Source organism: Heterocephalus glaber, unplaced genomic scaffold (genome assembly GCF_053883595.1).
Source record: "Heterocephalus glaber isolate CG9 unplaced genomic scaffold, H.glaber_assembly_v1.0 deba00001428, whole genome shotgun sequence".
In the NCBI taxonomy this organism is placed as follows: domain Eukaryota; kingdom Metazoa; phylum Chordata; class Mammalia; order Rodentia; family Bathyergidae; genus Heterocephalus; species Heterocephalus glaber.
The window spans coordinates 32,662,464-33,239,179 of record NW_028258293.1 but is presented as its reverse complement, the minus strand read 5'-3'; the positions used below and the strand labels follow the sequence as shown (position 1 = coordinate 33,239,179).

The following is a 576,716-nucleotide window of genomic DNA, read 5'->3' as shown; positions in this document are numbered from 1 at the left end:
ACCCTATTGTAAGACTGTTCTGTGGCCAGACTACAGACAGCAGTGAGATGGGTTTGGCTGATGGGCCGTCAAGCCAGGGGAACAGGTAAGCCTGCAGAGAGATGGATGGGCTTGTTAGACCCCGACATGTTACCATCAATTTAAGGAATCATGCAAACAGCCACAGGACAGTGTTTACGAGCTGCTTATCTTCATCCTTGCTTCTAGTCTGCATTTAAACATTCTCTTCCAGGAAATATCCCACCCCAGCCTGAGCTGGGCTCCCTGCTTAGGCCTTCCACGGTCCTATGTGCTTCCTTCTCTCCTGGCCCTCTGTTGTGTCTGTCTGACCCACTACGCTGAATTCTTCTGGGGCAAGACTGTTTTGTTCCTGTGGCCAGTGGCGAGCACAGGGCCTGCTGGCCACAGAATGGGTGTCAGAGTGAACATTAATAGGCGCATCCCCTGTGCCTCCTTGCCAAGAAAAGGAATGAGCTCCTCTTGCAAGGAATGGCTTCCATCACACACAGCCATTCCTATGCAGGCTTCAAGTTCAAGAGTCAGGAGTAGGTGAACACTTTGGAATGTTTCATCCAGTAGCCCAGAGACCTGAACCTGTTTTTTGGATTTTGGTTTTGGGGGTTTGTTTTTTAATCTCTCCTCTGCCTTTTCCTGACCATTTCCTCCTCCTTTTCCTTTTCCTTTTCTTGCCCTCCCCTCCCCCATCAGAGGCCACTCCTGAGTGTGGCACTGCTACTCCACGCCTAGTGTCTGGGAGACTACATGGCTTTTGTGACACTTTCTTCTACCCATTTTCACTGACCATGTTAAGGAAGTGGAAAGAGAGGAGCTCAGAACCTCAAAGGAAAAGGAAATTTCTGTGGAAGAAAAAACAATTTTTCTCAAAAGTTTTACTGAGGGTTTTAGTAAGAATTGGAAAGAAATAGAGAAAGATCCTCCCTATTTTTCTGATTTTTTTTCCTGCTGTGATAAATTCTCATCCTTTAATAAGAAAAGCAAATCTGTATAACAGAAAATTCATAAGTCATCCAACTTAGGTGTACATAGAATTAAGTAATATATAAGGTGCTTGGAAAATATAAATGTTTCTAACCCAGCCAAACCAGACAGTCCCCAAAACTATATATTGATGTGTTTCCTGTCTACCCCAGAATTTACTTTTCTATTCCCAAAGCACACCTTTTCCTTTTAATACAAATCTTCTAAAATTCATCATCGGTGCCCAACGGAGTTAAATTGTGAAAGATCCTCCCTTACTGTAGACCAGCCATATGCAGTTTCAGGCTGCCATATGCTACATGTGAAAACATAAAGAAGGTTTTACATGAAAACTGGTCTTGTAAAACTGCCGCCTTTAAAAGAATTTTGTGGGGCCTACTCATATTTTTACTATATCTCATTTAAATATGATTGTCTCTATTGGTAGAAATTTGCCTACATTTACTACTCAGCAAATACTTGTCAAATGTGTGACTGGAAAGTGGCAACACAGCAAGGTGTAGGCAGACAGAATTCCTGGTGAGAATTAATCACTCTTACCCGCAAAGCACACAGTGAAAAATCCCCTGGTCCCAGGGTCTCTCCCAAGAGCACAGTTGGTATGATATCTCCATTTCTCAGAGCCCCAACCTACAAATCCCCTGTGATCTCCACTCCCCTAATTTAAAAGGGTGTTGTTCTGCATTCAGAAGGGCTGCTCTGGAATGTGTACATAGGGAGGAGGCAGGGTAGGGACCAGTGATGCTGTTACCAGGAGACAGGCTTAAGGGATGCGCCTGCCCAGGAGCTACTAGTAACCGTCACTTGCCAAGTCCTTGCTTAGGCTCTCCTTATCGTGCTGAGTACTAATCCTAATCCTCACAGCATCTCTGTGAAGTTTGATGATTCATTTTACAGATGACTGAACTGAAGCTCAGAACTTTTGTTGGGACTTTTACTTCTAAGATAACATCTAACTAGGTCATCACAAAGAACTGCTGACCACAAGGTCCAACAATTTGTTTTTAAAACTCAGCCAAGAAGGAAAAAGGAGACAGGGGAGCCCTGGTTCCCAGAAGCATGACAAAACAAAGTTCTGGGCACAGAAGCTGGGGCACATTCATAGAGTCAGGAGGCAGGGCACTTTCCTTGTGGGGAACTGCAACAGAAGCCCAGCAGAAAGCTGGGACTCTCAGAGGCTAGGACTGAGAAACTGACTGCTAGACTGGAGAGATGACACTGAGGCATCTCTTTGCTCTTGGGACAGGGAGACGGCTATGAAAGGTGAAGCCCACACCACAAACTTACCGAAATCTAAATTTACATCCCAGAGTGGCATTGGAATGCCACGCTGAAAAATCCACCTGAAAATCAGTCCCAGACCAGTGGTACCTTGGGGTGGCGGGCAGAAGTAACCAGAAACTAGATTCCCCATATAAAAGGCAGGCCTCCTAGAGCTCACAGTCAGAGTTGCAGAACACACAAAATGACTGACCATGCACTGAAGCCAGCAACTATGACACACAAGAGGCTGCTGCCACTCCCAGGAATTTAACAGTTTGAGAGAGGATATGACCAGAATAAGTTTTTATGTGACTGAAGAGATAAAATAATGTATAAAACCAAAAGAATGGAATAAGACGCTATCAAGAAAGAAACAGGCAAATTGTGTGAAGTTCTAAAGAGACCATCGAGAAATTTTCAAGTATGATAATTCAAATTAATGGCCCAAAGGAGAAATTAAACAGCAGACCAGAAACAAATGAAGGGAAAATAAGTAAAGTAGAATATATATCTGAGGAAATAAACCATAATAGAATTAAAATACAAAGATGGGAATTGAGAAAGAGTTTGAGAGACATCAAGGGTAGGACAAGGTCCTTTAAGGATCTAATAGCATTCCTGAAGAAAAGCTTAAAGAGAGGGAGAGAAAAATATTCAGAGTTGATAACAGAACTTTCCAGAATTCATAAAAGACACAAGGCCTACTTAAAGGACCTGTGGTATGGCATATCACCCACTGTATGAAGCATGCATACACGCTAGGTCCAGACTTAAAGACAGGTTGTCAAAAAGCTCTCCGGATTGTCCCAAGATGCCCAAAGGAAGCTTTGTACTTCACACCTGGCTGTAGGGATAGAGTGATGAGTTAAGGAATTAACCATCTTTCTTTGTCCCTCATTATAAATATATAAAGAAACAGGTTTGGAGAAGTTAAGCAACATGTACAGTTCACGTGGAAATTAGGGCATAAATCTAAGCTGGAGACAGGCTCCCTTACCCACTGTGCATTCTGCCACTGAACATAGAGGGAAAGGCTCCTTCCAGCTGTGTCCTGTGGTTCTGATCTTTGATCAGTGAAGCAGCCCTAGCCTGGATCCATCCTTTATTCATTCTTCAGACCTCTGTGGAGGGCAGTCCTTATTCTGTTCTTGGTCCTGGGATACTGAAACGAATCAGCACTGGATCTCCAGGACCCCATTGTCTGGAGAGGAAAACAATAAAAATTACAGTACTGGAGGGAGCAGTGCTGAGATAGAAAGTGCCTAGGTTGCTGGGAGAACACGGAAGGGTTGTTTTTCAATGGGATTCATAAATCCATGTTCTCCATTAAAGAGACAGTTCCTAAGAGTCTCTCCGGGGTGGCTCAAAGATTCCATTCCTTAAGAACTGAATCGGCTTCTTCTGTGACCAACTGTGTGACCTTCAAGTTACTTTGTCACTTTGACCTTGTGTTTCTTTCTCTCTAAAATGAGGATGATGATGACAACAGCCACCTCATAGAGTTGGGAGGGCTTGATGATATATTCCTTATGAAGTATTTAGCACAATACCTAGCACTTAATCCATGCTGTGATTTATCATCAATTTAATGTAGATGTTACTAATAACCACCCCATTCCTGGCTACCCTTTCCCAGGGCTGGAGAGTACAAGTCTATCCTCAACAGGAAGCAGTTCTGCCCAGGTGCCTGCTCTGATGGTAAACAAGAACAGGCAAGAGCTAATAAAATTTCAAATTAGCCATGACTTTTCACAGCCCTTCAATTGTGCTAGCTGATTTAACGGTCAATGTCCCTGCTCACTGGGATTGAATAATGGAGCATTTCTGCAGAGTTATGGATGTAGCAGCTGAATCTGTCATGCTAACATCAATAGTAGAATGCAAATAACCCTCCGCTTGGGCTGTAATTATGTGTTTAAGCAATGCCTGACAGGGGCAGAGTCAGAATGTATGATGGGGCCTGCAACTGTGGAAGGCAGGTGCTTTGCTAGGCAGGTGTGTCTGGGGCTGGGACAGGAGCTACGGTTAAGACCCAGACAATGCTGGGGTGAAGGAGGCCTTGCACCACACCTCAGCATGAACCTGACAGATGAGTTCAGAATGAAAGGCCTTTCACTGGTAAGCCATGTTCTAGGTTCAAGATCTGGAAGGGAGACTACCCCTTATTAAGCATTTATTATGTGTCAGCTGCTATGTTTCAGATACTGTGCTGGATTTGGGGACATAGTACTATACAGATATTCCTTGTTTAACAACCTATGTGTTTAATGGCTGTTTGGACTTATGACCAATGTGTGCTGTTCAGCTTTACAGCCCGTGTTTCTTTTTGTACAGTTCTTTTTTGCGGGGGAGGGGTACCAGAGATCGAACTCAGGACCTACTTGTGAGGCAAGCATTGTGCCGCTGAACTAAACCCCTGGTCCTTTTGTACAGTTCTGTACATCTCGTTGATAGAGCCTCAGTGTCTTTTTTATACAGTTATTTATACAGTACTGTAAGTTTTGCTGATTGTATTATATAATACAGTACTATAGATTTATTTTCCATCATACATTATAGGACTGCATGTAAAAATTATGCAAATGAAACCAAAGTCATCAAGTTGGAGCTTCCTTTGATCATTTCTTTGTTCTGAATATTATAATGTATCTACTATACACAGTTCCTCATTCAGCAAACAATTCATTTAACAACCTGGTATCAGGAGCAGGACTTGGCCATTAAATGAGGAGTGCCTGTAGCCTATTTTAGGCAGATTCACTAAGCATGTTTTGCAAATAAACACAACATTTATGCAAAGACAGATGTCTTCAAAATATGTATTATTTCTATAATGTCTGATGATACTGGGGGAAAATTAGCTACCTAACAGTTTTTGGATCTTGAGGCAAAATGAGGTGCTTGTTTTGCCTCAATATCAAAAATATATATGATTTGCCTGTTTTGACACAGATGATTTAGAGCATGGTCTTATGAGACCTGTTGATCACATATGTTGCAGGCAGAATAGCTGTGCCAAAGGGCCAGAAAAATTTAGCAGTGTACTCTTTTTATCGGACTCACATCTAAGGACTATTTTCTTCCAACATTTCCTCAGTTGACAATGAAACTGATTCAATTGGAGTTAAGCAAATTCTCAGATATAAACAAACTCTTTAGAAGTGATGTTATCTTTGAAACTTTTTGATATGTAGAAATGTCTCATATCATATGGGTACACATATTTTCTCAAGGGATATATGTGTGTGTGTGTGTGTATACACACACACTTCTGAATCACAGGAAACAGTTGATCACTTAATTATCACTGTTGTTTCTTGGCTCTGTGATTATTTTTTGTGTTTAATTTTTGTCTTACACTCCTGGTTACTAAGCTTCCTAGCTACATATTCCATATGTCTTTCTATCCTTCAAGGTATTTACTGCAGAGGTGGACAGAGCAATGGCTTCATTAATGCCAGTTTCACTGTCAAAGATATTTGGCATTTCCAGTGATTTTTACAGAGTCAAGCAGGTTCATGGTTCTGTGATATCTTATTAGTAGTATTGTATTTTAGTTTCATTGGTTTCTTGCAGTGACCTGCAGAACTTCCTTCATTAGCGAGCCAAAATCAGTCAGGTGTGGTGCCACAGGCCTGTAATCCCAGTACTCAGGAGGATGAGGCAGAAGAATCACTGCAAGTTCGAGGCCAGCCTGGGCTACATAGTGAGACCTTGTCTCAAAAAAATAAAATAATAACAATAATAATAATAACGAGCCAAAATTGCAGTTTTCTTTGACCATTTCTTTGCTCTGAATACTGAAATGTACATACTATATACAATTCCTCATTTAGAGACCAATTCATTTAACAACCTAGTCACAGGGACAGAACTCGGTCGCTAAATGAGGAATGTCTGTACTTTTTTACTATGTAACAAATAACTTATATGATGCTTTTATTATCTCCCAGTAAGAGATGTAGGAAACAGAGGCCAGAGAGTTTAAGTGACTTGCCCCAAGTCACACAGTAGTAAGTTTCAGGTCCCAGACTGTATGGGCCTCATGCAGAAATGGGAAAGACAAGAGATTTTTGTCCTTAATTTATTTCAGGAAAAGTTGGGCCTTAGAGCAGTTAAGTAGCTTTCCTGGGCCACACAGCTAGTGAAGACCAGCCAGTTTGACCAATGCATATGGGACACTGTGCTGGGTAGCACTTACATTGTGAATTCCATGGAGACAGAAGTGAGGCGGGTGTATTAGCGTACTCCCATGTTATTGATGAGGAAACTAGGACCCAGGCCATTAAGTATAAGAGCTTGTCAGTGATCAACTTAGGGGCATTACTGGGACTTGAACTTCAATCTCTGGACCTCATGATCCTTACACTGTACCACACTGCTTAATGGGACTGACTGACCATAGGGTTTTCTGGCTTTTATGGACTGGCATTTGGTTTCATTCCCTGCTTCATTTAACTCATTCATTCATTTCTCACTTATTTAACAGTCATGTTTTAAACATGTCTAATAAGTGCTAAGGGTGCATCAGAGATGACTAGAAGAGATCTGTGACCAGGGTGGTGGGGAAAGTTGTCCTATGTCACACATCAAAAAGTGGGAAAGCCAGGAATTTGAACCCAGTCAGAAATACGGGTCATCAGACTGTTCTCTGCATACAAAACACACAGACCACAGACAGCAGCCCTGGCTTTTCCTGTCCCCTACTGTGGCCACTATCCTCTGAGCTCAATTTTTTACCTGTTTTAAGCTGTTCATTGGATGTCTATAAAAGTACTTTGGGATGAATTGGCCAAAAATCTATGATCTGATGGAATATCTTTGAGCTTTGGAAGGATGGTAGTGCTTGATACAATTTTCAGACCTGAAGAAATCCATCCAGCTAGTACAGATTATTCCCTGAAAATGACACCTGACAGAGGGCAGAGCTGGGTCTCCAAAGGTTTGGGGACTGTGCCTCAGACCATGTGACTACCGACCGTGGGGAGAGATGCTAGAGTTATAGGCCCTCACGACACTGCGTCCTCCTCACCCTCCAAGCCACCAGGCCTTAGAGTTTTCTCTCCTATATGTCCCTCAAAACCATCTACTTCTCTCAGTCTCTGCTGTTACTACCTAGTCTAAGCTGCCTTTATTCTTTACCTGTGCATCCTCAATGCCCCTCACCCTTGCCACCCCACCTGTCACTCTACCCTAGCTTCTCTTCAGTTCCAACTGAAGTACACATCAAATGAAGTCACCCCTGTTTAAAACCTTTGGTGGCGCCCACTGTCCTGAGGGTGAAACATAAACATAAACTCCCGTGCCTGCACCATAAGGCCCCACAAAGTCTGCTCCTGTCATCCCATTCCCCTCACCTTCTGAACATCAGCATCTGACCTTAGCAGTTCAGGTGTTCATGTGACACTCACCTCTGGCCTTCATATATACCATCCCTGCCATGTCTTTAAAAGAAAAAAAACCAAAAAATAGGCACTGCACACTCATTTGTCTGTCTGTCTGTCTGTCTGTCCTGTCATACTGGTGGATTGGGATCAGATCTAAAGGATCTGGACCTTCTTGGTACCCAGCAAAGGCTTTGGCTCATATGAGCACATAATGTTTTCAATGGGTGGAAAATGAAATAGATGAAGCTGTTGTGTATGAACATGGCTAATAGAACATAGCTGTATAAGCCACATGCTCTGTTGTCCCCACAGATGGCTTGGCGGACTGCATGGATCCTGACTGCTGCCTCCAGCCCCTCTGCCATGTCAATTCATTGTGCCTGGGCTCCCCAGACCCTCTGGACATCATCCAAGAGACAAAGTCCCCTGTGTCCCAGCAGAACCTGCACTCCTTCTATGACCGCATCAAGTTTCTTGTGGGCAGGGACAGCACACACATCATCCCCGGGGAGAACCCCTTCGATGGAGGGTGAGTCCATGGGGCCCAAGCTCTGAGGGAGAACTGAATACCCTCCAGGGCTGCATTTGGGTGGGAGGAGGCCAGGAGGCTGAATGTCCAAGTTCCTCATGGAACATCAGGTAAGGCAGAGCAGTGGCCTCAAGTACCCACTTTATAAACTGCTGTCCAAGGCACTCAGAACTTTTATGAGCACAGTTGTGTCCCCACTGGGTGAAAAATGGAGAGAGTGAAAAATCAAAGCTCTAAGGGGAATCTCAGACCAATGCCCACTTTACAGTCAGCTCTTTCTGATCCTGTGTTCTCCTGACGACCTAAAGGGTTTTGACACTGTTCGTCCTCAGAGCTGACATTCAGAAGACTTTGCTGGCTAGGAGTGGCAGGGTATCTGCTGTGTCCCAGCCCATGTGCCCACATAGTTTTGCTTTTTCCAGTTGTGCCATTGATGAGACAGTTTCTTACCGAGGTCCACTCTATGCCAGGTCCATTGCTAGGATCACAGAGATGAGAAACACACACTCTCTGCCTTTTGGTCCCTCACTGTCCAGTAGGGGACTTAAAGGGAAGCAGGGGAACATTTACAGTGTGCTTGGCCAGAAACACACACCCAGAGACTCTAGGGCACAGAGGAAGTACTCCTAGGTGGGGCAAGACCAAGGCTTAAGAACCAACTCACAAGGATGAGAAATAGCTGTCCATGCTGGGGGTTGTTCAGAGAGAATGAAAAGCTGGTGCAAAGACCCCCGAGGCCAGATAGGGCACAGACGCCAGCAAAAGAGATGACTTTCTGTCCTCTGCTCCCCATGTCAGGACAGTGAACCAGGATAAGGTATCAAAGAGAAGGGATTTATAATAATTTCTTTTGAATGCCTTCCATCATGGTGATGCCTCCTATGTGCTTTCACTAAGAGTCAACATGGTGAATTCAGCAGGCACAGACTATGTGTCTTCCACATTAATGACTTTTGTGCCAAAGGGTCCTTGCCCTAAAGGAAGTAATGAGGGGTAAGACGGGGAACATCGGCAGGGCTTGATCACTGAGTGGGTGGAGAGAGGAGTCTCCTGCTTGGGTGCCTGAGTAGATGGCAGTGCTGTCACCAAGATGGACCTGAGGGCAGGAGCAGGGCTGGGAGCAAGGTGATGATTTCTACCCTGAACAGAAGGACAAGGCAGGGGCATTTTAAAATAGGACACCCAAGAGGAAGTGTCTGCATTTTTAAGAAATTCTGGAGCTTGCTCACACAGAGCTTAAGGCCTAAAGTTCTTGATTTGGGAAACCATCAATGACAAGCTGAATCCGTGGGTACACAGATGCTTGTTGCAGGGGCTCATGGGAAGGGGCAGAGCAGGGACTGAAGGTGCCAGGAGAGGCCCCTGTGAGGCAGCTCCCATCCTCCCAGGCCTAAGTGGGGACACCAAGCGTGTCTGTGCACTGTAGGTAGTAGAGCCAGAGTGTAGCCTCACAGGAGTGTCAGCCCTCAGAGCCCACATGTGTCCCCCTACCCCTGCCTCCCCTTGCAAGGAGCATAGGGCAGGCACAATACACACGTGTGGCAGCATTCAGAGAGTCACCTCATTAGAGATGAAGTACGTTAGAGTGTACACCCTTCACCCTGTCCTGAGAATATGGAGAGCCTGACAGGGAGAGTTCCACATTTACAAGGATAGTGAAGGAGTGAAACCAGGAGCAGAAAGAGTGAGGAAAAACCTATTCATTTATCTTGGCCAGAAACGCTGCTTTTGTCCCTAGGTAGGAAGCTTCCTGCTATTTTATTCAATTGTGTGATTTTGTATGTATGCTTGTGGGCCTTCCCTTGGCATGAGTTCTTTTAATCAACTAGAGATAAAAATAATATTCCTACCAAGGAAAATGTTACTTGCTCAGCCTTTCATTTCTGGGCCCATATGGCATCTGATGGGGGTGACAGCTTGTTGGCTGCCTGGGGCTGTTCTGCTCAGAGGGTGCCCTTCCATGCCAACTTGCTCCATGCCAGCAGGGACATATCCCCTGTATGTCCTCCTGGCCACTTACTGAGTCTGCTTCTTGGGTGCCACAAGTCACTGAGGGACCTGCGGTGGGCTCTCAGCACTGTGGCTCCAGCACGTGGGACTTGCCTCAAGGAAGGCACATGTGGACTGAGAAGCCCGTGCTGGGGGAAGTGGGCTCAGCAAGAGGGAAAGAAGAGACCATGGAGTCAGGCTACCATGGGCTTCAGGTCCTGGCTCTTCCACCCCTGGGCAAGTGGCTGTGGGCCTGGAAATGTCTGCCGATCCCTCCACAACTGAGTCCTCCAGGGAGGCTCTGCAGCTTACTTTTTTTAGTCCTGGCTTCAAGACATACATACATATAAATTGTCTTCAAGAATGAAGAAATGAAGGAAAGAAAGAAGAAAAGAAAGAAGGGATGGAAGCAGAGAAGAAATGCAGGGGAGAGGGTGGATGGATACATTATCTATCTTGTTTAATTTTATTTTGAGGATTTAGAGTCCAGAGAGTTTAAATCACCTGCTGAAAACTACACTCCAGATGGGTAGCAGAAGCAGAAGTCAGCCCCTAGATCATTTTTTATGTATCTGTCACCTTCATTTAAATTACATACACTTTGAAAGCAGGGACCATTCATCTCTCCAAACATATAATACTTCAGGCAGGGCCCGAACATAGTACTTGCTCGACAAATGAATAGATAATGGAAGCTTCAGAAATGGTACTATAAAAATTCCATTTACCCAACATTTGCCTGCATCGTTGCAACCCTATTCCTTGCTGATCTAGATTCCAAAGAAACAGCCATCTGTCACTGAGGATCCCCAAACAGAGCCCCAGGTAAAGTACACCTAGGTGACTAGTCACAGATACTTGAGACATGGGGTGCCCTTCCTGTTAGACCATCTACTCAACGGTCCTGAGCTGGGCCAGTGGGCAATGCTCGTGTACACAGTTGAGATACAGTGAAGTCAGTTGCCATGTTTGAGCCATCGCTTCTTTTCTCTCATGTATGGAAGTGTGGTCTAATGAGGACTCAGAGTTTCAATCCTGACCTTGGCTCCCACTAGCTGAGTGTGATCTTGGGGAAATGTCTTAACCTTTGCGTCTTCAGGTATGAATTGGCAATAATAGTAACTATTTCATAAAAGCCATAGGAAGGGTTAACTAAAATAAAGTACCTAAGCCAGGGCTTGATAACATAGTAAGTGATTAGTAAATGGGGCCTTTATAGTGGCAACATATCATGGTGACAGTAACTCAAGCCTCAATTTCAGACAGACCTGGGTCGAAAGGCTGCTATATCCACTTTCTGGCTGTGTAACCATGGGAAATTCCTTAACCTATCAGAGCTCCACCTCATCTCAAAGACTGGAATAAGGGCTTTGTGGTGGGGCTGCTGTGAGAACTAAATGGGAGCAAAAATACGTAAAGTCTCCACCTAGTACCTGCCACACAGAAATATGTTTACTAATTACATGGTGGTGGTGTGATGATGATGATGATGATGATGATGATGATGATGATGATGATGATATGAAAAAGAGCTTCCAGCTCCACTTCCTTAATTGGAAGTCAAACTTGAGAGTGACCTGTCCTCCAGGAAAGTCAACCAGCCATCCAGAGAGGAGCCAGGATTAGATTGTTGAATCATTATTTGAGGAAGGGAATTGGCTGAATTCTGGCCAGTTGGCTGTTAACTGAGATCCTTGTTAGAGAGGAATCCAGTGGCACTTCTCCAGACTGCAGGAATTCTGATGGGCAGGCAGACCTGACTCGGTGCCCGAGTGTAGCAATAATAAGGCCTGTGCCTGATGGACAAAGCCCCACATCCTCATGCAACCCGCACACTGTACCACAATTTGGATAGTTTGTCTGGGATTTCATTTAATAGCCTCCAAGACACAGGCTGCCATCCAGAGACCCACCAGCACTTCAGAGACTGGCAGGAAAGGCAGGCCTCAGAGGGGTAGCTCCTTCATTCTGCAAATTGCTGGCTGTAGGTGTCAGGCCAGGGATCCTTAGGAGTGAGGAGCTCAAGGCTGGGACTTAAAACTGCCTTAGACTCCTGTCAGTGGGGTGGGCAAATAACCTACCCTGAGAGCCCAAGGCTCTCCTCAGAGGTAACCCCATGCCTGGGCCAGAAAGGAACACATAATACCAGGAATTACATGGTTGGGGGTGGGGGAGCTCAGGCTTCTGTGCAGCACCCCAGCTGGTACCAAAGGCAGCAGAGCAGGGACCATCTGAGGGAAGATGGTCAGCAGTTCCCCAGGATGTGAGGGCCAAGCTGAATTCAGCCAGCTCTGGCCTGGCCAGGGTCTGCTGGGGCAAAACCACAGAGCTGACTCAGAACTGAGGCACAAGTACTGCTAGATGGACTGAGAGGCTTTGGAAAGCCACCCTCGGGAAGCCTATCTTATTCCCCTAGGTCCCAGGCTCAAGTGCAATGCCTGGCCCAGAGCACACATTCCTACAAGTTTGGTGAAGTCAATGGCTCTGTCTGACATTCGCCCACTGCTGTCTTTGTTGCCACATAAAGTGATATAGTTGTGAATGATCTCAGCTGCTCCAAAGTAGGAGGGACATAGCAGGCATGGAGACTACTGTCACCAGATGAGATGGCTTGAATACCATCTTTCTCTCCTGGCCTGGGTGGCTGGGCCATCTGCCTAGTGGAACACTCATCCCTCAGCTGGAGTCATAAGCAGAAAGGCGCCTCCTGCTAGGACTAGAGTGGGAAAGGAGAGGCCCCAAGGTCTGAAGGTAGAAGCAGGAGAGCCAGTTGGATTATCTGTACCGAAGGAACAGATAACAGATAACCAGACCCTGACTGTGGGGCTTGAGATCAGATGGCTAGGAAAGGGAGGGGCACTTGAGACGTCTCCTAGAAAAACACTCAAGGCAGAGTTGTTTCCCACTGCTGGCTGTGTCTGTTCTCCCGGAAAGGACTAGCCAAGTTGAAAGGCTAGACATGGGCAGATTCCACCATAGTGCTCAGTTACCAATTGTCAATGCTGGTCAGCATAGAGAGCCATAATAAAGGAACCCTGACATCCTTTATATGGAGACCCAAGTCACTTGAATATAGGTGCAGAACATATTTGAGGACACTATATTGGTCTGAGAAATAATGTGATGTTGACAAGTCTTGCTGGGCTCCTCCAAGTCTAATAGGCTGTCAGGTCACTCAGGCAAGCAGATGGGTATAGACAGGGGCCCATGGGACTTAGCTGAGAGCCCAAAGGGAAAAGATTCAGAGTCAGGTGAACATCAGAGTAAGGAAGAAGGATCAGATCTCATAAGGAGAGGCTGAGGGACTCAGAGAGTGTCACAGCTGCCAAATCACAGAAGCTCAATTTGGTGAATATTCACCAATACCTGCTCTGCACTAGGCATGGAAGAAGGCCTGGTCTCTCACTATTATGTGGGGGCTTTTTGTGGGTCTGGGCCTTGAACCCCAATATCTACCAGAAGGCCTTGTGCAGTATGAACTACAGTGAATGATAGAACAAATCAGTGAGCCAGCCTGTCTCTGCTGAGTGACTGGAGAGAAGTAGAGACACAGTGATCCGAGCATTCACAGGTGGGGTGGTGGCTCCCCCCACAATGTGTCCCCCGAACCCTGACACATTGCTTCTCACCTACACAGCAAGGCCCATGGTAGGCAACAGTAGATATTGGTTGTTGCAAATGAATGAACAAATGACGAAAGGAGGACTTCTAGCAGGCAATAGGCTTAGGCCAGAAACAAAGATTTCAGTGAGGGATGTTGGCCATTAGAACATGATTCATTAAACTATGAGTCATGACAACCTGTTAGTAAACCATAAAATCAATTTCGTGGGTTAAAACTATTCTTTTAAAAAGTAAATTTAAACAGAATGGGATAGAATGGAATGAAAAATATCAGCAACACTATAAAAACAGTATATATTTCATTAAACTATTTAAAGAGTGTATGTGTGTGTGTATGTGTGTGCATGGACTATGTGTATACAACACAAGCTGTATTGCTTACTGTAGAATTCAGTAACATTGGACTTAAAAATACATTCTAGATTGAAAAGCCAGCCTGAGCAACAGCAGGACTTTCCAGGATAATTAGACAAGGGAGAGAATGTTAATGTGGCTGAGGGGTAATTATGGTGATAACATTTTCTAAAATAAAAGTCAAGAGATATGCTGTCACATGTGAAATCAGGATGACCTCAGAAAGTCTGAAGTATATGATCATGGCAAGAAAAGGCAGAAAGAGGAAAATAGGGGAGTAGAGGCTGGAAAGGTGGTGTAGGGGCAGGAGCTTAGAAAGATCTGACCCTCATTTGTCCACAAACTAGGTTAGACCATTTCATCTCAGTGAGGACTCAGAATCAGCCATATAAAGAAGTGAAATACCCTTGATTCCCAAGGCTCAAAATTTCCTTCATACCCTTTCTAAAGACACAAATTCCAGGAATTTTGAAAGCAAACTTTTCAAGAAGAAAAAATAATGGAAAGTAGGGAGAACTGATCAGGTGTGCAATATAATTTTTCACCTGCCCATTGCAGAGCTAAAACCACACCCAAGTATCAGTGGCGCAACAGTTCCGGTAGGGCATCTGCTCCCTGTCCCAGACCCCACCCCAGCCCACCTCCGGCCCAGGCTTTAGAAAGCCCTCCAAGACCCTCTGAGAGGCCAAGCAGTGAAGATCATCTAATGGACTTCAAATAAACACCGACTTCCTGACAGCTGGCCTCTGAGCGGATTTATTATTGAGTTACACTCCTGCATTTTCAGAACAAGCTGAGCTGACAGCCTATCTCATCAGTTAAAAAAAAAAAAAAAGGAAAGAAAGACAGTGATAAATTACCTGATGGAAGATGGAAGAAGGTAAAGATCCTACTTCCTCCAAAATGCCAGCCATAATATATTATTCATGTTGGTTTTCTAAAAATCCCTCCCTACATTGAAATGAATGTTGATGATGATAAAGCAACTAGGTGAATTCAGTTGAGGATGCAGGCAGTGACTTCTCACATCATCCTGATGAGCAGCTAACAACTCTTCCTCTGCACTTGATCATCCCTTTATTGATTTCAAAAACAAATTACTATCTGTGTTTGCCTTGTAGCTTAAGCCTATTCCCTGTTGTCCATCACAGGAAGCATTAGCAGAGGATGCTGTGGTGACACAGAAATAACCAAGGGTTTAAGAGAGGACCTGGATCCAGTCCTCGGGCAAGTGTGACAAGTGACATTGGACAAGGGTGGCTCAGTTTCCCCTCTGTAATGGGTTAGGTTACTAATTCCCAACTTGCCAGATACCTTTGAAGATTAAATGAGTTACAGTATGCAGAAACCCAGTGGTAGGTGCACAGCACACATTTAGAACACCTGACATTCACCAAGGATGCGATCTGCATCAGGCATCATTTGAAACACTTTGTATGTTTCATAAGTACAGATACTTTTAATAACCCTTGGAGTATAAGACATAGGGGCTGGATTTATCACCCTTGTTTTAGAGCTATGAAGACTGAGGCACATAGAACTTGAATCATCTGGCCAAGATCATATTGTTGTATGTGGCAGAGCCCAACATTGAACACCGTGCTTCAATGGCACCAAGCTTCACGTGCTGAGTGTCTGCTCCCTGCTGAGCTCTGCATGTTCCCAGCTCAGCATCATCAGTCCAGAAATGTACACAAGGTGCTTTCAGCACACCCTGCAGCCCTCGCTGGCTGTGACCTTCTCTCAAATACTACACAGCACAGTGCACACAGCATGCAGTAAGGCTGGGTACCAAAGAGCACTGGCCTCAGAGTCAGGTGGCTGAGGCTTGGAACCGAGACCCACCATCTGCTAACTGTGTGACCTTGGACCTATCTCTTAATCTCTCTGTACCTTGTTCTCCTCCTCTGTCATATGAGCATCACAATCTGTCTGTCATGGGAATGTTGGGAGGATTAAATGAGATGCATACTATGTAGGTGTCGCAGAAGTAAGCATTTACAGTCAGTGGCCACTATCACTAATAGCAGTAGTGTTCATATTAGTATTACCTGTAGGATTTATATTCATGTAGGTTTTAGTGTCACCAGAATTGGAAGGAAAATGAGAATCTTGGCCAGAAGCATCACAATAGTTACATATTGACAATATCCTAGCACCCTAGGACACCGGAGATGAATGGGCCCTTGACATTAACAGCCTCTTTGTGGTGGAAGAGGAAACTTCCCTGGCTCTGCAGGTTGGTAGCTGAGCCTGCATGCTTGAGAACCTAGAGTCCTATGTGATGGCTCTTAGATCACAAACTCTAATTCCAGTGTTTGTAAGCTTTCTACATTTCCAGCCAACACTGATAAATTTTGAGCGATAAGAAGTTAAAATATTTAGAAAGCCAAGCCTCACATGCTAAAGTTGTCCTCAATGGAGAACATAGGTCAGGACATATGGTGCCTCTGAAGGTGTCTGACTGGCCCTCCAGTCAGGACCTGGAGGCTCGGAGTGAGTCCCGTAGTGGGACTCTGGGACAGGGACAGACGCGCTCTCAGAGGGGCACCGACCAGAGGCCAGAGATCCCATCCCACCTGTCCCCGCCCCCCGCCTCTGCCTCTGCCTCTGCCTCTGCCTCCGCCTCTCCCCACAGTGAGGACTGTGGGGCTCTAACCCTGCAGGCCTCTGGCTAGGCCTAATCCCCATCAGAGGAGAGGCGTGTAGAGCAAGCTCAGCCTCACATCCTTCCTACAACTTGCCAGCTCTGCCAAGCAGATTTCTGGGTTGCTCCTGAGTCTCTGCTAAGTTTCTATGCCTGAGATCCTGATGTAAGCACCTGTCTCCCCTTGCCTGATTCCTGTCCTTGCTTCATCTGGGTCTAAAGCTCCACTCCTGCTCTGCTTAGGGGCATGGGAATTATTACCTGGTAACACAGGGCATCCACATCTAGATGCCCTGGGGTCCCTTTCCCATGCCTGTCACCCATCAGATCCTCTTCCTTTGTCCCTTGAGTTACTGTTTCCCTTAAATGTCACCTGTATGCCGCTATACAATGCAGATCAGGTCTGCTGGGTAGGACTTTCCACAGCTGTGTCTCCCCCACCACCAGCTCTGCAAGTGGGCCTAATCATGCTCCATTCTAGTCCCCCTTTCCTGGTGAAGCAGCCCCTACCCTGTGCCCTGACAGGAAGGCAGGATACACAATCATGGAATGAATTTGTCCACTGGGAGACTGTCTGGGATCATATTAGAGCTGAGCTGCCTTGTGTGTCTGTAACAGCACAAACCACCTCCTGATAGTCCTCTAAGAAGCACACCTCTGGCTACACTACATAAGAACAGCCTATCCAGACATGCACCACATGTCTCGTGTTCCTAGACACAGTGACAGTGTTCCCAGACCTGGCCAGGCAGGAGCCTTGCTCTCTGCAGGTCACCCTCACTTCATCTTGGTTCTCCCTCACCCAGAAACAAGTGAGCAAGTATTGTAGTCAAGGACTCTATTCTTGTACATACGCTTTTGCCAGCCAGCAGAAATATTACAGAAGATTCTTGTAGGAGGAGACTCAAAGCATCAGCATAGAGCAGCGAAGTTGTCCCCTGCATGGGCAGTTGGAGCTGCAGGCTGGAAGCTCATGCTTCCTCAGTGTCTGAAGGATCTTGGCAGCTTCATTTAGCTACGAGGTCACAGAGCAGTGGCTTCTGGGCTCTCCAGGAGCTATACCCTGAAGTCCCCTGAAGACACTAGAAGTTGCTGAGCCATCTTGTCATTGGGTGGGCTCAGGAGGAAGCATGGCCCCATCCCAGACATCACATGCTCACCTGTGAATGAGGAACTGGACACAGTTGCTCTGAAGAATGTTCCAACTCAAAGGCTAAATCCTACTATCCACAGAAAGGAGTCTGGATTTCCTCTTCCCTCTCCAGAAATGTACACAAAATGATATGTTGGGACAGCATTTTTGTGATAAATTAGAGCCCTTCCCTCTCGTGTATATTCCACCTTCCCTGCAAGACATAAGGAAGCTTCTGGTAGAGTCTGCACTGAGCAAGTTCCAAACAGAAAATGGCCACTTGAGCAGAGTCTGGGTGCTCTGACTCAACTCACAGGCTGTATTTGGTACAGTCAAACTGGAAGGAGTTGGTGGGTAGAACCCAAGAGTTGGCAGGTGCCAGATCCTGAAGGGCTTCATGTGCCAAGCTAGACAGTTTGAATTCTGTCTGTAGCTAGGATACAGTTACTGATGACAGGGTAAAAAACTTTAAATTTTTTTTAATTGATAAAGTTTGGAAAGTAAGAGATCTTAGGTTACAAAGTGCCTCAAGGGAGATCTGATCAAACTCGCACCCACTAATAAAACAGGAATATTAACATACATTGATTACATTTATTGGTTTTGGTCTAAGACCATTGAATACCTACATAGTAAAGAAAGGAAGAGTTTTGACCTAAGCTATAAAGAATGAAACACAACAAGAAGTTGGCTTTGGAATATAATAATATGTATCAGAGTAGAGTTTATTTTTCATTCAAAGAGTTTACGCCACCTCTACAATTTTACATGGCACAGGGAGGTGATCCCAAGGTGGTCTGTGAGTACAGGAAGAAGAAAATTAGGCCTCCTACTTATATTTACTTTTATCTTAAAATAAGAAAGCAAGAATGTTTTATGCCTGTAGAATATTGATTTTTATAAATTTGCTCCATTGGTCCCTATGTTACTTGTTACCTGTCTGGACCAAAAATAAGGAGGGCTGGTATACCCACACTGGTTAATCATTGAGTGAGTGTGTGTATTTTGTGCACATGTGTGTGTCTGTTCTTAACCAGACCTACTCATGAAAAAGTCAAGTGGCTTAAGAAAATCTCTGCAATATATCTACAAAAAGAAGATAATACTGACAGTACAATTACAAGCCAGCATGAAAATGGCAGAGCAGATGGGTCTCTTGCTCTGGGGACAGCTTTCCTTAGCATCCATATGAGGTTCAACATACTAATAATCACTCTTGTCATAGCTAACAGAAAGTTAGCCAACAGATTCAAAATTACCAAGAAAGCTATTTGAAATACGAATTTTTATCCATTAAACCTTGTACTAAGTGATATTATACTTTCCAGTATCAATTGATGTTAGCACATACAAACAATTTATAAACAAATATACCAAAGGTGCCTGCTCAAAAATGTTTACAGAAAGGACAGGCAATCAAGTAAGTTTCAAGAGCCCTGCCCTATTGATGCTAACTCTAATGTGGTTATTTTTTGGTACCAGGGATCGAACGCAGGTCCTTGCACTTGCATAGCAGGCGGCGAAACCACTGAGCTAAATCCCTGGCCCTGTAACTCTAATTTTTGAGGCTACTAAGAAATTGAGATTCCCAGTTAGGCATGTTAGACAGTAAGTAACTTGTGAAGGGAAGCGACTCTCCCAAACTATCATGGATAAAAATTGGTGGGTCCTGCACTGAATCTTGGCTTGTTGGCATCTCTTTGGAAGAATGGGCAAGTATAATCCCTATCTGCACTTTATTTTCATGCCTGCACCATGAGAAATTTGAAAGAGATGACCAAGAAGGTCTCTTCAGATTCTAACATCTCATGATTGGGGGACTCCCAAGAAAACTGTATCAGGCTGGAAAAGTTAGCTAAGGAAACTAAGGCAGAACATTGGATGAGAAACTAGGAAGAACACCTGAGATCAGACTGTGTGGCCAGGCTGGACAGATGGTCTTTGAAACTGCAGTGGACAGTGTCAGCTGTCACGGTAATCACACCCCCACCAAGTAGTGGTAATTTGACAGGTTGCCAAGTGGGGCTTCCCATCTGGGCCCAGGTAATGTTCTTACAAGACTTGGATAAGCTGTGGTAGACGCTGCAAAGATCCCATTCAGTCAGCAGGAGTTTGCAAGCAGAGGTTTAAGAATTTGTAAAGCCAGGCATATAAATACATTTAAAGTATATAGTATAATGCAAAGGAGTGACTTACATAACCAGTAACAGCACAGAGCAGTAAATACTTTAAAGCAGAGAAAGCCTCCAGTTATTTGCTGGATTCCAAGTGATTTTTTTCCAATCTCCTGAATACCAGATTAATTAGCTACATTCATTTAATAACAAAAAAAGGAAAGGAAAGCTGCATTTTTTCCTTTTGTCTCCTTGCGCAGTATACATTGAATAATGCATTACTTACTTTCTGGTATTCTTTGTCTTTTTTCAAAAGTTTTTCAAACAACATGTGCAGGCTAAAGCCAAGTGAGCCCTCCAGGGGAAAGGATCCTGGCCCTGGATACATTTGGGGTCCAACCGCATGGGAAGGTCCAGTGCTTACAGCCCTTTGTATCTAACCATATCCCTGGCAAGTCAAGTAGCTCAAAGTTCTCTGACATCACTCTCACCTTAAGTAACAGAAGCATATTTTCTCTATCTTTATTCAGTCAGTAGTTTATTAAGAGCTTACACTCTGCCCTGCCTTCAAATTCCAGGGCAAGCACCTATTTTGGAGAAGGTTTTCCTTTGCCCACTCAGAAATGAGCATCAACCATGTCCAATCCTGGGAATAGAACAGTGAGCAAGAGGCCATGGGTCTTGTCTTCAAGGAGATCGTGGTCTGCTAGGGACAAAAGAATGTCCCGGTTGTGTGACAGCATTCAGAGTTTATGCACCAGTGGCCCAGAAGGGAAAGAGCGGCAGACAGTGCTGGGTGAATGCACTGGCTAGGTTCTGAGAGCCAGAGGCAGTTTTCAGGTGAACATGATAGGTGGAAGGATCCAGATAGAGGAACATTTAGAGGCACATGTAAGCATTGTACAAGCTCTATTAAGATCCTGAAGCCACTTGTAGTGGGGCTACTTGATCTGGATTGTGCAGCACCAGATTCAAACAATTATAAATTCTTAAACAGATGTTGGATTCAGTTTTATGCCCAGTTGGGAAAAACCTCAGCACACTTGACAGATGAGAGGATGGAGGGAGGTTCAGAGGTCAGATGACTCTCCAAAGTCATCCCATTAGTTACCAGAGACAGAATTAAGAACTACAACCCCCTGCCCAGAGATATTTCTACCCCTTCTGCTGGAATGACAGAGGAGGTTGGGTTTTCATTTGCTTGTTCCGCTTGGTGGTGGTTTTGTCTCTCCAACACATTCCCCTCTTGATCCCAAACCTGGCCACTGTCCTCAAGATGCCGCCAGACAGATCTTTTCTTTCACTGCCATCAGCAAGGGCACCTTGCTGAGCGTATAGTTGGACTAATGCCAGTATATTTGTCACCTCCCTGGCCTGGCAAGCATTCCCTCCTGGCAGAGTTCACACAACCTAATTGCTTGTTTTGTATCCCAGCTGCCTGACATATGCCAAACCCATGTGTTGACTTCCTGACTCAGAGACAACTACATCAGGACATTTCAAATGGGCTTTTGTGAGCTCTAGCAAGAGTAATTGGAGAGTGTGATTCATGGTTTTCTATAGCTTTAGCACCTAACACAGTGCCTAGCCCATAGTAAGTGTCTGATTTTTTTTTAATTAAAGTGAATTTTAGTGGGTTCAGGCACATGACACAGTAGATATAGAAAGGACTTGAAAATGAGAAGTCCTGGCTTTGAGTGTCAGCTCAACCAATTGAGTTCCTTTCTGGGTGAACTTGAGCTCGTCTTTTCTCTCTGATTCTAGTTTCTTTAGCATTATTCACTTACCAATCATGGAGAAGTATCCCATGCATACCTTTTCTCATGAAGATGAGGTTCCAGTCCTCCTCTAGCTCATGTGTAAGCACTTTATAAATGTGGACGATATAATCATGCAACAATCACAGTAATAGAGAGACACTGATAAAATATAGAGGAGCCTAGAGGAGAAGGTGATTAATTGTGCCAGGAAGACTCAGTGACAGCTTTACCGAGGTGATGACAGTATAAAAGGGACTCTAAGATGCAGAGAAAATGATACTCCAAAATTCCATTATACCAAAACAGTGATCCAGGGAAATGAAACACATCAAATATAGGACTGGTGATAAGAGGACCATCTGAGCTACTGGAAAGCCAAGGTGATGACAGTGATTGGAAACCCATGTCAATGGTTTCTCACCAATGTGGTCTTCCATTATGGAATTTCACATTCAAAGCAGCAGCTATAGCTTAGCTACATCCCCAATACCAAGCAAGTACCTGACCCTTAGTGGGGAAACAGAGTTCCAGTGGTATGAGGAAGCCAGGTCAGAGCAGCTCACAAAAATAGATTATTAAATGTTTAGAAACTCTGGAAGTCGGTTGCCAAACACAGCCACTACCAAAATTTAAATTATTAAAAATTGAATAAATTACCTTAAAAGCTTATAAATACTCAAAACATCACTTCCTAAATATTTTATAATTTGTATTTTGAAATTATGGGATTGTTGAATCTCTGTGATGGACGTACTATATATATATATATATATATATATATATATATATATATATATATATTAGCATCCTGCTGTGCATCTCTTCCCAGTTCTGTTCAGTTCGATTTGTTGGTAACTTGAAATCAGCCATGATGGGAGTATTCATACCACAGCAATGAGCAAGTGCTACAAATTATAGCTGGGTTTTTTTAAGCCTGATGTTAGACACTTAATTAGTACACCACTGCTGGTGTCCACTGAAAATGCAGAGGAAGAAAGCAAGCATTGAAAATCCTAACACTCACGCCTTTGGAAAACTTCCTAAACAGAAAACATGTGACATGAGACATTTCAGAGGCCTCCACAGAGCCCATCTCCTTTGTTCCAGGAAAGACTTTATGTTAAACTGGATTTTCTTGACGACTGAAAAGTATGGTCAAATGGAAGGCAGATAGAAGTGTTTTTCTCCAGGACTTGATTTCTGAGCCAAATGCCTATTTTGGCATGAGAACTCTATGGCCTAGAGGGGTACAGGGAGTCAACTTAATTTTCTCCAGAATCCAAAAGCAATCCACAGGAGCTTGGGCTAAAATTACATCTGCTGGCTTGCCGAATCAGAGGCTACATGATAGCCAAATGGCACTGATTTAAAGTTCACCAATTTCCAGGAAATCCCCAGAGAGATAAATCAGAGAAGGCTGGCCTGCGTGTGCATGAGGGGCAGCAGCTAGGGTAGCCCTCAGAGGGAAACCATCCCCAGAGGGCTGATTATTGTCCAGGCAGAATCCAAAGGTATACATGTCAGGAGAAGGCTGGATAGTAGCCAGCAACAAGGGATGAGATCTGTTAGTAATTCTCTGGAAGGACAAAGTTCCAGCAATAAGAAATTCAATTGTCCTCCATTAAAGAAAGCATTTCTCAGTACCAGTTGAATACAATTGATGAAATAAATCTTTCCCATTAGCGGAGAGATAATTTCACATAAATATATTGGGAGACCTTCAGAGCAGGACTAAAAGTCTTTGCTGAGCCTCGCCTGCTTCACTTGTTTGCCATGTAATTGCATTTAGACCAAGGGCCTCGGAAGGAAACCACTGACTGAATTAACATTAACCAGATTGCATGGCATGGAGTCAGGTGGGGGTGGCACGCTTGGTGCATTGTGGGTAGTTGTTCTTGCCTTCAGAAAGGACAAGCTGACACTAGTGAGACCAGCTGCTTACAAGCCTGGTGTTAATTACTTTCCTCATCAAACAGAGAAAAGTTTATCACTCTGGGAAGGTAGGGATGTGGGTACCTAATAAAGCAGGGACTGAGATTGTGATTTTTTTTTCATGAGTGCCCCTGGGCCTCATCAGTAGCTTTTTCCTAGACCAGAAAAAAACCTTCTGAAATCAGGTGAGTGGAGAGAGTTACATGGGCAACAGCACCTGCATTTTTGCCCCAGATTTTTCTTGTCATAGAGGACTGTATCTTCATCATCCTATGTTGACACCAGCCAGCACTGTTGTTCCCACCTATTACTCATAGTAAACAGACTGGTTTAGCATTGGTCCCAGAATTATAGACTCAGAGTCAAGCCTGGTTTAGCCACCACTTTCCTACAGGGCTTTGGGCCAATAATGTAACCTCCCAGTTTTCTCCTCTACAAAATGAGAGGGTTCCACTAGCTCAGTGATTTTTTTTTGCCTTCTACAGAGACTAAGGCTCCACAGAGCTGCCTTCAGAGCAGCCCAGGAAAGAAAAAACTCTTTACCGTTGATACATCTAGGGCAGATCTTCTTTTGGTTTGTTTTCCACTCTGGGGTTCTTATGAAAGGTCCCCTCTAAAAGGATTCTGTTTCTGAAATATGTGTAAAGCCATTATTCCAGATGATCTATAACTGCCCCATTTATCTGATCAATTCCCGCACCATGTTTTTAACTGTGACCTAGTACTTGTTAGGCATAGTCCAGGCAAGGTGGAGAGAATGAAACCTTGGCCCTCCCCTCAGAAGGCTGGACTAGTGGAGAGAAGAGGTTACAGTTTTATAAGAGATCAAGGTGTTTGTGTCAGACTTTGAGGGGGAGAGGGACTAGTCTGATTAGGGGCATCATGAAAAACTTCAGTGAAAAGGTGTCCTTTGAAGTGGGTCTTTCAGGGTGAAAGTGTTGGTGGGTGTGGGAATAACATTTGAGGCAGGTGGAAGAATGCTGGCCAGACTCAGGGCAGTCATCTGGCAAGTTTGAGAAAAGCACATAGAGGCATGGGGGCACAGGGTTTTGGGAGATGCTAGCATCTGCCCTTCCTGTCTCTAATGCCAGATGAGAGGAAGTACCCTCTCTCTTTCTCTCTATCTTATATGTTCACTTCTAATGACTCAGTTAGTGACAGCAATAGCTATTGCAACCTATGGAGCCTTCTTTGTGCCAGGGAGAAAAAACAAGAGATTCAAAACACCATCATGTATCTGCACAAGTGCAGAGAACTAGGAAACAGCAGGGCTGGACTTGAGCCCAGGGCACCTGACTCCAAATCTACATACATCACTACCGCGTCTTGCCCTCTAGGATCAGCTTTCTTTCTTTACAGCTGCATATGATGTCCTCAGAAAAATAACCTCTGAGTGAGATACTTGAGAATGCTTCCCAAGGACAGTTCTTTCAGGGACACTTTGATGCCTTAAATTGGGGTGATATTTTTTGTTTGTTGAGTACTGGAGATTGAACCTTCACACCGAGTACATCCTCAGCCCTATTTATTTACTTACTTTTTTTTTTTTTTAGATTTTGAGACAAGGTCTCACTAGGTTTTCAAGACTAAACTCAAACTTGTAATCCTCCTGCCTCAGCCTCCTAGAGTGCTGGGATTGCAGGCATGTACCACCACCCCAGCTAGAGGTGATATTTTAAAAAATCTATTGTTCATCTGGAGTGAGCAACATGAGCTTCTAGGTATAATATGTGTCTAAGTGACCAGGCTTCTGTCTTCTACTATAGGGCTTCTCTGCTCACCAGGGCTCTGACTATGAATGGCACATTATGGTATTCTCTCTTCTCTTCCCACAGGCACGCGTGTGTCATTCGTGGTCAAGTAATGACATCAGATGGGACCCCGCTGGTTGGTGTGAACATCAGTTTCGTCAATAACCCTCTCTTTGGGTACACAGTCAGCAGGCAAGATGGGAGGTAGGAGACTTTATGGGCCAGAAATACTGAAGGTTCATGGGATCTTGAGATCTCCCCGTAGTTGCTGTTGGATTGTACATAGAAAGATGGCGCTTCAATCCAGAAGGCCTGAATTCAGATGCCAGCTCTGTGGTTCACCAGTTGCATGACCTTGTCTGACTCTGGCCTCTGTCCCTTTGGCTATAGGTTATGCGGTCTCTTCTCATTGGAATCTCAGAGAAAGCATAGGGTACCTTAGCCAAGTTACCCAGCCCCGTGACTTATAGGAACCACTGTCACGCAGACTTCTTTCTGCAGACTAGATGGCTCCAGAAATCTCAGCCATTCCTGTTGTGTGGTTTCCATTCTGCAACCACATAGGTCATTGAAAACAGTTTGGGTAGTAACAGAATTCTGAATTTTTAATTCTTGTGAGAATTATCAGTAGAATGAAGTACAGTGGTGCCTTGGCTGACAAACTTCACTCTTTCCAAGATTCTGTTCATAAACCAAATTGGACAAGAACCAGACCAAATTTTCCCATAAGATCAACATCAAGTTTGATTTGGTTCTTATCCAATTGGGTTTGCAACCAGAATTCTGAAAAGGATTAAGTTTGTGAACCAAGGTACCACTGTGTGTATCACTGAGCTATATCCCCAGTCCATATAATAGGTGTTTAATAAATCCTAGTTCCCTGTCCCACTTGGATTCATTGCTGTATTTTGGGGTCTGGCACCCAGTAAATATATAATAAATATCAGTTTTTTACTAAAAGTACAAATTATCAAAAAATGAGGGGATAGTGATGGGACAGACAATGAGAATATTTGGAGAAAAGAAAAGGAGTAAAGAGGAAGTAGAATATTTAGGCTATTGGTGCTGACAAGTCCTCTATTTTTAATAAAATCAGGTGGTGGCAGTCCATCTGGCTAAGTGTGGGCCCATAAGGTTGATTTTTTTTTTCACTGTGTTGGAAATTACGCTCCAGCCTGATTGATTTTAGCACCTCTTTAATCCAATATCAGATGTGAACATGTCCCGGCCGAGGTGATAATGAAGTAGAAGCTTGTCTGTTTGTAGACATGTGTGCCTTCTGGACAGGGTTGGCAAGCTCAGCATGGGGAGCCCTAGCCTCTGTGTGAATGGGAAGGACCCAGCTGGGAGAGATTGGTAGCTGTGCCTCAAGGGTAAGCTAGCCAGACCAGGCCACTGCTCCCTGCCCTGCACACGTTCCGACCCAGGAGACACCTCAGTGCAGACCCCTACGAGAGCACCAAAGTATCTCCTCCATTATGCTGTCTCTACACCCTTCCCTTTTGGGGCTGCCTGAGTTATGCAAATGGATTTATAAGCATTCTCGGCAACAGGTGTCCCAACTACATTATTACCTGCTGGGAAACAGTCTTCAGAAAGAAACCTTTAGGAATGCTTTTTTTGTCATGAAACTTCCCAGTCACTCATATGTGATGGCAAATGGTCAATCTTTAGGCCCTGCTGAGCTTCGTTAGTATAGGTCTGTAAAACACACCGGAGCCTTATGTAAGTGTGGCCTTCCTTGGGAAAAGCTCACTCTCTTGTACCTCTAAGCCTTGATTCTCCCTGTTTGTGCCACCCCTGCAGTCTGTCCTGCCTAGAGGGCATGGAGGTTCCTGGGAGAGATGTTTCCTCCATCTGCCTCCTAAGTTAAGGCAGAATAGCCAGAATGACTGCCGCATAGAGTTTGTGTTTTAACTCATTTCTTACCAGTGCATTGTAGGGGTTACATTTTTTTCTCAATGTAAACACTGAGACAATTGTAGACAAGTTGTCATATGTGCCCATGCTGTCTGAAACTCCTTTTATCTGTGAACAAGGAGCATTTTTACTCTCTCCCTCCACCCTTCATTGACCCTTCTCTCTTCCCTCTCTACTCTGGGAGAAAACATAAGGCAAGAGACATAGTCTGAGATAGGAATATATGCAATTGTGCTGTGAGCCCAGGGACTGTATCCGACTGCTCTGTGTAACCCTTGCTTTCCATATAGACACCATGATACCCTCACCAGTTCCCCAGCCCCTACACACACACACACACACACACACACACACACAACACTGAAATAACAGAGTTCAAGACAGGAGCTCATAAACAGAAAATAGTAACAGAGAAGTTAGCCGAAGAACTCATTAAAAAGTCCGAAAATAGAAGCCATTAAGAAAAACTAAAAGAATATCAGACAAGAGAAACAATTCAGGCTCATTGAATTGAAAAATGGCATTATACAGCGCATGATGCCCAGGAAATGTGTGGGGCCATGTGTTTTTCCCATCCATCACCCATCTATCTAATTACTAACCTTGCCAAGTGATTATAATTGTCAGCTTCACTTTACAGATGAGGAAATTGAGGCTTGGAAAGGTGATATAACTCACCTGTGGAATAAGTAGCTGCACTCCAACGAGCTCTAAGCTGTTTGGCTTCCTCTGAGAACCCAGCCTTCCCTTTGGGGTCAGATTCACGTTCGTATCCACAACAAGGTCTCCCTGCCAGATGAGCAGGCCTGGCCCTGGCCCGTTGCTCTCAGCTCTTGGCAGGACCAGCTGCCCCCAGCCCGCTCACAGCCTTGAGAATATGTCTTTTCATGTTTGCCTTCCCACCCTCCCCACACTCAGCCTCTCATCCAGGGAGCTTATTGTGAGTCTGGCCAAAATTCTGTTTGATAGTTGAAAATGCTCTGTCAAAGCACAGATGTTATTAGTTCTGTGACAGAAAAGTGGTTCTCTGAGTGTTTCCCCCAAACCATGGATAGTCTTCTGAACTTTTGATCCAAAATAAATAACTGCCGTGGAGTTCCCCTTTGTTGTTTATTGAAGGATGGTGGCACTGGGCTTCTTCTTCCTAAGTGTGACACAGGAAGGGCTGAGTGAGGGGCAGGCCTAGCAGGTAAGAAGTTCCTAAAGAGGACAAAAGAGTCAGTCTTTAGAGCTGGTGCACCTAAGTCTGGGAGGAACCATCTACCAAGAGCAGGATTTGGCACTAGATAGAACAGTAGAATATAAAATCCTTGCAGCCCTAGAGAAAGGAAGAGCAAGCCGAAGCCGTGGGCCCACTGATCCCCCCAGGTAGATTCATCCAGGTGAAGGTGAGATCCTGCACTGGGGTCTCTCAAACCAGTTCCACAGGCAAATGCTGCATGGGCTTGCAACAACAGGTACACTTAGAAAGGACTTGGAATGTTCAATGGACAGTAAGTTCAGAAGTAGATGGAAGTGTTACTCGTGCATTCATTCTATTAATTTTTAACCATAAAGCACACAGCTTGGCCCTTGATTGGCAGAGGAATCAATGGCCCAAGGGCTAAATGAGCAGTTACAGGATAATGTGATGTGGGCTCTAAAAAGGAATGGACATGCTGCATGGAAGCTGGGCTGGGGACTGGAACCCTGGCTGGGTAAGGCTGTATGAGGGGTGACGTTTGAACTGTTCAAAAAAAAGCAGGATGAGGAGAGACCTTAGAAATGTACCCTAAAAGTAATAGCTAAAAGGACTTTGTCCAAAGAGACACTATAGCCAGGGGATAGCAGGTGCACAGGACCACTGTTTCTAGGTCTTGAAGGGATGGCATAGGGCAGAAGGAAGAGACCAGTCTGAAGTCATCTCAGTAGGTGTAACCAGGCCCAGTGAATAAGGAACTAGGAGGAGGGGAACCCAGGCACAATTACAATTTTTTAAAAAATCTTGACAGTCATAATGAGCCAAAGATGGGCCAGTGTTCCTGTGAATATAGCAAGATCCTTGTCACTGGGAATGAACAAGTAGGAGCTAAACAGTCCCTTGATGGTGATTCGGTAGAAGGGACGAGAACATCATATTGGGAGGGGGGTTATGGCAAATGACCAATAGGTTCCCTTCCAGTGGTTCAGCTGTTACTTGATTTATGCAACTGTCTTAGTAGGGGAAAGGACAAAAAATTCTAGTCTGAGATCTTGTTGCATACTGACATGGGATCTTAGACACCACCAGGCACTCTACTTGGCTAAGCAGACCTGGCCTACAGGATTAGTAAGTGTCCTTGGCTTATGCCTGGGCTTCCTTTCTCCTTGTCACAACCTGAGCTCACTAGCCTCTGAACATGTGGCTGTGGAGCCACAGATCAGGCTCCCTTGGAAGTGGGGCACTGTCAAGAACATTGAGGCATACATATGTGGACTCACTTTCCTTGGATTTTCAACAATAAAGTGTCCATGCCAAGGTTTGGAAGGGCAAGTGCCTTGCTTGGTTTGTCTGCAGGTGATGGGAGTTAATGAGACTTCAGACACCAGAACCTAACAAGCTACCCGCATTTTTCTGGCTGGACCTAGTCTGAGTACAAGATGTTTTAAGGGTAGTATGGCCAATGTATCTAAAAGTGTACCTTGATTTAGTAAAATTGTCTTATGTATCTTATACGTTTGGGGGCCTATTAGTCTGGCTGTTAATCTGTGTTTATGATCATTAACTTGATAAAGACTTATAAAACAAATAAATAAATCTGATCCTGGCCAAAAAGAAGAAAAAATGTTAAGAAGAAATAAACGGGGTTTCAGGGGAAGTGGAGCAAAAACGAATTGAGATGTATTATGTACATGTACCAGTTCCCCACAGTGAATGTAATCATTATGTACTGCAAACATGTACTAATAAAAAATATATTATTAAGCAAAAAAAGAGATAACTGGGGGGTGAGATGAGGGAGATTCTGCCTCTGACATCCCCTGCAAGTCTGGAATAAGAGAGGCCCAGGGTGGGGAGAGAGGAGAGTCATCTAAGATGGGGAAGGGCCTGGAGACACGAGCCTGTTTGGTGGTATCAGAGGCAGGATGAGGCCTAGGATGCCCTCCATCTGCAGAGCACTGTGAACAGAGGCCGGGCCGCCAGCTCTCAGCTCTGTCGCAGTGACCTCATCTCACCCGGGTGGTTGATGCTCTGTCTTCTGATTCCCCTTTCTCTCGTAAGATACTGTACTGTGATTCTAGTTGTGCTGTCTCTAAACAACTCAGGTGTTTTGTAATTGCAAAGGCTTTTGTTAAGTAATCATCATAATAAGAGCCAAAATTGCAGTAGAGTCATAGATTCTGAGTGAATTAAGAGTAATCCACTCGAACTTTTGCATTTTACAGATGAGAATAGTGAGGATCAGAAATGCTAAGTGATTTACTTAAGACCACACTGTGGTTAATGACAGAACCAGGACTAGGCCTGGGGTTCCTGACAGGTCAGAGCATTTTCTGCTTTATTACAGTGACTTTACTGGGCTTCAGCTCTGACACATTTAGAAGCCTGTTGTACCAGAAGCACCGCGGCAGCCAGGTGTCAGCTATCCTGTGCCCTGGAAAATGGCTCTCTGTTGCAGTGATTAATTTGGCTTCAATAAATTCTCTATGGTGAATCATTTGACAACAACAGATGCTTTCTGGAATCACTGTCCTTGTTTGTGAGTGCAGTTGAGTCTCTAGGTCAGTGGTGGCTAACCTTTTAGAAACCAAGTGCCCCGAGGCCAGGGATTTTGGTCAGTGGTGCCACCACCTGCCTCACAAGCACAAGGTCCCAAGTTTGATCCCCAATACCAACAAAGAAACCAAATGCCAAACTGCAACCCAAAACCCACTTATTTATCATAGAGTCCAACACTGCAAATATACCTGAATACTGAGATTTTAGTTTAGAAAAAATAATTCTAAATTAACATCTTTAGACTTAAAAGAAAAATGCAATAACACACGTGCCATAGGTTCACCGCCACTGCTATAGGTGTTGGAGTCTCCCTCACTACATGCTCAAATGCTTTGTGTGATTTTTCTCTCCTTTCTGTCTCTTTCTCCTCCTCATCATCATCCTGCTTTCTCTGCTACTCCCCACTCCCACAGCTTTGACTTGGTCACAAATGGCGGCATCTCCATCATCCTGAGGTTTGAGAGGGCACCTTTCATCACACAGGAGCACACCCTGTGGCTACCCTGGGATCGTTTCTTTGTCATGGAAACCATTGTCATGAGGCATGAGGAGAATGAGATCCCCAGCTGTGACCTGAGCAACTTCGCTCGCCCCAACCCTGTCGTGTCTCCATCCCCACTGACGTCCTTCGCCAGCTCCTGTGCAGAGAAAGGTCCTATCGTGCCAGAAATTCAGGTACCTAACTGCATTTGCCATGCTTTTGTTTCATTTCGGGAGTAGTGTAGGATCCCAGAAATGGTAGAAAGAAGAAAGCACCCTATTATCAGTCCACCTTGCAGAATCCAGCTGCCAAATCCTACAGCAGGCATGGTGTCAAGACATGAGGGCCACTGTCCTGTGCGCTGAAAACACATGAGACTGGTTAACCTGCCTGGCACACTAGGGTTAGTAGTCAATTCCCCCTCCCTCCACTCTGCTATTTAGCTCACTTCTACTCTGCTTTTCTGCAGCCTCCAGGGTGTTCCGTCTCTCAATATTTCTGTTAAAAGTGTTTATAATAATAGGTTCTACCAAGAGGAATAAGCCACAGGATCCCAAATAGAGAACATTATAATAAAGATTAAAGGAGAAAAATGTATATGAGCTACTTAGCACAATGTCAGACACCTAGTAAGTGCCCAATATATTTTAGCTATTATTATTATTATTATTATTAAAATTATTTAACACATGCTGCCTTCATGCCAATTAAGAATTACTTTGGCTCAAATCTATACACACAAGCGTTTTACTTAATTGTCATTAAAGGAAAGTAATTGGAAAAGATGCATTTTAATCTGATGGAAATCAACATAAATTCTTTGCCTAACAAAGCCCCACCAAGCTGCATGTCCTCTGCCACCCCCAGCCTGATTATAAGGGCAGAAAGGAAGGCCTGAGGAAGGGGAGAGATGACAGAGCAGAAGCTCCCAGTCACTTCCCCTGCTTAATGAGAACTTGGGCAATGTGCATGTTAATGGATTGCTCGGGCGCCGGTGGAGCAGAGTTTATACATTTATGTGTGTGTATTTCATGCCTGGCTGAGCAAACACATCTCTCTGCGTGTGCCCTGTTGCATGGCTTCCAACACTAACCCACAAGAAGGAATACAACCATTTCAAAATTCTTATTGCACTCACAGGTTGAAAGCACACTCCTTTTCAGAGATTCAACACCTGTCTCCTGTCTGAACGACCAGGCTGACCTTTCTTATGAAATGGTTGTCAGTGGAGATAGAACTTGCTAGAGAGAACTAATTTGTTACTCAGCCCAGCCTTAGCTGCAGCTAGGCATTTTTCTCCAAGAGCAGGGACTTTGGAACAGATGAGGTTCTAGGTCACACCTCTTTACAGTGCTCCCAGAGCTCGGTGGCTATAGGTCCAGTTGGGGCACCAACCTTGCTATTGTCACACACAAAAATATACAAAAACAAATGCTGGGTTTCCCAGGCCTATCATTGACTAGCCTTTGCAAGTGCAATCAAAATCATGAAATCGAAAGCATGAAGGGAAATACTCATAAGAGCATCAAGGTCATACCTGAGCCCTGCCTATGGTTCACCAGGGGTAGAGCCTGCATCTCCTAGAACTTGTAGTCTGTGATTTCGGAAGACAGCTTTGGTTTTAGCTCAATCCCTAGAATTTCCTATGTTCAGGAGAGCAGGATAGAGTGAAGGTTCATACCCTCCTGTGAAATGGACAGAATGAAAAAGGCCGAGTTCTTCTGTGAACACAGGGCAAAAAAATCATTGCCCCTTGAATGAGGCAATTAACTTCATGGTCCTTTCTTGAAAGAGAACCCAGAGCACCAAGCTGATGAAATTGTCTGCTGATGCCACATGCCTGATCATCTGGCATTCATGACTCTTTCCATCTTGGGTCTGAGCCCGCTATAGCCAGCAGGTAAAGCATTGCTTTCCCCACCTGATGGGTTTCATCTGATGGGGCACTTGAGTGGGGACCTAATGTGCACAAAAACTCCTTGCTGCCAATTTGGCCTCTCTGGGCTGAGCAGGGCCATTGGAGCAGGTTTGCTGGGCTGTGCTGTTGACTCTGATAATTTGTTTAGCCAACCATGCATGCCTCTGTTTACTTTCCTGGAAAGGACTGCTACTGGAGGCATATCTTCCTTTAGCAAAAGTTCAAGAGCAAAGCCATCCTTCTTCTCAGGCAGCTGTCTTCATTAGTTGGAGAGAAAAGACTCTCTTCCTAGCACCTCCTGCTTCCAGCACTGCCAGCACCTGCAGGACCGCTGTTCTAACAGCATCAATGTGCCAGGCACTGCTCGTGTGTAACCTCCCTCCACCCTGTGCTCATCCAGTGAGGAAACTGGGATGCAGACGTTCCCTGAGTTTTGTTTGTTTTTTTTTTTAGAACAGCACAGTTAGTGAATCAGAGTTGGCATGCCACTAAGTATCTGATATGCATTATCCTATGTGTCCCTGCCAGTTCCACAGAAAAGTGGGTATTATCATGCTTGTTACACAGAAAAGAAGCCTGAGGCTCATGGAGGCCAGGTGGCCTATGCCAGGCTACACCACGTTAAGAGTTGGCCCCAAAACCAAGACTACTGGTTTGTTTTCCTTCTCCTTCAGTCCCTTTTCTCCTTTCTCATCCTTTGTTCCCCTTCCTCCTCATCTTCTTCATCCCCCTCTTCTTTTTATTCTTCCTCTTCCCCCATCTTACCTACTCTCCTCTGCTTTGTCCTGTGCCTCTTGCAAACCCAGAGTCTTGTGGCCATGACCATCTGCCCTTCCCTGGGTGACTCAGCAACCATCCCTTGTGCTCTGTTTCTGCTCTAGGCTCTGCAGGAGGAAATTGCCATCTCTGGCTGCAAGATAAGGCTGAGCTACCTAAGCAGCCGGACTCCAGGCTACAAATCTGTCCTGAGGATCAGCCTCACCCATCCTACTATCCCCTTCAACCTCATGAAGGTCCACCTCATGGTGGCGGTTGAAGGCCGCCTCTTCCGGAAATGGTTTGCTGCAGCACCAGAACTATCCTATTATTTCATCTGGGACAAGACAGATGTCTACAACCAGAAGGTGTTTGGGCTCTCCGAAGCCTTCGGTAAGCCTCCCCACCACAGAACATAGTGCTATCCTCAGAGAAAGAGTACCTGGGTGAGGGAAATCTTTCTACCTCCCTGACTACCTCTTGCCCTCTTTCTCCTGTCAGATCAAAAATACCTCATGCTTAATTGGCCTGTAAGACCTCTGAATGGCCTTCTATGACCTAAAAAAAATGGCTGGAAAGACCCAAATGTGGGAAATTTGACCATTAAAATGGCTACAAAACCAAATGGCCCTCAGAAAACACTGTGGTGGTATGTGATGAGCTAAGAGATGCTATATGCCATAGAGGTAGAATCTATGGATGTTGCCTGGCCATGCCACAGCCATCCTGCCTAACCCTACACATTAAAATAGAGAAGCTAAAAATCCAGGCTTCTTTCATTCTTGTAAGGTACAGGAGCTAAAATATTCCTTTCATCCAAAGTGCATTTTAGGCCTTATGATCTTATTTCCTATCAGGGAAGTTGTCTGTGTTGTTCTTGCTGTCCTTTGTGGAGATGAAGCCAAAGCTGGTTATAGCGTCCCCCATCTCACTGAGACCTTGGGTTTCTGGGACTGGCTGGACTCCTTCCAACTTCCGCAGCAGAGCATGGTCCCCACAAGGGTACAGAGCTGGATATTAGCAGTCTTGACTCCTGCAGGGTGAATCCACCAAGAACTTAATAATAGCCCAGCAAATCTCTTCTCATCTTGAATCCTACTCCAGTGCCATTTTCTTTGCCAGGAAAAGCAGAATGAGGAAGCAGAGAAGTAAAGCTGTTTTTAGAAAGGAAGAAAGGCAGGAAAAGAGGGAAAGAGGGAGAAAGACCAGGTGGGAGGGGAAGGAAATAAGAGCCTGTCCTTTGAGTACCTGCTGTGGGCAATGTGCTTCCCTGTACATTTGGAATTTAGTGAGTCCTACAATCACCTTGTAAGGAATCTTCATGCCTAAATTCGGTGTGAGGCCCAGAGAATTGAGATGGCTTCCCAAGGACGCACAGCTCAGAGCTACTTTTATCCCTGATCTTCCTGGTAGGTTGCATCCTTATCCTTATTCTGATGGCACATTAGAAACAAAGTTGCCATCTCTCACAGTTCAAGGTCCTTCTGCAGAACAAATCACATCTGTAAGTGAAAGTGTTATAATGTCTATGGATGAAATGAACATATTTAGCGCCCACCAATCAGTTCAAAGGGGTAAAGTCCACACAATAAAATGTCAGGGCTGAGATCACAAGTGACCAGGAGGAGGCACAGTGACTGCTAGCAGGACTCAGGTCATGAGGAAGAGAGCACAGACACAACTTCCAGCCCACTCCCCTCTTGCTGAAGATGCTCAGTCTACAGCACCTACAAGAAACTAAGATTTCTACCTGGGAACCAGAACCAGTGAAATACCAACACAGCAATGCTGAACCTTAGAATCTTTTTTATTTTTAAAGAGCAATTATACATTATTGTGAAAAGTTAAATGTACTAAATGCATTTAGTACAGTGTTTATTTCTCCTTCAAACATGGATATTGGATATTGGCCAGTGCGAAATGGCACCTACACCCAGAGATAAGAGAAACAAGTGGCACGCCTGTCTCTCCTGATCGCCTCCCAAGGTCAGTTAGGGCGCTTTCACAACCCTGGGCTCAGAGAGCCTGCCCTGTTTAGCCTTCATCCCAGGGACCTCCTGAGGGGCTGGATTTAGGAAACAAAAGAAACCAGGAAATTTTCAAGCTTTGAAAACTCAAAGTAGCTTCCTGCTTTAAAAGGACTCCATGCATCTCAAGCTCAAGGTCCCTAGTTTGATCCCGCCCCCTACAAAGGACCCCATGTATTCATTATAAATGAGTGTGCATTTTTTTCTTACAAAAACAATCTTATGTTCATTCATAAAAACTTGATAAAAGGACAAAAGAAAAAAAAGTCATGATCCTATAACAATTACAACTATTTGCTGATTTTTTTCATATGGAAGTTTTGGGGGATTTTGTGTGTTTTGTTTTATTTAGCACAGATAAATTACTGAACATAACCAGTCTTTTCAACTGAGTATTAATACATAAGCACTTCCCATGTCACCACATGGTCTTCACAACCATAATTTCCAGTGGCTGCATAATATTTCTGGATTGGACATGGTTAGGTTTACTTAATCTCTCATCTTTTTGAACCTTTAGATTAATTCTAATTTTCCACTATTATAAATAATACTATAGTGAAGACTTCTGCATAAAATATTTCACATATTAAAAATTACTTCCCTGGAACTGATTCACCTGGATCTTTTTATTTAGTACATTTGTTTAACTTTTCACAATAATGTTCAATTGTTCTTCAAAACAAAAAGTTTAAAGGCTCAGTATAGCTGTATTAGTATTTCACATGATTCTGGTTCCCAGGTAAATATATGCTTCATTTTTCCTCTTCTGCAAGAGATAACCAAAGAGCCTCACTTGCAAGGGCCCAAAGAAGAGGCTTTATCATCTGTGCATTTTGTTCTTCTTGCTCCGGACAGTTTCCGTGGGTTATGAGTATGAGTCCTGCCCAGATCTGATTCTGTGGGAAAAAAGAACAGCAGTGCTGCAGGGTTATGAAATTGATGCATCCAAGCTTGGAGGGTGGAGCCTGGACAAACATCATGCCCTCAACATCCAAAGTGGTGAGTGGAATAATGGAGTTCCTTCAGCCAGGCTGGGGTGGGACCTTGTATTCTATCTTCTGATCCTCCAGACAAAAAATGCACACTTTGAATAACATGGGCTCTTAACAGGAAGGGGAAGTGGGAAAGGTAAAGGAAAGAAGTAAACATGAGCAAAGTAATAAATGGAAACAATGTCTTTGTAAATAGGGAGGGGTGGAGGGGTTGAAGGGAGGGCAGGGGAATGGGGAAAAAAAATAAGAACCAAGATACATCATATAAAGGTACAAATTCCCAATGATGAATGTAGCTGTATAGTATACCTAAAATGTACCAATAAACTTAATAAATTTTAAAAATGTAATAATAATTTTTTAAAATGAGCTCCTAGGTTATCAGCCAGTCAGGAGGCTGTCAACAAATAATGCTTGAGTATATACAATGAGTCTGTCACCATGCTAGGCACTGTGGGTGCAGCAATGAGAGGCCTTAAGACTTTACATGGGCAGAGATAAGTTCTCACCAGGCAATTTCATTGGTGTGCCATAGGCCATGTCATGCCAGGGGAAGGTGCAGGATACCACAGAGGCATAAGAGGCACCTTGCTCAGTGTCCTGGTTCATCAAGGCATCCCCAGGGGCAGAGGGATCTCAGAGGGGCTATAGGATTACCCTTGTGTACCAAGGAAGGGGATCATTCCAGCAGAGAGCACAGTACACGTCAAAGGGTTGAAGCCAAGAAGAAGAGTATCGATCCCCGGTTCCAAAAAAACAAAAGAACAAAAAAAAAATGAAGAAGAAGAGTAATTGAAGAGAAGGTCCATCTCAATTTTAGTAGAGAATGAGATGAAGAGAATGGTGGCCAAAGCCAAAGCTGGGACTTGAGCTGCTGGAGCCCAGAGTAAACAGATTAGGACTTGGACTCCATCCAGAGGCCTCTGAGAGCTTTAAAGCATGCAACTGCCAGTGCCATGGTCACATCTGTACTTTAGATGACTCCATCTGATCATTCTCCACCATGGGGCAACTAAACATAATAATGATGTCACATGTCTCCGGCCTAATCTAAAAGGCAAGGAATACCCCTTAAAGCCACAGCAGGTTTGGGGAGGAAGTTGACAAACTAATTCTAAAGTTTATGATAAAATAAAGACTTTTAAATAGCTAAGTCAGTCTTTAAAATAAGAACCTATGAAATGGAATCACCAGATAGTGTGCTAAATTAGAAAACTACAAAACCTGAACTTGTGTGGTACTGGCACAGAGACAATAACTAAAATCCATGGGGCAGAGCAAGGAGGTTAGGAACTGACCTATGAGCAGGATTTAAAACTAGGTGTGGCCTGAAGGGTCAGAAAAGCCAAATTACACAATTGCAAACAGGTTAGAGTTGCTTTCTTGCTCACCTGCAAGCCTGGAGGTAGACAGTGCAGGGCTGCAGGGTCAGAAGCCAAGTTCCTCCTCTCTTCTTGGTATACTCAGCTCTTCTTCCCTTCAAGGTCATAGTCCAAGTGACCACTTTGGCTCTAGTCTTTACCTCCACTTTCTAACCAGCAAGAAGGAGGAAAAGGACAAGCAAGCTGCTCCCATTATGAGTCCTCTGCTCTGCACAGCTGCCCACACCACTGCAACTTGCATGGCATTGGCCAGAACTTAGTGACGGATGGAGCTGCCCCTGAGGGTATGGAGGTTGAGGGGTGGTGCAGTAGGCTGCTCCAGGTAGTCATGTACCCAGCTAGATGTCAGCTACAGATGAAGGAAAGGGTATATGGGAGAGGTGTCAGTGGATAACTGGGAGTTTCTATCACATACCATGTATAAATAGAAACTTGGTATGTGGTAGATGTAGCATCACATTTCAGTAGAGAATGGTAGGTGCGTTAGAAATTGACACTGGAAGTGCTTGGCTCAATATGTGGTCAAAAAAATTACATTAAACCTCTCTTCACGCCATATACAAAGTAAATTTAAATATTTTATAAACATCCAAATGCAAAAGAGAGCAATTGAAAATTAATGGAAGAAAATATAGAAAAAGAGCCTCTAAAATCTCAGGAAAGGATTTCCAAAAGCCTAAAAAAGCACAAAGTTTAAAGCAGAATTGATTAGACTGCATAAAAAATTAAAGAAATTCATTCAATAAAGGACAGCTTTTGCAAAGCTAAAAGGTGACGGCTGGAAGGAAGATTTTTGTGATCTATAAAAGCCAAAACCTACTCATGCTTCAGTATGGAAGGCAGGAAGCAGGGCCCAACTAGGAGGCTGTAGCAATATCAGGCAAGAAAAGATGATCTGGAATGAAGAGAAACAGCATAAATGTGGAGGAAATTCACAAGTCATTGAGGTTAGTCGTCTTATTTTTGTTGATGGGGAAACTGAGGCCCTACAGCAGTAAAAACAAAAGAGAGCTCTCTGCAAGTTCTGAGATCAACCCTTTAGTAGGAAAACTGGGCAAAACCCCAGTCTCTTGGTTCTACTTTGGAGAGAAGAGACTGAGTTTTGTTCATTCATCTGTATAAATATTCATTGGTATCTACTGTGTGTCAAATTCTGTGATAGGCACTGGGGATACAGAAAGAAAAAAAATAATGTCCATACTTGAGATGGCATTGATCAAAAAGGAGAAAAACAAGCAAGCAGAATACAAAATCCATACTGTCGTAGAGATATGGACAGGCCACATGCAAAACATGCAGCCTCTTTGAGAGGCAGGTGGCCAAATAGTCAAGGGCTGGACTCTGGGGCTCTCCTTTTCTTGGCTATGTAGCCTGAGCAAGCTGCCTGGTCTGTACCCTCTGCTGCAAGAATGGTAATAACAGTGCCATCTTCTAGGATTTAGGTGAGAAGTAAATCATTAAAACAGTGTGGCCTGCTGAGGTCACTGGGAGTTGAGGCACAGCCTGGCAAGATGAGTCTGAAAGTTATTGGAAAGTCTGGAAGTTTTTTGCAAAATCAAGGTGACTGTGGTGACCACAAGAAAGGGAACCTTCTTCCTGGTCCCTTGGTGATTCTGTTCCTCTATCCTCATCCCAGGCATCCTCCACAAAGGGAATGGGGAGAACCAGTTTGTGTCTCAGCAGCCACCTGTCATTGGCAGCATCATGGGCAATGGGCGCCGGAGAAGCATCTCTTGCCCCAGCTGCAATGGCCTTGCTGATGGTAACAAGCTCCTGGCCCCTGTGGCCCTCACTTGTGGCTCTGATGGGAGCCTCTATGTGGGTGACTTCAACTACATCCGCAGGATTTTCCCCTCTGGAAATGTCACCAACATCCTGGAGCTGAGGTATGTAACACCATGTCTCTTGTATTTCCTGATATGATCCCCTTGCCTTCAAAGGGCCCAGAGAAGTGAAACAGGGTGGAGCTTGGCCTGCCAGACTCTGGAACTCTTCACTTCCCAGCCACTCTTGGGACAGGAAGATGTCCTTGGCACCAGGTGATGTGGAAGGCTACTGGCCGCTGAGAGTTAGACTCCCTAGAGCCATTTAATATTCTTTTTTGCTTTATAGCACTAAACAGATTAGACTTAGTCGGGCCAGGGATTTAGCTCAGTGGTTCCACTGGCCGCCTCACAAGTGCAAGGTCCCGAGTTCTATCTCCGGTACTAAAAAAAGAAAAATTTAGAAAAACTAGCTGTCCCACCATGTTCCTGAGAAACAGGGAATGTTCCTTGAAAGGGAACATTTCTTGGTATTCACAATGGCAGCTCACATTCATCCACAGATGTGTGCTTGGCACTGTTCTAAATACAACAGATTAGACTTAGTCATATGAGAGTTTTTTAATATGAACAAGGAATGGCATAATGGGTGAGGGCCCTGTGTCAATGTCACCAGGTTTGGTCCTGTTATTTAACACTCATCAGAGTTAGCAGCAGTTACCTTCACCTGGCCAATACTGAGCTAAAGCCCACAGGCTGACCTAGGCAGTGCCTCTCTGTTCCTTGGTGCTGTAGAACCAGCTGGATCAGCCTTTGCCCCCTCCTGACCAGGAGTAATAGAGCACAGCCACACTTACAGCTCAGAGAAGGGCTCAGTATTTTACATTTTTCATCTGCTCCCCTGAACCAGATATTTTTAGAATCAAAACAAGTGTCACAGGATGGGTGGGTTCTGGGGCATGTGGAGAAGCTGTGCTTTAAAGACAGCGGAGTCTCCACTCTTTCTTTCTGGAAAAAGTGCACCAAGTTCCCTCAGGACTGTTTTAGGGAATGGGATCCACCTGTTTCCTGGGCTGAGATCCATGTGAGCAGGACAGGCCCTTGAGCTGGAGAACCTTCCTCCAAAGTGGGCAGGGAAAAGGTTGGCTCCTGCTGTTTGCCAAGTCCAACAGCTCTGTGAAGTGTTTATCATTATTCCCTTTGATAGATGAGCAAAAGGAGGCTTGGAGAATTTAAAGAGCTTGTCCAAGGTCCAGCTTCTAGAATGGTGGACCAAAATCCAGAAGGACATCTCACCAAAGAATTGTCACGTATCTTAGTGCCTTGTCAAGTTACACTTGACACATGTGGAAGGAGGGCAAAGCTTGCTGGCTGCCTCACAGCCATCATTGCTCTAAAAGTGTAAGTGCCCCCCGCCCTCCACACTCACACACCAGACAAATGAGGGAAGCTCACATGCTGTGTGTGCATGGGAAATCAAGTATCAGCCCAAGTGAGAAGTGGGCCACCAATGGAATATCCTCTGCCTGTCTTCTCTCTGTTATGAGGTTGACCCGCATAGGCATCTGCCAAGGAAGAAAGAACCCTTGAGTATATTTGTTTCATTCTGCTGTGAATATGTACTACAAGGGCAAAAGCCGTGGGCCAGGGGTCAGCACACCTTAGCAGAGAAGCGGTACAACATTGGACAAAGCAGTTAACCAGTTTCTCTGGGCCTCCATTTCTATATCTTTCAGATAAGAAACCCCATATTCCCACAGTTGTTGGGGGGATCATGTATGACAGTGAGCAAGGAAAGGAGGAATAAAAGAAATTTGGAAAGAAAATTCAATTAATATATTATCATTTACATATCTTTTCCTTCAGTCTTTTCCCCTATGCCTGTTTCTCCATGTTCTGCCCCCGCCTTCTAATTATAGTGTATTTCTATTCAGTCTCCTACTCTGAACAGGCTCTTTTAGGCTCCTCAGATTTTGACAATGTTTTGCAGGGAAGCATGCAGAGACGAAGGGCAGCAAGTCTTTGTGTCTCTGGGTGTGTAGCTGTATGGGGAAGAGAAGTGGTTGTTCCCATCTCTGTCTTAGCCCTTGTTACAGCAGCAGAATGTGTCATGCTAGTCTTCTTCCCGAGTCAGCAGTGGTGGTGCAGGTGGAACCATGGCTCTTCTGTGATATGTAGCTGCTTGTAAGTGAACTCACTGACAAGCAATATCCAATATAAGATATATCAGTGTCATAGCTGCTAAGTCTATATTTATTATAATATTGCACAGTACCATTGCTGTCAAGTTTTCAGGCTGCTAATAATGCTTCTAACCCTGCTGCTAACACCTCATTCTTTCTTCTATTCCCTGCTCTCCTGTCTTCTGTCAGAAATAAAGATTTCAGACATAGGTAAGCGAACCAGTGGAGAATTTCCTGTCTCTTCCCCTGCCTTGTTGCATGTTGTATGGTAAGCTGCACAAGCCAATTCCAGGTGGCTCAATGGCAAAGGAGCCCTGTGTGACTGGAACCAATTGGGGATAATCAGTTGCAATGACAGGAAGTTATCAATAATGGTGGTGGGGGGAGAAAGCCTGAACTCTTTGAATCTGAAACAAAATCGGGCAGTTTTCCTGTGGTCTGTGGACATGACAGAATGAACCAATAAAGAATTTAATGCCATAGTCTGCTTAATCCTTCAAATAAATGAGAACATCATCCAGACTGTATTGGTCCTAGACTTGGAAGAAACTGTGTAGCAATATCATGGGATGGCGAAATTCAGGCTTAACAAGTGAAACCTACCTGTAGACATCTCCAAATGCAAATCCAGACACAATCTCTACTAATTAAAATAGTAATTATGGGGTTGGGGATTTAGCTCAGTGGTGCCACCACCTGCCTCACAAGCTCAAGGTCCTGAGTTCAATCCCTGGTACCAAAAAAAAAAGTAATTATGTCAACCCACGATGACATCCAGCTTACAGATGGGAACACTGAAGCTCCCTGATTGGACCCCTCCCTGACTGTCTCCCTGTGAAAAGATTATGTCATCTTTCAGAGTTTTCATTTCTAACTTGAGGGGTTTTTTTTTTGTACCGGGGATCGAACTCAGGCCCTTGCGCTTTCAAGACAGGCGGTGGAACCACTGAGCTAAATCCCCAGCCCCTAACTTGAGGTTATTAAAATTTCCATTACAGGATTGTTATAAGGATCACAAAGAGGATTTGTAAAATGTTCAGCATTTTTCAGGCACAAGGAAGAGCTCCAGTAATGGTGGTTGTAGTACTAATAACAATAATAGCATAACACATATATTATTTTTATCATAATTATTATATGATAATGATTATATGTCTCCATTTCTCCCAAAAGAAAGTAATTAAATCCTCTTATATGGAAAGACACATATATTAAAGTAAACAGAAATTGGGATCAAAAGTAAAAAAGAGTAAACATATCTGTGATTATAGCTCAAATTAGACTCTGAGCTTCATTGCTGCCAAACAGAATAAATAGGAAAACATAATTACTTTCATGGTTTGCATTATCAGAAATGGAGACTATACCCACCTCTCAGAGGAGAGGTATTTTTCCTCACAGTGAAACCTGAGCTCTTCAGTGATTTGCATGGATGATCCTAAACGATGTGTTGATATGTACCCTCAACTTCAGTTTTGCAGCAAACACAGAAGTGCAGTTCACATAAAGATCTTGGATTAAAGTCTGACATTTAACACTGAAACATTCAGTTGGTGGTGGTAGCTGCCTGGGACACAGCTGCGATACAGGCCAGCACAGCTGGGAAGAGTCTTGGGCCACGCGGCCTTGGGTTGGTCACCCAGTTTTTCTGGTTTCCAGTCTTATCATCTATAAATTGAAAGAGCTTATGGTTTGAGTATCTTTTGATTCTTTCAGTGACCTTTTGATATATCCATGGTACGATTTTAAAACTGTGTTCCTACCCTCTCTCAATTTATTGTCTCAGGTGCTAAAAACTGTCTATAAAGTAAACTGAAGCAGGAGGGAAAGGGGAAATCACTTTCTGACTTCTAGTTTTCTAAAGATAATCTGGAGACAGAAACCCTGGGTTGAAGCTGTGATTTTTAACTACCACCTTCACATTAGCAAATCTCTTCTTCTCTCTGGGCCTCAATATCCACCCTCAGTCATTATCAAGGTAGATTAAAGAAATTCTACAATTTTGTCCTCTATCCATTTGCTGTTGCTGCTGTTCCCGGTGATAGCTCTAGGATGACCTTATCCTGTGGGTGTGTTCTCCTGGGCCAGGCTCTTCTCTGCTGTAGCTTTCTCAGCTTCAGTGCTAGCTACCATGCTGAGCAGCCCAGTACAGAGGCCTGTGGTCCTTTGGGCCTCTTCTTCTTCTTTGGACCCTACAGGGAGCAAGCATCCTCACCTCTTCCCAGATCTCTTCTCTAGGATCAAGGACGAATGTTGAAGCCTGTCCTTAGACAAGTACCTGAACTCAAGTAACCTTCAAATCTAGCTCTCCATATTATATTAACTCAACAGACCCCTTAACTGCAGGACATAGGTTGGACAGGACAATATTATCCCACTTTTTCAGCTTTTATCCCAGATTTTTCATTATGCACTGACATAAATGATCAAGGTAATTAGCTTTGCCTAAAAAGTACTGTTTATTGGACATTTTGTTTTTTAATGGAACAGCCACTGTGCACAGAGACTTTCATTCTTCATGCAGTTTCTGTTATCAAACTAAACATTTGAAAAGAGTGTGATCATCTCCATTTCTCAGATTTAAAAAAAATTGAGGCCCAGAGTAATTTGTCGGAGCTCACTTAATCAAGTGTTTAGGGGAACTGGTTTGTCTTTGTAACTCCAACACTCACGCTCTTCCCACTGGTTCTGAGGTCAGGTTCTTCCAGGGCTGCTACCTAATGTGGCTGAAACATGCTCCTTGAACAAGACAGACCTTAGTCTAGATAGGAAAGGTGAATTCTCACTCAGAAGCAACGAGTAGATCACTTTTTGTCTTTAACAGTGCTACCTCCTACCTCCTACTAGGGACTTCTCAAAGAGCAGGTAAGGTGACACTGGACTTCAGCTCATTAATCTCAGGATGGTACCCTGCACACCTCTACCATTTTATGTCACATCCAGAGGGACCAAGATTATGTTTGAAGAGCCAGAAAAGAATGCAAGCCCTCAGGAAGTAGGGTTATGATCAAATTCTGTGCTCATCCCTGCTCGTGCAACTCAGAATCAAAATGAGATCAGACATAGTCTCAGGCCCAGAAATGTTCCCTGCCCACAGAACCAGGCATGGAGTCTCAGGAGTAGATCATTTTCCATTGTATGACCCAAACATATTTCTGGTCTGCAGAGTATTCTGAGGCCTTGCTAGTCAAAGTGTAATAAGCAAGCAATATTGACATGCTCTGGGAACTACTCAGAAATGCAGACTTTGAAGTTTTGCACCCCAGAACTACTAAACTTAAATCAGGACTTTAACAATAATCTCCAAGTGGTTCCTATGCATATTAAAGTTTGAAAAGCACTGCACTAAGGCCAGAGTTTCCAAGTCTGGCTGTGCCTCAGAGACCCCAGGAGAGCTCTAAAAGGTAGATGTGTGGGTTTTCTTCAGGATTTCCAGGTGATTCTGATGCATAGAACCATTAATCTCAAATCATTAGCAATGGGTGCTTCCTATGTATACCCCAGATAGGGAAACAATAATTCATTCATTCATTCTTAAATTCAGCATAACTTTCTGGAGTACTTACTTTACATCGGCCCAGTGCGAAGCACTAGGGACTTGAAGTCAGTCCCTGCTGTGGAAAGATTTCATTGAGAAGCCAAACAACTAAGCAGAAAAATGCCTTAAGATACTAAAAGTCTATCTGCCTAGGCTCTATGAAGGACCTAGCAAGTTCTATTGGTGGGGAAGGAGTGGGGGCCCAGGAGTGGGATTATAGATAAGGTAATGCTTAGGCTGAATCTCTGCAAATGGGTGGGTGCTCCTGGGTGAAGAAGGGCTCTGATCAGCAATGTGAGAGAAATGAAAAGAACATAGGCTTTGGTGTCTAACAGATCTGAGTTGGCATTCCATCTTTCCAGGTCGCAGTTTGTGGGCCTAGTCAAGTCACTTCATCTCTCTCAGTCTTAAGTTTCTGAAATCTAAGAAAAAAATCCCTATATGATATATAGTAGTGAGGAAAATGAGGCCGTGCGTGCTGCATGCTGGACAGTGTCTGGGACAGACATGCCTCCACGTGTACATATCTGTGGCAGCTGTCTCTGAAGCCCCCTGTTCTTTAAGTTAGGCTGCAGCCGGGAGGGGACCAGGAGGGTATCAGAAACACAGGTGCAGCTCCCAGTGCCAGGTGGCATGAGGAAGAAATGAGTTTAAAAACTTCCAAAAAGTACCACAAACTAGAAAAGGCTTTTGATAATTACATTTGATCCTGGCACCAAAACAGAGCAAGGACTTAATCACGTGACAGCTGAGGGACCTACACCTCAAATAATTTAGGTGACTTCTCCCAATTAGAACCTATACTTTCTAAATTCTTTCCCTCATGATTAACTGCCCACCAGACCTCAAATTTGTCCTTGAGCACAAAAGATGTGGCTACACCTCTTACACTCTGGGACAATCCTGCCAATGCTACCCTCTCCTGGAACTCAACCATGTGAGAAACTCCACAAATGACACTTCTCCTCGGCAATGTAGGGAAACGTGAGCTGGAAACTCAGGGGGCTAATCTAAATGGACAGGACTCCCACCACACTCCCTCGGGGACCATTTCTTGCCTAGGTGTATAGCACCAGTTTATCGTGAGTGATGTGCAAAAAAATGCAGTTGTCACCCCATCTCCCAGTTGTCATCAGGAAAGCTGAAAGATCAGGCAACTCCAGCATTCCAGAACAGGATCTAAGGTCACTGCATTTCATTTAGCCAGAATCAGTGTCATCTGGGAAGATTAAATCTGTGTTACATTATAAAATAAGTCACAGGGGACATTTCAAGATAAACAGGACATCTGTGCTGTTACCACCATGCCCAAATGAGAAGTAAAAGAAAAATTAATAATTTGAATATTGTTACCACCTAAATAAACTGAAAAAAAAATGTCATCTATATTAGTCATCTTTCTGTTTCTGGGATAAAATACCTGACACATACAACTTATAGGAGGAAAGATTTATTTTGGCTAACAGTGTTTCAGAGGTCTGTGGTAGGCTGGCTTGAAGGCAGAAGCACCATGATGGAAGCACATGACAGAGGAAAGCTGTTCACTGATGGCAACTAGGAAGCGGAGAAAGGAAGGAAGAGCCAAAGAGGCGGGCAGAGGCTGGGGATAGGACATACCCTAAGGACACATCCCAGTGACCTACTTCCTCCAACTGCAGGCTTCCTTCTGATAGACCATTCAGCTATAAACTCACCAATGGATTAGCACCTCATAATCCAGTCATCCCTCTAGACCCCACCTCTGACCATTACTGCTTTAGGCATAAAGTCTTCATTTCATGAGTCTTTAGGGAACACTTCCTATTCAAACCATAAAACCCTCTACTTAAACAAAGTAGCAACTCTGATGGGCTAGGGCACCAAGCTGAACATTGGAAATATAGTAATGAGTAAAATCTGGTCTGTTTACTTCAAGTACTGGTGGTTGGATCTGGAGACAGACATATAAATAAGTAACCATGATATTGTGTAAAATGTCCTGTGATCCAGATACAAGCTAGTGTGGATCTCAGTGTACAGAGAAGAAAGGTGGGGAGTGCTTGCCAGAAAAGATTCCCTTTGGTCAGACAAGTGCGGAATAACTAGGAAGGAGAAGGGGTCAGAGCAGGAACTAGGTCCAGATGGTCCTGTAGCACACTGTGTAGATGTTGGGGGAGGATAGTGTGTCTGGAGAGAGGGCCAGGAAGATGGAGCATCCCGTGAAGAGCATAGAGTGCTGAGGCCCTGCACTTCCTCTGTAAGGCAGGAGTCCTGGAAGAGAAAGCATGGAAATGGCATGCTGGTGTCTGGGCTAGATCAGAAAGAATGGCCGGAAGACGACCTAGGCTACAGACAGAGACCTGGCCTTGGTGTCAGAAAGAAGTGAAAGGTCAGCCGGGGATTTAGCTCAGTGGTTCCACCACCTGCCCCACAAGCACAAGGACCCGAGTTCGATCCCCAGTACAAAAAAAAGAAGATAGGTCAGTAGTACTAGGGCTAGAGAAGAAGAGCCAGGGAGAAAATCATGTTTTGTTCATTAAATTCAGACAGAGGAAACAGAGGAAGGAAAGCCTTGGGTTTGGATGCCTGGCTCCATAAGCAGTGACCAGGCCCCAAGGACGCTGTCCAAAGCTAGATGAGCAGGCAGGGCCAGATTAAGAACCTCAAGGACCTGGACCCCCAAAAGGTTATGGCACACCAACTTTCATATGTAATTCAAAAAACTCCAGTCTCCAAAACAAAATTTTATTTTTCAAAAGGACCCAAATCTATATGCCTGATAAATATAGAATAGTCCCCTTCCAGACTTTTCTAGTTCTCTTGCTTGCATCCTGAAGGAATATGCAATAGCCTGCCTTGCTGGCATTCCAGGCCTGCTCGGGTGGTCCCCAAAGGGCCCTGGCGGAGTGTGTGCCCCACATGCAGGGAGCATGGCCAGCACCAAGCCAACCACTCTGAATAGAGAGAGGTCAATTTGAATCAGAAAGCATTCCAGACATACAGAAAGAGTCACCAATGCTGCTAAGGGCCTGATGAATGATCAGGCCACACACAGGAACTGAAAATTAGCTCCCTAGGAATGATGAGTCCAACATTAATGTGCCTTAGACTTGGAAGAAATTGTATAGCAATATCATAGGATGGTGAAATTCAGGCTTAACAAGCTATACCTACCTGTAGACATCTCCAAATTCAGACACAATCTCTACTAATTAAAATAGCAATTATGATTGTTGAGCACCTCCTCTATGCCTTCCACTATATTAAATATCTGACATTTGTGATTCCTTATAATTTTCCCAATACACCCATGGGATAGCTGTTAACATTCCCATTTTGTAGATGAAGAAAACTTGAGGCTCAGGGGTCCAGCCAAGCAGCCCAAGTTTCAGAAGCAGCAAATTTTAGAGCTAGACTTGGAACCTAGACTAATTATGTGCATTTCCTCACCCTGTGGCTAGAGGCTGTACCTTGTCTCCTTAATGCTTCTACACTCCAACTATTTTTTCCTGTCACCTGAGCCCAGTCTTTGTGACTGCTTTCCTGAAACAGACCCTCACCAGCACTGCTCCTCTGTTCTGATTCTTTTTCCTTGGGTTTTACTATAAATTACAAACTAATCTTGCAATTCATTTATATCTGGCTTCAGAGAGAGACTGCTGGCCTCCTGATAAGTACAACATGAGTATCGGCAGGAGACAGTGTTAGCACTGACTAGGAGTCAGATCTACTTTCTTAAAATTAAGTTTATTGATACATTTTAGATATACATAATGATCATATTCATCATAGGTAATTTGTACCTGTACATGATATATCTAGATTCTGCTTTCTTTTCCCATTCCCCTCCCTTCAACCCCTCTTCCTCTCCTTATGTACAAAAGCTTTGTTTCCATTTTTTCCTTCTTTTCTCATTTTTTTCCTTCCTTTCTTCCCTCCCTCCCCCCATCCCAGTTCCCCTTCCCATTTGAACATTTTCTTCCTATTTCACAATATCTATTACACGTTTTGGTCTTTTCTTGCACTTTCAGTTTCTAACACTGGAGAAACAATGCAATATTTGCATGTGTGTCCAATTTATTTCACTCAAGAGTATAGTCTCAAGGTGCCAGTCTTTCTGATTTGCTTCAATATTCTTTTGCTTTCTCCTTCATTCTTTCTCTCCTGTCCTCTTCTCCAGTTTCCCAAAGCTTGGTGATCATCTTTTGCCCTTCAGCCTGCTTCTACCATATTCCTCTTCATTGATCTCTCTATTTTCCCCTAACCCTCTTAAATCCCCCTACCCAGGGTAAAAGCATTCTACTAAGGGGAAAGTCACCTCATACAAGTTCCTGGTTTATGTTGGATTTTGTTATATGACTGTAAGTCTTGCTCCTATTTGATTAAAGGTACCAAATTAATGGTTACCAGTTTGTCAGCTTCTAGGTTATGCTTTATGCTATTGTTATTGCTAATTGTACTACTTTAGTCATTCCTATTGTAGTCAGTTGTTCTACCTTGTGTGACAACACTATGATTGTCTGGGGTCATAACCATCACCATAGTCCAGTACCAAAGGACTGAGTGTTGAGCAAAATAGATAGCAACTTCTCATCCCTAATAAATTGGGAAGGTAGGATCTTGGGACAGGCACAAAGGCCAAGAGGCAACTGCACCTAGAAGACATCTCTGAGGAATAGACATTTCCTAGGGAAGCCTTGATACTAGTGATAAAACTACTACCATAAGCAATTTATAAGAATCAACACAGAAAACAAATTAAAATTAAAAAGTAGAAAAATGACAAAACACAGAAGCAAAATGCAACCCCAGACCTACAGCCCACCCAGGACAAGTCCAGGGGAGCACAAGATAGAGAAAATCAGAAGCCACCCACCCACCTGAAGTTTCTGAAATGGTAGCAGCAGAAGTTAAAAAAAAAAAAAAAAAGATGAATGAGGATATAGAGAAAATCAGACCTACTATTATCTTATCTGTCAGTCCCACGTTGCTATAAAACTGCTGTGGAGAAAGGTTTATGTCTTGTAATCTTTGGATTGTTTTTAAAAGTCAAGGGCATCCATATTTCTGCCTTGAATTGACAGGCTGACTATTGCAAGCCTCACTGATAATCGTTCTAAGAAAACATGATCTAGGCAGTCATCAGCAAGAGGTTTTTGCATTAGCACTTAGGTGGGAAGGATAGTTAGTCCATGCACTGAGGTCAGAAAAATTGGGGAGCCATCACCCAAAGTAGAAATATCATCCCTGTAAGACTCCTTTGCTTGGACTCAAAGACCAGGAATCCAAGTTATACATCTCTACCTACCTGATAGGAGAGAAGAAAGTGCTCACACGGGCCATGTCTTTGTTTTCTAGTCACAGTCCAGCACATAAGTACTACCTGACCACAGACCCCATGAGTGGGGCCGTCTTCCTTTCTGACACCAACAGCCGGCGGGTTTTTAAGATCAAGTCCACCATGGTGGTGAAGGACCTTGTCAAGAACTCCGAGGTGCTGGCAGGGACTGGTGACCAGTGCCTCCCCTTTGATGACACTCGCTGCGGAGATGGTGGGAAGGCCACAGAAGCCACACTTACCAACCCCAGGGGTAAGCCCTTGCTTGCTAAACACTATCAGTAACAGTTTTGGAGTATTTACAATTGTGATAATGTTACTCACTAGAAATATTCCCAGTTAACGTTTCCTGTCTTTCCTCCTAGTCTTTTTTCTAAATGTTTGCATGTATGCAATGTTCACTAAAGTCAAGGAAACTAAATGAGATCACATTAAACAAACTGAGTAACTTGCTTTTTTCCCTAAGTGATATATCATGAATTCTTTTCCATGTCCTTAGTCTTCTGTTTTTAATAGTCTTCTCATTTTTAGTGGCTATGTAATGTTCCTTCCAGTGGATATCCCATCATTCATCAGGTCTAACTGTTGGACATGAATGCTATTTCTCATGTTGTTGTACAAAAACATTGTTGTGCATGATTTTGTGATATATCATGTATAATTTTATTATCATGTATCATTTTATGATGTATCATTATATTTGTGTGCTATACAGTGGGTTGACTGTCAATTTTGAGTCCTTCAGAAAGTTGAACCTCTAAATGCCTTCATTCAGTATTTTTCATTCATCTACTCAACAAATATTGACTGAATGCACAGAGCTCTGTGGTTGCATAGATAAGTTCACTGTAGCAGGATAACTGAGATTTAGACATGAATCACTCTGGATGCAAGAAGAAAGAGCTGTGTATGAGGGTGTAGAGGTGAGAGAGACCCGGGCACCTTGGAGATGCTGAAGCTTGTGAGATGAGAAGCCATCCTTACCAGCAGGCACCCCTCAGTGAGGCATCAAGTGTGGTGCAAGCCCCACGGCCAGTGACCTGCAGTGCCTAAGCATCAGGGTCCTTCTAAATACAACAGGGCTAATAATACCCCATGTTCACCTTCTAGGATTGTTTTGAGGACCAAGATTAATACATTTCATATGATATCCTGTTAAAATGTTATAGGTAATTATATTAGAGTGCCAGATTTTAAGGCCTGATTTCAAATCAAAGCAGTTAACTGTTGTTTAATTATCCATTCAAATCCACGCTTTGTTATCTAGTGGTTGTATGACTTTGAGCAAGTTACTTAACCTCTCTGGGCTTCATTTTCCTCACCTATGTAATAGGAATATACTGCACAGTAATTATACAGAGTAAATATCATAAAGCATATAAAGGCATAGTTCAGTAGTATTAGGCACATAGTAAACATCACATAAATGGTGACTCCTATTATTTTGTTGTATTGTGTTATATTATACTGTGTATCATATCATCATAGCACATTGTCTCTTCCACATATCTGGATTAGTCAGGTGTAACTATGGAGTAAACATTGTGGCATAGTTAGTGTCCCTCCTAGTGATGATTTTATAATACTGAGAGAGCAGTCTGAAGCATGGAGAGAGTACTGGGCTGGCATTTAGAGACCTTGCTTTATGCTTTCTCTCTACTACTGGCTGGCTCTGGGACCTCCTCTTCTGGGGCCTCAATTTCTCCATTAGTAAGTGAGCAGGTTAGGCTAAACAATCCCTGAGGCCCCTTTCAGCTATAACATTCTACCTCTTAGAATTAAGAGTTTTTTAAGAGAATTTTTGTTCTCCCTAGATGCTTCTCAGTTGCTCTCCAAGCATGTGTGTTCCCTGCCCCCACCCCTACACACACACAGATGGAGTGGCAGTACAATATCCCACAAGCCTGTAATTAACCCAGGGAGAAATGGCAAGGGTGCCACAATATGCAGACACTTTGCAGTGGGGAGGAGAAAAGATGTCCATCTATTTAGCACAACAAAAGGAGAAAAAATGAAGTAATTAATCAGGGGACAGATCACTTCTATTAGCCTGTGCAGCCACCTTTGTAAACAAGAAACCTAATTGTTCATGGAGCGCTCATCAGTCCGAGCAGATGGAAGAGAGAGACAGGGCATAGCCAGGCAAACAAGAAAACTCATGTCTTGGTACTTAAAAGAATGAAATCAATTTACATTCGAGTCAGGACCACAAGAAAGGCTCCCAGCTTGAGGCCGCCTGGTCCTCAGTGTGAAATCCTCTCCAGCTGCCCAGCCTAAGGAGAGGCAATAAGAGGCAACTATGCTTCAGAGGGACATTACTTAATCTCCCAGTGGCCAGAGAAAGATACATGGGCCCCCAAGAACAAGGGCCTCTATACCCACAAGTTGTCGGCCATGTCCTCATAATCCTAATGGTCATTAATGATGATCAAAGACTAATTATTCCAGTCAGATGTTATCCTATTATTTTATTAGTTTGTTGGTTTGTTTGGTACCGGGGATTGAACTCAGGACCTTGTGCTTATTGTATCATTTTATAACTGAGACTGAGAAGTGAAGTAGTTTAGCTGGGCACACAGGCACACGCTCATAACCCTAGCACCCTGGGAGGCTGAGACAGGAGGATTGCAAGTTAGAGTTGTGCCAGGGCAATTTAGTGAGACCCTGTCTCAAAAAGAAAACAATAAAGTCTGGGGATGTAGCTCAGTGTGAAGGCCTTGGGTACCAAAAAAAAAAAAAGGAGGAGGAGGAAGTGAAGTAGCTTGTCCAAGGTAACACTACTAGGGAGCTTCATAGCTTCATAGTGCAAGCGTCTATACCTCAATGAGCTTGTTTGATCTCCTCTTCCATTGCCTGCCCAAGAGGAAAAGAAACAGCAAAAGTGACCAGGTTCTGCTTTATCTCACCACCCTCTGGGGTCTGTCATTTCTTGTGGTACTCCACATGGTCCTCCCTTGGCCATGTGCCTTCCCATCTAGAGCAGACCCTCTTCAGGGCTACATCTCACTGTCACCCCTGAGAGGTCGCATTTGATCTAGCTCTTGTAATTCTGGACCTGGGGTGGCAGTCATCATCACCCATGAATGTCAGTTTGAAAACATGCCTTAGTCTCAGTCCCAGCCAGCCACTAAATAAAGGATTCCCAGGAAAGAGACCAAGCAAGTGTGTGCTGAAAAAACTCTCCATCTCCATGTGATTCCAGTACACATCATCGACCAGGAAGTAATGATTTCATGGAGTAGTTCTCAGGCTTTAGTTCATATCATGATCACCCAAAGTGCTTGTCAGAAATGCAGACAGATACTCCAGCTCCACTAGGGATCTTCTGAAGCAGCCACCTGGGGTGCACATGCTGCAGGGCATCCTCACACATGTCCTGAGAGAGAAATACAGACTTAGAACAATCCCTTGATTTGTCAGCTGGAAAAGCAAATGCAGAGTTGACCAGTGACTTGCCCACAATCACACAAGCTGGGTCAGGAAGAAACTGCACAGGGTGAGACCGTCTAGCATGTGGAAGAGATGACCCTCGGTAATAATCCCGACACCTCTCTTGTGAGCCTTCCCTGGACATTAGATTCAACAATATTCTCTATACAAATCCATAGGATTCTTTTTAGACTATACTTTTATAATGTCCAGTGAAATTAAGATAATAAAGATAAGAGAAACTTGATTGTCTTAGAAACAAAAAAAAAATTGTTGTCAAAAAAGGGATGTGATTTTTAGATTTGCAGGGCTTAAGAAATAGGCTAAAAGTTCACAGTGATAATCACTACTTCTGCTGCTTCACAAACCCTCAATAAATTATGAATCCAGTTTTTGTAGGTGGATGAGGCAACAGATAAAAGCCTCTGGGCACAGCAAAGTGGGAGGACCAGAGCTTAGGAGGATCTGAGAACATGAATTCCAATCTCTGCTTTGAGCAAGGCACTCAGATCAAGCCTCCATCTCCCCATCTTTAAAAGGAGGCTGATGGGCTGGCTGGGAGTGCAGCTCCCAGGGAGAGCTCTTGCCTAACATGCGCAAGGTCCTGAGTTCCAGCCCCAGCACCACAGGGGGAGAGGGGTGTCGTGGGAGGATCTGATCAGATCATACTGAAGGGGGTCTTTATCAGGTCACAGGGCTCCAGGTCTTTTGTGGGTCCTTGTCATCTCTAATGCTGAATTCCTGTGTTGGCTTCTACATCCCAGGCATTACAGTGGACAAGTTCGGGCTGATTTACTTCGTGGATGGCACCATGATCAGACGAGTTGATCAGAACGGGATCATCTCTACCCTGCTGGGCTCTAATGATCTCACGTCGGCCCGGCCCCTCAGCTGCGATTCTGTCATGGATATTTCTCAGGTGAGAGGACTTTGTCTGCTAGAGCCCTGGCTCTGTGCACTCATCCTCTCTTCTGCCACCCCGACAGTCTGTTAGCCATTTACCTGTACACTGGAGAAGCCTTTAAAGGGTGCCTGCTTGGTTCAGGGCCTGGGATAAGCACCAAGGGCATAAAGACAAAGAAGACTCTGCCCACACACACACTGTCCCTGGGAGTCCACTGTGAGAGCTAACAAGTGTGTGGCCCTAGTCGGGGCTCAGGGGCCAGTGAAGAAAATCTGCCCAAGGCTAGCAGAGCATGATTGACAAAGCTTTACACAATGTGAATTTAAACCCATAGCCACCTGGACTTCCCTTTTGATAACACACACAGGTCCTTGTACATTGCCTATTCTCTCTCTAGACCCTAAACTACATGGCAAGAGGAATTCCATCTTTTATCCTTAACTGTAACCAGGTTGCCTGGTGTGCAGCAGGATTAAAGCCCGTATTTGCTGATGAGTGAGTGAGGAGTGATTGACTCCTAGCTTTGCCACTTACCAGCTCAGATTTGTGAAGTCTTTTGAGCTTCAGTTTTCATGTATGTAAAATAGAAGTGATTCACATCAGCCTGATAAGATTACCTTGAAAACACATGCAATAGTACATGGACAGTTTCTCACACCACTCAGCACCAGAAATGAACAAGCGGAAGTTCTTGTGCTCATTTTCACAAGGGAGATGACATTCATGCCAGGTTTTGAAGTTTGAATAGGAGTTCAGTGGGTGGCAGAAAAGACAAGAAGACATTTCCCACAAAGGGTATGATCTGCTCAAAGGCACAAAGATGCTAAAGAACCTGGTACTTTCAAAGAACATTGGCAAATTGAATGCCAAAGCATAGGGTGCTTGAAGGAGATGGCAGGTGTTGAAGCAAGAAGCATGGACCTTGAAGCACCATGCCAGAGGGTTTGGATGTTGGCTGGTAGGCAAGGACAGCTCCAAAAGAGACACAAGTGGCTGGCTATCCAGCACGGCCTTAGTCCATCCTACAGTGAGTGAGCCAGGACTGTGTCCTTTATTGCTAAGTCCTCAGGCAGGGCCTGGCCTGTGGTGAATTAGTGAGCATCATCTTGCCTACACTACCAGAACCTAGGAGATAAGGAGGCCAGCTGCTGCCTTTTTCACACCCTCTTGCACCATGCCTGCCTCTGTTTCTGACCCATATCGCTGAGCCCCTTCCCCAGAGCCTCATGGCTGCTGTTGGCACCCATGTGACAGCACCCAAGTCACGTCCCTGTCGGGTGCTGGTGTGGCTTCCCTGTGCGCCCGCTACGTGGCCACTGTGCTCCAGAGTGGAGTCTGTTCTCTGCCACTCATCTTTGCCGTTTGCCAGGCTTCCCTTTCTGGGTCCAGAGTCTCCCGCTTCAGTCTGTGAGCAAGCTGGAGTTACTCTCTACGAAGCTGCCACAGCCATCATTTCTCAGCCAGCCAACACAGGGTGGTGAAGATTTTCATGCACACCCAAGCAGTTAGATAAAAGGCTTGGAAGACAATTGGTATATATGGGAGGGGAGGAAAACAAAAACCACTCTTAGATTCCAAAGCCCCATTCTGAAATCTCTATACCCCTGGTCCTTACTACCTTCACTTGAATCTAAGCATGAACTTTTTTTTAACCAAACCCTCCAAATCAGGCAATTCAATGGTTAGGTTCAACATTGACCTTATGGGGAAATTTGATTCAGTTTTCACTCAATTTGGTTTGTGACCAGAATCGTGGAAAGAATTGAGTTCATGAACCAAGGTGTGTGTGTGTGTGTGTGTGTGTGTGTGTGTGTGTGTATACATATATATGTGTATATATATGGGAGAAGGCACTGGCTTTCATCTGGCTTTCATCTTTCATTCCTCTTTTACCAACGCTCAGCTACTTTACTGTTCCATGGGGACCAGGGAGGGAAGCCACAGTGAGAACCCAGCCAGGAGGAAAGAACGCAAAGGGGAGAACCAAGGAATTTGGGCCAGCTCCAGGAGACAAAGATCAGGTCCAAAATGAGAATGAGGGAGGCATCAATAGGAAAGGAACAGAAGATGCTGTAACCTGTTTCTTAAAAACTCAGCAATTCCAGCCACACAGGCAGAGCATAACTCTGTACTTAGCAGCCAAAACAAGAACTTGCCATATGCCAGGCACTCCATTAAAAATGAGAATACAGAGATGAGTGTGACTTCTATTATCTTATTTAGCTGTCACAATAATCCCATGGGGTAGATATTAGAAATAATAAACTGAGGCTTAGTAAAAGAAAATGCACTTATAAAAGCAAAGACTTGTGGTAGGTTCCATCAGGGATGTGGAAATGAATTTTTTAATGTACATAATTGCCCAGAATAGTAACTGGCAACTAGTAATAGGATATAAATATTAGTTCCTTTTAAAATCTATGAAGAGCTTCCTTATACATTATTTTATTTGATCTTTCCAACTACCCTATGTAGTATTTGTCACTCCCCTTCTACATATAGGGAAAGAAATTCATTATTTAATAAACTTGAATAAGGGGACACTTCTAGTGACTGTGGAACTGCTACGGGAAGCAAGTTTCCCAACCTCCATCCCACACTGTCTGATGGTGCATTCATTCATTCATTCATCCGACAGTGCATATGCAAGCACATCACTCTGCAACAAGGCCATCAGCTCAGAGCACCCTAATGAAGGCATGAATGCTGGGGAGGACAAAGAGAAGGGAGCTCCCCTCCTACTAGAACCCTTGAACCTGGGAGTTGCAGGAGGCCTTGTCCCTCCATTTTGGTGATGGGAAATTAAGCCAAGCAGGATTACCACTAATTGAAGGTGAAGCAAGAGAAGCTTAGCATTGCTGTGGTCCAGAAGCATCATGCAGGCTGTATGAAGGAGCAAGGAGCAACTCTGAGAGCAGTGCCCTTCTCTTCTCCCAGGCACCTCTGTGCACACTGGCACAAGCCAAGAGCATCAGAAGCACTTGCTGTTCATTTCTTCTGCTTTCCTCGCCCCTCTTCCTCTGCTGGCTTCCTCCTCTCCTCCCCATCCACCCATTCATCAAGACTCCATCTTTTCATCATAATGACAGGTAGAAAGGTCTCTCCAAGTGGGTCCCCAAGATGCCACAGGACCAGAGGGCATAAAATATTTAGTAGCCAGTGTCGACAAGAAATGAGTTTTAGGAAATTGAAAACTTCTGTCACTTTAGAGCAAACTGTGTTCTTGATGCAGCTGAAAGCTGGCATGACTGTACTCCAGAGACACCTGGGAAGTGTGAGTAGCAGCCCAGGCAGCAGCTCCAGAGTATCTGCAGCTCCTTTCCCCTGTGCGTGCAGACAGACAGACAGACAGATGGGAATGGGGAATGGGGGATGAGGAGACAAGGGCTTTAGCATGCTGAGAACTGGCTTCTCTGAAGAACTAAGAATGGCCCTGAGCTAAAGGAATGGATGGAAATGGTCTCATCCCCTACGTATGTAATTTATTGAGCTTCTTATTACATTGGTAAATGACCACATGTACACTATAGAAAAGTTCTAAAATTTAAAATCGTAACGGAGAATATTAAAATCACTTTGATTCTAGCATGGTTAACATTTTGGTATATCTCCCTCAAGTTTTTAATCTCCTCTCTACCCATAATCTACCTTATTGTTGTTTTTCCCTTAATTGGCATCAGCCTGTGCTTCCAGTTCTAAAACCTGTTTTTTCTACTTAACACACAGTAAACATTTCCCCGTGTCATTGGGGACATTCCCCATGTCTGAACGTCACCTTTAAGGATGGCACATAGCATTAAAATCTATGAGTGAATCCAGTGTGCTATAGTTTATTTACCCAATTCTCAGTTTGGGGCATTTGAGTTGGTCCCAGCTTTTTATCATTGTTAAAAATGGCTCTGATTGGGCCGGGGATTTAGCTCACTGATTTCACCGCCTGCTTTGCAAGTGCAAGGACCCGAGTTCAATCCCTGGGTTGAAAAAAAAAAAAAAAAAATGGCTCTGATGAATACACTCATAGATAATGGTGTATAAAAGCAAATTCCTGTAAGAAAAACTCCAAATTGGAAACTATCAAAGGTTTTTAGGGGGCTCAGGATCCCCAAGGTGATGAGTCTTTAGACAGGTCTGAAAAATTCAGCAGGAGGAATGCACTAGTAGTATGGATGAACTTGGGGACACAACTGACAAAGGCTTCCTTTAGTACTCAGCATCTCTCGGTGTGATACATCTAACAATCCAGCCTCCATGTCCATTGAGCAAAACATTCCTTGCCCCAGACTCTGTTAGGTGCAATCCCCTAGGTGCCCACTTGAAGGCTTACCCTGACCCAAGCCACTTCCTAGCCTGGTTCAGAAGAGGCTATTTGGGCCCAGACCTCATAACCCCTGAATCCCATTGCCAACTTCATTCATCCCTTCCAGGAGGACCTGCTCTCTAAGATCCTACAAATCACTATGTAGAGCAAGGCTTCTTAAACTTCAATGTGCACAGAAATCACACAGGAAATTTCCTTAAGAGCAGATCCAGATTTGGTAGGGTTGGGATGAGTCTGCCACTCTGCATTTCTGAACAGCCTCCAAATGATTCCAAAGCTGTTCTTTCTACTTCTGATTCTCACTGTTTAAGGGCCAAGGATCCAGTTGTGATTCCTAACTCTCCTTAAGAATCACCCCAAAGCTTTTGAAATAATGCCAAAGCCCAAGCCCCACCCAGGGATCTCATTTAACTGACCCAGGGTAGAATTTGTGCACCAACCTTTTCTCAAATGTCTACAGATAATTTGAATGCAGGGACAGTTTTGAGAATCATTACTCAGACAGAGGCCATGGTTATTTTGTTTTTACATCTCCAGTAAAGTACCTAGCCATGTTACTTCATGAAGATTTGGGAAATCATCTTTCATAAGTGTATTATATCGGGCATTCATGAAGAGTCTTTTTTAATCTCTGGATAGCTCCTACTGCATCCTCCAGACTCTGTCTGCCTTCCCCTCCCACCTCCACAATAGCTGCCATGCTTTGAGCATGGACTGTGGACTAGGTTCCCTGTGTGATTACCATTACTGCTTTCCAGATGCAAATACTGAGGCTCAGAGAGGTAAAGTAACTTCCCCAATGGCATAAGTGGTGGAGCTAGGATCAGAACCCAGGCCTGTCTGACTCTAATGTCTTCTCCTCTTGCCTACTCGGTCTTCTTGCTGTTATCCATTTCTTCAGGTTTTGTCAGGCTGTAGAGACCATCAGATATCTTGGTGGTGGCAGCTATTGTATAGTTTCCCTCAGATTAAGAACACAACACTCCATTTTTGATGCTAGGCTGTGTGAGGATTAGGCAAGACTTTATGTGAAAGCCTTTTGGAGCCTATTGCAGGTTTTAGTGGGTATGGGACAGCATGGGCATCTTGCCTGTCATTTGAGCGTTGGTGTCTCCATTGTCAGGTTCGCTTGGAGTGGCCCACAGACTTAGCCATCAACCCAATGGACAACTCTCTTTATGTCCTCGACAACAACGTGGTCCTGCAAATCTCTGAGAACCATCAGGTGCGCATTGTCGCAGGAAGGCCCATGCACTGCCAGGTCCCTGGCATCGACCACTTCCTGCTGAGCAAGGTGGCCATCCATGCAACCCTGGAGTCGGCCACTGCTTTGGCTGTTTCACACAACGGCGTCCTATATATTGCTGAGACGGATGAGAAGAAGATCAACCGCATTAGGCAGGTCACCACTAGTGGAGAGATCTCGCTGGTTGCTGGGGCCCCCAGTGGCTGTGACTGTAAAAATGATGCCAACTGTGATTGTTTCTCTGGAGATGATGGTTATGCCAAGGATGCAAAGCTGAATACTCCCTCTTCACTGGCTGTGTGTGCTGATGGGGACCTCTACGTGGCTGACCTTGGGAATATCCGAATTCGGTTTATCCGGAAGAACAAGCCTTTCCTGAACACCCAGAACATGTATGAGCTGTCTTCACCCATCGACCAGGAGCTGTACCTATTCGATACCAGTGGCAAGCATCTGTACACCCAAAGCCTGCCCACAGGAGACTACCTGTACAACTTCACTTATACCGGGGACGGTGATGTCACACTCATCACAGACAACAATGGCAACATGGTGAATGTCCGCCGAGATTCCACAGGGATGCCCCTCTGGCTGGTTGTCCCTGATGGCCAGATATACTGGGTGACCATGGGCACCAACAGTGCACTCAGAAGTGTGACCACACAAGGACATGAGTTGGCCATCATGACCTATCATGGCAATTCTGGCCTGCTGGCAACCAAAAGCAATGAAAATGGATGGACAACATTTTATGAGTAAGTATCAAGATGAGACCATTCGACGGTTGTGTTTTCTTATATACATTGAAGGAATTGAGATGAATTGATGATGTATAAATTCCTGTATTTATTTCATTTTTATTCAGGATTTGACGTGTGAAACATTACCTATAATATGTTCTGCATGTTCCTATTCCAAATGATTCCTCCTAAGAATGAAATGATATCATGCAGAAGGTACGAGCTTAGGAATCAGAGGAGTTGGGCTTCAATCTCAGCTCTGTCGCAGACTTAATCTCTCTAGGTCTCAGTTTCCATATCTGTTAAATGGATACAATATACTCCTGCCCAGAATTCCACAGGGAGATGATGTAGATGAAAAGTACTTGATAAATTCCTACCACCTTCATATGACCACTGTCCAGAAACATGGCAATACGAGAAAGAACATCCATATGGATGAATTTTCTACATAATCAAAGTTCACATCTTCAATTCCAAAAATTTATTTTTTATTTTAACCATTTTGGATGAACTTCTTATGAAATAAATTATAAGTCCCCCTTCTCAAACACATGTTACAGACATATACTGTATAATCTTTCTTTTTATGAGTCAGGAACATTAATACGGAACAACAACAATTGCATAGTATGTTGTATTATGGTGATGAGCTTCCAGAAGTGGGGAGACAAGGACACAAAGCCCTTGGGTCCTTCCTGATGTGATTTTAAACTATTCTTTTATTAGCTCTTATATCTACCAGGTATAGTTTCACTGCCTTTTCTCTCTGTGTGGTGCTGTGGTGTCACTGTTTTCAGTCAGAGTGCAAACCTCAAGTAGCTACTTCCTTCTTCATCAGCATAGGGCTGCTTAAGTGGTATGGTCAGAGAAGCTCAAGTTTAGCTTATTACAATTGTAACCAGAATTAAATACATAGAAAATCTGAAGTGTTTCCCTATGAGACACTTTAATGAGTGGACTTTGTAACATCTCTTTTGCTACTTAGATCTTTTTAAGCTTCTTTTTGAGATCCTGGCCATGTTCTAGACGACGAAGACTGCTGAGTACATTACTGAAGGATAAGTATGCAGGAGATGGCAAAGAAGCTGGTCTTGTTGCTGCACTCATTCTCACAACAGCTCAGGACAGCAGGAGATATGTTTTACAGAAATAGAAACTGAGGCCCACAGAGGCTCATTTGCCTACTGTTCTATAGAACATGGCAGAACAGGGGACCACTCTCCACATCTGAGGCCAGAGCTCTGCTCTTTCAGTTCTGCCCTCCCCTACCTCCCAGCCAAGTTTGTTAAGCTCAAATAAACTTGAATCCTTGGACCCTACATTTTTCTGAAACTGGATCAAGCATCAATTTCTCATAGAGTCTAAAGGAAAAGTATCTATAATTGATTTTCAAACATAATTTGCACCCAAAAATGTCACAGCATTTTGTACAGAGTTCACTGGTTAAATTCCTTTCTCCAAACAAGGGCCTTGTTAATTGCAAAGAAAAGACAAAGATCCAGGAAAACAGCAATTATCTTGATTAACTCATTGAAATGGAAATACGCTAAATAATTCAATTTTCCCCATTACCCAATGGAATGGAAATCTCTTATACATTATTTAGCCAATACAGGGGTTTCTTTGTCAGGGCAAATCTGTGTACTCAATTAGTTCCCAAGGTCACTTGCTTAGATCCAAACTGAATGCTTACACATCACTGCCACCATTACTCTCCTCCACTCCTAAAACCTAAAACACTTTTCTGTACCTCTGCCAGAAAGGATCCCTCCCTCTCTTTCCTGCATAAAATATGCAGCCATAGTTGATGTTTTATGAAGAAAGAAAAGTTATTATAATTGCTTTTTATGAAACAGCATTTGAAATTCCAAAGAATCCATTTAATCACAGTACACAGTCCTTGTTGTTTTATCACAGTCCTTTTTGACACAAAGCAGAAGTGGAAGATAAAGATCTGAAAATAGAAGGAGAAACTCATTTGGGGGGGAAACTACTGTATGCTAGGCTCTTTCCCATTTAATAGCCACAACACCTACAAGATGTCAAGCCCTTAGCTTGATACGCAGATAAATTAGCAAGGGTCTTACAGTCAGTCATTAACTCAGATAGGGATTATCATCCACATCTTTTTATCTGTGCATACACTAAGCACAGAGAAACTGGCTAACAAGCTTAAAATCACACAGTGGGTATAGAGCAGAGCCAGAATACAAGTTTGTGTTCCTCCAGCTGCATTGGCTAGATTCACCTGTATTCTTCCTGATTCATCTGTTTGATAGAGATTAAAACAGTTTCTATTCTGGGATAGTGTGACGTTCAAATTTTCAATGAGATGGAACATCGAAAGCTCAATAGTTGCTGCTGCTGCTGCTGCTGCTGCTGCTGCTGCTGCTGCTGCTGCTATTATCTCAAGTAATACTGTGGCAGTACTAGTGATTACAGAACTGTTATTTGGACATGAAAGGTATTACCCAGGAGCAATTTGGAAGTGAGCTAATCAAAGAAACAAACAAAAGTTTTAACAGAGGTAGAAATCAGAGCTCAAGTGTCAAGTATGAGAGATCAAGGTATGAAGTACAAAAGAGGCCAGGTCCCTGGGATATCCAAGATGGGCTGGAAGATGGCATGCAGGGTGGGCAAAAGCAAAGTGGTACATTTAGATGGGAACAAAGCAAGGATGCCAGATACCCATTTTCACTGGACTATGGGCTATTTAGCTGTGTGACTTAGGGCAAGCTAGCTGTCTTCCAGACCCAAGTCTCAACCAGACAGAAATAATCCCTACCCTACCCCATTTCTGGGCTATTCTGATGATCAAAAGACTAAATTAATACTGAAAATAAAACTACTTTGCAAACTGTGAGGCTCCTTAGAGATAAGGGCATGATGTTATTTATCATGATGATATTTCTTACCAAGAACCTCTACAGGTTTTGCCAGTGAACAATTTGCTTTTAGTGAATTTTTTCCCCATTTGCTCCATAAGACAGCTTAGTGGATTCAATTCCAAATGTTCTAATATTTTAAAAAAATCAGCCTAGGCCTGCCAGTGACATGGGCTATTACTAAAACAAGCTTTTAGTTGACTTTATCAATCCACTTAACAGATTAAATTAAACATCTAACATAAACATCACACACTTCAGAGCACCTTGACTTAAAGAGTTCATAGTTATGGAATGAAGATTACTTTTCTTCCCTTGGGCCACAGGTCTGTGGGTGAAAATCTCCAAATCTCCGAGGAGCCGTCAGTGTAGGCTTCACCCCCAGGGAGCAGCATCATTGCTTTGAGAGGTGGCTCCTGGTTACACAGCATTTTGTGGCCAAGAAGATGGCCCAATAGCTGGATCCCAAACTGACTTGCTGGGTGGGCGTGAGCATGCAGCTTCCCAAAGTTTCCTAAGGTAAAGTGGCTCTGGCCTCCCCTGGTTCCCTGTGACAACTGTGACACTGAGGCTGACATTAACTACTCATTTTTCTCTGTGTGGAGCTTAGCGCTTGCTACCTTGCAGTTCTCAGCAAATATTTTATAAGCAAAATGTGAATGTAGGAGAGAAAGGAGATAAAGAGGGAACAGAAAACTCTGCTGTGGTAAGGAGAATGCTAGATTTAGATCCCAGCTCCTGAAATATCCATGCTCCTGGCAGGAAGTAGAATTCAACTCAAATTGTTCAAATGAAAATATTTGGCTTTTGTTTTTTGTTTGGGCACATGAGAGCCAACATGAGCATCATTCCAAACTTTACCATGAGAATAAACCAGACAAAAGGCAAATTCATGTGTTTTCCTTGAACTTTCTGAAGTAACAGAAGTAACCAACTGGCCCAACCCAAGGACTGACAGACTTACAGACAGACAGGTAGTGAGCTGTAACTTGCCTGGGTAGGCGAAACCAGACTCCAATAAGAGGAACTTAGCTAGGGTAGCTGGCGTTTTTACAAAGGCTAAGTGTGCCTGGTCAGGAGGCTGACCTCTGTCTCAGAGGCTGCAGAAATTATGAGAGTCTCCACGTCCTCTTCAGAATCTTTCTCTACAAACCTCACCGGGAATATTTCCATAGAAGAGAATGGAGAAAGATTTAAGCAAGTATCCCTTGTGGCAGACCCAGGGGAGAGTGCAGCAGGTACTGAGAAGGGAACGCAGATACCTGCCTGCTCCACCCAGACTCTGCTACCTTGTCTCCCTAAGGAGCAGAAGCCTTCATGCCTTCATCTGCAAAAAAAAAAAAGGCAACTAGCTGTCCTTAGACATGGTGAAAACTCACTCAGCTGAATGAGGGAAGAAAGGGGGAAAAATAACCGCTGCTGGGAGTGGAGCACGAATATGTAATGAGCCCAGAACTACCACTGAGAAGGGGCAGAGCACTGAAGAGCACAGTCCTGGTGTTCAGGGATACACATACCTAAGGCTGAGGACAGGTTCAGTAGAGATAGGACAACAGAGAATTCTCCCACCCCTCCCCAGCCAGCTAAAGAGCAAAGCAACACAAGGGGCAGAATTCTATAGGACAAGGATAAAAAAAAGGGGGCACCAGAGTATGGAAAGAGACCCTCTCTGAGACATGGCACAGAGGGGGAACCTAAACTGGGGACCGAGTAGACCCTGAGCCAAAGGGGAAATAAATTCTCTGGCAAACCAGTATCTTAACCTAAACATAAGGAATTATTAGAGGGACTTAAAGCCTGTGAGGCACAGAGGTTAACCATAGAAACAGCAAACCAAGCTAACCCAAATCCTAACTAAATTAATAGAAACCCCCTCACTAATGTCCTAGCAGAAGGAACCTCATCCACCAAGCACAGAGATGCACACCTGTAATCCCAGCTACTAGAGAGGCTGGGTGAGGCAGGAGAATCTCAAGCTTGAGGCCAGCCTAGGCAACTTACCAAGTCTTTGTCTCAAAATAAAAAATTTAAAAGGCCAGGGATATAGCTTAGTGGTAGAGCACCCCTGGTTCAATCCCCAGTACTACAAAGAAAAAAGAAAAAGGAAATCCCATAGCCATTTCCAGGCATAAACCATCACCTCAGTCTCTACTGTGCTACAGAAGAGGTCACATTCTCAACTGAATATACAAAAGGCAAGAAAAAGCAAAAATGGAATCATCAGAACCACATTCAGATGTGACACAGATGCTGGAACTATCTCTCAGAGAATTTAAATAACTGTAATTACATTAAAAGCTCTAGTGGAAAAGGTGAACAATGTGAAGATGAGATGGATAATTTCAGGAGAGAGATGGCAACTGTTAAGAAAGAATCCAATGGAAACACTTGCACAGATGGAGAATGCTTTGGATGGGCTAGTCGCTCTTGGTGACATGGTGTGATACAGCCAAGGAAGGAAGTTAGGTCGATAGAAGTTACCCAAACAGAAACACCAAGAGAAGAAATACAAAGCAGTACATTCAAGAGCTATGAATCCAATGGTCTAATATACATGTAGCTGGAATTCCAGGAGAAGAGAGAAGAAACAGGCAGAAGAAATATTTGAGGAAATAGTTGCCAAGAGTTGTTCATAATTAAAAACAGATCCAAACCTAAAAAACTCAAAAAACACCAGGCAGAGTACACACAAACACACATTCCTAGGCATATCATATTCAAACCACCAAATACAAAATAAAGAAAGAAAATCTTGAAAGCAGCCAGTAAAAGGGGAGGGAGCATTTTATAAGAGGAACAAAGATAAAAATGACAGCTGACTTCTTATGAGAAACCATGCAAACTAGAAGACAAAAAGTACAGAAAGGAAAAAACAAAAACTGTCCACTCAGATACAATGTTCAACAAAAATATCTTTCAAATAAAGGTATGTTCTAGAGATATAGAAAGGAGTAAGGAACCAAAGAAGGAGGCTGAGACACCCAAGGCACTACAAACAGAATAGCAGTACCACCTCTCAGACTGACACACAGGGTGAGACAGGAGTAGGGTACCATTACTGACACCCTGCAAGTAGGAGAAGCCACTTAGTAGAAGCTGAAGTCAGGTATGGCGGCAGCTGCTATGGGAGATATGGTAGCACTGAAGGAAAGACTGGGAAAGCTCATTCTGACCTCCAGCCTCTCGCCAGTGTGCACTCCCTGCAATGACTTTACCTAAGCAGAAGTGAGACAGCACAGGTACCCGGTACACAGTTTGCAGGGGTTGATGTCTCTGGGCATAGAGAAGAGCAGAGAATGGATGAGGGGCAGAATAACCAGCAAAGAGACTCACTGGCTCTATGCCCTGTTAAACATAAGTGGCAGAGCCAGGATTCAATCCTAAGTCTACCTGAATCCTAAACACTTTCCCCAGATGCACTGCCTCAGTATGGCATCAGTGAGACAAGACCAGCAGTGGGAGGGAGGATCTTGGGAATCCTAAAGGTTAGATAGAATTCACTGTAGGAACTTAACTTTGTATGACTTGGGTATCAAGTACAATTTTTACTGAAAAAGTAAAAAAAGTCCCCTGGCTCTGACACCATTTAGAGAAGCCAGTGATGTAATGATGCCATACACTCCACTGACCTAGGGCCAAGGGAATTATCAGTGTGTGTGGGCTGTGAACTCGAATTACTAACAGATGATGGCATCCAGTTCCCTTGTTTGTGATGGTGTTGTTTGGAACAATCAGATGAGAGTCATAAAAATCAGATTTTTACTTTCCAACCAAAAAGTTAAGATCAGCAAAAGTTTAGTATCAAAGAGGCAATTTGGCATTTTCCTCACTAGCTGCACATAGTAAGTGGCTTGGGATGGAGTATCAAGTGTGAAGAAGAAAGCCTTGCAGAGTGTGTGAAGATACCCTTTAGCAGACCTCTTCTGAGAGCCAAGTTCACAGCAACTATATGAATCTTTTATGTGTTTTCTTTCACTGTGCTCCAGAGAAGCTTTGGAAAAATAGAGCAAAAAAAAAAAAAAGTCAGTCGAAGGCAATAACGGAGACCCAATCATCTGACCATCTCTGTCCCCTCTCCCCTGCCCCACGATGAGGGCTTGGCATTGCTACAAAGTCAACTGCTGCAGTAGCCAAGCAAAGCATCTCGAAGGAAAAACTGTCAGTCTTCTTGACCCACTTGAGGCTTCCAAACAGAATTTTTTTATTTGACACAATGTGTTGAACACAAAGGCTTTGATTTGAAACACTATCATTTTTATGGAAAGCTTGAAAAAAAAGAACACATTTGCTGAGGTCAGGGAGACCTGACTTTGAATCTGTATTCTTTGCTAACTGTGTAATTTTAGACAAGTTACTTATCCTCTCTGAGCCTCATTAGCACCATTGCAAAATGACAATAATAATCCCTACCTCAAAAAATGATTTTGTGCATGATGTTGGTATCTAGAAAGTACTGTGAATTTTAGTGAGTGTTCCCTTCCACATGGGGGGTGCCGCAAATAAAATAGATGGAGTTAATTACTCTCAATTGTGTCTTGAAAAATCAACAAAAGGGCTTGGAGTGTAATACAGTGGTAGAGTGCTTGTCTAGCACAAATGAGGCCCTAGATTCAATCCCTAGTACCACAGAAAAACCTACTCTTTATTTATATATGTATTCATTCATTCAGTGGACATTTTTGAGTACCTTCTATATGCTGAGTGCTCCTGTAGGCACTGAGGATGCAGACAAGGTCTCTGTCCTCATTGAGCTTGTGTTCTAACAGGTGGAGACAGACCACAGTAAGCAAAGAAACAGGATAGTGGGTATAATGAAGACAATGCAGTAAGATACTGTGGTAGAGATGGCAGAACCTATTTTGGAAAATTTGGTGGTCAGGGAAGCCCTTATCAACATAGTAGCCTTTGAACTGAGGCATGAATGATGAAAGGAACTAGCCATATTACCATTGCAGGAAAAAGCATGCCCTGCAAAAGGAACAGTAAGTGTGAGCATCCCCCAGCACGGATTGAGCTCGGCATGTTGGGGGACCAGAAACAGATGCAGGGAAATACAGAAGATCAGTGCTTAAGGGGAAGTCAGAAAGAGAGGCAGAGAGGAGTCAGATCATACAGCCAACATTCATTCACACTAAGCAATCTACTATGTGCCCAGTATTCTAAGTTCTGGGGATCAGCAGTAACCAGTTGAAGTCCCTGCCTCAGGGAGTTGACATTCCAGTCTCCTGGGGTCCTGAAGGTCCTAGTAAGAAGTTTGCATTCATTTAAATAGGCTGCCTCTTTTGGTCTTCACAGTGTCTCTGTGAGACATATAGAGGAGGAAACAGGCTCACTGAGGTTATGCTATGTAACCTCCCTGGAATACTGTCATTTGGGGCAGGGGGGCCTTGAAGGTTAAGAAGAAAAGAGAACTGAGTACCTATCTTCCAGGATCATGTCACTGGCTTGCACTGAGCCAGTATTCAAATCCTAGACTGTCTGGCTCCAAAGACTTTCCCATACCAAATGTTCCTTCCATTTCTCATGGTTAGAAAGAAAGAAAATTTGCCAATGCTTTGTGGCTTCCCATAATTAAAGCCATAATAAACATAACTAAGTCATTGTCTAAATGTCACCCAATCACAGGGCTGGGGCTTGAGGCAGCCACTTGAAACCCAGGGAGTGCAGAGAACTGCCCCTTCCAAGTCTCTGCACCTTGTTGAAGCAGCTCTCAGCAGCTCAGTGTGAAGCAGAAAGGGTTCTGTGGAGGTGGCCCAAGGGGCAGAATCCAGAAGATGGGCAGCTCTAGTTCTTCCCACACAGAGTCAGAAGGGGAAGAACTTCTGCTCTGATGGGATAATCACAGGTATTGATCTAGCAGCAGGAAGATCCAGTGGCATTTCTCAAGCTCTGGAAGGTAGGGAAATGAATGAATAGGAGACAAAATTTTATAAATTGGTTGCTCTATTTGATGTTCATTTAATTAAGACATTCAGTCCTTCTAATGGAAAATGTGAGGAGTGGAAATTACTGGGTTTTGGCCGTCTTGTATAAAATGAAAACCAGATCTCGAAGGCATGGGGCTTTTCATTGTATCTTCTTCAGGCTCAATTTAATTATGCAGTACAGGCTACCTTCAATAGTAATTACAATTGTCTGCCATGATACAAAGCCTCATTCTGTCTTGGAGACTAAAACTCTGGAGAAATGCCTGGGGAGATTGCTGAAGTATCATTTAGCCAGAGCAGTTACTTCCATATTTGTGCATTCAGTAGATACTTTTTGTGTATCTACTGTGTGTCCAGCTCTGCAAGTCCTGTTGGAGGTAGCATGCAAATCAATCACAATCTCTCCTCTCCTAAAGAGCAAGAAAGAACCCTTGCATGTTCAACCCTGCAGTCACTTAGCAACATTCTCTGCCTGACATCTCCTTGCCAGTTCCACTGCTGCTAAAGCAACGATGAACCCAGAGCCAGATCCCCTGGTTTGCTGTACTGACATGGATTGAGCTTGGCTTCTGTGAGGAACAGAAACTGATGCAGAAAAATACAGAAGATCAGAGTTCAAGGGGAAGTCAGAAAGAAAGGCGGGAAGGAGTCAGGTCATACAGCCAACATTCATTAACACTGAATATCTACCCAGTGTACCCAGTATTCTAAGTTCTGGGAATACAGCAGTAACCAGTTGAAGTCCCTGCCTCAAGGAGTTGACATTCCAGAGAGGACAGTCTCCTGGGGTCCTGAAGTTCTAGTAAGAAGTTTGCATTCATTTAAATAGGCTGCCTCTTTTGGTCTCTAAGTGGTGGTATGGGGTGATGCCAGATTCCCAGCCTGGTAATCTGACTCCAAGACCTGTCCTGACCTGGAGCACTCAGTCTCAATACAGGAGAGGCTTTCTGAAATAAAGCAGACGCTCCTCCCAGTAATCCTGGGTCATGCGCAGGGCAGGATTAGAAAAGAAACTTAGAGGCAAATCATTTTCCTGCAGTCCAATATCAGTAGGTGGAGTCAGATCCTGAAAACTATGTGCTGTGGGCTGAGCAAGGAATGTGGAAGGCAGGGGAATGTATCTGACCAGAAAGAAAGGCAGAAAACATGCAAAACCATGGCAAGAGGCAAAACATGCCAAGTTCCAGCTATAGCATTGTCGTATTTCTGCTAATCAGTGCTGCCCTTTGGTTTCCAGGTATGACAGTTTTGGCCGCCTAACAAATGTGACCTTCCCTACTGGCCAAGTGAGCAGTTTCCGAAGTGACACAGACAGCTCCGTGCATGTCCAGGTAGAGACCTCCAGCAAGGATGATGTCACCATAACCACCAACCTGTCTGCCTCAGGTGCCTTCTACACTCTACTGCAAGGTAAACCAGGCATGGCCTGGGGACTGAGATACAAGGGTGGGAAGACCCCTTTGGAAGAGAATGACCCTAAAAACAAGCTGCTTCAGGAGCTGCCCACAAACAGGAAAGAATTATGACTGGTTTCTCTCTGTATTACCACCTAATTTGCAATCATATAAGCCAGAGTACTGTAAATTCTTTCCCAGAATCTTCGAAGCAATATTTCATTGTCCCCTCCCATTATCATCAGAACAAAGAGGGAAAAGAATCCATTAGCTGCTAATCCAGGTTACCTCGTTATTCTGCCATTCTAATGGCTCCCAGATTAAAAGACTTACACTCACACTGGTGCAGGCAAGGACAAAGGACAAGAATAATTACACCTTATTATGAAAGGGATTTGGTTAGGGAGAAGTCCTTCCTAAAGCCCACACAAGGTTTGTTCCTCTGCTAGGATTCCATAGAAAAGTGACTCTTCTCTACATCCATCAGCTCTTCCCTGATACACATTGATCTTTTAGCTTCAGGTAAATCACAGTAGTAGAATCTTGCTGTGAGCTGTCTGCCTCAACTGTTCTCATGAGATGTGCTAACCCAAGGTTTTGTTGGATTTAGTAAGCATGGGAAAAAAAAAAGAAGAAGAAGAAGCCATCACTAAAGAAACCCCTGCCTAACTTTTGCCCTCAGGCTTTGACACAAAAGAGTAAAAAAGGAGCTCAGGGCTAGGAGGTAGGGGCCCAATTTCTAGTTCTGACTCTGCTACCACATCACCCACTGCGGCCCTCAGGAAAAATAAAAAACAAGTTGAAACTACGTTAAGTGGGGTGAGGCAGTGCAGAGAGAAGAGGTTCTGAATGGACCCAGGGGCCCTATGCCTGCTGTGCTAGTTCCCACCTGTGCAAACTGGGGGAATCACTTTTCTCTGAGCTCACTTTCCAGGTCTGGCAAATGATGCTGCATTGTGACACCTGTCTCACAGAGTTGCTCACATGATCTCTTTATACAACATTGGAAAGTGATCAGCATTGGCCAGGCACAGGGTATTGCTCAGTATTGTTCAGGAAGTGCTTCTTGGACTAATTAACTGAGTAATTAATTCATTATAAAGCAGTTTGATTTACCATAAGAAAATAAATATTTGTATACATATTTGTACATGGGCTTTTTATTCCCAAAGGTGGTCCTTTGCCTTTCAGAGAGCTCAAGGAATAATAGTGGTTCTCAAACAAAGAGGAGCCAAACTCTGAAATTTCTTCCTCAACCAAGCACCTTTAATGGTGGTGTGGGACATCTCTCCCCTCGACCACCACCACCAGGAATTTATTCCCCAAAAGGATTATTGCCAAGAAAAGGTACCAGCTCCCAGCCAGCCAGGATTCTACCTGACCAAGGATTGCTTAGACGTGTGTCCTGTCCTTCAGGCCTATTTTCTTCTCTGTGGTTAAGAATTGTTCCATCTGTCCACTGCAAGATGCTAGACTACAGTTACTTTTCTCAAAGGTTGATGCAGTCTTTTCTATGTTTGGGCAACTTTTTAAAATTCAAAAGTGCCACACTTCCCAATTTTAAAATATACCGTCAATTTAATAACTTTTCAGGTGGAAGGAAAAACTAGGTACTGCTCAAAATGCATACCTGGATTATAAGACACATTCCAATTTTAGGAGCATTAACATGTGAAAGAAAAGGTGCACCTTGGAATCCAGGAAGCACAGTGCCTGTTTTCCCCTTTGGTACCTCTGCCCCATCCCTTTCCTTCTTGATTACCTACCAGGCTGGGATGTCCAGCTTTGCAGTCGCCTCAGTAGTGTCTGTGAAAAGCTCTTTCAGTTTCATCTTTTATCTGAACTACAAAAAGTAATAAGAAGTAGCTACTAATGAGTAGCAGCCTTGGGAAGTCACAGCCTGCATCGAATGGGGATCGTGTGAGTTGGGCCTCTGCAGATGTTGGTCCATCCAAACTCACCAGTAATAGACATATGTGGATTCAGCAAGGAGCAGTGTTAAAAGATAAATTGGCACAGGCTTTTCATTCTTCCAAGGAAGTAAAATACAGATTGTCAGTGAATAATGCATAGCAACTTTGAGCCAGGTTTCAGAATTCGTGTATGTGGGGAGAAAGCGTGAAAATGTGGAGGCTGGGTTGGGGGACAATTTGATGCCATTTCAGCAGGGAAGATTAGCAGAGGGGTTCTGCTGAAAACCATATCCTTATGGCTTGACATAGCTCAGGACATACCTAGTTTAATCCAGCAAATATTTACTGAGCTCATAAAAATGTAACAATAATGATAGCCAACATTTTTGGAGTACTTATTAACCTCAAACTGTATTTTTAGCATTTGATATTTTAGCCCTATTTAATCTTTACCACAGACCTATGAGGTCAGTATTACTAATACCTCAACTTTCCAAATGAAGACAACAAGCAGTTAAGCAGCTTGCCCCAAGTCACACACCTAAAAGACTAATGAACCCATATAAACCAGCTCCAAAACCCCTTCTCTGGACCACAAATGAGACATTGAAGGTAATGAGGAGCTATTGAAAGAGTGTAAATAGTACTAGAAAAATTCCCTGTGGCAGGTGTGTGAAGTGGGATAGTAGAGACACAGCAGAGACAATGAGAATACACATGACAGTGCCTAGGACAGTCACACACATCAAACTAGTAATAACCAATGTTTATATAATACTATCACCAGTACTGTTCTCAGCAATTCCTGTTCATCTCATGGCATCCTCATAGCATTGGGCAAGGGCACAGTCATTATCCCCAGTGTACAGTGAAGCAACAAAGGGATGAATGTGACCAAAGTCACAGAGCAGGACAGTGGCAGAGCTGGAACCCAAGCCCATGCCCTTAATTTTTGTGTGATGGAGCCTCTCACAGACACTTAGACCCTGGGGAATGTGTTCGTTGACAGAGCCATGAACTCTGCACCCCACAGCTGCAAGACCACTGATGAGGTCCACAGTGAGCCTGAAAAGTGGGGGCCAGGCGAGGTATTCACTCTGACCAGAGGGATAGAGGGCTTCTGGAAAGAGATGACATTTGAGCAGACCCCAGGCGGGAGGACTTGGGCTGTGTCTACTGAAGACAGAGGAAGCAGTCAAGAAGGCCAAACAGAGGCAGGAGAGGCCAGAGATACTGTTTCCATTTTCAGAAGAGAACTCTGTATGCATTTTGTAGCTGAAAATTACTTTTTCCTCCTTTTTCTTTTAAAGATCCAAATTAAAATGTTTTAATCAGATTTAAATTTTCTAATCAGATCTATCTTTAAACCATTGTCATATGTCTTTGTATGTGTATGTATATACTGTATTTATGTTATTTTTCACCTTGTTATAAAGAACACTGATAATATACCAAGAGCCTTAAAAATGTCCAACCCTCTGCTCTAGTATCCTACTTGATAAGAATCTATTTTGAGGGCTGGGAATTTAGCTCAGTGGCACCACACCTGCCTGGCAAGTGCAAGGTCCTGAGTTCAATCCCCAGTACCAAAAAAAAAAAAAAGAATCTATTTTGATTAAACTGAAATGAAGTCATTGATTTATATAAAGCAAAATTTTATTGAAATTCACATATGATAAAATTTACCCTTTAAATGTACAATGCAGAAGCTTTCATTATATTTACAAAATTATGCAGCCATAACTATTATCTAATTCTAGAACATTTTTATCAAACGGGAAAGAAACCCCATACCCATTAGCAGTTACCCCTCATTACTCCTGCTCCTCAGCTCCTGATAATGACTAATAAATCTGTTCTCTCTGGATTTACTCATTCTGGACAGTTTATATAAATGGATTCATACAACATGTGTCCTTTTGCATCTAACTTCTTACACTTATTATAATGTTTAAAATATATTTTATTTATATTACTTATAATGGTGAAAAACTAGAAACAAATTATCTGTTTGATGCTTCATTATATACAGTATTTCCATATAATAAAATACTATACAATCATTAAGAAAATGTTTATGAAAAATATTCACTAGCATGATCTAATCCAGTAGTCAATGAAAACCACCATAAGCAACTATTTGAAACTATAAAGACATTAGGAAATATCCTAAAATCTACAAATATACTGTTTTCTTTCATTATGGAGATTATGGGTTATGTTCTTCATGTATTTTCCCAGTTTTCTTTACTGATAACATATTACATAGGGAGAAATTGTTCAGATCCCCACCCACTCCATCCTGTGCTTGTCTCTCCCTCAGACCAAGTCCGAAACAGCTACTACATTGGGGCTGATGGCTCCCTGAGGCTGCTGTTGGCCAATGGCATGGAGGTGGCACTACAGACCGAGCCCCACCTGTTGGCTGGCACGGTCAACCCCACCGTGGGCAAGAGGAATGTTACACTGCCCATAGACAATGGCCTCAACCTGGTGGAGTGGCGGCAGCGCAAGGAGCAGGCTCGTGGCCAGGTCACCGTCTTTGGGCGCCGGCTAAGAGTGAGCAAGAATTTAAGGGGCTTACAGGTGGCATCCTGGGGAGGGAGAATGAAGGGAATCTGGAGAACTGGGTTCTGTTCTTGAAACTTCCTGGCACCGGTTTCCTCATTTGCAAAAGGGCAAACTAAAGCAGGGAACCACATAGAATAAGAGGTTCTTACGTAGCTTTCCAATTTTGACTTGTGGAGAAATCATTGGCATGGGCATTAGGTCTGGGGTGAATTTCTAGCAGATATTATTCCCTGAGTGAATTTGGGTGAGTCAGTCATCTTAGAGCCTCAAATCCATACTCCATAAAATGGGGAAGATAAAACCAATTTTACAAGCTGCTACAAAGACTAGAAGTAACATAAAAGATGTCTCATACAGATCCTGGCGCATGACAAGTGGTCAATAATAGCTACTCTTGTTGTCATTGCTTTATTGTTGTTGTTACTCTTGCTAATATGTCCCAAAATCCATTTTAGCTATTTGGAACCTAAGGTACACTCTCTATGCTTTTTTTTTCCCCCCTTTTTTGGTACTGGGGATCAAACTTGAGACCTTGTGCTTTCGAGGCAGGTGGTGGCACCACTGAGCTAAATCCCTGGCCTTCTATGCTTTCTAGATAGAGTGACCCTTCCTAAATGATCAAGGCGACCTCCCCATACATGTCATTGCCAGGGGCTTGCCTAGTGGTCTGGCATCCCAGAGCACTTTCTAAGAGGAGGACACCTTGAAACGGGCTTTCTCTGCCTACCTCCCATGTGTCTGTGGAGTGTGGCCTCAGCCCAGGGCCTCAGTGCCCAGCAGCTTTTCCCTCCAGAAAGGAGGGGACAGGCAGAGTGAGCTAGTTCTGGCTTTCTGTCCAGCACCTTGTAGCCCATGGGTGCTCAGGAGATATTTGCTAAGCTGAAGTGAACCACAGAGCTGAGCTAGATGCTCCCTGTATTTGGAAAACCACAGAAGCATTCCATAACAACACAGCTTGGGCATTCTGCATTCCCTGCCCTTTACTGGAGAAAGTTCTTTTTATAAACTCCTGTTTTACACATAGGGCAACCAGGGTCCAGAGATGGTAAGCAATTTTCCAAAGTCATATAACTAGGTGAAGTAAAAACTGGGAAACAGGCCCGTAACCAGTGCAGAAATGTTAGGTGACTTACCCAGTAGCAAAAACTAGAACCCAGAAAATCAAGCTTCCTTTGTTCCCTCAAGAACTAAGAACTCAGCCAGGAACGCTGTAACTCCCTAATGTGGGAAGCAGCTTCCCACTGGTTCCCTGAGGAAGGCCTAGCTATCTTTGTTCTCTGTGGCCTGCCACTATCTGTGGCCTCCCTGAGACTTGATCTGAATTCTCAAAGACCCCTTCCTGCACATCTGAAGCAGTGTGCTAAGTGGGAGGTTTGACCTAGGTTGGATTCCTGCTGGCCACGTGTGTAGCCTTGAGCAAATTCTCTGGTTCCTCTGTACAACAGGATAAAATATTCAAAACACCTAGCCCAGTGCTGCAGGTCCCAGGTGCTCAATAAAGGGCAGCAATTAGTACTATTAGGATTTTCTCTCTGCTATGTGAACTGGACCAAAAGTTTCCCAGGCTTTAATTGGTCCCTCTCCCAGCCTGAGATTGATGATGCTCTAGTAGGGTGGCCGCATCTCTGCTTCCTCCTAAAATAAATGGCCACCCACAGTGACAGTATGTGGAATTAGAATGTTAGCCGGGTGTGCTTCCCCATAATGGAGCTCATTTTTTATATGACTGGGAACTTTTTTAATAAAGAAAGATGTAAAATAATCTCATTGCTGCCACTGCAGAGCATAGGAAGCATTAGGTGATTCCCCAGTGAGCTGCTTGATTCAATTTTATTAATTTTGCCACAGAGGTGCAGCTCGCCTTCACTAAGGTCCTCCAGGGAGTGAGGGGGCCAGCTGTCCGGGTGGCACCACCCAGGAGGGAGCCGTAGGATGACTGTCCAAAGGTGCTTGAAAAAGACCCCTCCCATTGTTAATAGTACAGCCCATCTCTTCCTTTGCCAACTCTGCAAAGAACACAGCTTCAGCCTCCAACAGCTCTGATTTTTCACACTGCCACACTGTTTTTGCTTCTGCAGTTGTGTTTGATTACCCCAGGGAAAGCAACCTTATTATAACCAGGCCATTCACAGCTAAAGTCGTCTCAGCATTGTCACTATAAATCCTTATTTTCAAGGCCTTAGAGTTTGTGTGGGGAGAGGGGGGACGTGCACATTTGTCCTTCAAGACTGACCAAGATCACTTGCTGTCATTTAATGGAGATAATTGTAACCATTTATCCAGGACCTTCTATGTGCCTTGCACTCTTACTTAAATTTTGCCAATCCCCACAACTCTGTGGTTATACAGAGGAAGGAACTAAGACTCGGAGAAGGGAAGACACCTGCTCTAGGTCAAACAGAAAAGCTGTACATAAAGCTAAGGATATATTCTGGCCTTAATTCCTGGACCTACTTCCCTTGCCTTTTTATTTTTTTAACTACATAGAGCCCCAGAGAGCCTTTCATTACCTCAGGATACACGTGCCATTTCACATCATGTGACCTAATTATCTGTGTTTCTCTTAGCTCTTCCTACTTGTCAGACTGAACTAGTGACTAGTGGAAAAGGCAGAAAATGTACCCAAGTGCCCCAGAAGTCCAGAGAGCCATTAGAGGGAGCCAGCATTTTAGCATCAGAGCACCTGGCAGTGTTTGGGGCAGCCAGTGCCTAAGGGCCAGATGCAAATACAGAAACAGGCCTCCAAAGTATATTTCTTTATTAAAATATGAAATCTCTGACTTACTGTTACCTTCATGGGAGCCTCTGTTTCAGTCTCTGAACAGAAACTGAATTATGTGCTGCCCTCAGCAGTGTGAGTGGAGACTACTTTAGGAGCTTCTGATCCTAGAGGCAGGAACAAAGGGCTCCAGAGCTATGACTGGTTCCCAGCTGGCCCAGAGCCACACAGAAACCACCACAGGCTCGAATACCCACTGCCTCCCAGGGCCTCCAGGAAGAAGGAGGAGGAAGAGATCTCTTCAGGGCTGGCTGAGGTGATAGGGAAGCAAGGGCAGGAGAGCCCCCAAGAAGGCTAGGACTTGCTCAGAGAACAGTGAGTGTCTGCTGGCAAGTTTCAAGGGTCAAAACCAAGTCCAGACTGTTTTTCATCCGTCATAAGACCAGTAGCAAATGCCTTCACTTCCCTGAGCTTTGGTCTCCTTGGAGTCAAACATAGCACCATATCTGGCTCCGGATGTATGGCTCAGGCATTCATTTGCTTTTCCCACTTGATGGCTGTTTTTATAAAGGAGCCAGGAGGGATGTGCCTTTAGTCATAGTCCTCATTGGAAAACTGCACTCAAAAATCATATGGATCCTCGTTGGTCACAGCTACTATCTGCATTGCCTTCATCTCACAGCAGCCGCATGCAATTGCCATTATTATTTCCATTTGACAGATAGGGACTGTAACAGAGCTAACAAGTGACGGAGCCAGTATGATGACACCCATGTATATTGACACCCGTGACCTGTGCCAGCCTCCTCTACTCAGGGGAATCTCACTCAGCACAGCTGACAATCACACTGGTCATCAAAGCAAAGCTCTCAACATCCAGCATAATTCTCTCAGGTTAACTCTCTCTGTCCCCTCTGTCTTCCTACCCCTGCCCCAGGTTCACAATAGAAACCTCCTGTCTCTGGACTTTGACCGTGTAACACGCACAGAGAAGATCTATGATGACCACCGCAAGTTCACCCTCCGGATCCTCTATGACCAGGCAGGGAGGCCCAGCCTCTGGTCGCCCAGTAGTAGACTGAATGGTGTCAATGTAACATACTCCCCTGGCGGCCACATTGCCGGCATCCAGAGGGGCATCATGTCTGAGAGAATGGAATATGACCAGGCAGGTCGCATCACATCCAGGATCTTTGCTGATGGGAAAACGTGGACCTACACATACTTAGAGAAGGCAAGTGTCTGTCTCCTTCCACAACTGTTCTTGCCACATAAAATGTCAGTCATTGTGCCTCAACCCATGGCCAGGCCTAGGTTGCTGACTTCCATGGGATAAATCTGACCCATGTGGTCTTCAAACAAAGATATTCATTTTCCAAAAAGAAATATTCAGGAAAATCTGCCACAAAGGGTGAGGGGTGTCCCAAGAGGCATCTGGATGGATCATGGTGATAGTATGGCAGCTAGGGGCCTACAGCAGGAAAATAGGAAAATCTTAACTGATACGGTAGAGGTAAGAGCAGCCCCACCACTTCCTGGACTCAGAACAGGGCAGGGTCTGCTCCCAGGTCCAGCCTACACAGTGAAATCTCATTGCAGAGAGCTAAGCAGAAGCCTGAGGGCAGGATTAGGCATTGCTTGCCTAATCCTGAGCTTCTAGTGTTGGGCATGGCCTTGATAAATCTCTTCTGCTTCCAAACTCACTTCATCCCAGGGACTAGGAATCAGAGGTAATGCCAAATCAAAAGTTGGTCCCAAATAGGAGGAAATGGTGGCTTTGATGTGTCGATATGTATAGGCTTATTATCTGCTTACTTTTCCTGAGGAAAAGTCTGAAATTTATGCCCCAGTTTTCATACCCAGATTCCCACATTGTTTCCTACTCCTGGTAAGCATCCCCTGACTGTGAGAGTGAGTAAGTCTGGAGTAGGGGGGAGAGAGAGAGAGAGAGAGAGAGAGAGAGAGAGAGAGAGAGAGAGAGAGAGAGAGAGAGAATGCACACATGGAAGTTATCCAAAATTCTGAAAAGCCAAAGCCAGGGAAAGAACTACCCCAGTGCCATACAATAAATTTGTTGTTAGAAACCAGGTTGTGTCTTCCCATCACAGCACATCCTGTCCTGGGACTACTTCAGGGAACTATTTGCTTGGATAGAAAGATTGACTTGAGAAGCCTGGAGCGAGGAAACCAGTAGGGAGGCTGTTGTACATACTTCAGGCCCATGCTTCCCAGTCTTCCTCACACCCCATTACACTCAGAAGAGAGCAGGCTTATGTCACAAAAATACAGGGCTGCTCACCAAAGGGAGGGAGATGGCCCCTGCCAGGGCCAAGGGCTGAAAGGAAACCCTATCACCATACATCTGTGACCTTTTTGCAGGATCACATAGGCTGGAAAGCTTGGTTCGGCTTTACTTAGGAGAACCACCACTTTCCTTGGACTTCCACTTCTTTAAGTCTTTGATGCTCAGACCACACCCACCCCCAACACTCCTCTCATTTCTTGGTTTTCTTCTCCCTCCAGTCCATGGTGCTGCTGCTCCACAGCCAGAGGCAGTACATCTTCGAGTTTGACAAGAATGACCACCTCTCCTCCGTGACAATGCCCAATGTGGCCCGGCAAACACTGGAAACGATCCGCTCCGTGGGCTACTACAGGAACATCTACCAGCCCCCCGAGGGCAATGCCTCGGTCATACAGGACTTCACTGAGGATGGCCACCTGCTCCACACCTTCTACTTGGGCACTGGCCGCAGGGTGATTTATAAGTACGGCAAGCTGTCAAAGCTGGCTGAGATGCTATATGACACCACCAAGGTGAGCTTCACCTATGATGAGACAGCAGGCATGCTGAAGACTGTCAACCTGCAGAATGAAGGCTTCACCTGCACCATCCGTTACCGTCAGATAGGGCCCCTGATCGACCGGCAGATCTTCCGCTTCACTGAGGAAGGCATGGTCAATGCCCGTTTTGATTACAATTATGACAACAGTTTCCGGGTGACCAGCATGCAGGCTGTGATCAATGAGACCCCACTACCTATCGATCTCTATCGCTATGACGATGTATCAGGCAAGACAGAGCAGTTTGGGAAATTTGGTGTCATCTACTATGACATTAACCAGATCATTACCACAGCGGTCATGACCCATACCAAGCACTTTGACACGTACGGCAGGATGAAGGAAGTGCAGTATGAGATTTTCCGCTCACTCATGTACTGGATGACAGTCCAGTATGACAACATGGGGCGAGTAGTGAAGAAGGAGCTGAAAGTGGGACCCTATGCCAACACCACCCGCTACTCCTATGAGTACGATGCTGACGGCCAGCTTCAGATGGTTTCCATCAATGACAAGCCACTCTGGCGCTACAGCTATGACCTCAATGGGAACCTGCACTTGCTGAGCCCTGGGAACAGTGCACGGCTCACCCCACTCCGGTATGACATCCGTGACCGCATCACTAGGCTAGGTGATGTGCAATACAAAATGGATGAAGATGGCTTCCTGAGGCAGCGGGGTGGGGATGTCTTTGAGTACAACTCAGCTGGCCTGCTCATCAAGGCCTACAACCGGGCTGGTGGCTGGAGTGTCAGGTACCACTACGATGGCCTGGGGCGGCGGGTGTCCAGCAAGAACAGCTACAGCCACCACTTGCAGTTCTTCTATGCAGATCTGACCAACCCCACCAAGGTCACCCACCTCTACAATCACTCCAGCTCTGAGATCACATCCCTCTACTACGACCTGCAAGGACACCTCTTTGCCATGGAGCTGAGCAGCGGTGATGAGTTTTACATAGCTTGTGACAACATTGGAACCCCTCTTGCTGTCTTTAGTGGAACAGGCTTGATGATCAAGCAGATCCTGTACACAGCTTATGGGGAAATCTACATGGACACCAACCCCAACTTCCAGATCATCATTGGCTACCATGGCGGCCTGTATGACCCACTCACCAAGCTCATCCACATGGGCCGACGGGATTATGATGTGCTGGCTGGACGCTGGACTAGCCCAGACCACGAGCTGTGGAAGCACCTTAGTAGCAACAACATCATGCCTTTTAATCTCTACATGTTTAAAAACAATAACCCCATCAGCAACTCTCAGGACATCAAGTGCTTCATGACAGGTAAGGACCAGGCCTCACTCAGAAGGCAGGACCCTGTCCATTACTCTGGTCACCTAATAAGACTTCATCTTCCTTGAGAAAGCTAGTGTGGGATGACAGGAAATACTTTTGCTGAGAGCATCATTTTCCATGATTTTCATTTAAAGAAACACTAGTTCAGAGAGTTCTCTGGAAATAATGGTTCTGGCATAAATTTGATAGGGCCAGCCACCACCATTTTTAAATTATCATAATACATGTCAGTTTGTAAAAGGTTCTAAGAAGTCCAGTAGTAAAGAGAACTGTTTAATATATTTATCCACTATTTCTCAAATGTATTTGACCATGAAAGTCCTTTTTTCACCATAAAATCCTAGTATCTCACTGGATGGACCCCTTGGAATGCACTTTGGGAGTTTTTGACATACAAATCAAGCTCAGGCTAGTTCTGAGTCTCCAATAAGTTGGGTTAAAGTAAAGCTACATGAAAAAAATTGGCTCTCGATTTCTGATGGTGGAATGGAAAATTCAGACCCTGGAAATAGGCAGCTAAGTGAAGGATCCACCATTTCTAAGCTATGATCTGATACAAAAATTACTTAGCCACTTTGAATTTGTTTCCTGATCTGTAAATTAAGGTTAGAATAACTACCCTGACTTTAATTAGGTAAATATGCATAAAACAACCATTTAAAAAAATAAAAACTAAAATAGAGGCATGCTAGTAAGTCAGTAGTGGAAATAGAGTAGAAAATTAAGGAAAAGTCCAAAGATGGCAGAAAAGAAGAGAAAAAAAAAAAAAACACATGGAACAAATAGAAAAATAATACCTACCTGGTTGAAAGTGTGAAATAAGATCCATTTCAGCACAGTGCCCAATTCATGTTGATTCACTTTCCTTTGTCCTCTGATCCTAAAAGTAAGCCCTGTCTTGTGCTGCTGTGAAACCAACTTACATATAAAGTATCCCCTAAGTCCTTGTAGATAGAGCCATCTCCAGCAGTCACAGTTCTCCCAGTAACCATTTCCAGGTTCATCACAGAGGACCTCCAGAATGAGAGTAGCTGTGATGTCTGGATGAAACTAGATGTTTTATATCAGACAACTTGTAGTGGGCAAAAATTGGGCATATCTCAGCTTGCAAACCTGGCAGTCTTCAGGGCTTTTCTCCTGAGGCACAATTTTCTTGCTCCCTCTTTTATGGAAGTTTCCTTCCTTCCACAAGTGCCACCTATGTGCAGCCATTGTCTTAGGCACCAGGGATAAACATCCCACCACCACCCACCCACTCCCAGCCCCAGGAATCCACACTGTGAGAGGGGAGACAGATGCCTGCTGTCCAGTGTGACATGATGTGGGTTTGCAGAGGTGGCTTCTGAGGCACAGAGGAGGAGCAGCTGCTCTCCCCGGGGAATTCTTGGAAGGTTTCCAGAGCAGCTGACCTGATCACCAGTTTCTGAGCAGGTGTTCATCAGGTAATGAGGACAAAAGCATTCCAAGGAGTAGGAACAGCATATGCAAAGAACATAGGGCATCACAGATGGCTCATGTGAGTGCTCTTTATGGACATGGCTTCCTGGCCTCTGGATTTAGTGGCCCCATCTGGACCTTGTTTCTGCTGATAGCAATAAAAGCATTGCTTTTTCAGGGAAGAATTCCAAGTTATTGGGTTGACAGCAGGAGTCCCAAGCATGGAGAAAAGGAGAGAACAAGGTGGTACACAGGTGTGATGAAAACATACTTATGGCCTAGGGATCATCACAAATATCCTGATAGTGTTTCCCAGCATTCACCATGCTCAACTTGGTTGCTAGCACTAGAGAAACTTGACAGATTGAAATGATATTTCCATTACATCTGTCTGCATTAACCATGCCCCCTGCCTTGCCTCACAGTTTCCTGTGAGACATCTTGGCAAGTTACCATAGCCAGAAAAAAAAAGTGATGCAATAAGAAATGGACTTTTCCATCAAAAAAAGTTGCCATTCACCAAAATATTGTTACTCCACCCCTTTTTCTTTGTATACCACCATATGTACATGATCTCCTTCTAGAATAGCAATAACATGACCAACTGCTCTGTGCCGGACACTTGCAAATATGGCCTCTTTTAAACTTGGTGACCACCCTGTGAGATCATCATCATTATCTCCATACTACAGATGAGACATCTGAGGCACCAAACAACAAAGGGTCTGCCCAGAGTCACACAGACCAGTGCTGTCTGGCTCCAGAACACTTTCCAGGACAATCATGCTGGTCTCCAAACCCCGTTTTCAACAAAGCTACCCATACGCAAAGGCATATGGGTTTTCATTTTGGGTTTCATTTTCCAGTCAGATAAATCCAGCAAGTATCATATTATTTTTATATACTCTATGCCAGATCTATACTAAGGATCCAGAGGAGAGTCAGTCTTAGAGGTTGCCTTCGGGGAACACACGCCTACAGCTGCTTTTCTCAAATGTCTTTCACATTCCAGTAAAACACTAAAACAAAAGGTTTACAAAGCAATCCTTTAGTGTGATGTACTCATATTTTCTAGTCTAACTTATTCCATTTCAATAAAAATATTTTCCATGACCTACAAAATTGATTTCACTGCATCGTGGGTACTGTATATATTGTGGTATGTGAAAGTGAGATGTCACATAAACAGTCAAGTTTAGCAGACTGGGAAAGATTTGCAATCACTAATAAACCAAGATACGGTTTCACCGCCTGCTGCACAAGTGCAAGGACCCAAGTTCAATCCCCGGTACCGAAAAAAAAAAAGAAAAAAGAAACCAAGATACCACTAACCCCCATCAAACTTTACCTTTTATCTTCCATGTATGCTATATGGATCCTTACTCACACACAGCTACAACAACAACAACAACAAAAATCTTCTTTTTCCCAAAAACATCTTCAAGAGTCTCAAGATATGCTCAGATTGGGTAAGAACAGTCATTTGGGTTGGGGAGACAGAATGCACTGATTGACTTAGCCTGGATCCATAACTGAGTCAGCATCCCTAAAACTACATGAATACCCCAGAAAAGAAAGAGAAGTCAGAATGGGATGCTGGGAAGGGCACCAAAAAATCTCTACCACAGATACATGGTAGACAGTCTTCTCATGTGCCTTTGAGGTGGGGAATGCCAACACCACTTACAGAGGTAGAAAATGAGGTCAGAGAGGTAAAGTAACTGGCCCCACTAAGAAGAGGCAAGAGTGGCATTAGGATTCTGCTGTATCTCCAAACCCTTTGCTTTTAGATCAGAATACACTTTGTAAACAACAAAGCTGGGATTATTATTGCTTGCCTCTTATTCTATAATAGCACTAATGTCTGGGATGCATGGGTAAAGAGAAGCTTTTTAATGGGAGGAAAATGTCTACCTCTCATGTAAAAAAAACCATGACTCCCAACTCTTCAGAAAAGCACTGCAGGAATACCAATGTATAAATACATCTTCAGCATTTTTCCAAAAGACATAATAAGAAAGCTTCCCACCTTCCATCATTTGTAATTAAGGTCCAGCCCTCCTTTCAGACCCCTGCTTTTCTGGGAATTTACAACATTCCACATAGAAACTTTCTTTGCAACTACAAATTCAAATGCAAATTCTCAGCCTCAAGCAGTAAGCCATTTCCCCCTGTTCTGTTTGTTTTAATTTCCCAGAGAACCATCTGCCAAGAGTCATAGAATCAAAGTCTCTTAGAAATTCAATGAGGAAAGAGTCTCTGGAGAAAAGTTTGTCTAAGCTTCTCCTCAAGTGAAAAATTGGAGATCCTGAGATGTGGAGGCATGAGTTGGGGGCAACGGATAGCCAGGAACTGGGCTGGACACTTCAAATGTATAAAATCTAGTAGTTTATGTACAAACTTGGAATACCTCATGCTGTATAATAACTGCCCTTAAATGATAACACTATTGGTATTCCTCTCCATAACTTGGTTAAAATCACGTCTTTCATTACTATGCAAAGAAACAAAACCTCAGAAAAGTTAAGTTAAATTACCCAAGTTCACACAGTTTGTAAGCTGGCGAGCCAAACTTGAGACCGGGTTTGTCTGGCCTCAGCTACAATGTTCTCTGTCTTGTATGATCCTGCCTAGTAAGGCTGAACTGAGAAGTAGCACCTGGATTTTTAAATTTTTTTATTTACATGTTTGCTGTGTCCTTTCCTGCCACCACTCCACCTCTGGTCCTCTAGGTTTCACATCCAGCAGAGGGGTCTGGGGACAACTGAAATAAAAACAAGGCAAACTTGAGGTCCTTGAATGGAGGAGAAAGGCGGGCCATAGCTGTTGCAGCGCTGGGATCAGCAAGTGCTGGGGGAAGGCAGTTCTCAACAGGACCTCCAGACAGGGGAATCTCTCCCCTGAAAAGAAGCCAAGTGGGGCCTGGCCAAGGCTCTGTTCAAAATCTTTCCTCCCTTGGACTCTGGATTCTGAGTCTCTGATCAACAACTGCATTGGTGTCTTCAGCTGTCTCTTCCCAATGAAGGCTGACCCATCTTAGGGAATAGATTGTTGTTCTCTCTCTTATAGGACCCAGTTTCCTGCTTCTTTTTTTTTTTTTTAAGTAGGAAGAATTTATTGAGAGAAAGATAGCATCTGTCTGAGAGAGACAGAAGTGGGATCTGCCCACTCACCCTGCTTCTCAGAGGTGTTTTATGGGACAGAGCCACCAGGTGAGGTGGGTTCAAGGTGGGACAAAACTATATTTGACTAGTAAGATTACAAGTACAGTTGCTTATGTAATATTTATCCAAAGAGAAATCACAAAATGGATGAACTATGAACAACCAATGAGATTTTGACAAGTATAGTCGCTTAGGTAATATTGATTAAATGGGGATCCAATGGGGAAACAAGTCACTGTAGCAAGCATACAAGGAAAGAGCAAGGATTTTCGATGGTAAGGGGTGGGTCAGGGATCTTTCTTGGAAGAGTGTTGTCCCCCACCCAGGTGATTGATACCTACTTAGAATATCAATCACTGATATTCATCTTTGGGAGAAGCACATGGGTGTGGTAGTTTCTCTTCTTTTACAGTGCTGGCTTTCAGTGAATGTGTCTTGATTGTCTTCCATGTTGGCTTCTTGACTGTCTTCCATGTTGTTTCCTTGAAGACCGGCCCTGTCTAACTGCCTACAAGATATCTAATTAACTTATCTATCTACAATATTCCCCCCTCTGAAGAAGTACCCCTAACTGCTATGAAGGGGCAAAGGGCGAAGACCATTCTGGCTACTGCCAGCTGAAGAGGGTCATAGTTGTGGTCAGCAGAGTTACTCTACCGTTTAAAGGCCCTTGATAGGCACCAGGCATTGTGACCTTGAGTAGGTTTATACCTTTGAGTCTCCAACCAGTAATCTCAGTAGAAGACCTCCAAAATGATATAGGGGAAATAGGTGCAACTCCCAAACCTGCCAGATATCTGAAACTTGAGTTCTTGTTCTCTAAAATCGAAGAATGAATTCTAGGAACAACAGAGGTTAAGAGTAGGAAGGATTTATTGAGAGAAAGCTTCTGTCAAAGAAAGACAGAAGAGGGACCAGAAAGTGGGTTGCCCCAGTTTCCTGCTTCTTGCCACCCCAAGATCTGTCCTTTCTAGTTCTTTCTGAAGCTTTCTGAGCTCCTCTCTGGTTACCTGAACACTCCCAGCAGCCCCCTTCTCTATCCCAGCTTGGCAGAAACACTACCTCTCCATTGATGCCTGACAAACTTTACATAGCTTTTATTGTCTGGCTTCAGTGCTGTCTTCTACATGTAGACTTGTCAGCCTATCCAGCTGAAAGATTTCTGCCCTTCTATGATCTTTTTCCATGTTTAGAAGTTATCTACACCATTCTCATCCCCCCACAGGGTCCTGGGGGAAAGATTTGTGACACAGTACCTACTGACACATAAAAGTTACTCCAGCACAGGGGCCAAGTACCTGACATTACACACTCAACCCTCTTTCTTTCCTTGGGTCTTGGCTTCCTGATTCCATTCTTCAATGAGCCAAATGCTCATGGCAAAACCTGTTTGTCCCTACATCTGGTGGGGTATAACTAGTAACCCCGAAGAATTTTGTGCAGTCAACTAATCCCATGCCTATGGGACTAAATTCTCAAGCCGAGGGAACAGACTGGAAAATGAGAGCACTGGGAGGATGAGTGACTTCATTCAGCTTATTTCAGAGGAAATAAAAGGCAGGAGCAAGGGGGAAATTCTTTGATTTAGTACCAGCCATGTCCACACCCAGTGGCACTTTGGGCCTGAGGCTCTAATTGCTGCTGAGAATAAGAAGAGGAGGGGCAGTTTATTTCTTTCTGGAATTTTCTCTTTGCAAATCGGTCATTAAATTCTTCCCTTTGGTTCTAGCTGTCCTTTTTGAGTTTTCCTGTTAATGGTGGAGGTGGAAGTGGGGAACCTTCATCCATTAACAACTGCCCCTGGGTACAAAGCTGGAGGCCCCAGGGCTGGGAGAGTGGAAAGAAAAGGCTGGAAACCTAGGTTTTACCTCAGTTTCATCTCTCTTGGGAACATACCTGGGAGGAGGGTCACTGGGTCACAGGAGCACATTTGGCTCTAAGACCGTAAGACTGTTTTTCAAAGTTTTTGTAGCAGTGGCTCTCTCACCAGAGGTCCTCCACACCCACACCCACACCTGCAGCCTCCTGGGGCTGCTTGATTGAGATGAGGCAAAAAGGGAGGTCCACTTACTCCATGGGGATGTTTCTGCTTCGCTCCCACCCAGATGTCAACAGCTGGCTGCTCACCTTTGGATTCCAGTTGCACAACGTGATCCCTGGCTATCCCAAACCAGACATGGATGCCATGGAACCATCCTATGAGCTCCTGCACACACAGATGAAAACTCAGGAGTGGGACAACAGCAAGGTAACGCCCCCACATGGCACCTACACCCTACACCTTGACCCCTGCTGATGTTACAAGACGGGCTTCCCTCCAACTTTCCAGAAAAGCTCTGGCCAGTGGTGGGAACCAAGACAGTGCCACCACAGTGCCTGCCTAGAGCATTCACCAAACAGTAACTGTACCACCAGGCAGGCCACTGGGGACCCAGCTGAGGCACCATATGGCCACAAGCTGCATGAAAGAGTTTTGTGTGCCACACTGAGTTTGGAGTTCCACAGAAATTATAAGCCTTTGTCACAGTCTGAGCAAAAGTACAGGGAGAGAAAGCATGTTCTAAATGCAAAGGTGACATTTCTAAGCACCTAATGCACCTGGCCTTGGCTGAGGTATTCTACATAAGTTAATTCATAAATATCCCATGATGTTATTGTCTTTATCTTGCAGATTTAATGCCTGAGGCTTCCCAGTGTCACACAGCAAGAAGAGCTAGTTCCAGACTCTAATCCCAGATTTGTCAATTCTGTGTCATCTTACCGAGTACAGGGCCTGGCATACTATACGTGTTCAAAAAACATTGCTTTCTCCTGTCTTCCTTTTATGATCCAATTTCAAAAGCTTAGATTGTATATCTGTAAAGATCCTGAAAAACAGTCCCATCCTGCCCCCTCACTTCGTGCATTCATTTGCTCAACCCCCAGCCCCACCATTCATATATTCTTTGCTGCTTGCTAACTCTCTTCGTAGCCTTGCACTCTTCCCACTTCATGCAGGAATGAATCAGGCAGAGACCAAGCCTCCAAGGGGATCAACAGGGGAAACCATGGTTGCCATATAGCATTCTGCAGCTGCTTGGAAATTTTCACATCCATATCCCTTATTCTAGACTTATTCCTTCAGGCCTCATCTTAGCTGTCTCCTTCCCCCAGACTCAAGAATGTAGATCCCCACCTTTATGTTTAATTGGCACTTTATATTTTCCTCTTACGAAGCACTCCCCCACATTATATCTTGATTCCTGTTTTCTTTCTTGTCTCTCCACCAGACTCTGAGCCACCACAGCTTGAGTATCCTTAAGTTTCCAGGATACTGGCTATCACCTCATAGGTGCACAGAAAATTCTTGTCCACTAAAGAAGTAAACAGTCCACTTTACAGATAAGGAGACCAGGGTTCAGAGAAAAACTTAACCCAGGACACTTGCTGGGAAATGGCAGAAGGCAGTGAGAACTTGGGCCTGCCTGGCCTTGAGCCTGTCCTCTTTCTGCCACCCTCTGCTGCCTTAGCCCTCTCCTGTCCCCACCACCCAAGGCCCTCCCCCAGATGCCCCAGCATCTGCTGTCCCCAGGTTGACTGCAGCACTACCGCCCTTTTCTCCCCAACCAGGTTCCCTTCTGCACTCCTCAGAGTCCCTGTCTCTGACTCTCTGTTTGCCAACTTCGCCTGTCAATGAATTATTGATTTCTGCCCTTGGCAAGCATCGGAGATCTTTGTTGTTGAGCACTCCAGCTTTCATGAAACTCTAGGAAATAATTGTTTACAGACAGGGTTCTATTAATTATAAAGAGGACTTAATTTCAGTGGGAGGTGTTGGGCCTGTCTCTAAAGCCATTTCCCTGAGTTGCTGATAAAGCCCTGGAGCCTCTCTGATCCTGGCTTCCCTGAGCTCCCCAAGCTATGGGAGGGACAGGGAGATGGCCCGCCAAGCTAGCAGGGCCTACCCTGTCCCCCAGAGCAGCCAAGTGTAGGGTCACCTGAGCAGCCCCAAAGAAGCACTGTGGGGCAGAGGCTTTCCTTGAAAAATCTCATGTAAACATGGTACAGTGTAAGAGGGCTGATATAAATCACTACTTTTCCCTTATTGTGCATTTGTAGCCATTCTTCCCTTTAACATCACCCCCCTCATCTTTCAAGTCCCAACTCAAACATGAGCCTGAACTCAAACTCAAACCCACCCTCTCCATCTTTCTCCTCCATCTGCAGCCTGAGGTGCTTCTGAGCCTTGTTTTCTTCTCCCTACTGCAGCAGCCCCTGAAACTGAGCCTCTAGGATCAGACAGATCTGGCTTTGAAGGTTGACTTGGTATTAGTATATTACTAATGAGCCAGTTATAACTTCTTTGAGCCTTAGAATAAAAGCAGAATAACAGTACTTACCATATGAAATTATTGTGAAGATCAAATGAGACAATGAATGGTAAGTGTTTAGCTTAAAGATCAAGGAATGTTAGTTAGCTATAGCTGCTACTCTTACCTGTCTTAGACAACCAGTTATCACATTTTGACTGCAGTTACCACTGTGCTATCTGTCTTTCCCCATAAATGATGGGCAAAGATGATGTCTGATTCAGTTCTACATCTCCAGTGTTCAGAAAAGGACCTAGCTCAGAGTAGAAGCTCCCTAAACAGTCTGAAGAGAAGGGTAGGTGAATGGGTGGATGGGGTGGCTGGATGTGCTGGTAGTGAGCAAAACAGATCAATGCTACCGGTTAACAAATATGAACAGATTTGACTTAGTTATTTAAACTGGTGCTCTATGTTCTTAGGACTTGTTTTTTCCTTTTGTCTTACACACTCTCACTGTCCTCTTCCATCAGTCTATCCTTGGAGTACAATGTGAAGTGCAGAAACAGCTCAAGGCCTTCGTCACCTTAGAACGCTTCGACCAGCTCTATGGCTCCACAGTCACCAGCTGCCAGCAGGCCCCAGAGACGAGAAAGTTTGCATCTAGTGGCTCAGTCTTTGGCAAAGGGGTCAAATTTTCCTTGAAGGATGGTCGCGTGACCACAGACATCATCAGCATGGCCAATGAGGATGGGCGAAGGGTTGCTGCCATTCTGAACAATGCTCACTACTTAGAGAACCTGCACTTCACCATCAATGGGATTGATACCCACTACTTTGTAAAACCAGGGCCTTCAGAGGGTGACCTGGCCATCTTGGGCCTCAGTGGGGGGCAGCGAACCCTAGAGAATGGAGTCAACGTGACAGTGTCCCAGATCAACACCATGCTCAATGGCAGGACTAGACGCTATACAGACATCCAGCTCCAGTACAGGGCACTGTGCTTGAACACCCGCTATGGGACGACGCTGGACGAGGAGAAGGCGAGGGTGCTGGAGCTGGCCCGGCAGAGAGCCGTGCGCCAGGCGTGGGCCCAAGAGCAGCAGAGACTGCAGGAAGGGGAGGAGGGCCTTCGGGCCTGGACCGAGGGGGAGAAGCAGCAGGTGCTGAACACAGGGCAGGTGCAAGGCTATGATGGCTTCTTCGTGATCTCCGTTGAGCAGTACCCAGAACTGTCAGACAGTGCCAACAACATCCACTTCATGAGACAGAGTGAGATGGGCCGAAGGTGACAGAGAGGGCTATGGCCTGGACTTCTTGCCAAAGACAGCTACTCTTTTGTGGCCGCATACCTGACTGTGTTGTACTTTAAAAAACAAAAACAAAAACAAAAAAACAAAAAAAAACTTTTTTAACAAGTGCAGAAAACAAACAAAAAGATACTGGTTGCATTGTTAATCATGCAACATTCTTTTTTTTTAAGAAAAGAAAAACACGGATTTGGCCTTCACACATTTTTTGCAAAGAAGAGAAGGTATTTTTTTCTGTAGTGTGATCACAATGAAAACTTTACTGTCTTGTTCCCTTTTTCCTTAAGGAATTTTCCCTGTTGTTTGGAGTCCGTTTCTCTTCTCTTTGGGATACACGTCTCCTGGGGTGTGTCCTCATTGTCGCTGGGTACGCAGTGTGATGTGAGACATGAGTGTCTGTGCTTGTCTCATGTGCAACCCTTTCTTCTTTGACCGGGGTCAGGCAGGAGGGAGGGGTGCCAAGAGTGATGGGCCTGTAGAACCTCAGGAGCTTTGGCTAGGCTCCCACAGCCAAGCGGTGGGTGCTTACTCACTGTGCTTTGTGCCTCTGGAGGACCACAGATGGCTTCATCTTGCTCTGGAGAATTTCACGCTATCACTCAGCGCCTTTCCAAACTGCCCCAAACTCCTGTCCAAGCTTTATATTTTGATGCTAAATGAAACCCCTTCTCCCTTTTGCAAATCTCATGTAGTTGTTGGTGCCACCCCCATACTGGGCTGGAGGAATTGTCCCCAGATTCTTTCCCCAGTCTGGTGACATAACATCCTGGAGCTACGAGCCCCACCCTCTCCAAGAGGTGAAAGCACCCAGGATGTCTGTGATTGGTTGATCCTCCACGATGTCCCTTACTCATCTCTTCCTCTCTCCCAAAGCCAGATGTGAGAACCAGCACTGCACAGCGAGCCCTCCATGTGGCACCAAGTCCAAGGAAGGGAAGGATGCCCTCTCCCCATGACTTTGGGTACCTTCCCTCCACTGCTCAGCTGCCGCCACTGAGAAATAGAAGTATGGCGAGAGGTGCTTGGTGGCCTTTGATCCTGGAAAGATACAAAATTAAAAAGTCAGCCAAAGAGAGGAGTAAGCAAAAGCATGAGCCAAGCATCTTTCTAATCAGCTCCTGAAGTTGCCTCTGCCTCCCCTGTGCAGGCTTGTCCCAGAGCTATGCTACAGCAGCCTAGGCCTTCAGGAAATCCCTTCTGTGAACTTCCTCTAGAAAACAGCTTTCCCTCTAGAGAAGCCCAACCAGGGGTTTTTTTAAAGAGAAAGAGAAAGGAGCTACTTTGGTGTGGCCTTTCAGTGGTGTACAACTCCACTACCATCAGGGACTGGTCCTGAAGCCAATGCCCATGGATCCGGAAGGCCAGGCTACCATTGTTCTTGTGAAGATCCATGTCTGCATCATCAGGAAGAGGCTGGAGGCCTCTCAAGAGCAGGTACAACCCATGGCTGGAGACTTCCCAGGAGGAGGCAGCAGCCAGGAGACCAGGGAAGCAAGGAGGGCAGAGGAGGGTAGCAGTACAAGCTGAGAACTCCTTGTTCAAGGATTTCATTCCTGGTTCATCTGCTTAATTACCATTGTCATTACCACTCACAGGAGGCTCTGGGAGATAGGAGGGGAAGCCAAATGCTTCCATTTGAGCTGGGCTTAGAAAATGGGACTTTATGGGTTACATTTACATTAAGTGTGGAAAATGAATTCTGAGTCTGAGCTATTCCCCGTGGAAACCTTGTTGGACTGATAAGCTCATGGCACCTTTATAGCCTTACTCACAGAGTCTTCAGAATGTGACACAAGTTAATGAAACCAAGAAGGTCTCTTACTGCATGAGAATTGGAGCAACATGTAGTCCGGCTTCTGCCGGGCAGCAGGAGGTATTCAGAGCTTCTCGGGGAGGGGAGATCTTGCCTTACATCATCCCACTGGGATTAGAGGATGTGTTTCGCTAAGTGCTCTTCCTGTTTCCAAAAAAAGTCACACTGCCTCAACAGTGTGCTGTGACCTGTTTGTCTACTGGTTGCCCATTGCCTCTGGATCCAGAGCTCTGCTGAGTCAGATTCAATGTTCCTCAGGCCCACTACATATGTCACACGCTGTTTTTTTGGATGGATTGGAAAACAGTTTGGCCTGAAGAACACAAGTTAGGTTTTTTTTTAGTACAAAAGAAATTTATGCCTCTCAAAATGCACTCCTGCTATGAAGGTCCTTGGCCAAAGTTTCCTACCTGTTGGCCTAGTTGATCAGTCCCATCTTGGCTGCCTAACATCAGTCAAGACCTGCTGGGGACATCTACTTAGAGGTCAGAGACAACATATGGTTCAAGAGAACCATCTCCTTATACCTCCCCAGCTCCTCTGTCCCTCCGTCACTACCCCCTTCCCCAAAAGAATACAGTGGACTAATTTTAAGAATCAAAAGCACAGAGAATTAGGTGTTCCTTTATTTAAAGGAGCAATCCTATTTTTTTTTTTCTGGGCTGCATTCCCAGCTTCTGCAACCCCAAGCTTTAGAGAGGAACCATGGGGTAGGCAGTACCATGTACCTTCGTTTTACACTGTGCTATCATATGGACCAGAAGCTCTGGCCTTGGCTCTTTGGAGCTGATTCCCATTCAGGCTGGCAGGTGACTCAGGACTTCCCTTCTCAATCTGTCCCCCTGCTGAGACTAGCAGTCCCAATCCCATGGCAAGGGTGAGTCTGAAGGCACATACCAGAGTTCTCTGTGCCTACTTAGTGTGCTCCATGCATCAACTCCCATCCTTGATGGCACCTGCCCTTTTGGCACTAATAAATCAAAATCTTTCCAACTGATGAAGTGATCAGACCTCCTGTACTGCCAAGGTTCATGATTCTGTAGGAAGTTGGCTTCTGACCCTAGAAGGAGGTTTATTTTAGAATAGTTCCTGCCTTCTCCCCCACCCCCCCCAACTGCCAGTCAGCCTCTCTGTCACTATGTTTAATAAGACCTTATTGATTCCCCAACTTTGTCCTTTTTTATGAGACAGGATCTTGCTCTGTAGCCCATTATGGCCTCAAATTGCCAAGTGCTAGGACCCAACTTTGTCTTTTATGTAATAAGATTTCCTTTCACCCAGCCTCCAGATAGACATTGTTGGAAGGCAGGATGGTGACAACAGGAGGGAGAGGAGGGACTCCATGGAATACCAACCTTTGACAGCCTCTGACACTTGCTTCACAATTGCTGGCTGAGAAGTAACCCGAGGTCCACACCAGTGGTTGACTTCTACTTTGGGGTGGAGGTTTTGAAACATTCCCTGAGAAACTGACTGGAGGCTAAGAATGGCCAGGAGATGTACTTCCAGATAATCAGGATAGGGTAGGGCTAGCAGCAGATGATGATGAAGAGGCAAGGGAGGTGAGTAAACTGGGCGGTGCTTTGTAGACAGAGAACAAGGAATCAAAATTTTAAAAAAGAAGAAGAAAGGACCTTTTCAGCTGTGACTTTTAAGTCTCACCTTTATAGGCAGCAGTGATCTCCATTCTGCAAAGACAGGCTTTCAATGTGAAATCTTAGAACATAGTTTGACCATTTTCGGCTTTGTGTCTGCAGTGGCCCTGTCGCACAGCAGGGACGCTGAGCTTGGTGCCCAGGAGGAAAGAGCTTGCTGGCCCTCAGCAGGGTCCCAGGCTTGGGGGTTTGACCACCCAACACACAAAGTCCAGTCTGTTCTGCATTCCTCACAGCAGCCACTAAGCCAAGGAGGTGGCACCTAGTCCTGGTCAGGGGACTCTGCTCCTGAGGGGTCCCAGAAAGAACCCAGCTTCTCCTTTCCCTCATCAGGACTAAAGCCTTCCGTTTAAGGAACATTGTTCCCAGCTAGGGTCATACACTTGTCTGTATGTAGTTCAAGGCCCTTTTATTTAACCTTCCAAAACAGCAAACTCATTTTAAAGACTCATTGCTCAGGTGACCAAAACTTAATCCTCTCCAACCTTTACATTCTCAAAAACCAGCTTGGGACCTTGACTGCCCCGGTTAGTGGCGCACTCTGAGGTTTCATTCCGGATGTGAAAGAGCAGAGTCGGGGAGCCCTGGGTGGGGGCCTCTGTCACATTTCCTTTCCCCTCTGAAATGCCAAAGGCATGAAACCGGGTGACATCCTGGTCCCCACGAAAATGTGATTTATTCTGAGGGCAAACTGCCAAGGGAGGACGGACCCTCGGGCAGGCTCAGCTCTCCTGGCAGAAGCTGAGCAGCAGGTGTCTGGCAGTGCCCCAGTAGCCCCGGATTCACCCACCACCAGAATCTCCCTTTTCTAAGTCTGCCTGTTGTGCTGAGGACTTCTGAACCTGCAGCTCTGGCAAAGGACTGTGCTGCGCTGCCTCTGGATGACCAGCCCTGGAGACTCTGGCCTTACCGTGTGCAAATAGTTTTCCTGAAGTCTGGAACTAATTTTGAGAAGTTTTTTTCTCAACACTTTTGTGTTTCTAACACTGTATTCTTGACTGTGTAAATACCAACAAGGCTGTAAATAAATGCAGATGTAGATACCTTCTAGAAAAAAAAAAGCATAAAAACAAAACCAGAAGTGATCCCGTGTAGCCTTCGTTGACAAATAAAAGAATATTTTGTGTTTAAAGGTGTTTGGTGGCCTTTGTTGGGAGAGAGTGGTTGTTATCAGGAGGACCTGGGAGAAGACCCAGTCCTAGGCCTCAAAACCCCTTGAAGCCCTCCAGGTCACAGCCGTCATGAAGACGGACTTCTAGAAGGTCACAAAGACCTGCAGGTTTCTCCTTGCCAACAGACCAAGTGAACAGCAAGCATCTGACATCAGCTGGTGCTACACATCCTGCCCTGGCCGCTGCCCTCAGGGACAGAGTCCAAAGGGTAAGAAAGCCAGACTTGTCCTGAAGAGCCTGCACTGGACCCACAGGCACTGCCCTGTCCACGGTGCCACTGCTTTCCACAGGGGGGCGCTGCACTTTAAAACAGATGAATGTGTATTTATCATAACCACACAACAGCTTGGGGAAAAGGAAGAAAACTCCTTTAGCATTGAGAGTTTTTCCCTTTGTGTTTTTAATTTTTTTTTCTTTTTTAATCTAAGGTCATTATAATCATAACATACAGGCAGTTTTTCATCCTGCTTTTCTCAATTAACCTCACATTTAACCTGTCAGCCCTAATAGTCAGGAGCAATGGTAGGTCATTTAGAAAAGTACCTGTATAAGACAAGCTCCCTGGTGGGAATGGCAACCCTTAAGCAAATGCCTCATCTCATCCACTGATCTCAGCACTGGGCCTCAGGGAAGGAGGCTCCAGCTGCAGGCCTTTTTCTGCACCTGAATTGGTGAAGACTCCAGCCCACAGCACAGACCACAGCACTACAGTGGGGCCATGAGGTGCTGCCAATGACAGGAAAACCCTGCTTTTGGAGTTAGGCAAATTGGGTGCAGACTTGGCTCCAGCGCTTACTCTATGATCTTCACCCTTCTAAGCCTGAGTCATCTACCCACAGGAGGATGCAATGATGCAGACCCCTCCTGTTTACTGCTTGAGTCCTGTAAAGGAAAGGGCAAGGAAAGACCTCGTGCTCCGATTCTGCAGACTGTCATGCAGGATAAGTTTTCTGCCTTGCCTCCCTCACCTTTCCTGCCCTCCAAATTCTAATATTCGTCCACTACACCAGTGGTTCTCAAACTTTGGCCTGCGTCAGAACCACCTTGAGGGCTTATTAAAGCACAACCTGTGGGCCCCACCTGCAGGATTTGAGTCAGTAGGCCTGTGGCATGCCCCAGAATTTGCATTTCCAACAGATTCCCAGGTGATACTACTTTGAGAATCACTAACTACATTATCCTTTGTGCTGTTTACAGAACAAGCAGTTTAGACTTAAGCTTTGGAGGCCCTTAGCCAAGAAAATCTGCATTTCCACTAATAAACCAGCTGCAAGAGGCACACTCTGCCCCTCTTTCTCTTTCCCACATACACTATAGTCCAGTCAGCTACATGGGAGCACACCCCAGCCCAGGTGGATCCCAGACTTTCACACCTGCAGGCAGGCCTTTACACAATCTCTTCTTCAAGCCCAGATGAAATAAACTTCTAAAGCCCTCCTGGCTCCTACACCTCCAAAGGCACTCACTAGGCACCTGCCTGTGCTTTTCAAGACTGGATTACCCTGGGATGTGAGTTCCTGAGGCCCACAGAAGGTATGCAAATCTTGTACAGATCTCTGGAGCCCAAAACAGGTGCACATTGCCTAAGGTCAGCCTTCCCTTTAGTCAGCCAGCCCCTCTGATGTACTGTATTTGAGAAAGAGGGGTTTTTCTGCTAGGTGGAGATCTCACTGTCTTGCCTGTCCCTGCACTGGCTGCCCCACGCCACTCAGGGCAAAGCTGCTGCAGCTGAAGCAAGCCCTGCGAGAAGCAAGAAGGGCCAGAGAAAGAGGGCTTCTCGTTCCCAGCTTAGCCCTGACTGACGTGACTCTCCACACCTCTGACATCAAAGTTGTCTGGCATTCAAGCTTTCCTGATCCCCTGGAAGCCATAGAGAAAACTCCATCCCTACCCAAGGGCCCTCCTATGTCCCCATCCTGTGTTCCCCATATACTTCTGAAGCCTGAATTAATCATCCTGGAATAACTGCCAGGATGCACTGCTCTGCTCTGGCTCCCACGCACAGATGAGTGCCCCTCCAAGGCCTCATGGGCAGTAGGAGTTGTGAATATATTCTTTAGCCTTTGAAGAATCCAAAACATATTTGTGGAGCCACATATCTCACAAGGACAAAGATCCATTCTCAGGGGAAGATGCAGTCTTCACACCCATGAGGAAGAGCTGAAATATTTTCCTATCTGCCCTGTAATCTGGTCGTTGGGAAGTTAGCAGCTGACAGTATCTGTAGAATTTGCCTCAACTTCTAACTCAGGGCCGACAACATGGTTGGGGAGGGGAGGTGACCTATTCCCACAGGACCCTGTGCTTGGAAGGGCCCAGCCCTTGGTTTAATGCTCTGCTTTCATCATCTTGAAATTCTTAATTTTTGAATAGGGAATCCTCTATTTTCATTTTACATTGGGTTGTGCAGATTATGTAGCCAATCCTGTCTGCAGTGCTTACCCAGTGTACACAAACTCTCACATCCTAGAATATTCTTGAGGCCCTGAGGCACTGGGGGAGCCTCTCCAAATTGGTGAGCTGTGAGAAAACCTTTACACAACCGGGCCTGGGACTGAATAGAATCAGCTGAGATTCTCCCACCAAGCCAACCAGAAAATTTCCACTCTATGGTAGACATCTAAGTCCACAAAAGTAGCAAAGATATGTGGAAGGAGGAGACATAGGAACAGTGGAGCAAAAAGAAGCTCCTGGCCAGTTCTTCCGGGGAAGAAGGATCAGGAAGGCTTCCTGGAGAAAGTGACACTTTTTTTTTTTTGCTACCGGGGATTGAACTTGGGACCTTGCACTTGGGAGGCAGGCAGTGGAACCACTGAGCTAAATCCTGACCAGAGAAAGTGACACTTTGACGAAGTTGTAAGAGAAATAAATGAAAGAGGGCATTTCAAGTGGAGGGCATGGTGGGGTGAAGGCACCACGGCATTTGTGGGGAGCTTGGTACATCTCACTGGTGAGACAGATGAGGGGCCCAAGAGTCAGGACTGCTCAGATGGACAGAGGCCAGACAGACAGCTATGTAGGCTTGACTTCTACTCTTGCTCTCCTAGTTTTCTTGCACATTCTTCTAGGTCAGTTTCCTCTTCCACCCAAAATCATACCAGATGACTGGAATGTATGTAAGCAAGGATTCTGATTCTCTCCAGATGGAGTTGACCTGCACTCCAGCTTACCCACCAACACAATCACACACTAATGTAACTAACGATTTCTTCATGTTGATAACACCACCTAGTGGTCACCTGTCACACTTTCCCATCTCTCCAGACTGACAGCGGATAAACTGGGTGAGATCACAGAAAACCATAATTTGTCCTGCTCTTGTACTTCGTAGGGTTCAGACAACCTTCATTCTAGAATAGGTTCTTCTAACCTGTATAACAGTCCCAAGGGTGAGCAATGACTCAGAAGATGCTCCAAAAGTACTGAACACACACAGACACACACACACACCTCAGAAAGGAAAAGGAGAAAAATGGTCTTAGGAGGTCCTCTGCCTCAGTGCCTTCTGATCCTTGGGCCACTTCTGTTCTGAATGTGCTGGAGCCCCCAGCCCCATGCAGACAACTACAGAAATCACTTCTTAGTTCAGGGTTGGAAGAAGGTAGACAGCCCAACACTCATGACTCATGCAGCTTGAAGACTTATCTCAAGCATCTTCAAACAACTGGTAACAGCAGTAACAGTGAAGTGGTGATGGTGGTGGTAGTGGAGGAGGAGGAGGAGGAGGAGGAGGAGGTGGAGGAGAAACTAATCTTTCTTTCTTAAGAGCTGTCCCCTGTACCAGGCAACCACACTGGGACCTTTGCATATCCTTGGATATGTTTTTGCAAGTGTATGACCTTTTTCTCAGAGTAGGCAAATTTCAGATGGTGGTTAACATGTACTAGATGCCAATTATGTGCCAAGCACTTTTCTAAGCACTCTAAATGCATTTGCTCATTTAGTCCTCACCAAATTACAAAAGGAGAGGGACTATTAGTATTTCAATTCTTCAGATAGAGAAACTGAGGTACATGTGCAAGGACGTGTCGTCAGTAGATGGAAGAAGTGAGATTTGAGCCTAAGAAATCCAGGTTCAGGAACAATGTGCTATTGACAATTACCCAGGCTACCTCCTGAGCTCAGAGACAAAAAGAAAATGTGTAAACTCTGATCTGGAATCTGCTGGAAGAGAAGGCCATGTAACTGGATATCCATAGTGCACCTACATATTTACTCATTTGGCAAACTTTCCCTGAAGGACATCTTTTGCCACATGTAGGTGGTTGCATGGGTGTAAATTGTCCCCAGTCTGGCGAGGAAGAGAAGAACCAGGTTTAACCTATGCACAGGTGATTCAGGATGGGGCAGGAGGCACTGGGCCTCTGGGAGGAAAGAAGCAGATCTAGGCACAGTCAGCCAGGAGTATCAGGGCCTGGTCTAAGTGGGTCTGAGGACTACTTATCTACCTTGCAGATGATGAACTCTCAGCAAAATGTTAACCTTTATTGTATATGAAAAGCTCTGCCAATACTCTTCCTTCATCTTTATGCCTCCTTCCTAGGAAGAGAAGAGAAATGTGGGCTGATGGGTGGGGAGGCTGGACACAGCTTCTTCTACCAGAAACAGTACCAGCTCCTCCTGGCTGCAAGGCTCCCGATAGACTGGCCTAAGGTGCCATCTAGTGACCAAATGTGCAAGTTGCAGATATGGGAAGATCCAGCTTTGCTGGCAGGCAGAGAGAAGTCCTAAGGTAGCTGAATCCTTTGGTCCTTAAACAATGTTGCGAGAGACTATCATCTCTTGAGTTTTACAAATGAAGAGAAAACAAACTCTGAAAAGTGACATGAGGTGGTAATAATTCTCATTTACCACTTGCCTAGCACTATTCTAAGCACTTTACAATTCGTTATCTCATTGAATCTTCTCAAGAATCCCACGAGTGCAATTATTTATTCTCCCTTTATTACCTATGTCTCTGAAGTCTCTTTAGTCTTTTAAATAACATTTATTTCTTGGAGAAACCGGGTCATTAAACTTCAGAAAGTCTCACAACCAGGATTCAGCAGATGATTCTTCATAGTGCCACTTCACTTGTCCCTAGGACTCTGTGTTTCCTACATGCTCATATGTAACTGTAAAGGCTTAATTAAATTCATGTTGAATTGTTCTAAGCAAGACTCATTCCTGTGTACTTTCTATTGCATCTGATCAGGAGGCACATAATGTTTGGAAGTCCTACATCTATCTAATGATGATAAGATTTTCTGATATTAAAGCACTGTAAAACTGCTGACTTTAGAAGTCTACTCTTCTCTTATTGATTAGAATGCTTCTTTTCAAAGGAACTTTCAGGTTCTAGTACACAATAAGTTGGAGCAGCTATAAAACCTGGACAGAATGCATACATCAACTCCATGAGAACTCTGAAAAGCAAATCATAGCAGCCAACTGGGAGAGAAGACTAGAATGTGGTGTGCCACTAAACTGACAGTAAGTATACTTCTTTTTTCCTCTCTGGCATCCCCCAATCTTGACTCAAGGCAGTCAAAAATCCAGAAAAATCCACTGTTTTGAGCCCAAGGAATGGGAAAGGGACCTCCAGAGAGCAGCGGCCTTGGTGTCAGAGGCCACAGACATACAGTGTTAAGGAGGGAGAGGCTCCTGTCTGGCCAGAGAAGGATGGTCCCAATAGTCCAAGTGACCCCATGCTGTCTTCTCTCCACAGCTGCCCCAGATGCAGGTGCAGTAATTGCAGGAAGTGCATATCAGAGGGCAGTAAATAAAGGCCCAGTCTGCTGGCTCTAAAACCAAAAAGGGGAAACAGAAAATACCAGGGAGATAGTGGTGGTGAGGGAGGAACTCAGGACAGTGAACCCATATGGTTGTTTGTGAATGCCTAGACTCACCCCTAGGTGAGTCATCTCATCATCTCATCACAAGTTCAGAGCGGACCCAAGCAGTATACCATAAACTTTGGGAACTCAACTGAAGACCAGCCCATGTCCCAGTTCCCAGGCTGACCACTGGCTGGCACACATGCAGAGCAGAGCCAAATGGGCTGGTATTGAAACCACAGTTTACAGAAAGTTGGTCAAAACTTGTGGTCTGAACCCAACCTGGTCAATTGTTTGCTTTAAACAAAACAAAAAAATAAAAATGAAAATCTCGGGCCGGGGATTTAGCTCAGTGTTTTCAATGCCTGCTGCGCAAGCACAAGGACCCGAGTTCGATCACTGGTATCAAAAAAAAAAAAAGAAAGAAAAGAAAATCTCCCTAGAATTTCATACATAGTCTTATAATATTCAGAATATTAATGATATTTGGTATATGAAGAACCAGAAAAATCTGTTCAGCCAATGCAGAAATGACACAAATGTTGAAATTACCTAACAAAGACTTTAAAGTAACTATTATAAAAGAGCTCCAAGGGCTGGGGATTTAGCTCATTGGTTCCATCGCCTGCCTTGAAAGTGCAAGGTCCCGAGTTCTATCCCCGGTACCAAAAAAAAAAAGCTTCGAAAGTAAGGATTGAAGCAAATGGAAAAGATAGAAAGTCTCATAAAGGAAATAAAAGATAAATAACCAAATGGAAATTTTAGAACTAAAATATACATTAATCAAAACTTTTAAAAACTCACTTGTCGGGCTCAGTAGAGAAGAATGGAGATAATAGAAATGGAATCAGTGAGTTCCAATTTAAAAAACCAGAGTGGGATGGGGAAAGACTAAAAAAAATGAATAGAGTCTCAGGGATCTTTGGGACCATATGAAAAGATCTGAGCATGGCATTAGAGTCAGAGAAAGAAAGGAGACAATATAGTACAGGAAGCATGCTTGAATAAATGAGGGTTAAAACTCCCCAAATCTGGAGAAAAACATAAACTTACAGATTCAAGATGCTCTACAAGGGTGCACACCTGTAATCCCAGCACTTGGGAGGCGGAGCCAGGAGAATTCCACAAGTTCGAGAGAGCTCACGAAGCTCCCCTGCCACCATCCCAAGCTCCTAGGGCAGAGAAGCTGAGCCGGTCCCAGCACCTGGAAGGAAGCTCCCCCGCTGCCATCCCAAGCTCCTAGGACAGAGAAGCTGACCTACGTGGGTGCCAGAAGCACCTCCGCCCCGTAGACATAAGACACGTAAACAAGCCTCAAAAACAGACTTCTGGATCACCTACAGCAACCCCAAAGGGAAACGAGATGGAACAATCTGATACTCAACCACCTGGACTCTCTGAACTGGCAACAAAAGAGGATCTGGGAAAAATGAAATCAGAAATAATTACTCAGATAACAGCAAAGATTTTGCTCATAGTGCAAGACATGATTAATAAATCTAGAGAGGACACAGATTTAAAAAAATAGAGGATCTGAGGAACATGATGGAATCCCAACATAGGAAACAAATGGAATCCATAAAACAGATGCAAACAGATTTCCAGGGGATTAAAAACTCCATCAAAAGTCTGCGCAGCAGAATGAACCAATGTGAGGACAGAATTTCAGATATAGAAGAAAGGATTGCAATTAGTGACCAGGAAAAGATACTCTAAAAACTCTAAATGAGATAAATACAATGAAATCCATGCCCAGACACACTATAATCAAATGGGATAAAGAAAAAAAAATCAAAAATATCCAGAAAAAATAATACATTACTTATAGGGAAACAATGGTTTAAATAACCATGAGTTTGGCAATAGAACCTATGAAAGGCAGGACATAAATATTTCTAAATTGCTGAAAGAAAAAAAAATGCCAGCTCAGAATTCTAAGTCTTGTGAAAATAATCTTCAGGATAGAAGATGAAATTTAAATATCTCGGATGAAGTAAAACCAGGAGTATTTCTCATCAGTTACCTACTCAGATTCACTCAAGAAAGTTCTTTAGACAAAGGAAATGAGGCCAGAAATAAATTGGGAATACCAGAGATTGGAGAAGCACAACAGAAACGGTAAATGTTCAGGTAAATATAATATAGTATTTTTCTCTTAAGTTCATTAAGATATATTTCATTGTTGAAAGAAAAAGGTCTACCACTGGCTGGTAAGTCTTCAATATGTAAGATTTCTACATTCCACTTTAAGTGATAAAATATTATTTCTTGCTATGTATGAGCAAAGAGTTAAGGACATCTGTTTTAGTTTCTTGAGTAATGACTAAAAATTAAACAAAGACATATAGTAAAGACACAATAAATAAATACAACAAATATTCAAAGAATTCAAAAGAAATTAGGAAAGGGGAAAATAAACAGTGAAATTGAAGGCCTAAATGCAAATGTCAATAGGTACTTTGAATTTTAAAAGGTCTAAGCACACAACTAAGAGATGTCAGAAAGAGTAAAAATATATGAGCTGAGCAGCAAGTGCGAGGCCCTGGGTTCAATATCCAAGCATTGCAATAAATACAGACAGATTAGATAGATAGATAGATAGATAGATAGATAGATAGATAGATAGATGGGTTAGGTGCTGGATAGCAGAGATACGACCCAACTACATGCTGTGTAGAAGAAAATCACTTCAAATGTAACGATATACAAATGTTAATGATGGAACATATGTATGCCATGAAAACCTTAATCAAAAGAAAGCCAGAATAACTGAATTATCATGAAACAAAGTAAAATTCAAAGCAAAGAAAGTTATCAACATAAATAATAGAAGAGTCAGTTCAACATAAGTCATAACTTTAGCTGTGAGGTCCAAAGTGCATGAAGCAATACCTGACAGAAATGAAAGAAAAAATATACAAATCCACAATTATAACTTGAGGCTAGAGACTTCAACATGTCTTCTTTAGTAATCAGAATTAGTGGACAAAAAGATCAGCAAAACTATGAAATAACTCCGCAAAACCATCAACCAATTAGTTCTAATTGACACAGCCCTACAAAAGCAAAACAAATGCATATTCTTTTCTAGTATACATGGAATAGTCACCAATATAAACCATATCCTGACTCATAAAACAAAGTTTCACAAATTTAATGTAGTTGAAACAGAACGTTTTCAAATCAATAAGCTTTCCACCCTAAGAAACTGGAACTATAAGAGCAAAAAAAAAAAAAAAGCCTAATGCAAGAAAAAGGAAAGAAAAAATGAGCAGAAATCAAGTAAAAAACAAACAAAAAACTGAAAAATCAATGAAATAAAAATTTAGATTTTAAAAAGCAAATAAAATTCAAGAAAACTCTAGTAAGACTAAGAGAAAAGAGAGAAGATACAGATTACCAGTTTTGGGAATGAAACAGAATATCACTACAGATCCAACAGAAATTAAAAGAATATTAAGAGACCTGGGGATTTAGCTCAGTGGTTCCACCTCCTGCCTCGCAAGCACAACCGTCCTGCGCATCTGTTCTCTGGTGACAGCAGCTGTTTATTCCCATCCACATTCTCTCGCACCTAAGTGTGTGCCACCACTCCATGGAAGATTAGATGGATATGGACATGAGCCCCCTGAGGCCCCAGAACTATCTTTTCAGTTGTGAACTAAAGGCCAACAAAGATTATCACTTTAAGGTGGATAATGATAAAAATGAGCACCAGTTGTCATTAAGAACGGTCAGTTTAGGGGCTGGTGCAAAGGATGAATTGCACATTTTGGAAGGAGAGGCAATGAATTACGAAGGCAGTCCAATTAAAGTAACACTAGCAACTTTGAAAATGTCTGTACAACCAACGGTTTCCCTTGGGGGCTTTGAAATTACACCACCTGTGGTCTTAAGGTTGAAGTGTGGTTCAGGGCCTGTGCATATTAGTGGACAGCACTTAGCGGTTGCGGAGGAAGATGCAGAATCAGGTGAGGAGGAGGAAGAGGATGTAAAACTCTTAAGTATATCTGGAAAGCGATCTGCCCCTGGAAGTGGTAGCAAGGTTCCACAGAAAAAAGTAAAACTAGCAGCTGATGAAGATGATGATGATGACGACGATGATGATGATGATGAAGATGATGATGACGATTTTGATGAGGAAGAAGCTAAAGAGAAAGCACCAGTGAAGAAATCGATATGAGATACTCCAGCCAAAAATGCACAAAAATCAAACCAGAATGGAAAAGACTCAAAACCATCAACACCAAGATCAAAAGGTCAAGAATCCTTCAAAAAACAAGAAAAGACTCCTAAAAAACCCAAAGAACCTAGTTCTGTAGAAGATATTAAAGCAAAAATGCAGGCAAGTATAGAAAAGGGTGGTTCTCTTCCCAAAGTGGAAGCCAAGTTCATCAATTATATGAAGAATTGCTTCCAGATGACTGACCAGGAGGCTATTCAAGATCTCTGGCAGTGGAGGAAGTCTCTTTAAGAAAGCAATTTAAACAGTTTGTTAAAATTTTCCTCCTTATTTCATTTCTGTAACAGTTGATATCTGGCTATCCTTTTTATAATGCAAAGTGAGAACTTTCCCTACAATGTTTGATAAATGTTGTCCAGGTTCCATTGCCAAGAATGTGTTGTCCAAAATGCCTGTTTAGTTTTTAAAGATGGAACTCCACCCTTTGCTTGGTTTTAAGTATGTATGGAATGTTATGGTAGGACATAGTAGTAGTGGTGGTCAGACATGGAGATGGTGGGGAGATCAAAATATATATGTGAAATAAACTCAGTATTTTAATAAAGTAGCACTTTCTATTTTTTTAAAAAAAGAGAATATTATGAACAACTTACATGTATAATTTCAATAACTTCAATGAAATGGACCTATTCCTTGAAGACCACAAAAACTCACCCAAGATGAAATAGATACTTTGAATAATACTATTATATAATAATTTAACTGAATTCATAATTTTGATGAAGCTTGTGAAAAAAAAACTCTAGGCCCAGATGGTTTCACTAATTAATTCTACCAAAAATTTAATGAAGGAATGACATCAATTCTACAGAATCTCTACCAGTCAATAAAAGAGTATGGAATACTTCTCAACTTACTGTATGAGGCCAGCATTACTCTGATACCAAAACAAAAGCAAAGATAGCACAAAAAAGAAAACTACAGACCAATATCTTTAACAAACTAACGCACAAAAATCCTCAACAAGATGTTAGCAAGTGAAATCTAGCAATATGAAAAAGAACGTACCACAACTGAGTGAAATCTGTCCCAGGAATGCAAGGTTTACTCAGTATTCAAAAATCAATCAACAGGGGCCGGGGATTTAGCTCAGTGGTACCACACTTGCCTTGCAAGTGCAAGGTTCTGAGTTTGATCTCCAGTAACAAATAAAAAGAAATATCAATCAACATTATCTAGCTCATTAACAGTCTAAAGATAAAAACCACATGATCATATCAACTGATATAGAAAAGACTTTTGACAATGTTCAACATTCATGATCGAAACTCTTACCCAACTAGGAATAAAAGTAAATTGATAAAGAACATCTCAAAAAAAAAAACTCTACAGATGAGAACATTTTTACCAACTGTTCCTCAGACAAAGGACTACTATAGAGACTATATAAAGAACTTTAGGGGCCGGGGATTTAGCTCAGTGGTTCCACCGCCTGCCTTGAAAGTGCAAGGTCCTGAGTTCGATCCCCAATCCCTGGTACCAAAAAAAAGAACGTTAGAAAATCAGACCTCCCAAATTTAAAGACCCAGTTCAAAAATGGGCATCTGAAATGAACAGACATTTCTCAGGCAAAGAGATAGGAATAACAAATAAACATAAAAAATGTTCAACATCATGGGTCATTAAGAGATGCAAATGAAAACAATGCTGAGATTCCACCTCACCCCAGAAAGAATGGCTGCTACCATGCAATCAACCAATAATAAATGCTGATGGGAGAAATGCTGGTGGGGAAAAAGGAATACTGCTCCACTGCTGGTGGGAGTGTAGACGGGTGCAACCACTGTGGAAATCAGTATGGAGATACCTCAAAGAACTAGGAATAGAGGTCCCATTTGACCCAGCTATTCCCCTGATGGGTATCTTCCCAAAGGAATTGAAAGAATTATACCACAGCGATATATGTGCACCCATGTTCATAGCGGCACAGTTTGTAATAGCTAAAACTTGAAAACAGCCCAGTTGCCCATCAACTGGAGACTGGATAAAGAAAATGTGGGGTTTTTGTTTGTTTGTTTTGGTACCAGGGATCAAACTGAGGACCTTGTGCTCACAAGGCAGACATGGTGCCACTGAGCTAAATCCCCGGCCCTAAAATGTGATTTTTTTTTAATGTAAAATGAAATACTACTCAGCCATAAAGAATGAGAAATTAGAGACATTTATTGCTAAATGGATGCACATTGAGGCAATACTCTTAAGTGACATAAATAGGACACATGTGTAAATACCGAATAGTTTCTCTGGTGTGAGAAACTGAAAGTGTAAATAAGGATCAAAACGTATGATAGATAATGTGAAATAGGAAGAAAAGGTGCAAAGGGGAAGTGGGAGGGGTGGGGGAAAAGGGAAGAAGGAAGGGAAGGGAATGGAATTAATTAATTAAGAAAATGAAAAAATGGAAACGAAGTCTTTGTAAATAGAGAGGGATGGAGGGGTTGAAAGGAGAGCAGGGAATAGGGAAAAAATGGGAATCAAGATATATTATGTAAAGGTACAAATCTCCAATGATAAATGTCATTATATTGTATACCTAAAATGTACCAATAAAAGTAATTTTTAAAAAGGTATAAGAGACGGAAAGAAGCTTGTTGCTAGTCCCTTGCTTGCTTTACTACCTTCTGCCTGCCATGAACTGTTTCTCCTCTGTGATGCCTGTCTGCCATGCCACACTGCTTTGGAGACACCCAATTATGGACTGAAATCTCTGCACACTGCCAGCTAAATAAACCTTTCCTCCTTTAAAAAAACAAACCTACCGATGACATATTTAATGACAAAAGACTAGATTCCTTCCTCCTAATATCAAAAATAAGATGAAGATGGCTGCCTTCACCATTTCTATTCATCATATTGGAAGTCTCATCTGGTACAATACATAAAAAAGAGTAAAGAAACAAGACTGTCCCTATGTGCAGATAGCATGATCATCTATGTAGAAAACCCTAAGGAAATTATATATATTTTAAAACTCCTGAAACTAATTGTGAGATTAGCTAGATTACAAAATACAAGGTCAACAGACAAAAAAAGAATTTTATTTCTACATAATAGTAATAATTGAAAACTCATAATTTAAAAAGCATGCACAGAATCTGTATGCTGAAAACTACAAAACACTCTTGAAAGAAATCAAAGAAGTAAACAAATGGAGAGGTATACCTTGCTTAAGGATCAGAAGACTCAAATAATAAAGATGTCAATTATTCCCAAATTGTTTTCAGATTTAATGTAATTCTAAACAAAATTCCAGCAGGATTTTTTTTTTGCAGCTATACATGAGCTGCTTTTAAATTTTATATTGGAGGCAAAGGAGTTACAATAGCCAAAAATATTTTTAAAAAGAAAAATGTACTACCTGATTTTTTAATATACTTTATTGAAACATATTTATATATAGCATAGTTCACTTATATGCACTTTCAAGTGCATAATTCAATGAATTTTAAATAAATTTACCAAGATATACAATCATAGGTACCTGATTTTTTTTTTCAGTACCGGGGATTGAACTCAGGACTATGAGCTTGCAAGGCAGGCATGTCACACTGAACTAAATCCCTGGCCCCATATGTACCTGATTTTAAGACTGGTTAGCCAATAAAGACAGTATGGTATGTGTTCCTAAAGGAACAAATAAATGAATAGAAAAGAACTTAGAGGCCAGGAATTTAGCTCAGTGGCACCACACCTGCCTTGCAAGCGCAAGGTCCTGAGTTCAATCTCAAGTACTGGGGGAAAAAAATAGAAAAGAATGCAGATGCTAGAAATAAACCCACACAAATATGTCCAGTTAATTTTTCATAAAGGCACAAAAGAAATTTAATTGTAAGATAGTCATTTCAAACAAATGGATCTTCATTTTTTTTAAATCAAACTAAACTTCACATCTTATGTGAAATGTAATTCAAAATAGGTCTTATATCTAAATGTATAACATAAAGATGTAAAACTTTTATTAAAAAAAATAAGGGAAGGTTTTTATGCCCTTGGATTAAGCAACAATTTATAATAATAACACTAAAAGTAATATTCATAAAACAAAAAAAGATAATTGGACTTCATCAAAATTTAAAAATGTATTCACTGTAAAAGACTTAAGAAATTGAGACGACAAGCTATAAAGTTGGAGAAAATATGTGCAAATCACATATCTAACAAAAAGCCGTATCAGTAATATATGAAGAACTCTCAAGCCTCATTAGCCATAAGAAAACAACCCAATTTTCTTAAGTGGATGAAACATTTGAGCAGGCATGTCACTGAAAAGATATATGGATGGTAAATAAGTACATGAAGATATGTTCAACATCACTAACCTTTAGGGAAATGCAAATTGTAACCATAAGGTAACCACTACACATCTATTAGAATGACTAAAATAAGAAATACCAAAAATACCAAGGGCTGGCAAGGAGGTAGAGCAACTGGAACTCTCATACATTGCTGGTGGGAATCCAAAATGGTGCAGTGAGACAAAAGCTTAACACAGCGATCTACCTGTAGAAACTAGCCTTAGAGAAATGAAAGCTAATAAATGTTTGCTTATACAAACACCTGTACACATGTTTATAGGAGCTTTATTCATAACTTTGGAAAAACTGGAAACAACACAGATGTTCTTCAGGGATGAATGAATGATGAAAGAGTGGGGCATCCATATAAAGGAATACTACTCAGTAATAGGAATAATATTGATACATAAAACTACTTGAATGAATCTCAAAAACAGGCTGAATTTTTAAAATCATGGTTAATGAAAGGAGGCCAGAATAAAATGGCTACATATATAATGATTTCATTTATATCACATTCTTAAAAAGACAAGACTATAGCATGGAGAGCAGGTTAGCAGTAATCAAGGATGCAGTTGTGAAGAAATTACAAGAGGAAAATTTTAGGATGTGATTGAACAGTTCTGTATCTTAAATGTGGTGGTGATTATAAAAATTTATTCATATATTAAAATTAGTACTAAATACCAAAAATGACCCATTTTAACTGTACCTTACCTTAAAAATTAAAATATTTTTAAAAGAAGCCAAAATTTAGCAACTCAAGTTAGGAGTTCTAATCCAATAGGCTACTCACAATACCAAAGAATTCAGCAAGGAAACTTTTTATTTATTTAAAGGATACCTGGGTAAGTTGCCAATATTTAAAAAGTAGGGTGGCAGGTACAGTGACAGAGGAACAGCCCATGTCCCCATCACATCATGTTTCATTTCTGACTGGTGTAGCAGGTTACCCCAAGAAGCAAATAATCTACAAACTAATGGCCAAATAAAAACTTTCCTCTCTTTGTCATTAAATGCTCATTGGTACTTTGGAGAGCAATCATGAATCTCTAGGGGCCTTAGTCAATAAGACAGCACTAACACTGAGGTACGTAAACAGTAAGAATACAAGCCACCTGTAAATGAAGAACTGAGAACTCTCCTCATAAATCCAGGTTCACAGGCTTATTGGTCAGTGACTAAATTATGCACATGGCAGCCTAGGTTGATCAGTTTCATAAGGCAATTCTTAAGTAACTAAGTAGGTTGGGATATTTTTCAAGCTGAGTAATATTTTTGTTGTTCCAAACTTCAAGTCATTCTATCAATGAAGAATGAAAATAGAAGTCCATTATAGTGCTAAAAGTAAATGAATAAACTAATAAAAGAAGACCTTGGAAGCACCAATGACATTAGTACATTATAATCAGGAAATATGATTAACGCAATTTGGTTGGTCCACATGAGGCCCAACTGGAAAAAACAAAATAACTTTTAGAAAGTAAGAAGAGAAAGAAGGGGAAGGAAGAAAAGAGAGAACAGAAAGAAAAAGGAAGGAAACAGGAAGAAGAGGAGAAGAATGTCTCCTTTTCAACTATTTAGTGACTCTGTACCCTTCTGCTTTTTGTTTATAATTTCAAATAAATTAATTCTGATTGTTTTATATATACAAAGTTTCAAAATTGGGGTCATTTTCAAATGTTATCACAAACTAATGAATTTTTTTGATGTTATATATTTATTTCAATTGCATTTTTATATGGAAATTGTTTTATCTGAGCCCACTCGGCTCCTGGATCCTTTTGACATGATCTCAGTAATATTCTGCTTTCTATACACCTTACTTTTTTCTGGTTAGGTGAAATATTCCATACTCACTTTATACACTTCAAGCCACAAAATTGGAATCAGTCACTTCTCACCTGGTTTCTTATATTGAGAAAATGTATGTAGTACCACACTGTGAAAGATATAGATGCTCATTGCTCTGAGGTTGGCATGGCTTCTAGACCTTTTCAGTGAACTAGAGAAAATTATATTCTTAAATGTGGGGGAAAGTGATATGTTCTTACTGTATTTTCCTACCTAAACATAAAATTATATGATTTTTACCTAACTCTTTAGATTTTAGACTTGATTTTCCTTCATAAGTGAAAATCTCGATTTCAAGATGCAGTAACATAATTATATAATCTTCTTTATCTCACAATAATTCTATAACAATTTCAAGAAGACAATAATTAGAATACTGAATATAGTTTAAGATTTCATTGGAGTGTTTTATAGAACTGGAAGAAATTTTTTTCTCATTGTGATTGTGCCTCCACTTTAGTATAGTTGGGTTCAGTGGTTTCAACTTGTTTTTAAGAACTGGTATCATTGTTTCTCCGTTTAATTTTATTCTTAAGTATATAAAACATTTACATGTTTCCAAAGTCAAAACAATATGACAATTTTATAGAAATCTCACTTCTTCCTCTTCTCTACTCTGTTCTTTCCTTCCCCGCATATGGAACAACTTGTTAGATTTTGGTTTAACAATTCTTTTTCTTTTTTGGAAAAGTTAGCACACTCTAACCCCTATTCTGTACCTGACTTTTCTTTTTCTTTTTCACCTAGTAATGTATCATCAAAATCATCTTTTCGTTGGTTTTTAAGGCTTCACGGAATTTTTTTGTGTGAATATACCATCATTTCTTCAGTAAGTCCTCTACTGATGGATATTTAGGCCAGCTCCAATCATTTGTAATTATAAATTAAGCCACAATGTTATACATGTCATACTTTTTTTTCCAACTGAGTTAGTCTTTTTATCCTTTTGGTAATCTCTTCCAGGGTTAACTACTTCCACTGTAGGTGATGAAATCTATAAGGCTCCACTTCAAATGCTGATGCTGCTATAAGCATGATCTTTTCCCCTTCACTGCAACTCAGGATTAAAACTTTGATTCTTGTCTTCTATTCTAGTCCCAGTAGTTTCCACTGCAGAAGTTACCTGAAGACAGTCTTATGCTTTCTAGCAGTGGTCTGTGACCAGCCTCTATCTTCTCCATGAACACTACGATTGATTTAGTTTATACATGTATTAAAGTAAGAGACATTTTCTCAACTGAGTTTAAATGCACTTTATTTTTAAACAACCTACATGATATGTTTTGTTTTTTGCCTTAAAAACCAATGCCTTCAACTCCAAATAAATCACAGTAAAAAAAAAAAGCGTTCAAGATGACATCAGTCCCATTTGTCTAGAATTTCAGCATTGTGTGGATGACAAGCAGCAGCCAGTTATGAAAAGTGATAGATCAATCCAAGGTAACCACCAAATCCATTAACATTTTTCCATTTCTAAACCATCCTTTAAAAAAAAAATCATAAATGGGGTCACACCATCCTCACGGTAGTCCAGGAGAGCAACCATGCCATCTGGATTCATGTTTGCCCCAATAAAGAACTAATCGTTTTTGAAATTAGCCAGAATGTGCTTGATTTGTTCTACAGCCCCTGTCATAAAAGGTTTTACTCTTTCTGGTCTTTGTTCTTCCAGTTTGCCTTTGATTGATTTCATATAATCTTTGATATACTCCTTTAGGCCTTTTTTGTGAAGCTGGTTCCCTGCAAGTGATGGTTCATGTCCTTCGGTACCTTCGCCCTCCCAGCCTTCAGAGGAGGCGTTTCCACCAATAAGCGAGTCATCAGTGTCACCCCTGCTCTACTGATCATCTTGCCCTCCACCTCCAGGCACAGCCTGTCAGTGATCTCCTGAATCTTGTAAATGTTGGAGAACATCTCATAGTGGCTGATGAGGTACGGATAAATCATGATGGTGGCTAAAGGGACACGAGGCCCCACTAGCTTAGCAGGAGCCCAGAACTCAGAGCAAGGGCACTGCGGGGAGAGGGGAATGGGTGGAAAAAAGCAGTCATACTTTATTTTTATCAGCTTATCTTTGGAAATCACATTTCTAGAGCTGAGATTGCTAAATCAAGAGGTAAATGAATATGTAATCTTGCTAATATGTTGCAAATTCCCTTTCAATGTTATATAATTTGCATTTCTACCAGAAATACATCAAGTACCTGTTTCTCTCACAGCTTTCCCAATAGAAAACGTTGTTAAAATTTTGGATGTTTACCAATCTGATAATGAAAATTGACAAATTATCATAGCTTTAATTTATATATCTTATTATGACTGAGGTTGAGCATCTTTTCACATGTACAAAAGCCTTTTCAATTTTTTTCCTGTGTAATACGTGATCTTACCATTTGTCTATTTTTCTACAGAATGGTTAATCTTTCTCTTAATTTTTAAGATGGGGAAGCCTTTGTTTCTGATTTGAGTACCAAGTAGTTATTTGTCATTTAGCTTTGCTTGAATAAGTTTTGCTATGTCAAATTTATCTTTTATTGCTTCTAGATTTTGTTTATTTACTTGTTTGTTTGATTGATTTTGAGTCAGGGTCTCGCTATGAGTTCTGCTCCTTGGACTCACTATGTAGCCCAGGCTGGCCTTGAACTCACAGCGATCCTCCTTGCCTCAGCCTCCCGAGTGCTGGGACTGCAGGCATGTGCCACCAGGCCTGGCTGCTTCTAGTTTTTCGAGTCATGGGACAGTTATCCTTCACTCAGGGTGTTAAAGTGGTAGGAACTCCTACACTGACTGGCAGATTGTAGGATGTCCCATGACTACTATAAAAGTTAAAATCTCTGGGGGCCCACTCTCAGGGCAACTTCCTATACTTTCGTGAGTTTTACCTTCAATTCAGGAAGCCCACCATGTTCTCAGAGGGAAAGATAAGAGAAAAAACCCCCCATGCTTCCAGCAGGGGGAGGAGAAAACCTTTGTGAAATGTAACCAGATCACTCTCTACTTCCTAACAAGTGTCTCCCTCATGACAACTTATTTTGCTAGAATTTCACCACCTACCTGGAGAAAGGGAAATACCCAATCCCTACTCCCTCTAGCCTTCCTATACTGCCAAAGGGGATGAGGGGGGCTGGAAGCACTGTGACAGTCGTAGGCCAGGGTCACGGATTCAGAAAAGGACCAGTAGACTGAGACCTAGTTGTAGAATTATAGAAACACTTCTCCTCTGCCCCAGCTCCTTGCCACATCAGTAAGGCTGCTGCATAATAATAGGGAGTACAACTGACAGAGCTGCTGGACTTAGATACCAGTTAAGAAAGAGTCTCTCAGGGGAAAAGGATGAAAAAAAAGGGAGTTAAGGTGTGTTTTGTACATGTACCAACTCCCTACAAGGAATGTAATCATCAGTAGAGCACACATTTACTAATGAAAAATAAAAAGAATGAGTCTCGAGAAATCCAAAGAAGATAGGGAGACAAAAATGAGGCCCAGAAGTTTTAGCCTCTGATAATGACAGCAGCAGCAAATAATAACTTAGCCCAACTCAACTATAAAACCTCAAGAGAACAGCCTTTTAAATTCCATCCTTCTTACCCAGTCTAACACGTCAAGCTTCCAATATAAAATGATAAGGCATATTTTTATGGTACTTTTTTCTTAATTAATTTTATTGGTACATTTTAGGTATACAATATAATGACATTCATCATTGGAAATTTGCACCTTTACATAATCTTTCTTGGTTCTTATTTTTTCCCCCTTCCCCTGCCCTCCCTTCAACCCCTCGATCCCTCGCCGTTTACAAAGACTTTGTTTCCATTTTTTCATTTTCTCATATTAATTCCATTCCCTTCTTACCTTTCCCCTACCCCTCCCACTTCCCCTTCCCCTTTGCCCCTTTTCCTCCTATTTCACATTATCTATTATACCTTTTAGTCCTTATTTACACTTTCAGTTTCTCACACTAGAGAAACTATTCGGTATTTACACATGTGTGTCCTATTTATTTCACTTAAGAGTATTGCCTCAATGTACATCCATTTAGCAATAAATGTCTCCAATTTCTCATTTTTTGTGGCTGAGTAGTACTCCATTCTATTATAAAAACCACACATTTTCTTTATCCAGTCACCAGTTGATGGGCAATTGGGCTGCTTCCAAGTTTTAGCTATGCTGCTATAAACATGGGTGCACATGTATCACTGTGGTATGATTCTTTTAATTCTTTGGGGAAGATACCCAGCAGGGGAATACCTGGGTCAAATGGGACTTCCAGTCCTAGTTTTTTGAGGTATCTCCATACTGATTTCCACAGTGGTTGCACCAGTCTACACTCCCACCAGCAGTGGAGCAGGGTTCCTCTTTCCCCACAGCCCCGCCAGCATTTGTTATTGGTTGATTTCATGATAGCAGCCATTCTTTCTGGAGTGAGGTGGAATCTCAGCATTGTTTTCATTTGCATCTCTCGAATGACCAGTGATGTTGAAGATTTTTTCATATATTCATTTGCTATTTTTACTTCTTTGTCTGAGAAATGTCTGTTCATTTCAAATGCTCATTTTTGAATTGGGTCTTTAAATTTTGGAGGTCTGATTTTTCTAAGTTCTTTATAGATTCTAGATAGTAGTCCTTTGTCTGAGGGACTGCTGGTGACAATTTTTTCCCACATTGTAGGTTGTCTCTTCACACTGCTGGTGGTTTCTCTTGCTGTGCAGAAGCTTTTTAACAAGAAGAGATTGCACTTGTTGATTGTTTGTGTTAGTTCACAGGCAACTGAACTTTTGTTCATAAAATCTTTTCCTACAGCAATGTCTTCAAGAGTTCTACCTAACCTCTGTTCCAGCCAATTCAGGGTTTCTGTTTTAATATTTAGATCTTTAATCCATTTTGACTTTAGTTTAGTGCATGGTGAGAGACACAGGTCTAGTTTTTTTTTATTAAATTCTTTTATTGGTACATTGTAGGTATACAACACAATTACATTTCTCATTGGGAATTGTACCTTTGCATAATGCATCTTGGTTCTTATTTTTTCCCCATTCCTAGCCCTCCCTTCACACCCTCCACCCTTCCCTATTTACAAAGACTTTATTTCCATTTTTTCCATTTCTCATCATTTTTCCTTTCCCTTCTTTCCTTTCCCCTGCCCCTCCCACTACCCCTACCCCTTTGGACCTTTTCTTCCTATTTTACATTTTTGATTATTCATTCTAATCATTGGCACATTTTAGGTATACAATAGAATGACATTCATCATTGGAAATCTGCACCTTTACATAGTCTCTCTTGGTTCTTATTTTTCACCCTTGCCCAGCCCTCCCTTCAACCCCTCCAGTCTTCCCTATTTACAAAGATTTTGTTCCTATTTTTCCATTTTCTAATATTAATCCCATTCCCTTCTATCCTTTCCCCTAGCCCTCCCACTTCCTTCCCCTTTGCCCCTTTTCTTCCTATTTCACATGACCTATTATGCATTTAGTCCTTATTTACACTTTCAGTTTCTCATACCAGAGAACCTATTTGGAATTTATTCGTGTGTGTCCTATTTATTTCACTTAAGAGTATCGCCTCAATGTGCATCTACTTAGCTATAAATGTCTCTAATTTCTTATTTTTTGGCTAAGTAGTACTCCATTTTATTTTTAAAAACCACATTTTCTTTATCCAGTTTCCAGTTGATGGGCATTTGGGCTGTTTCCAAGTTTTAGCTATTACAAACTGTGCTGCTATGAACATGGGTGCACATATATCATTGTGGTATGATTCTTTTAATTCTTTGGGGAAGATGCCCAGCAGTGGAATAGCAGGGTCAAATGGGACTTCCAGTCCTAGTTCTTTGAGGTATGTCCATACTGATTTCCACAGTGCTTGCACCAATCTACACTCCCACCAGCAGTGGAGCAGGGTTCCTCTTTCCCCACAGCCATGCCAGCATTTGTTATTGGTTGATTTCATGATAGCAGCCATTCTTTCTGGAGTGAGGTGGAATCTCAGCCTTGTTTTCATTTGCATCTCTCAAATGACCAGTGATGTTGAACATTTTTTCATGTATTTATTTGCTATTTCTACTTCTTTGCCTGAGAAATGTCTGTTCATTTCAGATGCCCATTTTTGGACTGGGTCTTCAAATTTGGGAGGTCTGATATTTTTAAGTTCTTTATAGATTCGAGATAGTAGACCTTTGTCTGAGGAAGAGCAGGTGAAGATTTTTTCCCACATTATGGGTTGTCTCTTCACACTGCTGGTGGTTTCTCTTGCTGTCCAGAAACCTTTTAATAAGAAGAGATCCCACTTGTTGATTGTTTGTGCTAGTTCACGGGCAACTGAGGTTTTGTTCATAAACTCTTTTCCTACACCGATGTCTTCAAGGGTTCTACCTAACATCTCTTCCAACTGGTTCAGAGTTTCTACTTTAATATTTAGATCTTTAATCCATTTTGATTTTAGTTTAGTGCATGGTGAGAGATACAGGTCTAGTTTTAATCTTTGGCAAGTTGAAGCCCAATTTTTCCAGCACCATTTATTAAAGAGGCTATCTTTCCTCCAGTGAGGGTGTTTGGCTCCTTTATTGATGATGAGATGGCTGAGTGTGTCTGGCGTTGTTTCTGCATTTTCTAACCTGTTCCACTGGTCCTCAAGTCTGTTTCTTTACCAGTACCATGCTGTTTTTATCACAGTAGCTTTGTAGTATAGTTGCAGGTTGGGGATTGTGATACCCCCTGCCATGTCTCTGTTACCTAGAATTGCTTTTGCTATTCTGGATCTCTTCTTGCTCCAAATGAATTTTTGGATTGTTTTCTCAAGGTCTATGAAGTATGCTGCTGGGATTTCAATTGGAATTGCATTAAATCTATAGAGCAGTTTTGGAAGTATGGCCATTTTCACTATATTAATCCTTCCTACCCAGGAGCAGGGCATGTCTGTCCATTTTCTGATATCATCTTCAATCTCTCTTTTCAGAGTGCCATAGTTTTCAGAGAAGAGGTCTTTGATTTCTTTCATTAGGATGATTCCTAGGTATTTCAGTTTTTTGGATGCTATTGTGAAAGGAATTATTTGCCCTGTTTCTCTCTCAGTGAGTCTGTCATTGGTGTAGAGGAAAGCTATTGATTTATGTGTGTTGACCTTGTAGCCAGCTACTTGACTGAATTTGGTTATTAAGTCTAGAAGACTTTTGGTGGAGTTCTTGGGGTCTTCTATATAGAGGATCATGTCATCTGCAAAGAATGACAATTTGACTTCTTCATTACCTATCTTTATTCCTTTTATTTCCTTCTCTTGTCTAATTGCCATGGCTAATGTTTCCAGAATGATATTGAACAAGAGTGGTGATAGTGGACATCCTTGTCTTGCTCCTGATTTTAGTGTGAAGGATTTCAGTTTTTGACCATTTAATATGATATTGGCTGTTGGTTTTTCATAGATGGCTTCTATCAGTTTGAGGTAGAGACCATCTATTCCATTTTTTGTAGGGTTTTTATCATAAATGCATGTTGGATTTTGTCAAATTCTTTTTCTGCATCTATGGAGATAATCATATGGTTTTTGTCCTTGGCTCTACTGATATAGTGTATTACATTGAGTGATTTGCATATATTGAACCATCCCTGCATCCCTGGGATGAATCCCACTTGATCAGGGTGTATGATCTTCTTGATGATCTTCTGCATTCTGTTTGCCATTATCTTATTAAGGATTTTTGCATCTATGTTCATTAGTGAGATTGGCCTATAGTTCTCTTTTTCAGTTGGGTCTTTCTCTGCTTTGGAGATCAAGGTGATGCTTGCTTCCAGGAATGAATTTGGGAGTATTGCTTCCCTTTCAATTTCATTGAAGAGTTTCAACAGTAGTGGCAGCAGTTCCCCTCTAAATGTCTTGTAAAATTCAGCAGTGAAGCCATCAGGGCCTGGGATTTTCTTAGTTGATAAGTTTTTCATTACATTTTCAATTTCATTGGTTGATATTGGGTTGTTCAGAATTTTTAGGTCTTCTTCGTTCAACTCTGGTAATTCATATGTATCTAGGAATCTGTCCATTTCTTCTGTGTTGTCCATCTTATTGGCATATAGGTTCTGGAAGTAGGTATTGATGATCCTCTGGATTTATGCTGGGTCTGTTGTCATTTCACCCTTTTCATTCCTAATTGCATGGATTTGGGCCTTTTCCTTCCTTTTTCTGACAAGGTTGGCTAAAGGTTTGTCAATTTTGTTGATTCTTTTGAAGAACAAACTCTTGGCTTCACTGATTTTTTGTATCGTTCTCTTAGTCTCCACTGCCTTGATTTCTCCTCTGATCTTTATAATTTCCTCCCTTGTATGAGCTTTGGGGTTGTCCTGCTCTTCTTTTTCTAGAAGCTTGAGGTGCAGCATCAGGTTGTTTAATTGGGCTCATTCTGTTTTCCTAATATGCGTATTCACTGCTATGAATTTCCCTCGTAAGACTGCTTTCATTGTGTCCCATAGATTCCGATATGTTGTACTGTTATTGTCATTTAATGGAAGGAACTGTCTGATTTCTTCTTTAATTTCCTCTCTGACCCATTGGTTATTCAGAAGTATGCTGTTCAATTTCCAAGTGTTTATGAAATTTTTTGAGTTTCTTTTGCTGTGGATCTCCAATTTCATCACACTATGGTCTGATAATATACAGGAGATAACTTCAATTCCTTTGCACTTACTTAAACATGTTCTATGAGCGAGTATGTGGTCTATTTTGGAGAATGACCATGTGCAGCTGAAAAGAATGTATATTCTGATTTTGTGGTGTGGAACAGTCTGTAAACATCTGTTAAGTTCATTCATTCAAGAGCTTTATTGAGTTCTAGTATTTTGTTGCTTATTTTTTGTCTAGTTGATTTATCTATTTGTGACAGTGGGGGTTTGAGGTTCCCCACTACTACTGTGTTATTATAATTTGATTTTTCATGTCCATTAGTATTTGTTTTATATAGTTGGGTACACTAGAGTTTGGTACATAGATATTTATGGTTGTCATCTCTTCCTCTTGGATTGTTCCCTTTACAAGGATGGAGTGTCCTTCTTTGTCTCTCTTAATCAGTATTGGTTTGAAATCCACTTGATGTACAAAGAGGATAGCAACTCCTGATTTTTGGGGGGTTCCTGTCACATGGAGTATTGTTTTCCACCCTTTAACTTTCAGTCTATGAGTTTCCTTTTGAATTAACTGTGTTTCTTGTATGCAGCATATTGTTGGATCTTGCTTCTTGACCCATTCTGCCAGTCTATTTCTTTTCATTGGTGAATTGAGACCGTTAATATTGATGGTTATAACTGATACGTTTTGAGTTATCATTGTCATGACATTTTCTTTTCATTGGATTCTCCCCCTTTGCATTTAATTTCTTGTCATGCCTGATGGATTCATTCTTCTGGGCTTCCTGGGGTTGTGATCCTCTTTTATCCTAGGATATTGTCTAAAATTTTTTGGAATGCTGGTTTGGTATTCATGAAGTTCCTAAGGTGCTCTTTGTCATGAAAATATCTTATTTCTCTATCAATTTTGAAAGATAGTTTTGCAGGGTACATCAATCTGGGTTGGAGGTTGCTTTCTTTTAGAGCTTGAAATACATCACCCCAAGCTCTTCTTGCCTTGAGGACTTGCACTGAGAAGTCTGCTGTGATTCTTCTGATGGGCTTTCCTTTGTATGTAATTTGTTTCTTTTCTCTAACTGCTTGTAGAATTTTGTTCATCTGTTGGGTTTCTGGAATCTTAACTATTATATGCCTATGTGTACATTTTTTTTGGTTAAGGCTAGTTGGAGTCCTATATGCCTCACTTATCTGTATGTCAAGTTCTTTTCCCCTGCTTGGGAAGTTTTCTGCCATCACTTCTGCGAACAGTTTTTTTGTCATCTGCACTCTCCTATTTCTTCATTGACTCCTATTAGTTTTATGTTATTCTTCTTTGCATCATCTAGCAGCTGTTGGATTGATTTCTCGAGGTCTGTTACTATTTTAAAGAAATTTTTCTTTTCCTGGTCACTAATTGCAATCTTAGCTCTATATCTGAAATTCTGTCCTCACATTGGCTCATTCTACTGCATAAATTTTCAATGAAGTTTTTAATCTCATGGAAGTCTGTTTGCATCTGTTTTATGAATTCCATTTGTTTCTTATGTTGGAATTCCATCATATTCCTCAGCTCCTCTATTTTTTTTAATCTGTGTCCTCTCTAGATTTATTAATCTTCAAGTCTTTGTAAATAGGGGAGAGTGGAGGGGGTAAAGGGATCACAAGGAATGGGGAAAAAATAAGAACCAAGATACATCATCTACAGGTACAAGCACCCAATGATAAATGTAAATGTGTGGTATACCTAAAATGTACCAATAAAAGAATTTAAGCAAAAAAACTTTTTTTCTCCTACTCTTAACCTCTGTTGTTCCTAGAATTCATTCTTCAATTTTAGAGAACACAAATTCGCACTTCAGATATCTAGCAGGATGCCACAGCGCAAGACGTACTGCAGTCTTGCAGCAATAGCAAAGAGACGAGCCTCTCCTTTGAGATGCTTGAGGAAATTGACAACTTCCTTCAGGTCTTCTCTAATCCATACAAGGGGCATGGGCAAGCCCAACCCTGGCTTGAGCCACACTTCTGAATGGCCATCACTGCTTCTGGTGAAGGCAGCCAGCAAGGCTCAAGCCAGAGCCAGTGATGCCAATCTTGATGCCCACAGGGATGACTTCTGGATACTGTGATGTCCCCGGGAGGGTCCTCACCCAGAATTCAGGAGGAGCCCCAGAGGAAGACTTGGATGCATTCCTTCATGAAGAATTTGAGTAGAAAAGTTGAGATTTTTGAATGGAACAAGCAAGTGACATCTTGTGAACAGGTAAATCCCACAGCAGGCTACCAGAAGACTCATGTTATTGATATCCCAAAGACTCTACTCACTGCCTGCCAGAAGACAAATGTTACTGCAAGCAAGATGGCTGGCTATGATGAATTTAGCCAGTGGTGAACAGACTCTCAATAGCACTGAGATGGTTGAGTTTTTCAAATTGAGACATTTGGTTAAGAAAAGCTACATGGGCACAGCAATTCCACTCCCTAGGGTGTAGAAGATCCACCCTAGAGCCTGTTTGCCACACCCTAGGGTGTGGAGGACTCATCCTAGGGTAGCTCCTCATGTGGATGTTATAAAGGAGAAATGAGGAAGAAGGCTGCTGCTTCTGTTCCTTCAGAGGAGCTCCAGTCTTCACCTTGGACATTAACCCCTGCCTTCTAGAGCCGACTCTTCACCTTCTGGCATGGATTCTACAGCCTTGTGGCATAGACTCTTCAGCCTTCCATTGCAAACCCACTGACCCCTGGATATGGACTCACTCCAGACATTGGGCTAAATTCTTCAGCCTCCAGTGTGAATACAGACCCTCTGCATTCTACCTCATCTGACTCTCTGGGTGGCCACTGTAAGCCAATCTTGTAAATTCTTATATATTTTTATATCTTGTGTTATATCTGTTTCTCTAGTAAATACTGACTGATACAAGCATCCAGATGACAGCATTGTGTGGCAGTCAGGTGAAGTTCAAAAATGACAACCAGGCACTCCCTGGGGGCCAGATGACAGTCCCCAGGATTCATCAGATCTTTTACTGGAGTCCAATGGCAACCCCAGAGTGACCAGAGCCAGAGCCTCTACCTGAACCAGATGACAAACACCTGTAATGATCAGTGCCTCAGTGGGGTCCAGATAATGACCAGAAGCAATGACCAGATCCTCAGAAGGGGCTATCAGCTTTTAACAGTGCCACACCCAGGACTCCCAGCCTTGACAGTTTGCCCTGTGATTCCAGAGCAACTCCTACCAAATAATTGGAACTTACATACTAAGAGCTCTGCGTTCCTGAAGAAACTGGAGAGTTTGAAGCCCTACATGTCCCCCTGCTAGGACTGTGGGAAATCTTACTCAAGATCTTCTCACCTCTGTGTCCACCGGTGCACGCACAGTGGCCAGAAGCCCTATGCATGCAACGCGCAGGGATGCAAGTGGAGATTCAGGGCTCGGATAGCTCAAGCAACACATGAGAAGGCACACGGGGAGCCGCCCTACAAGTGTGAGTCCTGCCCCAAGAGTTTTGCCAGATCTGATCACCTGACACAGCATCAGAGAGTCCACAGAACATTTCTCCTAGGACTGGAGCCCATCGGTCTGAGGAACCATGCATAGATACAAAATTCCCCCTGAGCCTTTGCTCTTGTGTTGTACCCACCACTGCACCAACATATAATAGATGCTGGATGTTTCTCAATGCTTTATTTGAAGTTTCCATCTTTTCTGAAGCCCATGAGAAATACCTGTGTGTGTTCTCCGTGATAACTGGGCCATCTACAATGCCCTAGATACAGAAGCACTCTTCTTTCATTCCCCTCTCTAGGGCAATGCTTTCCACATACTGTGAGTCTGAAATTTGGCTCTGAACATTGGTCAAAACTGTATCATGCCAGGTGTGAATGCCTACAATGGCTGCCAAGAAAAGAGGAGGTGGGAGTAATGAGGGAGAGTGGTGTTACGTCTCACTTGGAATGCCGGAGATGAGAACTGTTGCAGAGACACTGGAAGGTCTGTGTTCACATTGGCCTGTGAAGAGACCCAGTCCAAGGACTCTGGTGGACCAACACATCCCATGTGAGGAGCTCCTATGAAGACATCTCCCCAGTAACAATTGCTCTTCCCCAGGAACCATCACCAGCTCCTGCAAGGAGCCTGTAGAACTAATGAATTTCACTCCAGGACAGCTCCTAGGAAGTCCTTTTGACCTTTGGTTTGATTTTTCCCCTTTGTTTAATGATAGGGTCTTGATCATTTCAGTTTCAATAAACAAGTCATGTGTGTGACTGCTGAATTTGCTGCCAAAGTGTAAATCAGTGTCTGATTGCGAGTGTTTTAATATATTATAGTAGGACAGGAGTTGCATGGTCATGAACTGTTTGATATCTGACTCAAACCTAGAGGTAGCACTTGTTGAAAAGGTGAGATAAATCTAATAAACATTTCTGACCAAGCTAAAAAAAAAAAAAAAAAAAGAGGTAGGGTCTAGTCAGAAGAGATGGGCCTATCTCCCTCTCTGGTTTCTCCCTTTACTCTCTTTTTCCCAGCCACCATGATATGACTAGCTGTCCTCCACCCAGGCCCTACCACCATGCCCTTTCTGTGGAGCCAGCCAGCTATCTCTAAATTTGTGAGCCAAAATAAACCTCTCCTTTACTCTGTGAGTGTCAGGTATTTTGTCCCAGACCAAGAAGACATCCATCCCTGCCACCATAGCCATTTTGAACCTGAGTCCACTGATGACAGGGGTGGCTGGGGAAAGAGGCTGACTGGTATGTACTTGTTTCAGTAAGCTTTAAGCCTGTGTGACAAAATGCCTGAGGTAAATGACTTAAAAAGAGGAAAGACATATTTTGCCTCACAGTTTCAGAGGTTTCAGTCCATTATCACTTGGCTCTATTGTTTTTGGGCCTCTGACAAGGCAGGACAACATGGCAAGAAGCACATGCTGGAATAAAGCTGTTCGCCTTATGATGGCCAGGAAGCGAAGAAAGAGAGGAAGAAGGGCTTGGGGTCCCAGTTTTCTCTTCAAGGTCATGTGCCCCAATGTCTCAGCTTCCTCACACTAGGTGCTACCTCCTAAAGAGGACCCAAGAGCAGCTCAAGCTGTTGACCAAACCTTTATCATATCCTGTAGGGGACATTTAAGATCCAAACCATAACACCTCAGAACAGATAGTCTTATCTACTTCTTTATTGAAATCCTTCTCTGCTGGGATCATTCTTTGATGAGCATTCACATATAATACAAGTATCCTCCCATTTTGTGCCCATTAAGAGAAGTCTATCTGTATATCTCTTAGCCAAATTCTCTTCCCATTTTCCAATTATGTTCATTCTAAATCTCTGACCATCCATCTAAACATGGGCCACAGCCCATGAGTTAGTATATAGCCACTTATCTGAGCATTTTTTTCCTCTAAGCAAACTGAGCAACCATGTGCTCTGCTTGGAGTTCTGTCCATTGGAAGGATTTTACTTCACTGTCCTTCAGAAAAGGGGCTATAGTACTTTGAGAAGACACCTACATATCCTGAAGGACTATCTGTAAACCAATTCCTCTACTAAATGATTATAGGAAAACACCCCAGGAGGCCATCAGTGTAGGCTGGGAAGAAGAAAGCAGTATAGTCAGAGTGGGGACCATGAATATCTGTGTCATTCTTTCAAGCAATTTATTTATGCCTGCAGGGCCTGCTCAAGCTCAATCATATAGTCCATCTGGTGCAGCTTTGCACATCAAACTTTATGATTTGGTGGGTTAAATAACACCTAATTCATGATGGGCCACTCACATTTGATGGTACATTGTAGTCCCTGGTTAAGGATTCAGTTTCTATAGACCACTAGTAGCTCATGAGATGTTTTTCAAAGGGAAAGTCATTGTCCCAAGAGGATAGCAGGACTTTGTTCCAAAATTCTAAGGGTCTCCACTGTGATTCACTTATAGGAGCCTGCCAAAGTTTCCAAAGAATGACCCTGTCTACCACTGACGTTTCAAGCACCTGTGATTTGCTGGATGATATGGCTCAAATAGCAGAGCTGTGTGACAGCGGCCTGGACCTGTTACAGAGTATTTTCTTCTGGGCCCCGCTTGAACTAGCATCTTTTTGTCCAGATACCCAAATGAGGCATATATTGCCCTCAAACATCGTAAGAAGTGCTCTCTCTCTCTCTCTCTCTCTCTCTCTCTCTTGCTCTCTCTCTCTCTCTCTTCCAGATGTAACAACTTATCCTTCATCTCAAAAGAAATACCTTTACCTACCTTCACCTATTCACACAAAATAGACCCTACAAATTCCAAGGCCCCTCAATTGGTGTCATCTTTGTTTCCCACCTCTGACACACAAATATCTTACCAGTAATTCTAGAGTAGGTGCCACTTCTTGCTTATTAGGTCTAACAAACACAGTCTCGGGAATATAATGGACCAGTGAGATATTCTGAGGAAGGAAAAGGTGATCAAGATACCTGCGAACTAAATTATCACAGAGTAGAAAGTTGGTATACACCTGAGGTAAGACTGTGAAAGTGTACTGGTAGCTTTACTAGCTGGAAGAAAACTGTTTCTCATAATTTTTATTAACAGGAATGGAGAAAAAAGCTTTTCTAAACTCAATGGCTTTTTGTGTAAATTGCTCAAATAATGAAACTACAGCAGGTACAGCACCTTCAACTGGAAACATCACTGGTTAAATTTGTGATAATCCACTGTCATTCACCAAGATCCGTCTATCTTCTGCACAAACCAAAAAAAAAAAAAAAATGCCCTAATGGTGGCACTTATCTCTGCCATCCCTCCAGGAATGCAGTATTTTCATAGATATAAACAGCTCTAATGGCGTCCATTTAGCTTTTTCCACCATAATAACCCACCTTCCATAGGTTAGGAACCGAGTGTGAGGATTCTGTCAACTGCAAAGTATGTCTACTCCATGGGTGTCCAACGCTTTAGCTTGTCTGGCCCTCACTGAGTGAAGAATTGTCTGTTTAATAACAATAAGCAGGGCCAGGGATTTAGCTCAGTGGTTCCAGCATCTGCCTCACAAGTGTAAGGTCCCGAGTTTGATCCCCAGTACCAAAAAAACAAAACAAAAACAAAAAACCCAATAAAACAATAAGCACCTGTCTTCACAGACACACATGCATGCGCGTGCACAGTATGTTAAAATACTACATCAGTAACCGTTGCATTTTACTGTCCAAGTGACACGGCGTATGTAACACCTGATAAAATGTGGGTTTCAATGCAACTGTGTGTGGCAAGTGCAGGAGGTGGAGTTAGCACTGCCCTGCACTCTCTCCTACACAGCATTCAGTTGTCGCCTAAGTAGTTTGCACTGGAGCATAATCCAGCAGAGTCATGAAAAATATCACTAAAAAATCACATAATGTTAAAAGTTTACAGTCCTGTGGGGCTGCATTACTAGCTGTCCGGGACCATAGGCATTGCAACTGTTGGATGTACCTAAATTCCAATTCTATGCATTCTAGAAATTACCACAGGATGTGCTCAGGCTCTCACTGGACCCACTCTGAGATGGACCTTTGTAAGGCCCAACTGTGATTGTGGACCACAGTAATGTTTTGGATCTCCTGGAATGAGTGGCAGTTCAGAGCCAGTGGCAAGTAATCCTTCATATGTCTGATTATTTTCTTTTCCAGTTGCACAGTTACTCAAGGAAAAAGCCACAGGTCCCTTTAGGGAAGGCCAAGGGAAAGATTAACAGTGTACATTTTCAGTAGTGTGCTGGGGGATCCTTCCTCTAGGAGATATAGCCTGCCCTTCATTCAAGGTGGCCTGGGTCTATAAATGGCTCGAATCTGAGAATTGAAGGCCATGTTTCTGTTTTTATGATTCAGATTAGACTTTTGTTCACATAACCTAGATCTTTTCTGCTCATACTGATCAGAGAAGAATTTGATAGATTTCTTACCTATTTTATTTCTAGGAACACCATGACCAACTAGCTAATGGGATAGGTCCGTGTGAGTCAGACCATTCTAATTGCTTCTTTGATGCTGCCATTTACTATGGTAACCACTCCTACCTTGCCTTTCAGGGTTGTGTGCCATCACTTGGGCCCTGCTACCCTGAGATAAATCTTTCTATGTAGAATACTACCCTCTTTCAATTTAGTCCAATTCTAAATTCCTTGAGCACCTACCATTGCAGGGCAAGTTACTTATGAACAACTTACCACAAAGGCTAAATATTAAAAGAAAACCTATCTACTAAATACTCATTAAATACTCTTACCAGTAGCAATTTGTTTTTAAAACAGGGTGTCCTCAAACTCGTGGTCCTCCTGCTTCAGCCTCCTGCATGCTGAGATCACATGTGTGCCGCTACACTGACCTTATCAATAACAAATATTACCAATGTGTACTTATTCGGTTCTTCATCTCTCTCACAGACTTCCCAGGGCAGTCCAGGGGTCCTCAGAAAACTCTAAGCCTTCTGACTGAGCACAGGCCATTGATTTGGTAATATCTTCCTGTTACTCTGAAGCTACTCATAACTGTTCCAACTCTCAGCTCCCTGGATACCATCTAAGCTTCTGACCTTTACATTTTTTTTTTCTCTGCCATTGGGTTCTGAACTAAAACCACAAAATGAAAGATGCTATTTGCTCTGATTTTCCTCCCACCTAATGCTTACTTTTTATTTGACTTTTTACAAAAAGAGAAAGGAAAGAGCTCTAGATTTCTTGAAGGGATCAGACCCTTTTACCTTCAGAACTTCTTTCATAATGTCAATATTTTAAAACTATCAAACTAAACAGGGCAGATTTCAAGCAAGTTTACAGATTAGAATCTTTGCAATATGTTACAGCTAAATGTCAGACCTGGATAATGTCAACATTGGTCAAAATGGCCAGCTAAGAGTTGGAATGATGTGGAAATTACTTGAGTCCTAACATTCAGGAGGCAATGTTCTATTAGCGGATGTCAAAGTATTAGCTAATGAAACCAAATATCTGAGCATATGCTGGAAGTTAGCTGATCAGCATTGAATTAATCACGCTTTGGACAGTAGACAGTCTATAAACACCTAGTTTACATCAAGGAAGAAAACTGATTTTATTTTCTTCCTTTGTTGCTGAAGCCCTGACCATATTTCTTATCATACTTGAAATAAGTCCACTGATGATGTTCCATCTCCACCTTGTACATACTTCTGTGGCTATTCTGTAAGTTCTAAAAGCTAAGAATGGTCATATTTTTAAGAAAATTTTCCCATATGATTTTTCTCTTATTTTCTTTCTATATTTTAAATGTACAGGATATGTTTATGGTATAAATGTAATGTTTTGATATATGTATCCACTGTGGAATGATTAAATCAAGCCAATTAATATCACCTCACATTTTTTAATGATGAAACTTTTAAAATCTACTTTCAGCAATTTTTAAGTACAGGGCTGTATATAATTCATTATTATTAGCTATAATCATCATCATGTTGTACAATAGATCTCACCTACCAATGTACTACCTTCCTCTGTCAATTTGACTTTTTTACATTCCCCCATATACAAGTGAAACCATGCAGTATTTATCTTTCTATGCCTGGCTTATTTTATTTGACCTAATGTCTACTAGGTTCATCCATATTGTTACAAATGATAAGATTTCCTTCTTTTTAAAGGCTGAATAGTATTCTAGTGTGTGTATAAGTGCCACATTTTCTTTACTCATTCATTCATTGATAGACATTTAGGTGGATTCCATATCTTGATTATTGTGAATAATGCCTCAGTGAACATAAAAGTATATATATTTCTTTGACATAGTAATTTCATTTTCTTTTGGATATTGTGTTAATCATCTTTCTGTCACCGTAAACAATTTAAAGGAAGGAATGTTTATTGTGGCTCATGGTTTCAGAGGTTTCTCTCTATGATCCACTGGCTCCGCTGCTTTGGGCCCTAGTTGAGGTAGAACATCATGGCAGCAGGAGAATGTGATGGAGAACAGCTGCTCACTTCATGACAACCAAAAGGCAGAAAGAGTGAATGCATGTGCTAGTGGGCTTCCCTATTTTTCCCTTTTGTTCCATCAGGGCCACCACCCTAGTGGATAGTGCCTCCCACATTCAAGCCAGGTCTCCCCCTTCAGTTTGCTGTCTCACATGCAATAGTCTCTAGAAACATCCTTTCAGACACACCCTGAAGTGTGGTTTATTTCCTGAGCATTTTTCAATCCAATCAACCTGACACTCATGACTGACCATTACAGATATATGCCCAGAAGTGGGATTGCTAGAAGATCTGGTAATTCTATTTTAAACTTTTCAAGAAGGAACACCCACACCATTTTCTAGAATGTTAATTTATATTCCCATCAATAGTCTATGGGGTTTCCTCTTCTCTACATTCTTACCAACACTTGTTATCTTTCACTTTTTTGGGGGGGGGGACCAGGAATTGAACTTGGGACCTTGCGCTTGCAAGGCAGGCAGTGGAACCACTGAGCTAAATCCTCGGCCCTCTTTCACTTTTTAATAATAATCATTCTAACAGAATATCTCATTGTTTTAGTATGCATTGCCCTGATGATTAGTGGTTGAGTATTTTTTCAGGTACCTGTTGTCCATTTGTATGGTTGGGTTTTTGTTTTGTGTTGTGTTTTGAGGAGAATGCCTATTAAGCTTCTTTGCCCATTCTTTAGATTGCTTTCTTGCTATTGTATTGAATTTCTTATATATTTTGGATACTGATCTCTTATCAGATGTATTTTTGCAAATACTTTCTCCTATTCTGTAGGTTGTTTCTTCATTCTGTTATTTCCTTTGGGGTACAGAAACTTTGAGTTTGCTGCAATTCTATTTGTTTATTTTTGCCTTTGTTGCCTGTGCTTTCTGAGTAATACCAAAAAATAAAAAATAAAACATTGCCCAGACTAATGTAATGGAGTATTTTTCCTGTATTTTGTTCTAGAAATTTTACAGTTTCAAGTCTTACGTTTGAGTCTTTAATCCATTTTGAGTTTATGTTTGTATGTGGCTGAGACAAGGGCCCAATTTGGTTTTTGTGTGTCTGGATAGCCAGTTTTCCCACCACCATTCATTAAACAGACTGTCACTTCCCCATTGTCTCTCCTTGGCACCCTTATCTGAGATCAGTTGGCTATAAATGTGCATGTTTATTTCTGGACTGTTTATGCTATTGGGTATTTATATTTTTAAAGGATTGTAGAAATAAATTTAAAGCACAAGAAAAACAGAAGAATGTATGATAAAGACCATATATCTTATAAAGCCAAAAATATTTACTATCTGGTCTTTTACAGAACCTGATCTAGAAGCTTGATAAAATTTGAATTTTATTTATGTGTTTGTTTATATTTGCAAGAATACTTCACATAATATACTAATTATTTCCTACTGTGTCATATTAGGTTAATGTCTCACTGTCACACTTTTAATGATGTAAACAGTGATTTCAGAGGTGTCAGCTCGATCCAATCCTTATAAATCTCCCTTTTCCTATTTCTACTAATGATTTTGCCTCAATTGATGATTGTTGCCTAGATATTTCATTAAAGATTGTAAAATGGTTACTTTCTACTTCCATTATTCCCTTTGCATTTATTAGTTGAAAATTTTCAATATAAAAAAGTTTTTCCCTATTAACTATTTTGTTACCCTGAAATACAGCTCAAGAAAGGCAAGACAAAAGTTTGTTCCTTTTTTAGATAGCTCATCAGCATGATCTTTCCCAGTTACTCTACTTAACACTGTAATTTTCCCCACCATTCCCCAAACCCTCTCCCTGTTTTGTTTGGTTTTTCGTACCAGGGATTGAACTCAGGACTTTGCTCTTGCGAGGCAGGTGCAGTGCCACTGTGTTAAATCCCTGCCCAGCGCACCCTCTCCCTGTTTTAATTCTTCTCTGTAACACTGAAAATAATCTAACACATTATATGATTTATTTCTGTTTATTGTCTGTCTCTACTACTAGAAAATATGTTCTGTGAGGGCAGAGATTTTTGTCTAGTTTGTTCACTGCTATCTACTCCGCATTTAAAAGTGCCCCGAGGGAGCACACAATATGTGTATTTCCAGACTCTGTTAGTTTTGTGTAAAGGGAATGCCAAATTTAACTTGGATTCCTATGAAGAGAAGGTTTATAAATTCTCTACCAAACTCTAGATTTTCTTTTAAGAAAAGGATGATTTTGCTTCGTAGCTATCATCTCAGAGCTGTCACGTGCCAACTCAGATCTCAAAAGAGCATCCACCACTCCTAAAAGTACTGTATCTCCTCTTGCAGTTTATATATGCTACCACCAGGTGGCAGGAATGTTTAATGAGTGCTCAAGAAATTCAAATGGTTCAGGCCCTACAGTTAAAAACACTGTGAATAGTGAAAGGGGCGGGATGAACCGCCTGACGCATGCCTGTGAGTAAGGCTCCTCGGTCGCTTGGGTGGAGCCTCATGGCACTGTGCATGTGCCAGGTTATTTTTATCCTCTCCACTCAAAAGTACATGGAGGTCGCCCGGAAGATGCCAAATCTCCCCTCTGCGGACAGGCAGGTCTGCCCATGCCCTATCTAGGTCCTGGGTCGCACAGAACACGCCGAATCAGCCCGCTGCAGACAGGCAGGTTTGTGCACGCCCTACCGAGGTCCTGAGTCGCGCGGAAGACACCGAATCACCCCGCTGCAGACAGGCAGCCACCTGATTCCACACTACAAAGACGCAGAGGACACCAGACCACCAGACCAAGGTACTGAGTCCCACTGCTCCTGGCCCAGAGGTAGGGGCTTCTGAGCCACCATCCCACTGCTCCTGGTCCAGAGGAAGGGATTTCCCGGCCACCATCCCTCTGGCTGCTCCCAGCCCACAGGAAAGGGCTTTTGGGTCACCATCCCTACCCCTGCTCCCGGCCCCTGTCCCACCTCACCCAGCTCAGAGGAGGTAATCCGTGCAGACGCTAACAGCCCCCCGCCCCAGTCGAAATGAGAAAACACGTAAATAAGTCTCAAAACCAGACTTCCAGATCACCTACAGCAACCCCAAAGGGAAATGAGATGGAACACTCTGATACTCAACCACCTGGACCCACTGAACTGGCAACAAAAGGGGATCTGGAAACAGTGAAATCAGAAATAATTTCTCAGATAACAGGAGAAACTGTGCCCCTAGTGCAAGACAGGATTAATAAATCTAGAGAGGAGCTCAGGAACATGATGGAATCCCAACATAAGAAACAAATGGAATCCATAAAACAGCTGCAAATAGATTTCCAGAACATGAAGAACTCCATTGAAAGTCTACACAGCAGAATGAGCCAATGTGAGGACAGAATTTCAGATATAGAAGATAAGATTGCAATTAGTGACCAGGAAAAGAAAAATTGCTTCAAAATTATAAGGGAACATGAGAAATCTGATCAGCAGCTGCTAGATGATGCAAAGAAGAATAACATAAGAATGATTGTAGTCAATGAAGAAACAGGAGAGAGTGGAGATGACATAAAAAATCTCTTCACAGAAATAATGGCAGAAAACTTCCCAAGCAGGGGAAAAGAGCTTGACATACAGATAAGTGAGGCATATAGGACTCCAATAGCCTTGATCAAAAAAAATCGACACATAGGCATATAATTGTTAAGATTCCAGAAACACAACAGAAGAACAAAGTTCTCCAAGGAGTCAGAGAAAAGAAACAAATCACATACAAAGGAAAGTCCATCAGAATCACAGCAGACTTCTCAACACAAACCATCAAGGGAAGAAGAGCTTAGAGTGACATATTCCAAGCCCTAAAAGAAAACAGCCTCCAACCCAGATTGATGTACCCTGCAAAACTATCTTTCAAAATGGATGGAGAAATAAGATACTTTCATGACAAAGAGCACCTTAGGAACTTCGTGAATACCAAACCAGCACTCCAAAGAATTACACAATATCCTAGGAACAGACATTGAGGATCACAACCCCAGGAAGCAAAGCAGGATGAACCCATCTAGTATGACAAGAAATTAAATGTAAAGGGGAAGAACCCAACAAAAAGAAAAAGTCATGGCAATGACAAGTCAATACGTTTCAGTTATAACCATCAATGTTAATGGTCTCAATTCACCAATCAAAAGAAATAGACTGGCAGAATGGGTCGAGAAGCAAAATCCAACAATATGCTGCATACAAGAAACACAATTCAAAAGGAAACTAATAGACTGAAAGTTAAAGGGTGGAAAACAATACTGCATGTGACAGGAACCCGAAAAAAAGCAGCAGTAGCTATCCTCTTGGCAGATCAAGTAGATTTCAAACCAACACTGATTAAGAGAGACAAAGAAGGACACTACATCCTTGTAAAGGGAAGAATCCAAGAGGAAGAGATGACAATCATAAATATCTATGCACCAAACACTAGTGCACCCAACTATATAAAACAAATTCTAACGGACATGAAAAGTCATATATACACTAATACAATTGTAGTGGGGGACCTCAACACCTCACTGGCACAAATAGATAGATCAACTAGACTAAAAATAAGTCATGAAATACTAGAACTCAATCGAACTCTTGAACAAATGAACTTAACAGATGTTTACAGAGTCTTCCACCCCACAAAATCAGAATACACATTCTTCTCAGCTGCACATGGGTCATTCTCCAAAATAGACCACATACTCACACATAGAACATGTTTAAGTAAGTGCAAAGGAATTGAAGTTATCCCCTGTATAGTATCAGTCCATAGCACGATGAAATTGGAGATCCACAGCAAAAGAAACTCAAAAAATTTCATAAACATGTGGAAATTTAGCAACACACTTCTGAATAACCAATGGGTCAGAGAGGAAATTAAAGAAGAAATCAGACAGTTCCTTCCATTAAATGACAATGACTATACAACATATCGGAATCTATGGGACACAATGAAAGCAGTCTTACGAGGGAAATTCATAGCAGTCAATATGCATATTAGGAAAACAGAGTGAGCCCAATTAAACAACCTGATGCTGCACCTCAAGCTTCTAGAAAAAGAAGAGCAGGACAACCCCAAAGCTCATACAAGGGAGGAAATTATAAAGATCAGAGGAGAAATCAATACAATGGAGACTAAGAGAACGATACAAAAAAATCAGTGAAGCCAAGAGTTTGTTCTTCAAAAGAATCAACAAAATTGACAAACCTTTAGCCAACCTTGTCAGAAAAAGGAAGGAAAAGGCCCAAATCCATGCAATTAGGAATGAAAAGGGTGAAATGACAACAGACCCAGCAGAAATCCAGAGGATCATCAATACCTACTTCCAGAACCTATATGCCAATAAGATGGACAACACAGAAGAAATGGACAGATTCCTAGATACATATGAATTACCAGAGTTGAACGAAGAAGACCTAAAAATTCTGAACAACCCAATATCAACCAATGAAATTGAAAATGTAATGAAAAACTTGTCAACTAAGAAAATCCCAGGCCCTGATGGCTTCACTGCTGAATTCTACAAGACATTGAGAGAGGAACTGCTGCCACTACTGTTGAAACTCTTCAATGAAATTGAAAGGGAAGCAATACTCCCAAATTCATTCCTGGAAGCAAGCATCACCTTGATCTCCAAAGCAGAGAAAGACCCAACTGAAAAAGAGAACTATAGGCCAATCTCACTAATGAACATAGATGCAAAAATCCTTAATAAGATAATGGCAAACAGAATGCAGAAGATCATCAAGAAGATCATACACCCTGATCAAGTGGGATTCATCCCAGGGATGCAGGGATGGTTCAATATACGAAAATCAATCAATGTAATACACTATATCAATAGAGTCAAGAACAAAAACCATATGATTATCTCCATAGATGCAGAAAAAGCATTTGACAAAATCCAACATGCATTTATGATAAAAACCCTACAAAAAATGGAATAGATGGTCTCTACCTCAAACTGATAGAAGCCATCTATGAAAAACCAACAGCCAATATCATATTAAATGGTCAAAAACTGAAATCCTTCACACTAAAATCAGGAGCAAGACAAGGATGTCCACTATCACCACTCTTGTTCAATATCATTCTGGAAACATTAGCCATGGCAATTAGACAAGAGAAGGAAATAAAAGGAATAAAGATAGGTAATGAAGAAGTCAAATTGTCATTCTTTGCAGATGACATGATCCTCTATATAGAAGACCCCAAGAACTCCACCAAAAGTCTTCTAGACTTAATAACCAAATTCAGTCAAGTAGCTGGCTACAAGGTCAACACACATAAATCAATAGCTTTCCTCTACACCAATGACAGACTCACTGAGAGAGAAACAGGGCAAATAATTCCTTTCACAATAGCATCCAAAAAACTGAAATACCTAGGAATCATCCTAATGAAAGAAATCAAAGACCTCTTCTCTGAAAACTATGGCACTCTGAAAAGAGAGATTGAAGATGATATCAGAAAATGGACAGACATGCCCTGCTCCTGGGTAGGAAGGATTAATATAGTGAAAATGGCCATACTTCCAAAACTGCTCTATAGATTTAATGCAATTCCAATTGAAATCCCAGCAGCATACTTCATAGACCTTGAGAAAACAATCCAAAAATTCATTTGGAGCAAGAAGAGATCCAGAATAGCAAAAGCAATTCTAGGTAACAGAGACATGGCAGGGGGTATCACAATCCCCAACCTGCAACTATACTACAAAGCTACTGTGATAAAAACAGCATGGTACTGGCAAAGAAACGGATTTGAGGACCAGTGAAACAGACTGGAAGATGCAGAAACAACGCCAGACACACTCAGCCATCTCATTTTCAACAAAGGAGCCAAATACCCTCACTGGAGGAAAGATAGCCTCTTTAATAAATGGTGCTGGAAAAATTGGGCTTCAACTTGCCAAAGATTATAACTAGACCTATATCTCTCAGCATGCACTAAACTAAAATCAATATGGATTAAAGATCTAAATATTAAAATAGAAACTCTGAACCAGTTGGAACAGAGGTTAGGTAGAACCCTTGAAGACATCAGTGTAGGAAAAGAGTTTATGAACAAAACCTCAGTTGCCCGTGAACTAGCAGAAACAATCAACAAATGGGATCTCTTCTTATTAAAAGGCTTCTGCACAGCAAGAGAAACCACCAGCAGTGTGAAGAGACAACCCACAATGTGGGAAAAAATCTTCACCTGCTCTTCCTCAGACAAAGGTCTACTATCTCGAATCTATAAAGAACTTAAAAATATCAGACCTCCCAAATTTGAAGACCCAGTCCAAAAATGGGCATCTGAAATGAACAGACATTTCTCAGGCAAAGAAGTAGAAATAGCAAATAAATACATGAAAAAATGTTCAACATCACTGGTCATTTGAGAGATGCAAATGAAAACAATGCTGAGATTCCACTTCACTCCAGAAAGAATGGCTGCTATCATGAAATCAACCAATAACAAATGCTGGCAGGGCTGTGGGGAAAGAGGAACCCTGCTCCACTGCTGGTGGGAGTGTAGACTGGTGCAAGCACTGTGGAAATCAGTATGGAGATACCTCAAAGAACTAGGACTGGAAGTCCCATTTGACCCCACTATTCCACTGCTGGGGATCTTCCCCAAAGAATTAAAAGAATCATACCACAGTGATATATGTGCACCCATGTTCATAGCAGCACAGCTTGGGATAGCTAAAACTTGGAAACAGCCCAAATGCCCATCAACTGGAGACTGGATAAAGAAAATGTGGTTTTTTAATAAAATGGAGTACTACTCAGCCATAAAAAATGAGAAATTAGAGACATTTATAGCTAAGTGGATGCACATTGAGGTAATACTCTTAAGTGAAATAAATAGGACACACATGTGTAAATACTGAATAGTTTCTCTGGTGTGAGAAACTGAAAGTGTAAATAAGGACTAAATGTATAATAGGTAATGGGAAATAGGAAGAAAAGGGGCAAAGGGGAAGGAAGTGGGAGGGCTAGGGGAAAGGATAGAAGGGAATGGGATTAGTATGAGAAAATGGAAAAATAGGAACAAAATCTTTGTAAATAGGGAGGACTGGAGGGGTTGAAGGGAGGGCTGGGCAAGGGTGAAAAATAAGAACCAAGAGAGACTATGTAAAGGTGCAGATTTCCAATGATGAATGTCATTCTATTGTATACCTAAAATGTGCCAATGATTAGAATGAATAATCAAAAATGTAAAATAGGAAGAAAAGGTCCAAAGGGGTAGGGGTAGTGGGAGGGGCAGGGGAAAGGAAAGAAGGGAAAGGAAAAATGATGAGAAATGGAAAAAATGGAAATAAAGTCTTTGTAAATAGGGAAGGGTGGAGGGTGTGAAGGGAGGGCTAGGAATGGGGAAAAAATAAGAACCAAGATGTATTATATAAAGGTACAATTCCCAATGAGAAATGTAATTGTGTTGTGTACCTACAGTGTACCAATAAAAGAATTTAATACAAAAAAAAAATACTGTGAATAGCATCACCATTTCATAACAGAACAGCAAAACATATTTTTTTAGAACAAGTAAACTATAACCAAGGATTCATCATTTTAATTTTGTTAAGTTTTTAAATTACTATTTATTTTAATGAAGTTATGATCATAAAATTTGCCAGATCAAGTGATTTTGAGTAATCAGTGAATGCAAGAAGCTCAAAGATCTCTACTCCCAAAGCATTCAAGAGAGGTAAAAAGAAAGCAAATTTTAATTGAAGTTTAACATGTACATATAAAAGCACGCATAAAGTAGACACACTGAAGTATCTATCTCTCTTCCAGATCTAGAAATAGAACATTATCCTCATGATTCTTCCTAGTCATTCCTTCCCCAAGGTTAACTATTTTTCTGGCTTTTATCACTACAGATTAGGTTTGTTCATTTGTGTACTTTACATAAATGAGTCTTATAGTATGAATTCTTTTATGCCTGGATATCCTTTGTACAACTTTATGTTCACAAGCAGCATCACATGCTTGTGTGTATAGAAATAATTCACTAATTTTCACTGTACTTATATAAATACACAAATTATACACAGAATTATATAAACTGTCTGTGGTAATTATATAATGTAAATCCTTGATTTAATAAAAGCCTACCCTAAATCAGTTATCTGTTTATCATCCAATACAAGGGACATTACAGTGCTTTAATTCCATTTACCACTTTCCTGCTTTTTCCTTGGTTGTAGTTTACTTGTTCTAAAAAAGAAATATATTTTGCTATTCTGTTATGAAACGGTGCTACTATTCACAATTTTTTATCTGTAGGGCATGAATAATTTGAACTTTATATGTATTTTTAACTCCATAGGACCTTATTAACACTGTTTTGTACAGTAAATATTTGATACACTTTTTACTTTTCCACTGTTCTTTATTCCTTAATGACTTTTCATATGTCTACATGGGGAGCATTTTCCTTCTGCCTAAAGAACTACCTTGAGTGTGGCTGGAATAGCAGTGAATTCCCTGTTTTTATTTGTCTTAAAACCCTTTTATATAATTTTCACTACTGAAGGATATTTCTGATATATAGTAGTCTAGGTTGGCAGATATTTTCTTTCAAAATTTTTTTTTTAGCTATACAATACATTTACTTTTATCACTGGGTGCTTGTATCTTGGTTCTTATTTTTTTCCCCATTACCTGTGCGCCCTTCACCCCCTCCACTCAGAATTTTAAAGACACCGCTATTGTCTTTGGGCATCATTTCTGTCAAAAGACACCTGTCGGTTTTACTTCTGGTTCCTTTGAGTTTAACAAAAAATATTTTAAGATTTTCTCTTTCTGTTTGGTTTGCAGTAATTTTGCTATGTGCCTAGATGTGGTTTTCTTTATATTTATCCTACCTGAAGTTTGCAGAGATTCTTGAATCTGTACTCTGATGTCTTTCATCAATTTTAGAAGATTCTTAGTTGTGATCTCTTCAAACATTGCTCTGCGTATATCTACCTTTCCTTTCCTTCAGGAACTTCCATGTTATATATGTTTGCAAACTGGAACAAAGCAGAGATGTCTACAAATTACCAAGTCTAAGGAAATGGCCATGGCCAACCACTACCTTCTAAGAAATTAATGTCCTCTCTTTTCAAATCTCATGAGTTCTTTGAATTGGAATATTCTAATCCAGAACCAGACAGAGAGGAGAATTCTGAAAAACAGTTCCTAGCTATAGATAGAAGCTAAAAGGCAATTTGACAGTGGATAGTAAAGCACAGGTGATTGCCTTGAAGGCATAATAATTCAAATGCTCAGAGAGTCCTTACATATTTAATAAAAAGATTTTTTTTATTTCCCTGAAATGTAAACCTCAACCAATGGGGAGAAAGAAGCAGTGAGCAGGCAGCCACATATTAGTACAATCTGTAGCATTTATCTCAAGGCTTCCAGTATTAATTCTGTAACATGCCTATTTTATCTTCTTTTGAAAAGGATAAAGTCTTCCCTTTCTTTTCTCTCAAACAAGTCTAATTTTTAAAAACAAGACTTATTTTGCCAGCAATAGATGTACTCACACTATGTGAAAAGATCTATAGTGAAACTGAATTTTAAGGGATAGACCTTGTGTTTTTCAACTGTATGTTAATATCACTGATCTTCACAGGATTAGGAGGAACATTGTTATATCACTCAAGGAGGTATATTTGAATCTTAAGGGATTCTAATTTCCTTTTGTAGGAGAAATCTTAGGAATTCAGATTTCTCTCCCCTCTGCCCTACCACCATCAACCAGTATTACTAATCAGAGTGTCTTATCCTAGAGACTAAGAAAGGGGAAAAGCAATGAGAACCAACATTTTACACAAAGCTGAAGAGACAGATGTTTAACTAGTGTATGTGTTATCTATTAATGTAGAAGAAATTATATCAAAACTTATCCATTAAAACAAGAGTATTTATGGGCCGGGGATTTAGCTCAGTGGTTCCGCCACCTGCCCTGCAAGCGCACTCGAGTTCAATCCCCTGTACCAAAAAAAAAAAAAAAAAACAAGAGTATTTATTATCCTTAGGGTTTCTGTGGGTCACTTGTTGGATTGGCTTAGCTTGGTGATTCTGGCTTGGGGTCTGTCAGGAAGTTGCAGTCAAGATGTCAGTGGGAGCTGTAGTAATCTGAGTGCTTGGCTGGGGTGAGAGAACCTGCCTGTAAGCTATCTTGTTTACATGTCTAGCAAGTAGGTTTTGACTACTGGCAGGAGGCCTCATCCTGTGGACATCTTCATCAATGCATCTGCAGTCTTCTTTTGGTTATATGGGCTACTCCACATGAGAGTACGCAAGAGTATGAATACCGGGAGGCAAGAATCATCAAGGCCAGCTTGGAAACTGGTTTCCACAAGCAGTCATTAGAAAAAGTAACCTAAATTATGTAATTTTGCTGGGCTCCATCCAAATTGATAAATATTAAAATATTACAAAAGTGGACGTTGCCTCAGTTCTTATTAGGAGAATTTATGATTAGTGTAGTATATGTATCATATTCTTTTGTGACCCATATCATTCATACTCTAGAAGGGAATGTTAAATTGCTTAATCTAATATATTGAAGATAAAAATTTTATATTTTTATATCAATCAATGTATACAATTCTGAAATTAAAACTTGAAAAGGAACATAAATCAGTTTTCAGAGGAAGCTGTACTGTTAGGGAAATTGGCTGAAATCAAGAGGGTCAATAACCACCCAACAACAATAACCAAAAAAGTAAGGAAATAGACATTTAAATAAGAAAAAATTCATTTTTAGAAAATGATAGGAGAAATGATAAAAGCTGCTGGTCTTACTAAAAGAAGTATAAAAAGTAAACATTTGAGTGTCAATAATTTTCTTTAAGAACTGTATACTATCACTACCGCAAAGGAGAAGATAACATCAAGGTTTGCTAACTCTCAGCCACAGGGAGTAAGTCTATTGAAGAAACACCCAGGTCCCTAATTCTTAGGCATTACTTTTCATACAGTAGAATCACCCTGCCATCCTTGTTTTAATATACTTTACAGAAGCCATTTCTCCAAGAAGTTTCAACAAGTTTACAAAACATTTAATCATATTTTTTCCTCTTGAAAAACCAGGATATAACATTATCTCCTATTTGTGTTTTTAAAATGCTTACACAACTATTTTCTTTAGGCCAGTGGTGAGTGCTAATGGGTGCCTGGATTGTAGGAAAACCTCTCTTTCAGATTCTTTGTCACAAGAAAACACTTTCTCAAGTTTAGAACTCACAGATTTTTTTGAGCAAAGAATATTCTTTTCCAAAGATATCCTTCATTTTCATGACATGTATCTAAAGCTGATCATACCTTAGGGTGAGTAGGAGCTCCAGGAAACTTCCTTAAATGAAAGGTGTTTTCCAGAAATTAACAAAAAGTATAGTTAGCAGCAATCTATACCAAGAGTGGGTAGTGGAAGTGGTCTGCCCAAGTTGCAGATGATAAAAGGAATATATGACTGTGTTCTTGTTGTTTGTTTGTTATTTGAAATGGGTTCTCACTATGTCATTCTGGCTGGCCTTGAACTCATGGCAGTCCTCCTGCCTCAGCTTTCCAGGTGCTGGGACTACAGTGAAACACAACCCCACCTTGCAACATGACCGTTGAAATTTTTAAAACAATAATAAAATGGATCTAAGGTCAAGCTATTCTTTATTCAGTTATAAACTAACTCTACACCAGTGATAGAGTGCTACTCCCTGAAAAAATGTCTGATGCTTGTGGAGTTTACTGTTTTAGAAGCATCTCTTTTTCATGTGTAACATTTTTTGAAATTTTAGGGAAAAAATTGCCCATTCTTTTCAGCCTCTCCCTGAGACAGGTAGAGACTACCATGGGAACAAAAAGCAGGCTTTAAAGCCTCCCAGGCTTTAACTCAGGACCATTAAAAGTACCCATTAAAAGTATGCTATGTATCAGTGGTGGCAAATCTATGGCACGCATGTCACAATAGGCTGTTTAGATCACTGAAAGTTCTAAAATGTTCTCCATCACTGGTATATATCCTTCCCTACCCTGTCACTCACTCAAACAGTCTTATCAACATCAAAAACCAAGTGCATCATTAAAGCCAAGATGCCTTTGCCATAGCATCTCCAAGAAGAAACTAGATGAAAAAAAAACTGTTGGGGATCATCCCAGAGAGACAAAGGACAAACAAACTCTGGGGTCCTTACTCTTTTACTCATTAGAGGCATTCTTTGTGTTTTCTTCTGAGGAAGCCAGAGACTTTAAAGCTTCTTTTCCTAAGAAACAATGACTGTTCACTTTAGGCTAAAGATGCCCAATAAGTAACTAAAAGCAGAATAAAGCATGTAGCATCTTGGCCTTCATTTTGTTTCCATCTCCTTTACTACCTGAAAACTTTGGGTCAGATTCCTGCTTAGCTCTTCAGGTAGCCCTGATGATCATTTAAGGAGTGCCTGTCTAAAACTGGTGATACAAGCTTTCTTAGCCCTAAATTTACTTAACCTAGCTCATGCCCTATCAAGACTGGTAACACCAAAATAAGAGATTTGTAAGGACATTCAACTATCAGCTTTTGCCCCCCTGCAGTGGGCACCTAGACATCTCTAGTCATTGCCCTAAACCTGTAGTCATCTTGGATTCCAGCAGAGCCTCCACAGAACCAAGGCTGTGCCTCCCCCAACTCCAGCAGGAGCACATGCCTCATGGGAGCTGGACTGCCCCTCAAACCATAGGACTTCTTCAGATTTGCAAAACCAGAACTGAAATATTGATCAATCAGACCCTAGCCCACCCCATCATTCCCATAAAAACTGGTCTCTTAGCCAGGTATGGTATTGTGTGCCTGTAATACCAGCATTCTGGGAAGCTGAGGCAGGAGGATCACAAGTTTGAGCCCAGCCAAGCCAAATTAGCAACTTAGGGAGACCCTGTCTCGAAATAAAAAAGGGCTGGGGATGTAGCTTGGTGTGAATGCCCTGGATCCAATCACCAGTACCACCAAAAAGAAAACAAACAACAACCAAAAAAAAACCTAGCCTCTTTACTTGTTAATGGACCAGTCGGATCTCCATCAGATCTGCACTCCTTTCAGCTTCTCAAGCTGAAGTTCCTTCCTCCATTTTCTCTCACTTTCCAATTAAATGTTTCTACTATAAATTCATGCTATTGCATCAGTTTAAATTTCCATTATCACTGAAGCAAGGACCCATGCTAGCTAGTGACAATACCATCAGTGGAAAATGCTACAAAATATATTAAAAAGACTTTTCCAAACAAGATGGAGTGCTTGTTAGGAAGCTGTGTATGTAGTAAAGATGTGTTTTCAGAAACTAATCTCAACATTTGAAGTTCTGTTCAATCAAAAAGATTTTCCAAAAAAAAAAAATTATATGAATACGAGAGAATTCGCTCAGATTTTGCTATTTTCTGTATGATTTTTCTGAATTATCTTATTTTCTAGTTGAAGTTTTAGAAGTTAATAATACATAAAAATATTTACAAACAGCCAGAAACAGCCTTGAACGATGTTTATTCTAAGCTTTAAGAATGTTCCCTGAAGATAGCCACATAGATGATTACTAACCATGCAACAAAAAAATGTACAGAAGTAGACATTTTAATAAGAAAAAAATTATTTTTAGAGAATGATAGGAGAAATGATAAAAAGATTCTTATAGCAGACATCTCTGCCCAGTATTAGCAGGCTATAAGGGGCACAAGCTTCTTGCCCCTCCATAGTTTAGCTATATTACATTAGAAGTAGCAGAGCTCAGGAGCTGGGGATTTAGCTCAGTGTTTCCACCGCCTGCCTCGCAAGCACAAGGACCCGAGTTCCATCCCCCGGTACCATAAAAAAAAAAAAAGAAGTAGCAGAGCTTGGCTGAGTTCACTTCCAGCCAAAGTCAACTTGACTCCAACTAAATTCATTCCCTCTGAATTACCCGTTTGTTCTCTTCAGCAAAGATATGCTTGTGCCTCCCTTTAACAGTCCTGCCTGTGATACCTGCTATCAGCAGGTGTCCTAACGCTACCCTGCGCCTCTCCTTCCCACGCTTGTTATGAATAAACACTGGATATCCTTGGTGCTTTTTGTCTTTGCTGCCCACAGCAGCTTAGATCAGCCCCAAGACCCAGCTCTCTCTAGTCCTGTCTCTGTCTTCTCTTCTTGTCAGCTTGTATTGTATTGCCTCAGAGGCGATCAAGACCCTCTGCAGGGGTCATTGATAACATTCTCTATAGACCACAGGGGTAGTTGATAATGTTCCCTATAGACTGCCAGAAAAACATAAAGGGTAATGTTTCAATTTCTTAATAATTTTCTTCATGAACTGGATACTATTTCTAAAGCACAAGACAAGATAATATCAAGGTTTGTTATCACTCAGTTATTTTTGCACAATCTATTATTACTGTAACAGTAATCCATAGGGTGTGTGAAGATACCAACAAAGCATATAACTGAAATGAGCTCATATCTAAAATATGTGCTTAAGAACTTGTATCGATTAATAAGAAAGTCAATAAGAAAAACAGATCACTTAATATCATTTTAATAGAAAAATGTACAAAAAAGACTCAGTCAATTCACCTAAGAAGAAAGCCCAGTGAAAATAAACCCTGGAAAAGTGCCCAACAAAAGTAATAATTCAAATTTAAACCACAATGAAAAAAATAACTACACTGGCTCTTTTGCCTGGTGCTTGCATCAAGATGTTGCAAAATGATGCTATTTCCTTCCCAGCCACTGCTATAAACTCATTGAAGTGGTTGATGAACACAAACTTTGTACTTTCTATGAGATGTGTATGGCCACAGATGTCACTACTGATGCTCCAAGTGAACAATGGAAGGGTTATGTGTTTCAAACAGTGGTGGAAATGACAAAAAAAGTTTTCACGTGCAGTAGGATATCCTAACCCACAGCCATATGTACCTACTACTGAGTAAGGCATATTTCTGTTACAGGCCAAGGAGAACTGGAGAGTAGCACAAATCTATTCAGGTTTGTACTGTGAATAGAATGCCAATGTGAGTACTCTCAACTTACTTATTATAAAAAGGTAGGACTGGGGATTTAGCTCAGTGGTGCCACCGCCTGCCTTGCCCTGAGTTCGATTCCCGGTACCCCCCCAAAAAAAATTATTATAAAAAGGAGAAAATATCCCTGTACTGATTGACACTACTGTCCTTCAACACCTAGGGCCCAAAAGAGCTAGCAGAATCCACAGACTTTTCAGTTTCTCTGAAGAAGGTGATGTCTACAGACATGTTTTCAGAAAGCTCATAAAAACAGTAAGAAATCCAGATCCAAAGCACCGAAGACTCAGTGTCTTGTTATTCCATGTGTCTTACCACACAAACAACAGCGTATTTACTCTAAAGAAACAAGATACTAAGAAAAATAAGGAGGAATATGCTAAAATTGTGTTCAAGAGAATGAAAAAAGCCAAAGAAAGATGTCAGGATCAGATTACCAAGAGAAACTGGCTGCTGTTATAGTTTATCTAGATGTCCCCTGTGCCGGGGATGTAGCTCAGTGGTTCTGCCGCCTGCCTTGCAAGCGCAAGGACACGAGTTCGATCCCCGGTACCACAAAAAAAAAAAAAAAAATTTAAAAAGAACACCTCGTGTAGATGTCCCTCCCCAAAGTCTCATGCCCTTATAGATGGGACTTTTCTGAGGTGATTGTATTGTGGGGGAACTACACTTATCAGTGGATTGGTCTGCCAATGAGTTTATAGCTAAAAGTGATGCTGGGATATAGAGCCTGGTCAGAGAAGGTGGGTCACTGGGGATGTGGCCTAGAAGGGTCTGTCATCCTCCCGCATTCAGTCTCTCCACTCCCTCTGCTCCCCTCACCATGCTATGAGCAGCTCTCCTTTGTCATGCCTGTCTGCCATGCCACCCTGCCTTAGAGATAGCTGACTATTAACTGAAACCTCTGCTCCTTTAAGTTGCAAGTGTCAGGTATTATATCTCAACAATGAGAAAAGTGACTAAGATAGCTGTCCTTTCTGAGAGAGATTTTACATCTGAGTTCAGTCCAAAAAATTAAGACTCTTTAAGAGTAACAAAAAAATAAGATCAGACCTAAAAAAAAACAAACCACCTACTATGAGATATGACTATACCTACACCAATATAGCTAAATTTAAAAGTCTAATAAGAATAGCAACAGAGCAAGGACCCGAGTTTGATCCCCGGTACCAAAAAAAAAAAAAAAAAAGAATAGCAACAGAAATTCTCACACATGGAAGGTGACACTTTGGGAAAAGTTCAGCCTTCTTAAATAAAGCTGAAGTCTGCAACTGGGTGTGGTGGTGCATGCTTATACATGCTGGGGAAGGCAAGGCAGGAGGATCACCATGAGTTCAAGGTCAGCCTGGGCCACATAGTGAACTCAAGGCCAGCCTGGAATACATAGTGGGACCCTGTCTCAAAAAATAAATGAATAAAAAGCTGCCATTTACATATTCTATAACATAATAATTTTACTCCTAGAGGTTATTCTCAACTACATACATACGTACAATGATTTATGTAAAGAAGCATTTATGGGAATGTTACTCTTAATAGTTCTAAAGTGGAAATAACCCAAATGCTCAACAACAGAGTGGATAAAGCAGTTGGGTTATTGCTGTGGTGTAGATCTCAGTTGTGCCTCAAGGGTTCCTGTGATGAAGCCTTGGTCCCCAGTGTGAGGATGTTAAGAACCTTTAAAAGGTGGGGGCTGTTAGGTCATTGGAGTCATCACTCTTGGAAGAGGTTAACACTGGTCTTATAGAGTAAGTGAGTTATCAAGAGAGTGAGTTGTTAAAAAAGAGAAAGCCCAGACCCTGGATTCCTCTCCGGCTTCCTGTCTCACCATATGATCTCTTCCTCGCACATTCTCACCATAAGGGCATCCACTGTGTTGTGACACAGCCAAGGCAGTCCTCACCTGAGGTCACATAGATGAGACTACCCGATCTTGGACTTTCATCCTCTAAAACTATTAACTAAATAAATCGTTTTCCTTTATGCATTATCCAGCATCGACACTTTGGTACAGCAATCAAAAATACACTGAAACAAAAATGAGATAAAACAAGGCATGAAAAATGAACAAACTATAGTAGTCCTCCCTAATCCTTGGGGAATATGTTTCAATAATCCCTTTAGATGCCTAAAATCACAAAGAATTAAGCCCCATGTATAGTATGTTTTCAATTTGATAACTGAGATGGCTGCTAAGTGACAAAGGGACAGACAGTAAATGTGGCAAGGATATTCTGGACAATGATACAATTCATGTCCCAGGTGGCATGGAGTAGGACTCTGTAAGATTTTTGTCATGCTCTTCAGAACAGTGTGTAATTTAAAACTTAGGAAGTGTTTATTTTTTTAAATTTTCTGCTTAATATTTTTGGATCCTGATTAACCACAGGTAACTGAACTGTGGAAAGTAAAATGCAATTAAAGGAAGTAATAGCTATGGCGAATGACAGAGTTGAATCTCATAAAAATAATATTGAGCAAAGAAATCATACACAGGGCATAGTGGTGCACATCTATAATCCCAGCCCTTGGGAGATTCAGGCAGGAGGATCATGAGTTCAAGGCCAGCCAGGGCTACATAGTGAGTTCAAGTTTGGCTAGGACTATATAGTGAAACGCTATCTCAAAAAGAAGGAAGAGAAAGTAGAGGAAAGGAGGTTGGGGAGGAAAGAAGTTTGGGGAGTGAGAGGGGAAGGGGGAGGGGGAACAAGAGGAAGAAAAAGAAGAAGGGGAGAAGGAGGGGGGAAAGGAGGAGGAGGAAGAAGGGGAGGAGAAAGAAATACACAAAATATTACATACGGTAAGATTCATTTACATAAGTTCGAAAACAGGTAAAACTTACTTATAATGTCTAGGCTACATATTTAGGTTGTTAAAGTACAAAACAAATCAAGAAAATAATCACCAAAGGTCAGAAGAGTACCAACCCTTAGGAATAGAACAGTTGTCACTGTGAAAGGAATGGGGCTAGAAAGAACTGTCAACAATGTTCTTTATCTTGACCCGGCTGTTAGTTACCTAGCATTTCATTTTATAAACACCTACTAATTACAAATTTATGTTTTGTGCATTTTTCTGTTATGTATGTAATAATAAAAACATTTTAAACCCCCCTTTAACCTCAGCAATGCAAATCCAGGTAATTATTTTACAAATTACCCCAAATAATAAGGCATAAAAATTGGTATGCTTCACACATTAACCTATTTACAGAAGATATTACAACTTACTTTCAACCCCATCCTAGGAAATGTAAACATTTATCAATGAGCTAGACAGTTAATAAGTATCCAGAATTAATTGCACAAGATCATAATTTATCGTTACTCATCTAGTGGCAGGTTATAGCTAATAACTGCTAAGTTTAAATGTTAGAGAGTGATTTAAAAAATAACCTTGGGTGCTCCTAGAAGTATTTTTTTATTCTGCAATATGGTCACAGAGCATCACAGAAATTTATTTTCTCAGATTTTTAGGCTTTTCCAAACATAAGTGCCATGGCTAGTAAAACCAAGTTGAGCAAGGTTAAGATCTTAAAATAGAGGGGAAAAGAATGAATGGACACATAAAATGAAATTAAGGACATTTTTAAAACAAAATTTTGGTCCTAATTTGATGTTGTTTGTAGGCTTTGTCCTGCATGCACAAGCTGCATGTGTTCAACATGTTCGGTGCAGATCGCAACAATGATAAATTGGGAAAATGGTTAAATTAACTATAGTTTTCCATATAATAAAGTAATCTGCTTCTATTATAAGTAATGCAAATGCATTGTATTCAGTTGTATGAAAGATTTTTTAAATACTATAAGCAAAAAGAAGATATAAAACAAATAGATCATATTTAGTTGCATATGTATATATGCATATGTGTATGTTATATGGTTAAAAACTTTATGTAAAGATAACTAGTAGCTCTCACTGAGCATCATACATGGAAAGTGGTGAAGCAACTTCTACTTTCTACTATATACCATTTGTTGCTGCCTAAAAATTTTTTATGTTTATGTGTTACTTTTATCATACTACTAATATAGCTTGTTTATATTTTTCAAAGAAAACATTGAAAATTAGCTTCATAGAAAAATACCACAAAGCAGCTATACTCTAAACAACACAATCCTTCTTTGGGGACTCACTAGGAGACTTAGGCAGGAACCTAATTCTGTTTACTAGGGCAACATGGTACTAAGCCAACATGGTAGGGCCTACTGTTTTTCAAACTTTTTCTGGCTGATCTGTAGAGGAAATATATTTTATATCTTGGCCACTATAACTTTCACCAAACAGCAGTTACTGCTATTACCTGAGATACAAGTGGATTTTTTTATTCCTTATTATTCTGATGGTCAAACTCACTAAATCAATTAGGTGAATCATAATTATGAATTTACTACTGCAGTGTGTAAGCCTACTGTACAAAAGGCACGGTTGGAAACCATTGGCTTAAGCAAACTTGGGTTTATCTCCACTCTCATTTTAACCCTTCTATCTAAGAAGGTTGAGGTAACTAAAATGCCCTACTTCGGGAGGCTGTGGTTGGATGGTGTAGGGTCTGCAGAGCCAGCTATGGGAAAGGTTCCTATAGCGCTTAGAGGTCCTACTCCACCCACTTGCCACAAAATCTGAAAGGTGACTTAGGCAGTAGGTTGTTTTGTTACAATTTCTCTGAAAGTACATTAGAAGTTTAAAATAAAGATGAGGAGGAGGAGGAAGAAGAAAACATGGCATAAGAAAAGAAGTTCAAGCCTCAAAAGTGAGGGCCTCTGGAAACCAGGGAAAGGACAATCTAGTCACAGAGGAAACAGTGTTTCTCCTAGTTAGTTGGAATCACTGGGCCAGAGACCCAGAAATCTGTGTTTTAATAGCTTGTCAGGTGATTCTTAAACATGCTGAAGGACTGTACATAAAAGAAATACACACAAAATATATGGAATTATTCTTGATCTTTCTACTTTGGGATCTAACAGAACTGGCTAAGTTTAGAAGACTCTCTAACTCTAAAATAACATTTATGAATAAAGGAAGGTGCTTAATCAGATAAAACATACATTTCCTTAGGACAAAATTCATGAAATGCTGTAGTTCTTACTCTCAGGAAGGGAGCGGGGGGCAGTCTAGAGTTTAAGTGACTTTCCAAATGTTCCACAGTGGGTAATACAGATAATATTTGAACCAAGACTTCTGATTGCCAGGCTAATGTTGTGTTCTACTATGCTATCAAAAATGATGAGTTGTCCTTGGAATGGAATTTTGATGAGAAATGAAGGAAAAAAAAATAAAAACATAAATCTCTGAAACACTGAGATATTTTCTCTTACCTATCTTTGGCAAAAATTAGGAAATCTGGCTATATCAATTGTCACTGAAGGTGTGGCAGTTTGGAAACTTTTATAAGCCTCTTGGAACCCTCAGTTCAGAGAGCAACTTGGCAGTATCTAATAAGGCTAAAGACGCAAATATCCTAGGTTTATCATCCAGAGAAATTCTTTCAAATGTTTTTAATATATTTGCTGCAGCATTCTTGTGATCAAAGGCAAATCCAGCTCCATGGGACTTGAGATTTCTTAATTTGGGAGATCCTCTACAAGAAAAACACAGAGCTGAGGAGATAGCTCAGTGGTAGAGCACTTTTTTGCGTGCCTGAGGCCTAAGATTTGATCCCCAGTAATACACACACACACACACACACACACACACACACACACACAGAAAGGAATACACAATTACAAACATAAAAGTAAATATTGGCTGGTGATTTAGCTCAGTGGTGCTGCTGCCTGCCTCGTAAAAGCAAGGTCCCAAGTTCGAACCCCGGTACCAAAAACAAAAAAATAAATAAATAAAATAAACAAAAAGTAAATATTTACTTAAGAGAGAAAATGACAAGAAACTTCTGGAGTAAGGTAGGTTAAACCTGTCATGTAGAACCTGGTTATAACCTTCCCGGAGCTGATGAGTAATGCTGAGACTGTGTACTGCACAGACCTGGCACATCAAAAGGCAACAGTTCTAGTCCTCATTCACTTCTGTTCTTTACTCCAGGGCACTTTACAGAGCTCCCTGGATCAGAGAGAGCCTAGTAGACATGCTATAGAAGGCAAGTCTCTGTGCTACAAAGAGAAATTAAAGGCTTGCTTTAAAAATGAATACTGCTATGGACTCTGGAACCAGACTGCCAGTGTAACTTAGCACAAGTTATGAAAGCTCTCTAGCTTCAGTTCCTCCTAACACTGGGAATGATGCTACTACCCTACTTCACAAGGATATTGTGATGATTAAATGAGTTAATACATGAAGGGTTCCTGGCACATAGTAAGCATCCTATAACACTCTAACCATCATTATTGCTGATGTGGTAACATACTCACTTTAGAAATAGCACTCTCTGTACTATCTGGAAGGTAATGAATCTAAAAGGGGAAGAATGATTCTAAAATTGAAAACAAAACTAAATAAGAAGATAAAATTTAATATAGTACAAGATCCACGGGTGGTTTGAACTCAGTATCAGGATGCATACTATAGGCAACTTTCAATATACATTTTAAATTAACCATTACTAATTTTCAGTTTCACACATTTGTTTCTTTTTTATCATAATACTGAGCAGTGGGCCTCTGCTTAGAAAAATCTTTTAACTTAAACATGTTGGGCAGAGGAGGTCAGGATCCCCCCTCTCTGAGACTCAGACCCCAGTTCTTCAAAAGCACATCATCCAGTGAAGTAGTGGAGAAGAGGGAGAAAGAAGGTCTGTGAGCTTTTGGTCACTGTGGCAAAACATTTGAGAAAATAAAGGAAGAAAGGTTTATTTTGGCTCATAGTTTTAGAGGTTTCAGTCCATGGTTCACTGGCTCCATTAATTTGGGCCTGAGATGAGGCAGAACATCATGGCAACAAAAGTGTGTGGAGGTGCCATCTGCCTTGAAAGCGGAAGGTCCTGAGTTCGATCCCCAGTACCAAAAACAAACGTGTGGAGGATGAAGCTGTTCACCTCAGAACAGCCAGGAAGTGGGGGGAGAGAGAGAGGGAGAACAAAAGGAAGAAGAGGCAAGAGACAAAATATACTCTTTAAAGCCATGCTCCCAGTGACCTGCTTCATCCAATTAGGCTCCATCTTCTAATACACCCATTGAGCTATGAATTCATCCATTGGTGAAGTTAGAATCCTCATGGTCCAATCCCTTAACCAAAGCCTATCAGCTTGGCAATCAAGTCCTTAGCACATGGCCTTTGGCGGGGGGGGGGGGGTATTTTAGATCTAAACCATTAGAGAAGGCAAGACAGAAAAATGGTTGAGGAGAAATAACCTAATTGATTGCTACTTTTAATCCCTTGAACAGGGCAGGCATGGTCAAAGAAAAGGTTTGCAATGAGACGCACATCACTGTGGGGAACATGTCTTATTCTGCAGCCAATTTACCAAAGGCATACTGCTGGGAATTGAACCGAAGGCCTTCACACTGAGCTACATTCCCAGACCACTTTTAAAATTTTTATTTTAAGACAACGTCTTGTTAAATTGTCCAGGCTGAGCCCCAACTTGCAATCCTTCTGCTTCAGCCTCTCTGTGGGCCAGGATTGCAGGCATGCTCCACTATTTCAGTTTAGTCTATAGCTACATAATTCTGAAGGCTGCCAGTTTCCATTTTTTTTATCCATTATTTTCTCATCTCCTTTTGGATCATTTGTCCTCCTGGCAACTTTGTCTGCCCACCTTCTTGGCAGGAAATTCTTTTACATCCTCATCTGACAAAATTCTGATCCTCCTTAAAAAACAAAACAAAACAAACAGCAGTTTAATTATCTGCTTCTCTTGACTGCCACTCCACTTGTTGCATACAATCTGTGTGTGCTCTTATTGCTTTGCATGGCAATGATTGCTTTTCTTGCCAGTCTCCATCACTAGACCATGGCCTCCTTAATGGAAGTTTCCACCTGAGACACTATACCATGACAGTTTATAGCACTTGTACAGCTTAGCGGGTTATTACCCTTTCTGTGCCTTCACTCATCTGTGATATGGGCGTAACAGTGGCAACTTCAAGTAACTAGTCCTCGTATCTATATTTTATTTAACTAGTTAAACACTTTCATTAGTTTCACTTAGGGAAAATTTTTTTAATATAAATTTAAAATGTTGCCGAATAAGAGGGTCACTGTTTTTAGATCAAACAAATGCAGATGACTATTGGGAAAAAAAGAGAAAGATTTTGGCAGACAACTCTTGGCATTCCTTCCAGTCTCTCTCCAGTAGCTTCATCCCACCACGAGTTCTCTCCCATAGTCAAGGTCTCTTCAGTTTCTCAGCTGTCAGGGTACCATCTCCAGAAAGCCTTCTCTGGTATCCTAGCTTAGGCTCAGTCAGGCAACTGATCACTCTTATTCAACTATCTGTCAGATGCCTGATACCACAAAACTGACTTGAGCAGGGAGTAGGTCCTATTTTCCTCTGTGCTCAGAACAACTGACGTCCTCAGGCCATTCCTCTCAAGAACTAAAAACCTCCTCCTGGACGCTTTCCCTCTGCATCAATCCGTGCTCGCGTCTCGGTGCTCGCGTCTCGGTGCTCCTCAGTGTCCGGAAGCTTTAGAAACAAAGACTAATTCCAAGTGTGCTCCCTAGCTCCTTCCGGACAAAAGCCCTACAAACCTGCCCGACCGACCCCACCAGCCCCACCCCTTCCTTCGCCCCGCCTCTGGCCCGCCTCCTTAGACCGGAATACAAGGGCGCATGCTCTGTCTCAGGCTCCTCGTTGCGTGATGATGTAAGCGACGTTGGCGTGGTAACGTAGGGCCTCTGAGAGACCTTTTTGCTGCCCAGGTTTAATTATCTTGTTGAAGTGTGTCGCGCGCTCCGGTCGGTCGCGTGGTGTTGTCCTTGGCGTTTGCAGAGTGTGTCGTCTCCATTCTGTCCTGTTGGGGACAGGGAAACAAGCAGTTCTGTAGGAGACAGACTTGGGAGCCTTAGAACGCCTTAGAGTAGGCTGCGGCCGAGCAGAGCGGGCCCTTGTAGACAGGGTTCGAACCCTCTTGGACCAGAACTGGGCCTGCGGAGGCCTGGGGTGGGGGGCGATGCTCGGGGCCCGGTGCCTTTTCCGAGCCCTGCGCTTCTGCTCGTCTGTGCCCTGCCCGAGGCACAAACCTTCATCCAAACTGAGCGTGCGGGACGCTCTCAGGTCCCAGAACACGAGTGGGGAGCGCGTTAAGGTCCAGGTGGGTGAATGGCAAGAGCATGGGTTGGTTTTTTTGTTTTCTTTTCTTTCAGGGACGTATATGGCAGGTGCACATCTAGTTTTACTTTGTGCTTTCAGGTCGGACAGGACAAACAGCAGGGAAGAATTAGAAAATGTAGGCATCGTTGCAGTTCACACTTCTGCCTTTCCTCGGGTACTGTTACTTTTTTGCGAAACCATTCTGATCGCTATAAAATGCAGCAACTTGGTTTTCATGATCCCACGGCAGCACCCGCAAACTTTTAATCGGACAGAAAAGTGTCAGTAAACAAGCCATTTTTTTTAACCTTTATCTGTCATAATGAATATCAACGGTTATACGATCTTGCCCTAACTTCTTAAGAGCAGAAACTGTCTTACCTGATTTCATATTTGCGTGGCTAACAGTAAAATACGGTACTGTTCCGCTAAGCAGTGCCTTTTATTCAGCCTTTAGCAACCTCGGTCCCTAAAATGGGGCTCACCTGTAATTTATGTTCCATAAATTAGAAGAAAGAGTGAAATAGAGCAGTTTGAAAGAGCTGCCCAGGTTTAAATCTCTCCCACTAAGTAGCTTGTTAATTATGGGCATGTCACTTAAGTACTCTAAACCTCAGTTGTCTTTTATGAATATAGAGATAACAATAGTCCCTACTTCGTAGAGAAGAAAATTAAATGAGATGATAAGTATATTTAGAATAGTGGCCCACAGTAAATGAGTGTTAGCTGCCATTTCTCTTGCTGGTAGTGTTTGCAGCCACTCCACATAGGAGAGTTAATCCCATAGGAGCAAGTTAAGCAAGATGTTTGATTTAGCAGATTGCCAAAACACTGATGCAGTTGTTTTGGTGTCCTCATACATCCTTGTTTAGCATTATGACCAATCTTCTCTTTGCATTTATTTGCATTTCATATTCTTTCTATGATCCAAATCAAAATCTTTTCTATTAATTTGACATTACATAAATGATACCTTTTGTGTGTTAGAAGGAGATTCAAAGATAACAGAACCTACTACCTAGGTCAGAGGCTTTCAGTTTGTTCCTTTGTGGTATAAAATGGTACCACCTACCAGCCATTTATAGCTCTCAACACTTGAGATGTGACTAGCCTGAATTCATATGTGCTGTAAATGTAAAGTATATAATAATTTGAAGCACAAAGAAGAATACAAAATACAGTATCAATATATTTTTATAGTGATTACATGCGGCAGTATTTTGGACATAATGGGTTAAATAAAATATTTCAACTATTACTTGTAATTTTCAATGTGACCCCTAAAAATTTCAAAATTACTTATGTAGTTTGCATTATATTTCTGTTGGACAGCCCTTGCCTATAACAGTGTTATTGTTATTAGTGGTATAAAGGGCTATGAGAAAACAGAAAAGGAATTCCATAGGAGGTCGGCAGTGTGAAATGGGATGACATTTCAGCTGAGTCCTGAAGGATGTATTCCCCAGGTAGAATAACTGGGGATGGACTGGAAATAACTTCAGGGCGAGCCCCCCAGACAGAGAAACTGAACATGGGATGAAAATAACTTTCCAGAAAAGTATGTTGATAAGAACATGAACTTTGAAGGAATAACTACATGTATTTGAATCCCAATTGTACTACGTGGTGATTATGGCCTGGATTGTTTTCTTAACTTCTCTAGATGTTTCCTTATTTCAAAAATAAGACGCCTGCTGCACAAGTGCAAGGACCCGAGTTCCATCCCCGGTACCAAAAACAAAAAAACAAAACAAAAATAATAACCACTTCATTTTGTTCTTGTGAGGGTTAAGTAGCATATTTATAAAGAACTTAGAACAGAAACACATTAAAATGTTTACTTTTACTAAGTAAAAATAAGAGAGTTGTACTTCATAAATTACTATTAATTGAGCATGACCAAAAAGCAGGTGCCTGTGGGAAAATGTAAGATGAAGTGCCTTGTACATGAGGCTATGTGAATTTACATTTCATCATGTAGTCCTGGCAAAAGATCAAGGACTTTCTAGTCAAATATACTTGACTTTACCAGCAGTGGTCTGAACAAGTTATTTATTTTCTCTGAACCTCAATTTTCTAATTTGTAAATGGATGTGATAATCCTTGGAGCCATTGTAAGAAGAAAATGAGATAGCATGTGATGGTAGTAAGATATTTCTTGTATTGTGCATATTTGCTAAATGGTAAATATCTTTCACCAGAAAGCATCTGGATTTTCATGTATGTACCTGGCAATGTACTTTAAAACAAGCGTGTTTTTTTCCCTTAAGACATTATGAACAGGTAAATAAGTGATAGAAGAGCAATAATAACAGCATCTGAAGATTATAGCCAGAAATAGAAAATAGTAACTGATGGTTTTTCTATGTGGAATCATTTCTTGCTTTTCCCTACGTGTTTAATGGTGAATGTCTATCTGTATTCATTTACTTTACATTTATGGGATACTTTACTGTCGTTTGGTGTCTGCTAGAAGAACATTATTCTCTCTTAACTACTATATTATATTTGAGTGTATCTGAGAGAGCTGGTTTTAGTGTTACTGGTCTGCCTGAAGACCTGTCATTTGTACTGGCATGTACCTGTCATTTAAATTTAAGACTATCTTTGAAAGTTTGTTACTTAATGTGTGTTCATATTGTGAATTTTTTTGAGAGCTTTTTTGGTATGGGAATTTGATAGACACAAAAAGGCACCAAGATGTAATCCTTGTTATTTGTAATGATGAGAGGGGATACTTTGGAAAAGTTAGTATTGAGGGAGTTGGTTATATGAACTGGGCTCATCAACTTGATTTGGCATCCATTCAGAATGATGAAATTCATTAAGAGAACCAAAGGTAGGATGTCAAAGTATGTATCTCACTGTGATAAGTACCATAAAAATTATGTATGCATGTAGGTAAACTAAAAGTTCATTTTGTGCAGTTGATATATTGAGGCAAGATTGTGAGTATGTTTTTTCTTCTTTCATCTTTGTGTAATGAAAATGTAAAGTGTGTACATATTTAAGCTTGTGTTTAAAAGTGTTTCTCTTCTTTAGGGATGGATCCGTTCAGTCCGGTCCCAGAAGGAAGTCTTGTTCCTACATGTAAATGATGGGTCATCTTTGGAAAGCCTTCAAGTTGTTACAGATTCAAGCTTTGACAGCAAGTAAGTTTTTTGTGAGGTTTTTTTTTTTTTTAATTTTGAGTTCTTTGATCCCCCCCCCCCATCTCCAGTGTTCCTCACATCCCTAATCCAGTGTTCACATTGCTCCCCTGTGATGATTAAGCTTGATTGTGTCATTTTGGTTGGCTTGGAGCTACCCAGAGAATTGGTGGAACACATTTCTGGCTGTGTCTGGGTGAGTCATAGAGGAATGATACTGGGTACTATATCTTTTCCCTTGCTCCTTCTTTGCTGTTCACCAGCTCTGCTTCCTGGGTATAATGAACTGAGCATCTTTGCTCTGCCATGCCCTTCCACCATGACATTCCTGCCTTGGAGCCAGCTGACTGACTCTGAACTGGTGTTCTGAAACCATGAAACAAATTAAGCTCTCTTCCTTTAAGTTGTGTGTGTCAGGCATTGTGTCACACAGTGAGAAAACTGACCAAAATAGAGGATTGGTATCAGAGAAGTGGGATTGTTTCTGTGTCTATTCCAGATTATGTTGTTTAGGTACCTTTGGAACTGGTTTGTGGGAGGAGTTTGGAAAGGTTTGAAGATGCCAGTGGAGAAACTTTGGAATCCTATAAGCAGAGCCTCATAGGTGATTCTGGTTGGAGCTCGGATCAGAGTGCTGATAGGAATGTGGACAGTAAAGGCCAGGCTTAGGAAGTTTTAATTGGGAATAAGAATTCTGTTGGCAGTTGGTCTAGAGGCGCTGTGTGTGTTACACTCTAGCAGAAAATTTGTCTCTATTTTGCCATGTCCTGAGACTACAGGAAACTGAGATTAAAGGTGGTGGACTAATTGATCTGGCAGAGGAAATTCAAAGGCAGCCCAAAATTAAAGCTGTGGCATAAGTACTGCTGGCTGCTTTTAGCCAGATTTAGAGTAAGAATTGGAGGCAAAAAGCAGAGCAGAAAAATTGGGGAAACTTAACTTTTGGCCCCAAAGGAACCACATGTACAGTTGGGGCCAAAGGAGGTGTGGTTGCTGAAGAGATTAGTGTCATTAAAAAGAAATCAAGTGCTGTGTACAGGGATAAGAAGAAAAATGGGGGCTGGGGATTTAGCTCAGTGGTTCCACCACCTGCCTTGCAAGTTCAAGGACCCAAGTTCAATCCCCGGCACCAAAAAAAAAAAGAAGAAGAAAAATGCCTTGAGAGCATCTCTGGAATCAGCAAGCTCCTGCCCTTTGTGGGCTCAAGTGTACAAAAATAGCAATTTTTCATTTGAGAAGAGAATCCCTGGAACACCTGCTTGAGAAAGGCCATATAGGGAATTGGTTCCCCAGGATTCATTTCATTGTGCTCAGCTATCCAGATACTCATAAGCTGCTGCATCCATGGTCCAAGGGGCCCTGGCTACTGCTCCCAGTTGACAGCAGACCTTGGTGTCATCCACATGAGGGTAGTTTTACCAGCATGCAAAATGCAAGAGTTGTGGAATCAGAGAGACTTCCACCCTGATTTCAAAGGAGTGCCTGTTAGACAAGCCAAGGAGCCCCTGAGAGGGCAGTGCATGAAACTGAGTGAAGCTGGGTGCAGTGGAGACCCTAGGAAGTTGGAGATGCCAGGAATATGGAATGACTGCTAAGGCAAGCTGTAAGCCTGAGTGGAGCTAACCCAAGAGAGAGGCTTTGTGGGTTGCAGCCAGCAATCCCATAGGGGTGGGTTCACCTAAGACCTTTGGTATTCACATTTTACCACCGTGTGCCCTGTATGCTATATATGGAGCTACAGAACTTAATGTATGCCCTGCTAGGTTTTGACCTCATATTGGTCCAATTCTTTTCTGCCCCCTTACTCCTCCTTTTTGGAATTGGGATATTATCTTGTGCTATTGTACCTTGGGATCAGACACTTTGTTTTTTATTTATACAGATGTTCACAGTTAAGAGTTTGCCTTGAATTTCAGAAGAGACTTGGAATTTTGAAAAATACTGAAACTGTTGAAACTGGGGAAGGGATTATTGGTTTTGGTTGTATGCAAGATTGTTGTATTACATTAGGCAGAATTATGACTTTGTATTTATTTGGGGATTAAGTATGGTTTAGGGCTGGATTTGGTGGCACAGGCCTGTAATCCTAGCGCTCAAGGAGCTGAAGCAGGAAGATCTTCGTGAGTTTGAGGCCAGCCTGGGCTACATAGTGAGTTCAAGGCCAGCCTGAAATACATAGCGAGACCCTGTCTCAAAAAATCAGTAAATCAGTCAATAATGGTTTAGGGAAATGTGTTTGGATGTCAGGTTAACAAGGGGCAAGATGGTTAAGCTTGATTGTGTTGACTTGACTGGCTTGGGAGCTTCCCAAGGAGTTAGTGGAGCACACTTCTGACTGTTTGGATGGGTCATGGAGGTGTGAACTTGGGTACTACATCTTGTCCCCCACCCCTTTCTGTGCTTTTCCCCTCCACTGCTTCCTGGCTTACATGAATTAAGTATCTTTGCTCTGCAGTGCCCTTTTGCCATGTGTTTCTGCCTTGGAGTCAGCCAGGCATGGATTGAATTTCCTGAAACTGTGAACCAAATTAAACTGGTCTCCTTTAAGTTATAGGTTATTAGGTATTGTGTCTCAGCAATGAGAAAGCTGACTAATATGCCCTCTGGTTGATCTTTCTAAACAAGTCTATGCAAAATGATTTTGAAGATAACTCCAAATACTTGGAATCATGGTCTTTCGTTGTCAAGCTTTTCATTCCTTTTTTAATATCTGCACATGCCAGTGACCTCTACCTGTGCTTTGGTTCTGTCTGTCTAAACTGCTTACAGCTACATTAAGCTGTTCTCTTTACTGTTGTCTAGCTATTGTATATATTGCTGTCTCTCAGCCTCTCACTTCTTCATCTGTCTTTCACCTGATGTTCTTGCCCCTTGACTATGTCAGTTGCCCCTCAATACTCTTATAGCACCCTGTGCCCACCTCTGTCATAGAAAGTATTGCATTGCACAGCAGTCGACTCTGTTCTTATTTCACTCCTTTAACTAAGGACTTTTCATTCCTTGAGGTTAGAATTTGGTGTCTTTTGCCTGTTTGTGTTTTTGGCCTCTGGCACAGTGCTGACAAAGTAACCAATTACTGTTTGTTGAATAAATGAAAGAAACTTTTTATGTTCTCATGCATCATCTTAGACGAGCACCATATTTAAGGTAGGGTATAAGGTCTTAGGAGCAGAACAGTATTCTAATTTGTTAAAGTAAGAGTGCTGCAGGAGGCCAGAGATTTAGCTCAGTGGTTCCACTGCCTGCCTCGCACACACAAGGTCTCGAGTTCGATCTCTGGTACCAAAAAAAGAAAAGAAATACAGATGGTCAGTAAGAGTGCTGCACTACTCCCAAGGATTGTTAGGATTAATGTTGTCCACATATTGAATAGGTTCATGGGTCAGACTTATTTGGCCAACTGGGCACAACAACAAAAAATTATCTGATATGAGTAGTCTTTTATAGAAGTTTGTATTTTTTTCTGATACTATCTATCAGTATTGCAATCACATGAATATGTAGTGGTACCTAAATTTTAGAACAGTGATGGCAAACATTTTAGAGCTTTCAATGATAAATAGCCAACTGCAGCAGGCATGCCATAGATTCACTACCTCTGTTTTAGAGGTTTGGGAGAATGACTGCCTTCTTCTCAAGATCCCCCAGGCTTTTCCCCAGGAAAATATTCGTTTGTGTCAGGTAGTGCATATTTTAAGTTAGAGCATCTCAAAATATCCTCTCAGGTTGGGTGAAAGTGTATGAGGTTTTTTTTTTGGTCCTATGATGCAATAGTAGACAATCTTAATTTTTATATATTATGTAAAAATAGATTTTAAATGGATTAAATGAATTTTAAATGTATTAAATGAAACAAGCAGATCTAGGTGGGGAGTGTCCTGACACATTTACTTTAATACAGTTTGTGTTAACTCCATTGGGAGATTTTAATATAATTTATTAAAGAAGGTACTTACCATTTATAATTATGATATACTAGAACCTATTTATGAACATTTATTGGAACTCCTTGGTAGATGATTATTTTTGTTTTTGAGACAGGGTATCCCTGTATAGTTTGGGCTGGCCTTGAACTCACTATATAACTCAGGCTGACCAAGAACTCAAAATGATCCTCTTCCCTCAGCCTCCTGAATGCGGAGATTATAGGTGCGTGCCACCACGACCAGATTTTTATAGATGATGGTTTTTTTGTTTTTGTTTTTTTTGGTACCAGGGATCAAACTCAGGACCTTGCACTTACGAGCCTGGCACTGGAGCCACTGAGCTAAATCCCCGGCCCTAGATGATTATTTAAATAAATGAATTATATCACTTTCTATAGTAGTCATACAGTTAATGTGTGGATAAACTTGAACTAGAACAAAGACCTATTAATCAGAAAGTAGTCTGTGTGTACTCAGACCATCAGCCAACTATCTTTAAGAAAGAATAACAAAACTTAAAAGACATTTAAAAAATAACATAGAGAATTCCCATGTACTTTTCACCCAGCTTTCCCAGTTGTCATTGGATATTGTCAAAGCCAGGGAATTGACCTTGGTGTAATATTGTCAACAAAACTATAGACCTGATTTTTTATTTCACCAGTCTTTGCATATAATCTGCAATCTTGTAAAAAGTGTATTGAACAATTTGTTTTTTATAAGAATAATTACATAACCTCTACAAGTAACTATATACAAATTCTTTACTCTGTTTATATTTTAAAACTTAAGGAATTAATTTTTATAATTTTTTCACACATACAGCACCTGTAAAATCTGAAGACTAACTTAATTGAAGATAAATACTGTCATTAAGTAATTTAATGTTCTGATAGCAAGGTCTGTATTTAGATGAGGGTTATATATGATGATATCTTATTTATCTTGGGTTTTTGTTACTGTAGAGAATTGGTTTTTGGAAGTTCTGTGGAAGTCCAAGGGCAGCTGGTAAAAAGTCCATCCAAAAGGCAAAATGTAGAACTGAAGGCAGAAAAAATTGAAGTTATTGGGAATTGTGATGCCAAGGTATGTTTATTGATCTTTTTGTGGAGGCTCTTTGGGCTTAATTTGCAATATTAGCATTCTTTTTTAAGTATGATTATTGGGAAGACGGTATTTAGAACATGTTTCAGTTGTGGCTTCCCTGATAATTGAAATAGTCCATACAGCCTATAGGATTGTAATAAAATTATTGTATAAATGACTTAGTCTTATGAGTGAGAGCTAAGTATTAATCTATGTATCCTGTGGTAACTTTTGCAGTTGAATCTCAATGCTGTTACAAGCATGCCCAGTCAGCCAAATGACAGAAGCACACCAGAATAGGCCATTTCAGTTTCACATTCTTAGAAAAGCTGGTGGTGACTTGTGTGAACTAGAACTGATCATCCAAGAGAGGCAGTGGTCACCTTTGGCTGTTTGATAGTAAATCAGTTTAAAAAAAATAAGAATTCAAGGTCCTGAGTGGCATTAGCTGGTCAGATGCAGCTGTGTGTGGCTACCATTATCAATCTAGCTCCTTAAATTTATAGTAATGGAGAAAATGAGGCCCAGCCAGGTGAAATGGTGTGCCTGAAGTACTGAAATGATTAGTGGCACATCTGAAATTTATATTCCTGCTGTTTGACACCTCTGTCTTTTGCTATAATTGTCTTCAAATATTTGATGAGTGAAAAATAAGAAAATATAGGGAAATTGAATCATTTTAATTCAATTTTAGTTCTTTTAGAGTAGGAAAAAGTAAGTGTAAGGAAATAAGGAAAATGGGGCAGTGTTCTTTAAAATTGTCATTCCAAATAATTTTCCAAGAAATTCAAATTGACATGTAAAGTAAGGAATCAGGTTGTAAGGTTTTTGGAAAATAGACTGAAATAATTTGGAAATCAAGAGTGGAATAGAGAAGGTAACTATTTTCATTTTTGCTTTTTCAGAGGGATATATGATTATTAAACATTTACTGTGTCTCAGTGTTCTGAAATTATTCTCCCTTAGCTTCTGTCGGTGTTGATACTTTTACTTTTCCTTCCTCTTCAGTTCTGTCTCTTTTGAAGTATTCAGTCATGAGGGAATTCTGACCCGCAGCAGTCCCAGATCTCTATTTAATCTGGCCACATTTTTCTTTTAGTTAAGTATGGTACTCATTTCTATGTCACATAAAAATTGATATGTGTCTGAGACCTAAAAAGAGGAGATAAGACTTAAAGAAGCAAGCTGCCAACTTAGATCTTTTTGGCTTTCCTATTATATTTTTGAAATTGAACTTTTGTTTTTGTCTGAAAAGAATATATTATCTATATGTTTAATCTTTTAATTTGAGTGTGAACAGTATGGAAATACTTCAAGTTGGGACCATAATCTCCCTTGATACTTTTGTTAAGTCTTCAGTATTCTGCTAAATGAAAGTTGTTGACTATCCCTCATGCTCTTGGACACCAATAACTTGTTGAAAAATAGTAGTAAACAGCACCAGTTTTTTGATTATGAGATTTCAAGACATTTGAGTAATTTTAAAATTGAACACCAGCTGTGTGTATACAGTGGTAAAAAACATATTCTTTAATATCTACAATACAGTATTCTAAACTCTTGTATGCCAAACAGTCAATTTTGTGATTATATGCTAAGCTCTGTATTTATAAGAAGTGATTGACAGCAAATGTATAGAAACTTGATAAATAACACAAGTGTCAGTGATAGTAATTTAACTAAGTAGAGCTGACTTTAAATCTACATCTCTCTCAACCTATTTACAGTTTTACTTAAAATAATTATTATTGCAAATAATATGGACTATAATCTGTTATATTGAAAAATAAAGCATCGTAGTGTTGTTCTAAAGTACATATTTTTAAAATGCTCTGGAATCTAGTTTTATAACACAGGTTTTATTTGTTTTCATTTATTGGCAGGCATTCCCTATCAAATATAAAGAGAGGCATCCTCTGGAGTACCTGAGAAAATACCCTCACCTTAGATGTAGGACAAATGTTCTGGGATCTATATTGAGGATTCGCAGTGAAGCTACAGCTGCTATTCATTCCTTCTTTAAGGTAAGGTGCTCTGCTTACAGCTTTTCTTTTTCGTAAAGAAGTTCAATAATTGTTGTAACACTAGTGTTTTCCTGAAAGTTCTGTTAGTTGTTGATTCCCAAGCACCCTTTATTTGCTTGGTACAGGATCATATGTCACAAGCATGCATCTATATGCTTTGTGTGTGCATGTGCGCACGTGCATGTGTGTCTGTCTATAATAGCATTACAGAGGAATAATTGACATAAAATACTGTATTTAAAGTGTACAGTTGATGAATTTTGGCATATGTATTTGCCCATGAAACTGTAAGAGAGTGAATACCCATGACCCCAAAAGTTTGTTTTGTCTGTCTTTATTTCACCTTCATTTTTGAATGATGCTTTTAAGTTGCTGCTATACTGTCTCCTCATTTGCATTTCTTTCAGCGAGAAATCTGCTGTCATCTCTCTATGTGCTGTGTCTCTTCTCTTTGGCTGATTTTGGGATTTTCTCTTTCATTAAGTTTTTACCAATCTGATTTCAGTGTGCCTTGGTGCAATTTTCTGTATTTTTCTCTTTTAGGATTTGTTCAATTTCAAGGATCTATGAGTTTATAATTTTCATGAAAGTCTTTAAGCAATTTTTCAAATATTTTTTCTGCCACCTCCTTTGGGAACTGAAGTTATCCATATACTGTATTAAGCCACTTGATATCCCATAGCCCGCTAATGTACTTTTTTTTTTTTAAGAATTAATTTTTCTCTCTTTTGGGTAATTTGTATATAGTATTGCTGTGTCTTCAAATTTACTAATTTTCTGCAGTACATAATATGTTGTCATGAGTTTTCTAGTCTAACTTACAGGAATGTCCAGCCAGCGCATAAGCACTGGACATTGTTTTCTGTGATCTTTTTTTCTTCTGTTTGGCTCTTTTTTGTTTTTGATTTTTGATGGCACTGAGGATCAAACCTAGAGGTACAGAGTGGTCTGTCACTGAATTACACCCCCAGCCCTTTTTTGTTTTTATTTTGAGACAGGGTCTTGCTAAGTTGTCTAGGATGTCCTCTAATTTGCAATCTTCCTGCCTTCAGAGTAGCTGGGATTACAGACATGCACCAGCACACCTGCCCACCTAATCTTTTTAGATAGTTCTTTTCCCAGTCTTGGACAGTTTCCTCCATACATCTCCTCATGAGTTCGCTACCTACCAGTGTTCCTCTGTAGATCTGTAGAGTTCTCTCTGTTCAGTTCTCTTCCCTCTGACACTTTGTAGCTACTTTGGTCTCCCCAAAGACTCAGCTGTCTCTTCTCAACTGAGGGAGTCTGCAAGGCTCCACCTTATTTCTTCTTTGTTCTGTTGCCTGAAAAATCTCAGTTGTAGTAAGCTGGGAGACTTGTAAGGCTTATCATGTTCATTTCCCACCAGTCAAAGATCACTGTCTTTCATTGTCTTATATCCAGTGCCTTGAAAATATTATTTCATGTGGTTTACCTTTTGTTTTTATTGTTTTGGTTTTGTGGTTTTATCAAGAAGGAAGATAAATCCAATCCCTGTTTCTCCATTTTGGTTATAGATATATATTTTATGGATAGTAAGCATTAATTTTAAAGAATCATTGGTGTTACTTAAGGTTTTTCTGATGACTAAAGTGATTTTGTCTCTTTATCTTTGCTCTTCAATCATTTCTCTCAACCTGGGAAAGCCACAGTAGAATGTGTTTGACAAGTTGCTGAGCTGAAGGCATCTTTCCTCTCCTGTCAGTGCAAGGACACCAAAGGCCAGGTGTGACCAGCAGATAAAGTTCATTGCTATTCCGTGTGTTTTTCAGAGTCAGCTCATTTGCAGAGGTTGTGTAGCCTTCCCTTGGGGTGTATCCAAATTCTTGCATTCCTAGTCCTGCTGTAGCTTACCAAGAGAGGTCATGCTCTTTGAAAAGCTCCATCAGAGTTAATTTCTGGTGAAACTGCAAAAGAACATTATGGCTTCAAGGCATGTACTTTTGATTAAACAAAGGAAGATAAATCACATTATGCATGTCATCCCAGTATAGTTTGAAAGTGTCTTATTTACATATCCTGTCATAAACTTAACAGTAAATTTCTATAGGTCTTTTCAGTAGTGCCTGAAGCACACATATGTAAAATCCATTCAGATGTAAAAATTTCTCTTCCCCCGCAAGACTTCAGTAGCTGATAATGTAGGCCAGTCTTAATACTGAAAGTTTTACAGATTTTTGGCCACCAGGTGGTAGTATTGGCAACCCATTGATGAGTAGACTTTATCTACGTCATACATTTATTACTTGAAGCTTTTACAGATATGCAGAGAATTTAAAAGTAAGCTAATAATTTAGGAAACTCTGAAATAAGTAAAATAAACTTTAAAAAATATTTAAGTAGTTGAAAATAAGAATTTTAGCACTGTTAGTGATAGTGGTAAAAGTAGATACTTTTCAAATGACATAAATTCACTTTTTAATTCTAAATCCCTGAAAAATACCAGTGCCTCATTCTATGTTTCCACTTGTATGTAAGGTTGAATTATTTATTTTGTTTGTTTGTTTTTTTAGTACCAGGCATCGAACTCGGGTCCTTGTGCTTGCTCAGCAGGCAGCGAAACCAGAGCTAAATCCCTGGCCAAGGTTGAATTATTTAAAGAAGACACTGTATGACATATTAAATAATAGTTATATGCTGTCTACTTCTTGGTACTATTTCCCGGATTTGTTAAAATCAGGGAAAGATGTTAGCACTGAGAATGTAATCCCAGCATCCTGGGAGAGGCTGATGTGAGAAGATCACAGGTTTGAGTATATCAGTTTGAGTCCATCCTGGGCAATTTAGCAAGATCCTATCTGAAAATTTTAAAAACAACAAGAGTTGGGATATAGCTCAGAGTGAAGACCCCTGGGTTCAATCCCCAGTATAAAAAAAATTAAAATGTAAAATTTTCATAAATTTGAAATTCATCAGTGAAAATCCAGAATAAGATAAATAGAAACTTGAAGAGTGCTTTAAGTTAGGACACTTTAAGAATCTAGAATTATTTTTTGGTTTGAGTATCAAAAATATTTTGTGTACAATTGGGTTTGCTCATAAAATGGATACATGCTATATACTAAAGCTAGGCTCTCTAGAATCCTCAAGAATGAGTTATTTAGAAGAGCCAAGTTTCTCAAATAACTGAAGAGTTTTCTTTTGAGGCACAATGTAGGAACACTGTCCTTTCTGGTCTTGCTGTGCATTTCAGGGTTGTCTCTCGTGGCAGTCCTGCTAAGCCTGCTATGGAGTGCAGTAGTAGTCTTTACCCTTGCATTGAACAGCCCCACACTGCTGTGCTTTTGAGTGTTTGTGACTGCCTTTTATGGATTTAAGGTTTTAGTTTTTTATCTCCTCTTGTTACCTTTTGCCAGTGGTGTGCTTGTGTCTGACAATTCATACATTGCTTTTTTGTTGATGCTGATTAAATAATGGTAGTTTTTTTGGTTATATGTGAAAGGAGAATATAGTCCATTAGTCTTCTGAGTGTTGCATATGGTCTTTAATATATAAATTTTGTTATTTTTTGGATATTCAGAGCCTCATAAAATACCTGGTTCTAGAAAGTATATCAAAATATTTAGGCATTTGGAAGTGACAGATATAATCTGGAAAATTGGGTGAAGTGTTTACTTCTAAACTTGGTCCCTCCTCTGGCCATCGTATCTCTAGTTAGGAACTCCTTTTCTGTAGGATGGTCTAAGAACCTGGCAACTGGTCACCCATTTCAGTCAGATGCTGACAGTATTCCACCTCTCCTTGCTACTTACTTTCTATTTCCCCTCCCACTTTCTCTTTTTTTGCACTTTTTTTCATACTCTTATTGTTCTTCCTTTGTACACTCTCCTTTATAGCTTTCGGTAACATTATAAACTTTGATAAGCCTTGCTAGCAGTATCAAAGCTTAAAAAGCTGGTGACTCCTTTCAGAAGGTTTAGCGTTAGTTAAATATTAAAAGTAATTCCACTTCTAGTGTGAATTTTTAAAAATCCTATACAGTATAGTTATTTATCTCATACATTATTTACAATGCTGATTCTAGTAGGTCTAACTTGGGACAGTTATATATAGCCATTAAACTTTCCTCCTCTCTTTCTGCCTCCCCTTCCCACCCTCATTTCTTTTGGATTTTTCACTTCCTTTCTTTGTTTACTGTACTCATGCTCATAGTTGCCTATGTTCTGTGGAATAAATTATTCATGTCTATAATTCTGAGCTCCTAGGAGATAAAAATTTTATGCAGTAATGTTATTGATTATATTTCTTTGGTTTCCTGCAATGTGCTCTGTACAGAACCTTTAGGCCCATGGCTCTCAGGTTTACTACATATTTGAATAGTTTCTGAGGCTCTCTTTACAGCCTGAATATTTAACCTGTCTATATCAAAAGGCAAATTGTTGACTAAATATATTGTAGCCAGAATTCTTGAATTTAGAAAGGGTCATATTAGCAAGGTCCTTAATAATGCCTGGAGATGTTTTGTTTTCTACCTGTGATAGGCAGAGTTTAGCAGAGATAGGAATCTATGAATTTATTGTATTGGTTTCAGGCTAAAATTTTGCATCAAACATACTATTCTGCCTTTGTATGTAAATTCACTTTCAGCTACCTTGACTTTCACCCTGCTGCATTTATGTCTAATGTAACCTTTTGCTCACATGTATAGTCAGAATGAAAGAAGTATAACCTTGAAGTAGATGGGTTATTACAATCCTAACAACAGCTTTTGTGGTTCACTAATGGAAGTAGTCTCAGACTTTTGATAGGAAGGGCTGCAGTTGGGCGCCTAAGTGATGGATGGACTTGATACTGTTCAGAATATTTCTTGGGCAAAGGAAGTGCACTGCCTGTACCTCATGCAATGCATTGTGTCATTGATTGAATGACAGAGACTCCCTAAAAGTCATTCCTGCCTCTTTTGCTGTTTTTCTTCAGTCTATATTTATTAGTCTTACTTTTTCTCCCTTCTGATGGTTCATTACAATGGAGGTTTCATTCTAAGGTAACCACATTTCATATCGATCACTTTGCATTCCCTTAGCAATCAGGGCAACATCATTATGCATTAGCCTTGAGTGTGTTTGTTAAATCATCATCAATATCTTACGGAAGTGAGAAGGGGAAATAGCTTTAGAGAGAAAGCCCAAGGCCTAGGTTCCAGCCTGCTCTTGAGTACTGACTATTGGGTTGTTTATTTGTTGTTTGCAGTACTGGGCATCCAACCTAGGGTCTTCATGCTGAGCTACATCCACAGGCCTTTTTTGATTTTCTTATTTTGATGCAAGGTCTCACTAAGCTGCTAAATTGCCCAGGTTGGGCTTGAACTTGTGATCTTGCCTCAGCTTCTCAAGAATGCTGGGTCATAGGCATGTACTACCATGCCCAGCTCTAAGTAGTTGTTTGACTTTTGGTATTTCACTAAATCTCTCTGGGACTCAGTTTCCTTATCTTTGAAATGAAGAGATTGAGTAAGTTTATGTCCCAGTCTGTTCCACTTTAAAATTCTCTGCTTCTGTGCATAGTAAAACACTCAACTGCTCTTTCAGCAGTCTTATATTTTGGAACCTAGTGAGGATTTGATATGACATCTCTTAGTGCCATTTTAATAGTTTAACACAGTGTAAGTTCTAGGAATTGTTTCATGTGCAAATATACTGAAAAGAGTGGTTTACCTTTTTCCTCCAGGACAATGGGTTTGTGCACATTCATACCCCAGTAATTACATCCAATGACTGTGAGGGGGCTGGAGAGCTTTTTCAAGTTGAGGTAAGTTGTGCTTCTCATTTTGGAGACATATTGCTGTTTGATATTTTTCTCCTAAGGGTTTGCTTTAAATTTAATAAGAGTGTTTGGACAAAAAACCTAGCTAATTAGAGAAATGCAAATTAAAGCAACACTGAGAGTCCATCTTACCCCAGAAAGAATGGCCATCATCAAGAAATCAAATTACAAATGCTGGAGAGGCTTCATGGGAAAAAGGAACACTTCTACATTGCTAGTGGGAATGTAAAGTAGTAAAGCCACTATAGAAATCAGTATGGAGATTCTTCAAAAAAACTAAAACTAGAAATTCCATTTGAAAAGACCTCATAGATGAAGGGGAAGTTGGAGATTTCCATCATGGCAGCTTCCATTTTGGGCTTCACCTTCAGTGCTGTGTGTTTCCACAGCACCAACAGCAACACGGACCATGAAGGATTTTTGCTGGGAGAGGTAAGACAGGAGGAAACCTTTAGCATCAGTAACTCACAAATTAGCAACACAGAATTTCTGCAAGTAATTGAAATCCATAACCATCAGCCTTGTTCAAAACTTTAGTTTTTAGGACTACGCAAATAAAGATAATGAAGAGAGTCTGGACGGAATTCTTAAAGATAGGAGAAAGAAAGTTATTGGAAGGTACAGATTCCGGTGAAATATACAACAGATGTCATACGGAGAGCAGGTTATCCATAAGCAGCTCACTTACATCCTTGGTGTGCCAGACCTCATCTTCCTTCTCTTCAGCTTCATCTCCATCGCCAACAATTCCACTCATGCTGTAGTATACGTTCTCTTTAGACCAAATCGCAGATATAATCAAAGGATATCACCTTCTATTCCCAATCTAGGCAATACTAACCAGCAAGAGTACAAAGTGTCTTCAGTGCCAGATACTTCTCAGTGTTATGCCAGTTATGAAAAAACATGGTACTGGGCCAGGGATTTAGCTCAGTGGTTTCACTGCCTGCTGTGCAAGCGCAAGGACCTGAGTTCAATCTCCAGTACCAAAAAAAAAAAAAAAGAACATGGTACTGACTTCTTTGACAAGGATGGAGTAATGAAAGACATCAGGGCAATTTATAATGCACTTCAGGAGAAGGTACACGCAGTTTGTGCAGATGGAGAAAAGAGTGAGTGAGTTGTTAAATCTTGTCAGGCAGAAGTGAATAAGAAGACAACTCAGGAAAAATGAAAAAGAACAAGAAAGAAGATTGCAGCAGGCTATGTTAAGCAAACAGATACCATCTGAAAGTCTGGAACTGTTATTCAGTCCTTGGGTGCCCTATTCTGGGTTTACAGCTGAAGGTAGAAGTATATTTGGAGATGCATCACCCTCTGATCCTCCTCCCCCTTACTCTGATTTTTCACCCAAACAATCAAGAAAGTACTCTGAGCCATTCTTACATGGAAAGGAGTGTCTTTATGCCTCGACCTCAAGCCATGGACTCATCCAGTTATGCTTCCACCAGTACCGGACTCAAGTATCCCGGAAATGGAGCAGACCTTCCTTCCCAAGGAGCAGCTGGAGACCGTGGTGAGGAATCAGATGACAGTGATTATGAAAATTTGATTGACCCTACAGAGCCCTCTAATAGTGAATTCTGACATTCAAAGGATTCATGACTCACAACACAACCTGATGAGGACCCCAGAAACACTCAGACCTCCCAGATTTAGCTGAACAAAAGAAACTCTCTACCTAGGACTGTTCTTCAGAATTGCTTATTGAGAGTTCGTTGAGGACTCAATCTGGGGGAAGAACTGCTTTCTCCGATACTTTGGCTCCCAAGAGGAAAGTCCTTGTGCACAGAACTTGTAAGAGCGTCTGTCCGCTGGTCTTACCTTCGGATACAGTGTGCAGGTTTCACAACAAAATCACTAAGATAATCAAATTGTCCTAATTCTGGTGCGATTCATGGATGTACTGGTAAATTTAGGAAAACTGAAACTTTATCAGTGTAGTTTCTGTTCTTTAAAATAAATTGGAAATTAGAGACCAAAAAAACCCCTCATACTAACAGTGAAACATCTATACCCATGTTTATACCAGCATAATTTATAATAGCTAAATCTTTGAAGCAGCCTATGTGTCCTTCAACAGATGAATGGATAAAGAAAAAGTGTTATTTACATACAGGTGTACTACTCTGCCATAAAGATAAGCTTGAGTCAATTGTAGGAAAATAGATGCACTTTGAGACCCAATGTTAAATGAAATAAATCAGAAACATAAGTGCAAGTAAATCACATAGTTTCTCTTATATGAGAAACCCAAAAATACAGATAGAAAGAGCAAAATAAAAGATAGATGATAGGAAGTAGGGAGATAGATCTTTCTCACATGGGAAAGGAATCAAGAGTAAAGGAAAGAGAATGAAAGGAGACGAGAAAAGGAATTAAGATGTCTTATGGACATGTACCAACTCTATACAAGAATGTAAACATATATTACAAACTTGTACTAATAAAAAATTCTGTAACAGAACAATTTAAGATCATTTATAATAGGCATATACTGACTTAGAATTTGAAAAAAATTATGTTTAACTTTTAAAATACAGACTTTTGACTTAGTTTTGTTTTTTTTTAAAAAAGACCATGGCTAGCACCTGAAATTATCAGTAATCCTTAAAAAACATTCCACATGCTCTCATTTCCTACCCTGCTAACCATATTACTTGCACCGTGACTAAAAGGAGCAAATTTGTAAGTTCTATTTTTTTTTTTGCAAATTCAACTCACGTATCATGTTTTGAAAGATAAAAATAGAAAAGTATACATGTAAATATTTTATTTTGCAAATACATTTTCTTTTTCTTTTTTCCCATTAAGTTTATTGGTACATTTTAGGTATAAAATACAGTTACATTCATCATTGGGATCTTGTACCATTACATGAGTATCTTGGTTCTTATTTTTTTTTCCCCTTCCCTTTCCCTCCTTTCACCCCTCCACCCTCCCTGTTTGCAAAGACTTTGTTTCCATTTTTTTCCTTTTCTCATATTTTTTCTTTTCCATTTTTTCCTTTCCCCTACCCCTCCCACTTCCCCTGTTCCTTTAGACCTTTCTTCCTGTTACACAATATCAATTATACATTTTTTAAATTACAATATCATGATCTAGGAGACATTACCACAGATTTTACAGAATTTAAAAGGATATAGAAAGCATATTACAAAAATCTTTTTTGGAATAAATTTGACAACTTCTAAGAAGTACCTTGGAAGACAAATTAATGAAACTAACTCTGGAGGAAATATAAAATTTGAATAGCACCTATTAAAGAAAGTATATTCCTAGCTTGAAAACCTACCTGCATGACAACAGCAGGCTCATACCTTTTAACTGATAAATTATATCAAACAATTAAAGCAGAAAAAAGAAGAAACACTTACCCCCCTCATTTTAGGAACTCAACGTTGTGCTAATCCTAAAACTGGGTAAAGATAATAGGAGAAAAAAGTATGAACATAGATAGAAATTTGTTTAATGAAACAAACTGTTAGAAGTCAGATCTGGCAGTATGTAGAAAGTGGTTTTGTTATAGGAATGGCAGTGTTGGTTCAGCATTGGAAGATCCACCCCCAAAAGTCATCATTTTAACAGAGGAAAGGAAAAAGCCATATGATCCTGTCACTAGTTGGAGAAAAAGCATTGGACTAAATTCTACAGCTGTTCATGGTAAAAGCTATCAGGAGACTAGAAGTAGAACAGAACCTTCTCAACAGATCAAAGACATGTACTCCATACTTCCAGCGAGAATGCCTTGTATGAATGGAGAAGATACAATGCTTTCTCCTTAAGGTGGGGAACAAGGGCAGATATGCTTACACTTCATCTGTCCATTAAACTTTGAAACCTAGGCCCCACCAAAATACTCTGGCAATAAAGTGACACAATTAGGATAGGATTGGCAAGGTAGAAGCAAAACCTTTATATGCAGATGAAATGATCATCTACAGAGAAAATACTAAGAAATCTCTAGCAGCCCCTAGAACTTGTGTTTGAATTTAGCAAGATTAGAAAACACAAGGTATATATAAAAATTCAGGTCTGTGTATACTTGCTATAAATGAAGAATTGGATATTGAAATTTAAAAGTTATGTAGGAGTGCAAAGGACCTAGAAAAGTTAAAGAAACAAAACAAAACAAAAGAAATGTTGGAAGACATTTAGTACCTAATTTTAAGACTTCTAAAGCTACAGTAATCAAGGCAGTGTTAGTGTAAGGGAAGACATATAGATCATTGGAATAAAACAGAGAATCTAGAAATAGAACCACACATATATGGTCCACTGAGTTTTGAAAGATTATTTAACATTAGCTTTTTATAGAATATAAACTCAATTCAAGAGCCGAGAAAGAGATAGTGTTTTCAGCAAACGGCACTAGAATGCCTGGTATCCATATATAAAAACTTAACCTCAACCCTTTTTTCCCATACATGAAAATAACTTGAAGGGATCTATGAACCTACATAAGAAAGCCTGAAAGTATAAAACTTTAAGAAGAAATTATAAGGGAAAATATTTATGAATTCAGGGTAGGCAAGAACTACCTAGGATACAAAAAAACATGATGTATAAAAGAAAAAAAGTGATAAATGAGATTCCATCAAAATTTAGAACTTTAAATGACATCATTAAAATGAAAAGTAGTCCTTAAACAGACCATATTTACGATGCGTATAACCTATGACCAGAATATATAAAGAATTCGTAGAGCTCATTAATAGACAACCCAATGAAGAAGTAGACATAAAAAGACGATAAATAGCCAGTATAGCACAAGGAAATGTGTGTGACTCTAGAATCAGAAAAATACTGATCAGTACAATAACAAGATTGAATTATGCACTCATTAGGGAGATGAAGTTAAAAGTTTTCAAAGCCTTATCATGACTTTTTCTTTTTGTTGGATTCTCCCCCTTTGCATTTAATTTGTCACGCCCAATGGATTCATTCTGCTAGGTTTCCTGGGGTTGTGATCCTCATTGTCTTTTCCTAGGGTATTGTTTAAAATTTTTTGGAGTGCTGGTTTGATATTCATGAAGTTCCTGAGGTGCTCTTTATCATGAAAGCATCTTATTTCTCCATCAATTTTGAAAGATAGTTTTGCAGGGTACATCAATCTGGGTTGGAGGCTGTTTTCCTTTAGGGCTTGAAATACATCACTCCAAGCTCTTCTTGCCTTGAGGGTTTGCATTGAGAAGTCTGCTGTGATTCTGATGGGCTTTCCTTTGTATGTGATTTGTTTCTTTTCTCTCACTGCTTGTAGAATTTTGTTCTTCTGTTGGATTTCTGGAATCCTAACTATTATATGCCTATGTGTAGTTTTTTTTTGATTAAGGCTAGCTGGAGTCCTATATGCCTCACTTATCTGTATGTCAAGTTCTTTTCCCCTCCTTGGGAACTTTTCTGCCATCACTTCTGTGAACAGTTTTTTTATGTCATCTGCACTCTCTCCTCTTTCTTCATTGACTCCAGTCAGTCTTATGTTATTCTTTGCATCGTCTAGCAGCTGCTGGATTGATTTCTTGTGTTCGCTTACAATTTTAAAGCAATTTTTCTTTTCCTGGTCACTAATTGCAATCTTTTCTTCTATATCTGAAATTCTATCCTCACATTGGTTCATTCTGCTGTGCATACTTTTGATAGAGTTTTTTAATCTCCTGGACATCTGTTTGTATCTGTTTTATGAATTCCATTTGTTTCCTATGTTGGGATTCCATCATGTTCCTCAGATCCTCTATTTTTTTATCTGTGTCCTCTCTAGATTTATTAATCATGTCTTGCACCATGAGCAAAATCTTTGCTGTTATGTGAGTAATTATTTCTGATTTCATTTTTCCCAGATCCTCTTTTGTTGCCAGTCCAGAGAATCTAGGTAGTTGAGTATCAGATTGTTCCACCTCGTTTCCCTTTGGGGTTGCTGTGATCTGGAAGTCTGTTTTTGAGGCTTGTTTACATGTCTTCTCATTTCCATGGTGGGGGGGTGCTTCTGGTGCCCATGCAGTCACCTTCTCTGCCCTAGGAGTTTGGGATGGCAGCGGAGGAGCTTCCTTCCAGGTTCAGGGACTGGCTCTGCTTCTCTGCCTACACGGGAAATCTTTCTGGCCCCAGGACTCAGGTAGTCGCTGAGGTGACCGCTGCATGCTGCTCCATCTGCACCCTCGCTGTGTCTCTCTGCCCCGCGTGTAAGCCTCACACCCTGCACCAGCGCACCTGCCCCACAGCTTCTGCTCTGTGTGCTCCTCTGGGCCCCAGGCCTTCTTCCTGCAAATACATTTTCATAAGAAATTACTTATGTTCTGAACACTCCGTGAAGGCACTTAGTTTAATTATTTTTTTTAGCAGTCATTTTTTTTTTTGAGCTCCTAGTATGTGCTGGGCACTGTCAGCCCATCCCTCTTGCACATCAAAAAATGAATACATAAAACTGAAGAAACAAAAATCCCACCAATTTTTCTTACTTGAGGGTAGTTGAAAGCCTTTTATTTACCAGTTTTAGAACTGGTTCAAGTCACTGACCAGTAGTATACTAATGGACAGACAAAACTATATAGATGAGTCATGCTTTTTGTATTTCTTTTATTTATTTACCAATTTTTTTATCACTAAAAGTAAGGATTCTTTATAGACTTGGTTGAGTCTGTCAACTGGCAAGATTTGTATGTAACTGTTTTCTTTTAGTGCTTTCTGACTCTGGATAATGATACTTCATCTTTATATTATTGAACAAAGTATTCACTGTGGAAAGTTGTCCAGACGTATTAAAGTCATTATTACAAATAATAAATGCTATCTTTTTTCATACATGACTTGAAGAACTCTTAATGTTAATTAGCCTTCTGGAATAAAGCAGAATAAAAGTGCATGTTGAACATTTTAAAGTAGAAGTGTTAGCATCTGTATATGTTTTCATAGAAATAACATGATAAAATACCAATATATTCTAAAAAACATTCTCTTGTAGGTGTTTTCCCTTTGCATCCTAGTATTCTTCTGAAGTATTGAAAGTGAGGAAAAATTATCTTAAATACAGTTCATGATCCCTTAATCTAAACCACTGAATATTAGAAAACAAAGACAGAGGCGCTGCCTTCCTTGCAAGTGCAGAGTCCTGAGTTTGATCCCCGGTACCAAAAAAAAAAAAAAAAAAGAAGGCCATTAAGAGAAGCAAAATTTTAAAAAAACACAAAGGCAGAGAAGCAAAAGTGCAATTTAAAGGTGTTTTTACATTAAAAAGGTAATTTTAAAGAGAGCTAAATTAAACAAGTTAAAAATTCTTCAGCAAACTTTAATAATGATAAATGTAGAGTAACTGGTTTGCTATCAGGGAAATCTGAGTAATTATAATATGCGTATTTTGACCTCTGAACAACCCAAAGCCTTTTACCAGGTAAGTATGAAGAGGGTGTCTCTGAGCTACATCTCCGGTCCATCCAAGATTCATTGTTAATTTCCTTTTAGCTGCTAGTAGAGGCAAAAGGATGTGAATCTAAGTGGTCACTTTTAGGAAGAGGTGGACTTTTATATTTAAATTTTTGCTCTTTTAATGGCCTTTTTTTTCTATGACAGCACTGAAGTGTTGGTACTCATTTAAAGATAAGGATGCCTAGTATGCACTTAGGTTTGAGGCCAGTAAGACTATAAAGAAGCACAGCAGTAATACGCACTTCTAATACTCTTAGTGAGAAGTGAATACATGTCCTATCATTTTAGTTTTCTTTCCTTCATTCTATTTCCTTCTTTCAGACTCTGGCTGTTTGTTAAGGATTGGAGTCTGCTGAATACATGTATAAAAAGTTGTATTCATAGCATTCGTTTGTTATTCAGTAGACATTTGGTACCATCTGTGTTCAGGATGCTCTGCTAAGCATTATGGGAGTATAAAAATGCAGTTGAGGTTCTGGCCTGTAAAGTTGGTGAGTTGACAAGAGTTGTTAAAGGAAGGAGTGTGCTTTTATGCACCCTTGATATTACTTATCCTACAGTATTGTTTTTTCTTTGTCTTAAGGCCCTGAGTTCCCAAAATTATGTGGCACCTGTGGATGGTCCCCAACTTAGGATGGTTCAACTTACAATTTTTTGCTTTAATGATGGTACAAAAGTGATAAGCAGTCAGCAGATACCATATTTTGATTTTGTGGTGCTGGAGATTAAACCCAGGGCCTTATGCATACTAAGCAAGCATTTCCCACAGAGCTGTACCTCAGCCCAGAAATCATACTTTAACATTTTGAATTTTGGGGCCGGGGATTTAGCTCAGTGGTTTCGCTGCCTGCTGCGCAAGCGCAAGGACCCAAGTTTGATCCCCATACCAAAAAAAAAAAATTTGAATTTTGATCTTTTTTTCTGGACTGTCTACGTGCGATATGTATATCCTCTCATGATACTGGGCGGCAGCAGCTCCCAATCAGCCACACAGTCTTGAAAGTAAACAGCCATGCCTACTACACTGTACTGTGTTGCTAAACTGCGGCGTTCAGTGGGTTACACGTATTAAATGCCTTTTTGACTTATGATAACTTCAATTTATTCTTTTTTTTTTTTTTGGTACCAGGGATCGAACTCAGGACCTTGTGCTTGCGAGGTAGGCACCAGAACCACTGAGCTAAATCCCTGGCCTGATACCTTCAATTTATAGTTTATCATAAGTCCATCATAAGTCCCATCATAAGTCCAGACATATCTGTAGTTTATCTCTGAGAAGATGAAAGAGATTAAGGCAAGAATTAGAGGCTGTGGCAGACTAGAAATTTCTGGGAGATAAGGTGAAACTAAGTATATATTTCAGGTTACACTATTACCAGTTATAAGCATTATGGAATATAGAAAAAAATATTGTCAATGAGGGTTGAGTTAGTTGGTCAGAAAAGACTTCAAAATGAATATTTAACTTGACTGTACCTTAGGAAGAGTATTCCAAGTAATGGGAACAATGTGAGAAAAATTGAAGAATTGAATTAAGCAAGAGGTTTTTATTAGACAGAGTGTACAGATTGGAAGGCTTGTATTGATGAATTATAAGAAATAAAGCTGGCTAGCTTTAGAATGAGGAGTTGGAGCAGAGTTTCTAGAAAGCAATTTTATTAAGACGTACTTTATATACCATAAAATTCACCTGCTTAAAAGTGTACAGTTTCGGGCCAGAGATTTACCTCAGTGGTCCTGCCTCCTGCCTTGAAAGCGCAAGGTCCTAAGTTTGATCCCCAGTACCAAAAAAAAAAAGTGTACAGTTTCATGGTTTTTAGTACATTCAGAGAGTTGTGCAGCCAGTCACCACGTCTAATTTGAGGGCATTTTCATCGCCCCCAAAATAAACCTGTACTTATTAGCACCCATTTCCCATCCCCACTCTGAGCTCTGACTACTAATCTATTTTCTATAGATTTGCTTTTCAGGAATATTTCATATAAGGGGATCGTACAACATACAGTCTTTTATTTCTGACATCTGTCACTTAGTTTTTGAAGTTCATTGATGTTGTAACATATATCTGTATTTCATGCCATTTTATATGCCACTAGGAGATCGTTGTGTGGATGTGCCACACAGTGTTTATCCATTTATCACTTGATTGGCATTTGAGCTGTTTTTATATTTTACCTGTTATGAATGATGTTCAGAGAACACTTAAGAAAAGGTTGTTAATGTATGATTTCATTTCTTTTGGGTGGAACTTCTGAATCATGGTTACTCTGTGTTCAATATTATGAAAAACTGCCAAACTATTTTTCAAGGGGCTGCACCATGCCACACTCCCACCAGCAGTGCATGAGGGACCCAGTTTCATTGCATCCTCTCCTGTACTTGTTATTTTTTATTTCTTTGGTTCTAGTCATTCTAACAGATGTGAAATGGTATCTCATTGTGGTTTTGGTTTGCATTTCCCTAATGACTAAGGATGTTGGCCTTTTTTTGTGCACTTATTGACCATTTGTATATTTCCTTCGGAGAAATATCTCTTTAAGTCCTTTACCTATTCTTTTTAATTGGTAGTTTGTCTTTTTTTGTTGTTGACTGGGTTATAAGAGTTCTTTTATATATCCTAAATACAAATCTATACCTGCCCCCTCCTCCCCTCAAATGGGGAGGGTCTGATGTTGCCCTCGGGAGGCAGTCTTGAGTATGTCCACAATCACCCAGAGATGGCACTGGTTTGGACAAGGCTTTCTCTTCTCAAGACCATCGGCAGACTGATTGCTCTATTATTTCCAACAAAATGCTAGGGTATAAATTGCATCACAATCTGATCCAGTCAAATTCAGATTTCTTTATGGGGATAGTTCTCAAGGTCAGTGTGTGACATATTCTGCCCTCCAAAGGGCTCTTCCCAGCTAACTCCCAGTTTCATTTCAGCAGGCAAACAGATCTACAGTTTAGCCTTTATCGCCAATGACTCTTCCAACCTCTAATTGCCTTTCCCCACAACCACCACTCTTTTGGAGAGCACCATTCAGTTTGAACTTTTCCACCCTATATTGCAAATGAAATCAGTGCCTTTCAGGAGAGATGTGGGCCTCTGTTTTATGGCCTGCTTTTCTGCACAGGCAAAATCTTATATCTAGAGGCAGAGACAATGGATGCTTCTCTTTGACATCCTGATTTAGCTGAGTGCCCAGAGGGAGTAACAGCAGTCACAGGGCTTGGCAGCTTGCCTCTGATGGCCTGGAACCCATACTCCATGAGCTGGGACAAGAACTTTCCACCTGGGAGCTTGGGGTAAACTGAGTCCTATGTTCTTGGTCATATCAGTCTCAAGTGGTGTTTCCTTCAGGCTGAGCTGTGAGGGGAATGAGAGGGAGTGGGCTGTAGTTCAAACACTGTAGATTCCTTTGTCCTTATCACATTTTATAGATTTTGTTGAGTAGATGTTTCTTCACTTGCTATATACTCTTAGGGCCATTTCCAAACACTTTTAAGTGGTTGTTTTATTTTCAGTAACTTTGATCAGTCACTGAGGAATGGCTCTGAGGAGCTTCCAATGTTGTCATACCAGAAGTGAAGCAGACAATAAGGCCAGTCACTTTTGACTGTGTTTTACAACCATAATCTTCATTTACCTCACTTGTAAAATGTGAATAGCACTACACTTATAAGTTGTAAGAATTAAGTGAATGACATACATGAAAACTTCTAAGTGCTAATCCAGAATAAGAAAAACAGTATTCAGGACTAGGCTTACATAAGCACTGACATTTCTCCTTTCGAAACTGTTGTATATTCTAGAAATGGTAATGAGAAGTTGCTGGGTATCAAGAATTTTGGTGGTAGTAAATTTTTATGGCTAAGTTTTTATGGCACAAATCATTAAGTTCTACTTGATGTTTTCAGTTTTTATTTACTCTTACATTCTTACATATTTTCTTTTAAACTTTTTAGGTGGTATGTGAGCTAACATGTCAGACCTCTTCTGAAAAGAAACATCAGTTTTGTTTCCCCATCTGTATTGTATAATCTTCTTTTAGGGAAGAGTTCTATCCCACACAAACCTGGAACATTTAAATACTTGTTGATTAATATTTTCTCAGGGAAATTTTAGCTTTGCAGACTTTTCAGCCTTAAGATTAGCTATTTTCATTGTTGTTGAGATTTCTATTTCTATTCAGGAGGTCCAGTTTCTACATAAGAAAATGCCTGAAGGGGCTGGGGATTTAGCTCAGTGGTTTCGCCGCCTGCTGCTCAAGCGCAAGGACGCGAGTTTGATCCCTGGTTAAAAAAAAAAAAAAACAAACCAAAATGCCTGACCGTAGAATTAATACCTAAGAAGATAGAATCTCAGTTTAAGTTTTCCTCTGGGCATGGGGTCTACCCTTCTATATTTGAATGTTTGATCCTATGCATATATTACTTCAAAAAGAAAAAAGAAACTAGGCATTGTGGCACATGCCTTTAATCCCAGCACTCTGGGAGGCTGAGGCAGGAGGATTGCAAATTCAACCCCAGCCTCAGTAATTTCATGACTTTAGGCCCTGCCTCAGTATAAAAAGATAAAATAGGGCTGGGGATGTAGCTGAGTGCAGAGGCCCTGAGTTTAATCCCTAGAGTTGAAAAAATAGTGTGAAGTACACAATTCAAGTTTTTAAAACAAAGTCGAAAGTCCCTTTGTTCTATCCTTGACTCCTAGCTACCCACTTCTTCCTGTAAACAGTCATTTTTTATCTGTTTCTTATGTAGTAAGCCAGAAGTATTCTATACTTATAGAAAGATATATATATCTTTTTATATATTTACTATACTGATAGTAGCTTGTTATTTACAATGCTGTATACCTGCCATAGATAGATAGATAGATAGATAGATAGATAGATAGATAGATAGATAGATAGATACATAGGTAGGTAGATAGATAGATAGATAGATAGATAGATAGATAGGTAGATAGATAGATGCAGATATAATCAGTACGTCTTTTTGCTCCTTCCAAGAAACTGCTTCATTCTTTCAAGGGTGCATCTTGTTCCATTCTATCAGTACATGCATTTTAATGCATTGAACCTGTTCTTTTACTGATGGAATTTTGATTATTTCCACTGTGTTATTATCACCAGGAGTGCTGCTTTGAATATTATACGCTATCACTACCCACATCTGACTATATCTGAAGGATTCTAAAAGTAATTGCTCATACAGAAGAGACATATACTGTGTATTATATTTTGATTGACAAATTGCTCTTATAGGTTGTACCAACTTTTTCAATAATATGTAAAAGTATTATTTTTTATGAATCAGCTGTCAGTATGTTACTAAATTTAAATTTTTCTCCAATTTCAATTTTATATACAGCTTTTTAAATTAAAATTTTAAAGAGAAAGAAAGAAGATACTCCACAAAATTAAGAGAAGTCTTGTTTTCAAGGACACTGAGAAGAGAACTGACTCGAGAAGCTGTTGTGCTTTTTGATGATTTCACTGTGAAGTGAAGATCTTGTGATTTAGCACTGTGGTTAAAAAGAAAACAAAAAGCATCAATCAAACTGAGTTTATACAGCCTGGGGTACTTCTTTCTAGGAGACTTAATTTGCTTCATCCATCCTGTAGTACCCAACAAGTGGAGTGAATTTTAAAATGATTGAATCCTGTCAGCCGCACAGCTTGGCTAAAATTGCACCATTTGATTCATTCTGTAAATATTTATTAAGCCTCCTTTTTTATACAAAGTACTATGCTATTGCTCTTTGACTTACAAAGTTATTTCTGTTTTGCCTTTCAGCAACATAAATTTACAAAATATTTTTCAATGAGAAAAACAAATTCCTACTATAGTAAATGCCAACAAAACAATGTGAACGTGAAAGCTAGCCATATTAAAAGCAAATTATAGGGCCAAGGATTTAGCTCAGTGGTTCTGCCGCCTGCCTCACAAGCGTAAGGACCCGAGTTCGATCTCTGGTACCAAAAAAAAAAGCAAATTATGGACATTACAAGGATACTTTTTTTTTCTTAAATTCTTTTATTGTACATTTTAGGTATACAGTACATTTACATTTATCATTGGGTACTTGTACCTGTACATGATGTATCTTGGCTCTTATTTTTTCCCCATTCCCCTGTCCTCCACTCCCTCCACCCTTCCCTATTTACAAAGACTTTGTTTCCATTTTTTCCTTTTCTCATACTTTTTCCTTTCCCTTCTTTCCTTTCCACTTCCCCTACCCCTTTGGACTTTTTCTTCCTATTTCAAATTAGCAATTATTCGTTTTAATCATTTCAGTCCTTATTTACACTTTCAGTTTCTCACACCAGAGAAACTATTTGGTATTTATACGTGTGTGTCCTGTTTCACTTAAGAGTATGACCTCAATATCCATTTAGCTATAAATGTCTCTAGTTTCTCGTTCTTTATGGCTCAGTAGTACTCCATTTTAGAAAAAAAACGCATCTTTATCCAGTCTCCGGTTGATGGGCACTTGGGCTGTTTCCAATTTTAGCTATTACAAACTGTGCCACTATAAACATGGGTGCACATATATCGCAGTGGTATGATTCTTTTAATTCTTTTGGGAAAATACCCAGCAGGGGAATAGCTGGGTCAAATGGGACCTCTAGTCCTAGCTCTTTGAGGTATCTCCATAAGGATTTCCACTGTGGTTGCACCAGTCTGCACTCCCACCAACAATGGAGAAGGGTTCCTTTCTCCCTACAACCTTGCCAACATTTGTTTATTGGTTGATTTCTTGATAGCAGCCATTCTTTCTGCAGTGAGGTGGAATCTCAGTGTTGTTTTCTTCTGCACCTCTTGAATGAGCAGTGATGTTGAACATTTTTTCATATGTTTATTTGCTGCTTTTACTTCTTTGTCTGAGAAATGTCTGTTCATTTCAGATGCCCATTTTTGAATTGGGTCTTTAAATTTGAGAGGTCTGATTTTTTCAAGTTCTTTATAGATTCTAGCTAGTAGTCCTTTGTCTGAGGTACTGCTGCTAAAAATTTTTTCCCACATTGTAGGTTGTCTCTTAGCTCTGTTGGTGGTTTCTCTTGCAGTGCAGAACCTTTTTAATAAGATGAGATCCCAGTTGTTGATTCTTTGTGCTAGTTCCCGTGGTACTGAGGTTTTGTTCATAAAGTCTTTTCCTATGCCAACATCTTCAAGAGTTTTACCCAACTTACCTTCCAGCAAATTTAGTATTTCTGTCTTAATATTTAGATCTTTAATCCATTTCAATCTTAGTTTAGTGCATGGTGATAGATATGGGTCTAGTTTTAATCTTTGGCAGGTTGAGATCCAGTTTTTCCAGCACCATTTATTAAATAGGCTATCATTCCTCCAGTGAGGATGGTTGGCTCCTTTGTCAAAAATGAGGAGACTGAGTATGTCTGAAGTTGTTTCTGCATCTTCTAATCTATTCCACTGATCCTTGGGTCTGTTTCTGTGCCAGTACCATGCTGTTTCTATCACAGTAGCTTTGTAGTATAGTTTCAAGTTGGGGATTGTGATACCCCCTGCCATGTCTCTGTTGCCTAGAATTGCTTTTGCTATTCTAGGTCTCTTCTGATTCCAAATGAATTTTTGGATTGTTTTCTCTAGTTCTGTGAAATATATTATTGGAATTTCAATCAGCATTGCTTTAAATCTATATAGCAGTTTTGTAAGTATGGCCATTTTCACTATATTACTTCTTCCTACCCAGGAACAAGGGATGTGTTTCCATTTTCTTATATCCTCTTTGATCTGTTTTTTCAGAGTGCTGTAGTTTTCAGTGTAGAGGTCTTTTGCTTCCTTTGTTAGATTGATTCCTAGATATTTCATTTTTTTGGATGCTATTGTGAAAGGAATTGTTTCCCTGATTTCTATCTCAGTGAGTCTGTTATTTGTGTACAAGAAGGCTATTGTTTTTTGAGTGTTGACCTTGTATCCAGCTACTCTACTAATCTGTCAGTTAAGTCTAGAAATCTTTTGGCGGAGTTTTTTGGGTCTTCTATGTGAAGTAGCATATTGTCAGCAAATAATGACAATTTAACTTCTTCCTTTCACATCTTTATTTTATTTCTTTCTCTTTTCTAATTGCTGTGGCTAATGTTTCCAGAACTATATTGAACAGGAGTGGTGATAGTTTGCATCCTTGTCTTTTTCCTGATTTTAGCATGAAAGTTTTCAGTTTTTGACCGTTTAGTATGATGTTGGCTGTTGGTTTTTCATAGATACCCTTAATGAGGTTGAGATAAAGATCTTCTTTTCCAATTTTCTGTAGGGTTTTTATCATGAACGGATGTTGGATTTTGTTAGATGCTTTTTCTGATGTCCTTGGCTCTGTTAATATAGTGTATTACATTTATTGATTTACATATATTGAACCATCCTTGCATCCCTGGGATAGATCCGACTTGGTCAGGGTGTATGATCTTCTTGATGACCCTCTGTATTCTGTTTGCCAGTATCTTGTTGAGGATTTTTGCATCTATGATCATTAGGGAGATTGCCCTGTAGTTCTCTTTTTGGGTTGGGTCTTTCCCTGGTTTTGGAATCAAAGTAACACTTGCTTCCAGGAATGAATTTGGAAGTATTGCTTCCCTTTCAATTTCCTTGATGAGTTTAAAGAGTAATGTCAATAGTTCTTCTCTAAATGTCTTGTAGAATTCAGCAGTGAAGCCATCAGGACCTGGGCTTTTCTTTGTTGGTAAATTTTTAAATATATTTTCAACTTCACTCATTGTAATTGGGGTGTTTAGAATTTTTATATGTTCTTCATTTAACTTTGGCACTTCATATGTATCTAGGAATCTCTCCATTTCTTCTGTGTTTTCCATTTTATTAGAGTATGGGTTCTCGAGGTAGGTATTGATGATCCTTTGGATTTCTGCTGGATCTGTTGTGACTTCAACTTTTCCTTCTTAATTGCATGGATTTGAGCCTTTTCTTTCCTTTCTTTGATAAGGTTGGCTAAAGGTTTATCGATTTTATTTATTCTTTCAAAAAACCAACTCTTTGATTGATTGATTTTTTTTGTATCATTCTCTTAGTCTCCATTGCATTGATTTCTGCTCTGATCTTCATAATTTCCTCTCTTGTATGAGTTTTGGATTTGTCCTGCTCTTCTTTCTCTAGGAGCTTGAGGTTCAGCATTCAGTTGTTTATTTGAGCTCTCTCTGTTTTCCTAATATGGGCATTCACTGCTATGAATTTCCCTCATAGAACTGCTTTCATTGTATCCCATAGGTTCCTGTATGTTGTACTGGCATTATCATTTACTTGTAGAAACTGTGTAATTTCTTCTTTAGTTTCCTCTGTGATACATTGATTATTCAGGAGAGTGTTATTCAATTTCCCATGTGTTTGTGGGGGTTTTGCAGTTTCTTATGCTATTGATCTCCAATTTTATTGCACTGTGGTCTGATAATATACAGGGGGTAACTTAGATTCTTTTACATTTACTTAAACGTGTCCTATGAGCTAGCATGTGGTCTGTTTTGGAGAATGACCCATGTGCAGCTGAAAAGAATGTGTATTCTGATTTTGTGGAGTGGAACACTCTGTAAACGTGTATTAAGTCCATTTGTTCAATAGCTTGGTTCAGTTCTAGAATTTTGTTGTTAATTTTTTGTCTAGACGATCTGTCTGTTTGTGATAGTGGAGTATTGAGGTCCTCCAGTACAATTGTATTAGTGCTTATTTGGTTTTTCAGGTCCAGTAATATTTGTTTTGTATAATTGGAGGCATTCGTATTTGGTGCATATATATTTATGATTGTCATCTCTTCCTCTTGGATTGTTCCCTTCACAAGGATGTAGTGACCATCTTTGTCTCTCTTAATTAGTTTTGGTTTGAAATCTACTTTGTCTGCAAATAAGATTGCTACCCCTGCTTTTTTCTGGGTTCCTGTCGCATGGAGAATTGTTTTCCATCCTTTTACTTTCAGACTGTGAATTTCTTTTTGAGTTTCATGTGTTTCTTGTATATAGCGTATTGTTGGATTTTGCTTCTTAATCCATTCTGCCCATCTATTTCTTTTGATTGGTGAATTGAGGCCATTAACATTGATGGCTATAATTGATAGATATTTACTCATCCTTGTCATGATGTTTTACTGTTGTTTGCTCTTTTATTTTTTGTTTTTCCCCCTTTCCCTATAGTTTCTTGCCTTGCCTCGTAGCTTTACTCTGTTGGGCCTCATGGAGTTGTGACCTTCACTGTCTTTTTCTAGGATATTGTTTAGAATTGTTTGAAGTGCTGGTTTGGTGTTCATGAAATTTCTCAAGTGTTCTTTGTCGTGGAAGTATCTAATTCCCCCATCGATTCTGAAAGATAATTTTGCAGGGTACAACAGTGTAGGTTGGAAGTTATTTTCTTTTAGGGCTTGAAATACTTCACTCTAGGCTCTCCTTGACTTGAGGGTTTGTGTTAAGAAGTCTGCTGTGATTCTGTTGGGCTTTCCTTTGTTTCCTTTTCCTGTGTTTCCTTTTCCCGTGTTTCCTTTGTTGGGCTTTTCTTTTCTCTAACTGCTTGTAGGATTTTGTTCTCCTATTGGGTTTCTGGGATCTTGACTATTATATGTCTAGGTGTAAATTTTTTTTTTGTCATGGCTAGTTGGAGTTCTATATGCCTCACTTATCTGTATGTCCAATTCTCTACCCTGTCTGGGAACTTTTCTACTGTTCCTTCTGTGAACAGTTTTATGTCATTTGTACTTTCTCCTGATTTTTCTTGGACTTCTGTCAGTCTTATGTTATTCTTCTTTGCACCATCTAGCAGCTGCTGGATTGATTTCTTGTGGTCCCTTACTATTTTTAAGAAATCTCGGGCCGGGGATTTAGCTTAGTGGTTCCGCCACCTGCCTCGCAAGCGCAAGGTCCCGAGTTTGATCCCCGGCACCAAAACAAAACAAAAAAGAAACAAAAAAAACAACAACAACAAAAAAGAAATCTCTGTTTTCATGGTCACTAACCCCAATCCTGTCTTCTATATCTGATATTCTATCTTCACATTCGCTTAATCTGCTGTAAATACTTTCAGTGGAGTTTTTAATCTCCTGGATATCTGTTTGAATCTTTTTCATGGATTCCATTTCTTTCCTATGTTGGGCGATCATAGTTTCCATTTCTTTCTTAATGCTGGGCATTCATGGCTTCCAGCATGGTTCTGAGCTCATCTATTTTTTTTATCTGTTTCTCTTCTAGATCCTCTAATTATGTCTTTTACTCTGCTCACCATCTCTGTAGTTATCTGGGAAATTATTTCTGTTTTGAAGTTTTCTAGAGCCTCATTCATCTGTTTTGTTACTTCTTGTGCTATCAATTCAGGGTGTCCAGGTGGTTGATTATCAGACTTTTCCACCTTGTTTCCCCCAGAATTTGCATTTGGTGGGCTGTCAAGGTTTGTTCCTGGCTTAAATGTCTTCTCATTTTTGTTTTTGGTACTGTCCTTGGTTTAATTCCTGGGTTGATACTTCAGAATTGCTTATTGTAAGTATCTTTGTTGCTTGTATTTAGAACCTTATGGAATGATTGCTTCTTAGAGATGTCTTCCACATATATCTGGTCTTTAGGTTTTGAGTCTCTAGTGACTCTGAGGCTGTCTCATTTTCATTATACCAGGACGAACAACTGATTAGATCAATCACAACACCTTAGCCCAAATGATACAAGCAGCAACACCATAGCATCAAGCATAGCTTAGAAAATGACAATATGTGGTAGTTATTAATCTGTCAACTTTAACTGTGTGAATTAAATCAAAATCGAGGACCAGCCCAACGTATGTTTATAATGAATAAACTCTTCAATATAGCAACTTTACCCTTCAGGATGGGGAGTTAGAAGGAGTTGGGGAGGGAGGGATAGATAGGTAGAAGGATAGGGAAAGGTTAGCAGTGAGGCCAGGGGACACAGGAAGATCACGCAAACTCTAAGAAACTGTTGAGGACAAGAGGAAAAGAGAGAATGAAAGGACAAAGACAAGAACAGAACAACCTAACAGCAATAGGGAGGCTAGAAACTATTTACTTTCCTTTAAAACTAATGACAATCGAGAGAAGGAAAAAGAGAAGAAAAGAAAAATGAAGAAGAAATCCGAATTAGGGATAGAACAGGAACAGAAAGGGAGATGAGGAACAATGTGGGAGAGCGAGAGAACAAATTTGAAAAGAGTAGAAAAAAATAAAACTTAAAAATAAGGGCAAAAAATAATACTTTTGAAAATAAATAAAAATGAAGGGCCTCCTTCAAGGTATGTCTCTGCTGTCACAATAGACAATGTGGGCAGCAGTGTGCAGATGTAAGTCAATGAGTCTCAGCAAGCCAGTTGCAGACCCATGAGATTCAGGCAGATTTCTGGCTGCAAGTCCCAAGTTGAGCTCCCTGTCCTGCAGGGTTGAACTCTGCAAGATTCTACTGCAGGTTCCAGCTGCCCTTCCCCTGAAGATAGTCCAGGTTCCGATGGGAGGTGATGATCCCTCCAACTTACCAAGTACAGTGGTCTCGTGTGCCTTAATTGCAGAGATTCTCTTCACTTTTCCAGTGGGCTTCAGTTTTCATCAAGAGCCTGAGTGAGGCCCTCTTTCTGTTGTTCACTTCTGCTCTATCTTCTGGAGCTCAGGTCAATGGCCTTTATGACCCCCTGTGCCTCTGTAGTGTGGAACCAGTTACTGGCACAGCCAGGAGGCCAGAGGCGGAGGTGGAGTGGGGGGATTGTGTGCTGCAGGCACCCCTGCAGCTTGGCAGGTTGCTGTGGGGCAGTGCGCGGGTGGAGGGAGGGTGGCCTGCTCCACACAGCCAAGGTCCACACAGTCTGCTAGCTGGTCTAAGGATACATTTTAAATGGAATCCTAATCTTCTTTTGTGATGAGGGTTTTCAGATTTTTTTTTTTTTTTGGCTCAGTATTCTATTCCTGTTAAATCAGAATCCCTAGAAATGGGACTTAAGTGGCATTCAGTAGTTTTTAAGGCTTTCTGGGTGATATCAGTATACCTTCCAAGGTATACATGGAGTAGAGGAAGTATATGATCATAGCTTCAACTTTTCTATAGATAAATCCAGATTTTTACAGCAAAGGAAGAATGAATTTAAACACCCACCAGCAGGATATGTTGTTCTGCATCCTTGCCAGTATCCACTATTTTCAGTGTTTTAAGATTTTACCAATCTCTTGGTTGTAAAATAAGATCTTAGTGTGGTTTTAATCTGTTTTTCTGTAACAACTATGAGTTTGAAAACCTTTTGGTAGGAATATTGGCCACTCTTTTCCTTTTCTATATTTTCTATTGGGTTGTTGTTTTGCATTGACTTTTAAAAAAAAATTCTGGATAGTATTATGGAAGATGTCTTCTCCTAGTCTGTCTTGCCTCTTTCTCTATGCTATCATTTGATAGAAAGAGTTCTCAATTTTAATGTAGTCAGATTTCGGTCTTGTCCTTTATGGTTTGTACTTTTGCATAGTCAGAAATACTGTCTAAATTACTTCCTGAAAGTTTTGTAGTTGTGCATGTGGGTCTGCCTGGAATTAACTTTGGGTTGTGATAAGTCTGATTTTTTTCCAAAATAGAGAAGTAATTATTTTAGTACCATTTATTGAATTTGCCCACTTCGTTATTGTGATTGAAATTGCCAGCTGTGTCATAAATCAAATTTTCATATACGTGTATGTCTGTTTCTATATGGGCTATTCCATTCCATTGCTTTATCAAATATCTCTGTACCAGTACCTCACTGTCTAATTGCCATTGTTCTTTATAAGTTTTTTTTAATAAGTTTGATATGTAGTAGGACAGAGCTTCCCTCCTTATTTTAGGAATTTCTTGGCTTTGATCCTTTTTTTTTGGTAGCAGGGATCGAACTCAGGACCTTAAGCTTGCGACACAGACGCCGAAACCACTGAGCTAAATCCCCGGCCTATTGGCTTTGATCTTTTTCCTTCCAAATAGACTTACAAAGCATTTTCTGAAGCTCTCCCAGTCCCTTCCCCGTCTTTTTGACCTTTAATTGGAATAATATTGATACTGTAGATCAATTTGGAAAATGGATACTTTTACGGTATTCAGTCTTCCTCTCCCTCGCCATGGCATATTACTCAATAGATGTAGGTGTTCTTTAATAAATTTTCAATAGAGTTTAGTGATTTTCTTTATAAAGATCATAAATATCTTTATTACATTTATTCCAAGGTGCTTAATATTATTATGTGGTATTATAAATGTTCTGTGTACCCTTGAAAAGAGTGTACTTTTTCATTTGCTGGGTGCACCATTTATTGTACATCTACAGAATAAGGTTTTAATTGCATGATCAAATCTATAGGATGCTTAATGATACTTAGTTTTCTTTATATGTCAGTTACAATCCTTTTGTATATTTTTCAGGTTTTTTTCTGATAGGTTTTGTTCTATGTACTTTTTATTTTTTCACATTTAATGAAATTAATTAATTTATTTTGCTTATTTGAGACAAGGTCTCACCATCTAGTTCAGGCTAGCCTTGAGCTCACTGTGTAGCCCAGTCTGGCCTCATACTCAAGGGATCCTCCTGCTTCAGCCTCTCGAGTGGTGGCATTACAGATGTGTACCACCATACCCAGCTTGTTCTATGTATTTTTGATGCTGTGGTATTAGATAAATACTTGTTTAGAATTTCTTCTTAATAAATTAACCTTTAATTATTATATAGTATAATGCCCTTCTTTCTACCACTACTTTTTCTCTTGTGCTTTATATATTTTGTCCAGTATTCATTTAACCATACCTATTTGGTTTATTTTGTTTGTTTTTAATGTGTTGAAAATCAGACCTAGGGCCTTATACATGCTAAGCAAGAACTCTATCATTGAGCTATACTTCTAACCATCCCAACGTGTGCTTGCTTTTTTCTTTGTCAGTATTTATTTAGCATATTCTTTTACTATCAGCCATATTTTTACTGTAAATCTTTCTTTGTCTTATGTTGTAGTGTAGTCTTTTTTAATTTTTTTTTCGTAAGTTCTTTTATTGGTACATTTTAAGTACACAATTCATTTACATTTATCATTGGGTGCTTGTACCTGTACATGATGTGTCTTGGTTCTTATTTTTTCCCCATTACCTGTGTGCCCCTCACCCCCTCCACCCTTCCCTATTTACATAGATTTCATTTCCATTTTTTTTCTTTTCTCATAATTTTTCCTTTCCCTTCTTTCCTTTCCCCCACCCCTCCCTTCACCCCTATGCCTTTGGACCTTTTTTCCTATTTCAAATTATCAGTTACTCATTTTAATCATTTTAACCCTTATTTACACTATCAGTGTCTCACACTAGAGAAACTATTTGGTATTTACACATATGTGTCCCTATTTATTTCACTTAAGAGTATGGCCTCGAGGGCCGGGGATTTAGCTCAGTGGTTCCACTGCTGCCTTGCAAGCAGAAGGACCCGAGTTCGATCTCTGGTTCCAAAAAAAAAACACACCAAAAAGAAAGAGTATGGCCTCAATATGCATTTATTTAGCTATAAATAACTCTAGTTTTTCATTCTTTATGGCTGAGTAGTACTCCATTTTATTGAAAAACCACATCTTTATCCAGTTTCCAGTTGATGGGCACTTGGGCTGCTTCCAAGCTTTAGCTATTACAAACTGTGCCACTATAAACATGGGTGCACATGTATCGCAGTGGTATGATTCTTTTGGGAAGATACCCAGCAGGGGAATAGCTGGGTCAAATGGGACCTCTAGTCCTAGCTCTTTGAGTTATCTCCATACTGATTTCCACAGTGGTTGCACCAGCCTGCACTCCCACCAACAATGGAGAAGGGTTCCTTTCTCCCCACACCCCCGCTAGCATTTGTTATTGGTTGATTTCTTGATAGCAGCCTTTCTTTCTGGGGTGAGGTGGAATCTTAGTGTTGTTTTCATCTGCATCTCTCAAATGACCAGTCATGTTGAACATTTTTTCATGTATTTATTTGCTGCTTTTACTTCTTTGTCTGAGAAATGTCTGTTCATTTCAAATTCCCATTTTTGAATTGGGTCTTTGAATTTGGGGGGTCTGATTTTTTTTTTTTAGTTCTTTATAGATTCTAGCTAGTAGTCCTTTGTCTGAGGTACTGCTGCTAAAAATTTTTTCCCACATTGTAGGTTGTCTCTTAGCTCTGTTGGTGGTTTCTCTTGCAGTGCAGAACCTTTTTAATAAGATGAGATCCCAGTTGTTGATTCTTTGTGCTAGTTCCCGTGGTACTGAGGTTTTGTTCATAAAGTCTTTTCCTATGCCATTGTCTTCAAAAGTTCAACCTAACTTGTCTTCCAGCAAGTTTATTGTTTCTGTTTTAATATTTAGATCTTTATTCCACTTCGATCTTAGTTTAGTGCATGGTGAGAGGTATGGGTCTAGTTTTAATCTTTGGCAAGTTGAAATCTAGTTTTTCCAACAACATTTATTAAATAGGCTAACTTTCCTCCAATGATGGTGGTTGGCTCCTTTGTCAAAGATGAGGTGGCTGAGTGTGTCTAAAGTTGTTTCTGCATCTTCTAATCTATTCCACTGATCCTCAGGTCTGTTCTTTTGTAGTGACATCTTGATAGCATATAACTAAGATATTTTCAAAATTCCAGTCTGTCTTTAGATTTTTATTGTCTAATTTAGTCTATAATTTATTGTAATTGCTTACACATTTAGGGTTTTTTTTTAACCATTTATTTTGTGGGTTTTTTCCTTTTAAAACAGATTCCTCCCTTTTTAAAAAATAAATTTAAATTATTTTATAATTTTTTTCTTCACTGTTTAAAAAACTGCTTTAGAAATTCTGCTTCTGGAATTGCCCAGCTTCGGCCCAGGTATCTTTCAGAAAGTTAAATTGGTACCTGAGAAGCAAACAGATATAGTGAATTACTATTACATATTACTTATCTAATGCAATAATTAGTCCTTTTTCTTTTTCTAATTAATATTAATTGAATATATAACAGATATTGAAATTATATAGTAGTGAATAAAATACACACGTTATTTTCTTTGTGGAATCCTTTTAGGAGACAATAAAAAAATAGAGAATACAGTAGATAACTCTCCTCACTCTCTCCAAAGATAGCTCCCTGGCACACTGTGCTTCCCAGTATTTGTATCCCTCTCTTGTCCCCACCTGCACTTAGTTTGGTGGTTCTGTGTAACTAATAGAACATAGTAGAAAAGAAGTTTCAAAAAAAGGAATTAAGGACCAGGGATTTAGCTCGGTGGTTCCGCTACCTGCCTCACAAGCACAAGATCCCGAGTTCAATCCTCGGTAGCAAAAAAAGAAATTAAGATGTGTTATGCACATGTACCATCTTCCCACGAGGAGTATAAACACACATGTACTAATAAACTAAAAAAAATTTTTTAAAGTTTCCTTGGCTGAGTCATAACCCTCAGTCAGAGCTGCTGCCTTTGTTCTTTCAGAGCATAAGCTCCAGGAGGGAAGTCTGGCTACTGTAAGACCACCATACTTTGAGCTAACTTTCAAACTACTCATATGGGAAAGCTGTGTGTCAGACAGATGTGTGGCTAGTTGCCAGCTTTTTGTGCGAAGTCTGAGGCACTAGATTTATGGTTAGAGAAGTCATTTTGAATATTTAGCTCAGTGTTAGCCAGCTCCCCCAGCTATTTGACTAACCACAAGGTACCCCACACAAGAACAACCCCACTGAACCCACTGAATTGTGAAAGATAGCAATAATTATTGTTTTATGCTACTGTTAAGGTGAGTTATTACTCAAGAGATAATCAACAGATGGTGATTAATACTGTTCAGAAAAGTAAATTGAGAAAAGAAATTAAGGAAGAGACGATTCTAGTTTAAAATGGGTACTCAGTGATACCCTTAGTGAGATGTTCTTACAAAAACACTGTGAGGAAAGTAAGTAATGTTGGTATCTGAGGAAGATTGTCCCATTCAGAAGGAACAACAAGTACAAAGCTCTGCGGTTAGAGCTGTTTTAGGAAACAACATGAAGGCCAGTATGGATAGAGTATAGTGAAGGAGGGAATTGAGGTCACACAAGTATTGTCTTGTGCCACATAATGATGCTTAAGTTAACAGCCTGCATATATGACAGTGGTCCCATAAGGTTGTATTAGAGCTGAAAAATAACTTTCTTCCAGTGACATATTGTTTCTTGCATGTTTATGGTGATGCTGGTATCAACAATACTTCTGTGCGACCAGTGGTATAAAAGTATAGTACATACAACTATGTATAATACCTAATACTTGCTAATAATAACAAATGACTAGTACTGGTTGTATTAGTATCAGCCATCTCATTGCTGGGTCAAAATACCCAGCACTTGAAAGTTAATTGAAGAGAGGTTTATTTTGACTTACGGTTTCAGAGAGTTTAGTCCATGGTTGGCTGAATCCAAGGCAGAAACATCATAGCAAAAGGGTGTGGTAGAATAAAGCTGCTGAGTGTGTGTCAGCCAGGAAGCAGAACAAAGAAGCACCCCAAAGGGGATATATAACCCCAAAGGAGCATCCACAGTGACTTACCTCCACCTGCATCCCATCTCCTCACAGCACATTCACCTATGAACATCAGTGATGAGTATAGCACCCTGCGGTCCAGTCACCTCTCCAGGAATCTCATAGTGAAGTTAACAATTAAGATTAACTAGCACACTGGTTTATGAATTTACAATACTATATTTTATCATTGTTTTAGAGTATACTTCTACTTACAAATAAAAGTTTGCTGTAAGTTGTGTACAGTGTTCCACTGGCAGCAGCCTCATGCAGCTCACGAGTACAGTGTTTCTTGATTTCATCAGGAGACCACTCCGCCATGAATGGTGACACATGCCTGTGATTCTAGAAGGATCTCTTAAGCCTAGGAATTTGAGACTGCCTGGGCAACATAATGAGATCCTGTTGCAAAACAACAACAACAAAAAAATGCTTTATCTAGGTTTGTATAATTATACTCTGTGTTGTTTGCACAATATCAAAATTGCCTAATGACACATTTCTCGAACTTGTCCCTGTCATTAAGCAACATGTGACTGACTATGGGAGTTGGAAGTAGAGGCAGATTGTATGTGGCAGTGATGTTCAAATTCATGAGTTGTACCACTTTTTAAAAGGTAACAAATGTAATAATTCATTTTCTCTCGCAAAATGAAATATAAGTCATATAAACTTTTTTTTTTTTGTACTGGGGATCAAACTTGGGTCCTTGCGCTTGGGCAGCAGGCGGCGAAACCACTGAGCTAAATCCCCGGCCCCAAGTCATATAAACTTTTTATACACTTAATGAAAAAATCTAGTGCTTCAATTGTAATATTAAAGAAATATAGTAACAGTGTATTTAATTATGTAAATGATTATTTAGAAGAATATAAAGAGTTTTTATATAAAATTATAGAGAGTTGCTGGGTTTGATAGCTATAAATTAGGTCTGTTGAATTGGTGACTTAAATATTATGAACAGATTGCAGTTGGTGATGATACTTGGTGAAATGATAATTCTTGGTAGAGTTCTACACCAAACAATGTATAGCTTTCCTTTGACTTACATAGAGAATGCATTCCAGACAGTTCAGATTATATTAAAAGAGTAAAAGTCATATAATTCACTAACGTGAATGTACCATGGGATATTTGAAATTCAAGTGATATACACGAAATCCTAGTATCTCTCCCTGGTTGTGATAGTCAAAAACATTTCCACTGGAACTTCATATAAAGGACTTTAACTCTGAATGAGATGGGAAGTCTTCAAAGAGTCCTACATTGATTTAGTTCACTTTCCGTTGCTAATGACACAATACCATAGACTGAATAAATTATAAAGGAAGATTTATTTTAACTAATGGTTCTAGAGAGGCAAGATTGAAGGGGTGCATCTCCTGATGGCCTTTTTGGCCTAATTTTGCTGACAGTCTCAAGGTAGCTCAAGGCATCACAATTAGGGTAAGAGAGAGAGCAGGCATGCATGTCTATGTGTCTTCTGGTCTCTACTTCCTCTGCTAAAGCCACCAGGATTCTGCCTTGGGGCTCCACCCTAATGATTTTATCTAATACTATTCACCTCCCAAACACCTCACCATTGAAGCATATAGTGAGATTAAATTTCCTTCCTCTTAACACCTCACAATGGGAATTCAGTTTCAATGCTTGAAACCTTGGGAGACACACTCCAACCATATCCAGGTCATACCATAAGCAAAGGAATACCTTAAATCACTTTATCTGAGCAAGAACATTCTGACTGCTGTATGGAGAGTAATTGGGGGAAATGGGGAAGTACAGCAGAGGAGAAACCAGATAAAAGTCTAGTGCCATAATCTAGGTGGACAGAGTGATTTAGGGCAGAGTTGAAGTGATAGATCCTAAAATATGATTGGATCTTGGTATTTACAAAGTTGCTTATGCATGTCAGTAGCAAACATCCATTTATTTTGTTTTCATTATCTATATTCCTGTCCTACATTTTCCCCGAAGTAGTTATTCTTTTGGCTAGTTAATATCTGCCAGAGAGCTTTGAACTTTTAATGTGAGAGAATTCTTTTTTCCCCTGAATAGTTGCTTCCATTGGTAATTAAAATATTGAACTTTCATGTTGTTATTCTGGGCACTGAAATTTAATTAAGTAGTTATAAATAAAATGTTACCTTCATAAACACAAACCTTTTGAGTTTATACTTTTTAGGACCAGTGCCAGTTTATTGTTTGGAGGACTGGAATTTTGTTTAATGTTAGGTATTTATTTTATGAATATGATACTTGTAGGAAGTATTCCATTGACTTCAGGAGATATTTTAATCCCCCAATTTATTAGAATACTTCTTGGATAGCATCAAAATGGTAAAAATTTATATTAGTATTCCTTATAATGGCTTATCCTTAAGTACCACAGCCAGAGGTGAAGGACAGCCAAACCCTTCTTTTCTGTGTATCAATAATTTGCTTTCCTCCATGTAGCAGCTACAAGAAAATACATTCTTTTAGCAATTATTTTTTGTTTTGTTTTGTTTTGTTTTTTGTTTTTTGAGACAAGTTCTTGCTTTGTAGTTCAGGCTGGCCCTGAATTCACTGTGTAGATTAGGTTGGCTTCGAACTCAGGGTGATCCTCCTCCCTCAGCCTCTGAAGTGCTGGGATCTTTTAGCAATTGTTGATTGAGATTAAAATTTTGTATTTTGAGAAGGTGTGGAATCTAAGGAACTAGCTTTTATAGGAGGAAATGTGATAGAAGGGTTCAGAATGCTTAGTGTACTTTGTTGTATAAATATTTATTGAGTACCTATTGTGTTAAGTGGTAGTAAAGTCCTTGGGTCAGGTAAGTGATTTGGGAATTTAACTCTGGAGAGTAGTAGGTTTCCCTTCTCAAGGGAAAGGCTGTAATATGGGACATTGTAGTAGCCAATGTTATTGTCCCCATGTGATAACTAATAAGCCAGAATTAATATTTTTGAGTAATAGATAAAATGATCCCTCTCATCCTTCATATTGGGAACAAATTTGGGATTTTTTTCAACTTTACATTGTTTTTCTCTTGGAAAAAAACCAAAACAAAACAATTCACCTTTTGTTTTGCCCAGCTTCATCCTCTGATCTTTGACTTCAGGCTTCTTTTCTTTGCTTGCTCTTTGACTCTCTCAGACTGTTCAGCAGGAAAGCAGACTGTTTACAAACAGTCTGAGCTAACAACTTCCTTTCCTGCTGATCAAATAGTTGCCAGAATAAAACCTTTCTCAGGGCTGAGAGTGGGTGTTCTGGAATGTAAATGGACCCCTATTTTAAGAAAGATTATTTTTGTTCTAGAAGTTCAATGTACTCCAAGGTACACGTTTGTAGCAATTGGAAAGTTTGGGAACATAAACTGGACTTATTGGAAATTATTAGATCAGTGAGTGGCCTCCATACAGGTTGTTAATAACAAGGAAATCCTGAAACTAACATGACCAATGAAGTAGAATCCAGTGTATTGAGTCTATTTCCCTTGGCTCTAGTGGTTTTTTTTTGTTTGATTGGGGTTTTTTTGGTACTGGGGATTGAACTCGGGACCTTGAGCTTGTGAGGGAGGTGGCACAACCACTGAGCTAAATCCTCAGCCCCTTGGCTTTAGTTTTTATATATGCAATACAGTCTGATGGCATGCCGGGGTAATTCATTTAGCAATGATAATAGCAGCCCCACCTGAGACATGGCATGTTAGGAAGCATAAAACTGCCAAATCACAAATCTTTGGAGATTGTCTGACAGATGTATTGTCTATATTTTGTTTTATATGATCAGAATTCCATATTTTGGAATAATACAGTTTTTTTAGAAAGGGCATTTTGAGTACTATATTTCACTTCAGGTCTTTAGGGGAAAAAAAAATATGTGAGCAACTTGGTATATTAGGTGCTAGGAGCTGAGAAACCTGCATTCTACTACTCATCTTGCCACAAACTAGTTGTGTATAACACATGCCTGAACACTTAATGCTTATCATTTTTAAGTTTTAGGTTCTTTTACCCCAAACAAAGCTGAATTAAGGTCTCCTCATTTAACATTTAACTCAAAGCTTCTTTGATTCTTTACTATTTGTATGATGAAAGGTTTAGCCTCCATATAATCCCTTAATTTGAATAAAGAAAGCAAATAGGATGTTCACTGGTTATGTGAAGCACACATGTAATGAATATTTTCCTTTTCCCTCATGATCTTTAAAGGAAACAGCAGAGTGGGATAAATAGGACAATAGCATGCTGTCTTGATTTTAGACCTTGTAGGTTTCTGTGGCATGCTTCAAATTTATGCATTCTGTTCTTAACTTTTCCTCTCTGAAATTATGAATAAATAAAATTGAGGGAAAGGAGACAAAGTAGAAGATGGAAAAAGCAAAAGAAGATAAAAAATAGGGTGTGAATACTTTGGTGATGATTGAAGTCAAGTAAATTTTCCATTGTTTGCTACATTCCTTTCCCCTGTCAGCTACTGCTACTTGCTCTCCTCCTTATGTGGAGATAGAGTCAAGTCAAATTTGTGTGGGTTTTTTTACTTTATTCCCTTGAGATGGTAAAAGGACTCAGCTATATTTGTTCTGCTGTGAGAATGGATAACAGACAATTCAGAAGATTTGTTTAACATTTTCTTGCACTATGCTACATACATTTTTAAATTGCTGGCTGTTTTAGGTTTTCCCTCTCTTAGCTGTGCTATTTTCTGTCTTCTAATGGCAAAATAACACAGCAAATTTTTTTCTCTTATATGTAATAGGTAAGGCTGAGTTAAATTGTGTTGCTCTCATAAATGTTGTATGACCAGGGAAAAGTTAATTGAGTCATATATTGGGATGGGAGGGACTTTGAAAAATTATTATATTGGTCTCAAATGGTTTTGTCCAAAAGTCTTGTCCCAACAAAATCTTATACTAAAACCCATTGTGTAAAATAGATAAAAGTAATGACCATCAAGTGGTTCAAATCTACTTTGTTAGAATCAGCAGAGTGGCAAACACCTGTAATCTCAGCTTCTTAGAAGGTAGAAGCAGGAGGATCATAAATTCAGGCCCAGCCTGGGTGACTTGATAAGACCTTGTATCAAAATAAAAAATTGTGAGAAAAGTTATGTAGCTCACTGGTACAGCACTTTCCTAGCATGTATGAGGTCTTGAGTGCAGTTCCAGAACTTGGTGGGGGGGGCGGGCGTTGTTTGGTTCATACACTGATCACCTATATGAAGATTGCAGAAAAAGTCTTTGTTATACCAGAACGTATTGCAGGACATCTTTGACACGGGCCTACTACATAGAAATTCCTAAAATAACAAACAAGGAATAGTAGAAATCATTTTAAGTAAATTTGAAATAAAAACCAATATAAATTATAGACTAAAAAGGTGAAGGAAAAGAAAGCATCGTTGTCTTACAAATTTGTTAGTTCTTATGGAGAAAGCAATTCTTCATTTGAATAGTAAAGGAATACCACAGAAGACGCAGAAACAACTCCTATGTACCGTTAGCCATCTGATCCTTGAAAAGAGTAAAATATATGCTGGAGAGGGGCCAGGGATTTAGCTCAGTGGTTCTGCCGCCTGCCTTGCAAGCTCAAGGACCTGAGTTCGATCCCCAGTACAAAAAAAAAAAAAAAAATATATATATATATATATATATATATATATGCTGGAGAAAAGATAGCTTCTTTAGCAAATGGTCATGGAAAAACTGGCTTTCCACATGCAGAGGAATGAAACTAGCCCATGTCTCTCACCCTGTGCTACAGTTGAATGGATCAAAGACTAGATATAAAAACCAGAAACACTGAAACTGCTAGAAGATAAAATAGGGAATCCCTTGAAGCCACAGACATAGGCAGACTTGCTGAATAGAACTCTAGTGGCACAACAAAAAACACCAAGAATCAACAAATGGGACTACATCAAATTAAAAAAACTCTGTACAGCAAAGAATCAAGGGTGGAGACACCCTACAGAACGGGGAAAAATATTACCAGCTATTCTTCTGAGAGAGGACTCATATCTAGAAATCAAAAAACTAGACCCCAAAAAACAAATGGCCAGTCAAAAAATGGGCAAATGAACTGAATAGTCACTTTTCAAAACAAGAAGTACAAATGGCCAATAAATACATGAAAAAAAAGTGTCCGGCATCTTTAGCCATTAGGGAAATGAAAACCAAAACAAGTCTGCGATTCCATCTTACTCCAGTCAGAATGCTATCATCAAGAACACAAAAAGCAACAAATGCAGGTGAGGGGAAAAGGAATCCTTTAACGTTACTGGTGGGAATGTAAACTAATACAACCACTATGGAAATCTACCTCAAAAAAACTAGAAATAAAAATTTCATTTAACCCAGCTTAACCTCTCCTTGGTATTTTCTGGAAAGAGTAAAGAGTTAAAGACATCATACTATAGTGGTACATGCATATACTACAGCAGCACAATTCACAATAGCTAAACAATGAAAACAACCTGGACTTGTATCAATAGACAAATAAAGAAAATGTGATATATATGGAGAATTATCAGCCATAAATAAGGATGAATTTGAGTGATTTGTAGTAAAATGGATAGATCTTGAGACCGTAATGTGAAGTGAAGTAAGTCAGACACAGAAGGTTAATTATCCCATGGTTTTTCTTATATGAGAAGCCCAAAATATGAATAAATTAAAGAATAAAACAAAGGACTGATGGGAGAAAACACAGAGCTTAACTTTTCGGAGTTGAGGAAGGGAGGAGAGGGGAAGGTGGAGGTAAGAGGGATCAAAAATGATCAAATATGTATGTATGTGTGTATGCATACCATGCTTTTAAAATAACTGCACTGTTATACTAAAACATTTTATATATATATACATAATATATCTCAGTTCCCCAAAATATAATTATTATGTATCAAAAACATATACCAATAAAATTAAAAGTCAAAAAGAAATATATAGAACTAACTTTTATTTTGAAATGCTAACATATCAGATCAGATATTTGAGTTTTGAGCATATAAGCTCTTGGAAATAATATCCTTTTGTTGATAATTGGATTTAAAGATGAATATATGTGTGCGTGCGTGTGTGTGTGTGTGTGTGTGTGTGTGGTGCTAAGGATTGAACCCAGCGCCTTTCCCATACTAGATAAACACTCTGCCCATAGCTACAACTCCAGCTGAGACAGATTTTTTTTTAAATGTATTCACAGGATCTCTAGAGCCAGTATCAAAGTATGTTTGAAAAAATAAATGAAATTTTTTATTGGTATTTTCTTATGTATATACATAAAACTATATAATATCAAGTATTTTTAAAACAACCAATGAAATTTAATGTACCTTCATTTCATCTTCCATAATTTAATATATGAAACTAAGTTTGTTAAAAGAATTCTTACATTATCTATTACATATTCAAAATTGGCTTTATTGCTTTTATGCTAGCTGCACTATTATACTAAAACATTTTCAAGTAAATGCATACTTTAAAATACAAGAGTAGGGGCCAGGGATTTAGCTCAGTGGTTCCGGCGCCTGTCGCGCAAGTACAAGGTTCCGAGTTCGATCTCTGGTACTAAAATAAAATAAAATAAAATACAACAGTAGGTAATTTAGCTTCTTTCCAGAAGAATGGGAATAAAAGTCATAACTTGATTCGGAGGCTTTTTAAACTATATTGCTTGTCATGTTTGGCCTCTAAATAGCTTTTGAGGGGGCACTGAGGATCTAATTCAGGTCCTTGCACTTACAGGGCAGGTGGCGGCACCACTGAGCTAAATTCCCAGCCCTCAGATAGCTTTTTTTAAGCTTACTTATAAATGTTGGCTGGCTTTTTGTTTCAAACGGAATAATCTTGCCTATACTGTAACTTTTTAAATATCTGACTGCTCATTGTATCTTAATTGCAGTTAAGGATAAATATAACTACCCTTGGGTGTCTGTGAGAGACTGATTCCAGGACCCCCAGGGATAGTGAAATCTGCAGATGTATGCAAGACTCATATAAAAATGTAGTATTTGCATATAACCCATGTACATCCTCATTATACTGTAAATCATCTCTACTTATAATGCCTCACAGTGTAAATGCTATGTAAATAGTTGTTAGACTTTATTATTTAGGGGACGATGACAAGGGAAAAAGTATGTTCAGGTGTTTGGGTTTTTTTTTAGTAGTTTTGACCTGAGGTTGGTTGAATTTGCAAAAGCTTTGTGTACAGAGGGCTGGAAGTGTATAATGTATTTATAAAATTTGTTTTTAAAGCTTAATATTTTAATAATCATACTACAACACATGTCCCAGAGGCTTTTTTTACCTTGAGAAAAGTCTCAATTGTGGGTCAGAAATTAAAGAAATTATGTAATTATTCACATTTTAAAATTTTAAATTTACAATCTCTTGCCTTGCTTTGTCTTTTAATCAGAATTACTTTTTAGGAAGAAGTACATTTTATGACAAATGTGCTGTATCTTTGGTTATTTTGTTTTGAGACTATGGGGCAAACTTCCTAAGGAGGCATTTTCTCTTTTAGGTGTATGCTAAGAACTGCCTTTGTTTTCATGAGAATGAACAATCCTCACAAAAGTTTAATTGCACTGTGGTTTTTACTTGTGGCGCATGTGTGAATGTGAAAAACAAAGCAAAATACATAACTTTCTGTGGCTTATGTTTTTCATTTGCAGCCTTCAAGCAAAATAAAGGTACCTGAGGAGAATTTCTTCAATGTTCCTGCTTTCTTAACTGTCTCAGGACAACTACATCTAGAAGTGATGTCAGGGTACAGAATTTTCTTTTCTCTTTTGCTTATGCTGATTGTAGTTTGGGTAAGAAGGAAATAGTACTTCCTTTTATAAAAGAATCACATTAGTCTGGACATTTGTTTTTAGTTTTAAAAAACTGTAAAATTGAAAAGATGAAGTTTTTTTTTTACTAATTATTCTTGCTTTCCTACTTTACATCTGAGATAGCTATTATCCCATTTCACTTATAAATTAAGAAAAGTACCTAGAACAATGAAAGAAAATACTTTTTCAATAATTGATTTAGATACTGTGAGATACATTAGCAAGTTGTTTAAGAGCAAATGAATTTTAGCCACTGTTAGCTCTCTGAAAAGTCATCGTGTTCCTTTTCCTTAAACAAGGAATTAGACAAGAAGCTTTTGTCCTGTGTAAATCTTATGTTCTGTGTTTCTGTAGGTAATTTCTTAATGCGGATCCAACAAATACTGAATTTCCTATGTATATCTTTGTTATCTCATATAGGTATTAGGACTTTAAAAATCTCTCAGAAAATAGTCTGAATGAAAAGAAAGAAATCTGTATTGTTCCTCATTGTTCTTAAAATGTACAGATACAAAAACTTGAGGAAAGCAATAGAATAAATTGAATGTTTATTTGTGTACATACTTTTTGGCAGGATGGAAAAACCAGTGATGGAATAAAGATGTTCTTGAAAATAAGATATTCTTAGGTTATTTTCTGATTTATCTTCGAGACAGAAATGTGTTATTTAATAGTTCCTGTAGTGGGCCAGGTTAGCTCAGTGGTTCCACGACCTGCCTCACAAGTGCAGGAACCGGAGTTCGATTCCCGGTACCACACACACAAACGCACGTAAAAAATAGTTCCTATAATAGTAATTGACAGTATTATCAAGAATACTATGCAGAACTATTATCATAATAGCTCTGTGAGGACCAGGGATTTAGTTCAGTGGAAATGCACCAGCCTGGCAAGCACAAGGTCCTGAGTTCAATTCCCAGTACCAGAAAAAAAAAATAATAATAGTAATAGCTCTGTGATACTGTAGGATTTGCAGAGCTGGCTGTGGGTAAGCCCATGTCAGGCATGTCATGGTAGTTTTTTTATGCCTATGAAAGCATAATTTTAAAAAATGAAAGACATCACTCAAACAAATATAAGTAAACATGTATCAAAGGTTTTATCCAATTCATTAATTACTGCAGGAACAAGAGAAATAGTGTATTTCAGAGAGCTTCTGAGGAACCCTGTGTTCAGAGGCAATTTAACAACTTGTAGAATAAGATTTCTATGTTAGTTACAAACTGGTTGATGTTCTACAGACCCAATAGACCCTAACCTTTGGGATTATCTCTTTTCCCTGAAGGAAATTATTTGCAGCTCTATGGCCCCAAATCTACAAGTTAACATGTAACTTCAATCTGGGAAATTTAGTTTAATAGCAAATAGAATAATGGAGCAAATATATTCCCCTTAGTAATAAAATAATCTGTGAGTGGGTCTGAGTCCCTGTATTTTATTGAAAGGCCATCACCTTTTTAAGGCTGTCCTCAACAGCTTTTCAATGTTTGTCAGGGGGTCTCCCCATCAGAATTGTCATGATATGGGAAAGATGTAAATTTACCAAATGTTTGTTTTTGTTTTATAATACCACTAATATGTTAAATATGCTTATTTTCCAGTAAAGTGCAGTGAACTATAGAACAAATTGTACAGTGAAACTTGACAGAGGATTAGATTGGTGGAATATTGTTTCATATTTATAATGTGTTATGAAATATTGTAATAATGTCAGTCAAATGTTCCTATTTTAATATGCATGGTTCTAGGATGATTAATATACAGTACATCATGTTTCTGATTAATGCATAATTTAATCTCCAATAAGAAATTGTTAGTGCTCTTTCCCTCAGCTTTGTTTTTTGTTTAATTTTATTTAAAGGACTTTAAATGGCATAAATGGGAGTAAAATTTAGGTTAGCATTTTCCAAAAGGATTTCTATGTTAGTTTAGTGGGTTTATGGATGCATTTTAAAGAGTTTTTTTTAAATTCTGTGTTGGAATAATTTTGTTAAAGAATAGTTGCAAAGATAGTATACAGTTTTTAAATACCCCCACCCAGTTTCCTCCCTTTTTTAATATATTCCATTACCATGGTACATTTGTCAAAACGTAGGAATCCAATATTAATATATTACTTTAACTAAATTCCAGACTTTATTTGGATTTCACTAGTTTTTCTATTAATATCTCCTTACTTTTCCACGATTCAGTTTGTGGTACCATGTAAAATTTAGTTGTCATGTTTTCCAAGTCTCTTCCAGTCAGTGACAATATCTCAACTTTTCTCTTTAATGATATGTAGAATGTACCCTAATCTGGTTTTGTCTGATGTTTTTCTCATGATTAAACTGAAGTTTCATGGATTTTTGGAAGAATACCACAGAGGCAAAGTGCTCATCATGTACTGGGGAGTATGTGATGATACCCATATGGAACTTTAACTACATTAGTTGGATAAAGAAAATGTTTGTCAAGTTTCTACACTCAAAATATAGTCCCCTTTCCCTAATCTGTTCTTTGGAAGTGTATCACTAAGTCTAGTCTACTCTAACCAGGGGAGGGATATGGAGAGGAAGGTTGAATTAACCACCGCTTAGACAGAATATTTGAAATACTTTATGGAAGATTTGTCTCTTCACCTTTATTTTTTTAGTCATTTGTATTAGAATGGACATTTATTTTGTAGTTTGAGTTATCATTCAGTACTGTTATTTACTTTGTTGCTTAAACTGGTTTAGTTTTAGTTATTGAATATTCATGCAGTTTGATTCTTTTGTCTCTTCTATATGCCCTGTCCTATACTTCCTATTTATTTTCTGGTACTACAGCATGCCCCAGTTTTTTGGTTTTATTTTTTATGTTCTATTAATCACCTATATTTTCCTTTTTTTCCTACCCTTTCCTTTCCTCTCTCAATGTCCTTTTCTTGTCTTACCTCTCTCTCTTTCTCTCTTTCTTTCTGTCTGTCTTTCTTTCTTTCTTTCTTTCAACAGTTGATGAATTTCTATTGACACATCATTATTATCCTAAGTCCATAGTTCATGTTAGTGTTCAGTCATATGTTATACATTCTCTATATTTTGACAAATGCATAACAACATGTGTTCACCACTGTAGCATTGTACAGAATAGTTTCTTGCTCTTAAGGTCCTCTCTGCTCCACCTAGTCCCTTCTAATCCCTGGAAACCATTGATCATTTGATGTCTCCGTAGTTGCCTTTTCTTTAATGTCTTGTGGTTGGACTCACACTGTGTGTTGCCTTTTCAGATGGGCTTATTTTACTTAACTAATACATATTTAAAGTTTTTCTGTGTCTTTTCATGACTTGATAGCTCATTTCTTTTTAGCACTGAATAATACTCTTTTGTGTGTGTGTGTGTGTGTGTGTGTGTGTGGTTCTGGGGATCAAACTCAGGACCTTGCAAGGCAGGCGCGGTGCCACTGAGCTAAATCTCCAGCCCCTGCACTGAATAATATTCTATCACCCATATAATCCTCCTTATTCACTTATCTACTGAAGGACATCTTTGTGATTTTCAAGTTTGAACAATTTTCTTAAGCTTATTTTCCCCACTGTAGCTCCAGAACCAGCCATTTCTCCAAGGAATCCTGATTCCTTTTATTGAAGGGTGGTTTTTAGAAATCAACATTTGGTCACTTGTATATTTTACTACCACTGAGGGCGACAGGAAGTTATTGCTTCTATGCTCTCTTAACAGATTGAGCTATAAATATACTTTTAAAATTAGACAAAGATAAATGTTTTAATTGCATTCTGCCTATAACTATAATTTTATAAGTAAGAAGTTCATTCTGAGAGAATTAGAAATGCCCTGAATTGCAAAACCTGCAATTGGGAAATGTAAAAAGATACCCTGTTTCTTGTTAATTAAAACCTTGGAGGAATTATCAGCCTAACATATATGAAAGATTTTTTTAAATTATTGTTTGGGTTTTTGTTGTTTTTATTTTATGGTAATAGTTCGTTTTGGGGGTTTTGTTTTGTAATAAGCCATGAACCAAGCATATATCAAGTTAAAACTGATGCTTTCCTCTTGAACTATGTTGTTGGAAATGTAAATTGGTACAGGCTCTCTGGAGGAATATTTTTTTTACCAAGAATTTCACTTCTAGGAATATTTCTTAAGGCAACAATGTGACAATTCTGTAAAGATGCATAAATAAAAATGTTGATAATAACTTTATAATAGTGAGAAAATACTGATAACCTAAATGTCTAGTCAAGAAGACAGGTAAACCCACAATATTACTAAGAAAATCAACCATTACCATTTATTATCTGGGTCTGAAAGACTTTGTTTTTAATAAATATTTTAAAGCAATTGTCTTAGTTACTTTTCTCCTTGCTGAGACAGAATACCCTACCCCCAAAGGTAAGGAGGAAAGGTTTATTTGGCTCACAGTTTATAGAGGTTTCCCTCTGTAGTCAGCTGGCTCCAAGGCAGGGTGGCATGGCAGAGGGGCATTGCAGAGCAGGCAGGCAGAAGGCAGCAAGGGAAAAATGACAAGCAACGGGTTTCTTTGTCCCTTATTTGTTATGCAGGCTACACACCCTTAAGCCTAGCATCCCAAATCCTTGATCCCAGCATCACACACCCTAGATCCAGCCACCTCCAAAAAGTCCCACCTATGACTGCATGAGGCTTTGGGGGGACATCTAGATATAAGCCATAACAGCCATTTTATGAATAATATGCAGAAGTAAAAACAAAAGGATAGTGAAAATGATATAGCGTCATGAAAAATTTTCATAAAAATTTGAAGATAACAAATTAGTAATTTTAAATTGCTTTATGGAAAAATAATTTGTGTACCATAAAATCACAGATTTAAAGTGTTTGATACAGAGAGTTTTAGTATATTTTTGCAGTTGTTCAAACATCACCATAATTATTTTAGAAACTTTTCCCATTCGCCATCACTTGGTATCTTTTCCTTAGTGGTTGTCTCCCACTCTTGATAACTACTAATCTACTTTCTGTAGCTATAAATTTGCCTGTTCTGGTTATTTCATATGAGGGTGACCATACAATATTTCATATTTTGAGATTTATTTCACTTGTGTAATATTTTCAAAATTCATCCCTGTTGCAGCATGTATTAGTACTTCATTGACGAATGAATCTTTCACCGACAAATACTGTCCCATATACTGATAGATTCATTATGTTGTATTTTGTTTATCCTATTTAGCTGATAAAGGGCATTTGGGTTCTTTCTACTTTTTGGCTGTAATGAGTAATACTTCTGTAAATACTGCAGAACTTCTTGCATAAGTGTATGTTTTTATTTCTCTTGGATAGGTACCTGAGAGTACATTTTGTGAATCCTGTGATAACTTCATTTTAACAGTGTGACAGATTGCTAGACTGTTTTCCACAGTGGCTACCTGATGTACAATCTCACTGAAAGTGTACAAACTTTGCAGTTTTTCCATACCCCTGTCAGTACTTACTATTGTCTGTCTTTCTTATTGTACCCATTCTGGGAGCTATAAAGTATCTCATTATGGTTTTGGTTTGCATTTCCCTAATGTCTAATGATACTGAGCCATCTTCTCATGTGCCCTTTGTCCATTATGTATATCATTTTGGAAAAGTGGCTCATTTTAAAAATGGTGTCATTTTCTCATTGCATTGTGTGATGTTGTTTATCTATTCTAGGTCTAAATTTCTTATCAGATACATAATAAATATTCCATTTCTTATCAGATGCATAATTTATAAATATCACTTTCTTAATGTTAACAAATTCAAAAACTTTTTTTTGTACTAAATTCTTTTATTGGTACATTGTAGGTATACAACACAATTACATTTCTCATTGGGAATTGTACCTTTACATAATGCATCTTAGTTCTTATTTTTTCCCCATTCCTAGCCCTCCACGCCCTCCACCCTTCCCTATTTACAAAGACTTTATTTCCATTTTTTCCATTTCTCAGCATTTTTTCCTTTCCCTTCTTTCCTTTCCCCTGCCCCTCCCACTACCCCTACTCCTTTGGACCTTTTCTTCCTATTTTACATTATCGATTATTCATTCTAATCATTGGTACATTTTAGGTATACAATATAATGACATTCATCATTGGAAATTTGCACCTTTATATATTCTCTCTTGGTTCTTATTTTTCACCCTTGCCCAGCCCTCCCTTCAACCCCTCCAGTCCTCCCTATTTACAAAGATTTTGTTCCTATTTTTCCATTTTCTCATATTAATCCCATTCCCTTCTGTCCTTCCCCCTAGCCCTCCCACTTCCTTCCGCTTTGCCCCTTTTCTTCCTATTTCACATTGCCTATTATACATTTAGTCCTCATTTGCACTTTCAGTTTCTCACACCAGAGAAACTATTCGATATTTACACATGTGTGTCCTATTTATTTCACTTAAGAGTATTACCTCAATGTGCATCCACTTAGTTATAAATGTCTCTAATTTCTCATTTTTTATAGCTGAGTAGTACTCCATTTTATTAAAAAACCACATTTTCTTTATCCAGTCTCCAGTTGATGGGCATTTGGGCTGTTTCCAAGTTTTAGCTATCCCAAGCTGTGCTGCTATGAACATGGGTGCACATATATCACTGTGGTATGATTCTTTTAATTCTTTGGGGAAGATCCCCAGCAGTGGAATAGCGGGGTCAAATGGGACTTCCAGTCCTAGTTCTTTGAGGTATCTCCATACTGATTTCCACAGTGCTTGCACCAGTCTACACTCCCACCAGCAGTGGAGCAGGGTTCCTCTTTCCCCACAGCCCCACCAGCATTTGTTATTGGTTGATTTCATGATAGCAGCCATTCTTTCTGGAGTGAAGTGGAATCTCAGCATTGTTTTCATTTGCATCTCTCAAATAACCAGTGATGTTGAACATTTTTTCATGTATTTATTTGCTATTTCTACTTCTTTGCCTGAGAAATATCTGTTCATTTCAGCTGCCCATTTTTGGATTGGGTCTTTAAATTTGGGAGGTCTGATTTTTTAAGTTCTTTATAGATTCGAGATAGTAGACCTTTGTCTGAGGAAGAGCAGGTGAAGATTTTTTCCCACATTGTGGGTTGTCTCTTCACACTGCTGGTGGTTTGTCTTGCTGTGCAGAAGCTTTTTAATAAGAGGAGATCCCATTTGTTGATTGTTTGTGCTAGTTCACGGGCAACTGAGGTTTTGTTCATAAACTCTTCCTACACCGATGTCTTCAAGGGTTCTACCTAACCTCTGTTCCAACTGGTTCAGAGTTTCTATTTTAATATTTAGATCTTTAATCCATTTTGATTTTAGTTTAGTTCATGGTGAGAGATATAGGTCTAGTTATAATCTTTGGCAAGTTGAAGCCCAATTTTTCCAGCACCATTTATTAAAGAGGCTATCTTTCCTCCAGTGAGGGTGTTTGGCTCCTTTGTCGAAGATGAGATGGCTGAGTGTGTCTGGGGTTGTTTCTTCATCTTCTAATCTGTTCCACTGGTCCTCAAGTCCATTTCTTTGCCAGTACCATGCTGTTTTTATCACAGTAGCTTTGTAGTATAGTTGCAGGTTGGGGATTGTGATACCCCCTGCCATGTCTCTGTTACCTAGAATTGCTTTTGCTATTCTGGGTCTCTTCTTGCTCCAAATGAATTTTTGGATTGTTTTCTCAAGGTCTATGAAGTATGCTGCTGGGATCTCAATTGGAATTGCATTAAATCTATAGAGCAGTTTTGGAAGTATGGCCATTTTCACGATATTAATCCTTCCTCCCCAGGAGCAGGGGATGTCTGTCCATTTTCTGATATCATCTTCAATCTCTCTTTTCAGAGTGCCATAGTTTTCAGAGAAGAGGTCTTTGATTTCTTTTGTTAGGATGATTCCTAGGTATTTCAGTTTTTTGGATGCTATTGTGAAAGGAATTATTTGCCCTATTTCTCTCTCAGTGAATCTGTCATTGGTGTAGAGGAAAGCTATTGATTTTTGTGTGTTGCCTTGTAACCAGCTACTTGACTGAATTTGGTTATTAAGTCTAGAAGACTTTTGGTGGAGTTCTTGGGGTCTTCTATATAGAATATCATGTCATCTGCAAAGAATGACAATTTGACTTCTTCATTACCTATCTTTATTCCTTTTATTTCTTTCTCTTGTCTAATTGCCATGGCTTGAGTGTGAAGGATTTCAGTTTTTGACCATTTAGTATGATATTGGCTGTTGGTTTTTCATAGATGGCTTCTATCAGTTTTAGGTAGAGACCATCTATTCCAATTTTTTGTAGGGTTTTTATCATAAATGCATGTTGGATTTTGTCAAATGCTTTTTCTGCGTCTATGGAGATAATCATATGGTTTTTGTCCTTGGCTCTACTGATATAGTGTATTACATTGAGTGATTTGCATATATTGAACTATCCCTGCATCCCTGGGATGAATCCCACTTGATCAGGGTGTATGATCTTCTTGATGATCTTCTGCATTCTGTTTGCCATTATCTTATTAAGGATTTTTGCATCTATGTTCATTAGTGAGATTGGCCTATAGTTCTCTTTTTCAGTTGGGTCTTTCTCTGCTTTGGAGATCAAGGTGATGCTTGCTTCCAGGAATGAATTTGGGAGTATTGCTTCCCTTTCAATTTCATTGAAGAGTTTCAACAGTAGTGGCAGCAGTTCCTCTCTAAATGTCTTGTAGAATTCAACAGTGAAGCCATCAGGGCCTGGGATTTTCTTAGTTGATAAGTTTTTAATTACATTTTCAATTTCCTTGGTTGATATTGGGTTGTTCAGAATTTTTAGGTCTTCTTCGTTCAACTCTGGTAATTCATATGTATCTAGGAATCTGTCCATTTCTTCTGTGTTGTCCATCTTATTGGCATATAGGTTCTGGAAGTAGGTATTGATGATCCTCTGGATTTCTGCTGGGTCTGTTGTCATTTCACCCTTTTCATTCCTAATTGCATGGATTTGGGCCTTTTCTTTCCTTTTTCTGACAAGGTTGGCTAAAGGTTTGTCAATTTTGTTGATTCTTTCTTTCGAAGAACCAACTCTTGGCTTCATTGATTTTTTTTGTATCGTTCTCTTAGTCTCCATTGCATTGATTTCTCCTGTGATCTTTATAATTTCCTCCCTTGTATGAGCTTTGGGGTTGTCCTGCTCTTCTTTTTCTAGAAGCTTGAGGTGCAGCATCAGGTCGTTTAATTGGGCTCATTCTGTTTTCCTAATATGCTTATTCACTGCTATGAATTTCCCTCGTAAGACTGCTTTCATTGTGTCCCATAGATTCCGATATGTTGTATAGTCATTGTCATTTAATGGAAGGAACTGTCTGATTTCTTCTTTAATTTCCTCTCTGACCCATTGGTTATTCAGAAGTGTGTTGCTCAATTTCCACATGTTTATGAAATTTTTTGAGTTTCTTTTGCTGTGGATCTCCAATTTCATCGCGCTATGGTCTGATAATATACAGGGGTAACTTCAATTCCTTTGCACTTACTTAAAAATGTTCTACGTGTGAGTATGTGGTCTATTTTTGAGAATGACCCATGTGCAGCTGAGAAGAATGTGTATTCTGATTTTGTGGGGTGAAAGACTCTGGAAACATCTGTTAAGTTCATTTGTTCAAGAGTTCAATTGAGTTCTAGTATTTCATGACTTATTTTTAGTCTAGTTGACCTATCTATTTGTGACAGTGGGGTGTTGAGGTCCCCCACTACAATTGTATTAGTGCATATATGACTTTTCATGTCCATTAGTGTTTGTTTTATATAGTTGGGTGCACTAGTGTTTGGTGCATAGATATTTATGATTGTCATCTCTTCCTCTTGGATTCTTCCCTTTACAAGGATGTAGTGTCCTTCTTCATCTCTCTTAATCAGTGTTGGTTTGAAATCTACTTGATCTGCAAAGAGGATAGCTACTGCTGCTTTTTTTTGGGTTCCTGTCACATGGAGTATTGTTTTCCACCCTTTAACTTTCAGTCTATGAGTTTCCTTTTGAATGAAGTGTGTTTCTTGTATGCAGCATATTGTTGGATTTTGCTTCTTGACCCATTCTGCCAGTCTATTTCTTTTGATTGGTGAATTGAGGCCATTAACGTTGATGGTTATAACTGAAACATATTGACTTGTCATTGCCATGACTTTTTCTTTTTGTTGGGTTCTCCCCCTTTACATTTCATTTCTTGTCATGCCAGATGGGTTCATTCTGCTTTGCTTCCTGGGGTTGTGATCCTCAATGTCTGTTCCTAGGATATTGTGTAAAATTCTTTGGAGTCCTGGTTTGGTATTCACGAAGTTCCTAAGGTGCTCTTTGTCATGAAAGTATCTTATTTCTCCATCCATTTTGAAAGATAGTTTTGCAGGGTACATCAATCTGGGTTGGAGGCTGTTTTCGTTTGGGGCTTGGAATATGTCACTCCAAGCTCTTCTTGCCTTGATGGTTTGTGTTGAGAAGTCTGCTGTGATTCTGATGGGCTTTCCTTTGTATGTGATTTGTTTGTTTTCTCTAACTGCTTGTAGAACTTTGTTCTTCTGTTGAGTTTCTGGAATCTTAACAATTATATGCCTATGTGTAGATTTTTTTTAATCAAGGCCATTTGGAGTCCTATATGCCTCACTTATCTGTATGTCAAGCTCTTTTCCCCTGCTTGGGAAGTTTTCTGCCATTATTTCTGTGAAGACATTTTTTATGTCATCTCCATTCTCTCCTGTTTCTTCATTGAGCCCAATCAGTCTTATGTTATTCTTTTTTGCATCATCTAGCAGCTGCTGGTCAGATTTCTCATGTTCCCTTATAATTTTGAAGCAATTTTTCTTTTCCTGGTCACTAATTGCAATCTTATCTTCTATATCTGAAATTCTGTCCTCACTTTGGCTCATTCTGCTGTGTAGACTTTCAGTGGAGTTTTTCAGGCCCTGGAAATCTATTTGCCTCTGTTTTATGGATTCCATTTGTTTCTTATGTTGGGATTCCATCATGTTCCTGAGCTCCTCTCTAGATTTATTAATCATGTCTTGCACTAGGGGCACAATTTCTCCTGTTATCTGAGGAATTATTTCTGATTTCACTTTTTCCATATCCCCTTTTGTTGCCAGTTCAGTGGGTCCATGTGGTTGAGTATCAGAGTGTTCTATCTCATTTCCCTTTGGGGTTGCTGTAGGTGATCTGGAAGTCTGGTTTTGAGACTTATTTACGTGTTTTCTCATTTCGACTGGGGTGGGTGGCTGTTAGCGCCTGCAGGGATTACCTCCTCTTCAGCTGGGTGAGGAGTGACGGGGGCCTGGAGCAGGGGTAGGGATGGTGACCCAAAAGCCCTTTCCTGTGGGCTGGGAGCAGCCGGAGGGATGGTGGCCGGGAAACCCCTTCCTCTGGACCAGGAGCAGTGGGATGGTGGCTCAGAAGCCCCTCCCTCTGGGCCGGGAGTGGTGGGAGGGATGGTGGCCCGGAAGCCCCTTCCTCTGGGCCAGGAGCAGTGGGACAGAAGGTGGCCCAAAAGCCCTTTCCTGTGGGCTGGGAGCAGTGGGAGGGATGGTGACCAGGAAGCCCCTTCCTCTGGACCAGGAGCAGTGGGACGATGGCTCAGAAGCTCCTACCTCTGGGCCGGGAACAGTGGGACTCAGTACCTTGGTCTGGTGGTCTGGTGTCCTCTGCGTCTTTGTAGTGTGGAATCAAGTGGCTGCCTGTCTGCAGCGGGGTGATTCAGCGTCTTCCGCATGACTGGGGACCTCGGTCGGGCGTGTACAGACCTGCCTGTCTGCAATGGGCTGATTCGGCATGTTCTGTGCGACCCAGGACAAATTTTTATACTCAACATTTGTAAGTTTTGAAAGCATCCCAATGGGCAAAGCTCTATGAATGTAGTGCTTATTACTGTCATGTGTGAATCTGGAATCTGTGCTGTCCTTCAAATGCTGACTCCAGCTTTTAATAGGTTCTGATTCTGCTTCTTGCACTCACTTTGTCACAAACCAGTACTTCTGAGAATTTTGTTGAGGGTGTCTGTCTTTCTTTGTCCCATAAATATAAAACATGCTTGCTTTTAAATAACAATTAGAATTATTAAAGTAAAGAATTTTTTCATTTCTACATCACATTTTTCTTTCCAAATATAGTTATATCATACTTGCCTTCAGCATTTTTTCAGTTATTAACCATATTAAGTAAGTTTTGTTGCCCAAATATCTTAAGTGATAAAAGAATATTGTCACGTGTCCTCTTAGCAAAATGGGATGGTCCAAGATCTTGTTGCAAATTACTGGGTGAGGAAACCCTTAGTGTTGAATGACTAATCAAACAAATGTACTGTATATCTTTTTTCTTCTTTGAAAGATATGATTCATTGAACAGTTTTTATATTTTAGGAAATTCATTTAGATAATCATTATCTAAAAGCTCACTGTTTGACATTTTCATTTAGATAACCAACTTTATCATTATTGTCAGTGACTAGATTGTTGTCTTTTTGTATTCATTTTCTGATTTGTCTAAATCTATAAAATATTTTTATCATTTTACTTCTGTTATTGCAAGTGAAAAATAAAAGATGAATTCCAATTCATAGAAAAGATGTTCTATGACATCTACAAAAGACTACAGTAATGGTGTATTCGGGCTTCTCTTACACCTTCTGGAAAGATACCATAATACTTTGTGTACTACAACAAGGAAACTGACGATAATATAATGGTGATAATTTACCTAACTCTTGTTTCTTCTTATGCATGCACCATTCTTCCATTTTCTTTATATTTTACTCTTTTAACATAGTAACAATTAATGAATAATGATAAATCATTTCTAGTATGATGAAATAGCAGGATCTTTCAAGATAGAGAAAAAATAAGAACACTAAAACTTCATATGTATCTTAGGTTCATGAATGGGTACAGTGGGGCTTACCCTGCTTTAAAAAAATACTAGAGATTTTGTGTTTTTTAGATGACTTCTTTAGTAGCTTGGATTGTGTACCGTAAAAATGTTAAGACCTAACCTGTAAATGCAGTCTTTTTTGAAAATAGTTTTTGTAAATGTGATCAAGTTAAGGGCAGGCTCTGGATCAATGACTAGTATCTTTATAAGAGAAAGGAAAGGGAGGTTTAGGTATAGAGGCCAGAGGGAAGAAAGTAATATGAAGAGGGAAGTAGAAATTGAGTGATGGCAGGTATTGCAGGTTGCCACCAGAAACTAGGAACTAGCGAGAAAAGATTCTCTCTCAGAACCTTAAGAGGTAGCACAGCTTTTCCAATATCTTTCCTTCAGAATTCCATCCTCCGCAACTGAGAGAATAAATTTCTGTTGTTTTAAGCCACCTAGTTTATGGTGATTTGTCATGGCAGTATTAAGAAACTAATGCAATTTCTAAGAGTACACATGTCATGAAATACTACATTTTATAAATTATTCAAACTGCTCAGCAAAGAAACTCAAACATTGAAATTGTGTATGATGGATCCTGGCAATATACAGAGGATTAATTATGATTGTCCATATAATTGAATACTGTACAGCCATTAAAATTGATGATAAAACTTTAACTCACGGGTTTTTTGTTTGTTTGTTTGGGTTTCTTTTACTTTTTTGTGGTTCTGGAGATCAGATTCAGGGCCTCACTCATGCCAGATGAGCACTGTATCACTGAGCTACAGCCCCAGCCCCATCTTGTCTTTTAAAAAGTGATTATGAAGCTTTTGGTGGCATACACTGTAATCCCAGCACTGAGGAGCCAAAGCAGGAAGATTACAAGTTTGAGGTTTGAGGCCAGCCTAGCCACATGGTAGAATCCTGTCAGCAAAAAGTATATAAAACAGGAAGGATGTGATTCAAATTTTTTGAAATGTGTGTATATATGTATGTATAGGAAAGAATACACACTAATATTTAACTTGTGAAAAATGGCTGTATATACTACTTTTTATTTCCTTTCTTAAATTTCTCTTTTTCCAGATTTGAAAAAAATACTGTATATTACTTTTACAATCAGAAAAATAAACTTTCTGTTTTGAGGGAAAAGTCAGCTTGAGCTTGGGTTCATTTCACTCTACTGTGATTAATTGATTTGGCTTGAGGTTGATGTGAGCAGTCCTTAACTTATTCCCTTGAGTTATTTCATCAGGACAGATTCAGAGCTCACAAGTCATGAAACATTCAAACTCAGAATATTCTCATCTTGTTACATGGATGTGCTAAGAATATCAGCATGTGCCACAGAGTTAGGTAGAGGTAACCCCTTATAATGAGAGTGACACTGTTTTCCCATTTGTTCATATGACTTTCTCATTCTTTGTCCACTTGATACTTAGATGGGTATCTGAACTTGTTCATTTATACTTACTTGATTTGGTCTTTTTATTCTAATTCATACCATTCATTTTCCTGCACTTCTGTGTTCTAATCCTATTTCCTTTAGCATTAGCCTTTTTTTCCATTCCTAAAGGCTCAACTGAAATAAGACTTCCTCTTTGACTACTTGTTTTTTCTCCAATAGAAATTAATTTTCTTTCTCTGTTCTAACATTCACCCATTTCATGTCCTTGAAAAGAAAGAAAAGTGCCTGTTGTTTTTAGTACTTAGCCAGTTTGTTCTTAGATGCCTTACAGATTCTAAATCCATTGGCATGTCTTTCAAGGTTCTGTGTCCTCATAATTCTTAGCAAGTAGTAGATACTTGGTTTCAGTATTGTTAAATTGAATTTATAAAGTACAAATTGTCATTCCTTAACATTTTTGTCTACTGTTTGTATTGTAAGATTGAGCTCTACATTAGGAGTGAAGAATATGTTAATCACTCCTTTTACTCTGTTTCTTGGAAATGATATTAGCATGGGACTGAGATTTTAATTACCTTGTTGTTTTCTGGTTGTGTGTGAATACTCCTGGAGATTCTTTATGCTGATTTCTTGATCATGAGACCTTAAAACACAGAGATTTCTCCTTTTAATATATTATTTATGTGAAAAGTTTACCCTATTTAGATAGAATTTTGAACGAAGACATTATTGGTATAAATGACTCACAAACTTCATTATTACCTTACCAATTTTATATAATTTAGCCAGAGGACAAATATTTCAGGCAGATTGATCAGCAAGTACAAAGGCTTTTTAGAGGAAATAATTAGCTTGTTTGGGGTTCAAATACAGAGAATATGGATGTTTGTGTTAACCAGGGCTGGTTATTGCTGTATGAGTTTAATGGAAGTAGATAGGTTCCAAGGACTATAATGATGGACCAAGGCCTTTATGATAGTTAAGCTTAATTGTTAACTTGACTGGATGAAGAGACTTCTGGAGATGTGATTGGACCTCAGGGACACTATACTCATCAGTGGGTTAATCAGTAATTCACATTGCTGAAATGTGCTGTTAGGAAATAGCCCAATTGGAGGTGGGTCCCTGGAGCCATGACTTTGGAAGGCGTTGTCTCACTGGTCCTCTTCCCCTGTGTTCTTCCTGGCCACTGTGAATGAGCTACTTTGCTCCAGGATACCTTTTCCTGTGTGACATTCCGCCTTGGAGCCAGTCAACCATGAATTGAACCCTCTGAAACCGTGAACAAAAATAAACTGTTTTCTCTTTTAAGTTTTGTATCTCAGGCATTTGATCCTAGCTATGAGAAGGTAACTAATATAGCGTCTGTGCTGGGTAAGACGAGAAGTGAGGAGTTAGAGGTACAGGGTAATAATGGAACAAGGAGTAGACTTAAAAATTGGGAGTTCTTAGCACTCTGAGGGGCTGAGGCAGCAGGATTGAAGTTCAAGTCCACCCTGGGCAAGTTAGTAACTTAGTGAAACACTGTCTCAAATTTTAAAAATTAGAAGAGAAAAGGTCTGGGAATGTAGCTCAGTGTGAAAGCCCTGGGTTCAATCCCCAGGACTGCAAATCAACATCATCATCATCATCATCATCATCATAGATCTTAATAACGTATTGTTGGTGTGGAAATGTTAAGAGTAAACCTAGATGCATACAAGCCAGTGGAGGACAAAGAATACCATTGTGAAATTCCTGTCTCTAACATGGATTCTTTGCTCAGCCATCCAGCTGTAAATTGAAATGTCATTTGTCTTCTCTAGTTGACTGTTGTAGAAGCAGCTCATACTCATCATATCAAACTAAATTCATTGTTATATTTCCTAAATCTGTTTTACCTTCTGAATTCCCTGTCTTATGAAATGGGACTACCAACTTTGCAGTTTGTCAAGCCAGATATATGTAAACCATTCCAAATTGTTTTTTTCCACACCCTCTGCATTGTTTCAATAATTTGCTTCCACTTCCTCATGCTTCAGCTGTCCTAAACTGCTCCTGATATTCTAAGCACATCATCCTAAGCGTTGCACATAATTTTGTTCCTTTGCATCTGCTGTTTCTCTGCCTTGAATCTTCTTGGGACTTCGTCTAGCTACCTCCATCCATCAGTGTAAACTCAACCTAAAAATTATCCACTACTTTATCAGTTCTTGTTTTGGGGTTTTTTTTGTTTGATTTGTCATTTTTTGAGACATGGTCTCACTATGTAGTTCAGACTGGCCTTGAACTCTCTATGTAGCCCAGGCTGACCTCGAACTCACAGTGATCCTCCTGCCTCACTCTCCCTAGTGCTGGGATTACCAGGCTATGCCACCACACCTGGCTTACCAGCTTTTGTTGAAAATGCTATTCTGTATGCCTTTGTTTCTTTGTATTTACCTATTTTGTTCAATTGGAATCATTAATTTATTTCTCTGACTTAGATATTGAGCTTTTGAATATAGGGGCTGTGTCTTATTTAATTTTAGAACTACAGTATTACTATATAAGGATTTCTGTCAATTCTATTTATCAAATTACTGAAATTATGTTTAAAAGTATCTTCTCATTAACTATAAATTCCTCAAATTGTGTCTTACTCTTCTTTGTCTCAGATTTTATTACTACCATGTTGCCTGATCCATGTTGCACAATCAATCTCAATTCATTCCAGTTATATAACCAACTGTATGCAAAGTACTAGGCTACATGCTAGGATGCAGAGATGAACGAAACAGATATTCTCCTAACTTTCATGACCCTATAGACTCTAATGAGTAATAAGCTAAGCATCAAACAAGAAATTAGAAGTGTGGTAGCTATTTTTTAAAAAGGCCTTGGGGCCAGGGATTTAGTTCAGTGGTTCCACCACCTGCCTCGAAAGCACACGGTCCCAAGTTCGATCCCCAGTACCCCCCCCAAAAAAATAATAAAATAAAAGGTCTTGAAGGCTACAACAATTGGCAAGAAAATTTATTTTGTCTAGGTTAAACTGAATTTAAAGATACCTTTATCAGTAAATTGTTTACATGAAAGTGCATTTTAAAATGTCATCTGTATTTAATAAACACTGACTGTTATATTTTATGTAGATTCTATTGTTTTTGTAGTCTCCCTCCCACCCTGGTTCCAGGAATCAAACTCAGGACCTTGTTCTTGTGAGGCAGGCATGGCACCACTGAGCTAAATCCTTAGCCCTGTTTTTGTATTCTTGTAACAATAGAAATCCAGTTAATTCTCTACCCATTATTATAGAGCATTCATAGTATATAATCTTTTAGTTACCCTAATACATGTTATCTGTATTTAGCTCTAGAATGTCTTTTGATACTTTCATATCATGTTTGACATATCTTAAATTATATTTGGCCAAAGCATCTAAAGCTAAAAACTGTGTACTCTGTTCTGTTCTTTATCAACTTCTAAATTTTAGAATCTTTTCTTAAATTTTGTCTTAAAGATTGTGACTCTGCAAGAGAAACCACCAACAGAGCTAAGAGACAACCTACAATGTGGGGAAAACAATTTTTAGCAGCAGTACCTCAGACAAAGGACTACTAGCTAGAATCTATAAAGGACTTGAAAAAATCAGACCCCCCCCCCAAATTTAGAGACCCAATTCAAAAATGGGCACCTGAAATGAACAGACATTTCTCAGACAAAGAAGTAAAAACAGCAAATAAACATATGAAAAAATGTTCAACATCACTGGTCATTTGAGAGATGCAGATGAGAACAACACTGAGATTCCACCTCACCCCACAAAGAATGGCTGCTACCAAGAAATCAACCAATAACAAATCCTGGTGAGGGTATGGGGAGAAAGGAACCCTTCTCCATTGTTGGTGGGAGTGCAGACTGGTGCAACCACTTTGGAAATCAGTATGGAGATACCTCAAAGAGCTAGGACTAGAGGTCCCATTTGACCCAGCTATTCCCCTACTGGGTATCTTCCCAAAAGAATTAAAAGAATCATACCACAGTGATTTATGTGCACCCATGTTTATAGGAGTACAGTTTGTAATAGTGAAAGCTTGGAAACAGCCCAAGTGCCCATCAACTGGAACCTGGATAAAGAAGATGTGGTTTTTTTCTAAAATGGAGTACTACTCAGCCGTAAAGAATGAGGAACTAGAGACATTTATAGCTAAATGGATACATATTGAGGACATACTCTTAAGTGAAATAAATAGGACACACATGTAAATACTGAATAGTTTCTCTGGTGTGAGAAACTGAAAGTGTAAATAATGATTAAAATGAATAACTGATAATGGGAAATAGGAAGAAAAGGTCCAAAGGGGTATGGGGAGTGGGCGAGGTAGGGGAAAGGAAAAATTATGAGAAAAGGAAAAAATGGAAACAAAGTCTTTATAAATAAGGAAAGGTGGAGGAGGTGAAGGGAGGGCAGGAAATGGGGAAAAAATAAGAACCAAGATATATCATGTAAAGGTACAAGTACCCAATGATAAATGTAAATGTATTGTACACCTAAAATGTACCAATAAAAGAATCTAAGGGAAAAAAATTGTGACTTTATATCTTGTCTGACTTTAGGAGAACTGCCAGGATGATGGAGGACCTGGGCATTGTGGCCTAAAGAAATAAAGATTCTGGGCCTGTTTGGCACAGGAAAGTGTTACAGTTTAAATGTGAAGTATTGAGCTTGTTTCCCCCAAACAACAATGTTCAGAGGTGGATCCTAGAGAGAGAATTGTATCACAAGGGCAATAGATTAATCCATTGAAAGGCTGAATAACTAAATGGACTCTTGGGAGATAGGGCACAGAAGGAGTGAGTCACTGGGAATATACCTTTGAAGGGTACATCTTGTCTCCACCCCTTCCCTCTCTGGCCCTTTGCCTCTCCCTCCACTTCCTGCCTGCCATAGGTGAATAGCTTTCTTCTACCACATTCTTCTTCCATGATGTTTCTGCCCTACCATAGGGGGGAATAAAAAAAGCAGTGGAGCCAGCTTACCATAGACCGACACCTTTGAAGCTATGAGGCAAAATAAGCCTTTCCTCTTTTAAGTTATGTCAGGTTTTATCACAGCTATGAGAAGGTAACACAGGAAAATCAAAGGGGAGACAAGATTTAATAGGTTTTTAAATCTGTTTGTTGGGCTTCTGTGAGAGCCCTGTCTGCAGATGAATAAATGATTTTTTTTTTTGGTACTAGGGATCCAACTTGGGACCTTGTGCTTGAGAGGCAGGTGGCAGCACCACAGAACTAAATCCCCAGCCCAAGTAAATGATTTTTTAAAGAACAGCTTTATTGAGATTTAATTCACATACTGTAAAATTCACTTATTAATGATAAACAGTTTAGTAATACTATGTTCACAGAGTTGTGTAAGCATCAGCATTATCAAAATTTATGTTTTCATCATTCCAAAAAGAAACCTCATATCCTTCTCATTTCCTCCTGCCCTCAGGCCCCGGTTCACTACTGAATCAGAAACACTGGGAGTGGGACCTAGTAATCGGTATCATAACAGAGCCCATGCAGTGATGCTAAGAATGAGAACCACTGCTTTGGAGAAGCTTGGTTACCACGGGTTATAGAAAGATAGCCCCTGGTTGGTGGGAACATCTGTGTTACAGCCATTCTGGTTGGGAGGGTGAGGGAAGGTTGCCTGTTCTGTATGGAAATTCATTCAACCCCCACTTTCCCCCGCCCCACTGTCACTGAGGTTCTGTGTGCAGATCACCTTCCTTCTCCTGCCACATACTCTGCACCACAGGCAAAGGCTACCATGCTTTGCTGCATTGATTACCACTCAGCCATCTGTATGCTGCCTTTCAAAAAATGTGTTGTTTCCTTGTCCACTGAAGGCCCTTTCTCATTTCTTTTAAATTACTTTAAACCTGTCGCAGGAAGGACTGAATATAAATGTCTGTGCTTAATTCACCTCATTAACTTCATTATTCTAAGTTGAATATTTTCTTTAGTTGCTAGTTAGGTTGTGCATTATAGGCACAATTTCATGTCTTTGTCAAGTGTGTTAACTCCAAACATAAGTCTTCTGCCCATTTCTAGTATTGAATTGCTTTGTGAAGGGGAATACTACCTGCCTTTTCTATGCTTCAAGTGTATTGGAGACTAACTCCACTTTTCTGTTAGATTGTATGCCGAGGTCTGGCTGAGCAGAAAAAACATCTGAAGGATTGAGTGCCTTTTGAAATAATCATGTTTTGTGTGACTTTAAAAGAAAATTCCCAGTCACTCCTTTGAGTGATAATATAAATAGAACTTATTGTGCATGAAATACAGGTCCCTTTGGTACTGTCTTAAAGCAGATGCAGGTTACTATAGTGAGACATCAAATTAATTGAGTAATTAGACTAATATGGACAACTATAAGAATTATACCAGTGATTAGACCAATAGAGACAGCTATAAAAAGTGACACTAAGGTTGCTACTTCTTTAAATTACTGCGTAATCTTGTCCAAATTCTGTTTTGCTCAAGTGGCTTTAATTACTTTTTAGGAGAAAGAAAAAAATCTATATGTATTGCTTGCAGAATTTAGGTCAGATTGTCAGCAAAGAATGTTTATTATGTTTTTCCTAACTTATTGTCTTCTAAAAGTAACTATGGTAACTTATTTATTCAGCATAATTTTGGTGTTGTCACAAATGGGATGTAACTGTTGATGGACACCAAGGGGGTTAAATATATTGGGACTCCGCCCTGATGGGCATGGGGAGAGTTACTAGTTTTGTGACAGTTATGCAGCTATTGAGATAATGTTAACCCTGGCCAAAAGTACTCATCTTTCCATATGAATGGTTCTGTTGGTTGAAGTGAATATGATTGAGGAAGCTGAAATTGGAAATATCTGACTTGGCTTGGCTTGGCTTGGCTTGCTTGCTTGCTTGCTTTTCTTTAATGTGGTGCTGGTGATTGAACCCAGTCTTGTGCACGGTAGGTTAGAACTACCACTGAGCAGCCTCAGTTTAGAAATCTGTCTTCTTTTTTGAGGGGGGTACCGGGGATCGAACTCAGGACCTTGAGCTTGAGAGGCAGGCGCCAGAACCACTGAGCTAAATCCCTAGCCCTGTCTTCTTTACATACTAATTTTTTACAAGCTTAATGTGTCTGACCCTCCACTTTCTAATTTATAAAAAAAATAAGTTATAGGACCAGGGATTTAGCTCAGTGGTACCACCACCTGTCTCGCAAGTGCAAGGTCCCTAGTTCGATCCCCCGTACCAAAACAAAAAAATTATAATGACCATCTTAGAACTGTTGTGAAAATTAAGGTATTGTGTAAAGTTCCGTGTAGGGATTGACTTATGAAGTACTATGGTGACAATTGTGGTGATTCCCAGGACCTGAAGAACTCAGGGTAATTACAAACAATGGGCTAAAAGAGAGAAGCCAAGGGGGTGTGACCAGGAAGAAACAGCTGACAGGTAATACTTAAGTAGTTTTACAACAGTAACAGACCTGGAGTTGACGGGAAGCAGAGGGTTAAAACTGAGTATGGGTCTACCAGGATTCAGAACTTGTCTTCTAAGTCTGAATGTTAAACCAAACCGGTGTTTGGAATGAAGAAAGGGTTTAGAACATAGATATCGGATATCTGTGAAAGTCTATAGACCAAGTCAGAAGCACACTAAAAATTCAGAGCAGATGAAGGTGTAGTCTACCCTCGGAGCTGTGGTCAGTTATATGGATGGTGAGGTGTCAGTATGTTCTGGATTCTTTTGTTCTCCAAAGGAGATCAATATTGCACCCCCTCCAGGGTTTCTGAGCCTTGGCACTTCCTCCTTTTTTTTCTTTTTCTTTTTCTTTTTTTTTTTTTTTAACGATAGTTGCAGCAGGATTAGATCTTAAATAATTAAGTAGCAGGACAAAGTTATATCTACATCTACAGATGTAGATACACACGCAAATATACGTATATACATCTATATGTGTGTGTAAATTTTTACAAATTTATAAGCCTTTATAAACCATTACCATGATCAAGCTACAGAAATACTTCTATCATTCTAAAACATCTTCTCTTCTTCCTCTTTGGAGTCAGTCTTCTTCACCCACTGCAGCCTTGGGCAACCACTGATTTCTGTTTGTCACCATAGATTAGATTTTTCTTTTCTAGACTTTCATATGAATGGAATCATACAGTATTTACTCTTTTTGTTTCTGGATTCTTTTACTTGATATAGTAACTTTTCAGATTTATCCAATATGTTCCCCTTTTTGCTGAATACTATCCCATTGAATGTGTACATCATAATTTGTTACTGCATTCATTATTTGTGCATGTTTTTTGTTTTGTTTTTTAAGACAGAATTTTGCTGTGTAGTTCAGGCTGGCCTTGAACTCACTGTGTAGTCCAGACTGGCCTTGAATTTTCAGCAATCTTCCTGCCTCTGCCTCCCAAGTCCTGGGATTGCTGCTGTGCACCACCAAGCCTGGCCTATTTGTGTATGTTTTGTAATAAATTATAAATTTAAAAATTCATCATATTAAGTGGTCAGCTCAATAACATTAACTACATTCACAATTTTGTGCATGCACACCATCACATTTTTAAAAATGTAATGAATGTACACTCATTTGTTTGCGGAGGTAACACTCATATGAAAGTTTCAAGCATTTCAAGAGTGTTCTATAAATGTCAATTAGATATGGTTGGTATATTGTATTAAATCCTATTTCTTCTGTCTAGTTGTTCTATTCATTATTAAGAGGGGGCTACTGAAGTCTCCAAATATTATTGTTGGTTTTCCTTCAGTTCTGTTTATATATTTTTTTTTCTGTTTATATATTTTGATGGACCATCATTGGATGTGTCAATATTTATAATTATTGGGGCCAGGGATTTAGCTCAGTGGTTCTGGCGCCTGCCTCACAAGCGCAAGTTCCCAAGTTCGATCCCGGGTACAAAAAAAAAAAGAAATTTATATATATAATTATTATTTCTTCCTGCTGTGTTGAGCCTCTTATTAATTAATATATAATGTCCTTCTTGTCTTGTAATCTTTTGGGGAGGGGAAGAGGAGGAAAGGGAGATGAAAAAAGGAATTAAGATGTATTGTATACATATACCAACTCCACACAAGGAATGTAAACATTATGTACTGCAAAAGTACCAATTAAAAAAATGTTTTAAGAGTAAAAGAAGAATTGGGGATGTAGCTCAATGAGAAAGTCCCAGGTTCAATCTTAGTACTACCACCACCACCCCCTGGCCAAAGAAGAATAAAATCTATCGATTAGATAATTTAAAAATCTATTTTGTCTGATTTGCATGAAATTTTTTACCTATCCTTTCACTTTCAATCTGTTTGTGTCTTTGCTTCTAAAGTAGCTCAGTGGTTCCGGCGCCTGCCTCACAAGCACAAGGTCCCAGGTTCGATCCTCAGTGCCCCTAAATAAATAAATAAATAAATAAAGTAAATTTCTTGTAGACAGTCAGTTAATTGTTCTACTGAGGATTTTTCAGATTTACAGAAATTGCATTTCCTGGTACAAAAGCGATACACATTCTGTAGAGAATACTTTGTACTTTGTATTTTGAAATTTGATCTTCGCTTGGGGTAGCAATATACAGATGATGCTCTCTGGTGGTGCTGGGCAGTGCCCATGATCTGTAACTTCTCATCAGCCATGTGGTCACAAGGTTAAACAACTGATATTCTACAGTGTACTGTGTTGCCAGCAGGGTTTTTTGGGGGGACAGGGGGATGCAAGTATCCAGTAAAATTATGTGAGATATGCAATATAGTACTTCATTATAAAACAAACAGGGTTAGATGGTAAGAGGGACACTAGGACCAAAACTTAGGGACATGGGCAATGAATTGCCTGTTCCCTTCACAGCACAGTTCTGTTATTTCCAAATCAAGAGATTAAATATGCCTGTGAATCAAGCATCCTCATCTCTAAAATAGAAAAAAATGTATTGTCTAATAAGAGTTACAAAGAAAATTAAATGAGGTTATGTTGGTTAAAAACAAAATCTCTTTAAGATCTGCAACAACTGAAAGTGTAAGAGGGTCTTGTGGCTAACCAATGAGAACCATAGACCTATGGAAAGGAAGGCCACAAAAAATATTATCCATTTGTTGAACACTGTATCTTTACTTGGTATTATGTTAGGCTATTAACATATTTTGTTTCATTTCATCTTTATTATAGCCCCTTGATATATGTGTACTTTAACCTCATTTTCACACGGGGAAATTTAGAGGCTAAGAACTTAGGCAAATTAGTTAAGAATCATCTGTATAACACTTGAGCCCTGGAGACTGTTGATATAATTCACTGCCATAATCACCTATCTGTCTACCCCCATAGGGTAAGGTCTCAGAAAAGGTAATCTTTGAAATCTTTGTAAAATTAAATGACACTTAACCACAATGTAGTACCTATAACTAAATTAAAGTGCTTACTTACTGTTCTCTGTAATGGTTTTTCAAGAGCAAGGACCAGTACGTGTAAGAAATATAAGAAGGGTAGTCTGGATTGAGTAGAGAAGTTGACAAGATTTGACAAACTTACGTACTTTTTCTGAAAGCTGATGTGTCTTACTGAGACCTGAGGATAAATATTCAGTTAAAAGCCAGCAAATTGTGACTGTTTTGAATGTTATTTTCTAAGACCTCCTACCCAGCCAGTCAGCACTCTGCAGAGTCCACCATTGCAGAAGTGATGAAGTGGTCTGCACTCTGACAAAAGTCTCAGAAATGGATTGCTGGGCTCATGCAGAATACAACTAGGGTAATTCATTTCTTCTTATCACAATGCAGTTTCTCAAAGAATAAAATCTTTCCTAATTAAAGGAGTTCACCTGATTTAGCCCCTTTCAGAGATTTACACATTGACCACATAGCAGACACTAATATATGGACAGTCACTTAAAAAAACTGATTCTGTTATCTTCTACTACCTTCTGTGAATGTCTGTTTCAGAGAGCAGAATTTTTTGTTTAGTAATTTATGCTCTGTTTACCTTTTTACTCTTCTCCAGCCACCCTCATCCCAGTGCTATTTCAAGATTCTGTTTGGGGATCAAAATATGTTTCAGAAAAAGCATTGTTTGTCTATTTGACAAATACTAATTATCTGGGCACTTGAATATACCGTAATGAATAAAACAAATAGACATAGTCACTCATGAAATTTATAATTGAATGGACATTAAATAATCACATCAATACTGTATGTAAAGTTGCTATTTTAAACAATACTATGAGGACTGGGGATTTAGTTCAGTGGTTCCACCGCCTGCTTCGAAAGCACAAGGTCCCGGATTTGATCCCTGGTACCAAAAAAATAAAAAATAAAAGGTACTATGAACAGTAGCACATGGTGTCATTAAAGAGTATATTGGGAGGGTTGACCCAGGGGGTTGGGAGGCATGAGTTCAGCTGGTGACTAATGAAAGGATCAACTAAACACATGGATACAGGTATCTGGAGTTTAGAAAAGAAATATGGGCAGAAAGATCTGGGCAACTTGTGAATTGAATGTAGGTAGGTAGTTAATTGAAATCATTGATAATTTAGGGTAGATAATTTAGGGAGAAAATATATAGTGATAAAAGAGAGTCTAAGACTTAAGCTTGGAGAAATGCCAGTATTTGATGAATAGCTAGGGTAAGGAGCATGTCAAAGAAGGCAGAGAAATAGGAAAACTGAGAGGAGGGTATTGAATATTTCAAGAGGATAGAGTATCTCAAGGAGTATCAAACACATCCCATTCATTCCTTACAAGGAAGACCCTACATGTTCTGCTCCTTTCTCACTTCTTGGACCTCATCCCTTACAGTCAGTCATCCCACCATCAGACTACTCTTGTTTTCTATGCATGTCAGCATCTTTCTTATCTCACAGTCTAGATGCTTGGTGTTCCCTTTGCTTGCATGTCTTTTTCAGTTTATCTCCTCGGAGAGTGGTAGCCAACTCTCTAGCCCCTTCAGCCAGGATTGGTGTCAGATTCCATCATACTTTGAATTTCATTATGCAATTAAGATTAAATTTTGCTTGATTTCATGATAGCAGCCATTCTTTCTGGAGTGAAGTGGAATCTCAGCATTGTTTTCATTTGCATCTCTCGAATGACCAGTGATGTTGAACATTTTTTCATGTATTTATTTGCTATTTCTACTTCTTTGTCTGAGAAATGTCTGTTCATTTCAGATGCCTATTTTCGGATTGGGTCTTTAAATTTGGGAGGTCTGATCTTTTTAAGTTCTTTATAGATTTGAGATAGTAGACCTTTGTCTGAGGAAGAGCAGGTGAGGAATGGAGGGGTTGAAGGGAGGGCTGGGCAAGGGTGAAAAATAAGAACCAAGACAGACTATGTAAAGGTGCAAATTTCCAATGATGAATGTCATTATATTGTATACCTAAAATGTAAAAAAAAAAAAAAAGATTAAATTTTGCTTGGTCTTCAAATTCAGTTCCAAATAAAATATTAAGGACATGTTAAAGAAAATGAATTTTGCAGAAGTGTTTGGCAATAATGGTAAAAGGGAATTGCTAGATTTTAGAATGTATCCTCCCTAAGGCACACTGACAGCAATAGTTGAAATGGTGAGGGCTACTTGTCTCTTCTCACACTGTGGCACTGTGGCAGGTCCCTGCCATCTGAGTGAGCGGACTCTCCTCTGTCCTACTTAGAGCACTTGGGGATATCACAGTGTTGAAAGAGATGACACTGTCCCTTGGATGTAGCATGCAGTCTGCTGGACTGTGAGGGAGGCACAGTCATGAAGAGAGCAAGTAGGGCGCCCATTCGGTGTGGTCTGTGCACAGAGAAATCCAGGGGATAGGTGCTGGGGTGAGGGGCACAGCAGTGCTCACAGCAGTACTAGCTTTTCATCTGGTTTTATATTTTGTGTTAGGAATGGCCTTGTTGTCAGATTTCATTTCAAATGTTGGTTAGTTAGTTAGTTGTTAGTTTAAGCCTTGCTGCAAATGACTTTCATGTCTTTTATACCTTCCATCCAGCGCATTGCAAGACAGAGGAGCAGGAGAAAACTGAAAAGGAGGCGCCTGGAGTCAAATCGTAGGTGTATAGAAGTAATGAGTGACAAATACTAGTGAAGTAGATCCTCATTTTCTGATTATGAGCGAACCACATGGCAAAGACTGTTATAATTAAGACTGTGTGAGAGTTCGTTTCAGTTCATTGAACTTTTACTGACCTGACAATGGAGAAGTTACAGGGGAAGGTGGAGGAAAAGTTGCTGATCAGTCTTTACCAGGCTAAAGAACAGCAAAATAGGAAGTTTAGCTCTTAAATTTCAGTTCCAGAAAGAATAAATGGCCAGGCAGTTAGTGACCATGTTGTGGTGGCACATGCTTGTTATCCCAGCACATGGGAGGCTGAGGCAGGAAGATCGAAAACTGCTTTCTGGGCATCTTAGTGAAACAGTATCTCAAAATAAAAACAAAAATGGGCTGGGAATGTAGCTCAGTGGTAGAGTGCTCCTGGTTCAGTCCCCAGTATCAAAACAAATTAAAAAACAATCCCCATGCAAGAGAGAAAGTAACCTTTATATAGAACCTTATGTTTTGTAATTTTACTTTTCATTTTTCAAAGAGCCATTTTTGTAGCTACGGTATCTTGATTGATGTGTGTTGGATGTTCTTTTGTTATCTTAAACATCAATCCCAAGCGCATGGACTTTCCTTATATAGCTCTCCTCTCTCCATGATTTGGCACAAGAATGATTTTTAATGCTGAGCATTTTGTTTTCTGCTCTCTTCTCGCAGCAGTACTAGCCTTTCACCTGGTTTTGTATTTTATTTTAGGAATGGCCTTGTCAGATTTCATTTCAAATGTTGGTTAGTGTAAGCCTTTCTGCAAATGACTTTCATGTCTGTGAACTCAGAAAAAAGAAGAGATCAGCATAAATTAAAATAGAAGCAATTTCACTTGAATTTAGAAACAAAATTATTATAAAAAATACTAGAGATAAGTGCCAAGCTGCCCCATCCTCCACCCCTGAAAGAATTTGAAGACCAGAGAGGCTAAATTGCCTGCTAAAAGTTACAGAATATTGGTGGGAATCTATCATTCTCATTATTTTCATGAAGACAGCATATTCTAGAGAGCTCTAATTTTAGCATAATCTATTCATAAGGAAAGGAAAAATGCCAGAATACCCTAGTTATCTTTGAGAAGAGAGAATGTACTACAAATGTTTGCCTCTGCCTTTCTGAATTTGTAAATGTGCACTTAATGCACATGGTCAAGGCTGTGAGCGTTAGAGTAGATCTGGATTTGAATCTGGCCTCTACCGCTAACTAAACTATGACTCTGTGACTTTTGGGAAAGCTTGTTAACCTTTTGAACTTCTGTTTCTCATTCTGGATAATAGCGGTAGTAATACATTCTTTGAGTCAGTTATAAAGGAGTTAGCTGTAAGGTTCCTACATTTAATGCTTCGCCTGTCAGGATCACTTCCTATTGTAGCCACTATCACTACTACTACTATTGCTGCTGTAATAGAACACTGGACACTGATGTAGGGTTGGTAGTATTAGATGGTTTAAACTGTCCTCTAACCACTTACCAGTCCAATTTAAATACAGGATAACCAAAATTTGCATATTTTTTCATTAATTTTTATAAGATAATACAATAAGAAATAAAACAACAATTTTATCAAATTTATTCAATAATTTTTCTGTGTATGGTATATCTTAAGACATTCAATGTACAACACAACATTACAATCTGGACAGAGTATCTGGTCTCTTTCTGAATTCTTTTTGCATTATCATCTTTCTTTGAACACCACACTTTACACTGTCATTTTAACCTTTCGTTTTTTTTCATGAGTGGTATAATTTCAATAAAATGTCGCCTCACTAAACGTAACAGTGAAGACGTTGATGATGGACATCATGGTTGGCATTTCATTATCCCATATTTTTCAATTATTTGGTGTATTAGACTTAATCTAAATTGTAAATGACTTTGTGAACCCCCTTGTTCTGAATAAATAGCACACAGATTGCATATTACTTGATCCAGAAGGTATATACATTTTTTTTTCAATTTTTTGGTACCAGGGATCAAACTTGGGACCTTGCACTTGCAAGGCAGGCACAGCCCCACTAAGCTAAATCCCTGGCCCCTATAATAATAATATTTTATAATAATATTTTTCTTCTTGCTTTTTGATTACAGGATAGTTTGTTAGATGTTGGTCAACTCTGTCAACACCACTCATAGAATTATTATAATCAGTGACCACTATTGGAACTTTTTTAGTTTTGTTTCTTCTTTCAAGTTCTGTTGAAATGGCACTCGGCGGGCAGGCAGACCAAGGAAGAGAGCGGCACTCAGAGAACTGAAGGGAAAGCCAGGTTTATTCGCTAGCTAGGGGCCCAGTGGATGTCACCTTCCAGAGTCTGAGCCCCATTTCTCCGTTTGTTCTCACATTTATCTGTTCTTCAGGCAGGGCGGGGGAGTGAGCAAAATTTTACAGAAGAAGAACTTAGCAAAGGGTAGGGAGGTGGAGGTAAATGTTGTTTTTACAGTTTATCTTTAAGACATAGGGAGGTAGGCAGCTGTGTTTCAGCAGTTCATCTTCCAGGAACAGTGACCTTCGTGGGTTTAGCAGGAGGGGCAAGCCTTAGACTGTCAGCCTTGAGACTGGCAGTTTCTGGCAAGCTTTGAGACTATCACTCTCTGCTCTGTCTTTTGTTTTTTCCATTTCACTGTCACTTTTGTATTATGAACAGTCGACAATAAAGAGACATCTTTTTTGCCTTTCCACTTCATAACATAGACTTTTCCTCTCTGATGTTAACATCTCTCCCTTTTTCAGTTTTTTCTTTGGCAGATCTTTTGACACTTCCTTCCTATTCAGTCTCAGTGTCCCAAATGTGTCTGTTTTGTATTGTAAAAGAATATCACTGAGTTCTGGAAAAGTATAAAAATTATATTTAATGTACTTACAATAAGAGTTTTCATAGATTGTAGCACAAAATTATAGGTTATTTTTCACAAATAAAATAAGCACGAATTAATAAAAGAAAATAACCAGAACTTATTTTTAGATTTCACTAAAAACAGTATCAAAGGTGAATACAAGGGCCAGGGATTTAGCTCAGAGGTGCCACATCTGCCTTACAAGCACAAGGTACTGAGTTTGATCCCTGGTACCAGGAAAAAAAGAAAAAAAAAAAGGTGAATACAACATTCTAAATAAAAAGTATGCAAAAAATAATTGATACAAGATAAACAGACATAGGAGTGTATCTCATGCAAATAAGAATTGACTGGTTGAAATGATGCCTGCCCTAGTGACATAAAAAATAGTCAATACGTAAATAAACACTCTGCCTGGGTGATGCTTGGAGTAAACTGTAAATGGTTAAAGACTGGATGCCAAATGAAGCAGTTTTTAACATAACTTCCACCTTTTCCTTCTGTTAATCTAGAAGCACCATGGTCATCAAGTAATTTGCAGCCTTCAAAGTAAATTTCAACTCTGCTACAGATGTGTTTATGCCCTGGAAAATTTCAATAAAATGTCCTTTAATGTTAGTTAACATTTGTAATATACAATTTCTTGTGATGCAGTACTAGAAAGAAAAGGATTTTATTTGTTTTTTGGTTTGTTTTGTTTTTGTTTTAAGACAGCATCTCACTATGTAGTTTAGGTTAGCTCACTACGTAGCTCAGCCTAGCCTCAAAGTCACTGCAATCCTCCTGTTTTAGCCTCTTGAGTGCTGGAGAAAAGTCATTTTAAAATTTAGATATACTGTTGCCCCACCCTACCTAGAGATGGCATAGTCACAGTGGAAACTCAGGACCTTGTACTCTTGAATTTATTGTTTGGGATAGAACTAAATTGTTTCACACATTTTAGGTACCTATTTTAGTGACACATTTTCAGTACTGAGTAACTGCCTCAGTAAGATGTATCTGAGGATTTTTCTATATTTGTAATGTTGCTGTTTGTGAGGATGTGCTTTTTCAGTTGACGACTGAGGAAGCCTGTCATCATCATTAGTACTCATTCAGCATGAGCACCTGTTTCATCTAGGCACTAGAGATGCAAACATGAATAAAACATGATTCCTGTTCTGGAAAATTTCATAGATTATTGGGCCAGAAGATACTTTAAAACACAATCACGTTTCAAAGTGATAATTTATATGTTCATATATAATAAATACATAAAATGTTATAGTAATACACTGAAAGAGCCAATAAATTTGGAGGTATGTGATAAGTTGTCAAAGAAAAAATGACATTTGAACCAAGTTTTGAAGGTTGGGTGGGAATTTGCTCTTCAGGGAGGAGCAGGGAATAGGATAGGAACAGCCTATGAAGAGACCAGAAGTCACAGGGGTATGCAAGGTAAGGACAGTGTCTTCAAAGTAGCTGGAGAAAAAGGATACATGAGAGAAATTTGAATTGAAATTAGAAGTTTTAGTTTTATCCTTTTGGTAGTGATGAATCATTGAAGGTTTTTAAATTAGATTTGATATAATCAGATTTGAGTTTGAAAACTCATAGTAGCTGGGGGCCAGAGAAAGACAAATGGTAGATGCTAGTGAAAAAGCTATTACTGTACTTTCCAAGCAAAAGACAAGGATTTTATGAGACAGGGTCTTTTTTTTTTTTTGTACTGGGGATCGAACTTGGGACCTTGCGCTTGCGAGGCAGGCGCCAGAACCACTGAGCTAAACCCCCGGCTCATGACAAGGATTTTATATTGATAGCAGCTGAGTAAGGTAAGCGAAATGTCATTAGATTAGAGAGAGTTTCCCAGTGTGTAAGCAATTAAGTTTTGTGATTAATAGGATATCGCACATTGTGGACAGTGGGGTTTGTGATGCTTGGCTTAGCCCTGAGTGGATTAACTGAAATTAACAAAACTGGGGGAAATGTAAAAAAGAAAAGCAGTACTGTTTGGTTTTTGTTTCAGGGATTGGGACAAGACTTTCCATTTTGTACAGATTAGATTCAATCTTTTCAGGAACATTCTAGTAAGCAAAGCTGGATATGAATCCCAGGAGAAAAATGACTGTAGTAATATTTTTTTAGTTCCCAGTGCTTATTTTTCCATGAAAACCTGAGGTTCTCAGGAGTTAACTGATTATAGTCTTAGGAAGGTAGCTATAAAACCAAAACAAATTCCTAAGCTTCTTACCAACTGAAATGGCCTTATTGAAAAAAAAAAAAAATCTCTTGGTTTCTACTATAATTGTTTTACTGTTCTATTTCCCATAGTATCTTTAAGAAAAAAAAAACTAGTATATAAAAAATTCTTCTATTTTCTGCACTGTGTTTATTAGGGTTCCCAAAGTAATTTGGCTGACAGACAAATGAGTGTTTAAGATTATAGCTAAGGATCCTCAAATGCCTTTCTTTGTTGTTGCAAAAAACAAAATTTAAGATTAAGTCCTCTAGAATACTCATTATTTCAGGTGTGCTTGATCTAAACTTGTTACCCTGCTTAACTATGAGGAATGTTCAAGAATGAAGATACAGTGTTTACTTCTTTGCAGGAATGTGAAAGTAACTGTCCCCCTACACTGCGCCCCCTTTGGATTTTGGGCTGTAGTCCTTTATGAAATTCAGAGGATAGACAGTTCTTTAAAATCTGCCTCACACCCGAATTTCAGGGTCAACTGAAAGACATAGGTGGTTGTGAAGGCCTTGTGTAGGCTTGTAATAATATAAATTACATAGCTGACATTCTCTTTTCATATTTTTTAAAATAAATGAGTACACCTTATCCACATGAAATTCTAGTTTTCACTGTAATTATGTGGATTCTCTGTGTGATTTCTTGGGTGGTGATATTTTTTCCTTTACTTTCTTCTTGATTGCTCTGAAATGTAGTTGCCTGCTTCTTAGGCAGCTGCAGTAGAGTGCACCCAGAAGTTGTTATTGCTATATTTAGAAAACCATAGGGTTTGTAAAGCAGTTTCAGATTCCTTTGGATAAAATGGTTTCTATAAATGTATCTTTTTAATGAAACTATTATTATCACCCATTAGAGAAATAGAGCAGCTAATATGTGTGGGTTTGTGGACGTGACAGAGTCACAAAACTTTTTTACTTATGAGCTCACTGTAAGGCCGGGCATAAAGTGGTAGCTTACCTGCTTAGCATGTGCAAAGCCCTAGATTCCGTCCCCAGTACCATAAAAAAGAAAAGAAAAAAAACCTCACAAGGTATTTTAAATACTTAAAATTAATCATATGAATCTTACTTTGATACTCTTACTCTTGCATTACAGAGCTTTTACTCAGGTGTTTACTTTTGGTCCAACATTCCGAGCTGAGAATTCTCAAAGCCGGAGACACCTGGCAGAGTTTTATATGGTAGAAGCAGAGATTTGTTTTGCTGAGAACCTTCAAAATCTCATGCAGGTAAGTACACAGTATTAAAATTTCATTTATCTGTGACATTAAAATGCCTCTGTGTATATTTTCACCCTGGGCATTGTGTATTACAGGTATTCTTAGGATGAAGATAGAGAATGATTTAATTTAATAAATATTTACTGAGTGCCTTCAGTGTAATAGTTGAACATATAAGTCAGGTTTAAGTTTAATCCTAGCTTTGCTATTAGCTTTGCTTTGCAGTTGCTTAACTTTCAAGATCTTGTCTTCCTCCACTGCAAAAGGAGAATAATTGAACTTATTTTATCAAGTTACTATGAAAAGTAAATTAATGTATATCATATAAAAATCCTAGTTTGAGGCCTGGAATATCAGCAGGCTTAGTAAATACTAACCCTTAATTTTTCTAGATAAATAAAAGATCATATAAATTTCTATAATATATAAACATCTGTAAAGTTGTTTTAGAAAGCATCCACAGGAGCTGTCATGATTCATTTTGGGGAATAAGACATAAAGCTAGAGAGATAGCAATCAGATCATTAAATAACAGCTATTTAAAGGCCATGTTAAGAAGTTTAAACTTTATGCAAAAAGTTCTCCAAAAGGTATAAGAGAAAAAGTTCAAAGTTGGAAGAGACTTTGTCAGAATTGTATAGATTTTTGTGATATAATCTCTTTAAAAAAAAAAAATTTGTGTGATCTAGCCAGTTTTGTCCCAACATTGTTTTAAATGTTTATTAATATATGCTTGTAGTACCTAATGATTAAATTCATCATGGAGAGCTGGTACGTGTACATAAAACATCTTTTTTTAATCCCTCTTCCCTCTCCCCCTACTTCCTCAACTCCCCATCTGTTTGTCCCCTTCCCTTTTGCAAAAGAGCTATCTTCCCATTTCCTAGTCTCTCTTTTATTTTGCTTTTTTTATTTGCTTATATTCTGGCTTTCTCGTATAAGAGAAACTCAATATTCAAGCCTGTGTGTCTGATTTAATTCACTTAAACATTCTGATTCTCAACATGCATCCTTTTTCCCATGGATAACTCAAGTTTATCCTTCTTTATGTCCATGTAGTATGTATTTCATTATATTTAAATACCACATTTTCTTTCTTCATTCATCTGTTCATGGACATATAGGCTACTTCCCAGATTTAGCTATTATGAATTGTGCTGCTATAAACATGGGTGCTCATATATCACTGTAATGTGATGTCTTTAATTCTTTTGGGAAGATATGTAGAAGGGGAATAGCTGGGTCAAGTAGAATTTCTATTTTTAGTTCTTTAAGGAATGTCCATACTAATTTCTATAATTGTGATATTAGTTTACATTCCTACCAGTGTAGAAGGGCTCTTTCCACCCACCCCAACCGTGGCAGCATTTGTTATTTGATTTTTTGTTGATAGCTGTTCTTTCTGAAATAAGAGGGAATCTCACTTTTTATTTAATTTGCATTTATCTGGTGGCCAATGATGTTGAACGTTTTTTTCATGTATTTATTGGCTACTTGTATTTTTTTCTGATAAGTGTCTATTCATTTGAATTGTCCATTTTTTTAGTAGTTTTTTTTTTCATTTTAGGAGGTCTAATTTTTTTTTTTACTTCTTTTTATGTTCTAGATATTAGTCCTCTGTCTGAGGAGTAGCTGGCACAATTTTTTTCCATTCTCTAGATTGTTTCTTCACACTGTTGGTTTTTTCTTTTGCTGTGCAGAAGCTTTGTAAATTGATACAATCCCATTTGTTGATTTTTGATGTTATTTTTTATGCAATTGTGGTTCTGTTCAGAAGGTCCCTGCCTGTGCTAATGTCAAGAATTTCATCTATTTTATCTTCCTGCAGATTAAGTGTTTCTGTTTTAATATTTAGATCATTGGTCCATTTTTATGTTAATTTAGTACATAGTAAGAGATATGGATCTAAATTCAGTCTTCAGCATGTGGCTAGCCAATTTTCCCAGCACCATTTGTTGAACAGGCTGTCTTTGCTCTAGTGTATGTTTTTGGTCCTTTTGCCAAAGAAAAGATGGGTGAATGTGCCTGAGGTTGTTTCTGCATCCTCTGTTCTATTCCACTGATCCACATGTATGTTTTTGTGTCAGTGTCCTGCTAGGGTTTTTTGTTTGTTTTGTTTTGTTTTATCACTGTAGCTTTGAAACATAACTTGAACTCTGAGGTTGTGATACCTCTTGCTTTGCTCTTATTTCCCAGAATTGCCTTTGCTATTCTGAGTTTCTTCTGGTTCCATATGAACTTTGAGATTGTTTTCTCTAGTTCTGTGAGGAATGCTGTTGGTATTTTGATTGGATTTGAATTAAATCTGTGTATCAGTTTTGAAAGTATGGCTCTTTTGACAGTATTGGCGCAGAACCAGGTACAAGGGATAACTTGCCAGTTTCTAAAGTCCTCTTTGATCTTTTCCAGAGTACTGTACTTTTCATTAAAGAGGTCTTTTACTTCCTTTGTTAGGTTAAGTCCTAAGTATTTAATTTTTCTTGCAGCTATTGCACATGGTATTTTATTCCTAATTTTTTTGTCAGTGGGTTTATTGTTGGTGTATAGGAATGCTGTTGATTTTGTATACTGCTACCTGGCTAAATTTATTAGTTGTTGGAGTCTTTTGGTGAAATTTTTTGTGTCTTCTATGTAAAAGATCATGTCATCTGTGAATAAGGATAGTTTGACTTCTTCCTTTCCTATATACTTCTCAACAGAAATAAAATATATGTGTAGGAAAGGAAGAAGTCAAACTATTCTTATTCACAGATGACAAATTTTGAATACTATATTGAACAGTAGTAGTAATTGTGGATATCTTTGCTTTGTTCCTGACTTTTTTTTTTTTTGGTACTGGGGATCGAACTTGGGACCTTGTGCTTGTGTGGCAGGCAGCGGAACTACTGAGCTACATCCCCGGTGCCTTGTTCCTGATTTTAGAGGGAAAATCTTTCCATTTTTCTCCCACTTAATATGTTGGCAGTAGGTTTGTCATAAATTACTTTTATCAGATTTAGATAAGATCCTTGTATACCCATTTCCTTTGGATTTCTTTTTTATCATAAAGGGATTTTGGATTTTGTCAAAGACTTTCTGCATCTATTGAGTTAATCACGTGATTTTTGTCCTTCTATTTATGTGATATATTACATTTAATGAGTTGTGTATGTTGAGCCATCCTTGCATCCCTGGTATGAAACCTAGTTGGTCATGATGTATGACCTTTTTATTGATTTGTTGCATTCTGTTCACTTGTATTTTGTTGAGGATTTTTGTGTCTGTATTCATTAAAGAGATTGACCTATGGTATTCTTTTTTAGTTGAGGCCTTGCTGATTTTGAAATGGAGGTAATGCTAACTTCCAGGAATGAGTTTGGGAGTACTCCTTCCCTTTTAATTTCATTAAAAAATTTAAAGAGTATTGGTGTTAGATCTTCCCTTAATGTTCTTGTAAAATTCAGCGGTGAGTCCATCAGATCCTGGGATTTTTGATCCAATGATGTACTCTGGCATGGAATGGCATTGCTAACTACATGCCTTGCCTCTCTCCCAAGATCCAACCACCTCCATTAATTGGGGATGGGGGGGTTGCAGTATAATTGGCCCAGCACCCACCCTCTTCTCCAGAAATGAACCACAATATTGTTGATGACACAAAGACAAACCAGGGGCAGGGATTTAGCTCAGTGGCACTGTGCCTGCCTCGCCAAGCGCAAGGTCCTGATTTTGATCCACAGTATCAAAAATAAATCTGGACAAAGACATACCAGATATTGGCATATAATAAAAACTAATAACAACTATGCCACCATGTCAATAGCAATGAAATCAGTAATAGTAATAAAGTCAGAGCTCAGCCACGCTGTGCCTGCCTGGCCAGCACAAGGTCCTGAGTTAGATTCCCCGTACTGGGAAGAAAAACATAGAGTCAAAGACAAAGTGGCTATGTACATACCGTAAGAGCCAATAAAAACTACTATTATACCACCCTTAACAATAGAAAAGAGATCTGTAATTAATAAAGGTACAAAAACAAACCAAGTATAATATATATATAATAAATATCTACTAAATGGAACAACTATACTACTGTTGACAGTAGAAGAGAATTCAACAATAATCTAAATATCTAAAGATTAATAAGACTTAATAGCCATACTAATAAAGATGGAGGGGGTGAGATGGAGGGAGAAAATGAAAGAAGTAAAATTTGAAAAATAAAAGCAAGATGAGAGAGGAGATAAAGGATCTTACTACACAGTAAAAGAATAATTAATAGAACTCGATCAAAAGTAATAGAAAAGAACAAGAAAAAAAATATAAAAACCAAAATAAAGAAAAACCCCCAAGCCCCCAGAACACAATGAAGAAAAAGATATGAGTCCAAAAATATTACTATGTTTTTGAATGAGTAGTTTCTTTCCAGGATCTGCAGTACTGGAATATTCCAGACATGGTGGAGTGATATTGAGTCACTATTAAGACCTATTTTGTTTCCTCATGCACAGTTTTGTGTGCAAATGCTGAATCCTGCCCTGCCTTTCCTGCTGGGCATGGTCAGTCAGTGGTGTCTGCCTTACAGTTTCTATGTCCCTCCATGTGCCCTAAGTCATTGCTTTCTCTCTCTAGCTTTACAATGTGTTCGGTTTGTGAGGTGCCCCCTGCTCCAGAGGCTCCTATGTCCATATACCCCAGGCTGTGGCAACCATCCAAGCTGAGATATATCCCTGATCACATTGACAGATGAGGATATCAAACAGACACTGAGCTTTATGTTGAATGTAGGAAGTGAGGTGGGGGAGTCAAGCAACCTGCTGGACTTAATGCTAACTCCAGAAATATAAATGACCAGCATGGCTTCTCAACTCAGAGAGCAGGACCTCTGTGTCTTTCCCAGCCTGAATTTAGACTTCTCAAAGGGTTTGTCTATCTTGTACCCTCTCCATGACTGTCTCTTGTGGCCATCTCTCACCCCCAGTCACTGTGGTAGAGTGACCCCAGAAACCCTGAAGTGTATGTAGTTCTGTAGGTCAGTCTAAAACAATTAACCCCTTCTCAAAATGGCTCCCAATTAAACTCTTTCAAAACATGGCAAGTGCTGTACCTGATTTCTTCCCCAACTCTAGCCACATAAAGGGAGTTACTTTCAGAGCAAAATCAAAGCTATTTTTTTCAATTTACAATAACCCTGGGCTTTTCTTGGGGCCAGCACAGCCAACCCAGTCCGTTGTCTCTTCTTGGAGTTGACCTTCTCTTCCTGGAGCTGTTGACCTTCTCTGGGCTTACCTTGTTAGCAGAGATAGGCCCCCTCCTTCCCCAAGAGCCATGATTAGCTTTCCACACTGCTTTGTTCTTTTCTCTGTGTTGTGCTCCATTTCTCCAGCTTCTTTGTAGTTTCTAGTTTTCTTGTCAGCTTTCTCCTAATTTCTGGAGATCTTTTTTCTTCAGCTAGCTATTGTTTTCTAAGTGTCTTGATTATAGATCCCAGAGAGGCTTTATTTTGCTTCTGGTCTTTACTCTCATGTTTAATTTCCCAGAGTTATATTTTAGAACTCTCTAGCAGCAGTATGAAAAATGATCTTGAGGGTGATAAAAATAGGGACAGTGGGAGGCCTTACTAGGAGGCCATGGACATAATCCAGATAGAGCACATAATCCCTTGAGTTTGGTACACCAGGATTTGATTTTTAGTGCTACAGCTTGCTTACTATATGATCTTAAACAAGGGACTTCCATTTCTCTGGGCCTCAATTTCCTCATTAATAAAATGGAAATAATTATTTTTTATTCAGAAGATGAGAAGATTTGGCAAATGAGATATGTATAAGGCATTTAGCATATTTCATTGCACTGAGTAATTACCCAGAAATAGATATGTTTACAGAGGCCTTAGCTTACTCGGTGAGGAACTTTGGAGCTGGAATGGATTCTTCACAGTTGTCCTATACAAAAGCAAGGGGATATGCTTTTATTGTTCTCCCCCTGTCTCCCTTCCCAATCTAGCATTTATTGGACAGGGCTAGTCCTGAAAGAGACAATTCCTGCAAAGGGGCTTAAGTCTAAACGATTAGCATTTAGCATTCCCAGGTTCTCATATAGGTTATTTGCCCTTAAAGGGGCATCCTGGCCACATACTGTAGTGTCCTCTTACATATTCAGTTAACACCTTACATTAATTACTCCAAATCAGCATCCCCCATGGGATATTTTTTATTATCTCTGCTAGGGAGTATGTAGGGGAGAGGGGAGAGTAATTGCTACCTGCATTTAGTAGGAAAAGGCAGGGGTGTTATTCAGCATCCTACAAATCACAGCTCTGCCTCTCCCAAAAAGAATTATCTGGCCCAAAATGTCAGTAGTGCCTCTGAAGAATAACCATGCTCTAGAATGTAGGGATTTAGGGCTTTAGCCTCACAAGGTATCAGTGTGCATTCCTTAAGCACCTTTCATTTGAGCCCATTGCCTATCATTCTTCATTCAGGCAGTGAGACTGTTATAAGGAGTGGAGCCACAGTTTTTCCTATTTTGCCTCCACTCTGTCTCTATTTCTCTATCATACCAAAAGGAAAGCTTACAAAGATAATGCATAAGTTATTTTAGAATTTATAAACAGATAAAAAATCGGGCCAGGGATTTAGCTCAGTGGTTCCGGCACCTGCTTTGCAAACGCAATGTCCCGAGTTCAATCCTCGGTACCCAAAAAAAAAGGTAAAAAATCTTTGCTGTATAATTATATTTTGCCACGTGACAGAATTACAAAATAACTTTTATTACATCATTTATTTTAGTAACAGCATTGAGAAATAGGTGAATCAAGCTATGTGCCTTTTAATAGATGTGAACAGAATTCAGTTCCAGATTTTCTGCCATGTACTTGGTCAAGTAATTATTTTATTCCATTGCATTAATGGAGCATTTCACATCTAATCTTACTATTTGAAATGTCATTTCTTTATTCTATTCTCTGTTTTTCTCCTATTACCTTTCTTTATGGATATTTCTAGGTACCTTAACTGATAGGTTTTTAGGCTGCTTTTTAAAGCACTGGTGATTAATGTCCAGGAACAATGTCAACCAGAACGGCCCAGTGTCGTTCAGAGCATTGCTCTATGCAACCTTTGCTGGTGTTGTTTCAGATATATTCCCAAATAAGTGTGGAACTAATAAATAAGGTCAGACAACTCCACAGAGATGAAGGGTTATTTGTCTCGTGGCTTTAGGAGGAGCAGGAATGGAAGAGGAAGTAGCTTCAGTGACATTGCATGAGAGTTGCATAATTTCTTCCTGGAACACATCTGATTCACATCTAGCATTAGCTTGATATTCTTTTTAATTTACTGTTAAATTTACATGCATAAAATTTTAAGTTTTGAAGAATTTATATACCTCTGTAATCATGACTATAATCAAAATACAGATAATTTGGTCTTTCTAAACAACTTCCTCTTGTGGCTGCCACTTTGTATTCTCATTCCTCCCATTGGCAACCACTGCTCTGTTCTGTCTCTATGATGAATCCCTTGCTTTCCAGCATGTCATGTAAATGAAATAATATCAGATGTAGATTTTATTGTCTGCCACTTAGCATATGTATATAAGATTCATTTATGTTGCTTATTAATAATTACTTCTTTTTTCTTCTGGGTAGTGTTCTCATATAGATGTACCTCAATTCATTTATCCATTTACCAGTTCTAACCATGTGATTTACTTCTAGCTGTTGAAATGTGTATGTTTTATATGAACATAGTTTTCATTTTTCTTGAGTAAATTCCTAAGAATGGGACCATCAATGTTTGGTATTTAATTTTTATAGGAAACCAATCTGTTTTCCAAAATGACTATACAGTTTTTGCATTCCCATCAGCAATTATAGGAGTTTTACTTTTTCTGCTTCATAACCATTACTCACTATTTTGTGTGTGTGTGTGTGTGTGTGTTTATGCGTGATGGCTGTGTACTAGTATCTTACTGTAGTTTTACCTTGCATTTCCCTAAAGCCTATTAATATTGAGCATCTTTTCATGTACTTATTAGCCATCAATTTATAGTCCTTGGTGAAGTGTTTATTCAGAAATTTTTGTTGGATTGTTTTCATGTTTTTTAAAAAAATTCTTTATTTTAAATGAAAGCCCTTTTTCAGATGTGATTTGTGAATATTTCTCCCCATTGGAGACTTGTCTTTTCATGCTCTTAACAGGGTCACACACAGAGAAAAGAGATTTAATTTTTATCAACATTATTTAACTGTTTTCTCTTTTATGAATCTTGTATCATTTAAGAATGGTGAAAAATTATGAGAAAAGAAAAAAAAATGGAAACAAAGTCTATGTAAATAGGGAAAGGTGGAGGGGGTGAAGAGCACACAGGTAACAGGGAAAAAATAAGAACCAAGATACATCATGTACAGGAACAAGCACCCAATGATAAATGTAAACATATTGTATACCTAAAATGTACCAATAAAAGAACTTAAGGAAAAAAAAAGAATGCTTTACCAAACTCAAGGTCACAGCAATATTCTCCTGGTTTTTTTCTGAAAGTTTTATTGCCTCAAGTTTTATTTTTAGGTATGTGATCTATTTTAAGTTAACTCATGTTGCATTGTGATTTCAATTTGCATGTCCTTTTTTTTTTTGGTCCTGGGGATGAAGCTCAGGACCTTGTGCTTGCCACTGAGGTACATCCCGGCCCCCTAGTTACTTTTTGATGTGTGGAGAAATCATCTGTCTTTCTGTTTATTTCAAGAATGTTTACCTTTCTGTAAGTTCTATTTTACTTTATATTGGGTTGGTTTTTTTTTTTTTTTTAGTACCAGGGATTGAACTCGGGTCCTTGCTCTTGTGCAGCAGGCAGTGAAACCACTGAGCTAAATCCACAGCCCTATATTGGATTAGTTTCTATGTCAGTTAAGTTTTCACCACCTGTACTATGTTTTAAGAATCTTCTCTGATGTATGTGCCACTCAACATTACTCTAGAAATTACACAGTGGTTTATATTGTATTTAACTGTCAAAAGCCTACTCTGTGCTCCTTCAGATCTGTTGCACATTGAGCCCTGGCCTTATGGTAGTTCATATAGAATTAGGGATCACCTTCTCCAGCTGTTCAGTTTCCTTCACATTTTCTGGCTCCGTGAGGCCAAAAATACTGTATTTATGTTTTTAGCTCCCATCATTTTATTTCTTTGCAGGTCTTTATGGTCATCATCAGGCCAAAGTAGCAAGAAAAAGGTGCCAAAATCCAAAAACCTGAAATACCTAGGAATCAGTCTAACAAAAGAAATCAAAGACCTCTTCCCTGAAAACTATTGCACTCTGAAAAGAGAGATTGAAGAGGATATCAGAAAATGGAGGGGATTTAGCTCAGTGGTGCCTTGCCTGTCTCAAAAGCACAAGGTCCTGAGTTTGATCCCTGGTACCAAAAAAAAAAAAAGAAAATAGAAAGATATCCCTTGCTCCTGGGTAGGAAGAATCAACATAGTGAAAATGGCCATATTTCCAAAACTGCTATATAGATTCAATGCAATCCCAATTGAAATTCCAGCAGCATACTCCACAGACCTTGAGAAAAACATCCAGAAATTAATTTGGAACAAGAAAAGACCTGGAATAGCAAAAGCAGTTCTAGGCAACAGATAGCAGGGGGTATCACAACTCCCAATTTGAAACTATACTACAAAGCTAGTATCATAAAAACAGCATGATACTGGTGAAGAAAAAGACTGAAGGACCAGTGGAACAGATTAGGAGATGCAGAAACAACTCCAGACACACTTAGCTACCTCATCTTCGACAAAGGAGCCAAACACCCTCACTGGAGGAAAGATAGCCTCTTTAATAAATGATGCTAGAAAAATTGGGTTTCAATTTGCCAAAGAGTAAAACTAGACCTATATCTCTCACCATGCACTAAACTAAAATTGAAATGGATTAAAGATCTAAATATAAAAACAGAAACGCTGAACCAGCTGGAACAGAGGTTAGGTAGATCTCTTGAAGACATTGGTGTAGGAAAAGATTTTATGAACAAAATCTCAGTTGCCCGTGAACTAGCACAATCAACAAGTGGGATCTCTTTTTATTAAAAAGCTTCTGCACAGCAAGAGAAACCACCAGCAGTGTGAAGAGACAATCCACAATGCGGGAAAAAATCTTCACCTGCTCTTCCTCAGACAAAGGTCTACTATCTCGAATCTATAAAGAACTTTAAAAAATCAGACCTCCCAAATTTAAAGACCCAATCCAAAAATGGGCATCTGAAATGAACAGACATTTTTCATACAAAGAAGTAGAAATAGCAAATAAACATATGAAAAAATGCTTAACATCACTGGTCATTTGAGAGATGCAAATGAAAACATTTGAGATTCCACCTCACCCCAGAAAGAATGGCTGCTATCATGAAATCAACCAATAACAAATGCTGGCATGGCTGTGGGGAAAGAGGAACCCTACTCCACTGTTGGTGGGAGTGTAGACTGGTGCAACCACTGTGAAAATCCGTATGGAGATATCTCAAAGAACTAGGACTGGAAGTCCCATTCGACCCAGGTATTCCCCTGCTGAGTATCTTCCCCAAAGAATTAAAAGAATCATACCACAGTGATATATGTGCGCCCATGTTCATAGTAGCACAGTTTGTAATAGCTAAAACTTGGAAACAGCCCAAATGCCCATCAACTGGAGACTGGATAAAGAACATGTCGTTTTTTATAAAATGGAGTACTACTCAGCCATAAAAAATGAGAAATTAGAGACATTTATAGCTAAATGGGTGTACACTGAGCCAATACTCTTAAGTGAAATAAATAGGACACACGTGTAAATACCGAATAGTTTCTCTAGTGTAAGAAACTGAAAGTGTAAATAAGGACTAAAAGGTAAAATAGATAATGTGAAAAGGAAGAAAAGGGGCAAAGAAGAAGGGGAAGTGGGAGGGATAGGGGGAAAGGGAATGGAATTAATATGAGAAAATGAAAAACTGGAAACAAAGTCTTTGTAAATGGGGATGGATGGAGGGGTTGAAGGGAGGGCAGAGGAATGGGGAAAAAATAAGAACCAAGAGAGATTATGTAAAGGTGCAAATTTCCCATGATGAATGTCATTATGTTGTATACCTAAAATGTACCAGTAAAATTAATTAAAAGAAAAAGGTGTCAAGAATTAAAGGAGATTTCCATAGTGTTTAACTCTCTAAACAGCAGGGTCCCTTTTCCCTTTTCTTTGATTAGAGAAGTGGGTCTTCTCTTTGAGTCAAGATGTTTGTGGCACTGCTGCACACTAGAAGTGCCTTCACAGCAGGACCAGAAGAGAAAAGAGAGAAGGGAGAAAAAACTTACTTGGATATCATTATCACATGCCTATAATCCTGTACTCTGGCAGCTGAGGCAAGAAGATTGCAAATTCAAGTCCAGTCAGGGCAGCTTACCAAGACCTAGTGTGAAAATTTGGGAGGGCAGAAGGCAGGAAGGAAGGAGAAAGAGAAAGGTGGGCAGATGGTGATGTGGTAGCTCAGTGAAAAGGTCCTGGATTCAAGCCCCAATGCCAAAAATAAAATAAAATAAAAACCCTAGGGATTTCTCCACAAACATGGGAACCCATAGGAACTTTTTCCTAGTTCTATGGGATATAGCAACTTTGTCTCAGAAGTTTTGCTTCTTTTGCCTCCTGGACAGTTTAATATTTCACCCTTAAATCAAAGCCAAAAGAGAGTAGGGAAGAATGGAATTGCAAATTCATTACCAACCTGAGTCTGCCTGTCATTTCTTACTCTTTTGAGTCCTTAGGCACTTGTTCTTTATATTCTGACTAGATTTTTAAGTTACAATTGTTTAGAGAGATGGATTATAGTCAACTTTCTTCCTGTTGGCTAGCTAGAGAAATAAAATGGCTTAAGTATTAATACTTCTCCTTTTCAATATTCTGTGCACACAGACACCAAAAGCAAGACAAGTAGCAGGCACTCTTATATCAGACAAAAAGACGTTAAAGACAGAAGCTATAGGGTTGAGAGCATAACTCAGTGGTAGAAATTGCCTAGCATGGGTGAGGCCCTGGATTTGATCTCCAGCAGCACCAAAAACAAAATTGTTGGAAGAGAGAGAATGTCACTATAGAATGATAAAAGGATCAATTTAACAAAAATATAATCATTATTAAATCTAAAAGGAGAGACAAAATCTAATACAGTAACAGTGAGAGACTTGACCCCTTTTTATGAAGAGACAGATCATCCAGATAAAAGTCAACAATAACAAAAACATCAGAGTTAAGCTACACTGTACTGCAAGGGTGAAGGAAGAGAAAAGGAAGGGACAAGAAAAAAGTGAAAATAGAAGGAAAAAATGGAAACAAAGCTTCTGTACATATCGAGGGAAGGAGGCTTGAGGTGGGGGATGGGATAAAATAGAATTTATTTTAAAACAGAAATAAACTACACTGTACTGTACAGCAAATGAATTTAACAGACATTTACAGAAAGTTCATCCAATGGCTATAGAATATACATTCTTTTCCTTAGCACATAGAACATTCTCAAGAATAGACTATTAAGCCACAGCACAAGTCTCTAGAAATTTTTTAAAAATTTAAATCATAGCATGTATCTTCTCTGAGCACAAAAGAATAAAAGTAGAAATTAACAATAAAAGAAACTTTTTTTTTCAGTTTTTTGAGACAGGGTCTCACTTTGTAGTTCACACTGGCCTTGAACTCACTATTTAGCCTCAAATTCAGAGCAATCCTCATCCTCTTGAGTGCTGCGATTACAGGCATGCACCACCATGCCTGGCTCAAAGAAACTTCAAACTATACAAATTCATGGAGACTTAACATATTACTCAATGAACAGTGAGTCATTGAGAAATCAAACAGAAAATTTTTTAAATTGTTGAAGCAAAAGCAATACCAAGTGGGAAGTTTACAGCAAGAAATGAGTACATTAAAACATGGAGCTGTTCCAAAGAAAAGAAAAGAAAGAAAAAGGAAAGGAAAAGAAGTAAGGAGAAGGGAAGGGAAGGGGAAGGAGGAAAGAAGATGAGCTGGCTATTGTCTATGCCTGGGAGGCTGAGGCAAGAGGATCACAAGTTTGAGGCTACCCTGGGCAATTAGATCACAGTTAGTCCTTGTTTGCCTAGTGTGTGTGAGGACATGGACTCAATCCCCAGTTCCACCAAAAAAGGGGAAGATTTCAAATAACCTAATGCTCTATCTCAAGGACCTAGAAAAGTAAAAGCAAACCAAAGCCAAATTAATAGAAAGGAAAGAAATAACAAAGATTAGAGAAGGATTAAATGAAATAGAGTTAAAAGAAACTGAAAGAAACTTTTCTTTGAAAAAGATAAAATCAACCAATTTTTAGTTAGATGAAAAAAGAATCAAATAAAATTAGAGATGAAAAAAAGACAATAGAGCTAATACCACAAAGATACAAAGGATCATTGGGCACTATTATGAACAATTATATACCAACAAATTGGAAAACCTAGAATAAATGGATAGACCTGTGGACACACATCGTGTACCAAAATTGAACATGAAGACATAGAAAACTTAATAATAATAGTGATACTAAATCAGTAATAGAGTCTCCAAACGCTTGAAAGTCTAGCATCAGATGGCTTCACTGATGAGTAGAGGCAGTTCTTCTCACATTAGTTCCAAAAATTTGAAGAAGAGAGAATTCTTCCAAACTCTTTGTATGAGGCCACCATTACACTCATACTGAAACCAGAAAAAGGGCACAATGACAGCAACAATAAAAGCTATAGACCAGTATCTCTAACAAACTTAGATGCAAAATTCTCAGGAAAATACTAGCAAGTTGAGTCCCATATCATATCAAAAAGAACATTCATAAAAATAAGAGCCAAGATATATCATATAAAGGTACAAATTGCCAATGATGAACATTATTGTATACCTAAAATGTACCAATAAACTTAATAAAAGGAAACATTCATTATAATCAGTGATCTACCCAGCATAAAAAGATGGCTCAACATTCTCAAATCAATAAATGTAATATATCTCATCAAGAAAATGAAGGATAAAAATTATAGTCATATTTTTTTTTGAGACAAGGTCTTGCTCTATAATTCAAGGTGGCCTCAGATTCATGAGAATCCTTCTGCCTGAGCCTCCTGAGTGCTGGGATTACAAGCATGTGCCATCACGCCCAGTTTGTTCATCTTAATAGATGCAGAAAATAATTTTGTCTCTCCCTGCGGCAGAGACCACAGCACTCAGAGCACTAGCTTGACATATATAAGACCATGAATTCAATCCCCAAAATGGGGAAGGGGTGTGGGAGGAGGGAAAAAGAGAGAAAAAAATTCTCTTCATGATAAAAACAACAAATTAGGGGTAGAAGGAATTTTATACAAATACACAACCAACATACTAAATAAGAAAAGGCTAAAATCTTTTTCTCTGAGGTCTGGAATAAGACAAGGGTATTTGCTCTCATCACTTGTATTCAACAAACTACTAGAAGTTTCAGCCAAAGCAATTAGGCAAGAGAAAGAAATAAAAGGCATACAAATATGAATAAAGAAAGTAAAATTTCTATTTGTAGATTCTATGATTTGATGTATAGAAAAATCTAAGTAGTTTACTAAAATACTATTAAGAACTGACAAGTCAGTAAAGTTGCAGCATAGGAAATCAACATAAAAATCAGCATTTTTATGTACCACTGATGACATTGCTAAAAATGAAATCATGAAACAATCCCATTCACAATAGCTAAAAAAAAAACAACCTAGAAATAGATTTAATTAAGAAGGTAAAAGACCTCTATAAAGAAAATTTTAAAGTTCTGATGAAAGAAATTTAAAGAGAGAAACACAAAAAAGTGGAAAGACTGGCTATGTTCATAGATTACAAGAATTAATATTGTTAAAATAGCCATACTTTCCAAAACAAAACCCTAAAATTTATGGAAGCACTGAGATCCTGAATAGGCAAAGCTGTCTTGAGTAAAAAGAACAAAGCTGGGGCTTACTATATCACAAAGCAATAGTACCTGGGTGTGGTTGTGCACACCTGTAATTCCAACACTGAGGGAGGCTAAGGCAGGAGGATCACAAGTCCTTTCTGAGCAACATAGCAAGACCATGCCTCAAAATAAAAGAGGCCTGGGGATATAGCACAGTGAGCAAGTCCTAGGTTCAATTCTCAGTACCACTACCAGCGAAAAAAATAATAATAATCAAAACAGCATGATATTAACATAAAACACCTACGCATACTGATGGAACCAAACTGAGTATGTAGAAATAATCCCTCATGTCTCCAGCCAGCTGATTTTCTACAAAAGATGCTAAGAAAGTACATTGAAGAAAGTCTTTTCAATGCATGGTGTGAGACAGTTCGGGTATTCACATGTAGAAGAATGAACCTATGGATCCGGGGACTTAGCTCAGTGGTTCTGCCACCTGCCTCGCAAGCGCAAGGTCCCAAGTTTGATCCCCAGTACCCCCAAAAAAGAATGAAGCTAGACTCTTATATCTCACCAGTTTAAAAAAATCAACTCAAAATGGGATTAACAACTTCAATGAGTGGTTTTGGCATATACCTCAGTAATAGAGCCCTGGGTTCAATCTCCAGACTTACATGTAAAACCGGAAGGTATGAAGCCACTAGAAGAAAACATAGGAGAAAGCCTTCTGGACATCTGAATGGGCAAGGATTTTTTTAGACAAGAAAATCACAGGAAACAAAATTAAAAAGAGATGGGTATTGTATCAACTGAAAGCCTTCAGCACGGCAAAGAAGACCATTATCAGAATGAAGAAACAACCTGCAGAATAGAAGAAAATATTTGCAAGTTATACATTTAACAAGGGATCAATATCCAGAATGTATAAGAACTCCAAAAACTCAGTAGCAAAAAAGTAGTACTGGCAAGGACCTGAAGAAAATGTCTTTGCACACTCTTGGGGGGAATGTAAATTAGTTTAGCCATTATGGAAAATTATGGAGATTCCTCAAAAAATCAAAAATAGATCTACCATATGATCCAGCATACTTACTGGGTATATATCCAAAGGAAATGAAATCAGTATGTGAAAGAGACATCTGAACACCTTACTATTCACAGTTGCCAAGATAAGGAAACAACCCAAGTGTACATCAACTGACAAATACAGAAAATGTGTTACAAAGAAAATGTGATATATTGTGATATGCACAATGGCATAGTATTTCATCATTAAAAACTCAAAAAATATATAGAACAAAATAGAAAATAGATAACTAGGAAATAGAATTTCAAGTAAGTCCCCAAATTACCTATTCTGTTGTTTAAAAAATATTTTAATATATATATGCTAATTTGTTTCATTTATACTACTAGTTTCTCTTAGTTCAGTGAAAAGGTTTTATGCTATTATTTATTTCTTCTTTGTAAGAGAGAATCTTTTACGTCCATTCCTTGTACTCCCTAACAAGTTTGAAGATAATGATAAATAGTATATTAACTATTGTTATTTTCTTTTTGTTATGAAATTTTGTTTTATATTTTCATAAAATAAAAAAACATTGTGTAGTCATTTGCAAATAGAATTGGGATAGAGTTGGGGTCATTATATTAAGCCAAACACAAAAAAACAAATACTGCATGCTCTCCTTTATATATATGGAGTATAAAGTTGATCTCATAGAAGTTGATAGTATAATGATGGTTACCAGAGGGTAGGGGGAGAACAGAGGCAGGGAGGGATGGAGAAATACTGACCAAAAGATACTAAGTAACAGATAGGGGTAAGAAACTGATGTGGTATTGCATAAGGTGAATATAGATAACATTTATGCAGTGTACATCTGAAAAAACTAGAAGATGCTGAATGTTTTCACCATGAAGAAATGGGATAGATGATTGAGGAAATAGATATCTTTAATATAATATCAACATTACACAATGTTTACATATGTTGAAACGTTACATGGCACCCCATTACTATGTTCAATTTTTATGTTTTTATGTATCAGCTAAAAATAGTAAAAGATTTCTACTTTTTCCTCTCGGAATTATTCATTACATAATTATGCAAAAAGGCCTCTACTAATTTTGTGAATCTTAATGCTGACTTTTATGAATTTAATAATAAGTAGAAAGTTAAGTAAAAAGAATACCTAAGCTTTGTTGTCAGGGATTTGCTACTTGTGATATTCTACTACACTGGACCATGATACTCAAGGCATGCACTGTTGAATGATTTAGTTACTTAGAATGTAAACATTTTCCCTAAAGACAGAAGAAAAGTGTGCCCTTCAGAAATATTTGCTTTTTCTTGCTTTTATAAATTTTATTCTGTGGAAACTATCTTGATGAAGAGCATTCACTTAAATAGTAAATCAGACTGTTGTAATAAAATAGTTTCCTCTCGTGAACTATAAGTAATTACTGTTTTAGTGACACTAATACATTTTTAAAACATGTTAGAGTTAGGCTAACCCTTTGGTTAAGTTTCTGTTTTCTTCAAATATATTTTTACAGCCTGGTCTGAAAGTCAAGGTTAGGGAAGTCAGTGACTTTCATCTTTAAATTGAAATTTACTGCTTAAGAAAGGCCGACAATTTAACAGCTCTTGTGATCAAAGTCTTATGTTATAGATAGGTATATTGTGTCCCTTAACAGTCCAGGAATACCATCCAATTTACCTGCTCTTTTTCTCTACAGGGGTCATAAATCATTCAGTTATTTAGTAACTTCTTTATCTCACTGTTGGCCTGGAAGGTGATACAGACTCAAGGAAAAGGATCTTTAGCCTCCAGCTGTTCTTCTGTCACCAATGTATTTCTCTCTCCTGTTTCCCTCTCCATAGGATTCATCGGGTTTTCTTTTTCTTCCATAGATTTACAATGTATTATTTATTATTCTATTTCTGTAATTTTAATGTATTGCTTTACTTTTTTTACATTAAGTGTACATTTAAACATCTCTTCTCAGGGTACAAGGCCCTTAGAAAGTTCTACTTTAATTCTACTTCGCCCTTCAATTTTATCTTTACTCATCTAGTCTTTGGATTTTAGCTTCTTTTTCTGTCTCACAAATTAGTTGTCATTACTATGTTACATTGTCAGTACCTTAGAAACCCACATGTTCACCAGTTTCTTTCAGTATATTAGTTACACATATTGGTTGAAAAGCTATATGACTCTAGTAACAGAAGGAAAGAGAATAAACCAGGAATGCAATATAGCTTAGCAAGACATCTTCATTAAATGCCACTAACAAAGACTGATGCCTCATAAACTATATCTGGTTATCACTTGGAATTGGATTACTTTCCTATATCTGATCATATTAAAATTACTTCAGTAGTGGCTGGGGATTTAGCTCAGTGGTTCCGCCACCTGCCTCACAAGCACAAAGTCCTGAGTTCGATTCCCATACCAAAAAAAAATTACTTCAGTAGGCAATTGTGCCCCTACTGTGTTTCTAGCCTAGGATAGGGTATACTAGTGATGCAACAGAGGAAAAGAAGATTTTCTTCCTCTGAAGCAGCCTATACTTTATAAATATATGTTTATGAACACAACATCTGCAGGACCTAGTTGGAGCTCATTGATTTTAAACCAGAAATGTTAGCTGTTACTTTTTTTGTTTGTTTGGGGTCCTGGGGATCAAACCCAGAGCCTCACTGATTAGTACTAAAGCATGTGCTCTGCCACTGACCTATGACCCGAGTCCCCCAAGATTTTAGTTCTGATTTTAAAAAAGATTTTAGAAATATTTTCCAATCCAGTTACTATTTTCTTCTGAGAACAGATATCTGCCATGAATCTTCATGGACACAACTGGTAGAATGATTTCTTACATACTGATTTGTGATATGCTGATTCATATTATTTTACTTTGTTCTTTAGCAAAAAAATAGTATACGTTTATATTTAGCTCTGTCTCATTGCTTCTCAGATTTTAAAGTTTACTTTTATCTATCTGTGACTAAATGAACCACTTCAAAATGTTCTTACTCTTCATAACAACTAATACTTATGTACTTGTGTGGGTCAGGTTCTAAGCTAATCAATCTGATATATGGATTATCTCATTTAATCTCACAAAATCCTGTGAGCTAGGTACTATCATTGTCCTGATTCTACAAATTAGTTTATTGACATTTAGAAAGATATCAGTTATAGCTGTTCATTTGACATTTCACTTCAGTACTAGTAATTGAAGCTGTTAACAAAAGATTCAAACTTTTTTTCTGTCTTTTTTTCTCCCTCAGAAGAAATTGAGCTTCCTGGGAAACCGGACTAATTTGCTAGAGTATATTCAAGGATTAAGAGGCATAATGGATTTATAGTTGTTGAAACCTGGAGGCAGACCTCAGAGTCTTGAGCAGGTTTTTAGTATAAAGTTGCTCACTTCTCAGGCAATTCTGTGCCATTTCTCTTAGGTTATAGAGGATCTCTTCAAGGCTACAACAATGATCATTCTCTCAAATTGTCCCGAAGATGTTGAACTCTGTCACAAATTCATAGCTCCTGGCCACAAGGTAATTAGTTTTGTGGATAAAACCCAGTACAGCTATTCTTTATGTTAATTATGTTCAATGACTATAATTACATTGTAAATTTTTTCTTCTTTGTCTTTTCTTACCAAGGACAGATTAGAACATATGCTAAAAAACAACTTTTTAATGTAAGTAGATACTTTTTTTTTCTGAACTTTGCTCATACTTTATCACTGTATTTATTACATTGAATTATAATTTTTTGTTTGTAAATCTGCTCACCATACTCCCCAGGTTTGAAGCAAGACCTATGTCCTAATTATCTTTATAGCTTTTGTGTCTGGCTCATAGTTGATAACCTATATCATCAGTAAATAAATTAATAAATCATAGCAAAATACATGAATTTAGTAATTATGAACTGTGTTACTGCAGTTCAGATTTACACAGTTCTCCCTCGATATCCACCAGGGATTGGTTTCAGGAAACTCCCTCCCCCAGTAGATACTAAAATCCATGGACGCTTAAGTGCTTTACATAAAATTCTGGACTGTTTGCATATAACCTAAGAAATCCTCCCATATACTTTAAATCACCTCAAGATTACTTACATACCTAATATCAAAAATAAGCCATTGTGGGCCGGGGATTTAGCTCAGTGGTTCTGCCAGCCTGCCTCGCAAGCACAAAGACCTGAGTTTTATACCTGGTACCAAAAACAAAACAAAACAAAACAAAATAAGCCAAAATGACTGTAACAGTTCTAATAGCATGATAAGATCCCCAAGAAGTTTAAATATCTGTAATGATAATATAGTCACATGGTTGGGGGGGCCTGTCACCTTAGAACTAAAATACTGGGCAACAATAACATGTAAAACTGGATAGGTATGTTCATAGTTGAAATGTGTTAATCCTTTTGTTGTTTGAAAGGAAGGGAAACATAGTGATTCACTTTAGACTAGTTAAGTCAGATAAACATGTTAAAATATTCAGAGTTGGCACTGAGAGCATACTAGAATGGTGATGGTATGTTCATAGTTGCTATCAAATTAATGTCATTAGAGTCAGTAGTGAGGTGGGAAATTGTGTGGCAGTACTCTGTCCACCAACTTCACCCTTCTGCTACTGTGTGCTCTTTAAAACACTGACTCTGAAATTTCTGAATATATAGGCATACCTGAATCTATCTATGAGTAGTCCTTTTAAAAAGTAAAGGAAAACAAATAAAAAACAGAGTACAGTGATTGAGTTTAATATTTACAAAACAGAAAAACAGAACTCCCTTCCCTCAAAAAAAGCAAACCGCACTGAGCTGAACCCAGACCTTTTCACTAAGCTATATCCCTAACCCTTTTTTTAAAAATTATTTTTTATTTTTCAAACAGTCTCCTTAAGTTTCTGAGTTTCCTAGGCTGAGTTTGACCTTGCAGTCCTCCTGCCTCAGCCTCCCAGAGTGCTGGGATTATAGGCATGTGCCACTATTCCCAGTTAGAACTTAATTATTTTAAGTTTCCTTTGTAATATGAAAGTTTGAAAAATACAGAGTATTTACCTTCATCATTTGGTCTCCATGTATTTGTGTGAATTTGAGGCAAAGGATGTCAATAATGATTTCTTTAGCTTAGCAGTTTTACTCCAACTTCAACAATGAAAAATTTAAGATATAAAGGTAGTTTGAAACTGTGTCATGCAAAATCAGTGTCTTTTTCCTTCTTTTCTGGATGCACTTTGGAAACTGTTTCTGGAAAGGAGAAGAAATATTATTCTTTTTATATGTCAAGAAAAATACTTAGTAGAGTGAGTTGATGATGACCGTTAAGGATATCCAGTGTCAGAACTATACAGTGGACCCCTTGACTTATGAACTCAATTCATTGGCAAGGGCTGGTTGTAACTCTAGTTAGTTGTAAGTCAAGACTATTTTTCCCATAAGAAATAATGAAAATACCCAAAATGTGTTCTGAAACTCCCAAAGCACCCCTTAACCTTTTCATAATAATAAAAAAAAGGTTGTACAATGTGTGTAATTTACCGGAAACACCCAATAATTTTCCTAGTGTATTCACCAAAAAGTTACAAAATGTGCCTAGTTTACCAGAAGCAACAATTTCATACTGTACTCACCATTAAATTTGACATCTTTGGCTTGCAGGAAGGGAAGATGAAATGGAAAGTGGTTATTGTTTGGAAGGAGAGTCCCCTTCCATAAGAATATAGGGAATCTGGCTCTCTGGTGTTCTTTCTCTCCTTGGGAGAGTCTGTAGCCCACTAGGAGCTGCTTCTGGCTCACTAGATCTCAACCTTTTCAGAACTAAAAACTGGTCTAAGATGGTCTGATTCTGTCTTTTCTTAAACACTTCTACAGTATGACATGACATTGTCATTAAGCAAGTGAATGCAACAATTGGCTTTTTTCTCTGCCTGAATGGGTCTTCTCTACAAATGTTTGTAGCTCTGTCCATTTTTCAGATTTCCTTTATTTCAGAAGAAGAACTTTGTTGCACTGATTGTTGATACTCCCCCTCCTCTTCAGAAAGCTCCTCAGCTGCCATTCTCTGTTCCTCAGTCAGAAGTTGCTGAAGTGCCTCTAGACAGTTCTTCTGAGTGTTCCTCTACCAGTTCCTCAACATCATCACTGTCTACCTGCAAGCCTATGGACTCTGCTATAGTGACAGTGTCATCAACCACAGGGTCAGTTGAAGGCTCAAGCTTCTCTACACAGCCTTCAAAGTCTCTCTCCTGTATAATTTTAGGCAACACTTTCTTCCAGACAGGTCTCAGTGTCAGAGAGACACTGGCCCGGGATTTCTCAATTAACTCCACACAGGAAAGGATGTTGTAATGTGCCTTCTAGAACTCTTTAAGGGTTAAATCGGTATCTGAGACCATCTGGAAACACTTAAGGAACAGTGCCTTGGTGTATAGCTTCTTAGTTAGCTATAACCTGCTGGTCCATAGGCTGTAGTAGAGGAGCTGTATTAGGTAGGAAGAATTCAACCAAGAGCCATGGGAATTCTTCAGCCAATTCTTCTTCCAAATCTCATGGGTGAGCAGGAGTATTATCCATGATGAGGAGAGCCTTGAGTGGTAAACCTTTGTCCTTTACATATTTCTTAACAGTAGGACAGAAAGCCTCCCTGATCCACTCAAGAAAAAGTACTGTTGTTATCCAGGCCTTTGCATTAGATCCCTATATGACCCCTAGCCTATTCTTCATGACTTTATGTTTCTGAGCACTCTAGGGGTCTCAGAGTGATAAATCAAGAGAGGCTTTTATCTTGAGGTCACCATTCACATTGGCACATAGCAATAAGGTTAGCCTATCCTTCATAGGCTTGTGGCCTGGCATTTACTTCTCTTCCTGGGTAATGTATGTTCTCCTGGGCATTTTCTTCCCAAAAAGGCCAGTTTCATCACAGTTAAAAACTTGATGAGAGCAAAAGCCATTTCTCTATATCATCATTTGGAAGTGTTGTATGTAATTTTCAGCAGCCCCTTTATGAGCACTGGCTGCTTCACCATGCCTATTTATTCTAGTTACCATGCTAGTTACACTTTAAAATTGTGAAGCCACTCCTTGCTGCACAAAATGTTTTGCCATTATCACTCATTGATGGATTATCCTTTACAAGATTCCATTTATAGCCCTAGCTTTTTCACAAGTTATAGACTCAGGCTAATAACCTGCCATCTGCCTTTTGTTGCTACACTTGATCTTAGCCAAAAGGCCGAGAAGCGATGATCTGCCTTTTGTTTATCCACACTAATAATAGCCTTTCTACCTCGATCTACCCGATGATCATGACTTACTAATTTGAGTAACACCTTTAGCAGCACTAGCTTCCTTTTGCAAATCTTTTCTTTGTAAGGATGTCGAGAAGGTGGATTTTGACATGCGGTACAAATTAGTGAGATCAGTCACACGAATGCCACTCTCACGTTTCTCTACAATTTCCGTCTTTGCTATTGTGACTGCTTTCTTTACCTTCCCTTCCTTCCTTACCTTCTTTTCTAGCTTTTTGGGGACCATCTTGATAGCAATAATCATAGCAATTATACAAAGCACTGACCAAAATCACATCCACAAACACCCACATCTAGGCTCAGGCTGACTGACATCCTGAGTCTTTGTTTATAACTGCACAGGAGTTGTTGCTGTATAGGCATCATTCAGGCTATAACTCAAGACTTTGGTCATAAGTTAAAACTAAAATTCCAGTCATAACCCAAGTTGTTCCAATGTGAGGCATTTTAGATTTAACTTACGAACAAAGTCTTAAGTTCCAACCCAGATGCCAGCTGATTGTGCTTCCAGATGGTCTCAAATACACATTTAACCCTTAAAGAGTTCTGGAACATTACAACATACTTTCCTGTGTGGGGTTAATTTAGAAATCCTGAGCCAGTGTCTCTCTAAGGACACTGCCGGTATATAGAAGAGAGACTTTGAAGGCAGTATGGAGGAGCCTGAGTCTTCAGTTGACCAACTTGAGTTACAACCAGCCCTCATGAAGAATTGAGTTTGTAAGCCAAGGTTCCACAGTAACTTGAACTTGAAACCATTATCTTAAATCAAGGTGTTAGGAGAGTGGACCAGAGGAGATATTTATCCTCGTAAGAGATATTTAGAGAGTCACTTTTTCTTAATAATGAAGCAGTAATGTACCAATGATACAAAATCCTACTGCTTTCCATTGTAACTGTTCTTAATGTTTCTCGGTGTAATTGGAAGATCATATAAAGAAATTGTGAATTAAAATAATAGAATGTGTTAATAGGCAAGAATTTAAAAGTCAAGGTACTGCAATCTTATAAGTGCAAATACTTTTTTAATGTTTGTATAACACATTACAAAAATTGATACATTTTGATTAAGTTGAAGTGATTCATATTGTTACCAAGTGGTAGAGTCAGGAAGAATTCAGAGCCCATTATCTTTTGTTTTGATTCAACATATGAAACTCGAACACTTTACGCATTGTATTATCAGTTAAAGCATAGACTTTAGAGTCAGCAGGTCAGGGTTTATTACTTAACTTTACTTGAGTGACCATTGGCAAGCTACTTATTCTCTCTAAGCTTCAGTTTCTCTTATGTAAAATAGTAATTTTTAAATTGTTGTTACTACTATGACTATGAATAACACAATTGTTACCTTAGAAATTACATATTATTTAAAACTAGGTTTTAATTTTATTAAAATTTCATCTTATAAAATCATCTGTCATAGGCCAGGGATGTAGCTCGGCGCAGTGCCTGCCTGGCAAGCACGAGGCCCTGAGTTCAATTCTTGGTACCAAAAAAGACCAAAAACGTCTGTCATTTAAACATAGCTTTGGGGTCCTTATTTGTACTGTAATACAAAACTGTATCCGATAAATTTTTGTTTTGTTTTATTTTGTTTTTTGGTACTCAGGACCTTGTGCTTGCGAGGCAGGTGCAGTGCCACTGAGCTAAATCCCCAGCCCTCCAATTGGTTTTTATAGGTATGAAATTCACTTTTCTTCACAACACAAGTTTGTGCTGGGTAATTTATTTTTTGAGCTCAAAGATCTTCAAAAAGTTTGTAATTTATTTTTTTCATCCAAAGTACTGTTGCATTATTTTTCCTGCAGTTTGTAAGGTAAATAACATTTTTATTTGCTGTTGGTGCACATCAGTTTATATAACCCTATAAAAGGGGCCCAATATCTTTGACAATATCTTTCAGAACATATAAAGATTACAAATTTTAGCTAGGCATGGTGGCACATGCCTGTAATCCCAGCACTCAGAAGGCTGAGGAAGGAGGATCACCCGTGAGTGCAAGGCCAACCTAGGCTGCATAGTGAGTTCAAGGTTAACCTGAACTACATAGCATGACCCTGTCTTAAAAAACAAAAATTACAGATTTTGATGCAATTCTACTTCTTCAGGTACATAATTAGTGTATAAGAATTTTTTGTAATTTTAAAACAACACAGATTCCATCTTTCTCCAAAAAGAATGACTGTCATCAAGAAATTAAACGCTAGTAAGGTTGCGGGAGGAAAGGAACCCTTTTACGTTGTTGGTGGGAATGCAAACTGGTACAACCACTGTGGAAGTCAGTATGAAGATTCCTCAAAAAACTAGAAATTCCATTCAACCAGACTATTCTCCTAGGTATCTTCCCAAAAGAGTTAAAGGAGTCATATTACAATGATACACAGATACCCATGTTTATAGCAGCACAACTCATAATAGCTAAATCTTGGAAGTGGTATTATACACAATGTGGTATTTATACACAATGGAATACAACTCTGCCATAAAGGATAAACTTGAGTCATTTGTAGGAAAATGGATGAACCTTGGGAACATAATGTTAAGTGAAATAAATCAGACACACAAGTTTATATTGTATGATTTCTCTTATATGAGAAACCCAAAATATGAATAAAAATCAAAATAAAAGATAATAAAAAATAGGGCTGGGGATTTAGCTCAGTGGTTCTGGCACCTGCTTCACAAGTGCAAGGTCCCCGGTACCAAAAAAAAAAAGATAATAGAAAATAGAGAGATCTTTTGCAAATGAAAAGAGGACCAAGAGATGGAGGGAGGTGGAGAGGAGAGAAAGGGGAAGGGAATGAAGAAAAGAATTAAATGTGTTATGTACATGTACCAACTCCACACAAGGAATATAATCACTATCATATCACAAAAGAATTATTTGTAATAACATTAAATAGAAATATATAGTCATGATTTATAATAACAAAAAAATTGAAACCATCTGAAATATCCATCAATAAATGGCTGGCTAAAATATGTATGACACATCCACAAAATGGGATATTATGTAATAATTTTTAAAATGAAGTTTTTTATATACTGATAGATCCAGCAAGGTGTATTATTGAGTAAAATAAAGTATAAAAGAGTATGTATATTACATATATGCTGTTGCTGACATTCACTAAAAAGAGATTATTAATATTTATTTATATATGCCATATGTATATATTTTTTCATTCCTCTAGAAGGATACACAGGAAACTAATAAGAGTGAATGTATGAGAGGAAAGGAACTGGGTGGCTACAGGACAGAGAAGGAAGGGAGACATATCATTTGTATGTAAAAACTATTTGTAATAGCATTAAATAGAAATGTATAATTTCATTTGTTTTTTCTGAGACAAGGTCTTGCTTTGTTGCCCATGCTGGTTTCCTACTCCTGTGCTAAAGTGATCCTCCCACCTCAGCCTCCACAGTAGCTGGCACTACAGGCACATGCCACCCTGCCTGGGTTTTGTGTGCTCTTTTCTACATATTGAGGGGGGTTTTTTCCACTGTATGGCTATAGTACCTGTTTCCACAGTAAAATTAAAACAAGTCCTTGATTTGTCTTCCTTTAGACATGAGAATTTCTTGTTAAGAGAACCAATATTTTTCTTCAATATCTTATAGTGCTTAGAATATATTACTAAGTTCTCATGATGGCCTGAGAAAGTCCATATGATCTGATTTCTGACTGCTTTCCTATATAATTTTCTGGCATTCTTCACTTGTTCATTGTGCTTCAGTCACACTGACCTTTCTGTTCCTTCAGACTGTTCCTCACTTCAGACCCTTGTACTTGCTGTTCTTTGTGCCTACAATATTTTTCCTCCCACGTTTATGTAGTTCCATTTTTTCACTTGATACCAGTTTATCTTCAAATATCACCAAATCAGTGAGGCCTCTCTTGACTATTTTATCTAAAATGGCACCCTCAAACACCTTCTTACCCCAGTTCATTTTTCTTCATAGCGCTAATAGCTACCTAGCACCACCACCACCACCACTACTACTTCCTCCTCCTCCTCCTTCTCCTGTTCCTCTTTCTCTTCTTCTTTCTCCTCTTTCTTCCTCTTCTCCCCCTATCTCCCCCCCCCCTCATCCATCATGTCTTCATGAAGTCAGGGGCTTTATTTTTGTTACTATCTCTAGTCCCTAGAATAATGTGTAGCATCTAGTAGATGCCAAATTATATGTTTATTGGGTGAATGACACTTCTAGGAAATTCTGCTGCTCTTTCATGCTTAGTATTTCACACCTTTTTAATATGGCATTGGTATAACATGGATTTAAAGAAAATCTGTGCTTGCTGAAGTGACTAGCTCCTCTGTGTGCGTTACAAATTCATCAGGAATGGGGTTATTGACCAGCCACTTCTCTTCATGCAGATCAGACCTTCATAGGATTAGATCAGCTTTAATTCCTGATTACTCACAACCTCACAGACTATATGGGATAAGCTTATGTAGTTTTAAGATGACCTAGTTAAAACCAGGCCCATTGTGTTAAACCTTTCTCTGCTTTTCCTTTGTTTTCCCCCAGCATTTCTTACATGGAGGCCATAGAGATCTTAAAGAAAGCATCCCAGAACTTCACCTTCACCCCAGAGGTAGTATGTTGCGTTTGTGTGTACGTGAAATATGTTTCCCTCTTGTCCTTTGTTCTTATCTTACTTTATTAAGGGTCCTTCAAAATAATCTTATTTCTCTTACTAGACATGCCTAGTATTTTCTCATCTGTACATGGCCTTTTCCGGATCTTGTTGAACTACTTAGGATGAAAAATAATTTTGAAATAGAATTGTATCATTTGAAATAGCAGTGACTAAAGGGTTATAAACTAGTCCCTTGAGTTGAGGAAGATGAAAATGATGAAAGGGAGGTTATAATCATAGTGATAATCGTAGAAGTCAACTAGTTCAGTGTTTCCCAAAGTGTAGTCTGAATGATATTAAAAGGTGACAGACAAAGAAAAGGTTATATGATTAAATAAGTTTAGGCAACATTTTAACAGGGTTTTTTCTCAGTTGAATTTTATGAAGGCTTTAATTTTGAGCCACTCAAAATGGCTCTTTTTGAAGAATTTTATTTTTTAAATATTTATTAATAATTATATTCAAGGTATATAGTGTGATAATTTGATATATGTATACATTGTGTAATAATCACAATCAAATTAATGAACATAGCTGTCACCAGCCTTTCTATACATTAGAGCCCCAGATTTATTCATCTTATAACTGAAAGTTTGTGCACTTTGCCCTTTGCTCAACATCTCTCTATTTCCCCTAATCCCAGCCTCTGGCTGCCACTGTTCTGCTGTCTGTTTCTGAAAAAGAACTCCTTTATTTTATTTGCAGGGATATAGGTCCAGAGGGCCATGTGTTAGAGGCAAGTCTCATTTCTATTCCAGTCCTTTTTTCCTGCACTTAGGATATGGTCAGACAGGTGTATGTTCTCTGTCCCTCTCCTGCCACTGCCATCTCCCCCTGCTGCTACTCCTGGTGTTGCTTGTTTGCTCTTTGGTGCAGATTTGGTACCTTTTTTATGAAGCAACACTGATGCTCACAATGACCCACAAAAAGGAAGGAGTCAAAACTGAGAACAGAGATCATATGGATTTAATCATAAAATCACTTTTGTCTGTCATCTTTTAATATCATTCAGAATATTGAACTGAACTAATTGATTTCTAGAGTAATTACTAAGTAGCTAAGTTGCCTAACCAAGGCTCAATCAAACTTGTGATCCTATGGTCTCAAAATTTAAATATAAGTAAGAAGGGCTAGGGATGTAAGTCAGTGCAAAAGTCCTGTGTTCAATATCACTAAATAAATGAATAGATGCATATATACACATTAGAGCATCTAATATATGAGTTGACTTATTTTTAAAAATTAATCAAGAGGGCCGGGGATTTAGCTCAGTGGTTCCACTGCCTGCCTTGCAAGTGTAAGGACCTGAGTTCGATCCCCGGTATCAATCAATCAATAAAAATTTTTTTAAATTAATCAAGAAAATCCATCTAACCAAAGATAGACTCAGTATTAGGAATATTATCTTCCCTTATTTAATTTTCTGAGATTTAGGATCAGTAACTGTGAGAGGAGCTCTGGGCAATATTAATAAAAACCTGCAATTCTGAAGTACATTTTATCCCTTTGGAAAGTATACTTTGTTTTCCTGTGGGCTACAATTCAGCAGCTGAATGCTGCTCCCTGAGCTACAACTTTCATCTTTCCAGGCAGTTGGCTCAAAGTATTTCGCTTCAGTTTAGTCAGCTGTGTAACCTCAGCAGAAAGTTGTATACATCACTGAGCCTCAGGGAGAGGAAGCCCTTGGAACTAATAGAAGTTATTTTGGGGTACTTAGTTGTGTTGCTTTGTCTTCTTTTATCATTAATTTTCTCTCATTGCAGTGGGGTGTTGATCTACAAACTGAACATGAGAAGTACCTGGTGAAGCACTGTGGCAACATACCAGTCTTTGTCACTAATTATCCATTAGCACTCAAGCCTTTCTATATGCGGGACAATGAAGACGGTCCTCAGCACACAGTAAGAAAAGACTAAATAAATTATTGTTCATCATCTTCAAGTGTGGGGTCCCCCCCCGGCTTAATTTTGTTTAGCTTTTGGCATATTTTTTAAAATGATGTCCATTATTCTTTTCATCTCTTAAAATGAAAACATTTTTCAAAGGGACCTCCTAACAAGCATCCCTAAAGAAGATCCCAGGGTTCTGTAAACATACTTCTTCCAAGGTGTCCTTCTTAGTTTAGCAGATGCAGATGTAGGTGAGTTTGGTTTGGTTTTTGTTTAAACAATTGAGAAGAAGTAGCTTAGAACTCTGTATAGTAGTAATACCAGGTGTGCTGTGAAGTTCAGTACTCATTAGGAGACTCCTGGGAGGGACAGCATGTGGGACCACAGATGTTGGCAGTGGCATGATCAGGCAGAGAAGCAGGCAGCTTAGATAGAATACTTGAGTTTCGGCTATAAATAGAATTAATAAGGCAAGGCAGCAGAGGAATCAAGGAGGTGTGGGCAGATCCTGCCTGTCACAGACCTCGTCTGTCTCCTCTCCATCTGCCTGTCTTGTCTCTGTCTCTGACCTCTTTAGCCTTTCTCATCTTCTGGGGTTTTTTTTTACCCTCAATTTTTAGTTGCTTTTTTGTTGTGACTTGCTTTTTCCCTTTTTTCTCTTATTCTTTCTCCTTTACTCAATTAGCCATAATATGAAATAAGAATATATTTTTACTTTTAATATACTTACTGAATAGTTACATATATAATATTACTTATAAAAGTCTGTGACATATATTTATCTCAATATAGGCCCCAAAACTAAACTTTTGTATCTGACGCTTTTCACTTGCCTATAGGTAAATACAGCAAACAAAGATCAGGTCCCACTAGTAAACAAAAGGCTCCCATCTTAAGTATACAAAGTTATCTGTTTGAATACATTTCCTGCTTTCTCTTAAAATATTAATAAAACAGTATTAGCCCCCATTTGCTACATTGAGTCACACACTACCATCTTATCTTATAATTCTGAAACAATTTTACAAAGAACCTTATTTTTTCCCCTATTTTATAAATGAAAAACTAGAGTCCAAAGCCCTTACCACCACACTCATACCTAGCAGCCCCACCTCCACACACAGTGCATTCTTCTCTTATAATATCTGGTAAGGGAGCACTTCGGTCATTCAATTTTGGGCTCCCTTAAGTTCTTTACTTAAGACTTTCTTTCTCTGTAAAGATATTTCTAGGTTACCAGCCACCATGAGCCTTTCTACAGCATTTAGAGAATTAGTGTTTATAGTTTCTATATGTTTTGCTTTGCTATCTCAAATTAAACTTCTCTTTAGGGTTGTAATACCATCAGTAATCACCTTATTAAATCCACAAAGCTTTAAGAGTCTTTATTTTACTTGGCCTCTCAGCACTATTAATGACTTCTTATTCTTAAAACCCTCTCCTCCCTTGCTTCTGTAACATTGCATGCTCTCAAGTGTTTTCCTTTCTCAGTGGTTATTCTTTCTTAGTCTCCTGTACAGATTCATTTCCTTCTACTGACGCATTAGACATTGGAATTTCTCAAGGCTTCGTCCTAGGTCTTCTTTTCTCTCCCCAAGTGATTTCAGCTTACTACTTGTGCTCAGATAACTCAGAAATATATATTTCTTTTCTTTTTTGGTACTGGGGATTGAACTCGGGACCTTGCACTTGCGAGGCAGGTGACAAGAAATATATATTTCTAATGCAGACCTCTCTGAGCTCTTAACCCATATGTCTTACTGCCTCATTGACTGCTCTTTATATTCCTCAAAGGCATCGTAAATATAGCATGTTAAAACTGAACCCATGACTTCTCTTTCCTTCTCCCAACCACATTTGATTGTCTGTCAGTATTCTCTGTTAATGAAAATTGTTTAACCCAGATACCTGCATCATCTTTGAAATCCCTCTCTCTCTCACTTTGTGTATACAAGCTATATTACTAAATTGTCATTTTTACCTCCTAAATCTCTCAAATCCATTTTCTTCTTTTCATTTCTACATTTACCTTTTTAGATTTAAGATATCTTCATTTCCTGCCTGGGCTACTCCCATAGCCTCTTAACTGCTCTTTCTACATCTACTGTCTGTTCACCCAAATAATTTCTCTAAATTTCATTGTAAGCTTTTAGAAAATGTAAATCTAATTATGTTATCTCCTGTCTTGGTTTTTCAGTGGCCTCCTATTTCTCCTAGGATAAGCCAGAGTGCTTTATATGGCCTCCAAGGCCAAATATAATCTAGCTGTTCCTGCCTGCTTGCCCATTGTACTGTGCTCGACTTTGCTCTTTCTGCCACATCCACACCACCTTTCTTTCATGACTTCAGACATACAGTGCTCCCTCCCATCTCAGAATCTCTGCACATACTGTTTTAAGTCAAGAATAATCTTCCTCACCTAAATAATTTTACTTATTCTTCAGGCTCAATCATTTTCTCAGAGGAACTGTTCTTGATCCTCCTGATTCAATTCAGAGACCCCTGTAAGGTGCTACAGTGGTGCCTTGTTAAGTTTCAGATCCAAAGCTGCTCTTAATCCGTCAGAACTTTTAATGCAGTTACAATTTTGTATTTATATATATCTGACTATTTAATTAATTACTCTTTCCTGTATGTCACAAGACTTGAGGATCTTGTTTCCACTCACCAGTGTGTATATCCTTCATGCCTAGCACAATTTGCCTGGGATGTAGCAGGTACCTAATATCTATGTGGAGAACGGATAGGTGATTTGATAGATGGGTGGGTGGGTGGATGGATGGAGCCCAACATAGTTTTAAATATATAATGGGTACATAATAGTAGCAACTTGACTTTCTGAAGATATTGATGGGATGCTAAGAAGAGCTTTTATTCTAAATTTTATAATGACAATGTAGCTTAAAGAAAAATCTAAGGGCCCTAGAATCAGATACTCTTGGGTTCAAGGCCAAGGTCTGTATTATATAAATTATATGATCTTAGATAAACCACCTAATCTCTTTGAATTTTAGTTTCTTGGTCTATAAAAATGAAGTGATAACATTCCTGGATTTCAGAGGATTAATTTAGGCAATATATGAAAAGCATATAGCAGAGTGTTTGGGGTAATAGTCAATAAGTGAGAAGCTGTCTGTCATTCTCTACATTGTAATAAAATCTTTATTGTGATAAAGCATAATGTTATAATTTGTGTGTGATCACATTATAACATGCTATAACATCAGAGTCCTTGAAAGGTAGTTCTTTCATATACTGTATTCACACTTCTTACCTCTAGAAATACCAGGAAACCTTCATTATAGCACAATCTCTTTGGTAATGTGGTCTCAAACTATGAAAACATTATAGTGGGACATTAGTGTGCCTCCATACCTTATATACTAATACATATGTATATATGTGTATATATATATACAAATATGATACATATATATGTATAGTGTGTGTATATATGTACACACACATATATATACTATAGCATATAGCATTTTATTACAAAAGTATTCAGATATTTAGTAAGCTACTAACATTAGTCATATATTATATTAGCAACCTGGATTTCTTTTCAGTATAGTTGTGCAAAGTGTCTGCTTCTACTCCATTATTTTTTTCAGTGGTGAATGCACAGACTTTGGGGCAGATGAGTAAATTCTATTTTTATGTTAGTAAGATTCTAATAACTGGGCCGGGGATTTAGCTCAGTGATGCCACCACCAGCCTTGCAAGCGCAAGGTCCCGAGTTCGATCCCCAGTACCAAAAAAAAAAAAGATTCTAATCACAGGTTGCAGGAAGGTTTGCAAAGTTTCTCCAAGGGATAAAGTACAGTCTTTAAAAATAACAGGCCAGGGATTTAGCTCAGTGGTTCTGCCGCCTGCCTTGTAAGCATAAGGACCCGAGTTCGATCCCTGGTACCAAAAAAATAAAAAAATAAAAATAAATAAAAATAAGACAGGTATTTTTCATAGCTCCTTTCTCTAGGGAGTTGAAAGAGAAGGGTGGGAAAATATTTAACCTACACTTAGAACTTTGGGCCAGAGGTGATGAATAATAAAAAGGTATATTTCTACAATTAAAGTTTTTCTTTCTTTTTCCCCTCTACCTCCTAAAAAAGTGAAGATGTATATTATAGTATAATGACAAATATAATACATTGAGTTCTGCTGGTTCTCGGGTTGAAATCCAGCTACCTTACTAGTTAGCTACACAATCTTAGGAAAGTTTCTTCAATCACTGAGCCTCAATTTCTCCCTCTGTATTGTCAGACAGGTGGGTTAGATGATCACTAAGGTACTGTTCTAAGATTCTGTTATTTCATGTAGCCTAAATTTTCTTCATTGGCATATATAAGAATAACTTGTAAATTGGGAAGCATGTTTGATCACTTGAAAGGGACACATCATGGGCCAATAAAATGAATCTAATCAGACATGCAAAATGCAATATGCCCCTAAGTCTAGGTCCCTGAGTAAACCTCCAAAAGTTAAATAGCAGATATTCAACTTCACAGAGAAGCTATATGTGATTAGTAAAAAGTGACCACCTAGTGCTGCATGATGAAGTAGATCAGGATCACCAGGCATTTTAATACTCACAACTATACCTTTATTACTTAGCAAATCAGAAAGATTTAAGCATTTAGTAGGCAGTCAATAAAGTATGTGCTATGAAATCAGCTTGAAACCCTCCTACAAAGGCATGTCTTTTGTTCCCATGTTTTTGGACATGTAAGAATTGGAGGCAAGGAAATGAGGATTTGGAGATATCTGGGGCCAGCTTGTTCCCTGCAGACTCTGGATGAGCTGTCCCACATAAAAGCAACAATATTGAAACTAGCCCTTTTATACCTTTCTTTCTAAATCTTTGATTTCATTACCTACAGAAATTTGGTTCTGCTCTCCTCATCCCTTGGTCTAACTGAATCTCACTCTGTCATCACTACTACTATTACCGGTCATATTTTCAGTGTATCCAATGGCCTTTTGCTCTTTCTTACTCCCAGGACAATCTTTTACATCACTGACCACCTCCTCTTTTTTTTTGGTATCAGGATCGAACTTGGGACCTTGTGCTTGTGAGGCAGACACTGGAACCACTGAGCTAAATCCCTGGCCCTGACCACCTCCCTCTTGAAACTCCAAGCTGCACTATCTTGTTCTTGAACAACTTTGAACCATTTTCTTTTTACACTGCCAACTTTTCTCAGACTGTGTGTTTGTGAATTGCTCCCAGGACTAGCTCTTATAATACTGTATCATTACTGTAATAGGGAGTGAAAGATTGAATAAGATTCCTGCCTTTAAGTTACACACTGAATTATAAGGAATGAAAACATGTAAATACAGCAACACAGATTTTAAGTGTTGTAATAAAATATATTTTTAAGTGTTGGAATAAAATAATCTATTTAGGAGAATACTGACGTAGAGAGGGATTAATCAAGTCTTCTCACAGTGTTTCCAGAGAAGATCAGCCTCAGACTATAGAAATATGTTCTCTGACCGTAGGATTCTGTAAACCCCCCCAAAAAAAATCAGCTTGGACAGGGGACCATCACCCAAGTGATATCTAGTACATTTCCCTGGGCTGTGGCTAATTAACTGACATATATCAAAGTAACTTGAGCCACAAAAATAGTGGTGATAGGAATTGTCAATTTTCCCCATATCTAGGAATAATGATTAAGCTGGGGATTCATGTCAAAGTTAAAAGTAGTCATTTGTTCATTTTAAATTGCTCCCAGATTCCTTCTTATGAAATATTTTGTAGTAGGAGAGATATCAAGGAAGTGTTTTTATGTGTATAGGATAAATTTCTAAATTTTTGTTGTTGATCTATTTCTCTCCTTCAGTCTTCCCAGTTCCTTAACTAAACAACTTATTTAGTTAAAACAATTAAGATAAAAGTAAACATAGGTACTCCTAAGGCTTCCAGTAAAATAAGAATGTAGAGGAAGCTGCAGTATTATGAAGAATAGCAAAGAAAAGAAATTGAGGAAGTTGAGAAATTATTTATATCACCTTATTTAACCAAATAAGAAACTGCAGGATTGGAGAGGAAATGTGCTTAGGGTTGTAGGCAGAAGGAAATGGGGAAAAAAGATTAATAAAGTAGATTAGACTTTTGAGGATTTGGCCAGGTGCGAGGACATACACCTGTAATTCCAGCTACTTAGGAGGCTGAGGCAGGAGGATGTCAGTTCCAGGCCAGCCTGGGTAACTAGCAAGACCTTATCAGAAAATAAAATTTTAGGGGCCAGGGATTTAGCTCAGTGGTTCTGGCGCAAGGTCCCGAGTTCGATCCCCGGTACCAAAAAAAAAAAAAAAGAAAATTTTAAAAAGGGCTTAGTGGGATGTAGCTCAGTGCACCTGGGTTCAGTCCCCAGGACTGCAAAAAGACAAGTGTGTGTGTGGAGGGGGGGTACTTTTCAGGTTCTGCGTTGACATCTATTATAAGAGTACATAGCATGTACCTACAGGTCCTTTTATCCCTTTCTCACTGATGAGGCTTTTGCTTCTTAGTGCTGCAGTGACCTCACACGTAGTTGTAGCTAAGATACAGAGTCAGGAATACAGCGTCTTTAGTGGCTTTGCCAGAACTGAACCTGATCTTTCTGGAGTAGTGTGTGGAATGTCAGAAAAAATAAAAAGAAAGAAAGGGCTGGGGAATCTAGCTCAGTGGCACCACACCTGCCTTGAAAGCTCAAGGTCCTGAGTTCGGTCCCCAGTACCAAAAAAAAAGAGGTTTTATGGCCAAGAAACTTAAGTTTTGCTCCTGTATCCACCACTTGATCATATTTAGCCTCATTTGTTGATGGGGAAATTCAAATTAAAACCACAGTATGTCACAACATAAATTAGAATGGTAAAATTTTAAAAACCCTGTGATGGCAATAGTTGATAAAAGTGTTGGGAAATGAAATTTTCATGCACTACTGATGGGAGTATAAATTGGTATAATCACTTTGGAAACTCTATGGCAATATCTGTATTAGTCAGTTTTACATTACTGCAAGAAATAACCTGAGGCAGCTAACTTATAAAAAGAAAATACTTGTTTAGTTCATAGTTTTTAAGGTTGAGAATCCTAGATTGGGGAGGTAAGTATTAGTTTGGCCTCTGGATAGGCAGAACACAGTGGCTCATTATGGCGGGAGCATGTGTATAAGCAAGTAGTCATATCTGGAACATGAGCAGAGAGAAAGGATAGGTGGGGCCAGGCTTGCTCCTTTTATAACAACTTCCTCACAAGAACCATCAGTGGAGTCATATAACAAGAACTTTGTGTCCCTAGGGACCTAAGGATGTCCTACTGGGCTCCATCTCCTAAAGGTTCCACCTTCCAGCAACATCTGAGGACCCTTGGGGAACACAAACCGTATTCAAATCATAGCACTAATTAAGCTGAATATTTGCATAGTCCATGATCCAGTACTTCTATCAAAATGTATAACTCCTATCAAAATGTTCACTTTTTTCAAAATGTATGTTCACAATATTTACAAGGCTGTTCAGAGCAGCACTGTTTGTAATAGCCCAAAAGTGAGAGGATGGAGTACCATCAACAGTAGAATGAATAACTCAATGTTACACAACAATGAGAATAAATACTCAACCAAGACATACCTAATGAATTTCCCTGAGCTGGGGCTAGTTAGCTGACTTCGGTCAAAATAGCCAGAACCTCAAACCATCAGATGCAATGAGAAAGCAGTTGCTATTTAAAACAAACTATTGCTACATGTATTCACATGATGTATCTCAGGGATATAACTTTGAGTGGAATGAAGCCAAACACAGAAAACTATATACTGTATGATACTATGTATCAAAAGTTGAAAAACAGGCACCTTGGCCTTGCATAATACTGGTCAGAAAAGAGGTTACTTTTTTAGGAGTAGTAGCTGAAAAAAAGGCATGAGAAGGACTGTTTGAGATGCTGACCTTGTTCTGCATGATGATTCATGGTGTGTTCATTTTATGAAAGTTAATAGAACTATATACTTGTTGTTTGTGTACTTTTTGTACATATTATACTTTTTTTTTTTGAGACAGGGTCTCACTATGTAGTTCAGGCTGCTCTTAAACTCATTGTGTAGCCCAGGCTGGCCTAGAACTTGTGGCAGTTCTCCTACCTCAGAGTACATATTATACTTTAATAAAGTTTATTTTAAAAGGGATTATTATCCTTGTGTCAACGCAGGCTTGTGGATGTCACATAAACTAATGTTTATAAAATGACTTTGCAAATTAAAAATGTAAAAATATTAGAGAGCTGGGCATGCTAGTGCATACCTGTAATCCAAGCACTTGGGAAACTGAGGCTGGAGGATCCACCAAATTCAAGGGCAGCCTGGGCTACACATAATGAGTTCAAGGCCAGCCTGAACTATATATAGTGAGACCCTATCTCGAACTTCCTACCCCCAAAATATGTGTATGTGTGAAAGAGATGAGTAATTATTTATGGTAAAGATGACTAGGCAAGATGGGAACAAATTATGGAGAAGTTGGAATGCTATAGATAGCACAGGCAGTGTATGTCTTTTTAGAAGATGGAAAAATGAAAAGATGAACCTGGCAGGTGATATCCAAGACAGATAGGGAAGGAAGGGATTAAAGGCAAGTAGGATAGTTAAAGGGCTCATAATCTGGAAAGGAGAAGATGAGATCTGAGAATAAGTGGTGACAACAACAAAAATGGAGAAAAAGGGCCAGGGATTTAGCTCAGTGGTTTCACCGCCTGCTGCGCAAGCGCAAGGACCCGAGTTTGATCCCCAGTACCAAAAAAAAAAAATGGAGAAACAGAAGTAAAACTAGAAAAATATTCCCAAGAAGTAATCAGTGAAATAAACTGGAAGTAGAACATAGAGTAGTAGGGAGAAGTCACAAGTGATTCCAGAGGTAGAACCTTAACTCTAAGAGTGATGCTGTTTACACAAATGTTTTCCTCTCAAGAGGAGGACTCATACCTGAACTTTTGTGTAGCCCCCTACTGATGTTTCTGCTGGCTTGCTTGGAAAAAAGCAAGGGAGAGAGGTACATCAACAATAGAATAAATAACTCAGTGGTAGCATATTTATATAATGGGGATACAGCTTTAGGGAACCAGAGGCAGGGAAGGAGAGAGGAAATCAGGGAGGAAGGAAGGAAACTAACTACTTTGGCCCTGAGGAAAAGGGAGCATATGTTTTTGGAACAAGGTAAACATTCCATTCCTTTGAAGCCATTAATATCCCTGCAAACTGTAGTATAAAGTTGTTTCTTCTTTCAGGCCAGAGAAGTAGTGAAACTGGCTTGTCACCATTTTATGAGGCCAGGTCCATTTTTAGATACTGTTACCTACACCCTTTCTGCATCTTCTCACTGTCCCGTGTGGAAGGTCTCTTTTCTTGTCGTACCTAGGTGTATATCTAGGGGCAAAATACTGTCTGTCAGCATTTAGAGCAAAAGCTCATAGAGGCTAAGGGCACAAACATGTTTCCTAGGGTTTATGGAACATTCTTTTTGTTTTTGATAATGATATATAATGTTCCTCCATTACACGTAGCAGCCTGTGAGAAACTGAATAAGGAGGCATCCAATTTGTGGTTTTTGTCAGTATTTTAAAATGCTAAGCTAGGTGGGAAGAGTAGTAACAGAAAGAATATTAAACTTTTTTCTTCCCTTTGAACTTAGCATGGAAAAGCTTATCTATCAAAATGCTTATTCCTATCTAGCCTTTTTTCTTTTCCATTCAAGATCTGGGTTTTATTTTCAGTACATTGATTGGAATCAGAGTCAGAGTCAGAAGGGAGTATTATAAATAGAAACCAGGGTTTGTTCAGCTTGAATACCAACATGAACTATTTCTAGACAGCATGCTGCTGCAGCTGTGTGACTTAAGCTGAATCAAATCTGTCCTCAGTGGAGGAAGATGTTCCTGGAAGCATTCTGGACCTACATCTACCCAGAGAGAAGCAGGTTTTGTTTAAGGTTAGGGAAGGGAAGTACAGGAAAGTTATCTTTGGCCTCCTTGTGACCTGTGCTGGCAAGTGGAAGGACAGTAGAGTGAAAGGAAAGCAAAACTGGTCCTTCCACTTACTTCAAGTCTCCCAGAGATACACACTAGAGAATTTTTAGTTATAAAAGTGCTCCGATTTGCTCATCTTTAAATTAAGACAACATTTCACTACTCAGGTGAATTCTCTCATGAAAGATTTAGCTCTGCTGCCTGTTCCTTATGGTGCATTATTCCCAATAACCACCAGACCTGAAGCTATGCTATACATATTTTCTGGCCCTGCCCTCTCTTTCAACTTGCTATTTTTGCCATAAAATACAGATGATTACTAATACAGAAGAATGTTTAAAAACACAAGGTCATGGCTGATTTTTGGTTGTTCTTTAATGAAAGATTCTAAGAAAAAAGCCTAACATAGGAAAGGTGAATTGGTTTGGGGGCTCCTGTACCATGTTATTATGTGTGTCACTCAGAAATAGTCATAAAAGCTAGGTGTGATGGGCACATACCTGTGATCCTGGCATTCAGGAAGCCGAGACAGGGAGGAGCACTACAAGTTGGAGGCCAGCTTGGGCTACATAGTGAGTTTAAAGCCAACCTGAACTACATAGCCGGACCCTGTCACGAAAAAAACAAATAAAAAAAAATAGTCATAGATAAAACTTACAAACATATGTAAGCAGGTACACTTTTGGTCATCTAATTAAAAGATACAGATGTTTCCTAAAGGGAAATGCAGACACTTGCAGCTTTCTCATCACAGGCAGGGGTGATATGCTCTGACTGACTGGCTTAAGATGCACCTTACGGTTTAGCTTTTTGGAAACTGGGCATTCAACATCTAAAGGAGCAAAAAGGGCTTCTGACAGGAGTCACCTTTCCAGATAGCTTTCTGGAAGCACCCTGCAATTGGCTGGAAGGACCATTACTGTCAAACAATATCAGTGCTTTTGATAGTAACTGTGATCTTTATGATTGTTCCTGGTACTTTAATCTTCATTTCTGTGGCACTTGATACTTTGTACCATGGGTTATGGTTAGCATGATAAAAATCTGTTCTCTACTATACTTTCATGTACTGTATCTATGAACCATCCGCACTTTCCCTAATGGGGATTAATCCCTCCCATCTGCACTACCTGGTCAGACTCAGTGTCATATAAACCACAGACCTACCAGCCCATAAAGACAAATTGTAATCACCAGCAAATGGTTTAGCCAACTTTCTGTGTCCAGCGTGTTTGTACTGTCTGCCTCCCAATGCTTTGCAAGCACATAACCGAGTTTTTCTCATTACTTCTTCAAAATATTTGTCTGATTCCCACCATATTTTGCATTTTATACATATTAATGCATTGTATTCTATCTGTATATGCCTGTTATCTCCACTAGAGACATTGGAGAAATAACTGATAACATTCTGAAAACTAGCCCCTAGTAGTTACCAGGGGAGACACAAAGTGGAAGATTTCTTCTTAGGCCCAGCTCTCTGGAAGGCTGAGGCAAGAGAAACACAAATTTGAGCCCAACCTGAACAGTCTAGCAACTTAGCAAAACCCTGTCTTAAAATAAAAAACTAAAACCACCAAAAAATAAAAAGTGGAAGAAATTAAAAGGCTTGGAAAATTGTTTATTTGTTTGTTTTTTGGTACCGGCGATCGAACTTGGGTCCTTGCGCTTGCAAGGCAGGCGGCGGAACCACTGAGCTAAATCCCCAGCCCAAGGCTTGGAAAATTGAGGGGATTGTTCTAGAGATCTTTAGAAAAATTCAAGATTTTTTATTATATCAGAAGAAAGTGCAGCTTTGTATATACAAAATGCAGTTGGGGAATATTATATATATTATATATATTATAGAATATTATATATAATTCTCAGAAAGTGGCAGACTAGATTGGAGGATATAGTTGTAAAGAAGAGCAGGAAGTATTAGAATCTGATTTTGTTGAAGGGAAACTAAACCTAGGTAAAGTGGAAAAAAAGAATTTCATATTGGAAAAAGAGATGAGATCGAGGCCTTTGTTGATTTTTCTTCAAAGGTAAACCTGTACTTGCTGAAAAAGAAATAATACTGTTTGGTCATGGAATGTTTAGGAGGCACTGTAAAAGAATGCCTTCCTGGGCTAGGGATGTAGCTCATTGGTGCTGGTGCCTGCCTGGTGACCTCAAGGTCCAGAGTTCAATCCCCAGTACAGAAAAAAGAATGGCTTCCTCTCAAGAAACAGATGTATTCAAAGGAGAAATCATTTTAGTTTTGTAAATTATGATCTCAATCAGGGATTATGATGTCCTCCTCTCTATAGCCCCAAAGGACATCCATCAGTGTCACGTCACTTCAGATTGTCACAGCTAAAGTAATGCAACTGGAATCTGGTGAGTAGAGGCAGCTCATGCTTCCAGGTATCCCAAACTGGGCTGTAGCTTTGGTGGTAGAGTACACACATTGTGTGCAAGGGCCTAGGTTCAATCACTAGCACTGCAAAAAAGAAAGGAGAGGGGAGAGGAGGGGAGGAGATCTCAAAACTCACAGTTCAGGCGTCACAACACAGAAGTACCTGACAAAAAATTGCTAATAATGCTGAGACTGAGAAACCCTGTTGTAAGCTTCTGGAGTTTTCTACAACTGCAGCATAGCCCAGCCTACCCTGACTGATACAGCAACTTAAATGTTAATTTTTTTTTTTTTGCACCAGGTATCGAACTCAGGTCCTTGCGCTTGCAGGGCAGGCAAACTTAATGTTAATTTTACTTTAATTTTATAATAGCCAGAGCAGAAAGAGTTGAGCATAACCTATCAGGTATCCTAGTAATTAGGAAGACAGAATTGGAAGAATTTTTTAAAATATGTATATGAGTATCATACCAGGAGATAAGATTTTGAAAGTGTGGCTCAAAAGCTTCTAGTTCCACTATATTTGCAAATATTTCAAATACATAAAAACCAGATAGAAAGATCTAAAACCAATGTGGTTACCCAGCAAATTCTCCAGTAAACTCAAATGCTAAAATAGAGGAGGTTTATAATCAAAAATAAATGTCTTTTACACTCTTCTAGAAATAGGATTTTTAAAACCAAGATTCAAAGTTAACATAATTTAGTCTAGTAGAAATTGCTAAGACCCCAGCAGGTTTTTTGTTGTGGTTATACTTGTAGCAAGACCAAACAAGAAATGGATTTCTTGTTTGATACTCATAAACTACATGGAGAAAGCAGAACAGCTTAGTAAGGACTCCCCATCAGCCTTGTCAGTGGCCTCTGGCTTCATCCACACCCACTACTTCCTGTTCCCTGTGAGAGCTGATTTTCCAGCATCTCTTTGAGGCAGTGGACCTTTATAGCCCCAGCTTATAAGCTTTGTATGTTGTTACAGTGTCAGAAGCCATAACTACACTTGCTGCATTGGATCACCCCTACTTTACACATTGGAAGTGATTCTACCTGTCCCTTCTTAGTAGAGCTAAATAAGGATATAATGCTGTTTGTAGGGTACTGTTCCTAATCCTTAAATATTTTCAGTCAAAGTCACACTTGGTTGATTATTCTTTTCTAAACCTGATTATGTTTATTTATATATATATATATATATATATATATATATATATATATATATATATATATATTTTTTTTTTTTTTTTTATACCCGGGATCAAACTCGGGACCTTGGGCTTGCAAGACAGGCAGTGGAACAACTGAGCTAAATCCCGGCCCTGATTACGTTTAATTCTAAATTTAAAACTCTGAAGCTTGGCATGGTGGCACATGCCTGTAATCCCAGCTTGGGGAGCCTGATGCAGAAGGATCACCATGACTTCAAGGCCAACCTGGAGTACATGATGAGTTTAAAATGAGCCTGAGAAAGGAAGGAAGGGACAAGAAAAAAAGTGAAAATAGAAGGAAAAATGGAAACAAAGCATTTGTACATAGGGAGAAAGGAAGGAAGGAAGGGGAGGGGAGGGGAGGGGAGGGGAGGGAAAAGAAAAGAAAAGAAAAGAAAAGAGAAAAAAAAGAAAAGTCAGCAAGTCAGCCTGAACTCCATAGCAAGACCCTGTCTCAAAACAAAAAACAAAACAAAAAATTTAAAACTAGATTAAAGGTAAGAACAATATGTCCATGTCTTCACCATGTGTCCCTCTACTTAGTCATATTTACCTATGTCTCAAAGCAAGATACTGAGCCATAAAAATCCCAGTGTTGGCCAGGCATGGTGGCTCATGCCTGTAATCCCAGCACTGGGGAGGCTGAGACAGGAGGATTGCCAGGAGTTCAAGGCCAGTCTGGGCTACATAGTGAGACCTTGTCTCAAAAAACAAAACAACAAAATCCCAGTGTTTCTGTGACCATAAAAATTCCCTTGGATGGATGAAAATTTCCTCGTCATATTATTCAGACTGTATTGTCTACTTATCCAAAGTATTTGTTAGATTTCATTACCTGTATCATGTCAGAGTCACCAAATCCACACTGTAAATAACTTGGATGGTCAGTGTAAATATTCATAGAAGAATTACTGCCAAGCAGTGGTGGCATGACAGTGATCTTTTTGTACAATCACCTTTTAGTCCCCACTGTTTTATTGAGAGGCAAGAGACTTAGCAAAAGTAGAAACCATACTAATGGTATGTTCTCTCTCAGTGTAACTCAGTCTAGTGGTAAGAATCTTTTTTTTTGTACTGGGGATCAAACTCGGGTCCTTGAGCTTGCACTTGCGCAGCAGGAGGCAAAACCACTGCGCTAAATCCCCGGCCCTAGTGGTAAGAATCTTACCTGATGTGTTCTCTTTAATGTTTTCATTTTAATGAGGTGGGATATATAGCATTTAGATAACATACTTGAATTATTTATTAATCTCAATAATTTGTAAAGTATTTCAATGAAAAGTTCTGAAATTAAATCTGGAGTAATGGATTAATGATAAAGTGAGATAAAATTTAAGAAAAGAGTTTGCAATATAATATGGCTTTTAAAGATTGAAATGTATTTTATAGATTCCTAATTTTTCATGTGTTGTACTAAATTAGTTTTTTATTAGTTTTATGTATAGTATTACATTGTCAGAGTATTGGGCTTAAAAAATAAAGACCCCCAAAGAATTGACAAGTCACAAAATAATACAGACAGCAAATAAACATTCTTAAAAATGTAAATATTACTAAAATGTCAAGCTGCCATTTTACTCTGTTAAAAGGCTTTTGATGTTTTCTGACAAAAGTGTGATACATCTTCATTATTAAAAAATAAGGCTGAGCGTGGTGGCATACACCTGTAATCCCAGCACTTGGAAGGCTGAGGCAGGAGAATCACTGTGAGACCACAGTGAGTTCAGCCTGGACTACATAGTGAGTTCAAAGCCAGCCTGAACTACATAGTGAGACCCTGTCTCAGAGAGAGAGAGGGAGAGGGAGAGGGAGGGAGGGAGAAAGGGGGGGGGAGAGAGAGAGAGAGGAGAGATAAGATACATATAAAAGAAAAGAAAAAATTATTAATTCATATTCCCATCACATTATGTTTATGTCTTCTTGTCTCCATGCTTAAAATTTATCTACTAGCCTCCTGTTGATGCACACTTGAAGGCTTTTTTTTTTCTTGTGAGTAATGCTGTCGTAAACATCCTGTGTGTGAATCTTTTTGCGAATCTGATTGTTTTGTTAGGACCAATTCCTAGAACTGCTATTGCTGACTCAAAGCCTGTTGCACTTTTAAGGCTGTTGATTATCTGTTGCCAAACTGCTGACCAGCACAGGTTATATCAAGTCTGTGAGAGTACTGGTTTATCAATTCTCTTATGCATATAGTTTATGTTTTTCCTTTTTATCTTTGCCAAGACATGAAACTCCAAAATGGTATTTCATTGTTTCAGTTTGTGTTTATTTGATCAATAATCAGGATTTACTGTATGACATAATAAAAGACTATGAATTAAAGAAATCTTTTTATTGTAAGAGTTGAAAGTGTAACTCAGTTGTAGAGTACATGCTTAACATGCACAAGGCCTAGGTTCAAACATCAGCACCAAAATATATACATATATACATACATACGTACATATGTACATATATACATCTATCTCATTGCCATATTTTTTATGAGAAAAACCCAAAATGTACACACATGTAACAGTTCAACAAAAAGAAAAGTTAAATAGGGCCGGGGATATAGCTCAGTGGTGCTGCTCCCTGCCTTCCTCACAAGCTCAAGGTCCTGAGTTCGATCCCGGGTACCAAAAATTAAAAAAAGTTAAATAAATTATGATACTTCTAAACAACCAACTAGGCAGCTATTAAAATAGTCCACGTATGAAGTATTTTTACTGACATAGGAAAAATATTAGATATTTGATATTCAAACAAGGAACATGAACAGATAAAGTGAGAAAGATTCTGGTAAACCATAAAAAGCCAAGTGTGGGCTAGGGATTTAGCTCAGTGGTGCTGCTGCTTGCCTTGCAAGTGCAAGATCCTGAGTTCATTCCCCAGTACCAAAAAAAAAAAAAAAAAAAAAGCCAATTGTTTTTTAAAATATACACTTGCTTGTGAAACTCTTGTTGGAATCACTTGAAAATGTAATGCTATTTATGCTTCTTTTTTTTTTTCTTTTTTCATTTTTAGGTTGCAGCTGTTGATCTTCTGGTACCTGTAGTTGGGGAGCTTTTTGGTGGCAGCCTCAGGGAGGAACGGTACCATATCTTAGAACAGCGACTGGCCAGGTACTGATCAAACCTAATAAAAACATATTTCAGAAACCAGGGTGGAAGTACACAAAGGTAGTTCCAGCCGAGTAACAAAGAAAAATATTTGGGTCCCACACCAGACAGATGGGATCTCAGATTCCCTGTGACCGTGAACAGTGTTTCTAACCGCTCTGAGCTCTCCCCCGTCTTTTTTTTTTCTAATTTTTATTAGTACTTATTTGCAGTACATAATGATTACATTCATTGTGGGGAGTTGGTACATGCATATAACACATCTTAATTTATTTTTACATCACCTTCCCCTTAAATATCACAGAGTTTTGTCACTAGGTTAGGTCTGTGGTCCCCAATCAATCCTGAAACAAAAAACTTACTTAACCCACCGTTTTACAGTAAGTTTCCAGGTTCACTGACTTCTGTCATGGAAGAAGAATTTTCAGGATACATTAGTGAAAGAGACATGAGAAGGTTTATTACAAATAGAAATATAGGACGCATTCGAAGAATGGAATGCAGGTGCTCAGAGAAATGAGACACTGAGCTTCCCTTTCTTAAAGACTGGAACTGTTGTTATAAGAAACAATTCCACAACAGTATTTGCCCACTCTTTGTAAATGCCTCTCCCCTCAGAAAATAGCTTTTAAAACCTTAATAAAAGGAAGAGGCAGATTGCTTTCTCAAAGCTTGTCCTTGTCTACATTTTCCTCTTACCTCTGTTCTTTTTTATGTACTCTTACTCATGAATGCCAGATTCCCACTGGGACATTAAGACAGACTGAACCAGGAAAAGGATAAAGATAGAAAAAGAAAACTAAGGGCCGGGGATTTAGCTTAGTGGCACTGCTCTTGCCTCACAAGTGCAAGATCCTGAGTTTGATCTCTAGTATCAAAAAAAAGAAAACTACTAGAAATATCTATGAAGCTAATGTTTAGAATAAGCAGATTTCCCTCCTCAGGTTCTCTACTGTGTACAGGTCTTGGCTTAGCTCTTTGAATAACTTTATTTTATCTTGCTGTTTGAAACCTTGGAAATAAATCCATAAACACATAGAAAAGTGTTTTGGAGAAGGGAAGTAGGGAATCATATTTCTAATTGAACTACCACTCCTGTATATACATGGTCTGCCAACAAACCACAATGACTTCCTAAACTAAGCAAGGTTGTAAACCTCTGTTTTCCATGATTTCCACTTTTCCTTGCCAGATTTTAAAAAAAAGTTCCATGTCTGTATGCTTGATTCTTCTCTCCAGATAATACTAGGTTTCATCGTAACTGGAAAAGCCATAATTGTTTGAAAATATTCTGTTAAACTAGCCATTTGTAAGGCCTTCTTTTCCTGATGGAGAAATTCTTTAAAAGTTTATGCTTTTCCAAGATCCCAACCTATGTATCTCTTGGGTAACTTAGTTTTTAATCACAATCTTATTTTTCCCCCCCGGTACCAGGGATTGAACTCAGGACCTTGTGCTAGCAAGGCAGGTGCAGTGCCACTGAGCTAAATCCCCAGCCCCATAATCAGGATCTTTTGAGCTGCTCTGTTGGCTTAGACACCAGAAGAAAGGGAATAAATAGGTTCTAAGAAGACCCCTTTATCAGTTAGGCACTACCTATTTACTACTACCATAGTGTCAGAAAGTCGTGAGAAAGTTGTAGAATTGAAGTAAAGGTCAGACTCTTTAGATGGAAAGAATTTGATCATTCTCTGGGGTTTTTTTAAAGCACAATAAAAATTACACATGGTAAGAAACCCTCATCTGTTGAAAGATTAATTGGTCTGTTTTCTTTGCTTGCTTCCTTCCTTCAGGAAACCTTTCCTCATAACATTAAATGTTTACCTAATATCTGATAATATCCAACTTTATCTTTCCTAATGAAATAGATGTGTTTTCTTATCTCAGGAATCTGTCTGTGGCTACTGGTCATGTTGTCTCTAATTTTATATATTTAAATTTTTCTGTGTCCTTAACACTTCAGGTATAATTTGATCCCAAACACTAACTGACTGAGATAAATTTTAATGACCACTGAGAGCCTAAAATTTGTCACATCTCTTAAATTAGACAAGAACCAAACTGCAACAATATTAGGAAGGCAGCCTCAGAATTTGTACTATTCTTTCAGTGTTGTAGAAGGAAAGTTGTGTCCACGTGCCCCTGGTCTCTGTGTGCCTCCCAGCCACTTTAACTAGTAATAATAGTGCTTTTTTTTCTACAACAGAACAATATGCTCATCTCAGATGAATCACATCTTTTGGGTTCTATCTTCATGTTAAAGCATTTGTTGTCTTTACCACTTGTTTCCTGATAGCTTGGGCAATTTATTAATTTTACTGTAAAATTTTAGCTTCTCCACTGTATTGTATGTTATTGGAGAACACAGGATGTATTGTGTACTTCTTTACAAAGAGCTCTTTGCTCACAACCCACAATAAATGTTTAGTGTTTGATATCTTATTGCCATTGCCTGAAACAATTCTATTACTTTCCTTTTACAGATTAGGACTTACAGAAGTCTACCAATGGTAAGAATGTCACCCTTAGTGATACTCTAGCTACCTGTCTTAATGTTACATAGATTTTTAAATTTTATTCCAAAGACCCTGTGGAAGAATGTTAAGAACTGAACAGGAGCCTCTAAATATTGTTTGCTCCCTTTAAAGGCCTTGTAAAATACTAAAAATAATGATTACCATTTAATTATTACTTATTATGTGTCAGATAACAATGTTAACATTTGTGTATGTAATATCTCATGTAATCTTAACTGTACTCTGAGAGGTAAGTACTATTACCACCTCCCTTTTATTACTTTTCTAAGCCTACCATCTAGATATGTGACTAACCAAGATCTCACAGAAGTAGGCAGCTGAAAATTGATCTCTAAATCAACTTTTGCTCCTAACCATTATAGTTCAGTTTCTGTGTGTGTGAAATTGGAGACCTGATTTAAGTGATCCTGAGTACTCTTAAAAACTATATAAGGGGAGGGAATTTAGCTCAGTGGCAACGTGCTTGCCTCACAGGTGCAGGGTCCTCAGTTTGATCCCCAGTTCTGGGAAAAAAAACTATACAAATCTGAGCTTATTTGTTGTCTGCACTCATACATTTCACTTCCCCAAAGTTGTTCTGGTTTTCTTTCTGCAGACTCTTTGTTCAAGTCTTTCCCAATATAGATAAATGATCTACTTATATTTCTGTAATCACATTCCTTTAGAATCTTGGTATAGTAATAACAATATCATTAATCCATTGCTGGCCTCACGAGGAGGAACAGACAAATGACACATTTGACTTAGTAATAAAAGGATTAGATTTCAGAGATGCTAAAATCAAGTTCAGTTACCAGTAATGACCTTAGGCACACTTAATCTCTCTGAGAGTCTTGATTTTCATGACTATAAAATGGAGTGGAAATCCCTGCTTGAGAGAGTTGTGAGGATGAAATGAAATATAGGTTAGGGATGCACACTCTGTGGAAGCTCAGTAAATGCTAGTTTCCTGCCCCCTTTCTGCCTTTGTTCTGAGTCTTGGTATTTAATAAAAAAGCCTGACTGAGCAAACTTACTCATTTTTTCTTTGGAGTCTTTCTGTGAGATAACATTCATACTGTGTAAAAAACTAGTTTAACTTAATAAAAAGTTAATTATTGGTTAATAATTTAGGCTTTTTCTGGTCTTTATTAGTCATTTCAATACTCTCCTTTTCCCAACTGAAGTTTCCACACTTAAGATCTCCAAATATAAGTATTTATGATTTGAATTTGTAATTCTTTTTATATGGTAATCATAGTATAGGTAAACAGATCTTAGAAGGGCTGGAGATGTGCCTCAGCTGCATAGCACTTGCCTACGATGAGCAAGGCCCTGGGTTTAATCCCCAGTATTGTTTTCAAAAAAGAAGACCTTAGAAATCTGCAAGTCTGTGATCTGTACAAGTCTTCCTCCACACTATGAGTAGCCACACCAAATGTCTCAGAATGTACTTACTTCTTATTTCTACATGCGATATGCAAATAAAATCTGTAACTACTTGTACAAATTTTGTAGCATCTCCTCTATATCTGGTTACCCTAGAATCAATTTAACAACAATCAAATATATATATATATTTTATATATATGTATGTTAGCTTTTTTTCTTAGAAGTGGATTTTTCCATCAAACTGATAAACTGAATCCTCTGCTGAATTCAGTTTGTAGACATTCATGTCAGTGTTTTGCCATCTGTGTATGAGAAATTTAGAGACACATAAAACTCATTGGACTTCTAGCAGCAAGCTCAGATGCTGGGTGTTTATGACAAGAGGTTTGTTGTGCCTTTCAACTCATTTGTTACTAAATCACAGTGTATCCTGTCCCCGTGCCTTATAAAGTTAAAGTGAATTCAATTATTAAATATTTTAATTACTCGAGACTTCCATTATTCCTCACAGTTCTTACTGAGCTGAAGTTTTATACTAAATGACCTGTCATAGTGATCCCTCTCCTGATTCTAGTTCATCTAGTTGCAATTCATCTTTTATTTTAGAAAAATACATACATACTCCCAACTCCCTAAGATATAACTACATCTAGGCATTATTATAATAGTGGAACAACAGATGATAGGCAGTCTTTATGTCTGAGGAGCTAAATGGTCACCACCTGTGGAGCTTAAGTCTTATTGTAGAACTGATTTTACAAATCATTCAGAAGCTATTTTTTCAAAAGCTATAAACTTACTTGATTCGTGCCGTATAACTCAAGAATTTCTATACCAAATGACATAATTTTTTTAAAAAAAAATTTTTTTTGAGGCAGAGTCTCACTTTGTAGTTCAGGCTGGCCCTGAACTCACTATAACCCAGGCTGGCCTCGAGCTCATGGCAATCCTCCTGCCTCAGCCTCCCAAATGCTGGAATTACAGGTGTGTGCCACCACACCCAGCATTATTAAAATATTTATTGTTTTCCTATCCTTCCTAAAATATATTTGCTCCATGCTAGTATACTGAAATCTGAATTTCAGTCATGCCTGTACCATTTCTTGGAAAAGGGATAACATCTTTCATGTAGACTTCAGTAGAAATAGAGCATACATGCATGGATGAGTATTAAAGGCCATGCAGCCTGTCAGAAAAATTACCTGGGCATCTTCACTGGGCCAGAAGCAGTGAGCTGTACATCTCTTTCTCTATAGCACTCAAGAATGTATTTTGATCCCTTCAAACAATCAACTTCCATTTAATAAGCTCTTTCTTTGGAACATTCTCTAAAGATAAAAAGATAGATTGAGACCAGCCCCCCCCTCAATGTGGTTTACAGTCTAATCTTTTTGTAATGACCAAATAAAACTCTTCATTCTCCTTTATGTCTTGAACAGTATGATTTGGTGGGACTGGAGGAGCATTTGTATTAACATTCCAAGAAATAGAAGAGAAATATATTTTCAAGAAAACTAGTAAAGCTGTTAAAAAAAAAACAAAAAAGAAAGAAAAAGGATCAAGTGACCAAAGTACATGACTGCACAGCAACATCTACTGTTGCTTGTCTGAGTGACTTTGGATAGATAGATTGCTTTAACTTCTCCATTTCCATTATCTCTGGCGAGGAAAGACTGATCTGCTCTACCACAATGATGTGGATAATAACAAATGATTACAAAATGTTTTTGAAACATAACATTAATCATAACATTTCATCTCATGTGTTGCTCATAGATGATGATTCTCTGTTTTTAAAAATAGGTATCTGGACCTTCGTCGATTTGGATCTGTGCCACATGGAGGTTTTGGGATGGGATTTGAACGCTACCTACAGTGCATCTTGGGAATTGACAATATCAAAGATGTTATCCCTTTTCCAAGATTTACTCATTCGTGTATTTTATAACTGAAAGTTTGGTTAAAGAATAGTGCCCTGTGACAGAGGCACTGTACATGTATATGCATAAAGAAGACTGCATTTTTGAATTTTAGAAATGTGAAATTCAGTACATAATTGTTTCACCATAAGATAAAAATGTATGAAAAGTAAAAATGATCACGATTTTCTTACAAAGTCAAGGACATTGCATGGAAAAAAATGATCTCCCTCTGAAAGAGGTACTTATAACAAGTGGACTTTCAGATCTATTACTTCAGTTCAGAAAAAGAAGTAACCAAGGCTGTAATCCCAGCTCATTGGGGACTGAGGCAGGATCACTTGAACCCTGGAATTCCAGGGCAGCCTGAACAACATAGCAACACCCATCTCAAAAAAAAAAAAAGAAGAAGAAATGAAGAAAATGAACTAGATAGATGGTCTCGAAGGTCCCTTCAGACTGCAAGACAAGCTGAAACAGTATATTCTACTTTCTTTATTCAGTAGATCACTTTCTTCTGTAACTTTTGAAAGAAACAACAGCTAAAAAAATGTTGTATCTTTTTTCCCTTGCCACTTAACCTGTGATAAATACCCATCTTACTGTCAGTGCTTTATTAAACTTAACAGAAGAAAATACTCTTTTTTAGGCTCTTAGTTGATTTAAGTAAGTTGCTATTCTGAATTGAAGTCATCTTTCCTTGGTCTGGGTGAAAAAAAAAATAACTATTGATCTTTAATTGTAAAAGCTAATGAGGTATTGCATTATTTAAACTATAATAATTGTTCTAGTTATACTACGTTTGTAACTTCTCTAATAGTTAATAAAATAAATTTTTAAAATAGACCCTTATGAAAAAAGTTGGTTTTTTTGTTGGTGTTTTGTGTTTTGTTGTTGTTTGCTTTTTGAGGCAAGGTCTTGCCATGTAGTTCAGGCTGGCCTCGAACTCACTGTCATCCTCCTGCCTCAGCCTCCCAAGTGCTGAGATTACAGGCTTGCACCACCACACTTGGCTGAAAAAAGTTGTTTTGAAAATTTTCATCTTTTCACAGTATAATTTAGAAGAAAAATATCTTTAATCCAAGATAGAAATGGAAATATGGCTAAGCCTAAAGAATGGTTAATTCTGGAATCAAAAAGTGGTGTGACCTAATAGAATGAGATTTGGGGATTTGAGACCTGACAATTATAGTGTTTTGGACAATCTGCTTACTCTCTGAAGGTCAAGTATCATTTTCTTCACAGAGTTCATACAGTAATTACATGAGTGTGTGTGTGTATGTAAAACTGATACTGGGAGCAGGCACAGTGATGCATGGTTGCAATCCCTAGCTACTCAGACTGAGATGGGAAGATCACAAGTTCAAGGCCAGCCTAAGCAACTTAAAGAGACCCTGTTTCAAAATAAAAATAATAGGGCCAGGGATTTAGCTCAGTGGCACCATGCCTGCCTCGCAAACACAAGGTCCTGAGTTCGATCCCCATTACTGCAAAAAATAAATAAAAATAATAAAAAGGACTGGGGATTTAGCTTAGTTATAGAACACTTGTCTAGTGTATTAGTGAGCTTTCTGATGCTGCACAACACATCTTGAAAAGAGGTTTAATTTGGTTCATGGTTTCATTCCATCATCAGCTGGTTCCAAGGAAGAAATGTCATGGTGGAAGGGTGTAGTGAAGCAAAGATGCTTAGTTCACAGTGGCCGCCAAGCACAGCAGGGAAACAGTGGCAGAGGGGAAGGGGTGAAGCACCAGATACAGACCTCACAGCCACGCCTCCATGGCTCACCCAAACACACCTAGAAGTGTACTCCACAAAACTTGGGGGCAGATCCCAAACCCAGTGAAGTTGAAACTCCACCCTAACCATCACACCTAGCATGCACGAGGCCCTGAGTTCAATGCCCAGTACGAGAAGGGGAAAAAAAAAGCTCTTAGGTTATTTCTTAATGAGTGTGTGTAATTACTGTTCTTAGCATAATTTAAAATCAAACAGCTAAAAAGAAATGAACTTCAGAAGCTTAGGGTTGGAAGACATCTGAGAAATTGACACAGTTGACCTTTTTTTTCTTGATAATTTTTTTATACTTTTTATTAGTCTGTATTGGCAGTACATAATGATTACATTGTGAAGAGTTGGTACATACTACATAACACATCTTAATTCATTTCACATCTCCTTCCCTCTCTTCCCTCCCAGCTTCATTTTTTCCCTACTCTCCCTCTGTCTTTTTCTATGATCTATCTTTTATTTTGCTCTTAATTTATATTTTGAGTTTCTCAAAGCTTGTGTCTGATTTATTTCACTTACCATGATGGTCTCAAAGTTTATTTTCCTACAAATGACTCAGGTTTATCCTTCTTTATGGCAGAGTAGTTCTCCATTGTTTGTAAATACTACATATTCTTTATCCATTTATCTGTTGATAGACACATAGGCTGCTTCCAAGATTGACCTGTTGTGAATTGTGTTGGTATAAACATAGGTATGCATGTGTCACTGTAATATGATGTCTGTAATTCTCTCAGGAAGATACCTAGAAGGAGAATAGCTAGATCAAATGGCATTTCTTGTTTCAGTTTTGTGAGAAATCTCCACACTGATTTCCATAGTGATTGTACTAGTTTACATTCCCACCAACAGTGAAGAAGAGTTCCTTTTTCCCCAAAGCCTCATCAGCATTTATCTGATTTCTTCACAGTTGCCATTCTTTCTCCAGTAAGATGGAATCTGTGTTTTAATTTGCATTGCTCAATAGCCAGATAATTTTTTTTAGTTCTTAATGTATTCTAGATATTAGCTTTATGTCCAATGAATAGCTGTCCAAATTTTTTTCCTATTCTATAGTTCGTCTCTTCACTCTGTTGTTTCCTTTGCTGTATGGAAGCTTTTTAAATTGATAATGATCCATTTGTTGATTCTTGGTGTTATTTCTTGTGCAGTTCTGCTCAGAAAATCCTTGTCTATGCCTACGTCTTCAAGAGTTTTACCTATTTTATCTCTCAGCCAATAAAGTATTTCTGTTTTAATGTTTAGGTTTTTGATCCATTTTTATTCTAGGTTAGTACATGGTAAGAGATATGGGTCCAGATTCAATTTGCTTGTGGATAGCCAGTTTTCCCAGCACCATTTGTCAAAGAGGATATCTCCTTCGGTGTACATTTTTGGCCCCTTTGTCAAAGATCAGGTAGCCAAATGTGCTTGGAGTTCTTCCTGCATCTTCTATTTTGTTCTACTGATCACCTGTTTTTTTGCCAATACCATGCTAGGTTGTTTTTTGTATTTGTTTTACCCCACTATAGCTTTGTGGTATAACTAAAAGTCCAGAATTGTGATTCCTCCTGCCTTGCCTTTGTTGCCCAGGATTTTTTTTGGTATTCTCGGTCTCTTCTGGTTCCATATGAATTTTAGGATTGTGTTCTCTAGTTCTGTGAGGAATGGTGTTGGTATTATTGGAATTGCATTAAATCTGTGTATTAGTTTTGGAAGTATGAATGTTTTGACTATATTTGTTCTGCCTATCCAGGAACAGGGGATATTTTCCATTTTCTGATGTCCTCTTCAATCTCCTTTTTCAGAGTATTATCACTTTCATTGTAGAAGTCTTTCATTTCCTTGGTTATGTTAATTCCTAGATATTTAAATTTTCTTGAAGCTATTGTAAATGTTATTTTTTTTCTAATTTCTTTCTTCATGAGTTTGTTATTGGTGTACATGAATGCTATTGATTTTTGTGGGTTGACTTTCTATCTTCTTACACTACTGAATTTGGTTATTAGGTCTAGGAGTCTTTTGGTGGATTTTTAGGTCTTCCATGTGGAGGACCATGTTACCACCAAATAATGATAATTTGACTTCTTTCCTATACACATCCTTTTTATTTCTTTCTCTTCCCTGCTTGCTCAGGCTAATGTTTCAAGAATTATATTGAACAGTAGTGGTGATAGCAGACATCCTTGTCTTGTTTCTGATTTTAGAAGGAAAGCTTTCAGCTTCTCCCCATTTAATATGATGTTGGCCATTGATTTGCATAAATGGCTTCTGGATTTCAGCAGTGTCTGTTGTGATTTCACCTTTTTCATTTCTTTTCTTTCTTTTTTTTTTTTTTTTTGTGGTACCAGGGATTGAACTCAGGTCCTTGCGCTTGCGAGGCAGGCGGCGGAACCACTGAGCTAAATCCCCAGCCACCTTTTTCATTTCTAATTACATTGATTTACATCCTTTCTTGCTTCTTTTGGTAAGATTGGCGAGGGGTTTATCTATTTTGTTTATTCTTTTAAATAACCAGGTTGTCATTCATTCTTTGTATTGTTTTTTTACTCTCAGTGTCATTAATTTCTGCTTTGATCTTTATAATTTCCTTGTTTGTACCAGCTTTGGATTTGGATTGTTCTTGTTTTTCTAGGACCTTCTAGTGTATCATTAGGTTATTTGGAGTCACTTTTTGTGTGTGATATAGGTGTTTTTAGCTATAAACTTTTCCTCTTAGGACTACCCTCATTGTATCCTATAAGTTCTGGTGTGTTGTACTGGCATTATCTTTTTTTTTTTTTTTTTTTTTTTGATCGCTTCTCGGCGTTTTGGTTAAGATCAAGTATAGTATCTTTTATTTTTTTTGGTACGAGGGATGGAATTTGGGACCTTGCACTTCCAAAGCAGGCGGCAGAACCACTGAGCTAAATCCCCAGCCCCTAGCATTATCTTTTGATCATAGGAATGTTCTTAATTTCTTCCTTGATTTCTTCTGTGACCTATTGATTATTCAAGGGGGGTATTGGTTAATTTCCATAATTTTTGTGGGGCTTTTTGCCACCAGTTTCTAGTTTCATTGCACTATATACATTGCACTAATATACATGGGGTGATTTCAGGTTTTTCCATTTACTTAAGCATGTTTTATGAGCTAGCATGTGGTTTATTCTGGAGAAAATCCCATGTGCGGCTGAGAAGAATGTGTACTCTGTTGTTGGTAAAACACTGTACATACCTATTAAGTTCATGTTTTGAAGGTTTGGATCAACTGTGATTTTTTTTTTTTTTGGTACTGGGGATGGAACTCAGGACCTTGCACTTGCAAGGCCTGCACAGTGCCACTGAGCTAAATCCCCAGCCCTCAATTGTGATTTTGTTGTTGTTGTTGTTTTAGTCTAGTTGATCTGTCTTTTGTGACAGTGGGGTATTGAGGTTTCCCATTATAATTGTGTTGACATTTATCTGATTTTTTTTATGTCCAGTAGTTTTTATGAAGTTAGATGTGCCAGTATTTAGTGCATATATGTTGTTATCTCTTTCTGTTCAATTGTTCGCTTAACTAATGTTTAGTAACCTTCTTTGCTTCTTCTGATCAGTTTTGACATGAAATCCACTTTGTCTAAAATTAGATAGCTATTCCTGTTTTTTCCAAGTTCCTGTTGCATGGAATATTGTTTTCCATCTTTTGATTTTTAATCTGTATAGTTTTTTAGCATTAAATGTTGTTTCTTATATACTGTATATCATTGGGTTTTGTTTCTTGATCCATTCTGCCAATCTGTATCCTTTGATTGGGGAATTAAGACCAATCACATTGAGAGTTATTACTGAAAGGTAATGACTTATTCTTGTCTTGCATCATTTTCCTGTTACTAATCTCCACCCTTTAACTGCACACCCTTCCTGGTTTATTCATTCTGTTAGACTTTTTGGCATTGTTGGCTTCACTGTCTCTTTTAGATATCCTTAAGAATTGTTTGTATTGCTGGATTGGTGGTCATGAATTTCTTGAGGTGCTCATTGTTATGGAAATAACTTATTTCTCCATCAATTTTGAAAGAAAGTTTTGCAAGATATACAAGTCTGGATCAGACTAGCCCTGCACGTGTCAGGCCACCTGTGGAGCGGGCTGCCTCAGGGCTGCCCTGGAGTTCTCTGTGATGTGTGAGCCCTTGAGGTAGGGGGTGGTGCTGCCTTGGGGCTTTAACCCAGAGGCCCTGCCCCTTGGGTGTAGAAAACTGGAGCCTCCACCTGGCCCTGTGAGGGGGGAGGGTTCATCATGTCTAAGAGCGTATAAGAAGAGTGGGCCAGCAGTCCCTCCACACACCACATCAAAGTCTTTCATCTCAGTACTCCAAAGCAGTTCTGAGCCTGCTCAGGACACCTACCTGGACAGCCAAGATCACAAGAGTGAGGTGACAAGCCAGTCAAGCCTGAACAGTTCCTCGGACAGCCTGGAAAACAGTTCCTGACCAAGCAGGGTGGAGTTGCCCAGCCCCTGAAGCCCCGGATTCACCCCTCAAACGTGCAGCTCTGAAAAGCGAACAAGGAACACTGACCAACTCTTGACTCTCATTCCAAGACCATCCCCAAGAGGAAACTGTCATCAATAGGAATACAAGTTGACTACATTCAGCCAGTGCCAAAAAAGGAGCCCAGTCCCGCTACCACATTCCAGTCCTTCAAGGTTCAAGTAGAGGACAACTTGTGAAGCAGCGCCCCCTCTCACAGTATGTCCTCCCGACTGGACACTGACCGGGATACCCAGGATGCTCACCACTCAAGCTGTAAGTCAACTGAGAGGAGTCTCCCAGACCGTACCCCACGCCCCAGCTCCATCAACGTTGATGCTGGCACACAGCAGGCCTCCAAGATTACCCAGATCCAGAAAACAGCGTTTTCGTTGCCCCTACCTGACCCACTCCACTGTTGGTCTTGGGGGAAATGAGGCAAAGCCACCTTACCACACTCCAGACTCCAGCTGTTTTCTTTCCAGCCCATTCTTCCTTTAGCAGATTTAGGACTTGGGGTGGCTTCTAGGGGCATTGTCTGTCCTTGGCCACACCTGTGTCCAGTCTCCGTGAGCAGGTGGTGGTCTTTATGTATGTGTGCATATACACATAGACCTTGGAGTGTATATTTAACAAATGCCCATCTGCTTACCCATGCCCGCCAGCACTGCCATCACCGGCTCTTGGGCACCTGACAGGAGGTGCGTGTGTGAAGGCGTATATTTTTACATATACTGTATCTAGATGTGTGTACAAGTGTGTATAACAATATACACCTTGTGTGTAAGCAGCCTTTGGGGGGGGGGGGAGTCTTATCTCCTATCAGCCCAGCCTCTGAGTTTTCTGTTCTACTTTTTTTTTTACCCCGGTCATACTGCCCTGCATCCCCACTCTCAGGGTGTCATGACCCCTATGGTGGATTTACTAATGGGCAACTTGTAACGCCCAGCTGAATACCTACCTGAGGATTGTTGCCAATGGCATAAAAAGAGAACTGGAGAGGAAGATTGGGGGCTGTTGATTTTCTTGGAGAAGCTTGCTGAGGGTAGTTTTCCTGATGCAAATTTGGCTGTTCTCTTGTAGGAGGAGCTTGGGGCCTCGCTGTCACTGGGAATGGCTGCCGTTCTCATCAGGGGAGCTCTGATCTTCACCGTGAGCATCACTTTCTGGCTCCAATGAATATCCCTCAGCCTGGTGGTACAAATCCTTCACCCCACCACTGTAGATTTTCTGGCTTCTACTACTGACTGGCCTTTGAGCCTTCTGGGTGCAGATCCTTGATACCGATAAGCATGATACAAGCTTGAGACATTGCCATGGGCTCTAGGCCACTAGCTGGACTCATGGAGGACACTGCCTTGGACTCTAGGCCTTCAGCTGGACTTGTGTGGAACATTGCTGTGGGATCCAGGCCCTTGGCTGGATTCTTTGGGTCTCTAGTGTACAACTAATCTCTTACACCCCTCTGCATTTGACTTTCTTGGTGACTGTTATAAAATAATCCTATAAATTGTGTGTCCTGTATTAAATCTATTCCTTTGCAAACCCTGACCACAACAAGCCCTGAGCTGCAAAGGCCCAGATCTGCAGGGCAGGGTGGGATGGGCAAGGCAAGGGCAGGCAGCCTGGCAGGGGCCCGGTGCAGCAGAGCTTAGCACACAAAGGGCTGCTCTATACTGTGTGTGCCACTTGAAACATCTTGTCTGGTGTGTGATGCAGGGGTGAACCAAGGGCTTGCTCTGGGGACCCATTCCCGCTTGACTGCTGTCCGTGACCTTGGACAAGTCACTTGACCTCTGTGTGCCCCAGCATCCTCCTCTGTAAAAGAGGGACAGTCCCTGCCCCTCCCTACCTCACTGGCCTGTTATGAAAATAAATGAGGTAATGTGTAAATAAGTAAATAAGTCTGGGTCAGAAGTTATTTTTCAGGGCTTGAAACACTTCACACCAAGCTCTCCTGACCTTTATGGTTTGTATTGAGAAATCTACTGTAATTCTAATGGGTTCACCTTTGTAAGTGATTTGTTGATTCTCTCTAACAGCTTTTAAGATTCTGTTTCTGGCTGGGCATGGTGGCACACACCTGTAATCCTAGCACTCAGGAGGCTGAGGCAGGAGGATCACCATGAGTTCAAGGCCAGCCTGGAATACATAGTGAGTTCAAGGCCAGCCTGAACCGTATAACAAGACCCTGTCTCAAACAAACAAACAGACAAGAAAAGGTTCTGTTTCTGTATGGGGCTTCTGGTATCTTGACTGTAATGTGACATAGATCACATTGATCATGGCCATTTAGGGTTCTATATGCCTTATTTATCTGTGTTTGTATCCCCGTATTTGGAAAGTTTTCTGCTATTATTTCTGTAAACAAGGTTTTTATGCCCTTAGTGCTGTCTTCTGGTTTTTCATTTATTCCAGTTAATCTTAGATTTGTCTTATTTATATCATCTAGCAGCTGGTGAATCTATTTTTCATGCTCTCATGTTTTTAAGCTATCCCTGAGTAACTGGTCTTTGAAAGATTCCTGTCTCGTAAGTCTGATACTCTGTCCTCACACTGCTTATTTCTGCTCCCCATACTTTCAATATAATTTTCAATCTGGATTACTGTTTTGAACCTTTTTATGGACTCTAGTCCTTTGTTAAAATGGTCATTCATGAATCATATATTTTTTTTGTACTGCAGATCGAACTTGGGACCTTGCGCTTGCAAGGCAGGTGGCAGAACCACTGAGATAAATCCCTGGCCCTGTTTCATATCATTTCTGTTTAACTGAACTAGCTTTTTATTAGTGTCTTCTGTGGGCTTCTTGATTACTTTGTTACCTCTATTATCTGATTAGTTCTATTTTCTGTGCACCTGCTGAGTGAAGGGATCCATTGGCCACCATTCTGAGCTGAACAGAGATCACACACACACCTTCCGTGTGTACCTGCTAGAAATGTACAATCATGGGTTGTTCGGGCCTGGTAACCATAGCTACTATCCATAACTCCAATCATTACTCAACCCTGCACTTAACAAGTAACCGCAACTCCCTATGCATTCACAAGCCTTGTCCCTAATGGTAACCACAACCCCTTCTCACTGAACAATCCCGCCCCCTTATGCCCATGACCCTGTAAAAGACCTTATAGCCTTTGAGAGTAGCCAGTCTGGTCTCTAATGGCAGAGCCGTCCCTCTCAGGTTTGTTCTGAAGAAACCTGTCCTGTTGAGCTCATTCATACCTCTGTTTCTTTTCCTTTTTCTTCTAACACTGAGTAAGCACCTCATTGATCAGGTTTTTTTTTCCAAGATGATTTTGTTATTAGTACATATTTTCTGTACATAGTGATTGCATTTATTTTTTCCCATTAAGTTTATTGGTACAGGGGCTGGGGATTTAGCTCAGTTGTTCTGGCGCCTGCCGTGCAAATACAAGGTCCCGAGTTCGATCCCGCGTACCCCCCCAAAAAAAGTTTATTGGTACATTTTAGGTATACATTATGATCACATTCATCATTGGGAATTTTTACCTGTACAGGATATATCTTAGTTCTCATTTTTTCCCGATTCCCATTCCTTCCCTTCCACCCCTCTACCCCTCCCTATTTACAAAAACTTTGTTTCCATTTTTTTCTTCTTTTCTCATATTTTTTTTCTTTCCCTTCCCCTCCCCCTTCTTATTGCCCCTTCCCTTTTGGATCTTTTCTTCCTATTTTACATTATCTATTATACATTTTGGTCCTCATTTACACTCGCAGTTTCTCACACCAGAGAAACTATTCAGTATTTACATGTGTGTTCTAGTTATTTCACTTAAAAGTTTGGCCTCAGTGTGCATCCATTTAGCTATGAATGTCTCTAATTTATCATTATTTTTGGCTGAGTAGTACTCCATTTTATAAAAAACAAAACAAAACACATTTTCTTTACCCAGTCATCAGTTGATGGGTAATTGAGCTATGAAGCTATTGCAAACTGTGCCACTATAAACATGTGTGCACATATATCATTGATATGATGCTTTTTTTTTTCTGGTACTGGGGATTGAACTCAGGTCCTTGCACTTGTGCAGCAGGTGGTGAAACCAATAAGCTAAATCCCCAGCCACTGATATGATGCTTTTAAATCTTTTGGGAAGATACCCAGTGGGAAATAGCTGGGTCAAATAGAACCCCTAATTCTAGCTCTTTGAGGAATCTCCACACTGATTTTCACAGTGGTTGCACCAGTCTACTCTCCCACCAACAGTTTTTTAATTTCTTCTGTTATCCTTTTAATAATTTGACTCTGTGGCTTTTGCTTTCTTTTCCCCGATGCCAAGTGGATTGGCTTTGGAGGAGTTGGCAGTTTGGGGAGGCATTTTGTTGCCTGTCTTCTCATGTATCATTTGTTTTTTTATTTTTGTTTTGTGCTTAGGTATGTGGTTGCTTATAGTGAGTAGACTTTGTTGCTAGTATGGAGATCTCTTTAGTCTGCTTTTCAGTGATGCACTCAGGGTGTGGCTAATTATAGTGCTTTCCCTCTGTCCCAAGATCCAATCACCTGTGTTAATATGGGAGGAAGAGGTTGCAGTGTAACTGGCCCAGCACTCAGTTCTCCAGGAATGGACTGCAGTATTGTTAATGTCATAAAGGTAACCGGGTATTGACATACAGAGAAAACCTATTAATAGCAACAACTATGTGACCCTAGCAATATCAAGTAAATTAGCAACAGTAGTATCATCCAAGATAAACTGGATACTGACATATTATAAGAACCAGTAATGTTAAAAAAACACACCAATAATGTATCACCCTTAACTGTAGAAATCTACAATTAATTGTAGTATAAACCCTAAGACAAACCAAATACAGTGATACCCTTGTTCACAAATGCTTTTGTTTGCACACAATTTGGTTTGGAAACAGAAGCATTTGGAAAAATTTTGTTTTTATTTGGAAACTCTGCATCAGATAATGAACATGACCACGGCCATCTTTTCCTGCATAAACACAAATATAGCCATCTTTTTCAGAATCGTGGAATGAATTAAATTTGTGAACCAAGGTACCACTGTATTAATATACAGCAAATATCTACTAAAGGCAATAACTACACCTCCACTAATGATAGAAAAGAATTCAACAATAGTAACATAGAGTTAACTATCTAAAGATTAATAAAGCTTAATGGTTATACTATTAAAAATATATTGGGGGGGCCAGAGATTTAGCTCAGTGGTTCCGCTGCCTGCCTCGCAAGTGCAAGGACCGGGTACCAAAAAAAAAATTTATATATATGGGGTTGGGAATGGGAAAGACATTTTTGAAAAATTAAATAATAGGAGATGAAAAGGAGAAGAAAATGAGACAGAGGATCCTATTATGGAATAGTATATTTACAGAATTAGATAAAAGTAATAGAAAAACTCAAGAAGAAATAGATAAGAGAGAAAAAATAATATGGAGAATAAGAATAGAAAAAATTAAAAGGAAAAGGAGAAAAAGAAGAAAGAAAAAAAGACAATGAGTCCAAAAACAGAAAAAAACATTTTTCCTCTGTATTTTTGATGAGTGGTTTCCATCTAGGAGCCATAGTTTTGGTCCAGCAAGTGTTAGTTTTCTCTGCCTAGCCTTATGGCCTGTAGGTGTGTGAAGTGCACCCCCTATTCCAGAGGCCCCTCTCTTTACCCTAGGCTGTGGCAATGTCCAGGTCAAGATGTGTCCTCCCTCACATTGTGGATAGGGAAGGCAGTCAGACCTCAGATCTGCTGGATGTAGGCAGCAGATCATTGGTTCAAGACCTAGCTGTTTCTGAGTGCAACTCAAGCAAAGCCTGGCTTCCTACTGCAGAGAGTAGGGGCCATGTCCTTACTGCCCTGAGGTTCAACTTCTCAAGTGATGTCTTTCTAGCCAGGCTCCCTGTCTATGGCTGTCTCACCAGTCACTGTGGGAGGGTAACACAGGGAGTCCTGAAATAAAGTTGTTTTTCAGTTGTTCTGAGTCCTAGATTTACAATAACCCCTTCCCCAAATGGCTCCTAGTCAAACTCTCTAGTGATATGGCAGGTGCCCACACTTAAATCCCCCTCTGATGTTGCCTGTTGTGTGCAAGGAGTCCCCATAGCAAAATCCCATGCTGTTTTTGCAGTTCACATAGGCTGTGGGCTCAACTGCTGTTTCCCCCTGGATCTCCTAGCCCTGGGCATTTACCTCGCTTCTGGAGAGCCTGGTTTCCCCTCTCTGCAAGTCACAAGAGCCAGGGAGAAAGTCCAGGATTTTCCCTCTTTGCTCCTCATTGTAGACTATCTTTCTAGTTTTTCTGTAGCTTCTAATTATTCTTGTCATTTCCTTCCTGATTCCTGGCAATCTCCTCTTCTTTTCTTTGACAAGTTGTTACTTTCCAGTGAATGGATTCTGGATCTCAGAGGTCAATTTTGCTACCAATCACCACTCTGCCATTTTCAAGGTTGACCTTCTGCCTAATGCTGATAGATCCTGTGTATCTGGGCAATTGGTTTTCCAGCATCTTCTTGACAAAGAGTTCAGTATCCTACAAAATTGCTCATTCTATTTTTTTATCTAATTGGAAGCTTGCACTAAACTAAAATCTGCTTCCTTGGAACTATAATCCTCTGGGCTTACATACCAAGTTTCAGAAAAGGTAAAAGGGATACTTAGGGCTCTCATAAGGCTTTCTTTCACCATGATTAGAAAGAGAAATTCATTTGTTTACTAAAAAAAATATTACTTAAGGTTCTTTTACATGGCAAGACTGCTGGGTGCCAGATAAACAATTGTGAACAAAACAAAAATAACCTGTCTTGATGGTGTTTACCTACAGTATTGGAGAAGCTACATAGTAACTAAATAAACATTTCAAAATATGATGTACTGGAAAGCTATATAAAGAACAACTATACACGGTATGATAGAAAAATAGTTTGAATTTTTAAAAATTTTATTACAGTAAAAGACACATTGCCATTTGTTTCCTCAAAATACTACCTGTCACTTCAAACACATGTATCCATTGTTCTTGCCACTTTCTTTCTTTTCTTTTCTTTTTTGTTTTTTTGAGACAGGATTTTGTTTTGTAGTTTAGGCTGGCCTTGACCTCACTATGTTGCCCATGCTGGCCTTGAATTAATGGTAATCCTCCTGCCTCAGCCTCCCAAATGCTGGAATTACAGGCATGTGTCACCAGACCCAGCTGTCCTTAACACTTTCTAAAGTTCTGAAAGTCTTCTTTTTTATCTTTAGTTTTGCTGTCATGGCTGCCTCAATTTCTTCAATCAATTCAAAATGTTTATTTTTCATGGTCATTTTGACTTTGGGGAAGAGCCAGAAATCATATGGTGCTAGATCTGGTAAATAGGGACACACTGTAATGTTTTTTATTAATCTGTCTCCATTTGATGGCACCAGGCAGCAGCATTCACCATATATTTTTTTAATCATACCTTGTAAAGACTTGAGATAGCTTCCAAAAGTGGCAAGAATGATGGGATAAGTTTGCAGCAAGGGGGAGTATTTTGAAGGGAATTAATGTCAATGTGTCTTTTACAGTAATGGATTTTTAAAAATTTAAACATACGCAGTATTTTTCTAGCTCATCTCATAGATAAGCTTGCTAGAGAAGCATCTGAAAAAAAGTAATATTCAGCCTTAAACCTGGAGGACAAAATGGAAAAGCCACTTGGAAACATTTGCAACATCAGCCAGTGTTAATTTGGCATTCAAGCCTACTTGGTTCTGTTACTTGTAAACTATCACAGGCATTCACAGACCAGGAAGCTGGAGGCACTGCAGTTCTCAAGGCCTTCAGGAATCATGCCTCCCAGGATTTTTGAGAAACCAGGTAGAATCACAATGTGAACATGATAGTGGGACATCTTAAATAAGCATTGTCGAAAATGCTGAAGTAGAAAGGTTCTGGTCCCAGAACCATTGTCAGTTTAACCTTGGACCCTTAGGCAAGAGAGATAATCTTTGTAGTCTCCAGTTACTTCACCAGAAAAATCATCATTTTAAAGTAGGTAAGGTGAACAGACTTTTTTTTCTCTTAATCTCTTAATCGGTGAACCTATGCTTGATACAGTAACTAATAATAATAGACCCTTGGACCATGCACAGCCTCCTATTTTAGGACATACTAAGTCTCTTAAATATAATGACATTGTATCACTGAAAGTTGAACAATAAACTTAAGCATGTTCAATGTGTATTGGATAGGGAAAGATCTTTTGCAAGACAATAATACATGAAGAAAGCACAGAAATCTTTGCTCCGTGACTTTGGAAACCTTGTTTAACTTTCAAACTGGCGATATCAAGGGTTCCAAGTCCTCCACCTCTGGTAGAAATGTCGAGGGGCCCCGTAGCTGAGAGCTGGTGCTACACACAGATTAAAGTAGTGAAATTCTCCTACATGTGGACCATCAATAACTTTAGCTTTTGCCGAGAGGAAATGGGTAAAGTCATTAAAAGTTCAACCTTTTCATCAGGAGCCAATGATAAACTGAAATGGTGTTTACTAGTAAACCCAAAAGGGCCCGATGAAGAAAGTAAAGATTACCTGTCCCTTTACCTGTTACTGGTCAGCTGTCCAAAGAGTGAAGTTCGGGAGAGAAGCTCAGCCAGTCCCAGCACCCGGAAGGAAGCTCCCCGCCACCATCCCAGGCTCCTAGGGCAGAGAAGCTCAGCCAGTCCCAGTACCCAGAAGGAAGCTCCCCCGCTGCCATCCCAGGCTCCTAGGGCAGAGAAGGTGAGCCAGTCCCAGCAACCGGAAGGAAGCTCCCCCACCACCATCCCAAGCTCCTAGGGCAGAGAAGCTGAGCCAGTCCCAGAACACGGAAGGAAGCTCCCCCACTGCCATCCCAAGCTCCTAGAGCAAAGAAGGTGAGCCCCATGGGCTCTAGAAGCAACCCCCCATGGAAATGAGAAAACACATAAACAAGCCTCAAAAACAGAGTTCCAGATCACCTACAGCAACCCCAAAGGGAAATGAGATGGAACAATCTGATACTCAACCACCTGGACTCTCTGAACTGGCAACAAAAGAGGATCTGGGAAAAATGAAATCAGAAATAATTACTCAAATAACAGCAAAGATTTTGCTCATGGTGCAAGATATGATTAATAAATCTAGAGAGGACACAGATAAAAAAAATAGAGGATCTGAGGAACATGATGGAATCCCAACATAGGAAACAAATGGAATTCATAAAACAGATACAAACAGATTTCCAAGAGATTAAAAACTCCATCGAAAGTCTGCACAGCAGAATGAACCAATGTGAGGATAGAATTTCACATATAGAAGATAAGACTGCAATTAGTGACCAGGAAAAGAAAAATTGCTTTAAAATTGTAAGGGAACACGAGAAATCAATCCAGCAGCTGCTAGATGATGCAAAGAAGAATAACATAAGACTGATTGGAGTCAATGAAGAAAAAGCAGAGAGTGCAGATGACATAAAAAAAACTGTTCACAGAAGTGATGGCAGAAAAGTTCCCAAGGAGGGGAAAAGAACTTGACATACAGATAAGTGAGACATATAGAACTCCAGCTAGCCTTAATCAAAACAATCTACACATAGGCATATAATAGGATTCCAGAAATCCAACAGAAGAACAAAATTCTACAAGCAGTGAGAGAAAAGAAACAAATCACATACAAAGGAAAGCCCATCAGAATCACAGCAGACTTCTCAATGCAAACCCTCAAGGCAAGAAGAGCTTGGAGTGATGTATTTCAAGCCCTGAAGGAAAACAGCCTCCAACCCAGATTGATGTACCCTGCAAAACTATCTTTCAAAATTGATGGAGAAATAAGATACTTTCATGATAAAGAGCACCTCAGGAACTTCATGAATACCAAACCGGCACTCAAAAAATTTTAGACAATACCCTAGGAAAAGACAATGAGGATCACAACCCTAGGAAACCCAGCAGAGGGAATCCATTGGGTGTGACAAATTAAATGCAAAGGGGGAGAATCCAACAAAAAGAAAAAGTCATGACAAGGCTTTGAAAACTTTTAACTTCATCTCCCTAATGAGTGTATAATTCAATCTTATTATTGTACTGATTAGTATTTTTCTGATTCTAGAGTTGCACACCATTCCTTGTGCTATACTGGCTATTTATCATCTTCTTATGTCTACATTTTAATTGGGTTGTCTATTAATGAGCTCTAAGAATTCTTTATATATTCAGGTCATAGTTTATATGCATTGTAAATATGGTCTGTTTAAGGACTACTTTTCATTTTAATGATGTCATTTAAAGTTCTAAATTTTGATGGAATCTCATTTATCAATTTTTTTCTTTTATACATCATGTTTTTTTGTATCCTAGGTAGTTCTTGCCTACCCTGAATTCATAAATATTTTCCCTTATAATTTCTTCTTAAAGTTTTATACTTTTAGGCTTTCTTATTTAGGTTCATAGATCCCTTCAAGTTATTTTCATGTATGGAAGAAAAGGGTTGAGGTTAAGTTTTGGTATACGGATACCAGGCGTTCTAGTGCCATTTGCTGAAAACACTATCTCTTCCTCGGCTCTTGAATTGAGTTTATATTCTATAAAAAGCTAATGTTAAATAATCTTTCAAAACTCAGTGGACCATATATGTGTGGTTCTATTTCTAGATTCTCTGTTTTATTCCAATGATCTGTATGTCTTTCCTTACACCAACACTGCCTTGATTACTGTAGCTTTAGAAGAAGTCTTAAAATTAGGTACTAAACATCTTCCAACACTGGTTTTGTTTTTGTTTTTAACTTTTCTAGGTCCTTTGTACTCCTACATAACTTTTAAATTTCAATATCCAATTCTTCATTTATAGCAAGTATACACAGACCTGAACTTTTATATATACCTTGTGTTTTCTAATACTGCTAAATTCAAGTACAAGTTCTAGGGGCTCCTAGAGATTTCTTAGTATTTTCTCTGTAGATGATCATTTCATCTACATGTAAAGATTTTGCTTCTGCCACGCCAATCCTATCCTAGTTGTGTCATTTTATTGCCAGACTACTTTGGTGGGGACTAGGTTTCAAAGTTTAATGGACAGACAAAGAGTAAGCATATCTGCCCTTGTTCCCCACCTTAAGGAGAAAGCATTGTATCTTCTCCATTCATATAAGGCGTTCTCACTGGAAGTATGGAGTACATGTCTTTAATGTGTTGAGAAGTTTCTGTTCTACTTCTAGTCTCCTGATAGCTTTTATCATGAACAGCTGTAGAATTTAGTCCAATACTTTTTCTCCAACTAGTGACAGGATCATATAACTTTTTCCTTTCCTCTGTTTAAATGATGACTTTTGGGGGTGGATCTTCCAATGCTGAACCAACACTGCCATCCCTATAATAAAACTACTTTCTACATACTGCCAGATCTGACTTCCAATAGTTTGTTTTGTTAAACAAATTTCTATCCATGTTCATACTTTTTTCTCTATTATCTTTACCCAGTTTTAGGATTAGCACAATGTTGAGTTCCTAAAATGAGGGGAGAAGTGTTCCTTCTTTTTTCTGCTTTAATTGTTTGATATAATTTATCAGTTCAAATGTTTATGAGCCTGCTGTTGTCATATAGGTAAGTTTTCAAGCTAGGAATGTACTTTCTTTAATAGGTGCTATTCAAATTTTATATTTCCTCCAGAGTTAGTTTCATTAATTTGTCTTCCAAGGTACTTCTTAGAAGTTGTCAAATTTATTTCAAAAAAGATTTTTGTAATATGCTTTCTATATCCTTTTAAACTCTGTAAAATCTGTGATAATGTCTCCTAGATCTTGATATTGTAATTTAAAAAATGTATAACTGATATTGTGTAACAGGAAGAAAAGGTCTAAAAGAGCAGGGGAATTGGGAGGGGTAGGGGAAGGGAAAAAAGAGAAAGGAAAAAATATGAGAAGAGGAAAAAAAATGGAAACAAGGTCTTTGCGAATAAGGAAGGGTGAAAGGGGTGAAGGGAGGGCAAGGGAAGGGGGAAAAAAAAAAGAACCAAGAGACTCATGTAATGGTACAAGATCCCAATGATGAATGTAACTGTATTTTATACCTAAAATGTACCAATAAAGTTAATGGGGGGGGGGGAGAGTGAAGTTCGGGCAAAATTCAAACTCTCCATTCCGAATGCCAAGGGAGAGGAAACCAAAGCTATGTAGAGTCAACGAGCTTATAGATTTGTGCAAGGCAAAGACTGGGGATTCAAAAAATTCATCCGTAGAGATTTTCTTCTGGATGAGGAAACGGGCTTCTCCCTGATAACAAACTCACCCTTTTCTGCGAGGTGAGTGTGGTACAAGATTCCGTCAATATTTCTGGTTAGAATACTATGAATATGGTGAATGTTCCCGAGTGCCGATTGGCAGATGAGCTAGGAGGGCTATGGGAGAATTCCTGATTCACAGGCTGCTGCTTGTGCGTTGCTGGCCAGGAATTCCAAGCTCACAAAGCAACCTTGGCGCCTTCTCCAGTTTTTAGTGCCATATTTGAACATGAAATGGAGGAGTGCAAAAAGAATCAAGTTGAAATCAATGATGTGGAGCCTTAAGTTTTTAAGGAAATGATGTGCTTCATTTACACGGGGAAGGCGCCAAACCTCGACAAAATGGCGGATGATTTGCTAGCAGCTGCTGACAATTACGCCCTGGAGCGCCTGAAGGTCTTGTGTGAGGACGCCCTCTGCAGCAACCTCTCTGTGGAGAACGCTGTGGAGATTCTCATCCTGGCTGACCTCCACAGCGCAGACCAGCTGAAAACTGAGGCAGTGGATGTCATCAACTATCATGCTTCGGATGTCCTGGAGACCTCCGGGTGGAAGTCCATGGTGGTGTCACACCCTCACTTGGTGGCGGAAGCCTACCGCTCTCTGGCTTTGGCACAGTGCCCTTTCCTGGGGTCCCCGCGCAAGCGCCTGAAGCAGTCCTAAGACCCCACCTGTCATAAGACTCCATTTATTTTTCAAAAGCAGCAGCTACTGTTGCTGCCATTAAACACCAGGTAGACAGAGCAGTCTGTGGTGCTTTCACTCTGTTGTGAGGGAAAGAGTGCATCGTGCCCCAGACGTTAAATGGCACTAAATAACTTTGGGGATGGGGAGAGGGAAGGGCCCAGGACTCGGGGCTGCTGGACCGAGGGAGAATCCTTTGCTGCATCTCCGTGCTCCCGTTGGCCTGGCCCTGTCTGACACCGGAGTGTAGTTTCGATGCCGGCCAAGCACATCCCAGCAGTGGTACTGTGAGAAACTGCCTGCCTCTGACAGAGCAGACCCATCGTCAGGTGCCTGGAGCAAACGGAGGGAAAAAGAAAAAGATGTTTAGTTTTAAGAGAAGGGAAAAGCAAAGAAGAAAGGATTTTTCCAGAATCAGTTTGTGGATTCCGGTAGTATTTATGTTGAGAGAAGCAAATTTTATTCCTCCAGCTGTGCTAGAACTTGGATGTTTGTGAAGACTCCTTGTCACTGTACAAGCAACAGAAGAGCTCTCTCACTGTTAGCACTTAATGCTCGAAAGGACAGAATACACCCTTTATCCTCTCATGAAAAGTGACAAGTGAAGGCGAAAGGGGAAGGAGGCGATTCGATCTGGAAGATGAGTGTTCTGATGGTCACGGCTTTTGCAAAACTCTTTATTGGTGTTCAAAACTGAAAAAAATAATTCACCCAGAATTCATACTGTCTTGACAAGAACTGTGGTTCTCTATTTTTAGATATTGTGGAAAATGTTTTTTGACATTTTTCTCTGGTTTTATTTCTCTTCCCTTCTCTCCTCCCCTTTTCTAAAAAAAAACAAAACAAAACAAAAAACAGAAAACACACAAAAGCAAAGAGGAGAGAAGAAAAATGGAAATTTTATTATTAAATGCAGTATGAAAAAGATCACAGCCCAGATTGCTCAGCTGTCCGTACCTGACTTGCCGCCTGCGTAGGAGCCAGCCCTGTTCCTTCCGTTTAGCCCCTCTTCCTACAGGGGAGAACTTCTAAATGTTAATTTTTCTTTTTGAAAATATAAATAATTACTGTTTTGTAAAAAATAGAATTGGTTGAGTGATCCATTCCAGATCCAGACGTAGCTCTCACCTTCTGACCCAGCCCAGAGACTATTTAACTGTCATAGATCAGCAAAGAAACTTTGTGAGCTTTTGTCCCTCTCCATGTTATAAATTCATATTCCCTATAAATTGAATCTAGACATTCAAGCATGATTGAACAGGGATTGAAGATGCATTTGGTGACTTGGATTAACTCTACCCATCTTTAAATCTCTACTTCAGATAATTGTAGATGAAAGATACTTATTTGGATTGGATTGCTATTTGTTCATGTATTTGTTTTAGTAAGTGGTGAGGCAAGAATATAAAAATGCAGAGTTAAAAGACAGATTGGCCTGGATTGAACTGATAAGAAATGTGTGGGGTATTTTGGCTTCTGATCAATATTTGTATTCAGTCTGCAATCTGAAGTATGTATAATTTTTAAAAAGGTGAAAGTAATAGTCAATTGTAGTTTCTTCCCAGTTTATATTCCAAATTAAAAGATAGGAGAAGCATTAAGAACAGAGCAGAAAGAGACCTTGATCACCCTGTACTGTACTGATGTACAGATGATCCAATAGGACTTCCATCAAGCAACACCTTATTAGGTGATGGTCAACACCCCTTATGGAACCTGGACTTTCTCCTCTTGCCAGAGTCCTGGGTTTTCCTCTGATCAGATGAGGCCCCAGTTAACTCTTACATGGCCTGGTTTGGAGGCCAATGAATTTACAGCCATTATTAACACAATGGGTTGCTTCTGGCAGACCTTTGTAAAGAAGCTGCCAGTTTATGTGGTTCTTAAACATCATTTAGACAAGTTACTCATTGAATTAATTAATATGCCTCGTGGCTCTTTAGTAACTTTTTTCTATAGCTTCACTGTTTGTAATTGTTAATAATAATGACTGTTTGAACATTGGTTTACACTTTATAAAATCTATTGTCTTAATTCATAAGACAATGCATTATAGAATTTATTCCTTTGTATCTTAGTAGGCTTGAAATTCATTTGGTTCAATGAAAGATTACCTTTATTTGTTATGAAGATTGAGAATTCCTAATACTGTAGCAATTCTTCAGTTCACTAACATTTCTGTTTGCAAACAGTTTGGTTCCCAAACAGAAGCATTTGGCAAAAGTTTGATTTCATTCTCAAACTCCACATCCTGTGACAAACATGAACAAGGCCACCTTCCCCAGAATTGTGGAAGGAATGAAGTTCATGAACTGAGACACTACTATATTGAGAGAGAATAAGACTACAGATAAATTTTACTGCCTTCCTCCTCTAGAGAAACTAAAAATACAAAACCTCCTAGTAACTGCAGAATTTTGCATTTTAAGCCCCAGTGTTTAGTGGGCACGTTATGAAATACACACTTTGGCCTCTCATTTCCTTGTTCTGCATAGAGAGAAGGGATGAATGCAAAGAAAGATGTTGATTGAATTCAAATACATTTTAGTAAAGAGAAACACTGAAAAACATAGTAAAAAGTCCTCTACCCAGCACTGCCTCAATTTTTTTTTACCTCAGCCTGGACTGGTGGTACACATCCTATAATCCCAGATCTCTGGGAGGCTGAGACAGAAGGATTGTAAATTTGAGCCCATCCTGGACAACCTAGTGACTTTAGTGAGACCCTATCTCAAAAATTTTTTTTAAACTTTTTTAGGGGCTAGGGTATGTGGCTCAGTGTGAAGACCCTGGATTCAATCTCATTTTTTAAAAGTTTATTTTCATATTTTCCCTGCCTTCCTTTTAGGGATCATCCTAGAATGTATGTAGATGAAAGAACATGAATAGGAATTAATAATAGCTTGCCCAAAGTGATAGACTTTTGGTATTTCAAGATGATACACTGAGAATGGAAACTTAGCAGGCCTGGCCTGTCTATCAAGTTTTTCCTGTTACAAGTAAATTGCTAGAACAAAGTTATTTGCTGCTGTTGTGGTGGTGCTGGGAATTGAACCCAGGGCCTTATGTGTGCCAGGCAAGTGCTAAACTATGCTGCCAACCCACTAGAAGTATATTTGACAGAACCTGAACCATTTATGACTGCAGCTGACTCACAACCTTCTCTGTACATGGGTCAGCAAGAATTGCTGATTTAGGGCCAGGGATTTAGCTCAGTGGTTCCGGCCCCTGCCTTGCAATGGCAAGGTCCCGAGTTCGATCCCTGGTACCAAAAAAAACAAAAAGCAAAAAAGCCCAAGAATTGCTGATTTGCTGTTCCTTTAGGATCCTAGTTTTGAAAAATCTCATTATAGAAAATCATATCCCTTCCCTCTCTAAATACACACAGCTCAGTTCACAAACTTAATTTGTTCTACGATTTTTGGAAAAGATGGCCACATTTGTGTTTGTGTGGGAAAGATAGCCATTGTGTTTGTCACCGAAAGCAGAGTTTGCAAAGAAAAATTACATTTTGCCAAACACTTCTGTTTGTTTGCAAACAAAAGTGTTCGTGAACCAAGATAGCACTATTTGTATATTCCTAGCTCTTTACCCACTGTCTCTTCATTGAATAGGAGCTCACTACCTTAAGAGAGAACCTTCTCCATCCTCTAAGAGCTGTGATTGTTAGAAATTTCTACCTCATAGTAATGAAACCTGCCTCTCTCTAGTGTGCAAAGTCAATGAACTAGAAACACAGCAACACTTTTTCCTCCTCCCCAGGCTTCTCTTCTCCAGTATAAAACATCTATAGTTGCTTAGCTGGACAGTCTGTCTTCGCCCTAAAGTGCCACCCCCCTCTAGGTAACTCACTGGGCAAATGTGTCCTCTAGGGTAGTAGGTGAAAGCTTCCCTTCCCTGTTCACTCAGCTGCTACCTAAGTGTCCTGTGATACCACTGTTGATATTAGGAAAGCTTTAAAGTCTCTAGTGCCTCCTTCCTGGCTGCCTCGTAGCCTATAGTGGTTGTTCCACTTCCTATAAATATTCTGAAAACCTTAATTACAATTTCAGAGTGTTCTGGAACAATCCTAACCTTCACTTGGGGATTGCAAAGATGGGCTTAGGTCATATAGAGACTATAGAGACACCATGAGATACTGTTGGAAGCACAGTAAGTTCTTTCACTGAAAGCTGCCGTTAATATACCCATTTTCTTTCCAGTACTTCAGAAGATGACCGCTGCTTCCTGTACATTTAAGATATGGCTCCTTAGGTTTGCCCCAATACCATCAGTAAGTGCACGAGACCCTAGCCAGAAGCTTGCTCACACAACAGGAACTGGGGTGCACAGCCCCCACCCAAAGACCCTCCCAGACAACAGCTACATAGGGGCCCTAGGCAGTGGCACACCTAGATATCATCCCAAGTGTGCATAGGCCCCAGCCAGAAGCCCACCCAGACAACAGATCAGCTCAGGGATCCAGAAGGCCACCTTTCTGAGCCCAGGAATTAGTGTACTGGTGAGCAGCTGAGAAAAGGCTGTGATATGCCTTGCTGAGAATTGAAGACCACTGGGTGAGCAAAAATGTGCCTCAACAAAGGCACAGCAGGCTGTATCTGTTGAAATGAGAAAACAGGTAAAGATATGGCTCTTTAAATGTAATTTCTGTCTGCTACACACTGCATTACAGGATTTTACATCACAACCTATTGGGTCAGATTCTTACCAGAAAATGTGCTGAGTATTTTGATGTCTTAGAAATGGTGGTAGTATATAGAGAGAAGACCCTAGTTGAAATGACATTCCAGTTCCTAGCTGTGTTACCCTGAGCAAGTAATTTAATCTCTAAGTCTGTATATCCATCTGCAAAATGGAATAAAGCTCCTTCTGCAGAGTGTTGTGAGAAGCAGTGAAGACTGTGTAAAAGGGTTTTGTAAACTGAAAAGCACTGCACACATGTAAGGTCTCCCAAGGAAAAGTTTTTTTAAAAAACTCAAAACAAATCTATATTAGCTGGGGCCGGGGATTTAGCTCAGTGGTTTCACTGCCTGCTGTGCAAGCGCAAGGACCCAAGTTCAATCCCCAGTACCAAAAAACCCCCCAAAAAACCTATATGAGCTGGTTTTGTATTTTGAATTAAATGTTTAACAACCATTAAAAATTATAAGAGGGCCGAGGATTTAGCGCAGTGGTTCCACCGCCTGCTGCACAAGCGCAAGGTCCCGAGTTCTATCTCCAGTACCAAAAAAAAAATGATAAGAGAAGCCAAACATGGTGGTACACACCTATAATCCCAGCACTAAAGAGCCTGAGGCATGAGGATTGTGAGATCTAGGCCATATTGGACTACATAACAAGACCTTATTTCAAAATACATACCAAGAAATGTGTTGACATTTTTAAATAGAATTTTAAATTGCAATTACAGCAGTTTGTAAAAGCTGTATACATAGATTAGAAGAACATGGAAAAAATGAAATCAGCTATTACAGGGAAATAGCACTGAATAACTTTTTCTTTAAACTTTCTTAGGTGTTATTTAGTTCAGGTCAATAAACTTTTACTGAGCACTTACTGTGCCATATCCAGATCCTAGACTCTATGGATACAGAGAGAACTAAGACATGCTTCCCCATCTCAAGGACTCCTTTTATACAGTCTTCAAAGTTTATTGTGTCTTAAGACCCACCTGGGAGCTTGTTAAAATTTCTCATTACCCTGTTCCCACCCTAGAGGGTCTGATTTAGTAGGTCTGGGATGGAACAGCCTATAATTTGCAGTTTTTAAGCAGTCACCTCGAATACCTGATGTAGGTATTTAATTCTGTACTGTGAAATCTTCAGTGAGGTTTTGATATTTTTACAGGAAAGGATAGGTAATGATTATACAAATGTCCTGCTCATTGAATAAGATACTGCATTTGATTGTTCTCTGTACTTCAGTTGTTTTTCACACCTCTATTTCAAGGATGGGAAAGTCACCCTGTAAAGTGATACCTCTGGGAACCCACATAACATAACACAGCCCACCATACCTCTCTATTGCTTTTCCTTAGTCTCTTCCTTTCCACCACCTCTCCCATGTTTCCATCACCCTGTGCATGTGTTTCTCTCCCACTCTGGTTCCTCCTTTGCTACTAATATATCAAAGTCCAGGTGCTTCCCCTTTCATTCTCTAGCCCCCTCCAGACATGTCAGTTTTATTGAAAGCAACAACTTCATCTCATTTTGTAAATGCAAACTTATGCCCCTTAATGTTTCTCAAATAGCAGTGGGCTGTGCATTGATCAACAGTCACACACACACACACACACACACACACACACACACACACACACACAAAATCCCATGTGGAAACTTTTGTGTCTTTATGTTTCACTAGCTCTTAACTGACTTTTTTCCAACAGGTCAGAAGTCCTACAGAATTTTTTAGAAGTTCTCTGTGCAGATTCCTGTCCTGCCCATGGAGTTGGGGTGTATACTGTACCCTTTCTCAGCACTGTCTATCCATATGCTGCAAATGGGCTTGAGTGGCTCTCTCAGGCTACATACCTGTTGCCTCTTTGTCATCCAGAATCAAAATATTAACAGCTCTGATCACACTGTCTAAGGCTATGGGTTTTATTTCAAGAGCGGTGACACTCCAAAATGCAGCTTGGACTTACACTTTTTTTTTTTTTGGACTTCTACTTTTTAACATTAGTGTTTATATTACTTATGCTTCAGGAAGCCAAGAGTTGGACAATAGTTTCCGGACTTCTTTCTTTCATTATGCATTCTCAGAACCTTAATGCAACTACTAGGTGTCACATGCTACCATTTTTGTTCTCTGGCAGAATGTGCATTACAGCAAAGAGCACATTCATCTTCATATCTGCAGTGCATTGGAGAGCACCTGGCACACAGTGAGCATTCATTTAAAAAACTATTAAATGGGGCTAGAGGTGTGGCTCGGTGGTAGAGCACTTGCCTAGTAGCATGCACAAAGACTTGAATTCAATCCCGAGCACCAAAGAAAAAAAAAAAAAAGTTGAGTGAATTATGATGAAAAAAGGGTTGAGAAAGAATATGCCCATCCAACAAAACAGAAATATTCCTTAACAATTTCATAGCTTCTCCTTCTTTCTGTGTCTGAAATAGTTCATAAAATTTTAAACTAGCTATTTCAGCACAAATCCAAGTCTAGAGCCATTCTCTGAACATAAGCCCAAAAGGCAGGAATCAAAAGTAATTATGGGTGAGTTCGATCCCTGGTACCAAAAAAGAAAAGTAATTACGGGTTCAACTAATACTCTTTTTTTCTCTCTCTCTCCCTCTCTTCAGATCCTAGGGAGTGAACCAGGGCCTGGACACTGAGCTATATCCTCAGCTCTTTTTTTATTTTTTATTGTGACACAGGGTCTCACTAAGTTACCCAGACTGGGCTCAAACTTTTGATCCTCCTGCTTCAGCTTCAAAGAGTGCAGGGATTACAGGCATGCAGCACCATGTCCAGCCTAGTAATCTGATTTTATGATCTCTGTTAGTAAAGGTGATTTCTAGGGAATCTCTCCAGGTATTGCTTCTGGAATGCAGTAACTGGGCAGACTTCTCAAGAACATCTCCATACTGTTGATCATTATATTCCCCATACCTCACCTTGTGCCAAGCACATAGTAAATACTCAGTTAATATTATTGATTGAATGTATTCAATTGAGAGAAGAAATTCAGAAGCAATTCCTAGATGAATTGAGTTGATGTTGCTCAAATTTGTATTTAGTAGTTTTCTCCAGTTTATATCTAGACAAGTTTCTCACCTCCAAATTGAAGTAGCTACTACTTACATCATCTACTTTGACAAATTTTCATTGATACCTGCTTTGATGTGTCCCTGTAGGACACCAAAATCAAATTAAAATGTAAGCCCATCCTGCTTCAGTCCCTGTAGAGTTGGTTGATAATTTCTTTGATCTCCTATGAACATACTTTTCTTGTACCATTGCCCGAATACCACTATAAATACCTGCCCATCTATTTCTCTCTCCAGAAGGAACTTGAAATTCTTAAGAAACTGATCTGAGCCAGGAGTGATAGTGCACCCCTGTAATCTCAGCTGCTAAGGAGATTGACACAGGAGATTGCAAGTTTGAGTCCAACCTGGGCAATCTCAAAATGTAGCTCAGTGCTAAATCACCGGGTTAAATCCCCAGTACCACCAAAAGAAAAAAAGAAAAATGAAAAAATCTGGTCTTATTTATCCTAGTATACCTATGCTGCACTTAAGTTAGTAGGTTCTCGGCAAATCTGATAATAACATCTACAAATTACTCCTAAATAACATATATTTGAATACTGTATAAATATATTTTCCATTTGAAAGAAATGCATGCTTTTTAGTTTTTTGTTTTGATTTTGTACCGGGGATCGAACTCAGGACCTTGCACTTGAAGGGGGGCAGGCAGCGGAACCACTGAGCTAAATCCCTGGCTGAAATGCATGCTTTTTAGTTTCAAGTGATAATTACTGTTACTGTCCAGCTGGTCGGTTATTCTCTCAGCCCAGAAAGAATTACAAGGTAGAGTCAGAAGAGGACTGAGCAAAAGTATTTATTGTACAGCAAGAGTAGAAAGCAGCATTTATCATAAAGCAAAAGCAGGGGCCAGGAATTTAGCTCAGTGGTTCCGCCGCCTGTCCCCCCTCGCAAGCGCAAGGTCCTCAGTTCCATCCTGGGTACCCACCCACAAAAAAAAAGCAAAAACAAATAGCCTTTGGGTAAATGAACCTGGGTAGGGGCCTGGAAAAGTTTACCAAAGGACTTTTTTGTGTACAGGTTTTTATATACACAAAAATGACTACATCTCAGCCAAGTTGAGATCAACCTATGGGGATCATAATCAGGAAAGTCTGACATAGGTGTGGGCCTGTAAGGGGGTGGTATGTAACAGGTGTATTCTTTTTTTTTTTTTTTTTGGTACCGGGGATCGAATTTGGGACTTTGCACTTGCAAGGCAGGTGCCGGAACCACTGAGCTAAATCCCCAGCCCTAGCAGGTGTCTTCTTGGAAGCACCGTTAATTGTAACTTTAAGCAACCCATCTAATGAGGCCTTTGTTTACTGAGCCTCCAGGTGCCCTGGCCTCAGTCATCAATGTGTCCTTCACAGAATCTTTCTGACTCTCTCTTAGGCTCAGTCTCTTCCAGGTGCCCTGGCTGCTTGTCCTGTCTGTGGACCTCCCTTTGCCAGAACACTCTCTACCCCTCATGAGCCAGTCACGCTGGGAAATCTCACCCTTCCACAGGGTCCTGCTTGTGTGCAACGATTACTGTTGGGAGCTTCTTGTTAGGTTAGGAAAATGACCCCCAAACCTTAGAAAATGAGACCTAAGCCCAACCATGCCAGCACAGAGGGCTCATGCTTCATTCTCTCCAAGTCTCTTATTACTTCCCTGCTTTAAATAATGGGTATGCCCTGAAAGAAACAAGATTGATTTTTATCCCAATTAAACATTTTCCAAGGTGATTATCTAGTTACCAAGCTGTCCTTCAAAATGGACCAGTCCCATTTTCTCTTGGGATTAGGGTTGAGGGAGCCTGGACTGGTTGCTTGAACCAGGACTTTAGAAATGTAGGAAGTTTCAGGCAAATATGTACTACAAGAGGCGGAAAGTGTAGTCTACAGAGTGAAGGCAAAATACTCAGAGATGAAAGGCCATATTGCCCTGAGACACACACACACACACACACACACACACACACATGCTGCCTCATTTTTGCTGTGCTTCCGGTTATTATCCATCAACTCTTTCTGGTTCTCTGGCATATACTTCATTTTCTACTAATAAATTCCCCATTTGAGCTCAAGTTTCAAGTGGATATCTGCTTTTGCTAATAAAAGAAGAAAATATACTATCTCATTTAGAGGAACAATTGTCTATTCTTTTTAAAAAGCCTCCTTGTTTGCCGTACCCACGTTATCCCAGAACAATGTTAAACAGGAAATTATTTAGACAAGGGAATGCTCACTTCGGCAGCACATATACTAAAATTTAGATAGGGGAATTCCTGATAAAATAAGATACTGTAGGAAGGCAAGTGGATCCTTTGCTTTTCAAATTTTTTAATATCTTAAGTCACAAAAAAACAGAACAAGTGAATGAAGACTTATTTACAGAAATGATTGGACACGTATCAGACCATTTTAGAAATATACAGTTAGATTAGCGAGGGTTTGAAGAACTAACACATTTGGCAGTTTCCCAAAACATCTATTTTTGAACATTCTGCTTTCCAGAACTTTACTAAGAATGGCCTTTGTCATGAACTATAGCTGTGTCCCAGACCAGCCAAAACTAAAAACTGAAAGAGACTAAATAAGTGTCTGTGCCTCAAGCAGCCCAGACCTTGCTACTGGCCTGGCTGTAAACAATGATGGCCAAACCTATGAAAGTAGGATAAAGACCTTGCTCCTCAGAAACAATTCCAAATGTGTGTAGAGCTTCATGCACCCTGTTCTTTCAACCCTCATATGCCACACTGTGAATTTTGTACTCACTGAAAATAACCATTTTTAAAATATCCATAGAAAACAGAGGGGAACTGCTAAACTCATTTGTCTGAATCAGGAAAATTTCAGAGGAAAATCTTAAGACTTTCCTAGAATGTTGTGAAAATATTAAATTGCAATAATTGCTGCCAGCATATTTTTAACCATTCTAAGAAAAGAAAACAACAATAACAACACGAAGTAAGTTTCCAGCTCTTCTTCATCAACACTGGACCCTGGAGATGCTTGCATGTAATTTGACTGCAACTACTTTCTTTTTTTAGTTAATTGTGTTAAATGTGCCCCATAACTTCTAATCCCAGTAGGGCTGTCATTTAGAAGGGAGCTGAGGGGAAGCTGTTTTAATTCTGGCTTTTGTTTCAGCCACTAAATGTAATGCCACATGATTGTTGACCCAACAGTAATCCAGTTAAAAAAACAGTCTTCAGAGTTACTACATCATCAAAATTAACCCTGATTACATCAAATTATGTTGAAACAGACCACAGCTGTTTGCCCTGTTGAAGCAACTGCTTGAGAGCTCATCCAGAAGATACATCTGGGTGTCAGGAAGATACGTTCTCGGTTTATTTTTGTTTCTCAACACAAATGTAGGAGGGAAACACCCTGTTCTGCCTGGAATGTTTGGTGGGAGCTGAAAAGTTTATGATTCTCCAGCAGTCAAAAAAATCTTCATTTCTAAGAGAAGGGAACTAAAGAACTTTTGTATAGTGTTCTGAAAAGGGGTGTAAGAAGAAGGAAATCTGACTGTTGACTATTGCCCTTGTGAGAAAAGAACAAGCCTTGGAACTGACGTGGAACAAGGCGGTGGTATTTTCTTTGGTGGGCTGTATGCAGTGGTGTGCTAGAGCTGGCTCATGCCACCCTACGTCACTGGATTGTTCAGTTGTGAAGCATTTTGCAAGCTGGTTCTTCAAAATAACATTATTTAAATTAAATTGTAATAAAAATGGAAAACAAATACTGGAGAAGATGTGGAAAGACTGGAATTCTCATACATTGCTGGTAGGGATGTAAAATGGTGCAGCCACTGTGGAAAATATTTGTTTTTTGAACAGTTGAACAGAGTTATCGTATGACCCAAGCAATTCCACTTCCTGGTGTATACCTTATGAGAATTGAAAACATGTTCACACAAAACCTTGTATACAGGGCCGGGGATTTAGCTCAGTGGTGCTGCTACCTGCGTCAGAAGCGCAAGATCCTGAGTTCGATCCCTGGTACCAAAAATCAAAACAAAACGCTTGTATACAAATGTTCACCGTAGCACTATTCATAATAGCCAGAGTGCAAGCAACTGAAATGTCCATCAGCTCATGAATGGAAATGTAAATGGTGGCCCTGTATGTCCATTTAAGGGAGTATTCAGCTATACAAAAGAATGAAGACCAGAAATGCTGCAATATGGATGAGATTTTGACACATTATACCAAGGGAAAGAAGTCAGACACAAGAGGTGCAGATTGATTCTGATTGTATGAACTGTCCAGAGTTGTCAAATCCACGGAGACAAAAAGATGATTAATGGTCAGTTGTTAGAGGAAAGGCTGGGGGAGGGGACTGAGTGTTGATGAGAATGGGGGCGATGAAAATGCTCTGGAATTACGTCGCAGGAGATGGTTACAAAAGAGTGAATACTATACTTGAAACTACTAAATCATACAGTTTAAAATGCTGACTTTTATGGTATGTGAATGACATCTCAAAAAATTAAGTTATGTAAGTTCACAATTAAATAAGTTACAGAAGGAATTCCAGGGGCATTCTTGGAGGTTAAAGCAGGTGAATGGCAAGTCTGAGCCCAGCTTGGGCAATTTTGCAAGAACATCTCACAATTTTAAAAAGTTAAAAAGGACTGGGGATGTATCTCAGTATGAAGGCCCTGAATTTGATTTCAGTGTGTGTGGGAGAGATAGTTTGCTAATTATTTTTCATTTCACTGTTCTGCTGTATTATTTATGTCTATTGTATCTTTATGTTGGAAATATTAAATAATGCTGTACTACTGAATATCCCTTGACTCTAATGATATTAAGTTGATAGCTTGAAATTGGTTGTGGGGGGAATGGAGTGACATGAAGATTTATACCACAAAAAGCTGGCATATACTATAAATAAATAAATACTAACAGGTCAGATAGTCATTTGGATAACTCTAGTAGAAACACAGTCAGATGAGATGATCACCCGAGGCCTTTGGATACCCTGAAAATCAGACTAGCAAATCTTCACAACCACAGTGCATATACCGGGTGCAGGAGGAAATGGCATTTCTGGTCATCTGTTGATGTAGTCCATGGCGCTACAAATCATCTTTAATGTTTAATTTCTTCATTCTTACAACAAACATTAATTGTGTCCCTGTCCCCCACTGGGGCAGCTCTGGGGATACAAAAATGAGGAACACACACCCTGCCCTCACAGTTCCTTGACAAGTAAACAGGTGTAATGAAGTCAAGCTGGTAAGCATTAGGGAAAGGTTCTTCACATATGCTCAAGATCTAATACCTTGAGTAGGGGACATTTCTCCAGTTTTGCTAATGTTGTGTCTATGTACAAGGAGTTCAGGGCTAGAGCTCCTACAGACTGTCACAGTAAGCCAGATGTCAGAAGAACAGAGATTAAACTCAGTCCCAGAGAGAAGGGTTCCTGAGGAGTCTGTATCTTGATGTTGAGTTTGGAAACCAAGGATTAAAAGAGTTAGCTCTCTAAATCCTGCAGGTAAAAGTCAAAAGGTCAAATGAGTAATTGTTTTTTAAATTCCCCAAGAGTTACAGCCATCTGCAAATTAAGATTCCCTCCACCTACTGAGCCCTCCAGCTAGGCTGGTGGTTGTAACATAACCACTCCAGCTACTTTTATTTTTGTTTTTTGAAAAAGGGTCTTTCTATGTAGTTCAGCAATACTTCTGCCTCAGCATGTGCCACCACACTTGGCTCCAGCTACTTACAGATACTGTTTTTTGGTATGGATGGCTCAGTTGTGGATGCCATGATAGTCCACCGCACTATAAGTCATCTTTTTTTTTTTGGTACTGGGGATCGAACTCAGGTCCTTCTGCTTTCGAGGCAGGCGGCAGAACCACTGAGCTAAATCCCCAGCCCAGGTACTGGGCTTTTTTTTGTTTTTTGGGTACTGGGGATCGAACTTGGGACCTTGTGTTTGCAAGGCAGGCGACAGAACCACTGAGCTAAATCCCCGACTCCGGCCCATTCATCTTTAATATTTTATTTCTTCGTTCTTACAACAAACATTAATTGTGTGCTTGACCCCCACTGGGGTATCTCTGGGGATACAAAAATGAGGAGAAAAGAGCCTGGCCCTCACAGTTCCTTGACAAGTAAACAGGTGTAATGAAGTCAAGCTGGAAAGCATTAGGGAAAGGTTCTTCACATATGTTTAAGGTCTAATTAAAGCTAGGAGCGCTCCCTGAGAGCAAGGAAGGTGCCAGGTGCACAATGGGGCTTGAAATACTAAAGCGCCAAACCCAGCCTTGACAGCCTGTTCTTGGGAGAATATGAGTTTGCAGAAGGATCTGTGCAATGCGGTGATATTCCCACCCTACCCAGGGTCAGCAGCAATGTCCTGGTAACCTAACTGCCACAAAGCAACTAGCACTGGTTCTGGTTATTCACAAAGGAGAAACTGGGAAGGTGGGTTTGCTCAAACTTTTTAAGGAAGTTTATTTCCAAAGTGCCTCCCACCCAGTGTTGTGTGAAGTACTATCTCGATTTTCAGCCACAGACAGGAAGTACAGTCAGCTCTTTAAGCACACCCCAAGCCCACTTTCATGGCTCATCCTCAGCCAGGTGCCAAGAGTTGACTTGAGTGAGTCAAGATAACTTGATGGAAGGAACAGAGTGGGCTCAAAGCAACTGGGAAGCATACACCTTCATATGGCTGAGGCAAGTGTCCTGAAAGTCACCAAGTGAGGTGGCTCAGCTGGTCACACTGACTTTGGCATGCAGCACTCAGTTCTGAAATTAACCTGTCAACTAAATTGAAGGGGAGAAAAGACAGAGGGCTGGGACACAAACGTCCATCCCCACCCCAGTGCAATCACTGACGTCAAGCCTGCTGTGAGTGGTACTAATCACTCCAGCCTGGTGTGCAGTTGAGCACAGATCTCTTTCCAGCCCTCCCAACCGATTCCTGGGAGTGTTCCACCAGGCACGCACCTGCCACTGGCCAAAACCCTCAATGCTGAGACAGTCACGGACACAGGCTGTTGCCGATCACATTCAAAGCCACATTGCAGCCTTCAGAAGCCAGGGAAGGGGGAAAGAGGAGGAGCTGGGAGCAGGGCAAAAGTGGTGCTCATGCTCTTCTCTCAGGTGTGCGTTTCTCTAATCTCTGCAGTGCACCCCCTTTCCATAAGATGGTCAACTCCTGGGAATTTGATGAGAATATAGAATTAATGGCCCAAAGCGCTCTGAGAGCCGGTCATTAATTCCCCTCAGGAAATACCAGTGGTTTTTAATCAAAATTGCCTAAATTATAGGCTAGTGATGCATGTATAGGGGTTAAGGGAGCTGTCACTCCAGCTGTTTCCGATAGATGGCGCCCACCTTCGTGCAAATAAATCATTCACATAATTTGTTTTCCATTTTTCCTGGGAGGGGAAAAAAACAGCAGGGAGTGGAGAGGGCTTAGTAAAGGTCCAGACAGGAACGTTCCGTCCAAGGGCTGTTTCCAAGCCTGGCACGCCTCTTAGGCCCAGAAGACTAATCCATTCCAGTGTGCAGCCAGGGACCTCAGCGGCAGTCCTGCTCCCTGTGTGCAGCCCCAGCTGGGCAGTACAGTGATGAGAAAGCGCGGGGGGAGTTGGGGACAGGAGAGGACCACAAAGAGGCCTTTTCTGTAATCTCTAAGGGAAGATTCGAGGGAAGACTTCCTGAATCCCATACTCTGTAGCTGCTGAACTTCATACCCCTTCCTGTCATTGGTCCCAAAATATCAAGCTGTTCTATTTCCACGTGGAATTGTAAATAACATGGGGTCTTTTGCTAAACAAAATCAAACCCTAAAGAGTTTCTGGCAGAATGCAACCTCATGCTAACTAAATTTGGATGAACAGTCTGTGACTTGAATCACCTCTCAGAGGACATGTAAAAAAAGACTTTAGTCCTAAGGAAAGATAGGGCATATGTCTGTCTGACTTAACATCACAAACCTCGGTTGCAGCCAAACCATGCAGATTTCTCAGACTGCAATCCCAGAGACTTGGCACTATGACTCACATGTGAATGAAGTCAGAGGATTGCTTTATTTTGGTTGGGAGTTACCGCCTGCTGATTGATTTGTCAGACTAAGTATTTTGATACAGTATTTATGTCTCACAGGAGTTTAAAACACTGAAAGCCAAAAGTAACAAATGGCCACAATTCTTCTGGTAACTCTTTGTATGTGGCTTAAAGATCCCTAAATTAAAGTTAAGGGAGCTCTGCTATAGCCTGATAGTTCCAGCTTTACATTCTATCCAGCAGCACACGGAATACTGAAAGTCAGCAAGGTGGGTCCAGGCGAGCTGATCTTTCCACCTTCTAAGGTGCCTAGAAAAGCTAAGTACATGGTAGGGAAGTAGCTTTTACAAATGATTGGAGTGGTTCAACGGTCCCCAACCCAACCAAAATCTGTTGGACCAAAGGATGCCCAACTTCTTGAAACAACTAGCTAAGCTGCATAGAGACTGAGAAATGGGCAGAATAGACAGTCTAAAATGACACGGGGAAGTGCAAGATGCTGTTTCTCCAACTCATCTGTATGTAGCATGGTTCCCCATTCTTAAAATGGTTTTCTATTCACTTCTGAGAGCAGTAGGCAGAGGATCTACCTTTTAACGATGAGTGAAAAGGCATTCTACGGGTTAAAAAGATCTCCTACCAAAGGTTTCTTCTAGGCGGAGTCCCAAAAGAGGTGCTAGTGTGAGGTGTGTTTCCATATACTTTCTCTCACAACTCACCACAGTGCAGTAAGAAAAGTATCATATTCCAATTTACATAGAGAGGTCTCAGCCTGAGTCAGTTGGAACTCTGAAATTTTGACCTCATCTTTTGTACCACTTTGCCCTCCAATTCACTGTGAAGTACATTGACTGATTTTTGCTTCCTCAATTCTGAAAAATCACATGAGTTTTCTACTAAATTCTCTTGCCAGTGGCAATGTGGGAGGAAGCCAGCTGGACTTTGTTTACAGGCAATGAGAGGCCCCAAAGCGGGTCTGCAGACATTAAAGCAATTCCCCACCTTGAAAAGGTGAGCGAGACCTGCCCCCCCCCCCCGCCCACTGAATTAGACACTTGGCTCTTTATTGTAGTAGCTCTGGGACCTTAGACTATCTGTAAAATGGGAACTATACTGCCTGCCCACTTTGTAGATGTACGAAGACAATCATGTAAACAAAGACTGCTAAAACTCCGGTAGGTCCCCTTTCCTTCTCTTGCCAAGGGGGTGTGAGTCAGTGAAACTCCTGGAGGGAAGCGGGTCACTAATTTCAGCCAGAACCCAGCCTGTTGAAACCTGAAACTCTGGGAATGGACAAGAAACTCGAGAAGCCCTCAGATCTTTTCCCTGAAGACCCTCCCTAGAAAATCCAGCTGCAATCTAGAGCGCGCAACCTCTTCGCTCCACACCTCTCCGCTCCCACCGCCACCACCAGGGGCGAGGTCTTCTCCCTACCGCTTCAGGCTTTAGGAAAAAAAACAAGACCCAGGGGGCGCGCTTGCTGGCCGCAGCTCCCGCCGTCCTCCCTGCCCTCGGGCCTCCGGGGTCCAAAGCCTGGGTGATTTGCGTCGGTGGGCGTGGCGAGCGCGCGCGGCCTGCCTGCCGGGAGCCACCGCCGGGTGCCTGTGAGCGCCGAGTGCGCGCGCCGCCTCGTCCTCGCCCGGGGCGGCGGGCCGCCCGCCCCGCCCCTCCCCCAGACTACGCACCGCCGGCCGGCTGACCCAGCAGCCCGCGCCCGCGCCCTTGTCCGCGCGACCCGGCGGCGGGCTCCAGCGGCCGGCACCATGAGCGGCGGTGGCGACGTGGTGTGCACCGGCTGGCTGAGGAAATCGCCCCCCGAGAAGAAGTTGAGGCGCTATGTGAGTGCGGGCGCGGCCGCCAAGGGGCGTCCCGCGGCCGCCCGGGGGGCTGAGGTCCGGGCGGGTGGCGGGCGGTGCGCGGCGGGCCGGGCGGGCCCGGGTCCGGGCGGGGTCGGTGGGGCTCGGAGTCCGCGGGGCGCCACCGTACACCTGTCACAGGTGCGCGCCGAGGGGCGGGGCGCGGGAGGCTGAGGCTCCCCAGCCAGCCTCGCCCGCCCCGAACTAAATCCAGTATGGAAGTTTTTATCGATTGTTTCTGGAGAGCAAGAGTTGGTTCCCGGGGCTGGGGGACCACGGTAGCCTCGAGCAATTCGGATTCAGCCTGCGCGGTTGGGGGAGCCGGCGGGAAAGGGGGCCGTTAGACGGCGGTGCGGCGCGCCCGCCCCACAAAGGGCGAGGCGCCCACACCCTCGCCCCTTCCCTTTCTCCGCTCGCCCGCCCCTCCCGGGTGGCCGCCTGCTTCCTTCCAGTCCTCCGCCGCTGCATCACGGGCAGCGTCAGAGGCATGTGCAGCCCTTGTATTAAGTGACTCATTTGTTTGTCCCCCTTCTTTCTCTTTATTCTGTATGTCTCTCGCACGCCGCCCCCTCTTCCGCCCCTCGATGGTGACACTGCAGTTTGGTCCTCTCTAACTGCCCCGGGTTTTGTGCTCTGCAGCCCTTGGTGTGTGGGGTCGGGAAAGATCAGGGTTTTCAAATGCCAGGTGGTGCTAACCGACAGGGTTGACAGAAATTGCCGGGACAACCTCTCCCTCCAAGGGGGAAGGTGTTACCGGCTAGTGCTGAGCAGAGAGGAGTTCTGAGTCGTTCCCCCTCGCCCCCGAACCAGAGGATGCCGTGCCTGGTGAGGTCAAAGTACGAGATGGTGCCAGTTAGCGAGATTTGACTGAAATCGGTCCTGGGATACTCGCAGTTTAGAAATGGAAGTAAAGCTGCTAACTGGCATCAAGCTCTCCCATCCTCTTCCTCCCTCTGCACTTCCCGCGGAAGCCCTTGTTACTCTGACTTGTGGCGCTGGGCTGGGGGAATCCCTCCCACCTTCCAGCTGCTGTACATCAAAGGAGCTCTGAACAGACCTTACCCTCTGTCAGCTGCACCAGTGGCTGACCATGAGGGCAGAAGCTTACCAGAGTTTCCTGTCTTCGCCCCCCCCCCCCCCCCATCCAGGGACTTCTGCCCTCTGGACTGAGGAAATACCATTCTGCTTTTCAAAGGAAGTGTTGTTGGGCAGTGCAAGTGTGTCGATGAAATCAGGCTCTTGGATCATTTGCTGGGAAAAATCTAAAGATTGAGCATACAACTTTTGTTTGTTATTGTTTGAAACAGGGTCTCCCTATATAGTTCAGACTGGCCTCAGACTCACAGCGACCCCCCTGCCTCAGCCTCCCAAGGGCTGAGATTATAGGCATGGGTCCCCAGGCCCTGCTCCAGCATATGACTTGAAAGTGACCATATATTTAACATATAGTAGGGTTGAAACAGGGAAGTGTTTACCTGAGTTTTAAAGCTCACTTTGTGGAGTGTCAGTGTAGCCAAAGTATTTTGATATTTTGGCTGAGAAATAAACTTTTTCTTGTTCAGGGTTATATCAATTCACTAAGAAAATTGAATTTTTAAAAATTTTTTTTGGTATCGGGGATTGAACTCAGGTCCTTGTGCTTGCGCAGCAGGCGGCGAAACCACTGAGCTAAATCCCCGGCCCAAAATTGAATTTTTTATTAGGGTTAAGGAGTAGTAATTTGTGAACATTTTTATAATTATTTTGTAAAATCCTTATCCTAATGAGCTTCTCAAAATTATAAAAATAAATACCATACAGCTTAGTAGTGTCCAGTAAGAGAATGTGATTCTTAATTTTCAAATAGAACACAACCAGAAGGAACTTCAAAATAACTTGCCAAGACCCTGACACTGCATCTTTGTTGGACTGATGACCATTTCAACTCTTATCACCCAGATTCTATGACCCATTTCTTGAATGTTTTTGTTAGAGAGTAACTAGCTCAAAATAACCAAGTGTGGAGGCTTTTGTTCCAGTCACCTTTCTCACCCATTGACACTCTAGCAATATGATGACTTTAGACTCTCTTTCCCAGTCTTCCCTGCGGCTCCAGCCCAGAAGGCATCTGCCCAAATTACCCTGAGCTTTTCTTAGGTGAGAGTACCTTATTCCACTGGTCTGACTGGAAGTCTTTCCTATTGTGGAAGTTCTGTTTCCCTGGTTGAAACAGCCAATCTGGATAACCTAAACTTCTGGGGCAACATTCTGACTTTACATCTACTTTTCTTTCCCAAATATCATCACACTAGTGTAACTGAGAACTCTTCCAGTTCCTTCAGAGGCCTAAACGCATTAGAACCAAACTTGGAAAGATGTGATTTCCCAGCCTCATTGCTAAACACATACCCCAAATAGCTGCTGCTTCTGCTGTACATATGGTATTGTAGATTGGCAAATCTTCCTTAGAAGAATGCATGAAGCATCTGAGGTAAGGGGGAACGTAGTTTGTGAAATATATTACAATTATTTAAAACTATTTTTTTTTTTGGTACCGGGGATCGAACTCGGGTCCTTGCGCTTGCGCGGCAGGCGGCAAAACCACTGAACTAAATCCCCACCCCAGGAGAGGTAAGTTTTTAAAAATAGTTTTAAATTGGGCCGGGGATTTTAGCTCCGTGGTTTCGCAGCTGCGCAAGTGCAAGGACCCGAGTTCGACCCCCGGTACCAAAAAAACAAACAAAACCTACTTCCCCTTTTGGGAAAAGGGATAGAGACCGGAGGAAAAACTACTCAGATGAAACTTTGGCACGGATTCATTTTTAGAGATTTTTTTCTCTCATCCTTTTCTAATTGATTAATCATAACAAAACCTAAATTACCTATTGGGTATTTGCTGTGTGGCTTAGAGGAATTACAAAAAATAAAAATAAAAGGCTGGAAAATGCTGAGTGTTGCCCCTGGGGCATCATGATGTGATTACACTGGGAGGCTGGCAGAAGAAACAACCCTCCTACTGTGTCGTGCCATAGTGTATATCCACCGGCATGAATTAGTTTACATATATACATGCATGTAAAACTTAAAACAGAATTTTCTTGGGGGAAAACCCATTTCACAACATACATTAGTTTTCTATTAATTTCACTGTGTTAAAGAATTTAGGGAAAAAGATTGGTAGCAGTACTGCCGCCTAGTGGCAAATTTGAAGAAAGTTGTGTATTGGTTCTAATAAATAACAGCATAAAGGAAACACTAATTGTATATTTTATTGCTTAAATAAGCTTATTAAATATGTGTGCCCTGGGTACTGGATTAGGTTCTGGTAATAAAAAATTAATCTAGTCCTTCAGTTTTAGCAGATGACCTTGCCTTCTCTTTCATCAAGAAAATGATCAGGGAATAGTTGTCCAAATTCACCTGTATCTGTAAGATTCTTTTCCATTTTCCCTCTTAGTGTAGATGAGGTGGCTCTTCTATCTGATCTAATTCTTTACCTCCACGTTGGCTCAGTCACACCATCTCCTACATGCTCAGATAATTCTTGCCATTTCTGTCATAAATCTTCAATTTCTCCCCTCTACCTATTCTTTGCTATTAATATTTAAGCATAACTTCTTTTAACAGAATTCACCATTGTTATGGCCTATATTTAGATATCCCCACAAGCCTCATATGGTCTTACATGGGGCTTTTTCAGAGGTGACTGAATCTACAGTGTGTGATGATTCGTGGCGCAATTCTAGGCCTGAGTGCACTCGGATTAAGGGTATGAGTATTCTGAATAAGATAAAAGGAGCTGAAAGTCTTCCTTTGTTGCTTTTGCTGTCTTCTACCAGCCGGAACTGTTGCCCCTCTGCCCCCCTGTCTTGGCGCCAGCAGATTATGGACTGAAATCTCTACAAACTGTAAGCCAAATAGACTTTTTCCCCCTTTAACTTTAGGAGTTAGGCATTTTGTCTGAGCAATAAGAGAAAAATAACTAAGTCAACTATGCTTTCTCTTCTTCTTCGAGGGACTAGTTTTTAATATTGTCTTTTCTCCCACCTTCTACACAGTGCGCTCCAATGCAAACCTACCTTGTCATTCCACCAAAGCTAGTCTCACAAAAGTTCCAGTGAGACCCAGGTCACTAACTTCAGAGTATGATTTTTCAGTTATCCTTCTAATTAATCTCAATGCTTGGTCACTGTTGACCAAAGTTGTTTTTTTTTGAAGCATCTTCCTGTTGTCTTGTGCCACACCATTTATACCTTTTTTTAAAATTATCTGGCCACTCTTAAATCTCTTTTGTTAGATTGACCTCTTTTATTATTTTTTAATTTTGTCTTTATATTTATTTATTTATTCCTTGGTACCAGGGATCAAACTCAGGATCTTGTGCTTGCCAGGCATGTGCGGCACCACTGAGCTACATCCCTAGCCCTGTTTTGTTTTTAGAGTGACCTCTTTTAGCTAGTCCTTGAATATTGGAACTCATTTATAAGAGTGACTGTGGTTTCTCCCTCTTGGCAATATTGTCCATTCTCCTGGCTTCAGTTATCATTTGCACGCTGATCATCATCTAGTTAAATTTCTATCCCAGAGCTCTAAACTCCAGACTTGCATATCTACGAGTTAACTGGGCATTTCTATTTGAATGTCTCCTGGATAACACAGAGTCAGCATACATATCCAAAACTAAACTCCGAGACATGGTGGGACACACATATTCCCAGCACTTTGGTAGGCTGAGGCAGGATGATCACAAGGTCGAGCCCAGCCTGAGGAATATAGCAATTTAGCAAGACCCAGTATCATAAATAAATAATTAGGACTGGGGATACAGCTCAGTGCAAAGGCTCTGAGTTCAGTCCTCAGTACAAAAAGACCCTTCTTCATTTCTCTTTTTTTTCAAATCACATCTACTCAGTATATAGTGCTTCTAACCATTATCTATTTGCTCAGATGAGAACTGGAGAATCCTCCTTGTCTCTGTAATCCACTGTTCCACATCTAGTCATTTCCCAAAACCTATTAGTGATATCATCTGAATATTTTTTACTATACACTTCTTCATCTCTGCATCCCCACTGCTGTGACTCTTGAGATTTTTTTTATTTTTTATTTTTATTTATATTTATTAATTTTTTGGTACTGGGGATCAAACTCAGGACCTGGTGTTTGTGAGGCAAGCGGCAGCACCACTGAGCTAAATCTCCGGCCTGAGATTATTTTAATAGGTATTTGTTGAGCCATATTCTGTGCCAGACATTATATCGGGACTATTGATCTCTCTTTTTTGTTTTCTTCTTCTTGAGACAGGGTCTCACTGTGTAGTTCAAGCTGGCTTTGAACTTACTATATAGCCCAGGTTGGCCTTGAACTCACAGGGATCCTCCTGGCTCAGCCTCCAGCGTGCTGGAAGTACAGGTGTGTGCCACCCTGCCCAGTTTAATTTAATGCTTATCTCTGTGAGAAAGGAAATGATTTGCCCAAAGTCATCTAGCTTTGTCCCAAAGCCTAAATGTTCTTTTTACTTAAATATTTTATTTTGAGGTAATTGTAGGTAAGCATCTGGTTATGAGAAATAGTAAAGAGAGATCCGTGTGCCCTTATAGCCAATTTTCCCTAATGGTACCACCTTGGAAAACTGTGATGCAATATGACAATAAGGATATTACAGTGATTCAGTCTAGATACAGACTATTTCTATCACTAGAGGATCTTTTATGTTGCACTTTTTTTTGAGACAGGGTCTTCCTATATAGTTCAGACTGGCCTTGAATTTACTGTGTACCCCAGGCTGGCGATCCTCCTGCCTTAGCCTCCTGAGTGCTAGGATTACAGACATGCACCACCACATCTGGCCTATGTTGTACTTGTATGGTCACATCCACTATCATACCATCACCACCACATCCTTCATGACAACCACTAATCTGTTCTCCATTTGAGAAATAGATAGATAGATAGAGACAGATTCATAAAGTATCTAACTTTTGAGTATCACATTAATTGTGGGAATTGGTACATGTACATAACACATCTTAAATCTTTTAATATTCCCTTTTTTGGAGGGGTGGTTTGAGACAGGGTCTTGCTTTGTGGTTTAGGCTGGCCTTGAATTCACTATATAACCCAGGCTGGCTTCAGACTGATGGTCTTCTGCCTCATCCTCTTGAGTGCTGGGATTACAGGCTTGTGCCACCATGCCCAGCTTCCTCCATTAGATTTCATTTACATTTAATGGTGTTGAACATATTTTCTTTTTTGGTACTGGGGATCGAACTCGGGACCTTGCGCTTATGAGGCAGGTGCCGGAACCACTGAGCTACATCTCCGGCCCTGAACATATTTTCATATGATTATTTGTTGCCTATATGCCCTCTTTGGTTAAACTGCTCTTCAAGTCAAGTCAGGACATAAACCTTTTTTTCTACATGGATCAGCTTGAATGCTATTGAGTTTTGAGAGTTTTTTGTATACTCAGAATACTAGTCCTTTGTCGAATAGGTGATTTGCAAACAGTTTTTCCCAGACCATAGTATGTCTTTTCATTCACTGTTAAGTCTTTAAGTGTAAAAAGTTTTAATTTGGATGGATTCTAGGTTATCGTTTTTCTCTTCATAGATTGTACTTTTTGTGGGGTTGGAGGAGGGACAAGTTTAAGAACTCTTTGGCCAGCCCTAGGTCCTAGTGATTTTTTCTTGTTTTTTTATTTTTTTCTAAATGCTTTATAGTTTTGTATTTTCCAGTCCATGATCTGCTTTGAAGTTTTTTATTTTTGTTTTATTTTTTATTTTTGGTACTGGCTAATGAACCTAGGACCTTTGCATTGAACTGTATCTCCAGCCCCTTTTTATTCTGAGACAGAGTCTTGTGAAGTTGCTTAATTGCCCAGACTGGACTTGAACTTGCTATCCTCCTCACCTCAGCCTCCTAAAGTATTGAGCTAACAACTCGATGCCACCATGTCCAACGAATTAGATCATTTCTGTTGATGGTGGTGTTGAGTTCTGTGTCCTTGCTGATTTTCTGTCTAGTTCTTTTATCAATTGTAGAGAGACCAGTACTGAATTCTCTAACTGTAATTGTAGATTTGTCCTTTTCTTTCATTTCTATCAGTTTTTGCATAACATATTTTGGAACTCTGTTGCTTGATGCATACACATTTAGAATTGCAATGTTTTCTTGGTGACAAGACTCCTTTATCATTATAGTATCTCTCTGAGCCTCTGGTGATTTTCTTTCCTCTGAAGTCTACTTGTTACCTGATACAATAACCTATATCTGATGATATAGCTATTCCTGCTGTTTCCCTAGTAGTTAAGATGTCACTTTTCTCTGGACATTTTCATAGTTTTGTATCTTTCTTTTCAGAAGTGTATGATCTGTGTTGATATGGATTATTTTGGGTTTATCCAATTTGGGATTCACTGAATTTATTAAGTCTGTACATTATGTCTCTTGTCATTTGATAAGCTTTCAGCCTTTATTTCTTGAGTATTTTTTAGCCTTGTCCTTTCTTCTCACCTAAGAATCTAGTGACGCAAATATAGATCTTTTGCATAGTCCCACGCAGCTCTTACCCAATGATCAAAATTTTTACTTTATTTTCTGTATTATTCATATGGGGTCATTTCTATTTCTTTGTCTTCTAGTTCACTAGTTCTTCCTCTGTCTGTTCTGTTGTTGAGCCTGTCACACACTGGGTCTGAGGGTCCTTGAGGATGAAATAAGGAACTTAACCCACCCCTTTAAAGTAAATACACAGGTTCACTTGGAAAAAGAATTTTCAGGAAAAAAAGGGATGAAAAGGATTTTTTAGAGAAAGATATAGGATGCAGGTGCTCAAGGAAATGAGGCATCATACAGTTGGGAACTGGGGATCTTTTATGTTTTGGGAGGTGGAAATCTGGAATTCGACAGTCTATAGTCTCAGTCTCAGTTTTAGAGGGTGGGAGAAGATGGCCCACCCTTAGTGAACTACTCCTATGGGAAATACCAAAAGGGAGGTCCCTTCATGGGTGAAAGAGGAGCATTTGCAAGTAAAGGGAATGGACAGACTCCTTTGCAGATGAAGGCGAGTTGCCCAGGTTTGCTGTTATGGAAGAAGGAAAAAAAGTAAATCTGGGCTTGTGTCCTGAAGCTGCAGTGGTTTTTTTTTGAAGTATAAGTTTTAAAATTTTGATATCCTTGTCTCCTTTCTACCTAGCTTTATTTCTTCTGTCCTGCCTCAAAGCCTACATGATCTTTGTCTTTGCTGAGACTTTCTGATTCTTGTTATAGTTTTCCACTTTTTAGTTTGTTTCATGTATGTTTATAACTGCTGCTTAAAGCACTTTTATTATGGATGCTGTAAAGTCTTGGTCAGATAATTCTAACATTCCTGTCATCTCAGTGTTAGCAACTATTGATTCCATTTGAAATCTTCTGGTTCTTGGTATAATGACTAGTTTTCCGCTAAAACTTGGCCATTTTTATATTATGTTTTGAAACAATGGATAAAACTAATGTTTTATCTGCAACACTCCAACTACAGTCCAGCAAGGGGAAGGGGCACTGGCTCATTATTCCAGGTAAAGGTAGAAGTCCACGTTCTCCATTCAGTCTCTGTGTATAACTCAAGATAGGAAGACATTCCTCTTTTCTCTTGGGTTATGTGGCAATTCCACCTTCTCATTTGATCTCTACTGACTATGCTGTGGCAGGGTGCTCTTGTTACCAATCATCAGGAGTGAAAGTCACAGCTTCTGATGTGCCTTTCTTTGACCCAACCGAGCCTTGTGACAACCTCTTAAGGGTAGAAGTCTAGGTTCCCACTCAGCCTTTGCTATTGTGAGTGGAAGTTGGACCACGGTTCTTTCCTGTGGTGTTTGGCTGGAATAGAGCAGGTTTTGTCTGAAAGTTTTATGCCATGGTATGCTGCCCCTTATACTGATCTTTTACCTAGAAAGGGCAGGGAAATTTTTTTTCATGCCTTTTGGTGTTCTACCTTGCTGGCTTCTTCAACTCCAAGTCTGAGATATTTGAGGCAGAAAGAAAATTCATGAAATTAATCGTTGTGTTGTGCCTCAGGTGCCAAGATTCCTGGCCAGTCTGCCTTCTTCTCTTCACCTTTTAGATTTCCTTGTTTGTTTTACACATGCTATCCAAGGTTTTCGGTTATACTAGTGATAAGAGTAGGGACAAATATGTCTGTTCCATTCACTTGCTGTATAGGGTATTGAGCACTGTGTATTCACCAGTGCTTGGTACTCGTACACAGTATAGTAGTTGTGATCATTAGCTATTTTAATCCCATTTTATCCGAGAAGAAACTGAGAATGGAGGTTAAGTGAGAGACTTAAATGCCACATATATAATACAATACAAATTGAGCATTTGTAATTGGAAAATCTGAAATCCCAAATGTTCTAAAATCTGGAGCTCTGTCTCTGATTTGACACTCAGATTTTGAATTCTGAATATTTCAGATTTTCCATACTTACGTTCCATGCATATATTCCAAAATCTGAAACTCTGAAACGCTTCTGGTCTCAAGCATTTCAGATAAGAAATATTTAACCTGTAAGAAGCAGATCTAGAACTACAAACCAAGTCTTCAATCCTTGTTCTTCTCACCACATGACAATGATTTTCTATGAACTAGGATTTTCCCTTCTTTAATGTAGCTAGATCTAATCTTCTGTTTACTGTTACCCACTTCCAAAAAGGCAGCCATTTACAAATGAGAGATAATTTTGAACTTACATAGTATTATCCTAATTCTCTTACAATTTAACTCTTTAAATCACAGCATTAATTTTGCTATTTTTAAGCTATCAGGTAAACTCAGATTTTGAAAAAAAATTAAACTCAGGTAACTTTAAATAATTTGAAGTCCTTGATCAGTATCTGAGACCATTCAGGCTGCTATAACAAAATACCATCCATTGAGTGGCTTGTAAATGGCAGACACTTCTCTTCGCTGTGGAGGCTAAGAAGTCCAAGATCAAGACAGTAGCAGATTTGATGCCAGATGAGTGGCCACTTCTTCATTGATGATGCCTTCTCACTGGGTCTTCCCATGGTAGAAGAGTGACGTGAGCCTTCAGGGACCTCTTACAGGAGCGCTAATGTCAATCACGAAGATCCCAACCTTATGGCCTAGTCACTTTCCAAAGACCCCACCTCCTAATATCACTTTGGGGTTAGGATTTCAATATATGAATTTTGTGTGTGTGTGTGTGTGTGTGTGTGTGAACATTTAATCCAGTGCAATCAGAAATTTTCTAAAAAGTGAAAAAAAATCTGGGCTAGTAGGATGGATTATATGACTATTTAAATGAATATTCTATCTAATGCCAATTCTTCGTACAGATAACCAGATGGAAATTCCTTTCAGCAATTTTCTGTTCTGTGATTCTAATCACTGTTCAATGGGGGTGTGGGGGAGTTAAACCCAGGGCTCTTGCACTGAGCTACATCCCCAGCCTGTTTTTAGTTGATTTTTATTTTGAGATAGGGTCTTGTTAAGTTGCTGGGCCTGAATTTGTGATCTATCTGCCTCAGCTTCCCAAAGTGCTGGGATTACAGGTATTCCCGCCATGCCCAGCTTGTATTGATTCTTTGGTTATGTTTACAACATTGCAAAGATTATTCAACTCACGGCCATTCTCCCAAACTTATTGCCACTAACATTAGATCAAAACTCCCCATTTAGAAACAACCCATGTGACCATTAGTAGATGAATGGATAAAGAAGATATGATATATACACATACAATGGAATGTTATTCAGAGGAAAAATAGTTGATGCATAGACATACTACAATATAGATGAACTTTTATGTTATACTATGTAAAATAAGCCAGTCACAAAAGGGCAAATATTGCATGATTCCACTTTTTTTTTTTTTTTTTTGAGACAGGGTATCACAATGTAGTTCATGCCTTGAACTCACTATGTAACCCAGTCCTCCTGCCTCAGCCTCCTGAGTGCTGGGATTATAGGCGTGTGCCACCATACCAAGCTTGCATGATTCCACTTTAACGAGATATGTAGAATAGTCAGATTCATAGGGCCTGAAAGTAGAATGATGGTTATGAAGGTCTGCATATGGGGGCAATGAGAACTATCATTTAATGGGTAGAGAGCTTCAGTTTTCCAAGATGAAAGAGTTCTGAGTGTGGATGGTGGTGATGGTGGCACAACAGTGTGAATGTATTTAATTGCCACTGAACTATAAACTTTAAAATGGTTAAATGATAAATTTTATATTGTGTATTTTACCACAGTTTTGTTTTGTTTAGTTTTGTCTTGCTATGTAGTTCAGTCTGGACTTGAACTCACTATTGTAGCCCAGGCTAGCCTCAAACTGGCAGCAATCCTCCTGCTTCACGCTCTCAAGTGCTGGGATTATAGGCATGTGCCACCTTGCCCGGCTACTACAGTGTTTTTAAAAACTCTTCATTTGATGAGGGTTAGTAATTGGCCTTGCTAATATTTCCAGCCCAAGAATATAGACAGAATGGAATGTCTAGAGCCTTAAATGATTATGGAATATTCTCTCAGCAATGTCTGAAGACCAGAGACTGTGAAGTTACACAAAACAGGAAAGTATACCTTCTCTTTCACTTAATGAAACAATTCTGATGTTTGTCTCTGGCTGGCCTTTCTCTAGAAGGAGAAGATAATGAAATATGGTAAACTGGAGCTTATGAGAAATGCTGAGAAGTATAGGTTCCCAAGAAGGTTTTTAAATGTATCCAAATTAATTTTGACATGTGTTTATAGAGAATATATTGTATCCTTTCCCTTCCCAAGGGAATAAATCAGTACTCATTGCTATCTTCAAGAATTCTGACTAGAGAGGACAAAAGTATACATGTGAAACAGAATGATGGCCATATATGGAGTTATGTGATCCAGGCAAGGGGTTATGTGAAGCCCAGAGTTCTGGTATGAAGGAAGACAGAAGAGCTTTTTTGAATAGGAGGTGAGGACTTGAGTTGGACTCAGAAAATTAGGGCACAGGGAGAAATATGGCATGTGGCATGGGAAAGAGCCAGTGCATATGGGATGTGGAGGCTTGTAAACTCATCTAGAGTGTATACACCAGAAAGAACTTTGATAGGCAACTAGAGCACTGAGGGGGGATAGTCATATTAGCTGGTAGGATGTCATTTTTTGATGAAGAACATTACTCTCATTCAGTAAATCTCTGCCTCATGTACAGCCACTATTTCAAGTGAAATGCCAGTGGTAGGTTTAGTTTGGTTTGGTTTAGTGGTTGGTTGGTTTGTCTTGCCATGCAGCCCAAATCCCAGGCTGGCAGGCCTAAAATCTCAATCTTGCCTCAGCATCCCAAGTGCTAGGAATACAGGCATGCACTACTATGCCTGGTTTTAGTGGTGCATTGGCAGTGTTTTTCTTCAAAAGATCTCTCTTAAAGTTTCAGTGGCTTTTGGATCCTTAAGCAAATGACTTAATTCTCTGATCCTACTTCCTTGTTTGTAAAAGTGGAAGAATGGTTCTTCACTAAATTTTAGAATTCACCACTGTCATATCTGAAAGTAATCTAGCCACAATGTCTAGCCTAGAATAGGTATTTGGTATGGGGGGAAGTGGCAGTAGGGAATGAGGTTGATTTATACATATTAAACCTTTCCTAGGAACTCTAGACATGAGCCATGAGTTTGTTCACATCCCTTAAAGATCAGAGCCAGAACATAAGTGAAATTCCCAAACTAGATATCACATCAAGTTCTAGAGAATTAAATTTTCCTGTAAAGGACATCTGAAAGGTCCTCTGATCTCAGGGAAGAGAAATTAAGCTACACAGTGATTTGTCTGAAGCTGTAACTTTGGCCTGTCAATGGGAAATGTAGGTATGCTGGGGCATGTTAGCATATTATTGAAATCAGATTGTACTATCATAAGACAGTAGGAACCTATTCAGCTGGGCTTCTGTATCCTTTTAACATGACACTACTGGGTTTTGATAGTTTTTTTGCTATTTTATGTGACACAGTGTTCCAATTTTATCTTCTACATTTCTGATCCAGATCAGAATTAGCAATTTACTCAAAAGGTCCTGGTTTCTTTGAGTAAAAATGGTACATAAAAAAACCCTACAAACACTAAGGTACTGTAGTTACTACTGTTTTAGTTGGTCATACACTTATATTTTACATGGTTATTATTGCTTCTCGGCCTTTTGGCTAAGATCAAGTGTATATTTTACATGGTTATAATCAGCATGAGCTATTTATATTTTGTTATTTTAAAAATAAACTGCCATTGTGAATATTTTCATTTAGTTCTGCATATTTTTGCTAATTTTTCATTATAAAAAATTTTGATCACATAGAAAAGTAAATAGTATACTGAAGATTCATGTGATTTCAAATAGTCAAGATTTTATCACATTTGTTTCATCTGTCCCTTTTTTAAAAAAATTATTTTATTGGTACATTTTAGGTATACAGTATGTTTACATTTATCATTGGGTGCTTGTACCTGTACATGCTATATCTTGGTTCTTATTTTTTTCCCCATTACCTGTGTGCCCTTCACCTCCTCCACTCTTCCCTATTTACATAGATTTTGTTTCCTTTTTTTTTCTTTTCTCGTAATTTTTCTTTCCCTTCTTTCCTTTCCCCTTCCCCTCCCGCCACCCCTACACTTTGGACCTTTGCCTATTTCAAATTATCAGTTATTTGTATTAATCATTTTAATCCTTATTTACACTTTTCAGTTTCTCACACTAGAGAAACTATTTGGTATTTACACATGTGTGTCCTATTTATTTCACTTAAGAGTATGGCCTCAATATGCATCCATTTAGCTATAAATGTCTCTAGTTTCTCATTCTTTATGGCTGAGTAGTGCTCCATTTTATAAAAAAAAAAACCTATATCTTCTTTATCTAGTTTCCAGTTGATGGGCACTTGGGCTGTTTCCAAGCTTTAGCTATTACAAACTGTGCCGCTATAAACATGGGTTATCTGTCCCTTTTAGCATTTCTTTGCTAGAATATTCTAAAGCAAGTCCTACACATGTACATAAGTCTATAAATATTGTTTGACTATCCCTTACCTTATGTATACACCCCCACCCAAGTTAGACATTTGTGTTACATCCAATTCACTGTCATATATAGTATAAGCCTGGTATGTCATGGATGGCATACCTTCCGAGAGTTTCACCTAGGCAGATGAGCCATTGCATGTAGAAATTCTTGACCATCACCACAGTTTATTTAGAAAATTTCTTGAGCAGATAGTCAGTGTATTTCCTTATCCTGCCTTGGAAAACATACCAGTTGAGGCTCTGCTGGCTTGTAAGAAAAAGTGCTAAGTTTCATATATAGTACAGAGACTAATTTTCTTGTGAGAAATTAATCTGAGGACTGGGGATATAGCTCAGTTGGGTAAAGCACTTGCCTATCCCATGCGAAAGCCTGGGTTCAATCCCAAACACTGAAAAAAAAAAAAAAAAAGGTATTGTTTTAATGTTTTGATTTTTTTTAGAGAAAAAAATTGAGTGTAGCTTAAATATGTATGTACTTTTTCTTTCAATGGCAACAAAGACTACAGTGTGTTGAGGTTGGACTTCTACAAGTTTCAGTGAAGACACTGTCATTAGCAAATGAAGAGAGTCTGCCATGTGTCTTGTTGAGGAAGCTGCTTGAATTGTAATGCCAGGTAGTACATACCACACAGTGAAAGGGAAATAAATTTCTCTGTAGCTAAAGCTGGATTTGCTAACAGTTAAAGATGACTTCCCTCCAAATTCTTTCCCAGGTCTGCCTGGGCCTGGCTCCCTCAAACATCTCAGGAATTTTCTTTGATCTGGCTTCCTGGCATATGCAAATATAAGATAAAATTCAGTGCACTGTGAAACTGTGAACCCGCCGTGTGTGAAGATTCTGTAACCAATAAGGTTGCTGGGCCCATATGTAAATGAAGGATTGGAATTTGTAAACCTGCCCCTACCCTAAATATATAGCTCAGTGGTTTCGCCGCCTGCTACTCAAGCGCAAGGACCCGAGTTCGATTTCCGGTACCAAAAAAAAAAAACTGCCCAGCTCGGCTGGGTATTTAGCTCAGTGGCACAGCACCTGCCTCACACATGCAAGGTCCTGAGTTTGATCCCTGGAACAACAACCCAGCTCTGGTTGAAGGGCAGGGTCAGTCTGTGGAGAAGTCCCAGACTAACCTGCCAGCATTAAGAATAAAGCTGTATACTTTGCCTGCAAAACTTCTGGGTGCATCCTCCATTCTCCTGGACTATCAACGTTGAGTTGCTGTATACACTGGCTGTCATTTTGCCACTACATTTGGGGTCTCATCTGGGTTGAATTGAGTACTCTGATCACTTGATCATTGGTCGAAGCCCTTGCAGGTGGATCAGGGTTGTGCCCAGACCCTTGAAGAAATGGCGCACCCTCAGAATTCATTCTCTGAGTCTCTCTGGAGGACCAGGGACAACAACTGCCCGCCACCTGTGGCTCTCCAAACCCAAAAGAAGTAAGGACGCATTGTCTGGTCTGGTCGCGGGACAAGGTAAGACCCTGGGGCACTCTCACTAGTCTGCTTGCTTAGACCTGCCCCAGTTTTGGGTAGAAGGAGGGCCCAGCCATCCCTCTACAAGAACAAACGCTTCTTGTTGCAAGAGCAAAGGCTTCTTGCCTGTTTTGACTCAGACCTGGTTGCTAAAAAACAGGCCAGAATGTTTTAGCCTCTGAATGTTTGATAAATGTGTGTGTGATTGCAAGGGATGGACTGTTCCATCTGTGCTCCATGGAAAACAAGAGGTTCCTTTTCCAATCTAAGGAACGTGAGTGGGCTCACTCTGTGATACTGTAGACTGTCTAGAAAAGGCAAAATGGGGACATTACACGACACATTCCAAAGCCTGGGCCATCTTTTTTTTTTTTTTTGCCAAAATAAACCTTCCCATATTGTGTTGGGTGTTGTGTCTCAGCAATGAGATAATTTCTAAGACATATTTTGGTACCAAGGCAATAAGAAAGTAACTAAGACGGTCATACTTAATTTCAATACCCCTCATATTTCTCACTCTTCCTGGTTTGCCTGGTTAGGCTGATTCCAAGTCCAATGATATTTTTCATATAATGATAACTGTGTGTTTGTCTTTGTCTCCATTCTGGGTTGGCTTTCTCTAGAAATGACTCATCACCATTCTCAGGTACGTTGGTCTCTTTTATCTTTGTCCTTAATGCTTCTGCTGAGTTGTCTACAGTTCTGCTACATTTCAGGTGACCACTATTCCCAGGTCAGTCTGGATCTTCCTTGATGCTGTCAGGTATTCCAACCTTCTGGCCTTCTTAGCCCCTCCATACTCTTCATATGTGCCTAGGGAAGGCATTTTTGGTTTCCAAAATCTTGATGAAACCAGACAAGGTATTGTTAATGCTGCCAAGCTGCCCATGTCCATCATCATTGTTGGAGTTGGAGGAGCTGACTCTAGTGCCATGGAATTTCTGGATGGTGATGGGGGAAGTCTCCGGTCCCTAAGCAGCAAGGTGGCTGTCAGAGATACTGTCCAGTTTGTGCCTTTCAGACAGTTCCAGAATGCTCCAAAAGAAGCACTTGCTCAGTGTGTCTTGAGGGAGATTCCCCAGCAGGTAGGCTACTTCAACGTGTACAAACTCCGGGCTCCCAAAGACAGGTTTGCGTCTGGACAGGCCACAGTTCTCCGAGCTGCTATCGCTCACCTCCAGCATCAGCCCCTTCCTCTACCCCACTTTGGCCTCAGGTGGTGTCAGCCTGGGCTGTCTTTAAAGTGGCTGAGAGAGAATGGATGCAAGTCAGTCAAAACATATAGTCCTTGATTGTATGCTTTAGAATTTTTAAAAGGGCTACTCTGATGATTATGGAGTGAAAATGAAACCCCAGAAGCTCCGTGCCTTTTGCAAGACTGATTGGCTAAAACTTTGTCCCGAGTGGCCACCAGAGGGAACCTTAGATGTCAACATTGTTCGCCAAGTTTGGAACAAGGTGACAAAGCCAGAAAAAGAACGCCATCTCGACCAGTTTCCATATATAGATTCCTGGCTCAGTCTTTGCCTCAGTCTGCCAACCTGGCTCCATGTCTGAGCTATGGGAAGGACAGACACCATCCTGATGATAAGAAAGAGTCCTGTAACCCCTAAGGAAAAAATTCATTTGGAGGCAACCAAAAATAAAAATAAACCACAAAGGCTCTATCTGATCCTCTCGGAGGACCCAGCCTAGAGAGAGCTATGCCTTCCTCCACCCTATGTGCCACAGCCCCAAGCCACTTCTCTGCTGCCACTACTTATGCCAGCCACTAGTCCTATGCCACTATTGCCAGACTCCATGTGTTCACCACCATTGGAGCTGGCTGCACCTGACATCGCCCCAATGATGTCATCTGATTCCACCTCTTCATCAGAGTTCCTTCTGACAGTTCCAGTTCCTGTTCCTACCCAGGCTCTTCCAATGCCAGGGCCTGTTCTTCTGATGACGTATCCAGTTCCAGTTCCTTTTTCTCCCCAGATACCTCCAGAACAGAAGCCAAGTTTCACTCCTATCCCAGCATTTCCAACACTTGAGACCATGCCAACACCTGAGAGGTTACCTGGACTTGCCCCAACCTTTTCACCTCAAATGATGCCCAATGCTGTCTCTCTGTGAATCCTACCACTGAAACACCTCCTCTGATCAGCCACCCAATCTGAAACACCCCCAAGTTTTTAGATGTCACTACGTCACTACCCAGGACCACCTGGTCAACCTGCCTTGAGATATTGCCAGCCCTTCAGTACCAGTAATTTATTAAACTGGAAAAATCACTAGCCTTCATATACTGACCAGCCACAAGGGATGATAGAGCTCATAACCTCCATTTTCCAGACTCACCAACCCACCTGGGACAATTGCCAACAACTCCTCACAAACCTCTTTAGTACAGAAGAATGACATTACATCATGAATGGAGCCCGAGAATGGATGGAAACAACAAGCAGGCACAGAACCCAGCCCAGATCAATGGATAGCCCTAATCTTGCCCAAAGATCAACTGGAATGGAACTATAATACTGAGGATGGACGGAGAGCCCTAAATCAGTACTAAAATGCTCTCCTCACCAGTATCAAAAGGGAGGGAAGAAGCCTGTAAATATGGCAAAGATAACAACAGTTGTCCAAAAATCACCTGAAAGCACCACTGAGTTCTATGAACGGCTCTGTGAGGCCTACCAAATTTATGCTCCATATGATCCTGAACTAGAGGGCAACCAACAGATGATTAATGCAGCTTTCATTGCCTAGTTAGCTGACAACATTCAAAAAAAGATCCAAAAGACTCAGGGGTTCCCAGGCATGAATACTGCCCAGCTACTACACATTGCCCAGAAGGTCTTCATGAATAGAGAGAAGGAAGAAAAGAGAATGACAATGTGACCGAGCTGCTCTCCTTGCAGCAGTTATGGGATAGGCATAATCCAGGCCAACCTTACTGACAATAAAAGGAAGATCCCAAGGCCTCGCAGATTAAAAATACTAAAAGGGCAATTCCCTTAACCAAAGACCAATACACATATTGTAAAAAGTTTGGACATTGGAAAGACAAATGCCCATTCTGTCAAGGGAAAAAGGAACCCAACCAGGCTGACTCCAACACAGCCTCAAGCTCACAGTCCTGACCTGTTCTTTGCTTTACCAAGCCTAACTGAATAGACAGACCAGGCTCTATTAAACTGGACCCCCAAGAGCTCATGGTCATTGCAAAAATAGGGGCAAGCCTGTCACTTATGGTAGACACTGGGGCTGAACATTCAGTAATAACTCAGCTCATTGCACCATTAGGATCTCAATGCATTCAAGTAGTTGGAGCCTCTGGAGTTCCAGCTGAATGAAAGTTTTGCCAAAGCCGATCCTGGGAGATCGGGGACCACCTAGTTAAACATGAATTCCTATATATGCCTGAATTCCCTATCCCACTCTTGGGCCATGACCACCTCTCTAAATTGGGAGCCACTATTTCCTTCACACCAAACCAACCAGCCTCACTCAGTTTCAACCCCACAACATCAAATATGATCTTGACCCTGACTGTAACCTGGGAAAATGAATGACACTTCCATCAGACCAAAACCCTGAAATTTTAACACTTTTTCCAGAAGTCTGGGCCAAAGACAACCCTCCAGGACCTGCCAAAAACCATGCCCCATTGGTAATTGAACTCCATTCAACAGCCACCCTGGTTGCTATCAAACAGTATCTGATGTCACAAGAGGCCCGAATCTGCATCCAACTTCATATCTCCTGCCTGAAACGATCTAGACTATCACCTTGGAATACCCCTCTCCTTCCAGTGAAAAAACCCAACAAAGACTATAGGCCTGTACAAGACCTCCACGCCATCAGTGATGCCACCATCACTCTACATTCTGTTGTTCCAAACTGATATAACCTATTAGGTCTGCTTCCCCCAGATGCTTCTTGGTTCACCTGCCTGGATTTAAAAGATGCTTTCTTCTGCTTACAAATTGCACCATCCAGTCAGCCCCTTTTTGCCTTCAAATGGGAAGATCCTGAAACAGGGCAAAAGGGCCAACTCACCTACCCCAAGAGTTTAAACATTCTCCTCTATTTGGGGAAGCATTGTCTGTCAATTTGGCCAGGTTCTCTCAGACTGACTACAACTGTATTCTTCTACAATATGTACATGAGCTATTACTTTGTAGCCCTGAACGATCAGACTGCTGGAGAGGAACTCAAATTTTCCTCTGCCATCTACTAGCTTCAGGTTATAAAGTCTCCTGGAAAAAGGCCCAAATATGTAAATCCCAGGGTGCAGTATCTGGGCTTTGACGTAATAAAGGGACTCTGACGATTAGGGCCTGAGAGAAAGAAGTCATCTGGTCCATTTCAAGACTGGAAAACAAGAAACAGCTCTGGGAATTTTTGGGCGTTGCAAGATTCTGCTGCATCTGGATCCCAGGGTTTGCTGAAAAGGCAAAGTTCCTCTATGAGATGCTATCAGGAGACACAAATGAATGAACAACATTTAAATGGAATACAGAACAAGCTAACTCTTTCCAGGCCCCAAAACAGGCACTTTCTACTGCTCCTCCTCTCAGTATACCTGATGTAACCAGACCCTTCAACTTATTTGTAGACAAAAGGAGACACATGGCTTTAGGTGTCTTGACCCAACAAATGGGACCCAAGGAGAGGCCCATTGCATATTTATCAAAGAATTTGGATCCTGTGGCAAAAGGTTGGCCTCCCTGTTTAAGAGCACTGGTGGCAACCATCCTCCTGATTAAAGAAGCTGATAAACTGACTCTGGGGCAAAACTTAACTATTCAAGTGCCACTTGCTGTTTTGGAGGTTCTCAACAGCTGGGGACACCACTGGCTTTCAAAGAGCAGAGTCACTCAGTACCAAGGATTGCTCTGTGAGAATCCCTAACTTACCTTCCAGTTGACAAAACCTCTAAACCCAGCCACGTACTTCCCCACTGAGTTTGGCCCTCCAGACCATGATTGCCTAGCAGTGACTGGTGAACTTTTTGCTAGCAGACCAGACCTACAGGTGGAACCCTTGCCTGATGTTGAGTACACCCTGTTCATGGATGGGAGTAGTTCAACCAAGAATGGTATCTGTCAAGCCAGATGCACCATTGTCACCATGGAAGAGGTACTCCTAGCTGGATCTCTACCACCAGGCTTGTCTGCCCAGAGAGCAGAACTATATGCCTTGATCCAAGAACTTAGGTAGTCAAAAGGAAAGAAGGTAAACATTTATACTAATTCCAGATCTGCCTTTGCTACTGCTCTTGTACATGGAATAACCTACAAGGAGCAGGGACTCCTGCCAGCAGAGAGAAAACAAATAAAAAAACAAAGATGAAATCTCCCAACTTCTGATTGAGATCTGGAAGCCAAGAAAGGTTGTTGTCATTCACTGCAAGGGACACCAAAAAATAAAGGACACTGTTACCCTTGGAAACCGTAGGGCAGAGGAGACTGCTAAGATGGCCTCCGAGAGTCCTGCCTGGAAAATAGATGACCAAATAAAAGGGCCCTGCCAGAGGCTCCCTGTGGCAAAATCCTTGCCCTATAAGGTGGGCCCCTCTGTCACACAACAAAGGAGAACCTATGGGCAAGACAAGAAAGAGGATACCAAGTATCAGAAGGCTCATGGATCCTGCCAGATAATTTGAGTTGTCATCCCAGAAAAGCTTGCCTACTCATGGGTGAAACAATACCACAACATCACCCATGGAGGAAAGACTGCCAAGAGTCAACTCCTGAGTCAGTATTATTATATATCCAAACTAGCCTCAATTTGTGCATCTGTCAGCCAGTGATGCCATATGGGTGCCAAGGTTGAATCAACCCAAGGGCCTCAACCTCCACCAGGTGTCCAACATAGTGGACTCTCTCCTTTTGAAGATATACAAATGGATTTCACTGAAATAAAACCCTGCAGGGGTATAAGTGTCTCATGGTGCTCATCCACACATACTTGGGGTGGCCAGAAGCATTTCCCACTAGAACAGAAAAGGCAGTCGAGATCTACAAGGCCCTGTTAAGAGAAATCGTTCTGAGATATGGACTACCCCTGTCTATAGGCAGCAACATTGTGCCCGCATTTGTTGCAGAAGTGACCCAAAAATTGGCAGGGATGTTAAGAGTCAAATGGAATCTACACACACCTTATAGACCTCAGAGCTCTGGAAAGGTTGAAAGAATGAATAGGACCCTAAAGTCAGTTTTATTTAAGTATTATCAAGAAACTGAGGTACCATGAGTAGCTTTACTCCCCATGCCCCTATTCAGGATCCAAAGCTCAACAGGACCCACCAGATATACACCCTTTGAGATCTTATATGGAAGAGCACAACCCATAATAAAAGGCCTCAAAAAAACCTAGTGTCTATTGGGTAACATGTCCTTAAGGGAACAGCTCATACAACTAGGAAAAACATTTTCTCAGCTACATAAAAATATAGCTGAAAGACCTGCCATACCCACAGATATACCTGCAGAGACACACAATCCTGGGGACATCCTGGGTAAAAGATTGGAAAAATAACAAACAAAACAAAACCCTACAGCCTACATGGAAAGGGCTTTATATGATAATTTTAACCATGTCCACAGCTGTTAAGATTTCAGAGATCCAGCCATGGATTCATCACTCTCGGATCAAAAAGGCCCACCATGACAACTCCTGGGAGACTCACACTGATGAGACAATTCTATTAAAGATTACCCTGAAGAGACAACACACTCAAAATCCTGCTCCTGTCACTCCAGATGCTGACAGGCCAACACATTGCTGAAGCCTGAGGACCTCAACCCACGAACTATGCTTTCTGGATTTAGTCTTTCCCTGACATCTTTATCCTTGCTTTTATTCTTGGAATAGGCTTAATGACTGTTACTCCAAAGGACTGGAACTATTCCCAAAAATGTTTTCTTTTAGCTGTTTGTTGGGGTTTTACACTGGAGCTTGCTGTCCTATTCTGTTTGTCCTTGTCAGTGTAAATGTACTGGGCAGCCAACCTGGTTATTGAGTGTTTGAAGCTAGAATATACACCAGATCTCGTCATAGGTTTGACGCATGGTATCAGGTCTTAGATGTGCAGAAATGGAAGCCAGGACAAAAGAGTGTTTCGCTATTTTTTGATGCTTACCCCATACAGCATTATGGATAGCCCTATATAACAACTGATTGTGAGGGAATTTGGTGGGAACGAGAATACTGTGCAGAAAATGCTGGTAAATATTTATGTCCCCGGTGAAAAAACCCACCAGCTGATGAACATTGTAGTCTGAACTGGGCTGGTTCCCTGGTATCTATGCTATCATTATGGCATTAGAATTGCCCACACTATTACACCAACTCAAAGGGATCCTTACTCAAACACCTCCCGATGGCAGGATGTTCTAATTGTAAACAAGATAAATGTAACCCCTTACAGTTTATAGTTGAGAATCCTGCAAACCCAAGATGGAGTCTAGGCCAACTTGCAGACATAAGGTTAGATACCCAAGGAAAAGACCCATGGTGGATCCTCCAAATTAAATGAGAATGGAAGGTCCCATCCCAATCAGACAAAGTAAGATTGCCCATACCCAGAAACCTCCTTCTTATCAAGGCTATAAAATGAAAAACTCACAATCAAAAAACTACAGAACTTGATATAATTGATATGATAAATAGCACACATAAGAGTACTACTAGCTGCAGACTCTGTTCTTGCCTCTGACCATTGGTTATGTGCACCCCTGTCCACCCTTACTTACTTATTAGAAAATAGGGACATACTCCAGTCACACTCAATTAAATCAGACTGCCAGTGCCCCTAGACAACTACTAAGTCATCCCACTGAAGTACAAGGAAACAGTACATGTTATACAGGAAATCCCACTAAAAACAATATAACAGCAGACTGTGTAGAAACTAACAAAACTACCATTGTTGCCCCAATAGGAACTTTCTTTGTCTGTGGAGATGCACCATACCACTCCTTCTCACCCACTTATCAGGGGTCCTATGTCTTGGCTATCCTCATCCCAGACTTGTCCACATATACATCAGATGCTATGTCATAGGTCCCCACTAATCTTTGGGCCCCTTCTGCTAGAAAAAAAACAAGATCCTGTGATATTACCCATTCTTGCAGGCCTAGCTATTGCAGGCAGTCTCACTTTAGGAGCCATGGCCATTGATCTGGGACAACAACAATATAATGCCTTTGGGTGGCAGATTGCCGAGGACCTAGACATGGTCCAAAGAGCCCTGGGAACAATACAAAATCAAATAGACTGTTTGGCAGATGTAGTGCTCTAAAACAGGAGGACGATAGACTTGTTAACTGCCCAACAAGGAGGCACCTGCCTGTACTAGGAGAATGTTGTTGTTATACTGACCAATCAGAAGTAGTCAGAGAAACTATACAACAACTAAAAGAAAGGATCAAACAATACAAAAAGAAATATGAGGGCCAGGGATTTAGCTCAATGGTTCTGCCACCTGTCTCGCAAGCACAAGGACCCGAGTTCGATCCCTGGTACCAAAAAAAAAGAAAAGAAATATGAACCACAAGAATCATGGTGGGAAACTAAGTAACTGGAGACCATGGCTGGGAGCCATATTAGGAGCATTGTTTGTCATTGTCCTACTCCTAACAGTAGGGCCCTGTTTCATAAACTGGTTCATATGCTTTATCTCCCAACACCTCAATTCTGTAAAGATCCAGGAATCTTACCAACTCATGGTGACCTCAATCAGACACACGTACACCTGCCAAAATGTGGACTCTCCAGGTAGTTAAGGAATCAAATAGGATCAAAAAGAGGAGGGAATAAAAAGGAAATAAATTTCTCTGTAGCTAAAGCTGGACTTGCTAAGGGAAAGATGACTCCCCTCCAAATTCTTTCTCAGGTCTGCCTGGGCCTGGTTCCCTCAAACATCTCAGAAATTTTCTTTGATCTGGCTTCCTGCCATATGCAAATAAGATAAAATTCGGTGCACTGTGAACCCGCTGTGTGTGAAGATTCTGTAACAAGGTTGCTGGGCCCATATGTAAATGAAGGATTGGAATTTGTAAACCTGCCCCTACCCTAAATATATAACAACCCAGCTCAGCTGGGTATTTAGCTCAGTGGCACAGCACCTGCCTCACACACACAAGGTCCTGAGTTTGATCCCTGGAACAAAAAAAATAAAACAACCCAGCTCTGGTTGAAGGGCAGGATCAGTCTCTTTGTGGAGAAGTCCCAGACTAACCTGCCAGCATTAAGAATAAAGCTGTACACTTTGCCTGCAAAACTTCTGAGTGCATCCTCCATTCTCCTGGGCTATCTGCATTGAGCTGCTGTATATACTAGCTGGCCTTTTGCCTCTACAATAGCAAAGACCAGTGCTGTAGGTTCCCAGAAGGGATCAGTTAGTATCACCAGTGAGTTCAATGTCATAAGACCTACATTTGGATTTTACCTGTTGGATGATCTGCCGTCTCATATGTTTTTACAGCTCTTTTTTCATACATTCTTAGGACTCAGTTTGTGTGTTAACCTTGAGACAACTTTTCCTGCCCCACTCTCCCATCAGAATGAGTTACAGAATCCTTTGCTGTCTGGTGTTGCTATTCTGCCTTGATGCCATTCAGTAACTGTTGGCTTGTGCTTCTACCCAGACTGGTAGCTTCTACAGTGCACAGGGTGCTTTGTTGATCTTTGGTACCTGAAGCACACTAAGTTATTAGTTGACTAATACTTTATATACATTTAAGTTTTGAACAAATATTAACTTTAAGGTTGATTATATTTCCCTGAGAAGAGTTTGAGCTACAAATGAATTGAAAGCATGATTATTTTAGCAACAGGTTTTGGGAACTTTCGTAGGATGAACTATGAAAAACTGAATTTTTTTTTTGCTCACTTTAAATTCCATCCCTGGTAGTCTAGTGGCTAGGATTCAGCGCTTTCACATTTAAATTCCATTCCTTTAATAGTTATTGTAAATACAGATCACACACACAAAAAAGATACCAATATTAATAAATAACAGCTGCAATTCTACCAAAGCATACACATTAACGTTTTAGTGTATTTCCTAGTCTATATGTGCTTTGAATATTTTACAAAATGAGAGAGATCATACTTCCCCTTGTACCTTAATTTAATACATTGAAAGTGTTTCCCTTTGTCACAGACCTGTCTTCTAAGACATGGCTTGTAATTACTACTTGAGCAGAATGATATAACAGTTTCTCAATGTGTGTAACAAAAAAGACTTTGAACCTTTTTTACATGTGCTTGATGTTGACTTGTTTTTATTATTTTACCAAAATATGTATAAATAAAAACTGAATTGTAAACATGTACTTGACTCTCTTCCACAATTATAAGACCAAAGCAAATTTACAAATTGTGGTGGATTAACTAATGGGCAATTTAGAATGCCCAGCTGAACTGAATCAGTGTGGTCTGGGTGGACCCACCTGAAGATTTTTTCCCAGCAGCATAAAAAGAGAACTAGAGAGGAAGATCGTGTTCTGTTGATTTTCTTGGAGAAGCTTGCTGTGGCTGGTTTTCCTGATGCAAACTTGGCTGTTCTTGTCTGAGGAGGAGCTCAAATCCTTGTGTCTTGGCTGCTGTTCTTGTCAGGAGAGCCCTGATCTTTGCCTTGAGTGTCACTTCCTGGGTCCAGTGTAGATCCTTCAGCCTGGTGGCACAAATCCTTCACCTCCCCAGTTCAGGCTTTTTAGCCTTTAGCACTGGCTTTTGGGCCTTCCCAGTGCAGATCCTCCATACAGACTTGCATGAGACATTGCCATGGGCTCTAGAACTCTGGCGGGACTCATGGAAGACATTGTCTTAGGCTCTAGGCCTTCAGCTGGACTTGTGTGGGATATTGCTGTGGGATCCAGGCCCTGAGCTGGATCCTTTAGATCTCTGGTGTGTAGATAGATCTCCTGTACTCCTCTGCATTTGACTTTTTGGGTGAATATTATAAAAATAATCATATAAATTATGTGTCCTGTATTAAATATGTTCCCTTGAAGACCCTGACTACAACACAAATATAAAACATCAAAACCAATGTAATTCACACTGACAATAGTAGGTATTTTGCTAGAACTAAACTGGTGGTTTAAAACATGAATATGTCACTTATTCCTGTGGAACTTGTCTGTTCTATGCCTCATTCTTCTCTGTGTTTCTGTCTTTGAACTACAGTGAAACATTGGTTTTTGTAGCAAGCCATTTGGGTTTTAATTGGTATGACCATACTATGTATCATAACCTCTGTTCTTTCTTACTAGTTATTAGTGTGTGAAAATCAAAGAACTTAATACTTGATATCACCTAATACTTGATATAAAATGCATTGTGGAAAATCAAGGATCAGTACTCACTTTCAAGATGATCATTTAGATACTAAAACCTATGCTTAGGTATTTTAAAAAGCATAACTATGTTTATATGTTTTAAAAATCACCAATGAATAAACTTAATTTTAAAAATCACCCTTTAGATGAAAAATTCAAGATAAAACAAAAATTTTTGAAGTAGATTTGTAGATCCCTAAAAATTTGTGTTTGAAAATACCTAAACTGAAAAGCATGGGCTCATGGGCTCTGAGGTTCGCCCTGGATTGGAATCCAAACTAAGCCTCTCCTGTGCTTTGAACTAAATTTAATTTCCTATTCTGTAAAAATGGAGATAATGATAACTTTGATGGACTAATTGAATAGTTGTACCTCAGAGGTATGTAAATGTACAACAGAATTAAAAACTGTGCTTACAACTGCCCCCCCTGCCACGCCCCCACCCCCTCACAGTACTGGGGGGTAGGGAGTGAACTCAGGAGCCCTTCACCCTTGAGTACATTCTCCACCTCTTTTTCTTTCTTTCTTTTTTTTTCCCTTTGAGAAATGGACTTGTTAAGTTTCTTAGGCCAGCCTTGAACTTGCAGTCCTCTTGCATTAGCTTCCTAAGTAGCTATAATTCCAAATGTGTACCATTTTGGCCAGCCTCATACTATAACTTCTTTAAAAATCCTTGAATTAGTCCAGCTCAACTATTGAATGCTCTTTACATTGTCTGAACTCACCTCTGTCTTTTGCTGTGGGTTCTGTTTACCAATTGGAAAGTCTCATTCAACATTCTCCTACATAATTATCTGACAAGTTGCTGTGATGTTAAATATGATAACGCCAGACACGTTAGAAGCACTTTATGTGTGTTGTTTTATTTTTGGTACCGGGGATTGAACTCGGGACCTTGCGCTTGCGAGGCAGGCGCCGGAACCACTTTATAAATAGTAACTATTATAATTATTGTAATGCCACATTTACAGTATTTGATGATTTTTTTCCTTGGACATTTATTTAGGTACATTATCATTTTATTTATTTTTGTTGATAGACTGAGCACAGGGCCTCATGCATGCTAGGCATACACTTTACCACAGATATGTTCTCAGCTCTTTACTATTTTAAGTAATGGCATCATAGTCTTTTTTTTTTTTTTTGGTACCAGGGATCAAAGATATCATAGTTTTTAGAGCCAAGACTTGTACTTTGATGAATTTCTGTAAGTGGAATTTCTTTTCTTTTTTTTTTTTTCAATACTGGGGATCGATTTAAATGGAATTCCTAATTCAAAGGGCACAGTTATTCATAAGGCTTTTGATAGACCATACCAAATTAACTTTCAGAAAAGATAGTCTTGGTTTTCATGATTCTTTGATACCAGACATTATAATTTTAGACATTACACTGCACATTTATAATTTTGAATTGGGATTTCTTTGGTTGCTACTGAATTTGAATACATTTTCATATATTATCAACTTGGATTTTTTTAATGAATTGTTCAGATGTTAGATACTGTATTAGTCAACTTTCCTATTGCTGGGACAAATTATCTGACACCCACAACTTAAAGGAGAGGTTTATTTGGCTCACAGTTTCAGAGGATTCCATCCATGGATGGCTGGTTCCAGGGCAGAAACTTTGAGAAACAAAGATGCTTAGTTCTTGGTGACTAGGAAGCAAAGCAGGGAAATAGTACCAGAGAGGAAGATGTGAGAAACAATGTAGTACCCAAGGTCACACCTCTATGATCCACCCAGACACATCCAGAAACATGTTTTACCAGTCCCGGTTTCCAAGACAATCAAATTGATAGGCTTAACTGCCAGATACTTTGTGATATAAATGCCAATGTATTTAGAAAGGTGAAGCAGCTTCAGGCATAATAAAAAGAGAACTTGGAATAACTTGAGCAGGGACAGACTATCCAAAGTAGGTAAGGACAATTGACCTAACCAAATGTTTCTGTTAATTTAGTGGTTCCTTTTTGAGACCTTTTAAATTATGACTCTATAGATTTCCCCCATATAGCATTTTTGTCTTAATTTAGTTTCAAAGCTTACATCAGATGTCACCTACTTTGTGGCACTTCTTTTTTTTTTTTTTTTTTTGGTACCGGTGATCAAACTCAGGACCTTGCACTTGCAAAGCAGGTGATGGAACCACTGAGCTAAATCCCCAGCCCTTTTGTGGCACTTCTTGATTTCCTCCTGAACAAGATTTGTCTTCCCACAGAATCCTGCCATACCTCTCTATGGCTCTTACCTACTGCAGTGTGACTGTTTTTAGATATTTCTCCCTTTATTTATGTGGACTTCTCAAGAGCAACCATTTTTCTCTTCTGACCTAGCATGTGGCACATCGTCGCTCAAGCAGGAGATAGGGTTGTGACAAATGTTGCAGGAAAATGGCATAGAGTCATTAATTCCACTTGGAGTGGGGCAGTGTCAGAAAGCTAAAGAGAACATGAAAAATTGAGCTGGGGTTTGAAGAATGAGTAAGAGTTCAACAAACAGGCAAAGAGTGTTTCAGATAATGAGAACTGCTTAAATAAAGGCCTAAAGATGTGAGCATATGAATGTTGAACAAAGTTGTATGAATGGGGAGAAATGAACAATGAGATTTAGGTGACCCAATCTATTTTCCCCAGCACTCTCATCTTTATTACCTTTGTTCACTGTGATCCCTTTGCTTTGTCTAGAAATCTTCTCTCTCCTAACTGCTTGGATCCTATCAGTCATTCCAAAAATTTACTGGATACCTATTATGTTCCATGCACCAAGGGAAAGAACCAAAAATGGGTTCATGGACAGCTCTAAATCCTATCAAGAGAATGTTAGTTCCACCCTGCAAAGTGAAGCAAGGGAGTATTGTCTTACTCAGATTCCACTGGACTATTCCAGTTCTTCCTGAGAACTGAAACATTTTCTATTATAGTATTTGTAGATAAAATGGATATTCTTATTTTTTTCTTTCGGTACCGGGGATCGAACTCAGGACCTTCCACTTGCAAGGCAGCCACGGGGCCACTAAGCTAAATCACCTGCCCTAAAATAGATACTCTTAATAATCAAGAGTGTTACAATGTATTTAGTCACCTAGAGTGGGATAATAGTTTCTTTCAGACTAGGATTAGACAAAGAAAATAGTTTTATATTTTTCTATAACCTGCTGCTTTCTCAGTTAGCTGTTTCTCTAGAGACTTGCTTCATGATAAATCTTTGGACATGATAAAGTATGCTTGAAACTCAGTGACATAATACAGCCATTTTATTTTGCTCACAGGTTTTGTGGTTCAAGAGTTCAGAGAGAGCACAGTGGGAATTTATTTGTGCTCCCCGGTATTTAGGGCATCAACTGGGAAGGATTGAATGGCTCAGGGTGACTTTACTGCTAGGAGATGTCTGAAAATGTCTTCTCTCACATGCCTGTCACCAGGGCAAGGATGAATCAAAGGCTCCGCTGAGCTCGGGCTGTTGATTGGACCACCAGAAAGGAGCTTCTGCTGTAGCCTGAGCTTTCTCAAAACATTTGGTCTTTGAGTAACAGACGTCCTTCTTACATTGGTGGCTCAGGGGCTCCAAAAGTAAAACGTTTTAGTGGCCATGATGGAAATTTAAGGCCTTTTAAAATAAATGATCTGGCTTCAGAAGTTGTATATTATTAATTTTTGCCACACTTTATTGGTGGAAGGAGTTATAAGTTCATTTCAAGGAAAGGGAATGTAGACTTCCTACTTCTTGGTAATTGGAGTGTCAAAGAATTTGTGGCCTTAAAAACCTGCTACAATAATATTTATTTTTCAGGACAAACAGTCTCCTTTAAGTCTTTCAGAGTTCAACTTCCTAAACAAGGCTCCCTGGATAAACATTGTATCCTTCAGAGCTCTACCCACTACCCTTTCTCCATCCCGTAATCTTTAGCTGGGGAAGAGATTTTTTTTTTTTCTGTTGTTACCTGTCTCCAAATCATCTTCAGCTGAGAACAGTGTCTGGCAGATCATTGATATTTTATACATATTACTGACTACTGGAAGAGAGTGCTTGCTGTGTCTCTGTGTGAGTTAGAGAGGAGAGGATATCTATATGGCATCTGCTACATCATCAGATTTAGAATGTATCCTGGAGTCATCTGTTGAGTCATAATTAATTTTTCCTTTGGTAGTCATGTGCAGGAATTGACCATGGAGGTGGTGCTGGACATTTGTCTCCAAGCCTGTGTATTCTGGGAACTCCGCTTCAACCACACATCTCTACTGGTCCACTAGTCTCTCCCCTACATGCCTTGTTTAGGCTGTAAAGACTGAACAGAGTTACCTAAAGCTCCTCTTTTTGCTTCCTCCATCTGCTGCATCTGGGGACTTGCTCCTATCCCATATACTGGCACAGCTGAAGAATGCACTTAGTAGTCTGCAACCCATGCCCGTGTTATCTCTGGAAAAATAGAGTCTTAATATTTCTGAAGCTCTGTTGCTATCTGAGTTGAACTCATTTTGGAGCAGTGTCTGTGTAGAGGATGTGTGAATGAGAATCATGTTTTTGTTCTTTTGTCCTGCCCTCTTGTCTTCATAGGGGCAGAAGGGGTAGACTTCTATTTTACTTCCCCTTCTCATGCGGCCAGGGGTTCTAAGTCCTATCCTGCTTTTCAGCTTCATCTTAACTGCAAGTAAAAAGGCATTTCTAGGGCCAGGGATTTAGCTCAGTGGTTCCACCGCCTGCCCTGCAAGTACAAGGACCTGAGTTTGATTCCCCGGTACCAAAAAAAAAAAAGAAAGACATTTCTATATGGAGTAAAAAAACCTTACCTGTCAGTATAAGGACACAAAGTAGGAAGACTTTCAAAAAATTTTTACTCTCCATCATATTGAGGCCTAGAGTAAAATGATCTAAGCTATGGCTGAATGTTATTATAGACTAGCTTCCTTCTGCCAAACCTCACATTCACAATTCTAGCACCATAAATGAGTTTGGAGTGTGTACCCAGAAGATTTAGTGTCATCACTGTGACTCTTACATTCTTGCTTGTTCTTGTTGCTAACTTTAAGGCATAAAATCTGAGTCTCATTTTTCTCTTGCCTAAAATTACTATGTGCCCACAGTCTTCTGAATGCAGCTATTACATGTTAATCATGTTAAATCTGATTGTTAAATGGATGTTTAGATGATTTGCCTGGAAACTTTATGCGAAACCCAAATTCCAGTCCATTATTTGTAAAAGTTCCTAACGCTAAATATTTCCAAATGACTTGGTGAGCTTTTAAAACAAAAATTTTTAATGCCAGCCTGCTCTTTTCTAAGTAAATCAGAACCTCTGAGGGATGGGGCCCAGAGTTGTATGTTGTTTAAAAGCTCTTCGTGTGACTTTACACACTCTCTAATTTAAAACCCCTGGGAGGAAAAATAATGGAAATATAATTTTGTTCTGGGAACAAGTCTTTATATGAGACTATCTGAAGCCTCTGTTTAATTTGGACTTGACCAAGATTACCGCTTGCTTTTGTATGATCCAAAGTCGCAGCTTTCCAGTCCCATTATCCTAAGCCCTTTATAAACAAGTGCCTTCTTATTTGCATGAACTTTCATATCAAGGTTTTTGGTTAACTGGATTTGTTCTTGGTGAGCCCTGAGCCAGTAAATACTGTGCTCTTTTATTACTGCTTGTGGATGTGTGGTATTAATGTAAGCCTCTCCTTTAAAGCTACCTTGTTTGAACTACTGAGTTTATGTGATGATGCAAACAAAAGTATCTGTATCATTCTGAAGAGAACAGCATAGTATTATCTTGGTTCAAAATTACTATGCATCAAGTGCCTAAAATACCTAATGTATGGAAGAACTTCTGCTGGGCATTCTGAGGAATTAAGGTGGTATAACAAGGAATCTTACTACCCAATAATGGTGACTGTAGAGATTTGGGTGGGAGTGATGGTAGAAGGGCCTTCAGCTTTATACTGTCTCATTTTTTAAAAATAACAATTTTGTTGAGATATAATACATAGCATAAGTCTTCATTTTTAAGTGTATGTTCAGTATTTTCAGTATATTCACAAAGTTGAGGGCCGGGGATTTAGCTCAGCGGTTGTGCCGCCTGCTTCGCAAGCAAAAACAAACCACAAAGTTGAACAATCAGCACCACTGATTCCAGAACATTCTTACTCTAAAAGGAAACCTCATACCTAGTTGCTGTCCATTTTCCTTTACTACATTCCCTGGCAACCATTTTTCTGCTTTCTGTCTCTATGGACATTTCATATAAATAGAATCATGCAAGATGTTGCCTTCTTTCTGGCTTCTTTCACTTACCAGTATTTTTAAGTCCCTTTTATGTTATGTCATGTATCAGTACTTTATTCCTTTTTATGACTGAATAATATCCCATTGTATGACTATATCACATTTTGTTTATTCCTTCATCTCTTGATGGATACTTAGACATTTCATGTAAATAGAATCATGCAAGATGTTGCTTTCTTTCTGGCTTCTTTCACTTACCAGTGTTTTTAAGTCCCTTTTATGTTATGTCATGTATCAGTACTTCATTCCTTTTTATGACTGAATAATATCCCATTGTATGACTATATCACATTTTGTTTATTCCTTCATCTCTTGATGGATACTTAGGTTGTTTTCACTTTTTTATAATGAATAATGCCTCTGAACATTCACATACAAGATTTTGCATGGATAAATGTTTCTGTTCTCTTGGTTTTATGCCTAGGAATGGAGTTGCTCTGTTATACGATAACTGTTTAACTTTTTGAGGAACTACCAAACTATCTCTAAAACAAAAGGACATGGACTTATTCTTCATGTTAATCTCACATGTTTCTACAAAGTGAAATGCCACCTTCCCTGTTCTGATCTCAAGCATGTAAATGGAACTCTGTCCTGCTACTTACCACAGTCTGTCAACAAGTTAGTAGTGTGTATATTTTGTTCTTGTTGGATTAGGAGGACCTTAAGGGAAAACACTGGGTCTTATCCTGTTTCTACAATCTGCAGATCAAGCACTTAATATATACTTTTTTTTTTGGTACCGGGGATCAAACTCAGGTCCTTGCACTTGGGAGGCAGGTGGTGGAGCCACTGAACTAAATCCCTGGCCCAAGATAAATTATATTCTGAGCCCCATCTATAAACAATGTAGTTATGATGATAGCATCATATATTGAGAACTTACTACTTACAAGGTACTCTTTTGAGCCCCTTTTATGTATTATCTTTGTGGAAGTCCTAAAAGATAAACAGACTTATTTTCTGGTTTATGGCTAAGGATCTGAGAATTTAGGAAAACTGGTTTTTTTCCATTAGAAAATAAAGTAACCAGATTTTGACCAGAGGAATTTTCCTCCAGTGCTTTGTACATAAATTGAAGATTTGTTTAAATCAGACAGATTTGAGTTTGAATCCTGTCTATACTGTGTAATAAGGTGACCTGGGACAAGTTATTTAACTTTTCTGAGCCTCACTTTCCACATGGGGGAAGTTGGAAGATTTATGAGTAAAATTCCTCATTGTATTTTAATTCCTACCATTTCTTTGTAGATTTTTCTTTACTAACATTGACAATGGCAGGATATGGCAGTGATGGCAGATTTCAGCTACAGTTACATGCTGCATAATGATGTTCTGGTCAGCAAGAGACTACCTATATGACACTGGTCCCATAAGATTGTAATGGAGCTGACTTATTCCTATGACCTAGTATTTTCAACTGTATCTTTTCTGTGTTTATATACACAGATACTCACCACTGTGCCACATTTGCCTACAGTATTCAGTACAGTAAAATGTTGTATAGATTTGTACCTAAGGACAGTGGCTATATACCGTAAATGCTAGGGTGTGGTAGGTTACACCATCTAGGTTTGCATAAGTACACTCAGTGATGTTCACACAAGGATGAAGTTGCCTAATGAGTCACTTCTCAGAATATATCTTCATCGCTATGTAACATATCACTTTTTGATTTTTTGGGGAGTTTGATTATATAACAACTAAGCTATTCAATACATCCATTTCTAAGTTTGTTTGTTTTTTTGGTACCGGGGATCGAACTCGGGACCTTGTGCTTGCAAGCCAGGCACTGGAACCACTGAGCTAAGTCTCTGGCCCCAATACATCCATTTCTAGTCATGTTGATAACTTTGCTTATTCAACCCACTGAGAGAGGGAGCACTGTTACCATGGACTTAATTTGGACCCAGTGGGAAAGATCTTGGTAATATAATGAGGACTTGGGATCATGGTCAACTTAGTTTGTTAGTAGTGAAAAGAGAAAATATTACTCTCAAGACTTTAGGAATGAAATTTCAGAAAATGTTTACAAAACCTTTACTAGTGCCAGGGCACTAGAAATGACACCCCAAGAGATCACATCAAATAAGGAGTACCTGGGCCCTCAGAGCCCTTTTGGTGTGAGGGAAAGGAGAGTTTTGCTTGTTTGTTTTAATATTTATTTTCTTCTAGCTATGCTGTTTTTGTGCCTTACTGTTTGAATCAATAAATTCTTTATTTCCTGTGGATATAGTAGCATTCTGTTTTTGCCAGGCTAGACCTATTGCTTTTTCTGGAAGACTGTTTCTAAAATCAAACTAAGCTATTTATTCTTAAGCATGTGTAAATGGATCATGGCTCATAACCACCAATTTTGATCTCATATTGTCAATCAAATGAGTGTTGGAGTTCCTTGTTACTAGTAGACACAAAGTACATATTTTCAGTTCTCAAACCTACAGGGACTTCACTAGAACTGGAGGAACAGTATTTTCCAGTGTTTCAAGTGGTTAGGAAAATTGGCTTTATCATGGCTAAGTCTAAGGGGGGTCATTATTACAACTGACCTTGAAAAGGGAAGAATAAGTCACTTTCCATGCATGATAGCCCAGCTTTGTGTAGAGGACTATTCAATACACAGAAACATAATTACTTCTTGGAAGATCTATTAGGTATATTAAAATGTAAGTATCTCTTGTTAATTATACTAGGGGGAAAACCTAACTTTCGTCTTCCCTTTTGAGGATCCAGGAAAGCTTTGTTTTGGAATACTGTAGCCCCCACAGAAGAGGGCAAAGAACTACAGGCTTTTATTGCATGCATACAGGATGCCTCTCACTGAGGATATAAATGTTATGGTGCTAGGCCTTCTGGAGCCTGGGCTAGAATGGAATCATCAACCTATTAGGTAACTGAGGGCCACTGAGAAAAGTGCCACAGGGCTGACAGAAAGTGCCACGAGAACACACTTGAGGGTAAAACAAATAGACTGAGGATGGTCTGAGGAGGCTTTGGTGAACTAGGTCTGGAAGGTGGACTAGGAGGAGAAAAGAAAGGTGTTTCCACTGAGAGATATACCTTGTGGAACAGGCCCCTGACATGCTGAATGATCAGAATGGAACTGAGATGTGGGAGGAATGATGGATTTGATAGGTAAATGTGTTATAAAACCTGTTATAGGGCCGGGGGTTTGACTCAGTGGTTCCACCGCCTGCCTTGCAGGCTCAGGGTCCTGAGTTCGATCCCCGGTACCAAAAAAAAAACCCTGTTATTCAGTCAGGTATGATGGGGCAGAACTGTAATCCCAACTACTCAGAAGGCTGAATGAGGCAAGAGGATTGAAAGTTCCAGGCAAGCCGGGGCAATTTAGCAAGATGCCATCTCAAAATAAAATAAAAAGAGGATGTAGTTCAATGGTAGACACTTGCCTAGCATGCACAAGGCCCTGGGTTTAATCCCAGGTGCTGCCAAAACAAAACAACTCTTGAAGAAATTAGAGCTTTTTATTCTTTTAGGATGCAGGGAACTGTAAAGTTATATGTATTGGTTTTAATGGCTTGAACTCAAACCTGATACAGTAACCTTCAGCTCTATAAATAATTTGGGAAACATTCCATATTATATTTCTTTTTCTCAGAGACTATATGTACATATATACATTGAAGGCTTCAAAATGATAACCCATTTAACTTGTTTAACACATGATCAAATGTGTTCAAACATGGAACCCTTTTTATCTCTTTTACCTTTTAGTAATGTGTTGTAGACATGTGATATAGGAAAAGGAAGAGAAAGAAGAAAAGGTTTCTCAGAAAATAAAAAGGAAACCTTGTACACCAATCTGTTAATATCATTCGGGGGCTAGGGGAACTTTTTCTTAAACCTAAAGGCAGTCTTCTCCCGGAAGTGAAGAAGTCGAGGTTCTTACTCATTTTTTTTTTTTGAGGTTCTTACTCTTGTCTTTGCTGTTAAATGAGGTTTGTGCCTTTAGCCATTGCATTACTTTTTTTGAGATTCATTTTTTAAGACTCTGATAATAGTGCCTGACCACAGCTTAGTTGGATTCTATGTTAATCACTTTATGCACATTGCTCATTAAATCCTCAAACCTAAAGTCAGATTCACATGTTAAAGATAAGAAAACTGAGGAACTGAGGGTTTAAAGAAATTACTCAGGTCACCTTCTAGTTAATGAAGGTGATGAGTTGGAGAGAGATGGGATATGTTTAAGAGAAGACACATTTTAAAGGTACCCAGGTGAATGGGGCAGCAGATAATCTTTAAGAACCATGATTATAATCTACATGGTATGTAGAAGACAAGAATGGAAAGGTAGGTTTGGATTAGGTTGTAGAGGGCCTTTGAATGAGGAATTTTATTTGCATCTTACTCTGTAGCCATTAGGGAATCTTTGTCATCCCAATTCCTCGCTCCGTCCTTCCTCTCTCTCTCTCTGTCTCTGTCTCTTTCTTTCTTTCTTCCCTTCCCTTCCCTTCTCTTCCCTCCCTTCCCCTCCCCTCCCCTTCCCTTCCCTTCCCTTCCCACAGTGTCTCGCTATGTAGTCCAGTCTGGCCTTGAACTCATAGCAGTCCTCCTGCCTCAGCCTCTTGAGTGCTGGAATTACAGGAATATGTCACCACACCTGGTTCTAGTTTTCAAATAGGACCTTAGAAATGTTCTCATTCAGTGTTCATTAAATCTCAGGTTATATGTATTTAAACATACACCATTATTTTACATACCACTAAGCAAGAAACAATTACCTTGTTGAAAGAGTGCCACTAGACTTATTTAAACATGGATTTCTCGTCTGTCTGGTGCATACACAAAAAGGGAAATACAAGTAAAACATATTGGTAAAGGATTCCTAAATCTTTATATCAATTCCAACTTTGAATCACTTGTTAACTTCTTGTCCATATGTTTACACAGTAACTCCTATAGGCCATGATGAGCACTGATGGTTCAGCAGTTCTTTAAGTGAATTTAGCAAGATCACAGGATTTGAGGTCTGTATACAAACTTCATTGCCAGTGTATATACAGTTGCATAAGTAGAGAATAAAATAATACTCATTATAGGGCTGGGGGTATAGCTCAGTGATAGCTCTTGCTTAGCATGAATGAGGCCTTGGGTCCAATTCCTAGCACACCGCCCCAATTAATTTCAGTTGCATAAAAATGTATAAAACCAAGATTTCCTGAGTCCCAATCTATAGCTAGACAGTGATACTGTCTTCTTATTGCATTAACAAATTTCTATAAAACATTCATTTGTTCAGTGTCCAACCAGTGAGAAATCTGTTGTGTTGGTCAACTGGGTGATAAAACTTTTCCTTAAAGGAAAGCTTTACTTTTTTGTTTCCTATGTGTTATAGTTTGTGTCTAGATGTCCCCCCAAAACCTCATGTGGTCATAGGCCATATTGGAGGTGGCCACATCTAGAGTGTGTGATTGATTCATGGTGGGGCTAGGCCCAAGGACACTAGGATTAAGGGCATGAGTGCTACCCACCCTAGTAGTCTGAATAAGATAAAAGGGGCAGAAAGGTGCCATTAAGGTCCCTTGTTTCTTTTGCTGTCTTCCACTGCCATGAACTGTTGCCCCTCTGCCATGCCAGCCTTCCTTGGAGCCAGCAGATTATGGACTGAAGCCTCTCCAAACTGTGAGCTAAATAAACCTTTTCTCTTTTAACTTTGGGTGTTGGTTTTTTTGTCTCAGCAACAAGACAAAAGTAACTAACGCACTATGATTTTGAGTTTACACTTACTAACACAAGGTAAGAAGACAGGAACATTTTAATTAAGCCAAGAGAGATTTGCTCTTAATTAGGTCTTCAGTGTTGTAGCTTTTAGAAGGTGTCTTGAGATCTCTTGCTCATGCCATATCAGCACTTTAATTTGGTACTCAGGATGAGTGTTTGGAGTCAGTGATGAACTAGCTAGCTTCCCTGTGAATACTGAAGCCCCTGGAGATCAACAGTCTTAAATTAGACTGAAGACATGTGAGATCACAATAGGAAGTCATGTGAAAAGAGTTATTTATGATAGTTCAAAAATGTAGATTCTTAAAAATGTGTTCTTTCGAATTTTCCTTATGAATATGTAGTAGGCACTTACTGACTGCTTTCCTTGAAGTCATCTTCTCCTTTCCCTTTCTCCTTAGAAGCACCTTAATTTCAGTTACACTGGCTACGTCTACCCCATGCTTCAGGTGTGGCCAGTCACATTCCCTCTTCCTGGCCTCCATGATTATTTGGATTGGACCTGTAACCTAAACAGGTGCAGTCTGAATATGTTCTAGTTGGTGTGGTGTGTGGATGTGAGATCTCTACTGTGTCATGATTTACAGCAGTTAATGTAAGAAGTGATGATCAATCTTATACCCTGACCCTGAGCTTCATAGAGGTTCATGCTATTATAGATGTGCCAGTAAGGCAAAAGGGAAAGAGAAGCAGTACCCATCCATCAAGTCTGCTATGAGGATTGAATGAGATCTTCACTACACTAAGTCCTTTGCAGTGCTGGGGATTGAACCTAGGGCCTCATGCATGCTAGGCAAGCACTCTACCACTGAGCTACATCCCCAGCCCTGGGATCTTCACTATAAAACACTTGCCTATATAAAATATAAATTCATGTTTTAAGGACTTTTCGAATTACTGATGACAAAAATAACTGAGGCAAACTTAAGAAATGGAAAATGTATTAGAATAATACTAAGAAAGCTCATAAAATTGAGGAAAGTGTTTTAGATAGCAGGACAACTCTTGTCACATTGAGCACACAATCATATGCCCCTAAAGCTCTCATTGCATCTCTTACTGCTTGTCTTGATTGGCTCTCTTTTCTTCTAAGGATAGGCAAGCTTTCTCCAGGTATGGTAGGAGAGAAGGTTGTCATTAGCCCCTGAATCTCTCATCTCTGTGACCCAAAAGGCAAGGTCCCTGCTCTTTGCACTCCAGGTTGAAAATCTTGGGGACAAACACCCCACTGGCCCATTTCATTATGGCTAGGGGATTAGAAAACTCTGGGAGGCAGCTAGGCTTGCATGTGCTTCACCTGACACTGCCATGGTGGTGCGGAGAGGTCTGAGGGCAGCCTCACCCCCATCCTCTTTGTATTACATGTACATCAGTTTCCCCTAGGGGAAAGGGAAATGGTGCTAAACAATAAAATATGGATCCACAGTTAATCAGTATTCTTTTTTCTTTTTCCTTAAGCAGATTCTTTCTTCTTACCTCTCATGGGGGTGGAGAAGGGGAAATAGAACAAAGTATGAATTTTGTTGTACATTTACTATGTAGTAAGTAAATTTTCCATTTATGTAACTTATTTCATCTCATTTAATTTTCACTACAATACTGTGATGTAGATAATATTCCTATTTTAGACAAAAACAAGCTTTAGTTAAGAAACTAGCCCATGATCATGTAAGTGATCGGGCCAAGAGCTGAATCTGGATCTGTTTTTCTCCAAATTTTATTGGGCTTTTCTGCTGTACCATGTTCTTCAAAATAAAGCAAATTAAACTTATTGGTCAACATGCAGTCCCTCTCATTCCCTGCTATGAACTGTATTTTGGATCCTCTCCATAATATTTGGAGGTAGGACTTTTTAGGGCATGAGGCTGGAACCCTCAGGATGGGATTGGCGTCCCTATAAGAAGAAAAACCAGAGAGCTTGCTTCTCCCTCTGTCTGCCTCATGAGGAAACAGTGAGAAGGCAACCACCAGTGGACCAGACACCAGATCTCATGGCTGTTTAATGCCGAGCTCCCAGTTTCCAGAGCTGTGAAAAATAAGCGCGAGCAGATTAAGCCACCCAGTCTCTTGATAATTTATTATAGCAGCCTGAGCTAACAAAATAACCCCACAGTCACTCCCCACCATCTTTCCTTCATCATGAGCCCTGATTAAAACTTTAAACCAAGGTCTTTCAGACTTATGTGGTCATTCTTGTCTCATCCTATAGTAGAGTATTTTTTTTTTTTTTTGGTACCAGGGATCGAACTTGGGACCTTGTGCTTGCAAAGCAGGAGGCGGAACCACTGAGCTAAATCCTTGGCCCCAAAAGAGTATTCTTTTAAACCAGGAGTATTTGGGGCTGGGGATTTAGCTCAGTGGTTCTGCCTGCCTCACAAGCACAAGGACCTGAGTTTGATCCCCGGTACCCCAAAAAAGAAAAAAAAAATACAGGAGTATTTGTAGTTGACCTAAAACTTGCACAGTATTTCACTTAAAATGATTAAAAGAAAAATTGGAGCACAAGTTGGATGTCCTATATTTGAGCTCCATTCACTACTTACTAAGTAGGCAATGTATTCTGTGTCTTGTTTATCCTTAAAGTGAAGCCCATTTTAGAACCTAGTTCATAGGGTTTGTTGTGAGAATTGAATGAGTTAATATATGAAGTGCTTAGAATAGTATCTAGTACACAGATCAGTTAGCTCTCGTTATTAGAAGTATTATTGCTATTCATCATTAATCAGCTCTTCTGGTTAATGTCAAAACAGGCAGACTTTGCTTAAGGAAATTTCATTTTGCTACTTGGGTTCACATCTGCAATGTATGTATTTGGTTCGCAGAGGAGCTATCTCTTCCAATCTTACTATAATCTAAGGCAGAAGTAAACACTTACAGCCCAGGGAACATAGTTCTAAGGAGAAAACAGATTCCCTGTCTGTCTGGTCCTGTATACACACATACGATTTACATTTCCCACTGTTTCCCCTCATTATGCCTACATATTGATCTTTTAAACACACGTTTAATTTTAACTTAATTTTTTAAAAAATTATTTTATTGGTACAGTTTAGGTATACAATACGTTTACATTTATCATTGGGTGCTTGTACCTGTACATGATGTATCTTGGTTCTTATTTTTTCCCCATTCCCTGTGCGCCCTTCACCCCCTCCACCCTTCCCAATTTACATAGATTTCGTTTCCATTTTTTTCTTTTCTCATAATTTTTCCTTTCCCTTCTTTCCTTTCCCCTTCCTCTCCCACCACCCCTACACCTTTGGACCTTTTCCTATTTCAGATTATCAATTATTCATTTTAATCATTTTAATCCTTATTTACACTTTCAGTTTCTCACACTAGAGAAACTATTCGGTATTTACACATGTGAAAACACACAAGTTTAAATAAATTTCCTTCTGTCAGGTTATGGGACAGAAATTAGTCTGGATTGCAGTTTCTGCCTTTGAGGTCTGAAAATAATTTGGCAAAAGGGACCAGAAGCCATGGAGAGCCTGTATGTGTTTCTTCTGAATGAAATGGAATATAGTTTCCTCAATGAAGAACCAGGGCAACATAACAATTTCAGGATTGGAAGCTGCTACAGAAAATCAGAAGAGCACTCTGTGACAAAAAGGGAAATGAGGCAAAAAGGAAAATGGAAGGTATATCACTGGCTGTGTAAGCTTGACATGTTTTGAGGTGGCCCAGTTTTAGGGCCTTTTTCTGCTCTAGCTCAGTCCAGATGTGTACCTGATTCTGGAATTGGACTGAAACTCGTAATTGATAAATCTCAAGATTTTGCCTCTGTATCAGAAGGCACATTGGAAACTACTTCTAGATGCTGTTAAATTCTTTAGTAATTGCTGGTTTGGTGATGTTTTTGTCTTTGTAATTTCACTATATATTTGCTACACTGTTAAATGACTTTCCAAATTAAATGTTTTGCAACAAATACTTTCAACCATGTGGACAAGTAATCAAAATGAAAAGCTGTGTAGCCTGTGCCTTTAAAAAACTGGCAAGATGGACTGAGAATATTTTGTAGCAATAGTAGCCTAATTCAGATACCCAAATATTGCAGAGTATATGGTTTGTGGTCTTCATTTGTTGCAGGTGTCCTTGTGGGTGAAATAGAATGTTTATTAGATTTTGCAATTAAAACAGTATTTAGGGCCAGGGATTTAGCTCAGTGGTTCCGGCGCCTGCCTTGCAAACACAAGGTCCCGAGTTCGATCCCCAGTAACAAAAAAAAACCCCCAAAAACCCAGTATTTAAATAGACTTGATGCTGTTCTTGGTTTTAGTAACTACATTCTGGCATTTGTTTCCCTTCCTACCTTTCTACCTTATTGTATGTTTAGAATTAATAAATCCCTAGCACATTCTTAGTTCTTAGTTCCCTGATGTGTCTACCTACTTCTTAGAAAAAAATAATGGGTTTCACCTTTATACTTCTTTAGAACTGTGTGTATCCTTTTATTATAGTACTTACCACGTTGTATCATAGTTTATGATCTCTGTTCAACTCCAATAGATTATTAGAACCTTGAGGAGAGGAATATTCTTATTCATCTTTGTATTTTTAGCATGCAGCACAATACACACTATATAATAGGCATTCAACAAATACTTGAGTGAATCATCTTACATGTTAAGAAATGGATGATTAGTGAGATACAACAACTTGACTAACACATCTGGGGAGTATCAGACTGGGACTAGGGCCTAGACTTTAGTTCTCCCCTTATCCTCAAGTCTTACCATTACACTACATGTTTGTTTACTTGGATGATGAGGTCCCAATGGTACAACAAAAGCCAAATGGTACAACAAAAGGTGATAAATACAAGATTGTGTGCTAGGCCCTGGTCTTGAAATTTATTTTTCTTTGAGTATTAGAGAGGCACATATAGTAATCAACTGTGAAAAATACTGAAGAAGTGGTATTTTTTAAACAACAAAACTAAATTGAGACCAACCTGACTTTTAAAAGTCACTTGTTGAAGGTGAGGCATGGTGGCACATGTCTGTAATCCCACCACTCGGGAGGCTGAGGCAGGAGGACTGCTGAGAGTTTGAGGCCAGCTTGGGTTACATAGTGAGTCAAACCTGAACTACATAGTGAGACCCTGTCTCAAAATAAATGAATGAATGAATGAATGTGTGTATGTCACTTGTTTGGGATATGGGTTCAATCAAACCTTCTGACTTACTAAATCCTTACCAAAAATGAGTCTCATGTAAGATTAACTAGGATTAGAATGCTTTTAAATATAAAAGCCCCAGACTTCAGCCAGGCACAGTGGAACATGACTATAATCTCAGCTACTTAGTAGGCTGAGACAGGTGAAACACAAATTTGAGGTCAGCCTGGGCAATTTTTTTTTTTTGTATTAAATTCTTTTATTGGTACATTGTAGGTATACAACACAATTACATTTCTCATTGGGAATTGTACCTTTACATAATGCATCTTGGTTCTTATTTTTTCCCTATTCCTAGCCCTCCCTTCATGCCCTCCACCCTTCCCTATTTACAAAGACTTTATTTCCATTTTATCCATTTCTCAGCATTTTTCCTTTCCCTTCTTTCCTTTCCCCTGCCCCTCCCACTACCCCTACCCCTTTGGACCTTTTTTTCCTATTTTACATTTTCGATTATTCATTCTAATCATTGGTACATTTTAGGTATACAATATAATGACATTCATCATTGGAAATTTGCACCTTTACATAGTCTCTCTTGGTTCTTACTTTTTTCCCTTGCCCAGCCCTCCCTTCAACCCCTCCATTCCTCCCTATTTACAAAGATTTTGTTCCTATTTTTCCATTTTCTCATATTAATCCCATTCCCTTCTATCCTTTCCCCTAGCGCTCCCACTTCCTTCCGCTTTGCCCCTTTTCTTCCTATTTCACATTATCTATTATACATTTAGTCCTTATTTACACTTTCAGTTTCTCACACCAGAGAAACTATTCGGTATTTACACATGTGGTGTCCTATTTATTTCACTTAAGAGTACTGCCTCAATGTGCATCCACTTAGCTATAAATGTCTCTAATTTCTCATTTTTTACAGCTGAGTAGTACTCCATTTTATTAAAAAACCACGTTTTCTTTATCCAGTCACCAGTTGATGGGCATTTGTGCTGTTTCCAAGTTTTAGCTATTACAAACTGTGCTGCTATGAACATGGGTGCACATATATCACTGTGGTATGATTCTTTTAATTCTTTGGGGAAGATCCCCAGCAGTGGAATAGCAGGGTCAAATGGGACTTCCAGTCCTAGTTCTTTGAGGTATCTCCATACTGATTTCCACAGTGCTTGCACCAGTCTACACTCCCACCAGCAGTGGAGCAGGGTTCCTCCTTCCCCACAGCCCCGCCAGCATTTGTTATTGGTTGATTTCATGATAGCAGCCATTCTTTCTGGAGTGAAGTGGAATCTCAGCATTGTTTTCATTTGCATCTCTCAAATGACCAGTGATGTTGAACATTTTTTTCATGTATTTATTTGCTATTTCTACTTCTTTGCCTGAGAAATGTCTGTTCATTTCAGATGCCCATTTTTCGATTGGGTCTTTAAATTTGGGAGGTCTGATCTTTTTAAGTTCTTTATAGATTCGAGATAGTAGACCTTTGTCTGAGGAAGAGCAGGTGAAGATTTTTTCCCACATTGTGGGTTGTCTCTTCACACTGCTGGTGGTTTCTCTTGCTGTGCAGAAGCCTTTTAATAAGAAGAGATCCCATTTGTTGATTGTTTGTGCTAGTTCATGGGCAACTGAGGTTTTGTTCATAAAATCTTTTCCTACACCAATGTCTTCAAGGGTTCTACCTAACCTCTGTTCCAACTGGTTCAGAGTTTCTACTTTAATATTTAGATCTTTAATCCATTTTGATTTTAGTTTAGTGCATGGTGAGAGATACAAGTCTAGTTTTAATCTTTGGCAAGTTGAAGCCCAGTTTTTCCAGCACCATTTATTAAAGAGGCTGTCTTTCCTCCAGTGAGGGTGTTTGGCTCCTTTGTTGAAGATGACATGGCTGAGTGTGTCTGGCGTTGTTTCTGCATCTTCTAATCTGTTCCACTGGTCCTCAAGTCTCTTTGCCAGTACTATGCTGTTTTTATCACAGTAGCTTTGTAGTAGAGTTGCAGATTGGGGATTGTGATACCCCCTGCAATGTCCATGGTGCCTGGAATTGCTTTTGCTATTCTGGGCCTCTTCTTGTTCCAAATGAATTTTTGGATTGTTTTCTCGGGGTCTATGAAGTATGCTGCTGGGATCTCAATTGGAATTGCATTAAATCTATATAACAGTTTTGGAAGTATGGCCATTTTCACTATATTAATCCTTCCTCCCCAGGAGCAGGGGATGTCTGTCCATTTTCTGATATCATCTTCAATCTCTCTTTTCAGAGTGCCATAGTTTTCAGAGAAGAGGTCTTTGATTTCTTTCGTTAGGATGATTCCTAGGTATTTCAGTTTTTTGGATGCTATTGTGAAAGGAATTATTTGCCCTATTTCTCTCTCAGTGAGTCTGTCATTGGTGTAGAGGAAAGCTATTGATTTTTGTGTGTTGACCTTGTAACCAGCTACTTGACTGAATTTGGTTATTAAGTCTAGAAGACTTTTGGTGGAGTTCTTGGGGTCTTCTATATAGAGTATCATGTCATCTGCAAATAATGACAATTTAACTTCTTCATTACCTATCTTTTGTTTGTTTGTTTGTTTTGGTACTGGGGATCGAACTCGGGTCCTTGCGCTTGCACAGGCGGTGAAACCACTGAGCTAAATCCCCACCCTCATTACCTATCTTTATTCCTTTTATTTCTTTCTCTTGTCCAATTGCCGTGGCTAATGTTTCCAGAACTATATTGGACAAGAGTGGTGATAGTGGACATCCTTGTCTTGTTCCTGATTTGAGTGTGAAGGATTTCAGTTTTTGGCCATTTAGTATGATATAGGCTGTTGGTTTTTCATAGATGGCTTCTATCAGTTTGAGGTAGAGACCATCTATTCCAATTTTTTGTAGGGTTTTTATCATAAATGCATGTTGGATTTTGTCAAATGCTTTTTCTGCATCTATGGAGATAATCATATGGTTTTTGTCCTTGGCTCTACTGATATAGTGTATTACATTGAGTGATTTGCATATATTGAACCATCCCTGCATCCCTGGGATGAATCCCACTTGATCAGGGTGTATGATCTTCTTGATGATCTTCTGCATTCTGTTTGCCATTATCTTATTAAGGATTTTTGCATCTATGTTCATTAGTGAGATTAGCCTATAGTTCTCTTTTTCAGTTGGGTCTTTCTCTGCTTTGGGGATCAAGGTGATGCTTGCTTCCAGGAATGAATTTGGGAGTATTGCTTCCCTTTCAATTTCATTGAAGAGTTTCAACAGTAGTGGCAGCAGTTCCTCTCTAAATGTCTTGTAGAATTCAGCAGTGAAGCCATCAGGGCCTGGGCTTTTCTTAGTTGATAAGTTTTTCATTACATTTTCAATTTCATTGGTTGATATTGGGTTGTTCAGAATTTTTAGGTCTTCTTCATTCAACTCTGGTAATTCATATGTATCTAGGAATCTGTCCATTTCTTCCGTGTTGTCCATCTTATTGGCATATAGGTTCTGGAAGTAAGTATTGATGATCCTCTGGATTTCTGCTGGGTCTGTTGTCATTTCACCCTTTTCATTCCTAATTGCATGGATTTGGGCCTTTTCTTTCCTTTTTCTGACAAGGTTGGCTAAAGGTTTGTCAATTTTGTTGATTCTTTCGAAGAACCAACTCTTGGCTTCATTGATTTTTTTGTATCGTTCTCTTAGTGTCCACTGCCTTGATTTCTCCTCTGATCTTTATAATTTCCTCCCTTGTATGAGCTTTGGGGTTGTCCTGGTCTTCTTTTTCTAGAAGCTTGAGGTTCAGCATCAGGTTGTTTAATTGGGCTCATTCTGTTTTCCTAATGTGCATATTGACTGCTATGAATTTCCCTCGTAAGACTGCTTTCATTGTGTCCCATAGATTCCGATATGTTGTATTGTCATTGTCATTTAATGGAAGGAACTGTCTGATTTCTTCTTTAATTTCCTCTGTGACCCATTGGTTATTCAGAAGTGTGTTGTTCAATTTCCACATGTTTATGAAATTTTTTGAGTTTCTTTTGCTGTGGATCTGCAATTTCATCGCACTATGGTCTGATAATATATAGGGGATAACTTCAATTCCTTTGCACTTACTTAAACATGTTCTATGTGTGAGTATGTGGTCTATTTTTGAGAATGACCCATGTGCAGCTGAGAAGAATGTGTATTCTGATATTGTGGGGTGGAAGACTCTGGAAACATCTGTTAAGTTCATTTGTTCAAGAGTTCAATTGAGTTCTAGTATTTCATGACTTATTTTTAGTCTAGTTGATCTATCTATTTGTGACAGTGGGGTGTTGAGGTCTCCCACTGCAATTGTATTAGTGCATATATGACTTTTCATGTCCATTAGTATTTGTTTTATATAGTTGGGTGCACTAGTGTTTGGTGCATAGATATTTATGATTGTCATCTCTTCCTCTTGGATTCTTCCCTTTACAAGGATGTAGTGTCCTTCTTCATCTCTCTTAATCAGTGTTGGTTTGAAATCTACTTGATCTGCCAAGAGGATAGCTACTGCTGCTTTTTTTTGGGTTCCTGTCACATGGAGTATTGTTTTCCACCCTTTAACTTTCAGTCTATGAGTTTCCTTTTGAATGAAGTGTGTTTCTTGTATGCAGCATATTGTTGGATTTTGCTTCTTGACCCATTCTGCCAGTCTATTTCTTTTGATTGGTGAATTGAGACCATTAACGTTGATGGTTATAACTGAAACATATTGACTTGTCATTGCCATGACTTTTTCTTTTTGTTGCGTTCTCCCCCTTTATATTTCATTTCTTGTCATGCCAGATGGGTTCATTCTGCTTTGCTTCCTGGGGTTGTGATCCTCAATGTCTGTTCCTAGGATATTGTGTAAAATTCTTTGGAGTGCTGGTTTGGTATTCACGAAGTTCCTAAGGTGCTCTTTGTCATGAAAGTATCTTATTTCTCCATCCATTTTGAAAGATAGTTTTGCAGGGTACATCAATCTGGGTTGGAGGCTGTTTTCGTTTGGGGCTTGGAATATGTCACTCCAAGCTCTTCTTGCCTTGATGGTTTGGGTTGAGAAGTCTGCTGTGATTCTGATGAGCTTTCCTTTGTATGTAATTTGTTTCTTTTCTCTGACTGCTTGGAGAACTTTGTTCTTCTGTTGTGTTTCTGGAATCTTAACAATTATATGCCTATATGTCGATTTTTTTTGATCAAGGCTATTTGGAGTCCCATATGCCTCACTTATCTGTATGTCAAGCTCTTTTCCCCTGCTTGGGAAGTTTTCTGCCATTATTTCTGTGAAGACATTTTTTATGTCATCTGCACTCTCTCCTGTTTCTTCATTGAGCCCAATCAGTCTTATGTTATTCTCCTTTGCATCATCTAGCAGCTGCTGGATTGATTTCTCATGTTCCCTTATAATTTTGAAGCAATTTTTCTTTTCCTGGTCACTAATTGCAATCTTATCTTCTACATCTGAAATTCTGTCCTCACACTGGCTCATTCTGCTGTGTAGACTTTCAATGGAGTTTCTCATGTCCTGGAAATCTATTTGCATCTGTTTTATGGATTCCATTTGTTTCTTATGTTGGGATTTCATCATGTTCCTGAGCTCCTCTCTAGATTTATTAATCATGTCTTGCACTAGGGGCACAATTTCTCCTATTGTCTGAGAAATTATTTCTGATTTCATTTTTTCCAGATCTCCTTTTGTTGCCAGTTCAGTGGGTCCAGGTGGTTGAGTATCAGAGTGTTCCATCTCATTTCCCTTTGGGGTTGCTGTAGGTGATCTGGAAGTCTGGTTTTGAGACTTATTTACGTGTTTTCTCATTTCGACTGGGGCAGTGGGCCGTTAGCGCCTGCACGGATTACCTCCTCTGAGCTGTGTGAAGTGGGACAAGGGCCGGGAGCAGCGGTAGGGATGGTGACCCTAAACCCCTTTCCTGTGGGCTGGGAGCAGCCGGAGGGATGGTGGCCGGGAAACCCCTTCCTCTGGACCAGGAGCAGTGGGACGATGGCTCAGAAGCCCCTCCCTCTGGGCCGGGAGCGGTGGGAGGGATGGTGGCCTGGAAGCCCCTTCCTCTGGGCCAGGAGCAGCAGGACAGAAGGTGGCCCAAAAGCCCTTTCCTCTGGGCTGGGAGCAGCGGGAGGGATGGTGACTAGAAAGCCCCTTCCTCTGGACCAGGAGCAGTGGGACAACGGCTCAAAAGCCCCTACCTCTGGGCTGGGAACAGCAGGACTCAGTACCTTGGTCTGGTGGTCTGGTGTCCTCTGCGTCTTTGTAGTGTGGAACCAGGTGGCTGCCTGTCCTCCGCGGGACTCAGGACCTCGGTAGGGCATGCACAGACCTTCCTGTGTGCAGCGGGCTGATTCGGCGCGACTCCAGCCTGGGCAATTCAGCAAGACCTCTTTTCAAAATAAAAATGAAAAGGAGGGAGGAAAAGTGGAAGTTTTGGAGATGTGCCTCAGTAGTAGAGAGCTTATCTAACATGAATGCGTCTCTGGGTTCAATCTTCACATTGAACAAAACAAAACAAAACAGAAAAAGAAGTCTCAAGTTTCTAGGATAGAACCTCTTCCCTTAACCAAACTAGTTCCTTCACCATGCCTTTGTCAATACTAGCTGTGCATCAGGTACTGAGCAAGGCTGGAACAACCAAAAAGGATAAAAAGAACCTGGAGTCAGAGGAGCTATTTAAGTCAGCATCTTTCCCCAAATTGAACAGCTACCCATTGAAGTAAATTTGGTCCTAGGGGTTTATATAGATCATCTAACTACAAAGGACCTGGGAATGAAGAAGGTTTGGCCAATAATGATTGCATTAGCTATAGGTACAATTTTAAGCAATTTGAACATATTAAATATTTGCCTGTGGGATATCTGGGACGTTTTTCTTGTTCTAGGCCCCTTCAGTATATTTGAATTTTTTTTCCTCTATTTAAAATCTTTGGCTTTTTTTTTGTTTTGTGATTTGTGCATTGGTTGATTAGAAAGAATCATAATCACCTGGCAGCTTTAGAGCTGGCTCTTTATATAATGTAGCAAAGAAAGGTTATTTGCCCCATAACTGTTCAATTATTATTTTAAATAAATATTCAGTATTAATAGTCTCTCCCTTTCTCTTTGGCTTCTGTGGTAGAAGGATTCTTGTTTACTGAGTCCTCTCCTAGGACTCTTTTGTCTACTAGACTGAAAATTTAAAAATCAAAAAGGCCCACTAGATCTTCATAATAACAAATTGGAACTAAGAGGAAACGAAAAAAATGGAAACAAAGTCTTTGTAAATAGGGAGGGCTGGAGAGGTTGAAGGAAGGGTAGGGGAAGGGGGAAAATAAGAACCAAGAGAGTATGTAAAGGTGCGTATCTCCAGTGATGAATGTCATTATGTTGTACACCTAAAATGTACCAATAAAAGGATATACAAAAAAAAATTGGGAAAAGAAACTAAGAGGAAAAGGGTAGACTACAGATTTAAACTGATATTTGAAGGTTGGGATTGGGGTAGGCTTGTGACTTGAGACATTTGAACAACTATAGTGTATGAGAGAACTGGTGAGAAGATAAAAGTGTGAGTTACGAATTTGATTCTTACCCATTGAGAAATGCAAGTTAAAACTGCATTGTTTCGTTTTTAAAAATTTTCATTGCTGAACTGTCTGCCTAGGATCGAGCCACTTAGATTGCTGACATTTATTCGTGTTACATATACCTTATCTCTTTACTTTAACTGGCCTTTTGGCCCTTTCCTTTCGTCACAGATTTTTCTTCTTTAGGCAAATAGCAGACCAATAAGGAATTCTTAAGGTGTTTTTTTTTTTTTTGCTACTGGGGATTGAACTCCGGTCCTTGTGCTTGTGTAGCAGGCGGCAAAACTACTGAGCTAAATTCCCAGCCCTCTTAAGTTCTTTTTAAGAGCTTTTCCTGAAAGAAAAGTAGTCTGGTCCCGTGGACCTTGCACTTGCCAGGCAGGCACAGTGCCACTGAGCTATGTCCCCGGCCCAAAAAGTACATTTTTGTTTTTGTTTTTTCCAGTTTTATTTTGTTTAAGAGAGGTAGAGAAGGAACAGCATCAGCCTTAGGTGTTCACTATCAAACCAGAGGACACTGGTCAAATTTATAAGAAACATTGTTATTTCTTCCTATATCATTGACTAAGATTTGAATCTCTTGTTTCACTGCCTTTGTTGTTGCAGCTGCAATCCACATCTGTTCCTGGGGTTATAGAAACCCCTAATCTCTCAGAGCACCTCTCTTGACTATCCCTGACTGGTCTAAGGTAGGAATAGAGAGAAGCTAATGTGAAAGCACTTTGTAAACCACAAAGGATGGTATTTTGAACAAAGCCTGGTACACAGCTAACATTCAGTAAAGCATATTGGATTTGGAGGAAAAAACAGATACCTTCTAGTCTTATTAGAGATCTTTTTACCTCCCACCTTCATCAGCTTTGGTCAGACTTGTGGGGCTACATTAGAGCACCCTGCAACATAGATTAATATGATGCTGGTTATAATTTATATTGTTTAATTCCAGTCCTTAAAGTAGCACTATAAAATAGTGTGATCTTCATTTTAAGTTTAAAGTAACCCAAGTTTTACAGGGCTTATGTCACTTGCCCAAGTGTCACTCTTGTAAATAAGAAACAGAACTGGGGTGGGAATGCAAGTCTGTCTAGCTTCAAATACTTTTTTCCTACCTTTCTGGCAAAAGCAGCTGTCATGCTATATTTAGGAAGTCTCATGAATCCTTCAAGTGACTTTACTAATGGTCATATGACAAGTTGTCTCTCCTAAGAATTGTTGTTTCAAGTTCTTGGTTCATTCAGTAAACTCGTGCTCAGACGCAGCTATGTGTGTAAGCTGCAGAAGGTGAACACCAAAGAAACAAATAATAATTTCCTCTTTGTGGAGCTGCCAGTGTAATACGTGGTCATAAATATAAGTGGTGCTGGGCAGAATGATATTAAAGAATGATGAAAGGTTGTCCTGGAGAAAGGATCGAATGATGAAGGATCAGACTGTCATTTAGGAGAGGCAGAGCCACATTTGTCAAGACCTGATACCTCTAACTACCACAGTACGTTCCGTTTTCACACAATACATTCAGTCTTCACAATAGCCATATGGTATTCTGCTTATTCAGATGAGCAATCTACCCAGTGGTTCACAACAAGTAACCAATAGATATGATTCTCAAACTCAGAGGTACTGTATCTGGCTCCAAGTCCTTGCCCTTTTCATTATATTACTGTTAATAGTCTAAGTACAGGTTATTTTTCTAATATTTCAAAAAATAATACATTGCAGGAAAAATTCCTTTGTAATAACAAGGTTTGTGGGGTTTTTCTTTGTTTTTTGGTACTGGGGATCAAACTCAGGATGTTGCACTTTCGAGGCAGGTGGCAGAACCACTGAGCTAAATCCCCAGCCCAAGTGTTTGTATTTTATGGCACTCAGTACACTGTATCTACCAGATTCTCTGGTTCTAGCTGCATCGTAAGTCCTAATCCACTTACTCAGTGGGTAGTCTAGCTGCTGCTGATTTTCTGTACTCTTTAGTACTGCTGGGTGAGTGCTTGGCCCTGGTGCAGTTTCTATTTTGCCTGCTCTAAAAAGAGCTCCAGCAGCAGTCCAAATCCCTAAGCCCCATCTGACCAGATCCTGGTTTCTCCCATCGCTTCCAGGTTCAAATGGCAGGTGTGTTCATCTCCAATGACTATCTAGACAGGCTGGATAATATAGCCTGTAAGTGGAGGTGAGGGTCATGGGGACAGTTAATGCCTCTGGCCAGTGTAATTGGGAGCTGGAGCCAGCAGATAAATTGCTCCCTGTCTTCTTTTCTCCTCCCTCTTACCCCCATACACACACACACACACACACACACACACACACACACGCACGCACCCACAGGCGCACACTATTCTGAAACAGTAGTTCTTTACAGCACATCCTGAAACATTGTGAATGATCAAGCAGTTGTCTGTATTTTCACATTAACTGTAACCAGTTTGTTAATGATGCCCTTGTGTTTGCTGCCCGCTTCACCTTGCCTCTCTGATCTTTTTCCCTTTCTTTCCTTTGAGATTACAGCATCTGGTAGAGAAGTAAACTATGCCCCAGGCTCTGTTTCTAGGGAACCTGAGGCAGGTAGTAGTCACTGAAAAGTAGTATTTTTCTCATGAAAGAGCCTTGCCCTGTTTACTGTTTTGCATCATTATTGTTTACTTAATAGCATATTAATAGGTGATTTTGAATAACTTTTGTGTCACATTGTTCTAAGTCCTTATAATTATGTGCACCAAAACCTTGTGAGATAAAATAAACCATGGCATTAATTTCACCTTAGCATATATAGATCAATTGTATTTGTTTCATTTTTGTAGAGGAAATTGTTTTGGTTAAAGTAGTATATGTTCATTATAAATCAAAAAATGCTGAGAAATTCAAAGAAAGTAAAATCTCACATCAGAGCCTATCAGTAGGGACTAACCATTAGGTGAGCAACATCCCAACCAGCAGCAGTCTGAACTTCAACTTTTTTCAACATCTCTATAGTAAGCTGTTCTCAGTTGATGTGTGTGTGTGTCCATCCGTCCAGTACCTGGGATTAAACCTGAGGCTTTCACACTGAGCAACATGCCCAGCCTATTTTTATTTTTTATTTTTTTTTATTTATTTATTTATTTGGTGCCGGGGATCAAACTCTGGTCCTTGCGCTTGCAAGGCAGGCAGCGGAACCACTGAGCTAAATTCCCGGCCCTTAGTTTTCATTTTGAGACAGACTCTCACCAAGTTGCCCAGTCTGTGCTCAAACTTGCATTCCTCCTGTCTCAACCTCCAGAGTGCTGGGATTACAGGTGTGTGCCACATATTTGATAAGTACTGAAATAGAATATACACAAAGTGAAGAAATTAATTTATCCTGATACCGTACTGAAAAAGAAGGGGTAAGGATTGTTAAAAACCTTCTATGGCCTTTATGATGAAAATAATTAGAGTGCGGGTAATGAGTAAAACATAGTTGAGGAGACAATAATATGAGCCACATCATGATGTCCCACTACTGGCTCTCTTAGTATATTTTGTGTTTCTGTAACATAATACCACAGATTGAGTAATTTTTATTTTATTTATTTATTTATTGTGAGACAGAGTTCCATTGTGTAGTTCACCCTGGTCTTGAACTCACTATGCAGCCCAGGCTGGCCTCAAACTCACAGTGATCCTCCTGCCTCAGCCTCCCAAGTGCTGGGATTAAAGGCTTGCTCCACCACACCCACCTAATTTTTAAAGAAAATAAATTTGTTTTTTATAATTCTGAAGACTGGGGAAGTCCAAGGTTAAACAGTTGCATCTGAAGAAGGCCTTCTTGCTGTGTCATAACATGACAGAAGGCATCACAGGGTGAGAAGGGAAGGTGGGAGGTGGTCTTGGAAACTCAGGTCTCTTATAAAACCACCAATCACATTATGAGGGCCCACCTCCATGACTTCATCACCTTCCAAAAGTCTGCACTTCCAGATACCATAAACGTGAATTTGGAGTAAATTTCCAACAGATGAACTCTGGCAGACATAGTCAATATAACAGTAAACATTTACAATGTTTTCTTTTTAAAATACTGAAATAACTGTTCTCATAAAAGCTTGTTTCTGTAGTTTTGCTATTATATATAGTATGTTTCTCCCCCTGAAAATTTGTATTCAGATAATACTATGTGTCAAATGCACCTGTTTTGCAGATGAAAGGCTCTAAGCCAAAACAAAACTAAGAGCAAGATGATATGCCCTGATGTGGCTCCTCTAATGAAGACGAGTGAGAATAGGAAATGTAACAGAGATGCAAGTTTCACAACCTAGAATTTAGTAGTGGGACATCATGATGTGGCTCATATTATTGTCTCAACTATGTTTTACTCATTACCCGCACTCTAATTATTTTCATCATAAAGGCCATAGAAGGTTTTTAACAATCCTTACCCCTTCTTTTTCAGTACAGTATCAGGATAAATTAACTTGCTCACTTTGTGTGTATTCTATTTCAGTACTTATCAAATATGTTAGCAATTTTATCTCCAGCACTAGTCTGAGATTTCCACATCAGTTAGAACTCTGTATGGTTTGTTTTGTATATCTAAGAGCTAATGTTTATGTTACAGTATTTGTGTGCCAACTCTGTATAAGCACTGTTTTAGAAATTTGGTAACTGTTTGAACTTAATTGAGTTTGTGTTAGGAGTTGTATTAAAGCTCTGTATCACATTATAGTTTATAAGACATTTGCATATTTATTGTCTCATTTGATCTTGAAATCAATTCTGAGAGCTGCAAATGAGAAAATCAAAGCACAGAGAAACTGTACCTGGTTCAGAGTCAAGGCAGTTAATGGCTGAATATCCAGACTAAAATTTAACTAAATTATGATGTTTAGATAGTGAGGAATGGAATTGTGGAGGACTTGTCATTTTTGGCTGAGGAATTTGCGCCTGTGTATTGAAAAAGGAGAAAGGAAAATGTTTTTTGATGAGTTATTTTTGGATCAGGGTCTAGTCCTCATCCTTAATCTGGATAATAGTAGCATTCTTTAGGGGAGTGAGAAGAACCTTGTTTAGTCATTAGTTTGCTTGCCTCACCCAGATTCCACTTCTACCTCCCAGAATTTCCCTCTTTCCACCAGGCTCTGCAGCAACAATCAATCCTCATCAGTGGCTGTACTTCTCTTGGGGATCAAGTAATACCTTTCCCTTGCCTTTCTCCTTAGGGCTTTGGATAGAAGTCCTCTAATTGCTGTTAACTAAAGAACTGGAGGCCAGCCCCTGCATACCAGGAATGCCAGTGGCTTTGTTAGCTGAGTCAGGCACTGCATTCACACTGCCCTCTAAATCCCAGAGCAGGTTAAAGAAATCTAATTAGCATTTAGTATGCCAAGGTTCCTTCGGAATTTCCGATAAAGAAAAGGTCAGTGCAAAAGGAGAAGGAACAGTGATAGACTTCATTTTCATTGTGGGCACTTTCTGAAGTATTCTGGGAACCAGGTGAGCTGGGTTCTAATCTCTGTTCTATCTGTGGCTCTTTAACCACCAGTGAGTTCCTCTACTTCTCTTACTGTTTCTTTTTTTCTTGTCTGTATCTAGTCCTTTGCTATACTCCTCTTTCAAAGACATATTTGTTTTGTAAGAGTGGAAGAAACTTCAGATCATCAAGGCACTATCACCTCAGAAGCTTTTCCCAAAAATCACATGTCCAAGTCTCATTCTGTATCTACTGAACCACAAGATATAGTATACATATGTAAATATGTATAGTTTCGAAAGGATTTTTCAGGAAAATGTGACAAACCCTCTGGTTATGCTCTTCAAAGAACTTAATCACATATAGCAAATTTGATGAAGCCTAGTGTATTATTTGCTGCACATATAGTAATTGCTTAGTAATATGCTTGGAGGGGTCTTTTTCTGAGAAGCAAGGACCTAGAGGTGAAATTCCAGTTGGGAAAAGCCCATTATAACCATCAAAAACAATAATCATTTTGCAAGTGGGATTTGAGAGCTATTAGTGAGTGGTAGAGTCAATGGTAACGAGTTGTTACAAGCATTTAAAAAATGAACTAGAGTAAAAAGTAGTGCAAGGTGTATCCAGTAAGGGTACCTCATAAAACTTTTTAATTCAGTATATTTATAGGTACTGTGCTGCCATTTAAAAAGCATTTCTGGTTGGATTGTGATCAGAAGCTATTGATTTAGATAGGGATCACTATTGGAGTGATGAGGTTTATAGGGAGAAGGTAATATCGAGAAGCAACGTGGAAAATACACTAGGGAATGTAGGTTTTATTCCTTTTCTGTTCATTTTCTATGCTGGGTATCAAACCCAGGTCCTCATGCTTGCTAGGGAAATATTGTTGCATTGAGCTACTTCCCAGGCTAGGTTCTGTTCTTCACTCAAGCTTTTGAGTAATCACATTTCTCCTGAACCTTATATTCTTCTTTTTCATTGCTCTGAGCGCATCTGCCCTCACTGTATTTCCACATTGGCATAGCAAGACTTAACCCAAAGGAACTTTCTCTAACATCTACCTGATTCTGGTATCAGTGGGTGCTTATGTTATATGGTTGAAAACCTTTACTTCACATCTCCAACTACTTTCTCTGGGCTTCTTTACCTACTGCTCCATTGAAACCTGTTTATAGTTTGTTTTTTTTAAACAACCGTTTCTATTATTCTTCTACTAGGTTATGAGCTCCTGGAGAACAGACACCTTTATTCACCTATGTATTCTCAGTGCTTAACAGTTCCTGGTATGTGATGGTGCTTCATAAATGTTGGAGTAAATAAGTACTTTTAAAAGAAGTGTGTAATGGATGATTCAGTAAACCACTTGTTGAGCATTTAGTGTATATACAAATATGTGTTAAAAAGTAGTATCTTCTCAAGATTGGAGATTAAGAAATTAAAGCGCAAGAAAGTAACATTGCTGACACAGCCATTTGTGTTAGTGTCTAGCTGTGTGGTTGCTTATGTAGCTAATGTGTTAGTTCCCGTTTCTGTGTTTGAATATTAGTCATCAGAACAGACAGGAAGCATGTCTTTCCATCCTGATTAATTTTCTCAGGAATTTTTTAAAGACAGTTCTCACTATTCAGTTTAGGGTGACCTTGAACTCACTCTATTGCCCAGGCTAGCCTCAAATTCATGGTGATCCTCCTCCTGCCTCAGCCTCCCAAGTGCTAGGACTACAGAAGTACACCACCATGCCTAGCAGCAAATCTTTTGTCTAATAAAGTGATCTAGCAGTTCTAAGGAAGATTAATCTGAGGAGGCAGAAGTGTTTTCCAGTACCTTCTAAAAGTGGCTTGTCAAGTAAATGTTACCAGGTCTTTGAGTTGCTCGCCTCTCCTTCTGGAGTTAGATGCCAGGTTCTCCTCCCCGCCCCCCAAAAAAAAAAAAAGAATTGAACAAAATGAGCAAAAAGCAGTGGCAATGTTTATTTGAAAAAGTAAAAGTGAAGAGTGAGAGAGAGACTGGCTCTGCAGAATGAGCTTGGGCTGAAGTAAAAGAGGAAAAAGGAAGAGAAAAGAACACCCTAAAGGAAGCAGGGCGGGGTGTCCTGAGGAAAGCCAGGATAGCAAGCTCTTCTTGGCATCTGTGTCCTTTTATAGTGTCCAAATCTTGAAACCCGCGAGAACTTGTACTTACAGGTCCTGAGAGGCTGTGCTGGGATCTCATGCCTCACGCTGACCTTTGGTCTAGGCCATCCTATTGAAAACCTGCTCTTAATGCTCATGAGAAGCCCATATGCAAGGCTCTGGAAACTGTTCTCCGCAAGTGTTCCGAGGTCTTGTAATTAACACATCATGTCAATTTCCCCAGCCAGTTTTGCCGTGCTTTAATATTCTATCTCAAAAAGGAGCCTCATTCTTCTTATATCAGTTAAGAAGTTATTTAAATTTTCCCATTATGATAATAGACATCAATTTTTACTTGCAGTGATAGCAATTATTGCTTTATATATACTTTGTGGCTTTATTATTAAGTGCATATGCTTTTAGAAGTATATATCTGCCTGGACTTTGAACCTTCTACAGTATCTTTGTAAAGTGATCCTCTTTACCCTTTTAGCCTTAATGTGTTCTTTGCTTGAAAGTCAAATAGCTATAGCAGCACTCTTTTGAGTAGTATGTATACCTCATGTAATTGTTTTCCATTCTTTGAATTTTAACCTGCCTGTGCTGTTGTATTTTAGGTTTATATATATATATTTTTTGGTACTGGGGATCGAACTCAGGACCTTGAGCTTGCCAGGCAGGCGCTGTGGTGCTGAGCCACATCCCTGGCCCAGGTTTAATTTTTTTTTTAAAGTATGTTGGAGGATTATGTTTTTAGTCTGACAGTTGGAGTCTTTTTAACTTGGAACTTTGACTAATCTATATTTATCTTGGTTAATCCAGTGGAGTAATCTTTGTCTTTTAACTAGCAAGTTTAACTGATTTACATTTATTGTGGTTATGGAAATGTTGAGAGTTATTTCAACCATCTAGTATTTATATCTTCTGTCATTATGAATTTTCTGTTCTTTTTTTTTTTCCCATATCTTTTGGACTGAATGTTTTATTTTCTTTTCTCTTATTTTATTTTTATCCTTCTATATTTGGAAACCACATCTGCCTTCTTTGTTAGACATTATCCTGTATATTTTATTATTCATACTTGGTGTGATTTGAATATGCCCTGCTAAAGTCCATATTTTGGAGACTTAATCCCAATTGTAACAATATTGGGAGGTGGGGCTTGAAGAGGTGATTAAATCATTTAAACCATGAAGGTTATCTCCTTTGACCTTCTACCATGGGATTCTCAGCCTTAGATTCACCAACCTCCAGAAGTGTAAACAATAAACCTCATGTTCTGTTCTGTTTTGTTTGTTTTATTATGGCAGTACTGGGAGTTGAACCCAAAGGGTTCACACTGAGGTACATCTCTAGCCCTTTTTAAAATTTTGTATTTTGAGGCAGGGTCTTGCTAAATTTCTCAGGGTGAGCTCCAACTTGCTATCCTTTTGCCTGAGCCTACCAGAATCTTAGGAATACAGGCATGTGCCAGCATGCCCAGCAAATCTCGGTTCTTCATTAATTAGCTAGTCTCAAATATTCTGTTATAGCAGCACAAAATACACTAAGACAATACTTATTTAAAAATTTAAATGGAATTAAAAATACATGCACATGATTTAAACATCAGATATTTGAGAAATCTCCTTTTGAGGGCCAGGGATTTAGCTCAGTGGTTCCAGCGCCTGCCTCGAAAGTGCAAGGTCCCGAGTTCAATCCTCGTACCAAAAATAAATAAATAAAAAGAGAAATCTCCTCTTGATCCCTCTCCCTCTGTCTGATTAGTTCCAATCACTCAGTGTACCTATCTCTATAATCTATAAGCCTACATATTCTAATACAGATTATACATAGAAATACATAAATATATATATTCTGTTTAACTCATTTTTAAACAAATGTTAGCATAAAGCACAACTTTCTCTGTACTTCTTTTCTTCACTTTAGTATATCCTGTTATTAACATATTGATATATGAAGATTTTTTTCTTCCCTGTTCCTTTCTTTTAAATAGCTGTGTGATGGTACATCAATTAGTGTCCCTCTCTCCCTTCTTCTCCTTACCCCTCCCCTTCTCTTTCCCTCTCACTTCTCTCCCACTTCTCTTTCTCTGGTCCTCTCTCTCCTGCCTTCTTGCCCCACTTCTATTTATTTTTAAAGAAATGGGGTCTTGATATGTTCCCCAGAAACAGTTCTGCCTCAGCCTTCTGAGGAACTGGGACTGAACACACATGCCACCAGGCCCAGCTTATGTATCTTTATTGATAGACATTTACATTGTTTTCAGTCTTACTGTTTAAAAAACTTGCAAAATGTACATATGTCACTGTATATTTGTATTAGTTTATCTCTAGGATAAACCTCTGTTTTGTGCCATGATAACAATATGTGAGACAGGGTAATTTATAAAGAACAGATTTTCCAAGGATATTTATACTCTTGATAGGTTATATGTAATTTTTCTATCTTGCCCTTCAAAGGGACTAAGATTCCTGCTAGCAACAGAATGCCTGTTTACTCATGTCTTTCCAAGATAATTGTCAAATATTGGGATTTTTACCAGTCCAAAAAGAAAAAATTATATTTGAATACTTTTAATCTGTACTCCTTTTGTAAGCCAGCATTGATTATCTTTTCATATGTTTAAATATTTGTTTACATTCTTTCTTCTGGATTTGAGGAGCTCTATATGTAAGAGATTATCCTTTTGTAATAGGAATTATGAATTTTAATGAAATATTTATGGCTTCTGATGCAGGTTATCATTAGTTTCCGTACTTTGCCAAGGAATGTGTGTGTGTGGGTGTTTGTGTGTGTGTGTATCTGTATGTTTACCATGTAGGATTTTTAGATTTTGTTGTAGTTACTGTAATGATCTTTTTAATAGCTTCAAGACATCAAGTAATAGACTTTCCCACTCAAAGCTTATAAAAGAAATGTGCTACATTTTATTGTGTTATTTTTATAGATTCATTTAAAATTTAAATTTGTTACCAATTTGGAGTTTACCATGATTTATGCTTAGAGGTTCAGATTAGTAGAGATTAAACCTTGTTTGTCTTGTCTTTTAAATCTCAAATGCTATCTCAGATTTTTTACATATGAATTTGAGATCTCCCCTCTATACAAATGTTTGATGAACTTTCATGGATATACTGTTAAATTCCATTGGTTAGTCTGACTGTGTATATGGCAGTACCCTTTATTATAATTCCCTTAGAGAAAATAGAACCTTTTATTAGCACATGTACTATGTTTCAATTTGGCCTAAAGTTGTATCTTTATTCTCGTATATTAGTTTCCTGCAGTTGCTGTAATAAATTACCATGAATTTGTTGACTTGTGACAAGGGAAATGCATTCTCCCACAGTCCTGGAAGACCTAAAGTCCAAAATCAAGCCCTTATAGGGCTGAGCTCCCTCTAAAGGCTCTAGGGGAGAATATATTGCAGCTCCTAGCTTCTAGTTAGTGGCTCCAGATATTGCTTGGCTTTTGGCTGCATCATTCCAGGCTCCCTCCGTGGTCATTGTTTCCTTCTTGTCTGTGCCTTCTCTATATGTCTGTGTCTGGCCTTGGTCTCAGTGTCTGTCTGTCTGTCTGTCTGTCTCTCTCTCTCTCTTTCTTTCTTCAGGGTTTTGCTGTGTAGTTCAGATTGGCCTTGAGCTCACTCACTATGCAGCACAGGCTGACCTCAAACTCACAGCAATCCTCCTGCCTCAGCCTCTTGAGTGCTGGGATTATAGTTGGGTGCCACCACACCCAGCCCCCTCCATCTCTCTCTCATAAGGGCACATATGATTGCAGTTTGGGCCCATCTTGATTATGCAGGATCTTAGTTTAATCACATCTTCTGCCATCAGATAGTATTCACAGTTTCCTGCGATTAGGATATGGACAAATCTTTTGGGGTTCTACCATTCCTTTCCCTACACTCACCTTCTGAATAATTTTAGAATCTTAGAATTCTTAAACTTTGATCACTCTTACTAATTTGTTTGATATTTTACTTCTGTCCTATTTTTAACCACACAAGTAATTTTCTTGTTTTATATTGTTAGTGTTTGGATTTTCCATGTATATATCAATGTCTTTGTTCTTGTCAGACCTTTCAGCTGGGATCATTTTCCTCCTACAGTATGTCATCCTTCAGAATTGCCTTTAGTGAGGGTTTGTCTGTGGCAGTCTCTTTGTTTCATCTGAAAATATCTTTATTTTGCTTTAAAATTTTTTTTTCTTCTGCTAAGCAAGGAACCAAAGGCCTTACCCATGCTAGGCAAGTGCTGTTTTGCTTTCATTATTGAAAGAGTTTCATTGGCTGTAGACTGCTGCATTGAATGTTGTTGTGTTTTTAAACACATTGAAAATGTCCTGTCGTTTCCAGATATTATTGTCACTATTATGGAGTCAGCTGATGGTCTCATTGCCATTCTTGGGCTACCAAGGACTACACCCTAGGTATAGTCAGTGAGCCCTAGGCCTCTTTTTCCCATACTCCAAATTGTCGCTACAGTTGCCACTGGTATTTCTTATGTAGGCTCAAGGCAAAGATGGCTTTAGTGTTCTCTCTCTCTTTCCACTTTTGCTTTCATTTAAATGTTTTTATTGTGGCAAAATATACATGATCTTTATAGTCTTAACCATTTTTTAAGTGAATTGTCCAGTAGCATTAAGTAATATTCACATTGTTGTGTAACCATCACTACCATCCATCTCCAGAACGTTTCATGTTGCAAAACTGAAACTATACCCATTAAACAATGACTGCCTGTACTCTCAGCCCCAACCCCTATCAACCAGTGTTCTACTTTGTGTCTTTATGAATTTGACTACTTTAGGGGCCCTGTATTTGTGGAATCATACAATATTTGTCCTTTTGTGATTGGCTTGTTTCACTTTATAAAAGATCTTCACAGTCCATTCATGTTGTAATTTGTCTCAGAATTCCATTCCTTTCTAAAACACAATAATATTCCAGTGAGGGGATTGTGAAGTATGGTATATATACATACACACATTCCACATTCTGTTTATCTGTTCACTGTCAGTGGATATTTCAGTTGTTTATACCTCCTTTCATTTAATTTTTGTTTTCCACAGACTGGGGGGGCCAGTATTGGGGATTGAGGCTTCATACTCAGCTAGATCCTCCAGCCCTCTTTTATTTTTTATTTTGAGACAGGAAGGGTCTCACAAAGACACTAAGTTTCCTGGGCTGGGCTTGAACACGATTCTCTTGCTGCCTGCCTGCTTGCTCTTGTGCAAACGCACACTCTCTTTTTTCTTTCTTTTTAAGACAAGATCTCACTATGTAGTTCAGGCTGCCCTTGAAGTCATTATATAACACAGGCTGGCCTCAAAGTTTCAGCAATCTTCTTGCCTCAGCTTCCTAAATTCTGGGGTTATAGGCATGTACCACCATGCCTGGCCTGCTAACTTTCTTGACAGTTTAGCATGATTTAATTAATCTTAATTTTTAGGAATATTTTATTTGACTTTTCAAATTAGTTTTCTTTGAGAAGGTTATTCAGTATATCTAGACTACTGTGTTGCTGGACACCAAAATCTCACACCTTCTGTGTATAGACCAAAAGAAGAACCCATTATGACATTCTTCCTTTCAGGGGACTAGAAAAGAAAAACTCTGAAATATAGAACAATTAATATATAGTTTTTTAATTCTTTCCTTGAGGCCTGTGAGGTATTCTGCCCCCCCCATATGAGAAAGCATTGTGAATACCATGAAAAAACATATCTCTCTGTCTTATATTTGGCATGTTGCTTGGGCTAACTTCCACCTATCTCCAAGTACCCCAGTCAGTATCCTGGAGTAGTACATGTATTTGAAACCTGTGCAGAGATATCAAAATTGTAAATTTCTTGGGCTGAAAGAGTCTAATTCTAACCCATCACTCCTCCACCACTGAGTTTTAAAGGTAAGTTGGCTGAGGTTAAGAGGTGACTAAGGGTCATCCAAGGAGTTTGTGACAGCAGAAACCTCAGTTGCCTCCCTTCTACCCCAGTGTACCTGGTACATCTTCGTACTTTCTTTGGGGAGACTGTCTGTGATCATTTAATGAGTTCTTCACTTGGTTTTTTAAAAGAGATGCTAGGAATGTAGAGGAAACTGATCTGACCCTGATGTGTGGCTCAGATCAGAGGCAAGAATCCTTGTGTGATCAGCTGTGAAGACCAAGTAGAGTTGGCCTTCCATATTGTACTTCACCCCATCTCTCCTATTCCTGGGGTCTTTTTAGATAACAGAATCTTAAAATTGGGTGGAAGAGCTCCTGTGATCATATGATCCATTCTCAAATTGCCTACAGGGACCTTTGGGGATCTGCTTCTGCTTCAGAAGCTTTGCAGTCCTTTGTAGATGAGGAAAGTGAAACCTACAAGCCACAAATGAGTTCCTCACTGTCATATAGTGTTCATAGCAAAGTCAGAGCTACAACCAGATCTTCTAATTTCTATTCCAGTGGAGGAATTCCACTACACTAATGCATATACTTCACATCTGTCTTTAACTAAGTCCCACTTCCCATGTTCTATGTTTTAAATGTGAAATGTCCTAAAGATGGTTTATCTTTGAAAATAAGGCTTATTAGAAATCAAACAGTAAAGAGAGAACCCTTTTCTCCTCAACTGGGGAGCTGTGGGCCATTTCCCTTGCACTGTATGTGTTCCATTATGGTATAATGATGTAATTACCAGTAATGCTGCTGCTGCTTGAGTCACAGTGGAGAGGCAGCATTAAGGAAAAGACTAGCCCCAGTTCTCTCCTAAGAGCCCTTTCAGCCCACTTCAGTCAATTAGATTGAAGATGCTGGAAGGCGAATGGCTTTAGCAGAAGAAAAGGTCAGATTTAAAAGCTTTTCTGGGGTTGGTATTTATTGTTGCTTTTTTGACCTTCAGAAAAGTCCCCTGTGTGTTTGTCCTTGATTTTTGCTTTTCCCATTAACGCTTGAAAGCTGTATTGCCGGACAAACCTAGTCTTTTTCATATATGGTTTCCTATGTGGTGTTATTTGAGAAGGCATATCCCCTATCCAGAATACTAGTCCTGTTGCCTTTTATACCACCACCACTGTAGTGTCAAAACTTTTGACTCTTGAATATTTTAGTTTTCAGCAATTCTATACATTCTGTCTGACTCTGCCTGTCTGCCTGCCTCTCTCTCAATCTCTCTCAATCTCTCTCCCTCTCTCTTTCCCTCTGTCTCCTCTCACTTTCTCTCTCTCTCTCACACACACACACACACACACACACACAAACACACATGGCTTGTGCATGCTAAGATCTAAACAATTTATGAGTTAGTACTTTAAAAAAGAAAAATGAGCCAAATGAAGTACATTGGACAAAATTTGGAGCCTTCCATCTAATGACTATGAAGAGGTAATCGTGGTCTTTGGACCACGGTAGACCCTTCCAAAAATTTTCCTCTATCAGGGGATAGCCATCATTCAGTAATACCCAGTACCTGCTGGGCACAAGACATAGGTTAATGAAGACACAAGCAAGCTTTGTGGTCCTTAAAGTGCTAGCCTTGGGTCAGCAGCACCCCCATCCCAGGAGACCTTTTGGAAATGCAGATTCTCAATCCAGCCAGACCCACTAAGTTGTAAGTTCCAAGAGTGGGGCTTCAGTCCGTGTTTTACCTACCCCTCTAGTGATTCTGTTCCACATTGAAATTTGAGAACCATTGGCTTATTTTATAGTTTAGTACCACCAGCTATTTGATAATATAAAGTCCCTTATGTTTATTTGTCCAGTAAGAAGCCACTAGCCATAGGCAGCTATTTAAATTTTAATAAATTAAAACTAAGTACAATTAAAAATTCAGTTTTCTTGGTTGCAGTAGCTGCATTGCAAGTACCATACTCAGTAGACCTAGGCATCCGTTTGCAACAGTACCGGACATCATATATACAAATGTTTCTATTATTACAGCATTTTCTGTTGAATAAAATTGAGCTCAGAGCAGTGATCCCCAAACTGCAGCATGAATCAGATCAAGTAGAGGACCTGATAAAATACAGATTCTTGAGCCTCATTCCCAGAGTTTCTGATTAAGTAGATCGGGGTGGGGGTGGAGACTACTAACAAACCCTGAGGTGAGGTTGTGCTCCTGGTCCATGGAAAGACCTCAAATTGAGAACTATTGATCAAGAATACAGATTCTTGATCTGAAATTTACAAGCCTCCTAAAATTGAAGGCGGAATACTATATGTATCCACATAGTCTCTGTGGGTTACAAGATTTTAAAAAAATCTCATAGTTTTAATCTAGTTCTCACATGAGTTAGTGGATCAGGAAAACCTTTATATGCAGTTAACAGAAAATTGACCAATAATGACTTAAGTTACAAAGACACTAATGTCTGTTTAGCAAAGTAGAAGTTTTAGTGGCCCAAGTATGTTCCCTGTCCAGAAAACTTACATTTTTTTGTCCATAACTAGGTCACATGCCCATCTCTCTAGATCAGTCCCAGCCAAGGGAAATAGCATTTACATAAATGCTTTAGATCAATTCCTGAGGCTGGAAGAGGTGTCTACTTCCCCTGAAATCTTGAGATTTCCACAAGTATTCTGAATAAAATATTAGCTCTATAACAGAGATGAAGGAAAAATTGGCTACTGGGTCTCTCAATGAGAGACACTCCAAAAGTTAGCAGCATCTGATCTGCATATTTTCAGCTCACAGCTTGCTAGGCACCCAGACCTGCTATGCTATGACATTGTGCTGGGCTCTGTCCTCTCATGACTTATGACAGGTTCTGTAAAACCATTCAGTCCATAACAGGGTGAGATGGGGTGAAATTTAAGAACCTGCCCTAGACCTCTGGGAATCAGCATCAAGTCGGCCTTAAAGCTAGTCTACATCTGACTTTGGCCTCCAACTGAAAAGGGATCTTGTCTGGTTCCTTTGGGCCTAATCCCTACCAAAGTACAAGTCCTTATACTTTAATTCCTCAGTCTTTATACTATGATCCATTATTTTCTCTCAGCTGTCCTCTGAGAACTGGAATCCTGATCCTGAATTTTCAGACCAAACATTTGGATTCTGCTGCCAGAGTTCTAGGGCCCTGTCTGCTTGCCTGTATCCCTGCCCCTGGGGTCTTTAGATACTTTGCTAATAAGAAGGGAGATCATGTTTTAAAATGTATAATGTGAGACTCTTCTGTGTAAAAATGGTAAATGAAGCATTGGGAGTTAATGAGATAATTGAAGGAGAAAATGTGAGGAAAAAAAGCTAAGAGCACCCACCTGAGCCTACTGAATTAAACTAAAGGCATGGCCATCTAGATTTTTAGCTATAAACTCCACAGGCATTTTGAATCTCAGGCTGAGAATCAACACAATCAATAGACCTAATAGTGTTCCTTGTGGCCCTGGGACCAGAGAGGTGCCTGATGAAAGGGGGAATGGCGGCTGAGCGCTTTTTCTGTGCACCCCTACCCTCCTGAGCAGGCCTGTTTTTACTTGTATATTATGATTCTATGCAAATTTTGTATATAGAAATAAAGGGTTGTACTTCTTTGGGGTGATGGAGAATATATTACATATACTATATATGGAGGGAGGGAGGAGAGAGAAAGTGAGAGCGAGAGACAGAATATTTGTAAGTGGTAAGAGCACTGAATACAGGTACTGGGCTATAACTAACAAAAAGGAACCAAAGTACTTTAGTATTTTAGACAGAACTCTGACTCTCTTGTTCTCTGCAGGGATTTGAGCTGACAATTGCCTCAGTCAACAGCTGGATACAGTACCATATTGTTTGTAGCAAAAGTCCTGCAAGTCTGTTTCCTTTAAAAGCTAATCTTCCCCAACTTCCCTCCCCCATCCTCCTAGGACAGAAGTAGACACAAGGGAGAATGTTTCAGTTCCCCTACTGGATCATGTGTCTTCCTCTCACATCCTTGTTCAGAACATCTAGGGAATTTTTATTTTCCAAAGTTCCTTACCAGAAACAATTTGGCAGAGCACAGTTTGGGGAGGAGGCTGTAGTTAAATGAGCACAAAAGCACATGTCACTGTGGTGAATTCTTAATGAGTGAAGTGGGAGCAGGGAGCTTTAGTAAAATGACAGTTCAAACTATATCAGGAATGGAAACAAGGAACAATCAAAGCACCACAACTTGCTTTACAGCATTTAATCCCTGACTTTCAAAAGCACACACTCAGAATTATGACAGAATTTCATTGTTTGCCTGTATATTTTTAAAAGTATTTTGTATTGTAATTTATAGTGAAACAATGAAAAGCTGCCTTTTTTCTAATACACATTTCAGAAAGTGAATCTTAGCTGCTGTGGAATAAACAGGCAGCAGAGCATTTCTCAAAGAGGAAGTTCATGAGAGTTTTAAGGCTTATTATTTTTGGTTAGAAATGAAGGGCCTTTGTTAAAAGTTGATAAACAGGGCCGGGGATTTAGCTCAGTGGTTTCACCACCTGCCGCGAAAGCACAAGGACCTGAGTTCAATCCCTGGTACCCCCCCCCCCCCAAAATTGAAAAACATAATCAGTCCAATCTTTGGAGGTTCTGAGAGAGAAGGTGGCTTGCTAGAGTTTCATGGGAGAATTAGATAGTTAATCGTAGAGCCCAGGTCAATACTCTGATCCCTGGTGTTGGTCTCCCTCCTGAACTACCCTTCCAGAGCCTCTTTTCCCAGGGTTTCCCTCTGGGGTCCAGTTTCTGTGGCTCAAACCACGTTCTCCTTGATCTGTTGGCCTGGCTTCAGGGGAGATGGACTACAGCTGGTCTGAGTAGGAAGCTGGCTAATTTACTTAAACTTTCAGCATGACCCATTTGCCTAATACTTTCCACTGTGAAGAATGAAAATATAGACAATAGAATGTTTCACAAGACAGACAGCTCAAAGAGAATAAGAATGAGAAGTGTGCAGTTTGTTTTGCCTTTAAAGAGAAACATATTACAGATTTTTTTTTTTTTTTTTTTTACCTCAGTCATCTGTGATCCATTCGCCTGTTCAGCCAAGATATTTTGACTTTCTGACTCTGGGAAACCAGTGGGTGGGTGAATTTGTAGGAGCCAAAAGTTAACAAAATATCAGCAAATGCTGGAGCCAAGTGAGAGGATTTTCCTCGGCCTCACAAACAGAGGCCTACCCCACATCCCAACCTCCCAGGCTCCTTTGAAAAAGACTTGCTAAAACTCCTTTATGTGAGAGGATTACCCAGTCCCAATGAAGGTAATCTCTTAGGAACTTTTCCTGTCCCTGGCCCATCAGGGATTTATCTTTCTGAGGATGACCTAAGTACTGTAAGAAATAATAACATTGTCTTTGAGGTCACTGATTTCAGACCCATCATTGAATCCTAATCTACCATTTTCCATCTGGGAGACTTTGGATGAGTTCCTTAAATCTCCTGAACCTGTTTTCTCATCTATAGATAATAATGACTACCTCATCAAATTTGTTAGAATTAAATGAGTTTGGGCTGGGGATTTAGCTCAGTGGTGCTACCGCCTGCCTTGCAAGTAGAGGGTCCCAAATTCAATCCCCAGTACCAAAAAAAAAGAATTAAATGAGGTAGTACGTATAAAGTCCCTAGCATATTGCCAAATACCTAATTAATACTTGATAAGTGGAAAATTTTTTGCCATACCACTCATTTCCTAGCAACTTACATAAAGCATTATTTTCCCAGTAATTATAACATCAGAGACAGTGGCTTGCTAACTTGTTTCTAGTGGCAGTCGGAGTACCAGAGAGAATTGCTTTTTTTTTTCTTATCAACTTTAAGGAGTAATTTATACACAGTAAATTGCATCTGTTTAAATTTAGTGAATCTGACAGATGTCTGTACTTATGGAATGAAATGACCACTGCATTGAGGATGGTGGAACATTGGCATCATCCCCAAAAGTTTCCATTTGCCCCATTGTAGTCTGTCCGTTCCTTACTTCCAGCCCCAAGGAAGCACTCATCTGTTTGTTATCAATATACATTAATTTCTGCTTTAAATGAATAGAATCACTTTTGGTCTAGCTTCTTTCACTCAGTATAGTGCTTTTTGTATGTGTTCATGTTGTTAACAGTTATTCTTTTTTTTTTCTGTACCAGGGATCGAACTCAGAACCTTGCGCTTGTGAGGCAGGTGGCAGAACCACTGAGCTAAATCCCAGCCCAAAATTTCTAAATCTTGGCTTCTAGCTTTTTTTTTTTTTGGTACTGGGGATCAAACTTGGGTCTTTGCACTTGCACAGCAGGCGGCGAAACCACTGAGCTAAATCCCCAGCCTACAGTTATTCTTTTGATTGAGTACCATGGCATTGTGGGAATATGCCACCTGTTGATGGACATTTGTGTTGTTTCCTATTTCTATTTTAAATAGAACTGATAAGACCATTTGCAAATCTTTGTGGTGATGTTTTCATTTCTCCTGGCTATACACAAAGTCTTAGAACACGGTAAATGTTTATTAAACCTTTTAAGAAACTGCTAAATTGTTTTCCAAATGGTCTGTTTTTACTTCTTATCAACAGTGTATGTGATTTTTCCATTGTTCTACATCTTCACCAACACTTAGTATGGTTAACCTTTTTAATTCTAGGCATTCTGATGGGTTTATAGATGATGATATTTATGAGGTTTTAATTTCAATTTCCCTGATGTCTAGTGGTATTAAAAAGGCATTTTTGTGCTCTAACTGGACTTTGTGTGTATATCTCCTTTCCAGTAGTATCTGTTCAAATCTTTTGCCCATTTTTGCTTATGTTCTTGTTACTGAGTTGTAAGAGCTTTTTGGATGGTCCGGATACCAGTTCTTTGTAAGATAGAAATATGTGGAAATTTTCTTCCAGTATGTGATATGTGAATATTTTCTGTCCATCTGTGGCAGGCCATTTCATGTTCTTAGTGGTACCATTTGAGAAGTAAAAGCTTTAACCTTTGATAAGGTCTTTTCATTTTTCTTTTATGATTTATGCTTTTATTTACTCAAAGCTGACAAAGATCTTCCTCCTATATTTTCTTCTAGGAGTTTTTATTTTTAGTTTTTACATTTAGGTCTATAATCCAGTTAAAGTTAATTTTTATGTATACTGGGAGGCAAAGGTTAATATGGAAATTATCTCTTGAGTGTCTATGATGGATCAGAACTTTAGTTCTTAAGAAATGTGTTATAAGTATCATTATCCTCATTTTAATAATGTAGGAGAGGCTGGGAATGTAGTTCAGTGGTCAAGTGTCCAAGGCCCTGGGTTTAATCCTCAGCACTGGAGGAGAGGGGATATATATATATGAAAGAAATAAGAAAGGTTAAATCTCCCAAACGTACAACCAAGATTCAAACCCAGTATTGGTCATCTCCAAAGTCCATATTCTTTCTACCCTATTATGTGGACACTGTGTTTTCAACACTCATTTTGGTTCTATATGAAAAATTCCAACTGTGTTCTATGAACAGTATATGAAAATGACAGCAGTGCCACCCTGAAGACATTCATATCCCTAAACACAACCAACTTTATGCCGTTAGACACAGACCAGAGCTGTTGGGAGCTAGGGCCAAGGTTTCCCTGTTCACCCATTTGCTTAAGTCTTTATCTCAGAAGCTAAAATACAATTCTCTTGGTACTCCCTTCATAGAGAGCCCGCTCTTTCCCTCTTTCTTTCTATCTTTCTCTCTCTTTCTTTCTTTCTGGTACCAGGAATCGAACTCAGGACCTTGCGCTTGTGAGGCAGGCATGGTGCCCCTGCCCCAGCTAAATCCCTGCTCCCTCCTTTTTTTTTTGAGTTCTTTTCAAACTTTGCAATTGATCCATCAGAAATAAGAAATTAAGTACCTGCTCACATAGTTAATCCTTAGATTATCCAGCTGAGTGGCTGCGTCTCACTCTATGGTGCAGGATTTTACTTTTGGAAACCAAATAGTAAGTCAGTCTCCCTTTTCTCCCATTCTCTTGCTGTGCAATAGATTTTTTTTTTTTTCCAGTACCGGGTATCAAACTCCGGACCTTGCTCTTGTGAGGCAGGTGGCGGCAGAACCACTAAATCCCTGGCCCCCTTTTCTCCCATTCTCTTCCTCTCCACTCTTAATTCTCTTAGATACTGTGGTCACACTAGGTAAATAACTTCCTGAGCCATGACAGAGAGGTCCCCTGCCCCTCTGATATTTAATGTTTCTCTTTAAAAAGAAAGATCTGTTTAAGGTTGCTCACTTTTGTTATCTTGAAAGAGTCTTTGAGTCTAACTTAGCATAAATTCTGTTTCTTTTTTAAAAAGGTGAGGGGAGGGTGTGAATAGACTAGTCAGCATCTCTTTGTTCTTGCCTCTTACCTGTGTAACTGGACCACTCACTCTTCCCTCCTTTTTCTGTGAGGCTGTGTAGTATAAGGGAAGGGTGTGGGGCACAACTTCAGTGAGAAGTACCTAGTTTGACTCCAATTTCAGTGTTTAGGAGATCATTCAACCTCTGTAAAGTTCATAAAAATGAGAATAACAGTTACTTTATAGGTTTCTTATGGAACATCTGTCTCTATTTCTGTTTCAGTGGTGCTACAGCAGGGAAGATGGAGAAGTCATTGCTCTCAGATTTGGGACCAGCCAGAATTTCCTTTTTTTCCTCATGCTGGGAATCAAACTCAGGACCTTGTGCTTGCCAGGCAGATGCCGACACCACCGAGGAAAATCTCCAGCCCAGCCAGAATTTCTTAGGCTAAGCTTGTCTTTTCTATAGGAGCAAGTACACAGTATACCTGGCCTTTTTCTCCCTTCTCAGAAGTTGGGCATTCTGAAGCATTTTAAAGGAGTTCCAGAGCTGTTTCTCATTGTCCTTATGCAGTCACATGAGAAATTAGATCAGCAGTTACTGTAGTCAGAAAAAGAAGATCCTTGAAGAGAAGGATCACTGAGACCAGAAGCTGGCCATAACGAGAGTATACTGAAGGAATTAGACCATTGTGAAAAAATGGCTTTTGTGTAACAAAGACAAGGATTCTGATTTTCATCTGTTTTTCTGTCTGTCTCCCTCTGGAAGTTTACTGTTATCCCAACCATTTTTTGGTACCATCAGGTTATTCTCTGACCATCTACAACCATTTTGGGTAGCACTCTTTCAGTCTCTACTATCATGCGCATGTTTTTTCCTTGGGGAGTGGTGGTTTGAGACAAAGGTCTCACTATGTAGTTCAGACTGGCCTTGAACTCACTATGTAGCTCATAATGAACTCTTGGTGATAACTCAAACTCTTGGCGATCCTCCTTCATCAGACTCCCAAGTGCTGGATCACAGGTGTGTACCACCACACCTGGCTATGCGTAAGATTTTTTTATCCTCAGCAACATTCTCTTTCCTTTGGCTATAACATGAAGTCAGATTTCTATGCCTAGCATTCAAGGTGGCCCCATCCCAAGGAGAGTCTCTAAGTTGCATTTACCATCTTACTTGGCATTGTATTCTATTATCTTGAGTCTGTGGTTTAATATTTTGCACCCACTTTTAACATAAGTATTTGCTGTGTTTATTCTTGAAACAAGTATTTAATGCCTACTATGTGCCCTTTTTTTTTTTCAGTAAACTTTTATAGAGTAATTCCCATGTATTAGGCCTTATTTTAGAGCCTGTAAATAGAGAAGTAGGAAAGGGGATAATGTTGGTAATTGTTGAATGACTGTGAGATATAGTTGGGGAAATCAGTATAACTTACTGAATGTACATATGAAAAGATGCAATTATGAAGTCTCATTGAATAATACTGCTTTGGATCTGCTAAGCTGGATCACTAGTAGGTGCTAGGATCTAAGCATTTAGATTCAATTTAAGTGTGTTGCCAAGTGGAGATAATGAAAGAAGCAACCATAATGGTCCTGAACAAAGGCCATCAGCTCCAGAACTGATGATGGTTTCTTGAAAGATGTCACTTAATGCCTATTCCTATTCATCTGGTCAAAATGGTCAACAGCTTCACTGTCTTGTACCTTATGTCACTATTGGGGTATATCTCATGGGGCGCTTCTCTTTAAATGATGATTCCCAAAGAACAGATGCAGGGAGCATGCTGTGTTCTTGCCCACCATTTTGACTCAGTTCTCATTCCTTAAACAAGCCTTGTTCTTTCCTGCTTCCATGCTGCTGCTTACCATTGGAATGGAAAGAGAGATGATTTGGAGCCACATTTCGACTTGAGAACAACATTCACCTCTTATTCACTCTATAACCTTGGGCAAATTCCTTAAAGTAGTTAAAGGCTTTGAAAGAATAATATCCACCTTTCCTAGGGTCATCTATATTAAGGTTTAGATGAAAATTTATGTAGAAATACTTAGCATGGTGTCTGTAACATGGTAAGTAACCCTTTTCTATTTCCTGAGAGCTTCCTTTTACTCCTTCCCTAATCTCTACTTATTAAAAATCCTGTCTATGCTTTATTAAGCTCTTATATCACCTGTCCAGTAAAGCTTTTTCAGTATTCCCAAATGTGAGAAATACAGGCTTTCCTTCACATGTGCTTTCTTTGTGGGATTCAGGACTTTCAGAAAAAGTTCTAAGTAGTATGGGGCATGGCATGGAAAAGGTAGAAACCTGAAGAAAATTACACTGTATTTTGATGCATGAAAATAAAGGCTAGTAAAAGACCATATAAAGATGGTGTAGGGCCGGGGATTTAGCTCAGTGGTTTCGCCGCCTGCTGCGCAAGCGCAAGAATCCGAGTTCGATCTCCGGTACCAAAAAAAAAAGATGCTGTAAATAAAGATGTCTTGTCACTTCATGAAAGGGGATTGATTCTCAGCCTTAGTTCATCCCAGCAGGCCAAAAATGAAGATTGTCTCCACTTCTTACTATTAACCACAAAAGGGGGACCACTCACTCTTCTTTATTCAGCAGTTGATAGCTACCAATCTCCCAGGAAGCCCTCAGTGTTTAGGATTTTATGCTAAGTTTTGATTAAAATTAGGTAGCCCTTCGACTTTTTTTTTTTTTTTTTTAAGATGTAGCTTGGTCAGCAGAATAGAACACAAAAAGAGTAACATCAGTCTGATGAGCTTTGAAGGGAACAACTAAAGATGGTCAACACAACCGCTTGTTTTTTATTTCCCATTTCACACTTGGTGTAGTCAGGAAACTATATTTAAAAAACAATTTCGTCTTTCAAAATACAACCTCGTGGTCAAAAAGCACTTATTCACTATAAAGCCAGAAGGATTCATTCATTGGAGCTGATTGTTCACATTTGTAGAATTTTGAATTTTGTAGATGGAAGGGGCCTTAGAGTTGAATAAGGTCTTCAAAAAGAAAACAAAAGGCTCTTGCTTTCTGTATGAACAGAGTTCATTCACAAGACAGCTTTTCTTGATCTATGAGCAGTGATTTCAGACTTTTAGCTAATTGGTTGTGGGAGGTGACCTATCAGCTTTGCAAAGGGTGTCTGCTCTTAGGAATCTGCATGAATAACATGTCTTAAGCTTTTTTTTTTTAAGCAGTCCCATTAATCCTCCTGTGTAATGGCCAGTCATAACCACAGATAAGGAGAACATTTCACTTGAGAGTAAACTCTTAGAGCTGTCAACTCTGGTCACTGCCACCAGCTCAGTGTTGTTTTGGGCTTTGAAATACTTCTGAACAATCTTCCAATTTGCTCTATTGTAAAGGGATAAATGACCTTAGAGTCTGCTGGGGTTTTTTTTTAAGTGTTATCAGATGCTTAGTCAGATGAAAATGACACTTGTCTATTTAATAGGAAACAGCAGGACTCATTAGTGATCATCTTGAAACCCCAAATGAAATTTTTTTTTAAAAAAAAGGAAATGGAGGGCTGGGGATTTAGCTCAGTGGTTCCGCAGCTTGCCTTGCAAGCACAAGGACCTGAGTTTGATCCCCAGTACCAAAAATAATAATAAAATAAAATTAAAAAATGAAATGGAAAAATTATTTCTGTATGCAAATGTTAACTTTTTCTGGATTTAAAATGTGAAGGGTAATAATGAATAAAAGATAGATATTTCAAGAAGGTAATCAATACATGATAACTGATAGGAGTTAATATGTTGGATCTCTTTGTTCCTACTCTGAGCATCAGTGAACTTGGAGTAATTTTTTTTTTGAAGGGGGACATTTTACCAAGTCATACCTAGAATGTGAGCTAGGCATGGTGGCACACACCTATAATTGCACTACTCAGGAGGCTGAGGCCAGCATGGGCTACATAGCAAGTTCAAGCCCAGCCTAAGCTACATAGTGAGATCCTGTCTCAAAAAACAAAAACAGATGTGACCAGAATGTAAAGTCTTATGATGAGAATGGCTAAGACTATCATAAGATGACCCATCTCTCAATCCTAAACAGCCATAGGACTGGTCATTAAAAGACTTGATTTTTATAGCACTGTTTATATCCTTAACATAATTAAAGTCAAGCCTTTGGAACTGTCAGATGTGGGTTTGAATTCTGTTTCTGTCACCTACTTTATAACCTTGGCTAAGCACATGGTAAGAATTATCTCAGAAATATTTTCAGTTTATATAAGAGAAAAGCTGATTGATAGTGATTTAAACAAATAGCCCCCCCCCCCATTACAAGAAGTCTATAATAAGCAGTTTCTGCCTTTGGTTTAGAGACTCAGAGTTGTGCTCAGGTTGCTTATTTTATCCTCCAGTCCACTGTGTTGGCTTTCATCCTCATGGTTCCAAGAAAATTGAAAGTTCTCTCAGGAACCTCCAGAAGATTCTGCTTATATCTTATTGTCCAAACTGTGGTATGTGAATAACTCCAGTTAGGAGGATGGGAAAGGAAACATTCTGCTTTCCTAGACTCTATTAGGAAGTGAAATAAACAAGAAGGGCATTGTGAATATATATTATGCTATACAGCCAGCAGCACAGTGTGTGGTGTAATGCTCAACCAGTGTTAAATACTATTATGATAGTGATGGCGAGTATTAACCCACCGTGTCATTATGCTCTTCTGAAGATTCAGGTGATATAATATTTAACATTTTATTCTTTACAAAGTACTTTTATTTACTGGTGTGAAGAATTTGTTAATGATTGCTGCTGTTGTTACTTGTTTAGAAGTTCGTGGTGATTGATCCAAAAAAGAAAGGTCAACCAGGAAGGATTGTGTAAACTTCCCAGACTACCCAGAGCCACAGCAATTGCTCTTTCCTCTAAACTAGTAATATTTCTGACATATACTGTTTATTTCCTGCTTTATATTTTTAAAATATACATGACTTGTTAGGTACATTTAAAACTCTTTAATTATTGGATCTACAGTAGAATGTGCCTTATTAAATATAGGGAGGAACTCAATTGCCATTTGTTTATTTACAACAACATCTGCTCGCTGTTAATAGACTTGTAGGGTAATGAAGGGGAGTGATTAGAAAAATGCTTTCTTTTTATGTGGCAAGAAATTTTATTTTCTCTTGCTCAATTCTCCCTAAGAAAGAGGATAAAGTATGTCATTCCACTTTTTCTTACTTACCAGCCTGTTCTCTAACTCACTTGCATTTCTAAGACTGTAGAAAAAAAAGAAAAACCAGCATCTCTGGGACCTCTTGTGCATTCTGCTACTGTCCTTATTTTTTTCTGGAGAGTTTACTTGGAATCTAGTAATATTGAATGAGGAAGTTAAATCCACTGACTGAAATTTATGCAGAAGTGTAAATGATTATCTTATCTTTGGCTGAGACTAAATACAAAGAATGCATAGGGATCTTGGAACTCAGAGGTATTAGATGAAAGTTTTAGCAAGGAATGTTTAATAGCAAAGCTAACTGCCCAGTCCAAGTTCTTTCCACATTGTCCCTTGCTAGTCTTCACAAGTCCACAATGAAGATACCAGAGTATTCACAGCCAGATTTCTGAGCAATTGAATCCAATGACTTTCTTACTGCAGTGACACTGAGATTTTAGAAACAGAAATAAAACAGTTGCTAGTTTTATATCAATTAAGTCATTAAATCCAATTATTACATTTGTTCATTGTTTCAAATTGCACAATATCAAGGATATCTGAACATCATGTTTCTCATACCTTTTGCACTTAATTTTTTCATACTTTGTATTCTTGTCCATTTTCACTGTGGGATTATTATTTAAATGTAGCAAATGAATTGCCAGCTGATACCTATATATATCCAAGGTTTAAAATAAACTTAATATGCAGACATTTATACGCAAAACAAAACACAAAATCCTATGACCTATTTATATTATAAAGCAGTTTACCAAGGCTTTGGAGATTTATTGTACCAGTGAATTAGCCTTCCTTCTTTCTGTTGTAGAGAATGGGAAGAAGGAGCCAAAAAAAGGTGAAGGTATCAGCTTTACTAATGATGTCCCAGTAGGTCCTAAAATATAGTTTGAAGATGTAAGTCTAAGAGTACTCCATACATTAAGAAAAATGTAAATCACTAAGAGAGTATAGAGTAAGACAAAAGCTGAGCTAAAATCCTGGGTATTGTGGATCTTAGAAGGGCCCTGTGAAGATTGAAAAGGAGCATTAAGATGCAGGAAATTGTGGTGTCATATAATCCAAAGGATTTAAGAGAGGCATTTAGGAAAGGAGTGCTCAGATGCCTCAGATGCTGCCAAGAAATCTACAAAGATAAGAGCAACAACTACGAAAGCATCCATGGGATTTTAAAACAAAAGAAAGATCACCCACGGTGAAAAACTTACTGTTCTTCCTACCCAGTCTCCCTAGACTCTAATCAACAAGACCACCTACATTTTGTTTTTCAATGTGCCTTCCCATCTGGCTCTCATTGGGTATAAAAATATGGCACTAAAAGATCTTTGGCCTCAAGTTATTCATTTTCATCCTGGAAGAAAGGATGATCCAGTTATTCATTTTCATCCTGGAAGAAAGGATTATCATTATGTATGGATGCTTAGTGATAAGATTTTCCTTTGCAACTGGAACCAAAAATTTCTCAGTATGAGTACTGTAAATCACTAGATCTGGAGTATGCCAATGGGGTGGCAGGGTGATCAGCACAGCTAACAGCCTCCAGGGTCCCAGGCAGGCTCGGAAACACAGCCCAGTATCATCCCCTCCCTCTGTCATTCCCAGGACTTGTCTTTCCTATTAAACCATGCTGGGCAATGTACTAATATACATTATAAATGAATGCTCAATAAATGTTTGGCAAAAGTAGGCTTTTGTAGGTATAAAAGAAGATAAAAAGGGAAGTGTCTGAAAACAACCTTTATCTTCACATTTCTGCTTAGGCATGAGGGAACTCCATGTGCCTGTTTCTTCCTCTAAATGGTTCTTTCTTCAAACTAACAAACCCTAATAGTGCACCCCCACACACACACTGTGCTGAGGATCAAACATAGGATCAAACCCACACATGCTAGGCAAGTATTCTACCACTGAGCCACACCCTAGCCCCCTCATAGGTACGTTTTAGTCTCTTAATGTTGCATTTTAGTTTCCCCACTGTTTATGCCAGAGCTATGATTTGTCATTACATGTGTCTTAAAGTATAGATAAATTTCCTGCTTTCTATTTCTACTTCTACGTAGACTTTCCAATCATTTACATTTTCCTGGACTCTTAAATTGTGAGGTTTATTCCTTGATAATAAAAATTCAGTCAAACATAGGATATTTGTACTACTGACCCACTTCTCTCATCACTGTGCCCAGACTCTATTTGCAGGTACTGGGGCTCTAACTGAGAAGATTTATATGAATAGAGAGCCCAGAACACAGTAAAGATCAGTCAGTGTTAAACTGAAATGTAAATAATACCAGTAGCCCAGTAAGCTTTTTCTGGGCAAGTAAAGCCAGTGTTAAGTGGACCTCACTAGGTTGATGTGCAGGGAGAGTCCCAAGCCTGGTGGCTTCCTGAGTCACTTCTTGAAAAACCCAAAGGCCTTCACCACATGCTTCCAACAGCCTGTATATTTTTAGTCCTGCTTTGCATTTTAGTTTCCCGTTGGCTGCTTACAGGAAATCTGTTCTTGAACATACTCTGCCCATTTTCTGAAGACTTCCTCTCCACATTGTGTCAGTTTGGGGATGGAATAAAGTCAGCAATTTTGGAGAAGGCCAGTGCCCTTCCCTGCCACAGATTCCCCCCTTTGTGGAATACCAGAAAGCTGCCTTTCTTATCTTTTTTAGGGCCCTTGGGAGAAGGGGTGAGCCCTCAGTGTGTATCAGCCTCTTAGGCTGCCCAACACAAATGTCCTTTTGTGTGTAGAGGGGCATGTGTGTGTTTTTTTCTCTTCCCAGTGGACACTTGCATTTATTAGGTCCGGATGGTGCCTTCTGAGCTATCACAATGGTGTGCAGATAGAGCTGTGTTACTGAGGCTGTAGTAGCAGCCACTGGTTTTCCTTCTCTGCCTCTGCTCTCAACCTTTTGTCAGTTGTGAATCTGGTCTGACTGAACCACAATCCCTTTTAGGCCCAGAGCCATATGGGCACTGTTCCTCTTACCTTGAAGACATCACACTTGGAGAAAGTTTTCCATGATAAGAATAGCAACTCTTCATGTTTGTACAGTGATGATTTGTCAGCGTTGTTGTTGTTGTTGTTGCAGCAGTACTGGAGATTGAACCCAGGCCAGGTCTTTTGTACTGAGCTACATCCTCAGCCCTTTTTTATTTTGAGACATGGTCTCACTAAGTTTCCCAGGCTGGGCTTTGACTTTCAGTCTTCCTGCCTCAGCCTCCCAGAGTGCTGGGATTATAGGGGTGCACCATGATACCCAGCCATACAATGATAGTTTTTATTACTTTTGTTTGGTACCGGGGATCAAACTCTGGACCTTGCACTTGCAAGGCAGGCAGCAGAGCCACTGAGCTAAATCCCTGGCCCTGCAATGATAGTTTTTAAAACATGTTATGTCTTTGAGGAACCAAAATACTGGCCTTGTTATTCCTTATTAAGAATGGAAGATTTGGATGAAAAGATATGTTTGAGTGCTGGCTATTTAATAACTGTGAGACCTCAGGCAAGTTGTGGGGCTAATAACAGTTCCCATTTCATAAGATATTCCAAAGTTTAAGTAAGAAAACATATGTAATGTGACTTCCTTATGGAAAGCTAGAGAACACCTTAGCTATATAAGCCCTTTATATGTCTATACCTTTGTTTGCCAGAAGAAATAAGAAATAGCCAAAAGGAGCAGGAAAGTGGTCTTTGCCTCACTTCCATCCTACAAGTCAAGTATGAATGCAAGAAAGTGGCAGTTAACAAAAAACAAATCTGGTAAAAGTGATTTTTTAGTTTTTCAGAATTTCTAACTAAAAGAGAGTGGAATAGAGATTGAGTGAGCCAACTTATAGTATATAGCAACCAACTTCACACAGAAAGTGTTTCAAGGAGCAGTATCACAGGATACATGGTAGAAGAGAAAATTTGAACAAATCTCTGCATCTAATTATTACTTTCCAAGTACATAATCACTTCCATAAAATCATGTTTCTCTATGAGAAAGCCTCCCTATCTCCCTGTGGCCTCTAAGGGGGCCTGACTGCACCAGCCAGCTCACCTTGTACTTGTTGAATACATGCCGTATTCATGAGTGTGTGGTACATATGTCAGATACTATGCAAGGCAAAAGAAGAAAAAAATCAAATGAGAAAAACAAGGCCCTGACATCAAGAAATTCATAGTGCCGAAAGGAAGGTATCCTTAGAAACACAGATGAGACATAATAAATCAGTTTGGGTTTAAAAAAATGAGGATGAACATGAAAGGACTGCATGCACTCATATTAAAAGTGTAAGGGGCTGGTCATGGTGGTACATATCTAATCCCTGCACTCCGGAGGCTGAGGGGGGAGGATTGCTTTGAGTTCAAGGCCAGCCGAGGCTACACAGTGAGTTTAAGGTCAGTCTGAACTACAAAGACCTAGTCTCAAACAACCAAAAAACAAGGGGGAGTGTAAGGGATGGTTATTAGTATAAAGAGCTCTCCAGACCTCAGAACTAGGCCTAGTGGTAAACACCTGTAATCCCAGCACCCTGGATGCTGAGGGAGGAGAATTGCAAACTGGAACCCAGCCTGGGCAACTTAGCAAGGTCCTGTCTCAAAATTTTAAAAAAAGAAAAAGGGGCAGGGATTTAGCTCAGTGGTTCTACCACCTGCCTCGCAAGCACAAGGTCCTGAGTTCGATCCCCTGTACCAAAAAAAGAAAAAGGCCTGGGAATGTAGCTCAGTGCCAGGGAACTGGGTTCAGCCACCAGTAGAGAGAGAGAGAAAGATAGACACAGACACAGAGAGACACAGAGAGGTCTAAATGCCATAATGTTTTTTTTCCCCAGTCACCCATCCCGAGCACAAGAACCCAAAATGTTCTTTATTTTTCCTAACATTTTTAATGACAACTTTTAAACACAGAGCAAAATTGTAAAAATTTTACAGTGAACTCATGTATCAGTTGTCTAAGTTTTATACGGAACACATAAATCACTGCCATTAATATACGTATCTATCCATCTACCTATTCTTTTGTGCATTCATTACTCATCTTAGTTTTTAGAGCATTTAAAGTAAATTGCAGACCTTAGTAATTCCCCCTAAGTCTTCAGCATGTATATCATTGACTAGAGCTCCACATTTGAGGTAAAAATTTTTTCTTTGATGTAAAATTTACATGGAGTGATATGCTTGAATCTTGAGTATTTTTGAGACTGGACAAAATGTAACTCAAGTTCCTATCAACATGTAAAACATTACTGTCATCCCAGAAAGTGTCCTTGTGCCCCTTTGAAGACAATTTCTAGCCCCTCCGCCACCCTCCAGAAACACACATCATTCTGATTTTTTAAATCATAGATTAATTTGGCATTTTTTAGAATATTAACATTTTCAGCCCTTTAAAAAATTTCTTTTGTTTTAAGTTTTAAGAAAGGTCTCTCTAAATCACTAAGCTGCCTGGGTTGGGCTCAAACTTGTGATCATGCTTCATGATGAGTTGGGACTAAGTAGGAAAGATGTTGGCTGTAGACAAAGATGGTGGTTTAACTACTGTTATTAGAATGCATAGAGGTTTCCTTAGCCTTTATTGCATCAGTCCACTGTCACTTTCTTAACTTTTCAAGACCTTTCATTTCCCACAAGTCCTTAACAAGGTTGTTAAGACTTTTTTTTCACAAAGCATCAGTTTTGGGAAAAGCTTACTGAGTCAGAGCTGTGCTTTGAAGAATTTCAGAGTAGCAAACTGCAAAATGTGTTGGTTCCCAGATGATTTAAACGTTCCATATGATAGCACTTTATCAGCTCCACAACACTTACTGAAGTCTTATTCTATGTTTGTGTCTGTGTCAAAAAAATATACAAAGGTGAACAAACTGTTACCCTTGATCTCCAGGAGCTCCTAGCAGAGCCGATCTTCACAGACAGAAAATAGCAAAAAATATGAATCCTTTTCCTAAAACATAGGACAAAAAGTAATGTAAAGTAACAATTTCTTATTCCTAGAAGAAAGCCCTCAGTGGGCCAGGGATGTCACTCAGTGGCACTGCACCTGCCTGGCAAGAGCAAGGTCCTGAGTTCAAAAAAAAAAAAAAAGAAGAAAGCCCTTCAAAGTGTTTTCATGGTCATATTTTCAATTATTTGCTCTTCATTTAGCCTTTGTTTGAACTTACAGAAAAAAATAGTACCTGTTTTTAATCAATAGAGTTTACTACTCTTATTTTATTGGCCCTTGACTACTATGTACTATTTTATTTTATAAGGAAATCCAAACAATTGCAAAAACAGATCTCCTAAAAGCTCATCTGTGTGAGCTTAAGTAATTTTCTTACTTGAATGATATTTGTTTCTGATATCAAATTGTGATAACTTTAGTTTGCTTTGTTTTTTGTGGTACTGGGAATTGAACCTAGGGCCTTTGCACTGGACCATACCCTCCCCCCTTTAATTTTTTATCTTAAAACATAGTCTTGCTAAACTCCCTAGTCTGGGTTTGTGATCCTCCTGCCTCAGCCTCCCAGGGTCCCAGAGTGCTGGAATTAAAGGAGTATACAACAGTGCTGCCTGGTTGTGATAAAGTTTGAAATGAGACATGTGGAAATGGGGTTATAATACTTAAGAGTTGAATGAATCTTGCAGAAAAAGTAATGAGGTCGGTCCAGGGATTTAGCTCAGTGGTTCCGTCATCTGCCCTGCAAGTGCAAGAACCTGAGGTTCGATCCCCGGTACCAAAAAAAAAAAAGAAAAGGAAAAAGAAAAAGTAATGAAGTTCTTTAGATATAGAGAATATTGAGGGCCGGGGATTTAGCTCAATGGTTTCGCTGCCTGCTGTGCAAGTGCAAGGACCCAAGTTCTGTCCCCGGTACCCAAAAACAAAAACAGCGTAACATTTGGGCAGGGGATTTAGCTCAGTGGTTTCACCGCCTGCTGCGCAAGTGCAAGGACCCAAGTTCGATCCCCAGCACCAAAAAAAGAAAAAGATATAGAGAATAAGCTCCAAGATATAATTTATAATTTAAGTGAAAAAAAGCAAAGTGCATACAATATGCTATGATATTAAATGATGCATACTATAATTTGTATAAAGGGGAAATATACATATTTTCTGTTATATGCATACAATATCTCTAAAATGAAACATAAGAAACCGATAACTGATTATCTCTCTACAAAGCAGAACGTGATGGCTGGGGTTAGAGTAGAGGGAGATTTGTTATTCCCATTTTATACCTCTTGATTCTTGAACAATATTAATTCTTCAAAAATATATTTTAAGCTGAGTATGGTGATATGTGCCTGAAGTCCCAAATATTTGGGAGGCAGAGGCAGGAGGAATGCTTGAGTCCAGGAATTTAAAGCCAGACTGAGTAAACATAGCAAGAACCTGTCTAAAAAGAGTAAAATAACAATGTTTAAAAAGAAATGTCCTAAAAAAGAAAAAAATAAATGTCCTGGGAGATTTAGACAAGAAGATCACAAATTTGGGCTCAGCCTTGGCAACTGAGATGCTGTCTCAAAGTAAAAAATACAAAGAGGGCTGGAAAGCAGCTCAGTGCAAAAGCCCTAAATTCATTCCTCAATACTGCAAAAGAAGGGAAGGAAGGAGGAAGAAAACAAAAAAAAAAGGGATAGTTTATTGAAAGTTCATAGACTAGATTATTGTGGAGTTTTTCTTTTTTGTGATCTTATTAATGTCATGTTTCTGGTGAAATCTTAAAATATAATCTCTGTATCTTGTGATTTGACTACTGACAATGTAGTGGCTTTCAGGGTGTTGCTAAGTCATACAAGATTCTTAGAAATCCCACACTTTAGGTTGGTAGTTGCAGGTTCTTCGTTGTTTCTGCGGTCAAGACGAAGGCACATCGCAGCAAAGATAGAGTTCTTAGAAACCTAGGATCATTAACTGTCAGGACTGAAATAACCAGAAGTTCGTGCTAGTCCACCCCTCCTTACAGGTTTGTATTCCTTCTACAGCATTCATGCTTAGTGGTCGTTGTCATTCCAGTGTTGCTCCATGTTTCTAATAGAGTTGCTAGCTAAGTCAAGGAGAGTCTCAACTCCCTGGTCTTCGTGCTGTCCTGGGAAGATGGCTGGGATAGAAGGAGCTCAGATCCTTGGCTTCTAGTCTCAGCTCTGCCACTAATTAACTCTGTGGCTTCTGAGAAATCACTTTCCTTTCTGGGTCTCTGTTTCTTCATCTCTTAAATTAGGGCATCGAACTGTGTTAAGGATTTTAGATACATGGCATGGCTGCTGCTGCTTTCCCCTCATCACCTGTAATAAACATCATTTCTCAGTTCTGGCAGGTTCTTTCTGATGGATGCCACAAATCAAATATCAGAATCCTTCTCAGCTATTTTCCAGGCAATTAGAACCAATAGATGGGACCTGAAAAACAAGATAGAAGTTGTTCTCTTGGATCTCTTAAGTTTCTCAAGGAGCAGTGTGCTGGCAAATATTTAACAATGTTTATAAAAAGAGAGGTTTTAGAGGAAATGTGGCATAATCCATGCTGCATCTCCTGATCCCAGAAGTCAGTTCTCCAGACACTAGAGACATGCTATGCTCCAGACAGTGCTTGGAGCAAAAACAACAAACGAAATTATTTTTGTAGCACAACTTCTTTAGATTATGCACATGGGTAAAAGATTCCAACTTCTGTTGTATCTGGTTCTGTCAAGAGCCATAGGGATCAACATTACAAAGCTTAAAGGTAAGTTAAGAGGGAAGATGGGGGCAGGACCTAAAGAACAGAAACTTTTAACACTTTTTCTTCTTACTAGTGCTGCAGTATGTGTCTTCATGAATATCCTTTTTTTCCCTGTGAATTATTTCCCTAAAGTCAGTTGCCAGAAATGAGAATTATTGGGTAAAAGGGGAATGAACATTTGTAAGGCTCTTGAAATACTGCTAAATTGTTTCCCAAATGCTTTGAACCAGCAAACAGCCTTAAGCAACATACACGGGTGTCTGTTTTATCAAGCCCTTTCCATCACTGAGAAGTGTCATTAAAATCTTTTTGCCAGTCTAATGGAGAAAAGAATGGCTGTTCCCCATTCTTACAGTTAATGCTGGTCTCTGACAAGCTTTTCCTGCAGCTCCTTCTGAAGCACGTCCTGACCCTCAGAGACTGGCAGAGGCTGCAAGCCTTACAGCCTCAGTGGTCCCTGCACCACAGCACTGCCCTTGTGCAGCAGCAGGGAGGCCAGTGATGGGGGAAAGACAACACAAACCACACCATTGTGAGGGGAGAGGTCGCTAGGATAATACTGTGAGGAGGGATGAAAAGAACGATTCTCCATTCTTGATTGTTGTGATTCCCAGGATGAGCCAACAGCCCCAGCACGAGGAGGGATGGGTCTTTACTGCAGCCAGATGCTCCTTTTTCCAGAGCTGGCTCCCATTATTTCTGGTGAGAAAGAGTTGGGGAGAGCGTGGCAGCTGAAACAGATTAACTTCTGTGCCAGTTTGCTCCCTTTCAGTGAGTGCCCTGGGCCTGGGGACGTTTAGAATTAGAAACTGTTTGGAAATAAGAATGTGGCTCAAGGTCCACAGTGTGTAGGAGCCAACCTTCTGGAGTTTGTATACCAGTCCTGCCTATATACGTGCAAGCAACTTGGGGGAAAAAAGAGCTTTTTCCCTCTCCTTCCCCATCGCCACAGCTAAAGCCCTCATCCTATTTTGTCTGGAATATGGCAATAACTTCCTGCTTCCCTTAATCTATTATCTTTTAAAAAAATTTTTATTGGTACATTTTAGATACACATAATGATAACATACATCATAGGGAATTTGTATCTGTACACAATATATCTTGCTGCTGCTTTTTTTTCCCTTTTCCCCTCCCCTCCCTTCCCCTCTTCTTCTCATTTATAAAGCTTTGTTTCTATTTTTTCCTTCTATTCTCTTTTTTCCTTTTTCCTTCCTTCCTTTCCACTTCCCCAATTCCCCTTTCCTTTTGAACAGTTTTTTTTCCTTTTACACAATATCTGTTACACATTTTGGTCCTTATTTACACTTTTGCCTTCTCACACCGGAGAAATAATGCAGTATTTAAACATGTGTGTCCAATTTATTTCACTTAAGAGTGTGGTTCCAAGGTGCATCCTTTTACCTACATATGTCTCAAGTATATCCTTATTTATGGCTCAGTAGTACTCCATTGTATAAAGAAACCACATCTTCTTTATCCATTCATCAGTTGATGGGCATTTGAGGTATTTCCAACATTTAGCTATTACACACTGTGCTGCTATAAACATGGGTATGCATATATTGCTGTGATATGATGCTTTTAATTCTTTTGGGAAAATACCCAGAAGGGCAATAGCTGGGTTGAATGGAACCTGTAATCCTAGTCTTTTGAGGAATCTCTATACAGATTTCCACAGTGGTTGCACCAGTCTACATACACTCCCACCAGCAGTGGAGAAGGGTTCCTTTTTCCCCCTAGCCATGCCAGCATTTATTATTGGCTGATTTCTTGGTAAATAGCCATTCTTTCTGGAGTGAGATGGAATCTTAGCGTTGTTTTAATTTGCATCTCTTGAATAACCAGTAATTTTGAACTTTTTTTCATACATTTATTTGCCATTTCTAGTTCTTCATCTGAGAAATGTGTATTCATCTCAGATGCCTATTTTTGGATTGACTCTTTAAATTTGGGAGGGTCAGATTTTTTTTTTTGAGTTCATCATATATTCTAGATATTAGTCTTTTGTCTGAGGAACAGCTGGTAAAAATTTTCCCCACACTGTGGGCTGTCTCCTCACTCTCTTGGTGGTTTCCTTTGCTATACAAAAGCTTTTTAGTAAAATGAGATCCCAGTTGTTGATTCTTTGTGATATTTCCTGTGTGATCCAGGTTTTGTTCATAAAGTCTTTGCCTATACCAGTGTCTTCGAGAGTTCTGGCTATTTTTTCTTCCAGCAGATTTAGTGTTTCTGTTTTAATATTTAGATCTTTGATCCATTTTGGTTTTAATTTAGTGCATGGTGAAAGATACGCGTCTAGTATTAAGCTTTGGGATGTGGAAAGCCAGTTTTTCCAGCAGCATTTATTAAGACTGTGTTTCTTCCAGTGAGGGCGTTTGAATCTTTTTTTTGGTACCGGGGATCGCTCGGGACCTTGCGCTTGTGAGGCAGGCAGCGGAACTACTGAAATGAATCTTTTGTCAAAGATAAGGTAGCTGAGTATGTTTGGAGTTGTTTCTGCATCTTCTAATCTGTTCCATTGATCCTCAAGTCTGGTTGATTGGTTGGGGTTTTTTTTCCCAGTACCATGCTGTCCCCAACACCAGGGATAAAACTCAGGACCTTGCACTTGCAAGGCAGGCACAGCATCACTGAGCTAAATCCCTGCCCCCACCATGCTGTTTTTAATCATAGTAGTTTTGTAGTATAATTCCAAGTCAGGGATTGTGATGCCCTCTGCCTTGGCTTTGTTGCCTAGAATTACTTTTGCTATTCTAGGACTCTTCTAGTTCCAAATGAATTTTAGGAATGTTTTCTCTAGTTCTGTGAGATATGCTTATTGGTATATTGATTGAGATTGCTTTAAATTTGTATAACAATTTTGGAAGTATGGCCATTTTCACTTTATTGGCTCTTCCTACCCAAGAACAAGGAAGGCCCGGGGATTTAGCTCATTGTTTCTGCCGCCTGCTTTGCAAGCGCAAGGTCTCAAGTTCAACCCCCAGTACCAAAAAAAGAAAAAAAAAGAAGAACAAGGGAGGGCCAGGGATTTAGCTCAGTGGCACACTGCCTGCCTGGCAAGTTTGAGGTCCTGAGTTTGATGCTCAGTACCAAAAATCCAAAAAAGAGAACAAGGGATATCTTTACATTTTCTGATATACTCTTTGATTTCCTTTTACAGAGTACTGTAATTTTCAATATAAAGATCTTTTACTTCCTTTGTTAGATTGATTCCTAAGTATTTCTTTTCTTCATGCTATTGTGAAAGGTGTTGTTTCCCTAATTTCTCTCAGTAAGTTTCTTTGTGTACAGAAATGCTATTGATTTTTGAGTGTTGACTTTGTATCCCAGCTATACTACTGAATTTGTTTATTAAGTCTAGAAGTCCTTTGATGGAGTTTTTGGGGTCTTCTATGTAGAGTATCATGTCATCTGCAAATAATTATAAATTACCTTCTTCTTTTCCTATCTTTATTCCTTTTATTTCTTTCTCTTGTCTAATTTCTCTGGCTGATGTTTCAAGAACTATATTGAATAAGAGTGGTGATAGTGGACATCCTTATCTTATTCCTGATTTTAGAGCAAAAGCTTTCAGTTTTTATCCATTTAGGGTGATGCTGGCTGTTGGTTTTTCATAGATGGCTTTTATCAGATTGTGATAATCTATTCCAATTTTCTCTAGGGTTTTTATCATGAATGGTTGTTGGACTTTGTCAGATCCTTTTTCTGTGTCTATTGTGATCATATGGTTTTTGTCCTTGGCTCTGTTAATATGGTGTATTACATCTATAGATTTTGTGTATGTTGAATCATCCCTGCATCCCTGGGATGAATTCTACTTGATCATGACGTATAATCTTCTTGATGATTTGCTGCATTCTGTTTGCCAGTATCTTATTAAAGATTTTTTTAGTCTATGTTTGTTAGGGAGATTGGCCCGTAGTTCTCTTTTTCACTTGGATCCTTCTCTAATCAGGGTAATACTACATCTTTAATTTCATTGATTGATATTGGTTTATTTAGAATTTTTATATCTTCTTGATTCCACTTTGGTAATTTATATGTGTCTAGGAATCTGACCATTTCTTCTGTGTTTTCCATCTTATTAGAATATGGGTTCTCAAGTAGGTATTGATGGTCTTCTGGATTTCTGCAGGATCTGTTGTGATTTCACCCTTTGCATTCCTCATTGCATGGATTTGAGTCTTTTCTTTTTTTGATAATGTTGGCTCTGTTTGTCAATTTTATTTAATCTATCAAAGAATCAACTCTGTTTTGTTCTGTTTTGGTTTGTTGTTTTTTTTTTGGTACTGGGGATCGAACTCGGGACCTTGTGTTTGCTTGGCAGGCACCAGAGAATCAATTTTTTTTTTTTCTTTTTTTGGTACCGGAGATCGAACTCAGGACCTTGCACTTGTGAGGCAGGTGTCAGAACCACTGAGCTAAATCCCCGGCCCTGAGAATCAACTTTTTGATCATGGAGTCTTCGTATTTTTTTCAGTCTCAATTGCATTAATTTATTCTCTGATCTTTATAATTTCTCCCCTCTATATTCTTTGGGCTTAACTTTCTCTTCTAGAAGCTGGTTCAACATTAAATTGTTTATTTGAGCTTTCTCTGTTTTTCTGATATGGAAATTCACTGCTCTGCATTTTCCTCATAGGACTGCTTTCATTGTGTCCCATAAGTTTCAGTATGTTGTATTGGTGCTGTCATTGTAGAAATTGTTCTGTTTTTGGTTTTCTTTTTGGGATCGAACTCAGGTCCTTGTGCTTGCAGAGCAGGCAGCGGAACTTCTGAGCTAAATCCCTGGCCCAGTTTTTTTTTTTTTTTCAAGACAGGGTCTTGCTGTGCAGTTCAGGCTGGCCTCAAACTCATAGCAATCCTCCTGCTTCGACCTCCGGAGTCCTGGGATTACAGGCATGCGTCACCAAGCCCAGCCAGTGTCTAATTTTTCTTTAATTTTATCTGTAACCTATTGGTTGTTCAGAAGTGTGTAATTTCCTTGTGTTTATGGAGTTTTTGTGGGGGTTTTTTGCCATTGATTTCCAATTTCATTGCACTATGGTCTGTTCATATGCATGGGATGATTTCAATTCCTCTGCATTTACATAAGCATGTTCTATGAGTTAGTATGTGATGTTTTGAAGAATGTCCCTTGTGCAACCGAGAAGAATGTGTATTCTGATACCGTGGGATGGAACACTCTGTAGACATCTATCAAGTCCATTTGTTCAAAAGTTTGGTTCAGTTCTGATATTTCTTTGTTGATTTTTTTGTCTAGTTGATCTGTCTATTTGTGGCAGTGGGATATTGAGGTTCCCCATTTGTGTTACTGCTTATTTGATTTTTCATGTCTGTTAATATTTTTTTATAGAGTTGGATGTGTTGGTATTTGGTCCCTATATATTTATGATTGTTATTTTCTCTCTCTCTCTCTCTCTCTCTCTCTCTCGTATTGTTCCCTTTACAAGGTTGTAGTGACCTTCTTTGTCTCTGTTAATCAGTCTTGGCTTGAAATCCACTTTATCTGCAAATAAATAGTTACCTCTGCTTTTTTTCAGGTTCCTGTCATATGGAGTATTGTTTTCCATCCTTTGATTTTCAGTCTATAAATTTTTTTAAATTAAATGTGTTTGCTGTGTGCAGCATATTGTTGGATCTTGCTTCCTGATCCATTCTGCCAGTCTGTTTCTTTTGATTGGTGAATTGAGACCATTTATGTTGATGATTATAACTGATATGTATTGCCTTATCCTTGTCATGTTATTTTCCTATTGTTGGTCCCCCCCGCCCCCCTGTTTAATTACTTGGCTTGCCTGGTGGATTCATTCTTTTGGAGTTTATGAAGTTGTAGTCTTTAGTATCTCTTTCTCGAATATCCTTCAGAGCATTCAGAATGCTGGTTTGGTGGTCACGAATTTCTTCAGATGTTCTTTGTCATAGATGTATCTTATTTCTCCATCAGTTTTGAAAGATAGTTCTGCGGGGTACGTCAGTCTGGGCTGGAGGTTGTTTTCTTTTAGGGCTTGAAATACTTCACTCCTAGCTTTCCTTGACTTGAGGGTTTGTATTGAGAAGTCTGCTGTGCTTCTGGTGGGCTTTCCTTATGGGTGATTTGTTTCCTTTTTCTAACAGCTTTTAATGTTCTGTTTTTGTGTTGAATTTCTGGAATATTGGCTATTATATACCTTGGTGTAGTTTTTTTTATCATGGCTAATTCGAGTTCTATATGTCTCAGTTGTCTGTATGTCAGATTCTTTTTCCATGCTTGGGAAGTTTTCTGCCATTACTTCTGTGAAGAAGGTTTTTATGTTGTTTGTGCTATCTCCTGCTTTTTCATTGATCCTGATCAATCTTATGTTATTCTTCTTTACATTATCTAGCAGCTGTTAGACTGATTTTTCATGGTCCCTAGCTTTTTTTTTTTTTTTTATGGTGGTACAAAAATAGCCATGTAATTCAGGATGTAACAAAAGTACTATATCCAGGTCAAAGAATTTATGCACATTCAGACCTTAACCCAGAGTAGTCATATTTTCAGATAATATTTGCCTGGGGAATTTAAGCTGTTTTGACTTGTTGGACATGAACTTCTGTATCAAAACAAAACTTCTTTAAAACCTGCTATACACACAAAGGTCCTGTGTCCGTGGCTTTTTACAAAAATTTTTTAAAAGGGCCTTATCATATCTGAATCAGTTTAGAGCATGGACAATATTCAATGAACTTGAGATGCTTGCCTAGAAATGTTAAAGAAATGTATTCTGAATTTCAACATAGATTGGCAAGCACACCTGCCTACCTCTTGTTGACTTACCTACACAGCCCCTTTCTATTTTTAAGAAATCCTTCTTTTCATGATTGCTAAGTGCAGTCCTGTCTTCTATATCTGATGTTCTGTCCTCTCATTGGCTCATTCTGCTGCATATACTTTGAATGGAATTTTTAATGCATCTGTTTCACAGATGTCATTTCTTCCCTATGTTGGTGTTCATGGTTCCCATCAGTTTCCTAAGCTCCTCTTCTTTTTTCACTTGTTTCTAGTGTCACCATGTCTTTCATTATGGTCACCATCTCTGTAGTTATCTGAGAAATTATTTCTGATTTGATTTTTTTTCTAGAGCCTCATTTTTCTCTTTTGTTATTTCCGCTGTTACCACTTCAGAGAATCCATGTGGGTGGCTTTCAAATTGTTCTACCTCATTGCCCCCTGGTTTGCCTTTGGAGAGCTGGAAGTCTGGGGTTTCATCTTGCTTAAGTGCCTTCTCTTTTTCTTTTTCTTTTTTGTTTTTTTAGTTTATTTCCTGATTTGATGCTTGTAAATTGCTTATGACAAGTAGCTTTATTGCTAGTATCAAGAACCTTTCAGAAATGACTACTTCTCAGAGATGTCTTCCAGCTGTAGCTGAATTTTGTGTTTGAGTCTATTGCAAGATCCTACCTCTTCAATTTATTGGGGATGAGAAGTTTCTACCTATTTGGCCTAACCCCTGGTTCTTTGGAACAGGCCTATAGTATTGTTTTTGACCCTTAGGCAATCTCAGTCTTGGCATACCAGGAAGAATAACTGATAAGAACAATTATGTCACCTTGGCTAAAGTAGTCCAATCAACAGTAACAATAGCATCAAACAGCCTAGAAAATGACAAACTATGATAACTATTAATTTACCACCTTTAAACATATGAACTATATTTATGGTTATATAACAAAATCTAAAATGAACCAGAAAATTTTTTACAGTGAATATGCTCTCAATATGGCAATTTAATGTTCAGGGGAGAAAATTTTGAAGTGGTTAGGGGAAAAAAAAAAATAGAGAAATAGAAATAGAGGAAGAGATTAGAAGCAAGGCTGGAGGAAAAAGGAAGATTGTCTAAACTTTGGGAAACTAATGAAGAAGACAGGAGGGAAAGAGAAAAGGAAGAAATAAAACAACTGCAACAACAGTAAAAAATTAGAAACAATGAAAACAAGAACAAACAAGAAAGAAAAAAAATCTCCACTTCAGGGTGTCTCTCCTGTCACTGGTAGACAGAGGGGGCAGACAGAGTCCAGATCTGTGTTGATTAATCCCAGCAAGCCTGCACCTTTAGTTCTGCTGAAGTTCAGGTTGGTTTCTGGCTATGAGGCTGGAACCCAGTTTGTTCAGCCTGCAGCACTCTATGTGCCTCCTGCCAACTTGAACTTGGCACCTTGACCTCCTGCTGACTTGAATTTGGTTCTGCCTTACCCTGACACTGCTAGATGGAGATAGCCCACAGCTGCTCTGTTTTCTGAGCTCAGTTGGCCCCTCTCCAAGATGAGTATAGCTACTTGCCCTCTCCTGGAGAGTGTCTGAACCCAGACAACTCACCAGCCACTGAAGTCCACTGCCTCCATATTTCACTGATGCATTTCTCTTTGGGGCCTTTGGGGTCACTAGTAGTCACTTTGCATCTGCAGGTTCAAGCTGCCTCTCCCACTGAGTGAGTTAGGGTTCAGGGAGAAAGAGCCCCTTGCCGCCTCCTTCTTCTATGTTGAAGTTTCCCTCTCTGCCCTCCCTTTGGGCTTCAGTTCTCACTTCAGATCCTTGTTGGGTCCTGGGAACCTACTTCCCTCCTTCTCTTCCTCATATTGCTATATTCCAGCGTCTGGACACCAAATTGCAGAGAGGCTCTTTCTTTGCTGTTCACCACTCTGCCATCTTCCCTGAAGTACCTCCTTAATCTAGTCTCATCTAGACGGTGCTAAAGTTGTATTTCCACCATGCATGTTGGATGTTATCCTTCTCCAGTTTAAACTGTGAATGATTCTTCATTATCATTCCAGATAAAATCTATGTTCCTTTACCTTTTTTCAGCCTTTTTTTTTTTTTTTTGCATTTAATAATCAGATCACACATTGCCTTTCTATACTGACTTCTACCTTTCCTCTGGATTGTTAGGTGCTCTGGTCCCTCTGTAATGATAGCCCCTCTGCCTCTGTTCCAACTGATTAACTCCTAATCCCTCACAGTCCTTCTCAAAGAACACCCCACACACACACACATCTTGGTTATCATCTCTTTGGTAAATTTTTCTTGGATTTCCCCTGTCAGTTAATTACTTATCTTTTTATAACCCTGTAGTACCTACATATGATTGTGATTTCTATGATTGTTTACCCCAATCAGGAATTATCCTTTGTATGCTTGTATATGTGAATTCCCAGCCCTTGTTACCATATTTTGCACATAATAAATGCACCAAAATGTTTCCCTTCTGCTAGACTAAACTTCATTGTGTTCTTAGTTTTAGAGCAAAAGGGGATGTGATTTAGTTTAATTCTTCTTTTTTTAATGGTTGACCAAACCTAAAGCTCAATGACAGAAGGAATTTGTCCTGGATGCACAATCAGATTTAAATTCAAAGCCAGGGAATCTGATGGGACTGATCTCCTTAGGTAACTTGAAAAGAATCTTGAAATAAATGATTGTATCAGATGAAAAGGGAGGAACTAAGAGTCATTGCCAAGTTTGTTGCTGAGAGTTTTATATGTTATTTTTCTTTTCCATCTTTAAAAAAATATTTACCATCCTAATTTAATGTATAGCTCAGTGGCATTAAGTAAAACATTGTTTTATCACTATCCATGTCCAAAACTTCATTTTCCCAAACTGAAACTCTGTACCTATCAGACAATAACTCCTTCATCTCCCAAACTCCTGGGAGAGTTTCTGTCTCTATTTTTGTCTCTGTGAATTTGACCACTCTCAGTATCTCACATAAGTGAAATCATACAATATTTGTCTTTTTGTGACTACTTCTTTCATTTAGCATAATTCCTCAAGGTTCATCCATGTTGTAGCAGGCTTTAGAATTTCCTTCCTTTTAAAAACTGAGCAATATTCCACAATGTGTTTATATTGTATTTTGTTTCTCCATTCAACCATTAGTGGACACTTGGGTTGCTTCCATCATTTGGTCATTGTAAATAATGACACTGTGAACATAGCTTTACAAATATCTGTTTACGTCCCTGTTTTCATTTTTTGGGATCTATACCCAGAAGTAAAATTGATCATAATATTATTTCTATTTTCAAATTTTTGAAGAACTGGCCCATTGTTTTCCACAGCAGTTGTACCATTTCACATTCCCACCAACAAAGCACAAGGGTGCCAGTTTTTTGGGGTTTTTTTAACCAACACTTACTTTTTGGTTTTTATTTTGTTTTTTAAAATTTTTTTTCAAGAGCAACTATCTTCATGAATGTGGGGTGGTATCTCATTGTGGTTTTGAATTGCATTTCCCTATGATTAGTGATGTCAGCATCTTTCTATGTGCACGTTGGCCTTCTGTATATCTCCTTTGGAGAAATGTGTTGTTTGGGTCCTTTGCCTTTTTTCTAGTCAGGTGGTTTTGTGGTTGAATTGTGTTTTCTTAGTGCATTCTGGATATTAACACTTTACCGGATACGTGGTTTACAAATATTTTCCCATTGTGTGGATTGTATTTTCACTCTGTTGATTCCCATTTTTGGCAACAGTGATTTTCTGAAGAAATCATTGTCAGATCCAGTTTTATGAAGCTTTCCTTCTGTTTTCTTCTTAGAGTTTTATGGGTTTAGCTCTTATGTTTAGATCTTTTGTGCATTTTGAGTTAATTTTTGTATGTGGTAGAAGGTAAGGGTAAGCTTCGTTGTTTTTTTTTTTACATTTAAATATCTATTTTTCCCATCACTATTTTATGGGGACAATATGTTACCTTATTTTATATGTATTATAATCCTGAGAAGTGTTATAAGTCTCTTGTGGATGAGAAAACAGGTGTTGAGAATATCCTCAAAGCAAGTTCTTGGTAACCTTGGTAGATCAGGGCCATAAAAGAAAGAACAAAGACTATTTATGATATAAGTTTAAAAGAAGAGGGAAATGGAGAGAGAAAAGCAAAACAAACAAAAAACAAGATTGGGATAGGCAGATAGGCTTGACTTTCTGTCCTTCTGTCCTTTTATTCTCCTTCAAAGCTTTTTCCCTTCTGTCCTTTTACCCTCCTTCCTTCTCTGTCTCAAAGTAGCTCCTTCAGTTTGCTGTCTTTTTAGATACTCTTTTTAAAGTTTTTTCAGTCTGTCCCCAACCCATTGTGTCAGATTGGTCTACTGTCATTCCCTTCCTGCTACTGTGAATCAGAGTGGAGCTGTGTTTCCACTGTTCTGCTGACAGACCCTGCCTTTACACACCATGGTCATTTCATCCACCTTACCCTTTTTTTGTTTTGGGGGGGTTTTTTGTTTGTGTTTGTTTGTTTATTTGTTTTGGAACCAGGGATCAAACTTGGGACCTTGCACTTATGAGGCAGGCAGCAGAACCACTGAGCTAAATCCCTGGCCCCACCTTACCTTTAATGTATACTGTTCTCTACAGAGTGGGGCCACACATTCACCTCTTCTACCCAGTGGTGTGGCACAGAGCTGGGTTGGTGCTCAGTAAGTGGTCAAAGAGATGACTAAACAGACAGTTTTTGTTCATCTGCATAATCATTCACCATATGCAGTGTAGTCTTACATATGAGATATTTACATTTTAATATCTTATACACCTTGTAATCCTTATAGCATTGTACATGTGTCAGGGTCGACTGGTTTTATCTTCATTTTAAGATTAAGATACTAAGGCTCAGTGAAGTTAAGGGATTTGCCTGAGATCACAAACTTAGCAGAAAGGAGATCAAGATGGGACTTAAACTTAGGTGGCAGACTTCAGGCAATATGTTTAACCACTTCAGACAATATGTTCGTCTGATAAATGAAGATAATGGCATGTGCTTCCTAGGTGGTTGTGGGTATAAAAACTCATACAGTGGGTGTGTGTGAAGAATGTAGCATAGTCCTGGCATATCATGTAGGTGCTCAGCTACTAGTGATTATTATTTTCATCATGTCCATATCTGGTGTTTTTGTCACTGTTGTAACACACTTCCTAGGTATTACTTTGGGTTTTTTGGGGTTTATTTTTGGTACCAGGGATCAAATTCTGGTCCTTGCGCTTGCAAGGCAGGCAGCAGAACCACTGAGCTAAATCCCTGGCCCTAGGTATTACTTTGGAAAAGAGTCTTACAGTACCCTCACAATGTTTCTGCCTTGGACTGTTGGGAATATTAATAGCCTCTCCTGCTTTATATTCAAATTCTATGTCAAGCAGCCCATGCGATGTCTGTCTGACTCAGGAAATGAATGGTTCCTTTACTTCTCCTGTAGTGCTTATGTGGGTGAGTTACATGAGGCTTCATATGCTTACAGCCAGAAGCTAAGGAATAATCCAGCTAGGAATAAAATTTAGAACTCCCCATACTTTTTAAAGTATAGGTAGATTCTTTTCAGCTTCTCTTTCTGTGACCTTTCCTGTGTTCTCCACCTTTTTGTGGTAGGTGGATTTAAGATGGTAGGACCGCAAAGGCATGTAGAAGCTAATCTGTACTGATGTCTTATTTTCAATTTGTAGTGGCTCCAGGGCACTTGTGTAATAAATGGTGCTGTGTAAATTAAAATGCAACTAAAGATCTCTTCAGTGTTTCTTAAATTAAGTTTATTATGTGTGATAATTTGTACCTAGAGGCTTTTGTTGTTATTTGTTGTAGTGACTGTGGCAGTAATGAGCCTTGCTTCCAGAAAAGCTTGGCACACACCCCATATTTGCATTTGGCAGGACTCCATGGTGTATCCTGAACAAATGAATCAGCCTCTTTGGGGGATGGGGGAACTGAATCACTGGGAGGCTGTGGGTCTTGCTTATGATCCCCAATGATCCTGAGATAGGGAAATACCAGAGAATTGACTATTTTGTTCCTTGCTGCATTATTCCTTAGCCTCTGGACTTAGGAGTATCAAGTCCTATGTAATTCACCCACAAAAGCACCAAACCAGGAAAAAGGAAGGAAGTAAAGGAACCATTCATTGAGTGCTTGAGTAAGGCAGACATCACATGAGGGGCTTGACATAGGATTTGCATGTAAAGAGGGACTGGCTGTTAATATTCCAAAGAGTTCTGCATTCTGATTCATTCTAAGGACTATTTCCTATACTTGATCTTAACCAAAAGGCCAAGAAGCCATAGGACTATTTCCTTTATAGCGGTAGGTAACACTGTTTATCTGTATTTGTCTTTATTCAGAGCTATTGAAGAACTTTTTTAAAAGTGCTGGAGGAAATAAAACCTTCAAAGTGATCCCAAAGCTGTACACTTCTAATTCTCATGACAGCCTTTTAGGATAAACATAGTGGGACGTACTTTCTTCATAAGTCTTAGGTCAAAGAACTTGTGTAGGCCAGGAAGAAGAAGAGCAATCATTCAATTAGCAGGCTATGAACTGAATCCAGGGTTTCTGATAAATCACCACTCCTAGGCCTACAGGTTCTGAGATTTAACATGAAGCAGTGTATGTATCATGTAAGACTCTTTTAGTTTCAGTTCCTACTTCCTCTACCTTCATTGGGATGGAACTTCAGCCCTGGAAAGTTGCAGTTGTCTTCTATCTGAAAAATCTATGTAACACAGAGACCAGAAAAAAAGTTAGAAGACCATGCTTTGCTACTGCATAAATTTATATATGTAGTTCAAATGGGATAATCCCAGTAATTACTCAGAGGATAGTTATAGAGATGAAATAAGGTAATATATGTAAAGTACTTGATAAAATGGTGGTGTAGAGTGATGGTATGTTACTGTGGTTGTAATGGTAAAGAACTCTCAGTTTAGAGAAATCCCCAAATCTCTCCCTTGTTTCCCCCATGTTTTCTTATTGAAGAACTGAAGGGAAAATACATATCGTTTTGTTTTGTGTGTATATGTGTGTGGGTTTTTTGTTTGTTTGTTTGTTTTAGGTCAACTGACTCAGTTTCAGTTAACACCGAGGAGGCATTCAGTTCAGGGCATTTTATGTAATGTTCTGTCTTACAATAAGCGCCCCCCGCCCCCCAAGAATTGTTTCTAAGCTTGAACTTTGGGGGGAGGTTGCTACTCTCAATCATTTGCAGCAAGGAATAAAGCTGATTTTTCTATCAATAGATCTAGCACTGGGCAGCATCATTTACTGTGTAAAATTGTCAGTAGAACTCACCTATATCTACTTCCTTGTAACTCCCACCCCATCTCAGGAGTCTGGCCTGCATAAGACCTTGCCTAACTAAGCTGCCGCTGGAGCCTCTGCTTGAGGCCCACAGCCTTCTATCTTACGGCCTTCCCTGAGTCAAGTTGCCTCAGGCTTTCTAAATGTCTGGCTACTCTGGTTAACTAATTGTATCTTATGTATTTATGGAAAGAATTAACAAATAAATTGAGAAAATGTGAAAGCAATACAGTAAGCAAGACTAATGCCCACTGCTTGGCCCAGTACTTGGAATAAAGCAGTGGCTCAATGAAATTTTGTTGATTAAATGATCGTTTTGGTGATAATACATTTAACTATCCTACGCACACGCTTGGAGTCTAGTTCAAATGCTACTTACTTTATTGAATTGTTCTTGCATCAAACATAAATTTTCCACCTTCTGTAATCGAACTTTGTATTCTTGATGTAGAGGGAAAAAAGAAAGTCTTTTACTTCTATTAATAATTTGATCCTCACAACAATCCTCTCAGGATTATCATATTTATAATTGAAGAAACTGAGGCTTAAGTTTATGAAGAGGCTAAGTGTATGCAATCCTTTTTTTTGATACCGGGGATCGAGCTTGGGTCCTTGTGCTTGTGCAGCAGGCGACAAAACCACTGAGCTAAATCCCCAGCCTTATGCAATTCTTTTTTTTTTTTTTTAATTAAATTCTTTTATTGGTACATTGTAGGTATACAACACAATTACATTTCTCATTGGGAATTGTACCTTTATATAATGCATCTTGGTTCTTATTTCCCTATGCAATTCTTATATAGCAAGATGAACCCAAAACTTCCTTTCATCTGTTACATCTTCTGTGTGTCAGAAGCAAATGTTTCTTGTGTCTTAACTTCTCCACTAGAATGGGAGCTTGTCTTATACTAATGCCTTACTTCTCAGAGCATCACACATATAATAAATGTTCGAAAGTAAACTGCCAATTTTATTCAATACCAGAATCAAAGGAGTGACCAATGTCAGAATTTCATATAAAAACTGTACAGAGAGGAAAAGGTTTAGTGTGGAAACAAATCAAGCATGTTTTTTTCCTGTAAGGAAAAGTTCCCTACAGAGGTCCCTACAGAGCCATCTTAATTTTTCTTAATAGGGATGGTGGGACATAGCTCCTATCCTCTTCCTGACAGTGTATGCCAGGCTCAGATGTGTAGCACTTGAGTACAGCATTTACCCTTTCCCATACCTGGAACTGCAGCTCTGCCACAACATTGACTCGAGGACAGTGACAGTAGAATGCTGGGCCTTGGTCCTCCATGGTTGAGATTCATTGCTATTAATATCAAGATTTCTATTAATACTCCCTTTTTACTGTGAGATAATTTAAATCTGCTGCTCTCTAAGCTATTCTTAACCACGCATTCTTGGACCTGAGCCTGGTTCACACTTACAGATCATAACTTACATTTGCAGAAATAATAGGATCTCTGCCCCTGTTATTTCTCAGAGGGTAGATTCTTTTAGAATTGAGGAATAGCAATTCTTTGTTATGCAAGATTGTTCCACACATGGTTTGAGATTAGTATGTGTATTAGTCTCCTGACTTCTGATGCTTGCAGTACTCACTAATCATTGTGACAGCTTACCCACCACCACCACCACCACCACACACAACAGCACACATTTGCAAGCCCCCTGAAGAGTATATAGTCCTGCCACTGGCTGAAAGCCACTATAACTAGATACCTCTCTCTGCCACCTTTGATCTCTGTTGACCTGAGTCCCTATCCAAGTTGAAACTAAGAAAGGGAATGTTCCATCTCTACATCATGAGAAAAGGCACTTTTACAAATCTACCATAGAGCTCCTATATTTGTGAAGCAGAAAGGCAAGTTAAGGATTGGGCTGTTGAGACTAATTGAAAGTCCTTCTTGCTCTCTCAAGACAGGATTGATTGATTTTGGTTTTTTGAAACAGAGTCTCACTAGGTAGTTCATGCTAGCCTTAAACTCACTGTGTAGTCCAGCCTGGCCTCAAACTCATGGCGATCCTCCTGGCTCAGCCTTCCAAGTGCCACCACACCCAGTTCAAGACAGGTTTTAATCATAAGATTTTATTCTCTTAAAATTACATGATCCAGGCATGGTGGTGCACACCTGTAATCCCAGCTATTCTGGAGGCTGAAGCAAAAAGATCACTAGTTTAAGGCTAACCTGGGCAATTTAGCAAGACTCTTGTCTCCAAAAATCAAATAAAAAGAGCTGGGAATATAGCTCAGTGTTAGAACACTTGCCTAGTGTGTGGCCCTGGGTTCAATCTCCAGTACCGTGAATAAAACACACCAAAACAAAAACATGAAGGCTGAGTTAGGGGGCAAGGGGAGTGATTTAAAGAGTATGGGGTTTCTTTTTGTGTGATAAAAATATTTTGGAACTAGTTAGTGATGATGGTTGCACAATCTTTTAAATATATTAAAAGCCACTGAATTGTACGCTTTGAAGAGTAGATTTTTATGGTATGTGAATCAGATCTCAATTTCGCTTTAAATTACTAGAGTCTGCTACTTGTAGTATTTTCCCCATAGACCATCAGGAGTTTCCCAAGCCTGAAGCTTCAAAAAAATCTCGCAGTCACTTGCAGATTCTTTTATTGCCCTCAATTTCCATTTCTAATGGATCATTAAGACCTAACTCCTAAGTAATTCTCAAATCTCTTTTATTTCCCTCTCTGCTCTGCTACCAGTGACTTTACTGAAGCTCTTTTCCCCTTGCTTATACTATTGTGACAAACTCAATTTCTTTGTCTCCAGACTCTTCCTACTCTCATAATCTTTACAGAACACTTCCATTTATGTCCTCAAATTTGTATTGTGAAACATAATACACATACAAAAAATATAGCATACAGGGCTGGGGATGTAACTCAGTGGCACCACCGCACCTGCCTGCCAACCGCAAGATCTTGAGTTTGATTCCCGGTACCCCAAAAAACAAAACAACAACAACAAATATATGGCATACAGTACTATTGAGGAAACACCCATATACCAGGTCAAAAAATTGCCAACACTTCAGAAACCCCTATATGTCCCTTTCTACTCATATTCTTACTGTGCCCTGTTCCTCCATCCAAGTATCATAACTTTTATGGGTATCACTTCCTTGCTTCTATTTATAGTTTTACCATGTGTGTATTCTTGTTTTTCTGTTTATTTATTTTATAGGTGCATGTTTGTAGTATGTAATGAATACATGTGTTGTGAGGAGTTGGTACGTGTACGTACGTAACACATCTAAATTTTTTCATCCTCTACCCCTCCCATTCCTCCCTGCTCCTTCCAGCTCTTGGTCCTCTTCCCATTTGCAAAATCTCTATTTCCATTTTTTCTTCAATTCTTTTTGTTTGTTTGTTTTTTGGTTTTCTGAGACAAGGTCTCACTGTATAGTTCAGGCTGTCCTAAAACTCACTGTGTACCCCAGGCTGGCCTCGAACTCACGGCAAGTCCTCCTGCCTCACCCTCCTGAATGCTAGGATTACAGTGTGTGCCACCATGCCTGGCTCTTCAGTTCTTTTTTTTTTAATCCCTTTTCCTTCTTCTCCCTCCTTCCTCCTTCCATCTCTTATTCCCCCTCCCACTTGAAAAAGATTTCTCTACTTCCTATTATTTATCTTTTGTTATCCTTTTTATATTTTGGAGGGATTTCTCATGTAAGAGAAACCAGGTCATATTTAAGCATGTGTGTCTGATTTATTTCACATAACTTTATGATCTCAAGGTGCATCCATTCACCTATGAATGCCTTGAGTTTGTCTTTATGTCAGGGTAGTACTCCATTGTGTATAAATACCACATTTTCTTTATCCATTCATCTGTTGATGGCCATATAAGCTGTTTCCAAAACTTAGCTATTAAAAATTGTGCTGCCAGGAGGGCAGGAGAATGGGGAAAAAATAAAAACCAACATACATCATGTAAAGGTACAAGATCCTAATGATGAATGTAACTGTATTGTATACCTAAAATGTACCAATAAACTTAATGGAGAAAAATTGTGCGGCTATAAACATGAATATGCATATATCTCTGTAATATGATGTCTTTAACTCTTTCAAGAAGATACCTAGAAGTGGAATAGCTGGGTCAAATGGAATTTCTAATTTTAATTTTTTGAAGAATCTCTATACTGATTTCCATAGTGGTTGTACTAGTTTATGTTCCCACAAGCAGTGTAGTTCTTATGCAGTTTTGTTTTATCTGTTTTTAAACTTTATTGACATGAAATGACATTTTCAGTCTCGCTTCCTTCTCTCAAGGTTGTTTATAAGATTTGCTCTTGCTGTTATTTGTGTAGCTCAGTTATTTTCTTAAAATCCAGGTCCAATCCTGTTTTTTCCCATCAAGTAGATACTAAGACCAAATTCCTTGATATAACAGTAATCCATGACTTTCTCTTACCCTGGTCTCCAGCCTCATTGCTATAAACTTCCCCCCACATCCTTCTTGTAATGCATCAATGGATTTGCCATCTCTAAAGATGCCATGTCTTTCTCTGCCTCTTTGTGTTTAAAATCTAGACTCTCCATGTTTTCATCTTGGCATTTTCTTGACTCCCTTCTCAAGGTAGAATGGACTAGTGTCTTTACTGTATTCCGTAATTCTTTATATTGTCTCTCCCCTTTTTACTCCTGACAAGATGTCTTGCATTAGGATAACAGATAACAATTATTGGGGATGTACACTGAAGCAGGCCCTGCATAGTAGATATTCAGTTCTATAGTTGAATTCTTTGGAGGTGACAGCATCACACATGTAAATCAACAGTATAAAAGACTGTGCACTACTTTATCTTATCTGGAGCATCTTTCCCAAACTTCTCTTGTTGGTCACCTTTCCTGCTGATATAAGCAATCTGTCTGGTGTTTGGAATTTCCAAGGGGCTTTTGTGCCTGAAGAAGAATGCCCTCATTTTTTTTTTTTGTCGTTTGTTTGTTTGATGCTTAACTTCAAAACTTGGAAAATTAATTTTTTTTCATTTTTATTAGTGTGTGTTTGCAATGCATAGTAGTTACATGTTTAACTTCTTTTAAACAGTATAATTGCACTTATAAGTTTAGTCTGACTGATCCTTTTAAATACTTCACAAGTCTTACAGTAGATAAAACATATAAATACAATGAATACAGACTTATTTATGTACTTCTGCTTAATCTTATTCTAAAATACCCCCATCTTCATTATTCCTGTACCTTTATATGCTCTTCTAATGTTACATTTGTTGTGATATCATTCAAGATTTAAGTTATGTGACCTTGATTTGCCCAGGGAAATAAACAGGGAATGACCCTACCAGGATGAAAAGTGAAAGGAACAGCTTCTCCATTTGGCAACGTCATGGGATCTGGGTAATAAATCAATGGATAATTGGTTGAGCCACAGGCCTTGGTTGCTTTCTCAAAATGTTTGGGCTCATGACACTGGTAATGAGACTGAATTTCTTTTTTCTAGATGAATTTCAGTTGTTATATGATTTGTAGCTCATGTCTTTCACATAGGTTTAACTTTTTAATAGTCTAGCTTCTTACCTTGAAATAAGAATTTTTATAGTATCTGACTTGGCCAGATTTATAAAATACTGTCAAACTGATGATACAGTGACCCAAATATTAGCATTATGTAGAACTTGCTATACCTCAGTAGTAACACATAGTAATTAGTGATGCATGTAAGGCAGTGGTTCTCAAAATGTGATATCAGAACCAACAGCAGCAGCATCTTCTAGAAACTTGTTAGAAAGTGCAAATTCTCATACTCCTATACCAGATTTCTAAGTCAGAAACTCTGGAGATAAGTCCCAGAAATATGTGTTGTAAACAAGTATTTTAGGTAATTCTGATATAGAGTGAAGATTGAAAACTGCTAATAAGGAGCAGGACGTGGTGGTGCATGCCTGTAATCCTAGCACTTGGGAGACTGAGGCAGGAGGATTGCCACCAGTTCAAGGCCAGCCTAGACTACATAGTGAGTTTAGGGCCAGGGATTTAGCTCAGTGGTTCCGGCGCCTGCCTCGCAAGCTCAAGGTCCTGAGTTCGATCCCCGGTACCAAAAAAAAACCCAAAAAACCCCAAAACCAAAAACAACCAAAAAGCAACAACAACAACAACAACAACAAAAAACTATAAGATGAGGGAATAGTTCATGAATTTACCCTCTGTAAACTGAAGTATTATCTTAAAACACACAGTTGAGCCCTCATTCTGCTTGGTCAATGTACATGGCCACTAGTGCTTTTTAAGTTGGAGCACTTTTTTTGTCGGGTATTATGGATGATCATTAATGGTACTCAGTTCTTATTCATAACTTCCTGCATTACCTTTGTCTTTGCTTATATGGAAAGACACAAGTACACATTTATACTATTTATCAGTTACCGTATATTGCTAAATAGGAGAAAGTCCAGGCATGGTGGTGCACAATAAATAAATAACATTCATGATAGAAGAATTTACAAATGAAATCTCTACTGACAAATCTTTCAGAGAAAACCTCAGATCTGAATGACTATACATTGAAAATTTATTTTTTATTAAATTTATTGGTATTATTTAATGGCCATAACATAATGGTCACATTCATCATAGGGAATTTATACCTGTACCTGATATATCTTGATTCCTCTATTATTCCCCTTCCCTCCTTGAACCCCTCTTCCCCTCCTTATTTACAAAGCTTTGTTTCCATTTTATCCTTTTCTCATTATTTCCTTTTCCCTTCCTTCCTTTCCCCCTCTCCCTCCCCGGTTCCCCTTCACTTTTGAACAGTTTCTTCCTGTTATACAATATCTGTTATACAGTTCGGTCTTTATTTACACTTTCAGTTTCTCACAACAGAGAGACTATGTGATATTTACACATGTGTCCGATTTATTTCACTTTAGAGTATGGTCTCAAGATGCATCCATCTACCTACGTATCTCAAGTTTACCCTTCTTTATGACTGAGGTAGTACTCCACTGTATTAAAAAACCACATCTTTTTTACCTGTTCATTGGTTGATGGGCATTTGGATTGTTTCCAGATTTAGCTATTACAGATTCTGCTGCTATAAACATGGGTGCACATATATCACAGTGGTATGATGCTTTTAATTCTTTTGGGAAGATACCCAGCAGAGGAATACCTGGGTCAAATGGGACCTCTAATTCTAGTTTTTTGAGGAATTTCCACACTGATTTCCACAGTGGTTGCACTACTCTATACACTCAGCAGTGATGAAGAAAGGTTCCTTTTTCCCCACAGCCCTGCCAGCATTTGTGGTTGGTTGATTTCTTGATAATAGCCATTCTTTCTGGAGTGAGATGGAATCTCAGTGTTGTTTTAATTTGCATCTCTCAAATGATGAGTGATTTTAAACATTTCTTCATACATTTATTTTCCATTTCTATTTCTTCATCTGAGAAGTGTATATTCATCTCAGATGCCCATTTTTGGATTGGGTCTTTAAATTTGGGGGGTCGGATTTTTTCTTTTTTTCTTTTTGGTACCTGGGATCGAACTCAGGACCTTGCACTTGCAAGGCAGGCAGCAGAACCACTGAGCTAAATCCCCAGCTCTTCAGTTCTTTGTATGTTCTAGATATTAGTCCTTTGTCTGGGGAACAACTGGCTAAAATTTTTTCTAACTCTGTGGGTTGTCTTTTCACTCTGTTGGTGGTTTCTTTTGCTGTGCAAAAGCTTTTTAATGAGATCCCAGTTGATTCTTTGTCGTAGTTCCTGTGCCATTGGGGTTTTGTTCATGAAACCTTTGCCTGCATCTAAGTCTTCAAGATTTTTACCTATTCTATATTCCAGCAGATTTAGTGTTTCTGTTTTAATATTTAGATCTTTGATCTGTTTTGATTTTAGTTTAGTGCATGGTGAGAAACACGGTTCCAGTTTTAGTCTTCGGCATGTAGAAAGCCAATTTTTTTAGCACTGTTTATTAAAGAGGCTATCTTTCGGTAGCTGAGTGTGTTTGGGGTCGCTTATGTATCTTCTAATCTGTTCCATTGATCCTGGGGTCTCTTTTTTTTGCAAGTGTTATGCTGTTTTTAACACAGTAGCTCTGTAGTATAATTTCAAGTCAGGGATTATGGTGCCTCCTGCCTTGTCTTTGTTACCCAGAATTACATGTGCTATTGTAGGTCTCTTCTGGTTCCAAATGAATTTTAAGAATGTTTTCTCTAGTTCTGTGAAGTATGCTAATGGTATTTTAATTAGGATTGCATTAAATCTGTACATCAATTTTGGGAGTAAGGCCATTTTCACTATATTGGTTCTTCCTTCCCAAGAACAAGGGATATCTTTCCATTTTCTGATATCCTCTTCGATTTTCAGAGTACTGTAATTTTCAGTGATCTGTTACTTCCATTGTTAGATCGACTCCTAAGTATTTCTTTTTTTCCATGCTATTGTGAAAGACATTGTTTCCCTAATTTCTCTCTCAGTAAGTTTGTTATTTGTGTACAGAAATGCTATTGATTTTTGAGTGTTGACTTTGTATCCAGCTATGCTGCTGAATTTGTTTATTAAATCTAGAAGTCCTTTGGTAGAGTTTTTGGGGTATTTTATGTAGAGTATCATGTCATCTACAAATAATTGTAATTTACCTTTCATTATGTCCCTTAAGTTGCAGCATATTGTATTGGCATTATCATTTAATTGTAGATAACATTTAATTTCTTTCTAAATTTCATCTATGACCCATTGATTATTCAGAAGGGTGTTATTTAATTCCATGTATTTATGGAGTTTTTGTGGTTTCTTTTGCCATTGATTTCCAGTTTCATTGCACTTTGGTCAGATAATATGCATGGGATAATTTGAATTCCTTTGCATTTACTTAAGCATGTTCTATGGACTAGTATGTGGTCTATTTTGGAGAATGCCCCTTATGCAACTGAGAAGAATGTGTATTCTGATGTTGTGGGATTTAGAAAGTACATAGATTTTTGGTTTGGTTGAGATTGACTTATTCACATTAACAAATCAAGTTATATTCTGGTTTATTGAAAACTCATTTCCATTGGGGGTATAGTACAGTAAGGTTGAATGTTACAACAAAAATAAAGTACCATATTTCTTCCTTCTTTATTTTTTTCCCCAGTACCGAGAATCGAACTCAGGGCCTCATGCTTGCCAGGCATGTACTGTGCTGCTGAGCTACATCCCTCATCCAGATTTCTAGGTAAAGGACAGGCATGATAATTGGATATAGGTATTTAAATATAGGGCCATGCATTCTAAACACTAAGTGGCTGCACTTGTTTCTGTATTTTTAATTGTATACTGTAACTTTGTTTTTTCTCAGAGAAGAATTAAGGTCCAGATGGTCTGTTTCAATCATAGAGTTTTATTTAGAATTTCACCAGGGTTTAGCCTTAGAGATACTTCCCTTTTCCTTTAGGAAGTCATAGCTCCTCTGTTGAAATTTGCAAACTTTTGCTTTGAAGTCTTGGAAGAAACTGAGACTTGAGAATGTGCCCAGCCAGGGCCCCAGAAGGGCCCAATGTCTCAGAATCAGCTGTCTCAAGAAGGGAAAATATTTAAACACTCAGTTTCAACTCATATTTATTGAGCTGCATTGCCCACTCAGACACAGGCAAGGTAGGGTACCTTGAAATTAAGACTGGGTAATTTTTGCTTCATAAGATGAAAAGGTCCTAATGCAGTACTCAAGTGGTCACCATCTACTTCCATACAGAGACAACTCCTAATCTACAAGGATGCTAACACCAGGTCAAGAAGTTGGAAAGAAGGCTTCAAGGCATCCTGACCCCAAATGTGCCACTTCCCCTCTTCCTGTGTTTCTCTCTCCCTCCTTCCCTCCCTCCCTCCCTCCCTCCCTCTCTCTCTCTGTCTCTCCCTCCCTCTCTCCCTCTCTCTCTCTCTCTCTCTTTCTCTCCCTGTCTGAACATTCAGGACTCATTCCTGTCTAACACCCTGATGTGCAATCTTATTTCAGCCTTACACCTTAAGGTATTAAGGTAAATGTAAGTTGAATAGTCCACTATTAGGGAATTTATGCAATTTAAAAGACAGGTCTCATTTTAGAATAAAAGACTTTAGGTTCTATCCTTTAAAAAAAAAAAAAGACTGGATAATGATGCATTGTGTGGTTAAAAAAAAGCACTTCAGTTCTTGTCCAGCTGTACCACAGAATTCCATGTATGAGTTTAGTAGGTTATTACCATTTGTCGATGTGTCCCTTGATCTGAAAAATGATGATAATAATCCATTTCTTGCCCTCATTTTAAGGCAGTTTAAGAGGGATTTGTATTCTGAGAGTTCATCAGTGCTGAGTTCTCAATTGTCATTTAGTACAGGAAGGGAAAGGCCCCATGCCTGTCTTTCCAGAGAGTAAGAAAGGCCTTTGGGCATTTGAGCACAATTTTGAAGGATTAGTAAGATTTTGACAGGGATCATCACAAAGGCACAAAATTGTAGGGCTTTTTACGTTAAAGCAGTTTGCTCTACCTGGAGTCTAGGATGTTTTGGGGCTGAGAATAAAAATGGGGGGGTGCGGCTATTTCAGGAAGCAGTTTGGAGCGAAATGAAAGAAGGCTCTGGAGTGCTGTCCTGAGTCATTTAGACTGGACAAGGTCAGGTAGTGATTCCTAAACTTTTGTACCATACCACACAAAGAAAATATTTTAATGGTAGGCCCCAAGTACCAAGTGGCCAGAGGTGACTGGCCCACCTTCCCTGAAGGCTAAAAGAATAAATACTTAATAACTTGGCACATTCTCATTGGTTGAAAAGTACTTCTAGGCAAAAAGGAACCTGGTTAATAAAAAATCTTTATTCCTCTCCCATCTCTCCAGAAATCACAAATTATGTGATTCCAACTCTTTATATTCTTGCATTGAGATTTGTGCCTTTGCTGATGTAGTATACAAAAAAAACCTCAGATCATCACTCCAGATCTTACAGACATTAAACAGATAATAGATTAGTAGTTTCCAGGAACTAGGAGAAGGGGGAAACGGGGCGTGATGCTAATGAGTATAGAATTGCTTTTGGGAATGCACTAATAAAAATCTGGAAATAGAAAACAGTGATGTTGCCTGCTCTTGTGAATATATATTTTAAAAACAATGAATTATACACTTTAAAGGACTGAATTTTATGTTACATTAATTATGTCTCATTTTTAAATAGAATTACAGGAGAATATTATGGATAATAATAAATTACCTGAATAAATTTGTTAACTTGAATAGATAAATTCCATGAAAGACATCTAGTCTCAAAACTGACACCAAGGCCCAGGGATTTAGCTCAGTGGCGCAGTGCCTGCCTTGCAAATGCAAGGTCCTGAGTTTGATCCCCAATACCAGGTGAAAAAAACTGACACCAAAAGAATATAAAAATCTGAATTGCATTCTTTGCCTATTAAAATAATTTAATTCTTATTTTTAAATTCCTGCCCAAAAAAATCCAGGCATGATTATGTTCTCTACTTCTATCCAACATTTAAGGAAGAAATAATTTCCAAATTGATCTGTATCAGTACAATCCTAATCAGAATTCCATTTTTTGTGTGTAAAAATTGACAGGCTGATTCTAAAATTTGTATGGAAATGCAAGGAATCTAGACTAAAACAACTTTAAAAAAAAAAGCTCACACCAGCTAATTTCAAGACTTACAAAACTGCAGAATGGAGACAGTATGGTATTGACATTAAGTACAAACATTCCTCCTTTAACAACCCAGTCATGGTCTTGCAACTGGGTCGTTATGTGAATTGGTCACTAAATGAGGAATTATATATAGGTTTTTGGGGGGCTTTTTTTGGTACTGGGGATCGAACTTGGGACCTTGCGCTTGCAAGGCAGGCAGCAGAACCACTGAGCTAAATCTCCGGCCCAAATTGTGTGTGGTATGTTTGTGACAATATTCAGAGCAAAGAAATGGTCAAAAGAAAATCCACCTTGATGACTTTGCTATTATTTGCATAACTCTTACACACAGTATTATAATATATAACAGAACTACAGTACTATGCAGTAAAATCAGCAAAAATTACAATACTATATAAACAAGGTGTACTGTACAAAAAAAGACATTGAGGCCCCAGCCCACCTCTGTCTTAAGTCCAAACAGTCATTAAGCAGGTGGGTTGTTAAACAACGAAGATCTGTATACACAGAGAAAGCAATCAACTGAATAGGAGGTCTAAAAATAGACCTACATATATCTGGTCAACTGAGTTTGAACAAGAATGCAAAGGTAATTTTAATAGGATATATATTTTGAACAAATGCTTCTAGCACAGCTGGATATCCATTTAAAAAAAAATGAACCATGACCCTTACTTCATACTGAACAAACATGGATATAGACAAACATAAAAGCTAAAATGGTAAAAATGTCTAGAAGGAAAAAAAAGCAGAAAATCTTCTTAACCTTAAGGTAGACAAAGATACTGTTTAGGTTTAATAGATAATTTTTAGATAAGATAAATAAGACACAGAAAGCCTGAATTATTTTTAAAATTGATAAACTGTACTTCATTAAAATGAAAAATAGTTTTGTTTAAAATATACCATTAAAAAATGAATAGGCAGCTGGGCCTGGTAGCATATAATCTGTAATCCCAGCACTCAGGAAGATCACCACAAATTCAAGACCAGCCTGGGCTACATAGGGAGTTGAAGGCCAGCACGAACTACATAGGGACACCTTGTCTCAAAACAAACAAAATGAATAGCTAGGTGTGGTGGCACACATGTATTTTCTCAGCTACTATAATCTCAGCTGCTTGAGAGACTTGAGTTGAGACAAGAGGATTGAAAGTTTGAGTCCAGCCCAGTATGATGGCTCATCCCTGTAATCCTAGCACTCAGGAGGCTGAGGCAGGAGAATCACTACAAGTTTGAGGCCAGCTTGGGCTTCATAGTGATTTGAAGGCCAGCCTGAACTAAATAGTGAGACCCTGTCTCAATAAAACAAAAAAGTTCAAGTCCTGCCTGGACAATTTTAAGGAGACCCTGACTCAAAAAAAAAGGGCTGAGGATGTCACTAAGTATGGAGAGCCTTGATAAATTGATAAAATGAAAAGGCAAGCCACAGACTGATAGAAAATACTTATTCTCCTCCCAGTGTATACATAAATAAGTAAAATCTGACGGTGGACTCTAGAATATACAACAATCTCTTATACCTCAATAATATGACAAAATGTTTCAGTTTTAAAAGGAACAAAATATAGCCATGGTGGTGCACATCTGTGATCTCCACACTTAGGAGGCTGGGGCAGGCTTGGCTACGTAGTGAGTTCAAGGCCAGCCTGAACTACATAGTGAGACCATGTCTCAATTTAAGCCGGTTTTTTTTTCGGTACTGGGGATTGAACTTGGGTCCTTGCACTTGTGCAGCAGGCGACGAAACCACTGAGCCAAATCCCTGGCCCCTAGACCATGTCTCAAAAAGAGAGGAGGGGGGCATGAAATAAAGGTGGCCACTACATATATTAGTAGTGAGAACACTTCAGCGGGAAGAGATAACAGTTGTAAATATCTGTGCACCAAATGTCGGTGAACCCAACTTCATACAACAAAAACTACTGGACTTAAAAGGACAAATAGATATCAATACAATCATAGTGGGAGACTTCAATACCCTCCACTCACAATTAAATAGATAAACCAGACCCCCCCCCAAAATCAACAAGAAACATCAGAATTAAAACACACCATTGAACAAATAGACTTAACATATCTATAGTGTGTTTCATCCAACAACAGAATATATATTTTTCTCAACAGCACACAAAACTTTTTCCAAAAAGGGCCATATCTTAGGCCATAAAACATTCTTAAATAAATACAAAAGAATTGAAATAATCCCCTGGATTCTTGGATCATAGCAAAATGAAGCTACAAATTAACACCCAAAGAGGCCACAGAAACTATGCAAAAGTGTGGAGATTAAATAATGTATTGAATAATCAATGGAAGGCAGAAGAAATCAGGAAGAAATAAATTCCTAGAATTAAATGACAGTGGAAGCACAACATTTCAAAATAAGTTGTACACAATGAAAGCAGTTTAAGGGGAAGTTTATGGCTGTAAATGTACACATAAAAGAATAGAGCAGTCCCAAATAAATAACTTAATGATGCAGCTCAAGTTCCTGAAAAGACAAGAACGATCCAAATCTGAAACTAATAGAAGGAAAGAAATTATAAAGAGCAGAAATTAATGAAATTGAGACTAAAAACAATACAGAAGATCAATGAATCAAAGTGTTGGTTCTGTGAAAGGATGGGAAGGGGATCTGAGGATGAGGGGAGATGAGAGGGACAGTAGAGGAAGGGAAGCAAAAAGGATCAAGATGCAGCATGTAATGTATATGTACCAGTCCCCACAGTGAAGCATCGACTGTGTATTGCAGACATGTACAAATAAAAATATCTGAGAAAAAATAAAAAGAGGCAAAAGATTTGAACAGATGCATCACAAAAGAAGATAACCACTGAGCACACAGGAAGTTGTTCAGTATCATTAGTCATCAGAGAAATGTAAATTACCACAATAAGATACAGTACTACCACCAAGTCTCTAGAATGGCTGTAATGACCCAGTCTAGTGAAGGAATTAGAATTCTCATATATTGCTAGTGGAAATATAAAAAGGGTACAGCCACTTTGAAAAACAGTGTGGCAGTTTCTTATAAAATTAAGTATACACTCACTAATTTGACCAAGCTGTTTCATACCTAGGTACATAGTCAAGAAAAAAAATGTTCACAAAAAGACTTACAAGAATGTTCATAGTTGATCTATTCATAATAGCTCTGAGCTGGAAACATTGTCCCTTAATATGTGAATGAATAAATAATGGTCCTTCCATAAAATACTATACTAAATAATTTAATAAATTATTGATTAATTTAATAAATTATTGATACTTGCAACAATATAGGTAAATCATTAAAACAACATTATGCTTAAAAATCAAGGCACAAAAGAGTACATTCTGTATGAATCCATTTTGAATGCTCTGGAAAAGACAAATCAGTGATAGAAAACACATAGGTAGCTTCCTGGGGCCAGGAAGGGGAATGGGGATTAACTTGGAAAGAGCATAAAGAAAGAGCATAAAGAAAGAGCATAAAGAAAGTTGGAGAGATGAAAATGTTCTGTCTTGATTGTGGTGGTGGTTATATGATCTATACATCATCAGAATTCATTCATCTGAACTCTTTAGATGGAAGAGTTTTATTATATATAAATTATACCTCTAGTTTTTTGTTGTTTTTTTTTTAAGTAAGGAAACCAAGGGCCCAGAGATTTAGCTCAGTGGTTCCGGCGCCTGCCTCGCAAGTGCAAGGTCCTGAGTTCGATCCCCAGTACCAAAAAAAGAAAGGAAACCAAAAAGGGAAGGATCAGCTCAAGGGCTATTCTTCTAATGTGGTATACTGACTTCCTCTTACGTTTTAAAAAAGGCTTTTCAACTGCTCATAGAGGACCTGTAGAATTGTCTCTGTATGAGAATGTTTTCCAGCTATATATTCTCCAGTCAGCTGGATTTAGCCTCATCCAAGTCAGATGGACCAAACTTGATCATCTGAGTTAAGCCTTGAAATTAGGTTCAGTTTCTCTTGCTACTCTTTGAATGACTTCCTTGCATTTCTGTTGAGTGGTGTGACCAGGGAGGGAAAAGCCAGGTTCCTGAAAGGCCCCATGCCCAATTCATTGTCTGCCTTAAAAACAGCCTTTTCATGATATGTGCTCATGACTACTAAATTCCATTGTGTACTGGACTTAAGGTGGGTAGTGCAGAAAGCTCTCCAGAAAGCACTGGGTCTTGTGCTCATAGTCATGTATATCCACAGCCTGGGTGCTTCTGAGAGTCAGTCTAGTACAGCCCAGAAACCTTACCTGACATCTCCAGACTTCTTTCTTTACCTGTGGTCTTAAAATGTCAGAAATTAAACATCAAAGCCAACACTTGTATTTTATGTAGATGAGCAAACATGGCCCAAGACAGAAAAGTATTTTCTTTCCTAGGTTCACATTCCAGAGGCAGAGCTGCAAGTATAACCCAAACCTCCAGATTTTAGTCAAGACTACATTTTATCAATCATGGCTAACAATTTAATATAGTTTCTCAAAATAGGGTCCTTAGACATTCTGTAGTAGAGTCATCTGAGGTTTGTAGCCCTGGACTCTACTCTAGACCTACTTAGTCTCAATCTCTATTGAGACTGGGATCTGGGGATCTCCATTTTAGTAAGTGTGTCAGTGATTCTAGTGCACACCAAAGTTTACCACCATGGAAGATAGTGGTGAGCTAATAAAGAATTTAAAGCAAAGAAGGAAGACAGTCAGATTGTATTTAAGAAAATATGGGGCCGGGGATTTAGCTTAGTGGTTCCATTGCCTGCCTCACAAGAACAAGGTCTTAAATTTGATCCCTGGTACAAAAAAAAAAAGAAAAGAAAAGAAAATATGGAACCAAATGGGGTATGTGTGTGTGTGTGAGAAGTCTTTGCCTCAGATTTTCCCTAGTAACCTTTCCTTAATTTAGTGCTTTAAATATAACTTAAATCAGAGCATTCAAGGACCTGAAAGTGAGGTCCCTCAATAGAATTGACCTTTGTTTCTCCTAAATGCAAAGGGTTAGCAACAACTCATCTGTTGCTTTGTCAATGGCAGAGGTAATTCCACTAATGGATTTTGAGTCCTCTGCAGAAAAGTTGACCTGGTCTTTTGGGAATCAATCTCATAGAATTCAATCAATGTAATTACTGATACAAGGCTCTTTGGTTTCCCAGATGTGACTCTCTTCCCCCCTCACACAAGTCAAATTTATCTTGCCTCTTTGTCTTTGATGTGGTAGAAGCAAAGAATGGGTAAAATGCAACATAATAGGCTTGTCAGAAAGATGTAGCAATGATTCTCTTCCCTATGATAAGTTCATGACAACCCATCTGCTTGCTCAAGTTGGAAATTTTGGAGTCTTTATTTACTCTTTCTTTTCCTATTTCCCTATTTAGTTCATCATAATTTGTCATTTCAAACTCAAAAATGCATCATGATTGTTCTATGGCCTGTAAGGCCCTACACAATCTTCCCCTACCTTTTTTGGGGGGCTGGGGGGAGGCTTTATTACTTAATCCAAATCTAATTTTGTTTTTCTTTTAATTAACTTTATTGGTACATTTTAGGTATACATTATGATCACATTCATCAATAGGAATTTGTATCTGTGCTTCCTCTACCTTCTTGTGCATGTAAGGATTTTTCCATTTTCTTACTGTGCTCCAGCCATGACCTCCCCTTAGCTCCTCCCATGAGCTGAGCTGTCTTCCTCCTTAGGGCCTTTGCACAGGCTGTTCCCTCAGCCTACACTTCTCCCCAAGGTACATGACAGTACTTCCCACATAGTGACCTACTGTGTCCTTGTCCTTCAAAACACTCCCACAACATGCACTGTTTATGGACTGTTTTCCATGAATTTGTACGTTTCCCCCCAAATATATGAATATTATGATTAACAAAATAATTGAGTTAATGAATTCACAGAACCTCTTCTTTATTAGTTAACAAATACTAAAATGTATGTTGTGAGTAATCTCAATTTTTTTGTTTGTGCTGGGGATCGAACTAAGGACCTGTGCTTACTAGGCAGACACGGCTCCACTAAATCCCTGGCCCTTTAGTTTGTTGTTTGAGATAGGGTCACCCTACGTAGTCCAGGGTGGCCTTGAACTCACTATGTAACCCATGCTAGCCTTGAACTCACAGTGGTCCTCCTGCCTCAGCCTCCTGAGTTCTTGGATTACAGACATGCGCCACCATGACCATCTTCAAATTTTTTAACTTTGTAGTAATACTTGCCGTTGAGACACAGTTGATCCAGACTTTAAAATAGCACAAACCACCTTCCCAGCCTTACTTTCAAGGGTTTTCTTTCCATACTGTTTATTACCCTCTTTCTCATTAGCTTCACCAAACTTGGCTTTATTACTTGAGCACATCAAACGTCTGTGTATATTATAGTTTGTCATTCCTCATATTCACATATTCTAAATTCTGTATTCACAAATTTGTCTGCTCACTAAAAGTCTATTGGTAACCCAAAAGCAATACTTACTGTATGTTTGAATGTTTGCATCCCTCCAAAATTCATATATTGAAATCTACTCCCCTCTGTGTTAGTATTAAGAGGTAGGACCATAGGCGGTGATTGGCAGTGATAGGCAGAGGTAGGGCAGCCTCATGACAGCCTTTGTGAATGGGATTAATGCCCTCAATTAAAAGAGGGGCTTAAGGGGCCCCCTTCCACCATGTAAAGACACATAGAAGGCACCACCTATTATGGACACCACATAACAGATCTGCTGGTACCTTGATGTTGGACTGCCCAGCCTCCAAAACTATGAGCAAAAGTTTCTGTTGTTTATACCTCGAATAAGATTTTTTTTTTTTGGTACCGGGGATTGAACTCGGGTCCTTGGGCTTGCGGAGCAGGCAGTGAAACCACTGAGCTAAATCCCCAGCCCTCGTATAAGATTTTTTTAATAGCAGTACAAGTGAAATAAGACGCTGCTTTCATGAGTAATCTCAGTCTATACACATGTCTGGAACAGTGAAAATTCTGAGTAACCTGAACACATATGGTCCTCACAGATGTGGAACAAAGCAAACTCTGTGTTGTTTAAGCTCTCATACTATGAACAAATGCCTCTTTTGTGGTTATTTACTATCATACTTTTTTCATTTTTGTCCCTTTTGCTAGTAGTTTCGCTGCTTAAAATAACTCCAAGCACAGTGGCGAGGTACTGCCTAGTTTTGTGTTACATAAGCTTTGTTCAAGCTGAGCCACTGGCCATGCTATTGCCCATGAGTTTGGTGTCAATGAATCAACAGTACACATATATTAAATATGGTATCTTTGAACAGAAGCACATTTAAAACAAGGTTATGTATTTACCACTTTGCAAAAATATGACCAGAGGATCCCAGGAACCTAATCCTATATTTTCCCTAGAAAATGATTCAGTATTTACTAATTCAGTGTTTATACTGACTTTACAGACCATAACTGCCAGGAATAACAAGAGTCAACTGTGCTTATGTTATTCTCTTTGCCTGAAAAACTCTTTGGTTCATTTTATCCTTCAGTCAGCAGAATTCTCCACATCCTTTAAAACCCCATTCAAGTGTCACCTCTGCTGTAAAAGTATCCCTGACTCCTCTCATGTGGAGTAGTGCTCTTCTTTGAGAACCCACAAACTCTGTTCACATCACTATTTGACCGCTGACTTTTGTGTACTGAGTTATCTGTGGATTGCACCTGTCTGTCCCTTCTATAGATCCTGAGGTTCCTGGGCTAGGGGTGTATCCGTGGTGGAAGAGGAGAATTTGTATAGGTGGACCAAATACTAATGGAAAAGAAATGGAAAGTGAAGAAAACAAAGTGAATTGAATAATGAATATAGCCAAAGCATGTGCAAAGGACTCTTGACTTACTCTTGTGGTAGCAAACTGATTCTGAATCCCACTATGAACCCATGATTAAAGGCTATTTTGATTAGGTAGTGGCCTAGTTGCATTAAATGAGAAAAGAGTTTATTGAATTATCTAAGCCAGAAGGTCCAAGGGAAAAACCTGGGTCAAGGAGTAACTTGATTTAGGACTCACATTTCATTAAGATCCCTCTTTTGAACTCTGGATTGGCTATTCTTGGGCTTTAAATAGTGGTCTCTTTCAGGCCTTTGTCATCCCAACCCTCTATCCAGCGACAGAGCTTCTCTGAGGAACACAAACATAGGTCTTCTAGTTGAATCTTAGTAACTCTGTGCTTACTTGGATTGTCTGCCAGACACTTTGGCCTATTTGATGAAATTTGTTCACTGGGTTCATCTAGGTTCCCATGGGCTACCCCTGCAGCCTGTGGTTGGAGTCAGCTTCTCATAAAGGATGTGAGCTTTTCCAGAGATTGTGTTTGTGATATCTCTATACCATTTCACCCAGCATAGGGAGTGATGGTATTAACATTAGGGACTGAGACTGACTGAGACTTTGTTTGCTTTTACCAACAAAGAAGCAAGTAGATACTCTTTCCTTTTGTTCCTTTGATGTAATTATCACTAAATAGTTATACAGTAAGTAGCAAGTATCAAGTACTGTGCTAAATACTGGAGATAACAAAAGCCCTGACCTCAGAATATAACAGTCTTAGGATAAGATAAAACTCATTCTGTGTCCTAGGAAAAAGTAAGATTCATTTGGAGCCAGAGAGAATCATTCAGATGATTGAGTCGGGAGCAAATAACTATGCTTCCATATCAAAAGAGATTCTTGGGCTGGGGATTTAGCTCAGTGGTTCCAGTGCCTGCCTTGCAAGTACAAGGTCCGAAGTTTGATCCCCAGTATCAAAAAACAAACAAACAAACAAACAAAAAAAGAGATTCTTATTTGAGGAGTGGAAATAACTTTGGACTAGGAACTGAGATCCAGATGTTAGTCCTACTATTGTCACCTGCCATTGTCAATTAATTGTAAACTTAAATACTTTTCATAAACTCTGTGGCCAGTGTTTCTCAAAAGTATAGTCAGCAGTTCATCTGCATTTGCTTTCCTGCAAGCTCTATGTAGGCCCTATTGCTTGACTTGCAGGACAGGAAGACTAGGCATTGTGATATTTGCAAATTGTTTAATTTATGTGAGCCTCATTTTTTTCATCTCTGAGAGAGAATCATATTTACCTCGCAGTACTGGTTTGAAGATTAAATATGATCATGGATGGAAAACACATGGCATGTTTCAGGAGCCCAGGAAATGCCCTTTCTTTTACTCCATTGGAGTGTGAAGTCCCCTTGGTCCAGAACAGTTGAAGGATTCCTAGAGGAAAGATAGCTTAAGAGGTCTTCCTCACTCAGGAAATATTCCTCCAGAAATGTATGTCTGCTGCATCCCCTCAATGGACTCTTGAATGTTTGCCCTTAACTATTGTGGGAGAGAAGACTGACCCTCTGTGCTTCACTCTAAAATTTATTAAGATATATTTGTGTATTGTGTATTCAAAAGTCAGCTCAAATTATCCTGTGTCTTTGTGATGGTTTGAGCTGGAATTCAGACCACATCACTACTTTGGAATCTCACTAAGACAAGTATTGTGTGTATGTGTGTGTGTTTTACTGGTGACTTTTTACAATAAAACAAGGAGGTTTTTTTCTGAGATCAGCTGAGTTGGGCAAATTCAGGGTTCTATGGCCTTAGACAGTTTTTTGAAGATATAGTATTATGTTCTTATTTACCTATCATAGATTTAATCTATTGATTTCACCAGTGTTTGCAGTTGGATTCCAATGGACTATAATCCTCACTTGACAAAACTCTGGTTTGTTGCCAGTTTTTGGTTTTGCCCTCACCAGAAAGAGGGAAGTTAAAAGGACACACCCATTTCTAGGCGTTATGCAAAACCTTCTTCCAAGAAATGCCTTGCCCCTTGTACAGCTTTAGCTGTGGAATGTGCAAGATTTGATATCTGGAGAGATGATTTGAGGCACTGAGAAAATAATAATAAGACAGGGCAGAAGATTCTGGAGTTTTAGGAATATTTTCAGTTGCCAGGGCTGAAACAAAAGGAGGGTTCTTTCTAGTTAATAACTTGGTTTATTCAGAAGATCACATTCTTCTGGTCAAAGGATCTGATTAAATGAGTCATTACTGTATCAGTTTTCCTAGTGAGGCCATCAAGGTTTTAGTTTCTTGTCCTTCTATTGATCCACTCCTCAAGCCCCTTTATAGTATCCCTTCCCAATCCATCCCCATTTTAGGCCAGGAGTCAACAAACAAATTCTACACCACCTGTTTTTCTAAATAGCTTTTTTGGAACACACCCATACCTCTTGGCTAATGGATTATCTATAGATTCTTTCACAACCACTACAGTAGTTATGACAGAGATTATGTTGCCTAAAAAGCCTAAAATATTACTTCGACCTTTACAGGAAAGTTTGCTGGCTCCTAACGTAGATTATCTCCTCTTCAGAATCTCCAGTGCTGAGCATTCTCCGCTTTCAAAAAGACCTGCTTTGGACTATTCCTTTACGAAGTTCTTATTTCCTCAAAAAGCCAGAATCTGCTTTTCCATAGCATTTCTATGATGGCCCTGGACTAGTTCAACTTTAGCATGGAGAGTCACCTGAAATAAATCAACTTGCTCTTCTACATTTCAGCAGCCCCTTATACTTAGAACACTGTGATCACAGCTCTAGGGAGAGGCTCACAATACTGATGTGGTAGGATTTCTAGTCCTTTTATCACCATCAGAACAGAACACTCGTAGTGTGATCTGGCCATTGTAAAGCTAAATTGGAACCTACTTAAGTGTCCTGAGCGCCAAGAGCAATAGGAGAAAGTCATGGCCTTGTTCTGTACACTTGGAGACCTTTGGACTTAACACAAAGGAGTGAGACAGATTCATACAACATCCACTCTCTGCTCAACAGCTAATAGTGATGCAGCTTCCAGGTCATGTGTACCCACATGCATGTCTCTGTGGTCTGGATGGTTGTGAAATGGTTTGTTTTTTGACTGAATTTGGGTACAAAAGGAAAACAGTCACTTCTATTTTATCAGAAAAAATGATAGTGTATCTTTGATTCTGGGCACAAATTCTTTGTCACAATTTTCTTGATGTAGGTCCTATGCCATTTGCTTCTTTAATGCCCCATTTTTAAGTAAGGTGACTTTGGGAGCTGGGGATTTAGCTCAGTGGTTCTGCTGCCTGCCTCGAAAGCACAAGGTCCTGAGTTCAATCCCCGGTACCAATAAATAAATAAATAAATAAATAAATAAATAAATAAATAAATAAGTAAGGTGACTTGTGTTATCTTTTCTTTCTTCATTATTACTTTTCTCATTTAGATTGTTATCCGATCTCACTATTGCAGACATTACAAGAGTACCCTCATTTTTTTAATCTCTTATTTTTCCTCTTTGGTTCATCTTCCTTGCTGAGCATAAGAGGACAGACTCATTTAACATCTCTCTGCTGATCTGTGTTCTTCACTGGCTCCCTTTTACCAATAAAGAAAGAAGTCTTTTTGGGGATGACATTCAAAGCCTTCCAGTAATTCTGAACTCTCCCTTCTTTTCTAGTCCAAAAGAGGGGATTCCTCATTCTCTATACCTGTCTTCTCTTTTTCCATGGCCAGACTGTGGTAATACTTTGTGCTCTTTTTTTAAAAATGGTCTTTTCTCTTTTCATTTGAAAACCATTCATCAAACTCTACTTCTTAATTGTTCATATTCATTCATTTCTCTCTCTTCCGCTACCTACCCTTTCCTTTTCTTCCCTCTCCTTACTTTCCTCCCTTTCTATCCCTAGAAGTTTGAGTTCTTGCTTCAGTGGTCTAATAGGATATTATGCCTCTTTATATGGTACTTGTAAAACTCTGCTTCTTATTTTAAGGATATATATTAATGTATTATTTTAACTGCAACTTTGTAAATATTGTAAGTCACATGAAAAAGAATATTTGGATCTTGTCTCTTTGTCCTTTAAAACACTCAGCAGAATTTGTGTTTAATGCTACAGAAGAAGTTTACTGATTGAGAAGACAAATGTTTCTACCTGGTTTTTTTCCAAAATGTTCTAAAGTTTTACATTTGAGTCCATAGTTCATCTTGATTTAGTTTTTGTGTAAGGTATGAAAGTGTGAGATTAAGATCAGTCCCTACCTCTTCCCCCATAGACACCCAATTGCTTCAGCACCATTTGTTGAAAAGACTGTTTTTTCTCCATTGAATTGTTTTTGCACCTTTGCCAAAAATCAGTTAGGTGTATAATGTGGATCTTATTCTGGGTTCTTGGTTCTATTCTATTGTTCTATTTATCTCTCCACCAATTCCAAGTAATCATGATTATTATAACTGTGTAACAAGTTTTTAAATGTGGTACATTCATTCCTATCACTTTATTATTCAAAATTGCCTTAGCCATTGTGCTTTCTTTGCTTTTCCATTTATATTTTAGAATATCATTTTGTCCACATTTACAAAAATGGTTACCATGTTGAATCTTCCAGTCCATGAACATGGTATGTTTCTTTAGATCTTGTTTAGTTTCTTTCATCAGTATTATACAGTTTTTGGCACAAATACTGTACAAGTTTTATTAAATTTACGCTATTTTATTTTATTTTATTTTATTTTTGTGGTGCTGGGGACTGACTCTACAGCTTTAAGCGTCCTAGGCAGGTCTTCCACCACCGAGCTACACTCTCAGGCCTAACAGTCTTTTATTTTCTGTGCCCACATGTTCATTGCTAGTACATACAAGTAAATTGATTTGTGTATTTTTGTATTGTATCCTGAGACCTTGGAATCCCAGGAGGGGTGTGTGTGTATGTGGTATGTTTGTATATGTGTAGGTATGTGTGTGTATATTTTGTAGATTTCTTTAGGATTTTCTTTTTTAAAAATAAATTTTATTTTAATAAATTCTATGTTATTTCCCCTCTCAAGCCCCTTACCTCCCTATGTACAAAAGCTGTGTTTCTATTTTTTCCTTCTATTTTCACTTTTTTTGTCCCTTTCTTTCTCCCTTCTTCCTCCCTTGTTCCCCTTCCCATTTGAACATTTTCTTCCCATTTCCCAACATCTATTATACATTTTAGCCCTTATTTCCACTTGCAGTTTCTCACATCAGAGAAACAATGCAGTATTTACACGTGTGTTCAATTTATTTCACTTAAGAGTACAATTTGATGGTGCATCCATTTAGCTATAAATGTCTGAAGCTCATCCTTCTTTATGGCAGAGTAGTACTCCATGGTATAAAAAAATCACATCTTCTTTATCTTAGGATTTTCTGTGTTGACAAAAATCTAAAAGGGAGGCATTATTTTCTTCCTTTCATCTGTACACCTTTTATATGTTTCTTGCTTTATTGCCTGATTAGAACTTCCAGCACTGTGTTGGATAAGAGTGATAGGATCTTTGCCTTGTTCCTAATCTTAGGAAGGAAAGCATTTAGTCTTTCAAAACTAAGTGTAACATTGGACATTGGTCTTCTGTTGATACTGTTTATCAAGTTGAAAAATTTCCCTTCTATTATATTGATTGATTTCAAATTTAAATTACCCATACCTCTTTGGAATAAGCCTTACTTGGTTACATAGTTTTGTAGGTTGCTGAATTGCATTTGTGTTTTACACTTAAATCCATAATCCATTTTGAGTTCATTTTTGTATGAGATTTTTATATAGATAGGGAAGCAGACCTGAAAAATCTTTCGTCTTTAACAGCATATTCAAGATTCATATTTCCATAATCTTGTTGCATTATGTGTCAGTAATCCAAAAGTAATTATTTCTATGTCACGGGGCACTTTTCAACTAAAGCTCCCAGGCCCCTTTATAAATATTTATTACATAGTCACTCTGTTTATCAGAATGAAAAGAACAGTTGCTAAAGAATGCACATTATAGAGAATCCAATTCATATCCTTATTTTGTTTCTGTAGTTTTCTTGCTGTCCTCAGTTCATATTTCCTACTGTGAAAGATCACTTGTATTTTTTAAATTGTAGTTATTAGTGTGAATAAATTAACATATTCATTGAATTAAAAAAATCCCAGCAGATCGTCACTGAGTTCCATGTATTTACTAAGCAAACTACCAAGCTGCTGTCAGCCACACAGGACCCAGACCTCAAGATGCTAAGAGCTTACAGGGGAGAAAGATACATAACCAATTGAAATGCCCAATTTAGAGGAAGAAGTGGCCAAGCAGGGAAAAGTCTAGGTTAATAAAGAAACACAAGAAGGATCACCAACTCTACCTGGGGGAGTTAGTGAACCAGGAGAAGTGACATTTGAGCTGGATAGAAAGGCATAGAAATTCTCCAGATGGGTAAAGTAAGGGGAAAGACACTCTAGGAAGATGCCACAGGTTGCACAGAGACATGCAGTCATAAAATTATTCAATGCATTTGGAGAATAATAAGTAACTTACTGTGTACCTGTAAGTTCTGAAAGACCAGGAAATCATATTATATCCATCTAGAATAATCCCTAGAGCAGTGATGGTGAACCTTTTAGGGCTTTCAGTGATAACAAACAGCTGGGTGAGCCACCACTGCCCTAGAGCATAGTAACCACTAAATAAATATTTATTGGTTAAATAGATGTAAGGATGTAAGGAAGCAGAGAAGGGAGGAAAGGAAGAAGGAAACATAAGTGGAAGCAGCAAGGTAAAAAGACTCAGTGTTAAAGATCTTTACTATTAGTCTATTCAGAAAGAGTCAAGTGTAGAAATACCTGTAATGAGTTATAAAAATGACATGCAATGAAAAGTACATTAAAATGTTATGAAAATTTGGAGGAAGTGGAGATCCATTTCAGCTGGAGGGACCAGGGAAGCAAGCCATCACTGAGGTGAGACACTTTGGGGTTGTTTGCTCTTGATTCTTCATTGTCTGGATTTTTTTTTTAAGTGTGAAATTGGCAAGGAGTTGTAGCAAAAAAGGGAAGTGAATTTGGGACTCAACTAGACAGGCTTGCCTTCTCTGTCATAAATTTATCAGCATTTTGTAGGCAACCATTTATCCACTTTCTTGGAAGCAGAACCTGACAGGCTCTGAAGTTATCTGTAGCAAACATCAGTATCTTTTTTTGAGGGTATCTATGTATGTTTTATTTATGTGTACATCTGCACATCAGTGATTTGGGGATGGCTTCTTCCACAAAGACAAATTCTGAAGGAAATACATCAAATGAAACACCAGATGAAACTACTAACAATACCTTTATAAAATGCACCTTGCCACCCACATACTGTGTCTGTATGTGCATCTGTAGCATGCACACACAAAAGCACATGCAGAGTTCTCACACCAGTGATCTGAGCAAGAGTTTAGGGAACTGTAAATAAGTAGTATTTATTTTTATTTTCCTCAAATCTATTCTGTATGATTATACCTCAATTTTCATTTCAATCTGAGTCTTATTGGGCACCAGTTATGGCCCTCCTTGACTTACTATGTGCTGTAAGGACTTCATGTAACTAATACATACTAATTAATGGATATGTTTATTGATCAGCTATATGTCAGGCACAATCCTAAACACTGAGTATGTAGCATGTAATAAATAATAAAGAATCCCTTCAGTGATAGAGCTTACCTTCCAGGAGCGTGTGTGCAAACTATCCATAAATGTGGTATTTTAGGTGCTTAAGTGCTAGGGCTTTATAATGTTTGGGTACATTTGCAAAATTAAAACCCCAAGAGGGCCGGGGATTTAGCTCAGTGGTTTTGCCTCCTGCTGTGCAAGCGCAAGGACCCGAGTTCGATCCCCGGTACCAAAAAAAAAACCCCAAGAGATAGGAGAGTAGATGGTGATGATGGTGGTGGTGATTCTCTTTATATAGATGAAGCAAATGACTTAGTCAAAAATCATGAAGTAAGTCAGTGGTAAAGCATAGACTCAACCAAAAACTCTGGATTATGTGTAATCTTTTTATCACTTTGTATGGTATCTGTTCACAGATTACTTGCTGTTATTGAAGAAATGAGATGTGGAAGATAGCTTAAAGGAATAATTTAACGAGGTTTTAAATTCTATAATGTGGGATGATAAGGAGTCCCTTAAAATACATATCGAGTGCTTAATATGAGCAAGGCACAATTATAAGTCCTAGAAATAAGGCATAGTGGTGAACAAAACAAAAAATCTTGAAGTTATATACTTCAGAGACTTTTAGAAGGACTTCTCTTTGTGATTCTTCTAAAACATCATGATTTGGTAAAAAGCACATTGTAGGAAGTTAGGAAACTTATTTTTCTGTTGTTTGTGACATAGGGGCCGGGGATTTAGCTCAGTGGTTCCAGCGCCTGCCTCGCAAGTGCAAGGACCCGAGTTTGATCCCTGGTACCAAAAAAAAAAAGAAGAAGTTATTTGTGACATTATTTCTTTAACTCACCATTCTTTTTTTTTTTTTTTTTTGGTACCAGGGATCAAACTTAGGACCTTGCACTTGTGAGGCAGGCACAGTGCCACTGAGCTAAATCCCCAGCCCTAACTCACCATTCTTTTTTGGAGGGTACCCATCTTTAATCAAATACATGTATTATGGTTTTGTAAGTTTTATGCTGCCTAAAAGTACTATCAGCTTGGATCTATATTCTAGCCTGAAAGGAATAGTTGTTCTGTAGTTGTTCTCATCTAATTTCCTGACTTAAAAATTAGGAATGGTACCTTTTCTTTTGCATTGGTAAGACTGTCTCCATAGTGAAATGTTACATTAACTCACATCCTAAATTCATCCTCCATTTTTGAAACTTTGAGGAAATCTGAAAGGGAAACATTGTTTTTGAGCAGCCTGCGGGTCTGGCAGTCCCCACGTTAACCTATGGTGTCTAAGGACCTGTTAAAAGGTTTGAAATAACTAATAGCATTTTTCCTATCTCCTTGCTCTTTCCTGGTATGTGTAGGCCTGGAAGAAAAGGTGGTTTATCCTGCGGAGTGGCCGGATGAGTGGTGACCCAGATGTGCTGGAGTACTACAAGAATGATCACTCCAAAAAGCCCCTGAGGATCATCAACCTGAACTTCTGTGAACAGGTGGATGCAGGCCTGACCTTCAACAAGAAGGAGCTTCAGGATAGTTTTGTGTTTGATATTAAGACCAGTGAGCGAACCTTTTACCTGGTGGCTGAGACAGAAGAGGACATGAATAAGTGGGTCCAGAGCATCTGCCAGATCTGTGGCTTCAATCAGGCTGAGGAAACCACAGGTAAGAGAACAAACACAGACCTTTCCTAGTAGGGGCTGTAAGGAGAGGAGGCTCTAACTGAGCTTTCCTCTTTTGGCAGGAAAAATAGCCAGAAGGTAAGAGTGGCCAAATAAAGAGAGGCCTCTAGGGGCCGGGGATTTAGCTCAGTGGTTTCCCTGCCTGCTGTGCAAGTGCAGGGACCCAAGTTCGATCCCCAGTACCAAAAATAAAAAAAAAGGAGAGGCCTCTGGTGTTGATAATGCTCACATGGGAAACCAAGAAATGTTGGAGTTGTGATGAGGTGAAAGGTGTTGTGATGCTTCAAGTATCCCAACACTGCCTTTTCTGAGCCTGCAACCTTTCTCCTCTTCCTTTAGCTCTCTTAGCACCCTGGGTCCTGCTACCTCTCAGCCATGTCATAGGGAACATCTCACCTTCATCCCTCCTTTACTCTATCTCTGCCTCTCCTAGCCCATCTATTCAGACCCTTCTGCAGTTTGCTTGCTTTTTGTGTGGTATCTTTGTGAATACTAATGTCTAATCCTATATTCCTTTATATTCACTTAAGAGTGGACACAAATGAGAAAATGAAATATTGATTTTACGTTTGGGTTTGATGATCTTCACAAAAGAGTAGCTTAACTTTTTGAAATGAGTGTGAAATTGCAGAAAGGACCCTTACCATTTTTGGGGTTTATCTCCAACTCTTTGGGATGGCAGAGAAACAGGTTTTTTCTGAGGCAGACAGAAAGTCTAAATCAGTAATTCTCAAGCCTGATTGCACATCAGAATGAAGGAGAAATATTTTAAAACACTGGTGCTGAGGACCTGTGCCGGATGAATTAACTAAGAACAATAAGGGGCACACCTAGAGTTAGTCGTATCTTTTAGCTTTTTTTGTTTGTTTTTGTGATGCTGAGGCTTGAGCCCAGGGCTTCCCACCCAGGGCCTTGCACATGATAGGCAAGTGCTCTACCACTGAGCTACATCCCCAGCCAAGCAGTGTTTTTTTTTAAGTTACATTCTGAGTTAAGCATGGTGGCACTCACTTGTAGTCCCAGCATTCTGGAAGGCTAAAGCAGGAAGATTGCAAGTTTGAGCCCAACCTGAGTGATTTGGTGAGACCCTAGCCCTAGCTCAAACTAAAGAAAATTTTTTAAAGGGAGAAGGGAGTAGCTCAGTGTAAAAGCCCTGGGTTCCCCAGGTGCACAGGAAATACTACCAACAATTAACAAATGGGATCATATCAAATTAAAACTTTTGCACAGCAAAAGAACCAACCAACAGAGTGAAGAGACAACCTACAGAATGGGAAAAAATTTTACCAGCTATTCCCCAGAGGACTAATACTTAGAATATATAAAGAACTCAAAAAAGTTAGACCCCCCCAAATAAAACACCCAATTAAAAAATGGGCAAATGAAAATAGACACTTATCAGAAGAAGTACAAATGACAAAGTATAAATACATGAAATGTTCAATATTACTGGCCATTAAAGAAATTCAAATTAAAACAACACCAAAATTCCATTTTACCCCAAAGAACTGGGCATGATGGTACACAACTGTAATCCCAGCACTCAGGAGACTGAGGCAGGAGGATTGCCACAAGTTCAAGGCCAGCCTGCACTACAGAATAAGTTCAAGGCCAATCTGGAATACATAGCAGGACACTGTCTCGGGGAGGAGGGGGGGAGAGAAAGAGAGAGACAAAAAACACAAATCCAGTTCTTAAAATTATTGTACTTGTTTAAATTTATTCTAACAGATCCTTTGTAAATGGGAAGACAACCAAGAGATGGAAAGAGTTGGGAGGAAGGGGAAGTAGAAGTGAAAAGAATTAAGATGTGTTGTGTATATATACCAACTCCCCAATGTACTTCAAAGATATACTAATAAAAACTTTAAAAGTTTAATTCTGAGTAGCAAGGGTCCAGGGCTCAACAACCATTTCTTTTTTTTTTTTCCCCATTAAGTTTATTGGTACATTTTCGGTATAAAATACAGTTACATTCATCATTGGGATCTTGTATCTTTACATGAGTATCTTGGTTCTTATTTTTTTCCCCTTCCCTTGCCTTCCCTTCACCCCCTCCACCCCTCCCTATTTGCAAAGACCTTGTTTCCTTTTTTTTTCGTCTTCTCATATTTTTTCCTTTCCCTTTTTTTCCCTTCCCCTACACCTCACAATTCCCTGCTCTTTTAGACCATTTCTTCCTGTTACACAACATCAGTTATACATTTTTTAAATTACAATATTAAGATCTAGGAGACATTACCACAGATTTTACAGAATTTAAAAGGATATAGAAAGCATATTACAAAAATCTTTTTTGAAATAAATTTGACAACTTCTAAGAAGTACCTTGGAAGACAAATTAATGAAACTAACTCTGCAGGAAATATAAAATTTGAATAGCACCTATTAAAGAAAGTATATTCCTAGCTTGAAAACCTACCTATATGACTACAGCAGGCTCATAAACATTTTAACTGATAAATTATATCAAACAATTAAAGCAGAAAAAAGAAGAAACACTTCTCCCCTCATTTTAGGAACTCAACATTGTGCTAATCCTAAAACTGGATAAAGATAAGTATGAACATGGATAGAAATTTGTTTAACAAAACAAACTATTGGAAGTCAGATCTGGCAGGATGTAGAAAGTGGTTTTATTATAGGGATGGCAGTGTTGGTTCAGCATTGGAAGATCCACCCCCAAAAGTCATCATTTAAACAGAGGAAAGGAAAAAGTTATATGATCCTGTCACTAGTTGGAGAAAGAGTGTTGGACTAAATTCTACAGCTGTTCATGGTAAAAGCTATCAGGAGACTAGAAGTAGAACAGAACCTTCTCAACAGATCAAAGACATGTACTCCATACTTCAGCGAGAATGCCTTGTATGAATGGAGAAGATACAATGCTTTCTCCTTAAGGTGGGGAACAAGGGCAGGTATGCTTACTCTTTATCTGTCCATTAAACTTTGAAACCTAGTCCCCACCAAAATAGTCTGGCAATAAAATGACACAACTAGGATAGGATTGGCATGGCAGAAGCAAAATCTTTATATGTAGATGAAATGATCATCTACAGAGAAAATACTAAGAAATCTCTAGGAGCCCCTAGAACTTGTACTTGAATTTAGCAGTATTAGAAAACACAAGGTATATATAAAAGTTCAGGTCTGTGTATACATGCTATAAATGAAGAATTGGATATTGAAATTTAAAAGTTATGTAGGAGTACAAAGGACCTAGAAAAGTTAAAAACAAAAACAAAACCAGTGTTGGAAGATGTTTAGTACCTAATTTTAAGACTTCTTCTAAAGCTACAGTAATCAAGGCAGTGTTGGTGTAAGGAAAGACATATAGATCATTGGAATAAAACAGAGAATCTAGAAATAGAACCACACATATATGGTCCACTGAGTTTTGAAAGATTATTTAACATTAGCTTTTTATAGAATATAAACTCAATTCAAGAGCCGAGAAAGAGATAGTGTTTTCAGCAAACGGCACTAGAATGCCTGGTATCCATATATAAAAACTTAACCTCAACCCTTTTTTCCCATACATGAAAATAACTTGAAGGGATCTATGAACCTACATAAGAAAGCCTGAAAGTATAAAACTTTAAGAAGAAATTATAAGGGAAAATATTTATGAATTCAGGGTAGGCAAGAACTACCTAGGATACAAAAAAACATGATGTATAAAAGAAAAAAATTGAAAATGAGATTCCATCAAAATTTAGAACTTTAAATGACATCATTAAAATGAAAAGTAGTCCTTAAACAGACCATATTTACAATACATATAACCTATGAGCAGAATATATAAAGAATTCTTAGAGCTCATTAATAGACAACCCAATTAAAATGTAGATGTAAGAAGATGATAAATAGCCAGTATAGCACAAGGAATGGTGTGCAACTCTAGAATCAGAAAAATACTAATCAGTACAATAATAAGATTGAATTATACACTCATTAGGGAGATGAAGTTAAAAGTTTTCAAAGCCTTGTCATGACTTTTTCTTTTTGTTGGATTCTCCCCCTTTACATTTAATTTGTCATGCCCAGTGGATTCATTCTGCTGGGTTTCCTGGGGCTGTGATCCTCATTGTCTTTTCCTAGGGTATTGTCTAAAATTTCTTGGAGTGCCAGTTTGGTATTCATGAAGTTCCTGAGGTGCTCTTTATCATGAAAGTATCTTATTTCTCCATCAATTTTGAAAGATAGTTTTGCAGGGTACATCAGTCTGGGTTGGAGGCTGTTTTCCTTCAGGGCTTGAAATACATCACTCCAAGCTCTTCTTGCCTTGAGGGTTTGCATTGAGAAGTCTGCTGTGATTCTGATGGGCTTTCCTTTGTATGTGATTTGTTTCTTTTCTCTCACTGCTTGTAGAATTTTGTTCTTCTGTTGGATTTCTGGAATCCTAACTATTATATGCCTATGTGTAGATTGTTTTGATTAAGGCTAGCTGGAGTCCTATATGCCTCACTTATCTGTATGTCAAGTTCTTTTCCCTTCCTTGGGAAGTTTTCTGCCATCACTTCTGTGAACAGCTTTTTATGTCATCTGCACTCTCTTCTCTTTCTTCATTGACTCCAATCAGTCTTATGTTATTCTTCTTTGCATTATCTAGCAGCTGCTGGATTGATTTCTCGTGTTCCCTTACAATTTTAAAGCAGTTTTTCTTTTCCTGGTCACTAGTTGCAGTCTTATCTTCTATATGTGAAATTCTATCCTCACATTGGTTCATTCTGCTGTGCAGACTTTCGATGGAGTTTTTAATCTCTTGGAAATCTGTTTGTATCTGTTTTATGGATTCCATTTGTTTCCTATGTTGGGATTCCATCATGTTCCTCGGATCCTCTATTTTTTTATCTGTGTCCTCTCTAGATTTATTAATCATGTCTTGCACCATGAGCAAAATCTTTGCGGTTATGTGAGTAATTATTTCTGATTTCATTTTTCCCAGATCCTCTTTTGTTGCCAATTCAGAGAGTCCAGGTGGTTGAGTATCAGATTGTTCCATCTCATTTCCCTTTGGGGTTGCTGTAGGTGATCCAGAAGTCTGTTTTTGAGACTTGTTTACGTGTCTTCTCATTTCCACAGGAGGGGGTGCTTCTGGCACCCACGTGGCTCACCTTCTCTGCCCTAGGAACTTGGGATGGCAGCAGGGGAGCTTCCTTCTGGGTGCTGGGACTGGCTCAGCTTCTCTGCCCTAGGAGCTTGGGATGGTGGTGGGGGAGCTTCCTTCCGGTTGCTGGGACTGGATTACCTTCTCTGCCCTAGGAGCCTGGGATGGCAGCGGGGGAGCTTCCTTCCAGGTGCTGGGACCGGCTGAGCTTCTCTGCCCTAGGAGCCTGGGATAGAGGCGGGGTCTTCCTTTCGGGTTCTGGGACCAGCTCCAACAACCATTTCTTATAAATATTTATAATACATCATATATATGTATATGTATGTGTATATCTGAAGGTCAGATCCAGAGGGTTTGAATTTCACTCTTGTCTTTAGTCTGTTCAGGATTCAATCCAGTATAGGGTCAGGCCGCCAAGTCTCCTCCAGTCTGTGACTGCATCTTAATTTCTCCTGTTACATCCTTGACGTTTTTTTTTTTAAGAGCTTTGATTAGATATTTTGTAAAATGTCCCTCAGTGTGGGTTTGTCTAATGTTTTCTCATGGGTAAGTTGAGTTTTTCAGTTTTGAAGATCACCAAGAAGATGATGTACTTTTTCTCAGCCTTTGTATCAAAGGTACATGGTGTCAGAAAATCTTAGCTACTGGTCACGTTAACCTTGGACCACTTGATGGAAGGTGATAATATCTGCTACATTTTTCAGCTGTAAAGTTACTATGTTTACTTTTATAATGAATAAACATTTGGGAAATACTTTGATGATATTCAAATTTCTTTTTCTCCTTAAATTTTTCCCACTAATTTTAGCATTCATCATTGGATCATATTTGCAGCTGTTCTTACTGTGGTGTTTTTGTTTTGTCGAGGGGATAGAACCAGGGCCTGGTGCATGCAAGGCAAGCACTCTTACCACCACGCTCCATTCTCAGCTTGTCTTTGGAGACAAGGTCTGGGAATTGCCCAGACTGGCCTCAGGTCCTACCTCAACCTCTCAAGTAGGTGATATTAGAGACATATACCACCACTCCCAGCCCCTTTTATTTTTAATTGTAGGGTTTTTATATACCAGTGTAAAAATATTCATAGACAGAATCTCTTAAGAGAATACACCATGCCGGGGATTTAGCTCAGTGATTTTGCCACCTGCTGCGCAAGCACAAAGACCCGAGTTCGATCCCCGATACAAAAAAAAAAAAAAAAAACAAATACACCAAACATTTTCATACAAGCCATATTAGAATACATTTAAAGTGTTAAAAGGTAGAGTTGACTCAATAGCAAAATTTGAAAACTACTTTGTTAGCACATTTAATCCAAATCAACCTATTTTTATGATTTACCATTCAGGAGACTAGAACAGAATAAATTTCTTATCAAAAGTAGTTTGTTCATTTACAAAACTCTAAGTCAGTTAAGATTTCTGCCAGATGAATTAAATAGCACAAGGCCCCTCTTCTATAATATTTGTACTGTCACCTTAAATATTTGTATTGTCACCTTAAAAGAAAAACTGTAAAAGCAAAACTGATAATTACCATTTTTTTCTACAAAATAAATGTAATTTATACAGTCCTGGAAATAATTCAAAGGTACAAATTCTTAATGTGAAAGCAAAGAGAAAAAGATTCAGAAGTAGAAAATTTTATCCATTAAGTAAGTGATATCTAGGTATAATAAATGAGTGGGGCAGGGATTTAGCTCAGTGGTTCCGGTGCCTGCCTCGCAAGCGCAAGGTCCTGAGTTCGATCTCTGGTGCCAAAAATAATAGGTGATAATTCAACACTTTATCTTAGCCAAAAGGTTGAGAAGCGATTGATAATTCAAGTTCATAACTACTAAGTCACTAAAAAGTTATTTGCATTCATTCAATGTACCATAATGTTAGAAAAGCTACGAGGAAATGCTCACATCACTAAGCTGACCAAGAAGAGGAAATGCTCACATCACTAAGCTGACCAAGAATCAACATTTTATCGTTTCTTTTGTAGTCCTAAACTATTACCATTTGAATTTGATGTTAACAGTTTAAATGTCTAACTATGCTAAACATCAAGCACCTGTTAGAACTGGAAACCAAAACATTTTAATACTAAAAGTATACAAGATATTTAGACATTACTTCATTGGTTGTCAAAACAGTGACTGCTCATACCAAACTAATTAAATTCAAATATTATACCAGGTCCTCTCAAGGAAACATGAAAATAATACTTAAGATCTCACTATTGCTATTCTATAATTTAAAAGAATTTAAAACTAGAAGTTAAAAATATATCACTCAGTGATACTACTATCTTTGGATGGTTATAGTACAGTATATAATTAGGGACGTTTTTGTTTAGAAGACTGGAAAAGTGCTCATAGAATAAACAGCACTGTGCTCTTGACTGCTCTGCCACAAGTCAACAAAACACAACTGTTCTGTGGACATGGTAGAGGAAGTGACAATTTTTTTTTTTTGAGACAGGGTCTCACTATATAGTCCAGGCTGGCCTTGAACTCACTGTGCTCCTCCTGCTTCAGTCTCCTGGGTGCTTGGATTACAGGTGCACACCACCACACCCAGCAGGAAATGTCCATTTTGAGAAAGGAGTTCTTCTAAAGGCATTTTCTTATAGGCAACAAAGATGTAATATGGTGTGATTAATTCCTACAGCCAAACTTCTGCTTAGGTAGAGGTACATGTTCCCAAGCCATTTTCCTTCTGTCACTGTGGTGGCTTTCATATTCCATTGTCCATTTTAATCTTTTGGTCTTTGTCATAATGGCTGTGTTTGGACTCTGTCCCACCAGATGAATTGTTAGACCACTGTAAAGAGACTCATAACTGTTCTGTTCTATTCTGTTTTGTTTTGTTTGAGACAGGGTCTTGCTATGCAGTTCAGGCTGGTCTTGAACTCACTATATAACCCAGGGTGGCCTCAAACTCACAGTAATCCTCCTGTCTCAGCCTCCTGAGTGCAGGGATTACAGGTGTGTCCCAGCATGCCCAGTTCAACCCTGACTTCTTGAACAACCAAAAACAATATCTGGAAAAAAATCTGTATTTTGTTCCCCTTCCCATAGTCTTGTTCGTACAACTTCATGTGGCTGTGCTATAGTTAGCACAAGTTTTGGGGGTAGCAGCAGGCAGCATCATTCCCACAGTCTAATGTTTCTTTCACATTCTTCATCATTTTCCATCATAGAAGCAGACTATATTCCAGTAGTATTTGCTTTTTATTTTCATAAATAAAAATAGATAATAGTAACTGATATGCAAACATACAAAGCAGACATACCCTTATAAAATCTTTTCTGCCTGTCTGGTACATTTCACCAACACATCTAAAAGTGCCCATTTGCCATCCTTGTGGTTCCTTGAATAGTATCAAGCTGTAACACAGCCTTTATAAGCCAAATGGGGTGGGCTGCTTTTCTTTTTTTTTAAAGACAGTGTTTGTGCAGTTCAGGGTGGCCTTGAACTCACTTTGTAGCCTAGGCTGGCCTCGAACTCACAGCAATCCTCTTGCCTCAGCTTTTTGAGTGCTGGGATAACAGGTGTGTGCCACCATACCCAGCCTATTAAAACAAGATTTAAGTTAGTCCATATTTCAACAGGAAGTGACCTGCAGGTGGGGAGTATGAGATGACACAATCTTACTCTTTTCTTCCTCTTTTATGGGAAGAAATGCACTGTAAATCCTTGCCACTGCAGCTGAACTCATGTTTACCTGAGCAAAATCAGGATGAAATACATCATTCAACTTTTCTTTTCATTTTGCATAGCACCAAGGTATATTGCTTTCCATAGGACTGCACCCAAAAATTGGGGCAATGAAACCCTCCTCTTACCAACATCACCTTTAGGCAGCAGAGAGCTCCAGGAGACACTATGCAGAGGACACTAGCTCTAGCTATGGTGTTCAGCTGAATTTCAGTGGTAGAAAGCATCACAAAGGATGGCTACAGCTTCCAGTGAACGTGACAGAATAGCTCCCACTGTACCACCAATTCCCTAGTGAACAGATGTACCATTGTGTTCCTTTGGCTCATTCTCTCTCCCTTCTATCCTCCAGGCTCTGAGGCCTGAGGTGAACCTAGCTGTCCAGATTTAATCCCAGATGGAGACTCATATGCTCCAGGGATGGTGAGGGGAACTAGTGAAGACCACAGCTGCAGCAAACAACTAGCACAGCCCTCCCTAGAAAGTCCCACTACCACCACCTTACTGTGGTAATTTTGTTTCTTTCGGAATCTGCATTTTGTCAAGACCTTCAGGTTATTTGTATGGACATTAAAATTGGAAAAGCATTGTGCTGAATCATTGATTCCTAAACCTGGTAGGTTATCAGAATCACCTTACAGGTCAGTGGTGGTGAATCTTTTAGAGCTTTCAGTGATAACAAACAGCCCACTGTGCTGCTCATGCCATAGGTTCACCACTACTGTTATAGGTACTGATTCAGTAAATCTGGTGTAGGGCAGAAGAATCAATAGTTTTAAAAATTTCCTCCCGTAAAACGGGAGAAAATATTTTTAAATCTTACATTTGATAAGAATGCAATTCACAGTAAAGAAGTCTTACAACTCAACAAATAACCCAATTTTAAAAATGGGTGAAGTTTATTATGTATTCTGGATACTAATCCTTTGTTAGATGAAGAGTTTTGGAAAAAAACTTTTCCCCCATTCAATAAGTTGTTTCTTCACTCTATTGATTATTTTCTTTGCTATGCAGAAGATTTTTAGTCTGATATAATCCCATTTGTCTGTTTTTGCTTTTGTTCCCTGTGTATGTAAGGTCACATCCAGAAAATCATTGCCTATACCAACATTGTGAAGTGTTTATTTTATGTTTTCTTCTAGTAGTTTCAGAATTTCTGGTTTTATGTTTAGGTCTTTGATCCACTTTGAATTGATTTTGTTCAGGGTAAGAGTCAGGGGTCGAGTCTCAGTCTTCTGCATGTGGATATCCAATTTTCCTAGCACCATTTTGTGAAGAGTCTGTCCTTTTTTTTTTTTTTTTTTTTTGGCACCAGGGATCCAACTCGACCTTGCACTTTTGAGGCAGGCGTGGTGCCACTGAGCTAAATCCCCAGACCGCTACTGTGTGTTTTTGTCGCCTTTAGAGACAAGTTGGCTATAGATACATGGGTTTATTTTTGGAATCTCTATTCTGTCTCATTGGCCTCTATATTGGTTTTTATACCAGTATAGTGATATTTGATTGCTGTAACTCTGTTAAATACCTTGAAATCAGGTATTGTAATGCCTACAATTTTGTTCTTTTTGTTTAAGGTATCTTTGACTATTTGAAGCTTTTTAATGCTTCCATATGAATTTTAGGCCAGGCGTGGTGGTGCACACCTGTAATCCCAGCACAAGGCCAGACTGGACTACACAGTGAGACTCTTGTCTCAAAAAAAAAAGTTAGCCATATGAATTTTAGGATTGCTTTTTCTACTTCCATAAAGAATGTCATTAGTATTTTGATGGGGATTGCATTGGATCTATAAATTGCTTTGGGTAATATGGCCATTTTAACAATATTAAGGGCCAGGGATTTAGCTCAGCAGTGCTGCACCTGCCTGGCAAGCACAAGGTCCTGAGTTCATTTCCCAGTACCAAAAACAAAAACAAACCAAAAAGACAATATTAATTCTTCCCCATCCATGAACATGGAAGTCTTTGCATTTTGTGTGTGTCCTTTTCTGTTTCTTTCATCAGTTTTTAGTAATTTTCATTGAGGTTTTGTAATTTTGTAGTTGAATTTATTCTTAGGGGTTTTTTTGTTGTCAGTTTATGACTTTTACAGCTATTTTGAGTGAGATTGCTTTTATGATTTCTTTATCAGCAAGTTTGTTTTTGGTATATGAAAATGCTACTATTTTTTAGGATAGTGACAGAAAGAGGGAAGTTGGATACCAGGTTCCAAACAGTTAGATAAAAGTAATAAATTCTAGTGTTCCACAGTAGTGGGGTGACTGTAGTTCACAATAACCTATTATGTATTTTATCAATAGCTAGCAGAGACAAAAGCTCAAAGGTTTCCCAACAGAAACAATAAGGCTATAGAAACATTAATTTTACCCCAGTTGTTCAATACATATTGTATACATGTATTGAAAATCACACTGTGCCCCATAAACATGTATCTATGATTATTAATCGAAAAGTTTAAAATATTTAGATAGAAATGCTACTCTCATTTGATCATTACACATTGTATGCACATATCAAATTATCACACTGTACCTTATAAATTAAAATAATTAAATTAAAATGTGCAATTAAAATAACTTTAGGGCTGGGGATTTAGCTCAGTGTCACCTCGACTGCCTCGCAAGTGCAGGGTCCTAAGTTTGATTCCCGGTACTGGGAAAAAATAAATAAAATAACTTTAAAAATTTAAATCCTACAATTTTTTTTAGTGGTCAAAGTGATATAGGGCACCAAGTAATCCAAAAAATGATACAGGTCCAAGTAATCCAAATAAGCTAAAATAATCCAAACAAGGGAAATATTCTCCCAACCTTCTAGCTATCAGAAACGCGAGTTCAGTTCTCTAAAACTGAAAAATGAATTCTAGGAACAACAGAGGCTAAAAGTAGGAAAAATTTATTGAGAGAAAGATAGTTTCTATCAAGAGAAACAGAAGGGGGACTGGAAAGTGGGCTACCTGAGACCCAGTTTCCCAGGGGGTTTTTATGAAGCAAAGCTACGAGATGGGGTGGGTACAAAGTGGGACAAAACTGTAGCCAACTGATAAGATCCAATGGAAGTTCACAAGATATGCACAAGGTGGGATAAAACCATAATCAACCAATAAGATTACAGATGGGGGGGTGGATTTAGCTCAGTGGTTCCGCCACCTGCCTTCAAAGCACAAGGTCCCTAGTTCGATCCCCAGTACTCCCCCCCAGAAAAGCTTACAGATACAGTCACCCAAGTAATATTGATTAAATGGGGATCAAATGGGAAAACAAGTCACATAGCAAGCATACATACAATGAGCAAGGAATTTCTGGAAAGGAAATGGGCTTGGGAGATTTGATGTCTATTTAAAATATCAATCACTGCCATTCATCTCTAGGGGAAGTAGGTAAGTGTAGTACCTTTTTCTTTTTTATAATGCTGACCTCTAGTGAATGTGTCTCAATTGTCTTTCATATTGACTCCTGAGGGCTGGCCCTGTCTAACTGCCTACAAGATATCTAATTAACTTACCTGTTTACAGTTAAAGGACCTGAGTAAACATTTCTCCAAAGAAGATAACCAAATGGCCAATAAATACTTAAAAAGATAGTTGATACATTAGCCATTAAAGAAATGCAAATCAAAACTACCAAAATCTGATGGCACATACTACCTGTAATCCTCATTACTTGGGAGGCTGGGGCAAGAGGAGCCAAAGTTTGAGCCTAGCTTGGGCAACTTAGCGAGACCCTGTCTCAAAATAAAAAATTTAAAAAGGACTGGGGTGTAACAGTATGAAGACCTTGGGTTCAACCCCCACCCCAGGAAAAAAAAAAAAAGGCTTTTATTTCCAGTGGCTGTCATTGAAAAGAGGAACAGTAATGTGTTGGCAAGGATGAGGAACACATTACTGTACATCTTACCTTGGGCTGGGGACGTGACTCAGTGGTAGGGTGCTTGTCCCGCATGCATGAAGCCCTGAGTTTGATCCCTAGTGCTAAAAAAAATTACAGATATGTCCTACCTTTACTTTCCTCATTTAGAATATAAAATAGTGTAGCCACTGTAGAGAACAGTGTGGCAGTTTTCCAAAAAGTTAAAACAGGGTAACTATGTGACCTAACAATTCTTTTAGGTATATACCCAAGAGAAGTGAAAACATATTCACACAAAAATGTACATAGCATTGTTTATAATGCCAAAAAGTAGAAACAAATGTGTGCCAGTAAATAAGCACAATTTGGTATGCATATACATATAATGGAGTATTCAGCCATTATATAATATATGAAGCACTGACACATAGAACCCTCAAGACGTAGGCGAACACAGAACCACATATTTTGAGTCCAAAATTTTTATGAAAGTTCAGAATTGGCAAATCTATACAGGCAGAAAGTAGATTGGTGGTAGAGATGAGAGAACAGAATAACTGCTGATTTTGAGATTCTTTTTGAAGTGGTAAAAATGTTCTGGAATTAGCACTAATGTTGTAAAATTCTAAACACCACTGAATTTTGCACTTTAAAATAGTGAGATTTATGGTAAGTAAGTGATATCTCAGTTTTTAAAAAATAAATTCCTCAGGTAAATTTGAGAACCAGCCAGGTTGGGGAATGCCTGGGCGTAGGATCAGCTTTGTAGACATGCAACCTGTACAGTCCCACAGTCTCAGCAGAGCTCGCACTTAGTCTGACACTCTGCTAACACCACCTGGAAGTTCTCAGCAATGTTTGAACAAGGAGCTCTACATTTTCATTTTATACTGTGCTTTGTAAGTTGTGTGTCCAGTCGTTCCTGGACCAGGTGTCCTGCCCTAGGAATTGTGTTTTTATTGTCCTTGGAGAAGGATAATGAGCCTGAGTTTACTCTTAACATCTTTGGTACAATCTTTGTTTCCTGTATAGAATTTCCTGTTTTCCCCAGTCTTTGTCATATATAAACTTAATGAATTTTTCTACTCCTCCCCACCTTTATTTTGTTCCTGATGAGTAATAATACATGCTGGGGTGGGGGGTTAAAGGCAAGGAAAAACCTCCACAACCCACCAGTCTCAGAGCTTTTATAAATGTGAGAAATGGATTTAAGAAGTACCTTGGCATTTAGGGAATAGCAGATCACTTTTTTTTTTTAAGTACTAGGGATTGGATACTAAGGTCTTTGTACTGGGCTACATCCCCCACTCCCCCCATTCTTTTTATTTTTATTTTGAGACAGGGTTCTGCTAGGTTGCTAAGTTTCCCAGGCTGGGCTCAAACTTGTGATCCTCTGACTCAAACTGCCATGCATGCATCTCCATGCCTGGCTGCAAGTTGCTTTTAATTGAATTTTTTCCGTGTGAGATTAGGGATGTTCTTGCCAAGAAAAACATACTCATGAGATGTAGCAAAAATTGTTCTTGATGTAAATATCTTCTTTTAAAATCGCATATTTAAAAGGTATTGTATGAATCCTTGTTATAACTATAGAGGCTTTTAAGTACAGTACAACTGTGGAAACCACATTCTGAAGGCTTGCTTTCTTTGAGAGAAAGATACACTTGTTCATTCATACATTATTCATTTGTTCATTTATTGGGCAAACCTTTATTGAGCACTTATTTTGTGCTAATCCTCATCATCACTAAGGAATCTACAAAGATGATCAGTAGAGCTCTAGTGCTCAGAAATCATAACCTGGTGAAGGGAACAGACAGGTATGCACATAGTCACAGAGGGGTGCTATTCAGGCATCTGTGGCTTACGCACCACCAGCCCAGAGAGAGTGGATGGGAAGTGGTAAGACAGTGACAAATATTTCATCAACAGATTTGTCTCTAAAAGTATATATTCCCTTAAGCTTTTAGCCTCTTTTTTTAAAAAAGGGAGTTATTTTATTGGATGTCTATTGGTTTAATTACTAGAGCAAGGATCTTAGCTGTCTATGATAGAGATTTAGGGTTCTTTGTAAAATCTTCCTGAGGAATACAATAGGCTTTTATTCTTTCTCACAGGAGAATCTCATATGTTAAAAGATTCGGTCTCATGAGGTACATTTTAATTTATTAGCTTTCTTAAAAATGGGCTGTATATATCTTAAACCATCTGGTCAGGAATTAGCATTTAGTCACTCAGCCAGTATTTTCTTAGCTGAGAGTTGGGGCCTGAGGGGGAACCAGAAGTTAACATTTGACCACCAACTTTTGGCCAAAAGCATGTTTCATTTCATCACTTTATCAACTTTATTTCCATTTTCAAATAAGGACACTGACTGCATTTTTTTTTTCCACCTAGCAGTGTGCCTCACTAGGATTTAAAGATCTTCTCTGTCCACCTGGCCTCAGCCCTGAAACTCTTCCTTGATGCAGTTCTGCTCTCCTTTTGCTGGAACATGTTGAGAACAACCCAGTTTTCTGGGTGTTAGGGTGAGCATCTGCCACAGATGAAGAGCATCCTGGACAGGTGCCAAACCTTCAGCAGCCATTGAAAGAAGAGCAGCCATGTAGTGAGCATCTTCTCTGTAAAAGCACTTTAAATAAATTCCCTCTAAAGAATCATAGTAATCCTTTGAGGTAGCAGTGATTTCTAGCCAAGGTCACACAGCTAGAAAACAACAGTCAGGATTCTCATGTAAGCCAGGTCTGATTTTTGTTTTGTTTTGTTTTGGTACCAGGGATCGAACTCGGGTCCTTGCACTTGCAAGGCAGATGGCGGAACCACTGAGCTAAATTCCCAGCCCTGATTTTTGCATTAAACATGCTATCTCAGTCACTAACCTCCTGGATACAAACGTGTGCCAGAGGCAAACCTAGATATTTCTGCCCCTTTGGACACTATGCAGGAGACTGGAATCTCCCTGACCCCTTCCACTAGGGTCTTAAAGCTGGATCAGATTTTCCTCCTTACCATTCTGAATTGCTTAAATTCATGGGCTGGAATACTCCTAATTTAAGTACCTTCTAGAGCAGTGGTGGTGAACCTATGGCACATGTGCCACAGCAGGCTGTTTGTATCATTGAAAGCTCTAAAAAGTTTGTGATCCCTGTTCTAGGGCTTTAATCCAATCATTAGCCTCTTTTGATATGTCTGGGCTGGACGTGAGGATGCCTCATTCAAATTACCACTCTGACTACATGAGCAAGTCACTTGATAAAAGTCTCAGTTTCCTTTCATGGGCAATTTGCCCAATGAAAGGTTTGCTTCTGCTTCTGTGTGGGTGCATCCACTGCCAGCACTTAAGCTGCATATTTCCCAAAGGACTATCCACACTGAATTGCATGTCAGAGTGTCCCCTGGAGTTATTCTGTCCAGTATCCTTGCTTGCTGCTTGGTCCTGTAGGGATTCATATGAGGAGCCTCCTTCAAGCAAAAACTCCTTTTTTCTTTAAGGGTTGTAATGGACCCATTGAAGAACTTCGGTTTTTCACTTTTAGCTGGAAGGGTTTTTGCAGCAGATGGAGTCTGTCTTTTTTTCAACTTTTTTTTTTTTTACCACCCCTAGATTCTTATTTCTACTGCCACCCTCTGATTCCTCACGTATTACAGCCAAAAATGTCTAGAATAAAATCTGCAAGATCAAGACCAGACCATGAGTGAAACTGAGTCTGGAAGAGACACCAAACCTCTTGATACAGAATTCTTTTCAAAAGGAAACTAGGATGATGTTCAAGAAGGAAAAGTAACTCTAAAAACAAATATTAAGATTTCATATCACATATGTGCCGTTTAGTTTTATTTTGCGTGCATGCACACAAACAAAAGAACTCCACCTTCCCCTAAGAATCAAAATAGCCTTCAGTCCTCAGAGTAAGGAAGCAAAGAGTTTCTCTGAGCTGTTTTTATGAGTAGGCAAGTCCAAGTCCTCACATTTGTGGTGCAGTCTTGGGCAGCTGTCCCTGACCAGATGTACCACACACAAAAAGAACCAGCTCTCAGCAGAGAGCTTTGATGAATTATTCATGTCCTCAGGAGTCATCCATGTTAGGAAAGCCTTCACCCTTTGAATCTTCAAAGCTGAGGATTTCTTCCCTTCTCTCCCCTCCCTTTTTCTTTATTTAGTAGTTATCCCAGGGCCTTCATAGCTCCTATCACATGTACTCTGACAGGCAAGCTAGCTGCACTTGTCTCTCAGTGCCCCCTGTTTGGTGTTAAATAAGTGACTCTTGGAGGCTTTATCATCTATAAAATGGAGATGATGTTCCCTCAGAGGTGTTGGGAGAGTTACCTTGGAAAAGCAAGGAAAATGTACAGGTCCATAGTTTACTTTCTAGTGGTTGTGGCAATTAAGATGGTTTTTATGTCTATAGGAGAGGACGAACAGAATATGATTTAAATCTAGTATTTTTAGAGAATTTCACATATATAAACCCTTCTGCAGTCTTATTTGAGTGTAAAGAAACAAAATTGAGATAGGCAGGGACTGCTGTCATTGTTCCTCAGTAAGGAAACAGGTTTAGAGGCACTAAGTAGCACTGCCAGAAAGCAGGGTTGCTGGGTCCTGACTCCAGGTCTACTCTATCCTCGAGCTAAGTGTGCAGACTTCTTATTGTCCTAATCCCATTCACAGACCAGTTTACTGTGGCTACGTCACAAAATAACCAGAAAGAAGGGAAAGCAGCAAGATGTTTATAAATCACAGAACTATTTTGAAAATAAAGTGCTATTATGTATACATTAATATTAATCTCTGAGGGCTAAGTTACCAGGATAACTTGGTCTATCTTAGATCTGCCTTAGGGTAGCCAACTAACCAACTCTAAATTTGGGTTTAAGGAGTTAGCTCACCAAAGCCCTGTTTTATAACTCTGGAAGGTTTTGAAATAAAGCCAGAGCCTCCTCCATATTCTCTCTACCATTTTGTCTTTTTCCTTCTTGAACTCCTTGGCAGGAATTTCATAGTAGTTACATGCCTCATTCTGTGGAATAAAGAATTCCCAGAATTCCAACCGTCATCTCTTCCCTACCTTTTCTCTGCTAAAAATATGGTGAGGCTGCCCTCTTTTAAATATTTCATAAATATTTAAACTTCTAGCAATCCTTGCGTTTCCCAGGTAACTCCCCAGCAGAGCGTTTTAACTGCCAGGTCCCATCTAAGCCATAAGATACCCAAGGAATGCTTTGTAGAAATCTTCCACACCCAGGGGAAGAATGTTACTAGAGGGTGGGGGGCTTCAAATGGTTCCTTCCTCCACAGGGGAAAAAAAAGATTTGATGCCTTAAAGTTCAGGGCCGCTTATCCCTATGGGACTTCTACAGCGGGGAGGGCTACGGTGGAGCCAGGCTGTGCACTCAGATGCCTCTGGTGACCTCAGTTCTTCCCCATGACGAAAGTGAGTGGGAGAGTAGAAATCAGGAGCAGAGTAGGTGGGGAAGGAAGAAACATTTCGGAGACCTCACGCTTCTTTCTCTCCATCCCTGGGAGGGCATTTTCCTCCCTGACCACCCCCCCACATGTCTCTCGAGGAGCAAAGAACAGAGTAGAGACTGACCCAGGCCCCAGCCCAGAGGCAGAGGCTGCTGTCTGAATCACCCACCCTTTTTTTCCACTGAGACAATGAAGAAAATAAACATCCAGACCAATTTTCAGCCAGATTTGAAATCATCAAACCTTTAAAAATAATGTTACTCTAAGTAACCCTGAAGTATCAGTCCTTCCTATTAAATATTTTGCTTATTTGTTGTTTTTTGTTTACAACTGGGTCTAGTCACCCCCAGAGCAGGCCTTATGTTGGAATATGAACTTCATAAAATCCCCATGGACCTTTTGGCATTGTCCTGGAACAGGCCCCAGCCCTGACCTTCAGGGAAGGCCAGATTCTGGAGGAGGAAAAGAAGACAAGGAGAAACCTGACCCTACTGTCTTCATTCTAAGCCTTGATCCTTCTTCCTGCTCTGCCTTTTATACCAGACACTCTCCCACACCTCCCCACCCAGCCAGCCAGCATAGATTATGTCTAATGTTACCTGCCAAAAACCCACAGACTGTTAGAGATGAGAGCGTCTCGTCCCAAGTCCTCAACACCAGCAGCTTTGGGTAGCTTCCAGATGAAAGACATCACCCTTTTTTTCCCTTTTCTTCCTTCCTTTTTTTTTTCTGTTTCATTTTGTTACTTGTATGTTTGAGAGAGTGTCTTCTTATATATAGTTCAGACTAGCCTTGAACTCACTAAATACCCCAGGCTTCCCTTAAACTTGAGAGTGATTCTCCTGCCTCAGCCCCCTGAGTGCTGCAATTACATGCATGTGCCACCACACTTGGCTTCTCTTTCTGAATCCCTCACCTCTCCCCCCTCCCCCCCTTTTTTCCCCTCCCACCACCTGTCTTCTCCTGTTCTCTTCTTTCATTCTTTTTCTTTTCTGATGCTTTGAGGCCTTCTGATTATTCTTTGTGAAAGAAGGCTGGGCCTGGGATTTAGCTCAGTGACACTGCACCTGCCTTGGAAGCTCAAGGTCCTGAGTTTGATCCCAGTACCAAAAAAAAAAAAAGAAAGCAATAAATGATTGTTGAATTGGTCCCAGAGTAGATTCTATAGCCTAATCTAACTCTAACTTTGGGCTGGAGGTAGAATTAGAAGTTTTTATTAATAGTAAATGTAAACTCTTATCTCTTAGCCATCTTTTGTCTACTAAAAATTTGGTGAGACTGCCCTCCCTTAAATATTTCATGAATATTGGTTCCCTGGAGATCCAAGATGATTTTGATTAAACATCCAGTTATGGATAACTATGCACAAGGTTCTGAATGCTACAAAATCTCTCTCTTGAATTAGAATTGGGAGTCAAAGCCCTGCTTTTAAATTTTAGCTTTGTTACTGATTCACTGTGTAGATCTCACTTTCTTCGGTAGTAAAGTAGGAATGATTTTTGAAGCCTTATTTTAACTTACCTTTTAGCTAAATCATGCATGGAACACAGTAATATATGAACAGGTAAGAGGGAGCCACTTTGAATATTGCAAGAGAGAGGGTCGGATGCTGAAATTAGAGCTGGACCCAGGTGCTTACCTGAGAAGGCTGGAACATACTGTGGATATATTGGCCCATGGTAGATATTTCAAAACAGACCAGGCTGAGCTATGGAAATTTTTATCACCCCCAACAAAATGAAAAATCTGAGGAGGAAGATAGAGTCATTTTCATAAAGATAAATGTAATCAGGTTTTTTAAAGTTCCCTTTGTTCAGAGATTCTGTATTGATGTCATTAGAAATTGGCAGCCCCATGTGGCCATATCTAGAAGTGCACAAATGAAAGACAAAGGGGACAGTACCATATGTACAGTAGAAGTCAGGGAAATAGTGAGTGTCCTAGAGGTGATGCTGGTATCAGGATCACCTAGTCCTCAGCCTCTGCTTCTGCACCCATAGCCCAAGGCCTTTGAACTCTACTCCCAAGTTCAGCCTCCTCCTCAAGCTGCACCCTCCTCAGTGCTCTGGGATCCACCTCCTCAGTGCTCTGGGATTTTTTCATACTGGGGATTGAACTTGGTACCTTGCACCTGCGAAATCCCCAGCCCTAGTGCTCTGGGATCTTTTGATTGTTTGACTCAGTTCTGGCCTTAGTTTATGTGTTTGTAAGAGTCAGCCCTGAGATTTTTGCCTCATTTTCCTCAACTTCCATCTTTGCCCTGTTAACCTGCCCATAGTCTCAAATTCCACCCAGGATTGACCCCTGTCCTGCTTTTGTTTAGTATCTCTCATAGGCCAGAGTCTTCCCATCTTTAAGCCAGTGGCTGGAGCCTGCCTATGTATTGGGAGACTTCTGTGTTGCCAGTGGCCTGCCTGCATTTCTGAAGAAAAACTGCTCTGCTTCCCCTTAACATGCTTCCTCCTCTTGTACTGTGCTGCCCCAGTTTCTGTCTTGTGTTCACTCATTCAGCACACACGATAGAATATCTGGTTTTGCCAGGTCCTGTCCTACAGACAAGGGCTAGAAAAGAACATAAGACACAGACCTGCTTTCAGTGAATTCCTGAGCTTTGTTCTCTTGTCCAGTTTATGCTCTGTCTGCCAGGCTGCCTTTGGAACTCTTCTTAGTGACATTTTGTGTCTTTCACTTTCAGCCTGATTTACTGCTTTTAACTGCAATATGCCTGACTCTTTTCTAAGATATATCTATCAGATAAAGAAAAATTGAGGTAAACCTTAAGTGTGAAAAATTTTTTTAAGAAACTTTTTTTTTTTTTTTTGTACCGGGGATTGAACTCAAGTCCTTGAGCTTGCGCAGCAGGCAACGAAACCACTGACCTAAATCCCCGGCCCCCAAGAAACTTTTTTTTTTTGAAACAGGGTCTCACTATGTAGTCCAGGCTGGCCTTCAACTCACTGTATAGCCCAGGCTGGCAGCCTCAAAGTTTCGATGATCTTCGTGGCTCAGCCTCTCGAGTGCTGGGATTACAGGCATGCACTACAACTCCCAGCCAAAAATTAAAAAATTTTTAAATGCCTTAATTTAGCTTCAGTATAAAGCACTATATGGTTAATAATAGCGGGGCTAGGGATTTAGCTCAGTGGTTTCGCCACCTGCTGTGCAAGCGCCAGGACCCGAGTTCGATCTCCGGTACCAAAAAAAAAAAAAGTAATAGAAGTTTTAATCAATTTGGGCAGAGTAAACCTGATCAATGCAGAATTTTCTCAGTTAATTCAGGTTTTTCTTGCCTTCTCTGGGGTGCTGCTTAAGTTCCCAGAGGTTTAGAGAAGCAGAAATAGTTTGCTGGACTGGAGTACAGAGTTTGGGAATAGGGGATGAGGCTTGTGGAAGACAAGGATGAGAATATGTCTCCTCCTTTCTCCCTTTTCTACCTTTCAGCTTTACCACATTAGTAGAGACCTTGTTCAGTAAATATCCATTCAAGTAATTTACTTGAATTAGTTACACTACCATGTTTAGCTATACCTGTGTAAATAGCTGTACAAAATTTGTTTTTGAAACTTACAACTTATTTCCAAATAATGTTTTGAGAAATTTACCATTTGGAGATGAGGGGCAGAAAAGAAGCATCAAAAATATTCTAACCTCATTCACAGGAATTAGAGATAGAGATACCTGCAATTCTATATATGGAAACAATGGTATAAGGTACAATTAAAAAAAAAAAAAAAAAGGGCCAGGGATTTAACTCAGTGGCACTGTGCCCGCCTTGCAAGCACAAGGTCCTGAGTTCAATACCCAGTACTGCAAAAAAAAAGAAAAAGGTCAAAAACGGAGGATATACTAACTAGACTAAAGAGACAGGGTTATGCAAATGACCTAAATTTTATTTTTACATATCTGTCATTTCTTTGTTTGCTTTTATTCATTACCTCCTTAACTATTTCCTGGATACGGTTGATGAACAAAATTCTTCGAGGGCTGGGGATTTAGCTCAGTGGTTCCACTACCTGCTCGCAAACACAAGGTCCCGAGTTTGATTTCCCGTACCAAAAAAACCAAATTCTTCATGGCTGGTGAATCATATTAGCAAAAACATCCATCCAAGATAGAAGAGAATAGGTTGTGTAGTATGAGAAACTTCTAGATTATGAAATCTTGAATGTCCTTGGAGAGTGTTTAGTTCCAGGCTTCTTAAAGTACAGTGTATGTATAGATCAAGAGAGGGAGCTAATTTGTTCAAAATCATACAGCTAATTGGAAAGACTAGAATGAAAACACAGGTTTCTTGACTTGGTCAGTGTTTCAAATGATGTTTCTGTAACCCTGCCTTGCACCTGTATAAGAAGGCCATACAATGTAGAAAGCACTCTGTAAATATACATTGGGATAAAAGGCCAATTTAATGTATGGGGTCTTAGAATCAGGAACCCATGAACAACATTGACAGTTACGATCTTAACATAGTCTTCAGTAAGTTTACTTCTGTGCCACAACACCTGAGTCAGTAAAATAAAAACAACATTCTTTACAAGATTGGTTGTAAAGATTAAATAAGAATCTATTTAAAGCACTAGCATAGTGTTTAATACTTGGCAAACACATATTAAGTATCTGTTGAGTGTATTAGTAGATTCTTACTGCCTTCTCTGTGGTCTTCACAACAGCCCTTTGATTGATCTGTTTATTTTTGAGACAGGGTCTCACTGTGTTGTCTAGGCTGGTCTTAAATGCCTGGGCTCAAACAGTCCTCTCACCTCAGCCTCCTTAGTAGCTGGGACTACAAGAATAACATAACAACCCCAGTTTACATACCCCTTCCAATAGATGTTACTCTTCAAAACAAAGATAGCCTAAACAAACCCTATCTCTGTTTTGCCAAAATTCAAAAACTTTGTGTGTGATTAATATGTTTACCAAATAAACCTTGCTGACTTTCCTAATTTGATTACATTATACTTAAGTTATTGGGGTGCTCAAAAACAAAGGTATCTTCTTTCCTTCCTCCTTCCTTTCTTTCACTGAAGATGGAACTCAGGGCCTCCTGCATACTGGGCAAGTACTCTGTGATTGAGCTACATCACCATCCCAAGGGTGTCTCTTTAAAGGCGCTACTACAATAATAAAAGCTAATAGTTATAAAGAATTTACTGCATAACAGACAGTGTTTTAAGCATCTTAACAGATCTTAACCCATTCAAAGTATCATCCCCGAGGGCCGGGGATTTAGCTCAGTGGTTCTGCCGCCTGCCTTGAAAGCACAAGGACCTGAGTTCAATCCCCGGTACAAAAAAAAAAACAAAGTATCATCCCCAGTCTGGGGATTTAGCTCAGTGGTTTCACCACCTGCTGCGCAAGCACAAGGACCCAAGTTCAATCCCTGGTACCAAAAAAAAAAAAAATCAAAGTGTCATCCCCATTTTACAAATAAGGAAATTGAGATGAAGATGTTAATTAACTTTCCATAGTTCACACAGCTAGTAAGTACAGGAGCTCTATTCAGACCCAGATAATATGGCCCCAGAAACCATGCTCTTAACTATTAAATTATACCTTCAAATTTTATGTATGGGTCCTTGCCTCAAACTGTCACAGTGCCTGTATGGGGGCTTCAGCATGAGGACCGGGGTCCTGGAAAAGACTCATTGCCCTCTCTGCTTTTTTGTGGTGGTTTCTCTGACCTTACAGCATTGCTGCTTTCTCTGCATTTCTCCAAGAGGGCAGAACAGATTAAAAAAAAAAAAGTTATACAAGGGAATTTATTAGGTAGGTTGTTACAGAGTTCATTTCATCCAAAGCCAGCTTTTCCCCTGACCTAAACCATAACTTCAGTTGAAGTGAATCTACGGCATGTTTTCAGGCCCACTAGAGCCCACAGACAGAAATTACAAGTAGGCCGAGAGGCTGGCCAGGGACATGGCACTTGGGTGTATCTGGGTGGAGAGGAGAGGCCATTACTTAAACACTTTTTGGACACTAGGTGTGTCAGTTTGGGTTCTCTGAGAAGAGTTCACACATGTCAAGAGATGTACTGGATGGGAAGGGGAGCCAGAGAAGGCAGGGGACACTTTCAGAGCTGGATGTGGGTCTGACACCTATAGAGGAGAGAAGGCAGGGAGGAGGATTAGGTTGCAGCAGAGTGCTAAAACAGGCTTGGCCAGGTCAGTCAGTGCAAGTTCCCTGGCCAAACTCTTTTGTTAAAGAAGTCCCATGTCTCACAAGAGCAGGCCTAGGTTAGAGTAGCTCACAAGAAGTATAGTCTCCTTATGAACATGGGGAGTTAAGGGGAGGCAAAGGACTGGCAGCCAGGACTATCAGTTATGCTGCCCACATCAGGAGACCTGAAGGACATGTTTTTATGAACACCACACTCTGAGGTATCAAGAGGGAACAGGACATGTGATGCTTAGACTCTTAAAGGAGGTACAGTCAAGTAGAGATGGATAAAAAACAAAATGTTTGAATGATAGCAATAAGTACTTTGATGAAAATAAGCCCTGGTAATGTGGTAAGGAGTGACTAGAAAGCTATTTAGGTCGGGTAAGCAGGAAAGGAAAGGCTTCTTTATTAGTCCTATGAAAATAATTTTTAATTCTACTAGATACTTGTGTAGCCCTTTGCAATTTATAAAGCATATGCTTCTCATCTACCTATTAACCTTCACATGGAACTGCATAATGGAATGAGCCCTCACCTTGATGTGAAAACCATACAGGTTTGAGCCCTGGCTGGGTGCTTCCTGGTGGCTTGATAACACTTAGTAACATCATTTCTCAGTCTCTGTATATATTAAGTAGATTTGTAGATTACTGCCCTGTCAATTTGTTGTTGTTTTTTTTTTTGGTACCAGGGATCGAACTCAGAACCTTGCACTTACCAGGCAGGTGCAATGCCACTGAGCTAAATCCCCGACCCTGCCCTGTCAATTTTTTAGGGTTGGAAATGAATGTCAAAGTTGTAGAGAACAACCTACAGTTGGGAAATAATTTTTAATTCCTTTTATAATAGCACAAAAAAAAATGCTTAGGAATCAACAATAAAAATGTTAGGGCCGGAGATTTAGCTCAGTGGCACCACCCCTGCCTCACAAACACAAGGTCCTGAGTTCAATTCCCGGTAACAAAAAATTTTAAAAATACAAATATTAGATCGAGATCTCCATCCAGAAAATAATAGAACAGCACTGGGAGAAATTAAAAACCCAGTAAATGGAGAATTATCCCATTTTAAGTAGAGCACTCAGTATTTTTAATATATCACTTCTCCCCAAATTGATCTATAGATTGAGCATAATCCCAGTAGGCCATTTTTATACTGACATCAGAGCAAATTAGAAAAGCCTGTATACACATAGGAAAACATTATTGTATCAAAAGAATATATCAGTAGTAACTGAGCCCTTTTTCAGTCATAACATTGGACTTTTTAGAGAACTTCATGGAACTATGCTGCTTGTGCCCAAGATGTGCTATAATGAAAATGAATATGATTTTTTATAAAAGTACTGATGGGCTCTCTAAACTGGCTTTTCTTGACATTCCTTCTCTTATTTCTGTGCATAAATTTGGCAATCACTGCTTTTGGTTTCAGTTGACTTGTGTCCCAGTTATGATAGATTTAAATTAGATGCTGGTATTTTGAAAGAGGGCATGATTATATAAAACAAAATGAGAACTTCTAGTCTAGGGGGTGGCAAATTTAGGACTAATGGAGCATAGTGTGCCAACTGCTGTTCTAGTCTGATAACATGCCTTGGCATCCTTACTCAGTACACATAGTTTTAGTGTGTTGAGCCTCCCAGTGGTGGTAGGAAGATACCACTTTTGGACCCTCATGGAAAATAACCTAGAGATGCTGAGACATCAGTAGGCAAGACTGGAAGATAGGTAGAGAAGCTAGAGATATAAAGCCATGAGATTGTTGTAGCTCCAGAACTGAATGCAATGGCTGAAAAAGACCTGCCAGCTGCATGTTGAATTCTGCTATCGGTCTGTCTGCCCCTGCAGCCCTCTGCTTACCTCACGAAGGACAGTTGACCACATTTCTACCTCTGGGACAAATCCTGCTCTGGTCAAACTCTGAATGTTTGGATACACAGAGTTCAAGGTCTTCTCCCACCCTGGGTTCCTCTCACAATGGAGTACTAGGAGAGAACTACCATTTGTGGAGCACCCATGTGCGTATTATAGCATTTCTTACTCCCCAGAACAACTATACAGGTAGCACTTTTATGTGTTACAAATTAGGAATCTTGGATTCAGATATCATCCCTGGGTTTCACAGACGTAAACTGAGACTCAGGCTCCAAAGCCCATGTTTCCTTCCCTATATCACACTGCCTCTCCTGAAGCTGAAGTTCCCCTTCTGGTAATTCTGCAGATCTCTTAATTTCCCAGGCAAAGCTGGAGCTCTTAGAATCCCAAATCTCACCATCCAGACTGATCAGTTTAAAGTATCAATCTTGTGATTATTCCATTGCTAACGATTCTTGATAAGCTCCTGTGATTATGTCTGACACTTGTCTTTTACACCATTTTCTAGTTTTCTCTTAGAATCACTGTGAAAGGAGAGGAAAAATTCTCTCTTGTAAGAGAGGCTTAAAAATACAGTGACATATTTTTTATATTTTGTGGAAAAATTACAAGGATCAAATGCACTGGTAAAATATTAACTTATGATACCCACTGGATACTGAATAGATTGATTCCCAATGGATTCCCAGAGTTCCTTGGTAGAGGGTAAAAGTGCTGCCATGTAAATTTGCTCTTTCCAAATGTAATGAAAGTTCATACGGCAAGGACAAGATCTGCCATTTCGGGCTGGCCTGCAGCTCCTAGCATAGTGCCTACAGTAAATGCTCATGATCCTAAGAAAATGACAAGAATGCTTCATCCCAAATGAGGAGGATCACCTAGCCAAGCCAGGCCCCACAAAAGAGAGCATCGGAAAGGTCTGGCACACCTGAGGTGTTTATATATTGAGTAAGGTGGGGAAAAAAGCTTATAACTGGATCTCTCGGAAATGAAGAGGACAGTGTGTGGCTAAATATAGATTTGCTGTACAAAAATAGAAACACAAGCCAAGAAACCTCACTGAGAACAAATCCTTCTATCTTAAAGAGGATATTACACATGGATCCTCCAGCTAATGGTTCATTCTTCTGACCAAGAGAGGAAAGATTCTGATTTACTGCCATAGTGTGCTTATTGAACACCTTCTTGTTCAAATACCAGTGTTTACTAGGCATAGAACATTGTGCTAAGCACTACTGGAGAAACAAGGATGATCTAGATCCTGGCTCCTAACAGCCCATGGTCTCATTTTATGTGACAGATCTGTGAATTCCCAACTACAATAAATGGCAAAATTAAGTATTGTAAAAGGGATAGAAGAAGGTATGATTAACTAGAGGACAAGGTATTTGCATTGCTAAAGTGAGATGCTCCAGGGCTAAGAAAGTTCTGTAAGGATGTGTGACTAGGAACTATGCCTTGCTACTTAGCTATAGCCACTTACTCCCTTTCCTCTGTGCCCTTCACAGAATCGATTTCTGCTAACTAATACCACAAGATCATATGCACCAAGGTCAGGATGTTCTGCCTTGGCCCTCCCAAGCTGTGAGAGGTTCTTTCTCAGATTCTTCCTTGGAGTGGGTGGGGAGTCATAGTTGCACAAAGGTCTCATGGGATCTTATGTTACAGCTGCCTCTTTTCTTCTTCCTCTGTTTTATAGTTGTTTTTTCATAAACACTAGGAAACTTATGTTTTTGAACTTGGAAAATTATTTATAATAGCCTTTAATAGTTTGATCCAGCATGTGTTTATTTACCATGCAAATATGAGTAACATCATAAACTCATAATAAAATAACTTTTCAGTCAAGCCAGAGTCCTGGCGACCAGATCTCATGATTTGGTTCAGACACACACACACAAGCACATATTATAGAAAATACATCCTCATTCACAGTGAAACAATTTTCTTTTGGGAAAGAAGGGAAGAGAAAAAATATGAGAAAAGGAAAAAAATGGAAACAAAGTCTTTGCAAATAGGGAAGGGTGGGGAGGGGAAGGAGAAAAAAGTAAGAACCAAGATACTCATGTAATGGTACAAGATCCCAATGATGTATCTGAATGTATTTTATACCTAAAATGTACCAATAAACTTAATGGGAAGAAAAAACAAAACAAAACAATTTTCTTTTGGTACAGGGAACCAAGGCCTAGACTAAGAGATTGGAATTCTGATTCCAGGGTTCCCTGACCCATTGTGCGTTCTTACCTGGACAAGCAGTCTCACTTTTTTGGGCCACAGTTTCTCTAGCTGTATCTGAGAGATTTGGGGGGAAGGGAAGTCGCAGTGACAAATTAAGCATTGGACTCCAAAGACCCTTTCAGTTGCCACTTTATGCAAGTTACTGTGCAGAGGGGAGCCATTTTGTGTTTGTCCTAACAGTTATGAATTACTTCTCTAATTATGGCATGTAGAAGATTTTGAGGATTATTTCTTCTTAAATAATTTCAAGCTTGTAACTAACTGTGAGAATGACCTGGAACAGTCTTGCCCTCAGGACCTGTCATGTGCTCTCATTTTTTAAGAGTTCTCTATATCCAGCGGATCCTTGTTTCTAAGGGAGTGCTCACTCCTTAGGATCCTATACCATTCTGTTTTCAAAGTTTTTTCAGCAATCACTTCCTCCCCACTAGAACTCTTAGAATTTTACCATCATTCTGCTTCTACGAATAAATGATAGGACAAGTGTCAAGCCTACAGTCATTTATTAAGCACCTAGTGGTTACTATTTACCTAAATTTCATCTCACCAAATCCTTAAAAGAAAAAATTTGACAATGTAGGGAATGAGATATATGAAGAGATTAAAAGTTTTTCCTGGCCAGGCGTGGTGCTGCATGCCTGTAATCCCAGCACCAGGGAGGCTGAGGCAGGAGTATTACCTCAAGTTCAGGGCAACCTGGGCTACATAGTGAGTTCAAGGCCAGTCTGAACTTCATAGTGAGACCCTGTCTCAAAAAGCAAAATGAAACCAAAAAAAGTATTTCCTAAGGCCTTATAGTAAAACAGTTTCAGATCTGGACTCCCATCCTTCTGGGAAGTACACCTCAGGATTCTGTTATACATTGTTCCTTTCAACTTTGCAGTAGACAAATGTTACGAAGGGCCAGTGAAAACATGGATGGTTTTCAGTTTATACTTTTGGTGATATAAAGAAAAGTTTTTGGACTTGTGTTTTCACTTAGCTTTCAGAGGCTTCTTTGCCATTTAACTTTCAGCAGACCCTTTCCTTCTATCTCTGCAATGACAAGGATTGTTAAAAGCAAACCAGTAGATCTTAATCTAAATCTCTGTGTAAATTAAATATAATTAGATCTTCATTGGGATCAGCTTTCTATATTTAAGTTTCTCAAAGATAACTTGATCTAATCCAAGTTCGTACCTTTATAGAGAAAATAAGGCCCAGGAAGATGAAATGATATGCCTAAATTCAATAAACCCAGGCCCAGACCTTCATTGTGTTTCTCCAGTTTGCCTCCCACAAAACTGATGCTGTTCACCTCATAGGGATCTTGTTCCCCGACACAGGTGAAAAAAATTGAGAAGCACAGTGGTGTACACCTGTAAACCCAACTCCTTGAGAGGCTGAGGCCAGCCTAAGAATCTTAGTGAGACCTTGTCTCAAAATGAACTTTTGTGTGTTGGAAAAATTATTTTATCATTTGCAATAAGTTTATTTTCTTCAATAAAAAGTAATTGTTGGGCCAAGGATTTAGCTCAGTGGTTCCGCCACCTGCCTCACTAGTTGCAAGGTCCTGAGTTTGATCCCCAGTACCCAAAAAAAAGTAATTGTTATGCTAATGTGTGTTTGCTCTTGAATAATTAACCTAGCCACAGCCAAAGCTGGTTGGGAGATTGGCCTAGATTCAGAATTCTACAGTTTATGAACCACTTTCCATGGTTCTCTATTTTTAAAAATTTTTTTCTCAAAGTGAAAGTTTTTTAAGGGGCTGGGGATATAGGTCAGAAGAAGAGCATTTACCTAGTATGCAGGAGGACCTGGGTTCAATCCCCAGTACCACAAAACTTAGAAATAAAGACGAGTTTTGTTTTGTTTTGTTTTTCAGATCTAGGCTTTAACACTTTCTAGCGGTATATTCCAGAGTTCATTAACTTCTCTGTGCCTCTGTTCCTTCATTCTGTGTGTGTGTGTGTGTGTGTGTGTGTGTAGGATAGTGTAGGGTAGACTAGAAACACATATTAGGTGCTTAGTAAATGGCAACTGTGATTATTATAGTCAGCATTATCCTTTTTGGTTCTCATTAGTCCTCCATGTAACTTCTCTACAGGATGTAATTATAACTAAAACAGTGACATTTGCCTTCCAAGTACCCACTGTAGCTTGGAAAGCAGCTCATACTTTGTGGACAATCTCAGGGTCTTAACCAGCTCTGTGTGTACTCCCAGGAGAAAAGCAATAAGAACCACTGAGTACTGTGCTACATGCTCTGTATAAAATGATTTCTAATCATTACAGCAGCCCTACAAAATATGTATTATCCTTGTCAAAGAAGTAGAATCAAAGGAGTTTATTAGTGTGTTCAGGGCCACAGAGCTCTCAGCAGAGCCAGGCTCTGAATCCAGCCCAGGCTCCAATAAGTTCTTTGGGCTACCACTTTATGGGTTCTGAGACCAACAGTCTTGAGGGTGGGGATTGTTTTGGGGAAGGGATAAAGATGAAAAGGGCATTGAGATAAGGGAACTAGTCATTATTTGGCCAGTCATCTTTTCCAGAAACTCCCGCCAGCCTCCCCTTTCCTGCCCCTGTTATCGCTAGCCAGTTGATGGCTGGGCTGGCCTAGGCTGAGATCCTCTGCTGCAGTCCTTCAGAGCTTTCCTGTTCTAGAGTTTTGCAAAAAGGTAGGAGGAATGTTTGTATGTTAGGCAGGCTTCCTACGGGTGATTATAGAAAGGAAGGGGAGTGATTTTATAGAGACAGAAAAAGAAGCCTGGAAGAAAAGGAAAAAATAAAACCCTGTTTAAAAGAAAACAAACTGACTCAAGCATTTGTGAGCATTATCTGTAGTCTAGACATATAGACAGAAGCCCAGGCCAGGAGTCTAGAAGCCTCCATTTTCTTCTTGCTGTATAACTGACCTCCCTAAGGACCCATGATACATCATTATGACAGTCTTACTGTCTAGTACCAAAAACAGTTTAGGCACACTTCATTTAATGTTATCCTTTATTTGTACCATATTCTCAGGAGGCAGGGGGATATTTTAAATCAATCCTCTTAACGCTCTATGATAAATGACAGAACAAGTAGTAATAGTTCCTTTTGTACAGATAAGGCAACTGAGGCCAAATGACTTGCTCAAGAACAAATAACAAGCTAAAGGCAGATCCACAGAGACCCAATTGCTAATCCACTTTTTCTTTGGAAATATTTCTGAAAACTTTGATTATAGGATGTGACACAGAGTGACAGTAGAGCCTTAAACCAGCACTGTCCAGAAAGTAGACGTAAAACACATTCCATTTACCAGAGGCAATGACCATCTGAAGGGAACAGCTTTCAGTGAGCAAAAGAGAACAGCACAGAGCCAGACTGCCTGAAGTCCCTGCCTATAGCTGATGTGGAAAGTAGATGTAGCACTTCCCCAGAGACTTGGTAGGGCCAGACGGAAGTCAGGCACAAGCTGCTCATCAGAATGGGGGCCCCGGGGAAGCAGGGCTACTCTGTCTACAGAGTCTAAAATGGGAACATCTTATTCCAGAAAACTGGTCTCTGAATTAAATTTTATAATTATTTTTCCTAGGATAAGCAGGAAGACTTTGTATGAAGTTTTGGATTTTATGGCATACTTTTAGGGCTGTCATAACAAGTTATCACAAAATGGGTAGATTGAAACAACAAAAATAAATTATCTGACAGTTCTGGAGACTAGTTGTCCAAAATTAAAGTGTTAGCACTGTTGATTCCCTCTGGGTGCTCCGGGAGAATCTGTACTTCTCTCTTAGTTTCTGGTGGCTGGCAACAATCTTTGGCATTCTCTGGCTCCTCGGACACACATCACTCCAATCTCTTCCTCTGTCATCATGTGACATTTCCCCTACATCTCCCTGTCTCTGTGTCTGTTTGCTTTTATAGGGACACCAGTCACTGGACTAGATATCCCCTTATACAAAATGACTTCTTAACTAATTATATCTACAAAGACCTGTTTTCAAGTAAGGTCATATTCTAAGGCCCACACAAACATGAATTTTGGGAAGCACTATTCTACCCAGAATAGGCACTGAGAAATAATCACATAAATTCAGGCAGAGATCCTTTAAAATTGCAAACAGAAGTGGGATTTTGGCAAGGCTTAATGTCAAAACAGCTTTGTGAGAACTGTTCTGGAGTTATCGACCGTTACATGGAACTGGCTAGTTTCATAGACCTAGCTTTGTGCTGGTGGAATAGAATCCTAAGTTTCTGTTATATGAAGGCCTAACTCATCCCAACCCTTTACTTCATCTTTTTTTTTTTTTTTTTTTGGTACTGGGGATCGAACTCGGGACCTTGCGCTTGCGAGGCAGGCAGCAGAACCACTGAGCTAAATCCCTGGCCCTTTACTTCATCTTAATATGAAGTACAGATTGTGACCATAGGGAGCATAAATATTTTAATGTTTTTATTTGAATTTTTGAGCCAGGAAAAATTCTTTTATTTAGTGTAGTCATTCAACAAGGATGTATTGAGCACCTGCTATGTGGTGGGACAGTTCTAGTTAAAGGGAATACAAAAGTGATTAGAACATATTTTGCATACCTGTGACAAGCAAGGTTGGCTACATCCTTTAACTACCCTGTGTTGATTGTAAGTAGAGAAACAAGACTCAAGAGGTGAAGTGACATCACACAGGTCTACAAGTAAATAGACTGGGTCACAGGTAGGATTTTACAGCCTGAGCTAAAGACAGGGCTGCAGAATTAAATTAAGAATTAAACTCCTTTTATTCAGACTCTCACAGCCCAACCACTCAGCATAGGGAGCATGAAGGATGCACTGGATGACAAGACAGAATAAGAAGCTTGTGATAGAATGCCTTTGTTATGTCTTTATTCTGAAGGCAATAGGTAGCACATAGTGTGAGGAAATAGTGATTTATTATGCTACATATTTTATTTGTTCAGTCAACAAATATTCATTAAATTGTGTCACACACTGGGCATAATCCTGGGAATAGAACCATTACAAAAGAGACAGAATCTCTGCCCTTACTGAGTTCACAGCCTAATATACACAGTGATGAGAGAGGTTTGTGTGGTCTCTGAAAATTCCTCTGAAGTTTGAGGGAATGCTGATAAGTAGTAAAGTTGGAGAAATAAACAAGAAAATGGTTTTAAAGAAGGAGAGCACTTTGTACATCATGTTAAGGATAACAAGGAGCCATTCTTATGTGGGGCAGTAACATAACCATGATGTGGCCGTTGAGGAACAGGGCAGGCATAGCCGATGCCCAGGATTACGGCTTGGAGAGCTGATGGGATGGTGATATTGATGTGCTTCACAGAGACAGGAAACAGGAGTGATGAGCTCTGTTTAGATTGTTATACTGAGCCGCTGTAGGACACCTGAATGGGGATGCCTGGGGCCAGAGGAGGCAGTAGGGAGCCCAGGAAAGGAGAACTGAGCTAGAGATTGAGATTTGAGAGTGGTCCTCACACAGGTGATAACTGAAGTTTGGGAGTAGACAGGATTACCCTGGGAGAGGCTCCAGACCTACAATGAAGCTGTGAGAGGGGGAGGAATACTCCCATGGAAGGGAAGGCCAGAGGTAACAGGGAATATAGAATCTCATCAGAGACTTTTTTTAACCTTCCCTGTGTCTTTTCAGGCAGCAGCTTGTGTTCCTCCCCTGGCACCATGGTTACTGTGTCCCCTAGCATAAGCCCTCTCTCATTAGAGCACTCATCCTGCAAATCTAATGGAGTAATAAAGGCATTGATTCTTCCAACAAATGTCCAGGTCACTATGAGAGCTGTAGTGGGAATTCATTTTGGGGTCAATACAGCTGCCAGTGGAACAGTTTTTCCCCAGAGGCCCATTGGCTTTACTTCTTTATACACTGGCAGAAGATGTCCTGCCTAGTATAAAAAAAAAATGACTGGAGAGTAATTAGGACTGTGGAGCATTAATGAGCTGATGATCCCACCTAGGGCTATGAGAAGGGCACAGCCTAAAGTAGGTCAGATAACAAGAAGTGGTAGATAGAGAACTGTGTCCCTCTGATAGGATTTGAATAACCGTAGCCACCATCACCAAAACATTGCCTTAGCAGCTAGCACATCACCTGAACTTAGTTTCAACCTTTATTTCTTTAGAACATCAGTTTCACTGTTGGCATTTTTGAATATTCAATGAGAGTTTTTGCTTATTTTACTGACAACCTCTATGTAGACCTTTACTGGGTAAACGCTGGGGCTATAGAGATAACAACATCGCAGCCACAGTTCTCAGAAACCCAAGGGCTAGGCAGGGAAACAGAATGATCATGGTTATAATGGAAGCAGAAGCAAAACCAGAAGCAGTAGAAAGTTTCAGAAAAAAAAAAAAATCATATCCTCATAGGGTTGTAAAGTCTGCATATGAGTTTGCCAGGAGAGTAGAAATGAAATCCAGGCGGATGGAACAGCATAAGCCAAAACAAAATCACAAAAGAGGCTAGTGTGTTCAGGGACTAATGATGCTTCCATATGCCTTGTTTATGGGTGGAGAAAAGCAGGAAATAGATCAGACTGTGAATAGCCTTGTATGTTATGCTAAGGAATTTGGACAAGATTAGAGAGCCAGCCCAGTGAATAATACCTTTGGCTTGGGGTATAGCAAAGCTATTATCTGTCCTTAACACCTCACTTCCTTTCTAACACAACAGAGGAGGGTTTAAGATAAGAGTTAAGAGAGGAAAAAAGACCAGTGGACAAAGTGGTGGGGATTGGGGCCAGCACTGTCCTCACAGGACTTGCACGAGCAAGCAGGAGGAGTTGGGTCAAGTCTGAAGGGCCAGCTCCAAAGACATTTGTGCTTTTATCAGTAAAGCAGTAAGGCACAGGCCAGTTCCTCCTGTAGTGCCTCATTGAACAATGTCAGCGTAGCTTTGAGGGAGGTAATGACAGTAGAAGCCACCAGAGAGGAAGAAGGCTGTGGTACTCCCTACTCCAGAAGCTGACTTTGCCTGGGGCCAACGTCACATACCTAGATCTTAGGTAGCCATACCTCCTGGGGTGGAGCAGATCCATCCCAGGTCCTGAGAGGCCATGTGACCTCCAGGCTACTCCATGAGTAGCCTCTCAAATTCAATCAGGGTGGCCCAGAGGTATCAGCCCTCCTCTCTGGGAGGATTGGGGGGGCGGGGGTTCAGTATTGCTCGATTAGTATCTCTGCTCTTAACACTTTCTCTACCTCCTACACCCTTCTTTAGGATAAGAACACCTTTCTTTCCCTTTTCACTTGAGTTCTTTCCCTTTTCACAGACTCCCAGAGAAACATCTCAGCCAGCCACGGCCCACGCTCTTCTCCAGCTGAGCTCAGCAGCTCCAGTCAGCACCTGCTCCGAGAACGAAAGTCCTCTGCCCCCTCACACTCCAGCCAGCCAACTCTGTTCACATTTGAGCCTCCTATGTCAAACCACATGCAGCCCCCCTTGTCCACCAGCGCGCCTCAGGAGTATCTCTACTTGCACCAGTGCATAAGCCGGAGAACGGAAAACACAAGGTAGGAGCTGGCTACAGCCATTTCTTGGGTGAGTGGCCACTCACAGGACCTAGTGTTTTCAGCCCCTGGATTTAATTTTAAAGACAAGGGAGTAAAATATTGCCTTTTCATGTAAACAAACATGCATGTAACAAACTATGATTTTTGTTTATGTAACCTTCACATTTTATTGGTATCCATCTGTGTTGCTACTAAGTGATGATTGGGTACCAGAGAAACCTCTCATCAAAAAATTATGCTATAAAAGTGTTTTGTTTGATTTAGAAGTAAAGGGCATGAGGGGATAGAGTTTCAGAACTGAAAAATAACAAAATTTATTTGTTGGCCTTAAGAGCATAGCCACAAAAAATAAAACATTGACCTTTAGGTAGCAATTTATTTTTAAAAATTTGGTTTTAATTTATATATAGGGTCTCCTGTACTGCCTACATAAAACATATCATCATTCACAAATGATGATGCCCTAGTTTCTCTGCCTCTCTAATCCTTATAAATTGAATAAAAAGTTTCATCATCTGATATTTCCAATACCTGACTAAAGTTTTTGTGATTAGAGAAAAAAGTATAGCTGTAAAGCCTTAACATTGTTTTGTGGGATTTTTTTGGTACCAGGGATTGAACTCAGGACCTTGTGCTTTCAAGGCAGGTGGCGGAACCACTGAGCTAGATCCCCGGCCCAGCCTTAACATTGTTGAACAAATCTATATCTCACTTTTGCTCTAGAACTGTTACATATGGTAGCTCCTATTCATATAGGGCTATTTGAATTAATTAAAGTGGTATACTACCCACATTTCAGTGCTCAGTAGTCTCATGTGACTGCTGTACTGGACAGAACAGAAACATTTCCATCATCAGAGAAAGTTCTAGAGTGAAGTCTCCATACTGTTGAATAATGATCTTTGTTCTTATAACTCAGGTAGTTCTCTCACAGGTACAGAACCTATACCTATTTTAACTTTTATTCCCATTGTTAGAAGAAACAAGCGCACACAGCAAATAGGTTTTGTCAGAGCTAGTTCCCAATTGCTGCCATAGCCAAGTAGACTACAAATCATGTTCCTAAATTAAGAGAGATCTAATTGATGTTATAAAAATTAAGGCAAATAGGAAAATGGCTGTATTAATAGATCAGGTCCATAGGAATATTTTCATAGTATCTTTTGAACTTGCCACATACACTGAGAAATAGCCAGTGTAGATAATTTAACTGTTTAATTGTGAAGAAACTGAGGCTTACACCTAACAAATGACGGGGGTGGGATGAGAACCCAGCTCTTCCAAGTTCGTTCTTTTAGTCTTCTTTACCCCTATCCTACTGTACTGATGCTTTCCTGAGTCATTTACCCCTATACCAGAGGCACCCGACACTCAGTCTTAAGGCAGCCTTAAACATCCACTTTCCTGAAGCAGCATCATTCCTTCCACATGAGCTTTCTCTGGCTCGTCTTCCCCTAGCTTATACATGAAGAGCTGAGTTCTAAAAAAGATAGATTGAGTTGGCCCAGATCACTGAACTAGTTGGTGGCAAGCCTGTAAATAGCACTTAATTCTTCTGAACCACAGACCAGAGAGGCAGCGTAATGAAATACAATGAAGAACATGTTAGTCTTTGGTATCAGTCATGTATGGGCTCAAATCAAGATTCTTCTCCTTTCTTTGTGATTTTGAGCCACTTAATCTCCTTGACCTTCAATTTTTCTTATCTCCAGAGTGGTAATAAATGATTCAAAGGATTACTAATGAATGCAAAATGGCAAAACAAACATCATGTACCTAGTAGTAGATATTCAGTACATGTTACCAGTTGTTCTTTGTGGTTCCCCTCCACTTCTACTACACATGATTATTTGGGAGTAGAAAAAGTGAGATCCTAAATTCCTAATGGTAGTTAATATTAGTACATGTGAAATATCCATGCGTCTTGTTGTAATGCTCTTTCTGATTCAGTATGCTTAGCCAGGATCCTGAGATCCTGCCTTTCTGATAAACACCAGATGTGCCAGTGTAGCTTGTCTTCAGATCACTCTTTACGTAATATTAACTACTACCACCTCCACCCCCACGGTACAGCTAAAGCACCAGAGAACAACTTTGCAAGTGTGTCTGCTTTAGTTGACAGCAGGAAACTACCTTCTGTACCCTTCCTCCTCTGGAAAGCCTGTGTTAGTCTTTCTATTGTGAATTACCAGACCAGGTTTTCTTTTGCTTTCCTTTTTTTGTGTGTGTGTGAGACAAGGACTCACTATGTAATCCAGGCTGGCCTTAAACTCACTGTGTAGCCCAAGGTGGCCTCGAACTTGCAGTGATCCTCTCTTGCCTCATCTCCCAGGTGCTGGGATTACAGGTGTATGCCACCACATCTATAATCCAGACCACGTTTTTTTTTTTTTTATCTCACACCCTTTAGAACATTCTACCTTCTAGTGTGCATGTTTGTATTTGTGTTTGATTTTTTTATTTCCTTTTACCCTGAGCATATGATTTTTTTTTTTTTTTGGGTTTGGTTTTGGTGCCAGGGATCGAACTCAGGACCTGGCGCTTGCGAGGCAGGTGTGGGCACCACTGAGCTAAATCCCTGACCACATGTTTGTATTAATATGTTACAACTCTTTGAAGATAAGACTGTGAGGGCATGTTGTAGGTGCATAATAAACATCAATAAATGTGTGTTGAAGAGAGAGGACATAATGCATGGAGAAAGTAGAACATATATAGATAGTTGAAGAGGCAGCATTGTTGTGGATACTTGTCCAGTCTGTGCTTTTCTGCATCTTTCCTTCTCTCTCCCTCTTTCTCTCTCTCTCTCTCTCTCTCTTTCTTTCTGTACCGGAGATCAAACTCCTCGGGTCCTTGCACTTGTGAGGCAAGCGGCGGAACCACTGAGCTAAATCCCCAGCCCTCAGCATCTTTTTTTACACTTGCATGCATGAGGGAGCAAGAACGTAATGATCACTCTCTTGGGGAGATTTTTGGAGAAAAAAAGTTCAATAGTGTTTTTAGAATTCTAAGGGAACGAGGTTGGGAAGAAAGTTTTCTTAAGTCCAGGAAGACCACATAGTTTCTGAGAATGGTAGTATTAGTAGAGTACCTTGTATCATTACTAAACCCACTGTAATATTTATAAACTCTGAAAAAAAATTGTTTTTTTAAAAACTGAAGGTACTTATTATGCTTTATACCTGCATGTCCCCTAAGAACCTCTTGCATTCATAGGCAGGGTCTTTTAGAAGAGGATTGGGGGAAAAAAGAAAAAGAGGATTGGGAAAAAAAATAGAACAGGATTGGACCAAGAGGGTATTGTAGGTGAGTTGCTGTTAGGAGATGGGGCCTGGTCAAGGGAGGCAGACCCCCGGGTGTGACCTGGAAGGTGTATCTCCAAGTTAACTCATAGTGGAGAGGACTCAGTACACAGACACAGACTAAAATAAACCTAGATCTTGGAGCTAGCCTACAAAGATTTTTAAATAATTATGTTGATTTTTTAAAATCTATGGGTAAATACATGGTGAATTCTAGTAGAGGTACAGAAACTTTGAAAAACAGTTTACAAATTCCTTGTCCACTATGGTGGCAGAAGCCACTTTAGACTGTGCCTCTCACTGGTTACAGCTACACAAAATGAACAAAATCCATAGTATAAAACCAGAACTTCTGAAAAGTAAATAAAGGGAAGGAGATTATAGAGGGGAGAAAAACTTGGAGAAGGACTTCACAGAGGTAAATTTTCTGTCTCTTGTTGATTTGTCTCCACAGTGAAGCAAGTGGCCAAAACTTTCAGGGAAACTCCATCTTTCTGGGTAGAGGAGACATAAAAGGAAGCCCTTGGGGGCTGGAAAGGTGTGAATGTCTCAAAGTGGAGACATCTGGAGAAGGGAATCTGAATATTGCGCATGAAATTATACAGCTCTTAGGATCACTTGGAGCTACCCAAATGAGCATAACAAAGGCTATGTGAACTAAGCTAAGATTTGAGCTATCACACAAGGAAAGACAGAATTTGCAGTCTGAAATTATCAACAGAAGACAGATAATCCAGATATTGGGATTATAAACATAGATTTTTTTTTTGTACACTATATGTATGGTACTAAGGATTGAACCCGGTGTCTATCCACTGAGCTATATCTTAGCCCTTTTTTGTTTTTTGAGACAGGTCCTCTCTTGCTGAATTGTCCAAGTAGGACTCAAACTTGGAATTCTCCTTCCTCAGCCTCCCTCAGTGCTGGGTTTGGAAGTGTATGTCACCACACCCAGCTCAGGCATAAACTAAAACCTCTATGACAACAGTGTTCTGTTGTAAAGGTAAACACATCTGAAATTAGTGGAAAAGGACATCAAAAACCTCTGCTGACCTAGAAGTCTATATTCTGTAAAAGTATCCTTCAAGGTTAAAAACAAAGCTAATATATACTTTAGTTTGTTTTGTTTGTTTATTTGTTTTTTGGCACTGGAGATCAAACTCGAGTCCTTGCCCTTACGGAGCAGGTGGCAGAACCACTGAGCTAAATCCCCGGCCCTAACTTTTTTTTTTTTTTTTTTTTTTTTTTGGTACCGGGGATCAAACTCAGGTCCTTGTGTTTGAGAGGCACATGGCGGAACCACTGAGTGAAATCCCTGGCCCGCTAGTATATTCTTAGACAAAGGAAAAATAGAATTTCCAGGACAGATCTGCTTTCATAGAAATGGTAAGTTCTTCAGGCTGAAGCAAGATGGTACCAAAAAGGAAACTTGGATCATCAGGATCATGGAAGAACAAGAGAAATAGTAAATATGTGCATAACTATACAAGGCTTTTCTTCCCCTTGTAAATTCTTAACATATGTGTAAGTGTTGAAAATAAAAATGAAACATTGTCCAGTGAGGTTCCCAACTGTTTTCTTCAGCTTGAAGAGCTCCCTTTAGCATTTCTTGCCATGTGAATCCTATGGTAAAAAATTTTCCCAGCTTGCATTTATCTATAATGCATTTACCTTCTTTTTTTTTTGGTACTGGGGATTGAACTCTGGACCTTGCATTTGTGAGGCAGGCGGCATCACCACTGAGCTAACTTCCTAGCCCTCACCTTCATTTTTTTTTTTTTAGGGTACCGGGGATCGAACTCTGGACCTTGTACTTGTGAGGCAGGTGTCAGAACCAATCCCCGGCCCTCACCTTCATTTTTGAGAGAGATTTTTACAGGGTATTAAATTCTAGAGTGCAGTTCTGTTTTCTTTCAGCACTTGAAAGATGCCATTCTATAGTTTTCTAATTTTCACTGTTTCTAGAGAAAGATCAGTTTTCATTCTTACTCTTCTATGTGTAACATATTCTTTCCTCTGAATGATTTTTTCCTTTTTAAAAAAAATATAAAATGTATAATATAAAATTTACCAACTTAACCATTTTTAAGTGTACAGTTTAGTAACTGCGTTAATGTGTACAACCATCTCCAGAGATATTTTTATTTTGGAAAACTGAAAGTCTCTATCCATTAAACACATTTACTCATGTTTTTCATGTTTTCACAACTTTATTCCTTTTTACTCCCAGTAGTAATTCAGTGTACATATCTTTATATTTCACCATATACTTATCTATTTTCATGTTAATGGTCATTTGGATTATTTCCAGTTTTGACTGGAATTAAGACCTGTTTCTGGGGGATTCAAGATGGCTGAACAGAGATGCCCAGCAGTCATTCCTGCCTCCTCAAGAAGAACCAAAGTAACAGGTTGCATAATGAGGTTAATGGCCATGGGAGAAACTGGAAATCAGCAATAGAGAGACTGGAACCTTGTAAGATTCAGAGACTTGGAACAAAGAAACAAAATAACCCAACCCTACCACCCTAGCTCCATGGCTGGAGGAGGAGAGTCCCCTCTTTGCAGAGATCAGGGTGAAAAGAGGAGTCTTGGCAAATTGTCATTCCAAATGCTGGCAGTCCTAGCTACTGGCAAGTTTCTACAGGTTTGCAGTCCAGCTGGGTAAGCAACCTGAAGTCTGCACAGTAGCCTTGCTTTGGAAAAGCCTCTCACATCATTTCCCATTGAACCCCTAGAGCCATCTTGAGACATGAACTATTATCTGAATATGGGCTGTGCTGGGGGTCAGAAACCCCTGCATATTCCCATCTCTGGAGCTCCGGTGCATTCTACTGCACTGGCTTAGGCCGGGGAGAGGCAGCTGCTTCACAAACCCAATTTAACCTAGAAGAATGACTGACCAAAGCCCACTTGGTCCCCTGCACTGTAGGGTACAGGTGTTACAGTATAGAGATAATGGAAGGTGCTGCATATGGACTCGGGCCAGTACCAGAACTGAATGCAGGTACCTGCTACTGACAGTGCTGGGAGGGAACACCTTGGTTCCCACTACTGCCCTTCCCATTAGTGAGGGGCCTGCCCCTGTGTGTGCTCCTTTCCAAAAGGTACAATGTTATCACTGCCGCCACCCCACCCCACCCCACATACTCATCACATCTGAGCATGCGCTTCTGTCAGGGCTGAATGTCATGGCAGGGATTCTGCAGTTCTTGCCACTGCCTGTTCTCATGCAGCACTGCACCACTGCCTGGTTGGAAGACAAGTGGTTCACACCCCCATCACTGCTGGTCCTGCCAGTCCCAGAGGCCCTTGGTAGTAGTAGACAAAGCATCAATAGTGCCTGATAAATCTCATTGCCCAGTTGGGGCCACCACTCCCATTGTAGGAGTAGCCACACAGTAAATACCCCACATCCACTGCTGTTTGCACCACACTTGCTCGAACTGTTATGGTGACTTTTGTGCAGCCACAGAGACAGTAGGTCTCTCTGACTCCACAGTACACACTGTGCCCAGAGTCATTAATTATAGCCAAAGCTGCTATAGGGAGACTAGACTATACTACAGTACCCAGCTGATATGAGAGCCAGCCGTGCAATACTAAACCAACAGTGTAAGACTCATCTTTGGGAGGAGCCACTTACAAAAGTGGTGAAGATAACTAGATATGAAAATCATAGCATAGAAGCACAAGAAATACGAAAAAACAAGGCAACATGATACTTCTGAAAGAACACAATAACTCTAGCAACAAAGCCCAAAGAAATCAATACAGATTAAAATGCTTGATTAAAAGAATGATTATTTTTAAAAGCTCAGTGAGATCCAAGGGAATTCAGATAGACTGTTAAATGAAATTAGTAAGATAAAACAGGATATAAATGAGAAATTCCACAGAAATAGATATTTTGAAAAACAACTAAACAAAAATCTTAGAAATGAAAAGTTCAATAGGTCAAATAAAAAATAATGGCTGAAAACCTCAATAACAGACTAGGTCAAGTAGCAAAAAGACCTGAAAATGTCTTTTTTTTTTTTTCCCCCAGTACCTAGAATTGAACTCAGGACCTTGTACTTGTGAGGCAGGCATGGTGCCACTGAGCTAAATCCCCGGCCCTTGAACATGTCTTTTGAAGTATAAAAAATGAAGAGAATATTTAAGACCTTTGGAATGCCATCAAGCACACAAATATCTATATTTTTGGGATATCCAAAGATGAAGGAAAAAAGGTTAAGGTCATAGAAAACCTGTTCAATGAAATAATTGGAGAAAACTGTCTCTGATCTTGAGAAAGATAAGGGTACCTACATGCAAAAGGCCAAAAGGACCCCAGATAGACATGACTTGGAAAGATCTTCACCACAGTGTATTATAGTCAACTGTCGTAATTCTAAACTTTACAAAAGAAAAGTACCATGTCACAATTTAGGGTATCTGTATTACACTAACAGATTTCTCATTAGAAATCTTGGGCCAAGGTAATGGAATGACATTCCAAGTCCTGGAGAAAAAAAACTCAACTAAGAATGCTGTCCCTTCAGAAATAAGTATAGTGAAGCAAAAGGTATACCTATAAAAATAGGTATAATGAAGCAAAGCTGTCCTTCAGAAATGGAGAAATAAAAATCTTTGAAGACAAGCAAAAAATAGAGAATTCGTGACCACCAGACCAGCCTTACAGGAGTTGCTTAAAGGACTTCTACGTCCTGAGGCAAAAGAAAGCTAACTGTCATAATGAAAATTTGTGAAAGTATAAGTCCCACTAGAAGATCAGGTACACAGAAGAGAAGTAGAAAAAAAATTAAGCCTTATCGATACTCAGGCTCGGTTGTAACTCAGTAGTAGAGTGACTGTCTACCGTCCACAAGGTCCTGAACCACAAAACAAAACCTTATCAATACAGAAAACCATCAAACCACAAAAATTGAACAAAAGGAAGAAAAGAACAAAGAATATTCAAAATAGAAAAAAAAATCAGCAACATGAGTAAATCATTACCCACCAACAATAATTTTGAGTGTAAATGGTCTGAAGTCTCCAATTAAAAATAGTCTGCCTGAATGGATTAAAAGTGAGGCCCAAGAATATGCTACCTTCAAAACTCACTTCACCAGTAAAAGCACACATAAAGTGAAAGGATAGGAAGTGATATTCCAAGTGAATGGAAACTCAAAGTGAGCAAGAATAACTGTACTTATATTTAAGAAAATAGACTTTAGGAAGGTCATTATTTAATGATGAGGGGATCAGTACAATTTTAAGTGCACCTAAGGTTGATGCACCCAATTTTATAAAACATACTATTATACTAAATAGAAAGATATGCTCTGATACAATAATATTGGAGGATTTCAATACCCCACCTTCATCAGTGGATGGGTCACCAAAAAAGTCAACAAAAAACCATCACATTAAACTATGTTCTAAATTGAATGGACTCAAGGTATTTACAGAACATTTCATCCAACAGCCACAGAATATACATTCTTTTCATCAGAACATGGAACTTCCTCTAGAGTAGACTATATATAAAGCCACAAGTCTTTTTATTTTCCAAGACAAATCCAGGCTGACTTCAAACTGGAGATCCTTCTGTCTCACCCTCACAATTGCTGACATTACGAGCACACTCCACCACACCTTGTAAAAGCCTTAACAAATTTTTAAAAAATTAGAACCATGTCCTGGGTCTTTCCTGATCACAATGGAATAAAACTAGAAGTCCACAAAAGAAATTTTTAAAATTATACAATACGTGGAGAATGAACTGTATAGTTTTGAATGAACAATAGGTCATCTAAGAAATCAAAAATTTCAAAATTTCTTACAAAACTTGTGGGCTACATAAAATGCAGTACTAAAAAGGATGTTCATAGCAATAAGTGCTTATAAAAAAGAAATCAAAAGATTACAAATAAACTAATTTTGCATCTCAAATAGCTAAGAAAAGCAGGAAAACCAAATGCAAAATTAGTAAAAAGAAAGACTAAAGCTTATCATTCATCCATTTTAAAATTATTTTAAAATAGTACATCATGGATACAGAAACAAGACAAAACTAAATGATCCAGGGGCTGGCATTTAGCACAGTGGTGCCACCGCCTGTCTCGCAAGTGCAAGGTCCTGAGTTTGATCCCCAGTACCCAAGAAACGGCAAACAAATAAATAATCCAAAGCAATGTGAAAGAAAAGTGGAGATGATCAGAAAAGAATATGTCTGTGGTTCTTATATTGCTCTAGAATGGAGATATCTTGTGTTTAAGTCTGTAAGATATGAATGTTAAATTTACTAAAAGAGCAATCTATACTTTCCAAATCAGGAGAAATTTTTAAAACCTTGATCAAAATCAAAGAATTAAAGAAGTGTAGAAACATCAGGAAATGGAAACTACAAACCAACCTTGGTAATAAATACAAATTAAAGTGTATCTGCCATAATATGTAGTTCTTCCTGAAGGAAGAAAAAAACCTGGCAAAGATTATAAGAAAGAAAAATGTAGAGCAGTATTCTTCACAAATACAGGTACTTTGTTCTTCTTCTCCCTCTTCCCCACTCTCCCCTCTCCCCTCTCCCCCATCCTCTGAGACAGGATCTTGCTTTGTGGTCAGGCCGACCTCCAACTCACTGCAACCTTCCCTGTTCAGCCCCGCCATGACCCCTAGTGCGGACATTACAGATGTATGCCACTGCGCCAGGCCTGATATTCTTTTTATTTTCAAAAGTATTAGAGCCAGCTGTGGTAGGCTGAGGCAAGAGGATCACTTTGAGTTTGAGGCCAGCCTGGGCTACATAGTGAGTTCAAGACCAGCCTGAACATAATGAAACCTTGTCTCAAAAAACCAAAAAAACTATTAGCAATTGAATCAACTGGACAATGCATGTATGTATGTATGTATGTATGGGTGGGTGGGTGGGTGTCTGTCTGTGTCTGGCTTGTGTGGATTAACATTATGTCCTAGTTGCAGCCATTTTGCTGCAAATGACAGGATTTCATTCTTTATAAAACATTTTATGCTCTTGTAATGGGAAGCTAAAATAAGCTAACATAAATGTAGAATAATGATTAATGAAGGTTCAGAAGGATGTTGCAGGAGTGGGGTGGAAAAAGGCTGGATGTGGTCAGTGTACACTACATGCATGTGTGGATCTATCACACTGACCCTCAGTGTGTAAAGTAAATAACATGTTGATAAATAGATTTTTTTCTGCATTCTTACTATGCATATTGGTTATACAGATTTTTTTTTTTTTTTTGACAGAATCTCCCTATGTACTCCAGGCTGGCCTCGAGCTCACTGTGATCCTCCTGCCTCAGCCTCCTGAGTGCTGGGATTACAGGCGTGTGCCACCATGCCTGGCTGGTTATACAGATTAATGGGTTTCATTTTGGCAGATTTGTTCATGCACATAGCATACTTTAATCATACCTCTTCATCCCCCTCCTTACTCCACCCTCCCCCAGTTTCACATTTGGGAAGGATTTCAGAGTGTGTAATGTATTTTGCCCCTTGTTGCACCCTCCCTTCTTCTTGTCTAATGACAGGAATAATTTAAAAAGAACATCAGCCCTTCATATCACACCACTCTGGAATTAAATCAAATGTGTCAGAGACCTAAGTGTAAAATCTAATACTTTGAGACTCCTAGAAGAAAACATTTCTGCTGGGCATAGTGGCACAGGCTTGTAATCCCAGCATTCTGGAGCCTGAGGTAGGACAGTTGCCAGCTCCAGACTAGGCTGGGCTACTTAGACCCTGTCTCAAAAAGAAGAAAGCATTTCTGTGACCTTGGGGTAACTAGAAGTTTTATATAAGAGACAAAAATCAGGAATCATAGAAGAGAGAAAATTGTAGTTTTGTCAAAATTAAAACTTTTATTCTTCAAAAGACCTCATTAAGAAAACAAAATGGCAAGTCACAGGATGTAAGAAAATATTCAAAACACACATATCTGACAAAGGATTTGTTTCTAGAGTACATAAATAGTTTTATTCCCTAAATAAAATAACTGGGAAAAAAAGTTTTATTCCCAATAAGAAGATAAACAACCCATTTTTTTCATTAATTTTATCGGTACATTTTAGGTATACAATACGATGACATTGGGGGCCTGGGATTTAGCTCAGTGCACTGCATCTGCCTTGCAAACACAAGGTCCTGAGTTCGATCCCCCGGTACCAAAAAAAAAAAGACTCAATTACAATATGATGACATTCATCAATGAGAATTTGTAACCTTTACAACAACCAGTTTTTTTAATGGGCAAAAGATTTGAACAGATATTTTATTTTTAAAAAGGTATAAGAGCCAGGGATGTAGTTCAGTGGCACCACACCTCCCTGGCAAGCTCAAGGTCCTGAGTTCGATCCCCAGTATGGGGCGAGGATTAGGGTATAAGAATGGCCAGTAACACAAGAACAGATGTTCAGTCATCTGGGAAATGCACATTAAAATCTCAGATTCTGCTTACTTTCAGTGGAATGGATCTGTTAAAAAGCCTAACAATGTGAATGTGAATAGGCTTTAATCTTGCACTGCCCCTGACCTTTACATTGCATGCTGGGTGTTCCTGAAAAACGGAATGATGCCTTACAGTTGAAAAAAAGTGTTTTACCTCATGTTGCTTACCTCATATGATCTCCAAAGTAATTCTTAAGGTTACTTTTGAGTAAGGACTATGAATCAGATCAGATCAGCTCATCTATCTCTGTCTGTTGTAGACTAGACAGAAATGTATCAGATTGGATTACTGTAGTGAAACTGTATTTACTGAGGCTAGTAACATCTACCTTCTAGTCCTATTTTCGTTTATGGAGGGACCTGATTAACTATAATAAACTAAGTATTTTAGAGATAAAAGAATGCATTATTTATCATTCCTTTTGAGATAAAAGCCATTGTTCTTCCTCCAGGTAGTAGATAATATGTATTCCTGTTAAAATAACTTCAGTTTTCAAAATTCAGGCCTTTTACTGTGCTACAGTAAGTGGCTATTCAGAAAAGTATCTTTTGCCAAAGGAAGTAGCTTTGAACTGGAATTGTGAAGACAGATTTTTTTTATTTTTTTTTATTTTTTTGTCTTTGAAGACAAATTAATTTCACTGAATTTTTACCCTCCAGCCTTTGGGGCCCCGTTTCAGATTTTAGTCACTGTCTGTGTCGTCTTATTTCAAGGAGGCTGTTAAACCTGTTACAGGTGATATATTGAGATGAATCAGCTACCTTGAAAAGCCATAATTCTGATGAAGGTTGAAGGGAATAAAATTTCAAGTGATGAAATTCCAGTGTCATTGACCCTGCAGCAGTATTCTATACAAAGATGATGAGTAAAAGGTAAAATCAGACATATGAGTGTAGAACTTACCCACAATTAATCTTTCCCAAGGCTTCCCTGACTCATTTCACCCACTGGCTTTAATTGACCAAAGGCAGAATACATAACTTTTAGTTTCATTTAGACTCACAAATTCATCATTGCCCTATGATCATAGCGAAAAGGTGGATTTAAAATTGGGAGGCAGAAAGACTTGGATACAAATGTCATCTCCTTTTTGTTGGAGTTCAAATGCAGAGCCTTGTGCACGTTAATATCTCATTTCTTAAAGATCATGACAGTTTTTTTCCCTCACAAGAAGGGCTCATTTGGGATGGGAGAAGGGCTGGAGGATGGTCCAAATGACCTTTTAAGATTGCCAGAGAGAGTCGCAGAACTCTAAATAATGGTTATTCTACTTATAAGCACATCTGTGTTAGGTTTCCCTTATTTGGGAAAACATACTCATTAAAAATCAAACTGGGGGGCTGGGGATTTAGCTCAGTGGTTTTGCCATCTGCTGTGCAAGCGCAAGGACCCGAGTTCAATCCCCGGTACCAAAAAAAAAAAAAAAAAATCAAACTGGGTCTTCATCATTAAGGTGCTTACAGTCTTGTAGAGTAGAAAAGAGCAAAATCATGGTGTGATGTGAAAATGACCAGGGATTACATCCCTGTAATCACAACACTCTGGGAAGCTGAGGCAAGAGGATCCCAAGTTCAACCCAGCCTGGACAGTTTAGTGACTTACCAAGATCCTGTCTCCAAAAACTAGGAAACCATTTCTGAAAGCCAAGAGAGAGAGTTTGGAGGATGATATTAAGACCAAAGCATATGTAAGAGCCACTCTCACTAATAGCCTCTGGAGCAGCCAGGAACGGCAGGAAAGGTATCTTGAGCTGCTGTCTTAAATAATTTCTCCAAACTTCTTTCTGCCCCTCCACACTGGAGTACCTTCCTGCATCAATTTTGACATTTAGTGTTTTCCTCATTGATAAGTGATAAGTCTCTCTCAGAATGGTTGGAAGATTTAATCAGACATCACGAATTATATGCCTGGCACAGTGTCTAGGTGATGTTGTGATGCATCTGTCAGCTGACAGCCCTAAAGCAAAGCCTCTCCCAAATCCACTGCTTCCAGGGACCCATCCCACAGAAGCACCCTGGGATATCAAGGTAACAGGCCTCAGTTAAGGTTTATGTGAAAGTGGAAAAGGCCACAGGGCTTCTGAGTATGAGAATTTCCCCCTTTTACTTTTTGTCCATGATGCTGGGCATAGAACCCAGGGCCTCAAACATGTTAGGCAAGTGCACTAGCACTGAGCTACATCCCCAGCTCTTGCCTTTTGATTTTTGCCCAATATTCACTCTAGCATAGTTTGAGTAGGGGAGTCCACAGACCCAAGGACTAGAATGACTTCTTCTGCCATCTGAGTGTGTCCTTCTTTGGGCACATTTATTTGCCTTGCTGAACAACTCTTACCTGATTGCTAAAGTAATGATCAGGCCCTGTTCACCGACATCAGTATTATATGCCAGGCCCTGTGCTAGGGTACAGGATATGGCCCTCTAACTTCCGGAGCACATGGTGTGGCAGAAGTGGAAAGATACTGGCAAACATAATAAAAACAAGGTTGAGTGAGCTGAATGTTGGGACAGAGCAGAGTGCTGTAGGAACACAGAGGAGAAGGGACTAAAGTGAAAGGAGACTCAGAGACATCATGCCTTTGTGACATAAAAGACTTCTTTTGGACTTTGGATTTTGATGCATTAGAGAGAAGTGAGTATTGTGAGCGCAAGGCTGGAGCTTAGACTGTTTGGGACATATTTGGAAATGAATCAGTAGTTCTGTGACCTAGAGAAGAGCATGCTGGGACAGAGGAAAGCTGGGACATAAGCTAGTGGGTTCTGAAGAACCCACTACAGTCTGCTGGTCCAAAGGATTAAAGCCAAGCTCAGGGAAAGGATGGCAGCACCACACTTTATTTATTCATTTGTTTATGTATACATTTGCTGACTTGTTCGCATTTACTGTGTGACACACTGATTGGGTGCTGAGGAGGGAAAAAATGAATACAACAGTTTCTTTTCTCAAAGATGTTACAGTCTGTTGGAGGAGACAAGTAACAGTGGTACATAATATAGATAACAGTTGCTACCTGCTCCAAGAACAGAGTTAAGCAAATGCCCAATTAGGCTTGGAGGTAAAAGCAGCTTTAAGAGATGTCCCATTTGAGCTGAGTTTGAAGGATGAGGAGTCTGCTAGATTGAAGTGAGAATTAGCTTTCACACAGAGCAAACAACAAAGCCAGAGGCTCAATTCAGTGGGACCCACTGGGAACACAGCAAAGTTTGGTTTGAGTACTTCCTACAGTAGGAAGGAGACCTAGAGAGAAAAAACTGGGGAGAGGAGTTGGGATAAACCTACAAAATTGGGACATAGTCCTAAGACACTGGGATAGTATATTGAAGATGTTTCAGTGGAGAAGTTGGGGAAGTAAATACCAGTAGGATATAGAGAATCAGAGAGGTCCTAGGAAAATGGGAAGAAAATTATCCCTCTAATCCAGCAGAAAAATCAGAAGGAATTGAACTGAGGTGGGCTCCGTAAGACCTGATGGCTAGTGAGTGAAAACTTGGGGATGTGGGTAATTTCCTGGTTTCTGGCTTCCCTAGACAGAACAGTCAGGAGCAGTAGATTTTAGGTAGATGATGATGAGTCCATTCTCGAATATGTTCAAGGTTACTGCAGGACACCAGTGATACTCTCCCTACCCCTATTCCCACCTTTAAATTTTTCAGAGGTTTCCTGTTCCTGCATCCTTGGCCTGGACCCTTGTCCTGTCATATCAAAGCATATGCTGGGGATTGAACCCCAGAAATCATACTTGCTAGGCAGGCACTCTACCACCAAGCCAAACCCCCAGCTAATTTAATTTTTTAATTCACAGATACCATTGCATGATTTGGTTGTTCATTGTTTTGAAATATGCATACATAATTGGTTAAATCTAGCAAATTTAAAATCACATGACCTCAGTTATCTTTTTTGTGGTAAGAGTGCATAACCTCCACTCTTTTTCAAGAATGCAGTATGTCATTAACCATAGTCACTGTACTATACAATAGATGTCTTGAAATTTATTCCCCATCTCTATATGTACCCTTTAACATCTCCCTCACAACCTCACCTATGCATGCATCCCAGCTTCTGGTAACCACCATTGTCTCTGTCTCTGTGAGATCGACTTTTTCAGATTTCATATATATGTGAGATCATGCAGCAGTTGCCTTTTCTCAGACTTGCCTTTTGTTTTTTTGATGCCAGGGATTGAACTCGGGATCTTGTGCTTTCAAGGCAGGCACCAGAACCACTGACCTAAATCCCCAGTCCCAGCCTTGCCTTTTAATACACTGCCTCCAGCCTGAGAAGTTTGCAGATCCTTGAACTGCCAGGTTATTACTGTACACATCTCTGTGCCTCCAGTGAGAACACCTATTCCTTCTCTTACTGCCCTTCTTCCTAGACTCACTCAGATGTAGCGTCTTCATGAAGCCTTCCCTGACACATTCTGCCACCACACCACCACCACCAGTGACAGTCAGTATAAGTCTGTCAGCAGCCACATACTCCCCCCACCTCATGGAAAGATTTGCAGGTTGTCACGACTACTGCAACACATACCCACCCCACCTACCACCCCCTGCAGGGCAGGTGGTATCCATTATACCTCAACTAGATGCAAAGAAGGACATCTGTCAGTGTTTCTTAAATGAACAAATCCAGATGAGAGGATCCAACAGAGATGGGAAGTTCCAAAGGTAAAATGAAAAACACCAAAAACAAATCTGAGTTATGTGAACACTTTAGGTCAACTTCATCCCCTGCCCCATCTTGTTCAGTTATCTAGGTGCATGACATCAGCTTGGCTTATGTGTATGGAATGGACTAAAAATGGAGAAGGTAAAGCTGAGTGTTGTAAGCCTGCTTGTAATCCCCCAACACCCAAGAGGCTGAAAGCAGGAAGATCACCACAAGTTCAAGGTCAGCTGGGCTACATAGTTAGTTCAAGGCCACCCTGAACTACATAGCAAAAGCCTGTCTCAAAAAAAAAAAAAAAAACCAGAAATAATTAAAAAAAAAAAAAAAAAAGGAGAAAGAAAGCAGAGGGTAGATCTGGTAAAGATTTAGGGACTAAAATGAAACTGCCAGCCATCCAGGACCCAGGTTTACCTTAGAGCCTCATCTACACACCTGATTCCTTGCTTTCTAAACTTCTGGCCCCTGTTTTCTACCACCACCTGGTGGCCACATCTCTAAATGACAAGCTCCCCTGAGCTGAGAGCACTTCTGTGAGGCAGCCTGCTGTTCCAGAGATTCTCCTCCAAGTTGTGTCACACACACCTAGCCCAACACCCCCCCCACACACACACACACAGAAAAGCAGAGATTTGCATGTGTAAGAGACCTGCCTTCTTCTGGTGAGAAGCTCCATAAGTTCATTGTCAGATTTTTAAAGATACTTCTGGCCTCCAAAAGGCTGAGAATCACTGCTGTAAAGGATTGATTCACATTTTTTTCCAAATGAAATCCTCCAAAGAATCAGAGTATAAAAGATAGGGAAGCAGATCTGGATCCCTACTGCTTGGAACTTCACACTCTGATTTCCCAAAGTATTTATACAGAACATGGAATCTGGTTTGAAAACCATTCTTGTAAAACCACAGGCTTATATAGCAACCTCAGAGCCAGATGAACCCCTAGAAGTTAGTGAAACCCACTAGGCCACACCTGGGAGGAGGGACTTGGTGTCACTCATGAAGCATATTGGCAACAGTATTGGAATTGGAACCTAACACAAATTATTATCTTTTACTTTCCTGTCTTTACTGCTTGTATTGTTTATCACAGGTTGGGGGGTCTCTACTATCCTGAATGTAGTTCCCAAGCAGAGAACCATTTTTCCTATGTATTTTTAGATTTCTGGAAAGAGCTAAGTGCCTCTCAGCAAACCATAATACAAGGTAGAAGATAAATCTACAGCTTACATTTAAGTCAGTTCTTTACAACTTACAGGTAGCATAAATACCCATGAGTTGGTATATTTTACAGAGGGAAAACTAAGACTCATACATAAAATGACTTGCCTGCTGTTTTCTGACAACAGCTTCAGTGTTCTTTCCACTATCTTATACCCTTCATATTCAAATGTGTATATCTTAATGCTTAAAACAATGAACAGGAAAGTGTAACTGGCTTGTTGATATCTGTTTAGGAAATGAGTGTAAGACTGATCCCTTCTAATGACATCCATTTAGAGACTGGGCAGGGATAAAGACTTAACATTTGTATACTATATATACTAGTCTATTCTAAATGACTTTCAAAATGTGTTTTTAATCACCATTTTGCAGATGTCTAAACTAGAGCTCCATAAACAAAGTGATTTGTCCAAGGTCACACAGCAAGAACCTGGCAGATCTTAGGTCAGCCTTTGGTCTGCCTGCCTCTTTAGGCTGTTTTTTTTCCATAGCAGTGAGCTACATGGGGCTCTGAATGTCCATCTTGCCTCCTGCGGACAGTTTTGGCCTCATCTGACTGCCACCCCCACTCTTCTTTCTCTTCCAGGAGTGCCAGCTTTTCTCAGGGCACAAGGCAGAAGAGTGACACAGCCATGCAGAAACTTGCCCAGGGCAATGGACACTGTGTCAACGGGGTCAGTGGTCAAGTGCATGGCTTCTACAGCCTTCCCAAGCCAAGCCGGCACAATACAGAATTCAGAGACAGTACCTATGACCTCCCCCGGAGCCTGGCCTCCCATGGCCGCACCAAGGGCAGCCTCACAGGGTCTGAGACGGATAATGAAGATGTGTACACCTTCAAGACACCCAGCAACACACTGTGCCGGGAGTTTGGGGACCTCCTGGTGGACAATATGGATGTTCCAACCACTCCACTCTCAGCCTACCAGATCCCTAGGACATTCACGCTGGACAGGAACCACAATGCCATGACAGTGGCTACTCCTGGGGATTCAGCTATAGCTCCCCCTCCTCGGCCCCCCAAGCCAAGTCAGGTAGAAACACCTCGATGGGGCAGCCCTCAGCAGAGACCCCCAATCAGTGAAAATAGATCTGTCGCTGCCACCATCCCCAGGCGCAACACGCTCCCAGCAATGGACAACAGCCGACTCCACCGAGGTCAGTGTAAGCTGTAGCTGAGGCCCAGAGGGAGAGGAAGGTGGGCGAGGGGTTCTCAGTGGCTTGCTAGCCTGTGGTCATCCATAGCCAAGGGAGGTTTAAAGACCACCCGGGTAGGTTAGGTATCTTATCCAGTCCCCCTGACCAGTTGGTCCTCTAGCTGGTTGTTTTTTGTTGTTGTTTTATCCCTTTCCCCCCTCAAGCTCTCTGGCTGTTTTTATGACACCCACAATGGCAAGAGTGGGGCAGACGCTGCCTTGGAGAAGTGAATATTCTACTAAGAAACACAGGATATTCTTGGTCAACCACAGTACTACATATTATGATTTTGGAAGTTCAAATCATAATGTTTTATTCATTTAAAATCAAACCAAACTTTGAGCCAAACTTGTGTGGATTAACAGACTGATAAAACCAAAATAAGATTTTCAGAATATTTTGTAAGCCACACTAGACTCTTTGGCTGAAGTCTGAACTTCTATTTGAAGTACCTCAATTCTATTGCCATTTGTTTACTGCGTGTATTCCAACTCTGCATATATAACTGTCTGAGGAAAACAGAACAATATTCTTCTGTTTGCATCTTGCTTTCATATATATATATATATATATATATATATATATATATATATATATATATGTATGTATAAAATTGCACATTCTTGTCTCTTTTTTTGGTGGTGGTGGTGGTGGTGGTACTGTTGGGGATTGAACCCAGAGCCTTTGCATTGAGCTCCATCACATGCCCTTTTATTTTGATAGTCTTGCAAAATTGCCCACGCTGGGCTCAAACTTGCCATCATCTTGCACAGCCTCCTGAGCTGAGATTATAGCCATGCACCACCATGCCTGGCTTTGCAGAGCTTTTTCTTTATCCTTCCTGTTGTTTAAGCCATGCAGAGCATGGCGGGACTGAACCTCACCATCTCCATTGTGTGAAGCCCATCGTAGTTCAGAGTTACTAGGGGCAGAGATGAAACTCTGATCCTGGAGTCCTGTCTCTTGGTTTAGAACCCTTTGCTTGGAGCAAACACCGTGTGCTTTGGAACTAGGATAAGACATTTAAAACATATGCCTTATCCTACAGAGCTCACATCTGGCTGGGAAAAGAAAACCAACATGTGTAACTTAGTTCAAGCTCTGTTACTATAATATTCACAGAGGTGGGAGCTAGGGTGAATGGGACAGGTGGTCAGTGCTGGAGGGCTCTGGAGAGAGGTGCAGGCTTGGGGCAGAAGTGGACGGATGGGTTGTTTCTCTGCACATGCCAGTGCTGCAGCTCCAGAAGCCCAGGAGGAATCTTGAGCTGTGGAGGGCTATGTTAAGTAACAGCACGTCATTTGGGTTGAGAAGAGTATTTTCTGGAATATCAGGAGACTCTGAGCCATGCTGGAGGGGATGGGCAAGAGTCAGCATGGATGAACAGGGCTACACATGAACTTTCTTCCTTTATCACAGCTTCTTCCTGTGAGACCTACGAGTACCCTCCCCGCAGTGGGGAGAGTGCAGGCCGGTCTGCTGAGTCCACGAGTGAGGGAATCACTTCTTTCCTGGTGAGTGGGGTTTGACCAGGGCTTCTTGGGCCACTTGGGGTAGGGAAAAGGTCAGACCTCAGGGAACTTTTGCACAGCCCCAAAGGAGTGGGGCCATTGCCCTCTTAGGCCCCTTCCTGAGTTCTTGTCTTCGTTCAGAATCCTAGGTTGAGTTTTTGGACAGATAAAATATAGGTACCTAGGTCTGGAGGAAGTGTGTGTCCTTAGATGGACTGGAAGACAAAGCTGACCAGCCATGTGAGAAGCAGAAGGGGTCTAGAATGCAGCAGACCTAGGCTCGGGTATTGGATCTTCTGTGCAGCAACCCTACCCACCAGGTGTCACAGGGAGGAGGACACAACTGCAGAGACTCCGAGCAGGGCAGTGCTTAGAGTCAGGCCAGGAGGCAGAGCTACAACTTGAGTACAGGATCCCAGCTGCCCACTGGGAGGGGCTGACTGCAGTAGTCCAAGATGGAGGCAAACAGGCCAGGACCTAGTTCCAAGCCTGCTGGAAAGACAATGAAAATTAACTGAGACAGACGTAGTTTACTTGTATGACTTGGCAGACAGGGCAAGAGCTGGAGAATGGCTTACTGCACAACTCTGTGGCCACTCTGCCTGCTGCCTACTGCACACCTAGATGTCTAAGGTATACCTCAGACCTGCTCCAGGATGGATGGCGGATGCACAGCTGCTCCCAGATCTCAGCTTCCAGCACCAAGACTCTTCACACACTCCCCAGGCTCATCAGGGTCTAGATGCTGACCTACCAATGATAAGTCCTGAACCAAACTTATGCAGCCCATGTCTTATGCTACCCTTTGCCTCAGCCAGGCACCTGGAAACCTAAGAGAACCCTGCCACCGAGGATATTTTATGGTTTAGATAGATCACAAATTATAAGTGGATCCCAAGAGGTCATAAGTCAGAAGGGATCCACAGACTTGATTTATTTCTGTCTTCTACCCTGCCTTCTTCCTTGGTCTTTCCATGGTCTCCCTTATATCTTCACAGTGTAGTGGACCCTCTGAGATAGATAGCATCACCCCATACAGAGTCTCACCTTTGTGTTTCTTCTTGCTAGTGACAGCTGTTTCCTTCCCTCTCTCTAGCCAGGGAAAACTGTTGTGGGTCGATCGGACAGTACCAGTTCTGAAGATACCTACGTGTCCATGAACCCAGGTTCTTCCACCCTGCTGGCCATGGAACGGGCAGGTGATAATTCTCAGAGTGTCTACATCCCCATGAGCCCAGGGCCACATCCCTTCGACCCACTTGGCTACTCATCGACAGCCCTTCCTGTGCACAGAGGCCCCAGCCGAGCAAGTGAGATCCAGCCACCCCCAGTCAACCGCAACCTCAAGCCTGACCGGAAAGGTAAGTCTACTCTTTTCCCATCCCATTACAGGGCAACATCCAGTGACTGTTTGCTTTTCCTTAGGGATGAGGTAGAAACTGGACTTGGGGGAATGTAACTTTTATGAAAATCATGTGAATGCTTTGAGCCTTAGTTTTCTTACCTGGGAAATGGGGATGGTAATTCCCATCTCCTGGGTTTGTTCAGAATAGCACCTAGGATAGTGGCAGGTCTGGCCTACACAGGTGATGGTCATTAGATCTGTGACCCTGCATGAAGACCCAGAAGAGGCACTAGAGTCCCAAGTTCCAGGTCTGCACTACTGCTCTCCACTGGCCTCAGCTCATGGGGAAGGATTTGAATGGAAGAGTAGCATAACAGTGTAGCCTAGTAGTTCAAACCTGAACTTACAGAATTGAAGTCTACAGAGCCTCACAGCATTTCCCTTCCTTCACTATGGTTTGCACAGCTTTCCAAAAACAGCAAGGAGTTGTTTATAGTGGCCATCTCCATTCCAAATACAGTCTCTTGCTTTTGCATAAAACTGGGAGGATAAAATCTGTTGTCAGAACATATGCCCTGTTTTGGATTCTGAAAGTGCAGTTACCATAGATACAGTAGAAAGGGTATGTAATTTAGAATCTGAAGATACAACTTCAGGGATCAAGTTTATATAGTTAGCCCTCAGAATCTGCAGGTTCCACGTATGTAAATTCAACCAATACAGATCAAAATATTTGAAAATAGAAAATATTACATCTGTACTGGCCATATACAGATTTTTCTTGTCATTTTTCCTTAGTACAGTATAATAGCTACTTATATTGTATCAGGTATCATAAGTAACCTAGTGACTTAAAGTGTACCTAAGGATATGAGTAGGTTACAAGCCAATACTATGCCATTTTATATAAAAGACTTCAGCATCTGTGGGTTTTGATAATCTTAAGTCCTAACACCAGTCCCCTGCAGCTACCCTGCTGAGTTTCCCTGCTAGAATTGGAGTGACTATCAAGGCTGCTGTAACTATGCTTGCGTGCTGTGTGTATGTATATCACTATGTGGCATTACCACTGGCTGATTGCTGGACTCTGTGCCCGCTCCAGCCAAGCCAACACCACTCGACCTGAGAAACAATGCCGTCATTGATGAGCTCCCCTTCAAGTCACCTGTCACCAAGTCCTGGTCCAGGGTCAAGTGAGTTTCTGAAAGCAAGAGCTTGGAGCTGGGTGGGGTTAGAAATGAATGGAATTTTCCCTGTCTGGGGGTCAGGAGATGGGATTCTGAAGCTAAGGTGGTAATCAGCCAGTCGTGGCCATTGATCTCACGGGGCTTGGCTTCCTCACCTGAAAAGGGGGAATAATTATACCTGCCCTTTATCAGATCTCCATCTGATAATAGAGGGTGAAGCCCTGGTGCCCCAGGTCTGGGTGTGTGGGGGTCAGGGATCCCCAGGGTTCACTCTGTCTTCTTCTCACAACAGCCACACCTTCACCTCCAGCTCCTCCCAGTACTGCCGTCCCATCTCCACTCAGAGCATCACAAGCACAGACTCGGGAGACAGTGAGGAGAATTACGTCCCTATGGTGAGTCCTCGGGGTACGCTGGACTGATTCCTAGTCCTCTGGGCTCCCTTGCTGCAGACCTTCATGGGCACCTGTGCGGCAAGCAGCGAGAGTGTGTTGTCCACTGCAGGGAGGACATAGTCCTTGCCCCCGAGGTGGTCTGTGTCTTACAGGGTGGAGATGGCATGATGGCTACCCTAGGAAAGGCAGTGCTGGAGGGAGGCGCACATGTACATAACTCCTGTGGTGGCGACTGTTAGAGAGGTGTGAACACAGGCAGAGCATAAGGTTCCTGCCTGAGATTTCACTGCAAAGGTCACAGCTTCCCAGCACCTTGTCATGGCTGCAAACATTGAAAAGAACCAATCAACCAACCAACCATTAAAACAGCTAAAAATTGGAACCCAGGACCATCAGCTTGTTGATTTGAATCAAACTTGGGGAACACTCTAGACAGGGAGGTGCTCTCCCAGAGCAGGAGCCCACCTAGAGACAGGACCCTTGAGCCTGTTGTCTGAAGAGGTGCTAAAGGAATGAGGCTTTCAGCAGCAACTGTTCTGGCCTCTAAGGAGCAGGGGGAGGGTGTGTGCTGTTGTACGCCAGGGGTGGGTGTTTCAGAGGAGCCCACAAGGTGTGACAGAAGGAAACTCCACAGGCTCCTTTCTTAGGGGCTGGTGCGTGATGGTGGGAACTCTCAAGAGAGCAACTGTAAATGAGATTTGGCCTGAGGCCTAAAGCTTGGTACAGGTTTGGGAGTCGGAAAGCAGCCCTGCTTCCCATCCTCCCCCCAGCCGAAGTTTAGCTTTGTTTTAAATAATCCGAAGTGTAGTAGTACCAGCCTCACAGGATTGTTGTGGGGACTTAAGTGTGAAAAGTCTTTGGCACAGAGCCGGACACAGTGAGTGAGCAAGCACGCAGCTCTTACTCCCAGAGATGCATTTGTCTGGGTGGTGGGTTTGTCTGTTTCCTAAACTAAGTCTTTTCCTCCTTGTGATAGCAAAACCCAGTGTCTGCATCTCCCGTTCCCAGTGGCACCAACAGTCCAGCCCCTAAGAAGAGCACTGGCAGCGTTGATTACCTGGCTCTGGACTTCCAGCCGGGCTCCCCCAGCCCCCACCGAAAGGTGCCTGGGGTGAAGGGGGGTGGTCATGGTACCTTCCACACTGGGCAGCATCCCTCAGCCTCCCTCCAGAGACAGCCTGTATGACTCAACTGTGCCTTCTCTCCCGGAGCATGGGCCCTCAGTCCATAGGACTTCATGAGCCAGGCCATCCCCTGGCCACGGAGACGGGCTGAGAACACCCACTGAGACCTACTCTGCCAAGGTCAAAGTGAATCAGTGTCAGGCCCGAGACAGAGATCCTGCCTCCTGTGCAGAGCTTTTCTTTGAGGAGAACTTCCTGTCTGGAGGGGCCCAGAGCCCTGCTGGTGATACAGTGGTCCTGAAGAAGGACTTCCAGGACTGGGATTGCCTCCCAGAAAGTACTCTTAGCCAGCCTGTCTAGACTTCAGGCTGGAGTCCTGCCTCAGCACATTTCTTCCTCCGGGTGCTGTGAGGGCTCAGGGAGAAGACACAACTACAGCCCTAAGGCACCCAACACTCCTTCCCCTGGCAGAGTGGCCAGAGGGAGGTCTGTGGAGGCCTGGTCCTCGCACAGATTGCTAGAGGCAAGGGCTGGCTGGGCTGGTGCTCCAGCAGGAGGGAGATCCTTTTGAACTAACAACTTTAAAGCCCATACTCAGAAAGGCAACAGGGGCTCATCTAAGTGCAGCAGAGGCCAACTCCCTTCACATCTCCTCAGCACAGCTTGGGAAGACCCCATCTTCCCCTCCCTACCTTACAGATAACTCACAGAATTCCTGCTTTGTCCCCTCAGCCATCCACGTCATCTGTCACTTCAGACGAAAAGGTGGACTATGTCCAGGTGGATAAAGAAAAGACCCAGGCCCTGCAGAACACCATGCAGGAGTGGACAGATGTGCGGCAGTCCTCAGAGCCTTCCAAGGGTGCCAAGCTGTGACATGGGGGCCACCAAGTCCCCAGAGGAGACGGGAAGCAGCATCTCTGAACTGGCTTCTTCCTGTCTCCTCTCCCACCGCTTTCCACTCTGCCACTCTTGGCCTTCAGAGCATTTGACATCAGGGACCCTCACCTTTCCCTTGGGAAGGGAGGGCCTGATGGGGGCATTTCCTCTGCCCCTCGGGGCCCATGTGACTTAACAATACTGGCCGTGCCTCCACCCACCTTAGTTAGGAGCTGCTGCCAAAAAGCTTCTGCCTGTCCTCGAGACCTGTCTACCAGATGCTTGGAGGGAGGAGAGCACTGGGCCTCTGAGCCAGACTCTACACCTCATGTGGTCACAGCCCCCACCATCTTCCCTCCACCTTTGGGCTACCTCCCCTAAGTCCCAAGGAGGACAGGCCAGGGAGCTCAAGACCAGCAGACCAAAGTGGACATGGACTTTTTAATCCCTGTTTTTCCTGACAGGGGAGAGGCAAGTCCACCCAAAGATGAAAAGGTGGTCTTCAGGGACAAGAATTAGATTCCCAGGTGCAGAAGGACAGTTGATACCTTCAGGGGTTCCCTAGTCCAGCCCACGGCCACGCAGGGCCATTGCTGGGAATGGGAGAGGCAAAAGAATCAAGGACAAAATGAAGGAAAAACTGATGATAGGGAACAGGGCTTGGATTGACAAGGGTGCTGCAGTCAGGCCCCTTCTGACAGTCTGATGATGCCACCCTGGGACAAAAAGTCATCTTCCTGAGCATCCCTCGGGAGGCTTGGGCTGAGCCAGTGACTCATGGTGTGGGAAAGCCAGCATGGTGAGGGCTGGGGGATGTGATGTGGATGGAGGTGATGCAGGAGCTGAGGGGAAACTGGGACAGGAGCCCTGGGAATGGGGCAGTGCAGGGACACTGCAGTGAGCGTGGTGCAGCAAGTAAGCTTCTGTATGGTAGGCCACAGGATGACCTGATGGGAGGCAGGGGTGCAGGATGGAGCAGCTAGGTGCATGGCAGGTGACATGAGGGCCAGTTCTGGGACTGAGAGGATGACAGGTAAAGCAGGACCGTACCTAAGAGATGGGGGGGTATGGCTGGTAGCTCCTGCCCAGCTCCGGAGAGAAACGCAGTGGGCCTGGTGTCAAGCCCAGGGTCTGTTCTCAGCTCCTCTTCCCCTCTGTCCCCTAGGATTGCAGCTGCCGTATTAAACTCAAACTTACCTGTAAAGATGGCTTGAAAGGCCACCAGAGCAGCAGGCATAGGAGATAGGGTGCCACCAGAGCTAGGGAGGGAGATCTGAATTTTTATGTAGAAAGTTCCTGACCAAATTTCCAGGTATTTCAGAGGCAATGGGCCAGACAAAGCATTTCAGTTTGCCCTAGGGTGAACAGACCTTCCTTCAAAAGTAGGACTTCCCACTGTGCTTAATGGGCGAGGCTACCACTCACATTCTGGCTCCCAGGAGTATACACACCTCTGCAGACCAATGGCCTGTCATTTCCCATGAGCCCCGTCCTGAGAGAAGTTATTTCCTCAGCAGTAGCCCTTCTAGTATTAATTCAGAGCAACTCAAAGATCATTAAGTAACTGTTACTGAGGCCAGGCCCTGGTCTTAGGCACCAAGGCCACAGGCTAATCACACCTTGTCTCTGAACTTGAGGTCAAAATCAGTGAGAAAAAAAGGACTAGGATACAAGGCAATGGTGATGGCTGTGAGATGAGATATCAGTGGAGCAGAAGGAATAAAGACTACTCAGGGAGGCTGGTGCCAGAGGGCCAGAAGGTGATGACCAGACAAGGTGGCTCTAGGGAAAGGGGTGCCAGAGCTAGGCCTTGGAGGAGCATAGTGAGAGTCCCGCAGGGCTGGAAGGCCGTGTGCTTTGGGAAAAAAAGGCCTCTGAAGAGGGCAGTGGAGGCTGTGGCGACACTGTAGGGTTGACAGGGTGACTGTTCACTCTGCCTTCCCTGACTGTCCCTTTAGGGCTTTCTGTCAGGAGTCCAACATGGCTGAGTTTCTAATGGTCCCTTGTGTGTTGACTCCATAGTGCCATAAACATGTTACCATGCTCTGAGTGTTATGTGAATGAAACTGGCTGGGGTGTGCAGAGACTAAGGTGCTCTAATGTAGGTGGTCTCCAGGTAGTCTCCTTCCAGCTCTTGGTTCCTGCTTCTACCCACCTCTTAGGGTGGAAATTGGGGTAAAGATGAAAGGGGAAAGCGGAGCTCTGGCTCACAAGCCCCAGACTACCAGCCCTAACGTGTACTTGCTCCTTCAACCCCCCCAAAAAGACGTGAACTCAGTTCAAAATAACAGATCCTTTAGCTGCCCCTGGGTCCAAATTCACCTGTCCTGGCAAGGACTGAGACCCAGAATGGAGATGCCTTCTCACCTAGTGGAGCTCACACAAGGATCCATCCTCGTCTGGGACTGTCTCCAGAGCAGCTTTTTTCACCCACTTCCTGCTCCACCTCAGAAAAAGTTGAATGGGAACAGTGAGGAAAGCGAAGGAAGGTATGGTGTCTCTCCTGGACTTCGGCTTACCTGTCAAAGGGTGGATTAGATGGTCGCTGAAGCCCGTAATGTCTGATCCTCAGCTATGGTGAGGGGGAGCTCCCTATTGCATCACCAGGGATGGGCAGTACCCAGAGCATCAACCAGTTAACTCAGTCTCCTAGCTTGATTTTGCTGACTTCTACATTTCAAACCCTTAAGCCCAATTCTTAGACGCACAACCATTCTAAGGTTATTCCCTCAATTCCAGTCTGCCTCTGTCCCCTTCACCTGCTGTGGGGGGCACAGTCTCAGCCCCGAGTGTGGCCTGCCCCCAACCCCTTTGGCAGAGCTCTGGTGGAATGCAGGCTCAGGGGACATTAGCTCTTCCTTCCTGTCTAGGCCTTCACCTGTAAATGGGGAAGTGAGGCTGGCCCCATGGGGCCATCTTTCTGGGACTCACCAAGTTCTTTGGGGGACCTGCTGGGGATTCATGCTGTCACATGGTACCTGGTGATGTGTGCTCTTGTGTAATAATCTGTTGGCTACTTGTGTCTTGAAATTTAGAATCATTTTGCACAGAGCGTCCCTGTGTGTTTGAAAGAGAAAATGGGCTAGAAGCAGCCCTATCTCAAGTTCTTGTCTTGTTGCCATTTAAATTGACATTTAATTTTTTCAAATCACTGTTAGTGCCTAATCACTTAAGTTATTAATTTATTCTGTTTTCTTTTTAAAAAATTTGTAACACATATTTATCTTGTGAGTAGGTTGGGGGTGGGGTGGGAAACATGTTCAAGTGGGTCGTTTTTGCTGTGGTGACACATGGTACAGGCCTGGAGCTTGCAGGTCCCTTTTTACTGTGGTATTGAAGCAGGATGACAATAAAGTCCTTTAGAAATGCAACCTAGAAAGGGCTCCCGAGTCTGTCTGCCTGCAGGGGCTGAGAGTAGAATCCATCCTCAGATCCCATCCAGGGGCCCTCCCAGAGGCCTCAGGACCCACAGCTGCCATGGGCAAGCCTGAGCATACCTTCTCCCAAAACAAGAAAATCGTTCCAGAAACATTTGTCAAATGATCCCAGGAAGGCTGATGTGCCAGTCTGCTCCACTTTCATAGGAAGTAACTGGGCACCTTCCCTGGCTAGGAGCAAAAAAGAATCTGGCATTTGCCAATTCTGCTTCCCTAGGAGGAATGCCTAGAAGGGCATGTCAGCCTCTGACCTGCTGTGCTGGGCAAGCAGGTCTTTAAGGGCCGATGGCTCCAGAGTCTCTCCATTGGCAGCCCTTGACACCTTCGCAGCTTTTGTTCTCCCAAAGGGAATAGGCAGGCTTGGTAGAAATGTGACCCTGTGATGAGGGCTGGCCCTGGGCCCTGCACACAGAGCCACTCCTGTGACCCTCTCCAGCTCTTAAGCACGGAGGTGCCCTGGGGAAAAAGGTGACAACTCTAGAGCCATAGGAACTTCCCACTACCCCCAGCCTGTGCCTACGTTCAGCCCACCAAAGGTCTCCTCCCCACTCTGCTTCTCAGAGGAGGGAAGGGGCGTGTGGTGTTGGCAGCAGCTGTTTTCAGGCTCCCCAGAGGTGTTGGGGACTGAAAAGTCTCAGCTATTGGGACCCAGGCCTACCTGACAGGAGAGTCCCCTCCACAGCAGCCACTGGGCATCCCCCAGCCTGTGCGCCCTGCCCTCCGCCAGCCAGTGCTTCACCGTACTGTGTTATCGCAATCTCAGCTCTGCCCCCTTGGGTCTCCCCACACACTCTCTCTCTTCAGTGCCCTCACCTCCACCAGGGCAAGTCCTCACCTTCCAAACTAGGAGCCCAGGCCACCATCAGACTGCCCAAGAGAGAAAACCAAGGGTACAGCAGCATCACAGCCCAAGACAGGAAGAATGACATCTTTCACAGGCTTCAGAGAACTAGTTTTATTCCTGTCGGAGAACACGGGTTTCTCCTCCAATTAGAAGGGGCTGTAGCAGTGGCATGGGACAATGAGGTCCACATCTGCATGTCACTGTCCACCCCCACCCACCCACCCACCCTTCTCAGGGCCAATAGGTCAGAGGAACCGAGCCAGCCAGCTTCCTCAGACAGACGATGGCTTCCTGATGAACAAATGTCTTTGCAATAAAATAAAGACTTTCTATCTTTACCAGAAGAGGGATGCAGACAGTGGCACTTCAGGCACTGAGGCAGGCTGGGGGGGGGGGCACTTGGGGAAAGGGGAGGCAGGTGAGAGAGACAGGTAAGATTCCTCTCTGATCCCCTGCCACACTGCTTCCCACCTGCATGCCTCAAAGGAGTCGATAGAAACTCCCCAAAGGCACCCACATACCTGGCCCAAACGCCCTCGGAGAAATGTGAGGGGGGGGCCCAGCAGAGGCAACACACAGCCCCTTCTTGACTCAGGCTGACGTCCTCTGAGTCCCGCTGTGCTTTCTACCCTATCAAGCAAGAGCTGGGGGAGGGATGCGCTACTCGAGGCCAGGACGCTCCTGAGCCCGCTCAGGCTCCAGGATGGGCCTGCGGAGGCTGGGAGCCAAAGCCCAGAGCCTGACCAGCCAGGTTCTCCAAGTCAGCCAGGACACTTGGGTGTAAATCCTAATGGGACGGATCTCGGGGCCGGGCCTGGGTCTCAGCTCCACATTCAGGTGTCTGTGTACCCTTCAGACTGAGGACCGATGACCCAGAAACCCTCTCCATCTTTCTTGCCCTTTGAAGGGCCTCCTTCAGCCCTGGGCCAGCCTCCACAGCCCCTCAGACCCCACCCAGCACAGCAGCTCTGCCTGGGACCTGGGCCCTGGGCCCCCACCACCCGGCCCCCAGGAGAAAGGGGCCAAGGCCTGGGCGGTGGCCATGGTGCCCCACGGGTGGGAACAGGCTGGGGAGGGCTCACATCAGAAGACCAGTCTGTGGAAGTCACCACCATTGCCACCTGCAGGGTTACAGCCCCCCGGAGAGCCTTCATCCTCATCTTTGTCTTCATCGAAGCCCCTGCCCCAGTGCGGGGATGCAGGGAGTGCGGAGATATAGGCCGCCCTGCTCCGCGCCTCCTTCTCCTGCTCCTGGGCACAGAAGAGGGCATGGAAGCAGCTTAGAATCCAGACCCCGGAGCCAGACTCTCTGTTCACTCCCTCCCCAGCATCACCCAGCACACTTCGGAGTGTCTCCACTGGGTCCCGGGTCCAGACCACAGAGGAAGCACAGCTGGTCCTCAGGGCAGTCCAGCTCCATCTGCCCTACACATAGGTGTCAAAGTCTCTCCCCTCAGGAAAAACTCCAGTCCCTTGGAAGAAAGGAATTCATTCATATTAGACTGTGACTAGCTAACAAGGACCTGATAATGGAAACAGGAGGTCCAGGGACCTGGAAGGTAACATCATGCTACTTGAAAACCTCTCTGCAGGCTTCCTCTCCCCAGCTGCCCAGCTCACTGCCTCTTCAAGGTATGAGGACGGGCTTCTGCCTAAAGTGAGCCTCCTGGAGATCAGCCTGGCGCAGACCCCTAACCACAGCCTGCCTCCCCCTGGGCAGCCTGACAGAAATGTAAAAGTAGGTGTGCTGCCCCCACCCTCACTTCCCCTCAAAAACACCAACCCCACCCAGAGTCCACGGCTGATACCCATCCCCCTAGTAGAGCCCTTGCTGTCCCAGTGGCTGAAGATTTTGATAACACTCTTGACTCTGAAGAGGAATATGGAGACACAAGAGGAGCCCCTAGAAGTACTCCCTACCCACTGACTACCTACTACTCACCTGTGGACCCCAGGCTGATCCTTCAGCACTGTTAGTAATAACTGCATGATTAACTAATGGCTGTTCCTCTGAGATAAGGGCTTGTCTGTCTGGGCCAATACGGTCCCCTTACTGAGCAACAGACAGATTTTAGAAAGCAAGAGACTCAGAGAGGAAAAACAACCAGCTTCCAGTTGTACTGGGACTGGATCCCTCCAGCGGTCATCTGCTCACCTGCAGGTAGAGGATGTTGTCTTTGGAAATGGCTTCCATCAAGTCCTTGTGGAGGGTGGGCTCTGTGCCGACTCTGGGAGAGCCTGGCTCGGTCGTGGAACCCTCCCCAGGCCGCTGGCGGTAAAAGAGCACATAGGCTGTGTCTTTGGGGAAGAAGGAGGTGACGTTGCTCACAGACTCAAAGGAGGAGAAGGACACTCGGGTGTCATTGAACAGGTACCACTGGTTTTCAGGCTCTGGCCTGTCTGCAGTTCCCAGGGAAGGTGCCGGGCGGGCGGCGCCCTCGCGGGCATAGCAGTAGTAGTGGCCACTCTCCGAGGACACACCAGAGTGCACCACGACACTGCAGAGGTCATAGGCCTGACCCTGGCCCCCAGCCAGCGGCAGGCGGAGCAGCAGGGGGATGGTGATGTCATCCAGGATCTTGCGGCGCCGCATGGTGCGCAGATCAAAGGAGAAGCGCAGCAGCGTGAGGATGAGGTAGCGTGGGCCCTGGCTCAGCTCTACCACCTTCTCTGCATCCTGCAGGGAGGCACATGACTCACAGTAGTAGCGATTCTCTGCAGTCAGCCTCTCAGGGGACAGGAAGAAGTTGACCAGGTCCAGGACAGAGCGGGAGCCCTCAGGGCCACACAGCTGCTCCGTGGAGGGGGTGGCAACATCCCTGCGCGTCCCTGGCCCCAGGCTGTCCCCTTCCTTCTCTGCTTCCTTCTCAGGCACCTCTTTCTCTTTTTCCTTCTCTTCTTCCTCTTTTTCTTTCTCCTCTTTCTCCTCTGCTTCCTCTTGCTCTTCCTCTTCCTCTTTCTTTTCTCCTGTCCCTTCCTCTTCCTCTGCCTTTCCCAATTCTTCCTCCTCTACCACCATCATCTCCTTCCCTTCCTCCTCCCTCTCCACCTTCTCCTCCTTCCCTTCCTCCTCTCGCCCACTCTGCTCCTCAGTTCTGAGGGGCCCTTGGTCTTCCATGTCCAGCATGGTCGGGGGGGTGTCCCCCGTGATGCAGTGTTTCCTTTGCCTCCGAGGACCCACCCTGCTGGGAACCTGGGCTCGGGGGACAGAGGGGAGCTCTGGAGCTCTGACATCCTCGGCAGGGACCATCACGGAGCCTAGGCGGCGGCGTCGACAGCGCTCAGGAGGAGGAAAGGCAAGAGAGAGGTCAGTGAAGGCCTCCTCACGGGATGAGACATTGAGGCAGTGGAGGCAGCATATCCGGGTCACAATCTTGCCCCCAAACATCTTCTCCACAGAGGTTGAACTCGGGCTGGGGGACTCCTCAGGGGGAGAGGGCAAGCTGGACTGCTTGAGCTTTTGGCAGATCCTTGTCCCTGTTTTCTCCTCTTCATGCAGCCTGGAGTGAGCAGGAAGCACAGGGTGTTCATACAAACACAGGTCTGCTTCCCGCGCAGTTGCTTTCCTCATGCCCGGCTGTCCTGTCCAGCTGGCCACACACTTAAACAGACACCGAAGCCTCCCAGGGCATATGCACTCAACGTGGCGTGCTCACACGCATGTGTACACATGCACATGGAGCCAGCACATGTGCCACAGACTCACCTGCACACAGGTGCCCAATGCTACCTAACGACACCTGAATCCAGGAGCTGGGCCCCAGGGCAGTGATGAAGACTGGCACACCAGGCGAGCACAGCACAGCATACACATGGAGCTCATCAGGTGCAGCTCAGTACCTCCAGACCCCTCACACTCAGGCACGGCCCCACACCTTCCATAAGCACAAGGCAGTGCTCCCGCTCCCCTCACCACAAGGATGTGACCCAGCTCAGAGCTCAGCTCTCCCCAAGAGCCTTCTCTGGACCTGCAGCCCTCTGCCCACTGCCCCAAGCCAGAGCCCAGGTCTCACTTACCGATCCAGCAGGTACTTCAGATACTCTGAACAGTCCTGTTGGGTGCCGGGGCTGAACCAGGGTGTCCAGGATGCAGAGAGGAAGTTCTCGGGGGAGATGGCAGGCCTCTGTGATGAAGAAGGTGAAAGACAGGCTCAGGAGCAGCCAGCCACACCCCCAGCAGCTCTGCAGGGTGCTGGGTCTGAGGGTCAATCTAGGACTGAGTCCCAAACAGCCCAGCCTTGTCACCCAAATTCTTCTTGCTGTCCCCAACCCATCCCATCCCACAAACTACTTAGCCCCTACGCAGGGCGTCAGGGTCCCGGAGATGAACAATCCTCTAGGGATTCCTCTTTGCTTACACACTTGACACTTTCTCTCCATGTCTTTGTCCACTGCCTAACTCCCTCAAAAAGAGTGCAGTGTGGCCTCTTCCATGACATCTTCCCAACCCACCCCCATCGTTTCCTTTCCCCTAGCTGCACGCTCACACATGCCATGCTTCCCTATGTTACAGCATGACAATTGTCATCCACAAGTCGTCTTCCCGTCAGATGGAGGGCGCTTACGCATCTCTGCCCCCAACAGGGCCCTGAGAATCCCCAACCCAGGGTGTTAGGCTCCAAAAGGACCGACATACATTTGTTTCGTTCCCCTTTGTATCCTCCACATCCCTTGGGGTGCTTGGCAATGTGGGTGCTCAAAAACAGCAACAGATGGATGAGGCAACACCTTAATGCACCAGCCTGAGTCTCTGAAGGGAGATGTGGGCCACACAGTCCTGCGAGTGACCAGCAACTCCTCCCCACCCTCCTCTGTGATCCCCGCACGCACCTGGCTGTGCTCCAGGAAGGCAAAGAGCCACTGCAGCTTTGTCATCAAGGGCTGTGAGTTGTTCTCAGTCAGACGGAGCACACAGTGTCGAAAGCTTCAAAACAAAGCAGGAGCACCCAGGGTGAGCCAAGGCCCCCGGGGAGCCTCTACTCAACCATCCTGCAGGCAGCCTGGAGCCTCTGGACATTTCTAGCTCCAGCTGAGGCCAGAGACCAGGGAGGAGGAGACGGTGAACAGCTCAGCCTGGAGGGTCTGAGGTCAGGAGCACAGCAATGGCCTTGATATGGTAATAAAGGGTGCAACAAGGTGACCCCTGCAGTCCCTTCCAACTCTGACACCCCATGACTCCAGGGTTCAAACATTTGAATGTTCTAAGACTGGGACTCTGGCACAGAATCCGTGCCAACATCTTCCCAGCCACTCACAGCACGTGTCCCGCCCAGCCTCAGCCTTGCACCCCACTCCTATAGCCCCCACTCAGGGTCCCTGCCCCATGGCCCCGAGTCATTCCTCTGCCTTCAAAGGAAGGAGCCAGGGCCAATGCAAGGAATGCACTGAAGGAAGAGGACCTGCAGGGGCAGACTTCCGCCAGTGACAGGAGTCTGATCTTTTTTTTTTTTTTGTACCAGGGATCGAACTCGGGTCCTTGGCGCTTGTGTAGCAGGCAGTGAAACCACTGAGCTAAAGCCCCGGCCCAATAGGAGTCTGATCTTATGGGGGGGGCGGGGGTGTGGCTCCTGACACCCACTGTCCCTGGATCATGCCAACTTCCAGGTCCTGGCTTAGTGCTGTTCTCACAAGCAGCTCTGGACAGTTGGGCACATATTTATCCACACTGAGCCACTACGCAGAACAGCACTACTCAAAATGTGGCCCCCATAGCCACTCTCAGGAAAGCAAGTTCAGAAAATGAGCAAGCGTCTCAAAACTCACACTCAAGACACTACAAGCACACAATCATTTTTCTGGCAAGTCATTTTGCCACACTGAACAAAAGTAATACTCTGCACGTATCAGAAATCAGAAGAACAAAATCAGTCCTTCCATCAGCCAAATGGAGAACAAGCAGCAGCACCTCAGAAAGACTCAGAGATCACCCCCTAACTTCTTATTGACCCTGAAGCTCAGAGAAAAAACACTGACTTGAGGTCATATTCTAAGCCAGAACCCTAGCATCCTCTCACTGAGCTAAAGCTGCAACGTCACACTTGACGTCATAGACAGTATACAGGTCGCCACTGATAGACTGCTTGTTTCATTAAAAAGAGGAGAGAGATGTCCAGCACCAGGGTGAAAACCCAACACACCCTGCCCCCCCGAGAGGAAAGTCAGGGGTGCCAGCCAGCCCAGGGGAGCCCTGCAGCCCACCCCTGAGCCCCACCTGACTTCCCATCCTGCCACTGGCCACCCGCATGGCAATGGCTTGTGGGCCCTGCCACAGACCTCTGGGAATCACACCAACAATGCAAGGCGAGGCCCACCCTCTCCAGCCCCCATTCCCGCCCCCCACTTCCCACCTTCCACCAGTGAGCACAGCAGGGAAGGGCAGACAAGGAAGTCACAAGCAGCACCTACTCAGAAGCCATGAACAAAGCCTGCAGGATGCTGTTCACGTAGCACGTGTTGCCCAAGTTGATTAAACCAATCTTGCCCGTGTCTGACTTGGCCATAAGCCGAGGGTAGAAGCCGGCCAGCTCACTCTTCTGTGAGGTCCAGGCATCCTGCCCCAGCAGCTGCTTGATGCGGTCCTCATTGGGAACATGGAGGTCCTGAGGAAGAAATGAGCAGGCAAGACAATGGGCACCAGGGCCAACTCCAAAAATATTACCTCCTCTAAGAGGCCTTCCTGGACTACAGCCCACTGACAGCCTCCCAAGCACACACCGGTCAGGAGTGTTCCAGAGAGGGGTGGGGACAGCCCCTGCTTACAACTCGTGCAGGTTCTCATTTTGATATGTGGGGCTTCTACATGATCTTTCAGGTGGCAACTGCCTCAGGGGGCACAATCCCCATTGTAGAGATGAAATAACTAGATTCAGAGAAAATAATTGTCCAGGGTCACATAGGCAGTACGTGAAGAAGTATATGTTCCTAGCACAGACCAGGGGGACGGACTCTAAGTAATGACAGCGCTAGCCAAATCCAGCTCTAACTGGCCCTCACCCATGTCCAGCTGTGGTCAGTGAGCCTCTCTGCCTCACCCATCTGACCTTCCTGGAGCGCAGTTTGCTCATCTGTCAAGAGAGGACCCCTCACACCACTCTGGCATCCTACACCTTCATGGTGCTTGCACCAGTGACGTTCCCACTCTGCCTCCTTCTAGACTTGCAGAGTCCACTTTCTAGAGAATTAGTCACTCCCCGCCACTTGCTCCTAGAGTTGGTGGCAGGAGGATCCTGGGATTCTAAGGAATGGGCCTTGGACACAGGCTCAGGGACTAGCATACTTTCCCATTCGTTATCCTTTGTCACTTTAAACAACTATGCCTAAAAGATTACCCGGTACCAAAAAAAGAAAAAAAAAGATTACCAAGCACTAGTTGTAAGGATGACATTTGTAAAGAAAACCACCAACCCACAAGGAGCGCTACTTAGCACATTTCAGCAACCTTCCCAGCAGTTCCTCCAGCACTAGCACACTGTCAGCTCCCGGCACAGTGACTTGCCCAAGGCCCACAGTGCACAGCCCCACTAGCTTAGCACCTAGCACATGTCCTCTGGCTACTGCAGGTCTTGCTCAAGCCACGGCTTATCACTTATCACTTGGCTCCCAGAATCACTTACCAGATATTTACTGGACCAGTCACCTCTCATAAATAACTTTTTAAAAAACTGATACCAGGGGAAAATGTAAACACAGGCTCAACATTCTCTTTTTTCTTTCTGTCATGCCCTATTTAATTGCCCCACACGTCCACAGCATGACCAAACAGGGACAAAGGGCAGACAGAACCGCACACACAGACACATGCATAAAGAAGATGCAAATACACCCATGCTGGAGAAAACATCAAATATTTCTCCCAGAGAAGGGAACATTGTACTCTTAGAAAATAAAACATATTCTTCTACATAATTTTCAAACTCCTATTATTACTGGAAATTTGTATGCCGTGACTCCCTCAGCAAGGACCACAGCTCCCTGACAAACTGCCGTAAAGCAATACATCTGAGAGGACTTTGCAGAACTGACCCACACAGGGTTCCAGATACAAAGAAGGGTACACACACGATGCATGTGAAAATCTTACAAACTATGCTATCGTTCGCTGCCTCGCCTCTCAAATTGGCTTGTTGCAAGGGGTATTCAGGCCATGGGACAAATGTAACCCATTTTCCTGACACCAATATTCAAGGAAGAAAAATATGTTCATATTAAAACAAACGTTTGTAATTATGAAATATATACTTGGTACTCAGAGGCTGTAGGAAATTCTGAGCTCAATCCAAAGTGCTCTGGGTAAGTCTTCCTCACCTGACACCAGGTCCCATGGTAGAAACATTTGAGAGGCCCAGAGCTACTGGATTAAGCAGAGATTAAGCCCAAATTTCAAGGCTCTGCTGACATATGACCACCAAACTGGACTCACAATTCCCACACCTGGGCCTTGCCCTCTGACTCATCAGGAGCCAAGGTCTGACTCTGACCCCCTCTCTCCGAGGCTTTCCAAGAGGCTTCCCAGCATGTCCCTGAGCCACCTGTCCCTGCTCCCTGTGGTGGACTGTAGCAGGCATCTGCAGACCCGCCTCAACCCCCAGACCAGACCACCAGCCCCAGCACGCAGAGCCTGGCTGTCACTCATCTCAGGTCTATTTCACCCCGACATCAAGGCGATCTTCACGCTACAGCCGTGTTGTAACGATGTTCTGCTCACAGGCACTAAGTACAGAAGACAGAGATACCAAACCGGCACGGCCCCTGCCCACCAGGAGCTCACCATCTAACAAGAAATAGTAACAGCCCCAGAAGCTCAGCATATTCCTGACAAAGGGGAGTCCTGGCCCCTCCGCCTGACTACCACAGGGAGCTCATGCTCTATCAAGACAGCCCCTTTCCACTGAAGTTAGCCCTGACTACCAAAACACTTTCCCATGTTATGTCTGAAAAAGAGGAGAGCCAAGAAATTACCCAGCGGTTTGGTCTGTTGTATTTACTCAGTCGTGGTGACTCTGTGTTTTGTAACTTTGGGATTACAAACTCATCTTCAGTAGAACTTCATTGCTTGATTTGTGTCTACTAGGCAACTGTTGGGTATTACAAGTTTATGAACACTTTCAATGTTAACATCTAAACTTGGGGGGCGGCCCACAACTCCCAAAATAATCTGAATTTGAACTCTTAAAACTACATGAGAACAGGTCACTAATTCCAAATTCTCTCTTCCCCCTCTCAGTCCAGGGACCAGACTAAGCTAGAAAGGTTGCTCTGATCTCTAATTTGGACCATAGGAGTGTCTTGTCCAGATCATTCTTTTACTAATAGTAAAGCCCTTCTCAGATATCAGCAGGCTCCACAGTGCCAACTCCCTACCAGGGACAGGCCCTAGCCCTCATCTACTGTCACCACCAGCTCAAAGCCCCTTGGTGACTGAGGCTGGTCACCTCACCTACCCTCCCACCCAAGGCAAAAGAACATTATTTCTCACTTAACATTCTGGAAATCAGTTTTCTCTTCCTTTTTGGTTGGTCCCTGGGGATTCCTCCTTACTTTCTTGCAAACTCAGCTATGTACTTAAAAAGATGTTTGTTATATTTCAATAAGCATTTCTACATGCTTTGTAGTGGGACATTTTCTAGAGTGTCTAGTTAGCTGTGCTTCAGTAATGAAAGTCAAATCAGTTTTCCCAAGAACCACCCACCTAGCCCCTCTCATGGGCCTGCCGTCCATACTGGGCCGTGGGCAAGCCTCAGCAAGCCGGGGCCCTGGCTTGGTCTCACTGCTCTCCAGGTAGGTCACCAAACCTCTCCAAGCCTCATTTTCATCAATGAAGCTGAACTAACCCTATCTGCTTCATGAGCTACCTGCAAGCATCAGAAGACAAAAATGTGGGAGAACACTGTCAAATGCAGCACCACCTGTAACTGTTAGCCACAGTCAGATCCCAGGGACCTAGCAAGCCATTTCTGAAACCCTTTCTTCCTTGTAGCCTCTCTTTCTCCAGCTCCAGAAGCTGTTTCTTTCCTCAGCTCCTCAGCCCAGGACCTGGAGGCATCACCACGAGCCACGTAGATCAGACTTTCTTGTATATGAGCTTTGAGCTCCTTTCATGCACTTTGCTTCACGCCTGTGTCCCCAGTCCCCAGCTCAGCACAGAGTAGGGCATCGAAACAGTCATATGAACAAGTGTAAATAAGCCCTGCTCTGGGGTGCTCACAGTCTAATGGGGACACACAGTGATGATGAGTGACCAAAAGATGCACCAGGGCTCTGGAAGCACCGAGGGGCCTTGACCCAGCCTGGGGGATGGAGTGGGGTATTGAGAGTTATCAAGGAAGACTTCTGGGGGGAGGCAAAATGAAGCAGAAACAAGAAGTGTTAAGTGGGACCCGTGAAGCAGAACAGGAAGAGTTTATAGTTAGAGGGAACAGCGGATGTAAGGGCTCAGCAGTCATGAGGACAATCCATCTGGGAAACAGTGGGGACCTAGTGTGCCTAAGGGCCACCATGGCCCCGGAGAGGTGGCAGAAGCCAGTCGGGGAGTAAATAACGGGAGGCTGTCTCCAAGCTATGGTATAGCCCTGAGGAAGGCCCAAACTGGCCCCTTTGCCAGAGCAGGGTCAGGGACAAGTAGGGAACTGTCACTCACCTTGATGGCCTCCATGACAGGCTCGTACAGATCTGGGAAGCCTGGGAACCGGAATACCATGCAGTGGACCAGCTCGGCCAGCTGCTCCAGGCAGCTGGCCCCTGAGTTAGAGTCTTCCTTGATCAGCGAGGTCACCATGGGGGGGATGTGAGGGAGGAGCTGTGAGAGCAGAGGGGAGTTAGGCTAAGTACCACCCACCCAGGCCTAACCCACACAGGGCTGAGCTGCATGCAGGTGACTCCTTATACAAGACTTACAACCTAAGGCTCCCTGCCTCAGCTTCTTCTTCTGCAGAACAGGATAAATAATACCTTCCTCTGAGTTAAGGGAAGGACTGAGCCCAGCTGTTTAGCCTCAGCCCACTGACCAGCCCTAAGACCCTGAAAGACTGAATGACCAGGGCTGCCGGGCCAAGCAGGAGTGATGCTGGGGCCACCACACAGCCAACTGTGTGGGCCCTGAACAGCATTTATGTGTCAAGCAGCAGTTGTTACCCCCATCCTACAGATGAAGACACTAAAAAAGGTTGTGTGTGTGTGTGTGTGTGTGTGTGTGTGTGTGTGTGTGTGTGTGTGTATGCCCCAAGTGCTAGGGATCAAACGAATCCAGGGCCTCATGCAGGCGAGGCAAACACTCTACAATGGGCCACAGGCTACAGCTTGAGAGGTTATATAATTTGTCCAAATTACACTGTGAGTTATGGAACCTGGTGTCTAAACCAGGCCCAAGTCACTTCTTCTTTGGAGTTTCAATGTCAGACCCATTGGGGTGCTGTATCAATGATGTCACAATGGACAATCAGGCCACAGGCACAAGGAGCCAAGGAGAATGATGGAAAGAAACGAATGCATATCAAGCCCAATCAATATGTGGCAGGCTCTAGGAAAATACCACCCCCGCCTAATCCCCTCCCACTGTCCCAGGGCTGTCCCTGTGCCAGGCTCTCTGAGAGGTTCAATGCTCAGCCCAAGGTCACCACATCAGGAAAACAGCAGTGCTAAGTTCAACCCCAAGCACCCCAATCTCAGCTTCTGTGCTTTGCCCACTGTAACCAACTGGGAAGTGTGACGCTCTGCTCCCCTGACCCAGTGCCATCAGAACCTAGGGCCCCATGTGGCTGGTGGCAGGTGACGGCAGGCAGGTGAGAAGAATAGCCCTCTTCCTGAGGGAGGGCCTGAGCTAGAGGCCAAACCACCACAGTGGTGGTGGGCAACAGGGTACAGGAAGGACAGTGGGCTGGGAGTTAGACAAACGGCTTGAATCTTCCTTATTCCACTCACTGACTGTGTCTGGGACAAGCAACTTAACCTCTTTGCAGTTTCTTCATCTGAAGAAGGCAGGCTCTGGCAGGACCTCTGTCCAGGAGTTAGATGCATGAACATATGTACTGTCCTTAGCACTGTGCCTGGCACAGAGCAGCCCCAAGGAATGTTAGCTATGCTCAGGCTAGGCTCTGTTACTCATGTGCCCAGGGGAAGGCTATGTAAATTCCCTGGCCTCAGTTTTCTATCTGTACAGCAGGGTCTCAGGCCTCCTGCAGCACTGATACCCAGGCTCTGAGGTCTTGAGCATCAAGCCCCACTCCTCAGCCTCCAACAGGGAATGCACACTGCCTCTCAGGCCATGGCGGGTGTGGAGCTGCCATTGCTGGGGCAGCAGGCAGTGCTCTTACCAGGTGGAAGGCCTCGTGGGAATGCTGGAAAGTCAGCAGCATATACTTGAGAACAGACAAGGCAGCTCCCCGGACGATGGGGTACAGCAGCTTGGAGAAGACCTAGAAGAGAGTCCCTGGTCAGGAGCCCCCAGAGCTAGGCCACCTGAGGCCAAGTGTAACCCTAAGAGCCTGGGAGGGGTCTGAGACAGAAGAGTTGAAGCAGCAGAGTCACGCAGGAGCCAGAACACATAGCTGCTCGAAGACATGAGTACACAGAGAGATGCCAAAATGGGCAGCAAGAGTTAGATACCTGATGGATACATGGACAGACCAATACGGACAAAGATGCACTTAATTTAAACGAGTGCTCAGAGGAATGATGGAGGGGAGCCTGAGGCCCAAAGAGAGGCAGTAAAGTAGCCAGGCCATGCAGTGAACTTGAGTGGGAGCGCTGTACTCTGATCCCACACCTGCCGTGCCCTGGCAAGAGACTAGTGGGGAAAGGCCACAGGCCTGAGTTGAGACTGAGCCCACCAACCTTCTCAATTTTAGAGAGCGAAACCTCGATCAAGATGCTGAACTTCTTAACAGCAGCCAGGCCCTTCAGCAGTGCAATGATCCACTTGTCAATGTTCTTTCCCAGGGGCCAGGACACCCAGTCAATCATCCTGGGGAAGGGAGTGACAGTGACACAGGGACCAGGGAGGCCCAAGTGCCTGGGTGAGTGCAGCGCAGAGACCAGCCATTGTGTCCTCTATTCCCACACTGACTCACACCTGCCCAGGCAGCACTGGGGTCTGTGGGATAAACGAGACACTGCCCAAAAATGCAAATAAGCCTGGCCCAGACACGCTCCAGAGGCTGCGGCTCTCAGCCCACAGGAGAGGAGCTAGGCCCTCTCAGCACCCAAACCTCACGCCTCCACGCTGGGCTGCAGTGCAGAAGGGACTTCCAGCCACCTCCACCTGGAAGACCACCACCTCTGGGGCTGAGAGCTCTGGTTCCAGTGAGCCCTGGCCATGAGACCTGGACCAAACCCCTGTCCCTCTCTGAGCCTGTAACAGAGGACAGTATCTCATTCCCAAGGTTGTCATTCTCAGTAAAAGAAAGAAGAGTAAACCAACGCCATGGAGTATTCACCTGCACCAGGCATTGCTCTAGCACATCTCGGCCCCACAACACAAGCCCTGGGCACTGGATTAGGCGTGAATAATAACCACTGTTATTATATACTCAGACTGTTATTAAGAGGTAGAACAATGAGAGAGCAAAGTAACGACACCTATGGAAAAAGTACCTTCCAGCACTGCTCTAGGCACTTTACATGGTATGTTTTGTATCTAATCTTTACAACAGCCCTATAGGATGGGGTTAATTATACACTACTTTATAGCTGAGGAAATGGAAATGGAAAGGTTGAATAAATTATGCAAAGTCACACAGGCAAGAAGTAGTAGAGGTAGGATTTGCTCTTGGGTAACTCACCTCCAATGCCCACACCCTTCCCCACTAAAGACAAGGAATCCAGGAAGGCTCTGCACAGCTGCTGGATCTGCATGTGGCCATGGAAGGAATGGCAGGGGGCCCGTGCCAGGTGGGTGGGGTCTGCACAGGCACAGGCCTGCAGGCAGGAGGGCAGGAGGTGGATTTTGGTGTCACAGACGGGCAGGTCAGGCTCAGAACAAGTATAAGGACACTCAAATAAGAGGAGGAAGGACGTACAAGAGCTCTGTGAGCTGAAAAGCACCCCAACTCTATGGTAGTTGTCAAACTCAGAAAGCACATCATTAAGCACTTTTCCCTTCTTATGGGGCCCCCTGGAAGCCTGGAAACACCACCACCCACCTCCACTGTTACCAAGGGGGAAACTGAGTCTGAGAATTCACTTGCACTTCCAGAGTCATATAGCTTGTACTAGGGCAGGGCTCTGTGTCCCCCATATGTGGCCCAGGGCCAAGTACTGAGCAGGGCTCAAGGGCACATGAATGACAAAACAAGCATGAGGGTCTGGCTGCTGACCCTTAATCTAGCCAGCATCCCCACTCAGTGGGAGAGGCTCCTAGGTAGAAGCGAGGAAGGGGCCCCTCACCCTGCCACCCCCAGCCCCCAGCACCCACCTGCTGATGGCAGTCAGCATCTGGGAGTCTGTCACACTGTCATCATTGCTGAGATTCCGGACCACGCCATCCATGAGCTCCAATGGGAGGTGCTGGACCACACTGGCCAGGGCGCTAGATGGTGGCTCTTCCTCTGCAACAGGGTGTTAAACTCAGTTCTGCAGGGTGGGAGCCCCCAACCCACCCCCCGGCACACCATCCCCTTATGCTGCCAGCAACTCAGCTGGGCATCTGCAAAGAGCACGCGGGGGACACCTTCTCTCCCGCTATAACAATGGTGGCGAACCTATGGCACACACGCTGCAGTAGGCACACACAGCCCTCTTTGTCAGCATGCGAGTCAAATCATCTCAGCAGCCAAGCACTGGATAGCGCTGTTTTTTCTAAACTAAAATCTAGGTATTCAGGTTTAATCGTAGTGTTGGCACTTTATGATAAATAAGTGGGTTTTGGGTTGCAGTTTGGGCACCCAGTCTCTAAAAGGTTCGCTATCACTGCCCTACAGCATCACAGTGTCTAATTCCATATGAGCTCATTCACTCAACAAACATTCCCTGCCACTGCTTTGAGCCCAGTCCTGTACTGGGCACCAAGACAAAGCACTAACCCTCAACTGTGGGTGTGTGGCAAGTTCTTTAGAAGTAGTAACACTGGAGCTAGCCAGAAAAGGTAGGAATTGGGAGGAAGGGGATATGCCAGGTGGAATCACATGGACAGAGGGCTAGAGGTAAGAAGGCACCATTTAGTTAGCAAACTTTATTGTGACGGTACAAGCCTGTAATTCCAGCACTCAGGATGCTGAGGCAGGAGATCATCATGAATTCAAGTCCAGCCAGCACTACATAAGTGAGACTCTGCCTCAAAAAAAAAAAAAAAAAAATCAATAAAAGCACAAAACTATTGTCTAATTGTGTGAGACAATTAGTCCTTACGTTTTTTCCCTGCCAGGCACACTCCCTTCATCCCCCTAGCATCCTTGCTGCTAGGTGCTCCTGATCTCTCAAGACCAGGCTAAAGAGTCTGACTTCTACCAAGTCCACCAGAACCAAAGGCCACGCCATCCACTGTCCTACTGGTTTCCTCGGCAGCCCTGACCCCTCTTGCCACACTGATCTTGTCCTTCCCCACCAGACAGTGCATTACTCCGAGTTCTGAGGACTGACACAGGAGCTCAGGACAGGCGTGCTAACTCCATGAAGGAACACAGTTCCCCACCTGTGCATGCCCCACGTGCCACACTATTATGCGGGCTCAACTATCTACAAGCACAACCACCTGCCGAGGTGCGGTCTCCGCCCCCCAGCCCAGGTCACACACGCACCTGTGCAGGAGATGACTGCGAAGAGCTCCTTGAGACAGGGCAGGATGGCAGCAGGCTGCGTGCGCCACAGCTGCGCCAGGAGCCCGCTCACCTGCTGGGCCTGCTCCAGGAACTCCACGGCGCCCTCCTCGCCCTCTGAAGGACAGCGGAAGCGGCCAAGGCTACGCACCAACTGCTGGCAGAAAAGCAGACGGTGTGGGCCGTCGGGCACGCAGCGCGGGTGCCGCGCCAGGAGCCGGGCCACTTGCGCGCAGGCGGCGGGCCCTGGGCGCTCACACACGGTGCGCAACACCTCGCGCCGCAGCAGCGCGAACACCTCGTCGGCCGCGGGCCCCTCTGGCAGCAGCTGCAGGCCCAGCTGCACGCAGGCCAGCGCGCGGACGCCGGGCGGGCCGGCACCACCCTGCAGCAGGCGCAGCACGCGGCGCGCGCTGAAGAACTCGGCGAAGACTTCGGGGTGGTGGCGGCCAGCCACGTGCAGCAGCTGGCAGCCCACGCGTCGTGGCAGCTCGTCCGCACCTCCCACGTAGAGGCGCGCGCCCAGGGCCAGCAGCGCCAGGCACTGCTCGCGCTCCAGCGGCTGCCGCGCGGCCTCCAGCACACGCCGCACCAGCCCCTGCTTCACGCTCACAGGGTAGGACGACGTCACCACCGCCTCCAAGATCTTGTCCATGACGGCCACGCTGCGGGAAAGAAAGCAGGGTCACACCCCATTCAGCAGGCGTGGGATCCAGTTTCCCTAAGTGGCGAGACTTGAGGCCTTACTTTTCTCATCTGTGAAATGGGGTACGGGCACCTACCTCGCTCCAAGAAATGGTGCCCAAGTACAGCACAGTGCGTCATCATACAGTAAATCCCAGGGAGTCGCAGCTCTCCCTGCTGAGCACCTTCAATCCCGCAAAGCAATGCAAGCCTATTCCCCCGCCACCCTCAACCCTTTGCCCTTCGCAGCCCAGGCCTTCCCGGAGACCTTGCCATTCCTGAGGCACCACTTAGGTGTACAGCTAGAAGCTGCTACGCAAAATGCTGGCCAAGTCACACAAGGGAGCGTGACAGAGAGAGTGAAATGGTGCACTGAGGAAAAAAGAAAACACGCCTGCAGGGAGAGCCCGCGGAGGGGAGAGGGAGGGGCTCCAGGCTCCCTCGAAGCTTTGTACTGCCCCCACCCAGCGCTGCACTGCCCTTTCCAAAATTACCTACACCTTTGCAAGGTGCTGCTTGCTTGTGCTGTGGACACACCCTATCTCTCAGCCCTACCACCGCACACGCACCTGCAAACTCCTGTCTTTCTAAAACCTAACACACCTGTCCTAGGTGAGTCCATCCTCTACCCTGGATTCCTTTACCCACCTAGAGCCCATTCCTCCGTTACAGCCACAGTCCCTTAGTGCTGGGGAAGCTGAGCATTTCGCCTGTGTTCTGACTGTGCAGCCCTACACACCCAGGGCCCTGCCTACTTCTCCGGCCTCAGCCCACACCAGCCCTCAGTCTTGCCTCACAGTGTTTTCTCTGTCCCTGGACCTTTGTGCAAGGTCTTCCCTCCCCTCCTTGCTTGGTTAGTGCTTCAGGCCTCAAATGAAACTCAGTTCCTCAGAGAAGCCTCGTCTGACCCCCTAGTTTAAAACTTAGAACATTCTGTCTCCTTTATAGCATTTATGATCACCTGATTGGCGTCAGCCTCCCCACAGTACTATACACGGTTAACCACCATATCCCCAGCACCTAGGGCAGCGTCTAGCACACAGCAGGCTTTTGCTGGATGAGCAGAGACTGAGTTATAGGCTCAGTAATCTCGACCTTACTCCTGTGAACCATCAGAGCCTGCCTTCTGCCCTTTCCTCCACCTGGGCTGTTTTGTGGAAGCTTTTGCCCTACAAAGACCTGTTCTGACTCCCAATTCGTATGCTGTTTTTCAATAGCTTGCTGTCCCTATCCCTAAGTCTCAGCTGGTACGAGGTGGGGCCATCTCTTTGTAAAATCTTACTCTGGGTGGCACCTGACATGAGGCTTGGCACATAAGTCACCCTCTGGGCTCAGTAAAAACTACTGAAGCTACACACCTGCAACTGGTGTGAAGACAAACCAGAAATTTCCTAGATAATGGATGTGAAAATTGTATTCAGAACCTGAGATATTTGGGGACCCCAACTATGTGTCAGGCCCTGTGGAGATGCTCCCTTTTCTGTCCTACTTCTTGACTACGGCCAAGTCCGTAAGCGTTGGTGTCTCATTGGGTTGTAAGCGCCTTGGGGTAGGAACCAGAGCTTGTTTCCCCATGACTGGCATCTCCCATGCCTCTTAAGAGGTCACTGTGTTTAGAGGGTGTAGCCATGGCACAGATCAGTGGTTCCCAAATGCTGGCCTAGCTGCCTCAGAATCACCTGGGCACTTGTTAAAAGTTCAGGTGGCCTCAGTATCTCCCTGTAGGTTTCTGTTTGTTTGGTGGTGCTGGGGATCAAATCCAGGATCTTGGGCAAGTGTTTTGCCAGGCAAGTGTTCTATCACTAAGTTACACACATAGCCCCTCTATTTCTTAAACCTATTGCTTAGCTATGTTTTCCATTCTGTCATTTGGCCTCTACTTTTATATTTTGTTCTATGAAATGCATCTTTTGGTTGCCTGATTTGTGTTTGTGTGTGTGTGTGTGTGTGTGTGTGTTTATATGAAGACTTCATCTTAGACGGAAAAAAAGTTTGATGCCCAGGGCCGGTCGAAGGCCTCCTAACCAGCAAGTGGGGGGAATAATGTGTTCAACTCAGCTTTTTTAGTCTTTGAGTAAGGCTCATGTGGGATGCATTCTGGTTACCACAGAAGTTACTTATGCTTCCTGAGCCTCTGTTCCCACCTTGCAGAGTTATGAAGACACATGTAAGCCTTTAGCATGGTGCTGGGCACAAGGAAGTTCTCAGAAAATGTCAATTCCTGTTGCTTTAGAACCAAAGTCCCAATCCCTTCAGGAGCATCCAGTCTGGCAGTGGAGGCAGACATGTTTGTAAAGAGTGCCAGTTCTGAGCATGATCTCAAAAGTGACTTTAAAACTGGTCTCCCAGGCTTAGGATGTGACTCGGGTAGAGCACCTGCCTTGCATGCACAAAGTCCTGGGTTCCATCCCCAGCGCTGCCAAAACACACAAAAAACAAAACACTTCAGCCCTGGTCCTCTTTCTTAGGCAGTGCCTGTGACAAAGCAGTTGCTGTGCCCAACCTCTCTCACAAGACACAGAACCCTGGGATAGCCTCCTCCTTCCCTGAAGGCTAGTGGATTTAACATGCTTTCAAGCCAGGGTGCCAAGAAATCCAAATACTTGGGCAGCTAAGAAGAGACCCCAATCAATAACATATTGGTATCCAAGTGGAGAATGGGCAGCCAGAAATGGAGTTTGGGGCCAGGAAAAGCTCTGAAGAAAACAAATGAGATGACAAACAGAGCCCTGAATTCTAGGTCAAATTCATTGAATGACCTTAAGTAAGGCATATCCATGGCTCTCTTTTCTCTTGTAAAATGGGGATAAAGGATATTAGATTAAACCTCATGAAACTGAGCACTCAAATGCTGGCAATTTCATATCATTTACCTACTATCTGCCACATTAGGCAGATTGTACCTGGCAGCTAGGAGCCCACACCAGGGGTGCCACTTCACAAGGGCTCATCTCCAAGGCCAGCCCTGCAGCCCTGCTCAGTCAGTGGCCTGGCTGAGCCACACAAGCCCTGCCTACCTGTCCCTGCTCCTACGCAGTCAGGTCAGCTGTCACCATGGTCACCCACAAACCCACTCAATATTATCCTGAATGCATTCATGCAAAAGATTTTAGAAGCTTTAACCTCACATAACCCCACCACAGGCCAGAGAAACAAGGCAGGACAAAATCTGCTGTCTCTTCAGCAGGAATAGGGAAGCTGGACTCAGGGAGGGAAAGGCATGGGGCCTTGGCAGTGCAGGATTAAAACCTGCGCTCTCAGGGAAGAAGCAGCAGACCCCAGCATTCCTCATGAGAGGCTGGATTACCTGACTAGACCCCAGATGAGCAGGCGGCCTGTCCCAAGAGACAGCTGCCTCATGCCAAATGCAGCTGCAAGCTGAGGCCCTCCCCCCACAAAAGCCCTCATTAAAAGCTTAAAACCCAGATTCCCCACTTCAGAATCACCAGGTGATGGGTGAGTTTCCACCTGCCTCCTCAACCTTTTCACTTGGAGAATGGGGGCAGTTCTGGGCCTGCCACTCACATAGCTGGGACAAAGTATAAAAAAGATGAGGGGTGGGGCAGTCCTGAGACTGTTGGGCCACTTGGCACCGAGGGACGCAACAGCAAGGAGACAAGGAGATATGCTGTGCTGTCAATCTACCTGACTCTATAAAGAATGTCCTCCCTTAGGCCTCACCCCATCTCAGGGTTCCATCTGGGCTGCAGCCCTACCCAAGGTCAGCTCCTCTTTACTTCTTGCCTGGACTAGTGCAGCAGTCTCCTAGCCAATCTCCTCGTTCCCTCCCTCAACCATCCTCCAACAGAGGTAAGTGTCCTCCTAGAAGTGAACAGAGTACAAGCTTTGAATGCAGCCCATCTACTACCCCCTGTGCCCTGTGGTGGCCACAGCCACCCTCTGAGCTTCCAAACTCCAGAATGGAGGATGACTACCTGCCCATCCCTTAGCCTTTCCCAGCCAGCACTGCTGCTCCTCCCCAAGCCCTCAGCTCATACCATCCCCACGCTGGCATGACAGCCTGGGGGTCCCAGCAACACCCAGTTTGCTCCAGGGCACAGAGTAGCACATGAGTGTCACCATCCTCCCCCAGAAGGCCCAGATCCCTTTATCTGTTCCTCTCCATGACCCTCGGCATTCTGCTGTGTGCTGACAGATTCTAGTTCCTGCACAGTGGAGCCTGACTCATCTATCTACATCACTCCCAAAGCACCGTGTGTGTGTGTCCACTTCCCCTCCGTGCTTGGCCCCAGCTCAGCCTTCACCATCCCTTCATCTCTCCAACCCTCATCCTAATTACTTGACAAGCTCCCTCCTACCATCCCTGGCTCAGACTTCTCAAGGCTGTCCCACCCCTTCAGGATAAAGTCCAAACTCCTGAGCCTGACTTTCAGGTGCTGTCTCTGACACCAAGCAGATGTGGGGCAGGGATGGGATGGACCTGATGTTGTTCAGTGGGGAATCTGGACTGAGGACTTTTCCCTGATGTCCTGCTGGGAAGGGATTCTGCCTCACCCTGCAATGCCCAGCTCATTTAGCCCTCCTCTCCAAGGCCTTTCCTTATTCTTCCACAATTAGGTCTCTAAGTTCTGGCCTCCAAAGCCCTCTTAGCTTCTTTCATCCATGTGCAATATGATTCCATGCCCATCTCTCCCACTGTCTCTCCCACAGTCTGGGATGTCCCTTGGTAGGAAGTAGGTCCAATCCCCCTATGTCCAGGGCCCAGGGCAGGACTAAGCAAAGAGTTGTCTATGAAAGTGTGTCAAGTGACTAAGGAGAGACATGTGACAGTAAGATGAGAAAACCAAGATGTGACCAGAAAAGTACCTTCCAGATATGGACCTCTCCCTGGGTCCAGTCACTGTGCCCTCCTCTGCCCAGGCCTGGCCTTGCATATCCATAATCCTGAGAATCTCAAATATCAGCCAAGAAAGCTCCTACAGGTGTCACTGGATGGGACTAAGAAGCTGTAACCACTCTAGAAATGATTCAACCAATGCAGGAAAAAAAAAAAAGAAAAAAAACTTTTTCATGGTTTACCCTCCAGGTTTTCCCACCATGAACTAAGGAGAGGACTTCACAAAGGTCCCGGAGGGTCTGGTTCTTCAGGACCCAGCAGCTACCCTGGCCCTTGCTCAGCACTTCTCGGACCTTCACAGTTAGCCTCTCTCCTTTGACTCCCCTGGGTACCAGGGATACCTGAGGGCACCCAGCTGTCCCTCCCACCAGAAAATGCCCTCTATCTCTGGCCTTCCAGGGCTCTGGGCAACAGTACCCCTCCAGGGGGTTACTGCTTTTGTTTGTTTGTTTGTTTGGGGTTTTTTGTTTGTTCATTTTGTTTTCTGTTTTGAGACAGGGTCTTTGTAGCTCAGGAAGATCTTCTTGCCTCAGCTTCCCCAGTGCTGGGACACAGGGTGAGATTACAGGCATGTGCCACTGCGCCTGGCATCTCTGTACAGTTTTGTGGGTTTTTTTGGTACCGGGGATTGAACTCGGGTCCTTACACTTGTGAGACAGGCACCGGAACCACTGAGCTAAATCCCCAGCCCACTGTACAGTATTTTTAACTGAACTCCTTTTAGCCAAGGCAGTCCTGGAAAGACACCCTTCACCTACTCTGGGCCCTTGTCTAGGCCACCAAACTGCCTCCTGAAAAGAAAAAACAAGGATTTTACTGGTAAAAAGAAAGTGTTTTTTAACTGAAGGGCAATGAAGAAAGAAGGAAAGCTGTTCTGTTCTCAGATACACACCATCCCTGCAGGGCCACACACCCCCCCCAAAAAAAACCTCTGCTGCCTAAGCTCCAACCCCTGTCCCAGGCTTTCTAGAAGGGAGAGCACCAAGCTGATACATCAGGTCTCCAATTTGCAAGGCCTTTACAAGTACCCCAGGCCCAGGATGCTGAAAATAGCACAAGCCTATTCCAAACAGTGGGGTCCTCTGGGTCCCCCAGTTTGTATCCTAGGTCGGCCCCTCCCTCCCGTGCCCAGCCCAGGCTGAGCTCCCCTCCCCCAAAGGCTGGCGGTGCTGTCAGCCCTGAAGGGAGCGGCAGCTGGACCTCAATGTACAATTGATAAAGGAGGCTGGGGCCCAGAGAGGGGTAGTTACTCACCCAAGGTCACACAGCAAGGCCCAGGGTGCATCCAGACCTCCTGCCCCCCAGGCCCTGACTTAAGAGCCTCACAGGCAAGTCTGGGGTTCTTGAAAAGCCAAAATGCAGACACCCACCCGACCTTTACCCACACCCCCAGCCCCCTTACCTCTCAGATCTCAGTGGTCCCTACTTCTGAGCCGGCTCTTGGGCGGGGCGCTCGGACCCAGAAGAACTAGGCTGGGCCGGACTAGGTCAGGGCGAGTCCACTGCCCCCCCCCCAGGGTGGGGTCGTCCTCCTCCAGGTCCCAGACTACAGGGATGCTGCTTCTACTGCAAGTCCAATCCTTCCACCCTGCTCTGCACAACCCTGTATGAACTCAGGGATTCAGATTCTGTGGCGCGGCTGCCAGGCTGCGGGACGAAACGGGGGGAGGGACGAGGTGCGGGAAACGGGGCGGAGCCGGAGCGGGGGCCACCCCGCGAACCTTCGTTCGGTCCGCGTCCCCTTTAAAACCAGCTGGCCTGAGCTGGAGGGGCGGGAGGAGGGGGGGGAAAGCAGAGGGTCCTCCGCAATGCTTCCTGGGAGATGGAGTTCACCTTCAGTGTACTGGGCTACATAAAGCCCTAAGAGAACTACAAGTCCCAAGAGCAGCGCGCAGACCCCGGGCCACCACGCCCCTGGGCTGGGCTTTGGCCCTCCGCCCCCTCGCAAAGCTGCACTGGCCGCGGGCGAAGGGGAGGTTGCACAGCGAGGGCAGGAGGTGGGTGCGGCGCGGCCCGGGGCGAAGGGGGTGGGGGAGGGCTCGGGACCTATTGGTGAGGACGCGGGCCCTTAGGGGCATCTGTCCTAAAGTGAAAGGTCTCCTACCCTAGCCTTGTCATTCTCATCTGTGAAGTGGGGATGGCCACGCCTGTGGCTGCGGGGGAGGGGGTGCGTTTCGGAGAGAGGGGAGCAGGAGGAGGCCGGGCTGTCAGAGGAGCGGAGCTGGTAGGAGGGGCCAGACGGATGCAGTGGTGGGAAAAGCCCGGATCCTGAGGGTCGGGACTGTGGGAGGAGTCTGGCAGGGCCAGGAGGGGCGAGTTCTGTAGGCCAGAAGAGGCCCTCGTGCTTCCTGTCAGCTTGGAAGGCGTTCCAGAGCTAAGGAGTTTTAGCCTGGGTTGGACTGAGTAGAGAGGCTTGGGGAAGAAGGGAAGGAAGGGGACTCGAGGATGAAAGGGACCCCTCCCAGCTCTGAAGAGCCCAGCGTGCGCGGCGCTGTTGCTGTGTGGGCAGGGCCACAGAGCAGTCTTCTCCTTATTACTAGAAATAAAAGAGGCCATCCCTTGAGCTCCGTGCGTCATACACATGATCTCATTCAACTCACACCCTGTAAAGTAAAGGCGTCACCTATCTGTTTACAGGTGAGGAACCCTGGGGAGAAGTGAAGTGAGTTACCCCAGACCATTCAGGACTCTGCTTCAAAGACCCTGCTTTTTTCCCTGCACTCTAGGGAGGCAGAGGTTGATCTGGAGTGCCAGGAAAGAAACAAAAGTGTCGATGCCTTACTGGGCGTGGTGGTGCGCGCCTGTATTCCCAGCTGAGGCAGAAGGATCAGGAGTTTGAAGCCGGCCTGGGCTACATAGCATTCAAGGCCATTCTGGACTATATAGTGAGACTCTGTCTCAAAGGAACAGAACATAAAGAATGGATGCCCTGCCCTTTGCAGGTTGTACAAAAGAACCAGTTCCCTCAACTCTTCTGAACACCGCACTGTAAAGCAGCTCTTCTGTGGTATTATGAGGATAAAAGGAGATTTGAAAGCTTTTTGTTTATAAATTATCGTTGTGGGGAAGAGTAGGAAGGACATAGGAAATTAATCCTAGCACTCGGGAGACAAAGGCAGGAGGATCGCTGCGAGTTTGAGGGCAACTACATAGTGAGTTCAGGGCCAGCTTGATGAACTACAAAGGGAGACCCTGCCTCAAAAAAAAAACAAAAACAAAACAAGGGGCTTTCTTCCTCTGACTCTCCTGTCCCTGTCTGTCCTAATGGGCTGCTCATTCCAGGGTCCCTTGTGTCAACTGAATCTAGGAAGCACCTTTTCTCTCCTACCCTGTGGGTTGTGGGGCTGATGGAACAGCCTGTGAGCTTCTTAAAGATAGTGACTGGGCATGACGATACCAAAGATACAGCTGTTGGGCATAGGGAGGTGAAAGGACAGTGCCTCTACGTAGTCCCAGAGCTAAAACCGGGTTCTTTTCCTGCTGGGCTAACTGAATAAGGTGAGGAAGTCTCCAGATTATTAGAAGACACATTACTCACTCTGAGCATGGTCATCATCCTTGAAATTTACCCAGCCATGCTCTGTGCATTCCCTTACACAGTGGGAACTCAGTTACCCCAGGTGGGTAAGGTCCAAATTGAAAATTCAATACAGTATTTAAAAATTAAAAATTCTAAGAACCTAAGAGAGGGTGACAAATCTTCCTAATAGTAGATGACAGTCTGGAGTAGGTGAAAATGGACTGACCAAATGGGAAAAAATTTCTCCTTCTCCTATTTCTGGGGATAGAGTGTCTCATGCGTGGCCCTAACAGAGAGGGCAGTTGGCTGTGGTAAGAAGTAAGAATGAAATGCTCTGAAAATAAAGAGGAAATGGTGAATTCCAACTCAGAGGCCTAGCAGATGAATGAGATTTTCCTTCATAGCCCTGGCAGAGATACCAAATTGCAGAGGTAGGAGTGGGCCTGGCATGGTTGATCTATAAAGTAAGGGTAAAATAGTATCTACTTCATCAGTGAGATTAACATGGCTAAAGTACCTAACAGAATAGTAGCTGCTCAATAAACAGCCGTTGTTGGTGTTACGATCAGGATCCTCTGCCCAGGAACTGGCATGGGCCACACAGCTAGTAAGTGGCAGAGCCTGATTCAAATGCCAGCTCAAGCCAAAGACCATGCATTGTCCTCTACCCAACAAACCTTCTCTGGTTCTCGGTGTGTTTTTTTGTTTTTTGTTTTTTGTTTTGGTACTGGGGATCGAATTTGGGACCTTCTGCTTGTGAGGCAGGCAGAGGAACCACTGAGCTAAATCCCCGGCCCTCCCTCTGGTTCTTTTTGCCCATCATTCTAGTGTTTCTGAGACTCAGAAATGGCCCTCACTGTGAACATCCTCAGCGAGCCATGATAGGAGTTTTCTTCCTGCTGTAGTAGCAGAGACTAAGAGGAGCCCAAGACACAAGGCCTGCACAGCTATCTTCTCCCAGCATGGATTCCAGCATGGAAAACAGGCAGGCCTACAGGTGTGGTTTCTGTGGATGGTAAGTTAGCCTAGAGAGACCACCCAACTTTAAATTCTAAAATTCCTCCAACTCTAGGCCATTTTAGCTTAGCCCTGGTTGACTTCCTCACCCTGCAAAATGCAGCAGTATTTGGGGAAGAAACTTATGACCTCTTCATACTTATTAGTAGTACTGTAACAACAAATCTGTAACTTCCTGAGTCTGGAAATGTATTGAGTTCTGGCACTCTGGCTAGAACTTTATATCTATGGTTCTGTGAAGGAAATATTCCTTCCTTTCCTCCTTCTTTGAAAATAAGAGATAGTTGGGCCAGAGATTTACCTCAGTGGTTCTGCTGCCTGCCTCGCAAGCCCAAGGTCCTGAGTTCGATCCCTGGTACCAAAAAAAAAAGAAAGAAAATAGAAATCGTTTTTAAAATATAAGCCAGTGGCCGGGGATTTAGCTCAATGGCACTGCACCTGTCTCACAAGCACGAGGTTCTGAATTCGATCCCTGGTACCAAAAGAAAAAAAAAAAAAGATTCACATTGCATTTCATTTTATCTCTTTGAACAGCTCATTCGGTCTAAATAGAGCCCCTCATCAGTGATTAGATTCAGGTTATTTTTGTTTGGGGGCTTTTTTTTCCCCACAGGGTGTACTTAAATTGCATCACATCTGAGGCATATCATTATCAGGGTCCAACTATCTGTGAATGCCAAAATTGACTATTGGTTAAAATTGTGACAAGCTGTCTGGGTGGAATGCCTGTAATCCCAGCACTCTAGGAGACTGAGGAGGGAATATTGCAAGTTTGAGACCAGCCTGAGCAATTTTTTTTGTTTTATTTTGTTTTGGTACCAGGGATCAAACTCGGGTCCTTGTGCTTGCAAGGCAGGCGGCAGAACCACTGAGCTAAATCCCGGGCCCCAGCTTGAGCAATTTAGTAAGAGCCTGTCGCTAAATTTCAAAAGGGCAAAGGTGAGGGATTTAGCTCAGTAGCACCGCACCTGCCTCACAAGCACAAGGTCCTGAGTTGGTTCCCTGGTACAAAAAAAAAATTTCAAAAGGACTGAGGGTATATCTCAGTGCAAAGGCCCTGAGTTCAATCCCCAGTACCTAAATAAACAAGTAAAAATTGTGCTGCCTGCCTTGAAAGTGCAAGGACCCGAGTTCGATCACCAGTACCAAAAAAAAAAAAGTAAAAATTGTGACAACCTGATGTCTCCATTATAAGAGTAAATTTTTCATAAGTCTATGGAGTGATTCTTTGCAAGTATAGGAATTGTGTGTTCCTGAGTACTTCCCACACCACAACCAATGATGATCTTTATGATCTTTGCCTGATTTACAACATTGAGGGTCACAAGTTGGTAATTTTCTAATTCTGTTGTTCCTCTTGTATTTATTACTTGGTACTCTTCTTTATAGAATACATTTTTTTTCTGTTTCTCCCCCCCTTCTTTTTCAGTAATGTTATGGACCACTAATTATTTTTAATTATCATCATTTTTTTTTTCAGTGCTGGAGTTTGAATCCAGGGCTTCACACAGGCTTGGCAAGTGCTGTACCACTGGGCTACATCCCTACCCCCATTATTATTCATTTTGGTACACAGATATTCCTAAATTTGGCCTTCAAACCAACTCTTACATCTTTTGACATAACTTCTTAGTCGTTGATTGCTTCTTTGATATCTGCCAAGTTCCAAAGCCCACCTAGAATCAAAGACCTGGAATCATCAGATTCTCCAGAATCCCTGGTTTCCTTTTGTAGAAGATGATATCTAGAAACCAAGATCCATGGCAAGATATGTTTATACTACTGGATATCATTTCCAAGATCTTCACGAAATGAGAGAGAATGAATTATCATCACTTGGTAGGTTTACAGTTGTCACAATAGCTTGTCCTCATTGACAGCACAAAAGGGATAGACAGAACAGAAAGTAGTTTCATTCTGGAGGTAAGGTAGTACATTATAGAAGTGGGCCAAAATGTAGGAAAAAGATGTTGTACAGAAAGAGCCCTAGCCTACCCTAGGGCTCCGTGAATGTACAGGCTGTCAGCTTGGGTATCTGTGGCTGAGTTTAGCTTCCTGCTAAATACTGAGATTGGAGAAGACCAGGCAGCCTCCAGAATATTTGTTCTCCTAAAGGTGCTGAAAAGGAACCTCCCACAGGCCTTGACTCTCAGGTCATGAGGCCCTGGGCAAGAGATTCACTGATCCTCTCTAGGTCTGGTTCAGATTGTCTGTGAAATAAAGATAATGTGCTCTGTCCTACCTGGGTCCCAGAGTTGTTGTAAAATCAAGATACAATTTCCTTCCTTTCTTTTTGAGACAGGTTCTTACTATGGAGTTTAGGCTGGTCTGTAACTCACTATGTAGCCCAGGCTGACCTAAAACTCAAGGTGATCCTCCTACCTAGTCTCCTGAGTACTGAGATTACAGATGAATGCCACTACGTTCAGCTAATTATTATTTTTTAACTAGTCTCTTGAATACATATTTTACAAAATTCCTTCTTTTTTCATTGTTTTAATACTACAGTTTGAGATATCATTGCCTTGTGATCTGATTTAATACGTTATACTAAGATAGTGTCTCTTTTTCAGATATTCTTTTAGGTCATCGCTCATCAATTCTTTAAGATTTTAACTTTTTAAATCTTTTGATAATACACCTTTGGAAGCCAGTCATGGCAGCACATGCCTATAACCCCAGTACTCAGGAGCTGAGGCAGGAGGACTTTCAGAACAGGTTTAATGTCTTTTATCTTCCTCTCAAAAGCACCACAGGTCTCTTTAAGTTAAGTTTATGTTTCTTAGTGAAGTATAGTTTGGGTTACTGATCGGTGCATAGACTTTGGAGAGATTTCACTTGGAATTCTGGCCTCCTACCACCTCTAGCTCTGTGATCTTAAGCATCTGCCTTTACTACTCTGGACTTCAATTTTGTATTCCTACAAACTGGGATGATAATCATACCAACTTCACCATCAGGGTGTCATTTTAATTAAATAAACTACAGGAAAATGTTCGGGCCTGTGGTAGGTACTCAGGAAACGTTGATTCTCTGCCCCCTAGCCTTATGTAGATCATAGTCAAGATGAGATGGCAGGTGTGAGAACACCTAGGAGTAGCTAAGTGATGGACCATTTCCAAGGGCCTTGTCTGCTGAATGCCCACAGAGGAATATCATTGTTCAGAGTATAGACTTTGCAGTCAGGCCTAAGCTTACATCCTGGCTGTGCCTTTACTTCCGTTCTTTGGGCAAGTTACCTAACCTCTCCAAGCCTCACTTTCTCCTTTGTAAAGTAGTATAATGCTTTTTCCTTGAAGTAGTGTTATGTGGCTTAAAAATGCTAATGTACACATAAGGCTCCTAGCATCAGTTTTATTACACAGTAAGTACTTACTATTAGCTGTTCCCCTTATGAGGCCTACAGGAACTGAGGGTGCCAGGGGTAATCAAAGTAGGACTCTCCAGAACAGTATCTTGGCTGTCTTTCCTGTAGGACATCTCCTCTCAAAGGTTTCTATTTTCTGTGTCACAATTAGAGTTTGCAAACGGTGATTTTCAGGCTGTAGATTGAAAATGCCCCTTCGTACCTTCTCATTGGAGCCACAACTCCAGACACAGGCCCCTTGGTCTCCTGCCCAGTCAGGTGGTCTGAGGAACCCTGTGCTATAATCTCCTGATTTGACACCTGTGGCTTTTGTCAGGGAAGCCGATGGAGTTGATCTTTTTCCTGCTTCTTTTCAAGTGAGAGACAGACTGGAGCTGTAGATTTACCTCTTGGAAAGTCTCCTACTTTAGAAAAAATTATTTATTCTTTTAACTTCTGCTTCCTGGTTCAGTTTACATTCCCATTTACCTTTTCCAATCTGGCTTTTTAAAACCTGTCTTTTTGCGTTTTACTGCTTAATCATTTAGACATCATGAGTCGCTGTTGAAATACAAATATTTAGAATTCTTAGTGGTGTTACCCAGTGTCAGCTATAGATGACTCTAGCCCAGGCTGGGATCCTGTCCTCCTGTTCTCCAATAGTGACCTCAATAGTCTGAACAGAGAATAAAGGGTGTATGCATCTCTTACATTTCACCCTGGGGTCCTGTGGTGCAATGGGAAAGGAGCAGAGGTGTTGGACTCAACACCCAGGCCCAGCCCAGCTCCTCCACTCACTTGGTATGTGACCTTGAACAGTTGTCTACCTTTTCTGAGCCTCAGTTTCCTCTTCCGCAGAATGGAGGGGATAATAGTATTATAGGGGAGGAAGGAAAATGGCTTCCTTATACCAGGTTATTTGGGCTAAAAATTAAACAGATTCAAAGAGAAGCCCATTTTAATTACTTAAGTACACACTCAAATGTCCCACAGGTATAAGACTCAAAGAAAGGCCAAGATGATTGAGTTTTACACAGCAGTGAGCAATAGGAAGAGGATTTGGGCAGGTGCTGGGGTGGTGGGAGGGTAAGGGGAGAAAATGTGTTAGACTAAATGAGGTCGTATACAGATAAATCCCTCACGTCATAAAAGTGGTCTCAAAGTAGCTCTCTTCTTGGTACAGATACCTTTACTAAGGAAAGTTTCCTTTATATAAAAAGATGGACAGGGCAGCTTTTCAGAACTGTTCCTGGGTCTGCAGTTTCTCAAAATAACCAGCTCAAAATAAGCAGTAGGCTCAAGAGGTCTCTTTTTTGGTCTCTTGCAAATGTTTTTGGGTGGTATATCCTACACTCCAACAGTACACTTCTCAAAGTGTGGTTGTGAAGACATTGAGACAATCCATGGAAAGCATTTAGCACAACAGAATCATTGCCTGTACTTTTTCATACATTTTTATTAAAAGTACGCTAGTGATTTTTAGCTCAGTGGTAGTGAGTTTGTCTAGCAAGCATGAGGTCCTAGGTTTGATCACCAACACTGAAATAAATAATCTGAGTAGAGCCTATTGGTAGAAAGACTAATGGTAGAGAGTGTGACTGCATGAGGTCCTGAGTTCAATCTCCAGCACCAAAATTTAAAAATAGAATGCTAAGGGGTATTATTTGATGCTCAGCGGATGGTAGCTTTTGTCTTGCCAAAGACTGCAGAACAGTATTTGAAGGCTAATTCAGGAAGTCTTGAACTTTTTGAGGCTGTGCTAGCTTTGTAAGTTTCCTCATCTGCTAGGTAAGAGAAAGTGATAGCATCCATTTTAAGAATTTAAAGAACTGTTACAGTCTTCATGCTTTTTAACTAGTTTTAATGCTTACCATCAAATCTTTCATACAGTTGCCTCCCTACTCCATAGTTATTTTAAATTCATGTTCTCTGTTGGTTACAGTAAATAATTCAGCAAATTTTTCAGGGAAGATTCTTGGTCGATAAACTTTCTTAACCCCTGGATATCTGAGAATGTCTTCCAATTGCCTTCATATGAAATAATAAGTTAGCAGGGTATATAATTCTTGGTTCAAAATTATTTTCTCTTAAAACCCTATAGATATTGTTGCATTGTCTTCTAGTATCTAGAACTGCAAGAGAAAAATCTGAGGTAATCTTGAATTTTGCCCCTTACAGGTAACCTACTTTCTCTGCCTGGATACTTGTGAAAGTTTTTATCACCAAAATATAAAAAAGTCTTCATGGCATTCAAATATAAGTTCAGTGGGTAGTAGTTTTGCTGCTATAAACTGATATAGGTACATATATTTTTTTAAATGCACACTTAAAATCAGTGTATTTTTGTGCTTAAAGTTGAGTCATTCTTCAGTTAAAAAGAATACATGTAGCAAAAACAAACTGATGAGTATAAAGGCCTCAACTGTAGTAAAGGGCTAAAGAGATACTCATTCCCTTCTCAACTTTTTTTTTTTTTTTGCACTATGGGGATGGAACCCGTGGTCTCACACATGCTAGGCAAGTGCTCTACCATTGAGCTACACCCTCAGCCCCCAAAATTAACCAGCACCTAATGTGTAGAGCTTCCCCCCCCCCACATCTACTAACTCTCTGACACTGTCCTTTTGGATTTAGCGCGGAACCCACTAGCTCAGTCCCACAAGACTGCTGCCACTTCAGACACCAAGTCTAGGATGTCCCCTGTGCTTCTGGCCAGCCGGCTGTAAATCTGAGGTTCCTGGTAGTCCCTCCTTAGGCTCAGTGATTAACAGAAATGGCCTCACAGAACTCAGGAAGACAGTTTGCTCATTAGATTACTGATTGATTATGATGCAACTCAGAACACCTGGATGGAGGAACTGCATAAGGCAAGGTGCGTGGAAAGGGGTGCACTGCTTTCATGCCTCTGGGTGCAGCACCCTCCCGATACCTCCATGTGTTTACCAGTTTGGAAGTTCTCCAAAGCCTCTCTTTTTGGCTTTTTTTTTTTTGGTACTAGGGATCAAACTCAGGACCTTGCGCTTGTGAGGCAGGCAGCAGAACCACTGAGCTAAATACTGGGCCCTCTTTTTGGCTTTTTATGGAGACTTCATTGTATAGATGCCATTGATTGAATCAGATAATAGTGATTAAGTCAATCTGCAATCCTTTTCCCTCCCTGGAGGTGAGGAGTGAAAGTTCCAACCCCCAAACCCCCCTGGCAACCAGGCCCTAGCTTTAAGAGCTTTCCAAGTCATCTCTAACAAACTCAGCTGTGACAGCATTTGTTACAAATAACAAAAGATGCTCCTTTCACCTTTATTTCTGGAACTGGGGACAAAAACCAATTATTAGGGCCCAGGATATAGCTCAGCGGCATAGAACCTGCATGGAAAATTCGAGGCCGAGTTTGATTCCCCATACAAAACAAAAATAGTTATTAACAAAAGAAGTTTCTGTGGCTTTTATCACTTGTGAAAATACAAGGGCCAGGGATTTAGCTCCATGGCGCTGCACCTGCCTTGCAAACTCCAGGTCCTGAGTTCAATCCCCAGTTCAAAAAAAAAAAAAAAGAATTTTAGGAACCCTGGCTGAAAGCTGGAAACAAAGACCAGAATGTATGTAGTATTTATTAATTATATCACAGTAGCACATAGCCCCTTCTTGAAGTGCCACCAGCACCCACTGTGCGTACAGTGAATGTGTACACATGAGACATATCAGTTTAGCAAGACTCTGTCTTAAAATACAAAACTAAAAAGGTCTGGAGATGTAGTTCAAGCATGAAGGCCCTGAGTTCATTCCCCAGTATGGAAGTAGGGGACCAAGGTTTCTCTAACCCTTATCTTTCTCTTACCCCCTCCCCTTTTTTCCACTGAAGGGCGGGGAGGGGCTTTTTGAAAATCCTTCATCTGACTAAAAACAGGAGGAATTATCATGCATCCCTACCCAAAAATCGCAGCAACCAGGGAAGATTAACTGAATCACTGAAGAGAGTAAAGGATACCACACTCGGACATTATCATGGGGCTGCTCCTAGACAACTTTTTTTTTTTCTTTTTGGTACCAGGGATCAAACTCTGGACCTTGCACTTGTGAGGCAGGCACCGGAACCACTGAGCTAAATCCCTGGCCCAAGACAACTTTTATTACCAGAGTTTTTATCTGCATAACAATACAACCTTTATTCTTCATCTAATTCTCTTCCCCAACTTGGGAGGCCACTCCTCCACCAGAAGACCAAAGCCCATATTTTCTATTGCTCAGAGTGCTATAAAGAATTCAGTCATCTGACCCTTCTTCCCATCTCCTATTTTGTGGGACTCTTGTGCATATGCTCATAATTGAAATGGTTTTTTCTCTTGTTAGTCTACTGTCACATTTTTTCATAGACTCAATCATCTAGCATTGAGGGTAGAATATTTCTTTTCTCCTGTACAATCACAACCCACAGTGTGAAGATACACTTTTAATCATGATCCAGTTCACACACATACATACACGCAACTAAAACAAGTTTCACAGCAATATATCACAACTCACTGTTGATTTCATGGCTCAATAAGTCACAACCTTCATTTTTCTCCAGTTTATGGAGAAAAAATTTACATACAGTAGATCTCATCCTTCTTAGATATGTATGAACTTTGGCAATCGTTATAGTCATTTAATCACCATTACATCAAAATATGCAATATTTCCGTCACTCCAAAATATTTCCTTGGGAATCTTTGTAGCCAGTATATTCTCCTCAATCCAGCTCCTTTTGCCTTTTCCAGAATATTATATGAGCAGAATCATGTAATGTGAAAATTTCTGAGGTGGCTTCTTTCACTTAAGGTAATGCTTTTGAAATTCATCTATGTGGTGAATGTATACATTTATGTAATACATAATATACAATATATAATATTTTGCTCAGTCATATTCTCTTGTATGAATATACCTCAATTTATCTATGTACATTTTAGTTTCCAGGTTGAACAATTATCAATAAAACTGCTATAAACATTCACATAGAGGGCTGGGGATTTAGCTCAGTGGTTCCAGTGCCTGCCTCACAAGCACAAGGTCCCGAGTTTGATCCCTGGTTCAAAAAAAAACATTCACATAGAGGCTTTCACAAGGACATATATCTTCATTTCTCTGGGATAAATATGGGGGAGGCCAGTTGGTCAGGTGGTGGTTTTTCCACAGTGGTAGAACCATTTTGCATTCTCATGAGTGGTGTATCAGTTTCTGTAGCTGTGTACTCACCAGCATTTGGAATTGTCAGTTTTGTTTTTGTTTTTCTTTTCCCTTTTGCAGTACTGGAGATCCAACCCAGGGCCTTGTGTATCCTGGGAAGATGGTCTACTACTGACCTATAACCCCAGCACTTTTCAATTCTTTTTATTTTGAGACAGGGTCTTGTTGAGTTTCCAGGGCTGACCTCCAATTTGCAATCTTTCTGCTTCAGCCTCCTAAGTAGCTAGGATTACAAGCTTGTACCGCTATACATGGCATTGTCAGATTTTTATATGAGCCATTTTCATAGGTATTTGGTGGTATCTAATCATGGTTTTAATTTTCATACCCCTGGTGAGTAATTTTGAACATCTTTTCATGTTGTGCCATTTCAAGATACATCTATGTACCACTTAAAAGCCAATGAGTTTATTCAAGGGCCAGTACCCTAAGAAGACATGTGGGGAAGAGCTGTCATCTCCAAGAGGAATACTATCTTGGGGAACTCAGATACAGGAAAGGGCTCCTATAGAGAGGGAAGGAGGTAATGTGAGAAGGTGGACAGAAAGGCTATGTGCTGAGTAGGGGTCTTTGTCATGCAGGGCGTGGGTCTTTTTCTCAGGCCAGAACTTTGCAATGGACCTCAATCTTCTATGGCTATTTCCTACAATTCTTTAGACAAATGTTACCTTGCTACAAGTTAAACTTCATCTTATGTTTTCTGATATAATTTGATCTTTATGAGATGGTCTGGGTTCCTTAAATCTAAAATCATTCAGCCGTTAACATCTTAATCATTTAGGTGCAACTTTTCTTTAGAATTTAGAATGCTAAGCAAAGGGGAAGAAAGTAACTGCAAAGGACAACTCACAAAGAAGCAACCACTCTTGGAATGTGTTTGTCATCTTTATATCTTCTTTGGTGAGGTATATATTCAGATCTTTTACTCATTTTTTAAAAATTGTGCTGATACACTTTGTTATGGAACTATGGAGCTATATCCCCACTCTTTGCCCATTTTTAAAATTGATTTTTCTTATTTATATATTCTGGTTAATCCTTTATCAGATGGGTGTTTGACAAATATTTTCTCCTAATCTATGTCTGACTTACACTTTTTTTCTTTCATTTTCTTAACAGCATCTTTTGAAGAGCAGGAGGTTTTTGGATGAAGTCTACTTCATCTGTTTTTAAATTGTCCTAAGTAGTCTTTACCTACCTAACCCAAAGTCACAAGTATTTTCTCTTAGAAATTTTATAGATTAGGTTTTACCTTTAGGTCTGTGACCCATTGTGAGATAATTTTTCATATGAGGTGCAAGAGCTGGGTTGGGGTTCTTTTCTCCCCCCATATGATGTCTAGTGATCTGCATTTTGATAAAGCAGGGAGGAAGGCCATGTGCAAAGCAGATCATGATAGAGGGGTGCATGCTGCCAGGGAAGGTTGAGCAAAGTCCCAGGAAGCCCTAAGAAGAGAGCTTTTAATGTCGGGGAGGCAGTGTCTCCTAGGTTAGGCCTTAAAAGCTGACAGCAGAGAAAGCGGAGAAGGTAGTAAAGAGTGGGATGGGGAAAGCAGAGGCAAGGCAGGTAACAATGTGAGGCTAACTCAGTGGTGCCTTAAGAGCCAGAACCTTGAGTGTGTGGAGGGGCAGGGTTAGAGGTGAAAGTGGAAGAGCAGGGTGGTTTGGGCAGAGAGTAGTGCTTCAGGACCATCAGTCTGCGGACCAGAATGGAGAGTGGACAGAAGGCAGGGAACCAAGTGAGGCTGTAGGGTGCAGAGGGATCAGGGATGGGGTCTGTGCTCCACCAGTAGCTCTAGGGATAGACTAAAGAAGAATCAAGACAGTGTAGGGCTGAAGACTCTCGGCTGCCTCCTGGGTCTTTGTGCTTTGGCAGTTGAGTGTTTCTGTGCTAGGGGCAGAAGAATTCTGATAGGCTCAGGTAACTGTGGGATATCCAGGTTGAGATGACCAGGAGGCAGCTGAGTGCATGGGAGCAGTATCTCAGTGGTGTTAATTCATCACCACTTCATTCATGAAGCTCCTCGGATCCCCAGTTCCTGCACCCTTGGGTCATGTCACTGTGCCTTTCATGACAGGGCCTGTGGGTTTGTGACGGTAGACAGTATGGCCCTGTGACTGGAACACAAGTCCTTGGAGAACTTGAGTTCTGTGACTCAGTAGGTGTGAGGCAAGTACCACAGAGAGTACCCGGGACTAGGGACAGGAAGCCTGCCTTCTAGCCAGCCTGCCTCTACTGACTGACTCTGTGCTGCTCTCCCCAGACACATGACTGGTACCATGATGTCATGGTAGAGGCAGCAAAGCCTCTACCATGCTCTGCTGCTTTTTCAAGCAGACAAATAAGAGTTTGGGCAGGATCTCCAGGAATGCCTGAGGCTATTGACTGTCTCTCCCAAGATGTCCTCAGCCCTTCAGCACAACTCTGTTAGGCAGCTTGGGTCTGGAGCCTACAGAACTGTCAGAAGAGGCAGCCCAACCTCTCTCATCCCTGAGCCCACTCCTTCTGTGGAGCCAAGTCACTTCACAGAGTCTGGGCCTGAAAGCCAGTGTGGTGTTTATTTGTTTTTTTGTTTGGTTTTTCTTTTTTGGGGGGGGGGCTGATATTTGACTTTTCTTTTCAAGGAGAGAAACTAAAAACTAGAATATAGAAGTTATCCAGAAAGAAAATAAGGTGGAGAAGACTAGAAATCTGGGAGAAGGGAAACAAAGGAAAAAGAAGATTCTGGAATAAGTCAGGGTTAACCCACCCCTAATTCCAGCTTCTGCCTGATTCAGCCCTGAGCACCCCAACATGCTCCACAGCTGCTGCTTCCGAAAGCCACCCCAGCAGCCACACCTTTCACGCCACCTACCCTTCTGTGTTGGACACCCCACACACACTGTCTCGCAGCCCATCTGTTCCAGGCATCTGCCAACAATTTTGTAACTTCATCATGGGTTTATCTTCAAACTCCAGATGCTTAATGCCTTTTTTGAAATATTAAAGTGCCCCATTAGACTGGGAAGGAATCACAAGCCCCACCCCCCACAGGCAGTTGGGCAAAACAGCTGAGCATCTCCCACGGCCCACATGGCCCCCTTCTCTGGAGAAAGGGAGTCGCAGTGCAGTTATCCTCTTCAGAAGGCAGACACATGGTAAGTGTGCTGGCCACCTCTGCTGGCTGACTTTGGGGAAGTCCTCCCCCACAGACTTCTGGTTTCCTTTCTGGACAGTAAATATGCCTAGCAAGATGTTTCTGTGAGTCAAAATTCATTTCCAGCTCTTGGTACATCTGTCTTGTCACTGAGCCTTCACTGTCTCTTGACCCCTGTAGGGCTACCCTGCGCTCTTTTGGAGGGCAGCTCCGAGCTAATTTCAGTCAGGGTAAAACTGCTGAATCCATTCTACCAACTGGCTATGGGAAAGGTATCATGTTGGAAGCGGAGAGAGTATGGCTTCTGCTTTCTAGAGCCTTAAATAGAAGTTGAAATCTAAGATTTCAGGTTTAAGGGGATTCACTAGACCTAAATGCTAACAGCTGTGAGATGGGGGAGAGGGGCTTTGTTAAAGAGAGGGCAGAGACCCCTCAGGAACAGTGCTCTGGGCAGAGTCCTACATTTGCACTGACCCTGCAGTGGACGTTGGAAAATGGATTATGATAGGAAAGGACAGGCTACCCACCAGAAGCCAAGAGCATCTTCATACCAAGGCAAGTTGGCACAGGAGTAGGGAAGTCCAAAAAAGATAGTCATTTGGATGCCAGAAGGCCAAGTTGTGGGTCTGCTAGATAGATGGAAATAACACTAATCACAGCTATTCATTATAAATTCTTTGCAAGAAAAAAATAATTAAATTCAGGGCTGAGGATGTAGCTCAGTGGTAGAACATTTGCCTAGCATGTGTGAAGCCCTGGAATGGATCCCCAGAACTACAAAAAATATATATATTTTTTTCAGAAATAGCATTGGTATGATAAGAGTACTGGGTGTGTAGTCATAAATCTCAAAGCTTTTGTTATATAGACTGTACCAGTCTTTGGCTAGTAAGCCTTTACACATCTTTCATTCATAAAAAAGGATGTGAGTTTGAATACTGCCAAGTCATTTCACCTCTCTGGGTGAAGAGAATGAATCCTAGCACAGTTTTCCTCATCTGCACTACAGGGGTGGATGATGGTATTTTTATGTCAAAGACACTATGATTATTATGTACACAAGAATGTTTATAAGCATGCAGGGTAGCTTTCAGCCCAGGCACATTTCCTTTCCTCCTTTAGACCAGTGACTATGCTCATTGAATATTTAGAATCACCAGGGGAGCTTTTTAAAAATACCAGTGCTAGGGCTGGGGATTTAGCTCAGTGGTTTCGCTGACTGCTGTGCAAGCGCAAGGACCCCCAGTACCCAAAAAAAAAAAAACTTGGATTCCCAAAAAATACCAGTGCTGGAGCCATGTTCCAGACCAATTAAAATAGACTCTCTAGGGGAGTGAGACCCAGGCTTTTTCCTCTTTTTCTTTTCCTTTCCCCTTCCTCCCTGCCACCCCCACTCCCAGTACTGGGAACTGGATCCAGAGCAATCTACCACTGAACTGCATCCCCAATCCTTTTTATTTTTCTTTTTATTTGAGAAAGGATCTTGCTAAATTGCCCAGGCTGGCCTTGAACTTGAGATAATCCTGCCCCATTCTCCCCAGTGCTGGGGTTACAGGCACACATGACCATGCCCAAGTTCTTTTTTTCATTTATTTATTTATTTTTACCTTAATGAATCTAATGTTCTTTACACAGTGTGGCAATTATCAGCAGTTCATTACCATTCAGTACCATTCATTGTGTACTAATTATTTTTAACCCCAGGGAATATAGGCCTGATTTACAATTAGGAATTAAGAACTGTGACCACCCAAATTTGGTCAGGTAGTAATCATTTCTTATTTTCTACCTCTCTAGGACTATTTCCTAGCACCCCAGTCTCCTGCCATGTCTGACCCCATTACATTGAATGTTGGGGGGAAGCTGTACACAACCTCACTGGCAACCCTGACCAGCTTCCCTGACTCCATGCTGGGTGCCATGTTCAGTGGTAAGATGCCTACCAAGAGGGACAGCCAGGGAAACTGCTTCATTGACCGTGATGGCAAAGTGTTCCGCTACATCCTCAACTTCCTGCGGACCTCCCACCTGGACCTCCCTGAGGACTTCCAGGAGATGGGCCTGCTTCGAAGAGAGGCTGACTTCTACCAGGTGCAGCCCCTGATTGAGGCACTGCAGGAGAAGGAGGTAGAGCTCTCTAAGGCAGAGAAGAACGCCATGCTCAACATCACGCTGAAGCAGCGCGTACAGACAGTCCACTTCACTGTGCGTGAGGCACCGCAGATCTACAGCCTGTCATCCTCCAGCATGGAGGTCTTCAATGCCAACATCTTCAGCACATCTTGCCTCTTTCTCAAACTCCTTGGTTCCAAGCTCTTCTACTGCTCCAATGGCAATCTCTCCTCCATCACCAGCTACTTGCAGGACCCCAACCACCTGACTCTGGACTGGGTGGCCAATGTGGAGGGCCTGCCAGAGGAAGAGTACACCAAACAGAACCTCAAGAGGCTCTGGGTGGTGCCTGCCAACAAGCAGATCAACAGCTTCCAGGTCTTTGTAGAGGAAGTGCTGAAAATTGCTCTGAGTGATGGCTTCTGCATTGATTCTTCTCACCCACATGCTCTGGATTTTATGAACAATAAGATTATTAGACTAATACGATACAGGTAAAAAAAAAACCCAGCCACATTGGGGAGGGGATTCCCAAGAAGCTCTATGTCATCCAGGACTTGGAGAGTCTCACCAGTGATGTGAGGCAGGTACTATACTAACCCGTATTAATTGCATAGCAGGCCTTGATTCCCCTTTGATGAATTCTGTCTTTTGGAATCCACATGTCCTCTAAACAGAACTACTTTTTTGTTGCCATTTTGAACTAGAGATGGGCAGTTTATTATGACAAATGAAGAGGTAGCTGATGTGTACAAGAGGAGTCCACAGGAGGACTTTGTAGCCAGGACAAGGAAGCAGCAGTTTTCTTGCAGGCTTCATCTCTGTATCACTAGCCAGTGCCTCATTTACCCGTCTGTAAAAAGACCTCCTGGCAACAGAGGAAATGGGATGAGAGTAGAGGTTCCCTTCAGTTTCTGGGGACATAAAGTGCCCAGCAGATCCCTTCACACTTGCTCTTCCCTCTCCAGGATGTGACTTGGACCTTGGACTTATTTGCCCAGGGGTGACTATATTTAGCTGGCTTAGAGTGCAGTGCATTCCCAGAGCTCTTTAGTGGCCCCCTTTCAGGGAAAGAGTTGAGCCTAGAAGAGAGAGCATCCAGGCAGGGTTTAGACATTAGGGATTTCTCTCTTGATAGGGCCAAATCTAGGGATTTCTGGATTTTAAAATGGGCTGCTGTCCCTGCAAAGGTGTGAAAGTATCTGGAGCCAGTGTGATGAAAGGTTCTTCAGGGGCGGGGATTTAGCTCAGTGGTTTTGCCACCTGCTGGCAAGTGCAAGGATCTGAGTTCGATCCCTGGTACCAAAAAAAAAAAGAAAAAGAAAGGCACTTCATAATCTAGCCTGTTACTTGACTTTTGCAATCCTTTTCCTAAAAATCTGAGGTATTACCCAAACAGTTACTTTTAAACAAATATAGATTCTCAGGGTTAGAAAATAATCCAGTGGTTGCTTAGCCATCCCAGCCCCAGGAGACCCCAGCACATTTGAGGATGAGGACCTCTGCTTGAGTACCTCCAAGGGGATCTCCTATGCCTATTTGCAGACCTCTGGTAACAAGTAGCTCACTGTCCCCACTGCCATGGTTGGATGGTGCTGACTGTTAGAAAGTTCTTCCTGTATGAAGCAAAAATTTGTCCTGCCATTTCTATATGCTAGATATTGGTTTCGTACCTTCCTTATCATCCAAATATGTATCTTTGCTTTCAAAATAGTCACCTCGAGAGATCAGGCACTTACTCTGAAAATATTATGACTCAGAATTTGGATTCCCCTTTGGGATCTGTATTTGGAACCAAAGTTAGGTCCTTTCCATACCCTGTAAGTCAGTCCCCTTTGGTTATGGCGTTGCCTTATTTGTGACCCCACCCCCACTTCATCTACGTTCCACACCAGCCATGGTTCAGCATGCCTTTTGACGATTTTCAGTTGAGAGATGAAGATTCACTGCCTGAAGAGATCCAGAGGAAAGAGAGGGTCATGGAAGGAATTTTGCAGCAAGGAGCCTATGTGTGGTGCCTGAACTATCATGCTGCCCTTGGAATAAGTGTCCAGCCCTAAGACACTTCTCTCAAGAAGGTGGCCTTCTCTTGCAGTGTTTTGTCTGTCCTGACTAGTCCGTGGGACTCCTTGGGGTGTGATGCAGAACAAGGAGTCCAAGCCACTAGTTCCCAGCAGGTGATGAGCCTCACAGGCCTCCAAACTGCATATTATGATTCTGGAGTGAATATGGCTTCCCCCAGAGAGAGGCCCTCAGACATACCAGGGAGCCTGATGACACAGGCATCCACAGAAGGTGGACCAAACAAGGAGCTCCCCACGGCGACAACCTGTGAGCAGGGAACCTATATTCTGGGCCATGGGCAAGGCAAGGTCCTTCAAGCAATAAAGGTCTTTCCCTCACTACAGTAGGACTCAGGAATCTCTGTGACAGCTGTCCCAGGCCACCAGGTCAATGGTATTCTGGAAATCCCCTCAAAGAGAATCCAGTTCAGAGTAGGTAGCAGAAGTTGTGACCACAGCAAAAGAATTAGAGGAAAAAAATCTCGTCAGTCACCATTGTCCTTTTTTCTCTCCATAAAACTTCCCTTTCTCCCTCTCTTTGGTGCTTCCTAATTCAAGCAGCTTGTCTTAGAGAAAGTACAGAACCTGTGAAGCCATTAATACGCTGTGTGACTTTATGCAAGTCACTCACCTCATTGAGCCACCTCTGTTTCTTCATCTGTGAAATGGGCATAACAGTAATACATAACCCTACCTACCTCACAGGGCTGTTGTGAGGATCAGATGAAATAATGTATGTGGAATAAATGATAAACAATTACTACTTGTGTAATAGTGTGTGTAATTCTTTGGTTTTGGTGTGTTTTATTTTGTTTTTTTGAGACAGGGTCTCATTGTTTAACCCTGGCTGGCCCTGAACTCATGATCTTTCTGTTTCAGCCTCCTGAGTGCTAGGATTTCAGGCATGTACCATCACACCTGGCTAGAACCCTAGACTTGAATTAGGCCGACTCAGGTTTGAATCCTGGCTCCATCGTGTACTGTGTAACCTTGGCCAAGTAGCTGAGCTTCTTCCTTATTCTTCCCCACCTCCCAGGGCTGTGCACCTTAAATGAGTTGGTACATGTGGAAATTCCAAGCTGGGCCTGGCACACAGAGTTCAATAACTGGCTCTTTCAGGAGGTGGTTATGGGAACACGGAGTCCAGGAGGGTCATGAAACTCCTTCACATCTGTAGTTTCCTTTCACAGAACTGTAGCATACACCATGCCGTTTCACACGTCTTACAGGGCATTTAGTGTGTGGGTCCAGAAGGTGGGTACAGCCTGGAAGAGGTTGAGAGCTTCACACACATGCTATGGTAACAGAGAAAGTACAGTTTTCTCAGGGCTTTACAGTCGGTCCAATAGGGCCCTTGAGGGCAGGTTGGATACTGACCGAAAAAGCAAGGAGGGCACTATGATCTCAGCAAACAAAAAAGAAAAGAAACATGGTGGCCGGGCAGAGAGGGCAATTGAGGATGAGTGCATTCTCACCAACTGCATGGGGGAACAACAGGGACAGGTGGTATGTTCACTGAAGTCTCTTTGTGCTCACATCCAACTTAGGTGAGATTAGCCATCTACTCAGCAAAAACGTGAGAAAGAGGAAACTTAAGGTACACAGGTGGTACCATCCCAAAGAGTAAGGGAGTCAGAGTGAGTGTGGCGAGCAGCAAGGATGTGCTACTTGTGAGCTGCCAACTCTGGGTGAGAACTAACCATTGCACCCAGACTGAACTTTATACCACTGAGGGCTTTGTCCCAGTGAAAGCCAGCAGAAGAAGCAATTCCAAGCACATAGCATTGTCAGCTCTCTGTCCTGCCCCAGGCATAGTCCCACACAGGTAGAAGAATGGTCAGTCCTAGAGGGAACTCCTAAGATACCTTGGTATGACCACCTCGTGAGGCCTATCCTCAACAGGGTCCCTGCATGCTTGAAGGCCAGACACCATGTGACCTCACACCCTCAGGACCACCAAAGGCCCTTTGCCCTTTTATAAAAGGCTGAGCCTCATGACCCTGTTCTACTTGGGGCCAGAGCTCTCCGGGCAGGAGTGGCCATGGTCCCCCCTTGCCTATGCCTCAGTACTCAATACAGCCCAGCAGTCCATGATGCAGCCACCTGGTTTTGTAAACCACTGTGTGGCCTAAATTATAGCATTTATGTAACTGCCCATTTGTTCACCCCAATCCTAGCTTCCTTTTACAAATTACTCCTAAAATAATCTGCTACAAATGAGGGCTTAGCCAAGGTCAGCCTGTGGCCAGAACACCAGCCTATCCCTTTCCTGGGTGGCAGTCTCTTTACACTGACCAGCTGTGTCTGTCTGGATCCCAGGGGGCTCAGGGCTGATAGGGGTGGTTGGCAGGGAAACGAGGCCCTGTGATCATCTCCCAGAACAAAACAACCTGATAATAGGCTCATCAAAGGGAGAGCTGGGCTGGTTTCTAGGCCTGCAGGGTCCTGGCTTTGGCAGCTCCATCTTCCCAGACAATCCAGTCCCCTCAGTCTCCTCCAGAATCTTAGGGCCAGTGTGGCACCAGCAGAACTGCAGAGACAATCTGGTGACACAATTACCCAGTCTGGGATATAGGGACTGAAAGGGCCCCTGAAGAGAAGTCTGGCTGATCTCAGAGGATCACTGAGCACCCATAGCACTGAGGACTTCACAAAAGAGGGCAAAACAAGCTTCAGGTTGGCGTTGCCTTTCTCTGACTCTTCTGGGCAGTGCCTCTCAGCCTAGTATACCCGACCTTGCTGGGCCTCCACTTTATACACAATATATAGGACATTCCAAAGACTTTGTCAGCATTTTCCAGTTAGGTGGCAACCCTAGATTGTTGTGGCCCATTCCTCTTCTTATGCCAGGTCTGTCTCCAAAACCTAGGTTTCCTTTTACTGGGAGTTGGGTAAAGGCCAGCTGAGCCACATTTAAAATCCTCTAGGGATCAGGCCAGCTTAAAAAAAAAAAGGGGTAATCTCTGCCCAACCCCAATTAGTTCACTTTATAAATCTTGTATTAGATTTGCTTAATAAACACCCTTTGGTAACTTGTAGGTCACGAAACTCCTTCACATCTGTAGTTTCCTTTCACAGAACTGTAGCATACACCATGCCATTTCACACGTCTATCTGGGCTCCCTTTTACTACCTTGTCTCCACAACAAACTGCTCATCCAGCAACACTCTGCATAAGCCTTGCCTTCATGGCTACACCAAGCAGGATCAGTTCCAGACCATGTCCTATACCTATGGAAGACGTTATCACCCTGGGCCAGGGATTTAGCTCAGTGGCACATCGCCTGCCTCACAAGTGCAAGGTCCTGAGTTCAATCCCTGGTACCAAAAAAATCACCCAATTGCAGTCGTTCACAGGCAGTGTGGTACTGGTAAATATTCAACAACCAGCTCTCGGGGCGGGGGGTGGGGTGAGGAGCTCTGATTTGCAGCAGGAACCAATGTCCATGGTGTAAGTATGCTCACTGTGGTTTGCTTCAAGCCACCAAAGTGATGTCACTGATAAACTGAGAAGAGAGGGACACAATGGTCTCTGAGATCAGTGAGCCACTCCAGCACACTTCTGTCTCTGTCAGTGAACTAAGTGCATGCTTATAAAAACAGGGGCTCTCCCTTGCTCTTTGTATCCCCAGTGCTTCACACACAGAAGGTGTTCAATATGTCTGAGGGACCTCTGCACCAGACATGTAAGACATTTCTGGCCCCATAATATCCCCTCTTGCTCAAAACTATTGCTCAAACTTTTTTCTGTAGCCCAAGGAAAAAAATCCAAAATTCCTAGCTCTTGACAGGCATTACCCTATTAAACTGGGTAAACAGAGCATACATTCTGGTCTCAGACAGCCATGGGATCAAATTCCAGCTTTGCTACTTAAGGGCTCAGCAACCTTCATCAAGTTGCTTAACCTCTCAGTTTGTCATCTGTAAAGAACAGATAACAGCTGGGCATGGTAGCAGATGCCTGTGATACCAGCACTGGGAGGCAGAGGCAGGAGGATGGCCATGAGTTCCAGGATAGCCTGGGCTACATAGTGAGTTCAGGGCCAGCCTGAACTACAAAATAAGACCCTGTCTCAAAAAAAAAACAAAACCCAAAAACAAACAAACAAAAAACCATAGCAGAATGCACTGCATAGAGCTGTTGTAAGGGTTTGATAAGTAATACTTTATAGCTTTTGGATAGTGCCTGGAAAACAGTAGGTACTAACTGTTGAAAATTATTACTATCATGAAGGCCGGGGAGTTAGCTCAGTGGTTCTGCCGCCTACCTCACAAGTGGAAGGTCCCGAGTTTGATCCCTGGTACCAAAAAAAGAAAAATTTCTCCTATTATTACTATCATGATGATGACTTTATGTCCTCGTTTTTCACTGCTCTTCCACTTGCCTACTCCCTCAGTGTCTCCCACATAGTCCATGGAGGTTTCTACCTTCTGGCCTTTGCCCAAACCATTCACACCACTTGGAGAGTTTTACTCTCTCCTCTCCAGTGACTCACATCCTGTCCATCCACAGTGGACACTCTCCCTATCTCTCACAGGCCCTTTCACTGAGCTCTTCCACCTCCCAGAGTTGGCATCTACTTGGGTGTGAAAAAAACAGATCTCATTACGTGTTCTGTTTATAGACTGAATGTTTATGTCCTCCTAAAATTCCTATGTTGAAACCTAACCTTCAATGTGATAGGATTTGAAGGTGGTGCCTTTGGGAGGAGACTGGGTTGAGGGTGGAGCCCTCCTGAATGAGATTAGTGCCCTTATAAAAGAGAGTCCAGAGAGTTCCCTTGTCATTTCCACCAGGAGGGATGCAATGAAAAGATGCTCCTTTATGAGCCAGGAAACCAACTGCTATAATTTAGGTGCTGAGCGATCCCTAAAGGTCCATGTGCTAAAGGCTTGGTCCCTAGGGTAGTGCCATTTGGAAGTGGTAGAAATTTTAAAGGGTGGGTCCTACCATCTCATTGGAAACAGGCCTCAAAGGAGATTGTGGGACTCCAGTCTCTCCCCTTCTCTCTCTGCTTCCTGGCTTAAGACATGAGTCCTTGCTCTAACGTATGATTCTGCCATGATGTGCTACCCCCACAGAGACCCAAACCGGTGGAGCCACTCAATCTTGGACCAGAACCTCCAGAACCAGGAACAAAAATAAAACTCACTTTACTTTGTAAGTAGCCTATGATAGGCCTTTTGTTACAGTGAAATAGAAAGCTGACTAATACACGGTCTCAATAGACAACAAATCTTCGTGTGCCTTGATCTTGGACTTATTGCCTTCAAAAACTATGAGAAATAAACTATTGTTTAGGGCCTGGAGGTGTAACTCCAGTGTAGTCTGTGCTAGGGTTTGATTCCCAGTAACCAAGAAAAAATAATAATTTTTTCTTTTTTCTGTTTTTTTTTTGGTACCAGGGATCGAACTTGGGTCCTTGTGTTTGCGGGACAGGCAGCGGAACCACTGAGCTAAATCCCTGGCCCTCAATTTTCTCTTTTAAGGAACTCAACTTACTGTATTTTGTTTTAGCAGCAAGGATGGACTAAGACATTTGCACACTCTGTTAAGAACCTGCCATCTGCCAGGCCCAGGGACGCCCTCTGGGAAATGAACTCTACACAAATGAACTCTGCACATTCCTCCCTTGGCAGGGTGGTAGAGAAGAGAGACAGGTAAGCAAATCTCGATATGGTGCCCAGTGCTATGGTGGCTCTAGACAGAGTGGCTCACAAAGATAGGATGGCCAGCTTTAATAATAGCCCCTCAATGTATATACTGTCAGGTAAAAGGGCCGAAAACCAAGACCAGACCAGGCCACAACAAGCCTTTATTAAGGGAGTAGATCTGCCAGGCTGTCTCTGAACAAAGGAGAGACAAAAACAATATGGCTGGAGCAGGGAGAGTCTTTTATAGAGACTGGGGTGGGGTTTGTAGGGGCTGAGGCAGGATTGAGTGAGGTAGTGACTAGGGAATGGAGGAGCGGGTGACATCACTAGATGGTAGGAGGTGAGCGAGTATTAGGTTACTTTCTAGGCGGGAACAGGGTCATGCTGGGAAGAAGGGTTTATTCTTTGGTGGGAGCAACCATCTTGGCATGACGTCACACAGCGGAGGGGGCAAGGCACAATAGGAAGAGGGCAGCTACTATACATAAGAGCTGCTGAGGTAGTGGGAGACCTATCATATACCACTTTACAATTTACAAAGTAAATTACTCCCTTTTCCTTACTTATTCCTTACTTAATCCCCCTCAACAGGGGAATCACTCAAATGGCAGGTCACACTAATACGGAAAAGTTTTAGATAACTTAATAGATTGAATGCTAAGGTAGTTGTAGAAGCAAAATAAGTAATGTGTTCTTTTAAGATTTGCTTTTCCCATAACTCCTTGTTTAAGGTGACGTTATATGACTTTAACCAGTAACTTCATTAACCTAACAAAGTTACCATGCCAGGGTGAATTTACAATGTATATGGCTTATCCTGTGTCTGTGACTTGTAAATAGGAATTGGAATTGTATTTACACATCAAAGACCACTAGGGATGAGATAATGGCTAAAAAGGATATAAAAAGAGAAACGCTGAACGAAGGGGGCCATGGATAGTAACCAGATCTGTTTCTGGCGTTCCCGCCCACTCGCAAGAAGAAATTTTATTATTTTATTCGAATTCTGTGTCTCTGTGTATTTCTTTCCGATATTTCTGCAACAACACTACTAACCCTCCCATGAGTATAGTCACAAAGCTTTTGTAAGGCTGAAAGTTTGTGGCCCCTCTGAGAGAAGGCACACAGAAAGAGCTTTCTTTCCTAAATGAGGAAACTGAGGTTTAGGAAAATAAAATTACTTGTCTGTAGTCACACTGCATATAAAAATAGCATTTGGCACATAGTAGGCCCTTGGCTAATATTAAATGAAATTAAATGTCATTTAAATTAATTGGCCAAGACCTCCTTTAAGATTATTTCCACTCAATTGTGAGGCCAAGGACAGAACGGTGCTTCTATGTGCCAGAACTCTGACCCTGCCAGGGATTTAGCTCAGTGGTTCCACCGCCTGCCTCGTAAGTGCAAGGTCCCGAGTTCAATCCCCGGGACCAAAAAAAATAGAAACTGATCCACACTTTTCCAGTTATGTTCCAGGTGACTTTGAGCAAACCTTTTCACTGTCTCGAGGCTGAAAGCTTCCTTGGAAAAATGTAGCATGGTAAAGTAGGGTTCTACCAGCTGGAAATCTCTTCTAGCTGGCTGTGGTGGCTCACACCTGTAATCCCAGCACTCAGGAAGCTGAGGCAGGAGGATTGCCATGAGTTTGAGGCCAGTTTTAGGCCAGCCTGAACTACATAGCAAGACCCTATTCTCAACAAAAGAAAAAAAATCTCTTCTAGACAGAGCTGGGGGCACTCATGGGGGCACAGGACTAGCCCTTCATGTCTTCTACCATACTTTCATCTTGTGACAGAAAGCTGTGAACATGTTGCTTAGTGACAGAGCAGTCCTGTGATTTCTGTATTTTCCAGGGTGAAACGCTGGACTGTATTAAATGCTCCTGGG

The 576,716-nt window shown here is 40.7% G+C and overlaps 5 protein-coding genes, 1 long non-coding RNA gene, 1 other non-coding gene and 4 pseudogenes across 67 annotated transcripts in view; 9 read left to right on the top strand and 2 right to left on the bottom strand.

The window, feature by feature from the left end:
• Positions 1–98,496, top strand: part of Tenm4 (teneurin transmembrane protein 4) — a 2,854,999-nt gene extending 2,756,503 nt beyond the window's left edge. For 29 of the 32 annotated variants that reach the window (XM_087211381.1, XM_087211391.1, XM_087211392.1 and 26 more), the window contains 16 exons: positions 7,962–8,178; positions 25,566–25,685; positions 31,554–31,815; positions 34,421–34,688; positions 37,181–37,324; positions 40,336–40,585; positions 42,835–42,855; positions 51,521–51,753; positions 55,694–55,848; positions 61,275–62,152; positions 72,190–72,362; positions 76,583–76,818; positions 80,487–80,783; positions 82,073–83,687; positions 90,406–90,548; positions 93,120–98,496. In XM_087211381.1, coding sequence (XP_087067507.1) covers positions 7,962–8,178; positions 25,566–25,685; positions 31,554–31,815; positions 34,421–34,688; positions 37,181–37,324; positions 40,336–40,585; positions 42,835–42,855; positions 51,521–51,753; positions 55,694–55,848; positions 61,275–62,152; positions 72,190–72,362; positions 76,583–76,818; positions 80,487–80,783; positions 82,073–83,687; positions 90,406–90,548; positions 93,120–93,878 — 5,771 coding nt within the window. In that variant the 3' untranslated portion in view covers positions 93,879–98,496. The remainder of the gene's footprint in view (positions 1–7,961; positions 8,179–25,565; positions 25,686–31,553; positions 31,816–34,420; positions 34,689–37,180; positions 37,325–40,335; positions 40,586–42,834; positions 42,856–51,520; positions 51,754–55,693; positions 55,849–61,274; positions 62,153–72,189; positions 72,363–76,582; positions 76,819–80,486; positions 80,784–82,072; positions 83,688–90,405; positions 90,549–93,119) is intronic. The other 3 variants (XM_087211380.1, XM_087211377.1, XM_087211396.1) reach the window with 1 other exon arrangement.
• Positions 98,497–107,825: 9,329 nt separating this feature from the next.
• On the top strand, positions 107,826–109,233 carry LOC101722070 (nucleophosmin pseudogene; annotated as a pseudogene).
• A 17,993-nt stretch (positions 109,234–127,226) lies between these two features.
• Positions 127,227–149,736, top strand: LOC101696737 (small ribosomal subunit protein eS6-like; annotated as a pseudogene).
• Positions 149,737–157,992: 8,256 nt separating this feature from the next.
• Nars2 (asparaginyl-tRNA synthetase 2, mitochondrial) lies at positions 157,993–303,964 on the top strand. Of its 9 annotated transcripts, none has more exons than XM_087212015.1 (14): positions 157,993–158,040; positions 161,530–161,639; positions 166,528–166,648; positions 168,532–168,672; positions 174,358–174,438; positions 208,996–209,090; positions 242,638–242,770; positions 262,156–262,254; positions 262,363–262,400; positions 270,556–270,625; positions 272,431–272,568; positions 289,166–289,263; positions 291,744–291,770; positions 294,972–295,933. In XM_087212015.1, the coding sequence occupies exons 6-14, from the start codon at positions 209,083–209,085 to the stop codon at positions 295,114–295,116; spliced, it is 756 nt and encodes a 251-aa protein (XP_087068141.1). In that variant the 5' UTR covers positions 157,993–158,040; positions 161,530–161,639; positions 166,528–166,648; positions 168,532–168,672; positions 174,358–174,438; positions 208,996–209,082; the 3' UTR covers positions 295,117–295,933. The 9 variants fall into 9 exon arrangements, with proteins under 9 accessions (XP_087068141.1, XP_087068138.1, XP_021103904.1 ...); XM_087212012.1 differs by having other exon boundaries at positions 157,997–158,040; positions 270,556–270,622; XM_021248245.2 differs by lacking the exons at positions 157,993–158,040; positions 294,972–295,933 and adding exons at positions 158,047–158,488; positions 302,435–303,964.
• Positions 174,451–198,567, top strand: LOC147828071 (BRISC complex subunit Abraxas 2 pseudogene; annotated as a pseudogene). The gene has a single exon (XR_015451499.1). The product of XR_015451499.1 is annotated as a BRISC complex subunit Abraxas 2 pseudogene (transcript).
• Positions 277,241–277,372, top strand: LOC147828070 (small nucleolar RNA SNORA38). Its single transcript, XR_015451524.1, has one exon. It is a non-coding gene; the product is annotated as a small nucleolar RNA SNORA38 (small nucleolar RNA).
• Positions 303,965–309,618: 5,654 nt separating the features above from the next.
• On the top strand, positions 309,619–316,204 carry LOC147828069 (speckle-type POZ protein-like; annotated as a pseudogene).
• A 15,513-nt stretch (positions 316,205–331,717) lies between these two features.
• On the top strand, positions 331,718–526,564 carry Gab2 (GRB2 associated binding protein 2). Its single transcript, XM_004869685.4, has 10 exons — positions 331,718–331,887; positions 461,659–461,959; positions 497,647–497,887; positions 516,134–516,705; positions 518,164–518,258; positions 519,352–519,616; positions 520,703–520,793; positions 521,080–521,182; positions 522,159–522,284; positions 523,039–526,564. The coding sequence occupies exons 1-10, from the start codon at positions 331,813–331,815 to the stop codon at positions 523,180–523,182; spliced, it is 2,013 nt and encodes a 670-aa protein (XP_004869742.1). The 5' UTR covers positions 331,718–331,812; the 3' UTR covers positions 523,183–526,564.
• LOC110346699 (uncharacterized) lies at positions 526,355–527,679 on the bottom strand. 2 transcript variants are annotated; one of them, XR_002390906.2, is made up of 4 exons: positions 527,458–527,679; positions 526,874–527,078; positions 526,683–526,793; positions 526,355–526,593 (listed from the first exon to the last, which is right to left on the bottom strand). It is a non-coding gene; the product is annotated as an uncharacterized LOC110346699 (long non-coding RNA). The 2 variants fall into 2 exon arrangements; XR_002390905.2 differs by having other exon boundaries at positions 526,874–527,679.
• Positions 527,680–527,695: 16 nt separating this feature from the next.
• Usp35 (ubiquitin specific peptidase 35) lies at positions 527,696–550,604 on the bottom strand. 3 transcript variants are annotated; one of them, XR_002390904.2, is made up of 12 exons: positions 550,157–550,604; positions 543,195–543,877; positions 541,874–542,006; positions 540,295–540,424; positions 539,775–539,876; positions 538,103–538,261; positions 533,872–534,065; positions 532,297–532,390; positions 531,484–531,590; positions 529,622–530,966; positions 528,810–528,938; positions 528,565–528,717 (listed from the first exon to the last, which is right to left on the bottom strand). XR_002390904.2 is itself a non-coding variant. In XM_004869684.4 (11 exons), exons 2-11 carry the CDS (start codon positions 543,865–543,867, stop codon positions 528,550–528,552), a joined length of 3,105 nt encoding a protein of 1,034 aa, XP_004869741.1. In that variant the 5' UTR covers positions 543,868–543,877; positions 550,157–550,598; the 3' UTR covers positions 527,696–528,549. The 3 variants fall into 3 exon arrangements, 2 of the variants coding, with proteins under 2 accessions (XP_004869741.1, XP_021103905.1); XM_004869684.4 differs by lacking the exon at positions 528,810–528,938 and having other exon boundaries at positions 527,696–528,717; positions 550,157–550,598; XM_021248246.2 differs by lacking the exons at positions 528,810–528,938; positions 550,157–550,604 and adding an exon at positions 543,995–546,055 and having other exon boundaries at positions 527,696–528,717.
• A 56-nt stretch (positions 550,605–550,660) lies between these two features.
• Positions 550,661–569,934, top strand: Kctd21 (potassium channel tetramerization domain containing 21). 18 transcript variants are annotated; one of them, XM_087211358.1, is made up of 6 exons: positions 550,685–550,751; positions 551,392–553,289; positions 554,772–555,130; positions 562,662–562,768; positions 564,897–565,000; positions 566,797–569,934. In XM_087211358.1, the coding sequence occupies exons 5-6, from the start codon at positions 564,998–565,000 to the stop codon at positions 567,607–567,609; spliced, it is 816 nt and encodes a 271-aa protein (XP_087067484.1). In that variant the 5' UTR covers positions 550,685–550,751; positions 551,392–553,289; positions 554,772–555,130; positions 562,662–562,768; positions 564,897–564,997; the 3' UTR covers positions 567,610–569,934. The 18 variants fall into 18 exon arrangements, with proteins under 18 accessions (XP_004869740.1, XP_087067484.1, XP_087067480.1 ...); XM_087211354.1 differs by having other exon boundaries at positions 562,983–565,000; XM_087211351.1 differs by lacking the exon at positions 564,897–565,000 and having other exon boundaries at positions 553,103–553,289.
• Positions 569,935–576,716: the final 6,782 nt, after the last annotated feature.

What these genes read in the sequence shown, in the direction of transcription:
- Nars2 (XM_004869687.3), top strand. Translation starts at nt 158,348, where the DNA reads ATGCTCGGGGCCCGGTGCCTTTTCCGAGCCCTGCGCTTCTGCTCGTCT. An exon ending in GAGAGCTTTTTCAAGTTGAG is followed by an intron (nt 174,439 to 208,995) that starts GTAAGTTGTGCT and finishes TTTCATTTGCAG; the next exon opens with CCTTCAAGCAAAATAAAGGT. An exon ending in TTAGAACAGCGACTGGCCAG is followed by an intron (nt 289,264 to 291,743) that starts GTACTGATCAAA and finishes TTCCTTTTACAG; the next exon opens with ATTAGGACTTACAGAAGTCT.
- Gab2 (XM_004869685.4), top strand. Translation starts at nt 331,813, where the DNA reads ATGAGCGGCGGTGGCGACGTGGTGTGCACCGGCTGGCTGAGGAAATCG. An exon ending in AGGGAATCACTTCTTTCCTG is followed by an intron (nt 518,259 to 519,351) that starts GTGAGTGGGGTT and finishes CCCTCTCTCTAG; the next exon opens with CCAGGGAAAACTGTTGTGGG. An exon ending in CCCCCAGCCCCCACCGAAAG is followed by an intron (nt 522,285 to 523,038) that starts GTGCCTGGGGTG and finishes TTGTCCCCTCAG; the next exon opens with CCATCCACGTCATCTGTCAC.
- Usp35 (XM_004869684.4), bottom strand. Translation starts at nt 543,867, where the DNA reads ATGGACAAGATCTTGGAGGCGGTGGTGACGTCGTCCTACCCTGTGAGC. An exon ending in CTGTCATGGAGGCCATCAAG is followed by an intron (nt 534,066 to 538,102) that starts GTGAGTGACAGT and finishes TTTCTTCCTCAG; the next exon opens with GACCTCCATGTTCCCAATGA. An exon ending in CTGAAGTACCTGCTGGATCG is followed by an intron (nt 530,967 to 531,483) that starts GTAAGTGAGACC and finishes TGCTCACTCCAG; the next exon opens with GCTGCATGAAGAGGAGAAAA.
- Kctd21 (XM_087211347.1), top strand. Translation starts at nt 551,200, where the DNA reads ATGAAAGGGACCCCTCCCAGCTCTGAAGAGCCCAGCGTGCGCGGCGCT. An exon ending in CGTCACCTATCTGTTTACAG is followed by an intron (nt 551,392 to 566,796) that starts GTGAGGAACCCT and finishes CTACCTCTCTAG; the next exon opens with GACTATTTCCTAGCACCCCA.